The sequence below is a fragment of the Ambystoma mexicanum genome, chromosome 12 (genome assembly GCF_040938575.1).
Source record: "Ambystoma mexicanum isolate Mex_15411 chromosome 12, UKY_AmexF1_1, whole genome shotgun sequence".
Classification (NCBI taxonomy): Eukaryota; Metazoa; Chordata; class Amphibia; order Caudata; family Ambystomatidae; genus Ambystoma; species Ambystoma mexicanum.
In genome coordinates this window covers 985,052,977-985,598,277 of record NC_090936.1, presented here as the reverse complement: position 1 = coordinate 985,598,277, position 545,301 = coordinate 985,052,977, and the positions used below count along the sequence as shown (strand labels likewise).

The following is a 545,301-nucleotide window of genomic DNA, read 5'->3' as shown; positions in this document are numbered from 1 at the left end:
GACTCTGGCATGCAGTCATGTAGTTTCCCTGACACTACCCTTCCACTGGCATTTTGTTCATTTTGTTCAAAGCGCAAACTGCAGTTGCCCGTCCTTCCGAAATCCAAATAATGTCTTTCCTTTCTGTCCGGGCATGTCTCCTCCATGCTATCAGTACCCTGTTTATGTGGGTCAGAATGTGGGTGGGACTCCTAGTAGTGTCCGTCACCATAGCCATTGGGAATGTCCGTACCCTGCCCCTTTCTCCTTGCAGGAAACTATTTGCCAAACCTTTCATTGCACCACTTTTTTTCCAGAATGTCCTCCCTCCCCTCTCTTGCATACCGTTGCCTCCCCCAGTACCTAGCCAGTCAGTGTGTCCTCTATCTTCCTCTTCCTCTGCTTTCTTGAAAATACATAGAGGCACTCGCCACATCGTTCTACGTCATCCACCCCAATCCCCCAGGCACTGCTGCTACCACCTCACAATCCTGCCCCTCTGTGTGTTCTGCCTTAATCACACTCCTTGCACTCCTTCACTGGCACTGTCTTTCTCACTGCCAGCCATGCGTCATCAGCTGCATTCAGAATGTATGCCCATCCCTGGGTGGGCCTTAACTTTTCCTCCACATCCACCTTCTATTCCGTCACCCTCATTATCTCGTCTGACAACAGCCGCCATATTGTGGCCCCCATGAAAGTTTGTGTAAGCATTACTGCAAAATCTGAGGGTCTCTGATCCCTCCCTATCTTCATTCCCTTGGTGATATCTTTGTGCTTCGCATGTAGTTCAGCACTATCTCCCCTGTCCCTTCCCTGTGGTACCCTTCGTAACTGCTGTTTCTGGACGGCCCCCACCGCCTTATTCCTTTGTACCAACTTGGGGACCACATCCCAATTATCCACCATGTGCCTCAACCTCTCCAGCTCTGCCCTCGACCCCGATTTATCTGACAGATATGCCCCACCTCTTGCCTGGTCAGTGGACTGGCATCTGCCATTTTGTAACTGAAACTGTAATCTGTAACTGGAATGTGTCCTACTGCAGGTTAACTCAGGCTTCCAACCTCACACTCCGACCCTGTGCCCTTTACAGCATCGACCCTACACTGTCTATCCACGACAGGTGCTCTGACTGTATCACAGGTGCCTAAGAATGCTCTGACCTGATTGCAGGCCTGTAGTTGCCCTTGCAACCCTGTACTGTATCATTGCAGCACTCTAAGGAACTGGCTCTGTATTATTCCTAGAGTCCCTGAAGACTCCTGTTCCCTAGTCAAGCATGCAATAGATACAGCGAAAAACACTTTTTTCACGTACCCGTTGTATTGTTGTAAATCCCAGTCATGCCTATCAGGAAAGGGAGCTCCCGAGGATCATCACCCTCTGTTACAGGCGTGTCCTTCTCCCCATGATACCAGTGTTCATCCAGCTCCCCCACACCTCAGGCATTCCAGGCACTCGGCACTTGGACACAAATACTACACAGGAGATCAGAAGTAGAGAGAAATAGGCTGTAATGCAAACACAGACCAGTGCATAGGATGGCTGCATTCTGCTCTGCCCCTCCGCCCCCAGGCCTAGCCTACAATGGAGTAGCAAAATCTATTCTCCACCCATAAACCAGCAGTATGATAACAAACAGGTCATTTCGCAGAACAGGTGGAAGAAAGTCCATTTTGAAATTGTAGGCTGTTTTTTGCAAGGCAGGCTCTGGCAGCCTTGGGATTTGAGCCAGCAGCTTCATCACTGTCTTCTACTCAGGAGGGGCTCTTCATGCCCGGCAGTTAGAGGCATCACAGCATTCCCAGCTCAGCTGTGCCGCGTGCTCTGCGACATCGCTTGGCATGGGTATTCAGCTGTTAGGCCAGTCTCTTAGGAAAGTTTGTAGGCCAGTCCCTTTGCATCAGATGTACAACAAACAACCGAATGTGCCATATCAGAGAAGTTAACACCCTGCACATGGGAACCACAAGTCACAGGACAGTAGACAATGCAGAAAAATACTTGCTGTCACTTTAATTAGCTTAGCAATGGGGTAGCGATTCCATCCGTTGCTCTGACACAGCCTGCGTACACCTGTTTTTATCACCGTCGCCCCAACCCTGAGCTAAACCATGTCTGCATCACTCGCAGGCTCGGAAATGTGACATCAAAGGGAGCGATTGGACTTGTTGCGTCCCTATGAACCGTACTGCTTGTGGCCGGAAACATACCTTTGATAGGTTATAAACTAGGGACAGAGAAATACAATTGAACATTCTTTCCAAGCGGATCACATTTTTAAGTTCTCTACGTATTCAAAATAAGTGCACAACAATAACCAACATTAAAAGGCTTAAAAAAAAACACGCATAATGTTGGGGCTAGGTTTTGAATGCCCCATGAAATGTATTACGGCGGAAACAACCAAACAATACTTTTTAACGCAAATGCCACACATGTCCAATGAGAACGGTGAAACTGTTTGACAGGCTACAGTTACTGCACGTTTGTTCCATGTAAACACAACAAACTTGTAGTAATAGCAAATATAAACAAGGTTGGCTGGAGTTGGAAACTTAACATTTTGAGTATTTTTCAGACGTAAAGAAGGGTCAAATGGGTGCCGTGACACCTGAGAGTGGGTGTTATAGTAAAGGGCATCGGGCGGCTTAAGTGGAAAATGGGGTAACCCGTTAATGGGTGCCAAACGCTGGTAGAATAGACATGGGAAGGGCATGGCGGGAAGCAGAATGGAGTGTAACTAGAGTTAAAAACGAGTGCAAACTATTAATACACGGTTACAAGTAGGCAAGGCTGGAGTAATGGGGGAGGGTACAGGTGTGCAATGAAGTTAGTGGCAAAACAGTGCAGGTGGCTCTGCCGGGTGAAGTAGGTCCGAATCGGCAACGAGGAGAAGAAGCAGCCAAAAAAGAGCGGGGTGCCGCTGGCTCTGCGGAATGAGTGGGCGCAGGGAGTCCCACTGACTGGTAGTCAAGGAAGGTTGAGGGGCCAATTGTGAAGGGATTCGCCAGGAGTGCCGTACATTGTTGGCCGCAAAGTGCATGGTGGGAGCGGATGACGAGGTGGTAAATTGAGGAAGGTGGGGGGTTATCCAAGAAGCATTGATCCTGTGCAGAATATATGCTTAGTTGAGAGGGTTTCCTTGGCATGGAAATCCCTCATTGCAAGCTAGCTCAGAAGCAAGGGCGAGTGATAGGGTGGGGAGGGAAGGGAAGGAGAGCAAGACAGTGGGTGGGGAGAAGAGAGGGAGAACACCATAGGTGCCTTTGACTCAGCGGCTATTTAACATGCAGGTCATGTCACAGTTTCTGGCAATCACCTCCTATGCGTTTGCTGATAATTAAATCACAGCCTGCTCTGTAGTAGTATATCAAAAAGCGGACGAGGGCTTTACACAATAAACTTTCAATGAAGCCACCAAACGGTGCGAGCGATTAAGACAGAAGGAAAGCTTTGTACTGTATTTAAGTCGTCAGATCCATTTCCTCTGAAGGAGATTTTCCACTACTTTTTCCGATCTCGAGCACCCACTGCGTCTAGACACCACATATTCAATAGAAGAAAGGGAGTAGCAGGAACACACTATCTACAGCGCCTGGCATGCTGGGAAATGTTCATACTTTATAACTGCTAAGGCACTACGGAGCACATTAGTAGTGCACAACGTATAAATAAATACCTAAAGTTTGCAAAAGTTTCACCACAGAATTAAGAGTAACATCAACAGACTCAATAAATATAAATATGTTACATTACTTAAAAGAACTAGTAGATATTTAATTAAAAAACATTAAAAATAACTTTTTAGAAACATTAACATAGAGCGGCCACCATTCTCGAAGTAAAAATGGCCGCCAAATTCAGCACACAATACAAATGCAGGGAAAGAGTGCGAAAGGGATGTGGTTTTGAGTGGAGATGGGTGGGGGTGAGTGGAAAATCATATAGATTTGACTTAGATATATGTGTTAAATGGGTGGGACACATAGCCAAACAACACAAATCTATCCTCACATGTCATCTGCATTGTAAAGCATTAGAGACCCTCTTTCAAAGCCCCTATTTAAGCTCTTATGTTAAAGCTCTTATTTTAATGACAATAGTTTCCGCTTAAAGGTAGCACTTTCAGGGCCACGTAATCACCAAAACTAAAGATGTTGGGAGTCGTTGCTTATTGAATTGCTGCCTTGGAGATTCCCTAGAGAGGAGATTCAAAGGGAACATTGCAAAAAGGATAAGAAGGGAGTCACTGAGGCAGAATCAGGAACTTAAAAATCCAGGTTCAAAGGTCAGACTGCATCAAACTAGAGCTTCATTCCCTAGAGAGGAGATTCAAAGGGAACATTGCAAAAAGGATAAGAAGGGAATCACTGAGGCAGAATCAGGAACTTAAAAATCCAGGTTCAAAGGTCAGACTGCATCAAACTAGAGCTTCATTAGTAGCAACAGATCCACCTACAACTTAATCAAGAATCGGCCTCTCTTTCCGTTTCTAACTTGTATCCCCTGCCTGCAAACCTCTGTATCCCCTTCTCTCCATGGCCTTCCAAGTGTAGCCTGTCACATGGTTGACATTGAGCTTAGGAACAGTTTTATTAGGGACATTGTACAAATGGTGGGAAAAATAACAAACTGCTAGGGTCTGAACTAAACTGAAGTGCGCAGGATGGTTATTAATTTTATATATTTTTTAATTTATTTACCTTATGGTTACAATGTAACCTTTAGCAAAACACACAAATTACACCATACAATAAATATAAGACAATGCATACACTTACACCACTTTTAAAACGAAGACAATAAAAATTAAAACGGTGACATATTTCATTAGAATTCATCATCCGATTCCATACATGATCTTGGGACAAAAGGACGTCATGTTTAAAAAGCTTCATAAACATTTGTTTTCTTACAGGGGGACAGAGTTTCACAAACCATTACGAAATGCTTCAGTGTTTCAACCTCAGTGTGACAGAATCTACATAATCTCTAATTTCTCGCAGTTCCCAAACGAGCACCTGACACTTTATTTGTTAAAAAACAATTTAACCTGAATCTTAAAAACGTCGCTCTAAAATCACAGGAGGGATGTTTACACAAATACTGAGGTCCTACATTGACTGGTCTGATGATATAAGTTGAGTAATAAAAAATATTACATTCAGCGATTCTGCCTCTGTTATTTATCTGGTCCAGATTGAATAATTTTTGTTTCACTTTGTTTGGAGAGCACATCAACTATTTCAATGAACAACCTATATCATCCAAAATATGGATACATTTCTTTACCCAACAATTCAATACTTTACAAGTATCCTGATCCAGCTGCCTGTGCAAGGATATAAATAGAGAACGCTTTGGCAGTGATATCATTTTTACAAAGATATGATATGATATTTAATTTGTATTGCGCTTGTACACAAGTGTTTCAGAGCGCAACTCTGTAGCGCTGTAATACCTGCCAATGTATCATCTGAGCTTTAATGGAAATGAGGCCCAATTTGTGTCTAATCATTCATATCGGTACTCCCAATGGGAGAACCAGAGTTCTTCTCCATGTGGGTGGCTCGACCTTAGCCCAATCCAACTCATCTTCATGTGTTTGTGCCCCATACGTAAGCCTCAGAAGAACTTTCTGGTGATAGCATTTCAAGAGAGGAAGGATCGGAAATCTACCGAAACGCTTGTACAGGAATCTTGGTTGGACTGAGGCAACTCTAGCCTGGCCCTTCTTACTTAAAAGTGGATGCTGCTTATTTGCAACAATCATTGTTTGGTATATTTTAACTTTAGTGTAAATTGTACATAAGCTTCAACATCTGTATATAGTTAAGTACAGCATCTTTGAAACAGGCTGAATGATCCAACCCACAGTAAGATGTGTATCTAGTTGCACAGGCACACTGGAATGTTATTGTAGTTGCTTGGCTGATGGCATATTGGCCCAGAGTTATATCTAAGGGTATAAAGGACTGAACAAGTACCGTTCTGTCTGGCTTCTTGTGGACGTAACAATGATTCCCAAATATCTATACCGTTACCATCTCTACCTTTACTTTGCCCAAATGAAAGTTAAACAAACAAACTTTTATGTATTTATGGGGCTTTGGTTTCATTTTCAACACATTTGCTTTAAGCACATTTATGTTCAAATCCAAGTCCCCTACAAAAAGATGCACCGCACACAGACCCCGTTGTAGAACGACAGCTATACGATTACAGGGTAAAAGATCATCCACATACGCCATATACTGAACATGGAACAGACCAAGTTGTGGGGGATTTGTGCGGACGTTGATAAAAGCTCGACCAATGCCATGAATATAAAATGTAATAAAAACAGGGCTAAAACACATCCTTGTTACAACCTGTGACTGGACTTGCTCCATTGTCTAAACGTCCCTTGTTGATCCAGTCAGACGCGGGTGTCTGTATGCAGTGCAACTAAAATATGTAGGATGTGGACGGGGCATTTATTTTCCTGCATCTTTCCCCAAAGCCTACCCCTGTTCAAACAGTCAAAAGCCTGGACAAGATCTAGGAATGCGATGTAAACTTCAGTCCCCTGTTTCTAGGCTTGATCCGACAGCAACTTTAGTAAAAAACAATATTTTAGAGGTCCTCACCTCCTTCCTAAAAACAGCCTGGTAGACGTCCAGCAAATGTTCTCTCTTTGTCCAAGTTTCCAAATCCTTGGGTAGCAACATAGAGAGAATTTCACTGCTGCCAACCAACAGGGATATTGGTTGTTAATTCCTGGGCTCCAGTCTATACCCCTTTTTAAATATTAGAATGATGTTAGCCCCTACCCATGAGAGTTTAATTTCCGTAGTCCTGACTATATTACTAAATAAATCAAACAGAACTTTGGCTGACAGAACAGGATCAGATTTAAAAGGGCAATTTCATAAACCATTGGGCCTGGGGGCTCTCGACGGCTTCAACTTAATGAAACATAAAATATCCTCCCCTGATAGGTCCAGCCACCACCCACTGGGATATGTCACAAGTAAACGCAACAAGGTCAGCCCCACCGTGATACAGTTTTGCAAAGTGGTTTAGCCAGACCATTTCTTCAATGGGGTTTGATTGTAAGACTACCTGAGTGCCGGGCAACTTAATCAGGGTCCAAAACAAACTAGATGGCTTATTTGCGACTTCCCTCAACATTGTTTTGGAATCCCTTTGAGCAAACACGACTTTATGACATGTTATCCAGTTTTTGAATACTTGTTTAGTTAAGCATATCTTAACATCACGCATTGGCTATGCGGGCATTTCTTAACCTCAGATTGCAGCGAAGTTCTCCCTTTTTTTCTTGAACTGCTTTATGTGAGAAACCTGAAGGTGTCTCACCCGCTAGCCCCAGTGATCTGTCATCCAGGTGGCTAGGACACAGCCATTGCTATTGGATCGAGTTCCTGGGGGTGGACCAGTGGGGGAGGATCACCTGGACGGGGGGTGATCTGGGAGTGGAAGTGGGACACCAACGGGCGAGACGCATGTCCTCCCCTGTCTTATTAGTCACTAAACCTGACCACTCCTGGAGGTTTCGTAAAGATTTACGTCAAGTCAATGCAATCTCCGACTTAGAAACATCTCCCATGCCACGCATCAAAGACCTAATTGATAAACCCAGATCTGCCACCTTTCTATCCATCCATAGACTTGACAAAAGGATACTGGCAAGTCCCAGTATATGGGCCAGATAAAGAAAGGACAGCATTTTCAACTCCCCTAGGACTGTTTCAATTCAAAGTCCTCCCTTTCGACTTACACAGCGCTCCAGCCACTTATAACGCCTTATGGATACAATCTCGTAGCCTTATTCACATTTCTGTGGAGCTTATGTTGACAATATTGTCAATTATAGTAAAACCTGGGAGGACCATCTCTTCCATTTGTATACTATTATAAAAGTCCTCAGAGATGCCGGCCTGACTACTAATCCATCTAAATGCAGAATGGACCAATCAGCTGTAAAATACCTCGGCTTCTTTGCAGGAAATGAGAATATACCGCCCCAACATGAGAACGTGAAAGCCGTCTTAGATACACCAATGCCCAAAACTAAAAGGGACCTTAAAACCTTTCTAGGGTTAATAGGATATTACCGTTGGTTTATCCCAAATTTTTCAGACACAACAGCCCGGCTGACAGATAAACGTAAGAACGTGTAACCCCAGAAACTTCATTGGATGGATGAGGATGATATATGCTATAACACCTTGAAACAAACCCTGTGCCAGAACCCGATCCTAAAAGTTAGCAGATTTCTCTACGGATTTCATATTGCAAACAGACACCTCCCATACAGGGTTAGGTGTAGTCCTATCTCAAGTTAGCAACGGGTTAAACATCCCATCTTGTTTACAAGTCGCAAACTTTTCCCACGTGAAAAAAATTACTCTGTGCTGGAATTAAAGGCCGAGGCCATTACGTCGGCCATAATCCACCTTAGATACTAACATTTAGGAAGGAAATTCTCATAAGTCGCCGACCATTCTCGCCTAGTTTGGATTAGCCAATGCAAAGACTCCAACCCTCGTGTCATGCAATGGTTTCTAGACCTGCAACCTTACTGTTTCACTGTGGAACACCAAAAAGGAAAAGACCAGGGAAATGTAGATTTCCTTTCTCGGTTCCCCTGTGAAACAGATGCGACTACAGTGCATGGAGGACGGGTATGTGAGAAACCTGAAGGTGTCTCACTCGCTAGTCCCTGTGGATCTGTCATCCAGGTGGCCAGAACACGGCCATCGCTATTGGTTCCAGTTCCTAGGGGTGGACTAGTGCGGGAGGATCACCTGGATGGGGGGTCTTCAGGAAGTAGAAGTGGGACATCGACGGGTGAGATGCAGTACCCCCTTCCTTATAATACCTTTTCCCCATCCTACCTCGTATAATATGTAAAAGCTCTAGCCCCCTTTTCCTACACAAATACTTTCTCACACCGCGAAAGACAACTGACTATCACCAGACCAGTTTACCTTATGTGTCCCAACACAAGGGTCAGGCAGAGTCAGGCAATTGCCGATAACTACGCACACCTGACGGCCCTTTCCCTTCCCCACAGGAATAAAAGGCGGAGCACGAGAGCACAATTTGAGCAAGGCCCAAAGTATGAGGAATCAGCTAATCCATCTCGGCAGTTCAAAAGAAGAAGGGTGGCGAAAACCAGATCATTTCAACCCAGACCTGCAAAGAAGCAAGAGACTTTGCATGAAGAGACTTGGACACAGGAGGTCCTGATATTGGAATAGGAACTGTAAACCTGGGCCAGAGAAGGCCCAGAAGTGTGCTGTGCTCGAGAGTCCAGCCTTGTCCCATGCTACCAACTTGGGGAAGGGAGACCCTGGCTATAACATCCTGACTTATCCGTTTGAGAACACTTCTTTCTTTCTTTGAGAACATTATCCCACACTATTTTTTTTATTTAGAGGTAATGACTGGCAATAGGTTCTTTTTAGTATAGGCACTTTTTATTTGACAAGACTTCAATAGGACTGTATTATTATTATTTGATGATCGTAGCTTGCTCCCATCTTAGATTTAGGTTTAAATTAGGTGTATTTCTCACCCATTTTTGCTGTTTAATAAACACCCTTGAACTCTGATCACTTGTGTCTGTCTTGCTTTTATACCATGCCTTCCATACATTTATCTAACCATATGGAGGTGACCCCTCTAACGGCCTATGCAGGAAAGGTTCGAACATCTCCAAAAACTGGATAAAAGGCTCTGGACCACACATACATAGTTCAAGGGATCAGTTAAATCCAGATCATCGTGCAATAGTAAAGAGGCCACTCCCTTGTCAAATCTAGAACTTTGGGATGGTCTCCAAATTACTTGCGAATTCCATACACACATACTTCCAAAGGCGCTCCCCCAATCTGCTTTCCCCGAGTGAGAGTTGTTATCATAAAGGCAAAAGCTAATAAGTTATTGCTTGCATCACCTGCCACAACTCGCATCTCCGCAAAAAACTAACAACTCACAGGAGCCAAAAATATAATCCAGTGTCAAATTCTGCTGCATGAATTAATGCACACATTTTGGAGGAGAATCACCTGAGATACACCCTTTCTGGATGTGTAGGTCCCATATCCCAAATTCCTGTCTAATCAACATACCTCGCTTCTACAATACCCACTACCCATGCTTATGGGAAGCAGACGAGTACCATGATGCATCAAGGCGCTCGCTTTTTAAGTCACCCAATAAAATAAAAGGAAATTCGGAAACCATTAATCACTGTGCAAATAAATCAGTTAAAGTCTTTTAAAAAGCCTCTAAACTGCACCTCTCAGGGATAACATATACATTAAATAGAATGCAGGATTTACAAATATTTACAGACAACCAATTCAGATCGAGCTTCACCACCAATATGTCGGGAGACCCTGAATGCAATTGAGTCATTTAAAGGCCGATATTTTTCTTAATTACACACAGAGACCACCAAACGGCCTACCTATCAGACCTCTTTGAGCGTTCACGCCACATATAACGTAACCATCCACTAAAGGCGTAGATTTCAGCCAAGTTTCATGGAAACAGATGATTCCTTACTTGACTGTGTAGAGTTTGTCAAAAGAAGAGGACAAGAGGTGGGAGTGACCACTAGTGTTCCAACGGCCATCCTCAAGGGCTGACTTCACTCATTTGCAGCATGTCTTACATGGTGAAATGACCTAACTACTGTGGACCAGTTCACCCTATTTTCTTTAGGTAGAACATCATTAATCCCAAACAAATTATATACAGTGCACATTGCATTGGATTCACGGGAAAGGCTAACAGTAAACAGTAAACCCACCGTCCCCACAATTGGTGTCTGCCATTCAAACACATCGTAGCCCAAAAGATGTAACATGTGTGCTTCATGCAGTATCACTGTACGGACCAAATTGGAAGAAAGAAGCAACCTAATTAAATCAAGCTGATAATCGTCAACAAACCCACCTGCAAGATATCGGAGGACCTTATTAATCTAAGTTTTGGAAACTTGTTAAACTATGACAACACATGGTGGCGGTTTAGAGGCAACCCTTCCTCGTCCCTAAATATTTGTTTAATGTACACTATGTGATTGGGATGGCACCATCTGCCTGCTGGTCCAACCTACTCAATTAATTTTCAGTGAACCTCAACAGGCTGGCAGGTTGCTTTGACTCCCTCAAGACCTGTACATTCAGGTGGGTCCTACCACCCTGAGACTCATCATTTAGACCACCAGACCTCTCCTCAACCATCTTACCTTTACTAGAATGAATCATGGCGGATGACCCCATTAGCTTAGCAAGTCTGGCTTCCAGAGTCATAATGCTGGGAGAACTAGGGCGTACCATTCTTTGACCAGACTGGGTTGAGGGCAGAACCTCCTCAACATTACTACCCACTAGTACTTCTTAAGTCCTGGTCCTAAGTGTTACCCACAAAAACCCATGGCCGGACTGACTGTACAACACCATTCTCCATATCGGGGTCGCAAGCAATAGGTCTTTCACACTCCAGGGGCCTTGTTATTAGATCAAAGGAAGACGTATCCTCTACCTCCTCATGCTCGTCAATGAGGATACTCAGGTCTAGGTCTACCATGTTTTCAGTTGTTAGAGCGCGTATTGGTTTACAAAAATGCGCAATTGAATTTTTTCCCACTGCCAACCTGGGCTGTTTTTTACCCTTGTTCTTAACACACATGCCCCCCATGTTGTTTTGATGACAAACAGCCATAGTCACCGCCAAAATACTACCCGGCGTACTTTTGAACAGAGAATTCACAGTCGGTATTGAGACATTGGCGATAATGGAGACATCGTTAATTTTCTGATTGTGCACTTTCGCCGGTGTGGGGACATCATTAGCTGTCCAACTCTGCACAGGCATGTCGACTACACTCATTTTATACAAATAGGGCCTCTTATTATCACCCACCTTTTGCTGAACATTCCCTGTGTCGTCAGAATGACTGTGAGTCCCCAATCTAACATTTAAAGGACGACGAAATGTACGAAAAGCCTTATTTTGGGATTTGGGGATATTTTTGATGTTTCTGGCCTTTTTAGACAGAAACCCCTTATCCCTTATTGAGAAACACTTGCAAATATCCAATTATATTTTTCTGGGTTTATAGACGGGGATCCTTATTATTTACTGGTACAGGAGCATCAGATTGAGCAATAGTAGAGTCCAGAACCACGGCCCCTTCCTGCACACCTCCCAATTCCGCTTGCAATACAGATTTGTCACATAGCAATGGGATATGATGACTGATGTACTCAACACGTGTGGAATTATTAGTAGGTACATGTACAGCATTAGGAATAGGAATATTATTTCCACTAACACCCATGTCCTTTGAAGAAGCAAACACAAAACCTTGAATGAAGCTTAGCTCGGCCATTAAAGAGGCCAAAGTGGCGTTTAGGTCCCTATTGTCCTCATGCAAAGTTTCATAAAATCTTAACACATTTGTCAAAGTAAAATTTAAAGCATACAACACTGGAGTAGCTGAATTTACTGCATCGATAGATAATGGAGGAAAAAGAGTGGAGGCTTCATTTTGCATGGGCATTTAATGTGAATATGCCGAGGGTTCAAATGACTTTGAATCGTCTGAAGCATATAATGATGGTGATGAGGCAGTCTGGTGGGCGCGATCGCAGATGAGTGGCACAGGCTCCACCTCAATTCCCACATGGACCAGAAGCCCTGAAGCGCCTGCATCTGAGTCAGGGATCAGACTTGCATTCAAGTTCCATGCATGTTTCAGAACCGACAAAGCTGAATCTGGTAACGCTGCCAACATTGCAGTGTCTGATACCCCGTAGGTGGGAGCCTCTAAAAGGTGTTCCCGGTGGCGGGGAGACACCCACGGGAGTCTATAAGGCTTCAGACCTCGAAATTATTGGTATTGGCAAGGCATCCGCCAGAGCAGCCGCTAAGTGTGTGTCGGGAAAGTTGTCTAAATCAAACGCAATGTTGCTCCATAATGCATAGATTGCGCTGTACAGGTGTACCTGGATTAGAGCACACAGTCACTGAAGAGTACAAAATAAAATAAAAAAGCACCGCTACAGGTGGTCGACAAATCTCAACAATGGTAAATGCAGTGACTTTCCGAGGTCTTTGTTGACAAATGCAGTGTGCTTTTGGAATTTCAGCACAAAGAGCTGGTGGCAGTTTATACATACATTTCGTATACTTTCGGCTTCTTTGTCAGTGACCACAGAGGAAGCCTCAGGCCGCACCCCACAACACTAAACACAAAACAGGCTGCGCAAACACTGTATGCGCTCTGCGCCGTGCCGGTGTATTTCAGGGTGAGGCACACCTCCTTCAGAAGCCAGTGAAAACAGACTCCGGGAATTCAATAGTGCTCAATAGTGCTCCGCTAGTAACGCTGACACCAAACACACGGCGCACACACCACATTATATGGTTATTCTCTAGGATGTGAGTAGTGCTTTGGGACAACTTAACAACAGAAAGAGTCACTCTGGAAGTAGAGCGTTCAAGCCAAGAGTTCTACCAGTTCTCAGTAAGTCCCTCCCAGGAGATTACCACAATAACTGGTATATTTTTAGTCTGGGGTTAAAGTGGTGCCTGCACCCATTTATTATTATTATTATTATGGTATTTATTGAGCGCTGCCCTAGTTTCGGGAAGCAACAGAGCACTGTACAAGCCATAAAGGGAAGGACACAGTGAGGGAAGCAAATACAAGGGAGTGGGGAGCTAACAATTAGGGAGGTGAAGGGTGAGCAATTTGGCAGCAAGGGATCTACGAGCAACCAAGGGAAGAAACAGGGGGAGCAGATCACCTAGTCTCAGGGTAGGAGTGAAGATATAAGGCCTAGATGTTAGACAGGAGCCATTGTTTGAAGAGGAGGATCTGGAGCTTCTTCCTGAGGTGTAGGTGTAGAAGTGTGGGGGTGAGTCTGGGTTTGACAATTGGGTTTCCGATTCTGGGAGCACTGGCAGAGAAGGCCCGTCATCCAGTTCTTTCCTCCCTGCACCAACAGAGTTCAAGTCTGCACATGTTCTTTTTCTGGTGGTTCTTAGCCCTCTGGAGATGCAGAGCTTCTCAGCAAGGCAGCTTGGAGATGTCAGGATAACAGCCTTGTGAATGATGCAGCAGGATTTGTAGATGATACCTGCTTGCAGTGGGAGCAAATGCAGTTTGATGAGGGTGATGTGTTTGAATTTGCAAAGTCCTTTGATGATTGAAGCTGCAGCATGTAGGTGTGAGAAATCAGGTGTCTCACCCACTAGTCCCTGGGGATCCCTTATCCAGGTGGCCAGGACATGGCCATCGCTTTTGGATCCAGTTCCTGGGGGTGGACAAGTGCAGGAGGATCACCTGGGTGAACGGTTTTTGGGGAGTGGCAGTGGGACACCGGATGGCGAGACACTGTATCCCCTTCCCTGTAACACCTTTACCCCATTCTATCAGGTAGGATATTTAGGAACTCAACTTTTGCCCCCTTTTTCAACACAAATCCTTTCTCAGTAACAGCTCGCTATCAGAAAAAATGGACTAACACCCGAGCCATATACCTGACGTCTACCAATAGAATGGTCGGGCAAGCTCAAGCAATTACTGACTATCACAAACACCTGACTTCCATTACACTTCTCCACACAGATAAAAGGTGGAGCATGAGAGCACACTCTGAGCGAGGCAAAGCACACGAGGAAACAGTAGTTCCAAGAGTAGAAAGACAGCGAATCAGAAGGGGATTGCGAGGAGAGAAGTTCCCTTGACCTTTTCGACAAGGAACTGTTACTTTCATGAAACCTCTAGAATAGAAAAGTAAGACCAGGAAACCCAGCTGAAGAATCCTGCATTGTTTGTCGGAGATACCCGGTGCTCTCCCGCGTCAATAATCAAGGTGGGGAGAATTGCCAGCTGCCGTGGTACTTTCCTTGGCTCCAACAACAAAGCAGCATCAGTGAAATCAACACAGTCGGTGAGTTTGGAATACCGGTATAGGACCGGTCTGTGTTGCAGCCAAGGTTGCAAGCGGCAACATTGTATGGAGAGCACTGAAACAAACACTGTTTGAAATGCGTGTGATAACCAACGTGAGTGAAGTTGAATGGTAGATGAGTAATTGAACTTTAAAACCAAGATAAGATACCTTTGACAGAGTGGTCCGACACCGTGTGTGTGCTCAATTGAAGGTCTCTGTAAGGTATCCAGCTGAGAGTTAACAAAAGTGAAGGTCTGGCAAAGAATTGTGAATCAAAGTGGTGCTGCAAGCGGTCAAGCAAAATCCTGCGCACAATCGAAAGTCTACGATGTTGATAAAGAAAGTTTATGGCAAAGTAGATAAAAGTTGGTCCGAGCCCGGCAGGGGGAGATCAATTGAAAGCTTTCGGTTAAAGCAAGTGTGTGTATATTGGTTCAGGCCCGACAGAGGGAGACTGATTGAAGATTTGATATCAAAGTGGATCTGAGCCCGGCGGAGGGGCATCAGCGGTTGATAGTAAAACACCTACGAACATTGTGTATATATGAAATACAAAAGGAAAGGAACTTTATTGTTTGTTGTTGCATCAGGCCCTATGAAAAGAAGAGACTTTGAATAGCAAAAAGACTTTGGCACAGAAGGCCATGATGTTGAAGTTTTGAACTGCACACTCGTGCTATAGAAGCCAGAGACTGTGCTAAGCTCGAGTGTGCTGCCTTGTCCCTTGCTAAAAACTTGGGGAAGGGAAGCCTACGGCTTGAATATCCTGACATATTTCTTGAACACTTTTTCTTTTACATAACATTGTTTCCCACACTATTTGTATCTAGAGGTAAGGATTGGCAATAGGTTTATTAGTATAGGCCCTTTTATTTGACAAGACACCACTAGGACTGCGTTATTCTTTGATGGTTGTAGCTTGCTCCCATCTTTAGATTTAGGATTAGATAGGCGTTTTTCAAACCCAATGGAAGTTCAATAAACATCCTTGAACTGTGGTCACTTGTGCCTGTCTTACTGTTGATACCATGCCTTCCTTACATAGGACACATCTCAGGGTCATCGCTGGAAGGCCTTCCAGAAGGGCATTGCCACCATCCAGGTGGGAGAGGCCCAAGGATTGGACAGGAGATCTGAAGTCGTTTTCTGGGATGAATGGCTTGATTATCCACAGGAAGGAAAGTTGGTACCACGCTGTTTGTGTCTTCCTGGCTATGTGCTGCTTGAAGCGGAAGTGCATGTCAATGTCGAACTCAAGGAATTTTGTGCAGGTGGTCAGCTGGCAAGGTTCATAGCAGAGAACCAGGTCTGGGTAGCCAGGTGTTTTGAGTTGCTGGTCAGAAGTCAGAAATTCAGTCTCGGAGGGTTTGAACTTTAGGTAAGCACTGGACATCCAAGACTCGATAAGTGTGAGACAGGCATTGGACTTATGGATGTCTTTGACTGAGGAAATCTTGAGGTAGAAATGCATTTCATCTTTTTATTGGTGGATGTGGATGTTAGTTTGGAGCGAGGAGGCTTCTGAGCAGTTTGATGTAAAGGTTGAAGATCACATGGGAGAGGATGGATCCTTGTGGGATTCCACAGGGGATGGGTAGAGTTGGTGATCGGTGGAATCGATTTGGAGAAACAGCTGGTAGTTCGCAAGGTAGGATTTGAACCAGCTGAAAGTGATCTTGTTGATTCCCATTTGATGATGTCGAATGTCAGTGAATGCCTGGTGGTCTCCAAGTGTTGAATTCTGCTGAGAGGACAACACTCAGGAGGCAAGGCTGGCCTTCTGCTCACTTCCTCTCAGGGTCTCCCCCTGTGTTCTTAATCTCAGGTCTATGGGGTTCTCCTTTCCTCTCACAGTCTATTTTTGCTTGGCTGCATGCATAGGACTTTAGGGGCTCAATCATCCTTCTTTTGACTTCCACGAGGAGGAGCATCCTCCCCAGGCTCAGATCCAGGCCAGAGCCTGTTAGTAGCCCTTGTAAGTTGAATCATCAGGAAAGGGACTTACAGGAAGAATCAGAGTCAAAGGAAGACACAGGCTTCACTAGAGTCTTGACCGGGTTCTCACTGAACCTCTCACTCTCTCTCACCCCATTGCCGTCTTGCATCTAGTTTTTTTAAAAAAAGACTCTGCACTACCTTAATCTCTCTCTCCCCCTTCTGTCTAAGCTTCTTATCAGCGACTCTACAAGCTTAAGGGGAGGCATGGTACCACAGGTATGACACTGACACAAAAGATACAATTTGTAAAACCTTTATTAACCTTGTGGGGTTTGGAAAAACTCCTACTTTTTCCTATCCCTAAAATGGGAGTCATCTCAACCATCAGATAATAAAGAGAACAGTCTTAGTTGTGTCTGTCAACTCAAAAATGGCCTGTGCTAATAAACCCTAAGGCCTGCTCTATCTCTTGTACAAGAAAAGTATGTAAAGGAGATATGTGTATAAAAGGAAAATCAATGTTCAACAATGTGGCTGAATAATCTTTCCTCCCCACGTTTAGACAGCATGGAATAAGGCAGTCTCTGTAGGAAGGATGACACACCCTGAATCAGAAAGTAACACTGAAACAGTTTGGGAGGTGGACAAGGTGTGCCTGGCCTTCCATGTTAAAGGCTCTTGTTCCAGTCTTCCCCAAATAACAAAACAAAAAGTTCACACCGGCCCCCCCTGTCAGTCTCAGTCCTCTTCATGAAAAACAAAAGTTTAACAATGGGCCCCCTCTGCCGGGCTCAGACCTTTGGAAGTTCAACAGCACTCGCTGGGGCTCCCTTCCCCAAAACCTTTTACACTTCGGTCTCCCTCAGTCACGCTCAGACCGCTTTACGGATGTCGAAGACTTTGGAATGTGCAGGCTTCCTTTTCAGACCACCGCAGGACCACTTCGATGAGTCAATGTTCAGCTTTTCTGATTCCCTTCCCTTAACTTTGTTCACTTTTGCTTATACAGTTCATTCACTTTTATCGCTTTTATTGCTTTAAACAATACACTTTTCACTAAGACTTTCGAGTGGGCTACTCCTTTTCGTCGGACCACTGTGTTAATCAGTATTGCTGACTCCACAGCTTTCTTCATCTTAAAGTTCACTCACAGGTCTACCTTTCCTCGTGTCTCATCCACACTTGTGCAGCCTTCTCTTGGGATATATTGTTGCAAACCTCAATCTTTCTTAGCACACACCGGTATCTCAGGTCGCTTGCCAACTCACCGGCTGTGTGCAGCTCTTTCTTGCTTTTCCAATTTCAATTCACAAGTCAAGGTTAGTACCATAGGCTTAGCCTCACCTTTCCAATGCTGCCGTTCACCCGGGAGGGTCGCTGGTGTCCTTGACACACAGTGCAGTCTTCATTGTTGGGTTCTGTCCTTCTCCATGTGTCTTTCACAGCCTTGTGGAGGCAACAACCTCCTGTAGGGAACTCTTGGGGTTTTCGGCCCGCTGCTCTAGTCCCTTGGTCCGTCACTCTGCTGAAGTAGGTTTGCCTTTGCCCCAGAAGTTCTGGTCATACTCGTGTTCCACCTTGCTCAGAGTGTGTCTCTAGGTTCTGCCTTTTATCCGTGTGAGGGGAGCTAACTGGGGTCAGGTGTATGCACTTGAAGTCAAATGCCTGACTTTGCTGGACCCGATTAGTGGGACATGTCCAGTACGATATATAAGAGTTAGTCTTGTTACTTTCAGTCGTCCTCTTCCTCGGCCTAGTGTTTGTGCAGAAAGGGGGGGTTTAGGACATTGGCTCCTAAAAATAGGAGGGGTTGGATGTACATAAAAGAGGGAAATACTCTGTTTCACCATCGGCTGCCTCAGCCCCACTCCCTGAAGACCCCTCACGCAGGTGATCCTCCCGCACTGGTCCACACCCAGGAACTGTATCCAAAAGTGATGGCTGTGTCCTGGCCACCTGGATGATAAGTCCCAACGTACTAGCGGGAGAGACACCTTTTAGTTTCTCACATACCCTTCCCCTATACGGGGTGGATACATTTGTTCTTCTCTGAAGTCCTCTAATTTGAGGGCTCCGGAAAGAATAAGTGGAAATGTTATCCAGGGACTCTCGCATATCCACGTAATTTCCTTTTGGATGTGCTGGCAGCGGCTGGATATTGACATTAGACACCTGTGAGTAGCCCATGAACTAGGATCAAGGGTTTTGCCCACAAATAATATCTCTATGAGGGTCCATTTACATCCATTTCCATACCGGGGAGGTCTGGGAATAGAAATCAGACTGCCACAGATCTTGTGGGGTAAATTCTCTGAGTGGAAAATAAGGTTCTTGCAGAAAGGTGAAAAATCCTGGAAAATCTCTTCCTAGAATAACCTCTTCCGGAAGTCCAGGGATAATGACTGATGACACTAGCTGGGATTCCACTCTGATATTAATGTACACTGGTACTCAGGGATAGATTTTGTTATCTCAGTGTGCACAGGTGACTCTGACCATAGTTGCATTTTCTAGATCTGTTCGAATGACCAAATCAGCTCTTATCGATGTTTGTTTACTGCCAGAATCAATCAATGCTTTCACTATTCTCCCATTGAACAAAGCCCTTTCATATGTAAAATCAGTGGAGGATCGGCATAAACATATGCTAAAGGTTTCTAAATCTTCCTCTGGCCCTTCCCATTTTCCTCCTTTTAGACACCCTGATTTTTGGGACAATGCCATGCAAAATGACCTATTTCCCTGCACAAGAAGCAGATGGGTGGTGATGGTTTAATCCATTTAGGCTCTTCTCTCCTTAATTCCTCCTTATACTTAATGTCAAGTTTTTTTATTTCTACCCTCTCTTTCGGAGTCCACTCTCGGGTTTTAGAGAGTCCTCCTCTTTCTCATGTCTGGTTTGGAGAGCAGTAGGCTGGTCTTTGATCTTTTCTGTCTTTGTTCTTATGTAAGGAATGGAAATGTTTTACTTTGTCTGAATGATTTTGGGCAGTCTCAATAGCCATGCTAAGGGTGGGCCGATATAATTGTAATACAGCTTTTTATAGAAAAGGAGATGAGGAGTTGGTAAACTGTTCCAAGATGATCATTTCTACCAACTCCTCAAGAGTTTTAATACCGATCCAAAAGGGAGACAGTGTTCTTAATTCATTCTCCTACTTCCAGGGGGTTCTTACAGGGGTTTATTTTGATGGATATTAACTTTTGTCGATAAAAATTATTGGTCTGGCATACTTGTTTAAGGAGTCCTTCTTTGGTGGATACGAAGGTAGCTCCCAAAGCTAGATTAAGTAATTTATAGGCAGTTAGTATCTCAACTTTTAATAAGGGTTCCAAGTAACATTTCTTTAAATGTTCTCCCCATCCCAGTTGTTCAGCTAATTGCACGATATTAAAAAATACATTCCCTAGGTCTTCTCCTTCCCGTTAGGGTTGCAATATCACTTGAGGTAATTGAGGTCTTGCTTGTAACTTGACCAGCTTTGTAAAGTTTTCTTGAAGGTGAGCCTCGGCCTGAATCTGATGGGCGGCCAGTTGAGCTATGACTGCTTCACTATGAACCATATTTTCAGGATGGGTAAGGGCTCCGTCTGTGGGATTTACTGACTCAGAAAAAAAGGGTTTCAACCTCTTCAGAGAGCGTTTTGAAGTCATCTGACACTTCCAAGCTGGATTTGGACGAAGGGGGTTTGGTACCAAAAACAAAAGTCTTGGGAAAAGGTAAGGTGCTAGGTCTAATGAATATATGAGAGAGTCTTATTTTTAAGACTATTCGGTCCAATTGTTGTATTTGATTATGTGTTATCGGTCGGGAATCTAATAGCACCTGGATTTTGAAAAACAGTTCCGGTTGACTAACTGGGTTCAAAGTTGGGAGAATAAGATCTCTTTGATGGTAGCTATTCAGTCAAATCAAGGACTTCCTGTCCTGCAGTGCTTTTAATAAAAAACGTGCATACACCTTGTCATTTACATCTAACATCGATAATAACCTGTAATTTGTTCAGGTCTTCTCTATCGCTCTTTTAATGAACTGGCACCAAAAACAGTTAGCACTGCAGCCCAATATTGTGGCCCTTTTGAAAGTGCTACATTAGCTAGGTAATGCCACACAAAATACTCCAAAGATTTATTTAAAAAATGGAAGCAATTCACTTAAACAGTGTAGACATTACATTTGTGACATGCAATGTAAATTCACTATAAACCAATGTTTCTCAGACTGTGAACAGGGACTGTTAAAATGTATTGAAACAATGCATCTAAAACTTCAATCTCTGGAATCACTGAGACTAACCAACAGACTCATGTTATACAAAATTAAAATTGCATACAGGAGACCACCAACCGTAGCACATACCTGCTGTGGGGTCCCTTGCATGCAATTTTAAAACATCACAAGGCGGAGGGTCAAAAGGCCAAAGGAAAAAGTTAAAGAAAGGCAAATTTGCTTTTCCTCTTTACATTTTATCCTCCTGCTTGTGAAAAAGGAAACACTGTGTGTGCTGCATGCAAACTGGTTTTCATCACATACAAAACTGAGGCAGATCCCATAGGAATTCTTCCGTTGTACAGCTGCATGAAAATCCCATGCGGGCATACATCAAAACGCACTGATAACACAGAAGGAATTCACAGCAGAGATTGTATCTCTGCTGTGAATAAAGGGACATGACCTCTGTCTTGTCCCTTTAGGAAAGTTTGGGCAGAGAGATAAATCAAAGTGTACATGAGGCTGCAAGAGATTTACTGTTAAAAAGTACTTTCTTCAGCATGAACATGTTGTAAGGGTGCAGAGATAGGAGACAGGCACAGAAAGATAAGTTTGTTGACATAAACTTAAATTCAATTCCAGTGTAAAAAATAAATAAAACCTTGTCTTGCCCTAACTATAAGAGGGGTTTCCCTGGCTCAACCAAAAATACTAATGCCACCGTCAAGATGTCCAAACACAAAAGTCCACAGTTTGATGTCAGAATACTAGTTCTGTCCCTCACACTCTATGTTAAACTAAATCAAATTAGAGTTCTCCCTAGTCCAGAGGAATGACTCCCTTCCTCTTAAAAAAAAGACAGTTCTTGGTTTGCCAGTTTTGAAAAGTTCAATCTGATGTGTTGGGGGAAATGTCTCTGTTCCCCAGCCTTCCTTAGGCTTCTTGTACAGTTGCTCAACTGCTGGGGATTGTCTCCCTTCCCCAACTGGCCTTTCTCTGGTTTCTTGGCTTTGATGCTCCTCCAATCTGTGGTGGGTCCCTTATCCTGGTTGGCAGACCTGGTTTTCTTCTACTAGGTTCTGTGACGAAGAAGAGTGGCCTGGATGCTGCCCCAAGCTGTGGTCGGTCCCTGATCCTGGTTGGCAGTTCTGTTTCCTTCTACCAGGCACTACGATGAAGAAGAGTGGCTTGGATTCTCCTCCAAGCTGTGGTGAGTCCCTGACCCATGGATGGCTGTCCTGGTTTCCTTCTACCAGGCACTGCAATGAAGAAGAGTTGAAGTCCACTCACGTTTTCTCACGGGTGCTGTTTTCCACCCCTTTGTTGCCCTTTCACAGATCCAACCTGGTTCATCTCCCAGGTTTTGTGTGTTCTACTTGGCAATGTCCCCACCGTTCACGCAAAGGTAGTGATCTCTTCCCCTTGCCTCTTCCCTCAATTTGCTTTAGAGGTATTATTCTTTCCTGTTGCTTCTATTCTCAATTTATTTCTGTCTTCAATTCCATCACCAGTTTATGGGTGCAAGTAGGCAACCATCTTCATGGACCAGTTTCTGCCTGTTGAGTCTTTATTTTGGGATGACCTTGTGATCCATGACCTTCTTCTTCTTGTTGGCACATGTGGACTCTAGACTACACGTGTGCAAACAAGCAGAAGAAAAAGAAACCTTTGGACATGTGCAATGATGAAAACAGCTGACAGGTAACATACCTGACATAACAAGGTCATGGATGTGGATCCTAGAACTGGAACACAGATCTTCGGATAACAAACCAGCACAGCGTTACTTAAGCCAAGACACTGGTGTGACATTGCGTCACAAAATAAAGACATGATAGGCAGAATCTGATCTCTGAAGATGGTTGCCTTAACCAAAATGCATTGGACTTTTTAGACCTTGTGCCTTTGAAAATAAAAGATTATTTTATGGATACCTCGTTGAAGACTCGACAAAAATTTGTCAGAAAGAACACGGAACAATGTATCAAGAAACATGTATTTAAAGAATATGTAAATTGAATTCATGAACTTGACGTGATTATTCACAAGAGGTCCTTCCAAACGCCTGGGCTTATCTAACCTAGGAACCGTTTGTGCATATGTTGATGCCTCATAATGTAAGAAAAGTTGTTTTGGTAACAGGAGCACAGAACGTACAGAAATTGATAAAATACACTGATTCTCTAACAGTAGATACACATTAGTGGTACCACTCATCCAGAGTTCCCTAAATGGTCCCATTCCTAGTTTACTCTCCTACCTGGAAGAAAACTCCTACTAGTACAATTGATTCTTCTTTGCAGCAATATAGTTTATGGATTTCCCCAAACTGGTGTATCAGGAAAAAAGAATTACGCCCTTGTTGCCCTTTTATCCCTTGGTTATATTGTCGGGACTGTTGGCAATGTGGGCTACAGGTTTCCCCAGGTTGACATCTCATAAATGGAGAATTGTGCCTTTTTCGACCTCCTACTTTGTCTGAATAGCATCTTGGCTGTTGGCAATGCGGGTTACAGATGCCCACAAGTTGATTTCTCATAAATGGAGAATTGCACACTTTTTGCCCTCCTACTTTTTCTGGATAGTCTCTTGGCTGTTGGCAAGGCAGGTTTCATGTTTCCCCAAGTTGACTTTTCATAAATGGAGAATTGCGTCCTTCTTGCACTCTCCTATCTCACCAATTAATGGGTTTGATTAGGCATTCATCCAACTCTCTTTGCCTCCCCCTCCTTATGTCACTTTTCTCATGGACTCCCTATAGCTTAATTGTGGGAGCTGTAAATGCTAGGAAGCGCCCCAGTACCCTGTGTCTCTTCTGAGGCTCAATGGTTACTAATGACAGCTTTGGTGTCCCCCTTATGAGCAGCGCGGCCCAGCGGTTCTTCTTTTCGGTGTCTCTGAAACTTGGGGACCTTTTCGGGTTCTTTGCCTTCTGGGTCTCTCTCTCTCTGTGGGAGCCTCTGCTGCTCCACCTTCAGTGACCACACCTCTCCCAGCCTCTTGACCTCCTTGCATACCCGCCACATCCGCTTCTTCTCCTATCTGCGCACCTGCGGCTCTGCACACGATCTGACTCTAAGGCGGAGCCTGGGAGAGTGAAGTCTCTCCTGCTCCTTCCTCTTCTACCTCCACCTCACAGCTGTGGCCCACTTTCAGATTTAAATGTCCCGCTCAGGCGCCTTGCCTTCATACAACTAGACTGCACATTCTCTTCAGTGGCACTTTTGATCCTCATTGACTCCTGGTCCTCCTTCCTCGTCCCAGTACCACAGGCATTATGGATCTTGAAGTCCATAATGGATTTAAGTCTTTTAGGTCTACTCATTTCTATTTGATTGTTGAACGGAATGTTATTAAAGTTAGGAGATGCTATTTGTGGGATGTGTAACTTATCATTAGGGCTGAGATTTCAACTCAAGAGAGAATCATGGCCATTAGAGGATGTCACATCTAGTTCAGGAAATCCCAAAGTTTAAAACTGATTCTGCCTAGATAATTCTTCACAGAAGATTTTCTTCTTAATGAGCGGGACTTTTACAATGACAGCATGTCATTAGATATTTGGGGATTACAGAACCCTCATCCTCACAAGAAGATGAATACTGCATCTCTCCCAAAGGAGTCACCACTTCCCCCTGTCAACCATCTCCTCCCATGTGAACCTCTCTCATGTTACCACCCCCAGGGGTAGGATCAGGTAGCAACTGCCTTACCCTGGCCACATGGGAGGAGATTCTAGGCTGGGGTTTAGTGATGACTTCGAAAGGATTAATCACAGAGCATTGATAACCAAAACTAGTTATACTGATTATCGGTTGTTCGTTTGGAGCACAAACAAAGCTCCAATTAATCGTTCGTTGCTCTCATAATCAAAGTCCAAATAAGAGTTGTTTATTAAGCCATCTACTGAAAAGGAAATCACTTTTTGTGAGACGGTAGTGCAACACATTATTGGAAAGCTTGCTTGTAAAATGGTGGACTTGGCACGGCAAATGGCCATAAACATGTTTTCAAAGTAGGCCCCCCCGTTGCACCTTGCAAGTGAGAAACCAAACTCAACCCCTTGAAGCAGGTTCTCCCCCACAAAACATTGGAAATATGGCTTCACTTAATGGATTGTAAAAAGCAGTACAACATAACACAAAACCTAACCTATGCCAGCTATTTACACACTGAGAGCAATACAGCAAATTCTATACTCCAAAGGTCCATGGGGAAGAGGACAGAAGGGTGGCAGGGGATGTGATGGCTGGGAGAAAGAAGAAGAGAAAAAGGTAACAGCAATTTAAGCTGCTGATGTAGAACTCAAGACTGCCCTAGGGCTGCTTTAGAGGCGAAAAAGAGTAAGAGACAGCAGAGGGAATATTGGCTGGCCACCTAAGGGCATACATGATTATAATGTTATTGAGAAAGTTTTCACAGGCGTGCTTGTTAATGTAAAGCACCAGAGCACCTTCAGGGAGACCCTTTGCATTGTAGGGGGAGGCAGATGTCATCCTGCTGCATACCACAACTTGCGCAGGGCAGACTGACAAGTTTCATGCGATGCCTCAATCAAGTGGTCTTGGTATCTTGGGCTTTCCTATCCTATGAATGTGTGCTGGCACATTGGTCTCAACTATGGGCCGCATTACGAGTTAGTTGGAAAATCAGCAGTAAATCCGTTGATGCAGATTTACCATTGCTGCCATGCATCGGGGCGGAATCTCTGCTGAATTAAACCTGGCAGGCGCGCACACACAGCAATGGCGGCAACAGTAAATCTGCTGCTGAAAACCCTGTGGTACGAGTTAAATCCATCAATAATTTGCAGAATTACTGTTACTGCCATGGCGGTCTGAGGAAACTTCTTCTGCGGTAATTCCACGTGCGGAATTTCTTCATCGCTATAAAAGGAAGTTCCATGGTGGCCATTTTAAAAAATAAAATCAATCAGATATCTCGAGATAGGAGCAGCATCCAGACACCCAGCTAAGGGCAAACACTTCCACAGGAAACGGCAAATGCAGGGTGCCCGATATGAGGCAGAGGAAGTCAAAATTCAGCGAGCAGGAGCTCACAGTGTTGGCAGAGCAAGTGGTTGCCAACTCAGATGTGCTATATGGCCCATCTCACAGCAAGACCAGCCAACAGTGCAAACACCACATATGGGCTGAAATCTGGGACAAGGTGGTGGCTGCAGGGCACGTCCAACGTGACGTAGAGGACATGAAGAAGAGGTGGAATGACCTCAAGTCCAGGGTCAGGACCCTCATCGCCAATCACTGCCGGGAGACTGCTGCCACTAGAGGTGGCATAGTAGAACCCCTCCTACTGACACTGTGGGAGGAGATGGTCAGTGGGCTACTGCACATGGTCGGGATTGAGGGTGTGGGCACAGCAGAGCTAGGAGCCAGCAGCCAAGCTGAATGTGGTGAGTACCACAGTGACACATGCAATGATGACTGCACAAACCTGCAGGCAGAAAGCAATCGCCATCCATGTGAGGCTCCAGGCCCCATTGACAGCAACCATTGACCACCGGACCTTTCCTCACATGACACCCATGCACTGCCAACATAGCCACCATGCAACTTGTCCATGCCCATGGATGCACAACAGTTGAAAGTTGTGTTGCAGCCACATGCACCTCGGCTACCATCGCCCATGTACAAACACATTGAGTACACATTTGACAACATGCCCACCTGACCCACACACAACCAAATGCACTCCACCCACCTGACTGCGTCACCAGATACCTGCCACCAACAGTCCAGACACACCACTGCACAGGACAGCCCATGGCCCAACTAATCCCTATGAGGCCCCTCCAAATCTAGCACGCCAACCCACACCTGACTGTCCATACACAATGTATGCCATGTACACAATGGCCGACAGATGATGCCAACCCCCGCAGAGGCACAACGCACAGTGATGACAATGTACACATGACATCAAATGTTGTTTTCCAAAGCACATCAGCAACAATGTGGTAATGCACATATCAATCTGTCCCAACAGGAATCCAAGACACCCATGAAATGTCCCCAGAGGCTGGACCTTCCAGGACACCAGCAACAACCACTGGCAGCAAGCAGCCCGACCAAGGCAGTTGAGGGTGTGGGAGTGTGCCACCCAAGAAGAGGCACCAGAACACCCGGCCACCGACAGGCACTCCTGCCATCTTGACGGACTGCCCACGGCACCAACACAGACCCTAGGTTTGCAATCTGTGCCACCAAGAAGAGTCCAGGGCAGTGCCACATCAGGCCCAACTGCGGACGCACAGGTGGGTCAGGGTGAGGATAAAAGCCAGCAATCAGAGCAGGCCACAGCGGGCACTGATGTAGATCAGTATTAGGATGCCTCCCCTGCATCCAAACACCTACATTACCCCGCCTGCAATTTTTCCCTCCTCCTGCGCAGCCTCTCACCACTGCACACACCACCGCCCCAGCGTGATCTCCCCCGTGTCCTGTGCTGTTTGGAGGACTCACCAGACGATTAGGGCAGGAATGCTCAGCATCATGGCCAGCACGTGGAACTTGTGCAAATGCTAACACCACCACAAGTGCCTACCCCAACACTGCAGGTCATATGGGACTGTCTGGACCGGATGGAACAGAGGCAGGCAGATATGCGCAACATAGGTCAGAAACACTTGGGGCATGACAAGTCTATGCGTGACTGCATCCAGCGGTCCTCAAGGCGGTTGTCACGGTCAATCGACCATCTGTGCAGGAGCACAGTCACATGCAATGCAAGCCTGTGTCTCACCAGAGGGTCAGGGTACTGGATGAATACATGTCCTTGTCACATGAGACCATAGCCAGAGCCATACATCTGAGCCCAGAACATCTACGGGGGAGAATGCAGGAGAGCTCACAGTCCGCTACCCCTATTTAGGGGTCAACGCAGAGCACCCCACCCAGGCCCTCACAACAGCGTGCCGCAAATGCTGACAGGCCAACAGGCAAGTGGGATGAGCGCAAGCGCTAATGAAAGTGGTATTTGTAGTTAGGGTGGGGTGTGGTGGTTGATGTTGGGGTGGTGGTTGTTATTGGGGTGGTGGTTGTTGGGGGTGGGTGTGGGGGGTGGGTGTGGGAGGGTGGTTGTTGTTGGGGTGGTGTGGTTGTTTTTTGTAAGGGGTGGGGGTGAGATGGGTAGTTGTAGTAGGGAATGCTGTTGCCTTATTGCCAGTATTAAATACACTTGAATCTTCATGTTGGTAGAATCAATTTAATGCAATTCAGACAGATGCATTCATTGCATGTATGAATGTCATGCCTCCGGTGTCAAAAATAATTGTCTATGAGCACATGCAGACCATCTGTCCTTCCCTTGCTTCCCCATGTAGGGCCTGGTGTGTACGGACCACTCCTACAGAATCTTCCTCGTCAGAGCTACGGGGGGGGGTCATTGTCCTCAGCTGCAATCATTGCCAGATTCCTGCGTAAGCACATGTTGTGCAGCATGGCGCAGACCACTAAGATTTTCCCTACTTTATCAGTGCACCACCTGTGTGATGTAGGCACTTGACCCAGGATTTCAGAAGGCCAAATGTCCTCTCAATGCAAGATTGTGTTCTCCTCGGTGCATCATTTTAGGGCATCTCCTGTGGTTTAGCAGGGTTTCACACAGGGGTCATTAGCCATGGCAACTGCAGGTATCCAGTGTCACCTGCAAGATAAGAATGGACTGTGTGAGACATGGCATTGTGTTAACCGTGATATAAGTGCAAGGTCATGACGTGCATACTCCTATATGCATGTCTCGGTAGATGGACATAGGGCACCTTGTGTACATTTGGGTTGTTGATGCATGGTCAACATGGCTACCTTGCAGTCGTATGCATTGTGGGAGTCGTCAGTCATGTGTAGTCTGTCAGTGTGACATTGGCAATGGACTGGTCAGCTATGGTGTGGCACTACATCATGTGGGTACATGGAGATGCCTACATGGGTTGTACGATGACTTGACTGTGTGGTGCTGCCTAGCATAGCGGGATGCCCTGATTCATCACATGTATCAAGTCTGTGTCCTGGTGTGGGTTAGTCAGGGTGCCTGGCCTATTCTGCGTTTCATTGTTGTTGCATTATGGTACTTGTGGTTCATTCACTTCACTACTACTGATGTGCCCCCTGTGCATGTGAGTGCTTTTGCCAATCAGGTATGAGTGCTACTTACCCATGAGCCAGGTGCACTGTCCTCTGTGCCTCTCCATGTACGCAGCTTGGGTGCTGTTGCGCAGAATAAGTGCAGCATGTGTCGCACCAGTATATCGAGCAGAACAGTGATTGATGGTGAGGATTGGCATCACAGGTCATCTGCATGTTCATGGAGTGATATTGTTTCCGGTTGCGGTATGCCTGGGGTGGTACCAACGCCACATGGATGCAGTCCAATGCCGCTATTGTGTTGGGAAAATTTGCGGTGGTGTAGAACTTTACCTTTGCTGCATGTGCCTGGGTGATGGTCATGGAGAAGCGCTCTATGCGTGCATCAATAGGGCATCCAGGACAAATCCAGCACCTTAGAAAATGTTCACAGAGATATGCCATGCAGTGCCCCTAATGTGTGCTAGAAGGCACCTGTACTGCAGAAATGTAGGACTGACACAAGGGGGGTGGCTGTTCTGATGGAAATGGCACTCTGCAGTTGTGCCTGTGTCAGGGTGAGCAGGTCTGCGATGGTTGGACGGTCCAGTCTGTATGAGGTGACTAGTTGCCTGTCTGCCAGTGTCCATGGGGATGGTTGGACATGTGGGATTGGTACCCTCCGCTGCATGCGTCTCCTACACCTTGGTTGCGTCTGTCTCATTCCCTGCTGTGGTCCAGCATTCTGCTATAACTCAATGCAGAGTAGCAGGTTGTGGAGCCCATAATCTACGTTTGCTTGTGGCTGCATGTTGCTCGGATTTGTGTTGGGGTTAGGGGTGGGCCTTTTATACTCCACCTGAGTGGATCTGGTGCACCTGGGCGTTGATTTCTGACACCCGTTTGCATTTACCTGCACCTTTTTGGTGGTGGTAATTGTGATGGGTTTTTCACTGAATTACCTCCGATTTTCGAAGGTCATTCTGCTGTTTTTTAACTTGCAATTTGACTGTAATGCAATTTCGTTTTTTGGAGGTGGCTCGTATCCCGCAAATTATTGTGAAAGTTACCGCTGGAGGTAATTCCACCCGTGCTATCTCTACATGCAGTGTTACCACTAAATATTCTGAGAGCCATCATTTGGCGTGATGGTAAATTTGGCCATAACAGTGATACCGCCATCTTTACCACTTACCATCAAACTCGTAATGAGGCCCAATATTTTAAAATATTAGGGCAAGTGCAAAGAATCACAGTGTGAACAAAGGATGCCCAACAAGTGCTTATTCATATGGAATTAATTCCTTTACCCAGGAACCCACCAGTTTAGGACGCATGTCAGTTTTTACCTGTTGAAATCCAGACTAAAATACCCTACTGACCATTCCTCCCATCTTCGAAATGTCCCATTTCACAACAGGGAAACCGACAGCACCACACAGTAGCTTATAATATTCATTTCTGAGATCTAGGCGCATGCATGCAGTGGTTATTCCAAATGGAATGGCCTTGTGATCTCTTATTGGTCTTCAGTGTAGAACATTGTCTCGACGCTGTTGACAGCTACACGACAGTCCACCAATTCGGGGATATACCACTGTCACACAAACATACGTTGTCCCTAGGAGCAGATACTGAGCTAATGTTGCACTTCACTGTGTTGTACGGTATTGCCCTGTTGCCAAAAGTAGGAGTGAACAGTCGTCCCCATTCGAGACACAAAGCTTCCTGCCCAGTTACAAATTAGTTTTGGAATCTACTTGCTCTGCGACAATCCCCAAATTCGAATAATTTGTTACTGTATGTTTGATTAATGAACACACTGTACCTTATCTCTGGGGCAGCTTCTATGTTGCCTAGAGACTGCCTTATTCTCGTCCAAGATAGCATACATTATCAAGGATTAGCTACCTAAAAGTTATAGGACTACCTTTCCTTAGGGAATAGGTCTTTCATGTGTATTTACAATAAATAATTTAAATTGTCTAACTTTATTAGGCCATATGGTTACGTTCCATACTACTGCTGTATTTGTCATTTCCTCGGAAATCCTAATGGCTGAAATACTGCACTGGGCCTTACAGAAACTGACTTGCATTTTAAGTACCCCTCTCTCAGGGGACAGCTCAAACAGAGGCAGGGACGTCATCTCACCAAAATGCCAGGGGTAGCGGAAGTGACATCACACGACCCTTGACCCCCGATGACATCACATTGACCCCGCCCTGAAGTAATATCGCGGGAAGGGATGGAACACGGCCTTTCAGTGCTTTATATAGAAAATATGTACACCCAATATCACCCAACCTGTGTTGGTACTCATTTATCGACCTCAGAAGGATGAAAGGCTGAGTTGAGGCATTTAAGAACAGACTAAATCAGTGACTCGTCCCCCGAAGTGTGCCTGAAATACACCTTTGATGAGTCTAGCAATTATTGTATAGAATTCCAGAAGGACACATTATTTGCTATTCCTATTCTTTCTTATTTAAAAAAAAAAAAGAAAATACGTATTTTTTCTCTTTTTTTTAAGACAGAGGTCGCAAGGGAGACCACAGAGGTCGCAAGGGAGACCTCAGAGGTTGCAAGGGAGACCTCAGAGGTCGCAAGGGAGGTCGCAAGGGAGACCTCCCTAAATGACGTCCCTGAACAGAGGTGGATCTATGTTAGCAGATCAGGACCTATCACATGATAACTATCTCCCTTTCTTGCAGCACAGTAAATTAAAATAGTACCCACACTCTCAGCAACCAGCCATCTGCTTCCTACTGCACTTGCAGGATGATTATCATGTCAATTCTCTTGCTTGCTCATGGTCGGGGAGCACCAGCACCACCCATCTCCATTTTCAGCATACACACAGACCTATGCTGTAATGTGCGCAGAGTTCTGATGCTCTGATTACATTACCACAGAAAGGAGGGCCAAGTAATCTCTGGCCAAGAGCTAGTGCAATAGTGCGTTATGTGTCCAGATAGATCAAAGTTAATGTTGTAGATCATGGCTGCATTCTAGTAAGCATTGTGTTTAGTCTGGTGTAAGGAAGCAAATACGTGAGGGATTGCGGCCGTGACTGCAGCTGAAGTTCCATAAGCATGGAGTGTGACAGGTTTAAATGCGTTGGCTATATTCTAACAAATCCCTTGGTGCACTAGCTATTTATTTTATTTATTTGAATTTATTTTTATGTACCCCACCACATGCCCGCAGGCCTCAGGGCGCACACAAAACAAACTCCATTAGGTAAAAAAAAGGTACAGGTCAGGATTGCGGGAGAGAGTGGCGTCATAAAGTAAAAGTCAAGCAAAGGGCTCAGTCAGCTACATTCAGCATTCACGTAAAATCGCTGCACTGGCTACATTCTACCTTCATCTAGATTCAAAACATGGATTACTTTCTACGTACACCTAAATTCAATGCACTGGATACATTCTACATATACCTAGATTCAGTGCATTGGCTACTTTCTACAAACACCTTAATTCAATGCACTGGCTATAGTCTACTCTGTTCTCCTGAGCGCAACATGGGCTAACCCACACAATTCTTCTAAGTGCAATCTAGTTGATAACCTACAAAATTCTTCTAAGTGTGATACCTGTGCTGACCTACAATTTTCTAAGAGCAATACAAGGGCTAATTTACGCAATCTTTCTAAGTGCAATACATGCGCTAACCTACACAATTTGACTAAGCGCAATACATTCAATGACCTACACATTTCCACAGAGCGCAATATAAAGAAAAACCTGCACAGTTCTTCTAAGTGTGGTACATGCGGTAACCTACAGAATTCTCCTAAGTGCAATACATGGGCTAATCGCCACAATTCTTCGAAGTGTGATACATACGCTAACCTACAATTTTCTAAGGGCAATACAAGGGCTAATTTACGCAATCCTTCTAAGTGCAATACATGCACTAACCTACGCAATTTGACTAAGTGCAATACCTTGGATGACCTATACATTTCTTCAGAGCGCAATATAAAGGAAAAACCGACACAGTTCTTCTAGGTGTGGTACATGCGCTAACCTACACAATTTTCTAGGATCAATACAAGGGCTAATCTATACAATTCTTCTAAGTTCAATAAATGGGCTAACCTACACATTTCTACAGAGCACAATATGAAGGAAAAACCTATATAATTCTTCTAAATGTGGTGCATGTGTTAACCCATACAATTGACTTAGCGCAATGCAATGGCAAACTAAAGAGCACAGTGCATATCTACACAGTGTTACGCGGATCGTAGTAATGTAGGAATAGCAGGATTTTACCAGAGCACTCCGCCCATACCTTTTTACCTGCATTGTAGCTGTAGGTTGTTCCTTCAAACGTTTGTGGGCGAACAGAAGCAAACAGGGTAAGGGAGCTACTATAGGGGGCTGCCCTTTGCCTCTGGCCCTTAGCCAGCTGCCCGGGCGAGGCTTGCCTGGGAGATCCTCTGAAGATGTGAACTTCTGGTCATGTGCTAACATGCACAGACCAGTCACGAACCATTAGGGCGGACAGTGGGAGGAGAGCGGGCGAGTGCCCAGCACACTCTGAGAAACCATTATTAAAGAAATCATGCCGGAAAAACCAAGTGGAGATCAGCTTACCCATCCATGCTGCATTTCCACACATCAAGAATGATGAGGGAATGCCTTAAGGTGCACAAGCCAAATAGTCATCTGAAGTCTGGGAGATCTGCTCTAGCAGGACATTTCAACATGTCATTTGTGTTCAGATCTCCATTTTACAATTCTTTAAGTGTTCACACAATCTTGTAGAGATGGCAAGCGTGTATCACTATTAGATTTTTTTTTACTCGCAAATACCCTGTGAGCTTAATGAAATGGTTCGACTATTTAACTAGTAAATTAGTACTGTGAGCAGTTTGACTCATTATAGTAGTGCCCCTATTTTTGAAATTACTTAATGAAATCATACCTTGGGATCTGTTGTTTTGAAGCTGTGATGTTAATTAAGTTTTGAATACACACAATGAGGTCCAGCTTTCCCTGTGGTGAAGTCTTATCATAAGTAATGGAGGTAAGCAGGTAAGAGAGTCTCAATGGAACAGAGGCTGGACCAGGATTGGTGTAACTGACAGGAAAGAGGTCTCGTTGCATGCGAAACATTTCAGAATGTTAGAAGTACGTGTAGTAGAATTGGTGAGGAAAAGACAACAACTCAGATTTTCGATTTTGATATTGTGTGTTCAATAAATGTTCAATAACAGCAAAACGGAGAATGACACAGGAACGTATATCAGGCAAGGCAACTCCAGACAAAGGACCAAACCTGTATCCCCAGCCCCCTGTGCATCACTATAAATGTTTCCTAATATCTTGAAAACTGTATGTGCAGAAAATAATTTTTTACTTAATTTAAGAATGTTTCTCTTGTTTCCAACTTATCTCCACTGAGTCCTCACAAGTAAGTTATCCAGAAGTGGCGTGCCGCCAATAATCTCTGTCTTAATGCCAGTAAGACTGAGATTCTCCTCTTCGGCACACCCGCTCCCTCCTTTCCTGTCACTCTCTGGCCAGCTTCTCTTGGCCCTCCTCCTGCTCCTACCTGTGAGGCTAAAATCTTTGGGGGTCATCTTTGACTCCACACTCTCCTTCTCTCCTCAATCTCTGACGTCTCTAAGAAGTCACACTACCAGCTGCACCTCCTCAGAAGTATTCTTCCTTTCCTATTCTTCCCCCAGAAGCCACTGTCTCCAGAGCTCTGGTTCTCTCTAGGCTGGGATACTGCAACAGCCTCTTTCTAAATCTACATGTCTCTACTCTTCGCCCTCTTCAACGTATCCAAAACAGGACTGCGAGATTTGTCCTTGGCCTCAAGCCCTGGGATCCTATCTCTCCAGACTGAATTCCCTTCACTGGCTCCCAGTGGCTGCGAGGATTAAGTTTAAAACCATCTGCATTGTCCACAAGGCCTTCTAGGCCCTCGGGCCTCAATACCTTCACCTTTCTCTCCCTAAATATCTTCTTCTCAAGCTCTTCGCTCATCGGCCTCCAACTCCTTCAAGGTCAGTCGATTCTCCAAGCAACAATTTGGGGGTAGATCTCTTTCCTCTGCAGGGGCCTCCCTGTGGAACAGCCTCCCTGCCTCCCTGAAACTCGAGGAGAATCATCTCCGGTTCAGGAGATACCTCAAAACCTTTCTCTTTGCTTCTGCCTTTTCTCCTTCCCTCCCCTGCTAACTTCCTGACTAAATCTGACACTGCACTGGTTACCTGGCCACCTTCTGATCTATGGCCCAGGTCCCCCACACCCTGCCAGTTGCACACCTGCACTGCCTTCCTGGCAACCCCTGCTCTTTGGGACTGTTTCTGTATCCCTACTAATCCTACTACCAGCACTTGCCACCCGTTGTCTGCACTTAGCCTTGCACTTGCCACCTGCTGGCCGTACATATTTACTTATTGTTATTTATTTATCCCATGTACTTCACTGTTCCCCTTCCCCACACTTTCCCACTTCCCACATCCATGATCTTGCGTGATCTGAATGACACTTGGCCTAGTAGGATCGTTGTCCGTCTTCCCTCTGTTCCCCCTCCCTTGCCTCGTCGCGCCTCGAAACACTTGTGTATAGACGCTTTGCAAATGCCATATCATATCATATCATCAAGGTTCCCCAGGACACTCCCAAACCTCCTTAGTATTATCAGGGGGCTGTGAGCGTTCATTATAATTACAATCCATCTTCCAAGCATGAATATAATTTCAACATGGATTCCTTTAACCTAACCAGGCTGGTGAAGAGATAATATGGCTTAGTCTGCAAGTAGCACAGTAATTCAATATTTTCTTTTTCTTATCAGTTAACATTTCTTTAAACTCTGCATCTTCACATAACCATGACCCTGCATTTCATGTTACATTGTTTCACGACTATCCTCCCCTCTTTCAGATAAGATGTAATAGTCTCATTCCTTCAAACATTCTGGGTATGTTTCAACATAATATTGCTTCAGAGGTTTTCATCATAGTGTCTCTGCGACTTTCAATGCATTTTCAGTTCTCTTTTCCAAATATTTCCAAACTACTTTGACTGGCAGAAGCAAACAGTATAAATCCAAAATAACTGCAAAGATCAACAATATCCCATGTTTTATGAAGGCTCTTAATGAGTCAGTCAAATTAGTCAACCAGGATGAAATATGGACCATCCTGTATTTGGAGTTCTATTGATGTAAAATGGTCACATATTTTCTAATTTGAGAGATAATATCAGTGAGGTTATCTCTATAATTCAGGCTGAATGTCCAGCAGTCTGGTCCCAAAAGGGCACAAACACCCTCCTTTGAGCCTAATATGGTGTCTAGGGCCATTTGAACTGTGGTCACTTGTGTCTGTCTTATGGTTGATACAATGCATTCCTTACATTCCTCAGCGATCTACCAGTCATCCTGCATCTTTGAGCCGGCACCTGAGCAGGAAGTTGAATTAAAAGCAGTGTGACGCGCATCAGCACACACATTGGTGAATGCCTCTTAGAGTGTGCAGTCTTGCACTGCACATTGAGGATGTTCCTTATACCCACTGCTCCAATATTCTCATGAAACACTTGGTGAATTATTTCATGGCTAATCTGCATTTGAAGATCTGCTTACCTTGCCTGGCATCTGGTTCCTCCGTGATCTACCAGTCATCCTGCATCTAAGAGCCGGCAACTGAGCAGGAAATGGAATTAAAATCAAACTGACACGTGTCAGCACGCACGTCAGTGAGTGACTCATAGAGTGCAGAGGCTTGCAGTGCACAGTGAGGATGTTCATTATTCCTGCTGCTGCAAAATTCTGGTGAAACACTTGGTGAATTATTTCCTGGCTAATCTGCGTTTGAAGGTCTGCTTACCTTGCCTGGCATCTGGTTCCTCTGTGATCTACCAGTCATCTTGCATTTTTCAGCCGGCACTTAAGCAGGAAGTGGAATTAAAAGCAGACAGACGCGAAACAGCACGTTCATCAGTGAGTGCCTCGTAGACTGCACAGTCTTGCAGTCTAGCAGTCGTTCAGTCATCATCAGACGACAGGTTGAGCCAAGCTTAGCTTTTTTCTGAGTGAACTTATTATTGCTCTTTTCGGTTGTTTCCATTTTGACTGTACTCTAATCTGCCCAACTTTGAGAGAACCATATATCGACACATCATTTTCTCACATTATTGGGCTTTCATAAATGTGTGATAATGAAAGCAGGCAAGAAGCGTGTTAACTGGCTTCAAAGCAGTGTAACTCGGAAAGTAAAAGGAACAAGAAGCCCGTCTCCCGCTTCAGAGGGAGGCGGGATCTATGAAATCCATGACGCAAAGAAATATAAAATGGTCAGCACCCCAGTGAGCCAGAAAAAAACAAACTAGTTTCTTTGACACCATTGCAATAAATGCCAGGGACAATGCTGAGCCTATTTTCTCAGTTTCTATGCATTTGTCATGCCAAGTCTTCCAACACAGTGGTATCAAACCGCATCTCCCACCACTGACAATAACAATTCACTATTAAACTTGTGTTTAAATTTACAACATGACTCATTGGGTGGCAATGAAGATTACCGGAAATACCCAAACAATATGACATTATAGGAACAAATCTATCTGCCAGCCTGGACTTAGAGCAGCTGGTATCTATATTAGATCCAACTGATAGTGAGAGTGAAGTCACCTCCTCATCATATCTGGATTGTACATCTGAGGGGGGCATTGCTGGCACCCACCTTAAATGTAGTTGCCTCCACAGTCAACGCACTATTCGGGTTATGTTCTAAGATGGAGAAGGAACAAGCTGACCTCAAGCGGATTTTGTCTAGGGTGGTGGATGTCATTTTGGAAAACTATGATGAAGCTACCACGGGTAATGGTGCACCAAGTCTGCAGTCTTCACACAGCCCAATGATTATTATTTTAGCAACAACCCTGCAAGTTACAACTGCCCAACTTTATTCTGATGATGAACTAAATTATATTGCTTCCTCTCCGATGTCCCCAGCTCTAAGCGATTCTGAAGCTATGACCATTGCTCCACTTACTGAGACGGGAAAAAATGTTAGCACCTCCGCCACCACAAATTGAAATGAAATCCATCGAACAATGTTGGAAAAATGTTCAGAGCAATCTCTGGCATCAAAGGTCATAATAGCTGGAGATTTCAAAGACCATTGTCATCCCCTCCTTCTTATAGATCAATGATGCAGACCCCATTCTTAGTAAACCCATCAGACCACTGAAAGAGGGTAAAATGGTTGATCTGGAATGGGGAACATTTATGAACATGTTAGACATGGGTTGTTTGAATATGAAAGATCGGAAAGGGTTACATCCTGACCCAACATGGATAGATCAACTTCCTCAACATTACACTATGTCTATATACATCGTTCAATGTGTGGTCAGGCCACCAGCCCTTTAAAGTTAAATTTCACTGATTTCAGTGTTCACACGCCACTCATTTGGTCTATCACCTCTGTCCAAAGAAGTAGTGGTGTACGCAAGGCTCCTAATCTCGCGGTCACTCAGCAGGGGAACAGGATAAGATGGACTGGAACAAACATAAAAAGCTTGGCTTTATATTGAACACTTTACGTCTGAGCCCTCTGCAACTTTAGATGCAGAGTAATTGGAATATGGGTGATCTGATGTCTAGCCTTACATCAAAGTTTCCTAGCGGAAGAGTGTTGTGTAATAGTAATGCTGGCTGGACGGCCTTGCTTGATATCCTGATACACAGAAAAAAAGGGATTACTGTAGATCAGTATCAAGGACAAAGCGATCTCTAACACAGGTCGATCATGCAAAGCAACTGGCATCTACTTCCACACAGTATAAAAACTGGGTGAGGATCCACAAATGCTCTACCCAAAATGGACTCTGGAAATGTTTATTCCAATTGCTTAAATCTATCAACAGCAAAAAGTTCTGGCACCATTTCTGCAAATTTCTTGCGGGGGATAAAAAGCAGGAACTTAACCCAATTGCTGGGAACAGTTGGAACACTTATATTAGGAATCTGTATTTCAATGATAAAATACCCTCAGATGAATTTGGTATCTACTCTGCCTTTTCTATTATGCGTGTGGGTTTTGACGCAGATGAAATTCATCTTATCATAAAGAAGTTAAAACCATTGCGTGCTCCTGGCCCTGACTGGTCCTTAATGTACTTATTATATCTACCCCTAACATTTGGGACCCTCTTCTCCACTGCTTGTTTAAACGCAAGCTGGAAGTAGTCCATCCTGACCCCGGTATTTAAAAAGGGGGACAGGATGGACCCCTTGAACTACATACTTCTCGCAATGTTGAGCACTAGTGCAAACATTTTTTTGTCACTCCTCCTAAGGAAATTACACAGGTAGGCGGATAAGAAGGGACGCCTCAAGAAATACCAGACAGGCTTTTGTCAGGCCCACAGCACGTACCACAACAAATGCACACTACATTACATCATGGCTGATACGCTTACAAGCAACAGGAAAAATTGTTCTTGTGCTTTGTAGACTATTCCAAAGCGTTTGATGTTGTGCCTCATTCCAAACTTTGGAGTAAACTCAAGCACTGGGGCCTGGATCCTACTCTTCTTCATCTCATAAAACAGTTATATTCCGATACTAGCGTGATGTGGACTAATCAGAACGGCTCGCTAACAAGGGGTATACTGACTAACTGAGGACTTAAACAGGGGTGTGTACTTGCACCCCTGTTATTTAACCTCTGTGTAGCCGACATGGAGGAGAGCATTAATCTCTGCCGAAACATTCCCCCTAGTATCAGCCAAGAGCCTTTTCTATGGATGAGCAATGCAGATGATTCAGTATTATTAGATCATACACCCATCGGCCTTCTTCGCACCATCAATGCATTGTCGGAATACACATTGTAGCATCATCTTGAATTAAATCCCAATAAGCCTAAAATCTTGATATTAGGGGTCAGAGAAAATGTTCCTTCAAACAGTCACTTGCTGGCCACTCGGTGGAAGTGGTAGGTCATTTTCTATACCTGGGCTATCCATTCAAAATATATCCAATGATTTATTTCTATAGCGCCCACATCTCCCTTAAGGCAATGAGAATATGGCTGGAATAAAGGGATTATTGCTAGACGAGGTGGCTATAATGTATAAGGTTTATGTACTATTTATACAACCAGCGTCATACCTGCAGTGTTATATGGCCTGGAAGACCTATTTACCTCTCACTCCCTCTGATTTGAAAAGCTCGAAAGAAATATTTTCTGTTCCATTTTGACTGTTCCAAAAGCAGTGCTGGTAGAAGCATTAAGAAGAAAACTTGGTGTAACATTGATTAGGGCGCATTGGCTTATATAGTGTATTAAGTTTTATGTCAATCTATGTAACAAAGACATGGATATAGGTCTACTCTGCTGTGGGCCTTGGCTTCACATTTATATGACAGTAAAGTTAATCCTTTTTTGGACAATTTATCAGTTCTGGCACATTTGGAGAATATTGGTTTAACTCTGAAACAAGCTCTGGAACTGCCTAACTTTCATGCCATATAGATGAGGCGTGGGACCGCTCTGAGAGTATCTCTAACCTGACCCAAAAGAAGCAATAAATGCAATATTGTACTAGGAGTTTCATCCCTAATGCTCCTTGTACCTATCTAACAAATTGATGTTCCTCTACCTCTATGCTGTGAATATCTGGAAACTCCTATCTCTTTATAGGAAATATTTGTTGTCTGTTAATCCAAACTGCATTATGAACACTTTATCAAATTATGTATTGGCAACAAAGCATATAAAAATGCAGTTTTGGAGAACGAAAATTCAGGATGTAATGGAATTAGAGGGGATTTAAGAGGGTCTCTTAATTGCGGACCCGGTTAGGGCCAACAAAAAAAAACCTCTGGTTGAATGACTGGATAAGAACTTGAGAGAAATGCTGTAAATTACGCCTATTCAGGGACCATGTCTTTGGGATTAAAAAGTTAAATACCCCAGTGCCCTATTTGATAAGATTCCCTGACTCTTAGCAATGAAATCTGCTCATGAGACTAAGGATGAACTTATGGTATACTAATGATGTTTTGTATATGCGCAAAATTAGTCTAAGTAATGGCTCTAGGTTTTGTTCTAAAAATCTCAGAGCCGGAGACAAAGTATCTGGTCGCTCAATGTCCGACCCTGACCACTTTAAGAATGAGATCTTTCCAACATTTCTTTAAGGACTATCAAGTTGTAAATACAGAGGTATTGTGGAGGGCTTTGTTCAATAGCCATAGATCTGGAATTAATATAGCCTTGATAAATGATATGCAGTCCTTAAATTTGCCTGAAGTTATCAAATCTGTGACTGGAAAAGAGGTTACATTTTGCCTTTTTTGTTAATTACCTTAGTGATGCATAATCTGGGTTAATCAAGTTATTAATATTCCGGCAAAAAAATGTAAAATTGTCAAATGCTTCTCCTTTGTTTGTTGATGTATATGATGAAGATGATATGTATGCGTTAAACCTTTTTCGATATATTATATATTTGAAAGGCTGGTTGTTCAACTATAACAAAAAAACAACAACAAAAATGATGTTCCTAGAAACTCAAGATATTTGTCATCTATCTCAGATTCAACATACTGCCTACGTTGGAGTATGTTGGCAGTTGAACTAACACGCCTTATACAGATAGGAAATGTCACCTGTGCAAAAAAGCGATAGGAACTGCCCAGCACATTTTGACTTTATGTAGTGCCCTTGAGTCGAACCATATAAAGGGATACAGGGACTTGGTTCACCAGAAGAACACTGAGAAAGATCAATTCTGGAGTATGATTTATGGAGCGGAATCCCTGGGATTCACCGGAGCTGCTTATAGAATTTGGAAAGTTGCCGCAGAGACATGGCACTCTAGCACCTTATGATGAATGTATGCACCCACCTTATGATGAATGTATGAACTTGTCATTTTTTGCCCCCTAATATTGTGTTTTTGGAAGGACGAACCACAAAAATGGCTAATTCCTTTTTAATAATTGTATCTAATTGTAGATATATTAATGGTTTTTCGCTTAGATGAAGTAAGGAAATTGGAAAATGTGTTTTTATTACTGTTTTCTTATATAATGGAAAATGTATGATTGTTTCTGACATTAATATTTAATTGTTTTTTTTTTAAAATATGGAACGCTTCACGAATTTGCATGTCATCCTTGCACAGGGGCCATGCTAATCTTCTCTGTATCGTTCCAATTTTAGTATATGTGCTGCCGAAGTAATTGTTTTTAATATTAATATGTGTGTAAATAGTGCAAAAGGTTTAATCTTTTAGCCACATGCACTTCAATAAAAAATTAAATTAAAAATGTGATAAACATATACAATAAAAATATGATTACATGAATCAATGAATTATAACAACTTAAAACGGCCTTATTCAACTGACTTGCAGTAGTCTTGACAACAGCGGACACTTAACCTGTCCTGATAACTTTGTAATCATTTTTAAGCTGTCTTTTGTCATGTACCAACTTCGTGTACCATGTAACCTCCCTCTCCCTACCCCCCCACCCCTCTCCCTTAACATTCATCTGTCCTTCCAATAAGCGCCTTGATACCCATGGGTTTAGGTGCTATACAAATAAAAAAATAAATAAATAAAGGTAACACACTTTTCGTTATGTGTTTGTGACACATAGTAGAGCTCTCTTGCTATGTAGCAACTTTGCAATACAAGGCTAATACAGGCCTCTAGGAACGTAACACTTTTTGAGTATACTTCTGCTGGTTTGTAGCACTACTGTTGCTATTCTGAATGTTAAAATATTGCAGTCTAGACTGCCATGTAACCATGTATCACAATACTTATTTTTTCTTTGAAGCACTACATTTTACTCTGCCTTGTCAAGCTAATTTTTATTTTATTTTTTAATGTATTGTGCTTTAGCCAAAACGTTTGACTTTTTACACATTTTCTGTACATACATAACATTTAAAACAATTCATCTAGATACATTTCAGCATATAGAAAAAAAAAACATCGAGCTAAAATAATACCATTACAATTATCACCAGAATTTTCTTTCTTAATGACTATATAGCTTTAGATCTCTCAACAATCTTACCATTTCTGCCATTAAAAAAGTTTCAGCCCCAGATGAAGCTCTAAACCAAAATTCCTCTGTGTCTAGCCAGCTAATATCATGAACTAATCTTTTAGTCTCAAGACTCTCAACTCCCTTGTGCCCGAGCACTTAATTACCAGATGTTTTAATGTTTGGCATTCTTTAGCATCACATTTCATCTAAAATCATCTGATTGGGTTATGTCTCTGGCTGATTGAATTTCCAGAGTATGGAGTAAGTTGAGTCTAAACCTCAGGAAAAGGTCCCTAGAGCACAGATCTGGATATTTTGTCAAGTATGAGGGCAGAATCGTACTTTTTTTTCCCAGGTTGGAGAAGGATTGTGACAATTTTGTCATCCTCATCCGCTCTCCTGTGTTCACCTAATCCCACATTTTCAACCGCTCTTTCACTTTCATCAGGTTTTGTATCAGAAAATCTGATGTATTCAACAGCTCTAGGCATTTCATCTTTAGTTTTTCAAGGAATTTGTTTGTATTGCTCAGGAGAAGGATGGACAAGTCCTCATATAAAGTTCCCTTTACGGGAACCAGAAGGGACCTATACAAGGATATCCACTTCCACTCCAGGCACGATCTTAAGGAGGAAAGCACCAGTTCATACCTCACGGACACAATTGGAACACAATTCGGGAGGGATAGTGTTTTGTGTTTTTCCCAAAGTTTTGACTCTATCGAATCCCAATTAACATCCATTGCAAGCAGATCTGTATCCATGCTAAATAAAAAGATCTGGACCACTTTTCCTAAATAGAATTTTTACCAGAGGAAGTATAGAGAATTTACAAAATGTCATTCTTATCCTTTTCATCTGAGTACCCAACTTAATAATTATTAGATGAATAGTTTCTAATAGATAGATTTTAGTTGGGTATGATTTAATTGTAGATCCTAAATAGGTAAGCTCAGACACAATCTCTATTGTTCTGTGGTCCACTTCCCAAGAATACTTCTTGACTATTTTGTTTGCATGTTTGAAAATAAGGATCCTAGGTTTCTCTGGATTTATGATGAGGTTGTTATTTTGAGCATACAATTCAAGTGCCAAGAGCAATCTCTGTAGGCCAACCTGTGAGTGATCCAGTACCACCACGTCATCTGCGTAAGCCAAATAGTTGATTTTAGTTGTCCCGAGGCGCGGTGATACTAGACCACTGTCCTTCAGGTCCATACCCAGATTGGCCATAAAAAGGATAAACAGAAGAGGCGCTATCAGGAAACTGTGATGCACCCCTCTATTTACCCGTATTGGATCTGTTAGTTGACCCATCCTAGAGAGTCTAACTCTCATCCTGGTATTTTGATGAAGTTCAATCAGGATAGAGAGTAAATGAGATGGGACTCCCCATGCATGCAATTTCTTCCACAAAAAAAACCCTATTAACCGTATCAAAAGCTTGAGTGAGATCAATCCATGCCCCAAAAAGGGGTATGCCATTTCTATTTCCCGGATCTCCATTCAAGCAGCTGAGAACTAAAACATTCCGGGAGGTGGATAGTCCCTTTCTGAAACCAGTTTGCTGTTTCAGAATTATGCCCTTTAATTTAGCCCATTCTTCTAACTCCCTTAAAATTAAGCCGACAAAGATTTTACTGTCAGCATCCAGTAGTGAAATTGGTCTATAATTCACTGCTAGGTGTCTCCTTTTTTAAAAATTGGGATTGTGATCGAATTTTTCCACGACTCTGGGAGATGTTTTGATCTAATTATTTGGTCGAAGAGTAGTTTAAGTACATGGGCCCACAGAGATGGATTAATTTTCAATGTCCAATTGCTAAGCCCATTCGGGCCAACCGCTCTCGATGTAGAGGAGCTCCTTATTAGTAGCTCTATGTCAGCTTTGCTATACGCAATTGACCATTGAGCAGTTTTCCAATTCATATCGACATATGAACCTACTAACCCATATACCCTCGAGAAATGGTCCACCCACGTCTGTTCTTGTAATATGGCATCTTGGTTACCCACCTGCTGATCTTGCTTTGTCCCCAAAATAGCCCAGACATTTCTTGAGTTTCTCTAACTTAAAGACCTAAGCATAAGTTCCCCATCTTGCTGAAAGATGGTTGACTTAACTGATCTTTTCCAATTTCTATAGTGATTGCTAATGAGGGTGAGCGCTCTCACAAAGGACTTTCTATCGAGATTGGCTCTTTTTAACGCAGCTTTTTCCAATCTTATATTCCTCTTCTGTTCTATTATCTGACAGTTAAAGGAATGCTTATGGGACAGATTACGTGTTTGGATATTCTGTTTCTGGGGGTCCAGATCCAATAGTAACAAATGAAAACTAGATGGATTACAGGATTCATATATTTCATCCTCGGGAACATTGGCCACCATATTTTGTAGTTTGGTGGTCAAGCTTTTTCCACCCCTATCAAATTTTCTAATGCAGTTACCAGCCAATTTTACAGGCAGTTTACATGTATATGTAGAGACAGTTGTGGACAAGTTGACATCTATTAATAGTTTAAGCATTGCATGGTCATCCACATTACCTTCTTCTACAAATAATGAAATACACTTTTCAAAAATAAATTCAGCCCCTATGCCAAATTGGATTACTCGGGATATCACCCCTTATATTTCCATTGAGCATCCAATAGTCCCAACCCTTCATGAAATTTGCCCAAGTAATACCATTTTGTGTTTGTGTTTGTGTTTGATACCGTAGTTTCCCTGTGGCTTGATCTTTTGTCGTCAGGCATTGGGAATTTAGGTCTCCCGCTATTAACACTTTGTCCATAGGAAAAAGCGAAAATATATCAAACAACAAATCAGATAGTTTCGATAGAAAATCTAGGAGATCCCCGCCCTGCCGAGAGTTCCAATATAGATTTACCAGCATCCAACTCTGACCCACATTCGGGGCTTTAAACTCCATCCTCACTATCAGAATACCTTGTTCCTCATTTGATAGTAGCCTGGATTCATAATCAGCACTATTTTTACAAATTGTCATCAGACCCCCAGAAGGTCTCCCTGCTTCCGACCTCACTGCCAATTGTTGGAACGTGGTGAATTCATCTATTCCAATAAGGCATGTCAGCCAAGTTTCCTGAAGTAAGATCAAATCAGAAGATCCAAAGATATAAGATTTTCTCGGCTCCTGAAAAAAGGAATTATAGCCTCTGGAATTCCATAACAATACCTTAAAGTGTTTTTTTTACTGGAGGCTCTTCTGTTGAATACCCATTCTAAGGAGGACTTGGGTAACTATATCTGGAACCATTTCCCAGGCAGATGTTGGAACTGGACCCGTACTATTGGCATTGTTTTGGGTTTTATTGTAGAACAGATTTCCTTTCAGCTGGGGAAGTGTATTCATTATTGTCGGGCATAACTTAGATACATTAAAGCCCCTTTTTCCCCAGGCTTCTGTTTCCCCCAAAATGGATTCCAGACCCAAGTTTGATTTCAATAATAATTCAGCAGTATTTGTGTCTGGAGAAAGGGGAAATTTTACCACTTCAATATCATCTGAAGAAAAGTATTTCAAACCCGGGATTGATTTCATTTCTGATAGGATCCTGGAACGATTCAGCCGTTCTCCAATTTGGGACATTGGTGACACTCTTCATATATATACTCTTAAATCTTTGAGCTGTTTTGAGTTATTTAAACTTTTATTACAAACAATTGGCTTTGGCTCGATCTGTGGTTGAATTGGAATGTTTTTCTTTGGCTCAGAGCCCTCACCAAAACGTAGAGGGTTTTGGGCCACTTCTTTAATCCCGCCAGATACTGGATTCACCAAAGCCGCTAGATGGGGTCCTACGCCTGTCCCTGTTACAGGTAACCTGCCTCTAACGGCAGGAGTTGGGCCCAATCCCCCATGATCTTTCTCTTGTTGTTTAGTTTTCAGAAAGATAGAAGCTATCTTTATTGCGGGGTTCACCACCTTTGTTTTTTTCTTAGGTAAGAGAAAAATTGGGGCAATTCGCTTTGGTGGTTCAATTATGTCCATTTGGATGCCCACTGTCATTTTCTTTAAATCCGCCTCAGGCATCACTTTTGTTTGTTTCTTGTCTTTTTCTTTAGTATTTTTTTCAGTTTTTTACACTTTCCTCTCTTTGGCGGATTCACTTTTTCTTCTCTTACCACCTCTCCTGTCTTTACCTTAAAATTCTTCACAAAGCGATTGGTATCAGTTGTCAGATGTTTCCTCTTGGCTTTACACCTCACTTTCACCTCCACTTGTGATTTTAGGGCCTCTTCCGTTGCCATTTTTTTCTTTTTTGCTTTGCCTGACGATTTCTTCTTTTTTTTCTCTTCTACCCACTCTTTGCAATTTGTCGATGCCTTTCCTGGAGGATCCAGAGCAGAAGCTTTAGATGTTAGATCTAAATCTATGGCCTGTGCCATTCGGAGGAATTCCTCCATCACTGATGTTGATATGTTGATAAGGGTAAATCGTCTAGCGATAGCTCAGGGCCTATCATAGGTAGCTCACAGTTGCGGCTCTCCTCATTCACCTTCGAGGGAGAGTTTAAGTTCTCCACCAGAGCACCTAAATCAGTTTTCATCAGGACACACTGGTCCGAAAGTTGGTCCAGTTTTATAGCTTGATCTTTTGACATTTCCTGGAGTTCCCTTTGGAGACCTCCCTGACCTTCATTGATGGCTGTTCTCATTGCTGTCATCATAATGTCATTCAATTCCAGTTCCTTCGATATTTCCAGCAATATACCCGTATGTTGCTCGACCTCCAACTTGATAGATTCAAACACCTTCACTAGTGAGCTTAACACAAAGTTCAGAGCAGTGATTGTTGGAGGAATTAAGGTAAGATTTGAATCAATTTGCCCTTGTTGCTGAATATTTGCAGAACAATCAGCTGACCTCATTGGTTCATATAGTGTGGCCTCGTTTTCCAAGTCACCTTGTTGTTCTTCCGGTATTTTGTTTAATTCATAAGATACATTCACTGGTATTTGCATTTCTAATTCCAACAACTCTTCATCACACGGGTCTATCCCAGTTTTCAGCACTGGCACAGTTACCTTACTTAATTCATTGGTTGGAGGACCCGCTAGGGAGCATCTAGTTGTTGATTTTATACCTTGGGAGAAAAGAGTTAATATTGCATTTTTCATTGTAGTCGTCCTCAAGGTATAATCTAAGTTGGTGGGCAGTGAGTCACGAATGAGTTGAAATTCCCAATTCCTGGCATTGAAGGGACCATAGGTCCACAGACGAGTTAAAAAAACCAGAGGTTGAATGTATTTGATTGTCCAAGGAAAACACGCTAGGGGGAGGATGAAATATGTACCCCACTGTCTTGTAGCGATTCAAAAAGGATCTACTTTGCATGCATTGTGAGCTCTCATTCTTAACCTTACACGTGCCCTCATTTATGTTCTTTTTTGGATAAATATCATCAGGATTACCTGAACTCCGTAGATTATACATTATGCAGCTGCCTCACAATTCTTGGCGAATCAGCACCAGTGCACCACCCTTGGGTCAAAAGGTCACTGGCCCGAAGTCCTCAAGGTGCTATTTCAATCACAGAGACCACTCTTTGCTAATATTTGCCCTCGGGTCAAAGGCTCAAACGCCTGCAGTCCCCGGGGCTAAGCAAATACAAAAAAATATATATAAAAAGATTTAACACACAAAAAATAAATATATATATATCGGCGCCGATTTTAACAGCCCCAGGTAGCTATCATCCAGTGAAATGGGGAGTGTAAGGTTTAGGACATCCTTGCATATCATTCATTTATACGGCCTTATATGGAGACCGTATGGAGACCGTAGGCAATAGTCATTCTTCTTACGGATATCACAGTACCTTTTATCCCATCAGGGAGAAGAGCGCTACGGACATGCACGGTCTGCTTCACTTAAGTCTTTATCCCACCGTCCTATGTCCAGTGCACAGCAAACAGCCAAACAGCCTCAGAAATGCGCGCCCTCAATGTGCGCGGGCTTCACGCCACAAGGGCGTTGGTATTCCGTTTATATCCGCTTCCTGGTATGGTGGATGGGCGGAGCTACAATCTCGTAGCTCTTAAGGGAGCAGTGCCTAATTTACTTGAGAAAGTTCTTATGCTGCAAATGCTATTGTAGAAGTCAGGGTCACGGACAAAAGGCACACCGCTCCACTTGTATTAGCAAAGAAACCATCAGGAACGGCCGCGGTATCAATCTTGCACGGCACAGCCAAACAGCCTCAGAAATGCATGCCCTTAACGTGCGCGGGCTGGTTTACTATTATGAGGGAAATTCTGACATGAAATGGTATCTCACTTGTTGCTCCTGCCCCGCAGGGCAGAATGGGTGAATTGCCATGGCAGTCGATAATAACATCTGTATTAATTAATCAGGAATAGTTAATCAACAGGAATGTACAAATCCCAGTGTTGCTGTCCACCGAGATCCATAAGATGTATGTGACACTTTTGAACCAGTGGTCTACCCAAAGACTGAGCATTTTGGGAGAAACTGTGATGTTTCCATAAGTAATGCTTCATCGCCATTTAATGCAGATGAGCAGGAGAAATCAAGTCACAGTAGAAACGCATAATAAAGAACTAAACACAAAATGGTGAGGACACACAAAAGGGCTTTTCTTGGAATTTGGCCAACATGAATTAGCCGAGTGTCCATCTGGACGTGTTCTACTTTTGGAGAATTCAAATATTGAGAAAAAGTAAAGAAAGATTAAATCTATGAGTAAATCCGACTTTAATTTGGACAGTTGGATTCTTAAACGAGAAACGGACAATATATGACCCATATCCCCCACTACTTACCCATCTCAACCGTCAAATAATGGGAACTGCAGTATGATTGGCAACACAGACCCAGAGGAATCACATTTTCAAAAATCTATTCCAATGACTGAGTAATTTGTATTTTGTTTTTGTATAACTTTATTTAAACGGTTGCATACAGTGGTGGAACATGGCATCAAAATTGTTATCTGGCAGCTAGAAGCTTGGCCCTCCCCTTTCATCCTCCCTCGTCCACTTCTCCTCTTCCAGACTTCATCTCTTGTGGGCGGGAAAGTTCAGTTATAGTTTTGTGGGAGTTTGGGGGGATTGCCAGTGCTAGGCTGTCCTTAGGAAAAGTTTTGCCACCTTTGGTTGATACGTCTGGGCCGGGTAGTCTTGCTTATAGTCCAAGATTGGTGCCCAGATATTGGTGAAGCAGTGAAGGATTCCCTCCTTAGCTGCTACCAGGATATCCCAAATCTTAACCCACCAGAGTTGTAGCAGCAGTCCTTCTTACAATTTCCACCCACGGGCAAGTGTGATTTTTCAGCTAGGAAAAGTTGAGTGATTAGCTTAGCTGGTGCTCCGGGTTTAGGATAAATCTCCGGGTGTGGGGTGCCTAGCAGTATTACCTCTGGTTTCAAAGGTAAGGCTACATGGTTGATGGCCTCAATTGCCTTGATTACTGCCTCCCAGAAGGATTGTGCCACCGGGCAGTCCCACCACATGTGAAAGTAGGAACAGCGCACCCACCTTTCCCCAGTAGGTAGGATCCAGCAAATTCACAAAGTGGTGCAGACGTACTGGGGGGAAGTACCACCAGCATATTAGTTTTAGGGCACATTCTTTATTAGTGACGCATCTGGAGGCAGTTTTGTTTCTGTGGGTTGACCCAGATTGGCCTCCCAGAGTGGCATGTATTTAAGTCGGATGGACAACCTATCCTCTTGCAGCAGCTTACATAACCTTGAGATGTCTCCTCCTTGAGGGCCCACCTGCAGCGTAAATTCTAGGGAGTTAAGTTCATGTGTGGCCCTTTGCTTGATATGCGAATGGGTAATCCAGTGACGGATTTGTGTGTAATTAAATCTATCCGATTCCAACAGGGCGAAACGTTCTTCGTATTTTTCAAAGGTGAATGCCAAGCCATTCTCAAAGAGTTGTGAGACCATGTGCAACCCTCCCCGGATCCAATTCCTGAAACTAGCCAACCTTAGACCTGGGATAAAGTCTGGATTGTGAAAGACTAGGGAGAGGGCTTATTCCATTGGGGGTGCCTTTTCTTTTGAATGCCCAATGCTAAATTCTCTAAGTGGTTTTGGTGGAACAGAGAAGGTTCATCCAGCTTCTATCCGCTGACTGTGCAATATGTGGCAGAGACCTGAGAGGGGGATAAAACATAGATTGTTTCATCAGTCACCCATTTCGAGGGGTTTGCACGAGTGCACCAAGCAAGAATTTTTGCCAGTTGTGCTGCGTGTTAGTCAGAAGCACATGCAATACCCTTGGGAACACTACACACAATTAAGACTACAGGTGTAAGCACAATCTCACCCTTGGTACAAGCCTGTACTACACAGTTATGTGGTAGCAGTGGCTGAGCAGCCAGACCTATCTCAAGAGGGATGTGAGCAGTACAAGATGTTACACAGAGGACTTGCAATCACAGTAGTTGAAACAAAAATTATTCAAGGTTTCTTAGTAAAAGAATATACATTTATTTACATAGTCAGTTGGAAAACATTCCACTAGTAAGAAGAAGCTCAATATCACACTATAATACACTACAGTACACAACCAATACATTTCTGAACAAGTTAGGCTCCCCGGAAGTGGGAGCAAAATGGCACTTCAGTAACTTTCAAAAGGAGTAGAAAGACAAAGGTTAAAATAATTAAAGCACAAATACTTTCAGAGGCAGTCACTACAAGAGGCAATTCAATTCAATAGGCCTGGGCCAAAGTCAATGGTTCAGTGTTTTAAATAGGAGAGCACAGTTCTGGTAGTAAACGGTTAAGTCTTTGCCAATGTTCTTAGAAGTAGTTTGCCAGAAAAAGAGATATATGTTTGTTTAGAAACGAACAAGACTCCAAAGTTGGGAAAGTTTCACAAACGTTCACCGCAGCAGAAAGAATTGCCACACCACGTTTGCACAGTACCTTATGGATGAAGAAAAGCTGTAGCTGAGGCAGTTGTTCCTGGCAGTTCCTGCAGATCTCGCTGTTCATGAGCTTCAGTCATGGGGACAAGAAAGAGGACGTCGGGAGTTTCCTGCACTGCGCAGGGAAGAGGCCACAAGTTTGGCAAAATGTTGATTTTAAGGTGTGAGTGCCTTAAAGTCCTTCTCACTGGCTATCCGGTTTTCAACAGCACTCTGATGAAAATTCGACCAGTATGGAGACGGTGTCCAGGTAGCTTACGAGTACGTTGGTCCCACCAGCTCAAGGGAAGAAGTCGTCCTTGAAGGGACTTCTCTGTCAATGGAGTTTCAGGCAATTCGGACCTGCAACAGGGCTTCACCGGGCAAACCAACGGTACAGGAGCTGCAGCAGTCATCTTCCTTCAGCTCGTCTTCGGTTCTTTCGTTCCAGTGGTCGACTCTGCCTTCCAAGTCCCAGAGACCTGCTTTTAAACAGTTTTCTCCCATTCATTCCAGCCTAGCTGTCACTCACCCAGCAGGGTGGCTGTCCTTGCCAGACAGTCAGCCAACAAATCACACCAGAGTGCATTCAGGCCTCCTAGGAGACTAAGCACAGGGAGATTCGGGCACCTCCCTCACATCCTGTCCACCCCAGACACTCAGGCGCCAGAGGAGGGCTTCAGCACTGGAGCCCGTCAAAGGGCATCGAACAAAGGGACCAAACCTGGTTTGGCGCGCAGAGTTAAACACAAGAAGGACCTTTCCTAAAAGAAACAGTGAAAAAAGATGACCAGAGTCTGTTTTTACAGAGGGGTCATGGGCGCCATATTGAAAAACATGGCTGACCCGATTTTTAGCTACCAGATTTCACGGTCGGGAAAAATCATGGTAGTTAATTCTAAAACCACTGTGACCAGCAATTTCAAGAGGAAAGGGTAATATCTGACTGTTACATGAGTGTTTAGACACAGGGGATGCTAAGCAACCCCTCCAGCAGTAGGAGGATAGTGTGTGCTGGGTCTATGAATTTAAAAGGACTAGCTAAGTCAATTTAACTTCACATGCTCTGGGAGACTGTTTGTTTGCTTGTTTGTTTGTTTCTTTATTTGAAGAGCGTGCCGGACCCAGAGGTATCAGGGCGCAGTTGAAAGATGACTTACAGCTTAGTTGTACAGGTTATGGCAGGTTACCTTCATGTTACAGAGTGAAGGTAAGCAGCACAGGTGTCAAGGCATGTGAATGTACATTTGAACATAGTTTACTAAGTAATGCATTTTTAACAATACGATAGAGAAATAGTGCATATGGTCATAGTTAGGTTAGTACGGTAGATGGAAAGTGGGTTCCAGCTCTTTCTCTATGAGCCATTTAATAGTATTCTTACTGAATTCGGTAAATGTTTGGTCAGATCTGAGTGTGTGCAGCAGGGAGTTCCACAATTGAGCTGCCCTGACAGGGAAGCTAGATCCTCCAACGGTGGACAGTTTGAATCTTGGCACTTGAAGACAGTTGGAGTTGGCTGTTCTAAGCGGTCTGATTGAGTTTTTTCTGATGAATCGTTCTGATAAGTATCGACGGGCTTTGTTGTTGAGGCATTTGTAGATGAGGGAGGCTGATTTGAGGTTGATTTTTTCTAGGGTGGAGAGCCATTTGTGTTTCCTTCTTATTTCAAAGATGTGTGCTCTTCTAGGCATGCTAAGGGCAGCCCTCAGAGCATTATTTTGTAGCACTTGCATTCTATTAATAGTTTGTTTGTTTGCTTCTATGTAGAGAGCGTTACAATAATCAAGTTTTGACAGGATGAGAGCTTTAGAGAGGATTAAGCAGCTGTCCGCTGACAGGAATTGATTTTCTGCTCTAATTAATTTACATGTGTAGGCCGTTGTTCAGGCCAGCGAGTTTACCTGTTTAGTGAGAGATAGGGTTGAGTCTAGGTAAAGTACTAGAGTTTGTACTTCTCTGGCTACCTCAATGGTGTTCCCATTAATGATGAATGCCGAATAGATAGGGTTAAGTTTTGCAATGCGAGTTGCGGTGCCCAGGATGATAAGATCGGTTTTGTCATCGTTCAGACACAGGCCATGGTTGGCCATCCATGCCTGAACGATGCTGTAGACTCTGTTCACCAAAGCCAAATCTTCCCCATAATCACCCGTGAAAGGTAAGAGAATCTGGGTATCGTCTGCATAATTGGTATATGTGATACCCAGATTGTCAAGATCGTCAAAGAGTGGCGTGGTGAAGATATTATAAAGTGTTTGGAAGACACAGGATCCCTGTCAGTCAGTCCCAGAAAAAGTATTTAAACCTTGGGAAGTCTGAAGGATGCCCCTGTGCCACTGCACTGAAGGTGCTGTGTGACACACAAGAAAAAAGGATGATGCCTATGGAGTTGTTTAAAACTCCATATCCAAAGAAGACTAAAGTGAAACACACATCAAAATACATGAAAGAGTGAGAATAAAAGGCTCACACTCATTCCAGGTAAAAATTCAAATCCTAGAAATCCAGCAAAGTTGCTGGGGGTCTCAAAAGGTAAGGGAAATTAGCACATTCTTGGGAATTCTCCCTAACACTGCGACATAGTAGTTATGGAGATTGGGCACTTCCATCCCTCCCCATTTGGTGTTACCAATCATCACCTTCTTTGCTAAGCTGGGATTTGCCTCCCTTCCAGACAAATCGGGAGATCTGTCTTTGCAATTGGATGAGTGATGCCGAGCAACGGTTCAGAAATCTGGGAAGCAGATTTATTTTACATGCTGTGATCCTCCCCATGAGTGACATCTCTTCAGTTGTCCATCTCTTAAGATCAGTCTCCAGATCACCAAAGAAACGGGGGAAATTAGCTGCACATAGGTCTTTTGGATTCGCTACTATGTGGACCCCTAGGTATTTAATTGATTTGGTGCTCCCTTCCAATGGACAAGCACTTCGAAAATAATGTAGCTCTTCTGCAGTTAGTCCAACCCCAGGGCTCCTTACTTAGCATAGTTAACGGCGAAGCCTGCCACTTTCCCAAAGCATTCTCCTGTAAGGAAGAATGGCAGTTGGTAAGAGAGAGTATTATATCGCCCTCATAGTGAGATATTTTATAGGGGTCGCCCTTTACTGCCATCCCTGCAATGGAGGTGTTCTTACGGATTAGTTGGGCAAGGGGTTCCATGATTAGGGTGAAAATCAACGAGGAAAGCAGGCACCCCTGTCGAGTTCCGCATGAGAGAGATATGGGGCGAGAATTTCTTGTTCGCCATTAGGACATTTCTTAGGAACTCTAGTTTGCTAAAAGCATTTTACAGAATAGGCGGCCAAAATAAAAAGCTTCGAACGCCAGACGCATAAATACCCAATCTACCCTGTGAAAGGCTTTAGTTGCGTCCAATGTTAGTAAGGCTAGTGTGAGAAACCTGAAGGTGTCTCACCCGCTAGTCCCCGGGGATCTATCATCCAGGTGGCCAGGACATGGCCATCGCTTTTGTATCCAGTTCCTGGCGGTGGACCAGTGCGGAAGGATCATCTGGATGAGGTGTTTTCTGGGAGTGGAAGTGGGACACTGGACAGCGAGATGCCTTATCCACTTCCCTGTAATACCTTTTCCTCATCCTGCCAGGTAGGATAGTTAGGAACTCCAACCCCCACCCCTTTTTGGACATAAATACTTTCTCATGGACAGCTCACTGTGAGAGAAAACAGACTAACACCCGAGCCGTAAAACTGACATGTCCCAGTACAGTGGTCAGCCAGGGTCAGGCAATTACTGATCATTACACAGACCTGACTTCCATCACACTTCCCAAATGCATAAAAGGCAGAGCACGAAAGCACACTCTGGGCAAGGCAAAGCACACAAGGAAGCAGCAGTTCCAAGATGGCAGTTTAATACAAGAAGAAAGACAGCAAGACCGAAAAGGGTTGCAAGGACGGAAGTGCCCTTGAACTTTTGAGAGAACAACTTACTTTCATGAGCCTTTGAGAATAATGAATATAAGACCCGGAATCAAAGCTGAAGAAACCTGGATTGTGTGTTGGTGGTACCCGGGGCTCTCCCACGTCGATAGCCAAGCCGGCGAGGATCATTTTCTGCTGTGGTACTGTCCTAGGCTCCTACAACAAAGCAGCGCCTGTAAAGTCAGCACAGCCGGTGAGTTGGGGAGACTGACCAGAACGGTCTGTGTTAAAGCCAAGGTTGCAAGTAGCAACTTTGTATAGAGAAAACTGAAGATAACAGTGTGTGAAGCGTATGTGACAAGCGATGCAAATATAATTAAACAGCAGATGAGTGACCAAACATTTGAAGCCAAGACAGATACAGTAAACAGAGTTATCTGTGCCGCATGGGTGCTCATTCGAAGGTCTCTGTTAGGCATCTAACTGAGAGATGACAAATGTAAAAAGGAATTGTGAAATCAAAATGGTCCTGCAACGGGTCAAGCCATACCCTGTGCACATTTGAAAGTCTTTGATAGTTGATACTAACTGAAATTGGTCCGAACCGGGCTGAGGGAGACTAATTATATTAAGAAGGGAATCTGAGCCCGGCTGAGCGGGATTCGGGGTGAACTGGGAGTCACCCGAGAAAGAATATTCTATGAACATTGTGAGTATCTGAGCCCAGAAGAGGGGGATCTAAAGTGATGATCGTTGTATTAAAGGGATCTGAGCCCGGCTGAGAGGGATCCGGGTAAATAGTGAATCACCTGAATTGAATACTTGTAAGAGGAAATTAACTTTCCTTTTGTTCCATCGCATCAGGCCCTCTGCATGAAGAGACTTTGATAGGCAAAGGGACTTGGGCACAGAAGGCCCTGATGATAATGATTGAACTGTAGCCTCATGCTAAAGAAGCCAGGGATTGTGCTACGCTCGAGTGAACTGCCTTGTCCCGTGCTGAAAACATGGGCAAGGGAGGCCAATGGCCTAAACACCCTGACACATAATTTTTGTGAACACTTATTTCTTTTTCATAAACACTACCCCTATTTAGAGGTATGGATTGGCAATAGGTTTTTTATTATAGGCCCTTTTATTTTGACAAGACACCACTAGGACTGCATTATTTTTATTTGATGGTTATAACTTGCCCCCATCTGCAGATTTAGGATTAAGTAGGGCGTTTATCATACCCTTGTTGAAGTTCAATAAAGGCCCTTGAACTGTGGTCACTTGTGTCTGTCTTACTGTTGATACCATGTCTTCTTTACACTAGCTTACGGTGTTCTGACTTTGCTACGTCTACTAAATTGACGGCCCTCTGTATATTGTCCCTGATGCTCAGTCCCAATATAAAGCCTGCCTGGTCAACATCAACAATCTTAGGGAGAACATTTGCTGGCCTATTTGCCAGAGTAAATGTTTGCATCAATGAAATTGGCCTGTACGATGCATATTCCCTCGGGTCTTTACCGGGTTTTAATAATAATAGAATGGTTGTGGATTCCTGCATAGAGGGGGTTGTAGTGCCTGTCTCCCGGAAGGAATTAAAGAGCTCAGTGAGGAGACCTGTGAGGAGTGTCTTGAAGAGTTTATAGAACGTGGGGGAGAATCCATTGCGGCCAAGGGCTTTAGGTTTTGAGGATGTAATTACTGACTCAACCTCCTCTGTGGTGATCAGTGATTCCAGGGCTTCCCTGTCCACTCGGACATGCTAGGAAAGGAGGATCCTGCAATATAATGTTCCTGTTGGTCCAACGTGCGATGGGTGGACTACATGGTCTCTATCAAGTGTGATGTTGCCAACTGTAATTTAGCGTCTTCTGCATATTGAGATGTGCCCTTTGAGTCTTTTAAGCTAATAATCAGGTTTCTACCCTGGGCTTTTGCCAGTTTTCTCACCAGGAGTCTGTTTGCTTTATTGCCTTTGGAGTAGTATCCTTGTTTTGTTCGTCTCAGGGTTTGGCCGGTTTCCTCTTCATAGGGGGCCTCCAGTTTATTCCAAGCAATTTGTAAAGCTCGGGGGGCTTTAGGTGACCACCCTTTCTTGTGTTTCTGTTCAGCCGCAGCCACTTTGCTCTCTAACCGCTCTGTGGTCTTCAATTGGTGTTTTTTATAGGCCACACATGGGCTTTAAATTCACCCCTGATGACCGCTTTCATCGCCTCTCATGTAGTGGCTATCGATGTGAGTCCAATCGGGTTTTTCTTGAACTAATTCTGAATAGCTTTAGTTAGATCATCCGAGAGTGCCCTGTCATTCAGCATTGGGTTGTAGAGATTCCATCTGGGCCTCGGAGGGGGGTCAGGTTCATGGATTTGGGCTGTGAGGATCACTGGTGAGTGGTTCGAGAATACCTTAGTTCTAATAGACATCTCTTCACTGTAAAGCATAAATTGGGGACTAGTTAGTAGCAGGTCAATGCGAGAAAAGGTGCGGGGCATGTGTGAGTAAAAGGAACAATCTTTTGTCTCTGGGTGGAGTACCCTCTATGAGTCTACCACCCCCAGGGATTTAAAAAGATGAAGCAGGCTCATGGCAATTTTAAAGTCTCTCTGAGCTGGTTGGTGGGATTTATCGGCGTGGGGGTCGGGGACTCCGTTGAAGTCTTCCCCTATGACCACTTGACCCTCAAGGAAGGGTAGTAGGTTGGACTCCAAGTGTGCTAAGAAGGACTCCTGTCTTTCGTTGGGGGCATATACTGAGACAAGGGTATATAAAAAGCCAAACAGCTTACCTTTGACGCCCATTTGTATCGCCCCTCCCGAGTGTCTAGTACTTCCAGTTCTGTGAATGGGACTCCTCTCGCCAGTAGGATTGCCAAGCCGTACCCCCTTTTTTAGAATCACTAGTCATAAGGTATTGCTTCGGGAAAGCTCTGCAGCGAAGCCATAGGAAGTCTACCTCAATTAGGTGAGTTTCTTGAACAAATACTACAGTGCCCTCCAAGTCACTTAAGAGTCGCAGCGCAGATCTGCGCTTATGAGGAGAATTCGGGCCTTGTATGTTGAGGGATACAAACCACAGCTTCTGGTGTGGGGAGGAGGTGTCCTGTAGGTCCGTCAAGTCATTCGGGAGGGGAGAGTCAGAGTGATCTTTGTTAGAGTTCCATTATCCATCTCTTTAGCACCCGCAACCACATTTTTAACTTTTTTAAACAAACGTTATAACTGAACTGAGAAACCCTAACAAAAACAAAACTGGGCCTAGAGGACAGTTGGCCAACGAGTGTCTGCACTCTTCTAGGCTGGTTTACGCTGTGTGGAGCCCGGGATCCTTTGGTGTCTTGATTTAAGGAAGCCACATTTTGTGTTTCACTGCTGCAAGCGGATGAGGAGTCTGTGGGAAAGACTGCGAGTATATGTCATTCCTGCTTCCAACGCCTCGCTACCCTCGCCCAGGTGTTGCGTCTTTGCTTGGGGTCTCCATCATTTCCCCCTGTAGGCGAAGGGGCTGAAACGCCTTCATCTGTGGTCGATGGCCCCCCTTCAGGAGGCTCTCAGCTTCTTCCAATGTGCCAATTGTCCATGTCAGGCCTTCATAAGTGAATTGGAGTGTTGCGGGAAAGAGCCAGCGATATCTCATTTTACGGTCCTAAAGGAAGGTTGTTAGGCATCGCAGCACTCTGTGCCTCTATACTGTCGCTGCTGCCCGGTCTTGGAAGATCTGTATCGGTGCTCCTTGAAAGGTTGGTTCACACTGTAGGTGGTTTGCAGCCATGAGTTCATGTTTAGTGGAGAAGAAGTCGATGCAGTAATCACTTACGGGGGTATTCTGTGGAGGCCCCTCTGCAACTGCGTATATTGTGGGTTCGTTCTAATAGCAGCATTGATTTATCACATTCCCAGAGGAGGGACTAGAACAGTTTGCTCACATATTCCTGTAAAGCGTGATCCGTGATTGAGGTGGAAATCCCTGTGATTCTTACATTGTTTCTCCGAGCCCTGGTTTCAAAATCTTCCAGCTTGAGCATTATGGCTTTGTTTTTCTCTTCCAAAATGTGGACTTTTCTACGCAGCTCTGTTAGTTGCATTGTTTAATCCAGGGAATAATCTTCTGCCTCACTCACCCTTGTTCCAACTCCTCCATCCGGTTGTCTAGACTGTCCACTCTAGAGGCGATCTCTGACATACAGTTCCGAAAATTCTGCTTTGATGTCAGCTAGAAGTGACTGGATGCCATCTTTTGTGGCCCATTGCCCTGGGGGTCTTTCAGGTGACTGAGTCAGGGAGCAACCCCCTTCTGGTTTCTTCCCTTTGTCATTTCGCTGTAGCAGGGTGGCAATATCTGCCAATTTTTGCAGCTTTTGATGTTTAGCCATCTTGATTGCTGTCTGTGTGCTTCACCCCAGCTAAAGAGGTCTGTGGCACTGTGGACTTTGGATCACCAAGAAGGAGGGCAGTGGGCACGCCTACCCCACTGATGCACCTGCACTTCGGGGGTGAAGGGGATGCGTATTCAGCCTTGGATGGGGAGCGGAGATGTTACTTTTTTGTATTGGATGCTGGATCGGCTGGATCACATCCCCCTTCAATCCTACGGCAGTGGCGATGGCTACAGGCTGGGACTGGAGTCTTTTTCCCTCTCCCTTCACTGCATCTGTGTTTTCTCTTAGCAAGCTGTCTGGTTTTTATATATCCCAGTGGGGCCTGGCTCGGCTTCACTTGCTAATCGAGGCACTCACTTGGAAGCCTGCTACGATGGCAGGGGCAGCGCTGTTCTTGGGTCCTGCGGATTCCTTGGCCGAATGGCTCTTTAGCTTCCCCTGCACGCCGGAGGTGATGGGGACCTGTATTCTGCTCTGGCCTGGGGAGATGGTGCTATACCTTCATGCCAGTTGCTGGAAGCGATCCCATTCCAGCTGTGCCCTCCTCGCCTCCAGATGATGTGGCAGTGACTGTTAGATAAGTTCTAGGCACTTCCCTACTAATGTGCCCTGTTGGAAACTTCCCTCTGCAGGTGGTTCAGGCTTTAATCCGCTTCAGTGCCCGGGATACGTCATTTTTTCCTATGTCAGAAAATCCTATCTTGCTGACTGAGCATGTGTGCACATGTTCAGTCAGTACTTAAAGGATAGGCTTTTTTGACAGCTGGAATGTGGTGTGCCTGTGTTTGTGGGGTGCCACGGGTGCCGTTTCTGTAACTTGATGTGAGCCAGGCTCACTGAAATAACAGAAGACGGCGAAGCCCTGTTAAGAGCTACTCGTAAATGGACACAAACAGCACGAACCCCACGGACTCCAGAAGATAAACACAGCGGACACTGTGTTTCATAAAGTCCCAGGATTCTAATAAGCACTAAATGTGCAAAACATATGAAAGTATCCATAACAAATATAAATATGTACGTGTATGTCAAGTAAGTGCATCATTATCACGTTAGTAATGCACTTATTTCACATAGACGTACATATTCATGATAAATCCGGCTGACTGCGCATGCTCATCCTGATTTATATATATATATATATATATATATATATTTTTTTTTTTTTTATTCGGTTCATTTTAATTCCAGCATCTCATGTCTCAGTGTTACTTTTATCTTGTGACAATGTGGCTTTAATTCAAAAGTGATATCCTGGTAAAATAAAATTCATTAGAAGACTTGTATTTTTGAACAATCGATATTATCTTATGCTTGATATTGCCACACGTGTGCCATTGTTCACTCTTCCTTTAAAGCATATTCCCTGTCTGTTTTGCCATTGCGCTCTCGGGCCATACATAGGAATCCAGCACAAACGTGTCATAATCACTGTTATAAATCTTGGCGCGGATGAATGCTTCCTTATCTTGAGGCTCAGGATGGACAGATGCTGTATTGGTGCATCTCTGATGGTTTGCAAGGGTGGATACAAGCGGCCCTTCTGCAGATGCCTGCTGTGCTATGAGCTCAGCAGTAATAAGGAATACTTACTCGCTTATGTGCCTCATTCCACATGCAACAACACCAAGGGCCACTCCAGGAAACACATAAGCATTGTTACCCTGTCCAGGATCCAAAGTAATTCCACTTGGGAGTGTGACTGGGTCAAAGGGACTTCCACTCGCAAATATGCCACGACCCTCGGTCAGAGTGTAGCACTCTTCTGCGGTGCACTCAGTTTAGCTGGCTGGATTGCTGAGAACAAAAATGATAGGTCTTTCATTAAAGGAAGCCATGTCTTTGATGATTTTCGTAGTAAAGGCACCCCCGATCGCTGCAACACCTAAAAGTGCAGTTGGTTTTAGAGCTTGAACTGCATCTTCCAGATTCCGGATTTTTTCATGTTCCTGTGCAAACTGCTTTTTCTCATGAGTCAAAGCGGCACGTCCCTTAACTATTAGTCCCTTGGAATCCACCATCCATATCTTCTTGACAGCCTCTTCTGTCGGGGTGCCTTCTTTCTCCATCGCCATAACAATCAGGCCAGCTATCCCCATGGCAGCCTCTCCAGCGCCTTGAAAGAGTATAGTATTGTCAGAGAACTTGCGTTTAGTTATTCGAAGATATGAGATGGGAGAGCGGGAGTGTATAAGGGGAGACGACAAGAGGGACAAGCACAGAACCCTGCAGGACACCAAATTGGAGAGGACGAGAGTCAGGTGTAGAGCCAGACCAGGGTACCAAAAAGATTGATACGAAAGGTAAGAGGTGAACCAGCGAAGGACAGCACGAGAGAGCAAGTGAGGCAAGGGAAGACAGGAGAGTGGAGTGATCAACTGTGTCGACAACCGTTGACAAGTCAAGAAGGCTGAGAACGGAAGAACGTTAGTTGCGCTGGGCAGAATGAAGAACGAGGCATAAAGGAGGGCGGTGTCTAGTTTACCTTAGCACTGAAACCCGCTCACTCTAGATCATCCCAGTAGTGAATCCCAACCATCCGAGCACACCCCAGTCCTATGTTATGTTATGTTACTTGGTATTTATATAGCGCTCTATATATATTTGGTATGACCTCAAAGCGCTGGTAGGTTGAACGCCCTCGGGAACCGTAGTTCTGGTCAACAACTTACCTGCCTCAGCTTTGCCCTTCCTCCATCCATGTACCCTAGCACATGCCAGCCTAAAGCTCACCACACCCAACCCCACCCCACTTCACTTCATCCACCAAGCCTGTCCCAACAACCTCACCTCACCCTAAACCCTCACCCAGAAATCTCAGACCGGCCACGATCACCCCACTAATACACCTAATTCCACCCACCACCACCTCTCCTCAACCAAACCAACCCACTACCTCACATCACCCCATCTACGGCACCTGACCAACCATGTCACCTGCTCACCCAACCTCATCACATTAGCTCGCCTCATCCAACATAATATCACCCCACCACCTCACTGACCCCATGACCCCTCCCACCTAGGCTAACAATAGCACATACACTTGAGGACCCTAGCTTACCCTAGCACAGTACCCACCTACCCTAGCTCATCCAGGCACAACAACCAATTTTTCATAACTAGCCCCAGAACACCATAGCTCACCCCAACAACCCCACTCACACATGCTAGGTCACCTCAAAGTAACACACCACCCACCCAACCCAGCGTGCCCCAGCAAACCACCCAGAGCTCACCCCAGGAGTCCACCCACCCAAGCATCTCAATAGCTCACCCACACTTTCAACCCCAGGATCACACCTAACCCTCTGCCCACACTTCCTCACCTAGAATCCCCCCTCCTCGTTGCAGCATCACACCAACACACACACCCTAAGAACCCACCCAAGCTCACTCCCATACCCTAGCCCACCCCATACCCTATGACACCCTGATCACTCCCAGTCCGGCTACATCACTGCAACACATGCGGCTCACCCCAGCACCCCAACCACTCTTGCGCACCTTAACAAACCCTAGCTCGCCCCAGCAAACCTACCTCACCCCAGCACAACCTACCACACCCAGGAACCCTAGCTCAGCCAAGCATTCACCCCCAATACAAATGCAATAAAAACAAGCACAACTCATTCAACATAGCTCATCCCAGCAGCCCACCTATCCAACCACTGCCAAAGCACCCCAGAAAACATGAGTTCACCCCAGCGCCCCATTCTCCCCAGTCACACAACCTCCCTCACACCTCACCCGACCTCACACACCCCACCAAACTTCAACAAACCACTTTGCCGCATCCTACACAAGCTTACCCAACAACGCCACCCCGCCCTAGCTACCCAGCATAACACCGACCCACCCTAGCTCTCCACAGCACGCCACCCATCTACCCTAACTAATCCCCGCACAATACATATCCACCCTAGCTCCCTCCAGTACATAAACTTCCCGGCCTAGCTTGCCCTGGCACAATACTTATTGTAGCTCACCCAAGGCACCATAAGCTGCCTCAGCAAACCAATCCACACACCAATCCCAGCTTGCATCAGTACACTCCCGACCTTTCCTCTCTCCAGCTCACCACCAACCCACCCTAGCTCATAACATAGCTCACCACAAAAAAACATTCCACTCACCCTAACTCTTACTAGCATACAATCTACCCGCCCTAGCTCACCTGTGCAGTACAACCACCCTCCTCTACCTCTTAGCAACACCCCCTGCACCCTAGATCACTCCAGCACAAGATCACTATAGCACCCCATCTGTCAACTGAAGCTCACCAAAGCATCCCATCATCCAAGCATCCTATCCACCATAGGCTCCCCCAACACAGCGCACATTTTAACTCATCTCAGCCCCTAGCCACTCACTCTAGCTCACCACAACACAGCACCCACCCACCTAGCTCATCAGGTACAACATCGACCGACCGAAGTTCACACCAGCAAAACGCCCCAGCCTAGCGGGACACAGACTAGCACGCTGATCCTAATTCACCCCAGCAACCCATCCATCCTAGTTCACCCGAGCCCCACACCCACCAGAGCTATTCCCACCAACCCCACCCGCCTACCCTAATTCACCTCATCATCCCACTGGACCTAAGCTCATACCAGCACCCAGCCCACTTAACCTAGCCACCCAGCATCTGAACAAGCTTACATAGCTTATCACAGCACATCACCAACCCACCCTAGGACACTAGAGCAAATAACAACGTCACCTTGGCCCATCCAAGCACCCCACCGTAACTCACCCCAGCACAGCACCCACCCAACCTAGCTCACGCCAGCAGCCCACCCACCCACATAAGCTCACCCGAACTGTATAGCCAAGCACCCAATTACATCCCAGTACAGGCTCCTCTCAAGACATCAACGCCACCCTAGATTGCATCTTCTTGATGCCCGCCCACTGTATAAACTGAGCAAACCCTAGCTCACACAAGCATCCCATAGCTCACACAAGCATCATATAGCTCACACAAGCATCCCCTAGCTCACACACGCATCCCATAGCTCACACAAGCATCCCATAGCTCACACACGCATCCCATAGCTCACACAAGCAACCCACAGCTCACACAAGAAACCCATTGCTCGACCAAGCACAACACACACCCAACTGAGCTAAAAGCAGCACACTTTAAGGGCCTCATTGCAAGTTCAGTGGCATGGCAAAAAGTGGTAATTCCATTACTGCCACCTTTTTGGGCGGTAGCAGAATTACCGCCATTTTTCACAAACCACTGAACACAAACACAAAAGTATGCCAGTCAGGTAACACAATGGTGTCCCCTCCAAAAACATCTTTTTTTTGGCAGATACCCTGATTACTGGACAATGATCAACAGACTTGTTCTGTGACCAAATCGTACAGTTTCTCCTCATGGTGTATGAAATGGTAGGACGATCCTATAATTTTAGCCCACCGCGTGTTGCACCCTGGAACTTGGAGTTCCATATAAAATTTGACATATAATAAATACTACGAGCTCCAAAATGCAGAAGCCTGTAATGTATGTAAAGTGTGCAGTGGACCTCTGCTGCACCAGTCTGTATGCAGACCTGTCCACATTGGCCTCTTGGTGGCCCCCACACCTAACACCTAGTGGTGAGCCCCCCACCAGCCATGGAGATTCACCGGCTTGGGGGGAAGGGATGCAGGCAGCTCCAAGTGGAAGGGGCGCCTGGCAAATGGGAGAGTGTGATAAAAGGGAGGGCATGCTGGGGTGAAGAGGATGGCAGAAGGACATTGGCCGAATACTGGGGCAAGGTGTGAGGGGCTGTCCAGAGGCAAGGCTGGATAGTGGGAGGCAGGGAAATGTTTATATGCACAGGTTTGGGGAGTAGTAGCCCTCTTTGTTTGTTGAATTGGACAGTGAAAGGTGTAGAATCCCTGCCCTGAGTAGTACTGCTGCTGCCTTTCCAGGTAAGTTTGTTCTGAAATAACTTACATTTGCTTTTGTTTCCCATTTTGCTTACTTATGGCAACTTATTCAAAAGTCACTTCCATGGTTGGAATTGTGCTGTAGAAAGACCAGGGCATATTGCCTCTGTGATGTTTGTGTGTAGTGAAGCATTGGGGGCAGGGGCGCCGAAATAGCAGATTCTCCTCCGCTCGCCCCCTCAATAAGCGGCGCTCAGATGCGCTATATATATGCATTTTTGAAGGCCAAATAAAGCACAGCTCCTGCTCCCCCTGTGAAAGCAAGCCTGTGAAAGCAGTCGGGTGGTGCTGTTCTGCGTCGCGTGCGATAGAAGATATATTGGAAATATTAAAGTTAAAGGAAGTGTTCCAAAAAGTCTGGTCTGCTCACTAACTTTTGCATTAAATGCGCCCTCTGGATAGCCCCTGCCCCGCTCATAACAAAAACCTGCATGGGGGCTGTAAATCCGGCTACCTGCAGAACACCTGGCTCTTCGGCGAAGGCCTCACAGGACTGCCAGGTGCTGGCCCTGACGTTGGTGGCATGGGCCCGCCTCGTCGCTGACCCTGTGTGTGCTGGTGCTTGACAGTTTATTCTTTTATGTATCATTTTAAGTAGATATGCGATGTTTACCATGAACGTTACAAATTCAAAAAAGGGCCATGACTACCTTCATTAAACGCTACTTCTATTTTCCCTGTTTTTAAAGTACGATATCTGCACTGGCGACTGTCTCATTCTGAAGAGCAGAGCGAAGAAGGCCGGTGCATACCGGGGACAAGGGAGGGGGTAGGGAGTGAGGAGGCTAGAATAGTGGGCTTAAGAATACGAGAGAGGTGCAACAGAGCAGGGGGCAACAGGGGGGAGAAGAGGGAATGGGTGAGGCCTGTACGTACCTTGGCTGGCAGGAGTAAGTGGAAGGGTGAATGAAGGGAAGAAGGGAAGAGATGGAAAGTAGAGTATGTACCGAGGGTATAGGTGGATAGACGGACAGAGGTGGCTTATATGTTCCTTTCGTTAGTTAGAGTCTTGGCGGGGGAGGCGTTGTACAACGAGGGGCCAGGTGGATGCATTTCAAGAAGGATAGTACCAGCAGGAGGTGGTGAGAGGAAGAGGAGAGCTTGGGTTGTATGTATGGTTGTAAGTTGTGATTGCTAGCGAGAGGGTTGGGTGGAGTAATGGTTTGAAGAGGAGAAACTTCCTTGAAATGGGGGTTGTCTTAGAGGCGCTCGTGCTGCCAGCACCAAGTAGGTGGGTAATGGGTGAATCAGTTCACAAGTAATCAAGGGAATTGTTGGAGGGTTATGAAGGTGTGTAGATAGCTATGGTGTGACTTGGAAGGACTAGGCGGTCAAGGTATGTGTGACCAGGGGGATTGCAGCGTCTCGTATTGGAGGGGGTTCATGTAGTGAAGGACGAGAGAATGGGACTTTTGAGGGAAATTAAATGGCATTTGTGCAGCTGGTTTCACGAAGTGGCTAAGCTTGACGAGGAGAGATGTGGGGAGGGCGGGTGTATTGAATTGTGATGTGTTTGACAGGTGGCAATTATATTAGTGAGGGTAACTAGCGCTCAGTTGCTGGAAACATCGGGTGACTTGGGCGAGTACAGCTTTTTTGTGAGACCAGCGGTGGAGTTTGCATGCAGATGGATTGTGAGCTTATTACAATGAGGCAGTCTGGGGTGTAAGGTGTTTATGTTGGCGAACAGTTTACAGAAAATAGTGGGTATGCTGTGTGGGTGCGAAAGAAACTGCAGTGAATTGTTTTAGTGGTGGATAGACGGGTCCGTATCATTGGAGGTGTTGCTGTGTACGGTAGGAGATGGATAGTTTGTGTTTTTAGAGTGAGATGTTGGGACGCTTGCAGAGGAGATTGCTAGGTGGGTTATTTTTTTGATAGATTGAAGGTCTCTGTGTGAGAGGGGGTTATGTGCTTGATGTAACGCTGGTGAGTACAACGGTGTCAGGGTCTTTAGGAGGCAAATGCGTTGCCTCTGTATATTGTCGTTTGTGCCTCGAATAATAGTTGTTAGAGTCTGGGTTTATCGGTGTCGAGAAGGAAGGGTTTCAAAGTGAGTTTTTGGTGTCATTGAAAATATGCCAGCGAGTGGTTGTACAGTGTGTGAATTTGAGAGGCCATCGAGGATGGGATGGACGTGTGTGTGTAGATGGAGCGGTGGGGCTGGATGTTCTTAAGAGTGAATGCTGGTTAATGATGGCCTAGAGTGTGTTGTTGAAGAGTTCCAATGGCTGTTGTCTCACTCCCTGCCTCCTCTCTCCGCTGCTTGCACGCAGACAGCGACCCATACATAATTGATGCGTGATGCCCCTGGTGGCTAAAGTTGTGCCTGTGCAGACCTTGCACCGCAGAGACCTGCAGGCCTGAGCGGAAGTAAACTTGAGGTCCCTGCGCATGCGTGCAGAGAGCTGCACAGACCACAGGCTTTGCCTTGCGCTGACCTTGGCAGAAGAGGGCGGAGCATGCCATCAGCGAGGCAGTGCCCTCACAGGAACATGGCTTCAGCAGGAGCACAGCTGCAGAGCCACCAACAAATCAATGAAGCCGCGGTCAGCTTTCCTTCCCTGTAGCCCTCTCTCTATGTCCTTCCCTCAATTCTCTTCTCATCCATATTAGTGTAACCCATTACTGCAACCTCTTGTACGGCTACATGCGAGCTATAAAAAAAGTGAGTGCACATCTGCATGCAGATAAGTACCCTATGTGTGCGGAGGTCGTGGCATTTTTCCAAACGGAACCAGAAGTACCTGGACCAGGATACAGACCCCACTAACCTAACCCTCAATTTTCTGCACACTCAACCCACTCACAAAACCATTTATATCCCAGCAATCCCCACGCACTTTACCACACCGCATCAACAACACATAGAGCGAACCTACAACACACGAGGCCTCGCCCGATCCGATACTTGCACCAAAGTCCAGCACTCGGTGTATACCGAGCTGAAGCTGCCAACAGCACACAACTTCTCCCACTCTTCTACTCCCCTCCTCCTCGACTAACCCCACCCGCCCTCATCCTGTTTACAGATCCGCCAGAGCGCCTGGGGACCAATTCCATTGGCGACGGTGCGCTATATAAGTACCTTTAACATAACATAACATAACATTTCCAATGATATGGACATTTCAATATGTAAAGTACTGTTGTGACATGTTGCCAGAAAAGGTGCAGACAAAGCTCATCCTGTGGGCCAATCTCTAAGTTGAATATTGTTTGAGCTTAAAGCCGTCAACAACCATGTCCTTGTATTGTGTCTTCGCAATACTAATGATCAAAATAGTAAAGCAGTGGTGGGGCATATAGAGGTTGCGCAAGCTGCCATCCTTAAACATGCACTTTGAAGCAGTACGGTGACACAAAAAGTTTCAATCCACTTGGGTTTGTCATCAAACTGAAAAAAGAGGAATTGTTTCCATAACCTCTTACTCCACTTCCCCCACTTTCCCGGTACACTGGCAAATGCCTGCTCTCGGTAGGATTTTCTGACGGGTAGGAAAAAATGGTTCCATGTGTTAATATCCACGCAAAAATATTGCGATACAAACATATTGCCGTATTTTTGCAGCGATATTGAGCCATGGACCCTGCGGGGGACAACCCCCGCAACCCTAGCATTATTTTTAAATGTATGGGGGTCACCTCTGCAACCCCCGCTCCCACAAATTATCCCCCCAAAAATATTGCCTTTGGCAAGACAAACAACCTTATATACGGCAATATTTTTGGTGGGGATAATATGTAGGGATACCGAAAAAATGACAGGTTAGGCTGTCAGATTTTCCTAACTCGTCACTTTTTCCTACCCCTGGGTGGGTTGCCCAATGCCTGCTCTCGGTAGGATTTTTTGACGGGTAGGAAAAAATGACAGGTCAGGCTGTCAGATTTTCCTACCCCGTAACTTTTTCCTACCCCTGGGTGGGTTGCCCAATGCCTGCTCTCGGTAGGATTTTCTGACGGGTGGGAAAGAATGACAGGCCAGGCTGTCAGATTTTCCTACCCCGTCACTTTTTCCTACCCCTGGGTGGGTTGCCCAATGCCTGCTCTCGGTAGGATTTTCTGACGGGTAGGAAAAAATGACAGGTCAGGCTGTCAGATTTTCCTACCCCGTCACTTTTTCCTACCCCTGGGTGGGTTGCCCAATGCCTGCTGTCGGTAGGATTTTCTGATGGGTAGGAAAAAATGATTACAATTCCTGTCAGTTTTCCTACCGATAGGATTTTCTGACAGATAGCAAAAAGTGACATTACACCGGCTCGGCTCCCGTTTCACATCATTCACAGTAAACTGTCAGTGCTGCAGCAGTGCCATTTCCGAAATCCTCCCATGCGCTGCGCTTTCCATGAGCAAGTGTTCAGTCGTGGACAAACTTCACTCCCTGTCCCGCGGGCCAGCGCCATCTTGTGTAGCTTCTTCTACGGGATGCTTCCACTTCGCTCGGTTGAGTTTAGCTTTTACAGGCCAGTGATTTTGCTCTGTTTGTTCCAGTCACTCCATGCCCATTCCGCTTTCGATGCTGCTTCCTTTTATTGTGGCATCGGCTCCATTAATAATGTCAATTTTGGGACTTAAATCGTCATTAAGTGTCATTGCTTCACAAGATATTGATTTTGAAGAGTGTGTATTGACTGTGGAACCCCACATATAGTGATTTTTATTCTTTCATTTGTCACCTTTTTCTTAAGGCTGGCTTACGAATTCCTCCCTCACGAGATAATGTAAACGCATACTACTGGTAGCATTGATTATTAAAATTCAAAGATTATATGCATTTCATCTGGGAGTCACGTGTTTTGGAGAAAAGGAGTTGCTCTCTACGAGGGGTGTGATAATTGCAAAGTTAATTAGCCTTGGTTGCTTTCTGTATTACAGTCTGAAATTAAGAAAAGGACCTAATAACCGGCCTGATAATTTGCATATAATCTCTACGAACAGATGTGGGCATGAGCATCTGATTTACTCAAAAGGAGGGGGTAAATATTATCACTATATATGGCTATGTTGTTTATCCACGAAAGTTGGCTGATGTTTGAGGTCCATTTACTTGGATATACTATCTTGATCTGAGATGTGGGGAAATCCGGCTGTCCCTCTGGTGACCTGTTAATTGGTATCTCAAGTAATAAGGTGAAATACATTATAGCTAATTATTTCCATATCTTTCAATTTCATTAATCACTTTAAGCTCTAAGAAACCCCTTCTTTTGAGGAACATCTATGTTCCTCTGGGTGGCTGCTACAAAAATTCAATTATGACAATAATTAAAGAGGCAATTAACACAAATAATTATGGACATACTAACACAACAATAATCATAGGTGGAGATTTCAATGCTGACAGTGGTCATTTAGATGCTAGTCCTTGTTTACATTTGTGTGTTGACCCTGGCCTACCAGAAGTGAACTTTTCAGACCCTATTGGAAACAATGAGGGGGCAAAGTGGTTAAACGTTATACCCCATTACCAGATGGTTATGCTTAATGGCAGAAACTGTAGTGATATACCCAGTTGTCGTGGAAAGAATTACCACTGACTATTCAGGTGGATTGATGAGAAATGTATTAGTTAAAGGCAAACAGCCGGACAAAAACAAACAAACGACAGCATGAGACTTCGGCGCAAGTGAGAACCCCCCTCCATCTGTGCACCGTTCTCTTACGCCCAAAGCAACACATGAATTTCAATGGAAGGGTGTTCCAGAAAGGGCAAGGAATCTTACTGAAACAATGTTGCAAGCAGGGAAAAAAGCCCCACTATTGATACCTGCTTTATTCTTACATGTTAGACAGGGTTATCAGGTAGGTCAGCATATCGTGATACATTTAGTGAAAGTGAATACATTCCTCAAAGATTCACACACGCTGTGAGGCAGGCGAGAACGCTTACAGTATGATGACTTCCGTCTGCTAAAGGTGTTTTTCCTAAGAAATCGTAAAGCCTATAGCTTTGCCTCCCACAATCAAGAAACAGTTGTTTAAACATGGCATTTTGCAGTATCTCCTCAATATTGTAATGCACTAATGTGCATGGGGAGTACATCGAATTTTATATTCCAAATTTTCCCCCACATGGTAAAACCACCAGGAAAATGGGCAATAAAGTGGTGACAATATATTAAATCTTCTCAAGCACTATGGATTACAGTAAAGTAGGCAATTTGGATCCCCCTATAACTTTTAACAGAAGGATTGGTACATAGCTAGGGAAATAGAATTGGATGGACACAAATTAAATTGGTGCAATTAACAGAAATGTATCTGAAAGATTTGATAGCAAAGAAATTCCCCAAACGTTTCTAAAAATGTCATGGCCATTGGCCCGGAACCCCAGATCCCGCACTGTCAGGGAACGAGAGCATGGGGTAACACTACCTATTATTGTCCCTTGAGGACAATACAGCATGGAGGGCCCAGCTGGACTCAGTCCTGGTGCCTTTGGTGCCAGGCTCATGATTAAATGTGCACTAGCACATTTTTATTTGGTGCAAGTACTTTGTTTTCCCTGCAGGGGCCTCCACGTGCATTCGGTCGGGTGTGGCTACTAGGGAGAGTCAGACTGCACATGTAAGCATCCCTTAGGAGTCTCAGGGTGGTGCTGGTGAGTAAAGGCTAATGGGCGTGGCCAGAGCTAGGCTATATAAGTCCACTCAGCCCTCCTGCACGTGCTTCGCGTAACGCTCACCGCCGCCTAGGCGCATCTTACCTGATTTCTAGCTACAGCCTGAGCGCATTTTAACTTGCTACCAGCTACCAGCCTGAGCGCATCTTACCTTGTTTCCAGCTACCAGCTGCTGCACTTACCTTGGAATCTGCTCTCTTCGGCACGCATCATTGTTGACTCTGGCATTCATCATCCATCTCCAGACCTCCGGAAAGCAGCGCTCCAGGCCGACGTCGTGACACCAAGAGCAATCCATCTGAAAACGGTGCCTGCAAGAGAAAAGAGAAAGACAATTCACTAAGACATTACATTTAAGGTTGCGCTTTGACAAATCCTTGCTTTAACCTTAAACCAACACCCACATTCTGTTGGAGCATTGTGGCCTCCATTTTCTTCCCATTTGGCCTCGCTTCATGCATTGCAACTACCGCTCGGCTGTATTTCATGTGTTGGGAGAAAGCGAAGGAAAGACATTATTAAAAGATACAGACTATAATCAAGAATCAACATCACAATATCTTAAAAGCCATAAGACACTTACCTTCAGGAGTGGTTCAGGCACAGCTGGTCTGGGCTGCCACGCACATGGGCCAGTGAAGGAATTCGGTCCATCAAAAGCACCCCTGCATTGAGAAGCAGGACAGAGAGCTTGTCATCATCAATCAACAGGTGAGACTATATGGGTCGGCGCATGCTCACCACATTCTGGGAAGAAGGGTTCGAGAGGGACACCAGTCATATAGCTCATTCTCACCATCTCTCATATCCACGCAGGAGCAGTGTCAAAAATCAGCGCAGCCCACGCCATATGAGCAGGGGAAGAAGTCTGACACGGGGAATCCACTTCCAGGGAGGGCTGCAACAGTGCCCCAACTTCCCCGGAGAGACCAGGTGAGCGTAAAAAAAAATTGATTTATAGCATCATGGACAAATTTGGACCTCAACCAAGGTCAAACCAGGACCTAGGATGCGGAGATAGCTCGCCATAAACGAGCACTTTCGGTACTCAATACTGTCATGACTCCAATGGAGTCATCAGGGATTCCCCGGTGGGGATCTTCTCCAATGTGGCAATGGGTAATCAGCAGCTACCTGATCCTGATCCTGGGGGTGGCTTTATGAAGGGGGATCACATCGGAGGAGACGCCTGCAGGGGAGATATTATGACTTCATTGGATGAAGCAGAGTACCCCCCCCCCTTTTCCCTAAGGAAGACCCTCTGACACCCAACGCATTAATGGCATATTGTCATTTAACGGTTACCCCTTTCAGAGGAAATCATGAAACCTTACCTTTACAATATTCAAGTCAGGCCCCCACCTTTAACACAAACACCCACAACTCACACTTATCACCTTCTGTTTCCAATATGCCTCATTGTAAACATCCTCAGAAAAACCATCTGAAAAATAGAAGCGCAATGACATCCATGGACTTTGACTCCGATAATCACTCAGGTACTGAGATGAGGAGGAGCATGAGAGAGTTTATGCAAAGTAACAGGTACCCGAAGTACAACATACAGGCTACTTGTTTTTCAAAGCCTACAGTGCGCAGGACATTTAAAGATAGCGACCGCACTAAGAAGGTGAGTAGTGCTGGATAGGATGTGAACTCCAGACAAAGGCTTGTGAACGTGAGACACACAGAAGGTTACTGGGACAGAAAGAGGCAAGCTACAGATGAGCAGGGAAAGCTGTGGAGAGAGGAGGAGCTGCGCAGAAGCTCCTGGGTGTTGGGCCACTCATGAAAGCAGCATTCGTCAGGCCACACCGGGAGAGGAAGCTAGCATGTGATCGTGGAGCATCGCAGAACGCTGGAGAGACCTCTGCTGACTCCAGGGTGGAAAGAGAATGAGGCAGCTATTCCACAAAGGTGCAGGCATAGTCAGAGATGCTGGAAGAGACCGGTTTGTCTGCTCAAAGCAGCTGGGGACCCCGGGGCATGCCGACAAGTGCACCAGACCGCATTTGATAAAACAAAATTGTTAACGATGAAAAGAGCATAAGATTAATATTTGAATGCTGTCGAGACAAAGGGCCTCATTATAATTATACCGGTCCGGTAACAACGGTGCCGGTAAGCCTACCGGCATGTTGTTAACAGACCGGCACAGTTTGACTCTGCGGGCAGGTGCCGTCCCGCCTGTCAGGGTCAGACCGGGAGAGTGGAACCGCACCCGCCCGCAGAGTTTCACAGAAGCACCAGCACCGTTATTAATGGTGCCGATGCTTCCCATGGTCCCCATTCCCATTGAGTCCTAAGCGACTCAAATGAGAATGGGGATATACAATTACCGGCGCCTGACTTCCCGGAAATGCTGGGAAATCTAATCCCCTGGTGTTTCCGGCAAGCCATACGCCAGTAAAATGTGAATGTCCAGTGGCAACCTGCCGGTTTTACCAGCATGGTTACCGCCGGACTTGTGATGAGGCCCAAAGTATTAACGCAATACTCAATAAGAAGAATGTTTGTATGCAGACAAGACGCAGTGCCAAGAGAAACCCCAATCCAATACAGGTGCATGAGATGCCAGTTTGGAGGAGAAGTTTGAGCAAGTGCTACCATAGGCAAATATACCAAGTACCTCACAGTATGGGCCATTTTTGTGTAACCAAGGAACAGTGAATCAATTAAGAGAAGCCCTGGCAGGCAAGTACACCAGACAATTTAGGTTATGTAAAGATTCCTGGCAGGAGAGTATACCAGGGAAAATGAAAGGAACTATAAAAGAAATCCTAGCAGGCGAGCATACCAGGTAATTGAGATTTTTGAAGGAATTATAAAAGAAATGCTGTCAGACGAGTTTACCAGGTGGATGAGATTGGGTGAAGATTCCTGGAAGGAGATTACACCAGACAATCTGCAGAGTTAAAGGAAATCATACAGACTGTTGAAAAATGTGTGATTTTAAAAAGAAGTTACAAAGGAACTATTCATTTGAAGTGGAACTTTTTCCATCCTATTTAAAAAAACAGTGGAAGGGAACCACCCTCTGTATCCAAGGGTCTCTACCTTAGAGAACATTTTTGTTGGTGTCATTATTACATTTTGGTTTTGGAACACTTTTGATAACTTCAAGAAAAATGCATGTCCTTGCACCCTTTGTTGTTTTGTTTTATTGTGATGGTCAGGATAGGACATTTTGGAAACAAGGTCGGCTTTTCAGTTACTGACTTCCAGGCAAAGACTGATCCTTAGTTTTAATTTTAAGGTAGGGAAACTCCTCTTAGAATAGGGCCAGTTAGGCAGTTTCCCAACCCGTTTTTGTTTCAATAAATGTCTTTGCTTGAGAATATGAATACCTTGCATCCGACTCTCATTTCTGATGCCTCACAATACATAAATATAGGAAAGATGCTTCATTGGATGTAGCCCATTTGAATACAGCAATAAGGAGCGCCAAGGTTAAATATAGGAATTGGCTAAAGAAATATAATTTATTTATCCTAATTGTAAAATGGCAAACTATGTTTAAAACCTTGCCTGAAAATGATTTAATGAAGTTCTGGTGCACAATTAAGAAACATCTTACTCCGTCAGATAAAAAACAGATAAATGTGATGGCTGAAATGTACTGCTGGAAAATCTTCACCAAGTCATTCTACAATAACAGATATGAAATTGTAGTAAAATGTTCCCATATGATAATGTTGGCATTACACATTATACAACTGGTTATATGTACACCCTCATATTGAGGATAAATCCACTTTTGCAGTGACGCTTGATTTATAGGCCAATACAGTTATCAAGGGAAATCCTTATTTGTGGCCTGATTTCCTATATAATTATTTTGAAAAAATGTGAAACACAATAAGGTCCCGATATTATGGAAACAATCTCTATTGGTACCCGTAAACTTTTAAGCCTGTTGCAGCCTGTGTTTTGTAAGGGCTGCGCTACCACTCAAAACCTATATGTTCTAAAGATACTCACCGGTGGAGCTAGATGTGGCGTTGGCTCTTCCGTATTTGTTCAGTATATTGAGTATAGCCCAGCGTTTGATTCCATAGACAGGACTCTGCTTTGATCCAAAGTCTGTAGATGTGGTATCCCGCCAGGTCTACTTAATATGATTTGCCAACTTTGTATGGAAACTTTAGTTAGAATCAGCACGGGACAGCACAGCACGATTGCCTCAGTAAATAAACACCAATATTGGATTAAATAATGGGGCATTTTAACACCCTTCCTTTTCAACTTATATATTTCCAATGTATCTGTGACCCTGGATAAAGTTGGGAAATTTGGATTGGATATGCAGTTGAAATTATTATACTTGACCACCCACCTATAGGACTGAAAATATCTCTTAATGCCTTAATGGGATACTCCTCAGCAAACCACCTTACCTTAAATACTGTTAAAACTAAGGTTATATATTTCAGTGCTAAAAGAAAATTAGCCTGTACTGAATAGATAGTTGGTGGTAAATCCATAGACTTGATTGACTTCTATGTCTATCTTGGCATGCTCTTCTCTAGTTCTTAAGGCAACGTGAAGTGCCTCAAATTCTGTAAGGCCACTCCAGTTAATAAAATGGCCCTGATTAAATGTTTTATGGGAAAAATGGAGGATACAGCTATAAGAGACTAATGTAACTATATTCCCAAAGTATCATTCCTTCCATCTTTTATGGCTATGAATCGAGTTTATCAAAGGAAGTGGAATAATGGCTTGATAAGTTAGAAGCCAAAATTCGGCAAGCAGTAATCTGGATGCCCAATTTGGTAGCAGTTCTAAGTATACATTTCGAATTAGGATTAGTTTCATTAAGCACTTTTGCACTTTTAAAAAGAATTTTGTTTTTGATTGTTTTTGATCAAAATTGTTAAATCTGCAGAGACCCCAATGTACACCTTCCTTGCAGATGCCATAAAGGACGACAGGTTTCTAATTTTTCAGGATTATATTAAGGCGATTGAAACGCTGCTTAAATTGACTGATTTGAAAATGAACTGGAATCATAAATATTAGCTTATAAAACATCAAATAACAGTGAAAATTAAGAAATGGAACAGTCTGAACAATTTGCAATGTGTGGAGAGAATGAAAAGTACTCAAGAACTAGTAACTTCACTTACATTTATACACAATATCAATTGTATCTCATTCAATTTCCTTTGAATAACATATAAAGTATGTTACTATTGTTTTGCTTAAATCAGCTTCCTAGACTAGTCTGGCAGTGGTTGGGTGCCAGTATGGTATTCCGACTGATGATCGCTTTTGTCGATTCTGTAGAAAACCCACTGTGGGGATCGTGCTCAATGGGGGGTAACATTAATGGAAAGCATAACATCCTTGTTTAAGGCTTTTATGCCTTCCATTAACGTTACCCCCCATTTTCAATTATCTGTATGGTGGAGAGGAGGGGAGGAACCCAACTAGTATTTTCGCCACCTCCTTCCTATCCACCAAACAAATGCTCCAGTGTGGATTTTTTAGCACTAGTGTGGATTTTCATGCCGGCGCAAATGCTGGAGATCCCTATGGGGTCTGCCAGCTTTGTGCACCAGCATAAAGCAGGGGACCCCATAGGGATCCACTCTAAACGTCGCCTGCCATGCACGCATGGCAGGCAATGTTTACTATTAGAAAATACACGCTGTCCGATGTGCTTGCATGTCCAACAGCATTCATTTTTAATTCTGAACACTGCTTACCATGCACACATGGTAAATAGTGTTCACAGAGGAAAACTAAATGCTCTCCGAAATGCCAACATGTCAGAGATCGTTTAATTGTAATTGTGAGCAATGCCATCATGTGAGCATAACAAGCAGCGCTGCCAGGCAGCGTTTACATACTTTACACTGTGGACTGCAAATATGAAGGGCAAAAGGCGGCATACAAGTCTGTATACCGCCTTTTGCCCATGACATTTACAACCCACAGTGCAAATGGACAACATTTGGCTGCAGGGACCAGCTAAAGTTAAAGTATGAATGTAACTGGTCCATACATGCCAGCATTCTGTGACCAAAAATCTGTAGGAATCTTAAAGGTTCAAACATAGTAATTAGCATAATGATGACATCACAGAAAATGATGTAACATCAATTTGGGCCAAATGAAATGAAGACATGCCATCACAGGAAATGTGATGTGAACTTTGACCTTATGACATCATATCACATGTTTTTTTTTCTCCTGCTAAGTGAATGGGGGCTCAAGGCAAGCACACGTGATGAAGGGGAAGGGGACCCATTACACCCCGGCGTCTCCATAGATACAGCATTGGCAAGAACAAAGACGTCGGTCCCTCACTCAAAAAACAGCATTAGTTACTGCGGTGAGTACACAGCACTGACCAGGCCCTTGCTGACTGAACCACGAGCAATGAGATGTGCAAGTCCAGGCGAGGATGGATCGATGATTAGTGCGCTGCTGTGCTGGACAAGACATTTCTCGCTTGGTGGGGTGCCAGGAGGTGGGTGCACATTTTCAGTGTGTTATTATGGCACAACCTTACTGCTGTGTGTGATTGTGAGGGCTGACTTTTTTCCGGAGTCGACTGTGGCCATACTGAGGCCTTACAGGACGCACTTCTTCGCCAGACACACATGTCAAGTGACAACATAGTCTCAAACATGTATACAGAGCACAGCATAACACAGCGTATATTTCTATTGTATATATACAATAGAAATATACGCAAAGGCTTAAAACATAAATCCAGACCCATGGGAAAATAAACAACATAAACTCTAGCATATGCAAATGCATGGGATACAATCACACACATGCACAAACACATACACAAATGCGCACCATAAAACAAAATAAACTCGAATGCACACATAAAACATCGTGAACGTTGAAATACACGCAGGCAGAGAAAAACAAACATGCAAACACACACTAACCAATACAACCACGGCATATTCAAACGCACACTACAACAACCCTACCATGTGAATGCATGAATCAAAACACAAATGGAAATGGACGGAAGGCAAAACCCCCATTCAAAATGAAGTTGAAATCACAAATAAACAACAATGCACAAATTCAAAGCATACAAGGCACATACAGATTAAGATCCAAAACATGGACACAAACAAGTTTAAAAGTAGTTACCTTATGACAAAAAGCGTTTCGCAGAGCAGCTAGCAAACTCAGTATGTTCGGCAGCAGAGCTCAGCTGAATTCGGAAGAATTAGAAGCTGCTCTCCCCCCCACCCCCCGAGTGGAGTCGTACAAGAGTCCCTGCTGCCAAAGTGCTAACACACTGCGCCTCTTTGTCTATTATGTTTCCATGCCCTGTCTTGCACTTAGTCCAATGACTGTCCCTACTTGTGTAGGCACCCCATGATGTTCTGCTGCTTGTGTCCACTCTTGTCTTTTGACTCTTTGGGGATCCCCTGGGCACCTTCAGCCAATGCCCTTCCATGCGTTTTGTACCTTTGCTTTAACAGACCACCGTCCATTGGTAAATTCCTCGCTTTGCTTATCTAGGGCCATTGCATCGTTACCAGAGGGAACAGCCCATAATGGCAGCATCACCTAATTAGAACAAAGGAATGTTGGCAGTTCCACTGCAAACAAAGCAGTGGCAGAGGACAATCACATTGGAAGCAAGACTAGAAACCTCCGGGTATTCAGCGCGTTATAAATAACCAATTAAATTAAATTCAAATAATTGCGCAAGCGGATGGCTGTACTGTCTGCATATTGTGCACTGTGCCTAGATAATGGCCTGAGTGCAGCAATGGCCTTATTGTGGTGGCATACCATTAGCAGGCGGTACAGTCACCACCAACGCCATTATTGCCATTATTACCCATCCATAAGGATGAAAATTTTCAGAAAATGAAGAAAAAAAGTAAAGTAGCGTGCATGAGAAGACAGGAGGAGGCACGCATGAGCAGAAGGGGATGGTCGCGGAAGTAGAGCTCCATCCCAAGCTTATTGGGAGCGATACACAACATTGACCCAAGCAGTGAGCCCAAAACATGGCAAGGCCAGTGGAAGGTGTGGCAAGGAGGGAGAAAGTGAAAGTAGGTTATGAGCCCACTACAGTAAAGCAGGGTGAAGAAATTGGCTAAGCATAGGGAGCTGCAAGGAGATAAAATTAGAGATAGGGAGAAGCGGTGGTAGGCTTGTTGTTAGGGAGAATTCTCATAAATGTGCTAATTTCCCCACCTTTTGAGACCGCCAGCAACTTTGCTGGATTTCTAGGATTTTAATTGTTACGTGGAAAGAGTGTGAGCCTTTTTTCCCACTCTTTCATGTGTTTTGATGTGTGTTTTACTTTTGTATTCTTTGGATATCGAGTTTTAAACAACTCCGCAGGCATCATCTTTTTCTTGTGTGTCACACAGCATCGGTTATAAGTTAAAGGATAAAAAAAAAGGGTCGAATGGTCAAAGGATCGACTCAAAAGTGCCTAAAACAAAACGATCGACATTTTTGTTTTTTTTTTTACTTTTTTTTGGGGGGGGGCCCCCCCCCAACCCCTGTTTTTTTGGTAAAAACCATTTTTTTACCTATACGAAAACCAAAAAAATATATATAATTTAAAAAAAATGTGATCCTTTTGTTTTCGGCCCTATTGTGTCAATCCTTTTGCATTCAATCCTTTTTCATTCGATGCTTTAACTGGACAGCCACAACATCTTCAGTGCAGTGGCACAGGGATGTCTGTCAGACTTCCCAAGATTTAAATATCTTCTCTGGGACTGACTTACGTCTCCCAGAGCATGTAAAGCTAAGTTGACTTTGCTAGTCGTTTTAAATTCATAGACCCATCACACACTATCTTCCTATAGAGTGCTGCAGGGGTTGCCTAGCATCCCTATGTCTAAACACACATTTATCAGTCGAATGTTACCCTTTCCTCTTGAAATGGCTGGTGGCAGTGGTTTTAGAAGGAACTACCATGATCTTTCCCGACCACAAACACTGGTAGCTAAAATCGTGTCAGCCATGTTTTTCAATATGGCACCCAAGACCCTTCTGCCATTTCTTTTAGGAAAGGTCCTTCTAGTGTTTGTCTCTGCGCGCCAAACCAGGTTTGGTCCCTTTGTTCCATGACCTTTGGCGGGCTTCAGTGCTGAAGCCCTCGTCTGGCGCCTGAGTGTTTGGGGTGGACAGGATGTGAGGGAGGTGCCCGAAACTACCTGTGCTTAGTCTCCTAGGAGACCCGAAAGCACTCTGACGTGATTGGCTGGCTGACTGTCCGGCAAAGACAGCCACCCTGCTGGGTGAGTGACAGCTAGGCTGGAATGAATGGGAGAAAACTGTTTAATAGCAGGTCTCTGGGACTTGGAAGGCAGAGTCGGCCACTGGAATGAAAGAACCGAAGAAGAGCTGAAGGAAGACAACTACTGCAACTCCTAGATTGTTGGTTTGCCCAGTGAAGCCCTGCTGCAGGCCCGAATTGCCTGAAACTCCCTCAACAGAGAAGCCCCTTCAAGGACGACTTCTTCCCTTGAGCTGGTGGGAACAATCAACTCACAAGCCACCTGGACACTGTCTCCATACTGTTAGAATTTTTTTCACAGTGCTGTTGAAAACCGAATAGCCAGTGAGAAGGATACCAGTTTGTGGACTTTAAGGCACTCACACCTTAAAACCGGCGTTTAGCCAAGCTTGTGGCTTCTTCCCTGGGCAGTGCAGGAACCTCCTGATGTCCTCCTTCTTCTCCCCACGACTGAAGCTCAGGAACAGCGAGATCTGCAGGATCGGCCAGGAACAACTGCTGCAGCTACCGCTTTTCTTCATCCATAAGGTACTGTGCAAACACGTTGTGGAAATCCTTTCTCCCGCGGTGAATGTTTGTGAAACTTTCCCAACTTTGGAGTCTTGTTCGCTCCTAATCCGACATATAACTCTTTTTCTAGCAAACTATTTCTAAGAACATTGGCAAAGACTTAACCGTTTACTACCAGAACTGTGCTATCCTATCCAAGACACTGAACCATTGACTTTGGCCCAGGCCTATCGAATTGAATTGCCTCTTGTAGTGAACTGAAACTATTTGCCCTGCCTCTGAAAGTAATTGGGCCTCATTACTACCCTAGCGGTAAGTAACAGCCATTACCGGCATGGCGCAATTAATGTGTCCGTGCTGGCCAGAGACCGCTAAAGCGGCACATTACGACTTCTTGGGCACGAGCATTGCGCCATGCCGAAATATATTCACTGCCATGCCGCTAAAGGCCATAAAACCCCACTTACCGGCATCATATGCCGTGCAAATAGCCCCTCCGGCACCCTAGCCATCGACATTAGTGGTCGCCGCTAATAGCGTTAACCGAAATTAGCGGGAACCGCTATTAGCGGCGACCGTAAATAAGCGGATCCGGAAGTTGCATCACCGCACAGGAACGGGAAAGAGCACGGCGGCCATCTTTAAAAACACAATCCATTGCCATCCTCTTCAACCAGTGGTCACCTGACCCCCACAACCTCCACAAACCTTCTACAACACCCATTCCACATCACAATGCCAAAAGTTTTGAAAAAGACCGGAGATCGGCTGCGGCAGGAGCGCTTTTCAAGGGAGGAGTTAAATATGTTGGCTGAAACCCTCCAAGAGCATGCCGATGTTGTCTTTTCCACGGAGATGACCAGACCGGCGCTGATGAGAAAGAAGGCCATATGGGCCATGGTAGCCTAGAGGGTCAGTGCTGTCGACACAACACCCTGCAATGCCAGACAATGCAGAAAAAGGCGGGACGATTTACGTCTCTGCATCAGGAGTATACTGGCGGCCAATAGGAATCTGGGCTTGGCGACTGGCGGAGGAGCTGAGTCGCCCATCAAACTGCAGCCGTGGGAGGAGATATGTGCCGCAACCATAGGCACGGAGAGCATTGAGGGGGTCGGAGATATGGAGAGAGGAGTCCCGACATCAGGCGACGCAGGATGTGCCTTAAGTCCAGCTATGCCAAACTCAACACAATGATGTCCAGATGTTTGGAAGTGCAATGATGCCTAACAGGGTCCACACGACACATTAGCACAAGACTGCCTACGGGCAGAGATGACCTGCACCTTGTACACATGCATTATGCACCCCCTTTCTGTAGCCACCCACATGCCTCCATGCTTCTACCACCTAAGAGGGAGACAACCTATATGTCACTGCCTCCAATGTGCACCATCTAGTAATCAAAATGAATGCAGCCTTCACAATGCCTGCTCAATGTTGGTAGACCCATCACTAACGCTCTCCCTCCTTTGGGCCACCACAGGCTCTCATTCGGACAGTGCTGATGAAGACACAGGCACAACACCTGCCAAGAAGCCCAGGCCCGAAGAGCCACAACACTGTCCCTCCACCTCAGGTGGAAAAAGCAAACCCCCACAACAGCAAAAATCCCACAGCACATCACAGGCCACGGCAGGCACCGATGTACAGCAAGTCAAGCACTACGGCACCACCGACTTCAACTATCTGCCCAGTGGTGTCCACTGAAGACACTGGGTCCGCAGGAAGCAGCACCATTGGTGAGACTGCTGCCACTGCAGCAGGCTCAGACAACGAGGAAGGGGATGTAGATGTTGTCGTGGGTCCCCCCACTGGCCCCCTGCATTCCCCCTACCTGTCCCCGTGCAGCCAGCATGACAATGGCATACGGGGGTAATCTCCTGAAAACTCTTGGCCCGCCACTCCATGCCCAGTAGCAGATGTGCAGGAGGGGAGCAGCATAATGGACACGCCAGAACCATCAGCCACAGGCCACAAAACCCAGGAGTCGATGTAGGAAATAATCACGCGGCAACAGCAACTATCATCCCTGTTGACACAGCATGCCGCAGAATGCACCAGCGCAAGGGGGGAAATGCGCGAATGTGCTGATACTGTAAAGACTGCCATCAAGTCCACTTCTAAGGACATTTGTGCCGAACTGGCCGCGGTGCGGCACGTACTTTCCGAGCTAGTCCAAACAATGAGGGACATGCGTCCTTGTGAGCAGCCCAGTTCCTCCTCGGCTGCCAGTTCTACCCGAACCAGCCCCGTCCGCAGATCGGGCAGGAACCTGTGGCATACAGACAGGGGTGCACCGGGTGCCAGGAGAGGGGGGTGCCAATAGACGCGGCCTCGTGTACTGATGCCACATGATGCACTTGAGCACAGTCATCCACACCATGTTATGGGGAGTTGAGGGGGGGGGTGGGTGTGTTGGGGAGTTGAGGGGGGAGGGGGTGTGTTGGGGAGTTGAGGGGGGAGAGGGGAGTGGGTGTGTTGGGGAGTTGAGGGGGGAGAGGGGAGTGGGTGTGTTCACTTAGAATTACTATTTCAATACACTTTTTGGTTATGCACAAATCACTTGTGTGGACATTGCTCATTGTGTACGTGTGTTTTATTGGTGAACAGTCTACAGTGTGCATGTCCCAGACACACCCAGTGCCCCAAGTGCCATCTCCATGTGACACCCCCCATCCATGTGTGCTAGAAGATTTTGATTAGAGTCCGACGCATGTCACGTCCCTCCTGTGCATCGCGTCCTCCCTGGGGTGCTGCCCCATCCCCACCCTCCTCATCTTCTTCGTCAGGTGGTTGCTGTTCTGCGTCAGGGGGCAGGGGCACATTCCGTCTGATGCACATATTGTGTAGCATCACACATGCCATGACAATCTTTGCCACCTTCTCATGGCGGTACAGGAGTGACCCACCAGACCTGCTGAGGCAGCGAAACCGTGCCTTCAAGAGGCCAAATGTCTGCTCAATCACCACACGGGTTTGTGTATGGGCACGATTATAGTCCTCCTCTTGCCTGTTCTGTTGGTTCCGGACTGGGGTAAGGAGCCACTGCTTCAAAGGATAGCCTGCATCACCTGTAATGTAAGTTAACACATCATGTTTGACCTAATTGAGTGATACCATGGCATGCATTTGTTTCTTCATCTGAAGCCCATTTCCATGCATGGATGGAGTCACACGATGTGAGTGCTATGTGTGTATTCCTCTTATGGACTGTTTTGCATGCCTTCGACTAGTGTGCGCTGGGGGGTCCAGTTCCTTGTGAGTGCACATTCACTGTGTTAGTCCATGACGGTTGTTTCTGTGATCTTGCAGATGTCCAGTAATTTGTATGCTTTCATCCTGGCAACGTTGATGTCAGCCTCATGATGCTCTCACTACGCACAACAAATGGTGTCATGCAATGTAGTTGGGCATCTGTGTCAGTGTAGTGGTGTATTGATGTAGTTGACCCTCATGTGACTCCTTTATACGTAGTGATGGGGGACTGGCCTTTCAGTTCATGGTGTTTTGTGGTGTGTATTGGCTAGAGTCGTTGCTTGTAGCTGCATCTTGTTGAGGGGATGCGGTCTGATTTGGTACAGTGCACATGCAGATGTCTGTGCGATGGTTGGGACACTGCTTCATTGGCATGGTAGGGCTGCTTACATCTTGTATTATGTGGTCAGGTGTCAGGTCCAGTCTGGGCTGCTTTTGGGGTATGAGCTTGCTCCATTCCCTCTGGCACTCGCAGATAGGTGAGGTATGCATCTCTCCACCCCCCCCATCTCAGCCAGGTGAAGTATGCATGTATGCCTCAATCACCTACCCACATCGCATTTCCATGAGCCTAACATGCGACTCACCGCGTAGCCAGGATCTCTGCCCTGCATGTCGCTCCATGTAGCGTGGAATGGTGGAGTTCCGCAGGACCATTGAATCATGGGTTGATCTGGGGAATAGGGCACAACATTGTGTGATGATCTTGTTCGAGTCACATACCATTTGCACGTTGATTGAGTGGTATAGCTTACGGTTGCGGTACGCTACCTCCATGGCATGTGGGACCACCAATTCCACATGGGTGCAGTCGATGGCGCCAATGCCGTGGTAAGGAAATGTGTTTGTTTGTGTGCTTGAGGAGGGCATCAGGCACTTGGTTCAGCGTACGTGAGGATAATGGTTGTGAAATGCCATGCAGTTGCCCCACTGTGTGTTGGTAGGTGCCTGTGGCCAGGAAGTGGAGCACAGACACTACCTTCAGTAGGGGTGGGATGGCGGTGCGTGTTTCAATGAGGCTAACTATGTCATCATGTATCATTTCCACAATGTTGGTGATGGTGTCCCGGTCCAGGGGGTACAGGGTGTGGATCTGGTCAGCGGTTAGGTTGAATGGACAGGCTCAGATGCGTGGAATTGGGGGCTGCCTGTGTGGTGGCACTGGCTGTGCTGGTGGGGCATGCTGGCCCTGCCTTGCCCTCCTTCTCCTCCTGCATCTCCTCTGTGCTGCCTGTTGTTGTACTTCTTGTAGTTGTTGTTGTGGCACTTCCACTGCAATCAGGTCCTGCAGCCCCAGCATTGCTAGTTGTGTTGGATTCATAGTGTAACTGTGTGCGGGAAGGGGTGGGCTGTGCTCCTTTTGTGCTTGCCTAGTCTGTAGTCCACCTGTGCTGATTGTGTGCACCTGTTGCAGCTGGGAACACTGCACATGGCCATTTACGGTTGGTCCGTGATGGCAGTATTAGCACCATGGCGGTAAGGTACTTTATGGCCTTCACAAAGGCGTTATTTCCATGTCCGCTTGACTCGTAATGTTCACAGCTTAGCGCCATGGTGGTATTTCCGGCATAGGAGTTGCGTGCCCGCGCTCTTGGCGCTTTTAACGGCACTGTTGATTACGGTGCCGCTAATAGTGCTATCTCGGGTCATAATCGGCCCTAGTGGTAAGCGATGCCGGTAATCCTTTACCGGCGTCGTTTTTCACTTACCGCCAGGGTCGTAATGAGGGCCATTGTGTTTTGATTCTTATACGCTTTGGGCCTCATTACACGTTAGGCGGTAAGGGTTTACCGGTACCAGTAAGGGCACCGGTACCGGTAAACCCTTACCGCCTTACTACGAGTTCCCTTTGCGGGACCTCGGTGCTAATTACGGTACCGCAATTTGCAGTACCGTAATTAGCTCCTTCCCCATTCACATTATGCCCTATGGGGGCAGAAATGGGAATGGGGAAGTGCCTTGGTGAATGGGGAATTACCACCCCCGCTCACCTTGGAGTAGGGCGGTAATTCCGGCATCCACCAAGGCGGACACGGTAAAATACCGGCGGCAACCATGGCGCTAATAGCGCCATGGTTACCGCCTACCGTTTAATGAGGCCATTTGTCTTTCTACCCCTTTTGAAAGTTACTGAAGTGCCATTTTGCTCCCACTTCAGGGAAGCCTAACTTGTTCAGAAACTTATTGGTTGTGTACTGTAGTGTATTATAGTGTGGTATTGAGATGCTTCTTGTTAGTGGAATGTTTTCTAACTAAATGTGTAAATAAATGTATATTCTTTTACCAAGAAACCTTTAGTAAGTGTTTGTTTGAACTACTGTGATTGCAAGTCCTTTGTATAACATCTTGTACTGCTCACATCCCTCTTGAGATAAGTCTGGCTGCTCAGCCACTGCTACCACATAATTGTGTCGTACAGGCTTGTACCAAAGGTGAGATTGTGCTTACACCTGTAGTCTTAATTGTGTGTAGTGTTCCCAAAGGGTACTGCATAAAATTCTGCCTAACACTTGTCATGGTCGATAAGGAGTGTGTTCACCTAAATCTGATTGGTCTTTCAAAGTTCCAGGGGTGCTAATGGCTGGTATAGGTCTACTGGCCCAATCTTACAATGTTTTTCCTGAGTCTTTCCTTGTTTTAAACATAACATTCTATCATCACAGGATGACATTTTCTAATTGCAACAATGCCCACTCCTTTGGCTATTGTCACATGGTAACATCCATTGGCCCTTGTTAAAGGCCCTTGGGCCTAGGGCTGTTACCATATTGTAACACACCTGAAACTGAAATAACTTATTTCGTAAGCGAATTAGTCAAGAATATGTAATGTAGGATTTTATTAGTCATAATATTACATTTTCATGATGGTAGACATGCACAATCCCCATTTCCTACATTTAATATTACGCCTTCATCAGAACCAAAACAGTATAGGCAATACTGGAATGACGTCAGCGCTATACTTCAGTGATATGGTACGGAAACAGTTAAAGGCAAGAGATCACCTAATTGAATGTATGCAGTTTAGATTTCCATAGAGAGAAGGTAGCTGTTCCATACTGAAGGATTTGAAAAACTGCGTGGAACAAATCACTCTTAGCCAGCCTTGACCTGGTCAATGCTATGGCACACAAAGGTTGTTTTAAATATTCTCTATTTATAAACAGGAAAACAAGTCAATGGCTGTTGTTCAACACAATTCACTTAATGTAACAATTTAAGACAAAAAAGAGGAGGAGGGATAAGATTTGTCGTTCTTATCCCTAACATGGGCTTCATCACTAGTTGGGCAGTAGTTGCCGAGGAGCAATTAGCTTTACTGCCACTCAGTCAGTCAGTCTTACAAATTGACTGCAGGTTCATGAGTTGGGAAACAGCAGCGTGAATCCCCATTTTTGGAGACCCTAGGAGTTCCTGTGAATTTTGTCAGATTTACCATGAGCAGTAAATCCAATGATTTCTGGATGTAAAGTGGAGGATTGAACTCCTGTAATTAGCTAGAAGTAAATCATTCATCAGCAAGCATTTGGTTTAAGATATAAAATGCAATGAGTACCTCATGGCATTGGCTCATCTCGAGTCAAGGCGATTGAAACCAGTGGTGTCACAGCCTCGGCAACGCTGTTGCAGGCATTTTTAAACCATATATAAAATATCTTGCGTCATGGCATAATGTGGGCACATTTGTCCGTATGTATGCCTGCTCATGTACTGCAGCCATTTTTGATTTGTCCATCAATCTGCTTATAAAGAATAGAAGCTGTTGGTGCATGTGGTGGCTTCCCCTCTAAGGGCATACACATGCAGCGGAGTGATGCAACTCTGCCACGTGTGCTTTAAATAAAGGGGGCATTCCACGGCCGCGGCAGAGCGACTGTATACACGACTCTGTGTGTGTGCTTCATGACAGGGTGGGCTCACGGGGGCCTGAGAGAGGCCGTGCCACACGCAACAGTGGCGACGAGGTGATGAAACCAGGCACAGGCGGTGAGGGAGCAGATAGTTTTTTATACAACTCTCATGCCGCACAGCCAGCGGTGACCACGCGGTTTCAGTCGCCACCTTGCGCACGTGGTGGCGAGGGTCACGGCTTCTACCAGGAGTGCTTTTGCACCCCTCACACAAAATTCTGGAATTCCCTGCATAGGGGACAGCACTGTGCAGTATATCCTTCGTTTTGAAGTGTTTTTTACATTTCCGATGCCTCGAGTGTGAGGTGAGTGGCTGGGGGAGGCCAACCATCCTTTGTTCTTTGTCCCCTGGGCCCACCCCACTCAATTTTTGGAACCGTTATCTATGGACTAGGAGATCCTTTTTTTATTATTCCTAGCTGTTTGGATATTGGTGGAGGGGGGCTACTGTGTTTAGTGACCTGGGATATTAGAGTGCCAAGTGGCTCTACGCCCACATTTTTGGACATTTTCAGAAGGCGCCTGGCAGGCCATTTGCTGGCTGTGTGGTGGTGGCGGGAGATCATCAGAAGTAGCTGCAAGGAGTCTGTCTGGCCAACATCATTACACTCAACATCTGAACGCAGCTGCCCCTGTTTCAACACGTTAGTGAGTTGGGGCCCCAGTACTCTAGTGGGGTGCCTGTGCACTCACTACCCTGGATGGCCAGGCTGCTGCAGCATATGTACTGAGACAGCAGGGGGCACTCACACCAATGGCCGAGTTTTTTATCGCGGGGACCACATCCAGCCTGGGACCAAGATGGAGAGTATGGGCTGATAAGCTTGACATGTACTTCCGGGCCACTGGGGAGACGGATGAAGAGAGCAAGGTGCCTACGCTCTTCTACTCAGCAGGACCCGTGGTACATGAGGTTTATCAGTCCCTGACACCTGCTATGCAGCAGCTAAAGACGTGCTGCACGAGCATTTCATGCCGCTTGCCAACGTGGATTATGAATGTTTCGTGATGTGCAGCACCAGGCAAAAGGACAATGAGTCCCTGGAAAATGTCTATGATGGCTGTGCCGTATGTTCCTGTCGTGTGCCTGGGATAATCCTGATACAACGATTAGGAACCAGCTTCAACAGGGAAGTTCATCTGGCAAACTGTACAGGCAGGTGCTGCGAGAGCCGGGACTTACGCTGCCTCGCATATTGGAACTCGGACACTGCCAGGAGGTGTTGGAGGTGCGTGCATCAAGGATGGATGCGGCTGTGCATCCAGGGAAAGTAGACAATGTGTGTGCTGTGGGCTGCGGTCAAGGTTTTAGAGGAGCCAGATGTCCAAGCGGAGGCCAGCGGAACAGGGACGCAAGGGCCCTTGATTCATGTACAAAGTGTATGACCTCCCACACCCCGCTGAATGCCTGGCGCAGGGGGATGCTTGTGGACGGTGCGGGGCACTTGACCACTACGCCTGCATGTGCAGAACTACGGTGCCAGTGGTGATAACAAAAGGGCCAGTGCAGGAATGGTTCTTTAGGCCACACACCCACCCATTGTCTCCCAGATAGATCAGGGGGAGGACGGTGCTCCTCATGAGGAGGATGATGAAGAAGAGGAGAACATCTTTTTCACCTCGAGCATCAGTGCGCTGCGTACCAGCAACAGGAGACAGCCACAGTGTCTGGTGAGAGTGAAAGAATCAACGGTGCCAGTGCTGGTGGACACAGCAGAGTCTGTTAATGTTATGGCAGAGGGGCACTACAATGCCATGGTGGTGCCGCCCAAGTTACACAAGCCGAGGGCGCACATCTTTACCTTTGGTGGTGAACAACCAATCCCACTGGCTAGGGCATTGGTAGCCAACATAGAGCACAAAGGGTTGTCCATTAAGGCCCGGATCTACGTAACAACCGTTAGCAGCAACACCCTCCTAGATTGTGCGGCAGCTGAGGCACTCAGCATCTTGAGTTTTGCATACTCAGTGTATGTGGAGAACGTGCAGGGGCTGCTGGCAAAATACAGCCATCTGTTCAAAGGAATTGGCGCATGGTGGGCCACCCGGTGAGGCTACATATCGATGAGTTGATGCAACCCATTGCACAGAAACACCGCTGAGTCCCATTTCATCTCGTTGATAAAGAGCTGGACAGTCTGGTGGAGTTAGACATAATCGAGAAAGTTGATGGCCCGACCCCCTGGATGTCCCCGATTGTCATTGCCAGGAAGCCTAAACAACCTGATTCTGTATGGATCTGTGTGGACATGAGGCCCCCAAACAAGGCGATTAAGCATGAAAGACATATCACCCCCACGATTGATGACATCATTGCAGAACTCCAGGTGGCACGTTTATTCTCGAAACTGGATCTTCAGGCTGGGTACCATCAAGTGGTGTTACATCTGGATTCTCAGTACATAACTACCTTCACAACGCACCGATGCCTCTATAGGTACAAATGCTTGAGCTTTGAGGTGTTTCAGGATATTATCTGTGGGGCCCTGGCTGACTTGGCTGGTTTCCTAAACATTAGCAAGGACATCCTGGTGTTTGCGAGAACGGAGGCGGAGCACCTGGACAGACTGGTGAAGACCTTGGAATGGCTGCAGGCACTCAGTATCATGATCCCAACACAATCACACGCTGGCATGATCCCAAAACAGGTACATACTGTGGGCAGGGCCTAGACTGACGGGGTATCTGGCTGGCAAAGACAGCAGTTTATGGATACTGCAGGCTCCACCAAGATGGCCCCCAGATCAGGATGTCAGAAAGGAACCTACATGGCCCCCAGGTATACATGCTTTAAGAATCCTTGGTGGTCTAGTGGTGCTGGTGGTGCTGGGTGGAGCCCAGGGCTATATAACCCTGCATTATCTCCGGCTGCTATGCTGGCAGCTTAACACTTATCTGCTCAAGATCACTGCAATCCACGTGCCGTTTCATCCGCACCCTGCTGGGACTCTTCGCTTACCTGATCCTGCATCCCAAGGCTCTGCCGAGTCTCAACTGACAGCCACAAACTGCCGGAAGACTTTGCCACCTGATCCTGCACCTCGCTGCCATCTGTGTACCGGCAGTGCCTCGCTTACCTCCCAGAGCTGTCCCAGCTGTCATCTCTTGCTTACCACGGCTCCTGTGGAATGCTTCAGTACACGACGCAACGGCACCCGAAAGGAAACACAGAGCACAGTGAGCATTGCCGCGGCATTACAAGCAAACCCACTTATCTCCATAATTACAACTCACTTACCTGCATGGTCCGCTCCACGTGCTAGAGGGGCTTCCAGAGGACGGGCTGAGCCTCGGCAAGTTGGAACACAACAACATCCTTCGTGTTCCATTTCGCTGCATTTCCCGCCGCATCTACAAAGTAAAGGAACAACTGTTAACAACTTGCATAGACATTTCAAGGACTATAACTGTTAACAACTAGCATCGACATTGCAAGCAACTATTGAAAGGACTTCTACACAGCAGGACTTGCTGCTTAAACAAGGACACTTTCAGGACACTTACCTGCTACACAGCATCCAGTGCACTGCAGCAGGTCTGGGCCACAACCACCAGTGAAACAACTGGAATCGGAAGCCAATCATTAGACCACATGCCTACCTGCATTAACAAGCTGTGCCAGACTACCAGTTAGCCAGCCAACTACATCCTGGGAAAGCAAGGGGCGGTGGGGAAAGGCTAACTCAAGTATATATATAATCACATCATAGCCCCCTCTTGTTTACTCACAGATCCACAACACGAGGGTCCTACCAAATCACTCCCAACCATACTGTACGCTGGGCAATTGCCTTTCAGCGAAGCAGAGGGTAGGGAGTGTTTTGGTTTTAGCATCCACCTCACGGGTCAAGCAGCATCCAACATCTGGGGAGCCGGCTTCCGATGATCCTGACCTGGCACTCCTGCAGTACACCAGAGGTAAGCTTACACTCGGGCGAACTCTGCATAACAAGTGCGAGTTCCTCAAGAAGACCATTGAATTTTTCAGATTTGTATTCAAAGAAGTGGGTATGTCATCAGATCCTCGGAAGGTCAAGGACATCGTGGAGGCACGGCCGCCAGAGAAAGTGTCCGAGGTCCAAAAGCTTCTTGGGGATGGTCTTGTACTGTAGCCGGTTCATCGGAAATCTTGCATGCTGGTCCGAACCTCTGCGGACCTTAACCAAGAAAGACGCTACGTGGCAGTGGGGAGCTCTTCAGAAGGCTCCATTCGAGGACGTGAAGGGGGCGCTGACGGCAGAGGATATAATGGCCTTCTTCGACCCGGCCTTGTCCTCAGAAATTGTGGTGGATGCCAGCCCGTTTGGTCTGGGTGCAGTCCTTACCCAGCAGACGTGAACGGTGATGTCCGGCCGATCACATATGCGGAAACGGAACAGTGATATTCCCAAATTAAGAGAGAGGCCTGGCGGTTCCGGTGGGGATTTTCGTCTATATGTGCTGGGATGGCCAGTGACCGTGGTAACAGACCACAAGCCCCTGCTGCCGATCATGGCTCATTTGTCGTCCAAGCCTCCAGCCCGCATCGAGAAAGGGATGCTGGCACTACTTGAATATGGTGTCTCTTTGGTGCACCGGCCCGACAGCAATAACGCGGCTGACTACTTGTCCGGACACCCCAAGTGTGAACCAGATGGACACGGACACATCAGTGCAGATGAAGCCGATGAACGCGTGAGGCTGGTGGTGGAGGCAACAACCCCAAACTCGGTGCTCATCCACGAAATGGAACAGGCGGCAGCCGATGATGAGTGTTTCAACATCCTAAAGGTGGCCCTTCAACAGGGTTCCTGGATATCGATCATGGACAAGCTGGCTCAGAGGATCCAAGAGGCAAAATCGGCATTGGAACAGCTGTGGAGGGTCAAGGACGAACTGGCTTTTGTGGAGTCGGGACTGCTACCCCGGGGGGGCTCATAGTAATACCACGGTGCAAGGACCCCCAAGTCATTGAGTTGGCACACAAGGGCCATCAGGTCATTGCCAAAACCAAGGCCCACCTGTGACAGAAGGTATGGTTGCCAGACCTTGAGAGACAGGTGGAGGAGTTTGTTGCTGTCTGTGTGTGCTGCCAGGCAGCGTCCCCAGCACAGAATGAGCCTCTGATCGAGACTGTTAGGCAGAATCCTGTGCAGTGCCCTTAGGGACCACTACACACAATTAGGACCACAGGTGGCAATACAAGTTTTACTTTTGGTACAAGCCTGTATTACTATGTCAGTGTGGTATCAGTGGCGGAGCAGCCAGGCTTATCTCAAGAGTATATGAGCAGTAGCAGAGATTACACAAAGGGACCACAATTACTGTGACTCAAGCAAACACTGACTCAAGGTTTCAGGTAGAAAAATATAAGTACATTTATTTTTAAACCATTTGTTATAAACACAACACTTCCATTAAACTTAAACACAAACCACACGTCAAATATACTACAACTAACCAATTCACTTTGTACAGTATGTCTCAAGGTAAGTACCCTGGGCCTCACTACGACTCAGTCGGTAAGGGGTTTACGGCGGAGTAAACAGCGCCGACCCTTACCGCCTGAGTACGAGGTCCCTTGGTGTTAAAATCCATGGCGCTAAGGGACCATGGAGTTAATTACGCCACCGTAATTTACGGTGGCGTAATTAACGCCTTCCCCACTCCCATTATGCCCTATGGGGCAAAAATGGGAATGGGGAAGGGTAAATGGGGATTGGGGACTTACCGCCCCGCCAAGGTCGGAATGGGGCGGTAAGTCCGCCAACCACCATGGCGTAAACATAGTTTACGCCATGGTGGTAAAGTCACGGCCCAGGCGGTAACTTACCGCCTGGGTCGTAATGAGGCCCCCTGTGTTTGAATGAACCGGTGTTATGAACAAAACACGTTACCGTGAATACAATTGCGATCAGTTTTTGACAGTTCGGTCTACTAAATAAACGCGTATCCGTGACATGAAATGCTACCGGGGCAAAAACACACTTAGCACCTGAGATACCGAGAGGAAGTTGGAGGCAAAAATCACAGGCAATATTTTGGTTAGGAAGACAGAATCGAGAAACACTCAAGAGACAAGAGTTCAAAAGTCAAAGGGCCGGAGCCAGGGTCAAGTGACACCTGGGGCCTGTTGCCGAAGATCATACAGTCAGATAGTTCCTGATTCCAAGAGCCAAGAGTACTTCGATATTGTCAATGTTCGGAAGCAAAAGTTATAAAAAGGACGGAAGACAAGGGAAAGCCTTGGAAATGAAGGAAAGGGGTTCACCCAGTTTCCTCAAGCAGAACACAGTACCTTATTCCAATGGTGCAGCTGGTGCCCTGGCAGTTGTTCCTGTTTGTTTCCCACAGACCCACGATTCCTGGAGCTTCGTTGTGAAGGAGGACGTCTGCAGGGGGTCTGCACCACACAAGGATGAAGCCGGCAGCAGCGACAACGAATAAAATGTGCGCTCCTTAAAAACAGGAGAGGCTCTCCAAATGGCTATCCGGACCACTACAGGCGTGTGCAGCGATTTCGACCAAGAAAGAGGATCCTCTGGCTGTGGAAGATGAGCTGGTTATCCCCACCAGGCTCAAGGGAAGAAAACTCCGGACTGGATCTTCTCTTAGTCGTTGAAGGGTAGATAGCTCAGGACTGCAGCAGGGCTTCACCGGGACGGGATAGTTGCAGCAGCTGACGTTCTCTCTGCTTCTGTTCGGTTCCTTGTAGTTCCAGTGGTGACCCTCTGACTTCTAGTCCAAGAGACCTGCCTTTTATGCGCAAAACCCCCATTCACACAGCCTGACTGTCAATCACCCAGCAGGGGGGTTGTCCAGCCCGGACAACCACCTCAGCCAATCATAGCAAAGTGCGACTTGGGTTTTCTAGGATACCCTGTTAAGGGGGTGACTACACCCCTCCCTCACATTCAGCCCACCTAGATAACCAGGCGCCTGGTGGAGGGCTTCTGAGCAAAAGCCCGCCAAAAGACGGTGAACAAAGAAGGCAAACCTAGTTTGCCACGCAAAGTAAAACATAAGGAGGACTTTAACAAAAAGAAATGGTGAATAAACCCAAACGGAGCCAAAAGAAAGACGATTTGGTCAAGCGGGTTTCATGTTCGAGGCTAATATAATAGCCAAGAACAATACCACGTTTATCTAATATAATCGTGGTAGAAAAGTTAGGGTAGATACCACTGCCACCAGCCAAGTCTAAATGTTAAAAGAGCGAAACAATGCTCTAGGAGGTACAGATAAAAAGGAATATGAATTAACCCTTTCGAGTACTAGACTGTAGTAGATTGACTAAGTAAAGTTAATGGCAACTTTACCCTTTTCTGGGGGACTGTAGTCAGCCTCCGAAATGGAGTCGGGGGAAGTCTCAAAGACAACCCTGTGCCATGGCACTGAAGGTGCTGGGTGACACACAAAAAGAAGAGGGCTACTGAAGTGGTGTACTTCAGAGTCCACAATCATAAAAACAGAGAAATACACATGGCAAAACATAGGTAAGAGTGGGGGAAAAGCTCACACTCTTACCAAGTGGAAAAAAAATAAACTCCAGAAGTCCAGCAAAGCTGCTGGGGGACTCACTAGGTGAGGCAAATTAGCCATAAATGAGAATTCTCCCTAACAGAGACTATACCCAGAGTAACGAGGCCCTGGGAAAATGTCCATGCTGACTTCGGGTCCACAGGCCGTGACAATCATTTCCTGGTGGTCGTTGACGAATGGTCCCGTTATCCGGAGGTCGAGTGTATTGACTCTGTGTCTTTTGACAAGGTGGCAGTGGCCCTAGAGAAGATCTTTGCCACCCACAGCCTGCCTCAGACCTTGTGTTCTGACAACGGACCACCGTTCCAGGGGGACAGTTTCGCCCAGCTAATGGGGGAGTACGGGATTCAACATCGCAAGATCACCCCTGTCTGGCCCCGGCCGAATGGCAAAGTAGGAAGATTCATTAGCACATTAAATAAGGTGTTTCACATCACACACAGCTAAGGTCATTGCCTGCAGAGAGCTCTGTATCAGTTTTTAAGGGAGTACAGGGCCACCCTGCATGCATCCACGTGAGTGGGCCCAGCAGTAGCCATGTTTCAGCGATGTTTGGGGTTTGATTCCGGAAGTGAAAGAGAACCAGCAGTCATTGACAAAGCTCAGGTGGGACGGGAGAGGAGTCTCAGGATGGAGGGGGAGAACATAAGGAGAGGACTCCAGCCTCAGCAGCTAGCTCTGGGAGATGAAGTGCTTGTAAAGAACCAGCATCCTCAAGGCAAGCTGTCGCTAACATACGGGCCTGGTCCAATGGACGTGGTGGCGGTACACGGCTTGATGGTGACTGCTTCTGACGGAACTGCCAGTGTCACCCGCAATGCCAGCTTCTTAAAGAACATTTGAGAGATCAGGCCAGATGCGGTTCAAAGAAGGGACTATAGTGATGTACCGGACGAGGGTGGTGGCCTGGCCCATCTTCCAAGTTCCCCAGGTCGTGGGACACAGGTGAGGAGGGCCCGATCCGGGAGGCAGGCAGAGGTATCCCCAAAGGGTCGGAAGGGGAAGCCGAAACGAGGGAAGGGGATGCGAGATTGAGGACCAGTGCTTACTTGGGGACAGGTAACGCTGGTCCTCTGTTGGTGTTACTGTGGTTCTTGGTACCCTTGTTTGCAATCATTTAACCACGCTCGTGACTGCTTATCAACTCGTAATTGTTGTCGGTCTCTGTGCACTCTGAAATGTGCTCTCGCTGAAATTTGAAATTTCACGTTGATGCATTATTATCCTTCTTCCTGCGACTGGAATGGTTTAAATGCTGAACACAGCCTGTAAGGAGAATTGCTGTTACTCTCGTTTGGAAACTAATCTGAAGAACAAAGCGTACATTGCTAGGAGCCAGGGAGGTGACTGTGGGCTCTTTGCCTTTGAGCCGCTCGGCGAATCCATTAAAGATAAATATTTTGGCAGCTACATTGACTTGTTTCTAGGAGAGTTTCTTAGAACTTTGCTTACTCTGTACGTTGTGCAAACACCAAAGATGAGGAGATCAAGTGTTAACATCACGTTCAGAAACTAGCTGCAAGATCGAAGATAAAACCGTTGGGAGCCTGGCCGGTGTCTGTGGGCTATTAATCTCTGAGCTGCACGCCATCTGTTTTAAAGATACAAACCTTGCTAGTTGTATTAGTTTGACTGCATAATAGATTTTAGGATACTTGCCTTCTTTATACCCTGCGCAAAATGTTAGGGAAGTACTGGGTGGTGACTGTTGGCCTATCTAGCCTTTGAACCACTCTATTGTCGACAGCCTTGTATTCTCCATCATATTAATATTTGCAGTACATAGTACATTTCTTCGTCTACAGCTGTGAATTAGTGACTCTATTTTATTTTTTTACGGCAGCACTGAACTTGAGGCTCCATTTTATTCTACTATCTGCAGCAGATCATTTGTGATTTTAGCTTACGTCATTACTAACACTATTGGATGTGAGACTCTTACTATTTTAGTATTTTTTTATTTTTGTTTTGGTTTATTTTAAACCTTTACAAAATCACTAAAAGAAATTTTCCATAATAATTTACAATTACATTCAACAATCGTTTAAAAGAAATACTTAATTTTCCATTCACAAAAAGCTTTTACAAAAGATATATAACACATAAAACCAATATGAATTCATAACACTACTTTACATACACAGTAAATCTTCCTTCTCATTATCATCTAAATTAGTGATCATCATAAAAAACTAGATTTTCTATTTACCCCATCTTCAAATACGGATTGTTATTTTGAACACAAGTCGCAGATATTTTTCAGAAAAGCAATTACGTGAATGTTTAAGACCGTTGAGTTCCCATGCCGCATTTGGTGCCACAATTGTTCTCTATTAACAGAGCAGGTCGAATTGACAAATTGGTCAAAATACAAAATTCTTTGACTAAAAAGAGCAGGGCAAATAAGTATGATGTGTACAAGTGTTTCATCCATACCCTCTATTTTGCAGAATCTACACCATTTTGGTGTTTCGCAAGACCTATTCCAAACATTAATTATATGATTGATATACATCACATTCATCCTAAACGCATGAAGTCATTAAGAATTTTCCTGCTTGGATACTTCATCAAATATACTTCCATTATAGGAAAAAATTTCGAAAAGGACTGAGCCTGACAATTAATTTGGGATTGTAAAATAGTAGTCTTATTGTGTTGCCAATCATTACCTCCCAGTATGATATGATATATTTTATTTATATCGCGCTCATACACAGGTGTTTCAGAGCGCGACAAGGCAAGGGAGGGGAACGGGGAGAACGAAACAGCGATATTACTAGGCCCAGTGACATTGAGAACGTGCAAGTGCATGGGAGAGGGGGAGGGGAAAAGTGCATGGAGGGGAGGGAGAAAGTGGAAAGTGCAGAGCAAAGGAGAAACAGGATAAATAATCATAACAAAAATAAATAAATAAAAAATCAGCAAAAAGTGGTAGTGCAGCCAAGTGGCAAGTGCTAGGTTTGAGGCAGCAGATCAGGTGGGTCTGATAAGTGAAGGAGAGGAAAAAAAGGGGAGGGGCTGTATTGGTACAGATACAAACCCCAGTGCAAGGCGTGGCGCGGAGGCAGTGCGGTAGGGTGGCAGGATGAGCATGAACCTAGGACCAGAGACAGAGGGTGTCCCAGTGCAAGGTGCCAAGAGAGCAGATCAGCAGGGGAGAGGGGGGGCGAAGGCAGAAGCAAAGAGGAAGGTCTTGAGGTGCTTCCGGAACCTGAGATGGTTTTCCTCAAGTTTTAGAGTGGCAGGGAGGCTGTTCCAGAGGGAGGCCCCAGCCGAAGACAGAGATCTACCCCCAGCTCGTTTCTTTGAAAAACGACTGACCCTGAGGGAGTTGGAGGTAGAGGAGCGAAGAGCTCCAGAGGGGAGGTATTTGCGGAGGGATAGCTGAAGGTATTTTGGACCCAGGCCCCAGAAAGCCTTGTGGACAATGCAGAGGGTCTTGAATTTAATCCTTGCATCCACTGGGAGCCAGAGGAGGGATTTCAGAGCTGGAGAGATACGATCCCGGGGCTTGAGGCCAAGGACAAGTCTCGCAGTCCTGTTCTGGATTAGTTGCAGAGGGCGGAGAGTAGAGGCAGGTAGATTTAGAAAGAGGCTGTTACAATAGTCCAAGCTAGAGAGAACCAGAGCTTGGGATACCAGGAGCTTCTGGGGGAAGGAGAGGAAAGGCAGAGTAACTCTGAAGAGGTGCAGTCGAACATTTTACTTTTCACAGACCTCCGAGATATGGGCCGAGAAGGAAAGGGTTGAGTCAAAGATGACCCCGAGGATCTTAGCCTCGCAGGTGGGGGTAGGAGGAGGGCCAAGGGAGGCTGGCCAGAGAGTATGTTTTTTAATCTTAACAAGATTATTAAGCAATATGGTAACAGGCATCCCTAAAGTTTGTAGTAAATCCTCAACCTCAATTTTCAATTTATTCATAAAATCACCTTTTTTTTAGGTGCCAGCAATAACATATAAGTCCTCCTCTATTCATTGTACATTTCCTCCATAGTAATGCTCTTTTCCAAAGTACAAGAGATTTCAACGATTGAAGACCAAATTCATATCTAATAAATTCTATTGGAACAAACTTAGGAATGAAATACAAAATCCCTCTCCATATGATGCCCTCCACCAACTTTAGATAGTCCATGATTTCAAATGCAAAAAACTGCAAGCCATATAATAACCTTGGCAGAACTTTCATTATGTGACATTCTCTCAGCTGCATCATGGAAAATGTACCATTTTTTTCTATGATACTGTGTGGGAGGATAGGTCCATGAGACCCCCTCTCCGACATACCCCACCTACGTATGTTCCGTGGCTCGTCAGAGGCACCCCTGTCGCCTGTGCTCAGGTGACGGGGTGGCTGCTGATCGACACACAGGCCCAATCGATTTGCACTGTAACAGACCATGGACTCCATTTTGGGAGCGTCAAGACTCCATTTTAGATAATAGGGACCTAAACCCCAACAAGACAGCCTGCCTGCGAATGCTGCAGCTTGGCCCCCGCTCACTGTGCACAGGGAGCCATGCCCTCCCCCGGCGCCTCCACCCCATGGTAGATCCGCTGAAGGCCCGTTCTCACAAGCAACCAGACACGAACAAATATCAGAATAAACACTGTACCATTTACCTTCCGCAGTACATCTCTGTCCCCGAAGTGACCTGACTAGCGGTCCAAGCCTGGAAAATAACAAACACCACCTCAACTGAACAGGCCCCGAACCAGCATCTAACCCCTAACATTTAAGATATATGGTGTCAATACCCTCCTCGTATGAACCCCTCTATGTTCCCCAAATGAAGTGTTAACCATATACCAAAGCCTAACGATTCATAGGGTTGCTATATTAATTATAAACACCAGTGTTGGGGAAGGAATAAAAGTTCATAAGTATTGGTAAAGTAAGAATGACCTCAGCCCGTAAGATACCATGTGCCTTGAAGACTCAATGAAAGGGCTTGATACAGCCCACCTAGTGCTAACTAACGAATGCTGCTAAGTACAAAGGAAGGCGTAGTATGCAGCCCAGGCACAGAGAATTGCTCATACACACAAGGCCATCTCCCCCTCCTCCCGCCAAGGTCTGCCAGGGGTAGCTGGTGCGCGGGCAGCACAGCCTCACCTCCCCTCATTCCGATGGACCTGGTTCAAGTATTCACCTCTCCCATATCTGAGGCAGCCATGGTCGGCCAAATGAAGTATTTACAACCTGGTCCTAAACCCCACCGCCTCAAGGGGCGAAAGGTGCACCTTCACTGATCCAGTAGTACTCCAGCTCACCCCAAGTTAATGGGCCTTGGAGAAAAGATATTCAACTCTGTACTAACATTTCATAAAGTAATTCTTCACTACATCTAACAAGAACAGAATGACAGGGCAGCTCACCTCGTGCCCTCAGACCAAACACCCCCGTTTTATGACACCCGGTCAACAGGTCAAAAGTAACAGTGACTGATGTATTGGCGAAGCTCCACATTGCATGTTGTTCCTCCGGTATCCTATTATTTCTTAGAGTAACATATTGTAGGATTTACAGGACAACTGGAATCGTCTAACGGATGAGTGTGTGTGCGTGGCCACAAGGGCAGAATGTTAGGGCAGCCATCTATCAATGACACTGACCGCGCCTGGCCTGGCAGCCCCACCCCGATGAGCCCAGCTGACCCATCCACCTCACGTTGGCACCACGCTGATGTCCACCAATCCTGGAGCTCCTCATCACTGCTGCACCTATAGTTAGTCGACGCCACCCAATCCCTAAGACTATGTTCCCCCTATAGTGTGTAGGACTCGTGACGTGGTTTTGTAATAAATAAGACTGTCTTTGCTATTGTCAGACATGCGCTCTCAGAGCTTGCAGAGTCCTTTGCATGCCCTATTTGACTAGATACAAAACCCTTTACATTCACCCGCACTTTGTCGTGATCTCTTTCCCTCCGGGGGGCTGTCCTTCATTGACTCTCATTGTGGGGAGGGTAATGCCTTTTGGGGGACGCTTGTTTTCAGTGGTGACCGCGAAGGCGTGATTAATTCTTTCATCGTCCCCTCTGGCACGAGAAATTCCGGTCGGCAGTGGAGACGCACGGTGCACCCGCTCAAGAGAGCTGCCCGCCTACGGCAACTGGTAAGCTTAGATGTGCGCACGGAATAGGCCAAAGGGTACGGGGTCCCGCTCCAAAAAAAAAACTTTAGTACCGCTCGCTGGAGCTGGGGGGCCGCCATTGAGTGTGAGGCAGCGCCGCCTGGACGGACCCAGTCCGGAGAATATCGAATCAAGACGGGCACGTGAGTATTAAGTGCGAGTGATTATAAAAGGTGAAGGGGAAGGGAGCCAGATTATACGAGGTCATTTAAGGGGTACTTTCAACTATTAATGCTACTTATATTTACTTTACTTTCTCTGCATATGGCCATTAGGAATAAAAAGGTGAAATAAGGGAAGATAAAGACAGGAACCTAGCTCTGCAAGGGGGTAGAAAGCGGCGCTGCATAGTGCTATCTTAACTAGTACTGGGAATAAGTGAACAGTGGAGAATAAAATAAAGGTGTCTGAGAGTAGGGAGACACGGTGTATACGTTAGAAACTGCTATTTTCTTTCTTCTACTTCATCGGGGTACCTCAGTGGTGAACAAAAGATAAAAACTTTTAAAAGGATTAGGGGCAAATGATGATCTAGGGTAAGGCGGCCTTATCAGGGAGAGAAGTACAGGGCAAGGAAAAAGGGGAGGGGTAAATGTTATGTGTTGTATGTTAAAAGTATGTTAAATGTCTGTCCATGCTGCACATGCTAAGTTAACAATGTTTCAAAGAGTTGTAAAGAGATAATGTTGAATTGATGACATTGCGTAGCTCTATGGTATGGTCATTGTAAGATCTGAAGGTAGTAATATTGTGAGCAAGTCCTTTTTGTATATGTCCAAGAACTGTTTAAGATAAGGGTCACACACACACACACACACCTATAAGCCAAAGTGTTAGACACAAAATAGTACAGAAAGGTAAACACTGAGAGTATAATATGGGGGCGGAGACACCCCTGGCCCACATTTGTAAAAATGTACCTGGTTATGCAGAACACAAAAAAAAGTATCACGATCAGTGGGTAACAGAATTAAGGGGAGAAGGACTACCCCAAGTATGGCCAGAAGGGGGATCATTTGATAAAAGTGTCCTAGATATGATAGCCACATGTATATTCATGAAAAACAAAGGAAAATAGTTTCATAATAGAAGAGAAATATGAGACTTATGGAGACTATTCGAGGAAGTGCCTCCACTCAAAAAGAAAGAGTCATTACCTAACCTGCCCTCCACCATTGACACTCCCCTAACAACACATGAAAATGGAAAGGAGGACACAGGAAAAGAAGGATCGATAGAGGTAACACGATTGTACCCCCTCCTAAACAAACCAGTTCTGGCAGAAGGTTATAGTGATCCCACATATGTGTGCCCCAGACAGCGTGGGCAGGTAAGCACCCCAGCAGTAGATATTGAGAAGTTAACAGAGGGACCTAGATTCTAGGCTCTCAATGGCAAGAGATGAGTTATCTAGAATAAGAAATATATGTGAGGAGAGTGGAACAAGTGTTGCTAGAACTGAACAAACACCTAGAGCACAGGCATTCGACAGGTCATCTGAAGAAGGGTGGAAGAAAACGGAAATACTGTTTAGGATTCAGGAAGAGCCAACTCGAATAATAGAAATGGGGCCACAGGAAATGGAAGAAAACACAGGTGAAGAGGGAATGGCTACCGGGGAAATGGAAGAACTGTGGTGTGATATTGAGGATGAGGAACAGGAAAGTGGGAGGTTGGATGTGGCAATGGGAGGAAGATCAGGTAGAGGAGAGAAGACACATCTGGGAAGGACAATGGAAGAGGAATGGACAGGAAGATTAAGGAATAGAATGGGAAGAATGGCAACGTTAGGAAAGAAAGGATTGAAGGTGAGTACTGGCAGAACGACAAAGAGCAAACTACAACTCCCATTGATACATAAGGGAGGTGGGAGGCCAAATTACATACCCTGGGCCCAGATGGATAAAGCCAATTCGTTAAAAGCATTGCCCCCGCTATCAGGGGGGCAAGTAAATGGATATATGCATTTGAGAAACATACCGCGGGAGTGCCATTGGCGGTAGGTGATGTTAAAAGCTTGCTAGTGTCGGCAGTAGGTGATCAGGCAGATAGAGTGTGGGCAAAAGCTGGCTTCCCGGGAGTAACATTGGATTGTGATCGCCATGATGGAGCATCTTTTAACACAGTGCGCGCAAGGGTATGGGATGCACTAAGGGAAACATTTCCAGACAGGCCAGATTTACAGTCAGTAATGCAGTGCACAATGAATGATGGGGAGGATGCTATGGATTTCATTTTTCGGGTGCAGGAGATGTGGAGAGCCGAGACAGGCACGCCCTGGGACCAGTCAACATCCCTATTTTACTTTATAATAAAGAGAGGGCTCCCAAAGGAGGTACAGAAAGCACTCGACAAAATAGCTGGGATCGAGGCAAAGGGATGGCCGGAAATACAAAGCATAATAGTGCACCACTGCAAAAGAATAAAGGAGAGGAAAAAAGAAATTGCCCAAAAAAGGCTGGCGGATGAGGCAAAGTTAGTACAAACGAAGCTGGTGAAGGTCGCTGCAGCTGTAGCAGCACTCCCCCAAGACAGGGAGGGGGAAGAGGAGGAGGGGCTGGTAGCGATACAAGGGAGGATGGCAGCAAATTGGGCAGGCAACGGGCAGCCACAGTGGAATGGACAGGAGCAATACAGAGGACCGCAGTGGCAAGTGTGGGCCCCCCGCGGAGGACGAGGTGGGTACAGGGGCCGCAGAGCGGGTGGTCAAGGATACGGAAGAAATGGCGGGTATGGAGGACAAGGTCCTAGTGGGGGCAAGGGAACTGTTGGAATTGTGGTAGGTGGGGACATTTCTCACGAGAATGCCGAAGCAGACCAAATAATGTGTACCAAGATGATCAACAGTATGGTCACCCTCACCCAGGAAGCCCCTATGGGTTACCCTTGGGAGGGGTGCAGGGGCAGCCAGAGCAGGGGTATGTAGAGCAGCGAAGAGAACCTCCTAATAATGTACAACAGCATCCACAAAGCCGCGATCATATGCAATGCACACAAGGTAACCCTTTTGCCACGACTGCTAACGGTGCACCTGCCCCGTATGGCGGAGTGGCAGTGGTATCAGAGAATGTCTTCAGTCAAGGGGGGAACATGAGACATCCAGCATAGGACAGCCCACAGGGAGCATTTGCGTGTCCTGTTCTATCTACGACCTACAATGCAGCAGAGGAACCATTGATAGGGGCGCTGATAGGGAATACACAGTTTATATTTATGGTGGACTCAGGAGCTGAAAAATAATGTTTACGTAAAGGCCGGTTTCCGCTATTTAATCGTAAATTGGAGACGCAGGGGTTCTCTGGGACTGTTGTCGAAGTTCCTTACACAGAAGATTTAGATGTCACCGTGGGGGGTAACACAGTGAGGGCACCCCTACTGTATTACGAACAGTCCCCGATTAACTTACTCGGAAGGGACGTTCTCAGTAAGCTTAATATGACTATCTCCTTCACAGAGAGAGGGATAGTTTGTTCAACCCCAGGGATCTGTCCCATGCGCATAATGCTGGTGGTGCATGCGCGAGCAACAGCACCAGAAGTGCGCGGCATTCCAGTAGATCATGATGTGTTCATTCAAGGGCTGAAAACATTGGCACGGGTAGTGCCCGAGTTGAAAAAGCTAGAATGGCGGGTACCCGCGGAATTCATCTTCTGACCAATAGCACGCCCAGAGATTGTGCCAGGGACAGTGATGTCCTTAGATTTGCATGCAGTTCAAATCTCAGCTAAAAGAATAGCCGTAATTGCAATGGATATACACGGCTTTGAGTGGCGCACAGTATTGTGCATCAATGCCGACATTGCATTGCAGATGAAGATCTTTTCTCAGATTCTGAAAGTGACGGTGAGATAATAATGGAGAAAGCAATACCCTGGGACATCATGATACAAGAAAGGCAGGTGCCAGTACAGTTGATGGCAGTGGTGGGGGCACCGCTTTCCTTCTTTGATGATGATATGAAATTAGTGCCCAGTAATTTGTGGACCACAGGCCCCCATGAAGTGGGATTATTGCATGGCGTGACACCAGTTAAAATAAACTCAAACCAGGAGCTATTTTGCCAAGAGTAAAACAGTACCCCCTGTCTCGAGAAGCAGAAGAAGGCATAAAAGAGACAATCAGCGCATTACTGGCCCAAGGAATAATAGTACCCTCAAATTTGCCATGTAATACTTGCATTTACCCAATCAAAAAAGCAAAAGGTGGGGCATGGAGGATGATCCAAGACCAACACCCCCTTAATGACGTGATCCAAAAAGAGTTCCCTTTGGTCCCTAATCCAGTATCTATACTGTGCAGCATCCCCAAGAATGCATCACACTTTACAGTAGTGGATTCGACAAATGCCTTCTTCTCCATCCTATTGGCAGAGGAGTGCAGGTATCTAACAGCATTTACACTGGGAGGAAAGAGATATGAATATTGCAGGTTACCCGAGGGATACTGTGAGAGCCCCAGCATATTCAACCGCATACTCCATGAAGATCTAGGGAACATGACAGCAGAGAGCACAATTATTCAATACGTAGATGATTTACTCATTTGCGCAAAGAATGAGGAACAATGCAGAAAAGACTCCACTGCCCTCTTGACATTGCTGGGCCACAAAGGCTACAAGGACGACAGAGGAAAATTACAGTACTGCCAACGAGAAGTGTTATACTTAGGACAGCTAATCTCACAAGACGGCAAGAAGATAATAACATACAGAATAGCTGCCATTACAGCAGTAAGACGGCCCAACAAACTTAAGGAAATGCAAACATTTCTCTGAATGTGTAACTACTGCCGAGCATGGATATTAGATTACGCACCATTGAAAGGAAGCGCCCCCAATTTCAGCACGATCCTCCCCGCAATGAGAGACAATAAGGGACTCTCCCGTAGTGGGAATAAGACCAAGACAGAGTGCGGGTGAGCGTAAGTGGGAGTTTATCCAAAGAATAGGGCATGCAAAGAACTCTGCAACCTCCGAGAGCGCTCTGTCTGACAATAGCAAAGACAGGCGTATTTCTAATACAAAAAACGTCATCAGAACCTACACACTATAGGGGGCACAAGTTAATTGGGATTGGGTGGCGTCGACTAACTATAGGTGTTGCTGCAGCGTGGTTGGTCTTGGCGTGAGGGCGTCACTGGTCAGCCTCGTGGGTTGGGTTGGGCCTGGCAGGCCAGCTTGAGGTCATCCGAGCGGTGTTGGTATGCTGGGGCAGCCTGTGACAAAGATGAATACCTTTCCTGACTCGTTTGCCCTAGGCCATGCACACTGCAGTTATTCAAGAAACGACATCTAAGTTCATCAATAAATCGCTCAGCAGTTTGTCTTATAAAATAAACGCAACACATGAGGAATGCACCTCGTGAGAGGTCCGGTGGTTGTCGGTTGGGGTGAGATTTACCTGTGTCCTATTGACCGGTATTTTAGGTCGAGGGGCTGGGCTCTGGGGCCTGAGCCGAATGATACATGTCTGTCTGCCGCGTTAGAAGTTATTGTATAAATGGGTCTCTGTGTCTTGTCCCAGTGATGGGGGTCGTCTTTGCACGGGGTCATGATTCTTGGGGTGGTCTAGGGGGGGTTGTGGAATTTACGAGAGGGTGCTGGTAGATCAGTGGATTTAAACGTGGGTTTATTACCGTGCTGTAAATAACACAGGTGGCGGGCTGTGGCCTTGGGTGCGGTACCGGGGCCTCTGACTCTCTGAAGCGGCTCCAGCTTAGTTGGGGGAGGTGAGGGAGCGCGGCACAGGCCTTAGCTTCTTTATCTGGCAGGCTTGGTAGGGTGGGAGGGAGAATGGCCTTGCATATATTTACAAAGGTTTTTTCCTCGTGCGTTGCTAACTTTTGAATGCAGAACTTTTATAATGTTCCGCCTTATTTTGATGTTATTTAAACACACATATATATTTCAATTTCGTTACACATTTCTTTAATACAGTCGGTCCGAGTACCTTTTCGTTACCTAACATTATATTTACTACATGGTGTGATTATTTTATGTACATTAGACGTTACACGAGGTAGTTCTAGGTTATGGCCTACAGAAATTGATGCTCGCTGCTTTAGGTGATTAAGAAAACATATATGAGTTCAGGTTTCTACATAAAATTGTAAGAACACTTATACAGATAAAGGCTATACATTTGGTCGACATCTTTCTCTGTGGTTATAGCAGCACTAGTCCAGACCTGGGGTGGTATCATGTAACGTTACATCTTTATGGTTTATTCACAGTTTACAGGATCTGTTTAAACAGAGGTAGTTCGTTAATACCAATACTTGAATTATTTTCTACTTTCTTCAGATAGTGATGCTTCAGCTTTTTTCCCGTCACCCTGGCCTCGCGGACCAGGTCGTGCGGGGTGCAATATTACATTGTGAACGATAAAATGTTACAGTGTTAGCATCTCGGGTTAGCTCATACCCGATTTTCTCATGGGAACGCGCTCGCAGCGGATCTACCAGGGCTACTGCGGCGGCAGAGATGCATGAAAGGCCCTCCAAAGGTGGGGGCCTCGTTACAGTGTGCTGAACTCACGCCATGTTTGCTAAACAAGATGGCTTCTAGGCCTAACTGAATTTTGGTATATGCAGGGAACGGATATGTGTGGGCGATGTCGTCGGCGGGTGACCCCTCCTCCACCTGGGCCCGGGTGGCATGAGGGGACGGCCACCGAGTCATGGTCCTCACCTGGGGAGAAGGCTGCAGGTGAGGAGGGCCTCGCGGCCAGTCCTCCCCTACATTTCCCCCCTTTCGTTACTAAAGTAACGAATTCTTTAGCTCTTCTAATCTTCTACATTCTTGCTCCTCTATCACTGCGTCATCCCATGCAGGTGTTCCTTTTCTAGGCATCCAGGCTCTGCATACCCCCCTCAAACTCTCACCTCTCCTAGCATACTCATCTGGTGTACATGTTAAATATATACAGTCACCAGTTTCTTCCAAGTCTACCCAGACCTCCTCATACCATTCCAGTTCCACGTCTCGGGGTTCTTTGATAGTGGTGTGCCATAGTTTATCTACTATGTACTTATCACGGCACATAGGCACTAACTGGTATCTGGGAGTGTTATCTGTTCCTGTCTGCACATGTACTTCTTGTGTCGCCTTAATCGTACCACCAGAGTTGCCCATTGTCACCATCATCATTGCACCGTTAGGGACTGCGTTAGCACAACATCGGAGGCCCACCTGGCACAGGCAGAACACCACGAGGAGGACCACCACAACTGGTATCAAGAACTTCATCGCCATTCCAAGCCATGAGGGAACCCAGGAGAAGATATTGTCGAACCATGAGCTATCTTTAGCCCCACCTTCCAGCTTCATCTTCTCTCCCAGGTTATGTACTGCTTCAATGACGTGGGACAGGGACCCATTTTCTGCGTCTTCAGAAGGTACGAACGTGCAGCACGCACTTCCTATTTTTCGGCAAACACCTCCATCGATCGCTGTTAGCAGGTCCAGAACATACCTGTTCTGCATGGTCATTAGTCGCAGAGCTCGTAGTTCCACCTTTATTATGTTGAACCCTTCTTCAGTGTCATTGGCCAGCTGAATCAGTTCCCACCGTGTGATCTGGAGCCATTTTGCATTTGCTCTTGCCTGGACACTTGAAACTAGTGAAGCAAAAAATGTTTCAACGGAGCTGAACAGGCGATACCTGTCTGGGATCTGTGCCAATAAATCGGATGATGCTTGTGATATGTAGTTTGATGCTCGCTTGTTCCGTGATAGCTCCTCTTCTTTCCCTCCGGAGGACAGGACATAGAGGTGCGCTTCTGCAGTGGGAGACGTCGCATCCTTGTTCACGTTTCCTTGCGTCCTTTTATTTTCGTCGACGTGACTTTCTGGAATCACCATTAGGGCCGAATGCAAAGTGGCCATTGAGCAGCTGCCACTCCATGCCTGGGGAAGGTGCAAGTAAGCCTGATTCCCGCATACCCAGTATGTGTCCATTAGTGCTGCTGTTCCTTTTTTCATGTCTGGGATGGTGAGAGTTTTGTTACAGTTTTTATTCGTTCCCATTGCCACTTTTCCTTCTCCCTTGAAACATAGTTCGTTTTGTATTTCACTTTGTAGCTTGAAGGGTTTCTCCATCGCTGTTACCCATGTTAGTTTAGAGATGTGTTCTTTCCATATTGGTAAGCACGTTTTTTCCATCCACCGCAGCTTGTCTGGTTGGACACCTCTCAGTGCTTCCGCTTTGCACAGTACTTCTTCATCTTTCCATTTGTTTTCGGAAAACAGCGTCCCTTGTATTGCAAAGAAAGGTTCTTTAAGACAGACCACTCCAGACGCTTTTGAATAGCACGTTTTGTTGTCCTGTATCATTTTGAAAGAGACATCGTGTGCTTGGAAGGTGTTCTTTATTCTACACAGTGTGAGATGAAGGAGACATTGGGCATCCACAATGGGCAATTCTCTTGGCAACAACACTTTGGGTGTACCTGATGCATGGGGGATGAGCGAACAGACATAGCAGCTTTCATTGGTTGTCTGTTTAGCTGTTGTACTCATATCTGCATACCATTTATTTGCTTGGTGGCGGTGTCGTGGGTCTTCCATCTTGTCTAATCCTAACCCATAATACTCATCATACCCCCTCCTGCTTGTCTCTCTTCTTCGCCTACTTCTCTCCCCCCTCCTATACCTTTTAGTTTCGATAGGTGAAATAATAGGCCCCCCTCTCTCATTCCCACCCCCCTTTTCCAATTCCTCATATAGGAGCTTGTGTTCTGTCATCGTAATTACTTTTCCATTTTCCTCAATAAACAACAAATCGCTGTTTTGTATCGGGGCGGGAAGGGTAGTGGGGCTGTTATATATTTCAGGTAGGGGCATTGTGTCATTTTCCATATCTTTATATCTTGATTGTGACGGGGCAGCAGTGGGTGGTGCAGTGTAGTAACCCCATACAAGGCGTGATCCATCCCAGACCAAAAAATCACCTTCTTTAATATTCATACTTGTAATTGAATTCGTGCCAGGGGCAAGGGTGGTGTTACTCCCCCCTCCCCCCTCGTTCATCTCGGTAGAGATGAACGCTATGACCCAATATGTCACTAGGCAAAATATTGAGATGAAGAACACAATAACACACATTGATAAACCACATTCGTATGAATATGTCAATCTATCTACTAACATTTCTCTAAATCTAACAAATCTATTAGTTGCAGGCTGCCCATTCGATGCCATAGTAAATCCTGTTTGAAACATAAAAGTGCATTAAGTACAAGCATGTAAACATTTATAACGTTGTGACATTTTTTCGACAAAGTATGGGAGTGGGTGAGGGAGGGGGTGTGTCCACAGACAAGGTAACTTTACAATCATTACTATCCGTACATTATTTCATATATAAAGAAGAAAGTCGAGAGAAAAAAAAAAAAAACTTCTCCAAAACCAAAAAAAACCACAAAAACCTTCAAAAGTTGTAAAAAATTATATATATATATACACATATTTATTTCAGTACACTTGTCGTGCGCCAGTCGCGTTCAAGGTTCATCACTTAATGCACACAAAATTCCCATCATTCATTCTGCACAACTTCATTGTCCGCAGTTGCCTGTGCCTCGTCCTGTACCTCACCTTCCACGGCGCTATAGGCTCTGCGTACGTCTGTCAAATGTACCCAGTATCGTAGGCCCTTCACCTTTACTGCTGTGGGTGTGCAAAACACTACCTCATAAGGGCCATGGAAACGTGGCGCATTCCACCTTCGCACAAAACTTCTGACATATATGAGGTCACCAGGCATTAGTTGTAATGGTTTTTCAGGCAGTGTCTCTGTTTCTGTTGTGTTCCCCTCCTCTCTTGTAGAGGGGGGGGCTAGTTGCTTCGCAATTACGCGCGCTGCCCGTGTCAGTTTTTTCAAATACTCTGTGAACTCCTCTCCCAATATCGCTGCACTTCTGTGTGCATCAGAACGTTCACGGAGAGGCGAATGCACTGTGTGCATTCTCCTTCCCGTGACGATCTCATGCGGGGACAAATGGTGGTCTTTACTTGGCTGATTTCGTAACTCAAACAGGGCCAAAGGCAGGCAGTACATCCAGGTCTTTTTAAGGGAAAAACACAATTTTGACAATCTGCTTTTTAACAGACCGTTCATCTTTTCCACTACGCCATTACTTTGAGGATGATAAATCGAACATAATTTGTGCTTTATTCCCAGTAGCGTAGTCACTTCCTTGAATAGTTCATTAACAAAATGCGTGCCGTTATCTGAGCGAATAACTTCGCAAATCCCCCAGCGCGGGAACACTTCCCGCACTAGGAACTTCGCGGCGCCCTTCGCATCAGGGCGCGCACAGGGGCCTGCCTCCACCCACCTCGAAAATGGACATACAACCACAATCATGTAGCGAGCCCCGTTACATCTTTCTCCCATGTCTACATAATCAATGTGGAGCTCTCTGAATGGGCCATTTGGTTTTGGTATCGTTCCTCTCAGTGTGCGCAATGTCATACCTGAGTTGTAAATCTGACATGTCGTGCATTCTAAAGCCAGCCTTGTGATGTGTTCATGGAGGCAAGGTGCAAACCAATCTTCTTGTATGTCCGCCATTATGTGTTGCTTTGCGTTATGTGCGGGAAAGTGTAGTTGTTGAAATGCTATTTCTAACAATGTAACTGGCATTACCGCTTTTCCTGAACTTTTTTGTCGCCACAATAAATCAGTCGGCGATTTGCTGCATCCCCTCTTAGTCCACAGCAATTTTTCTTCTGCACTAGCTCCCTCTTGCAGCTCTATTATTTCCTGTGTGGGCATCATGTTGTATCCTGTGGGGACCTCTTGGCTTGCTGTGTGGTGCAACATGTACTCTCCTACTACACCTTTCTGTAAATACGAAGCTTCTTTGGCAGCGGCGTCTGCTGCCGCGTTCCCCAAAGATATAAAATCTGTATTTGTGGTGTGGGCTTGGCATTTTACGATGGCCACTGCCGTGGGGTCTTGCAGGGCCTCAATCAGTTCTTTCAATAATTCTGCATGCTGAACCGGTGTTCCATCTGCTCGTCGAAACCCTCTCCGCCCCCACCGTGCCAACCCGCCGTGTACTGTTGTTGTCATGTATGCTGAGTCGGTATATATTGTCACTGCGCACCCCTTGGCGGCATGCAATGCTTCTATTAGCGCTATTAGTTCTGCTGCTTGTGCTGAATAGTGTGATGGGAGGCGGTGTTGCACTAGTGTCTCGTATTCATCTTCCTCTAATCGTACAACTGCCATACCCACATGTTTCTCTCCTGTCTCCATGTCTATTGAAGCTGACCCGTCCACGAAATACACCTCTCCCTCGTTCAGGGCATTCTCAAAAATCACTTGATCCTGACCTTCGTCACCTGTGTATGTAGCGCAGTTGTGGTTCTGCATGTCCTCTACGGTGCACGCCTCTGTGATGAATGTGGCCGGGTTCACTGTTTTACATCTTACTATGTGGATGTTTGCGCTGGACAGTATTATTTCATATGCTGTGGCGCGCTGTGTCGTCAATGTGCTCTTTGATCGCTCTAATATTGCAAAGAGTGAGTGTTCCACAAACAGTGTCACAGGACAGCCCATCACTATCGTGGCACTTTTCTCAATCGCGAACGCGGCTGCAGCTAGGGATTGCTCGCACGCGAAATGACCTTGCATTACTGCGTCTAGGGTGCCACTATAGTAAGCCAGTGGTTTGTGCCCTAACGATGTCTTTTGTGTCAGTACTGCTGTCATCAGTGTTCCTTTGCAGTGTGAAAATAAGAAGAATTCGCGCCCATAATCTGGATTTGCCAGTACTGGAGCGCTTGATATCAGCTCTTTTAGTGAGTTAAATGCTGTGTTCATCTCTTCTGTCCATTCTATGTGTTTGTTTTCCTGCTGTGCCTCTTTTAGTGCCTGTAACAAGGGCCTTGTGTATGCTGCATAATCCAATATCCATGCTCGGCAATAGTTGCACATACCCAGAAATTTCTGCATCTCTTTTACTGTTTTGGGCTCCCCAACTGCTCTAATCGCCTGTGCCCTGTCTGGTATGATCCGCTTGCCATCCTTTGATATCAGCTGTCCCAAGTATAGGACCTCTGTCAGACAGTATTGTAACTTCCCCTTGTCCACCTTGTACCCTTTATTGGCCAATAATGTCAGGAGTGTTATTGAGTCCTTTCTACACTCTTCCTCAGTTTGTGCACAAATCAATAAATCATCAACGTATTGAATCACTGTGCTTTCTACAGACAAATTCCCCAGATCTTCATGTAGTACCCTGTTGAATATGCTTGGGCTCTCGCAATATCCTTGTGGTAGTCTGCAGTGTTCGAACCTCCTCCCCCCTAGTGTAAACGCTGTTAAGTACCTGCTCTCTTCTGCTAAGGGAATCGAGAAAAATGCATTTTTTAAGTCAATAACTGTGAAGTGGGATGCCGTTTTCGGAATGTTGCACAGTATTGTCGCCGGGTTCGGGACTAAAGGGAACTCCTTCTGAATCACATCATTGAGTGGGCGTAAATCCTGTATCATCCTCCATGAACCTCCCTTCGCCTTTTTAATCGGGTAAATGCATGTGTTGCATGGGGAGTTTGAGGGCACTATTATTCCTTGTGCTAGCAGTGCATCTAGTGTCTCTCTGATCCCTTCTTCTGCTTCGCGTGACAATGGATATTGTTTTACCCGGGGTAGAATTGCTCCCGGTTTCAGTTTTATTACCACAGGCTGAACCCCATGTAATAACCCCACATCATGGGGGCCATTTGTCCATATGTTAGTGGGTACTAACCTCATGTCGTCATCAAAAAATGCATGTGGTGCTCCTACTACTGCCATTAATTCAACTTGAGTTTTTCTGGCTGTAACTACAATGTCACACGGCATTGCTAGTTCCATCACTATTTCGCCATCTGTCTCAGTGTCAGAAAATAGCTCCTCGTCCGAGAGCTCCCTCAGTGGGATATTTGCATTTGTACACAGTACTGTCCGCCACTCACATCCTTCCATGTCAACGCCAATCACACATATTCTGTTTGCTGACACGTGTACTGCGTGTAAATCCAACGATAGCACTGACCCGGGAGCAGTGTCGGGGCTTGCTATGGGGCGGAAGAGGAATTTGGCTGGAATCCTCCAATCCATCCTTTTTAGTTCTGGTACTATGAGAGCCAATGTTCTCATGCCCTCAACAAACATCTCCTCGTTTCTTGGTAACCCTCTGATCTCTTGCATGATTGTGTGGCCGTGTATTACTGCTAATATGCGGAGGGGGCATATGCCTGGCGTCGAACATACGATACCGCTCCCTGTGAATGATATTGTCATATTTAGTTTGCTTAAGAGATCTCTCCCCAGCAAATTAATGGGAGAGTGTTCATAGTACAGTAAGGGTGCTTTCACTGTTTTACCCCCCACTGTCACATCCAATGCCTCTGTGTAAGGAACTTCAATTACAGCCCCAGAGAACCCCTGCGTCTCTAACGTTCTATTAGATAACGGGAACCGGCCCTCTCTAATGCATGATTTCTCCGCTCCCGAATCCACCATGAATATGAACTGCTTGTCTCCTATCTGCGCTCCTATCAATGGTTCCTCTGATGCATTGTGGGTCGTAGATAGTACTGGACACGCAAGTGCTCTCTGTGGGCTGTCCTATGCGGGGTGTCTCATTGCCCCCCCTTGATCAAAAATGTTCCCCGAAACTACTGACACCCCGCTGTAAGGTGCGGGAGCAGGCGCTCCGTTAGCTACTGTGGCGAAAGTGTTACCTGGCGTGTATTGCATATTATCATTATTCTGTGGGTGGTTTTGTGTTCTGTACTGATGTCCGTGTAGTTGTGCGTTACTTCTTTGTCCTACATTTTCTGGTTGTTGGTATTGTCCCATGGGGAGGCCGTAGGGGCTTCCTGGGTGGGGGTGACCGTACTGTTCTGTCTCCTGGAACCCGTTGTTTTGTCTGCTCCTGCACTCTCTTGAGTAGTGCCCCCATCTCCCACAATTCCAGCAGCTCCCCTGTGGACCTCTGGGACCCTGCCACCCATTTCCTCCCATTCCTCCATACCCTTGTCCTCCTCTTCGGCCCCTGTACCCACCTCTTCCCCCTCTTGGGGCCCACTCTTGCCACGTTGGACCTCCGTTCTGCTCCTGCTCAGTCCACTGTCGTTGTCCTTGTCCTGCCCAATTTGCTGCTATTCTTCCTTGTATTGCTATTTGCCCCTCCTCTCCTTCGTCTCCCTCCCTCATGAGTGGGAGCCCTGCTACCGCTGCTGCAACCTTCACCAGTTTTGATTGTACCAACTTCGCCTCGTCTGCCAACCTTTTCTGTGCTACTTCCCTCTCTCTCTCTTTGATCCTTTTGCAATGGTGCACTATTATACTTTGGATCTCTGGCCACCCCTTTGCCTCAACGCCCGCTATTTTATCGAGTGCCTTCTGCACCTCTTTTGGGAGCCCTCTCTTAATGATAAAATAAAATAGAGATGTGGATTGGTGCCAGGGCGTGCCCGTTTCCGCTCTCCACATCTCCTGCACCCGGAGAATGTAATCCATAGCATCCTCCCCGTCATTCATTGTACATTGCATTACTGACTGTAAATCAGGGGTATCTGGGAATGTCTCCCGCAGTGCGTCCCACACCCTTGCTCGTACTGTATTAAAGGAAGCCCCATCATGGCGATCACAGTCCATCGTCACGGCCGGGAAACCAGCCTTAGCCCATACTCTGTCCGCTTGATCTCCTACTGCGGTTACTAGTAGGCTTTTCACATCGCCTACTGCCAACGGTATGCCGGCGGTATGTTTCTCAAATGCATATATCCACTTGCTCGCCCCTCCTGACAGCTGGGGCAATAATTTCATTAAATTAGCCTTATCCATCTGAGCCCATGGTATATAGTTTGGTCTCCCCCCCCCTCTGTGTATCAATGGAAGTTGTAACTTCCCTTTTGCGGTTGCACCCTCCCTTTCCTTAGTCGCTGCTGACTCCAATGACGCCATCTTCCCCACCCTATTTCTTAGTCGTCCCATCCATTCGTCGTCTATAGTCCCTAGCGAACATGCACCGTCCACCTCCTCGCTTTCCCCTCCTACTGCCATACTCAACCTATCACTCTCATCCAACCCTCCTCTGACATCACATAACAAGTCCTCTCTGATCCCTCTCTCTCGTGATACATCACCAATGCTCCCTTCTACTGCTCCTACCTCTATTATTCGTGTCGGCTCTTCCTCAATTCTGAACAGTATTTCCCCCTTTTTCCATCCTTCCTCAATTTGTCTACTTTCGCTTGACGCTCTAGACGTGCGTCCTGATTGTGTAGGGGCGCACGCCGTGCGCTCACATATGTCTTTTATTCTTGAGAGTTCATCCCTTGCCACAGTAAGCCTCGACTCTAAGTCACTCGTTAGCTTCTCTATATCCACCCTCTGTGTGCTTCCCTGGGCGCGCTCTCTGGTGCTTTCGTATGGCGGGGGGGCTGTTGGTCTTTGTGGTGTACCAGTTGTGGGGGGAGGCACATAAGTAGGGTCGCTATATCCTGCTGCGGGGGCTGGTTTAGGCAATATCGGGTACAAACTAATCACCTCCGCAGGTTGTTCTGTACGTAGCTGTTCCTTTTCCTCTCTTGGAATCATCAGTGGATTATCTGTGGTGGAAGGTAGATCAATATTTGGTGCCGGAGCTTTGGGTGGGGGTACTTCCTCAAACAATCTCCAGAGGTCTAATATCTCCTTCCTATTTTGCCATTGTTTCCCCTTATACTTGAGGCTAATGCATGCTCGTACCATATCAAGAACGCTTTTGTCAAAAGACCCTCCCTCGGGCCAAATCTGGGGCAGACCCTCCCCTTTCAATTCTGTTACCCATTGATCGTGATATTTATTTATTCGTTCAGCGTATCCCGGTAAGCTCTTACAAATATGTGACAAGGGAGTTTCGGCCCCCATCCTCTAAATCACTAACACAGCCGTATCCACCTTCTTTACTTTTAATTAGGTGTAGATATGTGTATGTATACCTTTATGGCACAGACAAGAGCGGACGTCTCAAAGATTATCACCCAATTTTATTCACTGCGCAAATCCTTTCTCACTCACCATAGCTCATCTCCTTCCCATTCCCATACACTCTCATGTGATTTCACTTGCAACTGATCAAGTACTAGTCATGGTCAACACTCTCTGGCGCCACCTTGCGGTCAACCGGTCGTCTCCAACACTCACACGGTGCGCGCACCCTTCACAATGCTTTTCCACTCACACCTCGTCTTTTTTCCTCCCTTTCCTCCCTGGCCAGCTGTCCCTGTTTTTCTGCTAAGGTTACTATGTTCACGTCTGTACGTGCCACTACTTAATCCCCACTCCTACAAATGTGCTCCCTATTTTATAGTTCTTCTACAAGTATATTTACCTTATACCCTTTTCGCTTTCTCCCCCTGCCCCGTGGAATGGAAAAATCCCGTACCCTTTCTCATTGAGTGCGCACTTCTTATTGTGCCGGTCGCCGTTGGCGGGCAGCCTCCCGGAGCCGGCTCACCGTGCGTATCCCTTCTCGACCGGAGATTCTCGTGCCACAAGGGGGTTGTTAAAAAGGAGTTAGGAAAAATAATTTGGAGATATCACGCTATCGGGGTCACCACTGAAAGGAAGCGCCCCCAATTTCAGCACGATCCTCCCCGCAATGAGAGACAATAAGGGACTCTCCCGTAGTGGGAATAAGACCAAGACAGAGTGCGGGTGAGCGTAAGTGGGAGTTTATCCAAAGAATAGGGCATGCAAAGAACTCTGCAACCTCCGAGAGCGCTCTGTCTGACAATAGCAAAGACAGGCGTATTTCTAATACAAAAAACGTCATCAGAACCTACACACTATAGGGGGCACAAGTTAATTGGGATTGGGTGGCGTCGACTAACTATAGGTGTTGCTGCAGCGTGGTTGGTCTTGGCGTGAGGGCGTCACTGGTCAGCCTCGTGGGTTGGGTTGGGCCTGGCAGGCCAGCTTGAGGTCATCCGAGCGGTGTTGGTATGCTGGGGCAGCCTGTGACAAAGATGAATACCTTTCCTGACTCGTTTGCCCTAGGCCATGCACACTGCAGTTATTCAAGAAACGACATCTAAGTTCATCAATAAATCGCTCAGCAGTTTGTCTTATAAAATAAACGCAACACATGAGGAATGCACCTCGTGAGAGGTCCGGTGGTTGTCGGTTGGGGTGAGATTTACCTGTGTCCTATTGACCGGTATTTTAGGTCGAGGGGCTGGGCTCTGGGGCCTGAGCCGAATGATACATGTCTGTCTGCCGCGTTAGAAGTTATTGTATAAATGGGTCTCTGTGTCTTGTCCCAGTGATGGGGGTCGTCTTTGCACGGGGTCATGATTCTTGGGGTGGTCTAGGGGGGGTTGTGGAATTTACGAGAGGGTGCTGGTAGATCAGTGGATTTAAACGTGGGTTTATTACCGTGCTGTAAATAACACAGGTGGCGGGCTGTGGCCTTGGGTGCGGTACCGGGGCCTCTGACTCTCTGAAGCGGCTCCAGCTTAGTTGGGGGAGGTGAGGGAGCGCGGCACAGGCCTTAGCTTCTTTATCTGGCAGGCTTGGTAGGGTGGGAGGGAGAATGGCCTTGCATATATTCACAAAGGTTTTTTCCTCGTGCGTTGCTAACTTTTGAATGCAGAACTTTTATAATGTTCCGCCTTATTTTGATGTTATTTAAACACACATATATATTTCAATTTCGTTACACATTTCTTTAATACAGTCGGTCCGAGTACCTTTTCGTTACCTAACATTATATTTACTACATGGTGTGATTATTTTATGTACATTAGACGTTACACGAGGTAGTTCTAGGTTATGGCCTACAGAAATTGATGCTCGCTGCTTTAGGTGATTAAGAAAACATATATGAGTTCAGGTTTCTACATAAAATTGTAAGAACACTTATACAGATAAAGGCTATACATTTGGTCGACATCTTTCTCTGTGGTTATAGCAGCACTAGTCCAGACCTGGGGTGGTATCATGTAACGTTACATCTTTATGGTTTATTCACAGTTTACAGGATCTGTTTAAACAGAGGTAGTTCGTTAATACCAATACTTGAATTATTTTCTACTTTCTTCAGATAGTGATGCTTCAGCTTTTTTCCCGTCACCCTGGCCTCGCGGACCAGGTCGTGCGGGGTGCAATATTACATTGTGAACGATAAAATGTTACAGTGTTAGCATCTCGGGTTAGCTCATACCCGATTTTCTCATGGGAACGCGCTCGCAGCGGATCTACCAGGGCTACTGCGGCGGCAGAGATGCATGAAAGGCCCTCCAAAGGTGGGGGCCTCGTTACAGTGTGCTGAACTCACGCCATGTTTGCTAAACAAGATGGCTTCTAGGCCTAACTGAATTTTGGTATATGCAGGGAACGGATATGTGTGGGCGATGTCGTCGGCGGGTGACCCCTCCTCCACCTGGGCCCGGGTGGCATGAGGGGACGGCCACCGAGTCATGGTCCTCACCTGGGGAGAAGGCTGCAGGTGAGGAGGGCCTCGCGGCCAGTCCTCCCCTACACCATACACGAGACCGTTATTGCAGGCACTCAAGGAGGCCTAATGAGAGAATACAGAAATTCAATGATCAGCAGAAATGGGTGACTCATTCACCTCACTCAAGGAACTGATCTCGAGAGCGCCAGTGCTCGTAAACCCAGATCATGAACGGGAATTTGACCTGTTCTCCCACAGTAAGGGGATCCTCATGACAGCAGTACTGACACAAAGAACATCCCTGGGGCACAAGCCGCTTGCCTACTACAGTGGCACATTAGACTCAGTAATGCAACGACATTTCGCTTGTGAGTAATCTCTCGCAGCCGCAGCATTCGCCATTGAAAAAAGTGCAACAATAGTGATGGGCTGCTCTGTGACACTATTTGTGGAACACTCCCTATTCGCTATATTGGAAAGATCAAAAAGCAGGTTGACAACTCAAAGAGCAACTGCTTATGAAATAATCTTGTCCAGTGAAACATACACATCGTCCAATGTAAAACAGTAAATCCAGCAAGATTCATTACAGAACCATGCACCCTAGAAGACATGCAGGAACACGACTGTACTACTCGCCAGGGGGAGGAAGAGAAAGGCCCGGTGGTAAGTGAAAATGCACTAAACGAGGGAGACGTATTCTTCATAGATGTGTCACCATCAATACACCCAGACATGGGGGAAAAACATGTGGGGGTGGCAGTTGTGAGATTGGAAGAAGGTGAGTATGAAGTGATAGTACAGCATCACCTGCCATCCCATTACTCAGCCCAAGCAGCAGAGCTTATAGCACTCATTGAAGCATTACGTGCAGCGAAAGGGTGTGCAATCACTATTTACACAGAGTCAGTTTATATGACCACTACAGTACACAGCGGGTTAGCAAGGTGGGGACGGAGAGGGTTCCGCAGAGCTGATGGGTCACCCGTACAACATGCAGAGCTCCTGAAGGAACTGATGTGAAGCATTAAAAGAACCCACCATGGTAGCCATAGTTAAGTGCCAGGCCCATATGTCTAACACAGACGTTATCTCTTTGGGAAACGCAGCAGCAGACGCTGCCACCAAGGAAGCTTCCTATTTAGCAAAAGAGTGAACAGGTGAGTACCCAATGCACCAACGTGTAGAGGAAGATCTCTCAGACGGCTACAACACCATGCCCGTGTCACAAATACTAGAGCTACAAGAAGGGGCAAGTGAGGAAGAAAAAGGCTGTGAGAAAAGAGGGGATGTAGCCAATCGGCAACAGATCTTTTGTGGCGTCAGAATAATACTGGGAAGGTGGTTATGCCACTCAAACTCTTGAAGATAGCATTCCAACAACTACACTTCCCAGCCCACAATGCTAAACAGCACATTGCAGCAGAGATACAAGAGGACTGGTTTGCGCCAGGCCTTCAGGAACATATATCTAAGCTGGCAATGTAATGCACAACATGTCAAATATACAATTCAGGAATGACCCTAAGGACACTGTGAGGAACAATACCCAAACCCATAGGGCCCTTCAGAGAACTGCATATTGATTATGCAGATATGGGAGAAAGGTGTAATGGCGCACAATACATGATAGTGTTTGTTTGTCCATTCTCCAGGTGGGTTGAAGCATGGCCATGTGCACAACCTGATGCCAAATGCGCTGCAAAATTCTTAGTGAGGGAAATATTCCCGGGCTGGGGAATTTGCAGCGTGATTCGCTCGGATAATGGCACACATTTTGTTAATGAACTTTTGAAGTAACAGCTCTGTTAGGAATTAAGCATAAACTATGCTCGATTTATCATCCGCAAAGCAATGGCGTGGTTGAGAAGATCAACGGCCTTCTGAAGGGTAGGCTGTCAAACTTGTGTTTTTCCCTCAAAAAGAACTGGGTGCATTTTCTGCCTCTGGCCTTGTCCGAGCTGAGAAATCAGCCTAGCAAGGACCACCATTTGTCATCGCACGAGATTGTGACGGGAAGACGCATGCACACAGCACACTCCCTGCTCCGCAGACATTCAGATGCGCACAAAAGCGCCATGATTCTAGGAGAAGAATTTAATGACTATCTGACAAAACTCACCAGAGCAGCCCGCATGATATCAAGGCAGCTTGCACCACCATTTACTTGAGAAGAAGGGAATGAGGCAGTAACATTTGTCGAGGAGAACCCACAAGGGCAGTTAATGCCAGGAGACATGATTTATGTACGAAGTTTCGTACGAAGGTGGAAAGCCCCAAGATTTCATGGCCCTTATGAGGTGATATTTTGCACACCGACTGCGGTGAAGGTAAAGGGCTTGAGATATTGGATACATTTGACAGATGTACGTAAAGCATATGACAGTGTCAGAGTGGAACGGGAAGAAGAAGTACAGACAGCAGCAGAGATTTCAGAGTAAAGAGAAAAGCAAAACGATCAATATTAAACATGGGTACAGAGTAAAAGAATGATAAGAAGAAAATGTACATTGACGAAAATTGTTTCTGTGCCAAACGAAAAATAAAAATGAAAATGTAAATAAGGTTGAATTGCAATCATAAAATCTCTCTCTCTCTCTCTCTCTCTCTCTCTCTCTCTCTCTCTCTATCTCTATCTCTCTATAACACCCTCCTCTCCTTTACCTCTGACCTGGGTGACCGCCATAGAAAAGCCGTTCAAACTACAGAAAGAAATATCATATGATCTGTGCTTCTATGGCGAAGGGAAAAACACAATGGGTGTAAACAAGAACTGCAACCTGACACTCACTATCCCAGACATGAAGAAAGGAACAGCGGTGCTCATTAACACTTACTGGGTCTGTGGCAAACAGGCGTACTTGCACCTCCCGCAATCCTGGAGGGGCACATGCTCCTTGCCAACGTTGCATTCAGCATTGATGGTGATTCCGGAGAGCCATATCAATGGGGGGAAAAGAGTGCCAGATGCCCATCGTGAGCAAAACACCCAGCCAACAGAAGAACCACAACTGTATGCCCTGTCCCCAGGAAATGTGCAAGAGGTGTTATCAAGGCGGCGAAGATCATCCAACTACATATCCAAAGCCTCTTCAGAATTACTGGCAAGGATTCCAGACAAGTATCGATGGTTCAATTCTGCAGAAACGTTCTTTGCCTCACTCATTCCAAGCATCCAGGCGCAGGCAAACGCAAAATGGCTCCAAATCACACGTTGCGAGCTGATCCAGCTAGCTAACGACACTGAAGAAGGGTTTAACATGATCAAGGTGGAGCTAGGAGCCATGCGGTTAATGACCATGCAGAACAGGTATGTCCTAGACCTGTTAACGGCGATGGACAGCGGTGTTTGCCAAAAAACCAGGAGCGCATGTTGCACATTTGTACCCACCGAAGAAGCAGATAATGGTACACTGTCACGTTATCGCAGCAGTGCACAACCTGGGGGAACAAATGAAAAACGAAGGTGGAGCAGATGCCAGCACCTGGTTCGACAACCTTTTCTCCTGGGTTCCATCATGGCTTGGATTGACGGTCAAAATGCTGATGCCTGTCATGGTATTTTTACTTTTGATTTTCTGTGTGTGCCAGCTGGGTCTTAGATGTTGCACAAATGCAGTGGGTAATGGCGCAATGATGATGGTGACAATGGGCAACACTAGAGGAGTCGCACAGATCATGCAAGAAGCTCAAGTACAAACAGGTGAGGACCCTGAACCAAAGTATAGAATGGTGCCTTTATATTATGATGGGGACATAGTAGATAGGTTATATCACACCACAATAAAGGAGCCCCAAGAACGGGAGTGGTATACAGAAGTATGGGTGGACTTGGAAGGATATGGGGGATGTACATACATGACCTGCACACCAGATGAATATGCTAGGAGGGGGGAGCACCTGCGGGGGGTGTGTAGAGCCTGGATGCCAATAAAAGGCACACCGACATGGGATGAGGCTGTTGCAAATGAAAAAGAGCGTCAGAGGTTGGGCGAGTTACAGTATTTGTTACTTAAGTAACGAAAGGGGGAAAATGTGTGGGAGGTTAGGTCCATGAGACCCCCTCTCCGACATACCCCACCTGCATAAGGCCCGTGGCTCGTCAGAGACACCCCTGTCGCCTGTGCTCAGGTGACGGGGTGGATGCTGATCGACACACAGGCCCAATCGATTTGCACTGTAACAGACCATGGACTCCATTTTGGGAGCGTCAAGACTCCATTTTAGATAATAGTGACCTAAACCCCAACGAGACAGCCTGCCTGCAAATGCTGCAGCTTGGCCCCCGCTCACTGTGCACATGGAGCAATGCCTCCCAGGTGCCTCCACCCCATGGTAGATCCGCTGAAGGACCGTTCTCACAAGCAACCAGGCACAAACAAATATCAGAACAAACACTGTATCATTTACCTTCCGCAGAACATCACTGTCCCCGAAGTGACCTGACTAGCGGTCCAAGCCTGGAAAATAACAAACACCATCTCAATTGAACAGGCCCCGACTCAGCATCTAACCCCTAACATTTAAGATATATGGTGTCAATACCCTCCTTGTATGAACCCCTGTCTATGTTCCCCAAATGAAGTGTTAACCACATACCAAAGCCTAACAATTCATAGGGTTGCTATATTAATTATAAACACCAGTGTTGGGGAAGGGATAAAAGTTCATTGGTATTGGTAAAGTAAGAATGACCTCAGCCCGTAAGATAATATGTGCCTTGAAGACTCAATGAAAGGGCTTGATGCAGCCCACCTAGTGCTAACTAACGAATACTGCTAAGTACAAAGGAAGGCAGAAAAAGCATTACTGAGAATATTTGTGTGTCATACAGTGGGACACGTTTAAATGTATGAACAAGAATGTAAATGTACTATCTCCTCTGAACGTATTGCTTCTATGCTCCTGAGTACACCACCAAACCTAATGCTACCTCATGTGTTATCCAACTGCTACTGTGTGTGATTGCTAAAATGTAGTCAACCGATGTTCCGTGATGTATGAAACACTGCCAGACTTTCATAGTCGTATATGAAATAGTATGTGAATGTATAGACATTAGAAATGTGTAATCACTCTAATATTACTAACTTTATTAACCGTCTCCTCGTTCTGTATAGTGTGCAGCCCAGGCACAGAGAATTGGTCATACACACAACGCCATCTGCCCCGCCTCCTGCCAAGGTCCGCCAGGGCTAGCTGGTGCACGGGCAGCGCAGCCTCACCTCCCGTCATTCCATTGGACCCGCTTCAAGTATTCACCTCCCCCATATCCGAGGCCGCCATGGTCGACCAAAGGAAATATTTACAACCTGGTCCTAAACCCCACCGCCTCAAGTGGCCAAAGGTGCACCTTCAATGATCCAGTAGTACTCCAGCTCACCCCAAGTTAATGGGCCTTGGAGAATAGATATTCAACTCTGTCCTAACATATCATAAAGTAATTCTTCACTACATCTAACAAGAACATAATGACAGAGCAGCTCACCTCGTGCCCTCAGACCAAACACCCCAGTTTTATGACACCCGGTCAACAGGTCAAAAGTAACAGCGCACTGATGTATTGGCGAAGCTCCACATTGCATGTTGTTCTTCCGGTATCCTACTATTTCTTAGAGTAACATATTCGAGGATTTACAGGACAACTGGAATCGTCTAAACGATGAGTGTTTGTGTGTGCGTGGCCACAAGGGCAGAATGTTAGGGCAGCCATCTATCAACAACACTGACCGTGCCTGGCCTGGCAGCCCCACCCCGATGAGCCCAGCTGACCCATCCACCCCACGTTGGCACCACGCTGATGTCCACCAATCCTGGAGCTGCTCATCACTGCTGCGCCTATAGTTAGTCGACGCCACCCAATCCCTAAGACTATGTGCCCCCTATAGTGCGTAGGACTCATGACGTGGTTTTGTAATAAATAAGACTGTCTTTGCTATTGTCAGACAGAGCGCTCTCAGAGCTTGCAGAGTCCTTTGCATGCCATATTTGACTAGGTAAAAAACACTTTACATTCACCCGCACTTTGTCGTGGTCTCATTCCCTCCTGGGGTGTGTCCTTCATTGCCTCTCATTGTGGGGAGGGTACTACCTTTTGGGGGACGCTTGCTTTCAATACGCATTTGCCGCAATGCTGTTTCCACCTTTAACTTCAGTTGATTTTTTATCAAGGTTATTGACCCTATTCCAGAGAAATAATATCCCAGACATTTTAAAGCACTCTGACATTTAATATGTTTACCTTCACAATACCATGTATAAGAGATTTTAATCCTGTTTGCTTTGCCGAAACGTAGAATGATATTTTTCATAGGATTTATTTTTAAGTGTAACTCACTAACAAATTTCACAAATTCATTAATCAAGCGTTGTAAACCAACCTTAGTACTGTCAAATAACAGAAAATTGTCCGCATAGGTGATCCAACTGATGCAGACATCCCCCAATTTGGGTGAAACTAATCCCCTGTTTTTCAAGGCTCTATCTGCTCCGCTTATGTAAAGGTTAAATAGGGTTGGGGCTAGCATACATCCTTGTCATAATCTGTTGGTAATAATCTCAGTCGACAACAAACCCTCTGAATTTAAACAAACTTTTAATCTTGTGTCTGAATATAAAGCAATAACTATGTCCAACTGATGTTTTCGGCATACTCAGATCTCTCAGCTTCTTCCATAAGGTTGGTCAATCTACCAAATCGAATGCCATGCTAAGGTCCATTGAGGCAACAAAGATTGGAATTGCACCCTTCTGCAATGCTTTGGTCTGAAGACTGCGTAGTATCAATCCCCCACAGACTGTGTCCATATTTTTCTTAACACCAATTTGTTTGGGATCCAATATATGATTTGTAGTAATCAATTTCTGGATATCTGCTAAGACCATAGGCACAACAAATTTTGAGTCTGGATCAGCAATTGCAATAGGTCTGTAACTGCCAGGACTTAAACAGGGACCTTTTTTTGAAAACTGGAAGAACACTAGACAGTCTCCAAGATTGAGGTATAGTCTTAGTTTTCAAAACATCATTGTATAGAATGCAAAGTATTCTGGTCCAATATAGAATATTAAGTTTCAAGATTGTATTAGATAAATTATTAGGGCCTGGTGCGCCAGAGTTCTTAGATTTCTTAATCAATCTAGACACAGTGTCAATAGAGTTATCCAATATCCATTCTGTTTTATCCTCGTTTTCATTCTTTAAAACCTTAGCATTACATCCGTATATGTTAGAGAAATGATCCAACCATACCCCTTCAGAAATTGGATTTAAAGTCAAGTCTTTCTGGGTATGTTCCAGATTATTAATAAGGTCCAAAAGTTAGATGAGTTATAGCCCTTTAATGAGTTCAACATTTCTTCTCCATCTAGTTAAAACCTTCTACCTCTATGAACAATCAGCCAATTCTTGTAATGTCTAACCTTTTTGATCATGTTCAGTGTACAAGGGTGTTGGGGAGAATTCTCACCCATGTGCTAATTTCCCTTACTTTTTGAGACCCCCAGCAACTTTGCTGGATTACTAGGATTTTAATTTTCACCTGGAAACATGTGAGCCTTTTCTTCCCACTCTTTCATGTATTTTGATGTGTGTTTTACTGTTGTCTTCTTTGGATATGGAGTTTTAGACAACTCAATAGGCATCATCTTGTTCTTGTGTATCACACAGCATCCTCAGTGCAGGGGCATAGGGATGTCTTTCAGACTTCCCAAGGTTTAAATACCTTCTGTGGGACTGACAACTGTCTCCCAGTGAATGTAAAGGTAAATTGACTTTACTAGTCTCCTTAAATGCATAGACCCAGCACACCCTTCCTTCCTATAGAGTGCTGGAGGGGTTGCCTCGGATCCCTTAGGTCTAAACACTCATGTAAAAGTCAAATGCTACCCTTTCCTCTTGAAATGGCTGGTGGCAGTGGTTTTAGAACAAACTACCATGCGAACACCGGTAGCGAAAAATCAGGTCAGCCATGTTTTTCAATATGGCGCCCAAGACCCCACTGTAAAAACGGACTACGGTCCTCTTTTTTTGGCCATTTCTTTTTGGAAAGGTCCTTCTAGTGTTTGTCTCTGCGTATCCAAACCAGGTTTGGTCCCTTTGTTCGTTGGACTTTGGCGGGCTTCAGTGCTGAAGCCCTCCTCTGGCGCCTGAGTGTCTGGGGTGGACAGGATGTGATGGAGGGGCCTGAAACTCCCTGTGCTTAGTCTCCTAGGAGACCTGAATGCACTTTGGCGTGATTGGCTGGCTGACTGTCCGGCAAGGACAGTCACCCTGCTGAGTGAGTGACAGCTAGGCTGGAATGAATGGGAGAAAACTGTTTAAAAGCGGGTCTCTGGGACTAGGAAGGCAGAGTCGACCACTGGAACGAAAGAACTGAAGATGAGCTGAAGGAAGCCTGAAACTCCCTCGACAGAGAAGCCCTTCACGGATGACTTCTTCCCTTGAGCTGGTGGGAACAACCAACTCGCGAGCCACCTGGAAAACATCTCCATACTGGTTGAATTTTCATCAGAGTGCTGTTGAAAACCAGATAGCCAGTGAGAGGGATACCAGATTGTAGACTTTAAGGCACTCACACCTTAAACCAATGTTTTTCCAAGCTGGTGCCTTATTCCCTGTGTGGTGCAGGAACCTCCCAACATCCTCCCTCTTGTCCCCACGACTGAGGCTCAGGAACAGCGAGATCTGCAGGAACGTCCAGGAACAACTGCCTCAGCTGCAGCTCTAGTTCATCCATAAGGTACTGTGCAAGTGCGGTAGAGAAATCCTCTTTGCCGCGGTGAAAGTTTGTGAAACTTTCCGAACTTTGGAGTCTTGTTCGCTCCTAATCCGACATAGAACTCTTCTCCTTGCAAACTACTTCCAAGAACATTGGCAAAGACTTAACCGTTTACTACCAGAACTGTGCTATCCTATCCAAGATACTGAACCATTGACTTTGGCCCAGGCCTATTGAATTGAATTGCCTCTTGTAGTGAACTGAAACTATTTGCCCTGCCTATGAAAGTAACTGTGTGTTGATTCTTAAAATCTTTGTCTTTCTACCCCTTTTGAAAGTTAATGAAGTGCCATTTTGCTCCCACTTCAGGGGAGCCCAACTTTTTCAGAAATGTATTGGTTGAGTACTGTAGTCTATGATAGTGCGATATTGAGCTGCTTATTACTAGTGGAATGTTTTCTAACTATATGTGTAAATAAATGTATATTCTTTTTACCAAGAAACCTTGAGTAAGTGTTTGTTTGAACTACTGTGATTGCAAGTCCTTTGTGTAACATCTTGTACTACTCACATCCCTCTTGAGATAAGTCTGGCTGCTCAGCCACTGCTACCACATAACTGTGTAGTACAGGAATGTGCCAAAAGTGAGATTGTGCTTACACCTGTAGTCTTAATTGTGTGTAGTGTTCCCAAAGGGTACTGCATGTAATTCTGCCTAACAAAGGGTTGCGCTTCCCCCTTTCTGGAGTAGTCGTATGTTTCTCCGCGTTACCACTTTATGGTTGTGTACCTCAGTATCCATATCAGTATTATGTCTATGGTTTTTCTTCGAGGTCTTACTTAAAGCAGAATTGCCTACAAAGTCTTTGAATTATTTTGTTTATATATGGAGCAAAGTTATTATCTGAATATCTCTGCATTCTTTGTTCTAATGGCGATATGTCATATTCATGAATCGTTGTTGTAATGAGCCTGACTGTTTTATTGTATGTCCATTTCATTCTGTTACCTTTGAGGTTAATTGAAACCCCTTCAGTGTAATAAGTAGGAGTTCCTCTCGAGGAGTTTTTAACAAAATCAATTGATAACATACAGTGATCACTAGCAGAAGTATCCTTCACCACAAAATGAGGCATGAGTTTACTCAATTCGCCTGACAGAAATATAGTCAATTATCAAAGCGTTTCCTCTTGCCTTCCACGTGGGATGCCTGTTTTCAACCAATTCTAAACCCCAGAACTCAGCGAAGTGTAGCAATAAGGGTCCTCTAAGTTTGGTGTTCCCGCCCTTTGAGGTATTAGTAGCCATGTTGGTTCTAAGAGCATCACCCACAGTCAGATTAACATTGCAATCCGCATTCAAATCGCCCGCTATGATAATATGGCCCCCTTCATTGGCATAAAGCTACAAATCAATCTTTGTCCCCATATGGTTAAGTTCTTTCTCAAGCTGGTGGTCAGTATACTCCAGTGGATTCCAATATACATTGGTAATTAAGAGTGAAAAACACCCACCCAAAACACTTACACTAAAAGTCACTGTTAACAAAGAATTCAGAATGCACCACTCATCCTTTTTTACCACCTGGGTTGCTTGGTTATAGGTCAGTAATAAACCTCCCTTGGGACGTCCCTTTTGACCACCAATGGCACATATGTCTGCCATATGAAAGCCTTCCCATAACAACTTGCCTCAAGCCCACGTCTCCTGTAATAGAATAAACTCATAGGATGAAAGTTCATCCATCAATTTGTCATTGTTCACCAAATGGAAGTATCCGCGGGAGTTCCAACTAAGTAAACTCAATGTATCTGATGTGCTGGAGAAGTTTTCCCAATTGTTTTAGGGCATTCATTGATTCCCTTAGGCAAAGTGCTAACCATCTCCAATCTTGTTTGTCCGAGGCCCCTACGTTGTTAAAATTTGAGGATTCCTATTTTGTCGAATGAGCTGTCCACTCTACTTTCCTCTTATCACCATCTTTTTCCTCCTCCACATATGTTGATGTTTTGTAGGGAAAAAGGTCAAAGCCCCTGCATTGCAGTGCTTTTACCTCTTTCAGCAGTAACAACCTTACTAACGGAGATGGTATAACCGAGCGGACAAAATCGTATCTCTGTTTGTGAATAAAGTCAATCAGTAATATGTCAGCTGACGATATTAAACTCAGTTCAGGGATGGCTGCAAACAGGGATAGAATATAAGGCCTATTTAACGATACTTGACCACCTTCATTAAATAGAGATCTCATGATTAAGCATGGTTGTTCAGATAAGGCCGGCTTTCTTAAATCATAGTCCATGTTCACATTACCTATATACTTGTGAACTCACGCCATCATGTATGTGAACATGTGTGTCTTGGTTTTTATCAACAGACACTTCATGCATGGTCTCTTTTGTGGATTTCCTCTCAGCCAGTATCTTTTGTACAATACGTGTAACTTCATCCTGATTTAGTTGTCTATTGACATGACCATTATTAAATGTCTCCCTGCTATTACTAAATTCCAGATGGTCTTGCCTAGTGAGATCTATAGAGGGTTCTGGCTCTGTAGAAGAGTTGAGATTTGTGTGGAGGTTAGTATTCCTGTCATGATGCCTAACCCTGGGCATCCGGATCAAGCCAATCAGCCCCGGGAGCAGGCATCCAGATATTTATTAAAACCCCAGCAGCCCCGGCTGGGGGCTGTCTGGGTTCAGTCCTGGTGCCTTAGGTACCAGGCTCATAATAGAAATCAGCCCTGGCGCCATAGGCGCCAGGCTCATAGACATTACTTACCTCATGCAGACCATGTTGCAAATGAATCCAAGCCAACATGAGGCCTGGATGGGACGATTTTACTACAGGGACTATTATTTACTCGGGTGTGGTTCCGGGGAACTTCTTACCTGGGACTACTTTGGAGGCTATTTAAACCACGGCCGAACAGCAGCACACGCTTCGCGTTATTCTGCACTCAGTAGCGTAACGCTCACCATGCCTGCAAGTCAGCATCCAGTCTTCTGCCACGCCCGTCTTGAATCCAGAGCTCCTAGAAGAAGAGGAAAGAAGAGGCAAGGTTAGAAAACAAACATTATTTCAGTTTCTCACCTGATTCCGGATCCATCACGTCTCTGAACCTGGAAAGAACGTTATTTCTGCACGCGTCGCATCGCGAGCTGCAGCGCCGCGCCATACTCACCAGTCCTCACAGCATCTTTCAATTTGGCGCTGCCTCCATCATTTCTTCGCCAAACTCCAGCTCCTAAGGGACAAAAAGAAACAACAAGGTGAGCCGAGAGAGCCAACAAATACAATCTCTGTTACCACCATAGGCTTACCTGATTTACCACCAGAGGTATTATTCTTTAACTCTCCACATCCTCATACGCCGCACCTGTAAACGGGGAAAAAACAACACGTCAAATACATGCATCATTTTACCGGACAGCGTCGGGTAATACAGACTCTTACCTGCACGCCATCAGCTGCCACGAGACCAACTTCTCTCGGACTCAGCTGCAAGATAAGATAGGAATGGGACAAGAGTGAACATCAGACATATTGAACTCTATGAACTGTATACTTACTGGTCCTCGCCAGGAACCTCAGAGTCAATACTCACCCGGAACTCTCCCAACGCCTTTGAACCAGTGAAGTAACTGGTATCTACGCGCCCCTGCAATCCACGCAGGATGGGGAGCTCATCTTTCAAGAATATAAGGTGATATTACTGAAAGGGAATTTCGGAGGGGATTAGTGGGGAGAACAGCGTGGTGCCATCGCTAGAATCCACGGGTGGCTAAACTCCTCTCTCCACTTGCAGGAGAATACTTCTACGGGTAGAGCAGACGAGATTAGGAGGGCCAGTCCAGTCTGTCATCTGTGCACTACGCATCACGTTGGTGGAGACCGCAGCTGTCCGGGTCTGACCGACACCCCTGTGGGAGCCAGGTGAGTGTAACAATTCCCTTGACTCCAGTCCTTGTGGCCTAGACCGGAGTTAACCGAATGAGTCATCACTCTTCTTTTCAATATTATCAGATCTAAGGTGGTAGTTATTAATTGCATTTTCTTATCCGCCACTTCCAATGTTATGCTACTCACTTTATTATCAGGTTCCCAACTATTATCATTGACCGATATTGGGGTCACCGGCCTGGGAATGGCTGCCGGATTTTTAAAAGTTTCAAAGATGTCATTCAAACCATATTCTAAAGTTTTAAGTTGCATTTCTATATTACAAGTTTTTTTTTCTTTTTCATCACATCTGACATTGCTTTGATGCCCTCGTAATATTCACTTTGAGTGGCTTGGTCACTTTTATGTATTATATTTGGGGAGCCAGCTACCTTATCAATAGCTTTTTTGGATTCCCAAGTAAAATCACTTTGCATCTCCATCTCTTGTCTGGCCTACTCAATTGTGTTTTTTAAATCCTTATCCCTGAGGAATTTCCTAGACGATTTAGTCATGTTTTTGACGACAATCAATTTCTTCTGTTTTCACATTTCTTTTTCTTGTTTTTAGTTTAACTTTAAAATTAGCTGTCTCATCCGGCAAGGCCTTCGATTGATTGCCAATTGCAGTTTCCTCGACATCCATCCCCGCCTGGACCCCTTCCTTAGTTATATCTCCAAACGTGCGATCACTGGGTATCGAATCAGTGATCTCTATTACTTCGTCCAAATCTGAAACCGGGGTCGTTGACTTTATTTCTACATCCTCAAACTTCTTATCAGTATTAAAAGTTTGTTTAACTAGGTCAGTATTAAACATCAAAACCTGAAGTGCTTCGCCTATTTTAGTGGGTAGCTGACCAAATTCAATTACAACTTTGTTCAGCATATCAGTCTGTTTGCGTAATTCTTGCAGCATTAATCTATTAAATATGCCCAACATGGTTGTCAAATCTTACCCCTTCTCATTACAATTCCCCTCATCAACAAATATGTCAGTGTTCGTAAAGAGACCTAGTAAGTTATAATCACAGGTTCAAAAAGTTTTCGGCGTATCTGTAAATGAATCACAAGCACTGGTATCACCCACTGAAATAGCTCCATTTGTCATTGGACTATATTTGGATTTTCCTTTTGATATTTCATTTGGAAGGTCATCTATAAACAGTGATTGTGAAATATCCTCACAGTCCATAGCGCTGATTTTATTACATTCAGTGGATTTCGAATCATTGGAGCAAGCCTATGCGCATTGCAGGAATTCTTCCTCCTCATTACCAGGTAGGTGCAGAGGCAAAGTAGCTGCACGCACCAAACTTGCTCTCCGCATGTTAACAAGCAGTAAAAAAATCTGTGGTTGACTCTTTTCTAATAGGTGGCATTTTGTTTTTCTTCATTTTCGGTTTAGTAGTGCTGCTGTTGTAATAAAGCAGTGAGGGTCTATTGACAGGACACTCACCCAAAATGTTCGCAATATGGCGGTTACAAAATGAAATGGACACGTCCCCTTACTGAACAAGCAGCAAAGTTATCACTGAGAAATGACTCACCTACTTCCGGTGTCACAATTGCTAAGATTGCACAGCCAGTCCCCAACCCCATAGCACCCGAACAGCCTTCACACTTGCGGTGCACATTTCGGGTGCTCACCTGCTCGTGCGCGTACACCTCGTTGAAATGGCAGTTCCGGGTGCAGGTGGGCGGGGCCAGGCGGTGCTGAAACGCGGGAGATCTAAATGAAGTAGGAGATCAAAGGGATTCAGAGAAAGTCTACAAGAAAGTCCACATGAAAACCTAGTCTGCAGGCACAGAGAACGTAAAGATGAGAGTCAAGGAGTCAAGTATATTTACTTGAGATAAGTTTCCTGTAGTTTCGCCTCACATAAATGCAGCAAACTTCCTCGTACGCACGGAACAGAGCACTCAGCCAAACAGCCTTCACACTTACGGTGCACCCATATTTTATGGGGGCCTGCAATTAACCGTTCTTTTTTTTAGGTATTTATTGACTGTAGTGAGTTTGAGACTCTATTCTATCTTTTTTTAATATTGTCGTCTACGGTGGGCTGGTGTATTTTTTCTTTTTTATCTGCTTTTTGTTTTCCTTTTCTTCTCTTTTATATGTATGTTTTTATGAATAAGTAGGCGGCGCTGGACCTGTCGTTTTAGGCCTTGCTTGCCTCATTAAAACATGCTTATAAAGAACATATTGCTGAACTATCCCTGCCCTCCACTGCAGACAGGGTTGGTCTGTGGCACCCAGGTGTGGACTGGCCTATAGGGAACTCTGGAGATTTGCCGGTGGCCCTCTGCACCTTGCGCCTCTTTCGTGTGGTATTTCCAAATTTTCTCATAGGAAAAATGTTGGGCTTGCCGACATTTTGCAACATGTGGCCACTTTGAAAATTATTTCCAAGGCCTCTTTTGGTTCCCAGTCCACCCCTTGTAGCGTCCAATAGAGCTTGCTATCTAGGGCCTATTGCTAGCTGCAATCTTTCTCCTGTATGCGATTTTGGTGGTTAGGAATTGCTGAGTGTTTTCAAACCTTTAGTATTTTAACTGGTTTTGGGGAAAGTTCTGGATATAAGTTATCCTAAGTGAGGTTGAAGTTGTCTTTTTTACTTCTTAGATGCCTAATTTAATAAATAAGGGGCCGGCAATGCTTATGCATAAAGACATCATTTTGGCCCCACTTGTATTTTCTAGTAAAAAAAGACTGTCTTCCTGTGGCTATGGCCTTAGCATTACCCACATCTCCCTCAAATACTTTTATGTCGACTACTGACAATAAAAGTGGGAGACTGCAGCAGGGGCCCAGGAGAAAAAAAGTGCTAAAAAAGAAGATGGAAAATCATTTTCCAGTACTTATAAAAGGAGCTAATAAAAGTATGGTACTACAGGAAAGCGCTCTGGACACTCTACCACTAACTATTGAGAAGCAAATTCTGGGCCACAGTCTAATGGCCTCAGAAATTATGAATTCTGGAGTACACAGAATTGATTTACCCCTTAATAGTTACTCCTTATTGAATATCCCTCCCATATCTATCGAAGACGACTTGACAAATGATACTACCGCGGATAGCTTGAAGCCTGATGGGTATGACCCTGGTGTTGAGAATGGAAGTTCTGTTGTCTTCGCTTGGGATAATTTCCATCAAGTATTTGTGTCTCTGTTAAAATTATGTAAGAATATGGAGAATGAACTAAAGAGGCATGCATACCATTTGGGGGAAATCTCTGCATCCTTAGTCAGATTGGAGAAGGAGGGACTAAAGGAGCAGACTGGGAATGTGAAACAAAAATGGGTTGGACCTAAGCCATGTGGGGTATCACAAGGTAAAGAGTTTATTGTTGCGGAAGGTGAAGCAGTACCAGAGGTACATCTGAATTCAGAAAACCTGTTTTCGACGGACAAGAGGGGGCTGATAATGATTCAGAACAAGTAACTTATCATATTTTTAATAAAAGGAAGTCTCAAGTACAGATGAATGTAAATAGTAAAAATGCTCAGATTGGTAACATTAAAGTTGCAAATAATAATCAGGATGGAAATAAAGGTGCTAAGCTTTTGAAGGTTGGGCGGAAATCCTCTAGAAAATTCCTCTGTAATTTGCACCAAGATGTTAATATGGGGGAACTATCACCCAAGAGGAAAAAAGTGAAGTATAATAAGGCTGTTGATTCGGCTATTATAGTAAATAAACTTGCAAAGGTGAATAATGAAGGAGAGGGTTTAGAAGTGGGGAAAGGGAATGACTACTGCCCTTTTGAGTCTAGGCTTTCAATTGTTAATGTTGAGAATGTAACGCTTCAGAGAAGAGCAGATGAAATGTTTTGCAGACCTAAGTTCCCAAAACAACAGAATATATTTATGGTAATAAAATGGGGGCCGGTACAGGCCCAGCCAGTCTGTAGAATTAAAGCTATGTTTCCAGCCGTGGAACCCAATAGAGATAATATAAGAGAGGGTCCGCAGACAAAAAAGGCTAATGCAGACTGCCAGACATGTCCTGATGTAATGCAGAGGGGTGAAGCCCAGAGTACTCTATGAGATTGGATTTAGAGGTAGCAAAGAGGCATTGAACTGCAGTAAAACGAATGTGGATTATAATACTGCAATGCAAAAAGGAGGAGAGCATGAGAATAATTTCAAGGTTATCAGGTCGCTCCTTGAGGAGATGAACGCAAAAAGGGGATTGTCTGCGGGAGTGATGGTATGAATGGAGATAAACTTAATATAGTACAGAAACCTAATAGTGAAGACATGGGTGAATGGCGGTGATTGGCATTAACGTTAAGGACTCCACTGCCCAAATGAAGGCTTTTGAAAAGAGCTTGTAGCACTAATATCGGTTTAAAATGCATTTCCTGGAATACTTATTATTATTATTACTCAGGAGCACAATGACTTATTCCATAATTATGTCCTGTGCAATTTTTTGAGAGACCATGAAATAGTCTTCCTACAAGAAGTATGGTTGACGTTTTGCCCCTTAATTGATGGTTATGAAGTTGCCTTTCAATCAGCGCTAGTTGGTGAGAAGGGACGACCTTCGGGGAGACTGCTAACCGCGATTCGCACAGATGTAGAGCTGAAAGTCATTAGACAATCCTCAACACCTAGGGGGTTGCTTGCAATAGCTGTTAGGGGTAAGTTTGGTGAATCACACTTTTATGCACTGTTAACAAATATATATTGGACTACCAAACTAGGTAATTTATCTGAGTTATTGGAGGAATTTGATAATGTTTTAGCTGAGTGGAACGATGACTATCTTGGAGGCTATATAACAGGCGCTGCTGATCTGAATTCTTATTGTCATGAACCAAACGTAAATAGCAATGGAGAAATTGATATGGGGAGAGGAAGAGACTTCTCTGATAAACATCAAAGAGGGAAAATGTAGTGTGACGTTTGATAGGAATGCAATTTACATTTATTAAATGAACATCTCCCGAGAGGAATAACTTTGCGCCCTACTTGGACGAATGGCTATATTTCATCAGTCTTAGATTATGCTTTTGTCTCTGGTAACTTACTTCCTTACGTCCTAAAGGTTGAAGTTATTGAAACTAAACTTAGTGAGTATGGCATGCTTGGTGTCTGGTTTTAGGATCAATGGCAGCATATTCGAGAGGGATGTTGCCTGTACAATGAGCGTGAACTTAGATGGAATGATCATAACACTAATAACTTCAAAGGGGTTATTCACGGTTTTCATGTACAGGTGCAGGCACGGAAACAACAAATGCAATGAGAGATAAAAGGGCTGCAGAAGGTGAATCCCAGAGGTTGTGGTAACAAGGTTCGCATGGAAAAGCAAAGCAATAGGAACTGGGTGAAGGGTCAGACATTTTTAATGAACATCAATGATGCTGAAGAAATCCTGGCCTGTATGTTGGGCAACAACTCTGGTAGATTTTGGCAATTGATAAAGCCGCAAGGGAGGGATCAGTTTTTGCAAACCCAGCCAATATCAGAGGCAGACTGGGTAAAGCAATTTACCAACCTCTATGTGAAACCCGGGCTAGATCAGGACTCTGTGTTGCCGCAGACCAGTTGGAAGGAGGCTATTCATTGGGATTTAGGCAACATTTCTCATCTGATAAAAGCGAGCAAGAAATCAAATTCCCCTGGCCCTGATGGCCATTCAAATTTGACCCTTAAATCAAATGTGTTTGTATAGTGCAAATTATTGTCAAACTTGTTTGTGAATAGTTTGTTTAAAAAGGAGTTTCCAGAAGTCTTTTCTGCTGCACTAATAGTACTGATTTTTAAAGGGGGAGATAGGTCCTCTCCTTTGTTTTATAGACCTATCTCACAGTTTGTTACTATTATATTCTGAGCAAAAGACAGCTAAATTTGAATATTCCAACAAAGGGCACTAACCTGGTCGCTATGACGGTCCAGAAGCAGCAATGGCAGAAAGCAAGAGACTCCCTGAGGACCCTGCTCCCCCACCGCAACTGAAAAACCCACAGGCTAAGGAGCACGAACCCCATGGAAACACTCTGGGGAAGAAAACCCTGAACGATATGGAGGAACGCCCCTCAGGTGGATGGAGTTCTTCTGACGTGGGTTCTCTGCGGTACGGAAGCCTGGACTCTACGGGGTAAGGAGAACGATAGGTGAGTATGAGAAAGGAGAGATATAAAATAAATGAGGTGTAATTAAAGGAAGAAGATCTTACGGGAAATCCAATGCAGGAAAAGGGCGTTAAATGGGATGAAGAGACACCCTGGAAATGGAATCCGCCTGGAATCGATATCCCAGAAATCCCGGAGGTTCCTACAAGATGGAGGTGAGTGAGTAAGGGTATTGGGGAAAAGTAAATGCAGAGTAAGGAAAGGGATAACTCACTGTATTAGAAAGGATTGGGATCGAGCGTTCACCCGATCAGTGACTGGGGAGCAGAGGATCGGCTGGATCAGAAGGACTCGGAAGTACAGGCTGACTCAAGCGGGTTGAGAAGGGCTGGCGCTGCAAAGGTGCTCTGAGATAGTGAGAAATAACAGTAAAGATATTAGCATAGAAGAGGAAGGAAAGCAAGTTCAGAGGAATCCGAATATCCCTGGAAACAAACTTACGGATCGTCTCTGCTAACAGTAGCGACGCGACGAAGGGAGTCTCGCTGGTGTTTTAATGGGATCACATGTCTTGCAATCGACGTCTGTTGCGGATGTAGCACGACTAGACTGCTGATACTTGCATAGGCAGGATTGTCTGTCCTCAGTGTGATAGAACGTTGTATTGATCCACAAAGCCTTCTTTTGTAGAACAACGACCATCGCCTAAAAGGTGTAACAGTATGCCCCCTCCTCCTGGGTGGAGACCCGGGTTTCCCCGGGTGTAGACGAAAGAATTGTCGCAGCAGGAGAGGAGAGTGGACACCAGAAGCAGGTTCCCAAGTTCTTTCCGCTAGAGAGTAACCTTTCCAGTCTATGAGGAATTGAAGGCGACTCCTATGGTAGCGAGAGACGCAGATTTTGGCCACCTCATATTCAGTCCTTGTATTGGTGATTATCGGGGTAGGTCTGTGTCTTGTGGATCGTTGGAAACGGTCTTTCACAGCGAGCTTCAAATGTGACAGATGAAATACTGGGTGAATCCGAGACCAAGAAGGTGGTAATGCTAACCGAACTGCTGTAGTTCCCACTCGGGACAGTATCTTGAAAGGCCCAAAAAACCTTGCGGACAATTTGGAAGGAACCAAATGTTTAGGGAGAAAACGAGAGGCCAACCACACACTGTTCCCCACATTAAAGGCGGGCATCTCATGGCAATGTTTGTCAGCATAAAATTTGGCTCGGTCTTGTGCTGCTTGAATGGCCACCCGGGCCAGTCGCTGAGCTGACTGAATATCAGCTATGAGGCAGTCAACTCCGGGTAATTTGGATGAGGATTGGGTACAAAGGAAGGATGAAACCCATACGAGCATTAAAATGGACTAGCTTTGAGAGCGGAGTGTTTGGCATTATTGTAAGCAAATTCCGCCAGTGGTAATAGTTCTACCCAATCATCCTGAGCTGCCGACACAAAACAGTGTAGATATACTTCCAGCGTCTGATTAAGGCGTTCAGTTTGCCCATTGGTTTGGGGATGGTATCCAGAACTCAGAGCCCTCTTAACACCCAAAACGTTACACATACTTTTCCAAAATTGTGAAGTGTATTGGGGCCCTCTGTCTGACACTATAGCCTCGGGTAGACCATGACGAGAAAACACCTCTGCAATGAATATTTTGGCCATCTGAGCTGCTCCTGGAATTTTAGCTAGAGGGGTGAACTGTGCTAGTTTTGTGAAATAGTCTATGGTGACCATAATAGTGGTAAAATGTGACGAGGGTGGAAGATCCACAATGAAGTCTGTGGATATTATCTGACAAGGTCTTTCCGGTATAGGCATGCGAGCGAGAAGACCGAATGGGGGGTCTCTTGAGGATTTGGACTGAAGACATGTAGTGCATGCGCTGACATAGTCCTGCACATCAGATAGTATTGTAGGCCAAGAAAAATGCCGTTTAATCAGATCAAGGGTGGTCTGAATGCCCCGATGTCCAGCAGCCTTGGAATCATGACACATCCTGAATACTTCCATTTGGAGAGAATGAGAAGGAATTAAGGCCTGGTCAGCATGGAAGTACAGCTCCTGCTTTTTGACGAGGTGATGAGTTAGAGCTAGTTTCTCACACAATGACTGATGCTTGTTGGTTTCTTGCTTCAGGAGTTGCAGAAAATCGGAGATGATGGCAATAAATCTCGCTTTGGGAAACATTCTCTCAGAGCAGAAATGGGTTGTGACAGGTCTTTTCCGGGACAGAGCATCCGCTCTCAGGTTTTGATTCCCCGGCAAGAAAGTGAACTCAATCCGATTTGGTAAAAAGAAATAAGCCCATCGCACCTGTCTGCTGTTAGTGGTATGGGCTTGTTGTAAGACTTTGAGGTTTTGGTGATCAGTACGACCAATTACGGCAAAGGGTGACCCGAACAATAGATGCCTCCATTCTTCAAAGTCTCTCTTAATAGCCAAGAGTTCCTTTTCTAGCACTGAGTAATGTTCTTCTGAAGGGGTGAAAGTCTTTGACAAATAGGCAAGGGGTCTGTCGTCCCCCTGGTCTGTCTTTTGTAGGAGAATGGCTCCTAGAGCCTGATGGGGGGCGTCTGTCTCGACAATAAATTGTCGCGACTGATCCGCATGGAGCAAAATGGAGGCTGAGGTAAACAATTTCTTTAGGGTTTCAAAGGCTTGTTGGGCTAATGGATCCCAGGAGAACGCGGTTCCTTTCTTCAGTAATCGAGTGATGGGTAGAATAGTTTCTGAGTAACCAGGAATGAATTTACGATAAAAGTTTGCAAACCCCAGAAACCTTTGGACCTCTTTAATGGTTGACGGTGAAGTCCAATCTAAGACAGCAGAAACCTTTTTAGGATCCATGGAAATTCCCTTAATGGAAAATACGAATTCTAGGTAAGTAATTTCAGTCTTATGAAATTCACATTTCTCCGCTTTGCAGTATAGTTGGTTGGCTTGTAAGCGGTTTAGGACAATGTTGACATGCTGGATGTGATCCTCTGTGTTAGTAGAAAAGATCAGGATGTCATCTAAATAGATAATAACAAAATGAAGGAGAATGTCCGAAAATAGATGGTCCATAAACCACTGGAACACAGCAGGAGCGTTAACTAGACCAAAGGGCATTACTTGGTACTGGAAATGCCCAGAGGGAGTATGCAAGGCAGTCTTCCATTCATCGTTTGGAGCAATTCGAATAAGGTGATACGCCCCTCTAAGGTCCAATTTTGTGTAAAGCGTAGCACCACAAACCGCTTCAAGGATGTCCTTTATCAAAGGCATAGGGTACTTGTCTGGTATAGTGATTTTGTTAAGACCTCTGTAATCGATGCAAGGTCTAAGTTCTTCTGTGTCTTTCTTTGGAATGAAGAACAGTGATGCACCAGCAGGCGATTTGGACTCCGTTATTAAGCCGTTCCGAAGATTGGCCTGTATATATTCTTTAAAGGCATTCTTCTCTCTTTGAGAAAGAACATACATGCGTCCAAACGGTATATGTTGATCTGGAAGAAGGTTGATATGACAATCGTCTCGTCGATGTGGAGGAAGAGAAGGGAATTGTGGTGTAGCAAAGAATCCAAGATAGCATTGGTGACAGGAGGGAATCAATCCTAGCTGACCTATGTAAGGAACTGCGGGAATGTCTGAAACCTCAGAAGGAAGATGTAGGCCTACGGAGTGTTGAGACAGACAATGGGATACACAATATTCTGAGCCCAAAAATAAAGTTCCAGCCTTCCAGTTAATATAAGGATTATGAAGACGCAACCATGGCAGGCTCGGAAAATGGGTGACTCGGATTAAATCAAAGACCAATACTTGCTTGTGGACGCAATCAGACAGGTCAACGGATTGTGGTCTGTTCCCGAATGGGACCTGAACTCAAGGGGTTCCTATCCACCCCTTGAATGGGGGTAGTGAAAGTCTTGCAAATCCTAGCCAAACCATTTTTTGCTGCCCATTGATCATCCACGAAATTCCCTGCAGCTCCACAATCCAGTAAAGCAGGAATCCCCGGTAATGTCTGGTCTGGTAGGATGATAGTTAGAGAAAGGACTACCATGGAATGCTGGTTAGTTAACGGATCTAGTGATGATTCAATCCTAACGGGGTAACTCTGAAGTTGAACTCCTACCGTGGTTCCCCATACGGTAGAGATTTGGCGTTTCCCGATTGGAGAGGTTTGTTTCTGCGGGGAGGAACAATCGGACAATCCCGTAATATATGAGAATCTGATCCACAGTACATGCAGAGTCCTAGAGACTTTTGTCTTTCTCTTTCAGTAGCGGGGAGAGGTCCCTTTACGGCCCGATCTGCATAGGTTCTTCCGTGGGGTCCGGTTTGTTGGAAAGTGGAATTGGATCGGGGTTCAGACGAAGCCCTTTCCCTCTTTTCTTCTCATGAGAACGCTCTTGGAGGCGATAGTCTATTTGCATTGTGAGGGTTATCATTTCGGCCAAATTTCCTGGTCGTGGAACTTTTGACACCTCATCCTTCAGATGCTCAGCGAGTCCCCATCGGAAGAGAGTCAGTAAACCGTCATCAGGCCATCCAATTTCTGAAGACAATCGTTTGAATAGAGGAATGTATGTCATCAGGTCCTTATTGCCTTGTTTAAGGTCAGGGAGTCTTTCCTCTGTGGTGACTGAGATTTCTTTCTGTCTAAACATAGATCTAAGACTATTGGTAAATGCCTGGTAAGACTCCAAAATGGCATTGCCTGAAGTGACTAATGGGGTAGCCCAAGCAAGGGCTGGACCCGTCAGATGAGAGATCAAAAAGCCTACTTTATCCTTATCGGTAGGAAAAAATCGGGATATAAAGGTAAACTGGACTGTGCAGCTGTCCAAAAATTCTTTTAACTTGTGTGGGTCTCCGTCACATTTGCCCGTGGGTAGGACTAGAGGGGGGGATTCAGAGAACGCTCTGGCAACCTGTTGCCTTAGTTGAGCGTTATCTTGTTTGACATTCTGCATCTCTAAGGACATGGATTGCATGGCTCCCATAAGCTGCTGCATTTGCTGCTCCATATCAACGTCCAGGCGTCGCTAACTGTTACTTTTATATTCTGAGCAAAAGACAGGCTCAATTCGAATATTCCAACAAAGGGCACTAACCTGATCGGTATGACGGTCCAGAAGCAGCAATGGCAGGAAGCAAGAGACTCCCTGAGGACCCTGTTCCCCCACCGCAACGGAAAAACCCGTGGGGGAAGGAGCACGAACCCCAGGGAAACCCTCTGGGGAAGAAAACCCTGAAAGACATGGAGGAACGCCCCTTAGGTGGATGGAGTTCTTCTGACATGGATTATCTGCGGTACGGAAGCCTGGACTCTACGGGGTAAGGAGAACGATAGGTGAGTATGAGAAAGGAGAGAGATAAAATAAATGAGGTGGAATTAAAGGAAGAAGATCTTGCGAGAAATCCAATACAGGAAAAGGGTGTTAAATGGGATGAAGAGACACCCTGGAAATGGAATCCGCCTGGAATTGATATCCCAGAAATCCCGGAGGTTCCTACAAAATGGAGGTGAGTGAGTAAGGGTATTGTGGAAAAGTAAATGCACAGTAAGGAAAGGGATAACTCACTGTATTAGAAAGGATTGGGATTGAGCGTTCACCTGATCGGTGACTGGGGAGCAGAGGATCGGCTGGATCAGAAGGACTCGGAAGTACGGGCTGACTCAAGCGGGTTGAGAAGGGCTGGTGCTGCAAAGCTGCTCTGAGATAGTGAGAAATAACAGTAAAGATATTAGCATAGAAGAGGAAGGAAAGCAAGTTCAGAGGAATCAGAATATCCCTGGAAACTAATTTACCGAGTGTCTCTGCTAACAGTAGCAACGCGACAAATAGAGCCTCACTGGTGTTTTAATGGGATCACATGACTTGCAATCAACGTCCGTTGCGGACGTAGAATGACTAGACTGCGGATACTTGCATAGGCAGGATTGTCTGTCCTCAGTGTGATGGAACGTTGTATTGATCCACAAAGCCTTCTTTTGTAGAACAACGACCATAACCTAAAAGGTGTAACACTGTTGGGCGTATCAAATAAAGATTTTGCCAAAATGATTCTGAAGGAACTCCAAACTTCAGCAAGTGAAGCTGATTGCCTGGACCCATTCCAGACAGGTTTCAGGAAGGGAATGGGAACCTCCCTGAATAGTTTTCTTCTGGAACTACTTGCCCGGCAAATTGCAAGACAAGCTGGTATTTGTGGCATTCCTCGACATCAGTAAGGCCTTTGACCACGTAAACAGAGCAGTTATATGGAACAGTTTATTTGAAAATGGTTGTCCGCTTTCATTGATAGGGATTTTGGAGGCTCTCCACGTGGGCACAAAGATTAAAGTCAGTCTGGATGCCCACTGATCTTATACATCTTGGATAGAGACAAATAGGGGTTTCCACCAAGGTTGTGTCCTGGTGCCTTTTCTCTATTGTTTCTATATTAAGGGAATATCCTCCTAGGTTGGGTGAGACTAAAATTGTCATGATGCTTACCCCCGGGGAACCAGACCAGGTCCAGCAACCCCGGAAGCAGGCATCAAGTTATTGTGAGCAAGCCCAAAAACCCCTGCTAGGGGCTGTTTGGGTGCGGTCCTGGTGCCTATGGCGCCAGGCTCATATGGAGAGTCAGTCCTGGCGCCTATGGCGCCAGGATCATAAAGTAGAACTTGCCTGATGCAGACCATGCTGCAAGCTTACCTGATGCAGACCATGCTGCAGAGCTCCAAGCCAAATGAGGCTTGGAAGGGACTATTTTACCTAGGGACTATTTTTTACTCGGGTGGGGCTCGGGAGGAACACTTACCTGGGACTACTTTGGAGGCTATTTAAACCACGCCCGAAGAGCAGCACACGCTTTGCGTTATTCTGCATCCAGCAGCGTAACGCTCACCGTGTCTGCAAGCCTGCATCCAGTCTTCTGCCACGCCCACCTCGAGTCTGCAGCTCCTAGAAAAAGGGAGGAACAGAAGGAGAAAAGGTTAGAATAAGAGCAAAATCTTTGATCCTTACCTGAATTCCGGGTCCACCGCGCCTTCGAGTTGGAAGAAAGAAGCATTTTACGCGCGCCGCCTCGCCTGCTGCAGCACCGCGCTGAACTCACCTGCCTTCGCAGCATTCTCACGATCCACCGCATCCTTCTGCACGTTCCCGCCGCACTCTGGCACCTAAGGGGAACACAAGAACAGCAAAGGTGAGCCACGGGAATAAACAGAGCCAATGATAACTACCCCCATAGACTTACCTGATTACCGCCGGGGGTACTATTCCTCTTCACGGGTTGGCGCAGTCTCCATTGCATCCTCGCCGTACCCCGGCCCCTAAGGGGACCAAAAGGACAACAAGGTGAGACAAAGGGACAAACAAGATGAACTCTTCTCACCGCAATAGACTTACCTAATTTTGCCGCCGGACGCATTATTCCCCGAACTTCATATTTTCTCTCCACACCTGAATAAGGGGGCATGCAACAGGTTACATTCTGGCCTTATTTTATTGAACTGTGTAGGATAAGCCAAATCATTACCTGAACTTCGTCAGCTACCATGAGGAACTCTTCGCTGGGGTCAAGCTGCAAACTGCAAGGAATCGGACAAGAGTGAAAGTCAGACAAGTGAACTCTTACGAACTACATACTTTTCGGAGTCAATATTGTTCTGGAACTCACCAATTCCTTCGAGCCAGTGAAGCAACTGGTCATCAACGCGCCCCTGCGCTCAATGCAGGATGGAGAGCTCATCTTTTCAAACCATCAGAAGAATATTCCTACGGGCCAAGCAAACGAAGCTAGGTGGGCCAGTCCAGTCCGTCATCTCGGCCCTACGCGTCAGATTGGTGGAGACCGCAGCTGTCCGTTTCAGATCGACGCCTCTGTGGGAGCCAGGTGAGCGTAACAAAAATTCACCACCTAATGTACTATGACCCCACTTGGCCTACAGAGAGCACTACATGCGGTGGAGGATTTTTTTGGGTAACTTGGACCCGTCAGTAAAACAGTAAAATCAAAAGCATTGGTGTTGAATGGGAGGAAGATTAAACAGAGAACCTTTTTCTGAAACTTAAGGGGCTTCTGCCTTGAGGTGGTTAACAAGTATAAGTATCTAGGGTCCGTTGTATATGATAAAAAGGGAGGCACAGATCTAGTAACCGACCTTAAGGCAATGTTTATGCTAGCAAAAACGCAGCTCTGACAGTTTGATTTTAAATTTGGCAGGATTTCATTCCTCCCGGTTTTGAAGCTGTTTAAACAGCAAATTGTTCCAGAGCTAATTTTTGGCGCTCAAACAAGGGTGATCAACTAGCCTGGTCAAAACTGGGGGTGAAACTCTGGAGGGGGGTCCTTTGTCTCCCGGCATCAAAACCATTGGTCGGGATATTTTATGAATTAGGGCAGTTTCCGATCCAGACTTTGATTGACTGGGGAAAGTTGCACATTTGGTTAAAATATTGGCCCCCCGTAGTTGCCTCAATTTATGAGAGACGTAGTGTAGTATAGCACAAAGGCTTGTGTAAGGTCCTAACGGAATGGGGGGCAGATTGTTTGCAATTATTGTCAAAAATAGAAGCCACAACACAAGACTTTATAGCGACGCCACATATGGTAAAGCAGAAACTGTTTAGATATGTGTGGAACTGCTTAAGAGAGAACTTGATGAATTACCAATGCTTTGGAGATCACTTTGTGTGGCCAATTAAGAAATTACAACAATGTTGCTCCATATTTAAAGAAGCATCCATCAAGGTTATTGAGGACTCAAATTTTGAGACTCAAGTTAAATGTATTGCCAACCCAGGTAGTTCTGCCCAGACAAGCTAAGGTTCCCAGGGATCAGAGACTGCGTCAGCATTGTGCTCAGGAGGTAGAGACCCTAAAACACCTATGTATCCAATGTCCCGCTTTGTGTATATTAAGGGGACATATCACTCAGTTGAATATCAGAACAACGGAACAGGATCTGTGGATTAGAGCCTTAAATACAAATGAAATTTCTCTGTCAATTAGGCTTTTAGAGTTTTTAAAGGCATGTTTTGTGGTATTTTAAAGTTTTTCTTGGTATATGTGTTTTCTTTTAAATGTTATTAGATTGGAACATGGAGTGTAGACCACATCTTGTTTGAGGATTATAGGAATGTGGGTTATAGGGGTGGAAATGAATGTGTGTAATTGTTTTTAAGGAATTTGCTAAATCTGTCTGTTTGTGATTGTGTGAAAAGTGTATATTTGTACTTTAACGCACAATAAATAAATAATGAAATAACTTCAATTCAAAAATTAAGCACGTATTTCTCACTTCTACTTTAAGGGAGCAATTAAGACTCTATTCAATCCGCGATTTAAATGCCATGGTTTGGTACAATATCAATGCTATTATGGTGGGTAGGTCTCCAATAGCAATCACCCCTAACTAAAATCACGGGTTTGATGAGTTGCTTCAGGTAGGGAAATGGGCCAGTAGAAAAAGGATAAGATTTATTAAGAAGAATGTAAAAAATCTAAGGTAGAGGTTTGCCCTTATTAAAAATGAGAAGCAACACTGGCGTAATTAGCTTAAATGGTATAAGTATGACCTGAGACAATAAGATGGTGAGACTATGTTATGTATCATCTTGGGCAAGTCTTATCAACACTTTTGGAAAGTAATTAATGGAATGAAAGATAAACAAACTGTGATGCAGATTAATCCGATTGAGGAGACTGTTTGAGTGAACCATTTCAAAGATCTTTATGGGTAAAGGCGAAATGATAGCCCTTTTTCCATAGGTGACTCTGGTACTAGTTGCCAGTTAGACATTACATTGGAAGAAGTAGAATGCTTAATAAAGAATGCCAGCAGTTCCATACCCAGGTGCCCTAATCAAATTTCTAATAAAGTCTTTAAGTCACAGTCAGCTGTGTGGGCAGGGATTCTATATATTCCATTCAAAAATGTTTTCCTAGGACAATGAGCCCCCGTAACTTAGAAAAAGTCCTATATTATTCCTATTTATAAAAAGGGGGACAGGTTAAATGTGACCAACTATAGGCCAATGACGCTTTGGGTGCTGATAGCAAACTTTTTGCGGCTGCCATTTTAAGGAAATTGGACGAATGGGAAATGGATAATCATATTTTTAGAAAATATCAAATGAGTTTTTGTATGAATGTAGGAACTGATTGCAATATATTTCTTGTTTCCTGTATTCAAACAATAGCGTGGAACAGTAAGGAAACACCAATTTACGCAGCCGCTCTGGATCTCCCAATGGCCTTTGACCTAGTAGATCGTGACTGGGGACTCGCCCTGGGACTGCTTCAGATACTGATTTATGTATATACAGATACTTCCATCCAAGTCAGATTAAATATTGATGGAAAGATGTCAAGAGAATTCAGTACCTCCTCAGACCTGAGGCAGGGTTGTGTCTTGTCACGTTTATTTTATATTGATATGTGGCAGACATTAGTGAAACATTAGAGAAGGCTGCCTTTGTGAGTCCTAGATTTGGGAAGTCTTGTATAACATGGGCTACATATCCTGATGATTTCATTATTTTTGACAGAACCACAATAGGACTTCAGCATCTCTTCAGTGCCTTTAGTAAGCATATGGGAAATAACTACTGGATAATTAACCCAATAAAGTCAAAAATAATTAAATTCTTCAAACAAAAGTAGCTATGCCTGGTATGTTTATGGGGAAAGATTGCAAATAGTATTGTCAATTCTGTACCTTGGCATCCCCGTCTTGGCCTTCCCTTATAAAATGTTTTTAGGAGAATGTCTAAAAAAAAGCCTTACTCTTAACACGGCAAATGAGTGCAATAGATGGGAAATATGCAATTACCAGTGTTAACATTTTATCGTGGCAAGGTTATTACTAAATTGCTATATGGTTTGGATGTACTTCCCTTTTGGTTATCAGATGAGCTGCAGTATTACGAATCTCTTATCTGGATGAAAGTACTTTTTTTCTTAGCCCAGTGTATTTCAATGGAAGTTATATATTTGGAGCTGGGTATGGTATCTCTAGTGAGAATCATCCAGTGGCGACGTCTGTCATTATACCGGAAATTGTTATGTTCCCCTGATGGCACCTTATTTAACCACCTAGGAAAAGGAGTTGGAGAAATAGGTGGTGCGACTGTAAAACATCTTGCAGAGTATTGTGTGGGTATAATAAAAACATTAGGAATACATGAAGATCTGCTTATCCAGGATCCGACTTGAGTGAAAAAGAAAATTGCTCACAACGATTGGATATCTACATGGAATCAAATAGGAGAACATGTATGCTAGAATGTGCATAACACATAAATAGTGTGGGGTGGCAGAAAAGAATGTTTTAAAATGTCCGGATCTGGTTTGGCGCAATATGTTCATGATATTCCACCTGAATGTCATTTGTACAAATGAAATGATGTGCATTCAACAAGGTTTGCCAAAACAATTGGCTTTCTGTAGATTCTGTAAAAATCTCTCTACTATAGAGGATTTGAAACATGTACTGTATTGCACTGAACTGATAACATATTGTACTAGGATGGTAAATGTGTACATCATTTGGCTAGGGTGAACAGAGAGTTGCTCTGGGCATACATGCTGGGGGGCTCATCAGTTTCCATGTCTATTGCAATTTTTAAAATTGTGTGGATTATCATGAATTCTTTCTTTTATCTGTTTTATCTCTGCTTTCTATGTGATGTTTTATAGATGATTTGGAAATTACTTTATGAAGTTTTACTTAGATTCTCTTTTAAGGTGATATGAATTGTTGAGGATTTCTATTTTCTTCTTTTTCTCAATGTTTTGATACAAATCAATTTCATTGTAAAAGGTTTAATTTAAACGTATACAATTAATAAAAATTAAAAAAATGATAAAAAATTTTGTAATTGAGCACTCAAAACAATATCCTTACTTAATAGTTAGGGACGCGTGGAAAAGTAAATTACCTGCTCAATGCAGATCTTTTTGGTAAGATAAATTAAACTAGTACGCAGGCTGTTGTAAGTCACATCATGTTTTATGGGAGTATAGTCTTATTAGAGGTGATCTGCATCCAGTTAAAGGTTCAAAAGGCTCATGTTCATCATCATTACCTCTAGCATACTCCTGAGAATTAGATTCAGTTAATCACAGGGAGCCCGTCATATTGGTCATTAAGGCCATGTATGTGCATTTTCACTCAATAGATCCACAATTGCTCTTTGAACAGTATGTGAAGTTTGATATTGTTAGACCATGTTGGTCAGCACAATGAACTATCCACCAAACAAAACTATTCTCTGTATGTTGTTGTTCTAAATAATGTTGTACCAAAGGTGCAGTTACAACGTGATAACGTATTCATAATGTATGGTCTCACACCAATGACAAATATGGAATAGTCATTCAAGTTTTCACACCCACATTTTACAACAACAACCTATGCCCACCAATCCGCATCATAACAAAAGCATTCCATGCAGGATCATTCATGCAGACTAGATAAGTATAAAACACCTCTCTGTCAGAATATATTCAAACAAAGAACAGCAAAAGTAGAATTCGCCGGAACCATGTGCTATGGACCTATAATATTCTGTAAGGCTCTATTCATTTATTATAGGGCTGATTGATTTACTTTAGACATGGCAAGTGATGAAGATGGTTCATACTGTAATGTGAGAAGAGGTCATCTAATTTCTGGACTGTATGTTCAGGAAGGATCGCTATCCCAAATGTATTTTGAGTGATAATGATCCACTCTTTAAGGAAAGAAAGATGATATTCCAATAACATGCCAATTGACCCGAGTGTGAATGGAGCCACTCAATTAATTACAATTGTAGTTGTAGGAAGTGCAAAAAGACTTGACACAGCAAGAATAAAATATACAGAATTTCATTATTTTAGAATCTGTGGACTTAAAAGATTGGGGACTAATCAAATACAAGTGCAAATTAAAGGAAATGAATGTTGATATGTTCAAATCCAGTACAAGTGAAAGAATCCTGCAAAAGGATGTAAGATTTTTGAATGAGAAACTGTGGAGCCAAAAAGTTTTGATTGCATACAGCGAAGCTATGATGATGAATGGTTTGGAGGGAGAAGCATATCATGGACGGATGTAAGGAGGCTCATTGTGTGTGTGTATGAACTGAACAATGATTGTAAGAGAAAGCAAGATGTTCCCGACTGGGGAGAGAGTGGTATCAGAAAAGGAAATCCAGACAGACAGTATCAGTAATATTGGCGGCAAGGAAAGCAATCAGGAAACAGGGAGAATTGGAAATCACAAAATCCTTTTCTCCACTAAAGAAGTTCCATATCCCCTAGTGAGCATTTCCTGGATAAGGGACTTCTTGACTTGATTAGAGAAAATGATCTATTTCTATAATATATGTTTTGGACTTGATATAGTATTGCATGATGCCTGGTCTGCACCCAGCATCCAGGAGGTTTCCCTGGTTTCTTTTTGTAATCTATATTTACCCCATTTAGTGCCAAAGGGGTTTTCTGGTGTGCACCAAATACTTGCAAAGAACCTAGTTACATCTGAAATTTAAAGATTACCAAAATGTTGGTGCCCACCTGTTGCAACTTTGGTTTAAGGAAGCAAAGCTGTCTGGTATGGTGAGACAGCACACCCCATGACGAATCGCTTTTGGGTAGATGAGCACCATGGGCTGAGTCAGCATCTATCCCCAGTGTAAGCTCTTTTTCCACACGAAAAGTACCTTAAGATGGGACAATATCCCCATTTCCAGCAAGGCCTACAGTATGGTTACAATCTATGGTAAGATAGAATTACTCCCATTACCAGCTATGTCCAAGACAGGAACACATCCTAGAGTGAGGTTGTATTGGCCCCCCTGACAGCTGTCCCTATGTGGAGACCAGATCTATGATGGGAAAAGTATCAATCATTTTTGCCTGCTTGGAGCTTCATGTGAATGTGTGGCTAAGGCTCTGGATCTAGGCTTCCACCACTCATCTGCTTTTTCTGTTCCATGTCCAGGTTCTCAGCCATTGTGCTCTAACTGGTTCCATTTTACCAGCATTCCGTGAACACATCACAAAGACTGCTCATCTGATGAGGCCCCCTCTGAGACGGCTGTGCAACCTAAAGTCATTGGGAACTCTACACATGCCTTGGACCTGATATGGATGGTGCCCTCCTGCTCCTCTCCCTGTCCCTGTTATGGATCCTTGATGTCTCAACCCCCTCCAAGCAATGTGTGTATCTATTTCTATCTTCAATCCTCACCACTGGGTTCCTTGTGCTTAGCCTCCTTGTTTTTTTTTTTAAATCTGGGTCTGACAGAGAGCATTCCACACAGATTACACCGGGGAGTAGTTAGAACACATGGGTTGCAGATAGACATTGTATTGGTTGCAGTCAGTGATGAACCGAAAGGACAATGAAGAGATTTTTTTGAGAAGTTGTGGCCTATTAAAGGGTGGTAAGGCAGGGACAGGTTAGGTCCTCTGTGATGCATACCTGACACGTTAAGGATCTTGCTGCAGGATTTTCAGAGGCATTTCAGAATCCTTCACATTTTGCAGACAGACCAGTTTGCATCTGGCCCAATTGAATAACATATCTCAAAACAGAGCTTTTCTAATGGTCCACTAATATAGTAAAAGAGTTAATTTCTAGCCAAAAGTGTGAACAAACTGAACCTGTAGAAATCTATAGATTTGTACTTTTTACAAATAAAGTTAACAAATCTAAAGCTTTCTATTATTTTGTATAATACAATTTAACCTCATTACTCTTATTAAGAAGTCTACAATAGTAACTGAGAAACAACCGGAAATTGCAACTACATCTGACTTAGTATGGTACAAATGATCGCTCAACTGTCTACTATCAAAGTGATGCCATTTTGTCCCAAAGGAAATCAAACAAAAGCTATGAATTCCATGCCACGTGCACCTACCCTTAAAACTATCTAATTTTATTAGATGATATTAAAGCATGGGAAAAGATACACACACAAGTAAATGGCCCTAGGTTCACAGAAAATATACAGCATAAAACAAACACTTTCCTCCTTTTTTACCCTTTCTCTGATTGATAGCCCCATGATACGGAACATAGTCCACTATGTTCATCCAAACCGCAGCAATAGAAATGAGACTAAAGACCAGTGTTTACTCAGCACCGCAAAGTAAGAGTTTGGCAAACTGAGTGAAGACTGCAGGCAGGTGAATTGGAGGTTGCCACTGACTCTCACCCGGTTCCACCCGATATACCCCTCTTAATGCCTTTTTTTTCTGACAGCCTGCGGTGAACGACCCATGGTGGGAGACCGGGGATCCAGGATCGTGGGTGGCACGGATGCCAAGCCGGGCACCTGGCCCTGGTTAGTGAGCATTCAGCAACCATCAGGAAAGTCTTTCTCCCACCTGTGCGGAGGAACACTTTTCAGTACGGAGTGGATTGTGACTGCTGCTCACTGCTTTAAAGGAGAAGACAAGTAAGACTGTATTCATCACTTCTGCTTGTGCATGTGTGTTAGTGATAAAACTGGATTTTAATGAAGTACTGAAATGGTGTAATTGGGCAGTTAAAATGTATTAGGGTTCTGAACAGTACTGTGAGAGTAGATTATAGTGCAGAAGATACAGTAGAAACATTTGAACCAATAATCTTAATTTGCACCATCTAGTGCAATCTATGTATTTCTGTCAGCGGTCTTATCAGCTGCTACTCCCAGACTTTTTTTGTCTGACATTTTCCAATGTGTATTACACTGTTTCATCCCACTGTTGCTCCTTGTAAGGATCTGTACGCATCCCTATTGTACAGTCATTTACTGTATAGTTTCCAAGCATAAGACCTGCTTCCAACTTCTTCTCTTTGTCTCCAATGTTTCACGTTCTACATTTCACATTATTTTCCCAATCAGTGGACACATTTACAACATATCCCCCTCCTTTCTAAAAACATGCTACTATGACAACACAGTCTTAGAACTATAAACATTTCTATATGAAACTATGTACAATGCTTAGTTTAGATACTGTCTAGTATGATAACCTCTATCATTGATACAACTCAAAGTCTTGGAGACTCTTTGGAAGCAAATGTGCTCTTGTACTCCTCCTTAGTTGAACTTCCTTCAGCTCTGCTCTTCATCTTCTGACTGCTCCGTTACTTATTCTTCTGTCCCCACTCTATCTCAGTCTATCACCACACTGTCCAATTCCTCTTCCATACCTTCAAACAATATACTTCCCCAGTGATAAACACCTTCCTCCTTTCATCTTCTCTCCTTCTGAACTAGACTTTTCTTACATCTCACCACTCTGTTTCAGTTCCATACCATACCATTTTCCAAAATGACAGCATTTTGCAGTATCTTGATTACCTTCATGGGACGGGAGAACATGGCCTCCTTTGTTGCCTCCCCAACCCAATTGAATTAATATGAGGTCCTCAACTTCTATTTCTTTCATCCTTCTTCCCGATTACAATTTTGCATTGTAATATGTTAGCTTGAATATGCTCATTGTTATGTTAATTGAATACTGTTTGCTACAACGCCATCAACGAGTTTCATGATACCTAATGTATTGTTTAACTACAATGGTAATAATTTGGAGTTTGGTTCTCTACATTGATCAGAAAGGGACACCACTGTAGTCCCATGTGGCGTTATTCTCATACTTCATACCAGAGCATTTAATGCTTCCTCCTAATATTTAATACTCTAAAGCTTGTTGTAAACAGTGGCTGATAACTCTATTCATCCTAACCACCATCCCATTTGTTTCTGGATGATAAACCGAGGTGAACTTCCATTTAATTTCCATATCTTCACAACGCATCCTCATTTAGCTTGCAACAAATTGTGGTCCATTACAACTTTAGATAGTGTGGTAAAAATGCAAGTTCAGTGCAGTAAAAAGGTGCAAATATATCAGCTGCAGGATTAGCCAACTAAAAGGGGAAGAGGCTTTGTTTATAGCCATAAAGGTCTGAAACACTTGTGTATGGGCGTGATACAAATAAAATATCATATCATATCATTAGGCTGGAGAATACCCTATATAATTGTGTTTCAAGCAAATAACATATAAGCGATAAAGTTGGCTTACAGGTCAGTATACAAGGTTTAACAATAGACTGAGGCACTGTAAACGGGCCTAAGAGCTTGCTTTTCACTAGAAACAAATTCACATTTTATTAGCTTGCTTAGTAGCCGCAGAGGCTGGCAGCACATTGCAAACGACACATTACCAGGGTCACACGTAAGAAAGGATTAGTCGTTGATACCTATGAGGTCAGGAAGCAAAGCTCATGGGTGCCGGGGAAAGACAGTGAATGCACAATCATTTCATAATTCGGCATATTAGTTCATGAAATTGGTCTACTGACGGTTACAAAATGTTCCATGGTGGTTTCAAATTGCCCCCTTGCACATCTTAGTCTGGGAAGAAGTTCAAGAGTTCCTAAGATGCAACATTAAAACGTTAACTTGTCAATAGTTCAGTGCTCTTGCAGTGTCATGATCAGTTGTATTCCCATGAAAAAACGGATGGAGATGACCAGCGGCAGATGCATACAGACATCTCAAATGACTCAATGTTTTGACACTATGAAGTGGGAATTGTGGTTTGGAATGCTGTCATGTCATAGAGGTGGTCGAGGGTGGTGTGGCAAGGTTTGCAGGACCCAATCATTTCAGGGTAATGTATGTCCCACTATATGGGAATGACATAGCTCCACCTATCAGCTTCACATGGAGGATTATCCTAATGTTGCAATTCGTTTCGATGCTAATTAGTTTGTATGATTATAAAAGCTTTTGTTTTAGGGGTGTTTCTTTGACAGTGCCTTTTATGCAGTTCTGTTCCACATTCTGTATGAATCTTGCTTTCCCAGCTGCAACTGGACCCAGAATAAATAGCGTTACTTTTTGCTTTGTGTGCACTACTTTTGGGACTACTTTTGTAATTTTTCATTGGTGAGTTCTGAGGCAACCCACAGTTTTATGGTGTTGAGGGCACACCCTCAAGAGGTGGAGGGCATTTGGCCGTAGTAGTCGAAGAATTTAGGTCCATCTACGCAATAGGGATATAGTGGGCAGTGGCACATCTGCGTTAGAGCAGAGGGTTGCGTAGTAAGTGGCGAACCTTGTTAGATGAGAGTTGCGCTCAGTGCAGGCAATTGGTATAGTTGCATAGTTTTTTATTTCTAGTTGAAGGAGGATTGAAGTGGTGGAGAGAAGGAGAAGAGGCATATGCATCAGTGTTTTTTGAAACAGTAGTAGTTTGTTGTTATAAATTGAAGTTATTGTGTTTTATGTTTATTGTGGCTGTGGAAATCGCAGATGTGCCAGAGCTGAACTAATGTGTACATATCAGAGGAGCTGTGTAGTATGTGCAGGGTGCTCAGTTGAATGGAGGGAGGAGCAACCAAACCCATTGCACATAGGGCATAGTTGTTAGGTGGTGGGCATTTGGAGAGGGCCATTTGTGTATTAACTAAGATTAACAAGACATGCCTGTGGAGAGGGTCATTGTGTGTACAATGTATGAAATGGTGGGCCTGAGGAGAAGGCCAGTGTGAATTAAATAGGGTGAAGAAGTGAGACAGTAAGTAAAAGAGTGAGTTAGTGTTTGAGTGATGAAGGGGATATAAGTGTTTTTTGCGATATAAGTGGGAGGGCTTAAGAACAGAAAGGGGTAAATAGTACTCTAAACATTAGGAAAAGGGTGCAATAATGTCATCCTATTATATGGACTCACCCCTTGATGATATGTGTAAAGTATTGCCCCAATATTGTGATAGAAATAGTAAAATATCACTTTCAGTGGATGAATGACATAGTGGAAAATGTTATCAGGACTGGCCCGGAGAGGGGACATTTCAAAAGGATGTAATTGACAGTATGTATTCATATCTGTTAGCAACATATTAAGGTACAAAGCTTAAAAAAGAGACAGGACATTTTAGATATCTGGAAACTTTACAAAGAAACTAAAGTAGAGAAGAAGAAGGGAGAAGGGGAAGAGGAGAAAGCTAGTTCTCCACCCCCTCCCTATGGATCGTTTCCATTATTAAAGCCGGCTTCAGGAAATACAAATCCTAGGCAGGCATCTCCAGACAAGGAGAAAGCGAAGAAAAATAAGGCTGAGCTAGAACCTCATTTGAAGGATAAGACAGCAAAAGGGGAAATAAAATATTTAGCGGACATTAAAGAAAGCACACAACAGCAACTGGACTCAATGGGCCTCATTCCGAGTATGGCGGTAAGGGATAGCGGCCACCGGTAACGAGACCGGTGGCGGTAATCCCTTACCGCCATACTCCGAGTTCCCTCTGCGCCCTCGCCCTTAACGCCTGCTTTGAGCAGGTGTTAAAGTCGAGGGCGCAAAGGGGCCTGCAAGCCAATAACGGTGACCGTAATGAACGGTCACCGTTATTTGCATCTTCCCCATTCCCATTGAGCCCTATGGGGGCTCATTTGGGAATGGGGAAGAGCCTTGGTGAATGGGGAATCACCGCCCCGCCAACCTTGGAATGGGGCGGTGATTCCGCCATCCACCAAGGCGCTGCCGGTCCGGGTACGGCGTCAACCAAGGCGTTAATAGCGCCATTGGTTAGCGCCGTACTCGGAATGAGGCCCAATGTTTAGAGAAGCAGATAAGGTAATGGGGAGGGAAATCGAGAAAAAGGGGAAGGAACAGGGAAAGGAAAAGGACCAACAGAAATGGACAGCAGGACGTATAACATTTAAAATTGATAACTGTGTACAGGACATGGAGGAAGACGAGCCAGACACGACAAAATGTGATTATACTGCATCAGACCAGGAGGACAGCAGCATGACAGTCAGGATGATGAATTAGACCCTTGCGATTTAACAAGTGTAGGTAGAGGAAGGGGGTGAAAAGAAGGAGGAGGAAGAGGAAAGAGAGGAACAAACAGGGAACTGGGGAGCTAGCCTTCAAAACAGGCTTCAAAACAGGAAAGCAAAGATGACAGTAGCAAAAAGACCACGAGGATTGGTGGAAGCACAGAGTATGAACTCAGTAGCCCCTTCAACGGAAGGCAAAAGGGCAAAAGGGGAAGTACAATACGTACCCTGGAAGACGATGGATAGGGATAATTTAGTCTACAGTTTACCTTCATTAATAGCAGGGTCCAGCAAGTGGATATATGTATTTCAGAAGGAGACTGCAGGGATCCCACTGGCCACAGGGGACATCAAGAGTTTATTTGCAGTCCTGGTCGGGGGACAAAGTGACAAGATTTGGCAACAAGTAGGGCATACAGGGGTAAAATTAAGCAGCTACACACATGACTGGGAACCTTTTAACAATTAACGAGCACACGTTTGGAAAGCTCTGAGAGCGCTGTATCCAGATACATCAGATAAGGGATCAATACTATAACATAAAATGAAGCCAGATGAGGACTCTGCAGAATACATACGATCAATACAAGAGATGTGGACGCAAGAGAATAAACAATCATGGGATGATAAAATACCTTTGTTCTATCACATTCTACTGAGGGGACTCCCCAGAGATGTGCAGGCTTCCCCAGAAAAAGAAGTAGGGATAGAAGCAAAAGGATGGGCCGAGATAAAGGCGACTATCGTACGCTATTGTAAAAGAAAACAGGAAAAAGACAAGGAGGCAGTAGACAACGCAGTAAAAGCAGAAAATGCTGGCCAAAATAAGCATGGAAGAGGACCAGTTAGCGTTCCATCCACCCAACAGGGGGGACTTCCAGTAACAGCGGTAGCACAGCAAGGGGGATATACATAAGCACCAAATAACCCAGAATAGGGAGTACAACAGATGCAACAACAGCCCGGATTTATAAATGCACAACAAAATGGATTTGCATATGAAGAAGGAGTAAACCAGTACATAGGACAATATCAGACAGGAAGAGGATATTATCCAAGGGGAAGGGGATTTGGATATAAGAGTATGGGGCAATGGTATGGGGGACAGTGTTTTGTTTGCAGAAATATTGGTCACTATGCCCAAACATGCCCACTCATTCAACAAACAAGTACAGTAAGGAGCAGCGCAGCGACAGCAGCCATACATGCAGACATCAACACAACCTCAACAAACGCAAATGATACTGCAGCAACAGATGCAATACAGCTTATACAGACACAGGTCATACCAACACAGAAACAAGTATCAACCCAAGAGGGAATGATAGCTGGAACACAGGGTACCATAAGCGTACTGCAGGTACCAGCGCAGACACATGCACAAAAGAAGGTGACAATACTGGAACAGAATGAAGTGCCCCATTACATCAGGGCAGCAGTGGTGGGTGGAAATCCATTCACATTTTCAATCAATACATTTTCCCAATAGGGGAGCCCACAGGAAGTACGAGCGTGTCCTGTCCTAGCAGTAACTGAAGACCCCGTAGAGGAGCCCGAGGTAGCAGTTCAAATTGGACAGGGGGATTTTTTCTTTCTAATAGATACTGGAGCAACTAGATCCTGTATAAGTGAAGGGGGGTACCCATTATTCAACAAGAAATTGGACACGCAAGGCTTTCCTAGGATCATCCAAGCAGTTCCTCTAACAAAAGATTTACCACTGACAATAGGAATGCAACACATTGCAGCACCATTATTGTATTCAAAAGACACAATTATAAACATATTAGGAAGAGATTTATTAAGCTAATTGTATGCCACAATTTCATTTTCAAATAAAGGGACGGCGTGTACCATGCCTGGGAAGTACCCAGCCAGGGTGACAGTGTTGATACAAGCATACTATGCACACAGCACATTGAGAGGGATACCCACGCACACGGAGTGAGGTTACTGCTAGGAAGGATCCCAGGGATACACAGAAAGGTGTTTCGGCTGTCAGACGAATTTGTATTCAGATCACGGTGCCCTTCAACCATCACACCAGGCACACACACACTGCTATACCTAGAGGAAGTAGTAGTGAGAAAAAATATGATTATACTGGTTGCTACAGATGACGATAACATGGAGTGGTGATCAATACTGTATATCGATCCCACACTAGGACTGACAGGAGTAACAGACACAGAGTTGTTCGCTACAAAAGACGAAGAGGAGGGAGAGATAGTGTTTCCGTTGAGCATACCCTGTCCACTGCACATAAAGGAAAACGCAGTGCCCTAGATGACACAATTGGTGAATAAAGAGACAAAATACATGCAGGAGGATTTGGAAAAAGTTCCAAAGAAAATATGGACCAAGGAACCCTATGATGTGGGAATATTGAAAGGATTGGCAGCAGTGCACATTAAGATAAAGGAAGGAGCACTGCTGTCACGAGTGAAGCAAAACCCCCTTTCACAAGAAGCAGATGAGGATATACATGAAACACTGCATGTCTTATGGCAGCCAGGTATCATACAGGAATCATCACCAGGCAATGCAGTCATGGCTTGCTCCACTCCCTGCTCCACTCAGCCCACCTCAAGGCCCTGCGCATGGAGTTCTCCGTCCTGACCATAGTGAGCCGTGCCTCCTCTGCCCACCACCGCTCTAAATCTATCTGCTGGCCCAACTGCTGCCACACGAAAGACACTCCCAATCCAGGGTCCTCCTGCCCTCCGGCCAAAGCCTGCCCCTGTGATGTTGATGGCCCCGAGCCATCTTTGCTCCCACCTGGGCCTGCTGCTGCCCTGCCAGTTGATGCCTGCACGTCATCCTCCTGCTTGGGTCCAGTTGTTGGGGTGGCCATGGTTACCAGACATTTCATCGAAAAAAATTGGTCGACTGGACAAATGGTCCAACCAATTTCGTCGAAAACCAAATGGTCGAATTTATTTTTATTTTTATTTTTACCCTTTTTTTTTGGGGGGGGGGTCCGCCCACCCCCTTTTTTTCTAAAAAACCCTTTTTTTCCCTAAACTACAACCTTAAAAATAAATATATAAATTAAAAAAAAATCGACCATTTGGTTTTCGACAAAATTACGTCGACCAAATGTCCTGTCGACCAATTGTTGTCGATGAAATGTCCGGACAACGTGGCCATCCCTGCTGGACCTCCGACTCCCGACTGTGGCAGGGATGTGTCCTCCACCAGCCTGGTCGCTGGGTCAGGGGCAGCTCCACAGGGTGCCCAGGTGATACTTGGGCAGGAAGATGGCAAGATGGCAAGATGGAGGACGACTGGCGCATAGAGGGTTCAGTTGAGGAGGGAGTTGGCAGACGTTCCAGCACACAGAGGAACCCAGCCTTGTTGACATGCCCTAGTAGGTCGATGCGGTCAATGAGGTATTCGGAATTACGTGCATTGCCCTCACGAGAACCCTGCACATCATCCCGAATACCACGTTGACGCAATGCCACCCCAGCTAGGCCAGGCTCAACACGGTCCCGGATTGCCACGTCCGCAGGGAGAGGAAGGCCAGTTGTTGTGTGCGCATCCCCTCCCTGAAAACGGGTCTGGACGGAGGCATCCCTGCTGGTGCCGGATGATGCAGTCACAGGATCGGGGACAAGATTACACACAGGCACCTCTGCAGCGGCCTGTGCTGCCTCCTGTCCCTGCCCCTGGACTGCACCACTAGCACCAGTGGAATCCCCCCTCCAGGCCCCGTGCGTGGGCCTTCCACGGCCGCGTCCTCAACCAAACCCCCCACCAACCTGGATGACTCTGTATCATCTTCCTCCATATGCCCCTGTGCAGGCTCAGCTGCCCCTTCTGCTGCCAAGGAGTCCACCTCCAACCTCCGCCTCTTAGACCTTCCCTCGGCAGCTGCGGCCGCAGATGCGGCACCAGACTCCTCACTCCCCGAAGAGATGTAAACTTGGGAGGGGAGCTGGGCCTTGCGTCTCCTGCTGGTGGTGGGATCCCTGCCACTGTGCTCCACAGCACCATCTCCGCCCTCTTCATCAGTTGACGCTGCAGACAGGGAGAGACAGAACACGGGCATCAGGGCACTGTACAATGGTCTGATACACACATGACAGGTGCACATGAGTGGCAGTCTCAAACTTCACAGTTGGCATCACATTCCCCAACACACATATCATTTCAACCCACACACATGCACAATTTAACAGGAATCGTGCAGCAGGCAGCAGCATCCATACACATACAACAGCATGAACATCCGAAGGTTGGCATGACATCACAAGCAACATGGGGAGTGCCAAACACATGCACACGTGCCAACAGATAGACATGCATCTGTACATATCCACCAACTGCCACAGTGCAATCATTGGCAACTATGTCACATCTGCCAATGGGGTTCCTACATGTCTGTGTCACATGCATCCATGTCGTATCACAGTCGCACACATGTCAAACACACACACGCACATGTATGCCGTGCACGTACATGAAGGTGGAACCAGCATCCATGTGTCACACCCCAACCATGCCTTAGTACATACACAGAAATGCTAAATGTGTGCATACCCACATGCATTTGTGCATCATGCATTTGAACACATACACCATTGATGTGCCTCACACATGACTGGACTCACATGCGGCAGGCTCATGTCCCTGCACATACACATCCATACATGGCCCTTTCAAGACACATGTCCAAGCTGCACACACCTGGCACACCTCAAGATGCACTGCGTCCAATCAGTACACATGGACACTTACCGCTCGACTCTGGACGGGTCTGCCTCTCCAGGACCTGGAGGTGAAGCGCTCGGCGTATACATTCCAGGACCCTCATCTGGTCGTCGGTAAGGCGGACCCGGCACCCCTCTGCATCCGCTGCCTCCAAGAGGCGCCGGGCCTTCCTGAGGGTCCTGGACCTGAAGTTCTCCCAGCGCTTCCAGATGTGTCGTATGTCGCGAGCTGTCACCCCCTCCACGTTGATGGCAGCCACGATGTCCTTCCAGATCCTCTTCCGTCCATCATTGTCGGCGCGTGGTCTTCCAAAGAGAGCATCATAATGCACCACGACTTGCTCCACCAGGATACCAACTTCTGCGGCACTGAAGCTGGTAGCACTCTGCCTCTCTGGCTGGGGGTTGCCAGTGGTCTCTGATGGTGTTTGCCCTGACATGGCAATCCCTGAGGCAGGTGTGGGTGGGCAACTGGGTCCTGGTGCTGGGCTGTGGAGCGATGAACTTCAGTCGGGAGGCTTCTGTTCCAGCAGGGGTGGTCACAGCAACTGGACCCCTGCAGATGGCTGACGTGCAGGCACCAAATAGCAGGGCACGTGGCCAGCAGGCAGGCAGGCAGAAGCAGATGGCTGGTGGGAGTCAGCTCAGGGCTCTGGGGGGCAGTAATTCGGCCTTCTGGGCAGGAGCGAGGTCTTCCGTGTGTTGTCGCGTGGCCAGCTTGATACGGAGTGATATGGTGTGTGAAAAAACAGCATGTCAGCGTGTAAATCAAGGAACGGCCCTTAGCGCGTAATGTTCCCCTCATCATGGGTGCATAGTGATTCAGTACGTGAAAAAACGGCACGTCCGCGTGTTAATGCGTGTATTTCGAGGAAAGGGCCTAAGCGCGTAAGTGACGTGACGTGCGTGGGTGTTTCCCTCAGCACGGGTTAAAGGTGAGTGGGGCCAGCAGTTCGCTGTACGTGCCTTCCGTGGAGACCGACGTGTGTTGCTACTTCTGGTTGTTTCACACGCCATCCCAACTTCACAGCGGAGCAAGGATGTATCTCTTCTTTCGGCGGGGTTATTGGCTACGCGTGTTTTTCATTATCATGCTAATCAGACGGTGACTCGTGCACGCTATTTTTCCCACTGCGGGTGCCCCTATGTATCGTGTACCCGTTTCCGAGGTCATAGTATCCTGCGTATTCCTCACGTACATTTTTCCGTGTCCCTGGGTGCCACCGTGTACTGCGGGAGGTTAATACCACACATGTGGGCTACTGGGGGTTGCGTACACAGTTTTACTGCAGTTTTGGGGTGCCTGAGCATTGCGTGACCCGTCACTTTATCACCGGGGTCACATACAGCCTTGCGGGTGCAGGGGTACTGTTAACATCTAGTACCCCACCCCCTTCACCCCAATTCCCCAGGACAATTGTCATGTACACCACCCATTCGCACTACTACATCTGTGCCGGCACTACTACATCTGTGCCATGGTTGGGAGGCCACGAAAGGTGAGGGGTGCCTCAGCTGGGCGTACTCCATGTGGCTGGCGTGGTCAGGGACGTGGCTGGGTTGACCAGGGAGTAGTGGGACTCCAGGGTGTCCAGGGTGGCTGCAGAGGGGGAAGAGGCAGGGGTGCGCCACTTCGGCACGATGTTGTGCCATGTGTTGGTGCAGTCATGCCACCACCCCCTGCGGTTCCAGGAGATGCAGCTCTTGCATCTAGCACTGGCTACCATGTGAGCCGGCAGTCCGTTTCATCGGCTGCCACAGGCCCAAGGGTAGTGGTAGTGGTAGCTGCAGGTGCAGCTGTGGCCACCCCCACCCAGGCTCAGGGTCGGTCAGCGCATGCTGCGTTGGCACCTGAAGAGTCCCAGGATGATTTGATTTTCAGGAGGTCAGGAGGCACACCGTAGGCACACCGTAAGTGCACGCAGGGCTGCCCTGACCGAGGCACATGTCACTGGGGCAGTATTGTCAACTACTGCCCCAAACAGCCGGATGTTGGCAAGTGCATGGGCAGATGCAGCCGACACCACCCCGGCTGTGAGTCTACCATCCAGGACAGTCCCGGTCAATGACCCTGGGACAGTGGATGTTGGTGCGCAGGGTCCATTCCAGGGCACCCAGCAGCCACTGACGCAAGTCAGGGCTTCCGTCCTTTTTCCACCTGCCACTCCCTCGGTTCAATCCACCAGCGCCACTGCCCATATGATCAGGGCGGCATTTGCCAGCCAGGGTCCGGACCACTGCTCAAGAGGAGGAAGGTTGCATCTGCAGCAGAGGCTGGGACCCCAGAGACGGCTCCAGCATCCGGCACGTCGAGGAAGAAGCCTTTCTGCACGCAGGAACTGGACTTCCTTGTGGACTACGTGTCGGGACACGACCGTGATATGCTATTGGGCCCGAATTGTCACACTATGACTGCCCAGCGTTTGACCCACTGGAAGCATGTTGCGGAGAGTGTCAGTGCAATCGGACATGAGGTGCGCACAGCTCAGGAGTGCAAAAAGTGTTGGGATGACCTCCGACGCTCTGCTTAGCAAAAGCTTGCCTCTAATTATAACATGACTCTGGTGACTTGCAGTGGGCCACCACCTGTGGAGGAAGAGCTCACTTCGCACGAGTCAATCGCCGCAGAGTTCATACTGACAGAATTGTATGAAGGAGTGGGAGAGATGCTGGACTTTGATGCCCCGTCCAGTGAGTGTTGTCGCGTGTTTGTCCAGACCATGTGTGGTTTGCTTGTGTGATGTGTTGTGCTTGACTGCCACTACATGCTATGTGTACATGGTTCTCATGTGCGAGTCATGCAATGCTTCACTTATGCGTGCCTGCTGTACAGGATGCTGGACATGTAGAGTAGACAGGGACTGTCCTCATCACCACACCTGCACCCTGCTCACATGCTAGTCACCCGGCTGCCCCTCCGGTCCATGTTCCAGCTCACTGGCCCTTCTGCATGTAGCCTGGTATGTCTTTCCACTCAGCACTGGGACTATGTCATCACATGACTGACATGCATGTGTGTTCTGCCTGCATGCAGGTACTCCACGTAGGCATGCTCCCTTGCCCCTCCACCCCCCTGCATCCCAATTTCACCATGCACTGGTGGGTGTCATGTTGGAGTACTGCAATGTCCTGTTCAACGCTCCTGTGTACATGCACACTTCCCGCTGCCAACCTGCCAGATGCATACAGTGGGGTACATCCTTTGTCCTTGATGCAGGGTGTCTCACTGGGACTGTAGAGATGGCAGATGCTCCACAGGGACATGAGTGCCCATTCATGCTCCATGTGCATTCCATGCATGCCCCTATGTGTCCTTGCCCGGATGATCATTGTAGTACGTGTCCAGGATGACATACATTTAATTCCATGCCCACTCTGGCTCTGTCCTGCATCACGCACATGTTTAGGGAGTCACAGTCTGTGTGGGGCACAGGCCTCCTCCTGTTTCACTCTGTTCAACTGGTGTAGTGGCTTCTGCACACATGGGTGTGCTACTGAGGATTCATCATGTGTCCTGCTTACTGTCCCATTCTCATCTGCTGTGTTGTCAGATGATGCAAATGACGCTAGTCAACACTGTCTGCCAATACACAGTTCTCTGGTCACCCTTTTGCTGCCATGCATTTTCACTTACGGGGGGTGCCTGTAGGCATGCAACCTATTGCATGCACATAACACGTGATGCCTGAACTTGCCCTTACACTGCCTTCATTTTTATTGATTGGCATCATAATGTACTTGTTCATGTAGATAGTGGGTAAGGTACACATGTTCTGCACTGCATCAACCCACTTATGAGCCGTGTTACACCGTTCTACATGCCTACTCACAGCTGCAATGTCAAAGTGACCTGGCATGTATGGTCAGATTTTCATCCCTTCTCTGTCATGAATGCCACAGGCACAGGTGCATCCTGTTGATTGAGGAAAAGAACATCCAAAGGATACAATTTGAAAGTGGGTATCAAGGGGATTTATTAAACCTGATACATCTTTAATATGACTTAAATCATGATTTAATCAGCACTTACTGCGAAAAATTACATAGCAGGAAAAGAACTTTTAAGAACACATCTATCAAATACAATTCATTTTATTCAAACGTGCAGACATTCATCCACATAAGTGGATGGATGTCTGCACGTTTGAATAAAACGAATTTGTATCCTTTGGATGTTCTTTTCCGCAATCAATTGTTACTTTAAAACTCTAATCCAGAGTGTGGGGTTCCCTGTGTCTTTCAGAGAAACACAGGTGCATCCGGTGACACATGTACTCAGTATTGGAACTCCCTAGTGGGTGTTTAGCAAAGTTGATAGGTCAATGTGCGGCCTATACCAACTGGTATGGGGCGCAGATTGAATGTAGGCTGCAAATCGGGTTGTAATGACTGTGGAGCTTCCTTCACGTGTGTATGTGTACACTTTCACATACATCAAAGCAAGCAGCGTTGTAGCTGCTTGCTTTGCTGTATTGGATGCTGTTCATGTTCACAATACAGGTGAATAGGGAAAGGGGTGTTTTGGAACGCTTTCACATGTACATATGCAAGCAGCTTCAATGTTGTGTAGTGCAACATTGCGGCTACTCACTTATGTGTGTGTGAAAGTGTTCATTAACACATGTGTCTTCCGCAGCTTTTTTGTTGACTGACTAATATGTAGTTGATTGACGTTAATGCTAGTGGGATTTCAGCATTGCGCACGTTATGTTCAACTGGCATAATCCTTAAGGTGCACTGTTGTGCAGTATGTGTACGCCCAGGCCCACTTAGCTAATATGGTGGGGGCTGGCTGTGCAGAATTTACACACGGAATAATGGAATAGGGCACATTCATAGCACAATGTGCTCAATCAGGCCCTGAGGGGTGTTCAGGAGGTTTCATGGCTTGCAGCTCGGACCGTACTGGGCGTTATGGTCCCTCATGCCTGGTTGCAGGCCTTTGCTTTGCTCGGGACATTCACTATATCTACATGGCCCATGACACCCAGTACGGGCCGAGCTGCAGATGGATGAAGCTATATTGTTGATGATGGTTTAGTGCTGCATCTGTACATGCATATTACGTGTGTCATTGTGTGTTTGGATCCACTTGCAGCTGTGGTCAATTTGCTGTTCAGACATGCTTATGGTATGTGCCATCTCTTTGTTGCCATCTTTCTTTTCTGCCTGTGACATGTGCCTGACCGAGGTGGTATCTGATGGAGGTGATATTCTACATTTTGTACTTGCGTAGGCTTTGCTATTTAGACACATTCATTTCTGCTTTTGGGATGTGTTTGCATATCAATGCCACTGGATGCATGCCAGGTTCTCATTTGTGTGTGACATGTCTGCTTCATGTGTTGGCTGTCAATGTGATGTCTATGTGTGTGTGGGTTATGTGCTTCTGACATGTGTACTCATGTTTGTTTTTTCCACTTTTCAGATGATGACGCAATGGAGGCAGAGGATGGTGATGCCATACCAGACACAGGGTTGCTATCACACCAGCAACCCAGCACAAGTGGGGGTTGTGGGGTGGTAGACCACGAGAACCCACTTGTGCTCCAGACCATCGTGTCTAGGGCTGGCAATGAGTCTAGCCCGGATGATCACTCTGACGACAATGTCGAGTTGGATGCGCGTCATGTCCATTCGTCAACGGTGAGTGATTCTGATGTGGACAATCCTCTGCCTGCGACACCTGCACTGAGGGGTCAGACGGTGGTGGGAATTCCGCCTGTGGTGGATCGGGATGCATGGTCACACTCCACACCAGTTGCTGATGTGCCTGGGCATCACGTCAACGGAGGAATGTAGTCCTGCAGCTGTGGGCGGTGCCAACCCAACAAGGACCGTGGCTCCTTGGGCCCCGCGTGTGTCAAGCCCAGCAACGCGGTGGCCGTGCACCACCGAGGTATACTGAGTGGGAGCAAGCCATGGTTGCCGATTCCGAACACCAGGGGGCAGCAATTGATAATATCGCTCAGAGCATGGAACGTGTGGCCCAATCCGTGCTCCCCCTGCTAGGCAGGTGGATCTCCAGCAGCGGGCGGCACAGTCCTCGGCCCGCTGGCTCAGGCTGGGCACGCCGGGCTGAAATGGTGCCTCTGCGTCAAGCCATTAGTGCTCACTCAGAGGCCCACAGGGAGGCCCTGAGGGATGACCATAAATCCCTTCGATCTACTCTGGGCGTGCTCTTGATGTACCAGAGGCATTGGACAGAGGAGAGGTTGGAACAGCTCGAGAATACCATCTCGGCTGAGCTATGTGCTTGGCGGGAGGTGTTCCAGATGTCATGCCAGGCCATGCAGGAAGAACTCGGTGTTACACGTGCTACCTTGCAAGAGAAAGCACGCGTATCATGCGAGGTTCTGCATGCTGACCTATGTGTCATTGCCGCACAGAACCAGGCTCACCGGTCCCGCAGACTTGCTGCCGACGAGGGGCAAGCTGCGCATAGGCGTGATCAGAGTACTGTGTCACGTCCATCTTTTGAGTCAGAGGGTGAGGAGGACGACGACTTATCTCCCACACAGGTCGGCCTGTGCAGGCATTGAGCCCATGGAGGATTTTCTTTTGATCTCGACATTATCGCATGTGGGTTTTGAGGTGCACTCTGTACCTCCCACCTCCTGGGTGCCCCCCCCCTGGGGTGTTTGTGGCAATTTTTGATTTTTATAGTTAGTTTAATTAGTTAATATAGTTTAAAATTGCTTGTCTATTGTGCATTTATGTGACAGTGTGGTGCTTTGTGGCTTTTGAAAGCATCCACTGTCTGTTCCAGCTGGGCTCTTCAAGCTTGTCTCGTGTATGTGTTTGCAGCTTGGGGTCCTGATTCACATATGCCACTCCTGCTTCCCCTATCCATGGGCTCGCAAGGATGGTTCGGTGTTACAACCCTTTACACAAGGGCATTGGACTTTCGTCATATCTGTGGCCTGTCTGCTGCTGTACTACTTGTGTTAACACCCCTAGTGGGGATTATGTATGCTTTCTCCACAGCATGTCTGCAATCAATTTTGGTGAGTAGATTATTGATTTGTCCATTTATTGATGTTGATGTATGTTCTTTTCTTGCCTGTATATGTGCTTGATGCACTTCATGCAGTAGACAGTAGCCTGCACCCTTTGGCTGTCAAAGTCACACTGATGGTGGGAGGAGGTTGGATGTAGGTCTCGGACATGGCTCAGTGACAACCAGCATGAAGAGACACACACAGGAACATGTCAAGCCTTATTAAAAGCTTGTATGCCCTTTCTGCAGGAAATTGAGCCTCCAGGCTGCCTTTCCCAGCAGACACGGGGCCAAGAACTACAAAAACCTTGCCACGTTGGGTGATGCACACGTGCGCATGCATGCTGAAGCAGAAGCAAGGGGCTTGTGCACAGACGTCCGACAGAAGCAGATGTGTTTCCAGGAGCTCCAAGCAAGGTGTGCAGCACAAGGGGCACACCCCAGATGACCTTCCTCCAGGCCCCTCGCACAAGCATGCTAAGTAGCACTAGTGCTGGGGAGCTTGGCCATGCATTGGGGAAGATGCGCACAGTACAGCTAAGCCACCTTGAGGACCAAATGGCAAGTAGCTTTCCAAGTTGTCAGGGGCACACACAGGGGGCATCGCCCATATCCTCGAGTCCCCCCTGCTCCATAGAAGCTAAGTTATTAGCGCAGTAGCGTTCCTAGCCAGAAACTAATTCAGCACACGGGGGGCACCCAGTAACGCACAGACTCAAGTGCAGTGCATATCATTTGCATATGCAAATTGCCACGTGCGCTACCTATGGAAATTCGCGGCTGGCAGAACACGACTTGTACTGAAGTCGCACCTCGCCACATGCGTCTAGCAGCTCACCCAAGGACCATTGTATCATGTGTGATTCTTGACACATTGGTCTTCCATTTACCGAGGGTGCACATGCGGCTGGCTTACCGCATTGACAGTGTATGAACCATCATGGGGGCAAGCAAAAGTATACAAACAAAGCAGCAGACAAGAGTGTTTCTTTGGGGAGGAGTCACTAAGTTTGAGGCATGAATGGTGTTGTGTGTGTGGTGAAAACACACACAGAATAGTAACTCACGCTCTCTTTGTAGCATTGAACTGCTCCTGCTACCGGACCTGAGAGTGTGCAGTCAGGAGGCCAGCACTCACCCCAGAGATAAGTCTCTCTTTGGCTTGCATTTGACCAATTTTGTACATTGTGCATGAAGAACATGGTTTCTCTGATGGAGAATGTGTTATTGTCAATAGTTGTATTTTGTCTTTGGCCTACTTTCCCTTGCCCATCCACCTCCCCTCTCCTGACCCTCTTTCCGGTTATCCTGAATACTGATGCCTATCCAAAGAACGGATCCTTAACCCTCTTTCCCCGCCGGGGTCTCGGATGCCTGTGTAAGTTTTACCTTGCAGGCACCCAGACCGCGGAGGGGCTGTTTGGTTCGTGCCACTCCTGCGCCTGGAGACCGAAGCTGTGACACTACCCATCATTTGTTGCATCCTCATTGATTATTGTGTACTGAAAATGCTACCCATCCTGTTCAACCATTGTTGAACTGTGCTACATTGGTTCTACTTCTATCATTCTGCTTGGACTGGTGCTTGGCCATTTTCAGCGACTTCAATTCATTTACTGGAGACTCTTCCAGGGTTTTTTGGTGGCTACAGGCTTTCCCCCTGGTTTGGGGCTTTGGCTCCTTGGAGTTCTCTGCGGTTTGGTATTTTTGCCAGTCAAGGTGGCCTCTGAGGGGGCTGGACCCTATTTAGACACAAGGTAGAACATGGAAACCAAGGGTTAGGGGGATCCCGAAGCCAGGTAGACTAGAAGGAAGAAGGCAACGGACTCCAGACACAGTTCTTCAGAAGGTCATGGTGATGTGTCAATGAGGGAGGGCCTTTTGTTGTCGGACAGTAGGCTTGGGCTACAATGTTTGGGCACTCTCAACACATTCTAATTGTGGGGTACTATGTACATGATGTGTTCTGCTGGTCAATGGCTGTTCCTGTGTTGTGTTTACTTTTCAGGTGTCAGGGGATTGTTGTGGTTTGACATGCTGGAGTGTACATATGGGCAATGTTCACATGTGATGTGTACAGGACACCGAGGGTCACTTGATTTCACATCCATGTATTGAGTGCATGTCCCTACTGACACACACACTTACACAATGCTCCACTACACATACAACCACCCTTCAATGCCCACACGTGCACACAGATTGCCTTCTCTGGCATGATGTGTCCCTGCAGCACATGATCACTTACCATTTGGGGTTGTGTACATGCGTCAGTAGGTTATTTTTGTTGCTTGTCCTTTTTATATGATGCTCAAGGTGTATCTCCAACACAATGGCTGTTCACTGTGCTGTGTGCTGAGCAGTGTGTTGCAGGAGACACACACAGCACACGGGTTAGGGATTAGCGGATTTGGCTTGGCCAATGTGCATGACAACAGGCATTCAGTGTTTTTTGATGGTACCACTGGTGGCATGTATTTGTGTATGACTTTGTATGTGGGGGAGGTTGTTGGTCAGTCATTTAATCTGATTCCATGTCAGGTGTGATTGTCTCGGGCCTCTTTCCATTTATCACATGTCACGTCGTATCTAATTGGTCATGTGTTGGGCTTTTGCTGTTGCATGCCATGTCATGGTGTGGCCGACAAGGGCGATGTGGGTTGGGAGGGTTTGGATGACATACCAGTGATTGTTATGGCCTGTTTTGGAGAGGGGTGGTGTGATACACACCTTGCATGTGTTTCTTTAGGTCACACAGGATTGGTTATGTTTAAGTAGCTAGGGATGCACACAATGTAGCACTTCCGTGGCAACATTCTCACAGTGGTAAGGTTGTGACAGTTGACTGTCTCTTTGTCATCATCGACTGTCACCTGGTATGTGCCAGGCCTGTGTGCACTCCGCAGGGGTGGGAGTTTAGGTGAAAAATGTGGCCACCAGCTGGGTCCGGACTGCCTCGCCATTTGCCCTTTCCCTTCCCATGGGCAGTGGCTGTGCCTGTGGTTGGGGATGTGGGGGCACCACCATGTCCACCGGTACGTCCCGCCGTGTTGCAACATTGTGCAGGACTCATGCTGCCACACTGATCCTGCACACTACTGGGGGTGCATATAGTAGCTGCCCGCCAGAGCGGTCAAGGGAGCGGAAGCGTGACTTGAGCACTCTGAATGTGGACTCCACTATGGCCCTGGTTGCAATATGGGCAGCGTTGTATCTCACCTGGGGTGGTGTGGTGGGGTTCCGTATTGGCGTCATCATGTGGTTGCTCAGAGGGTAGGCACTGTCCCCTGGGGAGGTCATAATGGTTGTGATTAGTTGGGTTTGTGTATTTGTCTGTGTGTGACATGCATGCATGTGTAAAGGCATTTGTACTCACCTAGGAGCCATGTGTCGCCATGCTTCCCAGCTTCCAGGGCCCGGCTGAGGGTGGACATTCTGTATATGAAACTGTCATGGGTAGACTCAGAGTAGTTTGCATATACAGAGGTGATGATTCCCTTGGCATTGCATACAACCTGCACGTTGATGGAATGCCAGTGCTTGCGGTTTCGATAGATGTGCTCAGTGGCACTAGGTGGACGTAGGGCCACATGGGTGCAATCTATGGCACTGAGCACTTTGGGGAAGTGTGCCACCCTGTAAAAGTCCTGGACCACGGCCTGACTTTCTGCGGGTGTTCTGGGCATGTATATGTGCCTGCGGACTGAGGGGCGTGCAGTGATGATTGCCAACACCTGGTGTAGGCAGCGTGACTGCATGGCCTGTTAGACACCCCCGACTATGGCAGTTGTCCACTGAAATGACCCAGTGGCCAAAAAATGCAAGGGGCTCAATGCTTGGCAGCACATGGTGGGTGATGTAAGGTCATCTTCCCACTCCCTGGCAAGGTCTAGGATGATACGAGGTGTAAACCTATACCTGCCATAGACCTGGTCATCAGGCATCTCAAAAAGGCTGGTCCGGGGCAAAACAATGTGGGGCCTGGCTATTCTCTTCCTCCTGCGGTGTCCCATGATCAGTGCTGCGACAAATGGGGCATTCATCGTAGCTGTATATACGTGTTTGTTGTTTGCGCGCCCTTTTATACTGCGCGGGGAAGCTTCCGCCTGCCTTCATGTGGCGGACGTGTTGACGCCTCTGCGCATCTTTTGGCATGCGCGGGTTTCCCGTATTCGATTCCATGAATACGTTTAGTTCGCTTGCGTGTGGGCGTTCCGTGTATTTCCCAGCAGTACTTCCCCAGTTAAGCCCTCATTTTCACGCGTTGTTCCCCATTCCGCGTGTTCCGCCCCGTGTTCCGCCCCATTTTGGTGTGTGTGCTACATGTTGTGCACTTTAGCTGTGCACGTCTGCGCACGGCGTTCAGGATGTTGCAATGACGTGTGCGCCCGTGTGCGCCACCCGTGGATTTGGCACACGTCCCTTCCACGAAACGCACGCATGCTCGTGCACTTGCTTTTTCACAGTTACGCCAGCTTGCGCCACATTTTTTGGCTCACATTTGTTCCATGAATCGGCCCCAAAGTCTTTATAGAAAACCACGTCAGAAAGTGGCAAGAAGAACGTTTTACCGGTCAGCACACTGTGACATACTCAAATCCAACAGCAGTGAAGGTTGAAGGTTGCCGAGGATGGGTTCACATCACCGACGTGTGCAAGGACAAGTGCACCAGCTCCCCCAGAAAAGAGGGGACGAGCACAAGGTGAAGGGGAGTATACATCAGTTTCAGTAACGTTTTTTCAGCAATAAGGTTTTATAGAAGTCAAACCAGGGCAGAAGGAGAGGGTGTTTTGCAGGGCAATGTCATTATAAACAGACGGCAAAAGCATTTCTCTTCTATGGAGTGTAATAATATTAACATGCATTAGTATAGCATTAATATTATTATTATGTTTTCTTTTTGTTAAATGAAGAGGAGTTGCATTATGACACTGAAAAGGGGCAGATCATAACATCCGGAAAATTCTGCTAGGATGAAATGTTACGTGTGGGAAGAGAAAGTGCAAACGGCACATAATACGTCAGCACACTTATCCCACACGTTAATAGGGACACCCAATCTGTTCCTGCCTCAGGCTGTATCATATGAGGAAGCAGGATGCCTAATGCACCTATCTCTCTGCAAAACCAGGGGTCTATATCAAGGAACAAGTGTTATCGTCCAGTGGGTGGGTGAAGGGGAAGAGGTGTACTCAGATAATTACATGCAGTTTGGCAGGATGGCCAAAAAAAAAGATAAACCAAAAAGATGATAGTAGAATATATAACAGTAGGCCCTAAAAGGGAGGAGTAAATGACTAGCGAACGCAAACAACTGCAGTGTAGCGAACACAAACAATTGCAGTGTATAGATAAGGAGGGACGTATCATTCCCTGGTGTCACACAAGACCATTCATGAGAAGAAAAGGAGCAGTGTGATATGGCCAATGGGAGCGGGGATTAATGCAATGTCGTGCTGAGGGTTTGGTGGGATTTGAACAAAATGTGGTGTCCTAAGTAAACAATAGTTGCAAGGAAGCTTGGGGGAAGTATGTACATGCTGTCACACTTGTATGAATGAAGCTTATTGAGTCCTTGAAGTTAGCAAGGTAATCCCAAATCCATCAGACCCCTGAATGAAACAGGAGGTCATGCAGAGATGGGAAAAAACCCTATGGAGGAAAAAAAAACTGTGGTGCAAGATGTTTCTAGGAAGGAGAAGTTCTGGATTCCGATGTCGGCAGGATTCTGTTTAGAGGTCGTGGATTCCTTTGATGCTCAGCAGATCCGGAAAGGTGGTTGAAAAGAAGTAATGCAGGAGAAAGGTCCAGGAAGGAGAAGAGTAAACAATAAGGAGAGGGAGCACAATTGGAAGGAATGTAAACTGGAGCGAGGAGCGTGTATTTAATAATAAGATGATAGAAGAGTCTGAGTATGAAAGGAAGGAAGTGTGCGCACCAACACTGCAGGAGCTGAATGTCAATAGATGCAAAGGGCGAAGGTCGCCGGGGGCGGAGGAGCAGTTGTAGTGAAGGGCACAATTATATGGAAGCCAGGAGCGAGGAGCGCGAGTAGCGGAGGAGCTGCTGTAGTGATATAGTATTCACTGTCCTTGGCAGGAAGGAGCAGAATGGGTCTGTGCAGTAATACTCTCAGCAAATCTTGCTGGAAAAATAGCAGAGACACGGTTCTTCTTTGGTAGGAGGAAGCGGAAAACAGGAATAGCAAGGATAGGCTAAGAAAAAAGAAAGCGCAAGTTGCATGAGAGGAAGGGAAGCTGTTGGAAAAAACTGGATAAGATAGAGGGAAAAGTGGAGAAAGTAAATACCGGGTTCGGGTAAGGAAGGCAAAGCCGAGGCTTTGGGAAGGCAATATCCCAGAGCAGGAACACAGCCACTTGGAGGAGCGCCACAAGAGAGTAGCAACACAGCAATCTGAAGTCCTGTTGCGTTTAAATAGGAACTGCCCCCTATCTCGTGTCATGCTGGACTGTTTTCGAGATTAATGCTGTTGACCGAATTCGGCAGCCATCTTGGGAGTAGGTATTTTCAATGGAGAAGATAGCTGATCTTCCATTGGTCCAGTATTTTCCAAGATCTGGGAGAATCTTGACACTTGCATTAACTTGGATAGGTGAAACTCATCAACCTGTTTACACACAGAGCTTTACACGATTCCCCCTGTGTTTCAGGTCCAGTGGGTTCATGCATTTGGGAACTAACACCGTCTGTGCCAAGGTGATGAGGAATGCAGGGCTGATGCAGGAGACAGCCGTCATTATGGACCTCTGGCGGGCTTGTGGATCGAAGGCCTGCGCCCAGCTTCCTCCTGATTGGAGTGGGGTTTGTGCGATTGTTACACTGCACAGCCTTGCCCTGGTGGTGCCCCGAAGGAACAACAACATGGGGCTTTTAATTGTGCCGAAGGAAAAAGTGGTGCAGGAAAGCAAGGATCAAACATTGCAAGGAGTACTAAACAGAAAGAAGAGAGCAAACAACTATTGGTCTGAGAAGAGTGCAAAAAATCTTACAGCAATTCCTGCTGAGTTTCGACTGTTTTCCAAGGCAACCACTTTTTTCATATCTTTATTGCTTCCAAGATTGCAAACTGTAGCTAATGCCAAGTAGCTGCAGCTCACCAGAAACAAGTTACTGCGAATGGGCAACTCAAGAGTATAGGGCCTAAATGCAGTAAAGGAAGAGCTAAGGGCACGTTAGTTGGCACTCCGGAATAGGTACATGTTGGACCTTCTCAGGGAGGAGTTTGTGCCAAGATAGGGAGCAGTTGTTTTACCATAGTGCCCGATGGAGAAGCATCCAATGGAACATTGAGAGCAGCTATCAATAAAATACAGACACTCCAAGGGAAAATGACAAATGAAGCAAATGAAGTGCAATCGAAAAATTGATCGAACACCCTTTTTGCCTGGGTACCTGCTTGGCTCCCAGGAGTATTTAAAGTGACTGTCCCCATACTGATCCTCATGCTCTTCACCTTCTGCATTGGCAAAACTATTTTTGTTGAATGTTGAAAATAAGCCCACTAACAAACTAACCAAGGGTAAACAAGTTGATGATGAAGCTGACTGGGTTACAATGCCACCAGACGATAAAGAAAACTATGATGCTTAATGGATTTCATGTGATAAGGATGGGCAAGGGTGTGTGCTGATAGAGGGACCACTGGGAGACTGGGAAGAAGATGGAGGTGGCATGAGTAGATTACAAAGACTAGGGATCCCAAAAAAAGAGAGCAGCAGAGTGGGGACTGGTGGAGGGAAAATAATTAGTTATTGATAAATCAATAACAGAGGGAATAATGTGGTAAAAATTAAGTTTAGTGCTGTAAAAAGGCGCAAACATATCAGCTGCGGGATTAGCCCACTAAGAGGGGAGGGGGCTTTGTTGATAGCCACAAAGTTCAATGTATTAGGCTGGAGAATGCCCTAAATAATTGTTTTTCAAGCAAATAACATATAGGCGATAAAGTTGGGTTACAGGTGAGTATACAGAGTTTAACATTAGACCGAGGCGCTGTAAACAGGCCTCAGAGAATGTGTTTCACTAAGTAGCCGCAAAGGCTGGCAGCACATTGCAAACCACACATTCCCAGGATCATACGGAAAGAAAGGAACAGCCGTTGACATTTTCGAGGCCAAGAAGCGAAGCTCATGAGTGCCGGGTGAATGCACAATCATTTAATAATTCGGCATGTAAGTTTATGAAACTGGTCTACTGATGGTTTCAAAATGACGCATGGCGATTTCAAATGGCCCCTTTGCACATCTTGACCTGGGAAGAAGTTCATAGAGTTCCTAAAATGCAACAATAAAACGGTAACTTGCCCATGGTTCAAGGCTCTTGCAGTGTCATGATCGGTTGTATTCCCATGAGAAACAGTAGGAGATAACCGGCAGATGAATACAGATCTGCTGGTCATCTCAACTGTCTCAATGTTTTGGCACAATGTTTTGGCACTATGATATGGGAATTGTGGTTTGGCCTGTGATGTCACAAAGGTGGTCGAGGGTGGTGTGGCACGTTTTTCAGGACCCAATCATTTCAGGATACTTTATGTCCCACTATAGGGGAATGACGTAGCTCCACCTATCAGCTTCAAGTGGAGGACTATCCTAATGTTGCAATGTGTTTTGATGCTAATTAGTTTGTATGATTAGAAAAGCTTTTTCTTAGTATCTTTGACAGCGCCTTTCATGCAGTTTTGCTCCACATTCTGTATGAATCTTGCTTTCCCAGCTGGGACTGGACTCTGAATAAATTGTGTTACTTCTTGCTTGGTGTACCCTCCTTTTTGGATTTCTTTTGTAATTTTGTATTGGTGAGTTCCGAGGCAACCCGCAGTACAATAGTCTCAGGGCATCCTTCCTTAGTGAACACTCTACCTAAAAACGTAATTATTTTATTTCTTTTTGCATTTTTAATGCACTCCCACAGCCCGGGGACATCGAGGCGCTGTTACAGGATTATGTCTTAGTTGCGTATTTATAACCGCTTAATACCCAGAGGTTTCCAAGCATGGACCCGGGGATCGAACCTGTGTTGCTTTGTGTTGTCTTGTTTCCAAGGCGAGCACTTTGCCGCTGTGCTATCCTCCCGGGACGGGATTATGTTTCTGGTTATCACTCTGTCTATTACTGATAGCTCCACCGGTCTCAAATATTGATCTACCAGGACTACCAGAAATATTTGCTCTATAAACTATAATATGGCCCAGGAATGTCAGTGGCATGTTTAATTCAAGGTCCTTTGGCTACTAGAAGGGGATATCAAGGTACCTTCTTCACCTTATTCACATTTAAACTTTTATCACAATTAACACACGGCCAACATTCTCTCACTATCCTTTCAATTTCCAAATCCATTCATGGCTACCAAAATCTATCTTCTACTTTCCTCTTGATAATAGAATGTCTCGAAGTCCTCCATGGGCAAATTGTATGTTGTGGTTTCTTATTATTTGTGGTGGAATAATTTAGCAATCTCTCAGTAATCACTTTCCTTCAATAGTCAATTATTCCTTAACTTCATACAATTCCTTGTAGTCTTTATATAGTGTTATCTGTGGCCAACATTTGCTCACCCATCTCTCAACGGAAGTCAACTCTATGTCCTCCACTCTTTTCACCTTCCAATCTTGCAATTTCAGAGCGCTTAACAAACACATTCCTGCATTTAATAAAGCCCCAACTATACATTCTTCCCTCGTTTATCTTTTTCCTTGCTCATCTAAAGGCATAAACAAAATCTGTTACGCAATTTCTTATTTCAGGTAGATATTCTACTTTCCAATTGTATTTCACTAACCTTAATTCTAATATAGCACTCCTTGGAGTGGCTTCAGATATCTCCTGAACAGTAAGGACTTCCACTAGTGGTTTGTGGTCAGGTCTTATAACAGAGTCTTCACCCCAAATGTATTGACGCAAATGCTCAGCTTCCCAACAACAGACTGAGAGTTCTCTTTCTATCACTGAATAACGTGACTCTACTTCCATCACAGAACGAGAAGCAAAAAATATCACTTTCTCTTTTTCCCTTCTACTTGGGACATTACAGCTCCTAAACCCTTACAACTAGCATCCACAGTGATTACTGTTCCCCTCCCTGAAATATAATCATCTAAGCACAGGGCTTTGTATATTCTTCCTTCACTTTTTTGAATGCTTGTTCACAGGAGTCATTTCACTCATATTTTACATTTCCTTTCATTAATTCCTTCAATGGGAATGTATTATCTGCAAAGTTTTGCATTAATATATTAAAGAGCTCTAAAATTAATGCAGTTCCTCCTTGTTGGATGGGTTTGGAGCTTCCATAATGGCTTTTGTATCCTTGTCCCTTGGTCTATAACCCTCCCCCCCTTAGATAAGTTGTGACCTAAGTAGTTTACTTCTTCTTTCAGAAATAGTGAAACTTTCTAAATCGTGTTATGAATATCGTGTGAATTTGGTGATATGCTGCTGACAGATCAAACGCGGCCATGAGTTGGCTGTTCCTATTAAATTTAGCATCTCTGATATCACTGCAAGTGGATATCTTTCTATAACAATACTCTTATAAATCTTGTACATCAACACACACTATCTTTCCACTTGCTTTGTATGCTACCATTATAGGAAAATACCAATCAGCCACTTCCACTGGTTCAATAACGTTCTGCAACAACCTTAACTTCATCTGTCATCGAGATTGGAATTTTCCTCACAATGCTTGAAATCTTTTTTCCCCTTCGTTAAGGAGTATCTTGTGGAAACAGCCTTTCAATATGCCTTTTCCTTCTTTAAAAACCCCAGGGAATGGGGCCTGCTCAACCTTATGTTGTGCCTTTCCCTTTTCCTTGAATGCTTTTTTTCACTCGCTGCAGCAGTTTGATCTCTAATTTAGCTTGATCTTCCGAACCCAACACATTCACCCCCTTCTTTGCTGCCATCTCCTTCTTGTTCCTCTAATGAGGGTAGTTCTCTGTGCTTCCTATGACCTTTCGTCCTAGAGAATGCAGCAATAGTGTCTTCTGTTCAACCAGTGCAAGTTCTTTTACAATCTATTGTACTTACATAATTTCTCCAGTGATCTTTCCACTCAGTCCATGATATAGGAGGTTATCCTGGGTTGCTATTAAGGGATGGGGAGGGTGAATTGTTATGTTCTGCATTCTTGTTTTCTGGTTGCTCACCTTCTCGACCTTTCTCCTCATATGTCTCCCTTTGTCACTTTCTTCATTTAATTCAAGAACTTGGATATTCCTCAATGGTCCGTACTCCTTTTCACTCAACGGTCCATGCGTCAGTGTAGAATTAATTACGCTCTTTTCATGTTTTGCGGTCCTTCCCCCTAATTTAAAGGCCGCAGCTCACTGCACTCCAACAGTGTTTTCTTTCTACAGTCTCTGCACCTGGCAGCAGCAGTTTGGGGATCACCTCATGGCGGAATCTCTCCCTTTAAGGACCAGTTTGCACCGGCAACCTTTCCCCACTTTCATGGCTGACTTTCACCACGGTCTGCTTCCAAGCTCGCATGGGTCACCCTCCGCTGAAGGCTTCGACGCACCAGGTTCTTCCTTGTCGGTGTCAATACTTCACTCCTGTCCTCTCCGTGGTGAAGAAGGGCAGGGTTTCATCCCCATCCTAAGTCGCTATTTTGTAAGGATCTCTGCACAATTCGTATTATGGTTCAGTCGTTTACTGCATCCTTAGTTTCGAACCCTGCTTCCATCTTTTTCTCTTCGACTTTTACACATTCCATATTCTTTACTCACGCAGTGGAACTCACGTAAAACATGCACCCCCGTTTTTTTATTTACACTTACTTTCTTTATATATTGTGTTTTCATTCTTTCATCAGCCTTTCATTTTTTATGGTTTCTCATGTCACATTATAGCCACTTTTCTACAACGATCTGTTAACCTTTGGAGTGGGCAGTTTGTGCTACTTTAGCATGCCAGGGATTGGCACTAACCAATTAGGAGGTGAGGAACATGGCTTATATCTATCGATGTAAGTCTATGTTCCTTCGAGTATCCTGTGCAACCTTCTTCGCGGGCGCTGCTGTTGTCCCACCCCTCCCCCAGCTAGCAGTCTCACCACTCCCTGCAATCTGCCCGCTCCTCCCACTCTGCCCCCCACCTTTCTCCCTTCTTGCCTGCTACTGCTGCCTTCAGTCTCGCTCCAGCGCTTACTCTCACCTGCTCACTGGCCGCCATTTATTTATTTATTTCCATTTATAGAGGGCAGTTGCACGCTTTGTAAATGGAAATAAATAAATACATTATGGGGACACTGTGTTAGCACACAAATTAATGTGGTGGATAACCACTTCTTAAGATCACTACTTATGCAACTGAAGGGTGCTCCAAATGTCTCGGGAAGATAGCTCAGGGGCAACACGCTCACCTTGGAAGCAAGATGGTGCTGAACAACACATGTTCAATCCGCGGGTCTGTGCTTGGAAATCTCTGGGTATTAAGTGCGTTATAAATAACCCATTGCAATTTACAATGGCTAGCTTGCAATTGGAATGCGACATGAAGCCTCTGTGTGACATTGCAACAAGAAAGCCATTAAAATACTGGGTTAGACTGTGGAGCACCCCGAGCTTGCTGAATATAGGGAAACAATTCAGATTCTGCAGAGTATTCCTGAGTTAAGTTTGCTTTCATGGCTCAGGGGAATTAGTAAAGGCTTTGAGGGTCTTAATTTATCAACTTTTTAGTCTGAGGCTGCTGAATTGTCAACAAGCTCGAAAAAGGTGTAATGAGTGTAATGATGTAATGATAATAAGTGTAATGATGACTTGATTAGGTGGCATACCATATTGAATGGTGAAAGCTAATGTGGGCTTTGAGCCCTATGTAGATTGGATAAAGCCTGGGTATGCCCGGCCCCTGTTCTTTCAACTACATACCGACACACTAAAGGTTGACTTTTTTAAAGCTAGGTGGACTCGTTCCTCAGACATCCAATGCAAAATCTGCGGTGATCCTGAGGAAACAATAAAGCATTTTTTGCTTTTGTTTCCTGGGTACTTGGACCTTAGGAAATGTTATCTTGCTCCTTTATTTAGGTTAAAGACTGTAAGGCAAAATGAAGCTGCTTTAACATTCTGTGAAAGCACCACCGAAATGAACGATATTTTTATTGCAAAATGTATTCATTGAGCATGGTTAAGAAGAGCAAAAGTTGTGTTGTAGGAATGAAAATTGTAAACGTAAACTGGGAAACTGATTTTTAAATACCGCCAACTATGAATGGTTCTTATTTGTATTAAGATGTTTTGTTTTGTATGGCTGTATATGAATTCTAAGCTTTTTAACTGTTTTATTTGTAATATTACTTTTATGGTTAATAACACTTAATAAAGCTTGTTTGAACACATAAAATACAACTCGCTAGGTAAAAAGACTCAGTGCACCCGCTTTTCATAAAGATGTATGGGAGGACATGTCTGTATGACCCCCTCCCACACATTCCCCACCTCCATGAGGCTTGTGGCTCGTCAGCGGCCCCCCATGCACCTGGGCCGGGAGGCAGGATGGAAAAGTAACCAAGAGCAAACTGCAACTCCCATTGATACATTGGGCCCAAATGGACAAAGCAAATTTATTGACGTCCCTGCCCCCGCTATCAGGAGGGGCAAGTAAGTGGATATATGCATTTGAGAAGCATACCGCGGGAGTGCCATTGGCGGTAGGTGATGTTTAGAGCTTGCTAGTATCGGCAGTAGGTGACCAAGTAGACAGAGTATGGGCAAAAGCTTCAAGTGGAGGACTATCCTAATGTTGCAATGTGTTTTGATGCTAATTAGTTTGTATGATTAGAAAAGCTTTTTCTTAGTATCTTTGACAGCGCCTTTCATGCAGTTTTGCTCCACATTCTGTATGAATCTTGCTTTCCCAGCTGGGACTGGACTCTGAATAAATTGTGTTACTTCTTGCTTGGTGTACCCTCCTTTTTGGATTTCTTTTGTAATTTTGTATTGGTGAGTTCCGAGGCAACCCGCAGTACAATAGTCTCAGGGCATCCTTCCTTAGTGAACACTCTACCTAAAAACGTAATTATTTTATTTCTTTTTGCATTTTTAATGCACTCCCACAGCCCGGGGACATCGAGGCGCTGTTACAGGATTATGTCTTAGTTGCGTATTTATAACCGCTTAATACCCAGAGGTTTCCAAGCATGGACCCGGGGATCGAACCTGTGTTGCTTTGTGTTGTCTTGTTTCCAAGGCGAGCACGTTGCCGCTGTGCTATCCTCCCGGGACGGGATTATGTTTCTGGTTATCACTCTGTCTATTACTGATAGCTCCACCGGTCTCAAATATTGATCTACCAGGACTACCAGAAATATTTGCTCTATAAACTATAATATGGCCCAGGAATGTCAGTGGCATGTTTAATTCAAGGTCCTTTGGCTACTAGAAGGGGATATCAAGGTACCTTCTTCACCTTATTCACATTTAAACTTTTATCACAATTAACACACGGCCAACATTCTCTCACTATCCTTTCAATTTCCAAATCCATTCATGGCTACCAAAATCTATCTTCTACTTTCCTCTTGATAATAGAATGTCTCAAAGTCCTCCATGGGCAAATTGTATGTTGTGGTTTCTTATTATTTGTGGTGGAATAATTTAGCAATCTCTCAGTAATCACTTTCCTTCAATAGTCAATTATTCCTTAACTTCATACAATTCCTTGTAGTCTTTATATAGTGTTATCTGTGGCCAACATTTGCTCACCCATCTCTCAACGGAAGTCAACTCTATGTCCTCCACTCTTTTCACCTTCCAATCTTGCAATTTCAGAGCGCTTAACAAACACATTCCTGCATTTAATAAAGCCCCAACTATACATTCTTCCCTCGTTTATCTTTTTCCTTGCTCATCTAAAGGCATAAACAAAATCTGTTACGCAATTTCTTATTTCAGGTAGATATTCTACTTTCCAATTGTATTTCACTAACCTTAATTCTAATATAGCACTCCTTGGAGTGGCTTCAGATATCTCCTGAACAGTAAGGACTTCCACTAGTGGTTTGTGGTCAGGTCTTATAACAGAGTCTTCACCCCAAATGTATTGACGCAAATGCTCAGCTTCCCAACAACAGACTGAGAGTTCTCTTTCTATCACTGAATAACGTGACTCTACTTCCATCACAGAACGAGAAGCAAAAAATATCACTTTCTCTTTTTCCCTTCTACTTGGGACATTACAGCTCCTAAACCCTTACAACTAGCATCCACAGTGATTACTGTTCCCCTCCCTGAAATATAATCATCTAAGCACAGGGCTTTGTATATTCTTCCTTCACTTTTTTGAATGCTTGTTCACAGGAGTCATTTCACTCATATTTTACATTTCCTTTCATTAATTCCTTCAATGGGAATGTATTATCTGCAAAGTTTTGCATTAATATATTAAAGAGCTCTAAAATTAATGCAGTTCCTCCTTGTTGGATGGGTTTGGAGCTTCCATAATGGCTTTTGTATCCTTGTCCCTTGGTCTATAACCCTCCCCCCCTTAGATAAGTTGTGACCTAAGTAGTTTACTTCTTCTTTCAGAAATAGTGAAACTTTCTAAATCGTGTTATGAATATCGTGTGAATTTGGTGATATGCTGCTGACAGATCAAACGCGGCCATGAGTTGGCTGTTCCTATTAAATTTAGCATCTCTGATATCACTGCAAGTGGATATCTTTCTATAACAATACTCTTATAAATCTTGTACATCAACACACACTATCTTTCCACTTGCTTTGTATGCTACCATTATAGGAAAATACCAATCAGCCACTTCCACTGGTTCAATAACGTTCTGCAACAACCTTAACTTCATCTGTCATCGAGATTGGAATTTTCCTCACAATGCTTGAAATCTTTTTTCCCCTTCGTTAAGGAGTATCTTGTGGAAACAGCCTTTCAATATGCCTTTTCCTTCTTTAAAAACCCCAGGGAATGGGGCCTGCTCAACCTTATGTTGTGCCTTTCCCTTTTCCTTGAATGCTTTTTTTCACTCGCTGCAGCAGTTTGATCTCTAATTTAGCTTGATCTTCCGAACCCAACACATTCACCCCCTTCTTTGCTGCCATCTCCTTCTTGTTCCTCTAATGAGGGTAGTTCTCTGTGCTTCCTATGACCTTTCGTCCTAGAGAATGCAGCAATAGTGTCTTCTGTTCAACCAGTGCAAGTTCTTTTACAATCTATTGTACTTACATAATTTCTCCAGTGATCTTTCCACTCAGTCCATGATATAGGAGGTTATCCTGGGTTGCTATTAAGGGATGGGGAGGGTGAATTGTTATGTTCTGCATTCTTGTTTTCTGGTTGCTCACCTTCTCGACCTTTCTCCTCATATGTCTCCCTTTGTCACTTTCTTCATTTAATTCAAGAACTTGGATATTCCTCAATGGTCCGTACTCCTTTTCACTCAACGGTCCATGCGTCAGTGTAGAATTAATTACGCTCTTTTCATGTTTTGCGGTCCTTCCCCCTAATTTAAAGGCCGCAGCTCACTGCACTCCAACAGTGTTTTCTTTCTACAGTCTCTGCACCTGGCAGCAGCAGTTTGGGGATCACCTCATGGCGGAATCTCTCCCTTTAAGGACCAGTTTGCACCGGCAACCTTTCCCCACTTTCATGGCTGACTTTCACCACGGTCTGCTTCCAAGCTCGCATGGGTCACCCTCCGCTGAAGGCTTCGACGCACCAGGTTCTTCCTTGTCGGTGTCAATACTTCACTCCTGTCCTCTCCGAGGTGAAGAAGGGCAGGGTTTCATCCCCATCCTAAGTCGCTATTTTGTAAGGATCTCTGCACAATTCGTATTATGGTTCAGTCGTTTACTGCATCCTTAGTTTCGAACCCTGCTTCCATCTTTTTCTCTTCGACTTCCCTGTTTTTCTTTACACATTCCATATTCTTTACTCACGCAGTGGAACTCACGTAAAACATGCACCCCCGTTTTTTTATTTACACTTACTTTCTTTATATATTGTGTTTTCATTCTTTCATCAGCCTTTCATTTTTTATGGTTTCTCATGTCACATTATAGCCACTTTTCTACAACGATCTGTTAACCTTTGGAGTGGGCAGTTTGTGCTACTTTAGCATGCCAGGGATTGGCACTAACCAATTAGGAGGTGAGGAACATGGCTTATATCTATCGATGTAAGTCTATGTTCCTTCGAGTATCCTGTGCAACCTTCTTCGCGGGCGCTGCTGTTGTCCCACCCCTCCCCCAGCTAGCAGTCTCACCACTCCCTGCAATCTGCCCGCTCCTCCCACTCTGCCCCCCACCTTTCTCCCTTCTTGCCTGCTACTGCTGCCTTCAGTCTCGCTCCAGCGCTTACTCTCACCTGCTCACTGGCCGCCATTTATTTATTTATTTCCATTTATAGAGGGCAGTTGCACGCTTTGTAAATGGAAATAAATAAATACATTATGGGGACACTGTGTTAGCACACAAATTAATGTGGTGGATAACCACTTCTTAAGATCACTACTTATGCAACTGAAGGGTGCTCCAAATGTCTCGGGAAGATAGCTCAGGGGCAACACGCTCACCTTGGAAGCAAGATGGTGCTGAACAACACATGTTCAATCCGCGGGTCTGTGCTTGGAAATCTCTGGGTATTAAGTGCGTTATAAATAACCCATTGCAATTTACAATGGCTAGCTTGCAATTGGAATGCGACATGAAGCCTCTGTGTGACATTGCAACAAGAAAGCCATTAAAATACTGGGTTAGACTGTGGAGCACCCCGAGCTTGCTGAATATAGGGAAACAATTCAGATTCTGCAGAGTATTCCTGAGTTAAGTTTGCTTTCATGGCTCAGGGGAATTAGTAAAGGCTTTGAGGGTCTTAATTTATCAACTTTTTAGTCTGAGGCTGCTGAATTGTCAACAAGCTCGAAAAAGGTGTAATGAGTGTAATGATGTAATGATAATAAGTGTAATGATGACTTGATTAGGTGGCATACCATATTGAATGGTGAAAGCTAATGTGGGCTTTGAGCCCTATGTAGATTGGATAAAGCCTGGGTATGCCCGGCCCCTGTTCTTTCAACTACATACCGACACACTAAAGGTTGACTTTTTTAAAGCTAGGTGGACTCGTTCCTCAGACATCCAATGCAAAATCTGCGGTGATCCTGAGGAAACAATAAAGCATTTTTTGCTTTTGTTTCCTGGGTACTTGGACCTTAGGAAATGTTATCTTGCTCCTTTATTTAGGTTAAAGACTGTAAGGCAAAATGAAGCTGCTTTAACATTCTGTGAAAGCACCACCGAAATGAACGATATTTTTATTGCAAAATGTATTCATTGAGCATGGTTAAGAAGAGCAAAAGTTGTGTTGTAGGAATGAAAATTGTAAACGTAAACTGGGAAACTGATTTTTAAATACCGCCAACTATGAATGGTTCTTATTTGTATTAAGATGTTTTGTTTTGTATGGCTGTATATGAATTCTAAGCTTTTTAACTGTTTTATTTGTAATATTACTTTTATGGTTAATAACACTTAATAAAGCTTGTTTGAACACATAAAATACAACTCGCTAGGTAAAAAGACTCAGTGCACCCGCTTTTCATAAAGATGTATGGGAGGACATGTCTGTATGACCCCCTCCCACACATTCCCCACCTCCATGAGGCTTGTGGCTCGTCAGCGGCCCCCCATGCACCTGGGCCGGGAGGCAGGATGGCTGCTGATCGACACATAAAGCCACACGACCCGTACTGTAACATACTATAGACACCATTTTGAAAACGCCAAGACTCCATTTTAGATGTACAGGCCAAACCCCAAGTGAAATAGCATGCATGCGAAAGCTGTAGCTGTGCCTCCGCTCACCGCGCACAGAGAGTCATGCACTTCCCCCGCGCCTCCACCCCATGGCAGATCCGCTGAAGGCCCGTTCTCACGAGCAACCAGGCACGAACAAGTATCAGAACCAACACTGTATCATTTACCTTCCGCAGTACATCACTGTCCTAGAAGTGACCTGACTTGCAGCTCGAGTCTGGAAAATAACAAGAACCACCCCAATCAAACAAGTCTTGACCCTGCATCTAACCCCAAACATTTAAAATATATGTTGTCAATAACCTTCCTCCATGAACCCTTGCCCACTGCAAAATACCATGTGCCTTGAAGGTCTAATGAAAGGGCTTGATAGATTCCGCCTTATGCTAACTAATGATTGCTGCTAATGTACAAAGGATAAAGCGAAAAGCGTTACAGAGAATACTTGTGTGTAATGTAGTGAAACACGTTTTTAAAAAAGTGTAACAGCCGTGAAGGGCGTTGAGCTGGTTTTTTGCTATGCACTAGAATGTAAACGAACATATTGCTTCTCTGATCCTGCGTATACAATCCAAACTGACGCTACCTCACTTTGTTATTCGACTGTGTGTCCTATGAATTATCAATATGTGTTCAACTAACTTTATGTAATACATGTGTCGCTGCGAGACCCCCATTGTTACATATGAAGCAGTAAACAAATTTGAAAACAATAGAAACATGTAATCATCCTAATGCCACTAACTGTAGTAACCGTCTCCCCTTATGGTATATTGTGTAGTCCAGGAACAGAGAATCGCTTAGAGCTAAAAGGCCATCTCCCCCTCCTCCCGTCAAGGCCCGCCAGGGCTTGCTGGTGTTCGAACTGCACAGCCTCACCTCCCCACATTCCTGCTGGACCCGCTTCAAGTATTTGCCTCCCCATGTCAGAGGCCGCCATAGTTTGGCCAAGTAAATTATGTAGAACCTGGTCCTAAATTCCACCGCCTCAAGGGGCCAGAGATGTGCCCTTACTGATCCAATAGTACTCCAGTTCACCCCAAGTTAATGGGCCATAGAGACAGTTATTCACCCCTGTACCAACACATCGCAAAGCAATCTCTCACCACATCTAACAGAATAAAATGACAAGGCAGCTCACCCCGTGCCCTCTGACAAGACACCTGGAATTATGACACTTGGTCGATAGGTCAAAAGCAATTGTACACTGATGTATTGGTGAAGTTTCACATTGCATGTTGCTTCTCCTGTCTCTCATGTGATCGTAGATTGACCTATTGTAGGAGTTGCAGGACAACTGGCATCGTATAATGTGATGAATGTGTGTGTGCGTGTGTGGCCACAAGGGCAAAGTGTAAGTGCAGCCACCAATCATCGACACAGACCGTGTCCGGCCTGGCAGCTCCACCCCGATGAGCCCAGCTCCACGCAGCTCCACGCAGATGTCCACCAATCCTGGAGCAGCTCATCGATACACCACCTATAGCTTAGTCAACGCCATCCAATCCTCGAGACATTTGTGCCCCCTATAGCTTACAGGATTTATGATGTAGTTTTGTAATAAATATGACTGTCTTTGCTATTGTCAGACAGAGCGCTCTCGGAGCTTGCAGAGTCCTTTGCATGCCCTATATTGATTATATAAACCTTTTTTACATCACCCGCACTTGGTCCTGGTCTCATTCCCTCCTGGGGTGTGTCCTTTATTGCCTCTCATTGCAGGGAGGTTACTGCCTTATGGGGGATGCTTGCTTTCAGTGGTGACCCCGAAGGTGTGATTTGATTTCTATTGTCCCCTTTTGGCACGAGAAGTTCCGGGCGGCATTGGAGACGCACGGTGCGCCCGCTCAAGAGATCTGCCCACCTACGGCAACTGGTACACTTAGACGTGCGCACGCAGTAGGCCAAAGGTACGGGTTCTGTTCCAAAAAACCCTTTAGTACCGCTCGCCGGAGCCGGGGGGTGGACATTGAGTGCGAGGCAGCGCCGCCTGGACGGACCCAGTCCGGAGAATCTTGGATCAAGACGGGTACGTTAGTTTTAAGTGCGAGTGATCATAAAAGGAGAAGGGGGGAGCCAGATTATACGAGGTCAGTCAGTGGTTACTTTCGACTATTAATACTATTTTCTTTCTCTGCATATGGCCATTAGGATAATAAGGTGAAATAAGGGAAGATAAAGATGGGAACCCAGCTCTGCAAAGGGGTAGAAGGCAGCGCTGCATAGTGCTATCTTGACTAGTACTGGGAATAAATTGAATAGTGGAAAATAAAATAAGGGTGTCTGAAGAATAGGGAGACACGGTGTATACATTAGAAACTGCTTCTTTCTTCTTCTTTATTCTGGGTACATCGATACTAGAAAAAGTGTTATAATTTCTAAGGGTTAAGGGGGAGAAATTGGCTGTGGGTCAGGAGGCCTCGTAAAGACAGGAGTACAGGGCAAGAAAAGGGAGAGTCAATGTTATATGATGTATGTTAAAGGTTTGTTAAACGTCTGTTTCATGTTGCATGTGCTAAGCTATTCATGTTTCAGGGAATTGAATTGTAAAGAAATGATGTTGAATTAATGATACTAGATAGTTCTGTGGTATGGTCATTATAAGTGTGACCCGGTAAGATTTTAAGAGAGTAAGATTGTGGACAATCATTTTTTAACGTCCAAGAATTATTAGAGACAAGAGATATGCACACACATAAGTTACAGTGACAGACATAAACAACATAGGCAGGTGACCAACGAGAATACAATATGGGGGCGGAAACATCCCTGGCCCACATTTGCAAAAATCTACCTGGTTATGCAGACCGTATAAACAAGTACCATGACCAATGGGTCACGGAATTGAAAGGAGAGGGGCTACCCCAGGTATGGCCACAAGGAGGATCATTTGATTAAAGTGTCTTGGATATGGTAGCCACGTGCATATTCATAAAATACAAAGGAAATCAGTTCCATAATTGGAGAGTGATATTAGATCTGTGGAGGCTGTTCGAGGAAGTTCCTCCATCAAAAAGAAAGACATAGCGCCCGACCAGCCCACCACCACTACCAATCCCTTAGTAGCACGTGCGAATGAGGGTGAGAGTAAGGAGAGAGAAGGGTCAATAGAAGCAACACGGCTGTTTCCCCTCCTAAACAAACCAGTGCCAGCAGAAGGGTATAGCGATCCTACGTTTGTGCCCGCCACTGCCCCTACAGCTGCCCCACGACCAACTGCACGACCACCGTATGAGTGTCCTAGACAGAGTGGACAGGTAAGTACCCCTGCAGTAGACATTGAGAAACTGACAGAGGATTTAGACTCTAGGCTCTCAATGGCCAGAGATGAGCTATCTAGAATAAGAAATATATGTGAACAGAGTGGGACGAACGCTGCAAGAACAGAACGAACGCCTAGGGCGCATACGCTCGACGGGTCTTCTGAGGAAGGGTGGAAGAAGGGGGAAATACTATTTAGAATTCAGGAAGAACCAACTAGAATAATACTGGGACCACACAAATTTGAGGACAACACAGGAGAGGAAGGGAGGGCCGCTGGGAGAATGAAAGAGCTGTGGTGTGATATTGAGGATGAAGAGCAGGAAAATGGAAGGCTGGGGGTAGCAGCAGGAGGTGGGTCAGGAAGATTAGACGAGATGCCCCTGAGACGAGCCATGGAAGAAGAGTGGACAAGGAGGCTAAGGAATAGAATGGGGAGAATGGCCCCATTAGGGAGGAAAGGATTGAAGGTAAGTACAGGAAAAGTAACCAAGAGCAAACTGCAACTCCCATTGATACATTGGGCCCAAATGGACAAAGCAAATTTATTGACGTCCCTGCCCCCGCTATCAGGAGGGGCAAGTAAGTGGATATATGCATTTGAGAAGCATACCGCGGGAGTGCCATTGGCGGTAGGTGATGTTTAGAGCTTGCTAGTATCGGCAGTAGGTGACCAAGTAGACAGAGTATGGGCAAAAGCTGCTTTCCCGGGAGTAACATTGGATTGTGACCGTCATGATGGAGCTTCTTTTAATATAGTGCGTGCGAGAGTATGGGACGCCTTGAGGGAAACATTTCCAGACACACCAGATTTACAGTCAGTGATGCAATGTACCATGAATGATGGGGAGGATGCTATGGATTTCATTTTCCGGGTGCAGGAGATGTGGAGAGCCGAGACGGGTACGGCCTGGGACCAGTCAACGTCCCTATTCTACTTTATGATAAAGAGGGGGCTCCCAAAAGAAGTGCAGAAAGCACTCGACAAAATAGCAAGGATCGAAATGAAGGGGTGGCCAGAAATTCAAGGCATAATAGTTCACCAGTACAAAAGAATAAAGGAAAGAGAAAAGGAAATTGTACAAAAAAGGTTGGCCGACGAGGCGAAGTTAGTACAAACGAAACTGGTGAACATCGCTGCAGCTGTAGCAGCACTCCCCCAAGATAAGGAGGCAGAAGAGGAGGAGGGACTGGTAGCAATACAAGGGAGGATGGCAGCAAATTGGGCAGGCAACGGGCAGACACAGTGGAATGGACAGGAGTACGGAGGACCCCAGTGGCAAGTGCGGGCCCCCCGCGGAGGGCGAGGTGGGTACAGGGGACGCAGAGGGGATGGTCAAGGGTACGGGGAAAATGGCGGGTACGGAGGGCAAGGACCTAGAGGAGGACAAGGGAATTGTTGGAATTGTGGGAGATGGGGACACTTCTCACGAGAGCGCAGGAATAGAGCCAGTAACATGTACCAAGATGATCAAACTTATGGTCACCCACACCCGGGAAGCCCATATGGATTACCCATGGCAGGGGCACAAGGGCAAAAAGAGCAAGGGTATTTGGAACAACGAAGGGAACAACCCCATAACATACAACAGCACCCACAGGGCTGCAAGCATATGCCATACTCACCGGGCAACCCATTCGCAACAACGGCTAATGGGGCACCTGAACCATACGGTGGAGTGGCAGTGGTATCAGGTAATGTCTTCAGCCAAGGGGGGAACACAAGACACCCAGCATAGGACAGCCCACAGGGAGCACTTGCGTGTCCTGTACTATCTACAACCTACAATGCAGCAGAGGAACCATTGATAGGGGCGCAGATAGGGAATAAACAGTTCATATTTATGGTGGATTCGGGAGCTGAAAAATCATGCTTGCGTGAAGGCCGGTTTCCGCTATCTAATCGTAAATTGGAGACACAGGGGTTCTCTGGGGCTGTTGTCGAAGTTCCTTATACAGAAGATTTGGATGTCAATGTAGGGGGAAAGACAGTGAGGGCGCCCTTACTATACTACGAACAGTCGCCAATTAACTTATTGGGAAGGGACCTTCTCAGTAAGGTTAATATGACTATCTCATTCACAGAACGAGGTATAGTTTGTTCAACTCCAGGGATCTGCCCTATGCGGGTAATGCTAGTGGTGCAAGCACGAGCAACAGCAGCAGAAGTGCGCGGAATACCGGTGGACCCTGATGTGTTCATTAAAGGGCTAAAAACACTAGCAGAGGTGGTCCCAGAATTGAAAAATGTAGAATGGAGAGCACCCGCGGAGTTCATCTTCCGACCAATAGCAAGCCCAGAGATCGTGCCCGGGACAGTGATGTCACTAGACCTGCATGCAGTTCAGATCTCAGCCAAAAGAATAGCCATCATTACAATGGACCTACACGGCTGTGAATGCCGCACAGTATTGTGCATCAATGCCGACATTGCATTGCGCGATCTATCAGATGAGGACCTTTTCTCAGACTCAGAAAGTGATGGTGAAATGATAATGGAAATAGCAATACCTTGTGATATCATGATACAGGAGAGACAAGTGCCTGTACAGCTAATGGCAGTGGTAGGAGCCCCTCCTTCCTTCTTTGATGATGACATGAAAGCAGTGCCCAGTAAACTGTGGACCACAGGCCCTCATGATGTGGGACTACTGCATGGGTTACACCAGTTAAAATAAAACTCAAACCTGGAGCCATATTACCCCGGGTAAAACACTACCCCCTGTCCCGGGAAGCAGAAAAAGGGATAAAAGAGACGATTGGTGCATTACTGGCTCAAGGAATAATAGTGCCCTCAAACTCGCCATGTAACACTTGTATTTACCCGATCAAAAAAGCAAAAGGTGGGGCATGGAGGATGATCCAAGACCTGCGCCCCCTCAATGACGTCATCCAAAAATAATTCCCTTTAGTCCCTAACCCGGCATCCATCCTGTGCAGCATTCCAAAAAATGCGTCACATTTCACAGTAGTGGATTTGAAAAATGCCTTTTTCTCAATACCACTTGCAGAAGAGTGCAGATATTTAACAGCATTTAGATTGGGGGGGGGAAAAGATACGAGCACTGCAGGTTACCCCAGGGATACTGCGAAAGCCCCAGCATATTCAATCGCATACTGCATGAACATTTAGGGAATATGTCAGCAGAGAGTGCGATTATTCACTACGTAGATGATTTACTGATCTGCGCAAAAAATGGGGAAGAATGTAGAAAAGACTCCTTTGCTCTCTTGACATTGCTGGCCCACAAGGGTTACAAAGTTGACAGAGGGAAACTGCAGTACTGCCAACGAGAGGTGTTGTACCTGGGACAACTGATATCACAGGATGGCAAGAAAATAATACCAGAGTAGCTGCCATTACAGCAGTGGGAGTACCAAAACAGTAAAGGAAATGCAAAAATTCCTCGGTGTGTGTAATTACTGCCGAGCATGGATATTAGATTCCGCAGCATATACAAGACCATTTTTGCAGGCACTCAAGGAGGCCCAAAGGGAGAACACAGAAATACAATGGTCCGCAGAGCTAAGTGACGCGTTCACGTCACTCAAGGAACTGATCTCAAGCGCACCCGTGCTCGCGAACCCAGTTTACGAGCGCAAGTTCTACCTGTTCTCCCACTGTAAAGGGACCCTCATGACAGCAGTACTAACACAAAAGACATCCCTGGGACACAAGCCCCTTGCTTATTACAGTGGCTCATTGGATGCAGTAATGCAAGGACACTTCGCTTGCGAGCAATGTCTCACAGCCCCAGCGTTCGCCATTGAAAAAGGTGCAACCATAGTGATGGGGTGCTCCGTGACACTATTTGTGGACCATTCCCTGTTTACTATGTTGGAAAGATCAAAAAGCACACTCACAACGCAAAGAGCCACTCCCTACGAGATAATTCTGTCTAGTGCAAACATACACATAGTAAGATGTAAAACAGTGAACCCTGCAAGATTCATCACAGAACCATGCACATTGGAAGACATGCAGGCGCACGACTGTGCTACATACAAGGGGGAAGAGGGAGAAAGCACAGTGGTGAGCGAAAACGCAATAAATGAAGGAGAAGTATTCTTTATAGATGGATCAGCATCAATAAGCCCAGACACAGGTGAAAAGCACGTAGGAATAGCTGTTGTAAGGATGGAAGAAGGTGAGTACGAAGTGATAGTACAGCGGTGCCTACCTTCCCATTACTCAGCTCAAGCAGCAGAACTCATCGCACTAATTGAAGCATTACATGCAGCAAAACGGTGTGCAGTCACAATCTACACGGACTCAGCATACATGACCACTACCGTACATGGCGGGCTGGCAAGGTGGGGATTGAGGTGGTTGCACAGGGCTGATGGGTCGCCTGTACAACATGCAGAACTCCTCAAAGACCTTATTGAAGCACTGAAGGACCCCACCATGGTAGCCATAGTGAAGTGCCAAGCCCACACCACCAACACAGATGTTATCTCTTTGGGAAACGTGGCGGCGGACGGTGCAGCTAAGGAAGTCTCTTATCTAGTGAAAGAATTGCCAGGTGAGTACTTAGTACACAAACAGGTAGAGGAAGACCTCCCGGATGGCTATAATGCCATGCCCGTGTCACAAATACTGGAGTTACAGGAAGGAGCAAGTGAAGAAGAGAAACAGCTGTGGGAAAAGAGGGGATGTAGCCAGTCAGCAACTGATCTTTTATGGTGTCAAAATAACACAGGAAAAGTGGTAATGCCAGTCAAACTCTTAGGAATAGCATTCCAACAAATTACACTTTCCCGCACACAATGCAAAGCAACAAATTGCCGCAGAGATACAAGAAGATTGGTTTGTCCCAGGGTTACAGGAACAGATATCCAAATTGGCAATGGAATGTACAACATGCCAGATATACAATTCAGGAATGACATTGAGGACACTGCGGGGGACAATACCAAAACCAACAGGTCCCTTCAGAGAGCTGCATATTGATAATGCAGATATGGGAGAAAGATGCAATGGTGCATGATACATGATAGTGGTAGTTTGTCCATTTTCCAGGTGGGTCGAAGCAGGGCCCTGTACACGTCCAGATGCCATGTGCGCTACAAAGTTCTTATGAGGGAAGTATTCCCACGCTGGGGAATTTGCGATGTGATTCACTCAGACAATGGCACGCATTTTGTCAATGACCTCTTCAAAGAAGTTACAGCCCTGCTAGGAATTAAACATAAACTGTGCTCGATTTATCATCTGCAAAGAAATGGCGTAGTTGAGAAGATCAACGGCCTCCTGAAGGGGAGGCTATCAAAATTGTGCTTTTCCCTTAAAAGAAATTGGGTGCACTGTTTGCCTTTGGCCTTGTTCGAGCTGAGAAATCAACCCAGCAAGGACCACCATCTGTCACTGCACAAAATAGTGACTGGAAGGCGCATGCACACAGCACACTCTCCACTCCACAGACATTCAGATGCCCACAAAAGCACCACGATATTAGGAGAAGAATTTAATGACTATCTGACAAAACTCACCAGAGCAGCCCGCATGATATCAAGACAGCTCGCACCACCATTTACACGTGAGGAAGGAAATGAGGCAGTAAAAAGTATAGAAGAAAACCTGCAAGGCCAGCTAATGCCAGGTGAGATGGTGTACGTAAGGAGCTTCGTGCGTAGGTGGAATGCCCCAAGATTTCATGGCCCATATGAGGTAGTGTATTGCACACTGACAGTGGTAAAAGTAAAGGGCCTGAGATATTGGACACATTTAACAGACGTGCAAAAAGCCTATGATAGTGTTAGAGAAGAACAAGAGGAAGAAGTACAAAGCACAGCAGAAGTGTCACAATAGAAAGACAGAACCAAAAACATCTATGTCCTACATGGGTACAGGATGATGCATGATAAAAAGAAAATGTACTGAAATAAATTATTTTCTGAGAGACAAAAAGCGTAGATAATATTGAACTGAAAATTTTGAAAATTCTCTCTCTCTCTCTCTCTCTCTTTCTCTCTCTCTTTCTCTCTCTCTCTCTCTCTCCCTCCCACTCCCCCTCTCTCTCTCCTCTTTCATTCTATCATAAAAATGATAAATATAACTGTTTGAGTATGCTTGATGCACTTTAATGATTTAACATATAGGAATAACCTTGGCCACGAACGGGCAGCCCGCAACGAATAATCTTAGAGCAGTTAGAAATGTAAATGATGTCTTTGATTTATGCAGATATTCGTATGAATGTGGATTGTTTGTGTGCGCTGTTCTATTTTTTTCCATGATTTTTGGTCTCATCACCTACTGGTTCATTGCATTCATCTCTATCGAGATGAATGAGGGGGGAAGGAATGGAACCAATATGGGGAATGGAACAAAATGGTTAATGAGGGGGCCTACTTGATATGGGGGTATGATACAGACCCTACTCATGTGCAGCCCCCAAATGATGCCACCCTCAGGCCAACCACAAGTCCAGTTCCCCCCTCAAATGTCTCAGAATACAATGTCTATGGTTTAAATGATCGTAACCCTTCTGTCATATCACTGCCACAATGCCCACACCAGAAGTTAACCACCCTGCAGAAACTGACCCCCCCCGCTACTAGGAAAGAAGAGAATGCAGAGATGGCAGAGAGATTTTTGACTCTATATGATGAATGGGAAAAGGGGGGCGCGGGAAAGGAGGGCGCGATGTCACAAGGAGCAAGAGAAGCGAAAAACTACCTTAAAAGCAGTAGAAGAAAGAGGGAGGTGAGGAGGAAGAAATATGACCAATATTCTGGCCTGAAACTAGACACCATAGAAGACCCTAGACATCCACATCAGTCAAACAAATGGTATGCAGACATGAGCTCTACTGCAAAACAGACAACCAACAAGAGTTGTTATGTCTGTTCCCTGATCCCCCACGCCTCAGGCACACCTAAGGTCTTGCTACCTAAAGAACTGCCTCTTGCAGATGCCCGGTGTCTGCTTCATCTCGCTCTGTGCAGAATTAAGAACACCTTACAGGCACACAATGTATCTTTTGAAATGCTGCAAAATGAAAAAAACTTGCTATTCAAGAGCTAAAGGAGTGATATGTTTAAAAGAACCTTTTTTCGTGGTCAAAGGGACATTGTTTTTGGACAATAAGTGGAAAGATGAAGTAATATCATGTAAAGCTGAAGCGCTACGAGACTGCCGGGAGAAAAACTACAATGGATCGAGAAAACCTGTACACCAGTTTGGAACGAACACATCACAAAGCTGACTTGGGTGACCGCCATAGAAAAACCATTTAAATTGCAAAAGGAAATTTCATACGAACTGTGCTTCCATGGCGAGGGGAAAAACATCATGGCTGCCAACAAGAACTGCAATCGGACACTCATTATCCCAGACATGAAAAAAGGGACAGCAGCACTCATGGACACTTACTGGGTCTGCGGTAAACAGGCGTACTTGCACCTGCTCTCTGGCAACATTGCATTCGGCGTTGATGGTGATCCCGTAGAGCCACATTGATGGAGGAAAAGGAGCACCAGCTACCCATCGTGAACAAAATATACAACCAACAGGAGAACCGCCACTGTATGCTCTGTCCTCGGGCAATGCGCAAGATGTGATATCAAGGCGGCGGAGATCATCCAACTACATATCCAAAGCCTCCTCAGACCTGTTGGCACAGATTCCTGACAAGTACCTGTTGTTTAATTCCGCAGAGATGTTCTTCTCCTCCCTTATCCCGAGTATCCAGGCTCGAGCCAATGCAAAATGGCTCCAGATCACGCACTGGGAGCTGATACAGCTGGCCAACGACACTGAAGAAGGGTTCAATGTGATCAAGGTGGAGCTAAGGGCCCTACGGTTAATGACCATGCAGAACAGGTATGTCTTAGACCTGTTAACGGCGATAGATGGAGGTGTTTGCTGAAAAATCGGGAGCGCTTGCTGCACATTTGTGCCTTCTGAAGATGCGGACAATGGAACGTTATCACATGTTATTGCAGCGGTGCACAACCTGGGGGAATGAATGAGGAACAAAGGTGGAACAGATGCCAGCACCTGGTTCGACAACATTTTTTCTTGGGTACCTTCCTGGCTGGGGCTCACTGTAAAAATGTTGATGCCCATCGTGGTGTTTTTACTCCTGATTTTTTGCGTGTGCCAGTTGGGTCTTCGATGCTGCGCAAATGCAGTGCCGAATGGCGCAATGATAGTGGTGACAATGGGCAACACTAGAGGAGCAGCACAGATCATGCAAGAAGCGCAAGTATAGAATGGTGCCATCATACTATGATGGGGACATAGTGGACAGGTTATATCATACCACAATAAAAGAGCCCAGAGAATGGGAATGGTACACAGAGGTATAGGTGGACTTGGAAGGAGATGGGGGATGTATATATATGACCTGCACACCTGACGGATATGCTAGGAGGGGGGAGAGTCTCCGAGGGGTATGTAGACCCTGGATGCCAATAAAGGGTACACCGGCGTGGGATTAAGCAGTTGCTAATGAGAAAGATCGCCAGAGGTTGGGCGAGTGACAGTATTCGTTACTTAAGTAACGAAAGGGGGGAAATGTATGGGAGGACAGGTCTGTAGGACCCCCTCCCCCATATTCCCCACCTCCATGAGGCTCGTGGCTCGACAGCGGCCCCCATGCACCTGGCCCCGGATGCAGGATGGCTGCTGATCGACACATAAGGCCACACGACCCGTACTGTAACATACTATAGACACCATTTTGGAAACACCAAGATTCCATTTTAGATGTACAGGCCAAACCCCAAGTGAAATAGCCTGCATGTGAAAGCTGTAGCTGTGCCTCCGCTCACCACGCACAGGGAGTCATGCACTTCCCCCGCGCCTCCACCCCATGGCAGATCCGCTGAAGGCCCGTTCTCACGAGCAACCAGACACAAACAAGTATCAGAACAAACACTGATCATTTACCTTCCGCAGTACATCACTGTCCTAGAAGTGACCTGATTTACAGCTCGAGTCTGGAAAATAACAAGAACCATCCCAATCAAGTCTTGACCCTGCATCTAACCCCCAACATTTAAAATATATGGTGTCAATAACCTTCCTCAATGAACCCCTGCCCACTGCAAAATACCATTTGCCTTGAAGGTCTAATGAAAGGGCTTGATAGATTCCGCCTTATGCTAACTAATGATTGCTGCTAATGTACAAAGGATAACGCGAAAAGCGTTAGAGAGAATACTTGTGTGTAATGTAGTGAAACACGTTTAAAAAAAGTGTAACAGCCGTCAAGGGCGTTGAGCCGGTTTTTTGCTATGAACAAGAATGTAACAAACATATTACTTCTCTGATCCTGCGTATACAATCCAACCTGACGCTACCTGACTTTGTTATTCGTCTCTTTGTCCTATGAATTATCAATATGTGTTCAACTAACTTTATGTAATACATGTGTCGCTGCCAGACCCCCATTGTTACGTATGAAGCAGTAAACAAATTTGTAAATGATAGAAACATGTAATCATCCTAATGCCACCAACTGCAGTAACTGTCTCCCCTTATGGTATATTGTGTAGTCCAGGAACAGAGAATCGCTTAGAGCTGCAAGGCCATCTGCCCCTCCTCCCATCAAGGCCCGCCAGGGCTTGCTGGTGTTCAAACAGCACAGCCTCACCTCCCCACATTCCTGCTGGACCCGCTTCAAGTATTTGCCTCCCCCATGTCAGAGGCCGCCATAGTTTTGTCAAGTGACTTATGTACAACCTGGTCCTAAATTCCACCGCCTCAAGGGGCCAGAGATGTGCCCTTACTGATCCAATAGTACTCCCGTTCACCCCAAGTTAATGGGCCATCGAGATAGTTATTCACCCCTTAACTAACATATTGCAAAGCAATCTCTCACCACATCTAACAGAATAAAATGACAAGGCAGCTGTCATGATGACTACCCCCGGGCATCAGGACCAAGGCCCTCAGCTCCGGCAGTAGGCATCCAGACATTTCTTTAAACCTCAGCAGCCCCGGCTAGGGGCTGTCTGGGTTCAGTCTTGGCACCTTAGGCGCCAGGCTCATCATAGAAATCAGTCCTGGCGCCATAGGCGCCAGGCTCATAGACTTTACTTACCTGATGCAGACCATGCTGCAAAAGAGTCCAAGCCTACATGAGGCCTGGATGGGACTATTTTGTTACAGGGACTATTTTTTACTCGGGCGTGGCTCTAGGGAACTTCTTACCTGGAACTACTTTGGAGGCTATTTAAACCACACCCGAACAGCAGCACATGCTTCGCATTATTCTGCATCCAGCAGCGTGACGCTCACCGTGCCTGCAGCCAGCATCCAGTCTTCTGCCACGCCCGCGTGCCTGCAGCCAGCATCCAGTCTTCTGCCTCGCCCGCCTCGAATCCGGAGCTCCTAGAATAAAGAAGAAGAAAAGCACAAGGTTAGAAAACGAACTTATTTAAAATTCCTCACCTAATTCCGGAACCATTTCATCTCCGGACCTGGAAAGTACATCAGTCCTGCACGCGTCACTTCGCCAGCTCCAGCACGGCGCCATACTCACAAGTTCTCATAGCATCTTTCGATCTGGCACTGTCTCCATCATTTCTTCGCCGTAATCCGGCACCTAGGGGACACAAGTAAAAACAAGGTGAGCCAAGGGAATCAACAAATAGAACCTCTTACCACCATAGACTTACCACCGGCAGTATTATGCCATAACTCTCCACATTTTCATATGCCGCATCTGTAAAGAGGGAGAAAAACAACACGTTAACGCATCCAATAGTTACCGGACAGCATTGGGTAACACAGACTCTTACCTGAACGCCAACAGCAGCTACGAGACCTTCTTCTCACAAACTCAGTTGCAACTTAAGGAAGGAAGGGGACAAGAGTGAACATCGGGCACATTGAACTCTTTGAACTTGATACTTACCAATCCCGCCAGGGACTTCAGAGTCAATACTTACCGGAACTCTCCCAACGCCTTCAAACCAGTGAAGTAACTGGTATCTACGCGCCCCTGCAAGACACGGAGGATGGAGAGCTCATCTTTTACGAACATAAGCTGAGGTTACTAAGGGGATATCGGAGGTGATTAGTGGGGGAGAGCGAGAACAGTTGGGAGGCCATCACTAAAACCCACAGGTGGTTAATCCCTGTCTCCACTTGCAGGAAAATACTTCTTCGGGTCCAGCAGGCAAGACTAGGCGGGCCAGTCCAGACAGTCATCTCTGCACTACGCATCACGTTGAAGGAGACCGCAGCTGTCCGGGTCCGATTGACACCCCTGTGGGGTCCAGGTGAGCATAACAGCAGCTCACCCAGTGCCCTCTGACAAGACACCTGGACTTATGACACTTGGTCGATAGGTCAAAAGCAATTGCACACTGATGTATTGGTGAAGTTTCACATTGCATGTTGCTTCTCCTGTCTCTCATGTGATCGTAGATTAACCTATTGTAGGATTGGCAGGACAACTGGAATCGTATAATGTGATGAGTGTGTGTGTGTGGCCACAAGGGCAAAGTGTCCGACCTGGCAGCTCCACCTCGACGAGCCCAGCTGACCCATCCACCCCACGTTGGCACCACGCAGATGTCCACCAATCCTGGAGCAGCTCATCGATACACCACCTATTGCTTAGTCAACGCCACCCAATCCCCAAGACTTTTGTGCCCCCTATAGCTTACAGGATTTATGACGTAGTTTTGTAATAAATATGACTGTCTTTGCTATTGTCAGAGAGAGCACTCTCAGAGCTTGCAGAGTCCTTTGCATGCCCTATATTGATTATATAAACCTTTTTTACATCACCCTCACTTGGTCCTGGTCTCATTCCCTCCTGGGGTGTGTCCTTTATTGCCTCTCATTGCGGGGAGGTTACTGCCTTATGGGGGACGCTTGCTTTCAAAGAAGAGTTTCATTTTGTATACAAAAGGAAAAAGGCGACAGGGTATTATGAATCAACTGCCACTGAGCTCTCTGATGTCTTTCCTACAAGATTTGAGTTTTAAAGACACAAGTTGTCACTCATGACGTAATCGACATACATTATTAATCCCTCACCCACATTGGCTGCCGCCTATTTACATTCTAATGATAACATATAGCCCATTCTCCAATTGATTCCGCTGTTTGTTCATTCATCTTCACCACATGTGAATAACGTCTGTGTTCATCATGGAATGCTGCAAAGCAGTTGGTTAAAATCAACGGGCACCACTATCCCTTTTATCCTAGCCATGCGACATGCACTTGGTTATCAATATGAACTCAGTGGGACTCTTCGAGGCCAGCCTGGTCCTTGCGGAAAAAGCAGCCCTTTGCTCATCCCTAACATGCTGGTGCCCCCCTCATGTCCTCTCCACTGTATGGGCATCATTCCTTAGCTTTCCCTGGCACAAAACATAGATCATGTCTTTCTCTGTTTTCCTCCTTATCGGTTTCCCCTCCCCAAGAGTGAACTTAGTATCCCATTAATCAATCCAGTTCAAAAAGTATTTAGGACCCATTTCCCTGCACATCTTGTAGTTCAAATGGAGTGACCATCATCCTGGTGGGCGCCAACGTCTCAAATCATGGTTCATGTTTTGGCATCTTGAGACCTCTGCCTTTGTTTTCAGAAATACGACCTTGGTACTAGGCAACAGTCCTTCACTTCTTCAGCTACACAAGTTCCTACTTCCCATCATGGTATGTCTTTGTCAACTAGTGAGGTAAGCACACAGACATGTTTTCCTGATATGGGTGATTCTTCTAGTAGCAACTGTATTATTTCGGGTGTTAATCCTGAATTGCCTTTGGTCCCTGCTATCGAATCCTTTCTGCATACAGCTGCTAAGCAAATGCTCACCATGGTCACTGAATTCAAAATCTTAAAGGAACAGCTAGCTCCCTTTGTTAAAAGATTGGATGAACTAGCCACTCAGCCTCCCTCGAAGCCCTCTAGTAGTAATGCTCAATGTGCTCCTGAGTCTACTGCCGCTACCAAAGACCCTGCAATCAAGTTGCCTACTACTCACAATGAAGACATAAATTGTCGAGATATTATCGGAAATCCTCCAACAGGTTTTCGACAATACCTGGGTGGTGTAAATGGGAGGCAGTTTCCTGGTATTGATGATTGGTATCCACCCCTGACTGTCCCAAATCGAATCCCTTGAGCTGTCAGCCCAAGCCTCTGTTGAGAATGAACTCTCAGGTAGGTTAGAGGGTTAATAAGAGTTTGTGAACCCAGAAATCATGGAAGGCTCAACTCCTTCCCTTCCCCAAAAGGAACGCAGGCCCAGGCAGTCAGCAAGTTCAAACTGTAGTTTATTACAGCCAAAACCAACAGGGATCAGTACAAGGACAGAAGAAATCCGTGAACATCTCAGTGCACTCTGGCTCGCAGGCCAGTTTTGATAGGACATTGCCTCATGAAAACATCACAACCTGGGCCCCTCTCCAGAAAACCTATCACCTTTCGGGATTGGGTATTGAGTGATAGTCCACCTATAGCAGACCCTATATGTGCTAGTTTACTGGCTCTCCCATGTCAGATGTCAGGCCTGGCCCATCCCAGTATTGCTGTTACTAAACAATGTTTCAGCATGAGGGTCCGATCATTGGTCCTGGCCCATTGCTACCCACCCCTAGGGTCCTGAACTGTGATTGGCTAGAGCTGACATCCGCAGGCCTGGGATCCGAAAATGATTCTCAGCTCGAGGTATACCTCTTCAAGGTAATAAGAACAACTATTTGTCTGCATTGTAACTCGTGTGCACCACCAAAATCTATGTGACTGCCCCGTTCTCACCATGCAACTCTTGTCTCTTACTGTAATGACTTTGTTGCAAACTTCTTGTCTGGCAGCGTGAGATCGGACCTCTTTCCCAGTGCCAGTTTCGATTCGTCATCCAAGCTGCCGAGTCACATGTTTAGAGACCGTGTTTTGGGCTTCTGGAGCTCTGAATGACTCTGATTTATGCGGATTTATTCACCTTTATTGCAGCTGGTGTTACTGCCAGTCAGGGAATGGAATGTCGCTTGTATCTTGGTGGCCTTAGCAGTCATCCCAGTCCCACACAGTTGCTCTTCTGTTCAGCCTCAATTCTGCTCAGCTCAGCCCTTACAGAGACATTTGTGGCCTACTGTGATTTTCCTAAACCATGGCATGGGTTCTACATGCTTGTGTTATTCTATAGTTCTCCATATGTTAGCGACATATTGGTCCTTTCAGGTCCCATAAGTGCTCCTGCAATCCATAGGTCATTTGCATGTAAGCATCTGCAAGCTTGCTCAGGATCTTTTGCTTCTTGCGGTTTCTGCGTTGCTGCAATGAAGCTAATGGCAAAATAATAAAAGCAAAGGCAGAATGTATATTTATTTGTCCTCTAACTTATAGAACTGTTCTGCATATGTACTTCATGTACTCGGGTGCGTGTTTTGTGTCCCGATGTGTGGATGGCGCATGTGCTTCATGACTAATGCTGCAAAGTCGTGGTGCCTCTAACGACGTCAACAGCACTGTTTCTTAGCACTTTAGTCGAAACTGTCAATTGCGGTCTCCCTAGTTGTATCCTGAGGCTCCTCGTCCACTCTGGGTAATGTTTGCACTGCTCCTGGGCTGTATGATTGGCTGAGTGGGTACCTCTCAACATACTTGTCTATCATAGGAGCACTAGCAATCGGTCTGAAATTGTATGGGTGACCATGGTATCTTCGGTTCTTGTTCCGACTCATGTCTCTTGTGGGAGAGGAAGCAGGGGTAGGATTCAACCACCCCTCTTCACCTCTGAGACAATACTTCCCAAATGGTTATTGTAAGTATGGACCAAATCTGGTTGGCCCGCCAATATCGGTGTCTGATGTGTCTGGCATAAATCCAACTTTGCTGAACCGTCAACCAAGTATTTGAGATATCATTATTAAAATAGTTCTCGCAAGCATGGGAACAATCTGGATGGCCCCTCTATAGTAATGGTTAATGTGCCAAAGCTTCCCATGAATGTTTATGAAGATACTGACATTTTCAAAAATATGTGCATTTTTGGGATTTGTCAAACTAAGGGTTGCTTGTCAGTTATTAGAAATGACTTTGTCCACTTTATTAGAGGGCCCTTACCAAACTCGGATTATGACTATATACGTGTGTTTTTCCTGTCCCAATACTTAGTCGATGGTCTTTTATCCATTGACTTTAGGTCTTATCCTCCAGAGGTAACCTTTATGGGCAATAGATCATTTGCATCTTTCAAACGTGTCATAGCTTCTTCAATGGGGCCAGAGGTTAATGATCAAACTAATTGCCTGCCTGTTCAATCAAAAGCCCCTGGTTTCCATGGAAGTAAGCCAATTAGGCGCCCAAAAGATGCTCTGCTGGATCTAGAGTTGGTAGACAGACTCAGTGAGTCTCCCACACACTATAGAGAGCTCAAATGTGGCTTCAAAATGTTCTCTTGGAACACAGCAGGGGTGAATAGACTTTTGGTAGATCCAGGTTGGTGTTCCTATATTCGTGAATTCCAAATTGCAATACTACAATAAACTTGGTTCCCTAATTCTGCTTTTCTACAGAGCTATCACACTTTCTACTCTGCTGCCATAAAGGGTCCACATGATATGGGTGGGTGTTCCACTGGAGTGGAAGGGTGAAGTTGGGGACACTGGCTCCCCTGATCTACAAGTACTATTCATCTGGATGGCTAAAGATAATTTGATGCATCTTTATAATATCTATAATAGACCAATCTTGCGCCTCACAACATTACTTGCCACCAGAACCAAACTATATATATATATATATATATATATATATATATATATATATATATATATATATATATATATATATATATTTCGAAACAATTGAAAGATCTTATAGATCTTTGGGAGGACCAAGACCAGGCATGGAATATTCCCTCTTTAAATGCCCTGGCACCACCCCGAATCCATTGTCTCACTATGGATGTAGCCCGGATTATATCTAATGTGAATTTGAGGGTTTGCAATGGGCGATGAGTGATGGATCAACCGACAGGGAAAACCTTTCACGGTCATAAGGGTAATACTCTGATAGATTATCTATTTATCAATGGGGAAGAATGGGCAAGGCTTTGGGATTTTAAGACTGGGGGTCGGTTGGAAAGTAACCACTATGAACTTGTAGGAAAATCTAGGATGGTTGTTAATGGTTCAACTCCTTTTCCTTCCCAACCTTTGGAGTTTTCAGGGCACTCTTGAAAGTCGGTCAGATGCTCTAGTGTACTAAACCAGGCTGTCAAATCTGATAACTACGCATCAATCCTGGACAACCTCCATATTATCTGCGACGAGCACAAAGGCGATATTATTGTAATGGAAGAATATATGAAATTAAATGCCAATCTGGTTCCATATATTTCCGTTAGTCGGAAAAGAATGATAAATAATCAAAAACATAAGCCAACCTGGTATTATAACTATTGTCGCATGGCAAAAAGGGCATTCGAACTTCACCTAAGAGGGCCTACAGCGGTCGACAAGTGTATTCTTCATACCCTGACATTCAGAAATATGGGGCTGATTTCACTTTAAAGAGACATTTTGCTAATTAGAAATGGTCACTATTGGACAACGCCTTAACATGGGGGATACATGCCTTTTTTGGAAATTGGTTTCGGGAAGAGAGAGATCTCAATGGAGAAAGGGACAGTCACTGTACTAGTACTATAGGTGAAGGCCCGTGGTGGTGTCAATTCTCCAGTTTATAAGGAGTTGAGTGCCAGATAGGCCCAAGTTTGGCTGCTGTTAACCTTTCTTCCCATATAAGTCTTGCCATTTCTATTAGTGAAGTAGTGTGTGCCATCAAATTGTTAAAAAGCCATAAAGCTGCCGACCCAGATTTGATTCCTGCTGATTTCTTTTAAGATGCAGTGACTTTGTGGGCCCCAGTTCTTTGCAAAATATTTAATGCAATTTTGGCCAGTGGCAAAATACCTGCATCATGGAAAAAGGCCATAATAATCCCTATTTACAAAAAGGGAGGCAAGGATCAATCAGGCAATTATGGACCAATTTCGCTTTTGGACACTGCCAGCAAGTTATTTGGTAATCTTCTACTCAATCAATTGCAGTATTGGGCAGACCATGCCAATATGATTACCCATCACCAGGCCGGGTTTCGGTGAAATAGAGGTACGATGGATCACTGTTTTCCATTATCCATGCTCATTCAGAAATATACAGTACTTAATAAAATGTACCTCAATGCAGCCTTTTTACATTTGAGGACTTCTTTCGATTCGGTCTCGAGAGATATCTTGTGGCAGATAATAATATTGCGCAAAGCGCATAATGAATTGGTATCTATTATTTCCTCTCTTTATTCTGATAATAAAGCCTGAGTCGGCTTTGGATTGGGTGTGGAGATAACAAAGGAGTTTGATTTCAGCGTGGGGTTAGACAGGGCTGTGCCCTGCCACCACTCCTGTTTAACATCTATGTAGAAGAAATTATTGATGCACTGATGGAAGGGTGCCAGGACTCCCCAAGGCTGTCCTCAGACAAATATCCTACCCTTTTCTTTGCGAACAATGGCGTATTATTGGCCAATACTCCCGTAGGACTAAAAAAGGCTTTGGTTATCTTTCAAAATAAGTGTAAGTCCCATTGCCTTAACTTGAACATCGACAAATCCTTAATGATGATATTCCAGCCCCTTTCGTTCAAAATAAATCTATGGTCTTAAGAGCGAACAATATTGCTATAGAGCAAGTCACTCAGTCCGATTATCGTGGTGTGCGTTTCCAAGATAATGGTGGGTGGGGAGCGCAGTTTTTGAAATCAGCGATTACCTTGGAGAAATATAATGGTGATATTTTGTCCTTTTATTCTAAACATGGCAGTGGGACCATTTCCCGGCTCTGAATTTATTTCACAAACTTGCCCTCTCCGCCGCACTCTATGGCGCTGAACTTTGGGGCTTTACAACAAATAAGCTCTTGTGAAAACAGGTTTTTTTAAAAAACGATTGCTGCTTCCTGTTAGTGCCCCTTTGTCTTTGCTCTACCTAGAACTTAACTGTCTACTAGTAGTGTCTCAGTTATCTTTCTTTTTTTTAATTTATGTTTTTATTGGTTTTACAAAAACATGAAAAAAGAACATTTACCGCTTTCTTGGTATCGATGTCAAGTTACAACAATTAAACTTGCAAACAAAAACGAGTATGTCTGTGTAATCTAAGACAATACCGTTGCGATTAACTTAACAGCCCCCTTTCCCTCCCCCCCTCCCAGACAGGTATGGTACATTTGAAGTTCGTTGACACAGGGCCTCATTACGTGGAGGGCGGTAAGGGGTTAGCAGCGCCGGTAAAGGTGCCAGAGCTGTTAACCCCTTACTACCCCATTACGAGGTCTGCTCGCGGGACCCGCTCAGGACGCCTGGTTTTACCAGACGTCCTTAGCGGGTACCGCGAGCGGGCCAGCATACTAACAACGGGCCCGTCATTAACGGGCCCGTTGTTAGCATGCTCCCCATTCCCATTGAGCCCAATGGGGGCTCAAATGGGAATGGGGATGGACCGGGTTCCCTGAATGGGGAAATACCGAGCCCTCCAAGGTCGGAATGGCCCGGTATTTCCCCATTCAGAGAACCCGGACCCGGGTTTGGGGGTAGCCATGCCCTTATAAAGGGCATGGCTACCTCCAAACTCGTAATGAGGCCCATAGATGTATTTGCACTTCGCAGTGGGATGCAGTTTGAATATTTAAATGTTTGTTGGTGCGCTCACGACAGGATCTTATCGGGATGGTTTGTTTGGTGAGTTCGGGTCTGTTATCGAATATTATTAGCTTCATGTTCCTCAATTGTCGGAATGATTCCTTCCCGGATCATGGGCGTACAGGGCTCCAAAGTCGCACCAGAGTCCTTCATGTTGGGCAGTTCTTTCGTGGAGAGCAGCTTTGATTTTTTTCCATCGTATATATGTTTGTGGCTACTCCGATCCATTCTTTTTTTGTGGGGGGTATGGAGATTTCCATTTGGTCACTATGGACGCTCGCGCTGCTACTAGTAGTGGGGATGCTATTCCCTTTGTTCTACCTACTTCCTCTTCGTCCTCATCTAGGCCAAACAGAGCCAGGAGAGGTGTTGCTTTTTTTCGGTCAATACCATCGATCTATTTGATCCAACCTAGTACTTCTTCCCAGTAGATGCGTACTTTAGGGCAATCCCACCACATATGCCAGTAGTTGGCGTTCCTCCCACGCCCACGCCAGCATTTTGAACTATGACTTGGAACATTTTGGATAACATGTGGGGATCACATTGCCATCTATGTAGTAGTTTTATGGCGTGTAACTTATATTGTGCAGCAATTGATATTCGAGATGGTGTTTTGCATATTGTGTCCAAAGTGTATTGATCGAATTCTCTTTTGAAGTCTTGTTCCCATCTATTTTTGAGTTTTGCAATTGGGTTTGGGCCTTTGTCGAGCAGTGCAAGGTGCATGTGAGTGATCAATCCTTTTGTTGGGGTAACTGTGTCAAGGATTTTTTCAAAGGGTGTGAGTTCCCTGCATAACTTTGTGTGCCATTCTCGTTTTGTTAGTACGCCTTTGAGACGTAAGTAAAGGAAGACCGGGATTGGGTTCAACTGAAGGGCCTCTTCCAATTCGGAGATTGTAATAAATGTTCCGTCTTTTGAAGGCGAGCGTCCCCAGATAGCACGATCCTCCCCACAATGAGAGACAATAATGGACTCTCCCAAGATGGGAATAAGGCTAAGACAAAGTGCGGGTGAGCTTAATGGGAGTTTATATAAGTCAAAAATAGCGCATGCAAAGGACTCTGCAAACTCCGAGAGCGCTCTGTCTGACAGTAGCAAAGACAGGCGTATATATTTACAAAACACGTCATAAGGGCCTACACACTATAGGGGGCACATGTTCGTGGGGATCGGTTGGCGACGACTAACTATAGGTGCAGCTGTAATGTGTTACGCCGTGGTTGGTGGACGTCACTGGGTGCCAACGTGGGGCGGGCAGGTCAGCTGGGCTCATCCGGGCGGTGCTGCGGTGTCAGGCGTGGCCAGTGTTATTGATGAACGTCTTCCTTGGCTTTCTGCCCTAAGGGCCACGCACACCCCATTCATTCGATACTGCAATATTATCTTTCCCTGTAAATCTTACAATAGGTTATTCTACAGGTTAATGCAACACAGGAGGAATGCACCTAGAGTGGGGTCCTTTGGTGATACATCAATACATGGTTACCATTATCCTGTTGGCCGGGTATCTTAGGTCACGAGGTTGGGTCTCAGGGCAAGGGGTGAGCTGTCCAAGTTCTCGTGTCTCGTTAGAAGTCATTATGAATGGGTTCCTACAGTGTTGCTATAATATTGGGTGTCCTAATTTTACAGGGGCCATTAACCTGGGGTGAGCTAGTGGGTCGTGGAGCCTAAGAAAGGGCACCTTTTGGCCTGCGTTTATGGCCGGGGTTTACTGCTGGGTTGTAAATAATTCAGGTGGCTGGTCGTGGCCATGGGAGCTGCGGGGGAACGTAAATGCTTGAAGCGGCTCCAGCCGAATTGGGGGAGGTGAGGCAGAGCAGCCCGGGCCTCTGCCATTCATCTGGCAGGCTTTGCTGGGAAGGGAGGGGAAGTGGCTTTGGATATGCCCACAATGGTATTTTCTTCGTGTGTTTGCAGGTTATACAAAAAGACATAATACTTCATATACTGTACAATATTCATTGAGCTTTTTCTTCCAAGCTTACATGTCTACATTGTTAGTGCCTTTACATGGCCATTTCAAATGTGTTACCTATACCAATGTTGCTATTGTTAACTATATGTTTAAGTATTTAACAACCACGACATTTTGTTAAACTCTATGCATGCACGATAAGCGAGGTAGTATTAAGGTTGGTGGAGCACGCAGGAGCAACTGGCCAATGAGACTGATAGCAGTGACACATGGTGAGCTTGAACATTCAAATACATTCTATGCATTTTCTTACACAATTTACATGAGCTCCCAATGCGGTTGCACTTGTTTTCCGTTGCACTCTAGCAGCATTAGTTCAGTTATGGCATAGGGCCTTGGAGTACATTCTTCTCGGAGAAACATATAACATAAAACCCGGGACACTTCTACCATTTGCGCATAGCTACGGGGATATGGGTATTTCAACCAGAATGCCACATGAACACACATTCTGACATCTTCATGGAGTTTACATATTTTATCAAAAGGTCGTGGAGAAAAGGGTTTTATCACAGGCAGTTTGCATATTGGTATTTAGGGTCTCTACTTTTGTCGGGGGACCATTTTACAGTTCTTTTGCACCCCGGCCCTGCTGGCCGGGTCATACTGTGGACAGTGATACACTGCGGAAGGTGAATGTTACAGTGTTTGTTTCTAGCACTAGCTCATGTCCGCCTGTTCGTGGGAACGGGCTCTCAGCGGATCTGCCAGGGAGCTGCGGCCGCAGGGACAAGTGAGAACTCTCCAAGGGTGGGGGCCGCGCTGCAGCGCATAGGGGCTCATGTCATTCTGGTTTCACAAAATGGTTTCCAGGGTCTAGCTTAATACAGCACGTTTGGTCAGGCACCTTCTACCATTTGTTGTGGGAATGTGGGGTGCTGCAGGAATTTTGGACTGCGTGTTTACTCCGCCTCTCCAGAATACTTGGCTCCACAATCCCGAGAGACCCTAAGCTCATCCTGCTGGGTATAGGAGGCGAAACTGATCTTAACAAGTATGAAAGATTGTTTCTAGGAGTAGCACTTGGTGCAGGGAAAAGACTCACGGCAGCCACATGGGGCTCGGGGGACAGGATAACCATTCACAGATGGTCCAATGAAATGGACAGATGCGCCTCCCTGGAGAGGCGAATTTATAATGCGAGGGGTTCCCCCGTAAGTTCCAGAAAATATGGGGAAAATGGGAACTATAAATGCTAAGACCAAAACAAGGACAGCGGCGACGCCCTACGCAGCTGCCGGGTGGGGGGTGCGGATTTATGAACCCCAATCCCCCCCACCCCCCGCAGAACTATACAACTGTCAAGGAATATGTTAAGCACTGCTATCTATTGTGTTCTCGTTGATAGGTCTCCTAATGTCTTTTGTGTGCGCTGGCTGAACGTGCTACCCTTCTTTTTCTTCTTTTGTTCTCTGTTTAACAAATCAATAAAAAAAGATTTATAAAAAAAAAAAATGTTTCAGCCAGTGGTTCACCCGCCACCTGGGCCCTGGTGGCAGGGGGGACCCCTGATGAGCCATGGACTCCACAAGGGGGGAACTGCAGGGGAGGGGGTCTCTTGGACCCATCCTACCATACATTTCCCCCCTTTCGTTACTTAAGTAACGAATACTGTAACTGCCTCAACCTCTTGCGTTCCTCTTCTTCAGCTACTGCCTCATCCCATGTGGGGGTGCCTTTTATGGGCATTCATGCCCTACATACCCCTCGCAGGCTTTCCCCCCTTCTAGCATACTCGTCTGGTGTACAGGTCATATATATGCAATCCCCGTCCCCTTCCAGATCCACCCACACCTCCTTATACCACTCAGGTTCATGGGGCTCTTTAATTGTAGTATGCCATAGTCTGTCTACTACATCCCCACTGTGGTATATGGGCACCATCTGGAATTTTGGTGTGTTTTCTTCTCCTGTTTGCACCTCCACCTCCTGCATATTTTGTATTGCACCGCGAGTGTTGCCCATTGTCACCATCATCATCGCACCATTTGTTACTGCGTTTACACAACATCGAAGACCCACCTGGCACATAAAAAAAATAAAAAGGAGGAGCACCACCGTGGGCATCAGCTATTTGGCCCCACCTTCTGTTTTCATCCTCTCTCCTAGGTTATGTACGGCTTCGATCACGTGGGATAAGGTACCATTATCTGCATCTTCAGAAGGTACGAAAGTGCAGCAGGCACTTCCAATTTTTCGGCAAACACCTCCGTAGATCGCTGTTAATAGGTGTAAGACATACCTATTTTACATGGTCATTAGCCGCAGTGCTCTCAGCTCCACTTTTATTACGTTAAATCCTTCTTCAGTGTCATTTGCCAGCTGGATCAGCTCCCAGTGTGTGATTTGGAGCCATTTTGCATTTGCCCGTGCCTGGATGCTGGGGATGAGTGAGGCGAAGAAAGTCTCTGCAGAGCTGAATAATCGATATCTGTCTGGGATCTGTGCCAGTAGATCTGAGGATGATTTTGATATGTAGTTCGAAGATCGTCTGCTCCAAGACAGCATCTCCCCCTTATTGCCGGAAGACAGGACATATAATTGTGATTCTGCAGTTGGTTGGGCTTCATTCTTCTGAGGAGTCTCTCACATTTTCTTGCTCCCACCAATGTGGCTCTCTGGTATCACCATTAGTGCAGAATGTAGGGTGGCCAATGAGCAGATGCCGCTCCAGGATTGTGGGAGGTGCAGGTATGCCTGGTTGCCACATACCCAATAAGTGTCCATGAGGGCCGCTGTCCCTTTTCTCATATACGGGATTGTGAGGGTCTTGTTGCAGTTTTCGTTTACCCCCATGATAGTTTTCCTGTCTCCCTGGAAACACAGTTCATATTTTATTTTTTTCTGTAGTTTGAATGGCTTTTCAATGGCAGTCACCCAGGTCAATTTTGAGATTTGCTCTTTCCATACTGGTGTACATGTTTTTTCTATCCACTGCAGTTTCTCTGATGCCACACCTCGCAGCGCCTCAGCTTTGCACATTATTTCTTCATCTTTCCACTTATTTACTTAGAATAATGTCCCTTTTATTATAAAAAATGGTTCTTCCAAACATATCACTCCTTCCGCTTTCGGGTAACAGGTCTCGTTCTGCAGCATTTTAAAAGTTACCTCGTGTGCCTGGAAGGTGTTCTTAATTCTGCACAACGTGAGATGAAGGAGACATTGGACATCCACAATAGGCAACTCTTTTGGTAGCAATACTTTGGGTGTACCTGAAGCATGGGGAATGAGGGAGCAGACATAGCAACTCTCATTTGTTGTTTGTTTTGCAGTTGCACTCATGTCTGCATACCATTTATTTTTGTCTGGTGGGGGTGTCGTGGGTCTTCCATCTTGTCCAGTTCCAACCCGTAATACTCGTCGTATTTTCTCCTTCCCACCTCCCTTTTCCTCCTATTATTTCTAAGATATCTCCCGGCTTCACGGGCGAGGAACAGTCTAGACCCCCCTTTCTTCCCTCCGCCCCCCTTTTCCCATTCATCATATAATGCTGTGTATCTCACTGCCATCTCTTCATTCTCTTTCTTTATGCTATCAGGTAGTGTGTTCTCTGTTGTGGGGGTGGTTACATGTGTGGGCACGCTGGTGGGGCTGTTGTATAGCCATGATATAACAGAAGGGTTGCGATCATTTAAACTGTGGGCATTGTAATCGGAAGACATTTGACGGGGAAGTTGTGCTATCCTGCATTTTATCCTGCAGTCTCATGTGGCGAGGTAGCTGCTTTGGGCGGTTTCGTGTTATATCCCCATACAAGTTTAGATCCGTCCCACACCAAAAAATCACCTTCTTTAGTATTCGCAGTTGTAGTTTGATTTGTTACATTATTCCCTCCCCCCTCGTTCATCTCAATAGAGATGAACGCTATAAACCAATAGGTAGCCAAGCCAAACAGCATTGTAAAAAATAATGTAATGCATACAGGCAATCCACACTCATACGAATATCTACACCTTTCAGCTAAAGCATCTCTACATTTAATCAATCTATTCGTTGCAGGCTGCCCGTTTGTTGCCATGGTAGTTCCTGTTTGAAATATAAAAGTGCATTAAGTACGTGTATGTAAACATTTTTGTTGGCACTGTATGTACCAGGAAGTCATAGAAAGGGAGATGGTCGGGGTGGGGGGGAGAGGGGTGCACAGAGAAGGGAACAGAAAATACATATAATTTACACTGTTATTTGCAATTAAACATTTTTTTTTTCATCATTAATTTTTCTCATTTATCTCGATCAATAACCTGCAATAGAATTGTTTCATTAACAGCTTAATTTACCAGTTATAGTCTTCCATTCATCTGTTCATGTTTACTCATCATTTCCATTATTTTGGTTTGCTGTTGTCTGTTCCTCCCCATCCACTTCTTCCCGCACACTATTATGGGGGTAATTCATAGAATTCAGCACACAAGTGGCGCACGCGGCTGGTGCACAGTGTGCGCGTGCGAATCCCTGCGCCAAAACCCATTTCCGCGCACAGCGTATTCATGGATTCCAGCTACCAAAACCAGCCGTGGCGCACAGTGGCGCAGCGACCCTGCAGCAGCGCCAGTTACGCCCCCAAGAACGCCTCTCGCGCAGGGAAAAGCCATCAAAATCCCCAATCCAGCACAAAGGGCTGCGCTAACCCTGTACCAGCACGGCAAGCGGGCTACGTGTATCACTGGGGTGCGTGGGAAGTACCTCACGTCATTTCAGCTGGGTACGTGCATTTCAGGGGTGCGCGGGAAGTTTCACACGCGATTCCATCAGGGTACGTGTATTTCAGGGGTGCGCGGGAAGTTCCACACGCGATTTCAGCAGGGTACGTGTATTTCAGGGGTGCGTGGGAAGTTCCACACGCGATTTCAGCAGGGTACGTGTATTTCAGGGGTGCGCGGGAAGTTCCACACGCGATTTCAGCAGGGTACGTGTATTTCAGGGGTGCGCGGGAAGTTCCACACGCGATTTGAGCAGGGTACGTGTATTACAGGGGTGCGCTTGAAGTTCCACACGCGATTCCATCAGGGTACGTGTACATCAGGGGTGCGCGGGAATTTTCACACGCGATATCAGCAGGGTACGTGTATTCCAGGGGCGCGCGGGAAGTTCCACACGCGATTTGAGCAGGGTACGTGTATTACAGGGGTGCGCTTGAAGTTCCACACGCGATTCCATCAGGGTACGTGTACATCAGGGGTGCGCGGGAATTTTCACACGCTATATCAGCAGGGTACGTGTATTCCAGGGGCGCGCGGGAAGTTCCACACGCGAATGTCCAGGCTACGTGTATTCCGGGGTGCGCGGGAAGTTCCACATGCGATTTCAGCAGGGTATGTCTATTTCAGGGGTGCGCGGGAAGTTCCACACGCGATTTCAGCAGGGTACGTGTATTTCAGGGGTGCGCGGGAAGTTCCACACGCGATTTGAGCAGGGTACGTGTATTACAGGGGTGCGCTTGAAGCTCCACATGCGATTCCATCAGGGTACGTTTACATCAGGGGTGCGCGGGAATTTTCACACGCGATTTCAGCAGGGCACGTGTATTTCAGGGGTGCGCGGGAAGTTCCACACGCGATTTGAGCATGGTACGTGTATTACAGGGGTGCGCTTGAAGTTCCACACGCGATTCCATCAGGGTACGTGTACATCAGGGATGCGCGGGAATTTTCACACGCGATATCAGCAGGGTACGTGTATTCCAGGGGCGCGCGGGAAGTTCCACACGCGAATGTCCAGGCTACGTGTATTTTGGGGTGCGCGGGAAGTTTCACACGCTATATCAGCAGGGTACGTGTATTCCAGGGGTGTGCGGGAAGTTCCACACGCGAATGTCCTGGCTACGTGTATTTCGGGGTGCGTGGGAAGTTCCACACGCGAATCTCCTGGCTACGTGTATTTCGGGGTGCGCGGGAAGTTACACACGCGAATCTCCTGGCTACGTGTATCTTGGAGTGCGTGGGAAGTTTCACACGCAAAGTCAGCAGGGTACATGTATATCAGGGGTGCGTGGGAAGTTACACACGCAAATCTCCTGGCTACGTGTATCTTGGGGTGCGTGGGAAGTTTCACACGCAAAGTCAGCAGGGTACATGTATATCAGGGGTGCGCGGGAAGTTACACACGCGAATGTCCTGGCTACGTGTATTTCGGGGTGCGCGGGAAGTTTCACACGCGATTCCATCAGGGTACGTGTATTACAGGGGTGCGCGGGGAGCACCACACGTGAATTGCACGTGTGGGTCCTCCCAGGTGTTCCCTCTACACCCTCCACGGCCCCTGCAGGTGGCTCACACCACAGGGGCCTACCCTGCACATGTCCTGCAGGCACCCCATCCACCATGGCCATGCCCCCTAGCCAACCCACATGTCAACTTGCACTACTGCCCACCAACGCATGTCCCCCTGCACCCTCAGCCGCCAGGGGCACCCTCCACCAGGGCCCCACCCATGTCCAACTCATGTCCCCACCACCCCCACCCCCCAGCACTGTGGGGCACCTGCCAGCAGGCCCCCACCCATGTCCAACTCATGTCCCCACCACCCCCACCACCCAGCAGTGCAGGGGCACCCTCCACCAGGCCCCCACCCATGTCCAATTCATGTCCCCACCACCCCCACCCCCCAGCACTGTGGGGCACCTGCCAGCAGGCCCCCACCCATGTCCAACTCATGCTCCCCACCACCCCCACCCCCCAGCAGTGCAGGGGCACCCTCCACCAGGCCCCCACCCATGCCTCCCACCACCCCCACCCCCCAGCAGTGCAGGCGCACCCTCCACCAGGCCCCCACCCATGTCCAACTCATGTCCCCACCACCCCCACCCCCCAGCAGTGCAGGGGCAGCCTCCACCAGGCCCCCACCCATGTCTCCCACCACCCCCACCCCCCAGCAGTGCAGGGGCACCCTCCACCAGGCCCCCACCCATGTCCAACTCATGTCCCCACCATCCCCACCCCCCAGCAGTGCAGGGGCACCCTCCACCAGGCCCCCACCCATGTCTCCCACCACCCCCACCCCCCAGCAGTGCAGGGGCAGCCTCCACCAGGCCCCCACCCATGTCCAACTCATGTCCCCACCACCCCCACCCCCCAGCAGTGCAGGGGCACCCTCCACCAGGCCCCCACCCATGTCTCCCACCACCCCCACCCCCCAGCAGTGCAGGGGCACCCTCCACCAGGCCCCCACCCATGTTCAACTCATGTCCCCACCACCCCCACCCCCCAGCAGTGCAGGGGCAGCCTCCACCAGGCCCCCACCCATGTCTCCCACCACCCCCACCCCCCAGCAGTGCAGGGGCACCCTCCACCAGGCCCCCACCCATGTCCAACTCATGTCCCCACCACCCCCACCCCCCAGCACTGTGGGGCACCTGCCAGCAGGCCCCCACCCATGTCCAACTCATGTTCCCCACCACCCCCACCCCCCAGCACTGTGGGGCACCTGCCAGCAGGCCCCCACCCATGTCCAACTCATGTCCCCACCACCCCCACCCCCAGCAGTGCAGGGGCAGCCTCCACCAGGCCCCCACCCATGTCTCCCACCACCCCCACCCCCCAGCAGTGCAGGGGCACCCTCCACCAGGCCCCCACCCATGTCCAACTCATGTCCCCACCACCCCCACCCCCCAGCACTGTGGGGCACCTGCCAGCAGGCCCCCACCCATGTCCAACTCATGTTCCCCACCACCCCCCCCCAGCAGTGCAGGGGCACCCTCCACCAGGCCCCCACCCATGTCTCCCACCACCCCCAGCCCCCAGCAGTGCAGGGGCATCCTCCACCAGGCCCCCACCCATGTCCAACTCATGTTCCCCAACACCCCCACCCCCCAGCACTGTGGGGCACCTGCCAGCAGGCCCCAACTCATGTTCCCCAGCCAACATGTCATCACAATCTAGATCCCTGGTCCCTATGGTCAGCCTCCAAATGCAAAACACCCACCCGAGTATTGCATCCACCCACTCAGAAATGGCAATTACATGACAGAACACCAATTGCAAGTTTCGAAACAAACACATGTCCCTCACATACACCCAATGGGTGTCAGTGAATCTCAAAACCCATATCATGATATGCATGAAACCAATGAGATGATACTACACATTGAAGTTAGATAAAAAAATATGTATTAAAGGAAACATAAATAGATTCAAAAATAAAGAAACAGAAATGGGAATGTACAAAAAAGAAAAGAAGCATGTCCGTGAAAAAAAGCAAAACCAAAAATCATAATCCAAAGTAATGGTGTCCAAAGTCACTGTCCACAAAAGAAAATCCAATGGGAAATAATAATTGAAAGCCATTGCTCCATGGGTAAATTGTGAAAGAAAAACAAAATCCAACAGTGAACTATGTACAGACGAACAAGCCAGGGCCCATTATCCCAACAAAAGAAATTAAACCTATCTAACAACACTAACTAATAAAATAAACTATATCAAAAATGTACCAATGTCCAAAAGGTCCAAAATAAATAAAAAAACAAAGGAAACCTAACACTAACTACATAACTATGTACAAGGGCAGCAGCTAGTCTGACGCCTCACTTTTGGATGTCCTGGGCCAGGGCATCATCGAACTCCTGCTCAATGTCCCGGAGGCGGTCCTCCTCCATGGCCCGAGGGTCCGCAGGGCCGTCGACGTGTCCACCTCCAACCCCCCGCGGATTGCCTCAAAGCACTCGGCCCGCCTCAGGGCCCTCCGCATGGAGTTCTCCGCCCTGACCATTGTGAGCCGTGCCTCTTCCACCCGCTGCCGCTCCGCATCTATGAGGTGGCCCAACCGCTGCCACACGGAAGATACTCTCTGTCCTGGGTCCTCCTGCCCTCCGGCCGATGACTGCCCCTCCGATGTTGAAGGCCCCGAGCCTTCATGGCTCCCACCACGTTGCTGCTGCTGCTGTGCCTCTGCCCGTGCACTGCCTCCTGCTGCCTGCACATCCTCCGCCGGCTGGGGTGCAGTCGTTGATGTGGCAACCCCTGCGGGACATCCGACTCCCGACTGTGGCAGGGATACATCCTAGTCCAGCCTGGCCGCACCGTCAGAGGCAGCTCCACAGGGCACCCAGGTGACTGATGGGTGGGAAAATGGCGCGGAGGTCGACTGGCACGTAGGGGGTTCAGTTGAGAAGGGGGTCGTAGCAAGCCCCATCAAACAGAGGAATCCGGCCTGGGTGACCTGTCCCAGTAGGCTGACGTGGTCAACGAGCCATTCGAGATGACGTGCAGTCTCCTCATGAAAAGACTGCAGGTCACCTCGTATGGCCCGTTGACGCAACGCCACACCAGTCAGGACAGGCTCAACCCGGACCCGGATAGCCACGTCCGCAGGCAGAGGAAGGCCAGTTGTCGTTTGCTCATCCCCTGCCTGAAAACGGGTCTGGACGTAGGCATCCCTGCTGGTGCAAGATGATGCAGGGACAGGATCAGGTACAGGAATGCACACAGGCACCTCCGTGGCGGCCTGTGCTGCCTCCTGTCCCTGGTCCTGTACTGCACCACTAGCACCAGTGGGATCCCCACCTCCAGACCCCGTCTCTGTTGCTTGCACGGCCTCCTCCTCCACCAAACCCCCCACCAACCTGGATGACTCCGTGCCATCTTCCCCCGTTGGGCCCTGTGGGGTCCCAGCTGCCCCTTCTGCTGCCGAGGAGTCCAACTCCAACCTCCGCCTCTTGGACCTCCCCCCGGCAGCTGCGGCCTGGGACGCGGCACCGGACTCCTCACTCCCCGACGAGATGACAACCTGGGAGGGGAGCCAGGCCTTGCGTCTCCGGCTGGCGGTGGGATCCCCGCCGCTGTGCTCCACAGCACCTTCTCCGCCCTCTTCATCAGTCGACGCTGCAGACAGGGAGAAATAAAACACAGGCATCAGGGCACTGTACAATGGCCACATACACACATGACAGTTGTACATGAGTGGCATTGGCAAACCTCAGACATGCCATCACAATCCCCAACACACATGTCATTTCAACTCGCACACATGAGCCATACCACAGCCATATCGCAACTGCCAGCACCATCCATACACATACAACAGCATGAGCAGGCAAAGCTGAGCCAGACATGACATGCAACACAGGAAGTGCACCACACATGTACACACACCACCACACTTGCATGCATGTGTACACCTCTGCCAAGTGTCACAGTGTTCAGATGGGCATCCATGTCACATCTGCCAATCAGGCTTCCACATCCCGCTGTCACATGCATCCATGTTGCATCACTGTTGCACCCTTGTCAAATACACACAAATGCACATGTACACAGTGCTGATACATGCAGCTGAAAACAACATATATGCGTGACATCACGGACATGTCTACTTACATACACATTCATCCAAACGTGTGCCCACACAACTGCATTTGGCATGCAAGCCTACACACACAAGCACCATCCATGTCTCACACATTACACCCCTCGCATGTGTTAGCCCCACGGCCCTGTACACCCCCACCCATACTCGACCCCATACAAACAGATGTGCAACCTGCACACTACTGAAACATCACCACACGCACAGCTCACAATCAGGATGCATGTACACTTACCGCTCGACTCCAGACGGGTCTGCCTCTCAAGGACCTGGACGTGGAGCGCTGGGGATATGCGTTCCAGGACCCTTATTTGATCTTCCGACAAGTAGCCCGGCGCCCCTTGCCATCCGCTGCCTTCAAGAGGCGGCGGGCCTTGTTCAGGGTCCTGGACCTGAAGTCCTCCCAGCGCTTCTTGACATGTCGGAAGTCGCGGACTGCCACCCCCTCCGCGTTGATGGCAGTCACGATGTCAGTCCAGATCCGAGTCCGTCCTTCCTTGTCGGCGCGGGAACTTCCGAAGAGGGCATCATATTGCCCCAGGACTTGCTCCACCAGGACACCAACTTCCCTGGCACTGAAGCTGGTGCCCCTCTGCCTCTCCGGCCTGGGGTTGTCAGTGGTGCCAGATGTTGCAGTGCCCGACATGACAACCCCAGAGGCAGGAGTGGGTGGGCAACTGGGTCCTGGGGCTGGGCTGTGGAGCGATGGAATCCCAGTCGGGAGTCTTCGGTTCCAGCAGGGGTGGTCACAGCAACAGCACCCCTGGCTGATGTGCAGGCAGCAAATGGCAGGGCACGTGGGCAGCAGGCAGTCAGGCAGCAGCAGATTGCAGGTGGGAGCGTGCTTGGGGCTCTGGGGGGCAGTAGTTCGGCCTTCTGGGCAGGAGCCTGGTCTTCCGTGTGCTTACGCGTGGCCAGCTTGATACGGAGTGATTTGGGACGTGAAAATTCGGCACGTCAGCGTGTAATTCGAGGAAAGGCCCTTAGCGCGTAAGCGCGTCTGCACGCATACGCAATTTCATTGGACAGAAGGCCCCTCAAGCGCAAGCCCCCCTGTGACGTGACGCGCACAGGCGTGCATGGGCATTTCAGCGCGCGTGAAAAACTGCACATCCGCGTGTAATACGAGGAAAGGGCCCATGCGCGTAAGTGACGTGATGCGCGCGTGCGTTTCCCTCAGCACGGGTTAAAGGTGAGCGGGCCCAGCAGTTCGCTGTATGTGCCTTTCGTGGAGACCGACGTGTGTTGCTGCTTCCTGTTGTTTCGCGCGCCATCACAACTTCACAGCTATCAAGGACGTATCTCTTGTTTTGGCGGGGGTATTGGCTACGTGTGTTTTTCTGCATCGCGCTAGTCAGACGGTGAGTCGCACACGCTCTTTTTCCCACTGCGGGTGCCCCTGTGTATCGCACCCATTTTCGATGTCATAGTAGCCTGCGTGTCCCACGCGTACGCGTTATTCGTGTTACTGGGTGCCACCGCGTACTGCGGGAGGTTGAATCCACGCACGTAGGCTGCAGGGTTGTGTGCACGGTTTTACTGCAGTTTTGGGATGCCTGAGCATTGCGTGACCCGTCACTACATCACCGGGGTCACATACAGCCTTGTAGGTGCAGAGGGGCTGTTAACATCTTGCTTCCCACCCCCTTCACCCCAATTGCCCAGGTCAATTGTGGTGTACTCCTCCCATTGGCACCACGCCATCTGTGCCGGCACTACTACATCTGTGCCATGGTTGGGAGGCCACCAAAGGTGAGGGGCACCTCAGCTGGGCGTCATCCTTGTGGCGGGCGTGGTCGGGGACGTGGCCGTGGTGACCAGGGAGTAGGGGGACTCGAGGGTGTCCAGGGCGGCCACAGAGGGGGAAGAGGCAGGGGTGCGCCACTTGAGCACAATGTTGTGCCATGTGTCGGTGCAGTCGTGCCACCACCCCCTGCTGTTCCGGGGGATGAGCTTCTGCATCTGGCACTGGCACCCGTGTGACCCGGCAGTCCGTTCCATCGACTGCCACGGGCCCAAGGGTAGTGGTAGCTGCAGGTGCAGCTGTGGACACCGCCACCCAGGCTCGGGGTCTGCCAGCACAGGTTGCGTTGGCACTTGAAGGGCCCTTGGTAGATCTCCAACAGGCCAGGGGGGAAACCATAGGGGCAGGCCGGACTGCTCAGACCAAGACACATGTCCCTGGGGCAGTCATGTCATCTGCTGCCCCGAACAGCCGGGTGTTGGCAAGTGCAGGGGCAGATGCACCCAACAGCACCCCGGTTGTGAGTCTGCCAACCAGGACCGTTGCAGTCAATGACCCTGCCACAGCTGATGCTGCTGTGCAGGGTCCATTAGTGGGCACCCAGCTGCCACTGACACAAGTCAGGCCTTTGGTCATCCCTCCACCTGCCACTCCCTTGGCTCAATCCACCGAACCCACTGGCTATACTGGTCAGGGCGGCATTAGCCAGCCAGGGTCTGTGCCACAGTCCAAAAGGAGGAAGGTTGCACCTGCAGCACAGGCTGGGACCCCACACACAGCCACGACCTCCTGCACGTCGAGGAAGAAGCCTTTCTGTAAGCAGGAACTGGACTTCCTCGTGGACTACGTGCGGGGCCACAGCCGTGACATGCTAGTGGGTGCCAATAGTCAGACTACGGCTGCCCAACATGACACCCACTGGAAGCATGTTGCGGAACATGTCAGTTCATTCGGCCATGAGGTGCACACGGCACAAGAGTGCAAAAAGCGTTGGAATGACATCAAACGCAGCACTAAGGCTAAGCGTGCCTCTAATTACAACTTGATTCTGGTGACTGGCGGTGGGCCTGCACCAGAGGAGGAAGAGCTCACTCTGCATGAGGCACTCGTTGCGGAGTTCATACCACCTGAATTGGTCGAAGGAGTGGGAGAGATGCTGGACTTTGATGCCCAGTCCAGTGAGTGTTGATGCATGTTTGTTGAGGACGTGTGTGTTTCACTTGTGGGATGTGTTGTGCATGATTGCCGCTACATGTGACGTGTGCATGGTTCTGATGTGAAAGTAATGCAATGCTTCCGTCATGCATGTCTCCTCTGCCTGCATGCGGGGACTCCATGTAGGCATGCTCCCTTGCCCCTCCTCTGCCACTCTGCACCCCAGTTCCACCTTTGCACTGGTGTTCTTCAATCTTGCCAATGTGTACTTTCTTGTTCATGCGTCCTGTGTAGATGCTAACTTCCAGCGTAGAATCTGCCAAACATATGCCGTGTGGTACAGCCTTAGTACTTGATGCAGGGTATCTCACTTGTACTGTGCATAGGTCAGATGTCCCGCAGGGACATGAGTGCCCATTCATGCTCCATGTGCATTGCACGCATGCCCCTATGTGTCCTTGACTGGATGATCACTGTAATACAAGTCCTTGGTTACATACATTGCCTGCCATCTCATCAGCCTTCCCATGTCAACTGTGGCTCAGTCCTGTGTTGCACACATGTTTAGGGTCTGACAATCTGTGTGGCTCACAGGCCTCAGCCTGTTCAATGGCCAATGACTCTGTCCAACTGTTGTTGTGTCTTTTTCACACATGGGCGGAATCCAGAGTTTTCATCATGTGTCCTGCTTACTGTCCCTGCATCATTTGCAGTGTTGTCACTTGAATCACATTCAGCTGTTGATGCCAGTCAACACTGCCTGTCAATACACAGGTGTATGGTCAGCCTTTTGATAGCATGCTAGGCATCCCTGCTTTGGTACTGGGGTGGAGGGGTGCTTGGCTTCTAGATATGGTACACATTGAATGCACAATGCACATGATGTCTGAATTTGACATTGCACTGCCTTCACATTTCCTGGCACACACCATGGAGTCCTTGAACATGTAGGTAGTGAGTGGCGTACACATTTTCTGCACTGCATAGACCCACTTCCATGGAAACTGCCACCTTTCAACAGGTCTGATCACAGAAGCAATTCAAAGTTGACCCAGCATGCATGGCAGGTTATATGTTGTGTGTCACATGTCTGCCTGATGCGTTTGCTGTCGGTGTGTGTGTGTGTTGTGTGCTTCTGACATGTGTAGTGACCTTTTTTCTCTCTATTTATCAGGTGATGACGCAATGGAGGCGGAGGATGGTGTTGTCATGCCAGACACAGGGTTGTTACCACTACATCAACCCGGCACTAGTGGGGGTCGTGGGGTGGTAGGCCATGAAAACCCCCAAGTGCTACAGTCCATCTTGTCTCTGGCTGCCTATGAGTCCAGCCTTGATGACGACACTGACGTCCATGTTGAGTTGGATGAGCATCAAGTCCATGTGTCAGGGGTGAGTGATTCTGATGTGGACACTCCTCTGTCTGCGACCCCTGCACTGAGGGATCAGACAGTCTTGGTTCCTCTGCCCGTGGTGGATCGGGACGCAGGGTCACCCTCCACACCAGTCACTGATGTGCCTGGGACATCACGTCGACGGGGGCATGTAGTCGTGCAGCCGCGGGCTGTGCCAACACAGCGAGGACCCCCGGTCCTTGGGTCCCGCAGAGGTCAAGCCCGGCAACGCGGTCGCCGCGCGCAACTGCAGTATACTGAGTGGGAGCAAGACATGACTGCCAATTCAGAACGGCAGGGGGCAGCAATGGAGAACATCGCTGACAGCATGGAGCGTGTGGCCCGATCTGTGCTCCCCCCTGCTAGGCAGGTGCTTCTCCAGCAGCAGGTAGCACGGTCCACGGCCCGCTCGCTCAGGCTGGGCATGGCAGCCTCAGACAGGGCACGCCAGGCTGAAATGTCATCTCTGCGTCAAGCAATTGCTGCTCACCCAGAGGCGCACATGGATGCCCTGAGGGAGGAGTATGCTTCCCTCATATCCACTCTGGGTGTCCTTATGATGTCCCAGAGGCAGCAAGCAGAGGAGAGGTTTGCACAGCTTGAGCGTACCATCTCGGCTGAGCTACAGGCTTGCCGGGAGGTACAGCGGTTGTCCAGCCAGGCCTTGCAGGAGGAACTCTGTGTTACATGTGCTACCTTGCAAGAGGAAGCACGTGTATCACGTGAGGTTCTGCATGCAGACCTACACCACATCGCCACACAGAACCAGGCTCACTCGTCCGGCAGACTTGCTGCCGACGAGGGGCAAGCTGCGGCTAGGCATGGCCAGGCTACTGTGCCACGTCCTCCTTTACAGGATGAGCCAGACTCCGACGACCATCTATCTCCCACATGGGTCGGGCTGTGCAGGCGTTTAGCCCATGGAGGTTTTTTTTTTGGCTCAGCATCATCGCATGTGGATGTTGAGCAGCACCCTGTACCTCCCCCCTCCTGGGTGCCTCCCCTCTCCCCGGGTCGTATGTGGCCATTTTTGATTTTTCTTTTAGTTTAGTTAGTTAAGTTTCTGTTTGATAGTTAGTTTAATTAGGTAATGTAGTAATGTAGGTTTTCCATAGTTAGTGTAATTAGTTAATAGTTACTATAGTTTAAAATTGCTTGTCTATTGTGCTTTCATGTGACGGTGCGGTGTTTTGTGGCTTTTGAAGGCATCCACTGTCTGTTCCAGCTGGGCCCTTCAGGCTTGTCTTGTGTATGTGTTTGCTGCTTGGGGTCCTTGACTCACATATGCCACTCCTGCCTCCCTTATCCATGGGCTCGCAAGGATGGTTCGGTGTCACAAACTTTTACACAAGGGCTTTGGACTGTCATATCTGTGGCATGTCTGGTGCTGTGTGACTTGTGTTTACACCCCTAGTGGGGATGATTTTGGTGTTATTGTCCACTGTTCAGCTTTTGCTAGATGTGGTGTTTCATGATTAATGTGTACATTAATTGCTATGCATTGTGTTGTATGTTTCTTATCTTTACTGTACACGTGCTTGTTGCAATTCATGCTGTAGATAGTGTTCCACACTTTGGATGTGAAAGACGGACTGATGGTGTGATTTATGATGTGACTCTCTGACATGGTCAAGTAATGAGATGCCTGAAGAGACACACACAGATGACTTTGAAGCATTAATCATGTGTTTCATGCCCTTTCTGCAGGGGGATGAGCCTCCAGAGCACCTTTGCCAGCAGACATGGCCCATTGGACGACGGAATTCTGGACACGTTTGTTGGTGCACACATGCACATGTGTGCACAAGCAGAGGCACAGGGATTGCAGACCTACATCCTAGAACTGATGACGTGTTCCAAGGAACTCCAGGCAAGGTGAGCAGCACAGGGGGGCCACAACACAGCAAAGCTTGCACCAGGCGAGTTGCACATGCCGGCTTAGTCACAGCACTGAGGGTGAGCTTGGACGAATATTGGTGTTGAAGCACACAATGCAGCTCAGATGTGTTGGTGGACTGATGGCTGTTGATTGTAAGGTTGTCTGGGACACCTGCAGGGGCAGTGGCACATGCCCTCTGGTACACCAAGGTCCATTGAGGCACTTTTATCAACCATGTAGCCTTCCGAGACATGGAAAGGGGCAGCTCACAGGGACATACAGCAAGGGACATACTCGGGTGCAGTGCATTTCATTTCCATGTACTTTATGATAAATGCGCTGCTTACTGTGTTTCGGTCATGGTGGTACACAACTTGCTCTGAAGTCATGGCTTGCTATATGGGTCTGTCTGCTTACCCAGGGAACATTGCATGTTGTGTGAATTGTGACACATTGGTGTTCCATTTGCCACGCACCCACCGGCGGCTGACTTACTGCATTGACTGTGTATGACCCGTCACAGGGGTAATGTTATATATGGGTACGAAGCATCTACACCAGATTGTCTGTTTGTAGAGTAGTTTGTTGCTATGGGGCATGTTTGGTGGTGTGTTTTTGTGTCGTTGGCACGTACAGGTTGTTGACTGTGGCTCTCTTTGCAGCATTGCAGTGCTCCTGTAACCGGACCTGAGAGTGCGCAGGCAGGAGGCCAGCACTCAAAACCAGAGCTAAGTGTCTTGTTGTTTTTCTTTCAAACAGCTCTGCATAGGCTTGTTTGGGGTGCACTAATGCATGGATGTATGTGTGATTCAATTTGGTATGTTTTTTTCCCCCTAATCACCCGGAATCCTATGCAATTTTGAACCCTGTACCCTCTACCCGGTGTTCCTGCTTCCCGTACCTATCCAAGCAACGTTCCCTAACCCTCTTTCCCCGCTGGGGTTGCGGATGCCTGTGTAAGCCCCGAACTTGCAGGCGCCAAAACCCTAGAGGGGTGGTTGGTTCGTACCACTCCTAAGCCTGGACTACAGAAGGCCATGACAATGATGTCCAAGTTTGTTTGGATTGTGTATGTGTTCATGCAGGTAGTACATTTTCGTGCATTCCCTACTTTCATGTGTCATTCCTCCTCCCCTCTCCTGCCACTCATTCCAGTTATCCAGTGCGCCAACACCTGTCCCGACTGCATATCCCTGACCTCCTTCCCCACCAGGGTCTCAGGGGCCTGTGTGAGTTCACCTTGCAGGCACCCGGGACACGGTGGGGGTTGTTGTTTCGTGACACTCCCGCGCCTGTACACGGGACCTGTGACAGTACACATCCGTTCATGGTGCATCATCCTATGTTATGTACCACACATGGTTCACATCCTGTTGTGACATTGTTTTACTGTGCTACCTTGGTTGTTGCATCATTGTGGTAGGACTTGGCCTTTGTGAGGTACTGCTACGTCAAGTCATCTACTGGAGGGTGTTCGGGTTCGTTTTTATGGCTTGGATTTTGTGATTTTGGAAATGAGTGCAGATTCTGAGGGTGTAGGCACCTTTTTACACACAAGGTGGGAGATGGTGACGAAGGGTAAAGGTGATCCTGTGGCCAGGTGGAATTGAGGGTTGAAGGCTCCATGACCCAGGTGCAGTTGCTCAGTGGGTCATGGTCATTTGTGAGGGAGGGGGGGTTGTTGATAGTTGCCTTGCCCTGCAGTGTGATGGGAACTCTGACATTGTAATGGTGGTATCCTATGTACATGTTGTGTTGTGCTGATCAATGCCTGTTCATGTGTTGTGTTTACCTTTCAGGTGCGAGGGGATAGTTGTGGTTTGACATGCTGGGGTGTACACATGGTGAATGTTCACATGTGATGTGTAGAGAACACTGATGGTCACTTGAGTGCACATGCATATGTTGAGTGCATGTCCTTGCAGACCCACACACTTGCACTCTGATGCACTACATGTACTCCCAGCCTTGCATATCCACGTGTACACTGTTTGCCTTCTGGTGGCCACTGTGTCCCTGCAGCACATGTTCTGTGACCAATTATGGATCCTGTACATGCCTAATTTGCTTTTTGATGTGGTCTGTCACTTAGATGTGATGCTCAGAGTGTGCATCACACACAATGGCTGTTCACTGTGATGTGCGCTGAGCAGTGTGTTGCAGGAGTAGGACACAGCACACAGAAGCTGCAGTGTTGCTTTTGCAATGCACAATGTGCATGCAGACAGGCATTCATTGTTATGTGACGTCTACAACTCTTGTAATGCATTTGGAAATTAATTATTTTGGGTGGGAGGTTGTTGGTCAGTCATTTCATCTGATTCCAGGTCAGGCATCATTGTCTGATGCCACTGTACATTTTGAACATGGCAATGTGTACCTTATTGTTACTGTGTTGGTGTATGGGTATTGCTTGCCATGTCATGTTGTGATTTGGGAGGGTTTGAGTGACATAACAATGATGGCCATGGCCTGTTTTGCAGGTGTGTGTGATGCACACCTTGCATGTCAGGGTCATCCGCTTCTCAGAGCAACTAGCTGGGGGTAGATCTCTCTCCGTGGCAGGGCCCTCCCTCTGGAACAGCCTTCCTGCCTCACTTGAACTTGAGGGGAACCATCTCCGGTTCGGCAAGCACCTCAAGACCTTCCTCTTTGCTTCTGCTTTCTCTCTGCCTCTCCTTTGCGGAATTCTTCACTGGAACTGCACTGGATCTGCAACTGGGCCACTCTCACCGACCTCGATCCCTGGCCCAGCCATTCTCCACTTGCACTGCCTCCCTGGCAACCCCTGCACTGCAGTACTGTCTCTCTATCCCTACAGCCCCCCCCTTCCCAGCACTTGTCTGCACTTACCTTTGCAGTTGCCATCAGCTGACCTATGTATTTGTTTTTTGGTCTACTTCCCCTGTACTGCACCCCCCCTCCCCTTCCCCTTGCACTTTTCCCTTCCCCCTACCCCTGCACTTGCACAATCTAAATGACACCTGGCCTAGTAGTACCGTTGTCTGTCTCCCCTTGTTCCCCCCTCCCTGCCTCATCGCACATTGAAATACCTGTGTATAGGCCATATCATGTCATATGTCATATGTGTGCCTTTTGGTCACACAGGATAGCTTGTGTTTAAGTAGCTAGGGATGCAGACGATGTGGCACTTCCATGGCAACTATCTCAGGGTGGTAGGGTTGTGACAGTTGACTATCTCTTTGTCATCATCGATTGTCACCTGGTATGTGCCAGGCCTGTGTGCACTCCACAGGGGTGGGAGTTTAGGTGAAAAATGTGGCCACAAGCTGGGTCCGGGCTTCCTCGCCACGTGCCCTGTCCCCTCCCATGGGCAGCGCCTGTGCCTGTGGTTGGGGATGTGGGGGTACCACCATGTCCACCGGGACGCCCTGCCGTGTTGCAACATTGTGCAGGACACATGCTGCCACAATGATCCTGTACACTACTGGTGGTGCATAGAGTAGTTGCCCGCCAGAGCGGTCAAGGCAGCGGAAACACGACTTGAGCACTCCGAATGTGCGTTCCACTATGGCCCTGGTTGCAATATGGGCGGCCTTGTATCTTACCTGGGGTGGTGTGGTGGGGTTCCGGATTGGCGTCATCATGTGGTTGCTCAAAGGGTAGGCACTGTCCCCTGGGGAGGTGATAATAGTTGAGATTATTAGGGTTTGGGTATTTGTCTGTGTGTGACTTGCATGCATGTGCAAGGGCATTTGTACTCACCTAGAAGCCATGTGTCGCCATGCTGCCCAGCTTCCAGGGTCCGGCTCAGGGAGGACATTCTGTATATGAAACTGTCATGGGTGGAGCCAGGGTAGTTTGCATAGACAGAGGTGATGATTCCCTGTACATTGATGGAATGCCAGTGCTTGCGGTTTCGATAGATGTGCTCAGTGGCCCTAGGTGGACGTAGGGCCACATGGGTGCAATCTATGGCACCGAGCACTTTGGGGAAGTGTGCCCCCCTGAAAAAATCCAGGACAACGGCCTGCCTTTCTACGGGTGTTCTGGGCATGTATATGTGCCTGCAGACTGAGGGGCGCGCTGTCATGATTGCCAGTACCTGGTGTAGGTAGCGTGACTGCGCGGCCTGTGAGACCCTCCCCCACTATGGCAGTAGTCCGCTGAAATGACCCAGTGGCCAAAAAATGCAGGACATTGAGCAGCTTCTCCAAGGGGCTCAATGCTTGGGAGCAAAAGGTGGGGGATGTAAGGTCATCTTCCCACTCCCTGACCAGGTCTAGGATGATGTGGGGTGGAAACCTATACCTGCCATAGACCTAGTCGTCAGGCATCCCAAAAAGGCTTGTCCGTGGTACGAAAATGCGTGCCCTGGCTACTCTCCTCCTCCTGCGGTGTCCCACGATCAGTGCTGCGACAAATGGGGCATTCATCGTAGCTGTATATACGTGCTTGTTGTTTGCGCGCACTTTTGTACTGTGCGCTGGGACGCTTCCGCCTGCCTTCGTGTGGCGGACGCGTTGACGCCTGTGTGCGTCTTTTGCCGTGCGCGGGTTTCCCGTATTCGGATCCATGAATACGGGTTGTTCGAGTGCGTGTGGGCGTTCCGTGTAGTTCCCTGCAGTACTTCCCCAGTTACGCCTTCTTTTTCACGCGTTGTTCCCCATTCCGCGTGTTACGCCCACTGTTCCGCCCACTTTGGTTGTGTGCGCCGCGCTATGTGCGCTTTTGCTGTGCGCGTAGCGCACGCCGTGTATGCCTGCGTGCGCCGGGGCTGGATTGGGCGTACGGACAGCGGGAACCACGCGCAGCGTCTTCCTTGAATCGCACGCATGCGCTGCGTTTCTCACGCTTGCGCTCCCTTGCGCCTGCTTGCGCATGGATTTTCGGCGCACGTTTGTTCCATGAATTGGCCCCTAAATGCCTTCCGCACGTCTGTCAAATGTATCCAGTACCTGAGTCCCTTCACCTTTACAGCTGTGGGTGTACAAAACACTACTTCGTATGGCCCATGGAACCTTGGGGCATTCCACCGGCGCACAGAGCTCCGGACATAAATGAACTCTCCTGGCATTAATTGTCCTTGTGTGTCCGGTTCCACAAAGGACACCGTTGTGTTCCCTTCTTCCCTTGTAAATGGTGGTGAGAGCTGCCTTGAAATTGCATGAGCTGCCCTAGTTAGCTTCTTCAGGTAATCTGTGAATTCATCTCCTAATATTGTGGCGCTTCTGTGTGCATCTGAGTGTTGGCGCAGTGGGGAATGTGCTGTGTGCATCCGTCTTCCCGTCACAATTTCGTGCGGGGACAGATGATGACCCTTGCTCGCCTGATTCCTCAGTTCAAACAGTGCAAGGGGTAGGCAGTAGATCCAGCTTTTCTTTAACGAAAAACACAATTTAGACAATCTTCCTTTTAACAGGCCGTTCATCTTCTCAACAACGCAGTTACTTTGGGGATGATAAATCGAGCAGAGTTTATGCTTTATTCCCAATAACGCAGTCACTTCCTTGAAGAGTTTGTTCACAAAATGAGTGCCGTTGTCTGAGCGGATTAAGTCACAAATTCCCCAGCGTGGGAACACTTACCTCACTAGGAACTTTGCAGCGCTCTTAGCATCAGGACGCGCACATGGACCCGCTTCCACCCACCGGGAAAATGGACATACAACCACTATCATGTAGCGTGCCCCATTACACCTCTCCCCCATGTCTGCATAATCAATATGCAGTTCTCTGAAGGGCCCTGTTGGTTTTGGAATTGTCCCCCTGAGTGTTCATAGGGTCATCCCGGAGTTATATATTTGGCAAGTCGTGCACTCCATTATCAACCTGGATATGTGCTCCTGGAGACATGGCACAAACCAATCTTCCTGTATCTCGGCCGCAATGTGTTGTTTAGCATTGTGCGCTGGAAAGTGTAATTGCTGAAATGCTATTTCTAACAGTTTAATGGGCATCACTACTTTTCCTGAGTTATTTTGGCACCACAATAAATCTGTTGCCGATTGGCTGCAACCCCTCTTTTCCCACAACACTTTTTCTTCACTACTGGCACCTTCCTGCAGCTCTAGTATTTGCAATATGGGCATGGCATTGTATCCTTCTGGAAGCTCTTCGTTCGTCTGGTGCTGCAATAGGTACTCACCTGCTCCATGTCTTTCAAAATACGAAGCCTCCTTGGCAGCAGCGTCTGCTGCCGAGTTCCCCAAAGAGACAACGTCGGTGTTAGACGTATGTGCTTGGCATTTCACTATTGCTACCATTGTTGGGCCTTTCAGGGCCTCAATCAATTCCTTCAACAGTTCGGCATGTTGCACTGGGGTCCCATCCGCCCTTCGAAACCCTCTCCGCCCCCATCGGGCTAGACCTCCGTGTACGGTGGTCGTCATGTAAACTGAATCTGTGTATATTGTCACTGCACATCCCTTAGCTGCATGTAATGCTTCTATTAGGGCGATAAGTTCTGCTGCTTGGGCTGAGAAATGGGACGGAAGGCGATATTGTACTAACACTTCATACTCACCTTCTTCTAACCTCACTACTGCTAGTCCCACATGTTTCTCTCCTGTGTCCATGTCAATTGATGCTGACCCATCTACAAAGTACACCTCTCCCTCGCTCAGGGCATTTTCACACACCACCGTGCCCTCCCCCGTTTCTCCTGTGTATGTTGCACAATTGTGTTCTTGCATGTCCTCTAGTGTGCACGGTTCTGTGATGAATGTTGCTGGGTTTACTGTCCTGCACCTCACTACGTGAATGTTGGCGCTGGACAATATTATCTCATAGGCAGTTGCTCGCTGTGTGGTCAGTGTACTTTTTGATCTTTCCAGTATTGCAAACAATGAGTGTTCCACAAACAGTGTCATAGGGCATCCCATTACTATTGTGGCACTTTTCTCAATGTTGAACGCGGCGGCAGCGAGAGACTGCTCGCACGCGAAGTGGCCTTGCATTACTGCATCCAATGTGCCGCTATAGTAGGCCAATGGTTTGTGTCCTAGGGAAGGCTTTTGTGTCAGCACAGCTGTCATAAGAGTCCCCTTGCAATGTGAGAACAGGTAAAATTTGTGCTCATAATCAGGATTGGCGAGTAATGGAGCACTCGAAATCAGCTCTTTTAGTGACCCAAATGAGTCACTCATTTCTTTTGACCACTCTATTTTCCTGTTCTCTTGCTGTGCCTCTTTGAGTGCTTGTAGCAAAGGTCTGGTGTAGGCTGCATAATCTAGTATCCATGTTCTGCAATAGTTACACATTCCTATGAATTTTTGCATCTCCTTCACTGTGGTTGGTTCTCTCACTGACCTGATTGCTTCCACTCTGTCAGGTATTATCCTCTTCCCATCCTTTGATATCAGCTGCCCCAGGTACAGCACTTCTGACTGACAGTATTGTAGTTTCCCTTTGTCCACTTTGTACCCTTTATGGGCCAACAGTGTTAAGAGGGTAACCGAGTCTCTTCTGCATGTTTCCTCATTCTGTGCACAGACGAGCAAATCGTCTACGTACTGAATGATTGTGCTTTCAACTGTTAGATTACCCAGGTCTTCGTGTAGTATGCGGTTGAATATGCTGGGACTCTCACAGTACCCCTGTGGTAACCTGCAATGCTCGTATCTCTTCCCCCCTAGTGTGAATGCTGTCATGTATCTGCTCTCTTCTGCCAAGGGAATGAAGAAAAATGCATTTTTCAAATCAACTACTGTGAAATGTGATGCAGTCTTCGGGATACGGCACAGTATGGATGCAGGGTTCGGGACCAAAGGAAATTCTTTTTGTATGACGTCATTTAAGGGGGCGTAGATCTTGGATCATCCTCCAAGCCCCTCGCTTTGCTTTTTTGATCGGATAGATACAAGAGTTAAATGGGGAGTTTGAGGCCACTATTATCCCCTGTGCTAGTAATGCACTTACTGTCTCTTTTATCCCTTCCTCAGCTTTGCAGGACAATGGATATTGCTTCACTCGGGGCACAATTGCCCCTGGTTTAAGTTTTATTACTACTGGTGTCACTCCATGCAACAAGCCTACATCATGGGGGCCTGTTGTCTACAAATTGTTTGGCACCAGTCTCATGTCATCATCAAAAAATGGCGGCGGTGCTTCCACCACTGCCATCAACTGGACCGGCACTTTTGTTGTTTGAATTAAAATGCTACATGGTATTGCTATTTCCATTATTATTTCACCATCACTCTCTGAATCAGAAAAGAGATCCTCATCAGACAACTCACGTATCGTGATATCAGCATTGATGCACAGTACAGTGCGCCATTCACACCTGTCTATGTCCATCCCAATTACTGCAATCCTTTTAGCTGATACTTGCACAGCATGCAGGTCTAAGGATACCACTGAACCTGGTGCTATGTCTGGGCGTACTATTGGGCGGAAGATGAATTCTGCTGGTACCCGCCACTCTAACTTTTTTAGCTCGGGCACTACTTGGGCTAGTGTTTTTAATCCTTCAATAAACATTCTTTCATCCACTGGCATGCCGCCTATTTCTGGTGCTGTTGCTCGGGCATGTACCACCAGCATTACACGTAATGGGCATATTCCTGGGGTTGAGCACACTATCCCTCTTTCTGTAAATGATATTGTCATATTAAGCTTGCTGAGAAGGTCCCTTCCAAGCAGGTCTATTGGTGATTGTTCATAATAAAGTAAGGGTGTCTTTACCGTTTTACCCCCCCCCACTGTCACATCCAAATCTTCTGTGTAAGGAACTTCAATTACAGCCGCAGAGTACCCCTGCGTCTCTAACTTCCGGTTAGATAGCGGAAACCGCCCTTTACGGATACATGATTTCTCGGCTCCTGAATCCACCATAAATATGAACTGTTTGTCTCCTATCTGCGCCCCTACCAATGGTTCCTCCGCTGCATCCAAGGTGGTAGATAGAACAGGACATGCAAGTGTTCTCTGTGGGCTGTCCTATGCTGGTTGTCTCATTGTCCCCCCCTGGCTGAAGACATTTCCTGAAATTACTGACACACCACTATAGGGGGCTGGGGCTGGTGCTCCATTGGCACTTGTTGCGAAAGGGTTGCCCAGGGTGTATTGCATATTGTCGTTGTTTTGTGGGTGATTCTGTGTCCTATAATGTTGTGCTTGTCTTTGCTCTGTATACCCCTGTTCTTGTTCCCTCTGTTGTCGTCCCATTGGAAGACGATATGGGCTTCCTGGGTGGGGGTTACCATATTGTTCCAGGCGGAGTCAGGGCAGAGCCTGAGGAGCTGTTGGAGTGGAGACTCTGTCTACCCTGTCTATTTCCTGCTGTGGGTGTGCCTGTCTCACCTAACCTACAAAGACTCATTCCCCCCGCGGAGCGGGCGCGGAGTCAGGGCAGAGTCTGAGGAGCTGTTGGAGTGGAGAGTCTGTCTACCCTGTCTATTTCCTGCTGTGGGTGTGCCTGTCTCACCTAACCTACAAAGACTCATTCCCCCCGCGGAGCAGGCGCAGAGTCAGGGCAGAGTCTGAGGAGTCAGAGGATCGGAGGAGTGGAGGAGTGCGGTCCCTGGTTTGACGTTTGTGTCCTCGCAGACTTCCACCCTATAGTTACAGCTTCAACGCAGCAGTGCGCGAAACCCGCGCTCAACGCAAGTTGGTTTCTCCATCAAGAACTAGATCTGGAAACAAACATTGGGACCCTGTCGCATGTGTAACGGCGTTGCACACATCGCCGTCCAATGTTTAACGTCCAAATGACTGCACTAGTGTGGCATCAGCCTCACCACCATCCGTATCACCCTCATCTACAAAGGAAACACCTATTCCACAGGTGAGTGCCTCCTTGCACAAACAATGTGTCACACACAGCAACTGTAACGGCAACCGCACAGAGACGCCTACAAGTACTGTTACCTGTTACGCAAGTACTGATACCTGCGTGTCCTCGTCTGTGCTCATTGCCTTGCCGAGTGTTGAGGAGACTGGAGGGTCATGTGGACTTGCGGCGTATGCTGGTGGTGTTGGCGGCAGAGGTATGGGGGGTGGGCCCGACCCCGCTCCTCCAGGGGTCCCTGCCGTCGCTGACTGCCTGGAGCCGCGCAGTGTTGGAACGAGCTCCCTGCGGGATGACGGACCTGCTGGGCGGGTTGAGGGGCGGAGCCTGCCTGACTTGGCGGGTGCGGACGCACGGCAGTCCTGCGTGTGCGGTGCCCTCTGTGAATCAGGCGAGGACTGTGCTGTGGACGCCGAGTTCATCACAAGCGGCACGCAGCTACACCCTGCTAAACCCACAAAGCTATCTGCAAATACAACTACAACTGTAAATGCACATATAAATACAAACCTGGAGTCACCACGATCTAGGTTTTATAGTGCCCTTGATTCATCTGGCAATCTTGAAATCACATCAGTGCGCACTTGCAAAGAGGTTTTTTCCTATGAAGATGCAGCAGTATTCTCCAGCGGTCCCACGAGTGGTAACAAGGTGCATGTGTGTCCTGCTCCACAAGGCGAGGGGAGGGGGGCGGACCCACGTCTGGACGGCGCCCTGAGTGGTGCTCTGCCCCATCTGGCTTTGAACTCTTCCATTCATAAGCTCACATCAGGGTCTGAGAGAAGAAATTCACTTGAGGTGGCCAATAAACTGTTACTTGACCTCACTCGTTTTAGCAAAGAAAGAGCTGCTAAAAGTGCACCAAACGGAGAGCCGGTCGTGCAGGCTCCCGTAAAAGACCCTTCTGATTCGGGGCTCTGTCCTTCAACAACGCAGCCCCCAGTGCTCACTTTGAGGACAAGTTCCCTATACAAACGCAGGAGGATTGACGGGAGCATATCTCCCAGTCTGAGTTGCTCTCAGAACAAAAAACCCAAAATGAGCAACTTAGATCCCAGCAATCTAATGGGTTCGCCAGCTAGATCTTCATCACCAAGGCAAGCTACTGAAGCTACCTCATGCACAACTGACTCCTCATCTGATTAAGCTTCAACGGATTCGTCCATAATGGAACGCCCTTACCCAAAGATCCGACGACCGGCATACCGTGGTAGGAGATTGCCACCACTCGATCCCAAAAACTTGGAAGCACCAAGAACAGTTCAGTACACCAAAGATTTACAGGCAACTAATATTTCTTCCATGGCCATTTCCACCGCGCCTTTTATCAAAATGTACGAGAACTTCAATGATAATATAAAAGAACTTTCCTCGGTGGTCATTGCCATGAACAACAAACTGCAGAACATGGAAAATAAAAACTTCCACTGCAAGGAAGTCCTACAAGAGTTAAACAAAAAAACAGACTGGGCTCTTGAAACATTGTCAGAACATGCTAAAAACGCAAATCTAGACAAAAAACTTCTAGCTGAAGTAGCCAAAGAAGCGTTGGGTATCTTTCAACAGCAAAAAAAAGAACACGCTTACCTAGGGGAAGTTACCCCTAGTGTTGCACTCCAGTCAAAACGTCCACGCGATACGCTAGTTTCCTCAACTAATTCCGGGATGGGCGCGCCAACCAATCTACTTGAGAGTGATTCTAGCAGAAGCATCATCACAGCCGCTCTTAATACATCAAGTGGACCCGTCCATGCGCAAAAGGATCCTATATTGAGCAACATGGGAATCCCAGAGCCAATTGTGTTTCACCCAGTCATCTCAAACCCTATAGATCTCACCTTGACACTTGGGACTACGGAGAGAGACAGAAGACCCCCCACCCAATCGCATGATGTTGTTCTTATGGTGGATGGATGTCAGCCTAGTACTCTGTTTGCTGCTGTACTAAAGGAGAGTCAGGCTGTTACGAAATTGGCACTACAAAATCCCCAACCGGCTTCAACTTCAAAGTCAATCCCTAATCAAGATCCGTCCTGCTCCCAATCGCAACCGACTTCACCATCTGCGAGGGTAAATCCTCCGCCTGCTGTATATGACATCTTTAAGGAGCCTGTTGTTGCACAAAAGACCTCTTCAGCTAAACACCAAACCACAGGTGGCCTACCCAAAAAATCTAAAAATCAACCTGCAAGGAAAGCGAGACGAGGAATCGACTCCCGAAAATTCTTACGCAACATCAAAACAGTTAATGTAACTGTCAATGGCTCCATCACTAAAGATAACACCATTGAAAAAAAGCAGGCTGCAAGCACGGCTAAACCTGTATCACCAGAACCCAAGGAGACATCTAACTGTATCAGTGACGGACCCGACGACCTGATGAATGTATCTCTGTATGATGATGAAGAACTAACCGTTAGAGACACGTCAGTGGCATCTTTGCAGGGTGTACCCAAGTCTTGCCCGGCTGCGCCTGCTCAGACTGCTTCAGATGTGCCTGACAGTTTAACACTGGAAGCTGTTAAGAGCCCTCCTACCATACCTCTGAAGTCCAATCAACATGAGACTATTAATGTGAGCCTGCCTAAGGGAGCATCCAGAATTTGCCAACTGATGAAACCATCGCCTCTGCCGGACATAGATGAAGGTTCGCAGGCTCCCCGCTTTGTGACCTTGGACGCTAAAAGACGGATGCTTGCTGCCAAGATCCACACAAAGGGTCTTCCACTAGGCCCGCAGGTCGCGACTGAATCATCGCCAGTGAATACTGTGATGCAAGTTTCAAAGCGTGCGACACAGGCTGCAACCAATGGTGCCCACATGGAGAGTAAAACTGAGAATAAGCGGCTTTCGACTGCAGTCAACTCTTGTAAAAATCAAACAGAGTGGGTGAACTGCTCAAACAAACAACCCCAAAAAATAACGGCAAAAGAGAGAAAACAACAATCATTGACGCGGCAAGCACCGCATCCTCTGATATTAGAACGCATAGAATCCTCCGACGATCTAATACTAAACCGTCACAACGTGCTTTGGCTGTGCCAGCTGATTCCCAGCCTACGTGCGATAACTTCTGAAGACCTCAAAATCGTGGAATTCCCGAACGAAAAGTAAACTGATCCTGTGATTCTACATCTACAGTCTAAGATCATAGCAGACGCACTACTGGATGCTGGACCCGTGCTGATGTCTCTAGGGTTTGACATAACTAACGCCGAAGGAGGGGCTCGGCCTGTTTCCCCCAAAGAGAGGCCACGCAGTAGATCGATGCATGTAGTGAGTCAAAGACTCTCTCAAGACCACGAGAACAGCACAGCTTCAGAACAAAACGAAAGTCCTGTGTCTAACTCTCCTAGAAACTGGGATTTGGCGGACTCTGCCCATAGGGGTGATCTGATAAGAATAATAGTTAACGGAATGGCGAGTCCTTCTACCACACGAGACATCGTGAAGACCCCTGCCACTACAACCGACAAAGTCGACGACTGGTCCTGGCTGGCCAAAACCTTAAACACGGACCCGATGAAGTAATGCCAGGAACCGGGAGGAAACAACATCTGTACTATAGGTTCTTGGAACACTAGAGGCTTCATGCACTTGTTTGAAACAACATGTGCTTCGGAACTAGACATTCTGTGTTTACAAGAAACGTGGCTCACACAAAGTCCAATGTTGGAAGGATTCGAAGTAGCCATCAACCCAGCTATAAAGCAGACAAAGGGCAGGCCGATGGCTGGCCTTCTTTTGGCCGTAAGGAAAGGCTCTGGCCTTCGGATCTTGAACTCTTGCAATCCATCACCATTAATTCAGGTTACCACCGTTGGTGTCCATTTGAAAGACACCAACAAGGAAGCTCGCCTGTATATTAACCTATACTGGAACCACAGGTCCAACGAAGAGCTTACCTTTATCGGCCAAGTAACAGTTTTAATCGACGACTTACTTACAAAGGAGCAACCGTTGGACCTAATTGTATGCGGAGACCTGAACATTGTCTGTATTCCAGGTGCTGCTCCAAATGGTGAAAACAACCGAGGCGACAGCAAACGCGAACAAGCTGCGTCCCAATGGTGTCTGGAATTGGATCGCCGAGGCTTGCATATGCTTAACGGACAAACGGTAGGTGACATACCGGCCTGCCCTACGTGGAGAAGAGCTGACCAATAATCGGTCATTGACTACATATCGTGACAGAAAACATCCACAAGCGAACGAGGAAACTTGAAGTTACTAAAATGCAACACAGCGACCATGACATGGTAAAACTGTCAATTGACCACCCCACTTCGGGTGGTCAGACCTGCTGGAAGTTTGCGGTGTGCACTGGGACCGGCAGGATCCATCTAAATCTCTTGGATACAGAAGTAGCGGCCATCTCAAACGCCTTTCAACACACTTCAAAATCTTTAGAATATCAACATCTTTTGCCCTGCTTTGAGGAACGTAAACGCAATCTAAAACACGTCGAGTTTTGTCCAAAACATAAATTCGACATGACCATTCTTCAATGAAAAAGAGCGATGAGACAAGAATTAAGAAAACTCAAAGGCCCCTACACCGCAACTTTGAGAGAGAGCAAAAGAGCGATCAAGGCCAAATATTGAAACTGGCTTAAATCACATGCAGTGATTATGCTGCAAAATGACTCAGAAGATATGCTGCAAAAAATGGCTGGTAAAAATTCAGTGGCCTATTGGAGACTGATAAACAACACTATGGCTCCGCAACAAGCGCTTCAGGCCATTGCAGTTACTGAAGCTAATTGGGCCAAGTTCTACACCAACCTTTTCCGCAGAGACAAACCAGCACCTATCTGGGAACCTATGGCCTCAAAAAAGTGGGACTTGGCGTTTGAGAGAAGTGACATATTGGATGCAATTAAGAACGTGCATGACTCTAGAGCTCCCGGGCCCGATGGTTTAACAAACTATACGCTCAAAAAAAAAACAGATCAATGGACAGATTTCTGTGCAACCTTGTTTGACCAAGTCATTATGAGTCGATCAACCCCAAAGTCTTGGAAAAGCGCTGTGGTGGTCCCAATTTTTAAAAAGGAGACCGTTCAAACCCAAAAAACTACAGGCCCATAGCACTCCTCGACGTGTTGGGGAAGATTTACGCTACTCTTTTGCAACAGAAACTGTCAAAATGGGCTATAGAATCTAACCATGTAGACCCTAGACAAGCAGGGTTTGTTAAAGGGGTTGGATGCGGTATAAACCTGTTGGTGCTGAACCTCCTAAAGATGGGAAGCAATTAGAACCAACGCTAAGATCTATCTGGCTCTGATAGACCTGTTTTACGCGTTTGACAGCATAAACAGGGAGCTGTTGTGGGACAAACTCACCAAATGGAACTGTCCTCCCAGTCTAGTGGAAGAAATTCGTGAATTACACACAGACACTTCTATCAAGATCCGTTTGGACACTAAAGGCACGTTATCCGCTCCTATTAGCACACATAAGGGAGTGAAACAAGGCTGCCCTTTGGCAGCCATCATTTTCAATCTTTTTATATCTGATGTAAACGAAGCATTCATTGGTGCAACTATGTTTCCTCCGAAACTACACGGTTCGCCCGTTGACTATTTGGTCTACGCTGATGACCTTATTCTGGTAGATCTGACTCCTATAGGCCTTCAGCATAAACTGAACTGTCTTGACATCTATACCACAGTTAATGGACTCCAAACCAACAAACAAAAATGTGAAATCATAATTTTTGAGAAATTACAAGGTTGCAGCACACGAGGAAAGAAGTTCAGATGGTGTCTTGCTAATGAGCAACTGCAGACCGTAAAACATTCTACATACCTGGGCATGAAGATCAGTGCCAGCAGAAATGACGCACCATGGGTTGAAGTTGTGAAAAGCAAATGCTGACAGATGGCTTGCCAAGCGATGCTAATCGACAAAAAATTTGGAAAATTTTCTTTAAAACCAACAATTGAATTTTTCCAACAAAAAGTAGTACCCGCCCTAATTTATGGCGGTGAAAACGCGTTTGGCTGCACAAGTGACTTGTGGAACTCACTTGAAAATATATTCTGGACGCAAGTACTACAGCTCCCTAAAGGCACCTCGACGGTCTGCCTTCGATATGAACTGGGCTTTATCTCAATAAATGCAAGAGTTACCTGGAACCTACTGAGCCTGTTTAGAAAAACAATGATGAAAGATCCAGTGGTCCAATTCCAAATTTTACACAAGCCGGATACCGCCAAAGAATATACCATTCTCTTCAAATGGAATCTCCTTTGTCAAACACTCTTAAAGGAGTTTGATATTTCCATTATAATGTTAATAGAGAATCCCGAGCTGGCAAAGACCAAAATTTGGAGAGTACTCTGGATTAAAACCTGCGAATTAAGAGCAAAATCAAAACTAATGCAAGAGGTCCCAGGTTTGGTCAGAGGCACACTTATCTAACCCTCCTTCCGGACCAACATGCAAGATTTCTATACATGCGCTTTAGGCTAAAAATGCTAGAAACGAAAGAGCGATTGAACAGTTGGGTGAAGTGTGATGCCATTGATCTTACGTGCAGATTCTGCAGTAAGAACAAGGAGACCTTAAAACATCTTATGATGTTTTGTCAAGCATTTCAACAACAAAGAGAAATCCACTTTGGAGCCCTGATTAACGAGCACCAGTGTATGACTGCTGACGATTGGTGGATAGCCCTATTTGAGGGGTCTAACAGAGCAGTTCTATTTGCACTAATAAACTTCCTTTGCGTAGTAAAAGGATGTCTGGACGACCAAAAAGTAAATTTGGGTGTAAACAAAGATGAGAAACTTAAACTAGTTGTCATTGGACCTATCTTCTAATATGACACAATGGCTGTGACCATAGAGCTGTTAATGATCACGATGGTGGAGGGAGGGACGGAGGGAGGGATGGATCGAGGGAAACAAAATTATATGTGATGTATCTTTTTCTTTTGCTTTTTTAAAGGTTGAATAAACCAATAAAAAAAAAAAAGTATTGTTCCATCTCTTGAAATCCGTTGTTCGGTCTACTCCTGCACTCTCGAGAAAAGTGTCCCCACCTCCCGCAGTTTCAACAACTTCCCTGCGCACCTCTGGGACCTTGCCATCCATTCCCTCTGTTTCCCCCGTTCCCTTGTCCACCCCCTCTGCGACCCCTGTACCCACCTCGTCCCCCCCGAGGGGCCCAATCTCGCCACTGAGGACCTCCGTTCTGCTCCTGCTCGTTCCACTGTGGTTGTCCTGCTCCTGCCCAATTCGTTGCCATCCTCCCCTGTATTGCTACCAGCCCCTCCTCCTCCTCTTCTCCCTCCCTGCTGTGTGGGAGCGCGGCTACTGCTGCAGCGACCTTCACCAGTTTTGTTTGTACTAACTTTGCCTCGTCTTGCAATCTTTTTTGCACTATTTCCTTTTCCCTCTCCTTTATCCTTTTACAGTGGTGAACTATTATGCTCTTTATTTCAGGCCACCCTTTCACTTCAATACCTGCAATTTTGTCAAGTGCTTTTTGTACCTCTTTAGGGAGCCCTCTCTTTATTATGAAGTAAAATAATGATGTTGACTGATACCAGGGCGTGCCCGTTTCTGCTCTCCACATCTCCTGGACCCGGAAAATGTAATCCATAGCATCCTCTCCATCATTCATCGTACAATGCATGACAGACTGCAAATCTGGGGTGTCTGGAAATGTTTCTCTTAATGCGTCCCACACCCTTGCACGTACTGTGTTAAAAGAGGCACCATCATGGCAATCGCAGTCTAACGTTACCCCCGGGAAGCCAGCCTTTACCCATACTCTATCAGCTTGATCCCCAACTGCCGATACTAGCAGACTCTTCACATCACCTATTGCTAGTGGTACCCCGGCTGTGTGCCTCTCAAATGCATATATCCACTTGCTTGCCCCTCCTGATAGCGGTGGTAATAGCTTTAACAAATTGGCCTTGTCCATCTGAGCCCAGGGTATGTAATTCGGCTTCCCTCCTCCCCTGTGTATTAGTGGGAGTTGTAACTTTCCCTTTGTTGCCTTGCCTGTACTCACCTTCATTCCTTTCTTCCCTAGTGGCGCCATTTTCCCCAACCTATTCCTTAGTCGTCCTGTCTATTCTTCTTCCATTGTTCTTCCCGAACATGCACCATCCATCCCCTCATTTCCTCCTCCCATCGCCATACTTAATCTTTCACCTTCCTCTGAGTCCTCTGCTATATCGCACAATAGTTCCTCACTACCTCCTGTGGCCATTATCTCATCGTCAGTATGCTCCTCCCTTTCCTCTAGTTCAATTATTCGAGTTGGTTCTTCTTGTATTCTGAACAGTATCTCCCCCTTCTTCCACCCTTCCTCAATCGTTTTATCATGACCCTGTGTTCTTGTTGTCAGCTCTGATCAAGCAGCGTTAGCCCCACTCTGTTCACTTATGCTTTTTATCCTCGAGAGCTCATCTTTTGCTACGGAGAGCCTAGACTCTAAGTCTTCCGTTAGTTTCTCTATATTTACTGTGGGTGTACTTGCCTGGTCGCGGTGTCTATGGCTCTCATACGGTGGGGGTGCCGTTGGCCCTCGAGTCGTAATGACTGTTGTTGGGGGCACATATGCTGGGTCACTGTATCCTTCTGCGGGCACTGGCTTATTTAATATTGGATACAATCTAGTTACCTCTACTGGTGGTCCCCCTTCTTGCAACACCTTGTCGTCTTCAGGTATCAGCAATGGATTATCAGTGGTAGATGGCAAATCAGTACCTAGCTCTCTTTTTTGGGAGGGGGCACTTCTTCAAACAATCTCCATAGATCTAATATTTATCTCCTATTATGTAACTGCTTCCCCTTGTATTTTATACAAATGCATGTTGCTACCATATCCAGGACACTCTAGTCAAACAATCCTCCTTCTGGACATATTTGGGGTAACCCTTCCCCCTTTAGTTCTGTAATCCACTGATCGTGATATTTCTTAATACGTTCAGCATACCCAGGTAGAGTCTTACAAATATGGGCCAGGGGTGTTTCTGCCCACATGGTGTGTAGTTGCCCTATATATCACTAGATATATCTATATATGTATATATCTCTGCGTGTAGGGACCTGTGTGTTTCCGCCACCTGGGCAATATGGGAGTGGGTGTGCACAGCTTATACTCGGTATAATTTAGGGGGCACATGCAAAAGCAAACCACCTTTTGTACACTACTGATATCTTCAGCACACTTACTCAAAAAATAGTCAGTTTACTGCATCAGGCTCATCCCCGTAAACATTTCTTCTGGTCACACTTACCATGACCACACCATAATTATGCACGTTTTACCATTTTTACATATTCATCTTGACAAAATATGTTCTGACACACATGATGCATACACACCAATAAGCAACATTCTATTCACAGTTCAACTCGTAATCCTTTTAATTTGATATAAACTCGTCTTTTTAGTTTAATATAAACTCGTCTTTTTACTTAGGTTATCTTCTCTTTTTTTTAAAAAAATGTTTTAGTACTAACCCTGTTTTTTCCCCATAAACCCAGAGAGAAGAATAGAAAGAATAGCAGTTACTAATGTATTCACCGTGTCTCCCTTTTTTACCAGACACCTTTATCTTATTTTTCACTTCTTCATATATTCCCAGTACTAGTCAAGATAGCACTATGCAGCGCTGCCTTCTACCCCCTTGCGGAGCTAGGTTCCCGTCTCTTTATCTCTTTTCACCTCTTGATCCTAATGGCCATATGCAAAGAAAAAGTAAAGAAAGTCTAGAGTGGTTCTTAGTATTCCCAAAATGTCCCTTTTTAAATGACCTCGTTCCCTGTCTTGTTTTCCTCCCCTGCTCCCTTTATGGTCGCTCGCACTTAATACTCACGGGCCAGTCTTGAACCGAGAGTCTCCGAACTGGGTCCGTCCAGGCAGCGCTGCCACATGCTCAACGGTCAGCCCCAGCGAGCGGTACTCAAAGGGGATTTTTCAACCGGGATCCCATACCCTCTCTCTGTTGAGTGCGCACTTCTAAGCGTACCAGTCGCCGTTGGCGGGCATCTTACTGGAGCCAGCGCACCGTGCGTATCCCTTTTCGACCGAAGATTTTCGTGCCAAAGGGGAAGGTAGGGATATATTTAAGGAAAAATAATCACGCTGTCGGGGTCACCACTGAAGGCGAGCGTCCCAGGATAGCACGATCCTCCCCACAATGAGAGACAATAATGGACTCTCCCCAAGATGGGAATAAGGCTAAGACAAAGTGCGGGTGAGCTTAATGGGAGTTTATATAAGTCAAAAATAGGGCATGCAAAGGACTCTGCAATCTCCGAGAGCGCTCTGTCTGACAGTAGCAAAGACAGGCGTATATATTTACAAAATGCGTCATAAGGGCCTACTCACTATAGGGGGCACATGTTCGTGGGGATTGGGTGGCGATGACTAACTATAGGTGCAGCTGTGATGTGTTACGCTGTGGTTGGTGGACGTCACTGGGTGCCAACGTGGGGCGGGCAGGTCAGCTGGGCTGATCCGGGCGGTGCTGTGGTGTCAGGCGTGGCCAGTGTCATTGATGAACGCCTTCCTTGGCTTTCTGCCCTAAGGGCCACGCACACCGCATTCATTCGATACTGCAATATTATCTTTCCCTGTAAATCTTACAATAGGTTATTCTACAGGTTAATGCAACACAGGAGGAATGCACCTAGAGTGGGGTCCTTTGGTGATACATCAATACATGGTTACCATTATCCTGTTGGCCGGGTATCTTAGGTCACGAGGTTGGGTCTCAGGGCAAGGGGTGAGCTGTCCAAGTTCTCGTGTCTCGTTAGAAGTCATTATGAATGGGTTCCTACAGTGTTGCTATAATATTGGGTGTCCTAATTTTACAGGGGCCATTAACCTGGGGTGAGCTGGTGGGTCGTGGAGCCTAAGAAAGGGCACCTTTTGGCCTGCGTTTATGGCCGTGGTTTACTGCTGGGTTGTAAATAATTCAGGTGGCTGGTCGTGGCCATGGGAGCTGCGGGGGAACGTAAATGCTTGAAGCGGCTCCAGCCGAATTGGGGGAGGTGAGGCAGAGCAGCCCGGGCCTCTGCCATTCATCTGGCCGGCTTCACTGGGGGGCGAGGGGAAGTGGCCTTGGATATGCCCACAATGGTATTTTCTTCGTGTGTTTGCAGGTTATACAAAAAGACATAGTACTTCATATACTTTACAATACTCATTGAGCTTTTTCTTTCAAGCTTACATGTCTACATTGTTAGTGCCTTTACATGGCCATTTCAAATGTGTTACCTATACCAATGCTGCTATTGTTAACTATATGTTTAAGTACTTAACAACCACGACATTTTGTTAAACTCTATGCATGCACGATAAGCAAGGTAGTATTAAGGTTGGTGGAGCAGGCAGGAACAACTGGCCAATGAGACTGATGGCAGTGACACATGGTGAGCTTGAACATTCAAATACATTCTATGCGTTTTCTTACACAATTTACATGAGCTCCCAATGCGATTGCACTTGTTTTCCGTTGCACTCTAGCAGCATTAGTTCAGTTATGGCATAGGGCCTTGGAGTACATTCTTCTCGGAGAAACATAAAACATAAAACCCGGGACACTTCTACCATTTGCACATAGCTACGGGGATATGGGTATTTCAACCAGAATGCCACATGAACACACATTCTGCCATCTTCATGGAGTTTACATATTTTATCAAAAGGTCGTGGAGAAAAGGGTTTTATCACAGACAGTTTGCATATTGGTATTTAGGGTCTGTACTTTTGTCGGGGGACCATTTTACAGTTCTTTTCCACCCCGGCCCTGCTGGCGGGGTCATACTGTGGAAAGTGATACACTGTGGAAGGTGAATGTTACAGTGTTTGTTTCTAGCACTAGCTCATGTCCGCCTGTTCGTGGGAACGGGCTCTCAGTGGATCTGCCAGGCAGCTGCGGCCGCAGGGACAAGTGAGAACTCTCCAAGGGTGGGGGCCGCGCTGTGGCGCACAGGGGATCATGTCATTCTGGTTTCACAAAATGGTTTCCAGGGCCTAGCTTAATACAGCACGTTTGGTCAATGTTTCAGCCAGTGGTTCACCCGCCACCTGGGCCCTGGTGGCAGGGGGGACCCCTGACGAGCCATGGACTCCACAAGGGGGGGACTGCAGGTGAGGGGGGTCTCTTGGACCCATCCTCCCATACACTTTCCACAACTGTCCGACTCTCTCTAGACCCGCCTCGAACCAGGATTGGTATCTTGGGTGTTCTGGGATTTCCTCTCTAATTCTCGGGGCCCATAGGTGGCTTAGGGGGGAAGGCCATGTCGTTACCCCTACCATTTGGTTCCCCTCCTTCCATATTTCCCATATCGCTCCCAAAATGGGGTGTTCCTGGAGTTTTTGTGTGAGTTTTGGTCTTGGTACACATAGCCATTCTGAGAGCGTGACCGGGGTCAGGTTATCGTTATCTAATTGGACCCATTGCCAGTCTTTTCTATCTCTTAGGTGGGGGATAAGTACCTTCAATTCAACCACTTGATAATATAGCTTGAGGTCTGGGAGGCGCATGCCGCCTTTCTCTTTAGGGAGTATGAGAGTTTCATATGATATTTTTGGTTTTTTCCCCACCCCATAGGAATTGTAATATTGCCTTTTTCACTTCTCTAACAAAGTCTTCTGGGACCTTCACGGGGAGGTTCTGTAAGGGGTATAGGAAGCGTAGGAGGCTAACCATCTTGACAGTGTTGAATCGTCCCATCAATGAGATTGTGAGGGGGCACCATTTTGCCAGATCTGCGTGGAACACGGCAAGGAGCTGTGGGAAGTTGGCCTCATATATGTCTGCAATGTTCCTAATTAGATTAATATCTAGGTATCGGAGCGTTGGGCCTCCCATCGTCAGGCCTAGCTGGGAGAATTCTAAGAGGTGGTCCAGGGTGGGTTCATGTAGTGGGAAGAGGATGGATTTGGTTCAGTTGATTCTGAAGCCAGATAGTGAGCCATATTTCTCAATGAGTTGTCTAGCACGGTGCACGGAACTCATGGGTTTCTGCACATGGAGTAGGATGTCGTTGGCGTATAAGGCCAGTTTGTATTCCCTTCCTTGAACATGCAGGCCCTCTACTTGTTTGTCGGCTCTGAGTGTTTAGGCAAGGGGTTCTAGGGATAAGGCGAATAATATCACCTAGAGGGGGCATCCCTGTCTTGTGCCGATTCCCAGGGAGAACCATTGCGAGTATTGTGAATTCACCATGACTGATGCTCGGGGTGCGGTGTATACTGCCTTAATTCCTATCCGAAGTGTCGGGCCAAGGCCTATCTTATTTAGTATTGCCTCCAGGAAGCGCTATTCGACTCTGTCGAACGCTTTCTCCGCATCAATCGATAGTAGTGAGGGGGCATTAGGCATTTTTTTAGCTTCATGTGTTAGGTGGAGAGTTTTATGGGTCAGTCGGCACCTTGCCTTCTGAGGATGAACCCAACCTTGTCGGGATGAATTATGGAGGGCATATGTGTTTCGAGTCTGGCTGTAAGCACTCGTGTGTATATTTTGGCATCGATGTTGAGGAGAGAGATGGGGCGGTAGGATGCTCACTGCTTGGGGTCTTTGCCTTCCTTGGGAATTACCGAAATGAGTGCATCAGAGAATGATTTGGGGGCTGATCCAGTTTGGAGGATATGGTTAAATAGTTTGACCATAAAAGGGAGGAGGGGATCTAGGAAGATTTTGTAAAACCCTGCGGTGTAGCCGTCGTCTCCTGGGGCCTTTCCTGTTGGAAGCCTTTTGATGGTGTCTTCTATTTCTTTAGGAGTTATGGGGGAATCGAGTGTGTCTACTATATCTTTAGTAAGCTTTGGTATAGTAATCTCCTCCATGTATTTGTCTGATTCTCCTTCTTCCTGTGTGGTTTCAGAGGTGTATAGTTTTTCATAGAAGTCGGCGAAGGCCTCAGAGATATTGGTGGGGTCTGTTGGATGGGGATTGTGTGAGGAGGTCTAACTGAAATCTCGTTTCTGAGTTTATTTTATATCAGGGTTCTCTCTCTCTTCTTGGCCACCCCCTCCCTCATTAATATACCTCTCCACGTTGCTTTCTCTGCCTCCCACACAGTGTTTTTGGACACTTCCCCCATATTATTTAGTTAAAAATATTCACCGATTTCCTTTGTTAATTGTTTGCGGAATACAGGGTCTTTCCAAAGTGTTTTGTTACAGCGCCATTTTGAATTCTTGTGAGGGAGCGCTATAAGGCTAAGGGTGATAGTGACCATATCGTGATCTGACCATGTGATTGGGACAATCGCTGATGTGGACATCGCGTCTGTTAAGCCGGGGGTGAGGTATATGTTATTAATCCTTGTGTATGTGGAGTGTGGGGTCGAGTAGCATGAATATCCTGTTTGGTGGGGATGTGAGTGACGCCATGCGCCTTGTAGCCTGTATATGTTCATCATTTTGATCACTTCGGTGCGGCCAGCATCGGGCGGCTCAATCGCTCGAGGGATGCCGGCTTGTCTGTCAAGTGCGGGGTCTTCCCACATGTTAAAGTCACCTCCAAGGATCACTTCTCCTTCAGCCTCAAGCATCAATTTGGGGACCATGTGTTGTAGGAAGCGGGATTGTACAGTGTTGGGTGCGTAGATGGAGGCGAGTGTTATGATGGTATTGTGTAGCCTGCCACTACTACGATTGCTCTATCTCCCACATTGGACCAAGTTTTCCTAACTTCGAAATTGAGTCCCTTTCTGACCAAGATGCCCACGCCAGCTTTTGGTAAGGGGCCGGAGCCCCAATATTCTAGACCAAATCTAGTGTATAGTACCCTATGTTCTTCCCCTTGTATGTATCTAGTCTCTTGTAGAAAAAGTTGGTCCTTTTAAATTCTCTGGAGACTAATTACCTTTTAGTGGGGGAATTTAGTCCCTTGACGTGCAGGGTGTCGGTTTTGATGGATCCGGGTCTGTCAGTTACCGTGTTAGTTGTCTGCGCCATGGCTGGTTTCTATGTGTCTGCTCTCTGGGTCCCATGTGTTATATTTCAATGTCAACGACCTAAGGTTGTTTGGTTCGTTATATTTGTCTGTCATGGACATTATAGCTTTCCCCCTTCCTCCACCCTCCCGCCCTTTGTACATTTGCGGCGTCCGATCCATTCTGAGCTATCTTGACCCTATCAGTTTCGGACCACCAGTGAAGATCTAACCCCATTTGGTCCATAGGCCTAACATGTCTCTTTGTAGTGAGACCTCTTTGGTTCCCCCTGTTCCCTCATTGCTCTGGCAGTGGTATACACTTCTGCCGATAGTGCATTCCCTTTGAACTCCCTCCCCCTGTGTCTTAGGTGCGTATTGCTTGTAATAAAAATTCTTACTTTCTTCAAGGTGTGTCATCTTTGTGCTTTTGTTCGCTCGTGTCTAACCACGAAACTGGCGCACTTCGCTTGAAGCAGGTCGGCGCTTGCCCTTCTTGGGTCGGTACACCTTCTATGTCTTTGATGTGGTCTCAGGCGTTCATTGTTCCATTTCAGAGGGCGTGTTCATCCTCCTGAATTTCCGTGCACCAGGGATCTTTTTTCGTCTTGGTCCTTTAATCTTCCACCCAGCCTCTCTGTTTCATCCGTCGTCAGGGGCTGATCCTCCCTCCTGTTCTCCGACTATGTCCGCTATGCACCCTGCGATGTCCTTTTCGGTTTTCAGTTGTATCGGGGTGCCTTCCCATTCGAATGATAGTGCGAAGTGGTATCCCCATCGATATCTCACTGCCTTGTCTTTTAGGAATTTGGTGAGCAGGAGGCATTTCCTTCTCATCGCCAGTGTAAAAGAAGAGAGGTCCTGGTAGATGGTTATATTCGCTCCTTCCAGGGGGATGTGGGTACCTCTTCTGACCTTGTCGAGGACACAGACCTTGTCGGCATAGTTGTGGAATCTAGCGAGTATCGATCTTGGACCACCAGCTGTTCTGCCTGTACGGTGAATGCGGTCAAGTTTTGGCTGGTCTAGTGAGTCATCTCTGAAAAGTATTTTTATCACTGTGTGCAGTGTTTTTTTTAGATCTAGGTATGTTTCCCCTTCCTTTTCAGGAGCTCCAAAGACACGTATGTTATTGCGCCGCTCTCGGTTTTCGAGATCATCAACTTTCAGGCAAAATTCTTCTTCTCTCATCTCTATTTCTGCGTTTCTGACATCCATTTGAGTTTCAAGTGCAGATAGGGAGGTCTGATTATTTTCTACTTCTTCCAAACTCTCCTCCATTTTGTCTATTCTGTGAGTTATTTTTTCTATCTTTCCACTGATGTCTGCTCTCATGCTCTTCAGTTCAGTTATTACGTTAGCCACGTCAGCTTTAGTGGCTGCTGCCTCTGGTCCTGAAGTTGCCATACCTGTGGTGTGGGTGGGGGCAATCTGTATTTGCTGTGGTGAGAATTTAAAGGGTGTACGCTTTTCTCGTATGTTCATGTGCACAAGGTTCTATGCACGTTTTGTTGCTTTCCAGCGGGATTTCCCTGCTTTTCCTTATATGTGGTTTATGCTGGGTTGATTTAGCACTTTTGGTCTGTAAGGATGTCTGGCTTTGGGGTTTTGATTCTGCTGGATCGGATTCAGGATGTCTTCAGAGTGTTTCCAGTACTACGTTGTGAGGTTACTACCTTCTCTGAACTTGTCTTGAGTGTACCAGGGTCAATGGGTTGTGGTACTGCATGTGATTTTCGCTGTGTGGATAGAGGTAGGATTATCTTGTCTTGCGATGGTGTACATTCCGGGTTATCTAGGCCACACGTCTGTTTCAGGTGGAGACTGGTTCGTGTCTCCCACTGGTATTCAGGGGTTGTGCTTCATGCTTCGCCCAAATTTTGGATGAGGGGTGTGTGCGGGGTAATCAGGGCACAACGTTGGGCGGGCTTTGTCCTCTATGCACTCCTTCTTCCCCTATGGGTCTGGCTTGTGCTGGAGTCCAGTCAGTCTGCCGGGGAGCGGAGCGGCATGAGGTGTGTCACTTACTTGTGGGTCCTGGAGGCAGTCACTGGCCATTGTTCCTTTGCTCCGCCTCGGGTCTCTGCTTTGGCGGGGGTGGCGTGTCGGCGTTCTCCTGCTTCGGTGGGGCTCCGGGGTCTCATGGAGTACGTTTGGTAGTCCTGCGGGAGTTCAGATTACGTAGCGTGGTCCTGGTGTCCTTGCGCTTCAGGCCTTTCCGGGCGGGGGGGTCTCTCACAATGTTAGGCAGGCGGTCGGGTATAGTTAGAATTGACCCCTCCGCGGGCACTTCAAGGTGGCATGCTGTCGGGGTCTAGGCAAGTCTCGCAGTGACCGTTCCTCAATGTTGCGACGTTGTGAGGTACCAGGGGATCCATTAGCCAGGCGTCCCGGTGCGCTCCGTGTCTCTCTGCCTCCGTTTCTGCGGTGTTTCCTTTCCTCCCTTACTTCTCTGTGGGCGAGTGCAGGGGGACTCACGCATGTGCAACCCGTGGTGTGCTGAGCCCTTATTCTGCGGCCTGGCTGTCCTGGAGTTCCACATGTATTTCTCCTAGTTTGATTTCGTCCGGCCGATGTTCAGGAGGCCGTCATTTGCCAATGCTGATCTTTAGGCAATGCGCTGATTTTTGTTGGGTTTTCCCCTGCTGCGGGTGGGGGACCTTCATGCAGAGGTGACCCAGTTTGTGTCCACGGGGTGGTAGAGGAGTGGGGGCTCAGTCCACTTTGCAGACCATAGGGGGAGAGCTTACACAGAGATAGTCATCATCTGTGCGCCCCCTGGTGGCCAATTCTCAGTTAAACCCGTTTTGCATTGGCTCAGAGCTTGGAACACTCCAGGTTTAGAAAAATATCGTGATGGGCTTTCTCATATTTTGGATCTAAATGGGGGAAATAGTCTAAAATGGTTTATCCATGTGAAAGCAACTCTTATGAGTCAGGACAGATTGGATCTGTGAGAAAACCCACAGGAACTGCATACTCAGGACATTAAGCGGCTCAAAGTATGCATGAAGTCGAGAGACCAGGAGAACTTAATGATTAATGCTGCCAATCTAAAACTGGGCCTGGAATACTTGGAATCCAAACATGAGTGTGGTTTTAAAGCATATTTGGATATTATCTCTCCGCCGCTAGAGAGATCTCTGTATTTGCGCTTCAGAATTGGTATACTACCAATGTCTGCTTTTACCTTATCTTGGAGGGCCAATACTTCAGCAAGATGCTCTTTATGCGGATTTTGCACTGAAACATTGATACATTTTATGTTGTTATGTGAAGACACAATACACTTGAGACACATGTATTTGGCCCTTTATTTTCTGACTATGGCATTCGTCATGTAGACCAAGATTTGTTGCTCTTACATCAATGCAAGTAATTAAATGATTAAATGTCATCTTTGCAGCTGCACATTATATATCTTGAGCCTGGTGGTGGAGAAACAAAGCGTTGAAATAATTAGTGTCAATATTGGGGCTATCAGATGATTATGATTTTATCTTGAATGCACTTGATGTGCCTTTTAACAGTTCTGCATGTTTTCTTAATCCTTTTTTAAGCTCAGCATTTTTAATATTTTGTGAATTGTAGTTGCTTGAAGGTTTTATTCCGATTAAAAGCTTTATGATGATAACATTCCTATTTAATTAGTTCAAAGACCTTAACTCTGGGGGTGTGTGTGTGTTCTTTGCCCGCCTGGGAATTGGGATGCAATGGTGACACGGGAAAAGAGGCATCATTGTTCTGTGTTGACTATGAAAACACGGCCTGCGAGAATTCAAGCCTGTTCGTGAAGGAGAGGTTAGTTTGTGCTATAATTGTCATAACACTGACAGGGCAATTCATAGAATTTCGCACAAAAGTTGCGCACGCGGCTGGCGCACAGTGTCCCCGTGCGATACACTGCGCCAGCCGTGTGCGATAAAATCCATTTCATCGCACAGCGTATTCATGGATTTCATTCTCCAAAACCATCCGTAGCGCAGAGTGGCGCAGCGACCCGGCAGCAGCGCCAGTTACGCCCCCAAGAACGCCCTCACGCAAGGAAAAGCCATCAAAATCCCCAATTCATCGCAAATGTCTGCGCTAACCCTGGACCAGTTCACAGGGCTGCCAAACAGCAAATGCCAAGCGGGGAATGTGTATTTCAGGGGTTCGCGGGAAGTTTCACACGCGATTGTCCTTGGTACGTGTATATCCGGGGTGCGCGTGAAGTAACACACGCAATTCCATTAGGGCACGTGTATTTCAGGGGTGCGCGGGAAGTTCCACATGCAATTGTCCTGGGTACGTGTGTTCCAGGGATGCGCGGGAAGTTTCACACGCAAATCCAGCAGGGTATGTGTATTTCAGGGGTGCGCAGGAATTTCCACACGCGTTTGTCCTGGGTAAGTGTATTCCAGGGGTGCGCGGGAAGTATCACACGCAAATTCAGCAGGGTACGTTTATTTCAGGGGTGCGCAGGAAGTGTCACACGCGATTCCATCAGGGCACGTGTATTCCAGGGGTGCGCGTGAAGTTTCACACGCAAATTCAGCAGGGTACATGTCTTTCAGGGGTGCGCGGGAAGTTCCACACGCGATCGTCCTGGGTACGTGTATTCCAGGGGGCGCGGGAAGTATCACACGCAAATTCAGCAGGGTACGTGTATTTCAGGGGTGCGCGGGGAGTACTACACGTGAATTGGCCCTGTGGGTCCTCCCAGGTGTTCCCTCTACACACTCCACGGCCCCTGCAGGCAGCCCACACCACAGGGGACTACCCTGCACCCCTGCTCATGTCCCGCAGGCAGCCCATCCACCATGGGCATGCCCCCCATCCCAGCCACATGTCACCTTGCACTACTGATCAACGATGCATATCTCCCAGCACCCTCACCCCCCAGCACTGTGGGGCACCTGCCAGCAGGCCCCCACTCATGTCCAACTCATGCCCCTCTGCACCCCCACCCCCCAGCATGCAGGGGCACCCTCCACCAGGCCCCCACTCATGTCTCCCAGCACCCCCATCACCCCGCAGTGCACGGCACTCTCCACCAGGCCCCAACTCACGTCTCCCAGCACCCCCACTCCCCCAGCACTGTGGGGCACCTGCCAGCAGGCCCCCACTCATGTCCAACTAATGTCCCTCTGCACCCCCACCCCCCAGCATCCAGGGGCACCCTCCACCAGGCCCCCACTCATGTCTCCCAGCACCCCCACCCCCCAGTAGTGCAGGGCCACCCTCCACCAGGCCCCCACTCATGTCTCCCAGCACCCCCACCGCCCGCAGTGCACGGCACCCTCCACCATGCCCCCACTCACGTCTCTCAGCACCCCCACCCCCCAGCACTGTGGGGCACCTGCCAGCAGGACCCCACTCATGTCCCACTCATGTCCCTCTGCACCCCCACCCCCCAGCATCCAGGGGCACCCTCCACCAGGCCCCCACTCATGTCTCCCAGCACCCCCACTCCCCAGCACTGTGAGGCACCTGCCAGCAGGCCCCCACTCATGTCCAACTAATGTCCCTCTGCACCCCCACCCCCCAGAATCCAGGGGCACCCTCCACCATGCCCCCACTCATGTCCCTCTGCACCCCCACCCCCCAGCATCCAGGGGCACCCTCCACCAGGCCCCCACTCATGTCTCCCAGCACCCCCACCCCCCAGCACTGTGGGGCACCTGCCAGCAGGCCCCCACTCATGTCCAACTCATGTCCCTCTACACCCCCACCCCCCAGCATCCAGGGGCACCCTCCACCAGGCCCCCACTCATGTCTCCCAGCACCTCCACCCCCCAGTACTGCGGGGCACCTGCAAGCAGGCCCACACTCATGTCCAACTCATGTCCCTCTGCACCCCTACCCCCCAGCAACCAGGGGCACCCTCCACCAGGCCCCCACTCATGTCTCCCAGCACCCCCACCCCCCGCAGTGCAGGGCCACCCTCCACCAGGCCCCCACTCATGTCTCCCAGCACCCCCACCCCCAGCACTGTGGGGCACCTTCCAGCAGGCCCCCACTCATGTCCAACTCATGTCCCTCTGCACCCCCACCCCCCAGCATCCAGGGGCACCCTCCACCAAGCCCCCACTCATGTCCCTCTGCACCCCCAGCATCCAGGGGCACCCTCCACCAGGCCCCCACTCATGTCTCCCAGCACCCCCACCCCCCGGCACTGTGGGGCACCTGCCAACAGGCCCCCACTCATGTCCAACTCATGTCCCTCTGCACCCCCACCCCCCAGCATCCAGGGGCACCCTCCACCATGCCCCCACTCATGTCTCCCAGCACCCCCACCCACCAGCACTGTGGGGCACCTGCCAGCAGGCCCCCACTCATGTCCAACTCATGTCCCTCTGCACCCCCACCCCCCAGCATCCAGGGGCACCCTCCACCAGACCCCCACTCATGTCTCCCAGCACCCCCACCCACCCGCAGTGCAGGGCCACCCTCCACCAGGCCCCCACTCATGTCTCCCAGCACCCCTACCCCCCAGCACTGTGGGGCACCTGCCAGCAGGCCCCCACTCATGTCCAACTCATGTCCCTCTGCACCCCCACCCCCCAGCATCCAGGGGCACCCTCCACCAGGCACCCACTCATGTCTCCCACCACCCCCACCCCCGCAGTGCAGGGCCACCCTCCACCAGGCCCCTACTCATGTCTCCCAGCGCCCCCACCCCCCAGCACTGTGGGGCACCTGCCAGCAGGCCCCCACTCATGTCCAACTCATGTCCCTCTGCACCCCCACACCCCAGCATCCAGGGGCACCCTCCACCAGGCCCCCACTCATGTCTCCCAGCAACCCCACCCCCCCGCAGTGCACGGCACCCTCCACCATGCCCCTACTCATGTCTCCCAGCACCCCAACCCCCGCAGTGCACGGCACCCTCCACCAGGCCCCCACTCATGTCTCCCAGCACCCCCCCCAGCACTGTAGGGCACCTGCCAGCAGGCCCCCACTCATGTCCAACTAATGTCCCTCTGCACCCCCACCCCCCAGCATCCAGGGGCACCCTCCACAAGGCCCCCACTCATGTCTCCCAGCACCCCCACCCCCACCCCCAGCACTGTGGGGCACCTGCCAGCAGGCCCCCACTCATGTCCAACTAATGTCCCACCGCACCCCGACCCCCCAGCATCCAGGGGCACCCTCCACCAGGACCCCACTCATGTCCCCAGCCACCACGTCATCAGAATCTAGATCTCTGGCCCTTATGGTCTGCCTCCACATGCCAAACACCCACCCAAGTATTGCATCCACCCACTTAGAAATGCCAATTACATGATACAACCCCAATGGCAAGTATGTAAATGAACACATGTCCCTCACATACACACAATGGGTGTCAGTGAATGTCAAAACACATATCATGACATGCATGAAACCAATGAGATGCTACTACACATTGAAGTTTGATGAAGAAAATGTATTAAAAGCAACATAAATGGAATAAAAAATAAACAAACGACAATGGGAATTAAAAACAAAAAGCAGCATGTCCGTAAAATAATGTAAAACCACAAATCATACTCCAAAGGAAAGCTGTCCAAAGTCACAGTTCAAAAAAGAAAATCCAAAGGAAAATCAGAACCGAAAACCATTGCTCCATGGGTAAATTCCAAATAAAAAAATATAATCCAACAGTCAACTATATACAGCTTAACCAACCCAGGGTCCATGATCCCAACAGAAGAAATTAAACCTATCTACTAATACTACCTAAATTAAAAAATATATACAAAAATGTGGTCCATTGTCCAAAAGGTCCAGAAAAAAACTGAAAAACCAAAGGAAACCTAACACTAACTACATAACTATTTACAAGGGCAGCGGGCTAGTCCGACGGCTCACTTCGGGATGTTCTGGGCCAGGGCATAATTGAACTCCTGCTCAATGTCCCGGAGGCGGTCCTCCTCCATGGCCCAGAGGGTCCGCAGGGCCGACGACATGTTCTCCTCCAACTCCCTGCGGATTGCCTTGAGGCACTCGGCCCGCCTCAGGGCCCTCCGCATGGAGTTCTCCACCCTGACCATCGTGAACCGTGCCTCTTCCGTCCGCAGCCGCTCCGCATCTATGGCGTGGCCCAACCACTGCCACACGGAAGACACTTCCCGTCCTGGGTCCTCCTGCCCTCCGACCAATGCCTGCCCCTCCAATGTCGAAGGCCCTTGCCATCATGGCTCCCACCTCGTTGCTGCTGCTGCTGTGTCTGTGCCCGTGCCCTGGCTCCTGCTGCCTGCACATCCTCCACCGGCCGGGGTGGAGTCGTTGATGTGGCCACCCCTGCTGGACGTCCGACTCCCGACTGTGGCAGGGATGTGTCCTCCACCAGCCTGGCCGCACCGTCAGAGGCAGCTCCACAGGGCACCCAGGTGACAAATGGGTGGAAAGATGGCACGGAGGATGACTGGCGCATAGGGTGTTCAGATGAGGAGGGGGTCGGAACAAGCTCCAGCAAACGGAGGAATCCGGCCTGGGTGACCTGTCCCAGAAGGCCGACGCGGTCAACGAGCCATTCGAGATGACGTGCAGTCTCCTCATGAAAAGACTGCAGGTCACCTCGCATGGCCCGTTGACGCAACGCCACACCAGTCAGGACAGGCTCAACCTGTACCTGGATAGCCACATCCGCAGGCAGAGGAAGGCCAGTTGTTGTGAGCTCATCCCCTGCCTGAAAACGAGTCTGGATGTAGGCATCCCTGCTGGTGCAAGATGATGCAGTGACAGGATCAGGGACAGGATTGCACACAGGCACCTCCGCGGCGGCATGTGCTGCCTCCTGTCCCTGGTCCTGCACTGCACCACTAGCACCAGTGGAATCCCCACCTCCAGACCCCGTCTCTATCGCTTGCACGGCCTCCTCCTCCACCAAACCTCCCACCAACCTGGATGACTCTGTGCCATCTTCCCCCGTTGGGCTCTGTGGGGTCCCAGCTGCCCCTTCTGCTGCCGAGGAGTCCAACTCCGACCTCCACCTCTTGGACCTCCCCCCGGCAGCTGCGGCCTGGGAACCGGCACCGGACTCCTCACTCCCCGACGAGATGACAACCTGGGAGGGGAGCCGGGCCTTGCGTCTCCGGCTGGCGGTGCGATCCCCGCCGCTGTGCTCCACAGCACCTTCTCCTCCCTCTTCATCAGTTGACGCTGCAGACAGGGAGAAATAAAACACAGGCATCAGGGCACTGCACAATGGACACATACACACATGACAGTTGTACATGAGTGGCATTGGCAAACCTCAGACATGGCATCACAATCGCCAACACATGTGTCATTTCAACTCGCACACATGAGCCATACCACAGCCATATCACAACAGCCAGCCCCATCCATACACATACAACTGCATGAGCAGGCAAAGGTGACCCAGACATCACATGCAACACAGGGAGTGCACTACACATGCACACACACCACCACACGTGCATGCATGTATACACCTTTGCCAACTGTCGCAGTGTTGAGGATGGCATCCATGTCACATCTGCCAATCAGGCTTCCACATCCCGCTGTCACATATGCATCTATGCTGCATCACTGTTGCACCCTTGTCAAATACACACACATGCACATGTACACACTGCTGATACATGCAGCTGAAACCAACATCCATGTGTGACATCACGAACATGCCTACTTACATACACATTCATCCAAACATGTGTGCCCACACAACTGCAAGCCTACACACACACGCACCATCCATGTCTCACACATGAGAGCCCTCGCATGTGTTAGCCTCACGGCCCTGTACACCCCACCCCATACTTGGCCCCATAAAAACACATGTGCAACCTGCACACTACTGGCACATCACCACACGCACAGCTTACAATGATGATGCATGTACACTTACCGCTCGACTCCAGACGGGTCTGCCTCTCAAGGACCTGGACGTGGAACGCTGGGGATATGCGTTCCAGGACCCTCATCTGATCGTCCGACAAGTGGCCCCGGCGCCCCTTAGCATCCGCTGCCTTCAAGAGGCGCCGGGCCTTGTTGAGGGTCCTGGACCTGAAGTCCTCCCAGCGCTTCTTGACATGATGGAATAGTCGGTCTGCCAACCCCTCCGCGTTGATGGCAGTCACGATGTCCGTCCAGATCCGAGTCCGTCCTTCCTTTAAGCGCGCAAACTTCCGAAGAGGGCATCATACTGCCCCAGGACTTGCTCCACCAGGACACCAACTTCGGTGGCAGTGAAGCTGGTGCCCCTCTGCCTCTCTGGCCGGGGGTTGCCAGTGGTGCCAGATGTTGCAGTGCCCGACATGACAACCCCAGAGGCAGGAGTGGGTGGGCAACTGGGTCCTGGGGCTGGTCTGTGGAGCGATGGAATCCCAGTCGGGAGTCTTCGGTTCCAGCAGGGGTGGTCACAGCAACAGCACCCCTGGCTGATGTGCAGGCAGCAAATGGCAGGGCACGTGGGCAGTAGGCAATCAGGCAGCAGCAGATGGCAGGTGGGAGCGTGCTCTGGGATCTGGGGGGCAGTAATTCGGCCTTCTGGGCAGGAGTGTGGTCTTCTGTGTGCTTACGTGTGGCCAGCTTGATACAGAGTGATTTGGCACATGAAAATCAAGCACGTCTGCGTGTAATTCGAGGAAAGGGCCTTAGCGTGTAAGCGCGTCAGCACACGTATGCAAATTCATTGGCCCAAAGGCCACCAGCGCGTATGCGCGTCTGTGACGTGTGCGCGGGCGTTTCCCTGTACACGGGTGCATGTTACACATCCAATGACTGCACGTCAGAGTGTCAGCTCGTGTAATTGGAGGATGGGGCCTTAGCGCGTACACGCGGAAGTGACGCTGGACGTGTGGGCATGTTTAAAAGGTACGTGTAGAACGCCATTTCCTTGTACGTACTTTTCGTGGAGAGCGAGTGGGTGAAATCTGTACTTCTTGTCGGTTCACACGCGATTTACTTCACTGCGTTCCAAGTTCGTACTCCATGTTACCTCTGACAGCTTTTTCTCTTTTTCTCTTTTTCCTGGGCCTGTTTCCTCAAACAGCGTTCACTTCTCCTGTTGTCCTGTCGCCTCAGACAGTGTACAATTCTTCTTTTGGCGGGGGTGTTGCCAACGCGCACGCGCGCGTATTTTTCACGCGATTTTTCCTGGCAGATGGTGAGTCGCGCACGTATTTAACATCTGTGCTTGTCCCGTGTGTTGCCTACCCCTTCAGAGGTCAGTTTAGGCTGCGTGTGACACGCATACGTTCATTTTTGTATTTCTGGGTGCCACAGCGTAGTGCAGGTTTATTTTTCCACGCACGTGGTCTAGGAGGGGTTGCGTGCACATTATCTCCCTTTTTTGGGGTGCCTGTGCGTTGCGTGACCCGTCATCTTCCCCCAGGGGTCACATACAGCCTTGCTAGAGCACTAGGGTACGAATTCCATCTAGTACCCTACCCCTTTGACCCCCAATTGCCCAGGACAATAGTTTACTGCAGCTCCCGTATGCACAACAACATCAGTGCCATGGTTGGGAGGCAAGCACGCGGTAAGGGTGGCAAAGGTGGCCGAGCCACAAGAGGTGGCCGTGGTGGAAACGGTAGGGGACGTGGCCGGGACTTGCAGGGTGCCCCTAGCCCCCCATGTGTGGGTGACCAGTCAGGGACACCATGCCCCCTCCTGGTTGAGGGTAACATGGCTGACACCATCCCTGCTCAGCCCTTGTTGGACCAGCCCATTGTGGCACCAGACCTGGCACAGGGTGACTCCATGGCTGACTTCCAGGTCAGCAGGTCTAGGCCACGTGTGGCGGTGCACGTTGGTGTCACCAGGCCACGTGGATCAGGGGCAGCTATGTCATCTGCTGCCCCGAGTAGGCAGGGTGGGGAGGCTGCAGGGGCAGCTGCGGCTCCATCCACCCCAGCTCTGAGTCTCCCAGCCAGGACAGTGTCGGTCCCAGTCCATCCTGCTGACGTTCCCCCTGACTACATCACACTTCAGCTAATGCCTGCACCAAGTCCCATGGTGAGTGGTCATTCCCACACTCCTAGTCCACAGTCCACCGGGGCTCCTGCCCCTAGTGTCCAGAGCGGCGTAGGACACTCAGGATCTCCACCACCTTCCAAGCGGAAGAGGAAAAGTGCTCATCCAGTACAGGCTGATGCCACAGACACAGCCACACAGTCCGGCCCACCAAGGAAGCCCAGCTTCAATCAGGCCGAACTTGATGCACTTGTTGAGTATGTGTCCGCACATGACACCGAAATGGTGATTACTGCAGGATGCAAGACCACACCTGCACAACGTCAGGCACACTGGCAGACCATCGCGGACCTCATAAGTGCCCTTGGATTCGTGAGGCGCACAGCTAATGATTGCTACAAGCGCTGGAATGACCTGAAGCGCAGGGCAAAGAAAAAGCTGGCCTCAAGTCATGCCGCAATTCTAGTGACTGGAGGTGGGTCTCCAGCAGAGGACATAGAACTCACTCCACATGAGTATGTTGCTGGGACCTACGTCACGGAGGAACAGATCCAAGGCGTGGGAGACCTGCCAGATTACGAGGCATTGTCCGGTGAGTGCACATGCATGTGTGTGTCATCCATGTGCAGTGTGTGTGTGTGAGGGTTTCTGATTGAGTGCCAGGTGAGGGTGTGTGTGCCGGAGTGGTTTGGGTCACCCATGTGCTTCATCCAGTACATTCTGCGCACCAGGATTTGGGTATTGCAGTATCCCTTCTGGCAACAGTGGACATTCAGCCCAACCTCACGCCAGTTGCCCTTGAAGTGTCATCTTGCCACAACATAGTTGCGTATTGTTCTGTGTTCATTCAGGCTGATTGTCTGCATTCCACCACTTTCACTAGGCATTTCTCAGTCCTATTGTCACATGTGTGACATGGCTATGGTACATGCCATCTGTGTGATGGCATGTGTCATGTATGTGTATTGGACATGCCAATCACAGGTCAATGTGTGATGGCACTGCTAGCCAGCATGCAGCAAATGTGTTGGTCTTCGATCTTGGTGTCATCAATGTGTGCCATTTGCCTCCCCTTCATTCCAGTGACGGTGCATGCATGGGAGGGTTATAGTCATGTGGGACATGTGTCAATGAAGTACTGTTTCAGTTGCTTCTCAGCCCTAATTGTGTGCCATGGTGCTAATGCCTGTTCCCATTTCTTTTCTTTCATGTCTTTGCAGGGGATGACGCACTTGATACTGCTGGGGTTGTGGAGATGGTGCAGACCCAGGAGGGGTCTCAGGCCCGACCGGGCACCAGTGAGGCACTTGGTGTGGTGGTGGGTGAGAACCCACACTTGCTGCAGACCATCATCTCAAGGGGTGTCTCTGGGTGCACCTCCCCCGAGCTCTATTCAGGTGTCGATTCGGATGATGAGACCTATGTGCCGTCGCAGGTAAGTGTTTCTGGGAGGGATTCTGTACGGTCCAACCCACCTACACCAGGGGTAGAACCCTCAATGGGGATGTCAGTGTTGGTAGGTCCGCCTTTGGTGGTTATGGATGCAGGGTCACACTCCGCAACACCTGATCCTGTTCCTGGGCCAGCAGATCAGAGGGGCAATGCAGTCCTGCAGCCTCAGGCAGTGCCAGCACAGCAAGGCACAGTTCGCCTTGCCCCAGACTGGTGTGGTGCCTGCCGACGCGGTGGCCGTACGCCACCTGGCAATACCGCATGGGAGCAATCCATATACGGTATGGCAAACCAACAGGCAGCATCATCTGAGATGATGGCTCAGGCCATGGATAGGGTGGCCACTTCCATTGTCCCCCAAGAAAGGCTGATTGAACAACTACAGCAGGCAACAGACACCATTTGCCAGTCACACAGGGAGGACATGTTGGCGTCCAACGGGGACAGGCGGGCGGCATTGGAGACTCTGCGGGAAGTCATTTCTATTGAGTCCCAGGGCCACAGAGAAGCCCTGAGGGTGGAACTCCGTCAGCTCAGAGTAACTCTTGTTGAGCTTGAGGCTTCAACTAACACAAGGACAGAACAGCAGCTGGAGAGGCTCACACATACGCTCTCAGCTGAGATGCAGGCAACTAGGGAGGAGGTCCGGGCATCCCGTGAGTTGTTGCATGGGGACCTCCGCACGATTATCCTCCAGAACCAGACCTTCCACACCCGCATGCTTGCTGCCATGGAAGACCAGACTAGGGCTTTGCATGGGCTGCCTCCCATAGTGCCACCACCTCCTGAGGGTGAGGAGAGCGACAGGAGCGAATCTCTCACAATAGGGTAGCCGTGCAGGCCATGAGCCCATGGAGGTGTTTTTTTTCCGCAAGATCCACACAGGTGGGTTTTGGTGTGCACCCTGTCCTCAGACCTCATGGGTGGGCTCCCCCACCTCCCCTGGCCCATTCATGGCCATTTTTGATTTTTGATTTTTTGGACAGTGTGTTGCCTTGTGTGGCTCCCGTGGGCATACACTGTATTGTGGCTGGGCACATGCAGGCTTGTCCTGAATTTGGGTCAGATGCTTGGGTTTGTGAGACACACACCCCTCCTGCTTCCCGTTTCCATGGGCTTGCAAAGGGTGTGCCCTAGTGACATTGACTTACACGGTGACGTTGGACTCCCATTTGATGTGTGGGCAGTCTGTAGTCAATACTGTGTATACATTCCTAGTGCATATTGTTGTTGTATTGTACACTGCATGGTGTATTGATATGTGCCTCTGCATCCATCTCATTCTCCTAATTTGCAGGTCAATTTCTCATGTCTTCACAAGGCGGTCTACTTTGGAAATGGAGTCCATGTTGTAAGCAGTGCACCTACACTTTTGCGTGGCGCTAACACTCTACAGTTGGAAGTGTTCGAGGTGCTGGCATTATCAGGTGGTGAGGCTACCAATTTTTTAAGTCCGTACTGTCATGTTTATGGTAGGTTGGAGGTTGTGTAGGTGATTAGTATTATTGTTAAATATTTGGTAATGTGTGTTGTTGGTCCTGCATTACTGTGAGCATTTCATGTGTGGCCAGTTTCCATTAGGGACACTGTAGTTTGTGACACTTGTGTCATGTTGTGGGGATTAATTTGTTTGCTCTCACATAGCATGACATGCCATGGTGTGTTGTGTGGCGGTGCCGGGGAGGGGTTGGGTGACATGGCACTGTTCTCATGTTGTATTTTGCAAGTGGGTATTCATTTTTGCTGCATAGAAGTGTGTCTTTTGATGACACTGCATTGTTGGTGTTTGTGTAGGTAGGAATGCACACATTGTGACACTTCCAGATGAACAATCTCAGGCTGCTATGGTTCTGACAGTTGACTGTCCCTTAATTCATCATAATTGTCAGATTGAGTCATCATTGATTGTCAGATGGTATGTGCCAGGGCTGCGTGCACTCCACAAGGGTGTGATTTCTATGTGAAGTAATTAGCCACCAGGTGCGTACGGGCTGCCTCACCCCGTGCCCTTTCCCCTCCCATGCGCAGCGGGCGTGCATGTGGTTGGGGATGTGTGGGCACCACCATGTCCACAGCCAGGCCCCGGCGTATTGCAACATTGTGCAGGACACATGCTGCCACTATGATCCTGCACACTACTGGGGGAGCGTATAACAGCTGCCCGCCAGAACGGTCAAGGGAGCGAAAGCGTAACTTGAGCACTCCGAATGTGCGCTCCACTATGCCCCGGGTTGCAATATGGGCTGTGTTGTATCTTACCTCGGGAGGCGTGATGGGGTTCCGAATTGGCGTCATCATGTGGGTGCTCAGAGGGTAGGCACTGTCCCCTGGGAGGTGGTGATGGGGATCATTAGTGGGGTAGTGCCATTACTCTGTATCGGTCATGCATGCGTGTGCTGTGGCATTTATACTCACCAAGCAGCCATGCATCGCCATGCCGCCCAGCTTCCATATCCCGGTTTAGGGTTGACATCCTGTAAATGAAGCTGTCGTGGGTGGACCCTGGATAGTTGGCATATACTGAGGTGATGATTCCCTTGGCATCACATACTACCTGCACGTTGATGGAATGCCAGTGCTTGCGGTTTCTATAGATGTGCTCAGATGCCCTGGGGGGACGTAGAGCCACATGGGTGCAATCAATGGCACCTAGCTCTTTGGGGAATTGTGCCACCCTGTAGAAATCCTGGCTGACAGCCTGCCTTTCTGCAGGTGTTCTGGGCATGTATATGTGCCTGCGGAATGATGGGCGTGCAGTGATGATGGCCAACACCTGGTGTAGGCACCGTGACTGCGTGGCCTGTGACACCCCCCCCCCCCCACTATGGCACTTGTCCGCTGAAATGATCCGGTAGCCAAGAAGTGCAGTACATTGAGGACCTTCTCCAGGGGGCTGAGTGCTTGGGAGCACAGGGTGGGTGATGTGAGGTCATCCTCCCACTCACTGACCAGGTCGAGTATTATGTGTGGTGGAAACCTGTACCTCCCATACACCTGGTCATCAGGCCTACCAAATAGGCTGGTTCTGGGTGTGAAGATTCTGGCCCTGACTATCCTTCTCCTCCTCCTGCGGTATCCCACGGCCACTGCTGCTAGGAACGGTATATTCATCCTGGCGTCTGAGCTTGTTTGTTGTTCGCGCACTCTTTTATGCTGTGCGGGACGTGCGCCTGCTTCATGCTGGCGTACGTGTTTCTGGATCGGACCTTTTTTTTTGGCGCATTGTAGGCGACCGTGTAAATCTTCCCGCCCACCCCAGGAATACACGTAACACGCTCTCCCAGGCGCAGTCGCGAGTAAATATTCCCGCCCACCCCTGGAATACACGTACCCCACTCTCACAGGTCCAGTCGCGTGTGGAACTTCACGCGCACACCGAAATACACGTACCCTGAAAATTTGCGTGTGAAACTTCCCGCGCACACCCCGAAATACACGTACCCAGGGCAATCGCGTGTGGAACTTCCCGCGAACCCCGTAATACACGTACCCTGCCGATATCGCGTGTGGAAGTTCACACGGACCCATAATACACGTACCCTGATGAAATCGCGTGTAAGACTACCGCGCAACCCGGAAATACACGTACCCAGGCAAATCGCACTGCTGGGGGGTGGAGGGGGTGGGAGACATGAGTGGGGGCCTGGTGGAGGGTGCCCATGGATGCTGGGGGGTGGGGGTGCAGAGGGACATGAGTTGGACATGAGTGGGGGCCTGGTGGAGGGTGCCCCACAGTGCTGGGGGGTGGGGGTGCAGGGGGACATGAGTGGGGGCCTGGTGGAGGGTGCCCCACAGTGCTGGGGGTGGGGGTGCAGGGAGACAGGAGTGGGGGCCTGGTGGAGGGTGCCCTACAGTGCTGGTGGGTGGGGGTGCAGGGAGACAGGAGTGGGGGCCTGGTGGAGGGTGCCCCTGGATGCAGGGGGGTGGGGGTGCAGGGGGACATGTGTTGGACATGAGTGGGGGCCTGGTGGAGGGTGCCCCAAAGTGCTGGAGGGTGGGGGTGCAGGGAGACAGGAGTGGGGACCTGGTGGAGGGTGCACCTGGATGCAGGGGGGCGGGGGTGCAGGGGGACATGAGTTGGACATGAGTGGGGGCCTGGTGAAGGGTGCCCCACAGTGCTGGGGGGTGGGGGTGCATGGGGACATGAGTGGGTGCCTGGTGGAGGGTGCCCCATAGTGCTGGGGGGTGGGGGTCCAGGGGGACATGAGTGGGGGCCTGGTGGAGGGTGCCCCTGGATGCTGGGGGGTGGGGGTGCTGGGAGACATGCGTTGGTGGGCAGTAGTGCAAGGTGACATGTGGGGTGGCTGGGGGGCATGGCCATGGTGGATGGGCTGCCTGCGGGACATGTGCAGGGGTGCAGGGTTGTCCCCTGTGGTGTGGGCCGCCTGCAGGGGGCGTGGAGGGTGTAGAGGGAACAGCTGGGAGGACCCACAGGGCCAATTCACGTGTAGGACTCCCCGGCACCCCCGAAATACACGTAGGCTGCTGGATTCGCGTGTGGAATTTCCTGCGCACCCGGAGTACACGTACCCTGCTGAAATTGCGTGTTGAACTTCACGCGCACACCGAAATACACGTACCCTGAAAATTCGCGTGTGTAACTTCCCGCGCACCTTGTAATACACATACCCTGCTGAAATCGTGTGTGGAACTTCCCGCGCACCCCAGAATACACGTGCCCAGGCCAATCGCGTGTGGAACTTCCCGCGCACCCCGTAATACACGCACACGCTATTTTTCACACAGCGGGTGTCCGTGTTTGTCGGTACCCCTTTGCACCTCATTTGTCCTAGAGGGCCACAGTATGGATCATTCATCATAGCTGCATATGGGTGCTTTTTGTTAGCGCACATTTTGGCGCACATTTATTTCAGGCGCAGGGACGCTACCGCCTGCTTTCTCGTGGCGTACTTGTTTGGCCCTGTGCGCGTCTTTGAGCGTGCGCTGGTTTGCCCTATTCGATTCCATGAATACGAGTTGTAGGCGAACGTGTGGGCGTTCCGCGCACTTGCCTCCTGTACTTCCCCCGCGACGCCCATATTTTCACGCGTTGTTCCCCATTCCGAGTGTTACGCCCCGTGTTCCGCCTACTTTTGTTATGTGCGCCGCGCTATGTGCGATTTCGCAGCAGCTGTGGCGCAAGCCGTTGGATGGCCTGTGCGCCGGCGTGTGCCGCGCACTTTTTCAGCGCACATCCAATATTTTTCTCACGCACGGACTTCCATGAATCGATGTGCACTGGTTTCCCTGCGATTTTCGCAGTTGCACTGCGATTTTCGCACTTTTACTGCGAATCGCACGTTTTGGCACCTCTGCGCCGGAATTTTCAGCGCACATTAATTCCATGAATCGGCCTGTGAATTGTGACATTGCTTAAACAACTTTTTTCCCTTTTATGGTTTTCCTATTTCCACTAATTACCCTTCCCCGTAACACACCTCCCCTCACCCCTACACCTTCTTATGTTCAATTCCATAATCTTATATAAATCAATATATTTTTCGCAATCTAAATCATCTGGGAGGTGCAGTGGTCTGGACATGCATCCTAACACAATTTGTGCGACTTTGCACAAGCCATATATTTGTATTCACTACGTTCCTATGTTCAAAATGTATTTATCTTTTATTTTAACACAAATAGATCATACTTTGTACAAATGATATATTTACCCGGCGCCGACCTCCTAATTCACTTCTACTCTGTTCCAAGCAGTACCCCAGAGTTTCTCTGTTCCTTATGGAAACCATTCCAAAACTGACTCTAAAGATCTGCCACCTAGAAAACCAATAGTAAGGGAAAATATAGCAGGCTGCCTGGCACTGTCTTCTAGGCAATACTCAGTCAAGGAGGTCTATTGTAGACCAGGTAACAGCTATCGATTTGCGTGGGTAAGGAAAAATGTATTAGACAAAAATCCTGATAAAGGGCCGACTGGCTGTCAATGTCCACTCCTTCTGTGACACACAGGATTGGGGTGCCATAGTTCAGGATGAAAATAATGGAAGAATGTATACAGGAGTAAATAATAATAAATAATGAATTGCATACTTTTGCATTTTTTTATTCAACTAATTTATCATTTTAAGAAACTCGAAATATACACTCTTCATGAAACTATGAATATATAAAATGTCAAAATACAATTAACAGAAAATTATTTAAAATGCCAAAATACAACAAGAAATGCATATTCTCTCAATTTTTCAAATAGCAAGGTTGTCTGACAACCTTTATTACATTGTCTTTTCAATTAAAATTATATTACAATTACACATACCCTTGACTTGATTTTTGCTGACCCTGAGATTGTGGTAGTGCATTCTGCACTCCCTGTTATTTGGTCAGACCACTTCATTACTCGTTTTAGTTTTTGTATTCCATCTGTTAGGACTCCTGGTAGCCGATGCCACTTTTCTTTGCGTTCCTGGAAACATGTGGACTTAACTGTCCTGTCCTCCTGTAGTATGAAGCAATACACACAAATTACTGTGACTTCTACATTTGATCCTCTTACCTCACTGCAACTCGCCTTTGGGGCGATGAGTTAGCTCCCATTAAGCAGAGAATACATTTGCCTAAACCCTCAGCTCCCTGGTTTACTGATTATCTCTGCTCCCTCAAATTCCAACTTCAACAAGCAGAACACAGGTGGCGTTTACCTTATCAGTATATGGACGGAGCTTCCCTGAAAGCTTGCCTGCTCAGATATCATCTAGCCATTAAAGAGGCTAAAAGGACGTTTTTCTCTGCTCAAATTTTAACAGCAGTTGACAGGTCCAGGGAACTATGTTCTGTTGTCCGTAAGCTTTCTTCCTCTTCTAGAATCTCTTCTACCATTTCTACTTCTCAGGCTTTCTGTGATACTTTATCTAATTTATTTTAGTGCAGCTCAGGCTGTTTCTGACTTGAAGAGCCTAGGTACTGCACCCATGTCTCTTGAGCCTCTAAGAACACGGCAGAACTCTTTAAAATCTGCAAGGAACTAACCAATCCGTCTGCAATCTCTACCTCAGCTCTGCCTTCCCAGACCGTCAGCAATGCACTGGCCACCTATTTCCCTGATAAACACACAGGACATCCTGAGCTCTCTCGCATCCTCCCCTCTCTCCACCCCCCTGCCACCCTTGGCCCTTCCACCTCCCTAATCCACACTTTCCTCCTTTTCTCCAATCACACTGGACGAGGTCGCTAGAGTTGTCCACTCTATGAAGGTCTGTTCCAAACAGGTCTCCCCCTGTTCCGCCAGAACTATAAAGGACAATATTGGCTCCCTTGCCCTTTCACTCGCAGACCTCTGCAATCTCTCTCTTGCCCCTGGATCTTTCCCCTCTTCCCTTAAGCACTCTCTTGTACGCCCCCTCCTGAAAAAACTTCTGCCGACCTCTTATGTCTGGCTAACTACCGCCCCATTTCTCTCACTCCCTTCATTGGGAAGCCTTTGGAGAAGTTGGTCTTCCCCCAACTGACCCAGCATACTGAGCTTGTTGGTTGCCTGCATGGCCATCAATCTGGATTCTGAGCATCCAGAGGCACGAAAACTGCTCTCCTGAACACCCATGAAGAATTGCTTGCATCTCTTGACTCCGACTCACCTGCTGTTCTCATGCTACTCGATCTCTCCTCTGCTTTTGACACGGTTAACCATCCCATCCTCATAAAATTACTTCATGATATCCTTGGTATCTCAGAGCGAGCACTGGACTGGCAGACCTCCTTTCTCACTTACCTCCCCTCCCAGGTTATTCTTGGCTATTTCTCCTCACCAACCTCTATCTCCACTTGTGGCGGTCCCCAGGTCTCTATCCTTTTGCTTTGGTTCTTTAACATCTAATTCACTTCTCTTGCTCACCTTATCTCCACTTTTTCACCACACTTCCAGTGTTATGCAGCTGACACCCAACTCTTCTTCAGACTACCCTCTGCATCTCGTCTGACCTCCTCTGTCATTTCTGATAGCCTGTCCGCTATGCAGTCTTGGTGTACCTCCAATAGCCTCAGTCCTAATGCCAGCAAGACTGAGATTCTTCCTGTTGGGACTCCTGTCGCCTTTTCCTCCCCTCACTCTGGCCTCACTTGATGGGCCCTCCCCCTATCCTTCCTCTGAGACCAGAAACATGGGAGTTACCTTTGACTCCTCTCTCTGCTTCATTCCTCACATCTTGGACAAGAAGGATCATTTCCAACTCTACCTCTTCAGGGGCATCCTCCATTTCCTCACTCAATGTCCGTTGGGCTCTGGTACTCTATGTAGGCTGGACTACTGCAACAACCTCTTACTTAATCTACCTTCTTCTTCTGTCTGCCCCCTCCAGCTAATCCAGAATAGGTATGCAAGACTTCTCCTTGGCCTTAAGCCCAGGGACTCTATCTCTCCAGCCCTAAAATCTCTTCATTGGTTACCGGTTGCAGCAAGGATCAAAATCCCTCTGCATCATCCATAAGGTTGTCTCGGGCCGGAGACCACACTATCTGCAACTAGCTCTCACTAAATACTCCCCTTCCAAATCCCTCCGAGCCTCCTGCTCCAACTCTCTGCTTGTCAAGCGCTTCTCTAAGCAGGGAGCGGGCGGCTGTTCCGTTTCCTCAGCTGGCTCCCTCTTCTGCAACACACTCCCCCTTTCTCTCCGTCTTGAGCCGGATCTTCTCAAGTTCCAGAAACGGTATTACCCAAATTGTTCGAACACAATTGTTCGAATGACCTAATTGACCGAAAGTCAAGGGTCCGAATTGACCTTTGCACAATTGACCGTATATATATATATATATATATATATATATATATATATATATATACATATATATATATAATATATATATATATTGGTTTGGTTATATATATATAAACATACATATACATATATATATTTATATATAATGAGGGGTTGCAGGGGTTTTCCAACTGCATATATGTAACAATTTACCTTCACAATTCGGTCAATTGTGCAAAGGTCAACGTGATTCGAACAATTTGTATACAACCTCCGGAAACACCTCAAGACTTTCCTCTTTTCCTCCTCCTTCCATCTCTCCCTCCAGTGCTAAACCCCTTAGTAGTGATTGGTGGGCTGGGCCCTTGTGTCCTTCTGGGTCCTGGCCTTCTGCCCATCTGCCCGATTGCCCGCAGCACCCGTCTTCCCCCAACACTTGCTTTCGGGCACCACTTAGTCTGTGCTACCCCACAGACCTGCACTCATTGTATGAGCTGGTGACCACCCTCCATCCACTGATCACTGCCTGGTACTTTCCTGTTTGCCTTTGCAACCAACTCTTGCACTTACCTGTTGCCTTACAATGGTCTCCCTGGCACTTCACCCCTCTGCAGATCCTCTATCACTTACCCTTTTCCCTTCTCTCCCTCTGCACTTGCACAATCCCAACGTTCACAAGGCCTAGGGGGACCACTCTTCTTTTTTGTATATTATATACTCCATTGTCTTGCTGTCTTCCCCTGTTCCCTGCCCTTTGCCCTGTGGGCGCTTTGAAACACAATTTTCTTGAAGTATAAGTGCCTGACAAATGCCCAATGAATAAATAAAATAATATTAATTCCTAATCAAGAGGTCTCTTTATGAACTTTCCGTTTGACTTCTGAGGACCAGGTCTATATGGTGGCATTTCACCTTAGGTCAGCTTCTCCAATTGATACTATCCCTCTTAAGGTGTTGCAAAAGATTACTCTCAAACTAGCTCCTATTCTCACTACAGCTCTGAATTGTTCCTTGAGTACTGGTTTAAATCTCTCTGCTCATAAACACATAGTGGTTTCTCCCTTATTAAAAAAAAACCTCCCTGGGGGAGGCTCTCCCGGCCAATTTTCAACCCATCTCACTCCTGGTGTTCCTTATGAAGATTTTGGAAGCAATTATTAATACGCAGCTAAGAAGTGTTTTAGAAGATACACATGTTCTTGGGCATTTTCAGTCTGGCTTTCACCCTGTTATGGGGCACTGAGTCGGTGTTGATGTCGGTGATTGATGATTTTACCATGATCGTAGGTCAGGGTGGAGTTGGTATACTGATCCTCTTGGATCTGTTTGCATCCTTTGCCAACATTGACAACTCCACCCTGTGTCTGCGCCGTAAGGAAGTGTGGGTCACTGGCACTGCACTGCTCTGGTTCAAATCTTTCCTTCTTGAGCGTAAACAAAGGCTCTCTTTATCTCCTTATCGCTCTTCTCTTTCTTCCCTGTCCTGCGGGGTTACACAGGACTCAGCCATCTCGCCCCTGCTATTAAACCAGGCCCGGCTCCAGAATGTATCATCTAGGTGGGCCAGAGGTGTTATTGGGGGGGCCCAATTTCCAGTTGGGGTGAGAGTAGCCTAACCCACCCCAGAGCTACATTATATAGTCTTCCAAACCTCTGGCAGAAACAATACACAGGTTAGATTCTGTTTCTGTACAGACACGGTATTACCCACATTGACCTTTTACAATTGACCTTTTGCACAATTGACCTTTATATTATTTTAGTTATTTTATATATGTATTGGGTTGGTTTTGGATAAAAAATAATATAAGGGGATTGGGTGGGGGATTGCAGGGTGTTTTGGATTGGTTGGGAGGTTGTGGGGGTTTCCCCCCGCATATATGTCTTAATTGACCTTCTAAATTAGGTAAATTCTCCCAAGGTCAATTCTCCCGCGGTCAATTGTGAAAAGCTCAATTAGTATACAAACACAGACACTATGGACGGTTACCCAAAACTGCGTGAGCTAATGAAGATCAGTACTTTATAAACAGTCCCAGCCATGACATCCTCTGGCCGGGCAGTCTTCCACACTTGTTTGGTCAGAAACCCTCCAGTAAGTATGTATGACAGAAAACACTGAAACACGGTCCATACTCACCATCTTGCCCTAGTCCCTGGCTGGCAGGGCAAGCTGCTAAACCCGCCCAAGTACAAAGGATAAAATATGATTAGGTAGGAATCATTATGTGAGGTACCCTTAAAGTGAAGAGGAACAAAGTCATCATTCTTGCTGTGACACATTTTCAGGCAGGGCAGGCTGCCTGACACCCAAAAGTATAGGAGAGACATTCTGAAAGTCCCAATCTTTGCAACTTCAATTAGGGCAGGCATCAAGCATTGTTATTAGGTTGGCACTCTGCATGCAGTTTGTGTAAAAATTAAGAGCTCTACAAAGTCCATACCTGCACATCTTAGCCATTGTATTTTTAGTTTAGGCTATTAGGTGGTGCTTCAGTGACACCTTTAATCTGAATCTATTGTATACGAGTACAGCAAAGTGGGAGTTGGCAAGTGTGAAAGGACACATAACTTGCAGCTGTTTGGTTATTTACCCACCCATGGACTGCCCAGGGCCACACCCACTACCTGCCCCAAGACACCCAAAACACATCCCCCTGAGATCTCTTTGAGCTCACTCTATCAATCTGAAATATCACACTTTTGTCTGCCAGTTATTTCTAAGCAGTCTGCTGAGAGTTTATGCTAATGGTGTAATAAACATGTCTTAACCAAGTGTGCTATTAGCCACTTGATTATTATCTGTTCCTTGTACTGAAGTCCTGTTAAAAACCAGCATTGACAAAGCCAGTTGGCTTATGTATAGGTATTACATAGGAATTTGCCAAGCACTGCTATCAAATGTCTAGGTAATCACATCATTTTCCCAGCACTGTTGCAAACCTATTGCCAGGTAGTACCAGCATAATATGAGTGCCTAGCAAATGCCTACCACATACCTAACCAAAAGCTCAAACCGTTGGTTTTGCCCATGCCTTTTTAACGAAGCAGCCTATCTGCGTTCTTTCAATTTTTTTTATTTGTAGAATTCAAAATGCATAAATATTTATGATCAATTAGGTTAGACTTAAGGTGTACTCCTCAAAAACAAAAATACTTTGAAAAAAACAATAGAGGAAAAAATGAGCAAGATGTGAAATTTTTTCTCCAAAAAGCTGTATTGTCGACAAATGAGAATAGTCCTTTGACAACTGGTTTAAACTAAAGGGGTCATTTTCTCTTTAACGTTTGAAACTCCCTTACAAAGACATCTATGCAAAAAAGCTGCATTCTTGACAAATGAGAACAGTCCTTTGGCAACTGATTTAAAGGGGTAATTTTCTCTTTATCTTTGAAAACTCCCTTACAAAGTCATCCATGCAAAGATTTACCGTCAGTTCTTTCTCATGTGCTAATATGGTCAGATTTTCTTTGCGATCGTGACACATTGAGCGCCGAAAGGATGTGACTACACGGGACATAGTAGAAAATGAGTTCTCGCAGGACACAGTTGAAATGTCTTTGACAAATGCAGTCCTGGAAAAGCTTCTGCATAATTGTTTACCACTTCACAAATTGTGGGAATATTTGAACCTGCTGTGATTTTTTGTTGCAGCAATGGTTTTGCCACTACCAGTTCTGCCTCCAAAGTGGATTTGCTGGCCTGTTTTAGGTCTAAAAGAGGTAAACATACACTGACATCCAGAAAATGCTGTGATGAGGGAACCAGAGCAGCAATGACTTCTATTAGCATAGTGTTTTTATGGGAGAATCTGGTTTCCATTTCAGCAACTGCTCTGTCAAGAATGTGCAGCAGTTGTTTCCTTAGTATTTGTTGTTCTGTAATTGATGAATCATTGTCATTTTCAGATTGTCCAACTGTGTTACATACCACAGAATGTGCAAATCGGCAATTTAGTGTTCTTTGTCTTTTTGGTCCATTGTCCAAATGGTGACATCACCTGAAATATTTTCAGCGGTAGGAGAGCAATATTTAACCTAAAACATTGGATCAGCACATATACTTTTTATAGCCTCGAGTGTAGATTGCACAATCTCTACAACAAACAAAAGATTTGCTTGTGCTGTTTGGAATGCCTAGTTGGCTGGTTTCAGGATTTCTCTTCGTATGTGAGACAATATGCCACGTGACTAAGCGCGCAATACAGATGAAGCACTGTCATCATTATATATTTCGGATAAAAGATCATATATTTTATCTATGTTTTCAACTACACATTTGGTTACCTCATAATGGCTAGTCCATCTGATTTCAAGCAATCTTTTAAGAGTTGGCCCATTATATCTTTGGCTTACGTAATGGCGAGGAAAGAAAGTATGCAAAAGATTACATAAATCAAAGAAACGTTTTGCACTTGGTTCACTCTGAATTGCATGTATAACAACGAGATGGAGCTGATGATTATAGCAGTGAATATAGTATATACATCGATTTAACTGCCTTTGTATGACAGCCTGAACTCCCCCATTACAGCTACTCATCACTGACGCTCCATCATAGCATTGAGCTATAATGTGCGCTGGTCTAAAATTACATTTTGTCAGGTGGCTTAGTATCTGTTCAGCAATGTGTTCTGCATCCAGCTGTTCTAACTGTAAAAGGCTGATTAAATGCTCTTCTAGCTTGGCTTTACTTACAAAACGTACTATAAGTGACACATGTTCAATGTTACATTTGTCACGAGTACCACCACTTTTGATACAAAAACTCTTTGAATCACAATTGTCATAACTTCACTCAATTTTAGAGAGAACCATGCTTTTTAAAGTATCTATTACTTCATTTTGAATATCTTTTGAGGTATATCTGGTATTTTCGGGACCGGATTGAGCAATATCAGCCAGCTTTTTATCTTTTTTCAAAGTGTACTGAAACAGCTTTAAAAACAAGCCAGCCGAGAAATACAGCACATCTTCTGTGTCACCACGAAGAGGAAGTTCATTAACAACAAGAAACTGAATCACTTCTCCAATGCTCTAATACATATTGTTTTCAATTACTTTTGTATCTAATAAAAAGTAAATTATGTCTCCTTTTTAAATTCTTTTTGCACTTTCTGCCAAAGCAAGAGCAGCATAGGTGTGTGATTGGCTTAAAACATGTTTTGCAAAACCTTTGCCAGATTCCAAGGCATGTTTCCAATTGCGAAAACCAGTTCCAGTAAAGACAATGGGCCTCATTACGACCCTGGCGGTAAGGGGTTAACGCCAGCGTTAGCTGCGCCGACCCCTTACCGCCAACTACGAGGTCCCTTAGCGCCATGGCGCTTTTAACACCTGCTTTTAGCAGGTGTTAAAATCCATGGCGCTAAGGGACCATGGAGTTAATTACGCCACCGTAATTTACGGTGGCGTAATTAACGCCTTCCCCACTCCCATTATGCCCTATGGGGCAAAAATGGGAATGGGGAAGGGTAAATGGGGATTGGGGACTTACCGCCCCGCCGACCTCAATAATATGGTCTGTGTTAGCACATGATTGATGCTGGGCTTGGTCAATAGTGCTTAGCTGATTAGGCCATTTCATCTTTTTTGCATAAAAAGAGGGTGGTACGGACAGAGAACTTGATGGAAACTGTGATGGACTGTGGGTGGCTTCTACAGAACCTCTTCTAATGACGAATTTGTCCATGATGCTCGGCTCGAGCTAGAGTAAAAAACTGCAATACAAAACAAAACAAAAAAGGTGATTAGTTATGAAATAAGCACAGTAAAATGGCATTTCTGCAGGCCACAGCACCTGAGCTTTTATGGCAAGCACTTTGTTTTGTTCCTCAAAAGTAAAAAAGGCTTTGCTCTCTGGAGATCCTGGAAAGAACATTGAAAACGTTATGCGAAAGAAAAGGTGCAACTAAAATAGAGCCATGTGTTACATGAACACCTTCCTTCTGCTTACCCAACTAAAAGGCCTGTGTTTTGTTATTAAAAATGTATCCCCTCATTGCATGAATGAAACTTTGCACTGAATGATTAGACAATGAGGTCTGCAACCTGCAGCTCTCCAGATGTTTAGGAATACAACTCCCATTATTAGACTCTCTGAATAGAGGGCCTTACATGGACTGTGCCCCCAGCAGCAGCTTTTACATTGAACATTGATATTGGGCCATACCCTACCGCCCATTCACAAACACCAGATGATTTTCATCCTCCTCTCTGGCTCTTTGGAGATGCTGCTGTCTTTGCTGCAGCAAGGATGTACCTTTAACACTGGCTTACACCCTTGCTGAATTATCCTAGTCAAAGCTGCTTCTTCCGTCCTATGTTAGACTAGCCTAATTATCCTGCATCTGCCCATACTATGTTAGACTAGCCTAATTTGAATGGCTTTTGCCTTACCTATGTTGAACTGTTGCAATCCCTATTTGAAGTTGAAACTGCCCAGATATTCTGAATGAACTCCCTACATTGTTCACATTTAATACTGTCTTTTTGAATATCACGTCCACACCCAGCGCATCCCTTACCTTTTATGGCCGCATAGATATATGAGATATTGTTTATTGAATCTGCTTAGCTAGATCTGTACTAGCACTAGACACAATATTGTCACGGTACTGCACAAATGTATCCACTCATGACCTGCTTGACAGCGCCACCACCCCAGCGCACCACACTTCGCCTCAACCTCCTCACCATCTCACTCATCACGTTCGCCCTCTGGTCTATCTGCAGCATGTCCCTCACGCACACAGATCTCTGACCACCACTAGACCACAGTCACACCACATCGTGCCCATTGCAGAAAACCCAGCCCATCCCTCACACCATTAAACTCAAGGACCAACCCTTCCTCAAACCCAGGCTCTGCAGACTCAGAGCATGCACTAAGTTGCACATCACTCACCGCAGCACCTCACCCACTATCGACCTCAGAAACCACAGACTCAGCTCTCACACCCCAACACTGTCTACATGCACACATTTCCCACACTACCAGCTGCCCAACTGCCACCCCGAAACCCAATGCACCGCGCCCAGCCCCAACCCCTCTCATCCATACAATCACTCACTCAATACACCCCTTGGCCCTAACTTCAGCACTTGTCCAACGACCACTTACGCCATCCCACACAGAACTGAAATGCGCGCTTATCAACACCTGATCCCTCCCAGCACATGCACTGGAGATCAATGACCTCATCACCTCCCATAAACTTGACTTACTTGCCATCTCTGAAATCTGGCTCCATGAAGCACCAGACCCCTCCCTCTCCCTTGCCCTCCCTCAAGGACACATCCTGAGACAGGACTGCAAGACATTCAAAGGTGGAGGTGTAGCCCTCATCCTCAAAGACACCCTCTCCATTAGACTCTGCAACCAGCAGTGGGAAAACAACGCTGATCTCCTCACTGTCAAACGGTCTCTCTCCCCGAACTGCACCATAAATATCCTAATCACCTACAGGCCCCTGGCTCACCACCAGACTACCAAAAGCATCTCCTCCAAATCATAGTGAATAACCTAAAAAAGCTCGACCAAAACCATCCTGATTGGTGACCTCAACCTAGGCCTGCATGACCCCAAGGACAAAGCAGCCACCTCCCTAGCCAAAAGAACTCACATTGGGCTCGACCATAAAATAACTGCACCAACTCATTGCAAAGGCAGAGCCATTGACTGGATCGCAGACCACTACTGCTCCTCATGCTTCACTAACATCTCAGCCCTTCCATGGACAGACCACCACCATATCCACTTTGCTATTCCCACCATTCCTAATCGTGAGATACTCTCGTATGCCCCACCCGCCAAAGTCAGAAGCTTGAAAAAACTATAATCAACCTTGCACCGCTTCTCGATATCCCTGAACTGAAACCTCGATTTAACAACAACCCCATCTCTCTGGCCAACACCTATGCACAAGTGCTCACCCAAGCCATTGTGTCTATAGCTCCCCTAGAAGACAAAAAAGAGAAAAAAATCAATGCACTCTAATTCATGGTTTACGGAAAACTATCTACACTACGCACCAATAAGCATTAAGCTCTAGCCAAGTGGCAATCCTCGCCCAACCAATCTTCTCTAAATGAATTCTAAGAGATCTCAATCATGTATAAAAAAAGCCATATTCCTAGCCAAATCAGAATCATTCAACCAAAGAATATCCAAAGCTAACTCAAAATCTAGAGACATTTTCTCTATCTTCAAAGATCATATCACCCCCGCCACTACCCCGGATGAAATCATCATAGAAAAAGCCTGGTGTTCCAGCATTCAGGACGCTCTCATCAACAAAGTCAAAATGCTCCAAGAAAAAAATAAAATAGCTCAGCGCAAAGCTCTTCCCAATCAAAACAGTCCACATACCCCCCCCATCTAAAACTCTCTCTCAAATACCCCTCTTCGTCTTCAGAGACATCACAAAGACAGAAGTTACCGACACTTGCAAAGGGGACATCTGTCCCCCTACCATCATCGAAGAATGCGCAGACTCACTGATCCCCATCATCACATCATTCATTAATGCATCCTTCTCCTCTGGAATTGTACCACAAAGCCTTAAAGCAGCCTGGGTTTGTCCACTCATAAAAAAACACCCTAGACCCTGCTTGCCCCAACATCTACCGCCCATCACTACTGTTCCCTTCCTCCTCAAAATCCTTGATAAAGTCGCTCACATCCAAATCCAAAAATATCTGTAATCCAATGCCATCCTGTGCAGAAGACAATCAGGCTTCTGCAAAGGCTAGGGCACAGAAACCGCCCTCTTAGATCTTAAGAATCAAATCACCAAAATAATGTATAATGGCAAACCTGCCCTCCTGCTCCTCCTCGATCTCTCAACCGCGTTTGATCTTGTAGACCATGATATCCTCACCTCCCACCTGTCCAATGCAGCCCACTTCTCTTACAAAGCCACCTCCTGGATAACCTCTTTCCTAGAAGGAAGGGCTATGAAGGTCTACTCTGACCAGGCCAACGCAGCCCCCACCATCATCAACTGTGGAGTCCCACAGGGCTCATGTACTGCACCTACCCTCTATAACCTGTTCACCAAACCTCTCTTTGACATGTTGGATGTGATCGGCATAGCATACACGAACTATGCCGACGACACCATGTCCTCCTCCCCCTCACTGGAGAATACGACTGTGACTCAGAAGCTCTCCTCCTGATATATGCCACCATCCAAACTTGGATGGCAATCAATGGTCTCTGCTTAAATGGGGATAAAACTGAGATCATCATCCTGGACCCCAAGGAAATTCTTTCCAAACTCAACACTAAATACACTCACTTGACCAGCGAGTACACCAATATGTCAGTCTCTACATCAGTAAAGACCATTGGAGTCTACCTAGACTCTACACTCTCGATGACAAGACAGTTCAGCGCCATCTCTTCCACCTCTGCTCTCACCACGAAACTTATAAATGCCATAAATCCTTTTCTAACCACTCAAAACTGCCTATCCATCACCAGAGCCGCAATAGGAGCTAGACTTGAATACTGCAATGCCCTTCTGGCAGGAACCTCAACAAAAACATCAATAGGCTCCAAACAGTACAAAACAACTTGCCCCGCGCAGCCCTACACATTCCAAAAAGTGACCATATATCCCAGGCCAGACGCGAAGCCCACTGGTTCCCAGTCAAGGAAAGGATCAACTTCAAAATCCTCACCCTTACGCACAAATGCATCAAACTCTCCGCCTCATCCTACCTATCAGAAACTATGTCCAAAAACATCTAAGCCACCCCATAAGGAGCCACCATGCAAACCGACTCTGCGTACCCTCCATAAAAAAGAGCCAACGATGGCAGAATTGGCTTCCCCCACCTAGCACCTAAACTCTGGAATGCCCTCCCTAACACACTCAGAGCAGAACGTTCCTTGTTCGCCTTTCGCAAAACCCTCAAAACCACGCTATTCATATGACCCATACTACACCCTAGCGCCCAAACTCTCCTCGCCCGTCGAATTCTGCACTGTATATGCTATCTTCTATGTACTATGTAACTCCAAGATGAACCGTAAATGCAAATATCAATTTAACTACTAAGCCTTCCTTTGTAACGAGCAATGTATATCTGTAACAGCGCCACGATGCCCTTGGGCTGATGTGCGCTCTAAAAAATACGAATACATAAATAAATAATAAAACATCTGGAACTTATTTGAAAACTCATTGGAAAAGCAGCAAACAGTTTTAGCATTTGTGCAGACATGATAGGCATTTTGCAGACAATGCCATGATGGTACTGCCTGTTCATAATACAGCACCAGCTGGCAGGTAAATCGTCTTAGTACATGAGCATAGTATGACATTGCCTGGAAAATGCTTATCTAATACCTATGCCAGGTCCAAGGTTGTTTGCTTTGCAAATGCTTGTTTTAACAGGAATCCAATGAAAGGAACAGATGCAAGGAAACTGTGGCCACAGTGTATGCCAATATGTTAACCGTCAATCTGCACCCAGTAGTCGAAGTGTCCGAAAAGAAGTAGTGGAACTATGTTCCCTGATGACCTGCCACACCCACTCCCACAACTTCTCCCCACACTTTTATTTTAAAACTAAACCATTCCGGAACTGTTTCTTTAGAAAATAAAAGTATAGGAACAGTAAAACATAGAAAAAAAAGTAGAGGAGCACCGTTCTCAAAGGCTAGCCCCCACGTCGACCATTCATAAGAGGTACCAATATGGCATAACAACGTATGGCAAGTCTTAATGCGGCATTCAAGCAGGACTGTGCATAGCATGGCCCAGTTTGATAGAGTAATGCATAGACAATGCAGAGAAAGAACAACAAAGTATTTAAAGCCATAGTCCCTGTCTCTGTACCCCTGTCACACTAGCACTTTCACCGACTGCATATTCCTCTCTTCCCCCAAGCAACCAACACTGGGTTCTCCGTATATACCACCACACCCTCACTTCTACAGTGCACGGTTCTCTGCCAAACAGCCGAGCTCTCTCGTGCAAACCATGTCTTCAGTCCCTGCTAGCTATATTTCTCATAGACCACGCTCTCTGAACCTACGTCACTATTACTTAAACTTCTCATTCTCAGTGTACTTCTCCCTCTATGACTACAACCGTCCCATGCACCCTACTGTCAAATGCACCACTCCCTACCACGGCACCTACTCCCATTTTTCTTCCTAACTCCCAGCCCCACCACACATTGCTGTCTCCCTCATGCAATATATCTCTCCCTGCACCTCATTCTGACATGTGTTGTATCACTCCCCAAGAAGCATGGCACTTCTCCCTCTGCACCTTTCACTTTCTAACCCTGCAAAACCAAGAAAGCAACAACAACAAACAAACGACCAGCCACTAGCCCCCTACCGTGTCTCACTGCCTATCCTCCTGCTGAAAATACAAAAGCCCAGAAGGACAGCAGAGCTACAGTGCCCTGCATTGAGAGCATCAGGTATTCCAAACTTGTTACCTGCCAGGCCAGTCTGTCCTTCGTTCTTACTGAAGCTGGTAGCACGACACCCAAGAGTGATAGTCTGTGTGGGCCTGTTCCCTCACTGTGGTGAAAACTCTTCAATAGTCACAATTACAGTATATTGGAATTTCCAAGGACCGTTTACTTTGCATCAGATTTTGCACTCTCTTAAAAAGTTCCAATATGTGAAAAGTGTGTCCTGCTTGCTGCTTTTAATTCAAAATAATCTTTTTTTTTCAAAGTAAAAGTGCATGCCTTTAAAATATATTTGTGCAATATTTCCTATTCAATTCCCGACCAAGTGTCAACTAAAGCCGAAATGAAACTGTTTTTTCTTGGACTAAACTTGGAAATGTTCCACACAGCTGTTTTTATTGCGATCAGCATGTATCTCGGAAGGCGAGATCTGGTGGCATTAGGATTATATATACCCTCAGCAGTGTGGTGGCAAGTTCTGTGGAGCAGACCCTTGGCGGCACACCAATCTTGGATGGCAGTTAGGCAATCAGTGATGAGAGAAGTGGAGGAGGTGGCCGAGGGCAGCCTGAAAATGAGTTGAGTGTCATCTGCGTAGCACTGGAAGTTTGAGCAGAAAATGGCAATACCGTGGGCGAGAGTTGCCAGGTATTGGTTGAAAAGCCAGGGCGAAAGGGTAGAACCCTGGGGAACACCACAGGTAGAGAGGAAGAAAGATGATAGGAAGGACCCAAGTTGGACCTCGGATGGTCGATCAGAGTGGAAAGAGGTCAGCCAGGCCAGAGCCTGATCGGTGATGCCCAAGTTATCCCGGAGACGGTTGAGCAGGATGGTATGGTTGACCGTGTCGAAGGCAGAGGAGAGATCAAGTAGGATGAGAACAGAGGGAATGCTAGAGTCAAGGTTGGACTTAAGTGTTGTAATATTCTCTTTTTTAGCACCAATTTGGTACTATCAATATACCACATATTTGGTCATTTGTGTGATCATTTTCTTAACTTTGATCTTTTGTCACTCTGCACATTGGTTCCAAATTGACATGCCTTACATTTGGCACACTACCTGTAGATTTATCAGACAACCATCCTGTTTTTTCTATGGGGTTGGCCGATTGATATATATATATATATATATACACACACATACAAAAAAGTATATGGCCGGCTCTGAATTTCTTTGGCAAGTTGGGCGAGGTTTCATGTGGGGGGCCAAAGTTATAGGTGGAGGTTCCAAAAAATCTTTTTTTTCCATAGACTGAATGGGGAAAAACTTTGCGCACAGCTACAGGCCGAACGGCTGGACGGATTTTCAGAAAATCTGAGGCAGGAGCAGGGCTCGGGTCAGAAAGCGTGCTTTTGTGTGTTTGGTGGAAAACTGACCAGTACTTTTGTTGCAAAGAACTGAAATGCACATCCCAAAAAATGTATGATATCTGGGTCCGCTCCCATTTCCCTGTTCGCTCCGTGAACAGAAGTGTCATTGGTTCGCGGTACGGCATGCTGTCGGAGAAGTTTGGACCCGGCTGGAGGGAAGCATGCTGTGTGTCAACATTTTTGGGGAAAGCCGCTATGGTGTATCAGAGGACAGTGCGGCGGCGGAAGTGTCTGGAAAATGTATCATGCACAATGTGTTGGCGACAATAAGGAGGGAACGGGTGGAGGAGTGAGAAGTGGTTCATGTGACATATGCGCTGTGGATAGAATGCCGTAGTTGGGCACATGGTGGCATGCATAGGTGAATGAAAGTGCGGTGGGTCTGAGGAAGGATTAGATTACTGAGTGCATGGCCGAAGGTCGTAAGCCGTAGGCTATAGGGCATGCACTCAAGAGCGTAGGCTGCAACATACCCACCGCAGGAACGCGTGTTTGACTCAGCATCCAGCAGAGGGTGGTGCTTGCATATTGTGCTGTATGCAGATTGATTGCAGTAGGGCCAGTGTTGCGAACAGAATGTGGGTAGGTTGGCAGTGGCACAGTACTTTGTGAATGGAAGTGGGTACGCCAATAGTATGTGATTGAAAGTGCACGGGGTGCAGGGGAAAGTGTTTTGTTTGTAAATTATGGTAACTGTTGCGATTTGTTGCTGCATAGCTCTGTGGCGGTGTGCAGGTTGGGTAGGAGTGCTGGTGGCAGTGGTGTGTATGGTCGTAGTTGGTGACATGGTGACATGCATGGTGGCATTATGTTGCTGTGGGTGTGTTCAAGGCCTATGCTGTGTGCAAATTTGTTGAAGTAGGCCCAATGTTATGAAAATGTTGTGGTTAGTGACACGATACTTTGTGAATGGCTGTGGGTAAGGGTGATGGAGGCTGTGGTATGTTTGTGGATTCTGCTAATTGCGACCTGCTTTCGTGAATGGGTGATTTATAGTGTGGGGGACTTGGGGTGAAGTGCCGCTACCTACGAATGTTACGTTTGTGCATAATGTTAGCTTCCCACATGGGAGTTATGGTAACTGTTGCAATGTGTTGCTGCATAGCTCCATGGCGGTGCACAGGTTGGGTAGGAGTGCTGGTCGCAGTGGTGTGTGTGTGGATTGTCATAGTTGCTGACATGCTGACATGCATGGTGGCATGACGTTGCTTTGGGTGTGTTCAAGGCATAGACTATTGGGTGAATGGCGGAAGGCCGTAGGACATAGGCCATGCACTCTCTAGAGCCTAGGCCTTGAGGACACCCACGGCAGTAATACATTTTTGACTGTGGATCAGTTAGAGGGTGGTGACATGTAAGAAATGGTTGTGGAGCACATTTCAGCCGTTGCAGGCCAGTGTTGGAAACAGAATGTGGGTAGGTTGTCAGTGGCACAATACTTTGTGAATGGAAGTGGGTACGCCAATAGTATGTGATTGAAATTGCACGGGGTGCAGGGGAAAGTGTTTTGTTTGTACATTATGGTAACTGTTGCGATATGTTGTTGCATAGCTCCATGGCGGTGCACTGTGGTTGGAGATGCTGCAGTGAAAAGTCACGCAGTGTGGGCACTGGGTGCAGTGTTTGAATACTGTCATTATGATAGAGGATATGGTTGAAGGGAAGCTTATATGTGCTTGGAAAGTGTGCTGTGTGCACAATACTTGCAGTATTGGCAATGTTGTAAACATTTTGTGGTTAAGTTGGCAGTGACAGAATACTTCTGAGTGGAAGTGGGTAAGACAATAGTATGTGAATGAAAGGTCGTAGTGGTGCTGGAGACAGTGTAAAGTTTATACAGTATGGTAACTGTTGCATGTAACGCTGTGCATGTCCATTTTGGTGTGGAGGTTGCATAGGAGTGCTGGTGCCAGTGGTGCGTATGTGCATGGTGGTAGTTGGTGACATGCTGACATGCATGGTTGCATTACGGTGCGGGAATGTGTGCAAGGAGCACACCCAATGGAGCAATGCAGGTTTGACAGTGCATGAGGCATAGGGTGGTGATCTTTGGAGAATGGGTTAGAGCACATTGTCAGTGTGCTACAGCACCATACGTGAGTTGCAAAGCATGTATTGTGCGTTCCATGGTTGGGGTGATAGTTGCAACATGCTACAGAATTTGGTGTGCGGCAGGAAATAGTGCAGTGAGAAGTTGTGTAGTGTGGCCACAGGGTGCAGTGCATACATAATGTGAGTATGGAAGTGGATATGGTTGAAGTGCAGTTTATATGTGGTTGGTTACTCTGCTGTGTTCAGATTTATTGAAGTAGGCCCAATGTTGTGAATCTGTTGTGCATAGGTTGCCAGTGACACAATACTTTGTGAATGGCAGTGCGTAGGGGTGGTGCAGGCTGTGGTATGTTTGTGGATTCTGCTATGTGTGACACGGTTTTGTGAATGGATGTTTTATGGTGTGGGGGAGTTGGGGAGAAGTGCAGCTAGGTATGTTACGTTAGTGCATAATGTTAGGTGCCCACATGGTTGCTTGCTTGGATGTATAGTGTTTTGGTGGGTGTGGAAAGGGCTGCACTGTTGTGTGCATGGTCAAAGGTGTGCTGGGTGCGTCTTGGGATCTTTGTGGATGCTGCAATCATGCATTCTTTAGCAGAAGTTTCTGGTGGAGGGGCTTTGCAATCAAACAGAACATGTACTGAGACAGTTTAACGGTAAATATGGAGTGGTGTCTAGAAATGACAGTGTGCAATGCAGAGGTTTTGTATGTGATTGCTGCATGCGTGTTTGACATTTGACAGCACCCAATGGGGGAGTGCTGCAAAAATGACTGTGCAAAGGGAAGAAGTATTGTGTGTGCTTTACTGGGCGGTGGCCCTCACTGTAGATCGGAAATCGCACGTGCCACATCCTGCCATTATGAGCAGGGTGGAAAGGGAAATGGAATTGTGGAAAATAGGCAATTAGGAGTTTACGGTGTTGGTCACATGAAGGGGCGGTACCATTTCATCCCAATACTTATCGCCGGTGATACCTTTGTGCGCCATCTGCACAGGTGTTGTGTGCAAAGAGGCGTTGCTGGTAATTTTGGGTTGGAAGGAGTGGACACTTGCTAGGGCAGGGTGACTGCAGTTTCGGCGGGATGGTTTGCCTTTGCAGATATGTGGCGTCCGTCACGAACATTGACTTTGTCGTGGTGCATTATGGAAGTCTACATTTGGGTTACATATCGTGTGGATGATTAATCCGTCACCTGGAAAGGTTGCTGATCGCAGTGATGCATATTTCGAATGGATTGTGTCCTCCAACGTATTCCACATCTTTGACATGTAATGTCCACAGCTGTGTACTTTGGAAACTTTTTCGGCAGAGGGTGTCCTGCGTCGGGTCGATGTCCCTCGAAGGCCTCTGTCAAGGGCAACATCTCCGGATGTTATAAATAGGATGCACGGCACCCGTAGCCTCAGTTCTGTTTTATCCCGCAAACATGTTTGCTTCAGAGACTTGGCGTGCCTCGTGTATTCCTCGTGAATATCTCTTCTTCATCAACCCCTCTGACTCCTTGCTTCAAGACTTGCCGGGACTGCAAGTCGAAAATGTTGATTACCGACCCGCATCGCATTTGTTTGTGGTGCTTGGGTGAGAGTCACGACACTGATGACTGTTCCAAATGCCAGTCGCTGACTGCTAAATCCTTGCAGGAGCGTAAGGGAAAGCTTCTGGTAGGTAGGGGTTTGACACCCAGTAAATCCCGTATGTCCAAGTTCAAGGATATGTCCACCGATGATTCGAGGGGTGACTCTCCGCATAGGAAGGAGTCCCGGGGGTCTCGGTCCCGGAGTGGTTCCCGCCATTCGTCCTGCTCGTCTCAGCATTCCAGGAAGCTCCGTCACCGGTCGCCTTCCCCATCCTCCTGGGAGGATGCCGCCGCGAGGAAAGTGGCTTGCCCTACTAAGTCCTCGACTAAGTCCTCGACCCTAGAGGAATGGGCTGCCAATCACAGGGCACAGTTCAGTCCGCGTCTTCTGACGAAGTGGTTCGCACACCTTCAGGCTCGGGTCCTTGGTGCGTTCCTCATCGGGAACCATCGAGGTCCCGTTCGGACAAGGCTCAGGATGGTCGCAAGAGACATGCTTCCATGTCTCGGTCCTCGTCCCCAGCAAGACCGCAGAAACCTGCTGAGGGCTCGAGGTCGGGTTCGACTCCGTTGGTGCCGTGTCCCTCGGATACAGACGTCGAAGCTTTGCCTTCATTTCAGCCCACGGCGCCGTTGGCGCCCGTGTCGAGGTCGATGCCGAAAATGTCGACGCCGAAGCCATCGGCTCCCTCAACAACTTTGTGGACTTTTGGCTGAATTTTACCGTCGGAGGTCCCTACTGATGTGGATCCTCCTAGGAAGGCTACTTCCAAATCTGTCAGGCCTGTTATGGGCTCCAGGCCATTGGCTGTTCCGAGGCAGGACTTTTTCCTCCTTCTAGATGACATCTATGAGGAGGAGGAGAGGTCAGATTTTGATATTGACCCTGTTGAGCCTGATGGGGCTCCTGTCTTTTCAGGGGATAGCCAACTGGAAGAGTTGAGGCAAACTCTTCATGATGCTAGTGGTCTGGCCACTTCTCCGGAAGTGGAATTTGGTAGGCCAAGCCTGGTGCGCATGCTAAGTCGTCCTACCGGAGGCTCATGGCTAGGGTCACAAAGTATCTGGGCTGGTCCAGTCCTCCCGAAACTTTTGTGCAAGATGATCTAACTGACATTTTAGATCAAGGTCCGTCCTCTGACCCTGTGTTACCTTTTCATCTGACATTACAGAAAAGGGTGGCGGCTGCCTGGCAGTCACTGGAATCCCTTCCGGCAGTTAACAAATCGTTAACCAAAAAATACTGCCCTTCCGGTAGCGACCCCAGCTACCTATCTACTCACTGCACTCCCAAAAGTTTGGTGGTTCAGGCGGCTTTGGCCACCTCAAGGCAGGTGGCATACCCTACCATCCCTCCTGGTAGGGACAACAAACGCTTCGACGGTTGGGCACGCAAGGTGTTTTCTACAGGGAGTGTGGTGCTAAAATCAGCCAACTCCACTTGTGCCTTGGCAAGATTTTCACACACTTGGTGGAACTGCGTTTCTCTTGTGGCAGAGCATATTCCCGAAGGGGAAAAGAGGGATGGGTTCCTTGCTCTCATGCAGGATGGCAAGGATGCCATGTGTGAATCTCTTCAGTCGGGTTTGGACACGGCCGACAGTGTTAGCCGGTCCATGGCTGCGAGCACCGTTATACGCACATTTGCATGGTTGTGGAAGTCGGGTTTTGCCCCGAATGTACAAGCCTGTTTTTTGAATATGCCCTTTGATGGCGCGCATTTTTTTGGCAGCAAAGCTGACAAGAGCCTTGAGAGATTGCAGACCTCAAAAGCTGCGGCAAAATCTTTAAGCGCAGCTGTGCGTCAACCTCTGCCTTTTCGTTCTAGGGGACAGCATTGGAAGGGAGGTTCTTTTCGTTACTACTCCTCCTTTTTTGGAACAACGAAAGGAGCCGCCAGTCAAAGTGGTCAGCGTAATACTACCTGTGGTGGTCGGGGGAAATAAAGGTGCCATAGCCACTTAGGCAGCTGTCTCCTTGCCTTCAGGGGCTGCTGCAGCCAGTCCAAAACAGTCATGAGGCCATGTCCCATGGTTCTCCGGTTGGGGGCAGGCTGTCTCATTATCTCCAAGAATGGCGAGCTATTACTTTGGATGCGTGGGTTCTGGATACCATAGCCCACAGCTACTGCCTTCCCTAAATCGGCCTCACAACAATCCAGCTGGGAATCTCTCTTTGAAGCTTCCAGATCCGCTCCTTGTGCAGGAAATATTGACCCTGCTAGAGAAAGGCGCTATAGAACTGGTGCCTGTAGTGGAGAGGAACAAGGGATTGTATTCCCCTTATTTTTTTATTCCAAAGAAAGACGGGGGATTGAGACCCATTCTGGACTTGCGTTGGTTGAACAAACATCTCAGAAAGGACAAGTTCAAGATGGTTACTCTTTCTCAAGTCCTCCAGGCCCTTCAACTTAAGGATTGGTTGGTGTCTCTGGACCTACAGGATGCTTACTTTCATGTGCCGATTCATCCAAAGCACAGGAAGTACCTGAGGTTTGCGGCTGGTGATTCGCATATCTCAGGCGGGGGGATTCACGTCTACCCCTACCTGGACGACTGGCTGATCCGTGCGCGTACTCCTGAGCAAGCATTGGATCACCTCAGTCTCACCTGCTGCTCCCTCCACAGGCTGGGCTTCTCCCTCAATTTCAAGAAGTCACATCTGACATCTTCCCAACAGCTCCAGTACATCGGGGCTGTGTTGGACACATCCTTGGGGAAGTTCTCGCCTCCCAAGGGGAGGGCTCATCACATTGTGCAGGTGGTGGACAAGTTTCAACATGCCAAGAGTCTTCTGGCTTTCAAATTCTTAAGGTTGCTCGGCCTCATGGCATCCTGCATTTTTCTGGTGCTAGAGGCCAGGCTGAGGATGAGATCCCTGCAATGGGTTTTCAAGATGCAGTGGTTGCAGTTTGCAGGCAAGATGTCGGATCCCGTTCTGATTCCACTCTCGGTCTCCAAGGATCTTTTGTGGTGGGCCAACGAGGGGAACCTGATGAAGGGGGAGCAAGTTTGGCAACCATGGCCGGAGGTGACTGTAGTGATGGACGCTTCCCTCACAGGATGGGCACTCATGCCTCAGACTTGACCGTCAGCGGTCGTTGGTCTTCATCGAAGTCTAAACTCCACATTATCCTGCTAGAGCTGAGGGCCATCAGGCTAGCTCTGAAAGCTTTTCTGACGTCTATGCGGGGGGAAGAGTGTCCTGATCATGACGGACAACACAGTGGCCATGCATTACCTCAACAAAAAAGGGGGGGTAGGGTCACTCCCGTTGTGCAGACAGGCAATGCAGCTCTGGTTCTGGGCAATATAGCAGGAAATTTCGCTCTCGACATTTCATCTGGCCAGAGAGGAGAATGCAGCGGCAGATGCTCTGAGCAGGCAGAGCATGGTCTCTAACAAGTGGGAGATGGCTCAGGAAGTCCTTTTGGAGATCTTCGCCCTTTGGGGAACCCCACAAGTGGATCTCTTCACCACCAGTCCAAACGGAAGTGCGAGAGATTTTGCTCAAGGGAATTTCCTCTGAGAGGAGCCTTAGGGGATGTGTTCGTAGTGGATTGGTTGTTCCCATTGCTGTACGCATTTCCTCCAGTCCCAATCATTCCTCAAGTGTTAAGGAGGTTGCAGAGGTTCGGATCCCACATGATCCTCATTGCTCCAGATTAGGCCAGGAGAGCGGGGTACCCGGACCTACTAGAAATGTCCACCTGCCCTCCACGCCGTCTTCTCTACCGAGAGGATCTGCTCTTGCGAGATTGGGGTCAGGTTCTCCATCCAGAGGTCAGGACTCTGAACCTTCACGCTTGATATCTGAAAGGTTGAGGTATTAGGATTGGGACCTTCCGGATGACATGATGGAGGTGTTGCTTTCGGCCAGGAGAGCAGCGACAAAATCCCTGTACCATTGGCGTAGTTTTGCGACTGGTGCAGGGGACAAAATGTTGATCCTTTTCAGTGTTCCATTCCTGTGGTTTAAATTTCTTACTTTCTTTGGCCACAAGGGCCTTCAAGTGGGTACCACACAAGGTTACCTGGTGGCGCTGTCTAGAATATTCTTACTTTAAGATTCCTTTGATTTCCCAATTTCTTAAAGGGCTCACTAATGTGTTCCCACCGTCTCCTTTCCAGGTGCCGGTTTGGGATCTGAATTTGGTTTTGAAATTCCTGATGGGTGCTCCGTTTGAGCCTTTGCACTCTTGTCCTTTGAGACTATTGTCTTTCAAGACGGTGTTCTTGGTTGCGGTTATTTCCGCTCGCAGAGTGAGTGAATTGCAGGCACTTTCATCTAAGCCACCCTTTACTGTGTTTCACAATGATAGGGTTGTACAGAGGGTAAGTCCTTCCTTTCTACCTAAGGTAGTGTCTGATTTTCATTTAAGCCAGAAAGTGGTTCTTCCATCTTTCTATCTTCCTCCTCATCCTGGTAAGGAAGAAGTACGTCTCCATAGGTTGGATCCTAGGAGAACTCTGAACTTTTATATTTCTAGGATGTGCAGGGTCAGAGTGGACGATCAACTCTTTGTGGGATATACTGGACACCGATTGGGCCAGGCTGTTACCAAGCAGACCATGTCCAGGTGGATTATCCTCACCATTACTGAATGTTACCGATTGGTGGGTAAAGATCCTCCTGACGGGTTGCAAGCTCATTCCACTAGGGGCGTTGCTACTTCTACAGCCCTACAATGGGGAGTTCCTATTAGGAATATTTGTGATGCAGCCACATGGGCTTCTATCCACACCTTTGCTAAGCATATACGATCCATGGTCAAGATATTGCCTTTGGTAAGGCAGTTCTTTATTCCGCTATCTGATTGGGTACTCTAAATTCTTTATCCTCCTCCATTTTCTGGTATTGCTTTGGGAGTCTGTCAAAGATGTGGAATACGTTGGAGGACACAATCCATTCGAAGAACAAGTTACTTTCCAACTGCTAACGTTCTTTCGATTGGATGTTCCTCCAATGTATTCCACATCGCCCTCCAAGCCTTCCCCTCTGGAGAATTTCTTATGCGATTGCAGCTTACGTTTCCGCAAGGCTATGTGCAGTCAAGCAGGCATTGGATTGGAGCCACACATTATAGGGAGTAAAACACAAACTGAGGCTTCCACGCGCTGTGCGTCCTATTTATAACATCCAGTGACGTCGCCCTCGACGGAGCCCTTCGATGGACATCGACGCAGGACGGCCTCTGCCGAAAAAGTTTCCGAAATACACAGCTGTGGACATTACATGTCAAAGATATGGAATACGTTGGAGGAACATTGTTTCCAAACTCTTGCATACGTTTCTATCGCATTATGCAGCCACCGATGTGGCAGCGTCATTTTCTATTTGGTCTGTGAATGCAGACAGCGCGGTACATTGCAAAGAAGTGTATTTGTGCCAATGGCATACTTCACCCATGGGAATGTGAAGTTTCACAGCACGAATACTTTTCCCCAGCTATAACGTTCATCTTACTATGCCAGCCATCCCGATTTCTGCACACCCCATCTAAATTGGCTTGGTGCCCTTCTTGAAAGTAGTGATTTTTTATGTAGTAGTGTTGCGCACTGAATCCTTTGAAAACGCTCTGCAACATGTAAAGAAACCTCTTTCTATAGCAACCACCTTTCTAACCAATTGAACTGATTGAACAACAGTGTTTACCACACTGCCTCGCCTCCCACCCCGCATGTGTGCATTGACAATTCCGTTGTCGATCTGTGAAAGGTGCTTTCTTTATTTACCTTTTTATCTTTCCCAATTCATTGTCATTTATTATGGTGTTCTCACACACCCCACAGAAGGAACGGCAGGAGAGGTCTGGTACAGAAGGGGCAGCACCTGCCTGGATTCTATAGCAGACGTGACGGGAGACGGAATTATTGTGTGGCCCTCACATACATAGGCACCAGTCATTGTAATGCTCCGGTAAGGACAGTTCCCACGCACTTCCAAGTACCTTCCCTCTTTATAGTAGCGCGTTGAAGTACATGCACAATACAATGCCCTTTGTCGGATAAGGGTCTGTAGCACGGCATATGGTTTGCAAAGGTTGTTTTACAGCTCTACTGCCCTACAAGAGGGCCCCTCTTGTTCCCCGCAGAAGATGTGGCAAATGCTATATATGAAAGTACCCTATGTAATTGTTGGAAGGGGGTAGCCTGCCCACTGGTCCATTGTGCTTTAATTTCAGTTGTCCTCAGATGCAGTAAAAACACTTTATGCTACGCCATTAGTGTTAGGGGTAGCATTCCCGGATATAAATACATTGTCGAATACAAGAATGTTTACAACAACGCGAAACACAGCTTCATTACGTGCAGTAGGAAGCCATTTATTCTGTGCGACCCATGCAGCTACAGCGTTTTTCTAACCACCACTAACATTGTTTGCGCTCTGCAAATTCTGCTGTTTCCTTACTTGCCTTTACATGCACTAGTATGTGAGTGAGGAAGGTGCAGCAGCTTTGCCATTTTGCAGACTTACTACAAACTGTCCCACCTGCAGTTACATGTTTTCTTCAACTGTACGACCCCGCAGGCAACCTCTTGATACTTTCTGTCACACTGCTGAGTGCAGACAATGTATCTGTTTCACGGGTCATGGAAAGGCAAGCAGCAGATAAATCAAAGTAATGTGACATTTAACACGCCCATGTGACACTGCTGTTCCTTGTTTACCAGTGTCTGTTATACAGTTAGGAGTACTTTAGCCACACATTGGTAGGTTTGCAGAGCCACCCACAAAGTCAGCAGCAGTACTTTAAATGCGGTAGCCTACTGCATGAATCAGTAGGGCTGGTGACAGGGGCTGTGTTACCAGCATACAGTGGATGACCTATGCATGTGTCTAGGTGTGGTCCAAAAACACGTGCGCTTCCAACAACTTAAAAAGTGCATTCAAAGATGCGGACATGCGGTCAGTAATAGAGTCTTATGGCTACTTGCATTGTGATTACACATACGCCAACCAGGTGCAGTCTCCCTAGTAAACGTCCATATTGCTCATCTGTAGTCATCTCGGCCAGTAGTGTGCGGCACATATTTACTATGCATTGTTAACACAAAAAGAGAGCCTACTGACACACTAAACAACATTTACTATGTACATCTGTAATTGGTACGATACACCAACACTATTCGGAAAAGTAAGGGGTAGCGCAAATGGATACATTCACCAGACAATTTGCCCTTTCCACACGTTTATCATGACGGCAGTCAAGGAATCAGTAACAAGCTGTTGTTAACGAGACGTTATGGTTATGTTGCCGTACCAAATACCTATTCTCTTTACAGAAAACGCTAAGCTAAAGCAACGTTCTGTTTACAGAGCCCTAATAAAAACCTATGAAATTGACTAACAAAAACATTGTTAAAGTAATGGTTAAGTTGCACTAGCAAAAACCTATGAAATTCAATGGAAAAACGTTACAGGGACGTTATGGTTACAGGTAAAACTGAAAAAAAATTAAATTTGCCAGTTATGGTAAGCTAAGCAACCATAACGTCCCTTTGACAATGTTTTTGATAGTGAATATATCTATATATATTTTCAATGAAAAAACTTTGTTAAAGGGACTTTATGGTTAAGTTGCTCTTATAAAAACCTTTCAAATTCAGAGAAAAAATGTTGTCAAAGGGGCGTTATGTTTGTAGCGCAAAATCAAAAAAACAAAGAAATGTGCATGTTATGGTAAGCTATGCTATGGTAAGCTATGCAACCATAACTCACGCGCCCACCCCATGTACTGCTCAGTCATTGCAAATGACAACTTCTTTCTATGAATTTCTTAGGTTGTTATTAAAGCAGCTTAACCATAATGTCCCTTTAACAAAGGTTTTTCATTGCATGCCAGCAGTTCTTTTTTATAAATGAAGATTTTTCATGAGGTTACAGCACTGTATGCAAGTTATCAATAATTTCACTTTTTAACATATATGAAACAACTATACAGGTCCTTTAAAAAACATATTTTTTGCAGCTCAAACTGATGTGTGTCACTCTGAGCAGAACATGGTTGGAATGCAAGTCATGGTTGAATTGACTAGGGCATACGTCTTAACCGGGACCTCAACTCCAACAAACCACCCCTGCTAAGTTCCTGCTAAGTATCTCAGAGTCAACATTGGACAGTGACATAGGCCAGGCCCAGTTCACACCTCAAACCTACAGCCGATCCTTCGTGGCCATGGTCAGTGACCAGATTGTCCGAGGCATGGCCGAATGGCCACAGGCCATGTCTGATTTTATGTACCTACATTTTGGCACTCTTTAACGGAAAAAAAACACTAGGCAGATTAACATCAAGTTAGCAAAAGCTTCTTTCGGGACCTGCCCAAAGATCCTCACGCAAGATCCTCACGCAAGTTAGGTGCAAATACATCCTGCGTTTCGGGCTGTAGCTGCAAGCAACATTTTGTTCTCATTCAAGTCTAATGGGATTTCAAACGTTTTTTGATCCCCTCTACAACTTTGTACCCCTTGACCAAACCACACCAAACTTTGGAGACATAGTCAAAGTCAAGTATATTATGTTTTCAAAAATGTTTGTGACAATTCGTCAAACGGCTCCCAAAAACTGTTCTTCACTGACACTGACCCCCCATAAAACATTGCCCCTCTTGACAAAACATCACCAAACTTAGTTTATGTATTCAAACTCAGGTATAGAATGTTAACACAAGGTTTTGTGTGAATTCTTCAAACATTGCTTAAGTTATAAGCCACCTTAAAACTGCTCTTCACCAACTGTTATGCACACATATGCATGGATGTCTTCGAACATTTGTTGAGAACATCACAGCAATGCCCTCGAACATCTGGGATGTTCGTTACTCATATACCTCCACATGGAGTATTTACTCCTTTGTCCACTTGAACTTACAGGGAACAATACAATTCCCAATAATCCCAGAATGTTCTCGTCCACGCGCTTCTTGTTCAACCATCCACCGTGCACCCATGAGTTGATGGCTACCAAAGTCTCATCCTCTCGTATAGCTGCTAGCCACTCTTCCTTTGAGGGCACCCTAACTAAGTATTTAAAACCATACACTAGCCTTCACACTGTCTGCTTCTTCTAATTGTTCCCCTCTAAATGGAATCCATGATAACATATCTGCTATGCAGTTGTGTTTACCCAAAACATGACATACCTTATAATCATATTATTGCAATCTCAGGCTTCAGCAGTCCTTTCTATTTAAAAAAGGAATGTTTTATTGGTTTCTCATGAACACAAATTAAAAGAAAAACCTTTAACATTTCCATTTCCTTTCCTTACATTCCTAATAATTCCAAACCATTCATATCCATTCAACATCTTCACATTAAGAAAATGTACATTTACCCTTTAAAAAGTACCCTCCATTCTCATCGCCACTCTGAATTCATCTTTTCCTTTCAAAATCAGTTCCACAAATGTCATCACGGCCCATACAAAACAAGTTTTTCCCCCAATAAAACCCACTCCCACCAGTCTTCATCCATCAGTGTGCGTGTTTCAGTTATGCAAGCCCCTAGAAAACTCGTTCTATGATCTATTGATGACCTGCAAGTGGTTACTAGGTGGAAGAGTGTTTCAAGTTTTTCGAGCTCCTCACAGTATCTACAGTATGAGTTTCCCACCTCTAGTTGGTTCCTGGACAGTTGTCCTTTTCTGGTAGGCAAGATGTTCAAGCGGCATCTCAGCAAGAGTTTTCTCCAGTGGGCAGAAGAAACTGCTGGAGGTGCATATGGAGTTGAATTAGACTTTTATTCTCCCTCCTCAAGCCATAGCTCAATTTCTCCACCGTTTCTTTCCAATCCAGCCTTTCCAGTTTAACCTTCACTATGGTTGGATTGGAGTCAAGTGTCTCCCTTTCAATATTATGACTTGACAAGAGTGCCTCAACTTTCACTTTACATTGTGTCAGACCATTATCATCATTCTTTTCAGGTGTCTTTAAGATCGCAAAAGGTGCTAGGCAATCCGTTGACACACATTTCTTATACAATTATATCATTCTCCATCGTACTATGGATGCCATAGATTGGAGCCATAGCTCATATCGTATGGTGGACAATGGAAGTGAATCGGGCAGTTTCAAGATCTTACGCTGGAAGTATCCTCCCAGTATCCACCAAACTTTCCATGATAGGCTTGATAGAGTTTCAGCACCATAGGTCAGGATTTGCACCACCTTCTGTTTATAGAAGGTGATGAGCATAAGAAGTGAGTAACTACCGTATCTCCTATCTAGTGCCGCACCTTGGGTTGTAATCTTTTTCAATTTGTCCATTAAGACCCTGTACTGACCTTTTTCATCAATATTTTTATTAATCACTAGAATCTACCTCCTCCAGGGGCTGATTTCCAACCCTCCATGTAAAGCGTTCCTTTAGTTTCCTGCACTCCGATGACATGACCATCACTTTTGATTTCCCCACATTTATTTTCATACCGTTCAATTTTAAACAGCTGTTAAATGCCTCAATCCTTCTTTTTTCTTTTCTTTTTATATTGTTGCCTTTGTGGTTTGCTGAAAACCTTACACAACATAGTAGGAACAGAAGAAAATACAAAACTCATATTTCATAAAAGTGAGAAGAAGCATTAAAACAACTGCATAAAAAAAGGAAATAAAAATCCATCTCATTACATCAAAGATAAACAGAATCACACATTACTTGTTGCATTCTTTGCATCCAATGATTTGGTTAGAACATCTTTAAAATTGTTCAAGCACAAAATAAAGGATATATTTGTGCCCCACATCAAACGACACCAGAACATGTCCGAAAACAACACTGTGGTGCCAACACCCAGGTCTTTAAAACACAATTTACGCTCGTTTTCGAAATATGGGCATAATGTCACCAAAGCTTCAAGGTTTCGTATGTTTCCTTCCCACTGCAAAATCTACAATCAAGATTGTTGCCTAGACAAATAGTATGCTATTTCCAATGCTTTATTCTCTCAGCACTATGAAACTGATTTAATCTGAAACGCATATAGGTTGTGCATATTGTCTCACATGTAAAGCGTTAGATATAGAGGGGTAAACAATCTTTCGAGTGTGCAAACCTTGAATATTCCACATACGTAACATAAGATGAAACACCCTCCAAAGTTTCGAACCAGTCAGCTCGAAAAAGACAAGTCTTAACCCCACCAGACCCTTGTATGAAATCAAACACAGTAAGCCCCATAGAGTCTAATACCCCAATCATCCTGATACTAAACTGTTTAAGAGAGACAACAGTTTCGGCCTCCATCACTACATGCAATACCTCATATACAGAGTTGGCAGGAGGAGCAAGAATTTTCCTGTTGGTGGATAGTTGTCTCCACATAAACCGAGCCTTCAAGGAAGTGAGGCAAAGTTCCTCTCTAATGACAGAATTAGGTACTGCCATAGACAGACACAATACCTCCTTCCAAAGCTTTCCTTGAATCCGACTAAGCAGATTACCCAACTCTTGTAAAGAGATGTCAAGGCCGTACAGGATTATCGGTTCAGATTTGGCAAGGTAATAGCGCCACAGAGGAAGCAAAGAAAATGTACACAATCTATTGTGCAAAAATATAAACTGGGCAGTCAGCTTAGTTGCCTTTCCATATAGGCTAGTTTTCAAGAATTCCAGGGAGGACCTACTAGAGAGCTTATATGCCAGATAGGTCACCTCTAGAACCTGCTCAACTTTATCCTTGCCCATAACCCAGGCTCTGGTTTTGAGTATATGGCCCCTGGTAAACACCAAAACTTTGGATTTAGTATCATTGGCAAGTAGGTTATTAGCCACAGCATAGTCATGAAATTAATTCAGTTTACAACTCAATCCTATAGGAGTCCTATCAGAAAGAATAAAATCATCGGCAAAGGCCATCCAGTCCAGCTTGATGTGACCTAGCCTTGCTGGTGCAATGGAAGGACCTTGCCAGATGTTAGCTGTGTCACAAACATACACATTGAAAAGGATAGGTGCTAGGGTGCAACCCTGTTTTACCCCAACAAATGTTCTAATAGCTCTTGACCGGGCACCATCCTTGGTTAGGCGTATGCAAATGGACGTGTTGGTGTGAAGAAGGGCAAGGAGTTGAACCAACTTTTTGGGAACGTTCATTTCCAGAGGTTTTTGCCATAACCTGGATCTGATGACTCCAACAAAAGCGCTGGTCAGGTCAAGGGATGCCATAAATACATTCCCGCCCTGAGTATGATGCACTTGATGTCTGACGTGGGCCAGGATTGTGGCATTAAGCAGAGTACCCAAATCAGGCCTTCAATTGACTTAGTAATTTGTTCTTTTTTACTAATTTGCCAAGATCCCTCAAAAGAAGGATTGCAAAAGCATTGCAAATAGCGTCAATCAGGGTGATCGGCCTGTAGTTGCTAGGATTTGATACATCCCCTTTCTTCAAAATTGGTATGACAATGGTTTGGGTCCATGAGTCAGGAATGAGATGAATTAGAAATATCTGGTCGAATAGAGGTTTTAATACAGCTGCCCAGGTCTGCAGGCATTCTTTCAAAACAAAGGGATAAATCCTTCTCTGGAGGCCGATGGGGGTTTAGACTAGAGATTTGGTTAACTTCCTTCTGTTTAATCCTTAATCTATTACTTCCCCAGGTCACCTAAACTGGTAACATTTTTCAGACACTCGAAGTATAATGGCTAGAAGATCATGGTCATTCCGATCTTGCTTCACTACTTCAAGTTTTTCGACCCTCTCTTCAATATTCTTAGTAACAAAACAGTAATCTAAACATGCTTTATGTAATCCGCTTTCCCATGTGCAAGCGCCAAGCCTGTCACCATCCGCTTTAGCGTCTAGCATGGAAAGTTCTTGTGCCGTTGTCTCCCTGACACAGTTCATTGCTTTATCCTCCAATTTCCAGTCTTTTAATGGCAACCCTTCCTTATTGAATAATGAAATATTTAGATCACCAAAAATGATGATCTCTGGATCTTCTAATTCGATTAGGGCTTCATCCACGATATCCATTATTGTTTTGATGAATTGAACTTGCTGGCACATGTTGACACTCCAATACATATTTATTAGTAGGAGTTTAGTTTACCGCCCTGGGGCCCCCCTACTTAGTTTTAATATTTGAACATAAGGTTTGGATTTACTTGTCTGCTTATAGTAAAACCCTGATCCACCTTAATCAATGTTAGCAGGCCTGAAAAGGATCTACCCAAAGCACCTTTACTGGCAAGGTTTAGAAATGACTCATAGCCTTCTGTAGGAGGGCTTTGTCCCCATCCAGGTCTCTTGCAAACATAGCAGCCCAATGTGTTCCAGGAGACCATATAACATTTATTCGCTGGCTGATTCTCCTCGATCTATTGTTGTCTGTGTCTCCCCAGAGCTCCAATTCCAATGGTCTGGTCTTGTTTTTCTTTGTTGTTGAGGGTGTAGGACAGATCTGCTCCTTTTCCTTTGGGGTGCATTCTGAACCGTACATTTTAGAGCTGGAAGATGTTTTATTGCCAATGGTTGCTGCTTTCCCTTTGATGTTTTCTCGTCGTCCACTTCCTCTCTTGATTTGGATCATTTATTTTTATTGGTAGACTTGATCCATCCCTCAACTCCACTGTTCAAACTTGGGTTGTAGAATTCCTGATATTCCTGTAATTCATAGTCCAAGGGTAGTAGTTTGTTGCTTCCAATAGCGCATCCTTGATTAATTGGCAATCAAGATGATGTATGACACAATCTGTGCGCTTCTCCTTTACAAACTCCACCACCCTGATGTCATCTGTTGATATATATCTCTAAGCCGGAATAAGCTATAAGAGCTTCATTACATTTCTGCGGTTGTGAACAGGTGCATCCGGGCTTAGTATTATTCTCTCCAAGGATATTCTTTGCTTTGTAGTAGTGAAGAGAGACCCCATCTTACTTGGTCCCTGTTGCTTACATCCTTACTTTGGACCAAACCTCTTCTCCAATCTTTATTAATGAGTGGGGACTCTGTGTTGGCTTGTTCCCTCTTTCTAACATTCATATTTTGCGCCCTTTCCACAGTGCTTCTTTCATTCCCATTTCAGCAAAAAGGTTTTTCTTCCAGAGTTTGGAAACTCTGCTTGATTTTAGCTGGTTGATTCTGTGTACCCCTTACCATCTCTTTGTTACTCATTTTCGTTGGGGGGTTTGGGATCATTTGGACTTCTTGTCTTTCAATCTCTACTGAGATTGTTCCAGTCCTCATCTTCCACTTCCTTGTCTATGATTCCAATTAGGTCACTTAAGCAAGTCTCAGAGGAGGTATCTCTCTCCTCTATTTCCCCTGGTAATCTTGAACAATTAGCTACTGGTCGTGCATTATCCGTTGATCGCTCTTCCCTAGGCATCACTAATTCTCTTCGGGCCTCTTTGGGATATGGCTTGGCACATCACGAGTCAGAGTTTTTGAATTCATTAGGAAGGCTCTAGAGCCATTTGATTTTCTCTTTAAGCCGGATTTTGTATTATTTAGTTTTTTCCTTTATTTTCCAAAAATTTTTCTGTGCGGGATTAGCCTCCAATTGGCCTCCAGTAGTTCTCGTTTTTTGTTGATTGAAATATTGAGAAGGTGTTTACTTCATTATTTGGAATTTGGGGCTCTAAACTTCGCAGTTCTGTCTCCTCCTCTATGGTGAGGTCCACACTTGGGTCACCTTGATTTAATGGTGGTGCTTTAGTTGGATTTGGTAAAGGTCTATCTCAACCTCGCCCCTGCTCCACCTTGCACCGAGACCTCATCCACTTACAGTCTTCTAAAATTGCTTCCATCAATGTAGTTTTGTCAGTAGATTCTCGTCTCGCCAGATCACAGAGACAGGTCTGACATTGGATTGAGGCTTCAATATTAAGTCTGGCTTCAAGCTTGTTGACAAAGTCTTCCATGTTTAGCATTTTAGTGTGAACCATTGCAATCAGGGTGGCCTGATCTTGTAGTGAGGTATTGATGGATTCATAGAGATTGCAAAAGAGGGACAGTGAAATGGAGAGTGCTGCCATCACTGTGTTCTGTATATGATTTAGACCTTCTCTTAGCGGGATCGTGCCCCAATTCCTGCAGGACCTTTCTTAGCTATGCACATTTTGGAAGCTTCTCTCGGAGGATGAAAATCTGCCACTATTTCTTGATTTGTTTCCAAAGACGGTATCTTCCCTATCGGATCGAATCACTCTTTCATTTTTATCGTCAAGAGATCTTATATCTCGGCAGGATAGCTTTTGTCTTGGGAGGATAGCTCAGGGGCAACGTGCTTGCCTTGGAAGCAAGACAACACGGGGCAACACAGGTCCACACTTAGAAACCTCTGGGGTTTAAGCATGTTATAAATAAGCAATCATATTATATCATATCTCCATTCCAGCTTTGCCACTCTTACTCCCCCTTTGTTCTCATTTAGCTTACAGTCTTAGGGGCACCTGTTTACCAGTTTCATTAACATTTTCTTTACTGCAAACACCCAGCCTTTGGGAAACTCTGAGCATTTCACTTTCTGCATGCAACCCTCCTCCCCCCTTTGGGTCATTTCATTTGTAACTTGAATGACTGTCATATTTAAGTCTGGAGCAGAGGGACTGCCCATGTCCTCTCTGAAGCTACTCGTCGGGGGCCCGCTCCGCCCCAGAAATACATAATTAAACAGTTTTCTCAGCAGACAACCTTCCTCCCACCTTTGGTTCTCGCCATTCGTAGCAGGAATGACTGCCAGATTTAGGTCTTGAGCAGTGGGAGGGGGCGCGAGGAAAGGACTTTTACTCTTCCTTGCTATTTTGTCCATGCTTGAATCCAAGCGGAGAGTGATTACGCAATGAGAAACTTCTGACACCGGAGAACACCACCAAACACCACTTGCCTCCACTCCGCTCCACTTCACGGAGGAGGCTGGATTTAACTCTTTTCCGGGAAAACCGAGTAAAAGGGACAGGTCGCCACAATAACACACAAGGGGCCAGCACCACCAAACACCACTTGCCTCCACTCCACTCCACTTCGCAGAGGAGGCTGGATTTAACTCTTTTCTGGGAAAACCGAGTAAAAGGGACAGTTCGCCACAATAACACACAAGGGGCCAGCACCAGCAAACACGACTTGCCTCCACTCCGCGTAGGAGGCTGGATTGAACTATTTTCCAGTACACAGAGATAAAGGAACAGGTCGCCACAATACCACGCAGGGGGCCAGCACCAGCAAACACCACCTGCCTCCACTTCACTTGCCAGCCCTTTCTATATCAGAAGCCAAACCAACAAATTGGTAACTTTTTAAAGAACATTTGTTATGGTCATGATGCAAGATACTTTTTGTCCATTGATGATCCGCACATAAATGGCCGACAAAAAAATTATAATTATCTGGAGTGTTGGGTGCCTGATCTACATAAAGATAAACGAAGAATTGAAATCTATTTTAATTAACACAGTTATACAACAAGCGCTGATAATGCAGTTACAGAACAGCCTTCGCAGCCTTCCTGTTAATTGTTACAACACATCGTCTGTAAAAAATGCTTCAGTAAGCCCACCCACTTTAGAATATTTTGAGAACGCTACTGGTGATATAAAACATGCATTTCTACCTCCAGAGGTGCTTTGGGGGGATTGGAGGAGATATCAATTTTAAAATAGGCAATGGCCTTCTTATTAGCCTTTACAATGAAGCTGAAGATGCTATAAGCAACATTCAACCCCCAAATACGGCGGATGAAGGGATGGATGTCCAAAGGGTGAATTTATCAGCATTTCCCACAGAACACCACTGTGAACAATGAATGGCCAAACAATTTCAAATGATCCCGGGAAGATCACTTTTTAAAATGTTAAGTAACGTTTTACCAAAGGCTACTTTGTAGCACGTATCTATAACTGGATCATTATCCAAAATCCTGAAATTCTTCACAAAGTTGGTAGCAACCACTTCCCAATTCTGTTGAAATTACTTTGACCGTTGACCCTCACATAAGTAAATTCTCACAGTGTCATGGTCATGAATTCAGGGGCACAGGCATGCAGGGGTTGCATGCACAGGAGACCTAGGTGGACACTGTCCTGGCGCCTTTGGCACCAGGCTATTGAACAAAAGCAAACAAGAACATCCATTTAACAACAACAAGCTTTTATTATGGACACATCACTTCAGATCCATTAACCTTGAACATTCCATCCATTAAGCAGGACGCAGTAACCTTGAACATTCCATCCATTAAGCAGCCCCAAGTGTATTCTTGGGTGTGGCTGCTAATGGATAACCTTCGCACGTGGTCACTCTCTAGGAGTGGCAGGGCGTGGCTGGTAAGCCGGCCCTAATGGACGTGCCCACGATCTCAGCTATATAAGCTACCCCGATCCTTAAGACAGACGGTTCGCGTTATTCTGCACTTGCAAGCAGCGCAACACTCACCGTCGCCTGAGGTCAGACTTACCTTTGAAGATCCTGCTTCCTGGACATCCTGCTTCCTGCTAGCATACTTACCAACTGGGGGAAGCTGTTCTTACCTCTACATCTCTTCGGTGAACCAATTATTCGTCTTTACACTTTCCGGAACGCCGAAATCTTCATCTTGGCGCCGCAGCACAACACGCTCCATCGTCGACATCAGCACCTGCAAGGAAAAACAGAAGACAAGGTTAGACATAAAAAAGCAGTCCATTTAAGGTTGCGCTTCACCATACTTCGCGCTTTTCCTTAAACCATCACTTACCTGCTGTCAAACATTGCAGTAGCATCCATCTTCCATCCGGCCGTGTCTTGCGTCTCACAGCTGCATTGAGGCCGCAATTCCATCTAAGGGAAGAAAACAGAAGAGAGACATTATTGCGTGCATAAATAGGAGGTAAACAAGTGTTGTGAGCAAAAGGGTTCCTCGGTTTTTTTGTAAAGGGGGCTGTGGTATGTGAGGAAAAATACAAGGAAAAGGGGCATGCGTTAACCACTAGCTACCCACCTCTAACACACAGAAGGAGGCTACTTATCAGAAATCATCCTTACAGTGGAAGTTTCATGAGATTCTATTTACCACCACGGTCAAGGTAATGTGTTTAACATATTTTAATCATTATTTTCTCTAAACATAACAATAAAAAAGCATAAAGAACCATGTACAGCGTTCGTCATTTACAAAACCAACAGTGGACAAAAAGACAGAGAGAATACCACTTCACGTTTATGGCTGTTGTTAGCACCAATGTAATCACAGTTTATAAACACTGGTTGCTTTGCGTGATGTTAGTAATGGTCTGACTTGATCACATTACAATTATACATAAACATGGTATAATGGCGTCTACAATCTGATGTGTTTCTGGGGCAAAGGACAGCACTGTTGCAGTCAAGGGCTCATCAGTAGTGCCCCAGGACCCGTCTTCAGGACGCAGTAGGTTAAAAATCAGGTTACACTGACAACATGGCGCCTATGTGTCAGTATGATAACCTATAGAAAGAATAAAAATTAGGTAAATATAAGATTTACTCCATACAAATAAAAACCTTGTATCCGTGGTGTGAGTCTAGTACAAGAAAAGTAGCCAGATTGCTGACCTTATGATGATTTCTTATGGTGTGATGGGCGAGGCGATTGCACTAGTCAGTCTGGACTGGCGGCAGACAATTCCATCCAGGGAGTTTAGACTGTAGATCAAGACATAATTTTGATCAGTATAGGTGTGATGTTAAAAAAGGAATCTTTATAATAATCACGATTCAATTCACAGGTAATGAATATTTACCGTTTTGTGTGGACCTCAATCCAGTATTAGATTCCCATAATGGACGTTAACCGTGGGCATAGGTTATGTAGTTATTTGTGCACTACGATTCCCACAATGCATCATGGAATCTGTAGAAAATAGAATATATATCAATTCCGCTTTGTTGCTAATTGTTCTACGTGTAAAAGTTAAATAAGCCCAACACTTACTTGGCGGTGACTCTCACAAATGCTATCTTTGTTGTTTGTCTCCTCGTTCAGTTATTTAGGTGACAATTCGCATATCACCCATATAGGGGAGTCGAGTCCTGCAAGGGGGCAAAGAAAGGAGGGAGAATGGTCAACCCTCTGTTATTTTGTGAGGTAGCCGTGTGTACCATTGTGTAAAAGCAGGCTTACCTCTAGCGCCGGTGCTAGCGCTGAGAAGGTACCGTTGTGGAACGCGGCTCCAGTAACGCGTTGCCTATTAATTCGAAAAGCACACGTTGACATCGAGAATGGACTCTTATGTCAAAACGTGTTGCCTGACAATTCGGGAAGCGCATATTGACATTGAAAAAGGACTCTTATGTCAAGACCTGTATCCTAGACCTCCAGGACAGACTACCCAAGTTGTAACAACAAGAAGGGGGCCATTTTGGAGTGGAATCATGTTTGAGTTAAATGAAGCAATTCAAACCTCATGAGGAACAGAATGGTATATCCTCAGATGATTACTATTAGGGCCGCCATTAAACATTATTTTTATAACACTCTATATATCATCAACTGTCATTATTTTTAATTTAGAAAGAAGCTGATCTGTACTGAGGTCAGCTCACTCATGAAGTGGCACGCCTATTATCGATGGTTCGAAATGTTCATTAGTTGATACATGATTATCTAATTTAGAGTTCTGCAGACCATAAATGGGCGATAGTGAAAAACACCACAGCCATTATAGCTGCCTTCTGGAGGTGTTAGAAAGGAAGTGTCATTTATAGAAGTTTCTTGGTCCAATGTGACCTTATTAGTTGTATCGGCCATTAATGAATAAACAGATTCCATTCTACAGAAATATTTAAACCAGATTGAACTGTTTTGAGATTATAAATCCATTTTTGTTCCAATTTTTTGAGGGACAAGTCCCTGTTGCCACCTCGTGGGTGGGCTTTCGTAGTTTGAATAACAAACCGAAACAAATCTCCGCAGGTATGTTTAGCCTCTGCATAGTGGGCCACAAGCGGTTTATCAGGGGTGCCATTTCGAATGGCTGAGCGGTGTACCCCAATGCGTACTTTAACAGACCTGATAGTTTTACCTACATAGATTAGCCCACAAGGGCATTTTATCCCGTAGATCACCAATTGGTCAAGCAATTTGAAAAAAATTGATATTTCCACATCCCACCATTAGGGTCAATTTGTTTCAGGTTTTTGGTAAGGTGGCAAACTGAGCATTGTCCGCATACATAGTGTCCACTGACTGGTGGTAGGCCCCAAAGTGTGGACTGGGTTGGTGTCTGATTGTGATTCATCGGGTAAGTATGCACTAGTTTGTCTCGAAGATTAGGCATTCGTTTGAAGGCAAATCTTGGACAGATCGGTTGAAAATCTTCGGTTTGGACAATTTTCCAATTTATTAATATCACCTTCCTTAAATCAGTACTCAGATGGGAAAAGATGAAACACATTTGATTCTTTCATCCTGTGTTTTTTTATTTTTTTGCAGGATGACCTCACGGTTGGCATTGCACGCCCTTTTCATAGATTTCTTGATGATTTTCCGTGGATATTGTCTGTGTCGTAATTTTTCGCTCAGTTCCTGACTGTTAGTTTTGAAGTCAGCAATTTCACTACAATTCCGTCGAATTCTTAGGAATTGTCCATAGGGCAGATTAGCCCTTGTGGGCTAATCTATGTATGTAAAACTATCAGGTCTGTTAAAGTACGCATTGAAATGGCACCCCTGATAAACCGCTTGTGGCCCACTATGCAGAGGCTAAACATACCTGCGAAGATTTGTTTTGGTTTGTTACTCAAACTACGAAAGCCCACCCACGAGATGGCAACAGGGACTTGTCCCTCAAAAAATTGGAACAAAAATGGATTTATAATCTCAAAAAAGTTCAATCTGGTCTAAATATTTCTGCAGAATGGAATCTGTTTATTCATTAATGGCCGATACAACTAATAAGGTCACATTGGACCGAGAAACCTTCTATAAATGACACTTCCGTTTTAACACCTCCAGACGGCAGCTATAATGGCTGTGGTGTTTTTTACTATCGCCCATTTATGTTCTGCAGAACTCTAAATTAGATAATCATATATCAACTAATGAACATTTCGAACCATCGATAATAGGCGTGCCACTTCATGAGTGAGCTGACCTCAGTACAGATCAGCTTCTTTCTAAATTAAAAATAATGACAGTTGATGATATATAGAGTGTTATAAAAATAATGTTTAATGGCGGCCCTAATAGTAATCATCTGAGGATATACCATTCTGTTCCTCATGAGGTTTGAATTGCTTCCTTGAACTCAAACATGATTCCACACCAAAATGGCTCCCTTCTTGTTGTTACAACTTGGGTAGTCTGTCCTGGAGGTCTAAGATACAGGTCTTGACATAAGAGTCCTTTTTCAATGTCAATATGCGCTTCCCGAATTGTCAGGCAACACGTTTTGACATAAGAGTCCTTTCTCGATGTCAACGTGTGCTTTTCGAATTGATATGCAACACGTTACTGGAGCCGCGTTCCACAACGGTACCTTCTCAGCGCGAGCACCGGCGCTAGAGGTAAGCCTGCTTTTACACAATGGTACACACGGCTACCTCACAAAATAACAGCGGGTTGACCGTTATCCCTCCTTTATTTGCCCCCTTGCAGGACTCGACTCCCCTATATGGGTAATATATGCGAATTGTCACCTAAATAACTGAACGAGGAGACAAACAACAAAGATAGCATTTGTGAGAGTCCCCACCAAGTAAGTGTTGGGTTTATTTAACTTTTACACGTAGAACAATTAGCAACAACACGGAATTGATATATATTCTATTTTCTACAGATTCCATGATGCATTGTGGGAATCGTAGTGCACAAATAACTACATAACCTATGCCCACGGTTAACGTCCATTATGGGAATCTAATACTGGATTGAGGTCCACACAAAACGGTAAATATTCATTACCTGTGAATTGAATCGTGATTATTATAAAGATTCCTTTTTTAACATCACACCTATACTGATCAAAATTATGTCTTGATCTACAGTCTAAACTCCCTGGATGGAATTGTCTGACGCCAGTCCAAGACTGACTAGTGCAATCGCCTCGCCCATCACACCATAAGAAATCATCATAAGGTCAGCAATCTGGCTACTTTTCTTGTACTAGACTCACACCACGGATACAAGGTTTTTATTTGTATGGAGTAAATCTTATATTTACCTAATTTTTATTCTTTCTATAGGTTATCATACTGACACATAGGCGCCATATTGTCAGTGTAACCTGATTTTTAACCTACTGCGTCCTGAAGACGGGTCCTGGGGCACTACTGATGAGCCCTTGACTGCAACAGTGCTGTCCTTTGCCCCAGAAACACATCAGATTGTAGACGCCATTATACCATGTTTATGTATAATTGTAATGTGATCAAGTCAGACCATTACTAACATCACGCAAAGCAACCAGTGTTTATAAACTGTGATCACATTGGTGCTAACAACAGCCATAAATGTGAAGTGGTATTCTCTCTGTCTTTTTGTCCACTGTTGGTTTTGTAAATGACGAACGCTGTATATGGTTCTTTATGCTTTTTTATTGTTATGTTTAGAGAAAATAATGATTAAAATATGTTAAACACATTACCTTGACCGTGGTGGTAAATAGAATCTCATGAAACTTCCACTGTGAGGATGATTTCTGATAAGTAGCCTCCTTTTGTATGTTAGAGGCGGGCATAAATAGGAGCAACATATAAAGACATTAAACAGAACAAACAGCATCACAAGAGCTCAAGAAAGACTTACCAATCATATGGAGAAGCATAGTAACAGCTGGACTGGACTAATCCTTATCAGGGATCAGTGAAGGAACTAGAACCCATTCGACGCGCCCATGCCAGAAGTAGCAGGACAGAGAGCTTATCTTCCATAATTCACAGGTGAGCTTTATGGGCCGGAGTATGCTCACAGAAACTGTACTTTGGGGTGAAGGGTTCGAGAGGTACAACAATCACAGATTGGAGCACTCACACACTCTTATCTCCACGCAGGAGCAGTATCACCACGTACCACCGCTCACAGCTTTTCTACTGAGGGAGAGACCTAAAGGGGGTGATTCAAGTTCAGGGAGGGTTGCAACTGTGCCCCAACGCCTCCGCAGATACCAGGTGAGCATAACACCCAGGGATATTTGCCCAATGGCTGCCACTAAGGCTGGTCAGTGATTGAAATGGGGAAAACTACCACAAGGCAGCATTCTTCATGATGTGGTTAGTGCATCCCACCAATAAATGCTGCTGTATTTTAAAAGCAAATGCCTCGGCTCTCCCAATAAAATATATTTTGAATCTCAATTAAAAATAATCCACTTATTGTTTGTTCTTCACCAGAAAGAAAAAGGGAACCAATAATGAAGCCAACTATGGTCTGAAATGGTTCAATAAAATGTGCACATTCATGAAAAGAAAACTACTGGAGACCCTAAGGGAGACTGTTAGGCAGAATCACCTGCAGTACCCTTTGGGAACACTACAGGTAATTAGGACTACAAGTGTAAGCACAATTTCACCTTTGGTACAAGCCTGTACTACACAGTAAAGTGGTAGCGATGGCTGGGCAGCCAGACTTATCTGAAGAGTTTAAGTGAGCAGTAGAACAAGTTACAAAAAGGACCCACCAATACAGTGATTCAAATAAACACTTACTCAAGGTTTCTTAGTAAAAGAATATACATTTATTTCTCAATCATTTATAAAACATTACACTAGCACAAGCAGCTGAATATCACACACTAATATACCACAAAAATCCAACCGGTAAGTAATTGAACAAGTTTAGCTCAAAAATGAAGTGTGAGCAAAACGGCACTTCAGATACTTAAGAAGGGAGGGAAAAGACAAGGTTATAAGAATAGACAGCCCAAATACATTCATAGGCAGGGCAAATGATTTCAGTTAAATACAACCAGCAATTCTTCTCAAAAGGCCTGGGCCAAAGACAATGGTTCAGAGTCTTTTGTATAGGATAGCACAGTCCTGGTATGTAACGGTTAAGCCTTTGCCACAGATTTTTAAAGGATTTGGCTAGGCGAAAAGTTTGACGGATGTTTAGGGAAGTACAAGCCTTTGTAGATGAGGAAAGTTTCACGCACTTTCTAGATGGCCGAAAAGATTTCCAGACCGCGTTTGCACAGTACCTTTTAAACGAAGAAAGCTGTAGCTGAGGCATTTATTCCTGGCAGTGCAAGCAGATCTTACTGTTCCTGTGCTTCAGTCGTGGGGACAAGAAGGAAGACGTCGCAAGGTTCCTGCACTGCCCAGGGAAGAGGCCAAAAGCTGTAGCAAGCCGTCGGTTTATGGTGTGAGTGCATTAAAGTCCCCCTGGTTTCCTTCTCTCTGGCTATCCGGTTTTCAACAGCACTTTGATGAAAATTCGACCAGAATAGGAAGGTGTGCAGGTGGCTTGCGAGTTGGTTGTTCCCACCAAACTCATGGGGAGAAGTTAACCTTGAAGGGCTTCTCTGTCGTCGGAGTTTCAGGCAATTCGGACCTGCAGCAGGGCTTCACTGGTCATCCAGGAGTTGCAGCAGTCCTCTTCCTTCTTCTCCTCTTTGGTTCTTTCGTTCCAGTGGTCGACTCTGCTTTCCAAGTCCCAGAGACCTGCTTTTAAACAGTTTTGCCCCATTCATCCCAGCCTGGCTGTCACTCACACAGCAGGGTGGCTGTCCTTGCCGGACAGCCAGCCGGCCAATCACACCAGAGTGCATTCAGGTCTCCTAGGAGACTAAGCACAGGGAGTTTCGGCACCTCCCTCACATCCTGTCCACCCCAGACACTCTGGCACTAGAGGAGGGCTTCAGTACAGAAGCCCGCCAAAGGGCACGAACAAAGGGGCCAAACCTCGTTTGGCACGCAGAGACCAACACAAAAAGGACTTTTCCTAAAAGAAATGGCGAAAAAAGATGACCAGAATCTGTTTTTACAGATAGGTCTGGGGCGCCATATTGAAAAACATGGCTAACCCTGATTTTTAGTTACCGTTGTTAACGGTCGCGAAAAATCACGGTAGTTGATCTAAACCACTGCCACCAGCCATTTAAAATAGGAAAAGGTAACATTTTACTGTTACATGACTGTTTTGACTCAGGGGAAGCTAGGCAACCCCTCCAGCAGTCTATAGTAAGATAGGGTGGGCTGGGTCAGTAAATTTAAAGAGACCAGTAAAGCCAATTTAACTTTACATGCCCTGTGAGACAGTAGTGAGCCACAGGGAAGGTATTAAAACCTTGGGGAGTCTGAGAGACACCCCTGTGCCACTGCAATGAAGGTGCTGTGTAACATACAGAAAAAGATTATGCCACTGGAGTTGTTTTTAAAACTCCATAACCAAAGAACACAAACGTAAAACACACATCAAAATACATGAAAGAGTAGGAAAAAAAGGATCACACTCTTTCTAGGTAAAAAATTAAATCCCAGGAATTCATTAAATTTGCTGGGGGTCTCAAAAAGTAAGGGAAATTAGCACATTTGGAGAATTCTCCCTCACACTCGCCCCCCCCAGACTAAGGGACAGGAAGATTTAATCCACTCCTGGATGAATCTCCTTACTCCAGTCGGTCAAACATCCTGGAGAGACCATCAGCATTTTGGTGGCGACACCCTGACCTGTGTTCAATGGTAAAATCAAACCCCTGCAGGCTGATTGACCATCTCAGTAGTTTTGGGTTTTCCCCTTTCATTTGCATCAACCATCTCAAGAGTTGGTGGTCAGTTTGAATCACAAAAGTGGATCCATACAAGTATGGTCTAAACTTCTTCAATGACCACCCAATAGCAAAGCATTCATGCTCAATGGTTGCCCACCTTTTTCTGGTTCCTTCAGCTTCCTGCTGAGGAAGCAAATGGGGTGCTCCCTACCTTTCCCACCTAGTTGACTAAGGACTGCACCTATTCCTGTATTTGAAGCATCTGTCTGCACAATGAAGGTTTGGTTATAGACAGGAGCTCTTAGGACTGGCATTCTTTAGGCCTTCAAATGCTTGAGTGCACTCCTCATTCCACCTGACCTTTTTAGGGAATTTGGGAGAGGAGACCACATTCAAGGGAGAAGCTATGGCCCCATAGTTCTCTATGAAGTTCCTATAGTAACCAGTGAGGCCTACGAAGGCTCTCACTTGGGTTTGAGTAGTACGGGTGGCCCAGTTTTGTACAGCTTGTACTTTGCCAGGCAATGGCCTGATTTCACCTCCTCCTACCTCATGTCCAAGGTAGACCACTTTACTCTGACCAATTTGACATTTACTAGCCTTTATGGTCAGATGGGCCTGCTCAAGAGCCTGCAAAAAATATCCTAAGTGGTCAACATGTTCTTTCCTAGTAGGGCCGAACACTACAATGTCATCCAAGTATGCCATGCAGAAGTCATCCATCCCATTCAGAACTTGATTAACCATCCTTTGGAATGTAGCAGGTTCATTCATTAGTCCAAAAGGCATTACCTTAAACTGGTAGAGGCCTGCTGGGGTGGAAAATGCAGTTTTCTCCTTGGCATGGTCTGCCAGTGCTATTTGCCAATAGCCTGAAGTGAGATCAAATGTACTAAGGTACTTGGCTGAACCACGTTTATCCACCAGTTCATCTGTCCTTGGGAAAAGGGTGGACATCAGTCTTGGTGACTGCATTAAGACCTTTATAGTCCACACAGAATCTCAACTCCTTGGATCCTCCCTTTGGTACTAGAACAACTGGACTAGACCATGGACTGGTAGAGGGCTCTATTACCCCGAGATCAAGCATCTTGTTGACCTCCTCCTTTATGTGGGATCTTACATGATCTGACATCCTGTAACCTCTGTTTTTGACAGGTAAACAGTCACCAGTTTGAATATCATGCTGGCACTAAGGGGTCAAGCCTGGTGATAGTGAAAACAGGGAGGCAAACTGATTTAACAGAAACTTGCACTCCTCTTGCTGTTCAGGTGTCAAGTTAGAAGAGAGATTAACTCCTTCTACTTTCTCATCTAAAGTAGGTCAGGTAGAGGTTCACTCACCTCCCCCTCTTGGGCTGAAGCTAGAAGTAAAGTTCCCACTTCTGGTCTTGAGACATAAGCCTTTAAACGGTTGGTGTGAAAGACTCTGGGAGCCTCCTTAGGATTGTCTAAGTCCACCAGATAGTTGACCTCTCCAAGCTTACCCACAACCTTGAAGGGTCCTATCCACTTGTCCTGTAAGGCCCTCTGCTTTGTAGGTACCATAACTAAAACTTGCTGGTTTTGAGTAAACTCAACCATGTTGGCCTTCTGGTCATGCCAATGTTTGACCAGAGCCTGACCTTCTTTTAGGTTATCAGATGCTTCTGCCATCATGTGTGACATTCTCCTCTGGAGACCTATCGCATAGTCAGTGACTCTCACTGGCTTAGGGGAAGGAACACTCTCCAACCCCTCCTTAATTAGGACCAAATGTCCTCTAACTGAATGGCCATAAAGAAGTTCAAAGGGACTAAATCCAACTCCCTCCTGAGGGACTTCTCTATATGCAAATAGAAGGCATGGCAGTAGAAGGTCCCACTTTCTTGTAAGGGGTTCTTCTAAAGCACCTATCATGCTCTTCATTGTACGGTTGAACCTCTCATTTGTCTGAGGATGGTAGGCAGTTGAGAACTTGTAAGTTACTACACAGTTCTTCCACGTGGCCTGCATGTAGTGGGACATACAATTGGATACCATGTCAGAGATAAATTCTTTAGGAAAACCTACCCTGGTAAAAATACCAAATAGGGCTTTAGCAACAGCCTGAGCTCAAAAGGTGCTCATAGGTATTGTTTCAGGATACCTAGTAGCATGGTCTACTACAACCAGGATAAACCGGTTTACTGATGACGGGTGAGGGTCTAAGGGACCAGCTATGTTGAATTCTACCCTCTCAAAAGGAACTCCCACCACTGGGAGAATAAGCAAGAGTGCCACATTCTTGGCCCCACTCTTGCCAGAGGTTTGGCAAGTGTGACAGCTCCTACAGAACTTATCTACATCAGACCCCAATTTAGGCCAGTAGAAATATAAAGAGAGCCTTTCCTTGGTCTTCTTAAAACTTAAGTGACCAGCCAAAGGTATTTCATGGGATAACTGTAGGAATTGGCGTCTGCTTTCAAGAGGCACTACAAATCTTCTGTAGTCCCCTGGGATAGAGTCGGTTCACTGTAGAAGAGGCTATCTTCCCAGTACAACCTATGCTTCACTGGCTCTTGCCCATCCAGCTGGGAAGCTGCCTATTGGCGAAGACCATCAAGAGTAGGACACTCTCTTTGGCCTCTGCTGAAGTCTGCCCTGCAGGGTCCAACTTCTGCCAGTAAAGACTGCAGCTCAGGATAGTCTGCAGTATCCAGATCTCCAACAGGAGCAAGGTCCTCTTACAGCTCTGATTCCTCAGCAGCTGATTCTACCACACAAGGTTTTTCCACAGACTCAGCCTCAGCTGGTGGAGGAGTCACAGGTGTGACTTTGGAAACTACTGTCGGGGAGGCCCTTGTTGGTAGCACAGGAGTGCTGGCTGGTTTCTTCCTGTAGGTTTTAGGTTGCCCTTTTCCCCCCTTCTTCCTGGAAATTGCAGTCATTAAGTCCTGTGGACTTGGAGTTAAAGTTTCCCCTATAATCTCCTCTGGAGAGCCCCTTAAGGTATTCTCGCTGGCCTCCCTAGTCTGATCCTGTTTCCTTTTGCTGGGAGGCCTGGGGGTGCTTGATACAACTCCAAGAGTTTTTAAGTCATTCCCCAACAGGACTCTCCCAGGTACTTCACTCTGCACACTTACAGGTATTTTGACAGTCATATCATTACAATGGATGAGAGCTGGTAACTGTGGAAGCATTTGGACAGGGCCTCCAGCAAGCTTAGTTAAGATTTTGGGTGCTTCAGCAACATCCTCGACCTTGAAAAACTATTCATCAACTACAGTTATGCTGGCCCCAGTGTCTCGAATGGCAGGGGTCTCCTGACCATTGCAAGAACACTATCTTTGTAATAATCTTTAGTAGTGTCTGTAATAGAGTTGTAAACACCTAAATTCTGTTGTTCCCACAGACCCAGGGATACTAAAGAAACACTGGCTGAGACTTTCATGGGTTCCTCAGCCAGTAGGTGAAAGTTTCCACTTGTCATTGGTACTTCATCCACTGGGGAGAAGGCTAAGGAGACAGTGTGGATCCCTGAAGGTTTACCCTTACACTTGGGATCCCCTTCCACATGTTCAGTTGACCCACAAGCATAACATTTACCAAATGTCTTTATGAATGGGGGTTTGTTCTGACCTCCTTCTGGTTTGTCACCAGAAGGTACATTAGCCTGATTTGGTTTTCCCTGTGGCTTACCCTTGTTATGTTTGGGGGCCTCTTTTGGATTGGAGATATTAGAGTTCTCCTTGTTGTCCTTTTTGTGCTGCTTTCCCTCATCCTTCTTCTGAGTTACCCCAGAATCCTTGTGAGTGTGGCAACCCACAAGTCAGCAGCCCTTGCAAACTTCTTTGGATCAATTTCCTTAGAGTCAGCCAAGTGCTGTCTCAGCTCAGGAGAGCAGGCATAATAAATAGACTCCAACATAAACAAATTCCTCATACCTTCATAAGTGTTCACTCTGTAACCCTTAACCCATCCATATAAGTTTTTCAAACATTCAGTCACCCAGGTAGCTCAAGGGGTACCATCATGCTTTTTGAGGGTTCTAAATCTCTTAAGATACTGAGAAGGGGTCTTCCCAAATCTAGCAATTAAAGCTAACTTCACAGTATCATACTCCTTTCTGTCTATATCCCCCAACTCCATTACCACATCAGTTGCAACAGGGGGTAGCCTAGAAAAAAGCCAAGGAATCAGCTGATTCCCTGTAATGTCTTCAATCCCATGGTTATATTCAAAAGCAGTCAACCAATCCAAAATATCAAGCTTACCCTCATACATACTTATTGCATCTTTGGGCATGCAAGGCCTCTTAGGACTGGAAGACCTAGAAAACTCTGGGAGAGAACCAGTTTCAACAGACAACTTTTTCATCTCTAGTGCATGGTTCAATTCCATCTCTCTGAGTTTAAGTTATTGATGTTTGCATTCAGTTTGAGCTTGGTGTTACGCTCACCTGATATCCCCGGGGGCGTCTGGAAGGCTCTGAGATCTGGAACTGTGGATGTGTAGTTGCCCAGTGCTGAATAATGAATCTTAGTTATTTGTAGGGTGAGCTATCCGTCCTGCGTTTCTTGTGCAGGGGCGCTTGACGTTAGTTGGCGAGCTGCCCGAGTTGCTTCACTGGCGCAGTACGCCTTCCTTGGGCCCAGGCCTGCTGTGACCCCGAATCTGCTGGTAGGCAGGTAGGTTTGTTAATTGTAAGTCTTTGTTCTGTTTATGGTGGGAATTTGTTAATGTCTTTATCTCCTTCTTTTTAGGTGCGAAGGTCTTGATGCTGGCGTGCCGGATGGAGAGGCACGTTTCTAGGTAAGAGAAAGCACGAAGCGCAGCGCCTTTATTGTCTTTTGAAGCTAACCTGTGTTTTCTTCTTCTTCTCCGCAAAGGCCACTGTGGTGCTGCGAGTGGATGAGAGCGCGATGAAAAACAGGCCCCGGGAATCTGTTAGGGTAGTACAGTGCTGTGCGGTTATTTAATATTGAAAGCGAACCTGAATATGTCTCTTTTCCTTTGCAGATGTTGCTGTGGTGCTCCAGATGGAAGCGCGGCATAGCGCAATGGAATTCAGGTAAGACTGATGGAATTAAATGTTTTGGAAGCGCGCGTTCTAATATTGTTTTTCCCTTTGTCGCTTTTGCAGGTTGCAATGTTCGAACAGCAGCTGTGGTAGCGGTTCGCCGGAAGTCCTTAATCTAGTACTCACAGGTGAGCGATGTTTCTTCTTCTCTCGGTTTCAACAGATTGCAGCCCAGTTGAGATGCTGAGTGCTGAATGGTGTTTTCTCAGGTAAAACAGAATAATTTTGTTCTTGTTCTTGCAGGATTACAGGAAGATGCTAAAGACCAGGAGCTGGACACGGTGAGCGTCACGCTGCTGGTTGCAGAATAACACGAAGCATGTTCTGCAGTCAGGGTGTGGTTTATATAGCCCAGGTAAAGTATTATCAGGGAAAGTAGTTCCAGGCCTGCCACACCCAAAACACTAGACCGCATGGCTTGGTTCTTAGAACTAGACTGTGAGGGTGCTTCCATGTTGGATTTAAAGGTCCATGTACACAAATGGGACCTAATTTGAACAGCCCTTCCTTCCTACATATGAGCCTGGTGCCAAAGGTGCCAGGACTGGCTCCAGGAGCCCTTTTGCAGTGGTTTTATGGCCCTCAGGGTTCTGGTGGGAGCCTGCTTGTGGCACAACTTGTTCCCCCTCACAGTGGTCATGACACTTGGATTCTTTTAAACTCTAACTCAAGTCTCATTCTTTCTAAAGAGACAAATTCAGTACTTAATTTTGGACCTGGTGGGGTTCCTGTGGTCAGAGGTTGAGGCCTATGAGCAGATAGAGGTAAAAAAGGGCCTACAATTGAAGACTATTCTTCCTCCTCTAATTCATCCATAACATTTGAATTACTCTCAGAAACATTAGCATCCTCATCAACATGTTCCACATTTGCTGCAGGAGCGCAGGATTCAGACCCACTTTACACGTACCTCTCAATTGATCAACAGTTAAAGTCACTAGGGTCTCCTGTCTGTAGCTTTCCATATCAGTCATATTACAATTGCTTTACTCGTGTTGCTTTGCCTTTGGAGGATTACTTGAACAAAAGTAAAAGTAGCACTCTAAATATAACAAGTATATGTTATCCTCACCACTGTACACCAGTGTTAGGCAGAATCACCTGCAGTAACCTTTGGGAACACTACAGGTAATTAGGACTACAAGTGTAAGCACACTTTCACCTTTGGTACAAGCCTGTACTACACAGTAAAGTGGTAGCAATGGCTGAGCAGCCAGATTTATCTCAAGAGTTTAAGTGAGCAGTAGAACAAGTTACACAAAGGACCCACCAATACAGTGATTCAAGTAAACACTTACGCAAGGTTTCTTAGTAAAAGAATATACATCTATTTACTCAATCATTTATAAAACATTACACTAGCAGAAGCAGCTCAATATCACACACTAATATACCACAAAATTCCAACCGGTAAGTAAATGAACAAGTTTAGCTCAAAAATGAAGTGTGAGCAAAACGGCAGGGAAAAGACAAGGTTATAAGAATAGACAGCCCAAATACATTCATAGGCAGGGCAAATGATTTCAGTTAAATACAACTAGCAATTCTTCTCCATAGGCCTGGGCCAAAGACAATGGTTCAGAGTCTTTTGTATAGGATAGCACAGTCCTGGTATGTAACGGTTAAGCCTTTGCCACAGATTTTTAAAGGATTTGGCTAGGTGAAAAGTTTGACGGATGTTTAGGGAAGTACAAGCCTTTGTAGATGAGGAAAGTTTCACGCACTTTCTTGATGGCCGAAAAGATTTCCAGACCGCGTTTGCACAGTACCTTTTAAACAAAGAAAGTTGTAGCTGAGGCATTTGTTCCTGGCAGTTGAAGCAGATCTCACTGTTCCTGTGCTTCAGTCGTGGGGACAAGAAGGAAGACGTCGCGAGGTTCCTGCACTGCCCAGGGAAGAGGCCAAAAGCTGTAGCAAGACGTCGGTTTATGGTGTGAGTGCATTAAAGTCCCCCTGGTTTCCTTCCCTCTGGCTATCCGGTTTTCAACAGCACTCTGATGAAAATTCGACCAGAATAGGAAGGTGTGCAGGTGGCTTGCGAGTTGGTTGTTCCCACCAAACTCATGGGGAGAAGTTAACCTTGAAGGGCTTCTCTGTCGTCGGAGTTTCAGGCAATTCGGACCTGCAGCAGGGCTTCACTTGTCATCCAGGAGTTGCAGCAGTCCTCTTCCTTCTTCTCCTCTTCGTTTCTGTCGTTCCAGTGTTCGACTCTGCTTTCCAAGTCCCAGAGACCTGCTTTTAAACAGTTTTGCCCCATTCATCCCAGCCTGGCTGTCACTCACACAGCAGGGTGGCTGTCCTTGCCGGACAGCCATCCGGCCAAACACACCACAGTGCATTCAGGTTTCCTAGGGGACTAAGAACAGGTTGTTTCAGGCACCTCCCTCACATCCTGTCCACGCCAAACACTCTGGCACCAGAGGAGGGGTTCAGTACAGAAGCCCGCCAAAGGGCAACAACAAAGGGACCAAACCTGGTTTGGCACACAGAGAAAAACACAAGAAGGACTTTTCCTAAAAGAAATGGCGAAAAAAGATGACCAGAGTCTGTTTTTATAGATAGGTCTGGGACGCCCTATTGAAAAACATGGCTACTCCTGATTTTTAGTTACCGTCGTTAGCGGTCATGAAAAATCACGGTAGTTGATCTAAACCAATGCCACCAGCCATTTAAAATAGAAAAAGGTAACATTTTACTGTTACATGAGTGTTTTGACTCAGAGGAATTGCCATAGCATTTCGGTGCTGGACTGCTGATGCGGGTGGGACAAAGACTGATATGCAAATGGAAATTTCCCATCTGTGAAAGGTACGGTGAGCAAAAAGCGTGTGGTGCAAACTCTCATCTCAGAACAGGTTATCATGCCATGTTCTTTCTGAAGAGGAGCGCCTGCTACCTTTTTTGAAGTGCTTTGACTCAGGGGAAACTAGGCAAACCCTCCAGCATTCTATAGTAAGATAGGGTGTGCTGGGTCAGTACATTTAAAGAGACCAGTAAGGTCAATTTAACTTTACATGCCCTGGGAGACAGTAGTCAGCCCCACGGAAGGTATTTAAAACTTGGGGAGTCTGAGAGACATCCCTGTGCCACTGCACTGAAGGTGCTGTGTGACACACAGAAAACGATGATGCCACTGGAGTTGTTTTTAAAACTCCATAACCAAAGAACACAAAAGTAAAACACACATCAAAATACATGAAAGAGCAGCAAAGAAAGGATCACACTCTTTCTAGGTAAAAAATTAAATCCCAGAAATCCAGCAAAGTTGCTGGGGGTCTCAAAAGGTAAGGGAAATTAGCACATTTGGAGAATTCTCCCTAACAGAGACCCCAAGCAGTGCCGGCCATAGTAAATCAGCAAGGTGTCGAATATAACGCTGCACTTAACTCTGCTAAGAGCAATGAAGTAGAGATGTCCTGGGAAGAGCTAACATTATGGGTGGAAAAGAATCATAACAAGAGTTTTCGAGTTAAGCTGATAGGGGCCCAATGTTTAAACTTGGGGATGCTATATTGAAAGGACACATAACAGCGCAATTATGAGTTAAACCTTTTTAAAAAATCTTCTGTATCGCCTGCATTAACTCCTCTAACAAAGAACGTACTTATGCTTCCATTAAAAGCCTGATGTGTTTCCCTCCAATTTATGCAAGCAAAAAACTGACCTATGGGCACAATTGCTGACCAATTGTGTAATACCTTTACAGAATGTAATACTATAGCAAGAAATGGGAAGTCGGACACAATGTGCTGCTGAAATTATACAGAGCAATCTCACCTTTACACCATGTGGCCAGGATACATGCTGAAATCGTGCACCAAAGGTTATAGGATTGGGTAATTGAAATCCAAATTCAAACTGAATTCCAGTATGCCTTTGTAGCAGATGTAGGGACAGTGGAGCAGAAGCTGAACCTGTCACTGCTCATGCCCAAATATATGGGCGCTCTGGAGGGGTCAATTTACCTTGTGTTCATTGACTTCTCCAAGGCATATGACTGAGTAAAAGGGGTTAAACTGTGGACCCGGCTGAACAACATTGATGTTTGCAGAGATTTGCTCCACATGATCGTATTGTCATCAAGATAATGTCGCAAGAGCATGTTTGGGCAGATATGAAGGACTGACAGAGAAGATTTCAATCTTAACTTGTTCAGGAAAGGATGTTTGATGGCCCTATTGTTTGTTTAATTCAAGCACCAATTCATTCGAGAATGTGTTTAGTTCTGCCCCCTTGGATATTCCAAGAATGAATTGACCAGAGAATGGTACCCGTGCCAAACTATGTGGATGATTGTTTTAAAATAGTGAGGATTCTGAAGGCACTTCAAAAGCTAATCGATATTGATACACAATATATGAATAGCAAGCATCTCCTTGTAAATGAAGTTAAATGTAAAGATTTGGTAATGGGAATCAGAGGAAAAATATACCATCATCTACCCTAAACGCAAAAGACTTTACCATGTCCATGAGTTTGATTATCTGGCAGTTTGTTTCCAAAGCAACATGAGAGGTCAGGTTCATATGACTAAACAAAGCCTCAAAATGCACCAGGTGAATGGGACATTTTAAATTGTGGCCATATTTTTGGGAAACTACCATTAGACGCGTATACTTAACAAAATCTAAAGCCACCATAGACACCTACTGAGACAAAGTATGGGGATTTGAGAATTCAAGTGGTTTGCAAAGAATAGAAAATCTGCTCCTTAAACAATCTCTCGGCCTCCCAATATTTGCACCACATTTTGCTATAGATGGAGAATTGGGCCTGGGATACAGATTCACAAGTATCAGAGCCAAACCAGTAGCTCTCTGGCTGTCCTTATGCCTAAAGTCGGTCGCTGATCTTCCCTGCAATATCATAGAAGATCTACATAAAAGTGGCAGCATAAATAAGATCATCTGGTTATTTTATAGAAAGAGAGAACTATCTTACATCCAAAATGTGAATTCCTATGGGACTCCATATGAAATCACCATGGACATAACTATAAACATTAGGAACTGCTTAAAGTACTATTATATACAGGAACATGAGTACTTTGAGCCGGTCAAGGACACAAATAGGACTCACACCTTCATCACTAGGCCAAATCAAATGCAGGGCAATTGTATTGACAAATACAATGGTCAAGAGGGGATGGATGACAAGAATTGCACCCAACTGTCTCTCAATTGGTGGAACACTAGCCCTTTGGTCACACAGCATGTATCATAATGAACTTTGTCCTTTCTGCCCCCCCAGTTAGAAATGGGCATGCATTTTGACCTCCTTCTTAAACAGTATAGTGAATCATGAAACAATACTTGTTTACAATCCTGTATTCCACAGGCTTCTGAACATACCACCCAGCATAGATTTATTTACAATTGATACCCAACTATGGCCGCTCCCTTCTGGAACACCCTCCAATACCAGATTAGGTTGATTGACTCTCATGCAGCTTTCCAGACAGCCATCAAAACGAGGCTATTTGTTTGAAAGAGCTTTATTTCCACTGCTATATATTCTCTCTGTATGCATCTAAGTAAGGTCCATCAAATGTATTATGCGACGTAACCATCTGTACTAAGCAATATCCTGTTGGGCCGCATTTTTGTAACCCTGAATCAAACCTTCTTACGTTTCCTCATAGCGCCTCTATGCCTGTGGGCTGTAGTGCGCTCTACAAATCCCAAAAAATCAAATAAAATTAATACTGGTTACGGTTTTGGCATAGAGCCTACACATTTATTTTAGCTGAGCCCTGTTAGTAAAGAGGAACAGAACAAAAAGCATCAGCTAACAATTCCCTATATCTATGAAATCAAACTAGGGAAATTTGACTATTTAAGCACTGTATACTCTGCACATCAAATGATTGACTGGGCTGCCAGCCACGTTATTTTACATCTGAAATCTACTAAATAAATAATTAAGAGAAATCTACTGCCCTAGACTACTTTGTTGCTACTGAAGTTTATAGTTTGGGGGAAAGAATAATAAAGCCCAGTTGCTTGAAAAAATGAATGCCAAAATAGTGTTTCAGGGCAAATCCATGACTCCATCTGTATAGGTTAATATTAGGGTAAAACGCTGATATTGTGAAGACTTGTTAATAAAAAGTAGCTATTGCTTTATATTTACTGAATATGAGTTTAAACTGTATTGATTAATGTCCATTTTATATGTATTTTTGATGGAATTATTTCCAAACAAAGCACTGAAATAGAAAAACAATTTGTGATCTGTTCTTATAGTGATCTTTTGCTGCCATATGTATTTCCTGAAATATGTCACCTCCATCAGCAGGCCAACAATTCCCTTTCAATCACAAAGTATCTTGCATTTTCTGTTTTGTCTTTTGTGTGCAAGTATGACCCCAACGTTCTTGGGGCTTCCATCTACAATGAGAATTGGCGGTTGATACACATCAAATCATAAAGATTATAAAACAAGTGCTTTCTTTTAATTTGTAACTACTGACTTAAATTCCTCATCCAATTAAAGGCAGGGCTTCAAATGAATGTGTCACGTCTGCAACATTCTTATACATTTACTATAGAACTCTTTCAGCCATGGGAAGGATAATACTTCATCCTCATTCGTGGATATCGAGGCCTCTCTTCTTGCTTTTAAAAGGTCTTCACTGGATCTACACCTAGTTTCATTCCCCATTAGCCCCAACGTTCTTCTTCTGTATTCTAAACTTACATTTATATATAGTTAACCCTATAAAAAGTATCCTCTATAGTCATTTTTCTATCCATAGGTCCTGCTCTGTATCACTTTACCATCGATTAAAATGTAAATTTGGTAGCCCAATGTGCCTTTTGTCCTTATCGGGAGGTGTGTCATCACTCTTTCAAATACAGCTACAGATGATGCTAGGCCTGCACTAAATAGGAATACTAAATAGTGTACTAAATAATGCAAGGTGTTTGCAGTGGGATTTGATGATATGCTGTTAAGGGTGGCATGATGATACGCTGATAGGTCTAACATTGTGAATGTATTTGCGCAATTATAATTGCCATGGAGTATCTGTCAATCAGTATATTTTTGTTTAAATCCGCTCTCTCCCCTCCACGGCTTCCTCGCCTCCCCCTGCTGTCTCCTCCTTGGTTACCTTGCCCTCTCCTCCTTCCTCCTTTGCCCCTGCCTTGTGCTTCTTCTACACCTTTGCAGGGCGTACCTCTGATTTGTACCCCTCCCCGGAAGTCTTTCAAGAATGGCTACCTTCTCCATATTGCCACTCTTAACTCTCGCTCAGCTGTCAAACACTCTGCTGATATCTGCCGCCTCCTGGAGGAACTTAACCTCGATGTCCTCAGTCTCACTGAGACATGGTTCATGGCCAACTCTGTCACAAGCTTTGACACTCTCCTAGCTGACAGCTACAAGATCCTCTCCATGCCCAGATCCAACCGATCCAGAGGGGGTGTAGCCGTGATCCTCCCAGAGTCGATTCCTGCCTCTGTCATTCCTACGCAGGTCTACTCATCTTTCTAACGCATCGTCTGAAGGCTCCCTCTCTCCTGGCCATTCCCTCACTGTGGCTACCATCTATCGGCATCCTGGTCAAATCTCCTCCTTCCTCTCTGAGTGGGCGGACCTCTCCTCTTCCCTCCTGGTTTCCACCACTCGACTCCCCCTTCTTGGAGACTTCAACACCCACCTGGATGCTTCCTGTCCTCCTACTGGATTCTTTTGTGACCTCTGCAACTCTCTCTCACACTCCATTCTCCCCTCTTGCCCGACTCACTCTGCAGGGCGCACTCTGGATGTTATGATCTCTTCAGAGCTTCCCCTTTCTATCCCGCTCACCACTCCTCTCTCCTCGAGTGATCACTTTCTCCTTTCCTCCCAGCTCACCCCTCTATCCCTCAGGCCAAGCCAACTCCAGCACTGTCACCTACCTTCTCCGACCCACGAAGCGTGTGCCAGTTGAGGGGTTCGCCACCACTTTCTCACCCCTCCACCCCCCTTGGCAGACTCACACTCTGACACAGCCCTTTCCATGCTCTACTCTGCTATATCTGATACTCTCAATGGTCTTGCCCCTGTCACAAGGATCCGCTTGAAGCCCAAAGCCAAGTGCAACTCTTGGTACAACTCAGACCTCGTCACCCTTAAACGCAAGTGCATGGTGGCTGAGAGGAAATGGCGTGCTTCTGGTACATCCTCTAACAAACTGGCCTGCCGCCTGCTCCAACGACAATACTGTCTCTCTGTCCACACCAAGAAGAGAGCCCACATCCAAGCCCATGTCTCTGTGGTATCTAACAACTTGGCCGAACTCTTTAAAATCTGCAAGGAGCTGGCCAATCCTGCTGCAGTCTCTAAATCTCCTGTCCCCTGCCAGGCCCTCTGCACAGCCCTGGGTTCTCATTTCATCTCAAAAACTCAGACATCCTGTCCTCTCTCTCTTCTTCTCCCCCTCTTCCCTCTACTCCCTGCTCTTTCTCTGGCCCTTCTTCAGCCACTGCTCCTCCCTCCTTCTCCGCCTTTCCCTTGTTCTCCCCAGACAACGTTTCTAGACAAGTCCGATCTATGAAAGTCTTGTCAAAAAAGGATCACCCATGTTCCTCCAAAATCATGAAGGACCACATTGACACCCTGGCTGACTTCTGTAACCACTCCTTCGCCTCTAGAGTCTTCCCCTCCCCCCTGAAGCACTCCCTTGTGCACCCTCTTCACTCCTTTCCTGGGCACCTCCTGGAACAGCTGCCCATCTCCCAGCTTAATATTCACACTGAATCTGTTGGTTGTCTCCATAACCATCAGTCTGGCTTCAGAGCTGCCAGAAGCACGGAAACTGCTCTCCTGAATATCCGTGAAGACCTGCTCTCCAACCTTGATTCCATCACCCCCCCCCGTGTCCTCATCTTACTTGATCTCTCTTCTGCCTTTGACACAGTTAACCATGCCATCCTGCTCAACCATCTCCATGATAACCTGGGTATCACTGATCAGGCCCTGGCTTGGCTGACTTCTTTCCTCTCCGGTTGACCCTCCCAGGTCCAACTTGGGTCTTTCCTCTCCTCTATCTCTATCTCTACCTGTGGTGGTCCCCAGGGGTCTAACCTCTCTCCCTGGCTGTTCAACCAATACCTGGCACTACTTGCCCACTGCATTGCCACTCTCTGCCCCAACTTTCAGTGCTATGCAGATGACATTCAACTCATTTTCAGGCTCCCTTCCACCACCTCTTCTCCTTCTCTCATCTCTGACTGTCTATCTGCTATCCAGGAGCCAATGATCTCTGCCTTAATGGCAGTAAGACCGAGATTCTCCTCATGGGCACACCTGCTCCCTCCTTTCCTACCACTCTCTGGCCATCCTCTCTTGGCCCTCTTCCTGCTCCCATCTGTGAGGCTAAAAAGCTCGGGGTCATCTTCGACTCCACACACTCTCTCCTCACATCTCGGACATCTCTAAGAAGTCACACTACCAGCTGCACCTTCTCAGAGGTATTCTTCCTTTCCTCTCCTTCCCCCAGAAGCTCACTGTCTCCAGAGCTCTGGTTCTCTCTAGGCTGGACTACTGCAACAGCCTCTTTCTAAATCTCCCTCCCTCTACTCTCCGCCCTCTGCAACTCATCCAAAACAGGACTGCAAGGCTTGTCCTTGGCCTCAAGCCCTGGGATCGTATCTCTCCAGGACTGAAATCTCTGCATTGGCTCACAGTAGCGACGAGGATTAAGTTCAAAACCTTCTGCATTGTCCACAAGGCCTTCTGGGGCCTGAGGCCTCAGTACCTTCAACTCTCTCTTCCTAAATATCTTCCTTCTCAAGCTCTTCGCTCATCCGCCGGCAACTCCCTAAGGGTCAGTCGCTTCTCCAAGCAACGAGTTGGTGGTAGATCTCTTTCTTCTGCTGGGCCTCCCTTTGGAGCAGCCTCCCTGCCTCTCTGAAACTTGAGGAGATCCATCACTGGTTCCGGAAGCACCTCAAGACCTTCATCTTTGCTCCTCCTTTCTCTCCCCCTCTCCCTGGCTGGTCTCCTGGCTGAAACTTAAACTGCACTTGTTACCTCGGGCCCAGGTCCCCTCCTCGCCAGTTGCACACCTGCACTGCCCCCCTGGCAAGCCTTGCACTCAGGGACTGTTTTCTGTATCCCTACAGCCCCCTACCAGACACCTGATGTCTGCTCTTACCCTTGCACTTGCCACCAGCTGGCCGCACCTTTTATTTATTGTCTTTATTTATTTTACTGTTTATCCTATTCACTCCCCCCTCCTCCTTTCCCCTGCACTTTTCCCCTTCACCCCTTCCCTGCACTTGCGCGATCCCTTATGTCACCTGGCCTAGTAAGATTGTTGTCTCTGTCTTCCCTCTATTCCCCCCCCCCTTGTCACATCACGCGTTGAAACACTTGTGTTTAGGCGCGTTATAAATTCCATAGCATATCATATCAGCGGTCATCAAAAAATGCTCTTGCATTTCGCTTTAAAAGCAACTTCTGTAGGACTTAACACATTTGACATGTCCATGGTTTCCATTTTATCCTCTCCCACTAACCCTTCCAACTCCGATTCGACCTCATTGTGCACAGAAAAATCGATGCCCCTTGTTTTGTGAATTATAACAGTGTATCCCCTCTTTGACTAGTATTTTATGAGTGTGTCCCTTCAATGTATCAACTCTTTTACTGAACGCTTACGGGCATATTTTTTCTACCTCCCAGCAACACATGACACCTACTCCTCACTTTTGGTATCCAACTTAATCATTAGATTTGCCTGTTCTCTCCCTCCCAAATCTTTTACACGCATTTTTGCTATTTAAATTGTCACCATTGCCAAGCAGTTTTCAATTCATAAGTGACTGGAAATAACCTGACATTTCAATGTTTGAACCTGGATATCCCCTAGTTATTTTTTATTGTGGGCGCCTCAGATTTTTGACCAGCTCCTGTCAGCATAAGTCCTCCAATGTATGCTTTTTTTAATCATATAAGGCAAGCCGGAGCCGCCACAATTTTTCTGTCCATTTTCGCCATACACTTGACAGCATTCTCTCATTCAGTCCTGGCTCTGACGACCATCTCCTACGTGTTTTCCTGTACTTCCTACATGCTGCGCTGAAATGGCCTCGCATACCACAGTTGGAGAATGTTCGCACAATGGTGGGACATGTTTGTGAATTGACAAATAGCTCATCTTGCCGTACAATAAGCATATGCCTTTTTCCAATTACGCTGCTGTGAAGAATTACTTATTTAAATCCTTCTTCTTAAAAGGTTTACTACTTCTTTAGATCCTTCCTCTTAGAAGGTTTCTGGCTTTTTCTTAACTAGGCTTCTGGGTTTGTCTTTACACTTCTTGTCAACTTTTCCCTTTTCTTTCACTACCTTACCTTACTTTGCTGTATGTCCCACTTTCTTTGCAAATGTGATTGCTTCTCCAAGGTGGTGTCTCCACCCATCCATAACATTGCTTGCACAACATTGCTGCTCTTATGGAAGATTATCCGGTCCTTTATCAAATCAAAAAAGCAAATTTCACAGGGTAGAAACATAATCATCCACGCTCCCTTTCCTCATTGCAGAAACCCGTTAATGGAGCCCGGTTTGGAGGCAGCCATGGAGCAAATAGCTCCATGGCTGCCTCCAAACTCGTAATGAGGCCCTATGTTGCCATTGCCTGAGGCATGTTGTAATAGGGATTTCTTCTCAAGTGTTTGTGATCCACTGCGTTCCGATACATTTTCCAATATTCCTTCAAGTCCATCAGAAGACAAATGGAACCTGTAGGGCTGGCAAAAGAAATATTCCGGGGGAGCACTGGTATGTTCTTTATTCTGAACTGTGTAGGCCAACAACTCTCTTTGTAGACGGTGGTGTCCCTACAATTTGATTTCTCAGATTTTGCAAGGGCTAGACTTGTGGTCCTTCTATTTATGGCTTTATATGTGAAACTAATAGTATTCAATGCTGTTTTTTGGATCTGTGTGATTTTCCTGCAGCTGATTAACCTACGACGGAAATGTTTGCATTGGAAATGTACGCAATATAAAATGTTTGTACATTTCCCATGTGGACATCCATTACAAAACAACCCCAAAACCATACAAACACACACCCACACTCACAACACACCACCACCCACACCCCACCACCCTACTTACCTTTTCTTCCGATGTGCTGTGTCCCTGCAGCGCCGGTTCCCTTTCACTTCCGTGATCGAGAACCGGCACTGCAGGGTCCTTTCCTTTTTTTTTTCTTTTTTTTTCGGGCAGCTGCAAAGGTTTCCCCTGCAACCCCCGCTCACTATACTGTCCAGTATAGTGAGCGGGTGTTGCGGGGGACACCCCCGCAGCCCCCGGCTTTAAAAAAAAAATGTTTTATTTTATTTTTTCAGTCGGGTGTGCTGCAGGGGTGTCCCCCGCAACCTTGCTCACTATACTGTATAGTATAGTGAGTGGGGTGTTGTGGGGAACACACCAGCAGCCCCGGCAGCCTTTTTAAAAAAAGAAAATGTTTTTGACCGACCCCACCAAAAGACCTAAACACATACCACGAAAAGTTCGAACTTTTGGTATTTCGCACTTTTCGTGGTATGTGTTCTTTGGTCTTTTTGTAAGGTCGGTAAATTAGATTAGGTAATTTAGTCATTTTTACACCTGCCAGGTGTTACTCGGGTGGTATCTTTATGTTCATCCATGCTTCAGCTCAGGACTTGTGACACTGGCCCTATGATGATGGCCTCCCAGTGCCCGATGGCACTGTGATTGTCCTCTCCTGTGCTCAGCTGAAAACATACAAACATAATTCCTTCTTGGTTGTGGGTGCTAGAGCTACCATAACAGCTCACAACAGATGGTCCTCGTTCCTAGACCCATTACCATCCACATTGTGCCCTAAATATTCTACTTCCTTTACTCTTAATCTGCACTTTGATGTTTCTGTTGACAAACCTTCTGCCATGTGTCTTTCCCAATGCAGCCTCTTACCTAATATCAAGCACATGTTTACCCTTTCCATACAGTAAAATATCATCCTATTATACTAGAGTACCCTTAGTCAGAAGGAGGTCATACACATTGTTAAGTGACTACTTTCTTGCAGCAGTGGAATTTGGTAATTTACTGAGAACAGTCTAGTGGGGTAGATTTGTCAGCTCTGTCAGTAGTAGTAAGCATCTCTGAGATCACTTGCATCAGGAAATTGCCCACTACAATGCACTTGTTTATATCCCTAAGGTTTATACTTACCATGATCTTTCCTTTCTTCTTCTGGGCTACAGCAAATGGCCAGAGGCACTCAGCTGATTCCACAGGTTCAATAACGTGTTCTCCTACCAATCCCTCTCGCTCACTGCCTACTTCTTCTTGGAAAGCTAGATGTATGGGTCTAGCTCTATGGCAAACTCATTTGGCACAAACTGTGTGGCTAATTCTGTGGGCACACCCATTCAAATGACCAATTTTCTTATTCAACATCTCATTATATTTCCTATTTTAAACAGTACCTTCTGTAGACATGCTCAATACTTTTTCTTGCCTACTAGGGTCAAAACTTATGATCATACTTGCCTATTCCTTCTGCGTCAACACACTTACCCGCATTTTTGGTTCATGAATTTTTATCATCATGGCCATTCTTCCCTTACACTTTACTGTGGATATGAAGTAGAACAGGATCATTATTTGTTTACCCTAACTTCCGTTAGGGTGCATTACACACGAATTCCTTAGGCACTCTTTGGTCCCTTGGGTGCACATGTCTTTCCACTGTTCTTTTGTGATTATGATGTATGGTGAGCAGGAATCTGCCATGATTGTCCCGTTTATGTCATCCATTTTAACCTTTGACTATGGCATTTGAATGTGTTTTATGCATTTACGGCTCCATCTCTCCTACACTAATGACCACATCTTAATCTGAGTCATTAGTCTGGTCTGTATGCACAAGACTTTCTTCTTTTTCCTGCAGTCACCTTGAAGTGCCCTTTTTACCTACAGCCGACGCCTCTGATTGTGAGCTATGCACCATGAATTTGCCAAGTGTCAGAAATTCCTGCGTCAGAAACAGTTCACCTTTTCCAGTTCTGCTATGGACAAGAATGTATTTTTGGGGTCTTTCTACTCTTCAGCTTCTGGCTTCTTCTTAACTACATTCGTAAGTGACTTATATACCTCCATTGCTTTTATTTTCTGTTTTTTTGGCGTCATAGGCACACATTTTGTGTGTTTAACTTTTTTCACTATCATGATAGTCTCTTCTAGCATGGGGTTTTCACGGTCACAAAGTATGTCTTAGACCACATTATTGTTGGTCTGTATTATGATTTGGTCTATTATTACTTCAAGAATGCCTCATCCCGTCCAGAGGAAGTTGGCCAGCTGGCTGAGGGTGGGCACATAAGCGCAAAACGTTCCCACATCGACTGTATCCTTGAAGAAAAGTGGTGCCTGTTGATTGCTAAATTAGTTTAGGATAATAGTAATTATTCAATTGCTTCGGGCTAATTTAAAAGCATTCAGTTCCCCTTTCTCCATCCAATAAAGGTGATATTACTCAGTACGTTCTCTACCCTTCTGGGTCCAGTGCCCAGAGAAGAAGTGATTTCTTCTTCTCTGCTGTTAGACAGGGACCTCATTTCACCAAAATGCCAGGGGTAACGGAAGTGACATCACATGACCCCTGACCTCCGATGACATCACAGGAAGAGATGTAATTTGACCCCACCAAGAAGTGACATCACGGGAAGCAATGGAACACAACATTTCCCCCTTGACAAAACAGGAAGTGGCATCACATAGCATTGTCCCCAAGTACAGTACGATAAATATTGTACGATATCACTGTAATGTGATATACATTTCATACAAGAATGAATCACCATATGTATTGTTAATATCAGTGTGTATAGGCCCACATTACCAAATTAGTGTGAATGCAAGCAACGTCCAAGGCCAAATGATAATGATGTGTTATTACATAGCAACTACACTTAAGCCCTTTATATAGAACAAATATACATACAATGGCCCTCATTACGATACCGGTGCTAAACCATAGGCCTATTAGCACCATGGTTGGTGCCGGTATCGCAACATGTCCGCCATGGTGAAATGGGGAAATACCGCCCCATTCCAAGGTTGGCGGGACGGTATTTCCCCATTTCCCCATGGCCCTTCCCCATTCCCATTTTTGCCCCATAGGGCATAATGGGAATGGCGAAGGCGCCAAGTACGGTACCGCAAATTGCGGTACCATACTTACCGCAAAGGTCCCTTTGCGGGTCCCTACTTTAACGGCTGGTCAAAGGGACCTCGTAATTAGGCGCTAATGGGTTAACGGCGCCGCAACCTTTTAGGCGCCATTAACCCATTAGCGCCAGGGTCGTAATGAGGCCCAATATACCCAATCTATGTTGGTACATATTTATCGATCTCAGAAGGATGCAATGCTGAGTTAGCCTTGCCGGAATTCGAACCTGCCGATCACACACACATCAAAGCAGCGAGCGCTCAACCCACCGAGCTATCTTCCCAGCTATATCCGGCTATAGTAAAATGAGCAATTACATGTCTGAATGTTCTCAAAGTCAGAAAGCAAATTACACTTCTGTAATGGATACCAATAAACTGGTAACTGAGATTTAGCAGCAGGCCAGTTCATCTGCAGGTCTGGTACAAAGTTGGCCACATGTCAAGCCTGTGTGAATCTACTTTTCAGGCTTCAGAGGTTCATTGGGAGGGTCCATAACTGTGTATTAAAGAATTTAGAGTAACGCAGGGAAAGCAGCACACTCACACGGCACACCAGACTCTGGGCACTCGTTACCTCATACATTCAGACAAACACCCTGAGCAGCATGCCATGGAGATAGGAAAGATAGACCCATTAAAACAAAGCATTGGTTGTGGCACAATTACACCAAGGGCCACTTTATGTGCTATGGTCCAACATTTCTACACTATAAACAAGCTTTTAGGCACAAGGAGGATGTTGTCAAGTGACCCGAGGACACTGAGATGGAATGTCTTGTGAGGATCGTAACAGAGATAACAGCAGAAAACAACATACTATAACGGCAACTTGCGAACAGCAAAATACATATAGTTTTTGTCTGCATTATTAATTTGGGATGTTTAAGAATAGACTCAATCAGACTAAATCAGTGACTCTCCTCCTGAAGTGAGCCTAAAATAAGCCTTTAATGAGTCTAGCAATTATAGTATAGAATTCCAGAAAGGCTATTTGTTATTTCTAGTCTTTCTTATTTAGGGTCACTGCAAGTGTTACACTTGTGGAACCCCCTGAACAAGAAAGCCAGCCACTCCAGAAACAAAGAGCCACATGGCCCTGGCCACCGCACAGGAGCGTCCATTTAAAAAAAAGCACTTTGTGAAGGGTTTTTAATTCTTTTTTTAGGGATAGCAAGGGAGACCACAGGTGTAGCAAGGGAGACCTCCCTGGTGATCCCCCCAAATGTCATCCCTGCTGTTAGATCTTTTTGATGAATGACATTGAAATGATTCTTCCAGTATTCATCCACTCTGGCCACGGAATGCATGATTTTCTGGGACTGGCAGCGGGCAGGCATGCACAGTTATTTTCTGCATTTGCGAATAGAATTGTGCCCTCGTCCCTGATCTGCTTGTGTGATGTGTGTCTAGTTTCTGGTATATCTACGGACAATATGGGCACTATCCCTCTTTTGACCAATTCAGGCCTGTGTGGTGATATTGCTAGGGATTCTTGCATTGCCTTAGCACCCGCCCAGGGGGGCGCAGCCAATCATGTTCTGCTGATCATAGGCTGAAATCTCTGATCTCAGCCCGCATACCATGGAACCCGCAGACTGCCTCTCCCGCTGCCGGCTGCCATCTTCTCCCCACCCTTTCCTGCTTTTTTAAAACGTGGCCCACCCCAGAGCCTCCTGCCCCACTTACCTGACTTCGCTCGGGTCTATCACTCTGGTTGCCTTCCCTACAGCTGCTATGGCCGTCAGCCTTACCTACAGGAATCTTCCTGTAGCCCGAAGCCGAATTTGGGAAAGGCAAGTGTGGGCTAAATGCTAGTCTACAGAGAGAGAAAAACAAAATAGATCCAGACACCAGGGAGTGTTAATAATGTTTTATTTTTTTTATTTATTATAGTGCGTTATTAGATGTCTGACATCCTTTTTAAACTCATATCCTGAACACATACATATGCAAAAATAAAAATACAATCATTTTGTTAAAAACATCCCGTTCTTGCACATATAAAACAATCTTAAAACATCTTAGGGCTATCCCCATCCACTTTAGCTATCCTTTTTCTTACTACCTCCCACACATGCAATCGCCTGGGCAGGGGCACAAGGGGGCATACTTAGCATTGAACGCAGGATCTTTCCTTCCAATTTCTCAATTGCCTCAACCCATTTCCAGGGGAAGACCTCTAAAGCATACATGATTGTGGGAACAATTGATATTTTACATGCTAAGAGTTTCGCTTCCAAACATCTACCGCCTTGCATATCAATCATTTTCCTTAATGCTAGCCATTTCCCCCAGGATTATTTAGTCACTTCCTCTAGAATAGAAATCACCGTAACTTTGTTGTGATGGTATTTCCCAAATAGCAATAGCTATTGGTGGTTTGAACTCTTTCTCCCCTAACCACCAATCACTTTGCTTATTTACGGCAGTTGTGTTCCCAAATATCATGATCCTTGTTTTTTTGACATTTGGCTTGAGTGACAACTCCAATGAGAAGGAAAATATTGCCGTAAGTGAGTGTTGTAAATCAACTTTAGTTCTATCAAGAATCACCACGTCATCTGCGTATGAAATACATGTCAGGTCCTTATTGCCATATTGCGGAGGGGTATTATGAACTTTCCCCAATCTTCTTGCTAACAAGGAGAGAAATATATTGAAAAACAAGGGCGCTAACGCAAATCCTTGTTTCAAACCCCTCCGAGTAGGAATACTATCCCAAAGGGCCCCCTCCTGTGACAACCTGATTCTTACTGCCGTGTCTCCATATAAAGCTTTTATGAAGTATAACAGGGAGGAATCTATCTCCCAGTCTTCAAGCATCAACCACAATTTTTCTCTATCCACACTATCAAATGCGGATGAAGAGTCCACAAAACAGGCAAACAAGGACATTCCCGGTTTTGCATCAAGGTCAGATATCAGTGTTAACAGGGTCCAGATAGGGTGAGTTGTAGAACACCCATTTCTGAACCCTGTTTGATGGTAGGTGAGAATACCCCTATTGGCTGGCCAATCTGTGAGCAGATCCAGTAGGATATTAGCAAATACCTTCCCACTGCAATCTAACATTGCTAACAGTCGATAGTTTTCCGGCCTGTCTCTCTGGCCTTTCTTGAACACAGTGATCAAAATAGCCTCTTTCCAAGTCTCCGGGATCACCCCAGTATGGCAGATCTGAAGGAACATCCATCTTAACGTTCTGGCCCATAGCGCCGGGTCATTTTTCAGGGTCAAATTATTTAGGCTATCTGGACCCGTGGCACTAGATGATTTTAATTTCTTAATTCTTGCCACTAGGTCCGTTGTTTTCACTAGGTCACCAACTTTGCTGTTCTGTTGGCCCTGAAGGCCTGCACCATCTTTTCTGGGCCATGGAAGGATTTTTTAATAAACTCTATCCAGTTGTGTGTCTTTGGTTACCATAACTATCTCCTCTGTGCCCTGGGTGATCTCTGGGCCTTACCTAGCCAGTACCAACATTTTTTTGAATCATTTGTACTTATTAATCTGTTCAAGTGTTTCCACCCCTCATCTTCAGTTGATTCTCTGTGGTTGCAGAGCCAGGATTTATAGTTATTCCTTAAGGCCGTTATCCGCCCTTTTAGAATTATCAGGATTTTTCCTGAGTTTCCTGATGGCCATGTTCTTCTCTTTCTTCTTTGTAGCAATCACTTGGTCAAAATGCTGTGTTGATCACAATGCTTTCTTGTACACCCCTTTGTTACATGTGACTACTTCGGATTCAACTCGGGAGAAGACTCCAACAATGATGTTTTGCAGCCTATCTCCTTCTCTGACCACCAGTTGGGTCCTCAAGAGAGTATTATATCTCAGCATTGTCTTTGGCGTCCAACGCAAATGGTTACCCCCCCAGAGTTAACCTCTACACACACTCCCAGAAATGTTTTTGGTCTTAAAATGTTCTTATATTGTTTGACACTTAACATTACATTGGGGTCCGTTAACTCTAATTTCAAGGAATTTGACTCTTCCTGCTTATTCACAAATATAAAGTCGATCCTTAAAGAGGATTTACCATTTGTTCAGGTGGTGTTCTTTGCCCCAGTCTCCGGCTTAATGAGAGCAAGGTCGAATTCCGCCATTGTTCTCATCCATGCTTTAGCTCTCTGAGTGCCCTTCAACCTATAGGTTGATAGTCTATCCTGCTTTCCCACTAAGGTTCCCCCTTCAGCATAACCACAATCCACATTAAAGTCCCCGGCTATCACCACCACCCCACTCTTATTCATGGCTTGCCATGATAGAAGAGTTCCAATGATGGCGTCTTTGATTTATATGGTCTTAGCACCACCAGGGGGAACATAAAGTGTTGCCACCAAAATAGGTAAAGAGCTGTCTTTGGGGTTAGTAATGGTAGCTGCTAGGAAATTCAGGTTTCAGGGCCCCTCTGTGTATTCTACCAGGTTGAGCCAAGTTTTGACCCCAATGCATAGGCCCCCTTTTGGTCTTCCCGATGCCGGGTATTCGGCCAATCTATGTATCGTTGATTAACCATCTAACCCCCTCCGGGATCACCCCAGTATGGCAGATCTGAAGGAACATCCATCTTAACGTTCTGGCCCATAGCGCCGGGTCATTTTTCAGGGTCAAATTATTTAGGCTATCTGGACCCGTGGCACTAGATGATTTTAATTTCTTAATTCTTGCCACTAGGTCCGTTGTTTTCACTAGGTCACCAACTTTGCTGTTCTGTTGGCCCTGAAGGCCTGCACCATCTTTTCTGGGCCATGGAAGGATTTTTTAATAAACTCTATCCAGTTGTGTGTCTTTGGTTACCATAACTATCTCCTCTGTGCCCTGGGTGATCTCTGGGCCTTACCTAGCCAGTACCAACATTTTTTTGAATCATTTGTACTTATTAATCTGTTCAAGTGTTTCCACCCCTCATCTTCAGTTGATTCTCTGTGGTTGCAGAGCCAGGATTTATAGTTATTCCTTAAGGCCGTTATCCGCCCTTTTAGAATTATCAGGATTTTTCCTGAGTTTCCTGATGGCCATGTTCTTCTCTTTCTTCTTTGTAGCAATCACTTGGTCAAAATGCTGTGTTGATCACAATGCTTTCTTGTACACCCCTTTGTTACATGTGACTACTTCGGATTCAACTCGGGAGAAGACTCCAACAATGATGTTTTGCAGCCTATCTCCTTCTCTGACCACCAGTTGGGTCCTCAAGAGAGTATTATATCTCAGCATTGTCTTTGGCGTCCAACGCAAATGGTTACCCCCCCAGAGTTAACCTCTACACACACTCCCAGAAATGTTTTTGGTCTTAAAATGTTCTTATATTGTTTGACACTTAACATTACATTGGGGTCCGTTAACTCTAATTTCAAGGAATTTGACTCTTCCTGCTTATTCACAAATATAAAGTCGATCCTTAAAGAGGATTTACCATTTGTTCAGGTGGTGTTCTTTGCCCCAGTCTCCGGCTTAATGAGAGCAAGGTCGAATTCCGCCATTGTTCTCATCCATGCTTTAGCTCTCTGAGTGCCCTTCAACCTATAGGTTGATAGTCTATCCTGCTTTCCCACTAAGGTTCCCCCTTCAGCATAACCACAATCCACATTAAAGTCCCCGGCTATCACCACCACCCCACTCTTATTCATGGCTTGCCATGATAGAAGAGTTCCAATGATGGCGTCTTTGATTTATATGGTCTTAGCACCACCAGGGGGAACATAAAGTGTTGCCACCAAAATAGGTAAAGAGCTGTCTTTGGGGTTAGTAATGGTAGCTGCTAGGAAATTCAGGTTTCAGGGCCCCTCTGTGTATTCTACCAGGTTGAGCCAAGTTTTGACCCCAATGCATAGGCCCCCTTTTGGTCTTCCCGATGCCGGGTATTCGGCCAATCTATGTATCGTTGATTAACCATCTAACCCCCATGGCTCACACAGCCAAGTCTCTTGCAAACAAAAACATGACATTTCATTCAGGGTCAGCAACATCTCAGCATTACATAAAAAGACCCATGTCCCCTGGAGTTCCATGATGAAATTGTCAATCCACTATTAGGGCTTATCACATTCTTTTGTCACTCTACGGTGGCTTGAATCATGTCCCATTGACCTTCCACTCTTCTGCTGTCCAAGGGCAATACCCTCCTGTCTGTGGGCTTTCTATTTAGCACATTCATAATTTCTAGATAGTCAGCCTGGTAGAGATTAGCAGGAAAAAAAACGAACATATCAAATCCCAATTGATTTAAAGCTTCTTGATTTTTACATATTCTGTCCAACACCACCAAGGAAATGCATGTCATTATCACCCAATTATCCACACTATCTCCGGAAGCACTCATTTTAAAATATCTTTAGAGGATATCGGTGCCAAATCAGGGACCATCTGTAGCAGGTGCAACAGCCACTTTCTGTTCAGGAACGGACTATTCGCAGTGGGGTTTCTTTCCACCAGTTTCATGTGCTTTAAATTCTTGCACCAGAGAGGGTCTTTACCTTTTCTCTCTTTGATTAGGGTTCTTGGTCTTAACTGGTTTACTCTCCCCTCCCAGGTCGTCCGGATTTCCGGGGCCTCTGCTTCCAATGTTCTAGTTTGCCCAACCGGTTGTTCCTCCGCCCTTGCCGTCAACACTGGCCCATTTTCTTGGGCATTGCGACAAAGTTTTCTTTGGCAATCAGGGCAGGCAATCTCCTTTTGGCTCAGCTGATAAGAGGTCCCCACTGGCTGTTGCGGCCCTTCTTCCCCATTATTTAACATATTCTGCTCATTCTTAGTGTAGGGAGGTTGAGGACTACAGATCGAGCCATCCAATGGAACTCTAAATTGTACTTGTCTGATCTCCCCATCCCGAAGCTTATTCGTCACACTTTTTAAAGTTTTGGGCTTTGCTGGACTTTGTTGTTTCAGTTGTGGCTCGTTCCCCTCTTTCTTATGTGTTGTTTTCTGCTTTTTCCTTATGCCAGCAGATGATTTAACCCGCCGGTATTTTCTTGGTGGGGAATCAGGGGCATTCATTATAGAGATTTCTGCACATAATGCTTCAAGCATCCTGCTGTCTGACTCTGCCACTATGTTCGCCTTATCTAAGGGCGAGTCTTGTTTTTTTGGAGACGAAGTAAAATTCTCATGATGTTCGAAGGCCTGGTTGTTCCCCTTCCCAAGAGCAGGGACCCTTCCAGCTTTTTAATAAGAGGATGATTTCTGACAAGTCCTCTTTCGCAGCTTTTTGCTCTGTTGCCACCTTCGCGCACAGTTGGAAAAGAGTTTCTATCCTGGATTCAAGTGCCTCCATTCCCTTTAACAAGTCTGGTGGAGAGCATACTTCGCTTAAGGACTTGCTTCCCCTGTCTACCTTTTCTTTGCATGCCATGCTGGCCTCTTCGTCATGGCTGATTCAGAAGAGGTCATAATTTGGTCCAGGTCAGGGGTTGCTGACAAATTAGATGTCAGTAAGATCTTAGACTCTTGCTCGCCTGGCATAAAAGAGTTTCTTCTTGCCTATTTACATCATTTTAACAATGAGCCATTATTGTCAATAGATATCAATGCATCTAGATCAGTCGTGCCATGGCAAGATTATACAGATTGTTGCAGCTTTGGCAGCTCCTCTTTAGGACAGAAGAAGGATTGTATGTCTTTTTGAGCAATTGGTGGAGGCATGGTGATGGGGCAGACAGATTCTTTTCCCTTTGGTAGCTCATTTAGTCTGTACTTCGTTGGAATAGGACTTCTCCTTTTTCCTCGGGTCTTCATGGTCTAGGATGATGGCTAATGTGCTCAACTCGTTTAGCTTCACTTTCTTCCACTGATATCCCCAACAGCAGAGTGCCTTTTATACCATGAGGCTGAGTTTCAGTATATAGCAGGAATCCAAATATCCTAAATGTAGATATAGTGGGTAGATTTATGGCACTTTTCAGCTTCCCAGTCTGTTTGTCGACATGGAGTGCCCAGCCTAATCAGGTATGCATATGCATACTGTTGCTTGTGAAGTGGGGTAATTATGGATTTGGGCATAGGAATAGGGGGTTGGATGTTTGTGGGTTATAGGTTGTAAAAAAAACTGTAGCATTAAATCCCCTCATACTGGGATTACCCACTCACTTCCAGGAAGACTAGAGGACAATATCAGCGCTGTGTCTAACTGGCGCTAGAAACTGACTTCTCAACGCTCTGTGTCCCCCAATCTCCAAGTGAAATTCTTTCCCCCCACATGTTACTGCCTATCAGGACCCGCGGTAAGGACGTGCAGGCACCAGGTCGCTCAGCTCACGTAGCTGTCTCCAAAGCCACCGTCTCTGCGCTCACCTTGGCTCCTCCCATAAGCCTTCGCCCTCTCTCTCCTCGGCTTACCCACAGTTGCCAGCACTCACAGCGATTTACCCACACCGTCACAGGGCCAAACAGGTACCAGGGCTCTCGGCTCACACAGCTCACACGACTGTCTCCGGTTGGCCTCCTCACACAGTCGCGATCCACAAACAGCTAGAGGAAAGCACCTTAGAACCTGTGCACACGTGTCAATCTGCACCTCAGAAAGCACAGAGTCAGAGTAAAAAGAATGCAGAGGCAGCTTCCGACACTCTCCAAGTCCTTACAGTAATTAACATGTAAACGTGGACATGGATATCATGTTTTCATTTAGTGATGTTTGTTTGGGTGTTTAGATTACATTATTAGCACTACCCAGCCCACCATGGAGCACCTAGGAATTGGATGGGCACTGCACGGTAATGTGCGACAGAGCTTGGCAGTCACTGTGGCGGTGTCTCCATAGCAACACAAATGCCACTAGAAGAGAAAATGAGACGCGCGCGCAGCGCAATGTTGGTGGCCCATGTGGTGCACGAGGCCACCTTAAGATGGAACACACGTGCCGGAATGGCTGTATGTAATGGAGCAGCCCACAGGGCACTGGGCGCCGGAAAAAACAAAGAAAGGGCATGGGTCAAGCAGCAGTGAATGCAGTGGTCCCATGAGTTGTTCAGGGTCATAATTGGAATTTATTTAAGGTGCAGCGCTCGATGTAGTGGTGATGTGGTGCCCCCCTCCACCAAACCAAATGAATGAAGGGATCAAGAATAATGGTCGCATCCCCCACCCCCACCCGCTGTTGGCCCGCTGCGTGCATGGTTAGCCAGCGCGTCTACCAGCGCGTGGAATAATACGCAGGAGCCGGAGGTGCAGTGAACTATCTTTATTAACTTTGTGGCGGCAACTGCCACAAGCCCGCTCCCGCCCCTCCCCTTCCCTTGACGTCACGCCCGGGACGTCAATGTCCTGGCCGCAACGGCGGCCCGCCCACACAACGATGTGGGCTATCCGACACCCGCTGTGCTCACAACCTATAGATTGATATGCTGTCTCGCAGCATAATAGGCACGTTTACTACCTTTAAGTCCCCTTACCTTCTTCATTCTTGCTCTAATCAGAATGATAAACAAGTAGCATTTGAAGACCAACATTAGCAGTCTACGAATAGGTTACTGCTCTAGTGCATACAGGATAATTGTTATCAATAACATCCAGGAAGGTGAGCAGACTGTAGTATTAATTCAGGACCATATGTAAAAGGTACATGTCACCCATGATAGACAGAGAACTCACATTAGCTGCCTCACAGAATGCAAAAGTGCTCATGCATGGACAGAGGAGACCAATTGGAAGGAAGGAGAACGCTACACATACCGTAGCATGGATAGTGGATTCAGATTAGAAGCTACCAGAAAGGTGTCTTTATCCAGACAGATTGAGATTAGAAGTGGGATATGATTTTCAAATAGTGTTGCCATTAGATATCAAAGGAACAAATGCCTGTGGTGTGCGATATAAATATGCTCACTATTAAAGTGGAAGCAACCATATAGCCAGTGAAACCATGAATAAGTCTTTTATGAAGATCATACCATGAGAAGGAAATCACTCTGAAGGGCTGACAATTTCGAAATGTTTAGGGACTGGCAATATAAGATTAAATGAGATGCCCAGGATCACACATTGGTTAAGGGCTGAAGGGGTGAAGCTGGGATTTGTGCCAACACTGCAATTTCTGCATTTGAACACTTTCTTTTCCAGTTCTTACCATTAACTAAAACAATCTCATTTTATAAAAATGGACTTGGAATGTACACAAATCACATTACCAAACATGACAATTTTTTTATTTTTTATTTTAATTTTTATTGCTTTTTAAACATTCAGAATGAGCATACAGGTGGGCGCATGTTATATTCACATGGTTAGATCATGAAAAGGAAAAAAGAAAAAAACGTTTCATTGCTCATGAAGAACATTTTAGCAACAACTACGTGTCTCGCCCTAATAGAAAGAAAGTTTTGACCCTTACCCCCCTCTCTCCCTCCCCTAAACTTTGCTCCAAAATCTTGCAAGTCCGTGGCGTTTGTTGAGGTAAGTTATAGTGGGCAACATGACGTTTATCGATGATGATCGTTTGGGCTAAGAGTTTACGGATAGGTTTGTGATAGGTTTGTGACAGGCATGTTCGGCTGGTGGTGTATCTCGTGATGCTCGGTTCGTGGTAGGGTGGGGTGCTTTCTATTGTCGTTGGTGCTTCGGGTTGCTCGCCTCTGAGCCTGCAATGTAGTGACTGGAAAAGTACCCCCAGTTTCCTCGTGTCGTGCAGCCTTGTTGTGGAGGGCAGCCGTTATTTTTTCCATTGTGTATATGTTCGTGGCAATCTGTATCCAGTCCTTTTTGTCTGGAAGGCGTGGGGATTTCCATTTGGTGACCAGGCCCGCTCTCGCTGCCAATAGCAGGGGGGGATACTATCCCTCTTATCCTGATCAGTTCATCTTCTTCCTCTTCAAGACCAAAGAGGATCACGGGGGTGGGGTGGATGTTCCCTTTCTATGCCATCTAGCTGTTTGATCCATCCTAAAACTTCTTGCCAATAGATGCAAACTTTGGGGCAGTCCCACCACATGTGCCAGTAATCGGCGTCCATCCCACACTGTCGCCAGCATCTCGGGCTGGAGGTCTGAAACATTTTGGATAGCCTGTGTGGGTAATACTGCCATCTGTGGAGCAGCTTTATAGCATGCAGCTTGTACTGGGCTGCAATTGATATTCTGGATGGCGTTTCACAAATTCTATCCCAGGCCTGCTGGTCAAATTCTCTACCAAAATCTTTTTCCCATCTCTCTTTGAGGCGGGGGCTTGAAATTTGTTTCTTGGTGATCTGGGTGCTGTACATGCGTGCTATTAGGGCTTTGGTTGTGCTGGTCGTGTCCAAGATTGTCTCGAAGGGTGTGAGCTCTCTTTGCTTTTTGGCCTTCCACTCCTTCTTGAATAATACGCCTTTCAGTCGCAAATACAAGTAGATCGGGATCGGGTGAAGTTGGAGAGCTTTCTCTAGTTCTGTAATAGATATGAATTTTCCGTTCCTCCACAGTTGGCCAACTCTCTCAAGTCCAGCATCAAACCAGGCTTGGTATCTGGCGTGTTCGGGGATTTCTTCCCTGATCCCGGGGGACCAGAGATGGCTCAGAGGAGAAGGCCACGTGGTAAGTCCGGACATTCCTTTCCCTTTTTTCCATATGTTCCACACTGTCCCCAGTATAGGGTGAATGCGTTATAAGTTTCGATCTGGGAACCCAGAGCCATTCTGCGAGAGTTGCGGGGGTTAGATTGTTGTTATCTTACTGGACCCATTGGAGGTCCTTTCTGTCACGCAGGTGCAGGATCAGGATCCTAAGTTGTGTCGCCTGGTAGTATCGTTCTATATATGGGAGGCCCACTCCTCCCTGATCCTTCGGTAGTATCAAGGTATCGTAGGGTATCCTGGGTTTCTTTCCATTCCACAAAAAATTCCAAAATGATCTTCTTAACTTGTTTGAAAAAGTGGTCCAGGATTGTGATGGGCAGAACCTGGAAGGGGTATAGGAAGTCTGGGAGGGTCACCATCTTGATAGCATTTAGACGTCCCATCCAGGAGATTGTAAGTGATTTCCATTTTGTGAGATCTGCTTTAAGAGCGTTGAGGAGTTGTGGAAAGTTTGCTTCATACATGTGTTCAAAGTCTCTTGTCAGGTTGATCCCCAGATATCTCAGTGTTGGGCCTCCAATAATCAGTCCAAGGCGCTCGAGGTCTATTTGCTGGTCTGGGGAAGGTTCATGGAGCGGGAAGAGGGAGGATTTGGTTTTGTTCATTTTGAAACCTGAGAGAGCACCATATTCCTCTATCAAGTGAATCGCTCTGGGGATTGATGACATCGGATTGAGCAGGATGTCGTCTGTGTACAAGGCCAGTTTATATTCTCTGCCTTTTACTTGCATCCCCTCAACGCCAGCGTCTGCTCGAAGCATTTGGGCAAGTGGTTCCAGGGATAGTGCAAAGAGTATCGCTGAGAGGGGGCAACCCTGTCTTGTTCCTCTACTGAGGGGGAACCATCGGGAATATTGAGAGTTCACTACCACAGATGCTCGTGGAGCCGTGTAGACTGCTTTGATCCCTCGTCGGAGAGTGGGGCCGAGGCCTATTTTCTTTAGTGTAGCCTCCAGGAAGTGCCGTTCAACTCTGTCGAACGCCGTCTCAGCGTCGATTGAAAATAATGAGGGCATGTTTGGCAGTTTTTTGGCCTTGTGTATGAGGTGGAGGGTCTTTCGGGTAGAATCCGCGCCTTGTCTACCAAGGATGAAACCTACTTGGTCATTATGGATTATCGCTGGCATGTGTGACTCAAGCCGTGCAGTGAGGACTCTTGTATAGATTTTGGCATCCGTGTTTAGAAGGGAACTTGGGCGGTAGGAAGCGCACTGCTTGGGATCCTTACCGTCTTTGGGGATGACCGTTATTAGAGCTTCTGAGAAGGATTCAGATGCCAGACTGGATTGGAGGATGCTATTGAAAAGGTCTACCATGAACGGGAGGAGGGCGTCCTTAAAAGTCTTGTAGAACCCTGCTGTATAGCCATCATTTCCTGGGGCTTTCCCTGCTGGAAGTCTTTTGATCGCCTCCTCGATTTTGTCTCCTGTGATAGAGGCGTCTGTGGCTTGTGCTATGTCCATGGGGAGGGTCGGCAGGGATACTTTGTCCATATATTCTGTGATCGCCTCTGGGTGCGAGGCAGCATCTGAGGAGTATAGTTTCTTGTAAAAGTCAGCAAAGACTTTGGGGATATCGAGAGGGTGACGTTCAGAAGGTGCTTTTTGATTGTGTATCGTTGGGACCCATCTCTCTCTTCGTTGCCCGCGGAGTCTTGCGGCTAGCAGGGTACCTGCCTTGTCTCCATGTTCATATTGCTTTTGCTTAAGACATTGGAGTTTGCGCACGATGCTATCAGTTTCTAATTGCCGCAGTTCCTCCCTGTTGTCGTTGGCTTGCTTGATTTTTTGCGTTCTGTCAGGGTCCGAAGATTGGGCAACGAGATCGAGTCAGGTGATTTCTTTTTGGAGTCTATTCTCTATTAGTTGGCGTTCTCTCTTCTTCGCTGCTCCATCTTTAATGAGTATTCCCCTCCAAGTGACTTTGCCTGCCTCCCATACTGTATTTACAGAGGTTTCGCCTGTATTGTTTTGTTCAAAGTATTGGGTGATGCCCTGCTCAAGCTGTTCCCGAAAGATCGGATCTTTAAAGAGGGTCTCGTTGCATCGCCATTTAGAGCTCCTCATGGGGAGAGCCATGTGGTCAATGGTGACTGTGACTATGTCGTGGTCCGACCATGTTACGGGAGATATACTAGATTCGGACATCGCCCCAGTGAGTTCTGATGTTAGGTATACATAGTCAATTCTAGAGAACGTAGCATGCGGTGTCAAATAGAAAGTGAAGCCCATTTGGTCAGGGTTCATATATCTCCATGTGTCCTTGATGGTGTAGGCGTCCGCATGTCCGCGACCTGTGAGCATCTGGTGTTCGATGGGGGGGATGTAAGTGAGTTGCCCGCTTGCTTGTCCTGGTCTGGGTCCATCCACGAGTTAAGGTCACCTCCAATGCCCACTTCGCTTCTGCTTCATTCATAACTTTGGGGACTGTTTGTTGTAGGAACCTGGGCTGTCCGGTATTGGGTGCATATATGGACGCGAGGGAGATGATGGTGCCCTGTATCTTGTCGACTAGTACAAGCGCTCTACCACTTACATCAGTCCAGGACTTCAAGAGTTCAAAGCGGATAGATTTGTTGACTAGAATGCCAACTCCAGCTTTCTTGAGTGGGCCTGAAGCCCAGTATTCGGAACCTAGTTTGGTGTATATGACCTTCCTCTCTTCTCCTTTGCTATATTGAGTTTCCTGTAGAATAAGTATATCTAGCCTCGCCCTCTTAAACTCTCTAGACTAGTGACCTTTTGGTGGGATAATTAAGTCCCTTGATGTTCAGTGTGCCAATTTTAAGTGTGACATGCCTGTCACTTGGTTCGTCATAACCGTTGATCAGTGATGTGTCCTGTGGATTCGCTCATCACGTTGCGTCGCCGTCGCGGAAAGTCGCCGCAGTGGAAGTAAACTGGTAAATGCCTCCAACCAACTGGGGCATTAAGATTTTTGGCCTCCCTCCCCCCTCCCTCCCCTTCAAGGTATTAAACATAATACCTGTTGCCCTCAGTTCTGGCTCTTTGTCCCTTGCTTTTCCCATGAGGTTCTGTGTCCTGGTTCGATGGCGTCTGATTTGGACTGGGTGTATTCAGCCGGCCCGCTATCGGACTACCAGTGAGGGTCGTATCCACACGACCCCGACTACAGCTATTATCATCATAGCATTTTGAACCACCTCCCCCCTTTCCTTCAAACATCATGTTAAACAACATTATAATAAACAACAATAACTTCTACTGTTAAATAGTAAATGTAATGATACATGTGGTTTCCGGATATATCGTCCGCCAGCTGGTCATCCTTGCGCTCCAGGCACAAGGCCCGTTGTGAATCGGGCCTAGCAGCGGAGGCACGGCAAGTTCCGGAGCGCCGGTAAATTTCCAGACCATGATATCACAGAAAACATTGCTAAGGTATGAGACTTAAATTAGCAGTACCATTTGTTACTGTCTGGCGTGTCGTTGGGTCGTCTATACTTTCTGGACCCCTTGACTCTTTTCCTCCTCGGGCCCTGGAGTTCCTATCTCGCTCTGTCCTGCACAGGTTCCTCTTGTGCGCCTTCTCTTGGGCCGTCCCCTAGGAGGTCTGCGATACACTCACGAATTTCTTCTTCGGAGCGAAGCATTATCTTTCTGCTTCCATGCTCAAACGTGAGGGAGAAGGGGTATCCCCACCTGTACCTTCTACCTTGATCTTTGAGCCATTTTGTTAGGGGGCTACAGAGACGTCGCAGTGCCAGGGTGAGTGAAGACAGATCCTGAAAAATGGTGATCTGAGCTCCCCCGAGGGTGAGGGGGGCCGTCTGCCCTGGCCTTCACGAGTATCCTTGTCCTGTCTTGATATCTATGGAATCTGGCGAGAACCGACCTCGGGCCGCCTGGTGGGCCGCCGGCTCTATGTATTCTCTCAATTTTGGGTTTGTCGATGTTCTCATCTGCTGTGAGGATTCTAATGATATCGTGTATGGTTTGTTTAAGGCCTTCTTCTGTCTCCCCTTCTCGTTCCGGAATGCCAAAGAAACGTAGGTTATTTCTTCTTTCTCTATTTTCTAAATCGTCTATCTTCAGACAAATTACGTCCTCCCTCTTCTCTATGTTGCGTATCCTGAGGTCCAATTGGGCTTCCAGTGTATCTATCAAGCCTTGGTTGTTCTCGACGCCCTCCAGTCTTTCCTCGATGTTATCCACTATCTGGGTCATTTTATCGATTTTACCACTGAGGCTAGCTCCCATGTTTCGTATTTCACTCAGGAGGGCGGTGATGTCTCCCTTAGTGGCTGCTGCTCCCGTCTCTGAGGATGTCAATGACATTGTGGTTCTTGTGTCAGGGCCAAGATGCAGCGGGGTATATGCGTATCTGGCCAACTTCCTTTTGATGCTCATATGATGCTTGAGTGCGAGGAGGCACACGCCCCAGGAATGGGGGCCCTACCCTCTGCACTGTTATGATATCTGGTTCTTGAAGTGTGCTGGGAGACGTTGCACAGAGTGTTCCGTGGATCAGGAACGTAAGGATGGAAGGAGGCACACGCCCTGAGTCCAGGGCCCCTACCCTCCGTTTAGGTTGGCTTCTGTCGATGGGCCTGATGCGTTGTCCAGGATGCTCCAATGTCGAAGCAAGCTTATGTGTAGGCACTGGGGGGATTGCGTGGGACAGGTGCGGTAGCAGGGGGCTGAGGATCTAGTTAAAGTTCAGGGGGGGACCCGGGCGGATATTCTATTTCAGTTCCTCACTGGCCCGCCTCAGCAGTTCTTGGAAGGACCGAGGACTGACAGTTGCACAGAGGAGGGCACACGCCCCTAAGGTGGGGGCCCAACCCTCTGCGCTGCCCCCTCCGCAGGCACAGGCTCCCTGACGTGTATGGTGTGGTCTCTATTGTTGCATGCACCGGGGGTTCCGGGAATAGTGCCACTGTCGCTTGCGGTGGGTCCAGGACCACTTGGTATGGAGTTGTGGTTGAGTGGATAGGGACTGGGCCTGATGAGGGGTGCTCACGGAGCGAGGGCGCTTCACATGAAAGCTTGGGGGGGTTTCTTGGCTCTGCTTTTGTTGTTGCCCTTCGGGGGGAACCAGGAGACTGTGGGTTCTCTTATGGTGAGGCCTGTGGGGAGCAGTGCCTTTGCTCAGGGTGCCTCGCGTAATAGAATCACTTTGTTGCGCACTGTGCCCCCGTTAGTCATAAGGAGGCGTGGTGCATGGTGTGTTGCCGGGCGCCTGTGGTTGGGGGCAGTTCACAAGCGTGTGGACCTCTGCTGGGTGTTGACCTAGGCCAGCGCTAGGGTTATGGAGAAGTACAAGGGCCGCAGCAACGACTTCAACTGGACATTGGGATCTTCGCAATTGGTTGCCAAAACTGTGTTTATTTTGTTTATTTGGGCCCACCGGGCCTTCTAAGGCAGGGGTGCGGGCGGAGATCCGCTGGCGAGTGCCCTTCCTTGGGGACCCCTGTGACGAGTCTTGCGGGGGGGGCGGCGCTCTTGGCAGGGGGCCTAGGCCAGCCCGCGCACCGCTCACCTCCGTGTCTCCGGATTGGTCCTCAAGTGGGTGGTGGAGGGCGGGGGGCATCTCTCCTCCCCGGCCGCACCTATGCTCTTGCTGCTGCATATGTAGCGGGGAGGGGGAGGCACTGGCCGATGATCTTTTTTTTTTTAACTTAGCATTTTGTAAAACATAAAAAAACAGAAAACAGGGCCTAACTGAGGCCCCCCTAACCCCCTTTCGCCGCCCTTCCCCTCCCACCCCCTCTCCATGTCCAAACCAAACATAACAGCAAAAAAGAGATCAAACTTTCACATATTGTCCTAAATCTTTGGAGCGCCGCAACATGTGACCCATTCAGTTACTGGCCAGAAGCCGACCTCACCCCAGGCCGTGGGGACCCCCTGATTGGGTGCTGTCCTTCACTGCGGTGGTCGCGCCCCGGCCACCCGGGGACACGGTTTCGGGGCTAGTGGATATCCCACCCCCATGCCTGCTGGACCCCGTACCATTCAGCGAGGAATGAGCTTAAGTCATTGTTCACCAATGCAGTCAGTTTGTCCATCAAGAACATGTTCTTCAGTTTTTTGGTCCAGTTGTCTTTGGAAGGGGTTTCCGGGCTCTTCCACCTCTGGGCCAGGGCTACTCTGCCTGCTCTCAACATGGTTTCCCACATCCTAGGGTACCGGTGAATTTCTGTTTCCTCCGGGGGGAGGCCCAGCAGCATGGTCAGCGGGTTGAGGGGTAGAGGATCCTCAGTTACCTCCGCTATCCAATCTCTCACCGCTTCCCAGTAGGTTTGTACCTTCGGAAATAACCACCACATATGACCTCTGGTCCCCAACTGGCCGCAGCCCCTCGGGCATTCCGGGGATACCCCAGCAAACATTTTCGAGAGTTTTACTGGGTCCCTGTGCCACCCCTGCAGGATTTTAAAGTTGTGCTCCATATCTGCGGTAAAAAGATTGCCATGAAACGATATCTTGAAAATGCGAGCCCAAGCGTCCTCAGATATCTCCTCTCCCGGCAGGTCACTCCAAAAACCCCGGAATCCTCGCCTAGCTTGGAGATCATGAGTATTTAGGACAGTGTACATGCGGGAGACCGCTCCCTTTCTAGAGGTTGCTGAGTCAAGGAGTTTCTCGAAGGGCATAAACTGTCTCCGCAGGTTGGGGCCCCACACGGGGTCGTTGAGGATGCCCTTGAGGCGGAAGTATTTGAAGATGGAGAGGGTCTCGCCTCCCAGTCCCTCCCGGAGGTCCTTATAACTCACGAATTCTCCCTCCCTGAATAGCTGGCCAGCCCATTCCATTCCCGCATCTGACCAACTCTGGGATTGTCTGAACCCTCTGCTGCCCAATTTCAGGGAGGGCCCCCACAAAGAGGTCATGGGGGAAGGCCATGAAGAAAGATGTGCTGTCCGGGGGCACTGCCTCCAAATGTCCCAGAGAATACCCAGGGTCGGGTGGGATAGAGCTTGCTTCGGGATCGACCTGCGTGGAGCCCACAAGAGGTCACGGACTTTTAGAGGGTGGACATCCATGTCCTCTAGGTATGACCAATATGTCCGTAAACCTTCCTTCATGTGTTCAAGAAGCAGTTGCGCTGCATGATAGTACAGTTGGAAATCTGGGAGCCCAAAACCCCCCTCCTCTCTCGGAAGCGTCAAGGTGGCCCTGTCAATTCGCTGTGTTTTCCCCTGCCAAATGAAATCTCAGACCCCCTTGTGTAGGTCTATAAATGTTTGAGCGGGTACTCGGGTAGGGAGGGCTGTAAAAAGGTACAGAAGCTGAGGCAGTATGTTCATTTTGACTGCCGTCATCCGATCGTACCATGAGAGGATCATTCCTCCCCATCTTCTCAAATCAGCGGCGATCTCAGATAGCATGGGTTCGTAGTTGGAGGACCCTAGTTTTGTTAAATCCCTAGTGAGGAGAACCCCCAGGTATTTTATTTTGTTCTTGCTCACCGTTATCTCGTGAAACCTAGTCAGGGGGTCTAGTACCGGGTCCACCAATCGCATCGGAAGGAGGACAGACTTGGCAGTGTTTATTTTTAGGCCTGAGAACCTCCCGAACGAATCAACCAGGGACATGAGGGGAGGGACCGAAGAGCCCGGGTCCACCAGATATGCCAGGACATCATCCGCAAATAGGGATAGCTTGAATTCCACCTCTCCCCTACTGATTCCCCTGATGTCTGGGTGGGACCTAACCACTATGGCCAAGGCTTCAATCGTGAGGACATACAGGAGGGGGGAAAGAGGGCAGCCATGTCTAGTTCCTCAAGTTAGGGGGAAGGAATTTGACAGCACTCCGTTCACCTGGACTCTTGCCGTAGGGGCTCTGTAGAGAGCGGTGACCCAGCTCAGGATGTGCGGCCCAAAGCCCATTCGTTTGGAGGAGGAGGGTCATGTATCTCCACTCCACTCTGTCGAAAGCTTTTTCCGAGTCTAGGGACAGGATGCATGCCTCCAGATCAGAGTTTTGGGCGAAGTGAACCAAGTCTATCGTTTTGCGGATATTATCCGACCCTGTCTGCCCCTAATGAAACCCACCTGGTCCCCGTGGATTAGTTTCTGCATTATCCCCTCCATCCTCTTACCCACCACCTTTGCCAAGATCTTGAAGTCGATATTGAGCAGCGATATGGGTCTATAGGACGAACACTCCCTCTGGTCTTTTCCTTCCTTAGGAAGGACCACTATAATGGCTCCCATCATGTTTTCGGGGAGAGTGCCCCCCTCCAACACCGAGTTGAAAACTTTCGCCAGATATGGAGACAGGGTGGATCGGAACCTCTTATAGAAATACACCGAGAAGCCATCCTCCCCCGGGGAAGTCCCCACGCTCATACCACTAATCGCCTTCTCCACTTTCTCCTCGGTCACCCGGCCCTCCAGCCCCCCTGCCTGCTCTCCTGAAAGGGAAGGTATCTGTATGGAGTCGAGGAACTCTTCGATATGGGCATCGCCGCCATCGTATTCGGAGGTATATAGTGTCTCATAATATTGGCGGAAGGCTTCACTTATGTGGGGGGTGTCAAATCCCATTGAGCCCCTGCTGTCCCTCACTCCCTTCACCATTCTGCTTCTCTGGACCTCCCTCAGGTTCCAGGCCAGAATCCTGTCAGCTCTGTCACCCTTCTCGTAGTATTTCTGTTTGACCATTTGGAGGCTTTTTTCCGTTTTATGGAGGAGTAGGTTTTTCAATTGGAGCCTGTAATCCTCCAGGGTGGCGATGCGGTCACGCTATAGGGTTCGTGCCGGGGAGCCCCCCGGTTGAAGGCGCGCTATTTTTTCCCTCAGAGTTCTCTCCTGAGTCTCCCTTTCCCTTTTCTGTCAGGAACCAATTTTTATGAGCACTCCTCTTAGTGTTGCCTTAAAGGCGTCCCAGAGAGTGTGCATGCCCACCTCCCCATTATCATTAAGCTCGAAAAACTCTGTGATGGCCTCCAGGACAGTCTGGGCATGGACCTCGTCTCTCAAGATGGCGTCATTACATCTCCAGCGTCCCCTCCGTTCTTTGCACCAGTCCCCTGCCAAGGTCACCCTGACCAAGTCGTGGTCTGACCAGGGGACGGGATCTATCCTGTAACCCGCTATGTGTGGTCGGAGTACCTCATCTGCAAGGATATAATCTATTCTGGAGAAGGCTTTGTGGGTGGAGGAGTAGTATGAGAAAGAGCGAGTCCCCTCTCGGGGGGTGGGTAACGTGTCCACCAGGTTCAGGTTGTCATTCACCCTTTGGAAGCAGCGAGACGTGGCATCTCCAGCGGGTCTGAGTCTTGGGGCCCCCACCTATTGTCTATCCCTGGATGGGTCTAGGACCATATTAAAATCGCCCCCCACCACCAACTGGCCTTGGACAAAGGTTTTCAGTCTTTCCCCCGTTCCCTCCCAGAATTGGGCCTGGCCCTCGTTCGGAGCGTATACAACCGCCAGGGTTATGGGTGATCCTTGTAGGGAGCCCCGTACGAAGAGGTAGCGGCCTTCCGGGTCCCTTAGGATGGACTCTTTCTCGAAATTCAGCCCCCTTGCGATCAAAATTGCAACCCCTCTTTTCTTCCCTTTGTGAGATGCATAGAAAGTTTCTTCGATTCCCCCACCCCGCAACCTGGGCTCCCTCCCCCTCGCCCAGTTTGTTTCCTGCACAAAGAGCAGGTCCAGCTTGGCCCTCCTAAATTCCCTGCTGATTAGGGATCTTTTCGTGGGGGTGTTCAAGCCCCGCACATTCAAGGTTCCCACCCCTAGGGCCGGTCGGTCGTCAGCCATAGTCGCTGTCGCCTTTCCCCTTGGTCACTGGTGTCGCAAGGCCGCTCCCTCCCTGCTTACTGTATATTCTTGTTTGGATCTCTTTGCAACGTTTCCCCAACATTCCCCCCAACGCATTCCCCACCCTAAAACCCCCAACATGTGAACAAACCCCCACCCCCTTCCCCGGCGTCCAGCCATGTAGTTCTTCCATTTCTGGGTTGTTGGCTGGACCACCAGCCGATTCCCCCTCGGCCAGGCGTCATATCCCAAGCTCGCTACCGTGAGCCCCCCCCGTCTTCCCTCTCTTCGCTCCCCCGGACCTCCTATTTTAGTTACTCTCCCGGGCCCTGGTTGGTGCATCACTTGGTTCCCACAGTTTTGATCCCCTCTATGCCCCCTTATACTTGCAGTTCAAGGGGGTGCAGCAAACCAGGCATCTCCAGTGTCATTCTGCATTCTAGGCCCGATGATCTCTATGGGGACGCTGGTGTCACCCCTCTGAGTCGACCCGGTTGTCCTCCATTGGCGTTAGTGGTGTGTTTAGTTTCTTGAACTTTCTCGCGCCGGTTTTTCTCCTTCTGGGGTTGAGCTGCCCAGGGGTGCCCCCTCTGAGCGCCTCCGGACCCAGTGGTTCCCTCCGGGGGGGGGGTTCGCTCACATAGTCTTGAATGGCGCCTTTAATGTCCTCTTCGGTTACCAGCGTTGTGCGTTGGCCGGAGTATTCAAAGGACAGAGAGAAGGGATATCCCCATCTGTAGCGGACCCCCTTCTCTTTCAGTTGTTGTGTTAGAGGGCGGCACATCCTCCGTTTGGCTAGGGTGTAAGCAGAGAGGTCCTGAAAAATGGCGATCTGTGTGCCATTATAGGTTATCGCCCCCGCTTTCCTCGTGGTGTCTTGAACTTTGGCTTTCTCCGTGTAGTAGTGGAAGCGGGCCAGAACCGTTCTGGGGCCCCCCGCTCTTCCCCCGGCCCTGTGTACCCGGTCAAACGTGAGTTCCGTTGTCATTTCCTCAGCAAACAAGAGGGTGATGATGTCTCTCACCACTCGAGTCAGTTCTCTCTCCGTCTCACCCTCTGTCTCCGGAATTCCAAAGAACCTTAGATTGTTCCGCCTCTCCCTATTTTCATAGTCCTCCATGATCCTGGCTCTTTCTTCGTCCCTCTTCTCCAAGGCTGCGAGCCGTGTGTCATATTGGATTTCCTGAGATGTGGAGGAGGTTTGATAGTTTTCCATTTGTAGGACCCTGTCCTCAATTTTGTCTACCCTTTGGTCCAGCTTCTCGAACTTCTGGGCAATGTCGGATCTCATTTCTCTGATCTCCTGAAGGATGGAGGCGAAGCCCTTTTCCGTTGTCATTGCGGGTTGGCCCGCGGGTTCCGTGTGGGCCATGGCGCCGGAGACAGTGGGGACCTCAGTCGTGTTCGGTGTTTCTTGGAAGCAAAACGTTTGCAGGGCCTTCTTCCAGCTCATGGGGTGTCGTTGGTCCTTTGCGCAGGGTCCGCTTGATCAGTCCGTAGTGCGTCTCGCCTGTGAGTTTTTTGGTCGATGGGATGTCCCCCGCAGGGGGGCTGGGGTGGCCCTTCAGGATGGCACACGCCCCGCCAACTGGGGACGGGGGCTTCTCACCTGGGTCTCGGGCCGCCTGTGAGTTCAAGGTGGGCCGGAGGTGCAGTGGTGCGGTGGACGCCGGGGGTGTGCGTCAGTTCGCTCGGGCGGCGTAGTCGTGGGGTCTCCCTCCGGGGCTAGTGTGTTTATTGCCCCCCAGAGGGTATGCTGCGCTGAACCGGGATGTTGCGGGTCTCCGGGATTTGGGTTCCGGTCCTGGTTTATGGTGGGGCGGTCCCCCGATCGGGCCTGATGAGCGGGAGGGGGCCTCTGGGCGGGCACTCGCCTCAACGGGTCCTGGCGGGGGCCACACACCCAGGTTGGCCTCTTTAGGTGTTGCAGGCCTGACAGGCTGCCTCGCGGTGTCTTCTCAGGGCGGGTGCACGCCTGGTATCCCCTGGGCCTCCGCAGTGCTCCCAGGTCTTCCTTGCCGGGGGAGGTAGGCTGAGTCACCGTGCGGTGTCGGGCGGCGGGCGGTGGGCCCGACCGCCACCCACCGCCTGTAGTCCTCCCTGGCAGTGGGGTTGGGAGTCCAAGGCTGGCGGGCGGGAGAGAGAAAGGAGGCCGCCTCCTCCCTTGCGGGCGATCCGCAAGCCTCCCTATGGGGCCTGTGCCGGCACCCACGCCTCTCCGGATGGGCCAGCGCTCTATTTCTCTGTTCGGGCGTGTGTCACACGCGGCCTGCGCCTTCTTCGCCCGGGGGGCGCAAGCGGCCCACGCCCCTAGGCGGATTCTCCGGGTTCCTCTTCTGAGCGCCGCCTCAGTGGGGGACGGGCCGCTGCAGTGCAGGAGGATGAGCCCACCCGTCTCCAACTCCTGTGTCGGCCGCAAATATATCTTCCGTGTTCGCGGCCACCCGGTCCTCTGCAGCGCTCCCACCGCCAAGTCCACGGCGCCTGTTCTCCGCTCTCCCGGGGTCCTCGGACCCCGCTGTTTCGGTCGGTGGGGGCCCTGGGGGTTCCCCCGCACTCCAGCTTCCTCCCTTGCCACAGGGGGGGTCTCGGGGGGGCTCAATCCCTCTTACGACCCGGCTGTTGGAGGAGCACGCGAATCAGGCAGCCATTGGCTGCGCGCCCCCTGGTGGCCTCATGAGTTACCGGCCGATGATCTTTTCTCCACGTTGGATTCACTGTTTTCTACCGGATTTCGCCCAGTTGGAGGGGGACGGGGTCACACTGCTTGGGCCGCTGTTGTTGTGCACGGGGGGGTCAAAAGTGGGGGCTCAGATCACTTTTGGGGCCCGTGGGTCCGGAGCTCACACAGAGGTGCTCCTCATCCGTGCGCCCCCTGGTGGGCAGAAATAACATGACCATTTTTAACTAAATATTATAGAAGGGTTCTATGCAAAATGGGAATGATTCTAGCTTCATTCACTCCATCATCAAGGGAAGTATATAAGTACCAGCATACCAATCGATGTGATTTAACAAATGTAATCTGGGTTTGTCTTTTGTATTTTAAAGCTTTAAATACTTCCAAAGCAATGGGTTGTGACATTTTCATATAAACCTGCATAAAAACCTTTGACTTTTACCAAAAAGCTAACCGTTTTTTGTGTCAGAAAAGCAGACCTTGAAATATGCTTGCCTAAGGCCTGCAACACCTGGTCCGCTCTCTTCTGTCTACCACCCTTCCACTCAAATGGTCTACATAAGAAGAAAGATCAAGTAATGGGCTAAACGATGCCAGAAGCATGTAAGAAGGCAAACCTCACAGAAAACATCAAAGTAATGTAAGATATATTAGATGATTTGACCAGGATCACTGTATCGTCTGCTGGCAAAGCCAGGATACAAGCATGAACGCTTTTGTTCCATAGTTCTGAATTTGGATACTTATTCACCTCTTGGACTAACAGTTGATGCCATCGTTGGAGGTGATTGCCTAGGTTTTACAACACCTCATCTGAACAAACCAATTTCTAGACCTTCACCATACAGATGACATGTTAGTTTTTATAGCATTCCCTATCTGGTACAAGTACATTGCTGATACCAGCAGATGTTGTTCTGCAAAACCAAGTACATATGCATCCAGTTTTATACACTTCAGACATAGGAAAGGCTCAGCCAGCCTTGCTGGAATATGATATTCTAATTTTTCATATGAACACATATCTCTGCAATGGGTGCTTCACACACTGAGCTAACCTCTGAACCATTGTCACACTCAATGTCACACTCAATGCATCAATATGCATTTCACTGTTGCCTATTGCACATGATCAACATAATTCCCACAGGAAGGAAAGAATGCTACAGAGTTGTGCCGTAAGGAACACACAAACTATGTACACCACAGTGAACACAGAAAGCAATACATGATGAATTGATCAAGGCAGAATGTACTTGTCAAAACAGAAAGGCAATTGGTTTAAGGACTCAGCAGCACCCCATAAAATTTCCTGATGTGTGCTATTTAAGACTGGTTAACAATGTAATCTTCAGATCAGGCAGCCTTTTTGGGGCCCCCCTCCAAGGTGTGGGCCCTGGGCAAGTGCCCCTTTTGCCCTCCCATAAAGACATCTCCTATGTATGGACAGGGCACCACCAGGTAAGTAGCAGTGCCTCGGGTTGTGCCAGCCCCTAGTTGCCATCAAGTAGGGGCTGGTCCCGCTCCCATTATATCAAGCCTGAGTAGGACGAAGGTACTGTAAAAGGCCCTGGGTCTGGCTAACTGCAGCAGCCACCCCCATGTAAATAGTGGGATTACTTGTTTAGCAGTGCATAGTTACTAATGTATATCATTGAAATGCATATATGTAGGTGCTAATTTATGACTGCATGTTTATATATGTTTATGGACTTTTATGTGTTTATTTAGGACTAAGTGTAAATTTGGTCATTTAGGTTTATATGTTTAGATATTTAGCTAGTCATAGGTTTCAGGTAAAGTAGTGGTACCCTGGCGTCGGGTAAGAAAGGGAAGTGACAGCCTGCTAATGCCACCCATGTGATGGTACTGTTGTGATGTCATATGTATTTCTGTGTTAGAATATCAAAGCGTCATTGATGGAATGGGAGAATGTTGGGGAGATCTGTAATGTAGTTTATATGAAGGATTAAAGATACAAGTTTTGTATATAAGGATCTCCCGTGATTTAATGTTTACAATATAAAACAATGACGACGAGGATGAGTCAACATGCAGAAGAAAAGATGAAGTAATGTTTATATGAGCATGAAGATAATATAACAGAGAAAGGATGAGGCGCATGAAGGCACGCGTCCCCAACCAGCACGATCCTCCCCGCAATGAGAGACAATAAAGAACTCTCCCAAATTGGGAATCAAGCCAAGACAGAGTGCGGGTGAGCTTAAATGTGAGTTTATCGATTAGAATAGGGCATGCGAAGAACTCTGCAAAACTCCGAGAGCGCTCTGTCTGACAATAGCAAAGACAGGCGTATATATTTACAACAAACGTCATAAGAACCTACACACTATAGGGGCACAAGTTCAATGGGATTGGGTGGCGACGACTAACTATAGGTGCTGCTGCGATGTGGTTGGCTTTGGCTGGAATACGTCACTGGTCAGCCTCGCGGGTTGGGCTGGGCCTGGCAGGTTGGCTGGGTTCATCCGGGCGGTGTTGTTGTGCCATCGTGGCCAGTGTCAGATATGAATGTCCTTTCCTGACTTATTTGCCCTGGGCCATGCACACCGCAGTCATTCAGTCATTGCAATATTATCTTCTTTAGTAAATCTTCCAATAGGTTATTCTACAGGTTAATGCAACACAGGAGGAATGTACCTTGTGAGGGGTCTGGAGGTAATACGTCAGGACATGGTTACCAGTGTCCTGTTGACCGGGGCTATAGGTCGAGGGGCTAAGCTTCAGGGCCTGGGACGGGCGGTGCAGGTCTTTCTGCCTTGTTAGAAGTTGTTATGGATGTTCCGCTGTGTGTTGTCAAAGTGTTGGGTGTCCTGATTGCACAGGGCCATAAGTCTAAGATGATCCGGTGGGCTGTGGGGTGTACGAGGGGGCGCTGTTAGAAGTGTGTGTTCAGGCAGAGGTTTACTGCTGTGCTGTAAATAGTGCAGGTGGCGGGCCGTGGCCTTGGGTGCTGCAGAGGGAGCTACAAATCTTTGAAGCGGCTCCAGTCTGGTTGGGGGAGGCGGAGTAGCGCAGCGCGGGCCTCTGCTCTCATGTCTTGGCAGCCTTCGCAGGGTGGGAGGGGGAACGGCCTTGCATGCAGTTCACAAAGGTATCTCCCTCGTGTGTTGCCGATTTTAGGTAAAAACATCACAAGCATTTGAACACTCTATAATACTTATTCAAATCATTTTGAAACATGCATTTAAACTTTGCTGGATGTGTTTCGATTATACCCAGTCTGAGCACCTTATTCATACACTATGTCTTAACAACTACAGTATTTAGTTATATGCATATACATTTGCAGTGAGTGAGGTAGTTTTAGGGTTCGTGGAGTACATAGAAAGTAACCCGCCACTGTGCGTGGCGGAGATGGCACATGAGGGGCCTAGACATACACGTGTGACGAGTGCATTCTCGCACACTCTTCACATGTGTCATGGGTATGGTTACATTAGTTTTCTTGTGTACTCTAGCAGCATCAGTTCAGTTGTGGTACGGGACCGCGGGGCGTGGGGCTTTCAGTGGTACTTATGAAGAAAAATCCCCCGGAAATGCTTTTAACATTTGTACACCCCTGCAGGGGTGTGGGTCCTTCACGGCTGGTGTCATGTACGATAATTACACTATTTCACAGATTTCTTTAGTAAGAGTGGTTGTATGGAGAGGATACATGTGTTAAAAGTGGTTTCTTACATTCATATTTGGGTACCTGTCTGCTTTCAGCAGATGACCATTCTACAGATTTTCCCATCGCCCAGGCCTTGCTGACCGGGTCATTGTGGGAGCAGCGATACACTGCGGAAGGTGAACTGTTACAATGTTAATGTATTACGCTAGATCATGCCCGTCTTGTTCGTGGGAACATGCTTGCAGCGGATCTACCATGGTGCTGCGGAGACAGGGAGGACTGGAACTCTCTGAAGGTGGGGGCCGCGCTGCAGCGCGCTGGGCTCACACCATCTTTAGCAGACAGAAAATGGTTTCTGAGGCCTAGCTAAATTTAATACGTGCGGGCAATGTCTTCAGCAGGTGAGCCATCCACCACCTGGGCCCTGGTGGTAGGAGGGAACGCCCGATGAGCCATGGCCCTCACCCGGGGTGGAGATGTAGGCAAGGGGGGGGTCTTTTGGACCACTCCTCCCCTACATTTCCCCCCTTTCGTTACTTAAGTAACGAATACTTTAACTCCTCCAACCTCCTACACTCTGCTTCGTCCATCACTGCCTCGTCCCATGCAGGCATCCATGCTCTGCACACCCCCCGTAAGCTTTCCCCTCTTCTGGCATATTCATCTGGGGTACAAGTCAGGTAGATACATCCGCCATCTCCCGCCAAGTCTACCCACACCTCCTAGTACCATTCTAATACACAGGGCTCTATAATGGTGGTGTGCCATGCTTTATCTATGATATCTTTGTCGTGATAGATAGGCACTAGTTGATATCTTGGTGTGTCATCTGTTCCTGTTTGGACCTGTACTTCCTGCATGTTTTGTATTGTCCCACGGGTGTTGCCCATTGTCACCATCATCATTGCACCATTTGGTACTGCGTTAGCACAAACCCGAAGACCCACCTGGCACAGGCAAAAAATTAAAAGGAGGAACACCACAGCTGGCATCAAAAATTTCACAGTTGTTCCAAGCCATGAGGGGACCCAGGAGAAGATGTTATCGAACCATGTACTGTCTTCTGCCCCACCTTCCATTTTCATTTTTTCTCCTAGGTTGTGGACTGCTTCGATCACATGGGACAGGGAGCCATTTTCTGCGTCTTCAGAAGGTACGAAAGTGCAGCAGGCACTTCCGATTTTTTGGCAAACACCTCCATCCATCGCCGTCAACAGGTCCAGGACATACCTGTTTTGCATGGTCATCAGTCGTAAAGCTCTTAGTTCCACTTTGATTACGTTAAACCCTTCTTCAGTGTCGTTCGCCAGCTGAATCAGTTCCCAGCTTGTTATCTGGAGCCATTTTGCATTTGCTCTTGCTTGTACACTTGAGATCAGTGAGGCAAAGAATGTTTCTGCTGAGCTGAACAATCAATATTTATCTGGGATCTGGGCCAATAGTTCTGATGATTCCTTTGATATGTAGTTTGATGCACGTCTGTTACGGGTGAGCACTTCTCCCTTGCTTCCGGAAGATAGGACGTACATTTGCGACTCCGCAGTTGGCTGGGCTGCACTCTGTTGCCGGCGTTCCTGTGTCTTTTTGCTCCCGTCGATGTGGCTCTCCGGTATTACCATTAGGGCTGAGTGTAGAGTGGCCATTGAGCAGCTGCCACTCCACGACGGGGGGAGGTGTAGGTATGCCTGGTTGCCGCATACCCAATACGTGTCCATAAGGGCCGCTGTCCCTTTTCTCAGATCTGGGATGGTGAGGGTCTTGTTACAGTTCTTGTTTGTTCCCATGGAGGTCTTCCCCTCTCCTTTAAAACACAGTTCATACTCTATTTCGCTCTGTAGTTTGAAAGGTTTTTCAATGGCGGTTACCCAAGTTAGTTTTGAAATGTGTTCTTTCCATACTGGTGTGCACGTTTCTTCTATCCACTGCAATTTCTCTGGTGCCACACCTCTCAGTGCTTCCGCCTTGCACATTACTTCTTCATCCTTCCACTTGTTATCAGAAAAAAGTGTCCCTTGTATTACAAAAAATGGTTCTTTCAAACATACCACCCCTGCTGTTTTTGGGTAGCACGTTTTCTCGTTCTGCAGCATTTGAAAAGTAACTTTGTGTGCCTGGAAGGTGTTCTTAATTCTGCATAACGTGAGATGAAGGAGACATTGGGCATCTATAATTGGCAACTCTTTGGGTAACAATACTTTGGGTGTACTTGAAGCGTGAGGGATGAGGGAGCAAACATAACAGCTCTCGTTTGTTGTTTGTTTAGCTGTGGCACTCATATCTGCATACCACTTATTTGTTTGGTGGGGGTGTCGTGGGTCTTCCATCTTATCTAGGCCTAACCCATAGTACTCATCATACTTCCTCCTCCCTGCTTCCCTCTTTCGTCTGTTGTTCTTGTTCCTCATGTACTTGCCAGCTTCCTGGGCGAAGGATAAAATAGACCCCCCTTTCTCATTCCCGCCCCCCGTGGCCCATGCATCATATAATATCTCGTGTATTGCTAACAGCTTTTCCCTTTCGTCCCTGACGTTATCTTGCAGGTCATTTTTTAGGGTGGGGGCAGGCTGGCTGGTGGGGGTGTTATACAACCATGATATGGCAGACGGGTTTCGGTCATTTAAACTACGGGCATTGTAATAAGGTATCCCGGGTGGAGACACTGTGTTGTTTTGCACTCCACCCTGTGGCTCTTTCTTTTCCGATATGATAGTATTGGATGGTGTGGTGTGATAACCCCATACAAGTTTAGTTCCATCCCATACCAGAAAATCACCTTCCCTCGTATTGACACTTGCAGTTACATTGGTCCCAGTAGTGCTGTTAATCCCAGTGCTGTTAATCCCTCCCCCCTCGTTCATCTCGATAGAGATGAACGCGACAAACCAATATGTAACCAGGCCAAACATTAGCATAAAAAACATCGTAATGCACACAGATAATCCGCACTCATACGAATATCTACATCTCTCATTTAATAATTCTCTCATTCTGCTAATTCTATCTGTTGCAGGCTGCCTGTTAGATGCCATGGTAGTTCCTGTTTGAGATATAAAAGTGCATTAAGTGCATGCATGTAAACATTTTGTTGGCACCATTAGTGCCGTTATATGTTGACGGGTAATGGAAGCGGGTAGGGTTGTAGGGAGGGGAATTCACAGACAAGGGTGTTAACAAGGCATAATTTGATCATTTCATTAATCACATAATAGGGCAAAACAAAAAAAAAAACAAATAAACAAGAGAATGCAACAATACTTCATCAGCCACTTTCCCATTCGTGTTCATTGCTGCCACACACACACACAAGTAGATGTTCAGATATTTTATTCAGTTAAATTGGTTGCTGTTGTCTGTGCCTCCTCATCTGCCTCCTCTTGCACATTATTATAAGCTCTTCGCACATCTGTCAAGTGTATCCAGTACCGCAAGCCCTTCACTTTTACAGCTGTGGGCGTGCAGAACACTACCTCGTATGGGCCGTGGAACCGTGGTGCATTCCATCGACGCACAAAACTCCTGACATAGATTAGTTTGCCTGGCATTAGCTGTAGCTGCTGCTCAGGTTCTGTGACAGACCCTGTTATGTTTCCCTCCTCTCTAGTGAAGGGTGGGGAGAGCTGCCTTGATATTACGCGCACTGCCCTTGTTAGTTTTTTCAAATAGTCCGTGAATTCTTCTCCTAATATCGCGGCGCTTCTGTGTGCATCTGAGTGTTCGCGCAGCGGGGAGTGTGCTGTGTGCATTCGTCTCCCAGTCACTATTTCGTGCGGGGACAAATGGTGATCTTTACTTGGCTGATTTCTCAATTCAAATAGCGCAAGGGGCAGACAGTAGATCCAGTTCTTTTTCAATGAAAAGCAGAGTTTTGATAGCCTGCCCTTTAGCAGTCCGTTCATCTTTTCCACTACGCCATTACTTTGAGGATGATAAATCGAGCACAATTTGTGTTTTATTCCCAATAATGCAGTTTCTTCCTTGAAAAGTTCATTTACAAAATGAGTGCCATTGTCTGAGCGAATCACGTCACAAATTCCCCAGCGCGGGAATATATCCCTCACTAGGAACGTGGCGGCGCTTTTGGCATCAGGCCGTGCACATGGTCCAGCTTCCACCCACCTTGAGAATGGGCACACAACCACGATCATGTACCGTGCGCCATTACACCTTTCCCCCATGTCTGCGTAATTTATATGCAGTTCTCTGAATGGACCAATGGGCTTAGGAATTGTTCCACGGAGCGTGCGTAATGTCATTCCTGAATTGTATATTTGGCATGTTGTACATTCCATTGCTAATCGAGACACATGCTCCTGGAGACAGGGCACGAACCATTCTTCCTGTATTTCTGCTGCGATGTGCTGTTTGGTATTATGTGCAGGGAAGTGTAGCTGTTGAAATGCAATTTCTAGTAACTGTATTGGCATTACCACTTTCCCTGAGTTATTTTGCCGCCACAGCAGGTCGGTCCCCGACTTGCTGCACCCCCGTTTTGTCCACATCAATTTTTCCTCTGCACTAGCTCCTTCCTGCAATTCTAGTATTTGTGATATGGGCATCATGTTGTACCCTTCCGGGGGCTCTTCGTTTCTCCTATGCTGAAGCATGTACTCACCTGCGTCATATTTCTGAAAATAGGAAGCCTCCTTGGCGGCAGTGTCCGCTGCCGCGCTCCCCAAAGACACAACGTCTGTGTTGGATGTATGTGCTTGGCATTTTACTATTGCTACTGCAGTAGGGTTTTGTAGGGCCTCAATTAACTCTTTCAATAATTCTGCATGCTGTACTGGTGTTCCGTCTGCCCGTCGAAATCCCCTACGCCCCCATCTTGCTAGACCTCCATGTACTGTCGTCGTCATGTAAGCTGAGTCTGTGTATATTGTCACTGCACAACCCTTTGCTGCATGTAGTGCTTCTATGAGCGCAATCAGTTCTGCTGCTTGTGCGGAGTAATGTGATGGGAGGCGGTATTGTACTAGTGTTTCATACTCACCGTCTTCTAACCTCACTACTGCCATGCCAACGTGTTTTCTCCCGTGTCCACGTCAATTGATGCAAACCCGTCCACGAAGTACACTTCCCCCTCGCTCAGAGCGTTCTCACACACCACTGTGTCCTCCCCTCTTTCTCCTGTGTAGGTTGCGCAATCGTGGTCCTGCATGTCCTCTAGTGTGCACGCTTCTGTAATGAATGTGGCGGGGTTCACTGTCTTGCATCTCACCACATGGATATTGGCGCTAGACAATATAATCTCGTAGGCTGTCGCCCGCTGTGTTGTCAGTGTGCTCTTTGACCTCTCAAGTATTGCAAATAATGAATGTTCCACAAACAATGTCACAGGGCAACCCATTACTATTGTGGCACTTTTCTCAATCGCGAACGCGGCTGCAGCGAGTGATTGCTCGCACGCGAAATGGCCTTGCATCACGGCATCCAAAGTACCACTATAGTAAGCCAATGGCTTGTGTCCTAGGGACGTCTTTTGTGTTAGTACAGCTGTCATGAGTGTTCCCTTGCAGTGTGAAAATAGGTAAAATTCGCGTCCATAATCAGGGTTTGCTAGCACTGGAGCGCTTGAAATTAGCTCTTTTAAATATTGGAATGATGTGCTCATTTCTTCTGACCATTCTATTTTTTTGTTCTCCTGTTGTGCTTCCTTGAGTGCTTGTAGGAGGGGCCTCGTGTATGCTGCATAATCTAATATCCATGCTCGGCAATAGTTGCACATCCCCAAGAATTTCTGCATGTCTTTCACTGTTGTGGGTTCTCCTACTGATCTTATTGCTTCTACCCTGTCGGGAATTATTCTTTTTCCATCTTTTGATATGAGCTGTCCCAGGTATAGGACCTCTGTCAGGCAGTACTGTAACTTTTCCTTGTCTACCTTGTACCCCTTGTTTGCCAGTAGGGTCAGGAGCATTGTTGAATCTTTTCTGCATGTTACCTCGTCATGTGCACACACTAATAAATCGTCTACGTACTGAATAATTGTACTCTCAACTGATAGGTTTCCCAAGACTTCATGCAATATGCGGTTGAATATACTCAGGCTCTCACAGTATCCCTGTGGTAGTCTGCAGTGTTCATATCTTTCACCCCCCAGTGTGAATGCTGTGAGGTATCTACTCTCTTCAGCCAGGGGTATTGAGAAAAATGCATTTTTCAAGTCCACTACTGTGAAATGTGATGCCACCTTTGGTATGCTGCATAGTATTGATGCAGGGTTCGGGACTAGAAGGAACTCCTTCTGAATTACATCATTGAGGGGGCGTAAGTCCTGTATCATCCTCCAAGACCCTCCTTTCGCTTTTTTGATTGGATAAATACATGTGTTACATGGGGAGTTTGAAGGCACTATTATCCCTTGTGCTAGTAGTGCATTTATTGTTTCTTTTATCCCTTCTTCAGCTTCACGGGACAATGGATACTGTTTAACTCGGGGTAAAATTGCTCCTTGCTTTAGTTTTATTACCACAGGTTGTACTCCGTGTAACAGACCCACATCATGGGGGCCTGTTGTCCATAAATTGTTTGGTACGAGCCTCATGTCGTCATCAAAAAATGACGGCGGTGCTCCTACCACTGCCATCAATTGGACGGGGGTTTCCCTGGCTTGAATCAAAATGTCACAGGGCATTGCTATTTCCATTACTATCTCACCATCCCCTTCTGTGTCTGAAAAGAGATCCTCATCTGTTAACTCTCGTAGGGCGATGTTGGCGTTTGTACACAGTACTGTACGCCACTCACACCCTTCCCTGTCCACTCCAATCACAGCGATCCTTTTCGCTGATACCTGTACAGCGTGCAAGTCCAATGATACCACTGATCCTGGTGCTGCGTTGGGACACACTATGGGGCGGAAGAGGAACTCTGCTGGAATCCTCCAGTCCATTCTTCTTAGCTCTGGGATTATGAGGGCCAAAGTCTTTAGCCCTTCAATAAACATTTCCTCATTTTGTGGCAGCCCTTGTATTTCCTGTGTGGTTGTGTAGGCTTGCACTACCAACATCGCACACAAGGGGCATATCCCGGGAGTAGAACACACTATTCCCCTCTCGGTAAATGATATAGTCATGTTAAGCTTACTCAGGAGATCCCTCCCTAACAAGTTTATTGGGGAATGTTCGTAATACAGTAAGGGTGCCTTCACAGTTTTACCCCCCACTGTTACATCCAAAGCTTCGGTGTAAGGAACTTCAATTACAGCCCCAGAGAACCGTTGCGTCTCTAACTTCCGGTTAGATAACGGGAACCGGCCCTCTCTGATACATGATTTCTCCGCTCCAGAATCAACCATGAATATGAACTGCTTGTCTCCTATCTGCGCCCCTACCAATGGATCCTCTGCTGCATTGTAGGTGGTAGATAGAACTGGACACGCAAGTGTTCTCTGTGGGCTGTCCTATGCGGGGTGTCCCATCGCCCCCCCCTCATTAAAGACACTTCCTGAAACCACTGACATGCCGTTGTAAGGTGCTGGTGCGGGGGCCCCGTTTGCTGTTGTCGCGAAAGGGTTACCTGGTGTGTACTGCATACTGTCATTGTTTTGTGGGTGGTTCTGTGTTCTATACTGGGGTCCCTGTTGCTGGCCAGCATTACCTTGGCCTGGGTTTCTTAGTTGCTGTTGTCCCATTGGGAGACCATATGGGCTTCCCGGATGGGGATGGCCATATTGTTCTACCTCCTGGAACCCGTTGTTGGGTCTGCTTCTGCACTCTCTAGAGTAATGCCCCCATCTCCCGCAGTTCCAGCAACTTCCTTGCGCTCCTCTAGGGCCTTGCCATCCATTTCCTCCAATTCCCCCGTACCCTGATCCACCTCCTCTTCGGTCCCTGTACCCACCTCGTCCCCCTCGAGGGGTCCACTCTTGCCACTGCGGACCTCCGCCTTGCTCCTGCTCATTCCACTGCCGCTGTCCTGCTCCCGCCCAATTAGTTGCCACCCTTCCTTGTAGTGCTATCAGCCCCTCCTCCTCATCATCTCCCTCCCTGCTGTGTGGGAGCGCGGCTACTGCTGCTGCAACCTTCACCAACTTTGTCTGTACTAACTTCGCCTCGTCTGCCAATCTTTTCTGCGCCACCTCCTTCTCCCTCTCCTTGATTCGTTTACAATGGTGTACTATTATGCTCTGAATTTCTGGCCATCCCTTTGCTTCAATACCTGCTATCTTGTCGAGCGCCTTCTGCACTTCCTTTGGGAGCCCTCTTTTTATAATGAAGTAAAATAAAGATGTCGATTGATACCAGGGCGTGCCCGTTTCAGCTCTCCACATCTCTTGGACCCGAAAAATGTAATCCATAGCCTCCTCCCCGTCATTCATTGTACACTGCATCACTGACTGCAAGTCTGGTGTATCTGGGAATGTTTCTCGTAAGGCATCCCACACCCTGGCACGCACTGTGTTAAAGGAGGCCCCATCATAGCGGTCACAGTCTAATGTTACTCCCGGGAAACCGGCTTTAACCCATACTCTTTCAGCCTGATCGCCCACTGCTGATACGAGCAAACTCTTCACATCTCCTATAGCTAGGGGTACCCCGGCAGTGTGTTTCTCAAAGGCGTATATCCACTTACTTGCCCCTCCTGATAACGGGGACAATAACTTTAATAAATTGGCTTTATCCATCTGCGCCCATGGGATATAGTTAGGCCTCCCTCCTCCCCTGTGTATCAACGGGAGCTGTAGCCTTCCGTTCGTTGTTGCATCCGGACCCGTTTTGGCTGCTGAGGTTCCCAGTGATGCCATTTTCCCCACTCGCCCCGTCCACTCATCATCCAGTGTTCTCATCGAACACGTACCATCCCCCCCTTCGCTTCCCCCTCCCATTGCCATGCTCAACCTGTCGCTTTCTTCTAACTCGTCCCTTATGTCACACAGCAATTCCTCTCTGTCCCCCATAGGCCTTTCTTCATTGTCAGTATCTCCCTCTCGTGTCCCTATTTCAATTATTCGTGTCGGTTCTTCTTCAATTCTGAACAATATCTCGCCTTTTTTCCACCCCTCTTCAGGCTTTCTATTCTCACCTGGCGCTCTAGATGTGCGCCCTGATCTAGCCGTATTAAGTGCTGTTTGTCCACACATGTCTTTTATCCTCGAGAGCTCATCTTTTGCTATTGAGAGTCTTGACTGTAAATCATCTGTGAGTTTCTCTATGTCCACCCTTTGTGTACTCGTCTGGCCTCGCTGTCTCGTACTTTCATATGGTGGGGGTGCCGTGGGCCGGTGGGGTGTAGTAGTTGTCGGGGGAGGCACATATGTGGGGTCACTGTATCCTTCTGCGGACACAGGCTTGTTTAATATCGGGTACAAACTTATTACCTCTACTGGTGGCGCTACACTTGACAATTCTTTGACATCTTTCTGTATCATTAGTGGATTGTCTGTGGTGGACGGGAGATCAGGATTTAATGCTGGTGTTTTAGGCGGTGGTATCTCTTCAAATAACCTCCAAAGATCTAATACTTCCCTCCTATTTTGCAACTGCTTCCCCTTGTACTTTAAACAAATGCATGTGGCCACCATATCCAGAACACTTTTATCAAATGACCCTCCCTCGGGCCATATCTGGGGTAACCCCTCTCCCTTCAACTCGGTTATCCATTGGTCGTGATATTTCTTAATCCGCTCCGCGTACCCTGAGAGATTCTTACAAATATGTGATAGGGGTGTTTCGGCCCCCATCTCTGCGCCCTCCTAGTGCTTGTGTGTCTCTGTGTGTCTGCAACTACAATGTAAATGTATTATCAGTATTATTTTTCGTTTTCTACTTCACATTCAATATTGGGCTCCTTTGGGCTCTCCTCCCCTGCCTGCACAATACAAAGCTGGCTGTACACAGTTTCTACACTATTCTCTTTGGGGGGCACATACAAGAGCAACCTATCATTTATTTTGACAATATCAACTCGGAAATCAAAAAGGTACCCACTCACTTCACTGTATCGACGTTGTCTTCAAAAAAGTTTTATCTGGTCATACTTACCATGACCATTTAACTACTATACATGTATAACCGTTTTACACATTCACAACATCAAATTGTCTTTTGACACATACGAGGTGCACACACCTCTTGGTACCACTCAATTCACCACTCAAGCTGCCCTCCCTTTCCTCCCTAGCCGACTGTCCCTGTCCGTCTTATTTAATGTATAGATGCGCATATATATATATATATATATTAGCCTGCTCTCCCCCCTTCTAGTAGGACCCTTTTTCTCTTACTTTCCCCCTAAGTTTGTGCTAATCTCACTTTTTATTCTCCCCCTACCCCTAAAGAAAAGAAAAAAGAAGTAATAGCGGTCAATAATATATTCTCAGTGCCCCCTTTTGCTGAACACTTTTATCTTATATTCCACTTCTTCATATATTCCCAGTACTAGTCAAGATAGCACTATGCGGCGCTGCCTTCCACCCCCTTTCGGAGCTAGGTTCCCGTCACTTTTATCTCTTTTTCACCTCGTAATCCTAATGGCCATATGCAAAGAAAAAGCAAGGAAATTTTAAGATGATCCTTAGTAGGTCTACGTACCCCCTCTTTGTTACCTGTCCTACACTTCTTTCCCCGTTCCCTTTACAATCGCTCGCACTCAATACTCACGTGCCCGTCTTGAACCGATAGTCTCCGAAACTGGGTCCGTCCAGGCAGTGTCGCCGTCAGCTCAGCAGTCAGCCCCGGCTCCGGCGAGCGGTACTCAAAGGGGATTTTTCAACCGGGATCCCGTACCCTTTCTCTATTGAGTGCGCACTTCTTAGTGTACCGGTCGCCGTTGGCGGGCAGCCTCCCGGAGCCGGCTCACCGTGCGTATCACTTTTCGACCGGAGATTCTCGTGCCAAAAGGGGACGGTAATGTTGGGTCGGGGAAAAATAATAATAATAATGATCACGCTTTCGGGGTCACCACTGAAGGCACGCGTCCCCAACCAGCACGATCCTCCCCGCAATGAGAGACAATAAAGAACTCTCCCAAATTGGGAATCAAGCCAAGACAGAGTGCGGGTGAGCTTAAATGGGAGTTTATCGATTAGAATAGGGCATGCGAAGAACTCTGCAAAACTCCGAGAGCGCTCTGTCTGACAATAGCAAAGACAGGCGTATATATTTACAAAAAACGTCATAAGAACCTACACACTATAGGGGGCACAAGTTCAATGGGATTGGGTGGCGACGACTAACTATAGGTGCTGCTGCGATGTGGTTGGCTTTGGCTGGAAGACGTCGCTGGTCAGCCTCGCGGGTTGGGCTGGGCCTGGCAGGTTGGCTGGGTTCATCCGGGCGGTGTTGTTGTGCCATCGTGGCCAGTGTCAGAGATGAATGTCCTTTCCTGACTTATTTGCCCTGGGCCATGCACACCGCAGTCATTCAGTCATTGCAATATTATCTTCTTTAGTAAATCTTCCAATAGGTTATTCTACAGGTTAATGCAACACAGGAGGAATGTACCTTGTGAGGGGTCTGGAGGTAATACGTCAGGACATGGTTACCAGTGTCCTGTTGACCGGGGCTATAGGTCGAGGGGCTAAGCTTCAGGGCCTGGGACGGGCGGTGCAGGTCTTTCTGCCTTGTTAGAAGTTGTTATGGATGTTCTGCTGTGTGTTGTCAAAGTGTTGGGTGTTCTGATTGCACAGGGCCATAAGTCTAAGATGATCCTGTGGGCTGTGGGGTTTACGAGGGGGCGCCGTTAGAAGTGTGTGTTCAGGCAGAGGTTTACTGCTGTGCTGTAAATAGTGCAGGTGGCGGGCCGTGGCCTTGGGTGCTGCAGAGGGGGCTACAAATCTTTGAAGCGGCTCCAGTCTGGTTGGGGGAGGCGGAGTAGCGCAGCGCGGGCCTCTGCTCTCATGTCTTGGCAGCCTTCGCAGGGTGGGAGGGGGAACGGCCTTGCATGCAGTTCACAAAGGTATCTCCCTCGTGTGTTGCCGATTTTAGGTAAAAACATCACAAGCATTTGAACACTCTATAATACTTATTCAAATCATTTTGAAACATGCATTTAAACTTTGCTGGATGTGTTTCGATTATACCCAGTCTGAGCACCTTATTCATACACTATGTCTTAACAACTACAGTATTTAGTTATATGCATGTACATTTGCAGTGAGTGAGGTACTTTTAGGGTTTGTGGAGTACATAGAAAGTAACCCGCCACTGTGCGTGGCGGAGATGGCACATGAGGGGCCTAGACATACACGTGTGACGAGTGCATTCTCGCAACTCTTCACATGTGTCATGGGTATGGTTACATTCGTTTTCTTGTGTACTCTAGCAGCATCAGTTCAGTTGTGGTACGGGACCGCGGGGCGTGGGGCTTTCAGTGGTACTTATGAAGAATAATCCCCCGGAAATGCTTTTAACATTTGTACACCCCTGCAGGGGTGTGGGTCCTTCACGGCTGGTGTCGTGTACGATAATTACACTATTTCACAGATTTCTTTAGTAAGAGTGGTTGTATGGAGAGGATACATGTGTTAAAAGTGGTTTCTTACATTCATATTTGGGTACCTGTCTGCTTTCAGCAGATGACCATTCTACAGATTTTCCCATTGCCCAGGCCTTGCTGACCGGGTCATTGTGGGAGCAGCGATACACTGCGGAAGGTGAACTGTTACAATGTTAATGTATTACGCTAGATCATGCCCGTCTTGTTCGTGGGAACATGCTTGCAGCGGATCTACCATGGTGCTGCGGAGACAGGGAGGACTGGAACTCTCTGAAGGTGGGGGCCGCGCTGCAGCGTGCTGGGCTCACACCATCTTTAGCAGACAGAAAATGGTTTCTGAGGCCTAGCTAGATTTAATACGTGCGGGCAATGTCTTCAGCAGGTGAGCCATCCACCACCTGGGCCCTGGTGGTAGGAGGGAACGCCCGATGAGCCATGGCCCTCACCCGGGGTGGAGATGTAGGCAAGGGGGGGGTCTTTTGGACCACTCCTCCCCTACACGCATCTGAAAATAAAAAGAAACGGAAAAACAAGAGGAAATCAGAAATTGTAAGCTGCACATAGGAGGTAAGACGCGTAAAGCGATTAACGTGGAGGAGATATGACCACATCTTCACAAACTACAATGGGAACACCAGTCATATCAACGGACCCATCAACTTACTTGAGGAAGCCCACTCCTTTTAATTTGGAGCCACAGGAGGATCTAGGGCAAAGATGGCAGGAGTGGTTTGATGAATTCAAGGAATTTTTGCGAGCAGTTGGGAATCAAAATGCTACAAATACGCTAGACATTTTCATGAATTTAGTGGGAAGGGAAATGAAAAGTGTGATAAAAACAATATCAGCAGAAGAAAAAACAACATATCAAATGTTAGTGACGGCAATAAACACAAGGACACCAAGGAAGTGCCCAGAAGTGCCTGTTAGCCTGGAGGAAACGCTGCTGGACTATATTCTCGCTATATCAAGGATAAGCCCCGCCCCCAGCTCCCAGAATTCTTCAAGAAGGCTGGGCTGCGCGCACCTGCGCGCGCGCACCAAGGAAGTGCCCAGAAGTGCCTGTTAGCCTGGAGGAAACGCTGCTGGACTATATTCTCGCTATATCAAGGATAAGCCCCGCCCCCGGCTCCCAGAATTCTTCAAGAAGGCTGGGCTGCGCGCACCTGCGCGCGCGCACCAAGGAAGTGCCCAGAAGTGCCTGTTAGCCTGGAGGAAACGCTGCTGGACTATATTCTCGCTATATCAAGGGTGAGCTTTTTTTAGCTCATACATGGACACAGTGACCTCAAACTGTACTGAAAGTAATTGTATTTACCAGAGAAGGTAACATCAAAAGCTAAAAAGCTTTAAATACTTATACATTTCTTTCTTTAGATAAGCCCCGCCCCCGGCTCCCAGAATTCTTCAAGAAGGCTGGGCTGCGCGCACCTGCGCGCGCGCACCAAGGAAGTGCCCAGAAGTGCCTGTTAGCCTGGAGGAAACGCTGCTGGACTATATTCTCGCTATATCAAGGGTGAGCTTTTTTTAGCTCATACATGGACACAGTGACCTCAAACTGTACTGAAAGTAATTGTATTTACCAGAGAAGGTAACATCAAAAGCTAAAAAGCTTTAAATACTTATACATTTCTTTCTTTAGATAAGCCCCGCCCCCGGCTCCCAGAATTCTTCAAGAAGGCTGGGCTGCGCGCACCTGCGCGCGCGCACCAAGGAAGTGCCCAGAAGTGCCTGTTAGCCTGGAGGAAACGCTGCTGGACTATATTCTCGCTATATCAAGGGTGAGCTTTTTTTAGCTCATACATGGACACAGTGACCTCAAACTGTACTGAAAGTAATTGTATTTACCAGAGAAGGTAACATCAAAAGCTAAAAAGCTTTAAATACTTATACATTTCTTTCTTTAGATAAGCCCCGCCCCCGGCTCCCAGAATTCTTCAAGAAGGCTGGGCTGCGCGCACCTGCGCGCGCGCACCAAGGAAGTGCCCAGAAGTGCCTGTTAGCCTGGAGGAAACGCTGCTGGACTATATTCTCGCTATATCAAGGGTGAGCTTTTTTTAGCTCATACATGGACACAGTGACCTCAAACTGTACTGAAAGTAATTGTATTTACCAGAGAAGGTAACATCAAAAGCTAAAAAGCTTTAAATACTTATACATTTCTTTCTTTAGATAAGCCCCGCCCCCGGCTCCCAGAATTCTTCAAGAAGGCTGGGCTGCGCGCACCTGCGCGCGCGCACCAAGGAAGTGCCCAGAAGTGCCTGTTAGCCTGTTAGCCGGGGGCTGGAGGCTGGAGGCTGCGAGCATTGTTTGCTCGCCGTCTTATCTAAAACGCTGTGAGGATCTAGTGGGGATTGATCCTTCTCTTGATAACATTCTGTCGTCTGCTTGCTAGTTCTGCCTAAAGGAAGTCAATGTAACTGTATTTGAGAGGTATGTGCTTAAAGAAATTACGGTCTTTTTTGTCAATGTTTGAGTAAACTTCTGAAAACTGTGGCGTTTGAAGAGTTGAAAGCATTCCGCAGACGGGAGCCTGCAGAGAATGCAAGCGGCTAAGTGCTGTGAAAAGTCAACAGCCGTGTGTTATAAAATGGTAATGACTAATGTACAACGTAGATAATCTCGTAGATGCATGAGTCCGACACATGTGCTTTTGACATTTAATGAAGATTTGTAAAACTACAACGCCGTTGCATGACACAGGCTGCAATCTAAATAACACAAGTTAAGTACCATATAAGCACTGTTTGCTAGGTTTGCCTGACCTCCTGTTCTAATTTCGCTCGGAGGACGGCTGAACCCGTGACACTGTCTTATTGCCTGACCCTATAGGAAGAAGGTATTTTCTCATTGTTGGAAATCTCGCCCCCCGTCTTTGAAACGCTTCTTCCTGGGTCTTTAAAATCGTATCTACTAGTGCACCGTGCGCACTGTTAAGTACCACACAGGTACGGGTTGTTGTTTGCTGTACGAAGCGCAGGGTGTGGGTAAAGGCTATAAAGAAGTAAGACACTAACCTTCTTGTGGAAATTATATAACGAGAGTGCTGGCTGGTTGAGGGTGTAGAAACTAGGACATTTACAAAACCTATAATAAGTGTTGCATGCATTCATCCCTTGCATTAGTGGCTAATAACAGAAACTTCTGATTGTGGTAATAAAGAATGGTGAAAAAGCTAAGGAATGGGAAAAGGTGTCTGAATGGGTCTCCATCATTACTAGGAGAAGGAAACATGTCGGATGACGAAATAATGCACGACACCATAAATCAAACAAAAAAAAAGGGGAGAACTAATAGTAAGACGTCTAGTGATAAGGAGCTAGCATTACCATCAGCAAGTTCACTTATTCCTAACTCAGCAGTAGATGAGATGGTAAACTCAAATGAAGCACCAAAAATAAAAAAAGTTGTATCGGCCCAAATACATATGGAGAACACGGTAGGGCTTACATATCCTATAAACCCCATATGTAATATACCAATCACTGATAGTTCAATGTTAGGTGCAGTTAGTGAGGAACACAGTTTATTTACTGGTGATACCTCTCTGGTTGCACCAGTGGTTCTAGCAGAACTACATAGTAGAGCACGACTATCAAATGGCCCATCAACTCCTGCAGCGAGCTCGCGGGGAGTGAGAGACCAAGTTCATTTCCATGCAGCAATTGCTGCCAATTTGGAACAATTAAAGGAAAAAAGAACTAATGGGAGAGAGGAGGGAGAGAAAGAAAAGAAACAAAATGCAAGCTCTCCAGCCCACGACTTAGTGACCAATCCATTGGAGATAATCTATCCACACTCACCTGTGTTAGGGGCCGATTCTCTTCAAGCCAAACCACTGTTTGACTCAATACGTCAACCGAACTCATCTCTGCCACTGTTTCCACTTGAAGATACGCTCGTGGATTTGAATCAACAAGAATTACAAAACTTCCCTGTGCTGGCAAGGATCCTTAACTTGCTTGATAAGGGTCATGAATATACCCATGGTGCAATTGGTGCATTGAGCACGGCAATGTCTGATATTGGTAACAGAATAAGTAGAATGGAAGGATACATGATGGCTCAGGAAAAATGCCACATTTTCTGGGCTGATCAACTTCTCAGAGATAAAGTCACCAAGGAGAAAATGGTGGCAGAGACAATGGGTGCGGCAAATAGTGGTGCTATTCCTGCTCAAAAATCACAATTTACCCAAACACAGTTGGGGAGTATAGAAAATGGGTCTGAAGAAATCATAGAGTCCTATCCACTAGATAAGAACATAGAAAAACTCCCCCCTTATGCAGAAATTGCAAAACTCCAGCACGATAGAATTTTGGTATTAGAACAAATAGTACTAACTGCAAATTTAGCTCCTGATACCATACATGTTGGAGAACAGGGGGATATTCGTGACTCTTTGACACATAGAGGGCCTGATAGCCCCTCGGATCTTACAGACCTTATTGATTTGACTGAAGGAGCTAATGGTGAAGCACCTGAGTCAAATAAAAATGATAATGAAGAACCTGTGGCAAATCAAACATTATATTTTATGTCCCGAAAAGCAAAAAAACTTCACGCAAGAGCAAAAAAAAGACAAGCAATTAGAGGAACTCAAGCAACTTCACCTCAGGTGGTGGGCACTACAAACAAAAAAGAAGAGAACAAAAAACAAAAAAAAGGATTGGTGACAGGAGATTTCTTTAAAAAGAATAAAACTAGTGTAAATAAAGTGAAGGATGCACCACTAATTGACCAATTTCAACTAAATAAGGAAAGTCAGGTACACTTGGAAGACAATGACAGTTTAGTAGATGTTAAAGACACTACGAACATATCAACACCTCATCTTATACAAACACAACTTCAACGCTTCTTTGAGAGGATGGATAAGAAAATATCGTCCTTTACTCAATCATCTCAGGGTACTGGGCAGATGATCAATGACACATCTCAGACCACAGCTTTAGGGTCCAATAAGGACATATCGACGGTACAAAGAGAGGAAAAAGAACCTGTGACACCAAGGGCAGGTGGGCATGTTAACCCACATGTAAATACATTACAAATAGATGCACACTCTAAAGAGAAATCGGAAACAGAGATTAAGTCACAGGGTAGTTGCAAGGCTAAGGGTGGAATTGACTATAAACAACTGTCGCCCGAGATGAAACTGGTGATGGGCTGGACGGTAGACCCAGCAAAGGTTGAAAAACCAAATTTAAACCGCGCATCACTAATGAAGGTATTTCACCAAATTCCAAACCTACGCAACCTGGTATCAAATGACATTGATTGGGTCAGGCTCCCTTATGTTCCAAACTGTAGGATGTTATGCAAATATCAAAATATAATAATTGCATCGCTAATATGGCAACATGTTAAAGATTTCGAATTGTTGGGCTATGAATTGTCGTTGTACGCTTCAATGGAAGAAGCGAGTGGATTTGTTGAATATCAGCCATCATTGTGCCACAATGATTCTAATGTGGAAGGGCGAGAAAGTGAAATTGCAAGAATCCACGAAAAAATAAGGGAACAATCAGAAGCAGTCGCCCAGATAGCCACCACTCTCGCATTGCTTGAGCCACTAATAAAGACTCTAAATAGTGAGCAATCAGGAAAAACAAACCTATAACATGAGCCGTTGAGTATATGTTCATGGAACTGCTGTGGTTTGAAGAACTTGCAGGCATGGTTCCAGAAAATTCATCGGGAGAAATTGCCTGATTTAATTGTGGTACAGGAAACAATGGCACTAGCGGATGTTTACTTGGAAGGATACATGGCATATTGTGCACATGCAGTGAGGGGCAAAACGGGGCGGCCAGCTGGTGGATTGGCGATCTTTGTGAAACATCTATATGCGGTTAAAGTACGGCAACTCTTTACATCTGCTGAAATACTTGCAATAGAAATTAGATCAAGTAACATCGGGTATCCACACATATTATTAACATCTTTATACTGGAATCCGTCTACAACCACTTTAGATACCATACTAGAAAAATTATTGAATGTGATGACGGTAGTTATAGAAGAATCCCCCAACGTGATGATCATCATAGGTGGTGACTTTAATTGTATCCTTGATAAAAGCAGCGCAGACCGAATGATATTTAACCAGGGTTATATTACACCCTCCGTGGAAAGGGGACAAATCTGGTTAAAATTTTTTGAACAATGGGACATGAATATTATACCTTACTCTGTCAAAGAGCCACTATTTACTTGGTCGCGCGGGTCTAAGAAATCCACAATTGACTATATTGTGATGTCTGGACCAATAGCTAACACCACATCCCTGTGCACAGTTACACAATCACAATTTAGTGATCACTGCATATTGGAGTGTTACTGTGAATGTCCTCTCCAAAGATATGATGTACTAGTGCCACTTGCACTATTGGAAATAGATCGTCAAGCACTATCAATACGATGGAATACGAGACTATATAGGGAACTTAACTTCCTGGTGAATAGGGACATGGTTAAAATGAATCCACAGTTCTTGAGTATAGGAGAGGCTAATAATCTAGAATCAAAGAATGCTATTATGATACACAATCATATTGAACGGTTAGCAGCGCAAAAAGATAACAATACACAGAAAAAGAAAACCCAAAAGGGATTATATAATGCAGAAATTGCCATTAGGAAAAAAACCAAGAATCGAGAACTGCGCAACCTACTAAAATTTGGGAATGGTAATTTCGGTAGTACATATTATAATGAAAAAAAGGCTATTATGAGTAGCTATAAAAATGACTTAAAACAAATAAAAATGGTAAAATATCAAAAAGTTAATCAGAACATGATATATAACTTATGCCAAAAAAATACAAGAGAAATTTGGGCATTGTTAAGAGATCCTGCAATGATGGAAGGATCGTCTCTGCCCTCGGCTGTCAGCGGTGAAGCCTGGACAGAGGTATATAGTAATAAATATGCGATGCCATCAAAATTTAAAAATATGTATACCGAAGTTAACATGACAGATTTGCCAACTAAATGCCCATGGGGACTAGAAGATATTGAATTGGTTATAATGAACCTAAAGTCATCTAAGGCGGCAGGTCCTGATGGAATTCCACCCTGTGTTCTAAAAGATGACCCTAAGTTGTGGGCGGCTATTACACTGAGAAGCATAGAGTGTGTGCTGAAAACTAAGAGAGTACCGACATCATGGTTGTCGGCGATTGTGATCCCCATTCACAAAAAAGGGCCGCTAAATGATCCAGCAAATTTTAGACCAGTGGCACTTATAGATGTAACAGCGAAAGTGTTTGCTGCTCTTATTCTAAAAGATTTAAATGTATTCATCACAAAAAAAGAAATTCTATCCCGATTCCAAACTGGATTCAGGAAAGGGATGGGGACACAGTTAAATGCGACTGTTCTGGCTCACTTACTAAAGTTAACGAGGGTAAAAAATCATGGACCGATTTACATGGCTTTGCTCGATATATCAGGAGCATTTGACTCAGTGATTAGGCAGATACTATGGAAAAGAATGAAAGAACACAATATACCAGCACAAATTATAGAAATGATTGCACTACTCCATACGAACACAACTTATAGGATAAAGATAGATCAAAATGGATCGCTTACTTCTCCAATTAAAACATATATTGGCGTGAAACAAGGATGTAATTTGGCTGCCACATTATTTAATCTGTATCTAACAGAAATTGGTGCAATATGGTCAGGATGTAATGCCTTTTCAGTAAAATTGGGTTTACTCCGCCTGGATTGGATGGCATTTGCGGATGACTTGATACTATTTGATCCTACTCCTTTTGGCCTTCAAAACAAAATGACATGCTTGGCAGAATTTTGCGCTAATCACAACTTGAAAATAAACACAAAGAAATCAAACATTATGGTCTTTACAAATAAAAAAAAGACTATTCGGTATAATTGGAACATTGATGGGTTATGTATACCAAGGGCATTGGGCCTGATTTATTTGGGGTATAATTTAACAAATGCTGACTCAATCGCAAAATGGCAGTCGGAAATTAACACAAAAGCACTGCCACTTATCTCTCAAATGAAACTAATATATAAGAAATTTTGTCAATTCTCATTGATACCACTGATTGATTATTATAATCTTAAAGTGGAACCAATACTCATTTATGGGTTAGACTTATGTACTCTTGAAATTGGCAAAATTCTTAATAAAATACAAGGAAAAATATGGAAACAAGTATTGCGATTACCGATGTCATTGCCCAACGTGATAATTATTCATGAATTAGGGTTAAACTCATTAGCCTCAAAGTATTTGTGGCGCAAAATCGCCAGTTATGCAAAGATGTTAGACCCAGTACCAAATTCATTGTATGTAGATCTGGGTGAAATGTTAAAACTGGGAAATCCTAAATGGATAGAAGTTGCAGGACAACAATGTATAATAGCGATGGAAAGATTTGCAATGAACTCAGTGGACTTAATCACACGACCACAAACAGTGAAGTTAAAACTACGTGAATTTGATTGGGCAGATACAGCCGACAAAATTGGGTCCTATAAATTGTATAGAGAATATGCAAAATTCCGTCATCCCAGAAAACCAGTACTGGGATATATCATGCAGATACCTGGTCAAAAGCTTAGAGAGAACTACATGCGTTTCAGATTCAATCTTTTTAGAACGAGAGAGAGGATTAAAAACTGGAATCAGATGGTATCAGTTTATGTAGAAGGTTGTAGATTTTGTAATGTAACAACAATTGAGACCTTGAAACATCTGGTCATTTATTGCTCCTATTTTTCCATGCAGAGGCAACTTTTTCTGGGAAAATATCTGTATGAATCTAATAACCATGACCTTGAATTATTATGGATCCAATGTATGTGGGGAGTAAGGAAATCATTGATTGCTGATCTGCATTATTTCTTGATTGTCATCGAAAGTAAATTGGAAAGAGAAGCGGATAATGAGATGATGATAATGATGTGATTGGGCCTCAATGTTAACTGCTACCTGATTGTTCTCTGTGATAAAATTTCTTTTCTTCTGCTCTGTTTTTATTATTACGTAAATGAAATTGTTATACTAGAGTAACATGAATATGGTTTGATTTATGTAATTTTTATGTGATCTTATAAAATTTGGTTGTTGTAAAGATTTTATTGAAAAACAACACAATAAAGTTTTAAATATTCAAAAAAAAAAATAAACACAAGGATCATAGTACCCCCAAATCGAGATTATGAGCGCTACATCTTTAATCAACGCACTCAGAGCCCAAATGAAACGGTTGTACAATTTGCTCTGCGTCTCCAACGGAAAGCGATATATTGTGATTTCTCACATTTCAATGATGATGAAGCAATCAGGCTCAGAATTATTGAAGGTTGTTTGTCGTCTCAGTTCAGAAAGCATTTATTAAAAAAATCTCTGCTATTGGAGGAAGTACTGGAGCTTGCATGAATCTATGAGAGGGTAGATACTCAAGCAGCTAACATGGAGAATCCTAAAGGACTAGATACAATTGCTGTCATGAATCAAAAGCAAGGTGCACAATGGCAAAAGAGAAACCCAAACAAATCTTTTTGGAATGTCATTCGTAGAAACACAGGGGAAAGACAATGGGCCTCATTACGAGGTGGGCGGTAAGGGATTACCGGCACCGGTAAGGGCACCGGTGCCGGTAATCCCTTACCTCCCTATTACGAGTTCCCTTTGCGGGTCCCTTTGCGGGTCCTTCCCTAACGCCTGGTTTTACCAGGCGTTAGGGACGGGACCTGCAAAGGGATACCGGGCCAATAACGGTACCACAATTTGCGGTACCGTTATTGCTGCCTTCCTCCTTCCCATTGAGCCCTATCGGGGCTCAAATGGGAATGGGGAATGGCTCTGGTGAATGGGGAATTACCAGTCCCTCCGCCCTCGGAATGGAACGGTAATTGCTCCATCCACCAGACCGGAGTCGGTACGATTTTGGAGGTAGCCATGGCGCTAATGGCGCCATGGCTACCTCCAACCCCGTAATGAGGCCCAATGTTACAGGTGTGGGTTTGAATTTCCACACAGAGGTCAGTGTCCCACCTTAGGACACATGTGTTTAAGATGTGGTCAAGAAAACCATTTCCAGAATATGTGTAGAGAAAAGACAGTGGACATCCATACAAAAACCGAATACTCAAATGGTACCAGCTCGAAGATATGATAATCCAAGTTATTTCACTGCAAGGACGAGTATTGAAGGGTTGAATAGAAATGTGAGATCGAATTCAAATCAACCAGTTTTGCGCCAGGGTTTGTGAGGACCATGCATGCTTTGCAAATTGAGGAGTCCAGACAAAAAGAGCCTGAACAGACTTTAATGTTGCAGAGATGCGATATTCAAGATCACGCAAAAGGAGGATATGATTATGATCCATATGAAAATTCCCCGGTGGAAGGTAGTGACGAGAAACCAGCAATGAACAATGAATACCTAGACTATGACATATACAGCAAGGAATACGTGAGGTTAATATATGGCACGTCTGATGGAAGCACAGCTATAAGAGTGAATGTGAATCTAAGAAATCGAGACATGCTGTTTTTGGTGGATACTGGCTCCACAGTAAATGTAATGAACAACAAAATGTATGAAGAGGTCGCTCAATTATATCCTCTACAACCGTCATGGACCAATATATTCCAATGGGGAGAAATACATCCCTTGGTTATAAGAGGAACATTCAAGTTTGATTTAATGCACAAAGACAGTCACATACCATTGGACATTTTTGTCATAGAAAGTTCTGCAGAAGGTAGATGTCTTCTTAACTGTAAAACTGCAACCAGCTTAAAACTTATCAATGTGAACTAAGTCTGAGATGATAAAAGGTACTCCTCCATGGAACCAAGACTTACAAACTATAATGAAGAGAATGATGGATATAGAGGTTCTCAAAGAAAAATGTCCTGATCTATTCAAAGGTGTAGGAAAACTGAAGAGCGGAGTAATACATCTTCACAATCGATCCTCAGATTTAACCTGTTCCTCAACATCCAAGGAGGATAGGGTTTCACCTTCAAGAAAAGGTCTCAAATGAACTGAAACAGCTGATTGATAACGATATAATTGAGAAAGTAGAGAGTGGTCCCACGCCATGGGTGTTGTTGATAGTAGTAGTCCCAAAGGCTGATGGACGCATTTGTTTATGTGTAGATTTATGCGAATTCGCAATAAGGCCATACAAAGGGAAAGACACCCCAGACCTAACATTGAAGATATGATCATTAGATTAAACAGAGCAACTAGATTCACCAAGCTGGACTTAAATCAAGGGTATCATCAAGGGTATCATCAGTTGGAAATTGATCCCGAATCAAGATGCATAACGACATTTGCAACACGTGAGGGTTTATAGAGATACAAGAGATTGAGTTTTGGAATATCGTCTGCAGCGGAAATATTTCAGGAGACAATTAGGAAAGTTATTGCCCCTGTAAACAATGCGTTTAATTACAGCGACGACATACTAGTGTATGGCATTACTCAGGAGCAACATGATCAGGCATTGGAATAAGTATGTCTAGAGTTACAAAGCAATGGACTGACATTGAATGGGCCCAAATGTGAGGTGAACAAACGAAGCTTATGTTTTTTTGGGCATGTGTTTTCAGAGAAAGGATCAGAGCAGATTCTAATAAAGTGGAGACCATTCTCCATTTAGATCCACCAAAGGATGTGACTGAATTGAGGTCATTCTTAGGAATGACGGGATACTGTGCTTGCTATGTGCCTGATTTTGCAATGCTGACAGACCCGTTAAGACATCTGCTCAAGAAAGAGACGGCATTTGTTTGGGATGAGAGATGTAACAATAGCTTTGAAGAAATCAAAAAAGATCTTGCAAACAGTAAGCAACTGGCCTATTTTGACCCAGAATGGGTAACTGAGGTCACAGTAGATGCTAGCCCAGTTGGGTTGGGGGAAATTTTGGCATAAATGGAACCTGGAAAAGTGGATGTCAGACACATCATCATGTATGCTAGTCGTGCCTTAAAAAGAATCGAGCAGGCGTATTCCCAGGCAGAAAAAGAAAGCTTAGCTGCTGTATGGGTCTGTGAAAAATGTCATCATTTTATAATTGGGAGACCTTTTATACTTATTACGGATCATCAAGCACTGATATCATTGTTTGGAAACCCGAGAAGTAGAATGCCCCCACATATTGAAAGGTGGGGTATACGTCTTCAAGAGTATGATTACATCATCATACATAGACCGGGGAAGGAAGCTAACCCGGCGGATTATCTGTCCAGGCAAAGAATATGATGATGATAAAATGCAGGTGGAGGCAGAAAATTATATATCATACTTGTCTGCCAATGCTTTACCACCAACAATATCAAGGAAAATGTTTGCAGAGGAGAGCAGGAGTGACCCAACAATTCAAGCAGCCACATGTCTAACCTCAGCTGGCCGGTGGAATTGGAGGCTAAGTGAGCAAAGGTTTGAAAGGGGAGTTGACATGAAAGATCTGCAGAGGCTAGATAGGATAAGCAGAGAATTGACATCAACAGATGATGGTATGCTATTAAGAGGAAATAGGCTGGTCGCACTGAAAACTTTAAGGAAAGCCCTAGTAAATTTGGCGAATGAATGGCACAGGGGAGTAACAAATACGAAGAAAATGCTGAGAAATCAAATATGGTTCCCCTGGATGGACGCTTTAGTAGAAGACATTGTGAAGAAATGATTTGCATGCCAGGTAACTGCGTCCGACAGTAGTCCTGGTCCTCTTCAAATTGTTCCATTACCGGAGGCGCCGTGGAGCAGGATATCAATGGATTTTTATGGCCCTCTGGAGGAAGGAGGATATTTATTAGTTATTCTGGATGAATGTTCTAGATTCCCGTTGGTGAATCATGTGGTGTAAACTGCTCTCCATCATGTAGTTGAGACTTTAGATGAGGTATTCAGTGAGTGGGGCATTCCCAAAGTAATTAAAATGGATAATGGTCCGCCATTTCAAGGACGCCAATTTGAGAGATTTTCAGATTACTTGGGATTTAAACATCCAAAGATTACTCCTTTGCGGCCGCAAGCAAATGGCATGGTAGAAAAGTTCATGCTCAATCTGAAACGAACAAGACAGAAGGCAGTTGTAGACAACATGACGATGGTTCAGGCAGTGTCCCAAATGCTTAGGAGCTATCGGAATAATATACATGAAATGACTGGGTTTACACCGTCTGAATTGATGCTCCGATATAAACCCAGGACTCGTATTCCTCAAGTGGGTAGTGATGCATTGGAAGAAGATGTAGAGATAAGGAGAAGAGATGAGATGAAATGAAGGAAGGTCAAAAAGGTCAAAGAGTCTACTGATAAAAGAAGGAAAGCAAAGAAGGGTCAGATTGGTGTGGGGGAACAGGTGTTGGTTCGACAAAGACTGCGGTCTAAATTGGACTCAAGATACAAACCGATAATTTTGAAAGTGAAAAAAGTGAAAGGGCCCATGGTCACCGCCATAGATGAGGACAATCGTGAGTTCACACTGAATGCATCATTCTTAAGGAGGATTTTTCAAGAGGACCCTGGTGTTGTTGGGGAAGGGGAAGCAAAACTTGATTTTGGAGGGAAAGCGAAAGTGGTTGACAATTCAATGGGGGACAATATTCAGTGGACTCAGGAGATGCTTCTACAAATGAGGAGGTGGTTAGACCTTCGAATGGAAATTGGAATTGGAATAACGTGAGTCCTGTAAATGATGTGTCGCATCCTGGTGAAGTAGGATGTACTCGAGGAAGTGGTTCTGGAATCACTCCCATGGGAAGTCGTCCTGTGAGGGCGGTACGTAGACCAGAAAGGTTGATTGAACAAATGTAAATGTCCATCCAGCAAAATTGTAAGTACAGATTTAAATATTATTGTACCTGGAGTTGTTGAAACTAGTTGAATTATATAGTTATAGGAGTTATATGATAAATAAGGGGGGATTGTTGTGATTTCTTATGTATTTCTGTGTTAGAATATCAAAGCGTCATTGATGGAATGGGAGAATGTTGGGGAGATCTGGAATGTAGGGAGTTTAGTTGTATATGAAAGATTAAAGATACAAGTTTCGTATATAAGGGTCTCCCTTGATTTAATGTTTGCAATATAAAACAGGTACCATACTCTTGGACTCTCTCTACAGTGGGTGGTAACAGGTAAGGGGTAGGGGCGTGGTCCGTCAGTTTCATCCTGAGACTCTATATTTGACCCCTCTCAGGGATGGTGGGGTGAAGGGGCAGAACCCTCAGAGGGAGATCGCGCCAGGGGAACAGATGGTAGAAGTATTAGAAGGTTTAGCCTTTTCAGGTTTATGTGTTAAAATAATTATGTTTAGAATAAAAAGGGGTCATATTTGGGATCCCTTAGAAAATACACATAGGGACCTGTCAATGAGTGGGGATAGGGTAAGAACTCAGTACGTGGCCCATCTCCTGTTTGGTCTAACATCTTTTAGTGCAGGTTTCTGAGCACCGCTTCCTGTCCAGCTGGTCTGGGGGTTCGATGGTTCCAGTGGGTTCCATTCCTGACCCGGAGAAAACCAGGGCTACATTCCCATCACAATCAATATGGGGAACACCTCAGAGTTCAAATGCACTCACACTCTATCGGCAAGGGCATCGGCTCTCCTGGAATGTATAACCAGACACTCAAACTTGTTCTAACTGGATAGGAACAAATGTGACCCCCACAAGGTGTGATAAACTCCTCCTTGCATTGTGCTTTGTGAAACCTAAAATAGTTGCACTTTCCTAACCCCTTGCACTGTGTGTGTGTGGGGGGGGGTGGTCCTGGCCTGTGAGACAGATGTGCTATAGTGCTGCACCTTCACAGGGGAGGGGCTGGTCCTAGCAAATATCCTTTACCCAGATGCTATACCCCCTGAATTCTTTGGTATTTCAGAAACCCATGCGTGCATATATGGCGTGCCTTCACTTGGAGCATTCAGAGCTATCTAGGAAACCCTTGAGTAAGACAAAGTGCATAGATATAAACAGCAATATGCAGATGGCACTGGTCCTGAGTAACCTACTCTCTCCCCCTCTTCAGTAGAAAGCTGTTTCAATGTCTGCATCCCTTTCCTGGAACTACAGTTCAGAGTCTTACATAGAGAAAGGGGGTTGAGGGTTGGTGGCCTTACTCTAGGGGAACAGTCTTGCTCCTCCCAGCAATTGGACAACCAATGGTGAAACAACAAGGGAAAGAAGAAATGAAGTCTAGGTTATAAGATGAAGGGGGCTTGCATCTACAGCATGCAGAGGTACAGTCTGCCAAACATTACCAAAAACGATTGCACACACTTACAATTTGTGCAGGTCAAAAAAATAAAGGTCACATTTAAACTCACTTGACTTTGCAGAAATGTCAGGTGAACCCAGGCACTCCCACACCATTGGTTTTATCAACCTCAGGTGCCCTGACTTGAATCCATGTCTTGGAACACTTCGACTGGACCCTCCCGGTCAGGTGTTGCAAGCTTTTTCTGCTCTGTGTGGTCTGGGCAATATCCTCCCACCACTACATGGGCCTTATGAGGCAGACTGCTGGCGCCACATAGCTTGGCAGGTCAGGAATCCCAGTAATGGGATAGGGATAGGCAGCTTCTGAGTTTACCACGAGGGGCTGCTATGGCAGACGGCAGACGGCTTGGACCTCAGTTTGGGAGTTCACGAGAGAGATCTTGGCCTGAGAGAGTTTTCCAAGGCCAAACTCCCCCTGCCAGTCAGCTCCCCCTTATCCACCAACAGAGCTCTTCCTGTCAACCATCTCAGAATTGTCAATTTGTAGCAATGTTGGAGATCTTAATTGAATTTAACTGTTTGACAGTATATTCAAATTGGAAAAGCCTAATTTGTATCAAAATTATATTTGATGCAGGCCATCAAAAAAGGAATGGTGCCGTCATGCCCCAGCCCCATGTGCGGTGCCGATAGCATCTGGGCACCCCTTATGTCACCTGGAAAGTGCCCTGGCGTCTTGGCCAACGCCGCAGGTTCGGCGGTCCTGTTCAGACTACAATGCCCAGCATTCTGTGTCAGTAATGTTTTTGGGCACTATGGTCACGTGAGGAGCACGTAACGTGTTTCCGCGTCTGCACGCTAGTAGACTATTAGCAGTCAACTTAACCGCTGCTCGGGTGCTCCTTAACTGTGCATCTGGTGCCATTTTCGGAATGTTTAGAACTCTGTTACTTCCATCCTGATTCCTGTTTCTGATCCCTTGCCTGTTATTCTCTTGGATTACCCCTTTGGTTTTTAATGCCCGGCTCCTTCGAATTGATTCCCCGGTTCCCCGACACTGCATTGTTCATTTGGATTGTCTTGCTGCCTCGCGTTTTGTTACATTGACATTTGGATTCCAGTTACCCAGAGTTTAAAACTGCTAGGGCTTGTCCAGCAGTTTCCGACACTCCCGTCTCAGCAACGAACTTTACCCTTCTACTTACCTGTGTTCCATTTTCTTCAGCCTTTTCCACTTTCACACACTACCCAGCTTTTACCTCTTGCGAAATCCCATTTCTTATGTTCATTTATTTTATTCCTTGCCATACCTTTGGGACGCTTTGCTGAACTTTCAAGGACCTTCTTCCTGGACATCCGGTGACCACTCTGGACGCTCTCCTGATTTCACCTCTGGTCACCCATCCTTCACTTACCTTTGGGACGCTATGCAGAATATCAAAGGACTGCTTTGGAAACTTTTAGATTGTGCCCTTGTGCCGTCCGGGTCAGGTGCTTCAACACTGACTATTTGGGATTTTGAACTCACTCTGTGGATTTTGCTACACCTTTTCTCAGCTTGCTAAATTCTGTGGTGCCAAGTAGGTTTCGGGTCTTTTTCCTTGACGGAGCAGGTAAGAGTGGGAAGCAGAGGGTGGTGGTTGCAGAGGTTGGTATCCTTGACTACTGTACTGAACTGTTGTTATTGTTCTTTCCTGTAGCTCTGTTGCTGCTGCTCCTGCCTTTTCACTCAAGCCCCTGGTCTGTCAGGTGTACTATATTCCTGCAGACTGCGCTCTTGCGGGGAAAGTCTGGTTGCACTTAGCTCCAGACTAAGAGTGAATTGTGTAATATGCATAACTGTCTAGGTTTTGACAGATCAATGTTCTTTTTGTACTGTACTTTGCACTTGAGGTGTATATATTGACCCTCTATTGTTATTTTAATGGTCCATTGTATGAATTCATGCAGCAGGAATGTTTGATATGGTATGATTATTTGATGAGAGGTTGGCAGGGTTTGCACTTGCACTTTAGTACTGTTTTATTAGTCTAAAAATATTGGTGAATTGTGTATTGAAGAAAGGAATTAAATGTATAGTAACATTAAATAAACCATGTTCTAAATAGAATGAGAAGAATGTCTTTCTTGAGAAGGGTGTTCGCCTATTGAAATAGATGCATAAAGCTAAGAAGTTTTTTTCTTGTGTGGAGGTTGGAACCCTAGCTGGAGCCTCTTTCCTCCCAGCATTTCAACAACCCATTTTCGAACTCTCAAACCTTAACATGTACTCACTGGATGCTTGGTACTGAGAGCCACGATTGTACGTCATCTGGGGGACTTTGTGCATGATCATGCGACCATACCTGAAATGCCCTTTTGGCTGTACTGTACCAATACCAGTAATATGCACCTATTCGTCGCATTATATAACATCTGGCAACAAGTTGAATTGGAACTAAAATGTGAACTGGAATTATCACAGGATGGATGAAGCCTAAGGGAGTGCATAGAGAATCCCTGTGGCAACAGTAATTAAGTGGGCAAATAGAACTATATAAAGGTTGCATGTATTGCAAGTATGATTTTATTAGTACATATGTGTATACGGTTCGAATTGAATATAATGTAATGTTTGTATTATATGTAATTGTAATATGTAAATTATATGTGTAAAATTTGAATTTATTTCATACTGTATCACATTAAAGAATTTGATTTGATTTGATTTAACATTTTTTCACATTTAAATACAATAATCTATTCTCCTTGTAATTCTATCAGGTTAATATATACAGGAAGCTAATCAGCCTCCATTCTCCTAATGCTTATTACACATTTTTAAAAGAGGTCGCAATGTGCATTTTAACAGTAGCTGACAGGTTCTCTGGGGGGGGTTATAGGGGCTGTTGCAGGGTACTCCATTGATTCATCCCTAATCCTAACAAGTTTAAATTAATTATTTTTGTACCAACATGGCAATATGTATTTCTGCACAGAATTGGCAGCTTGGGTCGCAGATTTAAGATGACCACATATTTCCATGGGGTTACACTTGTATTTAGGGGAGCGAGCGCAGGAGACAGGTGGAGTTATGGAACAGAGAGGTGTGTGCATTTTGATAACATGTTTTTCAGAATGAGAAGATGCATACAGAAGTTCAGTAGGGTTTGGGGCATATGGATTTGTGAAGTGCAAGCCAATTATGTGGAGGAAGAGTGGTGGAGTGGGAAGAAATTGGGGAGCTTGTGAAATGCGCATGCATATATGAGCTATTTGCTGAAAAGGACTGCATAGTTCTGGGCCTGCAGACTTAAAAGTCGAATGATTCATGTACAATATGTTGGTTCTATGTCGTATCATTGACACCCGTTTTTTCAACGGCTGTTTTTACGAACAGTTTTTGCCGAAAAAACTGATCAACATGTTTTATGTCTTCCAACCCCCCAATGCTCTGGCTATTTTTTACTGTTCCTGATCCCCCCAACCCTTTATATGCCCTACCCGATCCCCCTAAAAAAAAAAAAAAAATCTACGTGTTTTGCAGCAAAACATTGTTCAGAAAAACACCTGTCGAAAAAAAGGCTGTGGAAGATAGGACGTCGTACCAATATGTTACTCCTTTATAATCAGTGGAGCATTCTCATATAATACAACTGTTGGTAATTTCGCTATAAACCTTTCTGTGATCAGTTTTAGACATGGAAAAATAAGAATACAAATGATTAAAAAACAAATGGGAAATGCCCTTATTTGCCTGCCAATGTCAGTGAAGGGAAGCGCAACAAGAGGTCTTAATGAATACAGAATGGCATCAAGGGTAAGGTTATGACATCACTTAACGTTCTGATGCTGTAGTTTATATGTTGAGAGCTTAGTTCCTAACACAGCGACCTGCTCCTGAACAGTTCAAGCTTAGGTCCAGGGTTCCGGGTACATTGCCTTGTCGAGATAAATGCAGCAAGAAAGAGGCCCTAATAGATACAGAACAAAATCAAGAATAATGTGTCGACGCCATTACAATGTTGAGGCTCTATGTTATGGTGAAAGCTTCGTTGCTAATGCAATGATCTGCTCTTCAGTTTACAACTCTTCTTAGGGTGAAGATTAGGGTCAGGGTTACTGAGATCATGCTGTGTCGCTTTCCCTAAGACATCTTTAAGACTCTTGTTCAAATGTAGGTCGTGGATACTTGAGAATGTGGCATTTAGGCTCTGGTTCTGCGCTTTTGAGGTTGTGACTTCTCTTTGGACCATGTACCCCTCTGAGACTCTGGCTTAGGTGTGGTGTTTGATTCCTACGGGCTATGATCTGCTCTTGAATGTTAAACTCCACTCAAGCTCTAGATGTATGGTATGGGCACTAACCGCTCTTGATTCTTAAGCTTATGGGAGGGCCATGACTTGATTTCTCTTTGTTTCTTTTAGGAACGTTTATAACTGGAGAGTGGTGTCAGGAGCCACTCAGCTCTCTCGCCTTGGCGACGAGACACAAGTTCGTAAGATCAAGACTCTGCGAAGACATGAAGAGTACAATCCAAAGACAGAGATGAATGACATGGCTCTGCTTCAGCTGGATAATACAATTGTATTCAACGACTACACACAGCCAGCTTGCTTCCCGGACAGCAGCATGGATGTCACTCAGATGTCCCCGTGCCATGTCAGTGGCTGGGGAGTCATGGAGGAAGGATGTGAGCACCCCTTTTGCTTAGTGGTTGCACGCCTAGGTTAGATGAATCAGCGCACTTGTGCAATGGGTGGCGATTTCCAGTCTTCTTTAATAAAGAAGGCATGGGCCCTCCATCATGTAGTGTGCAAAGTGAGCGAGCATGGGAAGATTGTAGATTGGAGTCAGGGGGTAAGAGAATACTGGGAAGGCCAACTCATGAGTATCCTGCTTCGGAATCTCTTGGAATCTGAATGTTGCATTCCAAATGTTTCCAACACTTCCCTGCTCCACTAGGGCAGGATGAAAGACATTTGAGAACTTTTTAAAGGGAAACTCTATTGCGATGGGCATATTTAAATAATCAACATTCTATGCACACATTGGGGTCATCAGGAAGGTTTCTTGATTGAGTCTGAATTATATACCCTTAAAACACTCCCTCTGCCCCAACAGAGTGCAACAAGCATTTCTTAAAGCTAAGAATGGGCACTCATTAAGCCCTATGTTCCCCCGGTCCTAATTGTCTTCCAGTTCATTGGTCAGCACATTACACTGGACGTGGGACCTGACCCTAATCTTCACCCTAAGAAGAGTCTCACGTGCCCTACGACCTTTAAGGTTGTATACCACAGAATGCTCTGTCTGTATTCTTTGCCCTAAACTAAACCCTCCAATAGCTATTAATGTCACCTTTCAAGTTGTGTTGCATTGAAAGAATTATCAATTTTTATTTATTTTTATTTCTTTATAGTGCGTTATTAGATGACTAGCATCTTTTTCTCACTTAATTAAAATTATACACCAATTTTAAAATCACATTTACAAATACAATCATGTTAATATGCATATTGTTGCATAAACAGCAATTTCCCCTGTACAGCAATCTTAAAATCATTGAGAACTTCCTTCCTCTATTTTGACTATCTTTTTAGAAATTACCTCCCATACATAGAACGCCGCGTGGTTTAAGACCGACGACTTGGCGGCAAACAGCTCACTCCAGAACAAGTCCAAATTAGGATTGCAATGTTTTTCATACGGTCGTTTGTATACTGCCTCTAGTTCTTCACATTGAGTAAGAAGATGTCTAGTCCTCTCAATGTGTCTCCCACAAAGTCTACATGTCCTGTGTTCTCGAGGGATGCCCCTCCATGCGCCCGTGTTTTCCAGCACCTTAATGGTTTGTAATCTGAGTGACAGAATAAACCTGGCCATTCTCGGATATCGCTTCCTTGTGAGGGGTAGGGGCAAGGGCTACTTCTATAAAAGGCCTGTTTGGTGTATTCTCTATATTTCCTCAAGGTGCAAAGATAGGTCAGTGCAGAGTCTATGTCGTTGGTCCTTGCCTTTTCAGGAATTTTAGCCAGGTTATAATCTAACCAGGTCTTTGGTGTTTGCGTTAGGCCAATTTTGTACATGTAGTTTGTAGCTCTAGCCTCTAACTCGCTGAACCATTTACTGGATTCGTATCTCCTCGCATGCTGAATGGTAAGCGAATGGTTAGTGCCAATAGACTGTCTGGGCCTGCTAAGTCAAATTTTATTTTAGCCCATAGGTTACATGAGGCTAATGACCAGCGCATACTTATAGATGCAAGGCCCAGCTCTAATCTAATGGCCTGCACGGGGGTGCAAGGAGGGAGGCTCAGCATTCAGCGCTAAATATTTCCTTCCAGTTTCTCAATTGGCGCGACCCATTTCCAGGGAAAGACTTCTAGGGCATGGATGATTGTTAGAACAATTGAGATTTTGTAGCCTAGGAGTTTTGCTTCTATACTTCTGCCCCCTTGTCCATCGATAATTTTCTTTAGGGCTAACCATTCCCCCCAGGCTTTTTTTGGTTACTTCCTCTAATATGGAGGAAACCATATACTTTGTTGTGACAGTGATTCCCAAGTAGCGGTAGCTGCTGGTGATATCAATTCTTTCTTCTCCCAGCCACCAATCTTTATTCTTGCTAACAGTGGTATTGAAATGTATATTGTGTAAATATCTTTTAAAACGTTTATGTATTTTACTCTGGAAGACCGGTCTTGGACTTAGAAACCCCTGACAGGGAATAATGTCTGCAAATTCTACCTGCTTTCAAGGGAAACTATATTCAGACCATAGACACTTACCATCTGCAGGCCAACACACACAGACGCCAGTTTCTCCTAGTTCTGGACCTATCCTATCACTCTCCCCACACTAACCAACCCTGTCCTCTTTCTTGCAGAGCCACGTGAGCGCCTGGAGACTGCCCCTAGGTGGTAGCGGTGCGTGGTATAAATCAACCAAACATAACATGGAATTGATTGCAGTACCGGACCACATTCTGTTTGTCAAGAACGTTTAGAAAATGTGGCCCATGCTGTCTGAATTCTGTCTCCATGCCCCAACCCAGAGGGTTCAACCAAATGTGCTAAGTGCATATTGAGTGGCAGTCAATTGCACGGATTTCCTGAAACATTGGTTTATAATTATTTAAAAAAGTGCCCATGTGCTAAAGCACCTTGCACTAAGAAAATGGGGAAGTGCAGGACTGTATATGTAAACAATTAGGGTACACTAGGTACCATGTTAATCCCAAAAGTCAAAGATGGGCAGATCACCTTGCCTAATTTTTTGGTTTTACATCAGGGAATAAGGTTAGCGGCTGATTTAAAACATGAGTTCTGATAAACAAATTGTGAGAGAGTTTGCACCACACTGTCCTGAACGAATCATCCTAAAAGTCTAAAGAGCTGAGACGTATTATAATAGTGTTTCCGTCCCTCTGTGAATGTGTTAAAACGATTCCTTTGGCTTAACTAGTTGGTGAAACGAGATCTATAATTTAAATTTCAGCAGAGAATTAAGGCAGGCATATATAATATTAATTTGTGTTCTAGCACTTCATCCAGATTCCTTTGTATAAGCACTTCATCCGGATTCCTGCTGCTTCTAAGCGCTGTAGTAACAGGTTTTATTATTACCCCAATGAATGGCACACAATTTATCGACTTCAGAAGGATGAAAGGCTAAGTTGACCCTGCCTCAGGATTCAAACATATGAAATGCAGGCTGGACCCACGTGACCAGTGAGCAATTAACTCTTGACGTATTAACCCATTCACAAGTGTGATAGGTAGGGGGAGTACACTACCTTAAGTAAGTAAATATTTCCTCTACTATCTCACGATACCCTACTGGTTCGGACCCGCTAATGGCTCAGACTACATATTAACATGAGGTGACAACCCATTTATAATCATCCTTTAAAGAAGCAGGTAGAAATGTGTTTACAAAAGCCATGTCTAGCCGCTATGACTCCGCTTTGGCAGCTTTCCATAAAAATGGTTGTAAATTGGTTGTCTTGGAGTCTCTTTGTTCCTGCAGTAGCTCTACCATGTGCTTTGAAACCGCTCTGTTTCCCTAAGACCCTAGGCCCTAGACCCTACGACTCTTGGCTATTCGTTTGCCAGGTCTACAAAAGCCCTACGAAACTATGATTTTTAGCCAAGCGACTTAATTATTGGGAAGCAGCCAAAAGGTCTATATTTTGCACTGCAATATTCGAATTATAATGTATCAGGAATTTTGAGATTTCTATGTTTATGTTTGTTTATATTGCGCCAGAGCCCGCAGGCATCAGGGCACAAATGTTAGGGCGTCTACGTTTTCTGTTTTAAATGCATTGTACAAGAAAAACGTTTTTGGATTATTTGCTATATTGTTGTACAACTCTAGGCCTGACCCATGCCTCATAAAAATGCTAAATGAAATACTGTCCTCATCTGAGTAAATCACACCGACGTACGAATAATGGTCACGCCCCTGCTTAAAATATATATTAATATATATATATTAATAACTCATGGGTGAGAGTGTCATTTTAAAGCAGGAAGACAGTGATCACTTTAGAAACTCATTCTAATGGCTCCTAAGTGCAGGGTCAGGTCTGCAATAAGAAAATTCCAGGCTGACATCCCTAGCAAAGGAGCAGCAGAGCATTGAAATCTGGCCCCATTGTAAAGCAGGAAGGGTAAACATGCACTATACCTGGGACCCTACTTATACCATATGAACATAATTTTCTCACTGTATGCATTTTGGCATCGAAAGTAGAGAGACCAAATTTGATCACCCAAGTCCCCATATGAATATCATTTTCTCACCCTATGCAGTTTGGCGTCGATGGTAGAGAGACCAAATTTGATCATCCAAGTCGGTGCCTGAATCTCACTTTCCTTCCAAATTAACTTGGTCATCAGCACCTGCTTCTTTCGCTTCTGCTCCCTCAGAAGAGTTCTCCCATGCATGAGGCCACAATCCTCAGAACCCTAAACTCATTCAGGCTGTAGTATGGGAGCATGGATTCGGTCTTCCCTCTGCCCCACTTTCCAGACTTCAAAACATCCAGAACGCCAACACTTACCTCCTCTGACACCACAAGCGAGACAATAACAGCTCTTTCTTCAACTGGCCGCCTGTTCCCAAACATCTCCTGTTCAGAGTCCTCTGCATCACTCATCGTGGCTGCTACAAGACTGGTCCCCTCTTCCTCACCCAGATCCGTTCTCCACACCTCGCATTCTGCAGATCCTGCAAGAACAGGCATTCTTTCACTGCACTTGTCTCAAGAAACGTCTGCACAATTTATGATCACTTATCCTTCCCTCTTCCAGCAAATCTCGAATACTTGTAACTTTTCCTCACCGACTGCATCAAAAGCGCCAAGAGACATCTTTGGTGGTGAATATTGAGCTCCATAAATGCTAAAAGCAAAATGAATAAAATATAGCATCATAAACAGACTAGGACAACCTCCAAACACCATTAACTCTAAGATGTCCCTTTACTACTGGCCTTTCAATGGTAATGAGACTGCACACCTTCTGTTTCAAATGCGGGATGAGGGGAGGTTGACCTAAGAGCTCATGCCACCAGCATGTCTAAACTGCAAGATAAAATTTTAATTACCTGAACTGAACCAACATGTTTCTTTTTTAATGCAGTAGCTGCACTTTCTTGTACTTCATACTTTTTCAAACAAGTCAGAAGGCTCCTTGCTCAGCATCACTTTGAGGGTCTCCTTGAAACACTGCAGGTAGTGTAGTTTGCGATGACAATTTAGCTCATATGACTTGAGCGCTATAGTGACATGGTGCTTGTAATTAGCCTCAGTTTCACTCAAGGCAGGGCAGACATTAATAACCATGGAGGTGCCGGTTACTATACTGTCCAGCATTCTTGGAGCTTGCAACTCTGGCTACCACATATATGAGTGCCAGCCCTAAAACAGTACAGCATTCACAAAGGTAGGGAGAAGTGGAACTTACTTTCACACCTATATTCAGTTTCTGAGATTGGGCAGAAAGCACATCACCCCTTGGGCAGCCATGAACGAACAGAACACAGGGGAAGACACCTTAAAAACCTGACAAAAGTGGTAACTCACTAAAGGTTGTATGCATCTTAATGTTCCCAACAGCAAATGTGCCGGCTGATTTCCTGCAGGAGGCGAAGGTGGACATGATCCCAGTAAGTCGCTGCAACAGCTCTGAATGGTACAACGGAGCCATTGGCATCTACAATCTTTGCGCAGGCTACGAGGCGGGCGGAGTGGACAGTTGCCAGGTATGTCTGCACTACCCCCTGAATTGTAGAGAGTGTGGCAACACATGCAGTGGCATGTTCTCTACCTAGATCAATTCTAGCAATCCGAGAACATTGGGCACAAATGCTGGGGCCTCCCCCCTAGGCTAGTAAACCACAGCTTGCATCAAGTGGGATCATGGAAGATGAGGGCCAAAGATTGCATAAAAAGAGCTTTTGAAGGGTGTAGTATTGTGCATGCATAGCATATGGAGGCATCACTTTGGGATCCAAGTTGTCAGGAGCACACTTTCTGCCATACTAAAATTGCAGAGAAGCAGATATTGTTTAAAGAGGTGGATCAATTTGATAAAGATGTGCTGTATATACCAGTTGCACTTCCCCTGAAATTCAACATGGTGACTCAAGTCCATGGGCCGGCAGTATTCAATCTTTAGATTGCATTTCCTGGGGCGCCTTTAAAAAAAAGGCCATACAGACAATGCTATCTAAATGGCTAAATGACAGAACAGGAAGTGGCCTGCTGCCTGGAAGAGGGAAAATGCAGACGGGGGTGGGGGAAAAGGTAAGTGTGTGGGGAGGGGTGTATGGGTATGTGTTTGTTTACTGAAGGGCATGGGGGAAGGGAGGGTACGTTGAGAGTGGTGGCAAGGAAGCGTTAGGGCATAGGAGTCTGGAAGGATGGGTGAGGGAGGCTTCGGCAAGGGGTGTGTTATCTTTGAGCAGGGCTGATGGGAAGTACGGGCGAGGTTTGGAGCAGCATCAAACAGGGCCTGGGTTGAACCCCTTCCCCCCTGCGAGGCCGAAAATCCTGGCTTTTGGAGCCCACTCCCATTACAACTGTTCCCTTTCTCCTCAAAATACTGGACAGGGCTGCCTATCTACAGATTCAGCAGCATCTGGAAAGTAAAAAGCTGCTAGGACTACGCCAATCAGGCTTTCGACCGAGGCACGGCACAGAGACAGCCCGGCTAGACCTAGTAACACAAATGGAGACTATAAAAGACAAAGGCAATCTAGCACTCCTTTTGATATTAGATCGATCAGCAGCCTTTGACTTGGTGCACCCCAGCATCTTATGTGAACACCTCTCCTCAGCTGCACACTTCTCTGAAGAAGCTACTACTTGGATTCAGTCTTTCTTAAGAAACAGAACCACTAGAGTCTTCTCACCCTCTGCCTCTGCTACCCCAGTCCCGGTCACCTGCGGAGTCCCCCAAGGATCATGCACCTCACCTACACTATACAACATCTTCACAAAGCCCCTCTTTGACGATCTAGACCATATGGGTGTCTCCTACACAAACTATGCGGACGGCACCCAAATCCTCATTCCTATCTCTGGTGACTACAACACAGACTCTGAGCGCCTAAATGACATTTACTAAATCATCCAAGCCTGGATGGCCAAACACGGGCTATGTCTCAATCACGAAAAGACAGAGTCGCGCCTCGTAGGTGCTCAAGCTAGACTTAACAGACTCGACAATCAATTTGACGCCTTCAATATCGATGGTAACATTATCACAGTCTCAAAAGATGTAAAAACTCTAGGTATCTACATTGACTCCTCCATCTCTCTGACAAGACAAATCAACGCGACTGCCTCTTCCACTGCATGCACCTGCAAACGTATCAACGCCTGCAGACCATTTCTTACCACAGGTAACTGCATCACCCTAGCCAGAGCCCTAGTTTTATCCAAGATAGACTACTGAAATGCTCTCTACCTCGGCACGAACAAACACACCCTAAAAAAAGCTTCACATTTTCCAAAACACACTCAGATCAGCAAACAACCTCCCTAGATCACACTGAACTAAGGCGTAGCGTAAACTGGCTGTCTGTCCCCCAAAGAACTGGACTCAAAACCCTCTCTTTTACATTCAAAGTCCTACATAACGTAGCATCCAAGTACCTGTGTGATAATTTCACATGGAAATCCTCAGACCGGCCTTTCAGACCCTCATACTCCAACTGCCTGGTCATTCCCCGGTTCAGGCTCCAAAAGGCAGGTGGCAGTAGTTTCCCGGTCCTTGCAGCCAAAATGTGGAACTCACTACCAGCAACTCTCAGAGCTGAACCTTCCTTCCCTACATTTAGAAGTAAGGCAAAAACTTGGCTCAAATTGACTGATCATCCTTTCCGATTAACCATTTACACGAATGTTATACTTTGTAAACCTCCTCGTATACCATGTCAATTGTTTCACATGCTCACCATGTACATACTCTTTGTGATCAACTGTTTTCCTTTGTAAATTACCCACTGTATGACTTTGTAAATTTCGTTTGCTATACTATAGTAAGAAATGCGCCCAAATGCCTAAGGGCTCAGTACACTATATAAATAAAAAATTCAATTCAATTCACTCTGGGAGGGCGAAATTATGTCTGTCTTTTGGAAGAGCAGCCTCCATGGGGAAATGTTATGACCTAGAACTAGACCGGCATGCAAACCTATGCTTCCTCACCAGCTTCCACACCACCCAAGGTCCCCCTTATTCACTCCCTTCTACACCCTCCTAAACCTCCCAGAGGCCTAGACCCCACCAGCCCACCCTTCCTCACCCTCCTCTATACCATTTGCCCTTACCCACCCTTCTCCACCCCAGCCACCTTTCCTCACCCCTCTATAACCAAATAAACCCTTCCAGACCACTCTGTAACCCCAATCACCCTTTCATACCCTTCTCTCACCAGCACCCCACCCTTCAACATCCATCTCTACCCTACACCCACACACCATTTCAAACCCCTCTTTAGCCCCACCCACTCTCCCTTTCCACGCCTCTCTTTGCCTTCTCTACCACACCGTTCTCTAACTCGCCCTTCATCACCCCTCTCTACCCATCCTCCCTTCCTCATCCCTCTCAAACCCCATGCATCCTCACCCCTCTACCCCATCCATTCTTCCAGACCGCTCTCTACTCCCACTCACCTGCACAACCCCAACACACCCGACCCCTCCTGTGTATCCCTAGCCACCATTCTTCCTACATCTCTAGCCCTACCCACATTTTCTTATCCTACGTTAGCCCCCCCTCACTCGCCCCTCACTACTCAGAGCCTTCAACACCCCTCTCTACTCGCGCACTATCTAACTCTGATATACCATACCCCACTCTACTCCCATGAAATCCCATCTCACTCCACTTTACTCCAACCCGCCCCCACTGTGTCCTGCGCTATGCCACACTACCTACCCTTGTCTACCCACACTTCACCAACCTAACCCCTACCCACCCACCAACTATCCCACTCACCTCTTTGCCCCCACCCACTACCCATCCACATCCTTCTCTACACCCTGTGTTCCACCTTACTCTCTACTTAAACTCACCCACGCTTCCACACCCTCTCTATCATCACACACCCTTGATCACCCATATCTAACCCCACCCGTCCTTGCCCTTCTCTAACCCTACGTTTCCGCACTCCTCTCTAACCCAATCTTCCTACCCCTTTGCTTACCCCACCCTCTCATCCTCACCTCTCTCTATCCCCCAAAAACTTCCTCACCGCTCTAATCCGCACTCACCATTCCTCAACCCTCACTACCCTCATCCACCCTTCCTCACCCCTCTCAACTCCCACCTACCATTTCTCACCCCTCTCTGGCCCCACCCATCCTATGTCACCACTACCCAACCACAACCACCTTTCCTCATCCCTCTCTAGCACCACCCACCCTTTGTCACTCTCTCTAGCCCACAACCCTTCCTCACCCTCTTTTACTCCCACCATAGCTCACTCCTCAGTACCAGACACTTCTCTACACCCACGCAATTCCACCTCACTGTACTCTAGCCAATGCACCCCACCATCCTCCACTCTCCGCACCCCACATTCCTCCACTCTCCCCACTCTACTCTACTCACACCTTCACTCCCCTCACCTCTGTCCACCCAACCTATACCCACCCACACTATCTCACCTCTGCCTATACCTAACAATTCATCCACCCTACCTCACCTCTTCCTTCCCCCACTAATCCGAGTTCATCCATGCCTACCATGCTCACCCCTGCCTACAGGTGCTCACCTTAGCTCACTGGTTATTCGTTCCACGTTGGCTGACCCCTGCCCCAGCCACCCTAGGTCACAATTAAAATCACTGTGCTTACCTTAAAATGTCCAAACAGCATTTGCTGACGTGGAACATTAGTAATACACATATTAGAAAGACGACTGTATACTGCAAAGAAGGGAACTCTTTCTTCTATGTCGATTACTTGTGCTTTTTGTCTCCAAACACTAATTTGCAGAAATGTTTGGAATTACTTGCTAAGTAGTGCCCTGGTATTTACTGCAGTCTAGCCTATAAACGTAAAATGCAATAAGCAAATGCAAAAGCCCAAATTATTCGTTTGCAAGGCTTTTTCTGCGTACCTCTTTTTCTGGTGGTGACTTTTCCCTCTTTTTCCAAGTTTATCAAACAGCTACTCTATTTTAGAAGAGTTTACTGGTGGTTAATAAAAGGCTATGCTCACCATTTATTTTTCAAAATACAATATAGCAACCTGTCTTATTAAGCCATTATAAATTGATTTATAAATAAGCACTAAAATTGCTCAGACTATGCCAGAATATCAAGAAAGAGAGAAAGAGAGAAGGGGGGGAGCATAGACATAGGGTGGAAGTATCGACGACGAAGATCACGACGTTTGCGGCCCAAAAGGGTGCTCGTGCGCCGTCCGTGGTTGAATTTATGCACATTTTTGGACACCCCATGGCTATTGAGAATCTGATGGCCGTGGCTACAATTTCCTGAAGGTGTTAGAGACACCCCATGCGTGCTGGCTGGCAAACAAGCTGGCAATCAGGGAAAACTGCCATATTGAGCTGCTGGTTTCCTGTCATCTTGCACGAGAAACAGAAAAGGTCAGTGGGGACACGCTTTGCTGGGAGGCTACCACTGTGGAGGAAGAACCTAACAAACAAAAGAGATAGCATACATCATCTCAACAAGGGAGTGTGGGCACCGGGCAGTTGTGAGGCTGTTAACAGTGAAGTTTTCATACAGTCCACTGTCATGGGTGAGCAGGATGATGGAGATGGTGCGCCTGTGCCAGTACCACGCAGGCAACATGGTACCTTGGCGCCCATGCCAGAGTTCGACACATCAGGGCCCCCTTCCAAACTTGGACCTAGATGGCTGCTGTGGGTGAAAAAACTTTAAATGTTCTTCAGAGCCACAGGGGGGACAGAGGACGATGCAAAAGTGGCCACACTGGTGTGCTCAGCAGGAACGGAAGTATACAGAATATTCGACACTTTAAACCTTCAGGTGACCACATATGTTCCTGTCAAACAGGCCCTCCAAAACCATTTCCTCCCCATGGCGAATGTGGATTTCGACAGATTCATTATATGCGTGGAGAAGCAGCTTGGGGAGGAGTCCCTAGACCAGTTCTGTGCAAGACTAAGGCACCTGGCGAGCACCTACAGGTGGGTGAATGAAGAGGAGATGGTGCAGAATCAGTTAATCCATGGTTGCAGCTCAGGGAAACTGCAGAGGCAGGTCCTCCGAGAGCCAGGCCAGACACTAACACAGATCTTGGACACTGGGTGGGTATATGAACTGGATGAGAACAGAGGAGCTAAGATGGACGCTGCGGTGCGCCGAAGTAGTAGTGAGGAGGCTTTTGTTGGTCAGCCCGCACCAGGGAGGTCACGCTGGGGCCAGAAAAGATCTGAAGGCCCTCCAACCTCTTCTAACCCACAATCCTGCCAGTACTGTGGGTATGATCTACCTCACGTGGGTGAATGCCTGGCGAAAACGAGAGTTTGAGGCAGGTGCAGCATGCCCGGACATTATGCGAGGGTGTGTAGAGCGGCTGTTCCAGTGACCACGTCGAGGGGGCCAGCGAGAGTAAGTGGGGGAAATCCCAGAAGACTTAGGAATGTGTCTGCCATCGAACAAGGGATGCAGGAACTAGACATTGCTGAGGAAGAGGAAGACGATGAGGAGGTCTTTTTCATCTCAAACATTGCCTCGGGGCAAAGAGGAGAAGACAACCGACTTGCACGGTGAACATTGGAAATGTACCGACACCTGTGTTGATCGACACGGGTGCGTCGGTCTGCATCCTGGCAGCAAAACACTATGAGGCCCTCCCAGGCTCTCCCGAGCTTGAACCTTCCAAGGCCAAAATATATACTTTTGGGGGGATACACCACTGCCAATCCATGGGGTCTTCGTAGTACCCGTCTCCCATGGGCAGAATACAATCAAGGCAAGATTCTTTGTAACCAATGTAAGCCCGCACTCTCTATTAAGCTGCGCCGCCTCTGAGGCTTTAGATATTGTCCATTTTACCAATGATATTGAACACCTTCTAAACTGGTTCGAGAGCATATTCCAGGGAGTAGGCAAGCTGAAAGGTGACCCGATTAGACTACACATTGATGTGTCCGTGAGGCCGACAGCCTTAAAACACAGAACAATACCATTCCATCTAAGGGCACATGTAGAGATGGAACTCCAATCACTGATTGACATGGATATCATAGAAATGGTAGAAGGCCCGGCACCATGGGTGTCCCCGATCGTAGTGGCGCCCAAGCCCAAGCAGCCTGGAGCAGTACGCATCTGCTTGGACATGCGGCTACCAAACACCGCTATCAAGAGGGAAAGGCACCTCACACCCACGCTAGACGACATCGTGGGTGAGCTGCAAGGGGCCAAAGTGTTTTCCAAGCTAGATTTAAGATCAGGAAATCACCAGCTGGAACCTCACCCAGAGTCACGCTACATCACCACGTTCACCACCCACGAAGGGTTATATCAATTAAAAAGACTGGGTTTTGGAGTCTCGTCAGTGGCAGAGGTGTTCCAAAATGTAATTCGAGGAGCCCTGGCGGGACTAAAAAGAGTCAGACAGCAGCGACAAATCAAGAATGAGAAGGAAAGTGTGCGGAGGAACCTCCAGGAAAAGCCAATCGGAGTAGGGGACACTGCGCTGGTGAGGAATAGACGTCCGGAAGGTAAACTGTCCCTCACATACGAACCGCAACCTCTAGGGGTGACCCATGTAAAAGGGTAACCACTGCCAACGAGCAAGGAACTATAACGAGAAATATGTCCTATTTCAAGAAAATAGACACCTACCAGCCGGATGGGAATCTGAGGACGAATGAAGAGGTGGACCCAAATGCCACCCAGCCGACAACGGCACCAGAGGAAGAAGGAGGCCCCATCCCACCAGAAGCGCCTGTGCCATCCCCAGATGGCAGTCGAAGGTATCTGAGCAGAGAAGGGCGCCAACGCCTCTCGAGGTTCCAAGACTACTTCATGGATCCTGTGTCCTAACAGGCCGAGAACAGTTTGTGTTAACTCATGTTGGGTTATTGTAATGGTTAGTGTTTAATTGTTTTCTTGTTTAAAGAAAAGGAGGGATGTTGCGTAGTACGCTAATGTTGTGAGCATGCACAAGCCTCGTTCCGGCTCGCGCATGTGTGTTAGAATATGCGTGTGGGGCGGCCCGGGGCATGTCTCAAGGTTAACAGGTGTGATGTTAGTAGACATTACGAGTCACGTAAGCGAGGGGGAGCCAACCTCACGTGACAAGGGGAACAGGATATGGAAATAAAGAGAGGGAAAAGGTGTTTGCATTATCTTGGAGCTTCGTTTTGCAGTTTGAACTCTACCCTGCTATTCACAGCATTGCGAGCTGCAGATAGCTCTTGCTGTGGCCCCTTCTGCTTCCTGGCGGAGGCGGAGCCACGCTGCATCACGTGACGGATCATGTGACTTATCCGGACCTTTTATTCAGCCGTGAGTCAGCTGAGCGGTGTGTTTGCATTATCTTGGAGCTTCGTTTTGCAGTTTGAACTCTACCCTTCTATTCACAGCATTGCGAGCTACAGATAGCTCTTGCTGTGGCCCCTTCTGCTTCCTGGAGGAGGCGGAGCCACGCTGCATCACGTGACGGATCACGTGACTTATCCGGACCTTTTATTCAGCCGTGAGTCAGCTGAGCGGTGTGTTTGCATTATCTTGGAGCTTCGTTTTGCAGTTTGAACTCTACCCTGCTATTCACAGCATTGCGAGCTGCAGATAGCTCTTGCTGTGGCCTCTTCTGCTTCCTGGAGGAGGCGGAGCCACGCTGCATCACGTGACGGATCACGTGACTTATCCGGACCTTTTATTCAGCGGTGAGTCACCCTCGCAGCGTTAAGCCCGGCGGGGAAAAGCCCATCAGCTGTTGTGCGGCTGTTAGGCGCTGGTGGTGCCAGATTCACTCGGGAAGTGCGCCTATGTGCAGACTGTGGCAGGGAGACAAGAAGGCAGCAAGGTAACTGCAAGATCTATTTATTCTGAAAAGACCTGTATATCAACCTGGTACTTCTGAAATCTTAGTAATTCGGTCTGGTCTTACTGACTAACTGTTCACAATGGCGGACTCACCGGTCTCAAAGCTCTCGCCATATAGGACAGGGGTGGGCTGCTACCCCGAGGTAGCCATTACATGCAGCACTGCCTCATTCGAAAATATTTTACAAACAAATGTGGAAACGGCTGAGGAGGTGGTGAACGGATCAAGTATAGGAGAAGGGGAAGGCTCCCACACACAGCTTCACCTACAGCCCCAACAGTCTTCCAAGACCCCGGATACATCAGTGCCCCCCATAGAAATTGAAAATCGGGGACTTTTTAATAGCACGGTGGTCATTGACGATAGGGGCCAGAACGCGAAACCACAAATAGGACTGTCCCCCAAGGCCACAGTGTGGGAGGTTTTGCCCAATTCGATTCCCTTAAATTCTACTCTCTCCTCCCCAAAGGACTTGGGCGCAACTTATGATGATGAGACGGGTTCTCTAAGGTCAACCGCACCTCCTGTTGTGAACCCCTTTGTCTTCGGTTCCTTAAATGGGAACAAAAGAGATCAGCCTCCAGCAAAAAAATCGGACAACGGTTGGAAACCCTTCGGGATTTCCTTACTGAACACCGATTTCCACACAAACTATTCAAGTACGAACCAGCAAAACAGGGTGACTATTCGAGAGTGTCTTCTGGACCCCTCTACGCCACGGTCTAGATCCCAACAAATGACCACCCCAGGGTCGTACACATTTATCCCTGAGCGTAAGGGGTCATCACCAAATAAATGGGGGGGGTCCCTTGCCTCAGTCAACAAAACTTTACCTCAGGGACCCCCACAAAGATTCCATAAAGGAGTATTCCCCCAGCAAGCGCCGTTTCCAAGTAAATGGTAAAGAAGACAACCCTCTCCCACAGACGAGGATCTCTTGTCCGTCTTGGAATCAACTCAAGGAGATGCTCCTTCTAAAAAGGATCCCCAAATCGATCCTGGAATGATCACAGCTTTTGCTCTTGTAATGGCCCCCTTTATGAAACTTATTGAGTCGCAAAATGATCAGCTTCGGGACCATACGACAACAATCGCAATGATGTTTTCTAAAATAATCTTTATAGAAGGCTTTGTTTCGGCAATTCAGTCGAAACTCGAAAAAAATGACGAACATACGACAAACATTTTGAAAAGTATCATCGAGCCAATCATAAAAGAAAAAGAAATAAGAAGATTGGAAAGGACAAGTCTCAGGTTAGGGAGTGCAGGTGGCCCGGAGAGTGGTCCGACTTCCCTGGAACAGACTCATAACCAGCAGGTGGTTCTGTCTACAAAGAGTACTTTTGAGGAACTTTTCACTACTAAATACAAGGACAGTTCTACCAACACGGACCCTGCTGTGCGGGCAATTAGCCCAGTAATGAAGGAGGGTAGGCTAGCACCGAAGGAAGGATGTTCAGCATCTTCCATTGCAACTAATACTCTGCCCCTGGTTACACGGGATCAGCTCGAGGCTCCAGTGCCAACTAGCAACATCAAATTATTTGACTTATTTAAGAAACCAAAATCAGCTTTATCCCCAATGAAGGAAGGTCTACTTAAAGTAAACAAGAAAGGCGACAAAAACTATGGGAAAATAGTCATACCAACGGACAAACCTATAGGACAGAGACCTTTTCCTACAAGAAAACCCACATTGAGATCTAAAATTGCAACTGGTCTATCCCTTCCAAGGAACTTGGCACTTCCCTGCAAACTGCCAACTCATGAGAGACCAGTAATAAAAAAAAACGAAATTGCTCCTGCTGCCCGCCTAAAAGTAACTCTGATGAGTCCCCTCGCCCACTGGACATCACGTCGACAAATGACAACATGGACATCTCTCTCATGGATTTATCTGTTCATTCAGACATAAACACCACATGGGAGGGGGAGTCAGGATCGAATACCTCCGGAACAGAAAGTGGTATTGAGGAAGAAGATCCAGAAATATACAGCAAGATAAAAGAAGTCGACCTTAAAGGGGAGACGAAGGCTCAGACGATTAAAGACAGGGCGGTGCGGCTAGTGTCCTTCAAAAAGCCCTCAATCCCCACGTTATCGATTCCGAACTCGGTCTTCGATAAAAAACTCAAGTGGAAAACTAGAGTGCACTCCGGTAGAGAAATATCGGCCAGCCCCACAGAAAAAGAGAGGGCAGACATACACCCATCTAACGCCTTGGTTTACACAACACTGGAAGACAGACGGATCTTTCTTGTCCAGAGATCCCTGGAAACCACCAGTAATAAAGGAGTCAGCCCTGAAGCGTCAAAGGAAACAAAAAGAACAGTGTCATGGGCAGAAACGATTGAGAGAAAATCGACATGTGGGCCCAGCAATCACAATGCCCACAATGGACCGGGGCCAAAAAATGCCAAGGAACACTACAGAATACTATTGGAAAGAACTCTAGGCTACGAAGACAACTTAATTATGAATCGGGCTAACGTTATGAGGCTCTTACAATCCCTGGATCTTCTGGAGAAATTAAAATCGAGGGATTTAGACTGGATCGAATTTCATAATGAACAGCGACACGACAGTGTGATTCTTCACACAACTGATCAAAACACTAAAAATGTACTCTTAGAGTTGGGCCCAAAACTTAACTTATGTGGATTCGTGCTTAGGGAGTTGGAGGAGGAAAACAGATCCGACCATCTACTACACAACCACCGAAGTACCACTACCAAACCCTATAAGGATCATCCGATGAAAGCAGGAAATAGTGGTAGAGGGACCCGAGAGGTTGATAGTGGAGGAGACCAAGTGCATATTCAATCAGAAAAAGCAGGACTAAACCTGGTGAATAGTCAAGACGACTGGAGTTGGCTGGCTGGGGTTCTATCTGCTAAGTCATAACGCCAACACCCATCTACGAGTGCCCACTCCAACTCCAAACCAAAAGGGATAAAGATCATGAGTTGGAACACAAGGGGTTATGTGCATTTACTTGGCAATTCAGCAACACACCTGTCCTCTTACAACCTATTTTGCTTGCAAGAAACCTGGTTGTGTGATCTACCTCTTCTGGACAGGTTTGAGCTACAGCTAAACCCCGCAACAAAGGGCTCAAAAGGCAGACCGAGCTCGGGTTTACTGTTGGGGGTAAAGCGCACCAGTGGCATAAAAGTGCTCTCTTCACTAAACAGAAACCCTTGGATCCAACTTACTAGGATTTCATCCACATCAGAACCAGCTTCACTTACTTCAGACTGGCAGTTGCTTATATGCAACGTATACTGGGGCCCGACAGCCCGAGATGAGGACAAACTTATGGAAGTCCTACTGGAAGCCATAGACGATGCCAGGATTCAATGCCCACTACTTGAAATTCTGCTATGTGGTGACTTGAACATGGAATGTTACGACAAGAAGCAGAGGAAAATAGAGTTCCTGCCTTTGAACGCCTCAAAAAAAATAACGAGAGGCGTGGTCATGGAGAAGGAACTACTAGCCAGAAATATATACTTGGTAAACGGTAACTTGGCGGGCGACAAACCAGCCGCCCGCACATGGAAACGGGGTGCCCAAACAAGTACACTGGACTATATGTTTGCATCAGAAAATCTCTTTGGCAAATTAATATCGTTGGAAGTGATCCCCACGATCCAGAGTGATCACAACATCCTGGAACTCAAATCTGAGGCCTGGAACAAGCTCTCGTCTGTACCAGGCAAACATCTACCAAACCAGTTTCTTGAGTTAACTCCTGGTGGCAATAGACTACGCATGGGAAGAAAAGAGATGGCCCTGGTGCTGGATTCCTTAATCAAGGACCAAGGTCCAAACCTGATAGAATATGCTGAAACACTGAAGATCTTTCGCCCAAAAGTAGTCGCCAAGGAAATTCACCAATGCAAGCGGCACCACTATGATCACCAAGTAGTGACAAAAAAAAACTGGTTAAAAAAGCCAGGAGATTATATGTTAAAACTACAGCACCAGCTGACTTAGTCCTGTATACTAAAGCTAGAAACACCTGCAGGAACTGGCTTAAGCAACACAAACATCAAATAATGCAACAAGACAGTGAGAAGATGCTTCACCTACTATCTACTAAAAGCATCATTGGTATTTGGAAGTTGATCAATGAAATAAACATCCCTTCCGACTCAAAAATGGTAAATCCAATAGCCTCAGAAGTTTGGGAAACTCACTTTCGGAACCTTTACTCTATGGGGAAAATCTGTGGTCCTGCCCCATTCTTACCATCGAATGAGCCCTGGGACTTTAAATTTGGAAAACAAGATATTCTAGACCTTATTAAACAGTCGAATTCTTCAAGGGCTGCAGGACCTGATGGTCTCACAAATGACATCCTCAAAAGGGACCCGGAAAAATGGGCTTCGTTCATGCTGGATTTGTATAACAACATAACAAGACTAAAAAAATTACCTAAATCTTGGACGACGTCCATAATTGTGCCGATCTTTAAGAAGGGAGATAGGTCCGTGCCCACTAACTACAGACCGATTGCCCTTTTGGATGTCGTCGGCAAAATATTTGCAGCACTAATCTTGAAACATCTAAATGATTGGAGTCGGCTGGCAGACCATCTGGACCCTTGGCAATCAGGCTTTCGAAAGGGCATTGGAACCTCCTTAAATGTGCTACTCATCAACATAATCAAATGCATGGTTAAGGCCAAGAAATATAAGAACATCTATATCGCGTCAATAGACTTGGAACAGGCATTTGATTCTGTTGATCGCGGAATGCTATGGCACAAATTAAGGAAATGGGGATGTCCGACCAACCTGAGAGAACCTCTCGAAGCACTACACACGGGGACAAACCGCAGAGTAAGGTTGGACCGACAGGGCAACCTCTCAAACAATGTGGTGGCCATGCACGGTCTGAAACAGGGCTGTCGGTTGGCTCCCGCTGTTTTTTGCCTTTTTATATCCGACATGCAGGAAGCTTTCGAAGCAGTGAGATGTTTCCCCCCAAAAATCGCGGAGACCGTCGTGGGAAGGCTGTTATTTGCGGACGATCTTCTGTTGCTAGACCAAACGGGCATCGGACTTCAGCGGCAACTAAAGGCACTCGAGTCATACACACAAGGAAACGGCCTCCGTATAAATCCAAAAAAATCAAAGATCTTGAGGCTAGGACCTATCATCGGCATGAAAAATCTAAGGTGGTACCTTTCCGGGGAAGAAGTACAAGTGGTTTCGTCCATGATATACCTTGGAGTAACTTTAAACAACAGCATCCAAGATGGTCCAGGTATCTGCAGGCTTAGAAGTAAAGTTACGAACTTAGCTTCGCAAGCCTTGTTAATCAAGCGACGATACTGTTCTTTTTCCCTTCATCCTCTGATAGATTTCTACAAACTGAAAGTTGTGCCAATTCTCACTTACGCAGCAGAGGCAAATTTCTTCATCAATTCAGATGTTTGGAAACTGTTGGAGGGCCTATTCTGGAAAAGAGTATTGGGCTTACCGACATCAACTCCAATGGAAAGTGTGCGTAAGGAACTAGGCCTATCGTCCCTTTACATATCTACGGTCTGGAAATCCCTGACACTCCTCTGCAAATGTCTGCACCCCCAGGAAAGAAGTGGATTTGTGGCAATTAACGAAGCAATCAAAAGACAATTGATTCCGGTCCTAACCAAGTGGCAATTAATTTGTTTGAAATCCTGAATACCATAGCACTAAAACCAGACAATCTCATGTTAAATCCGCTCATGGTAAAGAGAAAACTCTTGGACTGGGACTGGATAGCCACCCTGGACAGGCTCAGTGCTTTGCCATCAATCACCCAAGGCATGGACGAGCACTATTGCAGAGGCACCGTCCACCCTTACTTGGATAAATTTCCCTCAAATACGGAAAGACAGCGGTTCTTAAAATTCAGACTAAACCTCTTCCACACAAGAGAAGTCTTAGGGAGAAGAACCAAAAAAGAGGAAAAACCCAGTCTGCTGTGTCGAGGCTGTGGGCAAGAGGCTGAAACCTTACAGCATCTAGTGATGAATTGTGTTACCTTAACTAAGTTCAGAGAGAAATGGTTGGGGACGCACCTTTCAAATTTAAGCACTTTAACCTTGCAGGACAGGTGGCTAATTCTGAGAAGGGGGGAAAAAGTATCTACGACCCTGGCTCTGTTGAACTTTATGAGAGAAACCTTTACAATTTTGGACATTTAGTTATTTTTCTCGAGTTATACTGTTTCCCCCCCTATATAAATATATAATTGATGTAACTGTGTTTTTTTTGGGTTTTTTTCTTCTTCTTTTTCTTCCTTTTTTTCAATTCTTTTCTTTTCTTTTTATCTCCACAATGCATTTAAAGTTTCCTTTGGTAACTAATTGATGCAATGAAATAAAAAAAATAAAAAGAAAATGCCCAGAAGGGGATGATCCAGTGAGCCCTATTCCTGGCTGTTGGCGTAGTGTTTAGGTCTGATCGAACATATGAACGAGTGTGTGCTATCGCTATCCCGACCTCCATGTGTGCAACCGGAGGTCGGGAAGCCCATCATCACAGAGGGGTGGGAGGGTTAAGTGCCTGGAAGGTGGATAGTGGAAACGACAGAGCAAGGTAGGCAGGTAATGGGGGAGAAGAGGAAGAATTTTCATGCTGGAGTAAAAAAGGCTGCATAACATTTCGAACATAAATGTATGGGCATGCCAAGGGCACACTAGGATCTCACCCAAGCACTATCTTATTTTCTTTGAAAATTGATTCACTCATCAGCCAGTGTAAAGGAAACAGGTCAGGCTACAAACATACATCACTGGTCTCCAGTGCACAAGGGAAAGGTTTAAGCTGTGTTACAAAACAGAAAGAACAGAAAAACCTCTTGCAATTAGTCACATTATGGAATAAATGCATGGTTTGCGCCTGCCGTATCATCAAAACAACAGCTTTTCATGTCAAAGGCAAGTGGACCCATGTCATGTAACACCGTGAACCAGTCCTACCTTTTTCAGATGCATATTTATTATGGGGATAATCACAAGTCCCACAATCAAGGGTGGTCTTTTTTTTAGCTCTGTTTGCCACCTGCCCTTTATTTCCTCTCTTTAAAATTAAGTGATTTGGTGTTGTCGCAAAATAGGTCGTATCTACTGTACACATGTTGGATTGCTGCAAAAATGAGAAATTAAAACAGTGAATTCTACACACGTGTGATGGCCCAATAAAGCAGTAAATGTTAAACAGTGTTTCTACATTCATACATCAATCGCACAAATGTCCCAGGAGCTACAAGCATGAATGCCAGTTTTGGATGATGAACACTTCACGATCGGTTAACACTGAAGCTCTTAGCTTGAACTCTGAATATATGTTTTCATACATGTAGACACTGCATTCTCAGCGATAGAAGAAGGGAGACATATAGACTCGTTATTGCTATTGCTATGAAACTGAAAGTCATGCACTGGGAATTGCTGAGGAAATGGACCTGACAATAAAATCCTACTGCTTGGGAAAACAAGCATTGGTAAAGCCAATAGCTTGGGCATTTACTGCTGTTTGTTGCATTTTGCATTTATAAGTACCAGGGTGCAAGGAGGAGAGTGCAACGTTTCAAAGGAGGATGCAATAAGGGGCGTGGGTGTGCAAGAGAATGAGAAGGAACGAGAATAGATCAAGGGAGGAAAAGATTAAGAGAGGGTAAAACGAAAGTGTGAGGGGAAGGATGAGAGGGGTAGAGGGTGGGGCTGGGGTGGGTGAGTTGTGGATAGAGTTGGGTGGGTGGGGTAGAGAGAGTCTGTGTAGGGTGAGTGGGGTAGAGATAGGCGGGTGGAGTAGAGAGTAGGAATATGGTGGGTGGATGGGATAGAGGGAATGGAGGTAGAATGAGTGGGTGGGTTGGGTGAGTGGGTGGTTGTAGAGAGAGTGGGGTTAGGGAGAATTCTCCAGAATGGCTAATTTCCCTTACCCACTGAGTCCCTCAGCAGCTTTGCTGGATTTGTAGGATTTATTTTTTCTCCTGGTAAGAGTGTGAGCCTTTTATTTTCCCACTCTTACATGTGTTTTTGCTGTGTGTTTTACATTTTTGTGTTCATAGACTGTGGAGTCTCACCTACTCTGTAGGCATCATCTTTTTACTGTGTGTCATACAGCACCTTTAGTGCAGTGACACAGGGTTGGCTTTTTCAGACTTCCCACTTTAAACTCCATTTACTGGGACTGACTGCTGTTTCCCAGAACATGTACCGTTACCATTGACTTTATTAGTCTTTTTAAATTTGGAGACCCAGTACAAACTATCTTCCATAGAGTACTGGAAAGGGTTAATAGTTTTCCCATGTTGTCTGTTTTTAATGGAACATTATTTCGTTCCCCTTTCTTTAAGATTTTGCTGGTGGCAGTGGTATCTACCATTTTTTCCCTACCGTGGACTATGATAATAGCCTTGGTACTGTTTTAGGCTAAGTTAGTAGACTCGAACTTTAATCCACTGGACCCCATTTAATTTTATTTGGTTCCGGCTGGGTTTATTCGCCATTTCTTTTTGTAAAGGTCTTTCTCGTGTTTTACTCTGCGCGCCAAACCATGTTTGGTTCCTTTGTTCGCCATCCTTTGGCGGGCTTCTGCTCAGAAGCCCTCCTTAGGTGCCTGAGAGTCTGGGTGGGCTGAATGTGAGAGAGGGGTTTTAGGCCAGCTGCACATGGTCTCCTTGGAGACCCAAGTCACACTCCTGTTTGATTGGCTAGGTGACTGTCCCGCCAGGACAGCCACCCTTCTATGTGATTGACAGCCAGGCTGTGTGAATGGGGGGAAACTGCATGAAAAGCAGATCTCTGGGACTTGGAAGGTACAATCGCCACTGGATCGAGAGAACCGAAGAGAAGCTGAAGGAAGTGGACTACTGCAACTACTGAACCTCCCGGTGAAGCCCTGCTATGGGTCCGAATCTCCTACACTTCGCCGACAGAGAAGATCTGCAAGGAATCTTCTTCCCTTGAGCTGGTGGGACCAACCAGTTCGCCAAACACCAAGCAAGGCCTCCCTCCCCTGGTCAAATTTGCTGTGCATCGCTGCAGTGAACCGGATAGCCAGGAGGGCTCTGTTTGGGTTTTAAGGAGCGCACCTTTTATTCATCGCTTTTCTCTGCTGCTCGTTTCTTCCCTGGGCAGTGCAGGACCCTCCAGTCTTTCTCCTTCATGTCAGTCCAACATTCACTTCAGGAACCGTGAGCCTGCAGGATCTGCCAGGAACTTCTGCCTCAGCTACAGCATTCTTCTTATATTAAGGTACTGTTCAAACCCAGTCGTTCGTTCCATCCGACCGCGGTGAAAGTGTTTTAAATCTTTCGCCAATACGAGGGCTTGTCCTTCTCTACTCTTTTAAGTAACTTTTCTTCTGACCAACTTCATTTCGAACTCTTGGCAAAGACTTAACCACAAACTACTCTGAACTGTGTGATCCTCTGCAAAGACTCTGAACCACTAGCGTTGGCCCAGGCCTATTGATTTGAATCCTCATGGTAGCAAGCCTTTTCTAGATTGCCCTGCCTACTTACTTGTTGGTGCTGCTTGATTTTGAAAAACATTGTCTTTCCCTCCCTTTTTAAATTGCTGGAGTGCCATCTTGCTCACACTTCATTTTGAGTTTAACTTGTCCAGAATTCATTGGGTGGTGTGTAGTGTATTAAGATAGCGATTTTCTGCTGTTTTACTTTACTTTCAGTACAACAAAGTTTCCTGAGTGTTAAGGACCGTCCCCATGTATCCATCCCGTCACCTCTAAAGGTAAATTGTCCTCCTATTCCCCACTTTGACACATCAATGATGGGTCTGGTGGTGAGTGCTGAATTGGACAAGTGTATTCGCCTTTCCCTCGGCCCATCCACACCTATACAGCCAAGGGGAGGGGGCATAGACAACGTCCCTTTCCACAAGTTTGATCGTGAAAGTTCTTTTAACCCAAGGGCAGATTTTTCTTTGCCACATCGATCGGACAACTTTCTGGAAAAACTCCCTAATAACTGTCTGACTCGGAAGAACCAGAATTTAGAAAAAAAATGAGATCATGGTTGAGTCCCTGTCCCTCTCTTCATCTATAAACTTCAATATTCCTCCCAAGGCGGCTTCCCCGCTGGAATCATCATTTCTTCAAGAGCAACAGGAAGCTGAAGCCTCATTTCCAGTGTTGACACGGATCTTAAATCTCCTGGATAAGGGGCATGAGCGCACCCACCTGGATATTAAGGATCTTAACACTAAGTCAATAGATGTGTGCACGATTGTAAGTAAACTTGAGGCCCTTAATTTCTCCAAGGACTTATTAAAGAACATAAAGATGGACTTATTTCCTGATCCGTCCCCGACATCAAAATTGTCAAAGGGCTCACAGACAACTGAAAATGTCACCCAAGAAATGTCCACCCAAACAGAGCCTTTTTTGGACTTTGAGGATCGGAAACAAAATCCTGACATATCTCGATTATTCAGCCCAATGGGAAATTAGAAGAATTAGACTTGATGAGAAAACTGGCTAGCCAAAACACCGCCAAGTCTGCAATAATAGATGCCATCCACATTCAGTTAGAGGCTATGTCTAGACGACACCCTCCTTCCGGAACATCCTGTAATGTCCGGATTAGGAGGCTCAAAAAAACTAGATAGCCCCACTCTGTTGACAGGCATCCTGGAAGAAGAAGCAAGAGAATCTGTTAGAGAGGTTGATATACAAGTAGATAATCAGGAGGCAAACGATGACGGTAAGCCTAGATACTTTGTCTCACGTAAGGAGAAAAACTTTACATGAAGGCCCTAAAACGTAAATCAAAAACACAATATATATATAGTAATAGGCAAACAACAATCACCAATGGGATGACAGAACAAAGAATGATGTCTTTAATACACAAGGAGTGAGTAATGAGCAAAACAGTTGCAGCAAAGAAAATAATGCTTTTGTGTTGGTTCAAATCAGATAGCACTATGGTTAGCAGTTCCCCCTGCAACACCCCTCAACCCCTCAATAGGCAATGTAAAGAGATAGGAGGAGAGAGCAGGTATTCAGGAAGAGCATAAATCAAACAGAATATCAGTCCCACTTTCCCCCTTTCAATCTCAAGATAAAACGGAATTAACTTTTCAGCTGTCAGGCTGACTTTAAAATGGACTGGGCAAAAACACCAAATATGGTCAAAATTGCTGAAACTCTTATGGGAGTTGCTTTGGATAGTGCCACACAAACACAAGCAATGATTTGGTCAGCAGAAAACAAATGAAATCTTAAGGTCCAAGTCGGAAGCAGTTAAAGCTATTTTACACGTGTAAAAGTTTCTCAAAATGGAAATTTGCGGAAAACTTTTCCTTGCGCAATAGTCGATGTAACGGGAGAATCGCACTGTGTTCTATGGATAGGTCGAGATGTTAGCTACAAGTAGGAGTTGAAATTTCATTTATATCACAAAAACTGAGGGAGTTATGGAGTTTTTAGTGGAGGTCGTTTTTGGAAAATAGGCAAGAGAAGGAAAAACAGAAATGCACTTTTAAAAATGACAAATGACTTTGCTTACACTAGGGGATGACTATGAAGAAGCGAATACCACACAGGGATTACAATCACTGGATCAGGGTGACCACTTGATAAGGAAACCCGACTTCCTCAGATGAGAAAATGGCCAGCGCAAAGGTAGTTCTAACAATACTGGTTTTGAAGGGAAGATAGGATGGGTTGGAGCTAGGGGTAAGACAAGGCAAAGATACTCCTAACAATGCTGGTTCTAAATGAAAGATAGGATGGGTTGGAGATAGGGACAAGAGTATGCAAAGGACATATGCTATGTGACACAATTCTTCCTATTTATACTCACTGGATACGTTTTTTTTAAATGGGACCGCGAGCTCTGGTCAGGATTGGGTCTGGTCTAAGAAAAACAGCACATCAGGCACGGGACTGGAACCTCTAGGCACAGGATCTGCTCTCCTAGTCGGTGGGTATTTGGATCAGCTGGATGCCGAGTTCCTCTGGCAAGCCTAGTGGTGGCAAGCCAGAGAATTTCTGGATACTGGTTCAAAAGGCCTTCTCACCCACACAGCACTTTACTGAGTGGAGAGAATCAATTTGAGGATTGGGGCCTTGCTGGAAATCAATAGTCTCTATTGCTAACAAGAGATTTGGTATCTGGATTTGGAAGAATAGTTAAAGCTGGATGTAGGAAGCTGGATCAGAGTGCTTTTCCGGAATCAGGAACGTTGCTGGATCAGTGAGTCCCCATCTGCTCTCTGCTGCCTTTATTTATTCCCAAAAATGACATCACAATGGGGGTGTATGGGCCGGTTTAGCTGGGCTTGCCCCTGTGAAGGTGATTGGGTCAGAGTCTACTCTCTGCCTTGATAGGAGGAGAGAAACAAAGTGTCATCTTTATGGTACAATGTTATGATGCTGAGAATCCACCCCTAGCCACTGAAACACAAAGTCTAATTTTGGCAAAATACATATTTACACATGTACAACCTCTATAAAATCACATACAGAGATTGCATATTTTCTGGAGCATCTACTCATCAAGATCTCGCAGCTGTGGGATCTGGTATCAACTTTCTACAGAATTTTGTCCTTTTCACTATGTACACAATGTCCAAATGTGATGCAACTTTCTACACATGTGTGTGTTTAACATGGGAATGAGTGTATAAAGTTTCCCAATTCTAGCGGAAATACAGACCCATAAACCCACATTTATTGCCATTCCAGTTCCAAACATGTCACACAGTTCTGGCACCTCTTCACCCGTGCAGCCAGAAATTAAATTAACAATTCTGTCATTTTTTATATTTTTCACCATTTTGCATAGCAAGTTATATGTTTTTCAAAATGTGTTCTTTGTTCAGGATCAGCAGCATATGGTCGCTTGGCTCTGCCTCTTTTTGTCTCCCTGCAGTCCAGGAGCATGCTTCTTCTGGTTTCTTCCTTGCAGAGGCCATTTACGACCCTCTTCACACTTCGAGTTCCCTGAGCTGCAGCTTGTCATTGTTCCTTTTTCCTCTGTAGACCAGATTATGTCCTACCCTAGCAATTAACACCTCCCCGTGAGTTTCTGTTGAGGGGAAGGCCCTCCCTCTAGGAAATAAACCTGCTTTTCAAGTTCTTGCAGCTCAGCCAGGTTTAATTTAATTGTTAAATTCTTTTGGCTTTTCCTTAGCACAAAACAAACTTGTTGTACCAAATAACAGATAGAATTCTCATTCAAGTTTTTAACCCTGTGGGATCAAAACAACTCTAATATGGGTTACTATCAGTAACAGGCCTCTTATATTGCAAACATTTGACTTTCAGTTTATAACATGTTAAAGTTTAATCAGGAAGGCCCCTGACAGATGTCATCACAGGTAGCCCTGTGCTGCACAGAGATTGTTTTACAGATCCACCGGCAGGACACTTTTGCAATGGAGATCTCTTTATGCTTTTAGCCTTTCAGGACCTTGTAAATTCTCAGTGATTCCTTGAACTACGTGAATTGTAGCACCCAGCGAGAATTTGGACTATTTGGAAGATGTTCTGTGCGGACATTCTGAAGTTTCAGCAGCAAAGAAAAGGTGATTTAAAACAATATTGGAGTTTCATTTAGCAAAGCACTGCTTTTTCCTTCTGCCCTCCACTTTCAATTGTTGTGGAGCCCAGTGACACATTTCAGTAATGAGAGCTCTGTTCCACCACTGACAACATGCGCAGCAGATTGGGCAGCTATCTTTTTGTGCGTTGAAAAGCGCGATTTTCAGGGGTTTTGGCGCGCACAAGGGTTTTACGGCCATTTTGCTGCTTCTGGCACCACCATAACAGAGTGATGCAGCATAGAAGAGCAAAAGTGGGTCAATACATCCCACAAGTGGCTTGACTGTGTCCGATTGGTCCTATATACTAGGGCCATGTATGAAGCTTTCCTGGCAGCCTCTGACAAATTTAACAGGATGGGTTATGATTTGATATTCTTTCTCAAGGATAATAGACAGACACATAGTAGCAACAAGTCGATTAACACGAAAGATAGAGGGAGCGAGACTGTTGCCCAGCCTAACTTTAGTGGACCGGCCGCAGAGGAAACAAGCTGGAGATGGTTGGCCATGTCCTTGAGAGACTCTATCGCTCAGTTAAAAGACATGAAGGCCTCTTCCCTTTAACGTGAGTAGTGTCTTGGCACTTTGATGGAATTCGAGGGGCCACTCTCACCTGTTAAACTTTACTGAAATTTTCAAAAAATTAACTCAATTTTCGCTGATCTGCTTGCAGGAAACCTGGATGACAGGATCCTTTGTATTGGATGGCTACCAATGTTTTCAGGACCTGGCCTCACAGGGTCCCCTGGGTCATCCATCTGGGGGATTACTCACGGCAATTCAGACTAAGGGTCCTCTGAAAGTGTGTAAATGTAAATTGGTGGCCACGGGCTTCCTGTCAATTCTCTTGGACATAATTTTACTGAAGGGGAAAATCTCATTATTTGTCATCAATATTTACTGGCACACAAAATCCATCTTGGAAGACGCATTACAACTATTGAACGACCATGTTTCAGACGAAATGTCCAACCATTCCGGCTTGCAAATCATGGTCACTGGTGACTTAAATGCGGACCTCTTAACTGATTTATAGTCAGAGCAAGACCTAGATTTTTTTCATCACTCGCTGGTCTACGACATATGGAGTGATAGTCGAAAATTAAGGCAAGGGAAGCAATGGCTCAGATTTTTCACAGACTGGCGTTTATCCTCGCCCTGTATTGAAACAAGGAAGGATAGGACCTCTTCAACTTGGTCGAATGGGGTCTACTCATCCACGATAGATTATATATTTGTCTCGCAATTTTTGCTGGATGCGGTCTTAAACTTTGAGATACTTAAATCAAAATATAGTGACAATAGTATGCTTACGATCTTTAAGGGGACAGCTCCCGGTTGAATCGAGACTTATTGGAAATGTTGTAGTAAACTTGCCTAGAACAAGAGTGAAATGGCATGACGGGAACATCGAGAAAGCCAAAAGGCTTTTCCTAAAAATTCTTGACAAAACTACTATCGAGGATAAGCAGGTCTTTTTAGCTCATAACAACTTTGTGGACTTTGTAGGATCCACCGTTGGAACACACTCTGGCTAAGAACCCCAAAAAGGTTTACCGGCAAAGGCAGGTAAACATCAACATATATAGGATGATGCGGTGAGACTAAAAAAAAACATGCCTTCAAAAAGAAATCAGGTTGCTCAGGAGGTCCATTTTTGATTTGGAATATCTCAAAACTAAAATCAAAAAACTGAAACAGAATTATAAAAATTGGCTGAGGGGTCATAAATATTTACTCTATCAAACAAACAATGAGGGGATGATATCAGCACTAAGGGATGGCACCTCGAGACAATTTTGGCTTTTGGTAAACAATTTGGAACTACAACAATCACCTGCACAAACAAACGCAATCTCTGAACAGGATTGGAAAGGACATTTCGGTCTAATATATAACAAAACAGACTCAGGTAAAAACTGGAGCAAGACGTTACTTGTTCCATGGCTGTTAAATTTTGGTGTCACAGACATAGAATGTCAGATAAAGCTAGCAAGCTCCTCAAGAGCAGCAGGAACTAATGGTCTATCGCATGTGGTATTTAAAGCTAATTCAAGTAGTTGGGCGAAAGCTCTATATTTTCTGTTTAAAGATATTGTCACAACAAAAACCATTCCAATAACACGGCACCTATCCTACATCATTCTGATCTTTAAAAACGGGGACAGGAGATTGCCCAAAAACTACTGCCCAATCGCCATACTTGACGCGGATTCGAAGATCTTTGCGGGGCTCGTATTGAAAGAGATTAATCATTGGATGAAGAGAAAATCTATTTTAAGGCCTTTGCAATATGGATTTATAAAAGAGATTGGGGCGGAAGTGGGTGGCCTGATTCTGACAACTCTGCAAGATAGGACCCAGAAAAGAGACGCCATCCCAGTTTACCTGGTGGCTATGGACTTAAGCATGGCGTTTGAAAGGGTGGACAGAGATATACTTTGGGGGAAATTGAAATCGTTGGACATTCCTGACAACCTTTTATCGATCCGGATCCACCTTCATCATCACTCCCGAGTCCAGATCAGGTTAAATATGGATGGTCTTCTCTCGAGCCCGATAGAAATTCAGAATGGTCTAAAACAGAGGTGTCTTTTCACCTTAACGCTTTTTAACCTTTATGTATCAGATGTGGGGAACAGCTTAGACAACAGTGCTTTTATCCCCCCAAAAATTGGTGACACGCAAGTGACGTGGATAGCTTACGCCAATGATTTTCTCTTATTAGATCAGTCCCCAAAAGGTCTACAGTGTTTGATAACGTCATTTTATATGTACACAAGTGAAAATAAACGTACTATTAATGGAGCTAAAACCATTATCATGACTTCATCAAATAAAAAAGGGAAAAGAATACTCCTGGTTTTTAAATAGAGAAAACCTGCAAGTGCTATCAGCAATGATATACTTAGGTTTCCCGATATTTGACAAACATAACCAATGTTTGTATCGAAAACATCCTATGAAGAAAGCGGGGCCTTTAATTGCACAATCAAAAAAAATAGACAACAAATTTGGCAAATTTTCAATTAACCCCTTGCTGCGTTACTTTAAGTTAAAAGTGACCCCAAAAGTGGTCTATGGGACAGACATTTTCTTGGAGGATGCCACTAAAGAACTCTCTGAAATAGAGTCTAAAATGTTAAAATTAATTATGTATTAGCTACCAAAATCAGTTCCCATAGAAGTATTGCAGTACGAGTTAGAATTGCTTACATGGAATTTCTGGGCATTGTGGCGTAAAGTGTCCCTATACAGAAGAATAATTTGTAACTCAGGGGACAACTTATTCAGAATTGTTGGTAAAGGTCTTAAGATTGGTCAACCAGGACTTGAACATTTGTTAAACTTGGAGGCCTTGTGTAATGAACTCTTCCAGAACCTGGGGGTGGGAAGGGAGACCTTGATTAACAATCCGATGTACGTCAAAAAATTGTTACAACACGCAGATTGGGCCAAAACATCTGTAAAGGTGGCTGGCTTTATGCTGTATGGCCATCTAGTCACCCACCAGAAGGTGGCAGACTACTTGGAACCCTACTTGATGAAGTATCCTAGTCGGGCCATTCGTAATGAGACTATGAGATTCCGCTTTAATGTATGTGCCATTGGTGAAATCTTAGACATTTGTTCTGGTAAAAGACAGAAAGATGTAGGAAAGTTGAGTTTCTTTGTAGGTTTTGCCATCATCCTAAAGAAAAAGAAACACCATGTCATCTTTTAATAGAATGTAAGTCGTTAATGACAGAAAGAATAGAACATTTCTCTAAATTTGTAAATTCGATTAAAGGGGTTATACCCGACATGCTATGGTGGGAGATGTTGCATGGTTCCGGGACATCGCTTAAGATAGCGGCTGTCCGATTTTTGAAAAACGTTTGTAACATTTCGTAAACCATCATTGCGTTGCAATTATGTAGCTGCCCTGACTTATTGTGATCAAATACTAATCTGAGGAGACAGCTCTTTAGCTCTACTTTTTAATAAGGTAATGTTTTTTTACCTGTGAAATGCTTGTAATAGTGCTTACTCCTTTTAATTGGAAGAAAGGAACACCTAATTTCTGCTATTTTGACGGGTTTAAGTTTGTGATGTATTGGGAATTTTATGTTGAATTTTATCGTCTTAAACTTTTGTAAAGGTTTGTTTACAAGCCAAAACAATAAAAGAAAAGAACATTAAGATTGTGAGTTTCTGCTGCTTTACTTTAGTGATCTGTTTTACAAATGACTGTGTAAATAAATATATATTCTTTTACTCAAAAACCTTGAGTCAGTGTTTGTTTGAACCATCGCAATTGCTCTTCTTTGTGTAACTTCTGATACGGCTCACTTTACTCTTGAGATAAGTCTGGCTGCTCAGCTATCGCTACCACTTTACTGTGTTGTACAGGCTTGTACCAAAGGGGAATTTGTACTGTCACTTGTAGTCTTAATTGTGTGTGGTGTTCCCAAAGGGTACTGCATATGATTCTGCCTAACACTGGTGTACAGCAGTGAGGATCAAGTATAGTGATTACACTTAGAGTGCTGCTATTACCTTGGATCAACTAACCACAAGTCTAATCATCACTAAAAATCATAATTTTAATCATGTCTGATGTGGAAAGCTGGAGTCAGGAGACCCTCCTTAGTTACACTGTTGATTATCTGAAAAATCTGTGTAGAGAAAGGAATCTCTCTGTTAAAGGCAAACATTCAAAATTAATTGAAAGGTTGTTAGAGAAACAAAGTCTGGAGAGTGGGTCTGAAATACCTAACCCTCCAGCAAATGTGGAAAATGATGAGGATGATAATGTGTCAGTTATTATGGATGAGTTAGATGAGGCAGATGTGTCTTACAATGTAGGCCTTACTGCTCCTTTACATGCTCCACAACCTCAACCTTTGTCCACTGGGACCCCATCAGGTCCTACACTCAGTCCTGAATTTATTCTCTAGAAAAGATGAGGCTTGAATTGGAATTCAAACGTATTACTGCTCAAACTGAACAAAAGCATCAAGAACTTAAGCTCAGAGAAATGGAGATGAACCATGCCTTAGAAATGAAAAAGTTGTCTATTGAAAATGCTTCTCTCCCAGAGTCTTCTAGGTCTTCCAGTCCTAAGAGACACTGTATGCCTAAACACATTGTTGGTATGTATGAGGCTAAGCTTGATATTTTGGATTGGTTGGCAATGTTTGAGTATAACCATGGGATTCAAGACATTACAGGGACTCAGTTGCTTCCTTGGCTCTTCTCTAGGCTACCCACTGTTGCATCTGATGTTGTGATGGAGTTGGGGGAGGTGGATAGGATGGATTATGAGTGTGTGAAGCTAGCTTTAATTGCTAGATTTGTGTTACGCTCACCTGGACCCCACAGGGGTGTCGATCGGACCAGGACAGCTGCGGTCTCCGTCAACGTGATGCGTAGTGCAGAGATGACTGTCTGGTCTGGACCGTCTAGTCTTTTCTGCTGGACCCGAAGAAGTATTTTCCTGCAAGTGGAGACAGGGATTAGCCACCTGTGGCTTTTAGTGATGGCCTCCCAACTGTTTTCACTCTCCCCCACTAATCACCTCTGATATCCCCTTAGTAACCTCACCTTATGTTTGTAAAAGATGAGCTCTCCATCCTGCGTGTCTTGCAGGGGCGCGTAGATACCAGTTACTTCACTGGTTTGAAGGCGTTGGGAGAGTTCCGGTAAGCATTGACTCTGAAGTCCCAGGCGGGATTGGTAAGTATCAAGTTCAAAGAGTTCAATGTGCCCAATGTTCACTCTTGTCCCCTTCCTTCCTTAAGTTGCAACTGAGTTTGTGCTGGCGTTCAGGTAAGAGTCTGTGTTACCCAACGCTGTCTGGTAACTATTGCATGCGTTAACGTGTTGTTTTTCTCCCTCTTTACAGATGCGGCATATGAGGATATGGAGAATAATACTGCCGGTGGTAAATCGGGTAGTCTATGGTGGTAAGAGGTATTTGTTGATTCCCTTGGCTCACCTTGTTATTCTTGTGCCCCTAGGTGCCGAAGTTCGGCGAAGAAATGATGGAGACAGTGCCGGATCGAAAGATGCTGTGAGAACTGGTGAGTATGGCGCCATGCTGGAGCTGGCGAAGCGACGCGTGCAGGACGGATGTACTTTCCAGGTCGGGAGATGAAATGGATCCGGAATCAGGTGAGGTTTTTGAAATAAGTTTGTTTTCTAACCTTGTCCTTTTCTTCCTCTTTATTCTAGGAGCTGCGGATTCGAGGCGGCCGTGGCAGAAGACTGGATGCTGGCTGCAGGCACGGTGAGAGTCACGCTGCTGGATGCAGAATAACACGAAGCATGTGCTGCTGTTCGGGCGTGGTTTAAATAGCCTTCAAAGTAGTCCCAGGAAAGAAGTTCCCCAGGACCACACCCAGGTAAAAAATAGTCCCTGTAGTAAAATAGTCCCATCCAGGCCTCACGTTGGCTTGGATTTATTTGCAGCATGGTCTGCATGAGGTAAGTAATGTCTATGAGCCTGGCGCCACTGATTTTTATTATGAGCCTGGTGCCTACGGCGCCAGGACTGAACCCAGACAGCCCCTAGCTGGGGCTGCTGGGGTTTTTGTAAATGTCTGGATGCCTGCTCCCGGGGCTGATGGGCTTGATCCGGATGCCCGGGGGTAGGCATCATGACAATTTGGGAAGACCCCCTCTCAGTACCTTAAGAGGTTTAGGACCCTCAAAAAGCATGACAGTACCCCTTGGGCTACCTGGGTATGTGAATGTTTGAAAAACCTAGATGGTTGGGTTAAGGGTTACAGAGTAAACACTTATGAAGGTATGAGAAATGTTGTTATGTTGTAGTCAATTTATGATACCTGCTCTCCTGAGCTCAGACAGCACTTGGCTGATTCTAAGGAGATAGACCCAAAGAAGTTAGCTAAGGCTGCTGACTTGTGGATTGCCAACAGGGCTACTCACAAGGATTCTGGGACAACTCAGAAGAAGGATGAGGGAAAGCAGCCAAAGAACGATAACAAAGAGCATTCTAATACCTCCAAAAGAGGGCCTCAAACATAAGGGCAAACCACAGGGGAAACAGAATCAGGCTAGTGTACCATCTGGACCCAAACCAGATGGAGGTCAGAACAAACCCCCACTCATAAAAACATTTGGGAAATGTTATGTTTGTGGGTCAACTGACCATGTGAAAGGGGATCCCAGATGTAAGGGTGTCTCCTTAGCCTTCTCCCCAGAGGAAGAAGTACCTATGGCAAGTGGAAACTTTCACCTACTGGCTGATGAACCCATGAGAGTCTCAGCTAGTGTTTCTTTAGTGTCCCTGGGTTTGTGGGAACAACAGAATTTAGATGTCTATAATTCCATCCCAGATAATACTAAAGAGTATTATAAAGATAGTGTTCTTGTGAATGGTCAGGAAACCCCTGCCATCATAGACACTGGAGCCAGCATAACTGTGGATGATGAATCATTTTTCAAGGTAGAGGATGTTGCTAAGGCACCCAAACACCTAAGCAAGTTAGCTGGATGCCCTGTGCAAATGCTTCCCCAGTTACCAGCTCTCATTCAGTGTAATGACATGACTGTCAAGATACCTGTTAGTGTACAGAGTGAAGTGCCTGAGAGAGTCCTGTTGGGTAATGACCTGAAAACTCTTGGAGTTGTGTCCAGTACCCTCATACCCCCCAGTAAGAGGATACTGGAGCTCACTAAGCCTGCAAGGGAGAGGACCTTGAGAGGCTCTCCAGGGGAACTGATAGAGGAAACTATCACCCCCGGTCCACAGGAATTGCTCACTGCTATTTCAGGAAAGAAAGAGGCAAAGGGGAAACCTAAGACCTCCAAGATGAAAGCAGATAGCACCCCTGTGCTACCAACCAGGACATCCCCAAGATTGTCCAAAGTCACACCTGTGACTCCTCCACCTGCTGAGGCTGAGTGTGAGGTACAACCATGAGTGGTTGATCCAGTCTCTGAAGAGATAGATCTGGAAGAAGACATAAGTTTATTTGGAGATCAAGATCTTGTTGACCATCCTGAGCTGCAGTCTTTACTGGCAGAAGGTGGACCCAACAGGGCAGACTTCACCATAGGACAAAGAGAGTGTCCTAATCTTGAAGGTCTTCGCCTACAAGCAGCTGCTCAGCTCGATGGGCAAGTGCCTGGGAAGCATAGGTTGCACTGGGAAGATGGCCTCTTCTACAGTGAACCGACTGAGTCTATCCCTGGGAACTGCAAAAGACTTTTAGTGCCCCTTGAAAACAGACTCCAGCTCCTACAATTGGCCCATGATATACCTTTGGCTGGTCACTTGGGTTTCAAAAAGACCAAGGAAAGCTCTCTTTATACTTCGACTGGCCTAAGAAGGGTGCAGAAGTTAACAAATTCTGTAGGAGCTGTCACATTTGCCAAACCTCTGGCAAGAGTGGAGCCAAGAATGTGGCACCCTTGGTGCCTTTCCCAGTGGTGGGAGTTCCTTTTGAGAGGATGGGCATCAACATTGTTGGTCCCCTTGACCCTCCCAAATCTTCAGGGAACAGGTTTATCCTGGTTGTAGTAGACCATGCTACTAGATATCCTGATGCAATACCTATGAGGACTGTTACGGCTCAGGCTGTGGCTAAGGCTCTACTAGGTATTTTTACCAGAGTAGGGTTTCCTAAGGAAGTGATATACGTCAGTGGATCATATTTTATGTCCCACTACATGCAAGCCATGTGGAAAAACTGTGGTGTCACTTACAAGTTCTCTACAGCCCATCCTTCCACAGACAAATGTACTGGTGGAGAGGTTTAATTGCACTATGAAGCGCATGATAGGTGCTTTAGAAGAAACCCTTAAAAGAAAGTGGGACCTTCTACTGCCATACCTTCTCTTTGCTTATAGAGAAGTCCCTTTGAGCTTCTTTATGGCCATCCAGTCAGAGGTCCTTTGGCCCTGATTAAGGAGGAGGTGGAGAGTGCTCCTTCCCCCAAGTCAGTCAGAGTGACTGACTATGTGATAGGTCTCAGGAGGAGAATGTCACACATGATGGCAGAGCTAGTGATAACTTAAAAGCAGGTCAGGCTATGGTCAAACATTGGCATGACCAGAAGGCCAGCATGTTTGAGTTTACACAAGACCAGCCTGTACTAGTTATGGTGCCAACAAGTCAGAGGGCCTTGCAGGACACATGAAAAGGACCCTTTAAGGTTGTGTGCAAACTTGGAGAGGTGAACTATCTGGTGGACTTAGGCAGACCTAAGGAGGCTCCCAGAGTCTTTCACACCAACCGTTTGAAGGCATATGTCTCGAGACTAGAAGTGGGAGCTTTCCTTCTGGCTTCATCTCAAGAGGAGGAGGAGAGTGAACCTCTACCTGACCTACTCAGATGCCAACCTTTGGATGAGAACATAGGAGTTATTCTCTTCTGATCTGACATCTAAACAACAGGAGGAGTGCAAGTTTCTGTTAAATCAGTTTGCCTCCCTGTTTTCACTTTCACCAGGCTTGACCCCTTGGGGCCAGCATGATATTCTAACTGGTGACTGTTTACCTGTGAAAAGCAGAGGTTACAGAATGTCACAACATATGAGATCCCACATAAAGGAAGAGGTCAACAAGATGCTTGATCTCGGGCTTATAGAGCCATCTACAAGTCCATGGTCTAGTCCAGTTGTTCTAGTACCAAAGGCAGGATCCAAGGAGTTGAGATTCTATGTGGACTATAGAGATCTAAATGCGGTCACTAAGACTGATGCCCATCCTTTGCCAAGGACAGATGAGCTGGTGGATAAACCTGGTGCAGCCAAGTACCTCGATACATTTGATATGACGTCAGGCTATTGGCAAATAGCCCTGACAGACCATGCCAAGGAGAAAACTGCAATTTCAACCCCAGCAGGCCTCTACCAGTTTAAGGTTATGCCTTTTGGATTAAAGAATGGACCTTCTACATTCCGAAGGATGGTCAATCAAGTTCTGAATGGGATGGAGGACATCTGCATGGCATACTTGGATGACATTGCAGTGTTCAGCCCTACTTGGAAAGAACATGTTGATCACTTAGGATATATTTTGCAGGCTCCTGAGAAGGCCCATCTGACCATAAAGGCAAGCAATTGTCAAATTGGTCAGAGCAAAGTGGTCTACCTTGGTCATGAGGTAGGAGGAGGTGAAATAAGGCCATTGCTTAGCAAAGTTCAAGCTGTACAAAACTGGGCCACCCCTACTACTCAAATGCAAGTGTGAGCCTTCCTAGGCCTCACTGGATACTACAGGAATTTCATTGAGAACTATGGGACTATAGCTTCTCCTTTGAATGTATTGTCCTCTCCAGAATTCTCTAAAAAGGTTAGATGGAATGAGGAGTACACTCAAGCCTTTGAAAACCTGAAGAAAGCCCTTTGTCAAGCTCCAGTCCTAAGAGCTCCTGATTATCACCAACCCTTCATTGTTCATACAGATGCATCCAATACAGGTATAGGTGCAGTCCTTAGTAAACTGGATGAGAAAGGTTGGGAGCACCCCATTTGTTTCATCAGTAGGAAACTGAAGGAACCAGAACCAAGATGGGCAACCATAGAGCCTGAATGTTTTGCCATTGTGTGGTCTCTGAAGAAGTTTAGACCATACTTGTATGGATCTACTTTTGTGATTCAGGCAGACCACCAACCCTTGAGAGGGTTAATGCAAATGAAAGGGGAAAACCCAAAACTACTAAGGTGGTCAATCTACTTGCAAGGGTTTGATGTCACCATTGAGCACAGGCCAGGATGTCACCACCAAACTACTGATGGTTTCTCTAGGATGTTTTTAACCGACTAGAGTGAAGAGATTCATCCAGGAGTGGATTAAATCCTCCTGTCCCTTAGTCTGGGGGGGCGAGTGTTAGGGAGAATTCTCCGGAATGGCTAATTCCCCTTACCTACTGAGTCCCTCAGCAGCTTTGCTGGATTTCTAGGATTTATTATTTCCCCTGGTAAGAGTGTGAGCCTTTTTTCCCACTCTTACATGTGTTTTTGCTGTGTGTTTTACATTTTTGTGTTCATAGACTGTGGATTCTCACCTACTCCATAGGCATCATCTTTTTACTGTGTGTCACACAGCACCTTTAGTGCAGTGACACGGCTTGTCTTTTTCAGACTTCCCACTTTAAACTCCATTTTCTGGGACTAACTACTGTCTCTCAGAACATGTAAAATAACCATTGACTTTATTAGTCTTTTTAAATTCACAGACCCAGTACAAACTATCTTCCATAGAGTACTGGAAAGGGTGAGTAGTTTTCCCTTTTTGTCTGTTTCTCATGGAACATTATTTCGTTCGCCTTTCTTTAAGATTTGGCTGGTGGCAGTGGTATCTTCCATTTTTCCCTACCACAGACTATGAAATTAGCCTTGGTACTGTTTTAGGCTAAGTTAGTAGCCTCGAACTTTAATCCACTGGACACCATTTAATTTTATTTGGTTCCGGCTGGGTTTATTCACCATTTCTTTTTGTGAAGGTATTTCTCGTGTTTTACTCTGCGCGCCAAACCAGGTTTGGTTCCTTTGTTCACCGTCCTTTGGCGGGCTTCTGCTCAGAAGCCCTCCTTAGGCGCCTGAGAGTCTGGGTGGGTTGAATGTGAGGAAGGGGTCTTAGGCCCCATGCACGTGGTCTCTTTGGAGACCCAAGTCGCACTCCTGTTTGATTGGCTAGGTGACTGTCCCGCCAGGACAGTCACCCTGCTGTGTGATTGACAGCCAGGCTGTGTGAATGGGGGAAAACTGCATAAAAAGCAGGTCTCTGGGACTTGGAAGGCAGAGTCACCACTGGATCGAGAGAACCGAAGAGAAGCTGAAGGAAGAGGACCACTGCAACTACTGAACCTCCCGGTGAAGCCCTTCTGCGGATCCAAATCTCCTACACTTCGACGGCAGAGAAGATTTGCAAGGAATCTTCTTCACTTGAGCTGGTGGGACCAACCAGTTCGCCAAACACCAAGCAAGGCCTCCCTCCCCTGGTCGAATTTGCTGTGCATCGCTGCAGTGGACTGGATAGCCAGGAGGACCAGATCGTGTTAGGGTTTTAAGGAGCGCACCTTTTAATAGTTGCTTTGCTGCGGGTTTCTTCACTGGTCAGTGCAGGACCCTCCAGTCTTCCTCCTTCATGTCAGTCCGACAGTCGCTTCAGGAACCGTGAGCCTGAAGGATCTGCCAGGAACTTCTACCTCAGCTACAGCATTCTTCTTCTATTAAGGTACTGTTCAAACCCGGTCGTTCGTTCCGTCCGACCGCAGTAAAAGTGTTTTAAATTTTTCGCCAATCCGAGGGCTTGTCCTTCTCTACTCTTTTAAGTAACTTTTCTTGTGACCAACTTCATTTCGAACCCTTGGCAAAGACTTAACCGCGAATTACTCTGAACTGTGTGATCCTCTGCAAAGACTCTGAACCATTAACATTTGTCCAGGCCTATTGATGTGAATCCTCATTGTAGCAAGACTTAGATTTCCCTTCCTACTTACTTGTTGGTGCCGCTTGATTTTGAATAACCTTGTCCTTCCCTCCCTTTTTAAATTGCTGGAGTGCCATTTCGCTCACACTTCATTTTGAGCTTCACTTGTCCAGAATTCATTGGGTGGTGTGTAGTGTATTAAGATTGTCATTTTCTGCTGCTTTACTTTAGTTATCTGTTTTTCAAATGATTGTGTAAATAAATGTATATTCCTTTACTCAGGAACCTTGAGTAAGTGTTTGTTTGAACCATAGCAATTGCTGTCCTTTGTGTAACTTCTGATACTGCTCACTTTACTCTTGAGATAAGTCTGGCTGCACAGCCATCACTACCACTTTACTGTGTAGTACAGGCTTGTACCAAAGGTGAATTTGTACTGTCACTTGTAGTCTTAATTGTGTGTGGTGTTCCCAAAGGGTACTGCATATGATTCTGCCTAACAGGGTGGGGTAGAGAGGGTTTGGGGGAGTGGGTGGGTGCAGAGAAAGTGGGCTTAGGGTGGGTCAGTGGGGTTAGAGACAGTGGGGGAAGGGTGGCTGGAGGTAGAGAGAGTGGGCCAAGGGTGGGTGAAGAAGAGGGAGTGGGGGTAGGTTGTGTGGGTGGTAGTAAAGAGTGTGGAGTTAGGGAGGCTGAGGGTAGCAAGAGTGAAGTTACGGTTGGTGGATGGGGTTTGAGAGTGTGGGGTTAGGGTGGGTGGCAGTAAAGAAAGTGGAAGTTGGGTGGGTGGGGGTAGCTACAGTGGGAGTAGGGAGGGTGGTTAGAGAGATAGTGGAGGTTGGGTGGGTGGGGGTAGGATGGTTGGGGGTAGAGATGCTAGGGTGAGTGGGTGGGGATAATGAGAGTGGGTTAGGGTGGGCTGGTGGAGGTAGAGAGGTTGGAGGTTCTTGGTAGACACTGTGGGGTAGAGAGAGTAGGGATTGGTGGGTGAGAAGAGAGGGTGGTAAGGTGCGTGGGGGTATAGATACTGCAGTGGTGGTAGAGAGAGAGTGGGGATAGGATGGGTTGGGGTAGAGAGAGTGGAGGTAGATAGGTGGGCGTGTGTAAAGAGAGTGGGGATGGAGTGGGATGGGTGCTGATAGAGAGAGTGGGGTAGGGTGGGTGGGGGTAGTGAGGGTGGAGCAGGGTGGGTGGGTGTGGATAAAGAGAGTGAGGTTGGGTGGGTGGGTGTAGTAGAGGGAGACTGGGTGTAGGGTGGGTGTGTTGGGGTACAGGGGGTGGTGTTAGAGTGTGTGGGTGGCAGTAGAGAGAGTGGATATTGGGTGGGTGGATGAGGGTAGGGAAGGTGGGGATTGGGTGCAGGTAGAGAGGGACGTGGTAGGGTGAGAGGGTGGGTCTAGGGTAGATAGTGGTGGGTGAATTGGTGGGGTTAGGAAGAACAAAGCAGCCTCGTGGCACTTGTCAAACGTAGCCCAGAATGGCCCAAACAAAACTCAACTAGCACACCTAAAAGGGGTGGGGTCAGTGGGATAGAGAGAGTGTGGATGTGGGGTAGAGAAAGTGGGCATGCGGTGGCTCTAGAAAGGCAGCAACAGAAGGACAAATAAAAGATCTGTCATTAAAGGTAGGCCAAAAATAGCTCAGCTGTCTGTGGATAATAGCTCAGAAATAGCCCAAATTGTAATCACTGGGCAGCTGGGAAAAGGGAAAACCAGCACTCGACTTCCTTCTTACATAGCTGCTGATTGGAGCAGATATTCTTTGGGAACCTCTCATCGGGTAGTACGGAGGAGGAGTTTGGAAAAAGGGATTTTAGTGATTTGGCAGGTTCAGCCATGTCATTGTCTGTTGCTATGCCAACCAGATATTCTCCTTTCAGAACCCCCATTTCCGCCACTCTTCTATAACAATGGTTATGTCAATTTTGTGGCACAATGCATTCCCACAGTGGTGGGAGGTTGTGGCAGAGGACTTAGTGCCACATGCAGCCGAAGCAAGGCCTCACAATGCCAGTGGCTGCATGCCTAGCCCTATCACTAGCTGAACACCACCATCTGGGTGCTAATTGTGTTTAATAAAGATTACCCCTGCTATCTGCACAGGGAGTATTAATTCTATTACAGACTAGGAGGCAAGCATTATGCTTCAACTTCTTTTACTACCACTCTTCAGCAGGTTTAACAAACTATAACAAATTAACAACTCTTAAAATACCAAAGTGACTTTTCTCTCCTAGTACTACTACTCCCATAGTCTCTGTAGTCCTTCACTCTCCAGCTCAGCTATGACCACATCCTGTCCCTAAGCTCCTCCTCTCTTTTACGTGCTCTGACTGTCACTTAGAATCCATAACTTTGTCCTGCTAACAGTGCTAAGACTTCATCCACTCAAACTGGCTGCCGATACTTCTCCGGCTGTTTGCTCGTGTCTTGGCTACTAGCCCCTCAACTATTCTTCTGCTCCTCTCCTAAGGAAGATACAAAGCAGAACATAAGGGTGGTGCCTATGCATTGTTATATCATTAAATATCATAATCAACACTACATATGATTAACTATACATGTTGCGTGGGAAATTAATGCTCGCCTCCTAGTCTTTAATAGAATTAATACTCCTGGCGCAGATAGCAGGGGTAATCTTTATTCTATGGCAAGACTGGGGGCGAGCATTATGCTTGTTCAAAGCTTCCCCAATACTGTAACAGCTATATTTTCAGACAGCTTACAGTAAAATTATTTAAAGGTACGATCATAAAACCAGTTTGCTGCTAACATGATCTCTTGCAAAGACGCTCCCTCCGCATATGCTTTGGAGGCCATAGCTCCTCTTACAGAGTGAGCTCCATACTTCTGCAAGTCAATCCCCGCTGCTTGCAACAGTTCTTTGACCCATCTAGCAATGGTAGCTGTCTTTACTGCGTGGAAGGGCTTCCTACGCGCTATTAGCAATTGAGTGGTACTCGCTGCTCTGTTCTCCGCTGTCCTAGCCTCATACTCCCTGATGCAGGTTGCTACGCACCACTTGAGATTACTCGGGCAATACGGGTAGTGAACTGAAGAGGTTGCTGTCTTAGTCCTCTTTACTACAGAGAAAGTTACTCCCTCTGGCTCAAAAGTCCTCCTATTCATCTCTAATGCTCTGATATCCGATACCCGTTTACAGCATATGAGACAAAGCAGTATCACTGGTTTCCCTGACAGCTGTTTAAGGGATAAATACCTGTTCGATGGCCAGCTCTCTACCAACCGCAGAAATGTGGTAACATCCCATAGAGTGTTGTACTCAGGCTCTGGCGGTACTTTAAACCTAGCTCCTCTAATGAGTCTAACTACTGCAGGATGTTCCCCCGCAGGGCCTCCTTCAATCGGTAAGTGTCCCGCCGAGATCGCTGATCTGTACACTCCTATGGTGCGGAATGCCTTTCCGTCTTGTAGGAGCTGTGCAAGAAAGTTCAGTATGGCCACTACAGGAGCTGAAATGGGATGGAGACTTCTCCCTTTACACCAACTAGTCCACTTGGCTCAAGCTTCGTCGTAGCTCCTCCTAGTAGATGGAGCCCAGGATTCTGCAATGAGTTCTGCAGCTTGCATCGAAATGCCTGGCAGTTCCCAGCGTCTCCTGATATCCTGCACGCAATGAGCGGGAGTGCCCCTCTCACTCTCAGAGGATGACACAAACCAGCTGGGTCTGTGAGTAGACGTTCTCCTTCAGGGAGGTCTCTCGGCAGGTCTATTGTGAGCTCCATCAGCGCTGGGAACCATACTTGTGACTTCCACAACGGTGCCACTAAAATCAGCTCTGCTCTCTCCCTCCGACATTTCGCTAGAACTCTGCTCAACAACGTGAAGGGGGAAAAGCGCAATGGAGTTGGCTCAACCAGTCTTGTAGGAACGCGTCTGTCCTGGGTCTAATCTCTAGCTAAAGTAATTGGCTGTCTGTGTATTGAGGTGAGACGCAAACAGATCAGTGTGAACTGGACCCCACCTCCGATCCAGCATTTGAAATACTGTCGGATCTAGCTTCCAGTTGCTGGAGTCCGTTAGGTATCGGGAGTTCCAGTCGGCCACCATGTTCAGTGCTCCGGGAAGATATTCTGCTGTCACTGACGTCCCTGTCTGCAGGCAAAAATGCCAAAAATCCTTTGCTAACTCGGCTAGCATCCTGGATCTTGTTCCTCCAAGGTGATTTATGTATCGTACTGCTGAGATGTTGTCCATCTTCAACTGGACGCACAACATCACCCTGTCTCGCGTGAATGCTTTGATTGCGAAAGAGCCCGCTAGAAGCTCGAGTCAGTTTATATGCAGACGCAGCTCTTCTTCGCTCCACTTGTCCCCAGTCTGCAACTCTCCGCATCTTGCACCCCAGTCTAGGCGGCTGGCATCTGATTTTATGATCAGGTCTGGTCGGTCTCTGAAAATGGCACGCCCATTGCAGGCGTCCATATTCTGCAACCACCATTCCAGTTCTGTGATGGACTCCGGGTCCAATGGTATCAGTTGATGATACTTCAATCCCTGTTGCAAGTGCTATATCTTGAATTGCCAGAACTGTCTCTTCCAGCGAAAAGCTAGGAACATCCTGTATTGCTTCTGTACTGGGATCATCAGGTAAGCATCCTTCAGATCGAATCTCATCAACCAGTCTCCCTCTCTCAGGCAATCTCTAAGCTGGTGGATTCCTTCCATCTTAAAATGATGGTACACAATCCATCCGTTTAGCTCTTTCAGATTGATCACAGGCCAGACTTTCTCCTTTCTGTGTACGAGAAACCTGTTGCTTATAAAGCTGGGAGTCTCCGAGCACCTCTCTATGGCTTCCTTCTGTGCTAGTTGCGATAGCTTGTGGTCTAGACATTCCTGCCTTGCGGCTGCTAGGCGCTGCTGGTGGGGGGCGCGCACTTGCACTGGTGGCTGTATAAATTCTATCTGCATACCTCTTACGGTTTACAAAATCCAGGCATCGCTGGAAAGCGTGTGCCAATTATTCCAGAACATACTTGTCCTCCCCCCTACTAGGGGTAGGCAATCATTCTTACCTGCTGTAAATCCTTTCCCTCGGCCGGAACCTCTTCCTCTGCGTCCCCTGGGGGTACGGCCTCTGGCTGGGAAGAACGCATCCTGCTGCCTGTTTTCCCAGTATTGTGCTCAGTGGTTGGGGGGTATTCTCCCTCCTTGCTGGCAACCGGCCGTACGACCCCTGAAACGACCGATCCCGGCAAAAACTGTGTTCGGGAATATTTTCCAGATGGAAGCCTGGGCTTTCTCCAAGGATGTGTAGGTGCCGACAAACCGGCCCATCTCCTTCTTGAAAGTTTCTCAGAAAAGAAGGCCCTGTGCCGCTTCTGCGGCTTCATAGGATGCTAGATCGCTCAGCTTTGGGTCGATCTTGAGCAAGAGACCCCTCCTTCTCTCTGAGGCAATCGCGCAGTTAGCATTCCCCAGAAGGCAAACAACTCTTTGGGCCCATCCTGCTAACGCCTATGGGTCCACTTCCTCTCCTGTGTCTCTAGCGCTTTCCGCTAGATCCATGATCTTTGCGAGAGGGCCTGCCAAATCTAGTACCTTCTCTTGGCAGCTCTTCCATGACCTGTTGATACCCTTACAGGGGGTCCTTGCTGGTTTTGGATATAAAGATCAACATTTTCTGGTCTAGTTCAAGGGTCTCCGGCACTTTTCCGGGAAGATCTGGTTGTGGACATTCTGCTCAAAGGCGTTGTCTAACCTCCTTGTCTAGGGCTTTCCTTAGCCTCGCCGTCATGTATTGTGCTACCCTGGGCGACCGCTGCCAGTCTGAGGATCTTGGCTTTTCGATGCTACCCGGGTCGAACATGTCATCCTGTTCCTACTCGAGGTGTTTCTCCTTGCGGGCTCTCTTACTCCGACTGGGCTTTGCCCATTCCTCCTGGACTGGCTCCTCTGTCTCATGTGAGGAGAGGTCTCCCTCTGCTGGCTCCTCTTCCGAGCGTGGGTCTCCATCTCCATCATTGTCTTCCCCAGGAGTAGGGGTCGTGAGGTCTGACGTTGCAAATAGGCTTCTTTAAGCTTTCCGAAGGCGTCGGCAACCTCTGGGGCCTTTTCTATCGCCCCATCCGCTGGGTCCTGGGGGTCGTCAGATTATTTCCTCTTTCGGGCCTTGATACTCCCCTTACACCCTGGCTCTGAGGGATCGGTGGGCATGCGTCCAGTCCCTCTGGTGCTATCTTTGGGCTGATTCAGCATTGCCTCCAGTGTCTCCAGCCTCTCTTGCAGGGGCCTGACCCCTTGGGCCACTGCATCAACGAGCGAATTCCCCAGCACCTCCTTAAAGCTGGCAGCGAGGTCTAGAGGTTGTTCCTCTTCGCTCCACTCGAATTCTGACATTCTGGTTGTGTGCTGTGTGGCTGGTACCGAAAGGGTGTCTTGGCACGCCCACTCTGCTGGTCTGATGCTTTCTTATGATCACTTTACTCTTCATTTTCTTTTTTTTTCCTTTTTTTTAAAAAATGTGGCTGCACCGGACTGTTCTGTCTCCACTGCCAGATTAGGCTGTATAATTTAAATGTGCCTCACCAGCGAGGCGAGGCGTCTTGTGTTTGAGGCTGTCTCAGAGACTGGCTCTCGTGCGTAGGGAGGAAATCTTTATCCTCTCAACTGGTCCGTCTGTCTGCTGCTCTGAGAGCAATCAATTAAGCTCCTGCTGCTGTGCATCGTGTCGTGCTCTACGAAATATGCTCTTTATGAGCTTGATTCGTTTAGGGCCATCACCGCCGGGCCGGCTTGTTTGTGGAGTCGCAGCTGCTTGCACTCGTGGGTGTACTGAGACTCCGGCTCTGCCCCCCCAAAGGTGGGGGCCGGAGGCCTCTTCCCTGTGCTCGTTACAGCTTGCCTTTAATCCTACGGCTGCGGCGAGGCTCCGGCTCCGCCTCTGCGAGGGTGGGGGCCAGAGTCCTCTCCTGTCTCTGCCGCTTCTCTCCTGCGTACCGCAGTGGGCTGAACCCCTAGAGTGCCTAAAGCATGGCACAGGGCCATCCGCCGCGGACTGTGTAGCTTGCTACTGATAAAAATATATATAAAACTACTTACGTTTAATACTTGCTGTACTCCGAGATTTCTAACGCACGAAGCGCTGCGTTACGCTAGTTTCATTTAAGCCAGAGAGTTGTACTTCCTGCTTTCTATCCTCCTCCTCATCCTGGTAAGGAAGAGGAGCGACTCCATATGTTGGACCCTAGGGGAGCTCTGAGCTTTTATATTTCTAGGATGTCCAGGGTCAGAGTGGACAATCAACTCTTTGTGGGGTACGCTGGACACCGATTGGGCCAGGCTGTTACCAAACAGACCTTGTCCAGGTGGATTATACTCATCATTACTGAATGTTACAGATTGGTGGGCAAGGACCCTCCTGAGGGTTTGTGAGCGCATTCCACTAGGGGTGTGGCTGCTTCCACAGCGGGGAGTTCCTATTAGGAATATTTGTGACACAGCTACATGGGCTTCTATCCACACCTTTGTCAAACATTACTCCCTGGATACGCTCCATGGTCAAGATATGGCCTTTGGGAAAGCGGTTCTTTATTCTGCCATCTGATTGGGTTTTCTCACCCTCCTCCACTTTCTGGTACTGCTTTGGGAGTCTGTCAAAGATGTGGAATACGTTGGAGGACACAATCCATTCGAAGAACAAGTTACTTACCAACTGGTAACGTTCTTTCGACTGGATGTTCCTCCAACGTATTCCACATAGCCCTCCCGGCCTGCCTCTATGGAGAATTTCCTATGCTATTGCAGCTTGCGTTCCCTAGGCTATGTGCAGTCAAGCAGGCATTGTGTACGAGCAGGTCACATGTTATGGAGGAACATAAACTGAGGCTACTGGCGCTGTGCGTCCAATTTATAACATCTGGTGATGTCATCCCGATGCCATTGACGCAGGACGGCCTCTGCCGAAAAATCTCTGAAGTAGCACAGCTGTGGACGTTACATGTCAAGGATGTGGAATACGTTGGAGGAACATCCAGTCGAAAGAACGTTACCAGTTCGTAAGTAACTTGTTCTTCTCAGGTATACCCCCAAGAATAGTGTGGAAGTATTCCAATGATTCCTGTCACCAGCCAGAGGTCAAAAGGGGTCTCATCATCAGAAGTAGGGGTGACTTTTTAAGTGCTGCTGGGATGTTCTACTGTGAGAATGAGAACATTGCTTCGCAATACATACACCTTTTCATGACAAATGGCATGTCTTTGTCGTACAGTGGCAATGAAGTGGTGTTTCGTAATATACACACTGCACTGAAGAGCCTATTGTAAGAATGTGAGCTAACGTTGAAAACACACATTTACGTATGAAAACAGCAAAAACAGTGTTTCTAGGGAAGCTCCTTTAAAAAAAAAAATAAACCACCAACAAAGACCCCAAAGGTTCTTTTCAGAGCCACCAAAACTAACGACGCCCGCTCCTCGTCAAAGTTATTCCCCCACTCCCACGCGCGCTCAGCATGAAAAGTCCACGAATATCGCGATAGTTGCAGGGTGGCACGTGTTACATACGCCCCTTTTGCCGATGACGCTCATAGAAATGGGCCTGCAGACACTACGGGATTGTGTAGCAAAGTGTGTGGGTGTGGTGTGTACGGACAGACTGTGCTACAGCCTACACAGTGTATTTGTGGATAGAAATGCAGAGGGTGCGGCTATGGCTGTGTGTTTCACGAGGCACAGCGTGCAGGTTTTAGACAATTCTGACATACATTGACTAAAAGTGAATGGAAAACACTGTGCAGTGGCTACTCATTTTGCAATCTGTGTTGTGAATGTGCAGTGCTATGGAGTAGCTACAATGAAGTGCCTGATTTTGGTTTCCTTCTGTGACACTTTGGCGGCAAGCAATCATGCCGATATTATTGTTGTTGATTGTGCTGGAAAATTGTACAGCGTGTTACACGACTTATAGTGCCGTTTGCGATGAAGGAGGCACTTGCCCAGTTCATGCATTTGTTTTCGATCATTTGCATACGTTTTTACCACATTATGCAGTCGCCAATGCGGGAGCGTTATTTTCTATTTGGTCCGTGAATGCAGACAGCGCGGTACATTGCAAAGAAGTGTATTTCTGCCTTTCTTTGACATGTGCCAATGACATACTTTGCCCTTGGGAATATGACGTTTCACAGCAGGAACACTTTTTGTCAGTTATAACATTCATCTTAGCATGCCAGCATATTTTTTTGTAGTTTGTGTTGCGCTGTGACTCCCTTGAAAAAACTCAGCAAAAAGTAAAGAAACCTATTTGTACAGCGTCCCCCTTTCTAACCGATTCCACTACAGTGTTAACCACACTGCCACAAGTGTAGCCGTGCATGTGTGCATTGGAAATCCTGTTGTTGATCTGTGAAAGGTGCTTTCTTTAATTACCTTTTGTTTTTTTCTCAGTTCATTTTCATTTATCATGCTGTTCTCACACACGCCACAGAAGGAGCAACAGCAAAGGTCAGGTACAGAAGGGGCAGCACCTACTTTGATACTATAGTGGACGTGCCAGGAGACAGAATTATTGGTTGACCCTCACGTACATAGGCAACATTCATTGTAATGCTCCCGTAAGGAATGTTCCCACGCATTTAGTAGTACCTTCCCTCTGTGCAGTAGCGCGTTCCAGTACATGCACAATACAACGCCCTTTGCCAGGTAAGGGTCTGTAGTGTGGTTTGCTAAGGTTGTTTTAGAGCTCCGCTGCCCTACAGGAGTGCCCCTCTTGTTGCCTGTAGCAGATGTGGGCAATGGGAATATGAAAGTAGGATACGTAATTGTTGGAAGGGGCGGTAGCCTGCCCTCTGGTCCCCTGTGCTTTCATTTCAGTTGTCGTCACATGCAGTATAAACACTTTTTGCTACGCCATTAGTGTTAGGGGCCGCATTCACAGATATGCATACATTGTGGAATATAAGAATGTTTACAACAACAGGAAAAACTGCTTCAGCAGGAAGCCATTTATTGTGTGCGACCCATGCAGCTAACACTCTTTTCTAACCACCACTAAGGTAGTTTGCGCTCCGCATATTCTGCTGTTTTTTTATTTGCCTTTACATGCACTACTATGTGCGTGAGGAAGGTGCACCAGCTTTCCTATTTTGCAGACTTAGTACAAACTGTCCCACCTGCAGTTATGTTTTCTTCAACTGCATGACTGGCAGGCGACCTCTTGATACTTTCAGTCACACTGCTGAGTGCACACGCAATGTATCTGTTTAACAGGTCATGGAAAGGCAAGCAGCAGATAAATAAAAGTAATGGGACATTTACCATGTCCATGTGACACTGCAGGTTGCTGTTCATTGTTCATCAGTGGCCGTTATACAGTTAGGAGTACTTTAGCCACACATTGGTAGGTTTGCAGAGCCACCCAGGAAGTCAGCAGCAGTACTTTAAATGCAGTAGCCTACTGCATGAATCCGTAGGGCGAGTGACAGGGGCGGTGTTACCAGCATACAGTGGATGACATATGCATGGATCTAGGTGTGGAACGGAAACACGTGCCCTTCCCCAACTACTTACAAGTCCATTGGAAGATGCAGCCATGCTGCCACTAATGGAGTCCTATTGATAGCTGCAGTGTGCTTGCACATACGACACCTAGGTGCAGCGTCCCTAGGAAACGTCCATATTGCACATCTGTAGTTATCTCGGTCAGTAGTGTGCAGTACAGATTTATCATGCACTGTTAACGGAAAAAGAGTGCCTCCTGAAACACTAAACAACATTTACTATGTACATCTGTAATTGAAACGATACACCAACTCCATTTGGAAAAGTAAGGGGTAGCGCAAATGGATACATACACCAGACAATTTGCCCTTTACACACGTTTATCATGAGGGCAGGCAAGGAACCGGTAACAAACTGTTGTTAACGGGACGTTATAGTTATGTTGCCGTACCAAATAACTATCCTCTTTACAGAAAACAGTATGCTAAAGCAATGTTCTGCTTACAGTACCCTACTAAAAACCTATGAAATTAACTACCAAAAACATTGTTAAAGGGACGTTATGGTTAAGTTGCACTAGCAAAAACCTATGAAATTCAATGGAAAAGGTTGTTACAGGGACGTTATGGTTACAGGGAAAAAATCGAAAAACCCACAAAATTCGACAGTTATGGTAAGCTAAGCAACCATAACTGGTGCCATCAGTGTGCAATGCAAGGACTAACACTCATGACATCCAAGAACGAAAGAACTGGAACAAAAGAACCAAAGATGAGCTGAAGAAAGAGGACTGCTGCAACTCCTGGACGACCGGTGAAACCCTGCTGCAGGTCCGAATTGCCTGAAACTCCATCGACAGAGAAGCCCTTCAAGGTTAACTTCTTCCCTTGAGTTTGGTGGGAACAACCAACTCTTAAGCTGCCTGGACACCGTCCCCTCCTGGTCGAATTTTCTGCAGAGTGCTGTGGAAAACCGGATAGCCAGTGAGAAGGATACCAGTTTGTGGTCTGTAAGGCACTCACACCTTAAACCGACGTTTTGCCAAGCTTGTTTCCCTGGGCAGTGCAGGAACCTCCCAACGTCCTCCTTCTTGTCCCCACGACTGAAGCTCAGGTACAGCGAGATCTGCTCGAAATGCCAGGAACAACTGCCTCAGGTACAGCTCTTCTTCACTTTTAAGATACTGTGCAAATGCGGTCTGGAAATCTTTTCGGCCACGGGGAAAGTTTGTGAAACTTTCCAGACTTTGAAGGCTTGTCCTTCCCTAAACATTCATCTAACTTTTCGTCTGACCAAATTCTTCTGAGATACGTGGCAAAGACTTAACCATTTACTACCAGAACTATGCTATCCTATACAAAGACTCTGAACCATTGATTTTGACCCAGGCCTATGAACTTAATTGCTGGTTGTAGTTAACTAAAGCCCTTTTCCCTGCCTATGAAAGTATTTGTGCTATTGATTCTTATAACTTTGTCTTTTTACCCCTTTTTAAAGTAACTGAAGTGGCATTTTGCTCCCTCTTCTGGGGAGCTGAACTTGTTCAGTAACTTATTAGTTGTGTATTTGTGGTATATTAGTATATGATATTGAGCTGCTCTTGCTAGTGTAATGTTTTCAAACTGACTGTGTAAATAAATGTATATTCTATTACCAGGAAACCTTCAGTAAGTGTTTGTTTGAACCACTGTATTTGTTGGTCCTTTGTGTAACTTGTTCTACTGCTCACTGAACGCTTGAGATAAATCTGGCTACTCATCCACTCAGCCACTGCTACCACATAACTGTGTAGTACAGGCTTGTACCAAAGGTGAAATTGTACTGACACTTGTAGTCTTAAATGCATGTAGTGTTCCCAAAGGTTACTGCATGTGATTCTGCCTAACAGTTTTTTATAATATATATATATATATATATATATATATATATATATATATATATATATATATATATATATATATATATATATATTAGGAACCAGAGATTTCCACAGAACTGACTAATGGCTCTGAGCTAACTGTTACTTAACCTGATTTGTGCGCCGGTGATGACCACAACACAGGCTCTTAGGAAGCAGAGCATCTGATCATTACATTGAACAGTGTGTTTTATCTGCCAAAGGGTATATGTTGCTGCATAGCACAACTGTAGGTAATTTGTAAGTTGGTGTGGTGTGATTGAACCAAAGTACTCTCATGGGAGGTTGTGTCCAAGAACAAAACAAAGAAGGAAGAAGACAGTTGCATGTGGCCTTATGTAGTTAAAAATGTATTTTTGCGTGTGTATGCGCATAAGTTGAAGTAACTCCTTACGTGCTTATGAGTGACCTTGATGTGGCGTTCCAAAGACAGATCAGGTGACTCAGCAGAGCACATAGTAAGCACGGTGCACAGGTTGTGTGTCTAACAGAGAACGCCTCCACAGTCACATTGGAGATGCAAGTGCACTGACAACATACTCATTAGCATCTGTGCTATGCTACAACCTACCAGAGAAAATTGATAGAATTAATAAATAACAAAGAACAATGAAGACCCATTGCAGGGGCAAAGACAAAAGACTTTCAGTATAGAAAGGAGTCTTGTATATGCAAAACATGCAAAAGAACAGAACACAAACAAAATAGCGTTAATGGGAGCAATTCATATTTCTATAGACACATGAACATATTATGAATAATTCATAAAGGCCAATAGTGACTCAGAAGGGAATAGTTTCTTACCTGTAACTCCATTTCTCCAGCATTGGTATCTTTCATGGATTCACATGCTTAGAATATTCCCCGTCGTCAGACTGGGACCCCTCGGTACACATATATAGCCTTTTTCAAAGGAAAAACTTATGACACTTTTGTGTCCTATCTACGTCCTTCTAGGACCCGCCTACGCATGCTCCGCAGGCCGTGCTAGTATAAGAGGCCCGCCCCCGCGGCTCCCCTTCAGATTTCGGCCCCTCCAAAGTAGGAAGTGTTAAATTTATCACATACATTACATACGGGGAGGTTGGCGGGCGCATGTGAATCCATGAAAGATACCAATGCTGGAGAAATGGAGTTACAGGTAAGAAACTATTCCCTTCTCCAGCATTGGATCTTTCATGGATTCACATGCTTAGAATAGATTGTATAGCAGTAACGCTTGAGACGGCGGTGAGAATGTAATGTAACAATATATATCCTCACCTTACTACACAATGCATATCTACCGTAGGGATAAGTTAAGTCATATAACGTTGCCCACATAAAGTATATCGCCCTTAAGAGGGTAGACAACAGAATCTCCACAGGGAGGAGCTTACCTTACTGAAACAGATGGCGCAGGACAGCTCTTCCCATCTGCACCTCGTCTGCATGCTGCCTGGCAAGGCAGTAGTGGCAGGTAAATGTGTGGGGCACTGACCATGCCGCAGCCTGGCATATGTCCGTCAGCAGAATCCCAGCCCATAACGCTGTTGAGGAGGACATCGACCTTATAGAATGAGCTCTAGGATGTCCTTGCAGTGGCCTTCCGGCCTTAGAGTGACAAAAAGCAATCGTCGACGAGACCCATCTAGCCAATCCCTGTTTAGAGATTGCTTTTCCTCTCGTCGACGGACCATATGCGACGAACAGTTGCCGAGTAGCCCTGATGTCTTGTGTACGATGTAGGTAGAATTTCAGAGCCCTCTTAACGTCCAGGGTATGAAGAGTTTTTTCTGCTGCCGATGATGGAGTGGCGAAGAAAGTAGGCAGAACCACGGATGAGTGTTTGTGGTATACCGTCGGAACCTTCGGGACGAACATAGGGTTAGTTGCCAGGACTACCTTGTCCTTAAAGAATCTTAGGTAGGGCGGGTCCACGACCAGGGTTGTAGTTCCGAGATACGTCTGGCTGATGTGATAGCTATCAAGAATGCCAACTTCCACGAAATGAATTTTATGTCGGACGCAAGCCTGCCAACACTGTGTTGAGGCTCCACGTCGGGGGAAAACGTTTCATCGGGGGAAAAGCTCGAAATAAACCCCGCATGAAGTGTTTTACCAGTCTGTCACTGAATAGAGGAGACGACTGCCTCTTCCTTGTGAACCTCGAGATGGCTGCCAGGTGTACCTTTATCGACGAGGGGGACAATCCCTTTTCTGCCAAGAGGAGTAGGTAAGGTAGAACTTGTTCCGGCGTCACCAACAATGGTTGTAGACCCCGTTGTCCTCTACACCATTCACAGAATCTCCGCCACTTCTAGGAGTAAGATTTGTTAGTAGAAGGGGCTCTAGCCGCCTGTAGAATTTTTTGGCAATCCTATGAAATGTCTAAGGCGCCGAACTCCGAGAAGTCAGGAGCCAGGACGTAAGGTTGAGACTGTCCGGGTCGTGATGCCACACCGTGCCTCTGTCCCGGGATAGAAGGTACGGGACTTTCGGAAACGCTATGGGATGTTCCAGCGATAGATGGAGGAGGTCTGAGAACCACGGTTGCCTCGGCCAGTATGGTGTCACTAGAATCACCCGGCAATTGTATCTGCGTATCCACTGTATTGTTTTCCGTATGAGGGGAAACGGGGGGAAAGCATAGAGGAACATGTCTGTCCATGGGAAGGAGAACGCCTCCCCCACCGAACCCTCTTGGGGCCATCTGCTTGCAAATTGCTCGCATTTCTTGTTGTCTTTGGTCGCAAAGGCGTCCAGAGGGGGGTGACCCCATTTCTCGAACACTTTCCTCAAGTGACCCGTGTCCACTTCCCACTCGTGTATCTGGGCCATGCTTCTGCTGAGGGAGTCGGCTTGGCCGTTCCTCACTCCTGGAAGGTGATGAGCCACGAGGGAAATTCCGTGCTTCGATGCCCAATGCCATGTTTTCTGGGCTTCTATGGAAAGAGTCCTTGATCGTGTCCCTCCTTGTTTCCTCAGATAAAACATGGCTGTTGTATTGTCGGTCAGTATTCGCACTCGCGAACTGTTGATGTGTGGTAGGAACGCCTTCAAAGCCCATCGTACCGCTCTGAGTTCCAGTACGTTTATGTGTAGGAGTGACTCCATTGGAGACCAGCGACCTTGCGTTTGGAGAGCACCCATGTGCGCTCCCCATCCGGTTAGGGACGCATCCGTAACTATGGTGCTCTGAAACTCCGGCTCCTGTAGGGGCACACCGTTGTTCAGATTGTGGGAACTCTGCCACCACTGAAGGGTCCGACGTAGCTTGTCGTCGTCGACGGTTATCCTGTCCGACCACGATCCCTGAGCTTGTGTCCATCGGTCCGCAAGGAATTCTTGGACTGGCCTCATGAATAGTCGACAGTTTCTCACCAGATGGATGCAGGATGCCATTGCCCCTAGGACCGAAACATACTTTCTCACTGAGATCCTGGTGTTTCGCCGTAGCCAGGCCGCTTGTTGAATGAGTCTTGAGGTCCTGTCGAGGGAAGGTTTCACCAGCCCTAACTGAGTCTCGAACTGTGCCCTCAAGAATACCAGCGTTCTCGATGGCCGCAGAGAGGATTTCTCGAAGTTTATGGCGAATCCTAGCCGTTGTAGAAGCTGCATGGTGGCTTGCAGACTTGTGTTGGTCGACGCTGGGGAGGATCCCCTTACCAGCCAGTCGTTGAGGTATGGGTATACATGGTGGCTTTGCTTCCTTAGCCAGGCAGCCACTGGAGCCAGGCATTTTGTGAACGTTCTGGGGGAGGTCTTGAGCCCGAAAGGAAGAACCGTGAATTGGTAGTGAGTTCGCCCTATTACAAAACGTAGGAATTTCCTGTGTTTCCAACACATTGGAATATGGAAATACGCGTCCTGTAAATCCAGGGACGCAGGAAATCTCCCTTTTGAACTGCGCGGATCACTTCCTGCAGAGTGAGCATCTTGAATTTCAGGCTCTTTAAGGACTTGTTGAGATCGCGTAAGTCTAGAATGGGACGCCATTTGCCGTTCGGCTTTTTCACGACGAAGTATCTTGAGTAGACTCCTTGACCTCTCTGTGATGTTGGAACTAATTCTATCACGCCCTTCGCTAACATGAGTGTAACCTCTTGTTGCAGTACCTTCATATGGGACTGAGCGGTGAGCGCAGGTGGAATTTGCGGAGGGTTGTGTTTGAATTGCAGAGAGTGTCCGTTTCTTATGGTGTCTAGCACCCATTGGTCCGTCGTTATCCTTTCCCATTCGTCGACATATGCTGAAACTCTTCCCCCCAGAACGGTGTGTGGTATGTCACTGCTGATCTCTCGGACCAGAAGCATCGCCGCCTTCCTCTGTTCTTCTGGAAGATGGTCAAGCAGCGGAGCTAGTCTGTGCCACATATCCCTATCGTATCTGGCCACAATTGCCAGAGAGTTTGCGGCCTTTACTGTGGTCGCTCCCACAGAGAGCACTTTCTTGCCAAAGGCATCTTGGCGTCTCGCCTCGTTCTCAGGAGGAGTCGTGCACTTGTGCTGTGCCTTTGCCTTCCTCGCTGCTGCCGCCGACACCACCGAGTCCGGTGTTGGTTGGGAGGATAAACACTTGGGGGTCGACTCTGGAGCCTTAAACTTTTTTTCTAGGCGTCCTTTCACTGCTGGTTCTGAGAATGGGTGTCTCATTGTCTGCAACCCCTCTTTCCATACATGGTCTAGTATTGGTATCGAGAACACCGACCTCCTTCTCTTGCCCATGTGGTCGAACAAAAAACAATCCTTTTTCTGTTCTTCTTGGGACAGACCAAATTCTTTGCATGCCTTCTCCATCATAGAATGGAATGACGCAATGTCGTCCGGAGGGGACGGGTGAGCTGGGCTTCTGGGGTTTTCCAACTCCGCCTCTGACTCCCAGGTAGGATCCCTGGAGGGGGATAATGAGATATCCGACATGGCACCCCTGTCAGACTCCGAATCTGGCAGCTCACCTTCCTCCTGTGCCAGTGGTGAGATTGGCATACGTGGGTGCGTCGGTTGACGGGACGGGCCCGGCTCGTCGACGAGTGACTGTGGCAGGCTTGCCTGGGGTAGTCGCTGGTCCAACGACTGCAACAAGGACTGAAGCGTGGACAGAATATCCAACGACAGAACCGATTGAGGATTGAGGAGAGGGGCAGATACCGGTGTAACGGATGCCCTCGTCGACGACTTGTCAGCTGCTCGTAGCCCTAGGTCTCTCGTCCTCCGAGGACAGCAACATAGCCTGTTCTTATAGCAAAGGCTCCGGGGGGTCGGGTCAAAGACTCCAGGCCTCCAGGCCTCCTGTAGGATCCCTGTCGACGAGGCCCTCGTCGACGCCATTGTCGACGGGACGGTTGATGCCCCCTCTGCCAGTGGCAGGGAGGCAGCCGATGACTGGACCGCCGTCGACGATGAAGACTTCGCAGGTGGTTTTGGCGGTCCCACCTTCTCCACACTGTGCCCGCTTTTACTCGACTCTCGACTCGTGGTCGATCTGTGATGATCGCCAGAGGAGGATTTCCCTTCCTTCTCATGCTTTTTTGATGAGGATGATTTCTTTGTCGAGGAGTCTCTAGTGGAGTGACTTCCAGACGACTCTTTTTCCGACGGTCTAGATTTCTTCGCCGGTGGTTCCGACGAGGCAGCGCGGCGTGATGTTTTCGCCGACTGTGTGGAGCCCACCTCTGAGGGGGGGTATGCCCCCGCTCCATCATTCAGCCATGCCACCAGGCGTCGGTTCCGGTCTTTGAGGGTTTTTTGAGAAAACCCCTTGCATATGTTGCAGGTATCCGCCGAATGGTGCGGGTGGAGGCAATATATGCAGTCCATATGTCCGTCCCCCTCGTAAACCTTTTTTAAGCCGCATGTCGCGCATGGACGGAACAGCGCTTTACCTGACACAGAGGACATTATTACTCGAAATCCAATGACGCAACCTAGTACAAAACAGTAGGACAACACGAGGAGATCCCACTACTTTGGAGATGGTTGAAATCTGAAGGGGAGCCGCGGGGGCGGGCCTCTTATACTAGCACGGCCTGCGGAGCATGCGTAGGCGGGTCCTAGAAGGACGTAGATAGGACACAAAAGTGTCGAAAGTTTTTCCTTTGAAAAAGGCTATATATGTGTACCGAGGGGTCCCAGTCTGACGACGGGGAATATTCTAAGCATGTGAAAGATCCAATGCTGGAGAAGTAAACCAATATACAACATTAATTCAGACACTCACAAATCAGAAGATGTCCACACTATGGGCAGTAGCAGAGGAGGAGTCACAGTTAGGGCCTGGGAGGTTGGGGATTATTAGGAGTACAGAAATAAGTTGGCGCGTGCGATGATGCGGGAGTGGGTGGTGCTGCGTGTGTGAGAGTTTGATAGAAATGGAATATAAAGCTAGGCAGATTGGGTTACGTCACGTGGTGCTAAGAGTTTTATGAATATAAATCTCAGCGCGCTAAATGACGTCACAACTTGATAGGGGTTTTAGAGAGTTTGAATATAATTCTAGGGGGATCGCCGACATGATTTTATATGGATTTGATATAATTGTACAACACTTATAGCCAATGTTTTCTGATATTGGATATTTTTCTGATATCATTTTTGATATCACAGTATTATCAGTCATTTTTATATCGCAATACATTTATGGATATCAAAATTTCTCGATATCAAAATAATACCTTTCATATAAACTTCATAAAATTTTAATGTAAAATTTGATTGAAAGGGCCGGCTTAAGACTGCAATGGTGACACGGGACAACCCGGATATATACCGCTCTGCGATGGGTTGGAAAACACCGCGTTTTTTTAGCTTTTCAGGGACCATTCCAGAAGCAGCTATTATGAACAGCTATATCTATGGCGAGGAGCGATCGCCCCCAGGAAGTCCCATGGAGTTGCTGGTCTACAAAGGGATGGAGGATGCTCAAGATCTAATGACCGGCTATGAACCCAAAGAGTTTTGGGACAATGACAAGGCTGTTTTGGAGCAATCATTTGCAGTCGACGCAAACCCCAAAAATGAGGACTGCAAAGCAAAGGCAATGTCAGGAGACACGGCGATGCTGACGGAGACTGCTTACGGCTTCCGGAACCCTGATGAAAAACAGGGCCAAGTGTGCGGGGAAGGGGTGAACCAGACTATGGCAGAGACCATTAATATTTATTGCGTTTGCTGTTCATGCCTGTTTGAAACCCCACGGTCTATTGAAAGTAACCTGTGTAAGGCCTGTCTATCACTCCTGGAGACAGATAGCTTTAGGGACAATGCCACTATTCAATGCTTTTGTTGTTCAAAACAAATTGAAAGCCTGACGGATAGCAATCTGTGCAAGGATTGTATTGTGCTAATTAAGACCGACATGGACACACAGACCCCTCTTCATGCTGATATTCGTGCCACCCAGGGGATTATGGCCATCATAACAGGGGCGTGTTTAAAACAACCCTTTTACAGGTGGTGCTACGGACATAAAATTAATGACCCACATCAGGATGCTTCGCTACGTAAAATATGTTTTATGTTGAGCCCAAAACGCGTTATAGACTTGTTGCGACTGACACAACCACTGACACAGATAAGGATCAGAGCGGGGACTGAGCAATGCGTATCTAAAACATTATGGGCTATAGAATCGGCGAATAACCTGTTTTTTATAACTGAAGCATTTTAGTCGCATGTGTCCGATGAGCGCTAGAAACATCATTGAAATACCAGTTCCCAACTGGGCGGGGATACAATATATATATAAAAGTAGTGTAACATGAGTGCTTAACGAAGCAACGGCATACAATGTGGGTGTGAGTTGTTCGCAGGTATTATTTTAATGTGAATGTTTTAGTGTGAATATATTTTGAATAACATTGTCGTTTTTAAATGCGAATAAAAACTGTTGTTTATAAAAACTGACTGTGGGCCTCATTACGACCCTGCCAATCCGGAAACAATGGTGGCGGTAAATCCACCGCCACCGTTGTTTCCGGACCGGCTGATTCCGAGTTCTGCAGGCGGGAGGTATCACTCCCGCCAAGTCTGACCTGGCGGAAGTAACCCCCCCCCCCCGCCTGCAGGCAGAAATGGAAACACCGGCTCCGTCATAGACGGAACCAGTGTTTCCATTGTCCCCATCCCTATGGAGATGGAGTCCTATCGGACTCCATGGGAATGGGGATTTATGGAATTCCGCCTCCGGAATTACCGGGTCACCGGGGTTGTAATGCCCCAGTGATTCCGTCAATCACTGAGGCGGAATGGTATTTCCGGTCCAGCGGCAGCCTGCCGGTTTTTCCAGCACGGCTACCACTAGACTCGGATTGAGGCCCTGTGTCTTTATGTTGAGTTGTTACGGGGAGACATGTCCGGCCTGAAGCTGTCAAAAATATTTTATGGTGAAGGAGGTGTCTGCATTTATGGCGGGGTTGACAGCCTGTATCGTAAAATGCGAGCTGATGGTGACAAGGTGTCACGGGGGGGACTGTTAAGGCATGTCTTTCAGGAGAGGAGGCCTTCGCATTGCAGAAGCCGGCCAAGAAACATTTTAAACGGCGAATGACCGTGGTATGTGACGTCAATCAATAATGGCAAGCAGATATTATGGATTTGAGTGAGCTCCGTGGAGACGACTATGGTTTCCGCTATATTCTAGCCATCATCGACCTTCTATCAAAATACGCCCATGTTGAGGCTTTGAAGAACAAGATGGCACACAGCATAGCAGTGGCTTTTAAATGCATATTTAACAACAACAAAGTCCCCACTAAACTACAGACGGATGCTGGTAAAGAGTTTTTAAATAAACCGCTGCAAAACCTTCTGAAACAGGACAGTGTACACACTTTGTCACCTGGCCCAGTAGGATCGTTGTCTGTCTTCCCTCTGTTTACCCTCCCTTGCCTCGTTGTGCCTTGAAACTCTTGTGTATGGGCGCGTTATAAATGCCATATCATATCATATCACTTTGTAACACACTCTGAAGTTAAAGCCTCTATTGTAGAATGTTTTATATGCACCTTTAAAACACGACTCTGGATCATTTTACAGCTAAAAACACATGCAGATATGTGGAGGTGCTCCCTTCATTTAGAAATGTGTGTAACAAAACGCATCATAGATCTATTAAAACCATACCAGCGGCTGTAACACCGCAGAATTCCCTTGCTGTCTGGAAAAAACTGGACAGCAAAAGACTTTTTAAAAAGACAAAAGATATACCCCTTAAAAAGGGGGATCATGATCGGATCTCAAAACACAAGCCATCTTCACAAAGGTGTATGAGCAGAACTACAGCAATGAGATCTTTATTATAGACGGCGTTGTTCAAAGGGAGGGCGTTTATATATATAGATGAAACGATTATTCGGGGGAGGGTCTAGAGGGTGTTTTTTTATAAGAATGAGATCGAGAAAGACAGTAAAAACCAGCAGCGGAGTTATAGAATGGAAAAAACCAAAAAAGTAAAGGTTGTGGAGTCAAAAAACAGTATTTAGTTAAATGACTGGGATGGCCTGACAAATTCAACACTTGGGTACCCGCTGGATCCCTGGAGACCACAGGCGTGTAGTTGCGGTCAAAATGCAGTCTGCATCTTTTTATATCATGCTTCCCAGCAAAGCTTCAGCAGAAACATTTCCAGGGAACAAAATATCCAACTTTACTGTGAAGCTGGCCAAACCCGTGAATCTGGAGGGTCAATGGACTGTTGCGCTCACTGAGGTTCAGTATGTCCAATCGTGGGACACATTAGCCCCGGGGAAAGCTATGTTTATCATAAAACAAACAAATCCTCCGATGTTTTAGGTGGGATGATTTCCCGTGGGACATTATCCAAATATACAGTAACTTGTCAGAGTCACCAACAAAGCTGTAGCATGCTTACCCGAGCATGAGGACACAACGCTACATCTAGACCCGCACCAGCGGAACGTTTTTCTACAGGGCGCAGACCCATCTGTTAGGTTTTCAACAACCGGCAGACTGCACAGCATATTGGGAACTCTGCAACACATTGGAAGTAAAGAACCATCGGACAAAACCTGTGCTGATAGCTTATTGCTTTATAGCGACATCGTGGAGTATCAAAAGGTGGGGGACAGCTACGCCCCACTGCTTAGAACCGTGGAGATTAAAGGAAATATCAACGATATTATGAACATTCAATACAGCTTACCCGAGTATGTCCCCGTGTGTAAAAACTACTTTGAGACAATCAACAGACAGATAAGAAACAATCAGGGGCAGTTTGTATCATTTAAATATGGAAAAATCTGGCTGGGGTTGCACTTCAGCCCGCTCCAGCTAAAGACTAATAAAAGCAGCGCTATAATGGTGGCGGTAAAGAACTATGGAGATCCAAGGGCTTACATGGAACATTACATGAACCAAGCCAGTTACGGCAATCAACCATATTTTAGTGGAAGCCCCGTCATTTATGGGGCAGAGCTTGGCGGTATCTTTAAAAGTCTTTTTAGACATGCAATGCCCTTTCTACGGTGCGGCTTTGAATTAGTTCAACCGCACGTGAAAACGGTGGACGACAATATTGCAAAATACGTTGTGGGAAGCATGACAACGGCAGTTGCCGAGAGGCTAGCGAGACAGAAAAATGAGGGGACGGGTCAGAGCTTGTTTATAAATCATATAGAAGCGTTAAGAGGAACAGGTCGGCCTCCATGTTGCGCGGTCCACCAAGACCCAACAGGAAAAACAGATCAAATACCTGTTGCGCACCAACACATGGGAAGAAGAAACGTGTTATTCCTTAAAGACACAAGGGCAGTGATATTTTCTAAAGAACAATGGCCTTCCTACACAGAGCATCGGGGGAGTTAAAGTTTCCTTATCGAGGCCTCACCGCTGGCGGCTCTATCACTGCTAGCCCCCATAGAATTTTTTGTATCGGGTTTGACCGATATGTATCTGGATTTGAACGATATGCTGCTACAACTAACCTGTAAAATAACAGAGGCTGATGGAACCGAAACAGCTGCTAGACCATGAGTGGGCACAGTCGCTTACCCGATAGCCAGCATGTTCAATCAGCTGGACGTGACGCTCAGCAATCGACTGATAACACAGAGCGATAACATGTACGCCTACCGGGCCTTTATAGAGAGCCTGTTAAATTATAGCAGCAATGTCCTGGACAAACAGCTGCCGGCTGGGCTCTTTTACCGCAATAACACAGGGCATTTCGACAACACCGCTCTGCACGGTGATAACAAGGGATTTGAGTCCATCATGCCAGGACCAGCAGAGTATCTGATTTACTATATCGCCTACACGCGATCTATTCCTTCAAGATAAACTAATGATTAACGGCATTGATCGTAAAGGGAAACTATACAGAAACATAGATGATTTCTGCTTCATGAGCGGGGACTCTGAGCAGTACAAACTAGTCATCATATTGGACAGTTTATTCGTTAAGCGTGTAAGCATCTCACAGACTTTTAGAGTGGCGCATGCCGAGGCGCTCCAGATAGCTAACGTGAAATACCCTGGGGAGAGAGTAGCTCTAAAAGTCTTCAGCATTCCTACCGTTAGCCGCAGCACCAGTCAAGACAACCTGTTTGTAGGACAACTCCCTAAAATAATCATCATGGGGATTGTTGAAACAACAGCCCTCAATGGGGCATATGATAAAAACCCCTTTGAGTTCAAACACTGTAACCTGAACTATGCGGTACTGCACACGGCCAGTGTTTCGATCTCTGCCAAAGCGTATACCCCCAACTTTGGACTTCCGAACATAATCAGAGAATACATGGGGGTGGTGGCTGTCACTGGGAAACACATGCGCAATGTGCCGGTTTCATTTACATGCAACAAATATGCTCCTGGCTATATCCTAGTGGCCTTTGATCTAAGACCCGATAACGCATCATCAGGGCATTTCAACATCATGAGGACTGGAAAACTACGCGCTGAGATAAAGTTTGAAAGAAACCTAACCGCCACACATTTGCTGCTAGTTTGGAGCATTTTCGATAGCGTTCTTGAGAACAACGCACAGAGAAACATACTTTTTGGTATTTAATGCACACTCTACTAATAAGAGGATTTCTGTGCAAGCATAGACACGCACAAAAACATTTCACGGTGTGTATGCCAGAGATACCTGTCCCAGCCGTCTAGCCAGAAATCGCCCTGTAAGCCTGGTGGTGAACACTGACCCATAGGACCGGAAAGAAAAACACACTTGATAGCTCTGTGGCTAGAGGGGGATGTGTTAAGAGTGTTTGATAGTTTGACATGCTTCCTGCACCACCCCATACACGCTAGCGTTTTAACAGACTATGTACAAAGAATCGCAAAGTATTTACACTATATCATTGTACCGGTCAACACTGTATATTCCTGATCACTCAAATGTCAGAATGGAGAGCGCTGTCAGCTGTTTTGAAAATGGATTTGAGTAACCCCATGCAAAAAGGAACAAATGGTGACCAGATTTGTTAAGAAGACGCTATGCAACGTGCATATATCTTGCCAAATGTTTACAGTTTGTCAAAAATGTAAATGTTTATCATCTATACACAGACACGTGTCAATAAAATAGCTTTTTTTAAGCCATGCAGTGCGTGTTACATACATTCTAGATAATATAACATAATAAACAACCAGTCATGTTTCTGAATTGAAAACATTAATTAATAAAAAGACATATTTAATACTGAAGGAAAAATGTTATAGCAGAATATAGCGGGGAAAAATCATACACATTCAACAAGAGGTGCCCCTCTTTACTCTGATAACCATATAGGCCTGTCGCAGCCTTTTCAGGGTCTAGATGTTTCAGAGTCCCGCATGCCGGTGACAGCTAAAGAATCTGTAAGCCAACTGGTATTCCACCCCCTTTCAGGGCTGGGTGAGTGGGGGCTGCTTATGGGTGTGCTTAACAGGCTGTGTTGTTGGTGAGGAGTTGCGGGAGCCCCGGCTTTTAGCCACTCCAGAAGGCAGCGTTGAGTGACATTACCCACAACCAAAGTTGGTATATTTAAATCAGCCACCACCTGCATAAACTCGTTCAATCTGACGGGGGCATTTATTGTAGAAGTGGGGTGTCAGTTTGTAACACTTCGTACTAGATCGTGCAAGTTCAAACCCCTTAAAACCCAGCCTTTATAAACAAACTCTCCCCTGACGGTCCGCGCGGCCACATTCTTTGCAAGTTTCATCTTATGTAGCAATAGTTCTGCGTTAGGTTTAGAGAGTTGGCTAAGCGTATTTAACACATCAGCCACAACCAAATCAGTCCCCGACAGTTCCTTGCACTGCTAGATTCTTCGGGCGGCATGTATAAAGTTTGTTTGTTTTTCTCTGCATCGCTGTGTCGGGTATGGTTTAAGTATTTGTGCAGAATGTTCGAATACACTGCCGCTTTATCATGCGCCGATAATTCAGATCTGGTCAAAACATCCTTCATTTTCGAGTCGAGGCGCATGCTAGCAACTTTTCGTATATCCCCATCCGGGGGAGCTGTGGGAGTCGCCACTTTTCTAACTGATGCTTGTCCACGAGATACATTTTATGGGTGTGTTCCGTTATTGGCCCCCGAGTAAGCTGGTGATTAGCAGTAGGGCTATGCCTATGAGCGATCCTATGAACCCACCGGCCTGTGAGACCACTTTTCTTTTAGCCATTAGTGGTATTTGCATATTGCACAGTTTCTTGATGACTTTCTTTTTCAAAACACTTATTTGACGGTGTGTTAGGGGGACATGTCCCTTTAAAGTGTTCTGAGCAATCTCTGCAATAGCAGCCACCAGATTGTTGGAGGTAGCGGCTATAATGGCCTTATGCTGTTAAGGGGTGGCATATAGAAGCATTTTCAACAGCGTGATGTTTCTTCATATGCACGTCGACATAGTGAAAGCATGACAGGGTACTAACGCAGTATTGCACTTAATGTTGTTTTTTAGATGTCTTTCTCGGGATATAAACAGCGGGTAACCCCGGTGGAAATAGATTGGTGCGCAATCTATAATCCTCTAGAGTGGTTGTTTTTAAATCAACCAGGAGATATCTGTAGGGCTTACTGGTCATGTCTTCAAAAACTTCCATGAAAAAATGCATTTTGGTCAGATACATCTGGCGGGCTCTCACGGCTAGTTGCTGTTTATCCTGGGAGTTTTTAAATACTATTTAGTGTTATTGATCTGTTACTCTTCCCCTTGTTGAATACGTTTTGCACGATATAACACATGTTCAGATTGCGGTGATGGGGCTATTGAGTAAAGTTTTTTTCTAGTTCGGCATTCTGACCCCCCCCCGATCATCAAATCGTTCACAATAATCATATTATTGCCCGGCAGTAATAAACGATCGCCGTTAAGACTCTCGGGCATCCCTTATACAAACCGAAGGTGTTTAAACTGCTGTTGCAGGGTGTTGTAAAGAGGTTGTCAGCAGCTGTAAAACCAAATAATATTTTCCGGGGCATGTGGTATCACAGTGTGGGCGTTTTCTACAAGTGTTTTGACAAAATAACTCTTGCCGCAGCTACAAGGGCCTGCAAGCACACACGCAAACAGGTGTTTGTTTGTTTATTGTTTTTGTATGGTGCACCAAACCCAAAGGTAACTGGGTGCAAGCAGTACAAGGAGACTTTCGGCTTGATGATACATAGAATTACAGTCATAGTATTACCGGTACAGGGATGGCGATACTTAAAGTTCCCAAATTATAGTTCACAGGTTGCAGTTGAACAATTAAGGATATATACAGTTACATTACAATATATATAATTACATTACAGAGAGCAATATAAGGTGTAATTTCAATTGCAAACTTATATGATGGCAGATACTAGCTTAGTATGTTATTTAACACTAAGTTGTGGGGTGAGCGTCATTGGTTCTGATCCATTTCTGTATGTTGCGTCTGAAACTGGGGTAGGTTTGATCAGCCTGGAGTGAGTAGGGGAGGGAGTTACATGTTTGGGCTCCCATAACTGGGAAGCTTCTGCCACCAGAATTGGCTAGGTTGAAACGCGGTACGTTGAGGCAGCATGAGTTGGAAGACCTAGTCAGGCGATTGGTAGTTTTCTTGGATATCCGGTCAGAAAGGTACCCTGGTGCAGCATTATTGAGGCATTTGTGGGTCAAGGAGGTTGTTTTTAGCAGAATGCTGTCTTTAATTGACAGCCAGTGGTTGTGTCTTCTAATCACAGATATGTGATCTTTATCTGGGATATTTAGTGCCGTTCTTAGGGCGTTATTTTGTAATGTTTGGATTTTGTGTAAGATGTACTTGTTAGCCCCCAAACAGAGAGCATTGCAATAGTCCAATCTTGAAATAATGAGGGCATTTGCAAGGGTAATGCAGCTAGTTGGGGATAGATAAGGTCTGCAGGCCCTGATTAATTTGCATGTATATGCTGATGTGGATGCTAAGGAGTTGACTTGTTTGCTCATGTTAGGGTGGAGTCAAGGTAGAATCCAAGCGTTTTTACTTCCTTTACAACCTTGTTGGCGTTGCCATCAATGTTGAAGGCGGAGTATTCATTATTACGTTTTTTAAGGTTGGCCGGGGTATCTAGTATTAGAATTTCCGTCTTGTCCTCATTCACGCAGAGGCCATGTGTGGCCATCCATGCCTGAATGAGGAGGTAGATTTTGTTCACAGGAGCCATATCGGTGATATAATTGCCCGAAGAGGTATGAGGATCTGGGTGTTAGCTGCATAGTTAGTGTAGGTGACACCCGGATTATCCAATTTGTCAAACAATGGCTTCGTAAAGATATTGTACATGGTGGGTGAAACACATGAACCTTGTGGAATGCCGCAAATTATGGAGATAGGATCTGCTGAGTCTGAGGGGGAAAAGACTTGCATAGTTCTATTGTTGAGGAATGATTGAACCCATGCTACTGCGTCCTTAGAGAAGTGAGCCGCTGAGGCAAGGTGTTTGCAGAGGACTTTGTGATCCACCAAGTCAAAAGCAGCTGACAAGTCAAGGAGGAGCAGCATGGCAGTTTTCCCTTTGTCTGCAAGTGCCTCAATTTGTGTTTTTAAGTCAATCATTGCAGTTTTGGTGCCGTGTTGCGGCATGAAACCTGATTGACGGGTGCCGATGAGGTGATTTGTTTCCAGGTATTGTTGTATCTGAAGGTACGCTACTCTGTCAAGTATCTTCAGAAAGAAGGGCACTGTCGTGAGGAGCCTTTAGTTGGTTGGAATGGCTGGATCTAATGTTTGTTTCTTCAGCAAAGGTAAGACCCAGGATTCTTTCAAGTTGCTTGGGACAATGTTGGTTGAAAAAGATGCATTGATGAGTTTGGTGATATATGGTGACAAGTCTCTCACTGCATCTTTAATTAATTGTGCTGGGCAGTTGTCACCCTGGCATCTAGATCGCTTCAGGGAGGAGGTAATTTTCTCCACTTCAAGGATGGAGACTTTTGAGAATTTAAATTGGTCTGGTTTATTGGTTAGTGTTTTGGGGGTCTGAGAGTGAGCAACATGTAAGAGAGGATTTTTTATTCGCAATCTTTCCTTGAAGGAGTACAATTTTATTGGCTAAAGCATTCTGAATGTTGGTGCACCAGACTTTGTCTTTAGTTATATTGTCAGCTGGAGGGATGTGGGCCTCCATTTCTCATAGTATGGTGAAGAGCTCCTTTGTGTTAGAGGTGGCTTTAGCAATCGTCTCGTTGTAAAGGTCTTTCTTAGTGTTAATTATTTCTTTTTTGTAGTGGTTGGCAAATTTAGTCAGGTTCATTTTATTTTCTGCTGATGGGGTGTGATGCCATAAGGCTTCCAATTTTCTTTTTTTTGCCTAAGTTCTTTTAAATGTGGGGTAAACCAAGCGTTTAGATGTGCTTGTGGTTTGCTTTTACGCAGTTTAAGTGGTGCGATAGAGTCCAACGCTTTACACATAGTTGTATTCTAGGTGTCAACTAATATATTAGGGTCTGTAGATGATGACAGAAGGCTCAATGAAGGCAGGATAAGTGGTAGGAGTCTGTTAATTGTGATATCTTTTTTGTTCCTAGTAGGTTGAGGAGGGGCTATAGTCGTGTTTGTTTGTGTCTGTTTGTCTATTACCATAGTGAAGGTAATAAGATGGCGGTCAGTCCACGGCAATGGAGAAGTGGAATTAATGGAGAGGTTACAATTTAGGTCGGCCACCCAGTCGAGGGTTCTGCCTTTTGAATGTGTTGGTTGGTTTACTTTTTCGGTAAATCCTTGTTCTAGGAGCCTATTAGTGATAGTTTTGGCGTCATTGTCTGTTTGGTCATTAAAACCAAGATTGAAGTCCCCTAGGATAAGTACCTAAGAGGTTTCCTTTGTATTGTTGGAGAGGATGCTTGAAATGTCATCCTCGAAGGATCCAATCGGTCCGGGGGGCCTATACACTAGGTATATTGTTAGTGTCTTAGAGTTGGATATTGGTATTTTTGCTGTGAACATTTTGCAGGAAGTATTTGAAGGTGATGGTATAAGTCTAATTGCTAGCTGTGTTTTAGCTATGATGGCGATACCTCCTCCTCTAGCGTTAGTTCTATCTGCTCTGAGGATTTGGTAATTTTCAGGGACCGCTAGGGCAAGGGCTGGGCCTGCTGCGTCATGTAACCTAGAGTGCTAAGAGGTCGAAATTATTTAAGGTGATCAGGTCGGCTATGTCTGCAGCGTGTGCTACGAGAGATCTAGCGTTTGTCAGAGTGGATAATGGTACGAGTTTTAGTGGATTTGAAAAGGCTAGGTTTAGTTTTAGCTAATTTCTGAAAAGTAGCTGAGGCTGTTTTATCAGGATAGTAGGGTAGTTTAGATTTGGATCGGTTATTGATTGGATAGTAGTCCTGTTTGGATAGGACGTTTGCTCGTGGTTCGTGGCGACGAGGTAACCTAGCTCAAAGTTTGTTGTTCCTTTCTATGACTGGACATGGTAGGGATCTGGTGCTGGTCATGGTCGTTGGAGTGTGGCTCACTGCGAGGCAGTTAGTAAAGGTAGTCTGGTTGATAAATATCATAATGATAACAGCTAAAGAGGTTTGAGCAGAGTTTCTCATAATCATATTTGCAGTAAGGTGCAAGCGGCTATAGTCCGGTTTAGTCGGCAGGAGTGTACTATGCCGGGAGAAGGAGGAGGTAGAAGCAATGCAAAGTGGGCTAGTCCCGCATAGGCCAGTTCACAATAGGCAGCTCAGAGTAGGCTAGTCACAATAGGCAAATAGTGTTGTAGCCTAATATCCATAATGACAAATACTTGCGTATTAGCAAAGCATGCACAGATATCCAAGCATGCGCCTCTTGGTGAGTTTAAACCACATAGAATGGTGTGCCTTTCAAGCTTCTAAAAGTTGATAAAAACAGACATTACTACGGCTGCGTGCTTCTACCTGGCGTTTAAGCGCTATGTCGAAACTTACACCAAATTGAAAATAAAAAGTTGTAAATAAAAACATGATGCATTATAGATCTTGAAAACTGTATAAAACACATACAATATATATCGCACACAACATAGCTTTAGAAGTTGTAATGAATAATTCAGCATATAGCGCCCCCGCCCAGCGCACCTGTACAAAACACTGTGTGAATTCGGGGCTTTGGAGCCACATGCCCCTTTGGATGAAACAAAATAAGAACTCCATGTTACGGGCCCCTGGACACTCCTCAGGCCCTGATGGGAGAACCAGAAACAACTTTGATCCGGGATGAATCAAAAACAGTGCTTCACCCTCTGTCGCGTCAGTTGTCAATACTCTGTGATCAATGTCTTGGTAGCAGCAGCTCCCCCGGCGTACAACCCTTGGTGATGACGAAGCAATGGGAGCCATTCAGACCCAAGTGGGCCCAGTATTGAATTTACAAAAGAACTCTGTGGTGCCTGTCCCACAGACACTACATCAGGCATAGCAAACACGCCAGACACAAGCGGGCCTAGTGTTGAATTTACAATAGAACTCTGCAGCGTTGGGATCCCCAAATCCCACGACCCTTGCTGATGCTGTAACAAAAGAGGATACCCAATTCCGGTGTTGTTGAAACATTCCAAATGCGTTGCTCTATGCAGAACAGCTCCCATCCCATCACTCTCCAAAGCCCCAGTAGAAACATGTTGCATCATTCCATTCACCTTGGGACATCCAAGATTTGTTGAACCGTCTGCCAAAACTGCCACCCCCGCTCCATCCTGCCATCCGTAATTTTCTCAATCAATCACTCTACAATTCACATCCAGAGATTGCGACGCCTGTGGCATCCAGGCGTTGTAGGCTCTTTCTATAAAAACAGAGTAATATAGAATCAGCGGCTTATAATGTTAATATTTACATCCTGAGTCAGTTTATAAGATCCTGAATCTCGGCGGCTTAAAAAGATGTCAACCGTTTTTGTGATCTGTGACACATTTACAGTGCGGCCGTTTGGAGCGGTAGGGGAAGCCGTAGATCGCCGATGCAATACTGCAGATGTCCCTAATGGTCCAAACAGCTGCCCTCTTCCTAACGGTCCAAATGGCTGCATTGTCCCTAATGGTCCAAATGGTCGCACTGTCCCTGATGGGTAACTTTGCTTTCCAGCAAATTCGAAAGAGCGCCCGTGTTTAAAATAAATATTTAACGCACAATGTTACGTATCTAATGCACATTTGCGTTTTAAAAACGGACACACACACATACACAAACACAACACACAAGCACACACTTTGGTGGAATTTGTGATTGTAATTATACACATGAACACAACTTTCTGCAGTATGTGCTTAACAGGCTGAGCTATCCTCTGAACCATCACTGTGCCTATGTTTATCAAAATGCATTTCAACTTTGGCTATTGTAAATGTTCAAGGCAGTATGTGCTTAACACGCTGAGCTATCTTCTGAACCATCACTGTGCCTAAGGTTATCAAAATGTATTTCAACTTTGGCTGTTGTAAATGCTCAATACAGCCCTGCAGAAATGTGAGTCGGGATTGCTTGATCAGCGCTTAATTGACAACAACAGCCATGCGGTAGGGTTAGAGCTGCAACGGCTAGCAGTAAACTATCCAGCCGTGTTCTATTTAAGTTTGGTGAACAATGCAAACTGACTTCTTTAGAACAGACAGATCTGTAGTTTAAACACCCCATACCAGGAATTGCGAAAGCTCTCAAAAGCCAAGCTTTCAAACACTGCGTCTCTTAACTGAAGTAGAGAGCTGTGAACTAACTTGCAGATATTTAAAAAACATTCTCCCACCCGTTGCTTGCAACAAAATAAAAGGTATTTTTTTAGTGGTTGGTAATTAACTCTGTCCCTGCACTAAAGCCTCTAAGACCCTAGAGTATCGCTAGGCCTACAGAGAAACGCATGTCTTTACAATTGTCACGCTTGTTGTCTGTAGCTATCTTTCACACAGTGGGGAGCTGTCAATACCTTCTAACACAGATTCAATAAGCCTAACATGGGCGTTTCACATTTTAAAAGCACAATGCCCTGCTGTCAGAAACACCTTTTGAAAAATATATGCAACTCCCCCGCCGGCAATGTCGCTTACCTTATTCACACTGTGTTGTTCAATGCCTCGAAGTCAAGATAAGATAAGATGTGCTTGAGGCGGTGTCTTCCTGCTCAGGCCGAGATATCTGCCTTCAGAGTAGGATTCCAAAGGTCTCTGGCGTCAGCCCTCTCCTGCTCACCGCCAGCCCAGTAAGCCATCCCCCGCTGAGAGCTGCACCTGGAAGGGGCTGTCTGTGTTAGCTACTCATCTTCGCCGGGGTGGCTGCACCTCACAGATCCAGTTGTGCAAGCTTGGCACTGTAACAATGGTTCAGTGGATCTCTCTTTTATAGAACAATTTACTCATCTTTGCAGAAGGAGCTTTGTAGTTCTTTTTCCCCTCGCAACACTCAGCGGACACCATTAGCGCTATGTAATTTCTAATGTCCCACGTTGTCTCCTTAGATTGTGTGAGCATGCGATAATCAGCCCTGGATCTCTTGACATTGGCAATTTGTCACGCCTAGTCTAATAGCTATTTAAAGTTCTGTGTTTATCAGGAAATGTGCACGTGCGGGGACTTGGGACATTATCATGAATGCCCTGTCATTTTAAATGTTTGAAATGATCTCTTTAGATTGTGTTAGCCTGCAATACTGAACCCTGGATCTACTGTGAGTGTCATTTCATCACACCTAATTAAAAAAATTGGTTAAACCCCTAGGGCATAACAAGAGCCCAGATTCACAAGCTATCCTCTCAGCGCTGGATCTCTTGACAGTGGCAATTGTCCCGCCTATTCTAATAGCTATTTGAAGTTATGGGTTTATGAGGCAATGAGCATGTGCGGAGGGCCCGGGGCAGTAACATGAATGCCCCGTCATTTTAAATGTTTGATATTATCTCTTTAAAGTGTGTGAGCCCACGATACTCAGCCCAATGTTTCCTGATAGTGTCATTTCATCACATCTAATTAAAATACTTGGTCAAACCCCCGGGGATAACAAGAGCCCTGATCCACGGGCTGCCCCCTCTCTTCTAAGCTCACACTACGCGGGGGGCTTCAACTCGGGACAGATGCATTTAATTAAGCCTTTTACAAAACACTTGCAGCTTCTTTTTTTTAAATGAGGGAATTACATTGCCTGCAGCCACACACCGGCCTTTGATTTCAGCTGTGTTCAAGAAATGTGAAATATTATATATTTGTATTTTGTTAACAGTTTTAAATCTCCTATTCGGTGTGTGTGTCTGTGTAACCCCTGCCAGCTACATGACTGTATTGCTTGAGAGTGTAGCAAACGTGTTTTCAGAGCAGGCTATTATCATATATTGAATTCGTTTAGACTGTTACAAGCTTTAGAGAAGGACATACATCACACACACACACCACGCACACACACACACACACCCACACACACACATGTTTCAAATATAAACCGATTTCATTCTAAAAAACAAACAAGCCTGTATTTAAAACAGCACACAAGTTTACAGGTCAATTTAACCAAAGCAAGGCTCTACTAATCATTTTTTAAAATAACAAAAGCACACAATTGCACCCATGCTGTCCACACATTCACATTTCCCATCGGTGCTGGAACATTACACTTGTTTTTCCAGCTTCTATTTTCAATGGTTCCATGATCCTTACAAACATACATGCCTGGGCATCTCTGCCTCCGTTACACCCCCAACAATTGTGTGCCTAAAACCATCCTTTTTATATTGAATCTGTATATAAAATCATGTTGGCGATCCCCCTAGAATTATATTCAAACTCTCTAAAACCCCTATCAAGTTGTGACGTCATTTAGGGCGCCTAGATTTGTACACACGCAGCACCATCCACTCCCGCGTCATCACTGCCTCACCAAACCCTAACACTCGCCGTCTAACTCCTCACAACTCACTCTGCCCTCGACCAAGCAACAACGCACACGCGCTCTCCCATATTAAAAATATTTTGATATACACTTTATATCATTTTGACATAAACTTTATATCAAAATGTTTCAAAGTACACAAACACACTTTATATAGCCATTTATATAAAACAGATATTAAATTGATATCAAATTCAACATAAAAACATTTGGATATAAAAAATTAATTGATATCAAATTCCATATATAAAAAAAATCAAACCCATATCAAAAAGGGGCATGAATAAGAACAATCAGGGCGTTCCCACCTGTCAAAAATGTTACATTGGAAAAAAGCCCCCCCCCCTTTAACTACTAGGGGACAGCGGGGTTCAGCAGCTTCCACGAGTGAGTAAGGTATGGACCTAATTACCCAGTTGCACCCACTAGGAAACAAGGAAACCTAGCTCTGTAGGAAGAATTTATTTATTTAATTTTTTACATTTATAAAGCGCTCACACAGCCCGCAGGCATCGAAGCACTGTTACAAGAATTGTTTGTTTTTCTTAGTTGCTAATTATGTTTTATTTTTTTGTCTTAGTTACGTATTTATAACGCGCTTAAACACACAGAGGTTTCTAAGCGCGGACCCGGGGATCGAACCTGTGTTGCATCGTGTCGTCTTGCTTCCAAGATGGGCACGCTGCCGCTGAGCTATCCTCCCGGGACAATTTCATGTATTGGGAGCACCATTACGTCTCGGCAACATGATTGACGCTGTTTTGCATGAAAGGTCCCACAGTGCACTGCATCTTAAAGACCCTGACATACACAGATGGCTCCTTTCAACCTTCGAAAATAGCACTGGACAATTATAACATTAATTTAGTCCAATGTTTAATGCAGACTATGAACGTTTTCTGCTGATAGACACAAAAGAAAATGAAAATGAAACTCTAGATGCATTTCATGCACTACTGTGCCAGTTAGCCTTCACATGCCCCCTCACTAATGAGCTGTGTAGGGCCCAGGGACTATTTTAGGAAAGGGAGCCCAAATGAACTGGCTTTCAAGGAAGCGAAAATTGAAGAGATGTGCGTTGTGGCCAAAGCACGTATAAGAACGTCTGGAGCTGTTTCAAGCTGGAACACCCTACTATGACATCTGTTAACTGAACCTACTGTGGGAATGCATTGCCCTACACAGGAAGGTGTTCTGCAAAGGGCCAGACATGTAGGAGATGTGGAAGTCCAACCACTTTGACAGAGTCTGTCGCTCCCCAGTTCCCTCAGCAATGAGAAAAACACAACCTGCCTTCACACAAGAGAGAGCCAAAGTAGCTCTGGTAGAGGTGTCACAAGACAAGGCTCAAGAAGAAAAGGGGGATGTATACAACCCTGATGCTCAGAAAATATTCAAAGCTGATATAACCGAGTGCTGATAGACACTGGTGACTCAGTGAATGTTATGGCTGACACCCACTTTAGTCAATTGTGAAAAGCATGTCAGCTGCTACCTACCAAAGTATGTATATACACATACAGGGGAAGACTGCAACCAGGATATCAGTGTATCAAAGATGATGAATCTGTGAGGGGAACATCTAGTAGAAAGAACATTACCATGGGGTAATTTGTTCTTCTAATGGAGTGTGTCCTCCCATATATTCCTCACATTTGATAGACTGCGATAGCAGTTTTGTAAATGTTATGTTATGTTGATTTATACCGTGCACCGCTACCACCCAAGGGCAGTCTCCAGGTGCTCACATGGCTCTGCAAAAGAAGAGGGGTGGGTGTGTTAGTGGGGCTAGGATATGTGCAGAACCAGGAGGAACTGGCATCTATGAGCGTTGTCTTGTGTGTGGGAGTTGGTTCGGGAGGCCCTGTGTGATGTAACCGTATGGGTAGGACTCAGTGCCTTGGATGTGTGCTAGTGTTTATGTTGGGTGTGTGTGTCATGAAATGTTACAGTGGGGTTTGTGGTCGTGTGCACTAGTTAGTTGTGTCCATAAGGGGTCCAGAGTCACGGATGGCCATCAGGTGTATGAATATATTGTGTTACTGTACATTTGTATAGTGTTGATGGATTTATGGACTATGTGTAAGGGAGTTCTCTCTAGTGTTGTTTCCAGAGTCTCAGAGGGTTGGTAGGGTGTGAACATTCAATTCATTCTCAGTGTGTTTATGTGTAGTGTGGCAAGCCCCTAGTCTGTGTAGTGGCGTTGGTTATGTTGGAGGAGCAGGAAGAGGGAGATGGGTTAAAAAGTCGGTCGTTTTGACGATGGCTCTGGCGTGATTCTTTGGTTGCCGCTCAGTTGTATCTACTAACGTTCTTGGTTGTGGTTCGTTAGACAATCTTGCCTCCCCTCCAGGCCTGGAGGCTGGCTTCCTCTGCAGGTTTGGTGGTAGACGGTTGGTTGTACCTAGTGTGTTCCTGGTTACTGTTGGGTATTTTGTGTAGATTTGGGGCCTGGTGGTATTTTCTTACCGCCAAAAATAATTTAGCAACAATCACTCCTTGTATTCAGATTGGGTTATGTATAATAATAATACAGTGGATATGCATTATTTCAGTACACAGACATGCGTGGTTGGTATGCGTGGTTGGTGGTATTTTGGTGAGCATAATTCCCTTGTTTTATTTGTGGCCCCAATATCCAGAACCCCTTATTTTTGTTTAGATTTTTCGTGTAATCACCATAGAGACCTCAGGCTTGCATTTCAGGAACACCACATTTTCACTTTTAGTGTGCCACCATGGGCAATTTCTCGCTGTCTTATCTACGGCAGCGAGCTATCATGTGGTATTTTTCACTAACTTATATACGGTAGTGAACTATGTCCCGGGTCTCTATTTTTGCTGACTCATGTACCTTCAGCAAAAAGGCTATAACACACACAGTTATTTATAATTGCTCATACTGAATGACATTTGCTCATACTGAATGGCTGCAGCCAAATCTTATTTTTTGTGTATTATAAAAGTTGCATTTAAACACGATCTCACTCTTTACAGAAATAAATGAAATAGCACAGTAACAGCATTATTTGTGATACACTGAAAAGAGAGTGGCGGAGACAAGAATTCAATTTGTAACATTAAACAAGTGGGTAAAGCACAGGAATCCCCTTTCCTACACTGACTGAATATTTTCGTACACACTCAGCCCCCACACCTCAGCGAGATAATTACCAGGCTTATTCAGTATGTAACTTCTTTGGCTGGTCGCCTCCTGGAGGGATTCACCCAGCAAGGACAAGCATCTGCTGTCACTCAAACTGGGACTTGTTGACTGGAAAAGCCTGTCTCTGCAACCAAGTTGAATCTGCTTTAGGAATCAGGCATCCCCAGCTGTCAACCCCGTCCTTCTTCGAGCTGTGTCCAGAATCGTCTGCCCTCTCCCCCTTTTCAACATTCTACAGGAAAACCTGGTTACCGAATGCTTGTCCAATAAGATTCTATCATGTCATCTCTTTCCTCACTACACAATGGCTTATTTTTTTTTACAGTTGCAACTGTAACAAACTGATTTCCTGCTTATTCGAAGTCTTTGCTTCCTGCAGTTACCGTGGACAGAGCACAGAAAGGCAAAAGAAAAAAAAAACTTGAATGTGTGTTTAAAACTGATTTTCAGAGTAGGCCTCATTTTGCAGTGAAGACACATTATTTTATTAATGAGTTATAATTATTAGTCTTGTTAGTGAGATTAGTTTGTTAATTACCAAATGTGTCTCTTGCAACATAGGCATTTCAGGTGAGAAATGGTGTGCATTTTGAAGGTACAGATGTGTGCTTTTAACTGTGAAAAATGTATTTGCATTTTATATGTAAAAATCCTTTTTGACTGAATAACCTGCCCTTACTTATATGTCCATGTTACACTGGCAACACATAGCTTGAAACAGCTGCATCATAGCAATGTACCAAACCCATGCAGTGGCGCTGCATAAAAATGCTCAATAACACATGTCTTGCTGTACCACATTATATCAATGCACCAAACCCATGCAGTGGCGCTGCACTTAAAAAAAAAACATGCTATACATTGATCCTGTGCAGTGGTGCTGTACTCTGTGCTCCCAAAACACGCTAAACAATCCTACATTACACATCCGGGTTAGTCGTGGCAGTTGGTTGTGGACTTGTTGTGCAGTCGGCTGCTGAATGGATACACAGCTGGTGTTATAATAATTGAGGAAGTGGTGCTCAACCGGGCGGCCCTAGGTAGTGGGAGGGGAAGTTAGGGCGATGCTTAGGTTTTAATGCTTTACCTTTAATAAGCTTTCATTGGTGTATAAATCACGCGTGAGTGTTGTCCCTAAATCTGTCTGTTGATTGGGCGGCCTTCTCTTTACTGATCACCCTACTTGTCGGGCATGGCTGTGGGGGCGAAGGGGGGAAGTGATGCAGTGTTCAGGCCCTCTTCGGTTTTGCTGATGTTATCTGTGTCTGCATCCCTTAGTGTGTTTCTTTTGGGCCGCGTTGCTTTTGCTGTTGATGCCCTTTGCGCTTGTCATTGGGTCTCATTCTGAGTTTGGAGTTAATCATGGCGCTATTAGCGCCATGCCTACCTCCAATACCGGTACCGAGTCCGCCCTCGTTCAATGGGGACTCACCAGTCTATTCCGACATTTGCGGGACCGGTATGACCCCATTGAAAAAGCCATTCCCCATTCCCATTTGAGCCCTCATAGGGCTCAATGGGAAGGGGGAAGGTGCTAATAACGGTACCGCAAATTGCGGTACCGTTATTAGCTCTAAAGTCCTTTAACGGGCCCCGTCCTTAATGCCTGGTAAAACCAGGCATTAAGGAAGGGACCCTCTAAGGGAACTCGGAATAGGGCGCAAAGGGATTACCGGCACCGGTGTCCTTACCGGTGCCCGGTATCCCTTTGCGCCAAACTCGGAATGAGGCCCATTGTTTATTGTATAACCAGGTTTTGAGTCATTTCCTGAAGGTGATGTGGTGTTCTGTAGTTCTAATTTGCTTGGGCATTGTGTTCCAGAGGTTAGCAATTAGGCGTGAGAACGCTGTTCATCCGAATTCTTTTTTTCATACTGTCTTGTCCCTATTTGTAGGTCATCGCTTGATCTTAGTCCCCTTTTTGGCTGGTATTGTCTGATCTTAGTTTGGAGGAATTCTGCACCTCGTCTGTGTAAAGCTTTGTGGGTGATGCAGATGGCTTTGAATTTGATGTGTTTTTTCACTGGTAGCTAGTTAATGCTTTTCAGAGCTGGAGTGATGTGGTCTCTTCCATTTAATCTTAGTAGAAACCTGGCTGCTGTGTTTTTTTGACCCTTTGTAGTTTTAGGGTGAATCTTTCCATAATTCCTAGGTAGAGGCTGTTTGTGTAGCCAACTCTTATTAGTATCAGCGATATGATTGCAAAGGTTCTGAGAGGAAAGGAGAGGTATGGGAGCAATCCTCTGAGTAGTCTTAGGATGTAGAAGCACTTTTTAGTGATTGCTATGACTTGCAGTTCCAGTGATAGCCCGTTGTCCATGAATAACCCTAGGATATTTACTATGTTGGAAGTTTCCGGTTGTGTTCCTATGCTGACCGGCCAGACCAGTTGTGGGTCGGTTGCGTTGTTTTTTATGGGTGAGAACATTATTTCCGTTTTGCCAGGTTCAGTTTGAGGTTGTTCTTGTCAGTCGGTGGTAGATGTCTTTGAGGCAGTAGTTGAGGCAGTTATTTTATTCCTGGGTCGTGGTCGTCTTCACAATCAGTTGAGCGTCATCTGCGTAGTTGTAGGTTGTTAGTCCGTGGGTTCCAATGATTTACATCTGGGGGCACATGTAGATATTAAAAAGCAGGGTAGAGAGGCTGGATCTCTGTGGAACCCCGCAGGAGATGTTTTGGTGTTTGAGATCAACAATGGTAGGTAGGTTCTTTCGGTTTGATTTGTGAGGAATGAGGTAAGCCATCATGGTGCGGATTCCTGTATGCCACATTCCAGCAGTCTTTTTATTAGTGTTGTTTTGCTAATTGTGTCAAAAGTCGCACATATGTCCAATAGTATGAGAGCCGACTGGGTGCCGTTGTCTGCATTTATTTTCAGGTCATCCCAAATCAATAGGAGTGCTGATTCTGTACCTCTCATGGGTCTGAAGACAAATTGTGACCTGCCGAGTATTCCATTTGTTTCAATGTATTTAAGTAGGATCTTGTATGCATGGTCCTCAAAGATCTTCACTGGGTAGGGAAGGTTGGATATTGGTCAATAGGTGCTTGGGTCTTCTGCACTTTGTGATTCCTTTTTTACCAGCGGTTTGGGTTCTATGTAATTTTTCTTATTTTTGTAGGTCGCCTAACAAAAAGCCAGTTTTTTTCCAGCTGATTTTAGGCAGCCTACAAAAATCGAAAAATTAACTTTTCTTCACCCCCACCCTCCACACCACCCTCTCTTGCCCCGTTTGCTAAAAAAACAGGGGGTTTCACCCTTGAATCCCACTCCCTCAGCCCCTGCCGCCTCTCTCCCATCCCAAGACCCCCCCACCATTACACACACAAAACCACACACAAACATGAACACTCAACACACACACACACATGAACTTCCCTGTTTTCCCTCAACGGCGCTTCCGGGTCCTGGCATGGCTGTCAGCCCCTGCGCACACTTGTGTGCGTCACCAGGGCTGACAGTTCGATCTAGAAAGACCGCTCTGTGCAGTCACAGAGTGTTTTTTATAAATTAAGGTTTTTTTGTTTTTCGCTTTTTGAAAAAAGGTCTTTTGACCTTATACCGTGGTTTGATGTATATTGATTTGAAGGCGGTTGGTACGATTCCTGTTTTGAGTGACAGGTTCATTAGGTTCCGGAAGTGTGTTGCTGGGGTTCTGTAGTTGAGGATTTCTTAGAAGATGTCTGGGGGGCAGGGGTCCCTTGGAGAGCTTGCTAGGTTAGTGTTTTTGATCATTGTGGAAAAGATTTCTTCAGTGATTGGTTCTAGGCAGGTGAGTCTTGCTGTAGTCAGTGTTTTTCCCGTTGTCTGTAGTTCGGTTTTTATAGTTGTTTTAGCGTGAGTTGCGTTGATAGTCTGTTGGATGGTTTCTATTTTTGATCTTACGTGGTTGGTGATGGTGTCATGTGTGCTTGTGTCAGGATGATGGCTTTCTTGCAGGATGAGTTTAGCTCTTTGATGATTCTGAAGACTTCTTTTTGTGGATTGTTGCTGATTCAATTATTTTGGCATAGTATATTTATTTGTTTTGAGTACTGTTGATTTGTATAGTCTGTGCTGCTTTTGGTATTTTATTTCGCCCTGTTGGTTGTGATGTTCTCGCCAAGTTTTTTCCACTTTGCGGTTGGGTTTTTTAAATTATTTCAGCTCTTCTGTTAACCGTTTCGTGAGCTGTTTTTTGGGTGTGCCTTTGAAAGGTTAAACTGGTGCCAGGTGCCTAGGGCCTTGCTAATCCAAATGTTGAGTGTGTTTTCTGCTATGTCTGGAGTTGGTTTGATTGGCTCTTTGGGCCTGATCACAAGTTGGGCAGTAGCCCTTAACAGTGTTACTGCCGCATTTAAGAGTCTGTCCAATCTCAAGTCTGGTGTGTTTACCCCAAACTCAGAGCTGGGGGTAAACACACTGAAAAAAGGCCTGTTTTTGGTGCAGTTACTGCTGGCGGTATTACTGCATGGTAATTGCGCCAAAAGTTCACCTGTTGGATCCCATGGAACCAATGGGGAATGGGGACTAACAGTTAGCGGCCAACCTGTGATCCGGCGGTAATACTGCCAGACGGGTGGGCGCTGACACTAATAAAGTTGCCAGCCGGGATTCTGCCCAACTCATGATCAGGCCCTGTGTCCATTGGCAGGGTCGAGTCTAGTAAGTTTGTTAAGGATCCAGGTCTAGGTTCTTCCAGTTTCTTTTCTTGCTCGCATGGAGTCTCTCCAGCCAGTATGCGGGTTTGGAGTTTAATATAGAATGGTATCAGTCCATACCATTGGAGTAGGCGGTGCAGACGTGTATAGTCCTTCTCTGCAGAAGATTGCATTCATGGTGTTTCTGGCGTTGTGGGTAGATCCATTTACTATTTGCTTGAAGTGCAATGTTTCCAGGAGTGCGCAGAGTGAGTTTGCTGAGGTTTTGTTTTCTTTTTCAAACCAAATGTTGAAGTCTCCCAGTATGACTGGGTTGTCGTGGTAGGTTGATAAAATGGTGTTGCTAGCTTTGTCGCAATGTTCGGGTGGTAGGACGGTGGTCTGTAGATCAGGAGGAACACTATGTTGGTTTGTTCATTGAGTTCGATCTTGATTAGGAGGGATTCACAGTCTTCGACGTCAGTTGGCGTGAGTGGTGCGGCTCGGATGCGCTCTTTGTGTATCATTGTGATTTTGCCTCCTCGTGATTGCTTCGTTCCTGGTGGCTTTGTAGTTGTCCATCGCTTAGTAAGGCATGTATTTGTGTTGAGTGTTTTGCCATGGATCAAACGTTGAGCAGGATGCAGTGTAGTTTGTTTAATTTCCCTTGTGGGTTGTTGGCTGTTCTTTTGTCAATTGGGCTTGGTTTATTGTTGGTTGCTGGTAGTTCTCTCCTGGTTGTACCTGTTGGGCGGAGTTGTTCTTTGGTTGTCAATCTCTTCGTCGAGTAGTCTGATTAGATTGATTGCAGGGTTGTTTGGTGTTTGGTTTTGGTTTGTTGTTGTTGGTGAGTTGTGTTGGTGCCCGTCATTTGCTCCAGTCCTTGGTGATGTAGGGTGTGTTGAAACTAATGGATTCAGGTATGTCCCTGATTCTTGTTGGAGTATTGTCCATGGTGTTCACTGGTGTGGGGTGGCTCATTATTTGTCATGCTGCGTTTGGTGTCCTGATGGGGTCTCTATTTGTTTTGCTTCATGCCTGTGGGTTTATTGCTGGTAGCCTGTCTTCATTTCCAAAACAGTCATGTTTGGAGAGATAGCATGCAATGTAGTCTGTCTTTGCTCTGTTCTTTGTATGTGTCCTCGGTCCATTTGGTATTTTCTTCAATAAGTTTTTCTGAGTTGGAAAATCTTGCTGATCGGCACCTTCTGTGCAGCTGAGGTTTCCTTCTTATTTCTGTTTTTCATTTTAGCTTCTTTGCCTTTCTTGTGGCAAGGCATGATGTTTTTAAGTTGTGTGTTGAATTCCTTGGAGCAGGAGTGCCCTTTGGATTGCTGTGTTTCCTGGTCCCTGGGATTGATTCTTCAATGTTTGTGGTTTCGTTTGTGGTTAGTTGTTGATTATAGTTGTTGATGAGGTTGTGGCTGTGGAGATGGGACTATTGAAATGTGTTCTACAGATTCAAACTGTGTAAACAGCTTTCCCAAACCTAGCATCCTGCTCTGAAAAGGTGCCCAAACAGTAACGTTTTTAAAAGGTATGTATCGAAGACCAAGTTGCAGTATTACAAATCTCTTGCTCTGGTACACCTCTCTCCAGAGCCAATGTGGTTGCCCCTCCTCCAGTGCAATGTGCACTCACATTTTCAGGGACATCTTTCCCAGCCATGGAACAACATTGTGAAATACACAGAATGATCCAATGTGACAAGGTTTGTTTAGTCACAGTCAATCCTAGTCTGTTTCCAGTATAACAAACAAAGGGTTGATCATCTTCCCTGACATTTGCCAACCAGGAAATATAAAAACATAGACCCTTTTTGGATCAATTCTATGCAACCTCTCTTCCTCCTTGGAAGGATGGGGAAGTGGGTAAAATGTTGGCAGGGTAATTTTTTGTGTCAGATGCAATTCGGACGCCATCTTGGGAAGGAATGAAGGGTGAACCCTCAAGACTACCATCTCCTTGGAAAATATTGTGTGAGGAGGTTTACATGATAAAGCCTGCAGTTCACTCACTCACTCACTCACTCTGTAAGCAGTAGTGATGGCTACTAAAATAAGAATGTCTTAAAGGTTAATAACCTGAGTGGGCATGATTGTAGAGTTTCAAATGGTGCTTCCATCAAAAATGTTAGTACCAAGTTCAGATCCAAAGCCGGGACTATGAAAGGGAACGGTGGGAAAATATGTGTCAATCCTTTCAGGAACTGAATGACAATGGCTACTTTAAAATCCGTCCCTTGCGCTGGTGAATGTTTAAAGATTGATAACGAAGCCAGGTAACCCTTGGACGTAGCCACCTTCAAACCTTGATGGGCAAGGTGCAACAAAAAAGAAAACACTGTAGTTGTATAGCAAGTGAAAGGATCAACATCTTTAGCCCTACACCAACTGCAAAACCAGTTCCAATGGCAGCGGTATGTTGCTTTTGTTGCTGGCCTTTTGGCTGAAAGCAACACCTCCATAACGTCTTCTGGAGGTCCCAATCGTTGTATCTTAACCTCTCAGAAAGCAGGTGTTCTGATTTCTGGGTGAAGAAGTCAGCCCCACTCTCGTGAGAGTAGGTCCACTCTCTGGGGAAGACGGAATGGAGGGCAGATGGCCATGTCTAGCAGTTCCGGGCACCATATCCTCCTGGCCCAATCCGGAGCAATCAGGATTATGGACTTGCCAAACTTCCTCAACCTCCTGGTGACATGGGAAATGACAGGAACTGGTGGGAATGCATACAGGAGTGAAAATTCCCAGTCCACTATGGACGAATCCCCCAGAGATCCTCTATGAGGGAATTCCCTGGAGCAGAACAGGTCGCATTTCCTGTTGATGCTGGATGTAAACAGATCCACTTGAGGGGTTCTCCAAAGGGCGAAGATCTCTAGAAGGACTTCCTGAGCTAACCCCCACTTATGGGAGACTGTGCTCTGTCTGCTCAGAGCATCTGCTGTTATGTTCTCCTCTCCGGCTGGGTGAACTGCTAATAGAAAGATACTGTTATGCAGTGCCCAAAACCAGAGCTGCATTGCCTCTCTGCACAGTGGTAGTGACCCTACGCCTCCCCTCTTGTTGAGGTAATGCATGGCCACTATGTTGTCCATCATTATCAGAAAGTTATTTCCCTATATGGAAGGCAAAAAGGCTATCAGCACTAGCCTGATCGCCCTTATCTCTAAAAGGTTGATGTGCAGTCTTGATTCAGATGGGGACCTAAGTCCGCTGATCGTGATTGTGAGCTCCCCATCCCGTGAGGAAAGAAACCGTGACTACTGTTATCTCCGGCCAGGGCTGTCAAAAAGGTTCCCCTATCATCACATTCTCCTTGCAGACCCACCACAGGAGATCCTGTGCAGTACTGTGTAATAAGGAGTCACACACTGAAGGTAAGTGAAGATCCTTTAATAGTAACCAGCCTGAGCCGAGCAGTGCTCAGCCTACACTTCACCTCTCCACTTAAACTCATCAACTGGCTCCATATAGAATGTAGAACCCTAAACAGATGTAAACAAGTCAGCAAGAGCAAGGGTGGAATTCTACAGGGTAGAATTCCACACTGAACAACACACACACACACACACACACACACACACACACCCCTCCCCGACCCCCCCCCCTGCAAGATGTGGAAAAGAATAAAGGCAAAAAAACAATGCTATTGAATTGAATAACACATAGGGCCTCTTTACACGGAAGGCGGTAAGGGTTAACGGTCACCATTACCGGTGACCGTTAACCCTTACCGCCTTACTACGAGGTCCCTTTGCGGGTTGGTACTTTAACGCCTGCTTTTTAGCAGGTGTTAAAAACCAACCCGCAAAGGGACCAGGGTGCTAATTACGATACCACAATTTGCGGTACCGTAATTAGCACCTTCCCCATTCCCATTATGCCCTATGGGGCAAAAATGGGAATGGGGAAGGGCAATGGGGGAAGGGGGAATTACCGCCCCACCAACCTTGGAATAGGGCGGTAATTCCCCTTTCCTCCAAGACGGTGCCGGTATTTTACCGGCATGGACCAAGGTTCTAATAGCACCTTGGTCCACCGCCTACCGTGTAATGAGGCCCATAATCTTTGAACTTGGAGGGAAACTTTCTCTCCCTGACGGAATGGGCATTACCCTGGACAGCGTCAGCAGCCTCAGTGGCGGACAACCCCTTATCACATTCAACCACTGCTCTACCGGTGGCATCAAGAACGGGAACAGGAACTGGAATGGGACGCACCACATCCTCCTGGACATCCAAAGTCACTCCACTGCCCGTGGGCTGCAAGTCAACTTGGCAATCACTGGCTTCTCCAACAGAGGAATGTTCTAACGGACATTCAAACACCACCCCCGCATCATTTTCACTGCATCCGGGCTCCCCCGCCTCACCACCTGCAGAAACCACTTTGTCCTTATCTACCACTACCACACGCCTGAGACTCCACCTAGACCCATCATCGAGCTTGACGTAACCACGACCACACTTGATGACCACTCGTGGTTGCATATACTTGCTGTGTCCTTTGGTCACAAACCTGGGATTCTTGATCTGCACCCAATCACCAGTCTTCACTGATAAGGGCTTCCTACGGGCAAGTTGCTCTCGTAAAAAACATTCTTGCCTACCCCGCACTCGATCCAACACTCCTTGCATATCGACCTGTGATTGGACACCACCACCCAGCACGGGGACCCTCAATTTGGAGCCTGGTTTCCTCCCCCGCCTCAACTCAAAAGGGGAATGACCAGTGGAAACAGAAGGAGTCAGCCTGTAAGCTTTGAGCAACTCAGACACCACACTTCCCCACGGAAGACCATTGGCAAGGGCCAACTGAATGGCCCCCTTGACAAATCGATTCATGCGTTCTACAAGACCGTTGGCTTGTGGATTATGCAACGCCACTTTATGATAACGTATACCTAGATCATCCAGAAACTTCTGCATGTAATCCGACACAAACTGGGACCCATTATCAGTCACTATACCAGTCGGCACACCTTCCGTATCAAACACCGTAGAGAGGAACTCCACAATCTTCTCAGCTGTCACAGTAGACAAGGCAGTGGCCTCAACCCATCTAGACGTATAGTCCACCATAACCACAATGAATCTCAAACCTCCCCCCAACGGGTCTATGGGCCCCATAATGTCAAGCGCCACCTTGGACCACACCTCACGGGGTACTTCTACCGGATAGATAGGTTGAGGAGTCGGAACTTTGCTTTTATCACTGCCCGAACACGCCGCACAATCCTTCACCACCCCCTCCACGTCGGCGTCCATTCTGGGCCACCAATAGTCCTCTCTAAGCCTCCTCTTAGACATGGACCTGCCCAAATGCCCCTCATGGGCCAACCTGACAAGTTTCCCTTTAAGGGAATGAGGGAGAACTAACCTCAGACCCCTGGCCACACCCCAAGGACCTTCAGACAATTCTTGCCATACATGACCATAAAGCTTGGACAATTCTGTACTGACAACACCACTCCTGAGTGCCGTCCTTATTTCAACTAACTCAGGATCAGCCGCACATTCTACGCCCCATTCTCGTTCAGATACAGCGGGTACCACACTAGCAACCAAGGTACAATCATCCCCTACCACTCCTTGAACATCTTCAGCACAACTGGTACTCGGAAAGCGCGACAAAAAGTCTGCTACCGCATTCCTCACGCCTTGGACATACTCAACCTTGAAATTAAACTCTGTCATGTCAGCCATCCATCTCATGATCCTTGAAGATGCATGAGATAAACCTTTCGTTGTCAATACATGTACCAACGGCTTATGGTCAGTGCGAAGGGTGTACTCAATTCCCCACAGAAAGGTTCTAAAATACTTTGAAGACCACCCAGCAGCGAGAGCTTCCCTCTCTATGACCGCATACTTGCTTTCAGCATCTCTGAGCACCCTAGATGCAAAGGCAATGGGCCGAAGTTCGCCATCGACTGTTTGCTCCAACACAGCACCTATGCCATATTCGCTCGCATCAACAATAAGAAAAGTCTTCCTGAATGGAGAAAAGGAACTCAAAGATGGGGCTTGTTCAATCTCCCCTTTCAACCTGAGAAATTCTGTTTGGCACTGATCAGACCATGCGAAATGCACACCTTTCCTAAGCAACGACCTCATACAGACAGTTTTATCAGCAGAGGAAGGCACAAACCTACTGTAATACTCTGCAAGACCCATGAACGACATTAACTGGTCTTTGTTTGCCGGGGACGGTGCGCCACTCAAGGCCTTCACCAACTCATTCTTTGGATGAATACCCTTGACGTCCAGAGAATGACCCAGGTAAGTCACGCTGGGGACTCCCACCTTACATTTACTAAGTTTGACGGTGAGACTGCTAGCCTTCAAGATATTCATCACCTCTAGAACCCCCTCTAGAACCCTACAATCATGCTCCACTCGAGATTTACCCCACACCCGAATGTCATCTTGGAAAAACTCCACCCCTCGAATGCCCGCAAAAAGTTTCTGCATTATCCTCTGAAATACTGCTGAAGCGGACGCTAATCAGAAGGGCATCCTACAAAAATGAAATGCGCCAAAAGGGGTAACAAAGGATGTGAGGGGGCGGGACTCAACATGTAAATCTATCTGATGATAGGCAGACGACAGGTCAAATGTAGAGAAACAGGACGCACCACTCACAGGAGAGCATCTCATTGATATTAGGCAGGGGGTGTCTGTCAACCCATATGCTCGAATTCAGATCCCTGAGATCTACGCACATCCTCATGCCCCCATTACCTTTACGTGCCAAAACCACCGGGGCCAACCATTCTAAACTCTCCACTTCCTCTATGACCCCGGACTCCTTGAGTTTGGCAAGCTCGTCCTTAAAAGCATCACGAGCCATTATGGGAACCCTTCTGACTTTATGGACACTGGACTCCTCTTGAGAACTATCTTGTGTGCAAAATCCTTCAACTTGCCCAATTAAGAAGTAAAAACGGAGGGAAACCTGCTTTCCAGAGCCTCCGCCGTGAGTTCCATGGGCAACACGGCACCTTCGTTCACCTCACTCACACTCATCACGGGGACTGCCTTCCCTGGTCTTATTTCTAATTCCAGGGCAGCTTGTGCGTCCCAACCTACAACAGGGTCACCTTTGTGAGCCACATACAACTTTCCCTAAGCCATCCGGCCTTCAAACTCTATATTGGCCCACTCAAACCCTAGAACCTTGATGGGTACACGGCCATAGGCACACGGGTTTATATCAGAAGGAGACAAATCAGACACCTTCTTGGGAAACTTGGACACATAAAGTTCAGGGGATATCATTGTGTACGGAGTCCCCATGTCTAACATCATCTCTATGGGGATACCATTGACCATAAGCGTTGCCCAAGCTCTCTTCTTGCAGCTCCCCGCACTCAACAATGATCCTTCAGACGTACCACCATTTTCCCTGTCTGAACAACCCATGCACCCCACTATTGTCACCTCCTCTTCATCATTATTGGCGTCCACCATTCTCACAGTCTCTCTACTGGATGTAACACTTCTGCACATGCGGGCATAATGTCCTTTGGTTTTGCATCTCCTACATTCCACATTGTCAGTGGGACATTCTTTTGTCCCTGCCACCTGTCCACGCCAACCGCATCTTCTGCACAGTTCCCTTGACGTGGGCATTGCCCTGCTGTCCTTGTTCCTTGCTTTGGCATCAATAGTCCTGCGGGGAATCACAGCATGCACTGCTTCCCCCTTATCCGCCATTTCTCTCACACTCTTCCTGGATTCTTCAATGGCGTGAGATATCTCAATGACCTTTTCCAGAGGTGGATCCTTTTCTATCCATAGTCTCTCCCTGACACATACATCACATGTCCGCATCATAACTTGATCACGGATATACTCATCAATGGTACCAGTGAACTTGCATGTTGCTATCAAGGTGCGTAGGGCAGTCACATAAGCATCTATACCTTCACAAGAGCCTTGAGCCCTCGAGAAGAAATGGTACCTTTTAAGTACCACGTTGGCCCTCTGCCGAATCGCGCCTCCAACTTGCCCAAAGCTGTTTCATAAGCAAGCACCACTCCTTGTATGGCATCACCGCCCTCATTACCCTCTGCGGGGGCAGCGTGCACATTGGGGCCGGGAAGATGTCTGAAAACCCTGAGTCCTTCAGATCCCAAGCAATTGAGTAAGGCCGCTTCCTTCTCATCATCCGTAAATTTTGCACCACCTGCCGCCCTGAGGTACACCTTGAACGTGTCGACCCACAAGTCCCATACAATTGCCGGTTCACCAGGACTGGGCAAAAATGAAGGAGGTGGACATGCATTGTTGTGCTGCATGTCCAGGACAGAAATTTCCTAAGGTTTATGGTTGGCCAATATCCAATTTCTAATTTATCACTTCACCCCTGTGCTTGGCAGGATGCAATTACTCTTGACTGTCACAGTTCAAAAACGTAGATTGAGCAACACTGTAGAGTGCTCCTGTACTCTGGAGCCTAGTTCAGTCACAAAACCCCTCGAGTGTTCGCACGGGGTTAACTTCTCGACACCTTCTCTGGTAGGAACGCCCCCTTGACAGAGCCGCGTGTGGATAGGATCAGAGCTGTCCACGCGTATCAATGCCTCCCTCTTCCGGCTGCCGCGGATATTTGCATTTGAAAACGGGGACCAGCAGGCACAAGGGGCTGATTTTTGCGTCCCTCGGGCCCCCCCCGCCATACCCTGCCAAAACGGTACGCATCGGGGAGCAGAGAGCCCTTTCCCTTCTCACCTGGGTTCCTGGGCACCAGCGGCGGTACCACGCTCGACCCCGGTTGGGGAGCGCAGGCTATAGGCACGTCGGCTCCCGATGCTGACGTGCGCAGAAGAATGTTCTCCCTTCAGGAGAAAGCGAAGGCCTGGACTCTCCCTGGCGGCGCAGCTCACCGGCGATGCCTGGACTCTCCCTGGTGCCGCAGCTCACCGTTGATGCCTGGACTCTCCCTGGCGCCACAGCTCACTGGTGATGTATGCCCTGCACACGGGCAGCACAGGCAGGATGGGCTGGAAGACGCCCCTCCTCGTGGGCGATCCATAAATTACTCGCTCGACGCGGACGGCGTCGGCAGGGGAGCTCTCCTCCTCACAGGCACTCCGCACCTCTTCGGTTGTCGGCACTTTGTCAAAAAGGCAACAGACTCGCACCAGCACTAGGCGGGTTGCCCCTCGAAGAAGTGGGCCGTAGGAAGAGGAAGGCAGGCAACTGCTGGACCGCTCAGATGGCAACGTGAGTTGGCGGCTGGTTACTCTCGTCACCAGTGTAATAAGGAGTCACACACTGAAGGTAAGTGAGGATCCTTTAATAGTAACCAGCCTGAGCCCAGCAGTGCTCAGCCTACACTTCACCTCTCCACTTAAACTCATCAACTGGCTCCACATAGAATGTAGAACCCTAAACAGATGTAAACAAGTCAGCAAGAGCAAGGGTGGAATTCTACACAGTAGAATTCTACCCAAGAGCAAAACACATATTACAACATACTGTCGTGCCTCGTGCCAGCTTGCCTACATCACGCGTTGCCCCTAGGAAGACAGAGAAATTGCCCTGGCGCCTTGTGCAGCGTCAATACAGAAAAAACTACATTTCCCTACATTCCCGGAAAATGAGCGGTCACGTGACTCATAGGCAATGGCTGCGTCCCTCCGCATCAATATATGCGACTCTGGGACACCGCTCAAGTGCTCCTTAACAAGTGCTTTACCATTTTGTTAAGTCGCCCTTCTGTACCCTGATTTCCTGGTTCCCGACTTTTGTCTTCCATTTTTGGCTACGTCTTTCCTGATTGCCCCTCATTGTCTTCCGACGCCCGGTCTCCTTCCCCCTCCAGCTGACTCCATGGTTACCTGAACTCTGGCATTTCCACCCAACCTTTCTTCCGCCTTGCCCCTGAATCGGATTTTTGTCCTGTCATAACGCTCCTGTTATTCGAGCTCTGCCCTACACTCTGGCTCCAACCCTTTTGCCTGTGATTGTAGCCGCAGCGTTTGGATCTCTGGTCCTGCTTGCTGTGTGCCGATTGTTGTGGCTGCTGTGGGTCTTGACTACGGATTTTCTGCTTTTTTTTAGTATCTTTGGTGCTCTTCTACAGAAAACTAGTCGCAAACTTTGCACTTCACCAGCTCTGATCATCTTTACTCCAAGTGACCACTGGACGCTCTGCTGAATGATCACTTGGCCACTGCTTGCTATGGTTTTCTGGATTCCTATTCACCCTTGATTTTGCGACGCTTCATGGTTGCTCTTTTCATCTTTCTTTTTGGACTCTTTGCTGAGGATTCTGGGATTCTTCTGAGGATACTCTGAGGACTGTGGGTTATTTTGGGACGCTCTGCTGTGATACCTGGAATTGGAACTGGTTAGATAGTTGCGTCCTCGTTCCATCTGGGTTAGCTATTTTGGACTTTTTCTCTTCTGGGAACTGTTGGATGCTTACTCATCTGTTGCTTACTTCACTTCTGGAGTTCAGTAGGTTCCTCATTCTTTTCACAATCACTGCATAAGAGTGGGGTTGCTGAGGGTGGTGCAGTTGGGAAACCTTGGTTAGGACCGTTACTTATGGTATTTGTAATCTTTGTGTTTTCTCCTTAGCTCTGTTGCTGCTCCTGACTTTTCACCCAAACACGTGGCCTGTCTGGTGCTTTTAGTCCTGCAAGCTGCGCTCTTGGGGGGAAGGTTTATTCTGTCTTTGGTCTACTGTTCACTATTCCAGTTTCTGAAAACGAACAGTATTTCAGGGGGATTACCTCCACTAGATCACGACAGGTACCTGCAGAAGATCTGTCATCCTGCCTGAGAATTGTGACCATTGGGATCTGAAGGCACACTGGAGGGACCTTAGGTGGGCTTCTGGGACCAGATAAATGCAGTATGCCATTAGGCCCAGCAACCTCAGCAAATGGTAAGCTGGTAGAGGTTGGGAATTTTGAAATATTATCACCATCTGCAAGATATGTTGAGCCCTCAACTCCTCGGGAGGTGAAACCTTCCCCAAGGAAGAATCCAGAACTGCTCTGATGAATTATGGCTTTTGGGAAGGTTTCATGAAGTAGAGGGAGAAGTCCAGCTTGTGGAGAGAGTGGCAGGCACTGTTGAGATGTTCCAGAGCCTGTTCGTGAGAAATGCTCTGATCAGCCAACCATCTAGGTAGTGTGACGAGTCTGAGGATGTTGTCCCGTCTACCCTAGCGGGAGACCTCTCCCATGGGGCTAGGTTGGTTTGTCCACAGTACAATATTCCCCCTGGGGGTGGTCCACCGAGGGAGGATCACATGGGAGAGGAAACCCCTCATGGGGTTGAGGATGACCATTTTCAGAGAATGCGGTATACCCCTACGTTAGTACACCTAAACCCATGGCCAATGTTAAATTCTCCTTCCCCTTTTTTTGATAGGCACAAAGTTTGCTGTTGAAAAGTTAGCCAACCTAATATACTTGGCATGATTTAAACAGCAGAGAAGGCAAATTATACTGGATATGGCTCAATTTCAAATATTGGGAACCTTATATACTTCATGTAATTAAAACATTACAGAACGCAAAGTATGCTGCCTATCACTCTACTTCAAATATTAAACAACCTAAGATACTTGACAGGACTAAAGTATTAGAGAATACAGAGTATGTTACATCTGACTCCATGGCATGTACTGAGAAAGAAGAAGATGACCAGGAATCCGAGGATCACTATGGCGAAACATAATGAGCACTCTAGCTTCTCAACAACTGAGAAGAATATGATCAGGAATCCAAGGATCACATTGGAGAAGCAGAGTAAGCAGGAGTTTAAATGCTCCACATCTGAGGTACAGCGAGAGAACTATCCTCCAAAGAGGAATACGGCAAAGCATGCAGCCGTGAAAGGGGTGAGAGCGAGCTGGAGGGAAGCTGAGAGCAGAGGAAGAGAACTTAAGCAAGGTCCATGAAGCAAGGACTGCTCGAGCTGCTGCCATGTGGAACCGCTAGGCATCCACAGCACCAGCAAAGCGTCCAGGAGAGAGGATGTCCTGCCAGAGAGAAGCAGACATCAGGAGAGCCGCTGCCGACCGTGATGAAGCCCGAACATGACCGGAGCTTCCAGCAACGCAGCAGCTGCTCAGGAAATGCTCGTACCTACCAGAGGGAAGCAAACAGGTACGTGGGTTACTCGATTGGTGCAGGAGACCCTGGGGAGCAATGGTGTGATGGCAGAAGCCAGAGCAAGAGGGTCTGGAACCCTGGGAATGAAGTATGAGTCTGGGACATGCACCCATATGAAAACCAGAAACAAATCTGAATATTTTGCAAGCTCGGGACCAGCATCCATATGAGAAACTGAAACAAAGGCAACCTGTATATTCGAGTCCGGGACCCGCACCCAAAGAGAGCTAGTCCATGCTGGGACTATTGTTTGGCGGTAGAGTGTACCAAGCCGATTTGAATATTGTGAGTCTGGGATCCGCACTCAAATGAGAAGTTCATGAAGAGTGAACCAAGCAGTTATGGTGCGAGTATATGGCCCGCACCCAAAAGCAGGACAGTCAAAGAGAGGACATTTGCTTGGTAGGGAAGCAAACCAAGCCATTCTGAACACTGTAAGTCTGGGAACCTTACCCAAAATAAGTGAGGACTTCATACTGGATCAAATCCTATGCTTGACAAAAGGAGTGTTTCAAGTTGGTCAGATAAATATGAGAAGCATATAGAGTATATTCTTGTGAACTGCCTTTTGACATTTGTATACGTTGAACCAAGTCCTACTCTTGGCAAAAGGAGTTTGCCAAATTTTTGGGTAAATAGGAGAAGCATAAACAGTATATTCTTGTGATCTGCCTATTGACATGTGTATACAGGCCGGGAGGCCCCAAAGGACAAAGAACATTATAAAAAGTAATGTAGGTGAGAGGATTACGAGCCTAACTTTGGAGGCCTACATTTGTGAATATCTCTTTATTGTCAAGTCACCAGTTTTGATTACCCAAGAGACTGGGAACTTTTATGTTGGTTGGGTCTACAAAGAGCACTTTACTTTAGGAAGAGATCATCCCTGCACAGTTGGTTTAAATTGTTAGTGTTATGGACAGAAGTAGGCTTTTTGAGACACGACTGTGACAGACTTTATAATATGGACATTCTGATAATTTCCTCAGTTTTCTTAGAGGCAGGGAAGCCCCTCTTAGTATTAGGGACAGAGAGGCATTTTTCCAACCCTTTTTCATTTAATAAAGGTTTCTGCCCAAAAACATACCACTAAGTGTTGCAAGTCTTACTTCTGAACCCTCACAGTAGTGAAAGATGTAAATCCCTCCCCTTCTTAAATTTGATGCCACAACTGCCATCAACTTGGTGAAGACCATGGGGGCGGAGGTGAGGCCAAAAGGCAGTACTCAAAACTGATAGTGAGAACTGCCAAAGGGAAACCTCAGGTACTTCCTGTGCTTGGGATGTATAGGCACATGAAAGCAAGCATCCGGAAGATCGAGGACATCCTCCACCAAACTCTCAGGAGTGTGGTGCCTGTAGAGAAATTTAGAATCAAAAGCTGATGGTCTATATTTTTTCACCAACTCCTTATTGACAGCTAACTTGTGTTTTAACAGTGCGGTAAAAGTGCGGATTCGGCCAAAATGACCTAATCCAATTTACCTACCCCATCAAAAGACCTAATATACATACCACAAAAAGTTTGAATTACCAAAAGTTTGAACTTTTTGTGGTATGCATATTAGGTCTGTTGGTGGGGTAGGTAAAAGAAAAGAAAAATAAAAGCTGGGTGGGCTGCGGGGGTGTCCCCCACAACACCCCTCTCACTATACTACACAGTATAGTGAGCGGAGGTTGCAAGGGACACCCCCGCAGCTGACCCAACCAAAAAAAATGAAAAGAAAGGCTGCTGGGTTGTCCCCCTCAACACCCTGCTCACTATACTACAGAGTATAGTGACCGGGGGTTGCGGGGACACCCCTGCAGCCGATCCGCTCAAAAGAAAAAAAAAGGGCCCTGCAGGGCCGGTTCCCGACACAGAAGTGAAAGGGCACCAGCATTGCAGGGACACAGCGCGTTGCGATGAAAGGTAAGTTGGGGGGGGGGTGGGAGTGTTGGGTGTGTGGCAGGGGTGGGGGTGTGGGCAGGGGTTAGTGTAGGTATGGATTTGGGGTTGTTTTACCACGGATGTCCGCATGAGAAATGTACAAACATTTATGCATAACTTACATTTCTCATGCAGTCATTTCCGTCGCAGACATTTGAGCCACGGTAAAACAACCTCAAATCAAAAGTGCCGGTGCTGGAATTACCGTCAGTTTTAATGGCACTTTTACTTCACCGGAAAAACTGTAATGACCCCCTATGTCTTGGGGTATTTCCACCAGAGAAGTCTATCACCATAAGGTCAGGAGCTTGCTAGCCAGCCTCCTCATACCACTAAACATTAGTGATGATATCTTGGTATACGCTTTGTCTGAAGCTGAACATCGGCACAGACTTGAAAACTTGCTGGATTGTCTGATAAATGAAGGCATGATTCCCTACAAAGAGAAATGCGAACTTCTGCGCACCAAACTGGAATTTTTGGGATATGTCTTCCAACATCAAGGCATTTCCACTGATCCAAGAAATGTCTGAGATATACATGTGGCCTGTTCTTTGATTAGCTGATGTGCCTGTCTCCGATTCAAAGGTTTATTAGAATGGTCACACCTTGTGGGTGTTTCATCAATGGTGCTGTCTGGTGCTGTTAGAACCTTTGAGACATCTTAAGAAAAGAGACTCTGCATGCCAGTGGACCGCACTCAAGTAATCCAGATTTCAAAGCTTTAAAGATGCTTGGATCTACAGCGCCACACTGGCATTCTTTGATCCTACATGCCCAGAGGTTGGGGGTGGATGCCAGTCCTTTTGGTCTGGGAGCGGTTCTCACCTTGACTGATTGTCCAGTTGCATACACATGCTATGTGCTGTCAGAAACAGAGCAGTGATACTCTCAAAATGAGAGTGACCTTGTGAGCATGCCATTAGTGCCATATATACCTTGATAGCAAGCCAATTTAGGTAATCACTGATCACAACCTCCACATACCCACCAGGATGGGGGCAGTGCTGCGTCCTCCAGCAAGCAATGAGAGGTGTATGTTGCAGCTGCAAGAATATAGTGTTCCCCTCGCCTGTTGTCCTGGGTGCAAATATCCCACAGACTACCTATCCTGTGACCCATGCACCTTCGGTCTGACTCAAACAAGGAAGAGGGAGAATTTGAGACTCATGAGTACATGATTGCGGTGACAGCAGTTGTCGGTTTCCATGGCCATGAAGGAAATTGCAGATGTTTTGCCAGCTGATGAATGTGTTTGATTTAAATTTGCATCAGTCAGGATGGGAACCTGGTGCGGTATTTTCAGGTTAATGGACCATCGCACAGCAACAGCGAAGGCCATCATACAACAGAGGTTGAATGTACACCATAAACTGTCCATATAACCAGTGGTATCTCTCCTACGGGATACCAGAATCGTAATTCCAACTGTACTGATACCAACAGTACTTAACTTGGCACATCAAGGGCACCATGGTGCTACTAAAATCAAAACAAGATTCTAACATAATGGGCCTCATTACATGGTAGGCGGAGAACCATGGCGCTATTAGCGCCATGGTTCATGCCGGTAAAATACCGGCACCGCCTTGGTGGAAAGGGGAATTACCGCCCCATTCCAAGGTTGGCGGGGCAGTAATTCCCCCTTCCACCATTGCCCTTCCCCATTCCCATTTTTGCCCCATAGGGCATAATGGGAATGGGGAAGTCGCTAATTACGGTACCGCAAATGTGGTAGCGTAATTAGCACCATGGTCCCTTTGCGGGTTGGTTTTTAACGCCTGCAAAAAGCAGGCGTTAAATTCCCCAACCCGCAAAGGGACCTCGTAGTAAGGCGGTAAGGATTTACGGGTACCGGTAAAATACCGGTACTGGTAAACCCTTACCGCCTACCGTGTAATGAGGCCCAATGTGTGGTTTCCACGATTGGAAAAAGTGGTTAAAATATTATAAACAGGAATTTGGTGTAAGGCATTATTCTCTCTGCGTCACCCGCCCTTTCAATCTCCTTACGGGGTTGGCAGCAATGGACATGCCTCAGATGGATTTTGACTAAACGAGTGTGAATTAAAAAATGAATTGGAGTTGGTTCGAGCCACAGCAGCTGGTAATGTCAAGCACTAGAAACATCTTTGCCACACACAGGCTTCTGGAGGAGATAAAGACAGACACTGGGACCCCGTTCGAGAAGAGAGCGTTCCAGGACTACCTGTCCAGCCTGGGAGTTGCACATAAAAGCATCACACCTATCTGGCATAGCACCAATGGGGAGGCTTAACACTTTATGCGAGCTCTAAATAAAATCTTCAGAATTGCTCATGAACAGGGCCAGCACGCTCACAGGGTCATGTATCGATTTCATAGAGAGTATTGCAATACCCCACATTCATCTACAGTGGTAGCCTTTGCTCAGGGGAGTTGCTAGGTCTGGAAAAGACCCGGGGCTAAGCTGATGTCGGAACTGTTGGGACTGGGGGCTAGCTAGTCTTTTGGCTGTAGCTCCTGAGATTCTATCCGGGGCTACAACCAAAAGATCAGGGGCTATAGCCCCCTTAGCCCCCCCCCCCCCTGGCAACGCCCCTGCCTTTGCTAAAGCGTTTATGGGGTGCTGCCTACAAGGTACAATCTCCACTCATCCCACCAGACATTACATGATGATTGACGACAAGGCCGTGGTGGGAAGGCGAAGAAGGATCAATTAAAGAGAAAGTGATTACTGAGGATTGCTGGTCAACAGGGCCAAGTAGGCGACGCGGTGTTGATAAAGAATAGAAGGGAGACTGGTAGGACAAGATTAATATGTGAATCCCACCCCTGGTGTGTGTCTGATGTGTAGGGATCTATGGTCACAGCCAGACGGGTTCCAGACAGTCACTTAGAATGTCAGTTCTTCAAGCACCCTAAAGGCCATGAGGCACCAATGGGGTGTGGCAGACAGTCATGAACAATACCTGATGGACAGCAAAGTCGAGGAAGAACAATCAGGGAGAGCATCACTACCTGGGAGGGAAGTTCAAGAATTGGAAGCTTCATCAGAGGCTCCAGTGTTGGCACCTTGTTATACTCTGACATCATGATAACTCAACCCTTCCAGTGTTTGGGGGCTCTTCAAATTTGCTCACCAAAATGTCTAGTGCCAAACAAGCTTAAGAGGTTTTCTGCATGCCTACTGTAGGACTAAGGGAAGAATATGCCTTGAGGCGAGGTCTCTGATTAGAAATGGCACCATAACTTAATACACAAGTCAGACAAAACATGTGTTGTGTTTTGAAAATACCGTTTTTATTATTTGTTGTTCATGATAAAGGATGGATGTTGTGTTGTGACACATTTGCGTCTAGTGCTGTATGTGATATATTGGCCAACCTCTGTCTGGGTTCCATTGGTTCAGCAGGACGTTCTGCAGCTCAGAAATGTAGTGCGTTGGCAGCGGTCTGCGTGGCTCTCAGTCCTGGAACAGCTGTTTGGTGGTCCAGACCTTTGTGTAGGCGGGGCTTATGAAGATGTGTATTTGCCCAACTGTGTAAGGGACCCTGAGATTGAAGAGCAGAGCTGGAGGTGTTTCATGTCAAGATGAACAGCTTTTCAGTTTGTTTCATGCTCAATCGCTTTCACGAAACAATAAATCCTTGTTTGACTAACTTTTGTTAACAAATTACACTGCCATAAACAGATCATTTTGCAGGAAAGTTCAGTAGCACACACACGTTTAATAATTGCAACAAAAAACAGATAAATAAATGGATAGTTGACCAGGAATAAGGGGAAGTTATGGGGGGTTCGAAAGGAGGTCCTCAAAAGAAAATATTATTTTGACATATTGATACCATAACTTAAATCGGGGGCTAGTAAACACATTTATGATAGATTAAGTCTGTGCTTTTCTCTTTGGGTGGCAGCTATTGGTGAGCATTGGGTTGATATATTCCCCTCTTCCTTACTTAGCAGTGATATCACTTGTGTTTCTATTCCTACTAAACAGCTCCTAGATCTGCAGTGAGGCACTCTTCCCTATAAGGAGAATTTCTGTGCGGTATAGCATATGAAACCTGGGAGGAACCTATGAGGATTGACTGCTGTTGGATCCACAGACAGAAGAGTATTTTGACAGTTGAACCTGGCTGTATTTTCCTGACAGAGGAGAGTTGGAGTTAGTGATGGAAGGCTGAAGGTAGATGTTCCAGGAAGGGGATCACATAAAATGACCCAGGAGACTATGGGCCTCATTACGACCCAGGCGGTAAGGGGTTAACGGCGCCGTAAAAGGTGGCAGCGCCGTTAACCCCTTACCGCCTAATTACGAGGTCCCTTTGCGGCTCCCTACCTTAACGGCTGGTTTTACCAGCCGTTAAGGATTGGACCCGCAAAGGGACCTTGGAGGTAATTACGGTACCGCAATTTGCGGTACCGTAACTACCGCCTTCCCCATTTCCATTGAGCCCTATGGGGGCAAAAATGGGAATGGGGAAGGGCCAATGGTGAATGGGGAATTACCGCCCCGCCAACCTTGGAATGCGGGGGTAATTTCGCCATTCACCATGGCGGAATCGGTAAAATACCGGCGGCAACCATGGCGCTACTAGCGCCATGGTTACTGCACGGGTCTTAATGAGGCCCCATGTGTTCTCTTTCACAAACTCCTGTGGCTCCCTCCTCTTACCTAGTGTACGTAGCCCAATGAGATTCAAATGTAGATGTCTTTCAAATGTAACATTGAAAGGATTGCTGACAATTACAAGACATCTGTTACTAAGGGAAATACCCCAGGAATAGTCTGCGTATAGCCCCTGGTAAGCTTGGCTTCTAGTTGTCACTGGGTCAGACAGACTTTACTCACTGAGAGAGGACTGATTAGAAATCGCGATCTAGGGCTAGTGTTTTGGGTGGAATAGGGGACCCCTGCTCAAATGTCAGTTCATACTTGAGTGTAATGTGATTGCTGTTACTTGCAGTTAAGTCTAACTAAGCTCCACCTACAATATAGGGTGGCATGCTGTCCCGTTCAGTCAGGTTGGGAGTCTAGCGGCTTGCCTATGAAACCCTAGCATAATACCTAGTTTGGAGTAGTGTCTTAGGAGGCGCTCATTCAATGATAATTGGGGCTGGTTCGTTTCCAGCTCTTCATTTGGTGCATTCTCAAGAGTGTCCATTAGGAACTCCATTCTGCGAATGGTGCCAATATAAGCGCTACCTTTTACCAACTCAGAAGTGCCCCTCATGTGTTCCTGTGTTTGGCTGCCATTTACATTATCACTTGTTGCTCCGTCGCTCTGGAAGAGAGGAGGCCCGGTTTTGGTTAGTGGGGAAAAAGGGTATATAGTTTTGATGTTTTGTTGATGTGTGCAGTTCAGAAATATCCAGGTACTGTGTAGGGGTCTGTTTCTATGTGATTTGTGCCAAGAGCACTTGAGGTATCTGTATCCAGAATGAAACCTTGTGTGCCTGTAGTTAGTTAGACGATGCATTGATCGAGACTGTGCCATATAAGTTGGTTGGAGAGGCAAAGTATTCTGATGTTTGATGTTTGTTGGGAGGTGTGTTCAATTGCCATCTGTGGGTGGAGTTTTTGTGGGTTTGATAATAGAGTTTGAATGTGTAGGGGCAGACAGCAGTTAGTGGAGAGTGCCAACGACATTTGGAGAATTCATCCAATGTGGCAATGCCGATGTCCTGGCAATGCTGATGTCGTGGTACTGGTGCATATCGTATTAGGTGATTGTGATGTGAAGTCCTAAGATACCCTGGAATGGACTGGGCTAGTGTTCGTAGCATCCACATTATGCAGAGCCTGGTCCTAAATTCCATGTGAGAAGCAAAGGGGAAGACGTACAGGAGCAGGCTACAGGTATTTCAGTGGGAGACACAGGAATGAATGTACAGTGGGATACAAGGCAGGCAGAATCATAGCTTTACGCCGAGAAGTAGTCGGACACATGAAAGCAAAATTAGTGGGACACCTAGGAATAACATTGCAACGGGACACCTGGTACCATTAGTGAGAGGTGAACGCCACCAATAATCCACATGTAACAAGGATTGGAAAGGCATGCCAAGCCATTACTCACACATCGTCTCTACAAAACGCTTCCATTTCACTTTCTCAATGTGCCACTACCAAACACACATATTCTCTCTCTCTCTATCTCTCTCTGTCTCTCTTTGTCTGTCTCTCACACCCTCTCTCTCTCTCTTTCTCCATCTTTCTCTCAAATAGATGCATTATGCACTGTGTGTATAAAAGATTGGGGAAGGGAGGATTCGGACTTGGAACTTCACTCATTGCCCTAAGCAAAGTGCTAAGTGTTCCGGGAGACATTAACTTTCCATGTCTTACTATGTTGGTTGGCATTCTGAGTGCCACCACAAGTCTCACTTGCTCACGTTCTGTGCTCACTGGGGCCTTATAGACCGTTTCCCAGTCAGGGCAACGCCCATCGGTCCAAGAATGGCGCTCGTCAGGTGTTCACCAGGTGATCAGGGGAGGGCTAGAATCCGGAATCCTTTCTCCAAGAGGCCTACCCCAGTGGCTCAGACAGGCCTCAAATGCCTTTCACATAGCACACGCAGCCACGTGATAAGAATGCATGTCACCTGCCCATCCATCCTCCTTAACTCGTGTTGAGGCTACTCCCTAACTGAATTTGTGGAATGTTTCTGAAGCTATGCAGGGAACATTTGGAGCATCTATGCCCGACAGGATCCTATTCAACCCATCACTTTTAAAAACAAAGGAATACCTGCTGCCTTGATAAATGCATGGGGGATTTACAGTTAATTACCTTTAAGGCTCCGTGTACACATTTCGATTGGTGCATTTATACTTCTCCGTCTCTCAGCTTGCTACGTTGATTAAATCAAAGTTCTGGTTTTATACTTCTCACTGGTGTTGGATGTTTCTTTGCAGAGGAGTGTCATCCTTTATTTAGCTAAGGTCCCATGTTGACATGGGGCACCTGCCAGACACGAGCTACATTTTAGCTGATGGATGCACGGATTTAGATGTAGTAGACTGTGAACATCTGCTTAGTAATTTTACCCCACTGCACCTTGATTCCTTGCATTTTCATCTGAAGTTGATGTTTCAGTGTCCATCTAATGACAAATGACAGGTCGGTGCGTATTCCATGTACATCTGTACAGTGTACTGAAGAAAAGGGGGCTGCCCATAGAACTGTTTGTGTGTGCCCTAGTGATCAAATATAAAGAGTTGCAACTGGCCAAGTCTGATGTGCAGTGACGTTGTGTTGTTCCAGTACTGGAATCAGAAGGGTTTTGTTGGGCAGGATTATACTCTACGTGTTAAAGTAGTGTTCCACCTTCTAATGACTGTTTCCTGTCTCCTTTGCAGGGAGACAGCGGAGGTCCACTCATGTGTAAGGAGGAGCATACTTCAGTCATCTACGTAGTGGGCGTCACAAGCTGGGGAAAGGGCTGTGCCCAGGCCCAGAGTCCTGGAGTCTACAGTTCCACACAGTATTTCTTGGACTGGATTCTCAAGACAATTCCCGGAGCTGCCGTCTCCTCCACACAGTCTGTTTCAATAAGCACTGACACTGAACCCACACAAACCAAGGATTCCTCCGACGAGAACTGGCCCCTGGTCGATGCAGATAACTACGAGGAGCCCTCGCTCAGCACAGAGAGCGAGGAGACAGAATATGAATATTATGAGTATGACGATTATGGCAAAGGCAAGGGCAAGGGCAAGGGCAAAGGCAAGGGCAGAAAAGGTAAAAAGCATGCTGTCATGAAAGTTCCGAAGCCCCGACGTCGTGTGCGTGGCCCACATAGATGGCAATTTACTAGCCGATCTGGGTCTCATTGAGATGATCTGGTTGTCATCCTGTTTGCTATGTGGAGGGGAGTTTGGAACATGACTTCAAGGTACTGTCAGGCAGAGTCCGTTTAGCTTTTCCTATTAAATATTTATATTTTTTCCCCACCTTATGTTTCACTGAGTTTTCTGCTGGTCTGTTGTATTTCAGGGGTCATTACCATTTCCCAAGGAATTGTATGGAAAATTCAGTAATGATCAAAATGCAGTCTTCCCATTTGCCGGTCTCCTGAGCTTCTGTTGATTCCGAAGGACAAGTGTATCTGTCCAAGGACCCTGTCAAGTAAGCTGTGAGTCTGTGTAGCATTTGTAATTAGATGCCCGACTTCCCACTGTGAATAATTGCCACCTTCAATGCAATAACGATAAGTGGTTCTGACTGGAATCCTTTTGATCCTTCTGTTCCCCTGAGACTAAGCGGGGGCAAATAAATTCATCAGAAACCCAAATCACAGGAATTTCTACTGTATTCAAGTCATTTGGGTACGGCCGAACTTAAGAGATTTGGGTGACAGTTTCATATTAACCTCATGACATTTCATGATGACGAAATGTTGCTGTAAACATTGCATTGAACATTTTCCTGCTATCATATGTTCAAAGCAAAGAAAGTATAAAGTTGATGGAATAGATGAGAAGTTCAGTAATTTTAAGCTTACCGGCACTGTTGTTTCCGGACCGGCACGCATCCTACAGGTCTGCCTGCCAGAGACGTCGTGCCCGATAGGTCTGACCCTGCCGGGCACAGCGGCCACGGTAGGCAAACCGTCACCAAAGCACCGGTGCTTCCGTGGTCCCCTCTCCCATAGAGTCATATGGGACTCTATGGGAATGGGGAACAACATTTTACCGGCGTCTGACTTTCAGGGCCACCAGAGTTTCAATCCCCTAGTGGTACAAGGGGGTGCAAGGCCGCCCTCCCCATCATGGTCAGGGGCAATCTAGACCAGAATACCATGCTGTTCTTGATCCCCCCTATCGCCTTTTTTCCGTATTATTCTTGTGTTCTGCCTCAACCTTGTGGTAAATATTTATTCCCAAATACCTAAATGTCACGGGCTGCCATGGTATTGGCTGGACCGGCAGCCTCTGTACCGCAACATTCCTATATCTGCCCAAAGGGAACAGACTAGACTTTCCAGGGTTCCCCGATATGCCCGAGAGGATTCCCGAGAGGATGGCGTACCGTTCTATTACCTCCAGCACGTACTGCAGGTTTTCTTCTGGCTAACGCAAATAAAGGAGCATATCATCCGCATATAAACATATCAGGTGCTCTCCACTGACAGTGCTTATGCCCACCTCCCCATATTGTTGTTGCAGGCATATTGCCAGCGGCTCTAATGCCAGTATATATAGCATGGGTGACCAGGGGCATCCCTGTCTGGTCCCCCTGCAAAGCTGCCAAGAATCTGAGACTGTGGACCCTGTTTGACTCTCGCCATCGGGGTGCTATAAAACAACTGGACCCATCTGAGGTATCCAGGTCCCATTCCGTACCCTTTCAGGACCGCTTTCAGCCAGGGCCATCGTACCGAGTTGAAGGCCTTAACCGCGTCTAACGACACTATAGCCAACTCGCCCATGTCCCCCCTCAGTTTGGTCTATGACATGGTGTAGCCTCCTGTGGTTATCGGTCATGTTCCTGCCTGGAACATATCCCGTCTGATCTGGGTGTATCAGTTTCTTAATCACCTTCTTCAGTCTATTAGCCAGCAAAGCCGTGAGTATTTTGCTGTCCTGGTTAAGCATGGACAACGGTCTTTAAGACCCGCACTCCACAGCCGGCTTGCCTGGTTTCAAGAGTGGGATGATTACAGCCTCGCGGAGGGACAATGGGAGTTCCCCCTGCTCATAGGCCTCGTTGAAAGTGGCAAGCAGTGGCTGAAGCAACTCTTGCTTGTATGTTTTGTAGAACTCGCTGGGCAGCCCATCCGAACCAGGCGCCTTGCAAGTGGGCAAGTTCCGAATCACTACCTCCAGCTCATCCGAGGTGACGGGTGCGTCTAACTCGGCGCGTTCTAGATCGTCCAAGGTGGGCAGCTCTATGTCCTCCAATGTGTCCAGTATGTCTTGACACATATCCTCCCCTGTGTCCTCATACAAGTGTCTGTAAAACTTAAGGAATTCCTCATTTACCTCTTTCTGGGTGTTGCATATGCAACCTCTCTCATCCTTAATCTCACTGATCACCGAGCGGGGGGTCTCACTCTTATACAGCCAGGCCAGCAGTCTGCCTGGCTTGTCGCCCCCTGCGTGTATCCTCTCCGTATATTTCCTGTAATTGAGTCTGCATAGTCTGTCCCAGAGTGCGCTGCAGGACAACTGTAGCTCCTTTACTTTGGTTCTGTTATCATGAGCGGTGCTCTCGCAACGCGTGAGATCCTCTAGCTCCCTTTCCACCTCCTGGAGTTCCCTTTCTACGCCCCCCTGTAGCCCCTTAGCTTGGGAAATGGCTACCCCGCGCACCACCACCTTAAACGCTTCCCACAGTGTGCCCACAGAGCCTACGCTTCCCGTATTTATATCAAAGTATTCTTCGATGGCATCCCTCAGGCCCTCCCGAAACCCCTCGTTCTGCAGAGCCTCGGTCCAGAGTCTCCATGTAGGGATCCGCGGTCTTGGGGGCTGGTGTCTCCAGTCTACCACCAAGGGCGAGTGGTCAGATAGAAGGAGCGGAATACAAGGCCCGAGTACTATGTCTCTCACTATCTCGGCTGTTACAAACATGTAATCTAACCTTGTGTGCAAATCATGTGGTGCTGCGTAGTGTGAATACTGCCTATCCGTGGGATGCAGCCTTCTCCATTCCAGTCCCAATGTCGTTACTATGGCCTCACGGGTGCCTCTGCAATGTGCTACTTATCTCCAGCCGCTTCTGTCTGGGCATCCGATTCCTGAGGTCGACCTTGCACATCCAACCACTCCATCGCTTCGGTCGGCGTCTCAAAGAAAAGGGTTCTGTTCTTATAAAACACCTTTTCGCGGTCACGATAGTTCAAGATCTTCGCGATCAGCGGCCGCGGGGGGCTCCTGGGGCCGGTCTCCTGGTCAGGGCCCTATGCGCCCTTTCGACCGTGAACCCCTGGGTCAGCTCCCCGCCTGTGATCTCCTGCAAGAGCATGGTTTCAACGTAATCCGTGGGGTTCGATCCTTCCATTCCCTCCGGAACACCCACTATGCGAATGTTGTTGCGCCTGGCGCGCACCTCTGCCTGCTCTGCTCTGTCCTCCAAATTGCCCACTCGTTGCACGAGGGCATGAAGCTCCTTAGCGTGTGCATTGCATGCCTCCGTGGTCGGGCCAACTCCTTCTCCAGTTCCTCAGTGCGCTCCGCGATCGTTCGCACGTCCTGGCGCAACAGGTTCACCTCTTCTCGGACCGCTCCAATCTTAAGGTCTAGGCCCTCCTGCAGCTCTTTCATGGCCAGGCCCAACTTCGTCTCCCAAGCCACCTTCAAGTCGGCAATTGCTGCCAGCACCTCCTGGATAGTACCCGGTGGGTCCGTCGCCGCCGGGGGGGCTTCTTTGCTCTTGCCCCCTTCCACGCCCCAGGGCGACCTAGCGCCTCCATCATGGGCTGTTTGATCCGGGGTCAACAATGTATAAGCTTTAGTTTAAATGGAACAAGTTGTGCTGGATAGAGCACAGATACAGTTCTATTAAAGGGGTATTTCAATTGGCACTTATGCATTAACGATGTACCGTATTATCTGCTCTTCTATCAAGGGATAGCTGATTCCTTTGACTTGCATTCTCCGTAGAACCTTCAGTGGGCATTTTATTGTGTTCTTCTAAGGTTATAACAAAAACAATGCTGTTGCTTAGGTAAAGAGAGCCACGTCTCCAATGGTTTGTTTCATCAACCGCTAAAATGCTATTGAGGTGCTGGAATTTTCTGTAGCGTCCAGTTACACCCTAAGAAACTTGATGCACAAACACTGCAGTCATTCCCTTGCAATGTAGGTTGAAGGGGACCTTGTCATTCCCAATCACCAGTGCAGTGTGTTTCATCCCAAGCCAGAATATTAGGCTTCCTGGAAAATCCTTTTATAACATTCTAGATGTTTTTAGAATAAAAACTGCAGGACAGAGTATGGAAGGGAATGGTATTCTTTAGTTTGGTGCTGTGCTCCAAGAAATGGGCTTCCCAACAGGTAGAGACATATATTCTCCGTGAGCAGGGTGGGCTTGCACATTGTTTTTCCCAATCTGACAGTGGCAAATGGATGCAATCTATCTTGCTGGCACCAATCTATATAAGTGGGTAGACAACAGTGGAAATTCTGGGCCACATGTTCATAATGTGAAATAGAGCAGACCTGGGGCCTCCAGTCAAGGGGACCAGACTAATAACATTGGTCATGAGAACTTGAAGGGTGTTTGGTTTCTAGCATTATGGAAGTTTGTTACGCTATTAGGCCTCTTGGCAAGGAATCAGGCTCTGGCACTTCCAGAAATAGAAAATTGTGTCTGGGGTTTTCCATGCACTCTTTTTAGAGGTGATGCTTGGCTGAAAGACAGAGAACAATACCCAATGGCCTTCCTCAGAGATAAAAGGATTTTTGTCTGATTTCCCTTTTTTATTATGAATGTCCATCTGTAGTTTAACAAAACAATATGGGATATCAAAATACAAAAAACGCATACAATATAACACACAATAAAATATGATTCCCTTTTACAATTTCTCAAAAGAGAGGGTTATTCTATTCCTATTCACATACACATAAAAATACATAGAAACAATACCTTTAATTGCAAGTATCGAAGGGCGTAAGAAGTATGCAGATGGGTGGGTTAGTGGTTCTGCCTCAATTCAAGATGAATTGGGCAGGAATCACCAATGATATTTTGCTAACGTTCTATGCATGGCTATATCTTTTACCACAGCCAAGTGCTCATTCAGTCCCCGACGATTTAGTGCAGCCACATAGTGAGCCAACACTGTTTTCCATGAGAAGTCCTACCAGATGAGCTACCCTACTGTTATTCATCATGGGGAATAGGAACAGAAGGTGCCTGAGTATTTCAACACCTTTGTCACAGGGCCTTATTGATATGTAGTAAACGGTGATCTGCCTAGTACTTTTAGCCTACGCAAACTTCACTTCTTTATTGTTCATCTTAAGTTGATGAACTTTGATGGGGGTGCTGTTGCGCACACACGAAATGGCTGCCTAAATGTGGAGTTCCTCATCCAGCATAAATCCTGAGCTAAATTAGATCCTGAACGGGGCCACCTGATGCGATATCACGAAGAGACCATAAAGATGAATATCGGACCAACCTTCCAAAGAAATCCGGACGAAAATCAGACATGATTTGCCCGAGAAAAAGACCCTGACAGCTACGGCAGATTCCACCAAATTGGAAAGCCGCGCTGCAGTTCCACGCTGAGAGCACTGGAGGCTGGGGCTCGGGCGAAGACGCAAGGCCACCAAGGGGGAGGTGCCAGTATTCCCGCCCTGTGACCAACGGCATTAACTGTCCTGCTTGCTTATAAACAGCCAGCGGCCTGGACTCCCTGGTACGGCCGTGCTGTGCTCCACGCTTGAAGTGCGGTCCCCTGCTGGTCATCTTTCCCCCCCGGCCCCCCGATTGCTTGGAAGGACCCAGAGTCACCGGCGACTTGGAGGAGGCGATGTCGGCATATGGGCCCCCCAATTGCTGAGTGCTCCATGCTCTGTACACGTTTCTGCCTGCATGCCCCATCTGATGTGATCCATCTGGCACGGATCTGAAGCAATCCTTCGGTGGCGAACTGCACTGAGCCAGGTGGCGGGGCAGACACCCGCCGGCCGCACGTAGTAGACGCCCTATTTCAGCCACCTCGACACAGAAGCAACGGGCGGAAACCCACCTAGGGTGCGCTGATACCACGGACGGACAGCTGCTCGGCAGAAGGTGAGGTGCGCACTGTGGGGAGTCCGGGGAACGCCTTACCAAGCACCACAGTGCTCTATAGCCGCTCCTCTCCCGTGATACACGTTGCTATCCTGATATTTCATAGCAGTATCACAGGCCCCATGTATACTATATAGGGGCAGTTGGACTATACCACAATCACGCCGACGTATACGTCACTGCGAGACCCCCCCATATGGCTGCTACACTCCAGATACTGTATATCTGTATATTAAACAGACAATGCAATGAGATCAGCCCCACGCCTCTGAAACCCAACACAGCAACGGCTTGCAGCAAGCCAATATATATCCTGTGTGCTAGTGGCCAGGAGTAAACTAGCGGAAGGCCGCACCACCCAGAATAACAGCACTCACCACTCAGACGAACCATACAGCGCAGACAGCAACCGGGGGCAACAGGAAATACAAACCCAACAAAGGCTGAGATAGCTGTACAGTGTGGAACAAGCATATGGTTGCAGGCACGTGAGTGGACACAGCCAACTCCGGCGATATCCGGCGGCTGGGGCCACCCAACGCCAGAATAATGTCATACACATGATATGCACATGAAAGCCTACTAATTAGCAGCAACACACCCTAACCTCCTAATCCAAAAATTACCTAAATACTGCCAAATGAAAGCTTAAAAGCTTGACTTAATACCCAGAGGCGGGCGGACCGGACCACCTGATCTATATCAGGCGCCCCCCTTTTGAAGACCTCCTCAAGGAGCATCAAGGACAACCACAGGTTTATATCAGACTGCGATACCCCCTCAAATTTATTTAAAAAAAAGACACTCAACATTTTCACTGCAGTGCTAAGATATAAGGTGCTGTGCATCACTGAGTGGTGAGTCTGTGTAACACTCACGCTCAAACACCCATTGGCGATGTCAAAGGGTACTGGCTCCAAAGGGGGAAAAACAAGACGGGCCCATGGACTCCTTTACAAGCAGCCAATTATTTGACATCATGCCTACACCACCTGTTGAACCACCAACAGCTTCGCCTATAATATCGCCTGAAAACGTGAGATATGAACAGCTCCTTACCACAGTAGAGTGGATTTATGTAAATGTGAAGCTGGATGATATCGTAGCCACTATCGGCTCATTAAAAGCCCGGGTTGAAAAAGAAAGTGTGCGGATAACAGATGCGGAAGCCAGAATCAGCAACAACGAGGACTCCATCGGACAGAACACACAAGAGATTTCCCAGTTGAAAGGCGAGATGGGCAAACTGCGGGGGAAGTGTGAAGATTTGGAGTCAAGGTCCCATCGCAACAACATCCGAATCGTAGGGGTAGCAGAGACTTTCTGTAAGGGACCCATGGAGACACATGTGGAAATGCTGCTGAAGTCCTTGTTTGGAGAGGAAGCTTTCTCTGAACACGTTCTGGTTGAAAGGGCGCACCGCCTAAACCTGGGGCCCCACCCCACACTATACTGGCCTGACTACTGAATTACAGAGATAGGGACACAGCTCTCCGACTGGCCAGAGAAATGGGACCCCTTCGCTATGAGGGAGACACCATCCACATCTACCCGGACTTCGCGGCGGGAGTACAGTCCCAAAGAAGATCGTACAACTAAGTACAGAAAGAACTCTGTTTGCGACAGATCCCATATGCTTTGATCTTCCCGGCAAAACTACGTATCCAACACGGTGGCCGCACATACTTTTTTTATCATTCTACATGAGCCATGGGATATATAGAATCTACAATCCGTTACCGCCCCAGAGGCAGAGGCTTGACCAAAACAGACCTCCACACCCTGTGGGAGACGAGGAAGGTCCGGCCACCTAGCTACGCCACCTCAGATATCCCTACTATGTTTACGCCAAGGTGACAGTTGGTCACAAGGGTGGCACCGACAAACACTGTGTTTGTTGACCGGATGAGAGTCGCTCCACCGTGGCAGCCGTGGGCTGCGACAATTGCACCTCTAGAGAATTTCACAAGTTACAATGGGGGTATCATCATCAGGTTGGGGTTGATGGTGTGGGATCGAGGGGGTGTTGGAAAGGTTTATATACGGCTCTAAGCCATCTCATGTTCAGGATGTTGTGGGATTTGGAGAGAATGTTACAAGGTTCAAAACCAGAGAGTTGCAGCATTGCAGGCGTCAACCAAATGGTAGACAGGCACTGAGATATGGAACACATAGCCTTTATAAATGGCACATAGAACTCAAGTGTACAGGGGGCAGTCAGTGAAACTGGTCTCCAGGAACGTACGTGGACTCAATAGTCCGATCAAAGCAAGGAAAGTTACAGCCTATGCCGCACGACACAGCCCACAAATATTATTACTTCAAGAGACACATGCATTACACAAAGTGAACTCCAGTTTTCTAGCAAAGTGGGGCCCCCTTAGATATGATACAGAATACTCCACTCAATCCAGAGGGGTCCTCACCCTCATACACCCTTCTTTAGGCTTCAGATACTCAAATAGCATTATAGACGAAAAGGTTTGTGTTGGCTTGGGGGGAAGTGGCCGGCCGAAATATTGTAATTGTAAATACATACAGACCAAATATAGATGATCCAGAATTCTACCATGCCATACTAGGTAAACTGGACGTGGAAGAGGATGTATGGATATTATGGGGGGAGACTTCAATACGATCCTAGATGTATCACTCGATAGATCCGCAACAGTCCCCCGCGGACCAACGAAAGCTGCTACCGCTTTGAGGCAAATTATGGCACAATTATTCCTTATGGATCCTTGGTGCGCCCTTCACCCGTTAGAGAAACGGTATACATACTACACATCTGTCCACGACTCGGAATCCTGCATAGACTAATGGCTAGTCAGTTCCTCCCTATCGGGTTCCGTGACAAACTGTGATATTTACCCCCAGACTCTCTCGGATCATTCCCCGATATCCCTCACCCTCACCATGGGCGATGATGCCCTACGGGCTAAACACTGGAGAATGCCCTTTTCCATACTATGAGACCCTCAGGTCTGCAAAACCCTCCAAACAGAAATAGAGGAATTCCTCGCACTGAATGTAGGATCAGTGAGCACCCAGGCTACCCAATGGGAGACATTCAAGGTGTGGATACGGGGTGTCATCATGGGTAAATCCACCGGACTGCTGGCAGCGGTCAGGGAGGAATTAGGTACAATTGAAATCAAACTAGCGGGTCTTGAAACAGAATACAGTTCTACTCACGATAAGGACACTCTTCTTAAAATACACAAAGCTATAGGTGAATTCAATAAACTGGCTGACAGGGAAATCCTCTACATGGCTACACCAGCCAGAGCCCGAAGATATGGTGAGAGTAACAAAGCGGGGAGATATCTAGCCAACATGTTTAAAGCCGAGGGGTACCGCACCCCAATTGCCAGTGTTCAAACCCCTAGCGGGGAGGTGGTGAACCGTGAGGGAGACATAAATGCTGCATTTACAGACTTCTATAAAACCCTATACTCCAACCGGGATACCAAGTCCCTAGAAGAAATAACTATCTGCAAGACATAAAGTTTTCAATCGTCACCCCTGAGGCCCAAACCGCATCAAATATTCCAATAACATTGGAAGAAATTACAGACGCTATAAAAGCATTAACATCAGGTAAAGCTCCCGGATCGGATGGCCTTGGTATAGAACTATACAAAGAATTTCATTACAAGATAGCCCCCGTACTATTAAAAGTGTGGAAAGAGGCAATTGAACAAGGCACACTCCCCGAGTCTATGTGGGAAGAGGTGATCACTGTGCTCCTTAAACCCTGCCGCCCAGCACACGACATGTCATCATATAGACCCCTCTCCTTGATTAACACTCATGCTAAGATCTTCGCTAATATACTTGCGAATAGACTTCTGCCACTTATGTCCTCTCTGGTCCACCCAGACCAGGCAGGCTTCATCCCCACCCGTTCTACGGCCCTAAACCTACGACGACTGTTTGGAGTGATGGCCCAGATAAATCCTAAAGCAGATGCAATAGTTGCAGCCTTGGATGCAGAGAAGGCTTTTGACTCAGTCTCATGGGCTTACCTGTTCTCAGTACTCAGGCGGTTTGGCCTGGGAACATACTTCCTCCGAAGCGTCCAGTTGCTATATACTAATCCGGAGGCCCGGGTCCTCACTCACCACACAGTCTCTTCACTCTTTACTGTTAGTAGGAGAACCAGACAGGGATGTCCCTTTTCCATTATACTGTTTGCCCTCACGATTGAGCCCATGGCAGAGTTCATTCGTCAACATCACATACATAGGGTTATAAGAATGATCGGTCCCCCGCAACTAATCTCCCTCTATGCAGACGATACCTTGCTGTATGTCCATGACTCCTGAGTTAACCTAGAACCGATCATGACAGATATTCATAAATTTGCGGAATATTCCGGCTACAAAATCAATGTCTCTAAGTCTGAACTGTTCCCTTTGACTCCAGCTACACAAGACTTATCAGACATAGGTGGGTTTAAATGGGCTCCGGTCCGGGTCCGATATCTGGGGGTTGTGGTATCCAAAGACGAAAATACACTATATATGGACAATTACGATGAACTCTTACAAACACTGATCACCAAGTTGCAGCTATGGACCAAACTTCCTATTTCTCTATATGGCCGTATAGCCCTATTAAAGATGATAGCCCTTCCCAAATTACTTTACTGCTTCGGCAATATACCTATCCGTCCCGGGAATTCCTTTTTCAGAAAACTGAAGTCAGCAGTCACTGCATTTGTGTGGGGTGGGAAGACTGCCAAGATGAAGTGGGCGAAATTAGAAGAACCCTTTGAGACTGGCGGTATTGCAGCCCCAGACTTTGAGCTATATTATCTAGCGTCCCAGGCACAGTTTGCCAAGTATTGGTTCGACCCAGATGAAATGGCCCTGCATGTACCTATAGAGAAATTTGCAGCCTCCCCCTCAGACGTACGGTCAATCATGGTCAGTACAACCATAAAGATACCTGTGAATTTGATCCGGTTAGTACCACAGCACATGCATGGGCCAAGATATATAAGAAAATTGGTGTGGAAAACACATACGACCCAGAAATCCCACTGTGGAATTTCTCCAATATCATTCCCCCATTTGATAAATCCTTACAAAAGATATGGGAACCGACCAAGCAATTTAAAATGTGGGATATGTTCCCAGAAGGGGTATATATTGAGTTGACTGATTGCATTGACGCAATGAAAGGCGGACAGCTTAAACTGTTTTATGAGGGCAGCATTCGCAGCTAAATGGGCAACATTCCCGGCAGAGCCCCCACACATGAATGTACGGGAGCTATAACAGCAACAGACGGGCGAAGGAAAGGGGTCTCAGTCTTGTACAACCTGATCCAATCTCACTCTGTGTCACACAACACCATAAAAGAGAAATGAGAGCACGACCTTGGTATCACACTGAGCGAAGAAAAATGGATCAGATGCTGCCAGTTTACAAGATCAGTATCCTTAAACTCGGGATTACGATTAATTCAATTCAGAATGTTAAATCAGCTACACTACACCCACTCTAAACTGTCCAAATTTGTGGAGGGATGCACAGGTATATGTCTGAAATGTAATTCACCAACCGCGGATGTGTACCATATGTATTGGTCCTGCCCAGGGTGGAGGTATTTTGGGGCGAAGTTGCTGAGCTCCTTGAAGAAATGACAGATATCCCTGCAACCCACACCCCATTAAAATACCTCTTTGGGGACATTGGCAAAGTGGCAGAGACCACAAGACGATTCTTTAATTTGGCATGAGCGATTGCAAAGCAATGTATACTGAAATGTTGGAAATCTGTCAACCCACCTGGTAAGGAAGACTTCCTTAAAGACTTGTCAATGGTAAACGAGTGTGAAGAACAATATGTACTGACTGTGTCATCAACATGTCGCCCTAAAGATATCTGGGCCCGCTTCGAAATTACCTTTGCAGTATGTTATCAGATACTGATTCCACATCACCGATAACTCCTTGAACAAATGGATGATATTTGCTATGTTCTCAATCCCAACATGTATCAAATGTAAATACCAATGCCATTTGATGCTATGTACTGTTGTCGCTCTCTGTGAAAAAAAAAGTTTAAAAAAAAAAAAGTTGATGAACATTGATGACTTCCATTTTGCTGGAGCCAGGCCTTACCAGGCACCAAGCACCTCATATGTGAGTAATTGATTAAAAGGTATTTGAATGAGCACACCTATTTTTCCAGGACTCCCCAAAGATAGGGCTGTGCCTTCCCTTCTCCTTGGAATGCAAATAGGTGTTCTAACATCAATCATTTCTTTTTTAAAAGAGCCAGGTCCTTTTCAATCTCTTTTTTTTAAAAATACAGCTTGTTATCAACTGTTAAAACAGCTATATCTTATTTTACAGTCGAATCCTAGGACTGTTTGAAACCTTTATTCCTTCGGGGATGTCCTCTTTTCATTCCTTGAAATATTGTCTATCCCAGGAAAATGCTTGATTTGTATTTTGAAATAAAACTTTTTTCAGTGTTTTCATAATTGATCCATCCACTAGAGTTGAATATTCTTACAAAAAGTTAAATAAGTATGTTTAGGCTATACCGCCAGAGATTAAGGCCCACATTCTAAATGGATACATTCGGAGGTGTACATTTACTCATAGCCATTGAACATTTCCAAGATCACACTTGCAATTGCTTAAGGTTTCAATTCTCTGATGGAACCAAATGCTTACCACATATAAAATTGAAGAAACGACATCTTCTCATCTAGAAAAAGAATCAAGTATGCATATTCTGATGCATCTTCTAGGCTGCATCCACCCAGGGTTCATTTAAAGGCCCTACATCCTCTTCTCTCTGTCTTCACTGTGTCAAATAATATGTGGCACTATACTCCATTAGGGCCTTGATGTTCCGTGTTAGGCCTACTGGAGCTCTGACCAGGAGTGCCCTGTCATCAGCACAAAAAAAAAGGAATTGAGAGAGGTGTCTGGCCTAATATGAGGGGACAGTTATTTACCCTGTTTAGACATAGAGGCATATCAGTCAAACAGAGGTGAAATAGTAGCGGTGGCGCCAATATGCTCCCCTCCTTCAGCTGCCTATTGAATTATTTTAAGAATACACTGTCAGGGAACACTTTTATTTAATTTGAATTTGAGGCATAATGCAAAGTAATTGTAAATGGGAAACGTGTTGCAAAAGCAAGCACAAGGACTAAAATGAGTCGAAATGGAAACCACCTGGGCTGATGCACGTTTAACATGAAACATGAAACTGAAGAACAAAAATATATACACACACACTTGCATGTTTGTTTTGCTGTGCCAGCACAATTAGCCTTCAAAAAATGTTTCACTGCTGAATTCAACACTTATAGGTTTTCTACTCTGGTAAAATTGCAACACAACCTTGAAAGCGTAATTGTACTGTTTTCCTCAAGGTACATGTCTATTTAAATTTGCCTGAGCTTTCCACCTTACAGAACCTGGGGGGTGACAAGTGATAATGTCGACCAACAAAAACTCGATTTAAAAAATAAATATAAATAAAACGATTTTGGTGAATAAAGATTGTGAAAAATGTGCAGGTGAAAATGTCAAAAAATAACATACAGCACATCTGCGGCTGTCTAGCAACCACAAAGTGTAGTATGCTATTAAGTTTGGGCTAGTTCTTCCATATGAAATCACCCCAACATCACACTCACTTGTATTCAAAGCAATGTGAATTTAAGGGTATAAATGTTGGTTGATCCAAAGGGGCTGGGGGCATGGGGCCTCACTATCTTGCTGTACATGAGTCTCCTCATCAGTGTCTGAGTTTGCCTTTCACACTGCTGTGAAATTAAATATCTTTGAAGAACTTGCCCAAATCGGTCCCAGCATTTGATTTACCTGACAGCTCCTTCATTGGATCAATTTCTCCTCACCCAAGTGCCAGAAGCAATTCTTGCATCAGCTTCTGCTGCCCATCAGGAATCCCCATGTCATTAGTTTTGATTACAATATTGACCTGATGACACTGTCCAAAGCTGTGAAGTTGTATTTGAGGGGCACTAACAGTTGTTCTCTTTCTAAGGTATACTGAATAAGTATATACTCAAGCAGTAACTCATTTCAAGTACCTGCTAAAGAACACTTCTGGTGCAAGTGGGTATAGTCCCCGGGCCTGTGGAGACTCAAAGTGACATATGTAAAACTGCCTGTTGTTGCCAACAGGTAATCCATTCGCACTCTAATCAGACAATGGGCCTCATTACAGATCCAGTGGTAACCCTGCTGGTGCTACTGGCGGGTTGTCGCCAGACCAGTAAACAATTACTGGCGCCTGACTTCCCGGTGCAACCGGGCTATTACAAGTCCGGCAGCCCCGAAGTCAGGCGCCAGTAATTGAGTTAATCCCCATTTCCTAAAGGACTCTATGGGAGTAGGGACACGGAAGCACCAGCACCGTTGTTAGCGTTGCCGGTGCTTCCCTGATGGCTTTGCCAACCATAACCGCTGTGCCCGGTAGGGTCAGACCTGTCGGGCACAGTGGCTCCGGCCGGCAAACTATGGGTGACGGTGAGCTTACCGCCACCCTTATTTCCGGCCCAGCAAACTCGGCCTGAGGCCCAATGTCTCTTTATATTTTTCATACAGGTAAGTTCAATTGAGTCATGCTTCTTTCTTATGTTCGTTCTTGTATTAACAATAATAAATATTCGAGAGGCTCACAAGAGATCAATCAACATGATTTTATTGGTTGTTGTTAATTTCCCGGATGCTGTCTCACCCAGGTTTTTAGTTTTAAAGTATAATACTTTCACAAATCCATAGGCGAGTGTCAAACAATTCACCCTAACACAAACCACTGTATTTTCACAAACAACTCAAACACATTTTAAACTTTGCCAACACATTTAGGATATTCATCTGAGTTGTCTCTCGTCACCAAAAATATATCTACATTCAAATGTTCATCTGTATGCCTGAAGTAAATAGCACATTTTCACATTACTACTTTTAATTTCAATGACTATACACAAACATTACAGTTTACTAGTGAAAATTCACTAGATGCCGTAACAGGCACTAACCATAAATATTATCTAGTAACCCTGTAAGAAGAATCCAGCCTATATAACAGAATGTATAGGGAATATGTCAGTTGTTAAGCCCCTACATTGATCAGAAACTGTTTTGTCATAATAATGCTCCAACTTACCCAGCCTAGGCCAGGCTGACTCTCGCTGGGCGAACCCTTAGTACAAAGGCCTTCTGTAACTGGTCTCCTGCTTCTCTTCTCTTAAACTATGGTACAAAAAAAGGGGGCCATTAGAGGCTGTACCACATTCGTGACTAAACGCACTAAATAGTACGTATCAAGTTAAACTAATTCTGGGCAGGCTGTCACTAAGCCGGTAGTCAGCGGGTTAACCCGCATCGAGTTACATCCCAATCCGTCTCATGAGAACTAACGCTGAAACTTACTTAATTATCTTACACATGGAGAGTGGGACAGCCGACCGGAGAACCAGTCTGGTGCCCCACCTCCGTGTATATACTAGGAGTCACCAAGGTAACACTGGGCATGCGAGATGCATGCTGTGCGAAGGCCGTGGCCATCTTACTAGAGGCAAAAACCAAGAGTAACGTCAATTAGCGAACGCCTCGCAAATATTACACAAGCATTGGTTCCCCTAAGGGTCAGCACCATAAGGGTAATGTGGCCCTATGGTCAAAGAATAATCCACTCACTTAAATATATATCGTGGATGTTCGTCTGTTCGCATGCGAGGAGCGGGGCAACCAACCGGAATGCCGGTCTGGTGCCCCACATCCATGTCAATCCTAAGGGTCACCATGGCAATGTAGGGCTTGCAGAATGCAAGCCGAACACACACTGGTCACCAAGCTTGGAGCAGATAACACAATTATTGAACGTCTGGTGCTGACCACACCAGGATGCCAAAATTACAACGGATCTACGCCCAGGGGGCCAGAATCCACCTCTGTTCAAAAAAGGGGACATAAATCTTAAGGCAAATTTGCACGTATGTAAAATACAATTCAGTATTGGATCCTTCTCTGCAACCAGTTTCTCTGTTAGCATAGTACCATAGAAAGATGATGCATCATGTGGCAATGTTCCCATCACATTTGACCTTCACATGTGTACCCCAATCATCTCATGCCATTGGTCCTCTCTGTTCAGAAAAAGAGAGCAGACTTGAATCTTTAAGATATTATAGGGTGGGAGGTTCAATTCAAACTTGAAAGACTCGCTAAAGCTCATATCTCAGTACATGTGGCACAACAACAAGATGCACTAATCGTGTGGTGTTTAACAGGTGACATAGGAACATGTAAACCCCAATTCTCTCACGCCTTTAGCCCGCTCACAGGCAAACTCTCTGTCCTGCTACTTCTGGCAGGGGCGCATGTAGAATGAGGACCAAGTTCCTTCACTGGTCCTTTATACGTGGTGTCCAGTCCAGCTGCGATGATTCCACGCCTTTCTGGTAAGTGTCTTTCTGTTTTCTGTTTGTCGGGAAGTATTGGTATTGTCTTGTTCTCAGCCTGTTGTCTGCTCTGTAACAATGTCTATCTTTCTCCCCACATAGGTGTGATTGCGGTCCAGCAGAGCAACAGAGCCCGAAGTGACTCCTGATGAGGAGCGGAGTATTCTGCGACAGTCTATCTTGCTGGCACCAATCTATATAAGTGGGTAGACAACAGTGGAAATTCTGGGCCACATATTCATGATGTGAAATAGAGCAGACCTGGGGCCTCCAGTCAAGGGGACTGGACTAATAACATTGGTCGTGAGAACTTGAAGGGTGTTTGGTTTCAAGCATTATGGAAATTTGTTACACCATTTGGCCTCTTGGCAAGGAATCAGGCTCTGGCACTTCCGGAAATATAAAACTGTGTCTGGGGTTTTCCATACACTCTTTTTAGAGGTGATGCTTGGCTGAAAGACAGAGAACAATACCCAATGGGTCTTCCTCAGAGATAAAGAATGTTTTATAGATTTCCCTTTTTATTATGAATGTTCATCTGTAGTTTAATAAAACAATATGGGCTATCAAAATACAAAAACGCATACAATATGACACACAATATAATATGATTCCCTTTTACAATTTCTCAAAAGAGAGCGTTATTCCATTCCTATTGACATACACATAAAAATACATCGAAACAATACCTTTAATTGCAAGTATCGAAGGGCATGAGAAGTACGCAGATGGGTGGGTTAGTTGTTCCGCCTCAATTCAAGATGAATTGGGCAGGAATCACCAATGATATTTGGCTAACGTTCTATGCATGGCTATATCTTTTACCACAGCCAAGTGCTCATTCAGTCCCCGACGATTTAGTACAGCCACATAGTGAGCCAACATTGTTTTCCATGAGAAGTCCTACCATATGAGCTACCCTACTGCTATTCATCATGGGGAAAAGGAAGAGAAGGTGCCTGAGTATTTCAACACCTTTGTCACAGGGCCTTATTAATATGTAGTAAACAGTGAACATCTGCCTAGTACTTTTAGCCTACTGCAACTTCACTTCTTTAATGTCCATCTTAAGTTGATGAACATTGATGACTTCCGTTTTGCTGGAGCCAGGCCTTACCAGGCACCAAGCACCTCATATGTAAGTACTTGATTGAAAAGTATTTGAATGAACGTCTTACACAACTATTTTTCCAGGACTCCCCAAAGATAGGGCTGTGCCTTCCCTTCTCCTTTGGAATGCAAATAGGTGTTCTAACATCAATCGTTTCTTTTTTAAAAGAGCCAGGTCCTTTTCAATCTCTTTTTTTTTTTAAATACAGCTTATTATCAACTGTTAAAACAGCTATCTCTTATTTTACAGTCGAATCCTAAGATTGTTTGACCCTTTTATTCCTTCCAGGATGTCCTGTTTTCATTCCTTGTAATATTGTCTATCCCAGGAAAAAGCTTGATTTGTATTTTGAAATAAAACTTCTTTCAGAATTTTCATAATTGATCCATCCACTAGAGTTGAATATTCTTCCAAAAAGTTAAATAACCATGTTTAGGCTATACCTCCAGACATTAAGGACCACATTCTAAATGGATACATTTGGAGGTGTACATTTACTCATACCCATTGAACATTTCCAAAATCACACTTGCAATTGCTTAAGGTTTCAATTCTCTGATGGAAACCAAATATTTACCACATAAAAAATTGAAGAAGCAACATCTTTTCATCTAGCAAAAGAAACAAGTATGCATACTCGGATGCATTTTCTAGGCTGCATCCACCCAGGGTTCATTTAAAGGCACTACATCCTCTTCTCCCTGTCGTCACTGTGTCAAATAATGTGTGGCATTATACTCCACTAGGGCCTTCATGTTCCGTGTTAGGCCTACTGGAGCTCTGACCAGGAGTACTCTGTCATCAGCAAAGAAAAAGGATTTTTTTTAAAATTTAAAATGATTTAGTTTGTAACAAACTTTTAATTTATTACAATTTATAATTTGAGAGATTGAAAAAATATGCATTTCGATGTTTAGAAAAGACTAAGAAAAGAAGAAAAAATGGGAAAAGTAAAATAAAAGCAAAGGAAAATGTTCTTGCTGTCACTCTAGGCGCGGCTAAGGCAATAGTCATCAGCAGTTTCACTTTGAGCCCTTTTAATTTCCGGCGTCTAATCCTAGAACTGAAATAAGAAGAATTGAACTATCGTGAAGATTAGTTTATTTTCACGTCCATTCAATATTAATGACCATCATGTGTCCTTGTCCATCTGCTCGGCCGATATATTAAAGAATTTGCCGAAAATCAGTCTCTTATCCATTAATTCTGAACAGATCATTACTAAATGATCAATTGTTTCCGGAACTTCTCTGTCTTTGCAGAAACGGCAATATCTATCGGTTTTTGGAATTTGCCGTATCATTGCAAGTTTGTCTCTTGTGGGCAAATTATTCAGACGGGTCCCCATATAGACTGTATGGACTTTGTGGTCAGGAAATAGTTCCATATACTTCGGAATTTCATTTAGCGCTCAGATATCTGATTGGCTTTGAAGGTTTCTGGAATATAAAGTTTTGGCATGGCAGGTTCTAATCCAATCGTTGTTTTCCAATTTGAGTTTTGCATGTTGAGGTCTGTTCATGAGGGTTTCAAGCAACATTTCTTCATCTTTTAATTGTCGAAGTAGTTGTTCTTTCCATTTCCGTAGAAATGTGTTGTGCAAAGCAATTGGGTTGTTTTTCAGAATTGCTATAGCTGGGATTTCGTCTTTTATCAAAAGTTTTCTTAGGAGGTCGTGTTGCTTCCATATCACTATTGAGGATAGTGATTGAGTCGTGACTTCATAGCAAATTCTGGCCATGGATATGAATCTGGTAGTCTTAAAGTCTTCCTCCAGAACATCGCTTCAAATTTCGTCCAATTTTTAGGTTGTGAGTGGATCATTGCGTCACTACCATATGTAATTACCGGAATTACTTTCTGTCTGAATGTTATAATAGGTTTGAATTAAAATTGACTGTATTTCCGGTGTAGGACACATCCTTGTCTGGCTAATGATTGAGTTTTCATTTCCACAGTGTTAAGCCATTGCTTTTCTATTTTTGACTGGTTTAGAATGATGCCAAGGTATTTGAAGGTTGATACTTCTTCCAAGCAGGTGTTGTCGATAGAAAGTTTCAATGATGGTTGCTTCTTAAATGGCAGTTTTACCAAAGCCATGACTTTGGTCTTTGTAGTGTTGATACGTAATCCGTTGGTCTTCATGTAGATTCCCATGAGGTGTAATCTCCGTTGTAAGCCTGAAATAGTTTTATCTAATAGGATAATATCGTCGGCATAGAAAAATGCTGGAATTGGAACAGAGTTCAGTTTCGGAGGATTTTGAGCCAAATCGTTTAGATGTTCTTCACAATCTGCTGTGTATAAGTTGTATAAGGTGGTTGCAAGGGGGCAGCCCTGCTTTAGGCCTTTCGTTGTATTTATCAGGGGTGTAGTTGTGCCGTTCTTTGAGTGTCTCACAGCAATTGGGGTGTTGGAATATAGTAGCTTTATTGGTTCTAAGATCTCTGTTGGGCAATTCCACACCGATCATTTTTCCCATAGTCGTGTTCTCGATATGGAATCAAATGGCACATGTAGATCCAAAAAAGCAGCACATATCTGTGTTTTCTTTTCTATGGCTTCATTCTTGATCAGGTTCATTATAAGGAGATTTACATTTGTACCAACATTAGGAGTAAATCCAGTCTGTCTCGCTGCAAATCGCTTTGTATTCGTGGCCCATTCCTTAAGTTTTCTGAGGAGCAATGCGTCAACAATCTTACCAAGTGGATCCAGTAATGCGATTGGTCTAAAGTTCTGAGGATTATCTCGAGGACCTTGTTTGTATATAGGGTCAATAGTCGCTGTTCTCCATGATGGGGACATTTTGTTCTGTTTATTGATGGTTTCTAGAAGTTGTATCATAAAAAGAATCCATAGCTCTGCGTTTTGTCTTAGGATTGCATTTGAAAGACCATCAGGTCCCGGGGCTTGTGAGGTGTTCAATTTGCAGAGAATCTGGGTCAAATCTTCCTTTTCATAGGAAATTGTCCATAATTTGTTCGGGGTCTGTGTGGCAGGGAGCGTGGCAGTAACGGGGTCATTATATATGTTTGAGAAATTATCTATCCAATTTTGGTTAGTCACATTTGCTATCAAAAGTTTTTGGTTGCTGTCGTTGTTATTCAGTAGATTCCACAATTGTCTTGGATTGTGCTTCTTGTATGCCTTCATCATGGCTTCTGCATCGTTTTGTAACACTGTTGCCTGATATGATTTCCTCCAATTTGCATACAATTGTTTTATTTTTTTCTTCTGTAAGAGGGTTGAAATTCCATTTGTTGGTTTTAGATTGCAAGTGTCCTTGCGCATCTCTTTTTTTTCTGGGCAACTAGGGTGTTATAGTGATGGTTGTGTAGTTTCATTTGATTCTTCCGTGGTTTTAAGAAAGGAATCAAGAAGGCATCATAATTAAGTTTGTCAATATCTGACATTGATGATAGTTGGATACGATCTGTGAGGTCTCTTATTTGCTCATGGGTCAGTCGCAGTCAATGATTTTTGCCAGTGACTTCTGCCTGTGTGCGGAAATCAATCTTTCTTGATTGTGCGAGGCCGAAGCCTTTGACTATTAGTTGATGATGGTCGCTTCTTGTCGTTTTCTTGATTAGAGTCTCTGTAATGGAATCCACTAAATCTTTTGACAAGTATACGTAGTCTATTATGGCTGTTGCCTTACCACTATCCCATGTAGGTATGGTTATTGTTACGCTCACCTGGTTCCCACAGGGGCGTAGATCGAACCCGGACAGCTGCGGCCTCCACCAGCGTGAAGCGTAGGGCAAAGATGACTGTCTGGACGGACCCCCTCAGTCTTGTAAGCTTGACTCATAGAAATATTCCCCTGTAGATGGAGAAAGGTATTTAGGCCCGTGGGTGTGAATGCAGACCCTCCTCCCTGCTCCCGTTCTCCCCACTTGCCACCTCCGATATTCCCGGTCAGTGTCCTCACCTTATGTTTTTGATTGGTGAGCTCTCCATCCTGCGTGCCATGCAGGGGCACGTAGATACCAGTTACTTCACTGGTTTTAGGTGTTGGGGTTCTGGACGATTATTGAGTCCGGAGTTTGCCAAGTTTTTAAAGAGTTCAAAATATCCAATGTTCACTCTTGCACTCCCCTGTTGATTTGCGGCGGCAAATTCTGTCTGGAGGTTGCTGGCGGCGTTCAGGTAAGAGTCTGTATTACCCAAACTATCCTGTAAAGATGCGTGAGATTAGCTCACTGTCTTTTCCTTTTTTCCTGGATGCGGCGTATTGAAGAATAAAGCCTCCGGTGATAATCAGGTAAATCTTGTAATATAAGTGATTGTCTTTTTAGTCTCTTTAGGCTCACCTTGCTTTTTCTTGTCTTTTCCCCAGGTGTTGAAAATCACCAAAAAAGAGACGGAGGCAGTGCCAAGTCGGAGATGCTGTGGGCTGGTGAAAATGGAGCGGCGGTGCAGCTGGGATGCGACGCGTGCCGGAAGAATGTGCCTTCAGGCTCGGAGTGATGCAGGATCCGAAATCAGGTGAGTAATCAGATTAAAGTCTGTAATCTAACCTCTTCTTCTATTTTCCTATCTCTCCTAGGGGCTCCGTGTTCGAGGCGGGCATGGCAGAAGGCTGGATGCAGGTTTGCAGACACGGTGAGCGTTACGCTGCTAAATGCAGAATAACGCGAGGCATGTGTTGAAGATCGGGTGTGGTTTAAATAGCTTTGAAAGTAGTCCCAGGTAAGAAGTCCCTAGAACCACACCTGAATGAAAAGTAGTCCTTGTGGAAAAATAGTCCCTCCAGGTCATATGTTGGCCTGGATGCATGTGCAGCATGGTCTGCCTGAAGTAAGTGATGACTATGAGCCTGGCGCCAGGACTGAACCCAGATAGCCCCTAGCTGGGGCTTCTGAGGTTTAAAAAGATGTCCGGATGCCTGCTTCCGGGGCGGATGGGCTTGGTCCAGCTGTCCGGGGGTAGGAATCATGACAGTTATGTTCATACGGTCTTTGGGTTGCTCAACTTGTTTAAGGTTCCGGGTGGAGATTTCTTTCTGCCATTTTTTTGCATGCATTGACAGCTCGACGTACTCCATTCGTTGGCCAAGTTTATTATATAGGTGTATGTTTAGATCACCACACATAATAAATTCCACATACTGGTGTTCTACAAGTGTTTCATCGATGGTTAAGAAAACACTGTCTAGGAATATGCTGTCGTTCACAGTTGCTGGATTCCAATATAAATTCATAATGGATATGAGTTGATCACGGTTGTTAGAGCCAGGTACTTGTATTCGGATGATGGTGTTCTGTATCCATGGATTTATGTTGTTATTGCTTACGATTGTCCATTGTGGTAAGATTTTGATTAATGTCAAAAGACCTGCTGCTTGTCTACTGCGAGTGCCTTGTATTGCAGGATTCAGGAGAGTAATAAAGCCGTCGCAGCTTGGTGATTTCGTCAGTCAAGTTTCTTGTAGGCAGACTATGGTTGTTATTTCAAGTTCCAATGCTGGCTGATTAAATAAATGTCTATTACCCCTTGTATTCCAGCTAAATAATGACCATTGGAAGTTGTTTGTTGTTGGTGGTTATGATACAGATGATATATCTTGAGTAGTAGGAAAAGCACAGATAGAAATAGTTTGTTACAAAGGTTAAGCTTCCACTAACCGAGTCTGATTAAAAATGTACCCTATAGCGAAATGCTCAGAGTAAAAAGGATCATCAGCACCCAGAGTGAATATGAAGCAGCAGTAAAAAAATGGGCAAGAAAATTCTTGCACGAGGCTATTCAGAAGAAGAAATCACATTGGCAGAGACACGTACAGCTACACAAGACAGAGAAGAATTACTTAGACCAAGAGCAACTAAACAGGATACCTCACCTCCATTAGTCTTTGTATCAAAGTACTCACGCCAAAGCAATCGGATCAAAGCAATCATAAAGAAAAATTGGAACACTGTAACATGAGACAAAAGGGTAGAACACTTGTTCAAGGAAACTCCTACATTTGCTTACCAAAGAAGCTCCAATCTGAAAGGCAGATTAATTCATACTAGACCCCCACAGAAGAAGAAAAGAACTGAACGTATAGGCACATTTCTGTGCTTGAACTGCAGCAAATGCAGTTACGTTATGAAAGGACAAACAATAAATCATCCCCACACTGGAGAAAAGATTCAGCTTAAATGTTATGCTACATGTGACACAGCTGAAATCATATATGGGATCAAATGTCCATGTGGGTTGTATTATGTCGGCCAAACACAACGCACAGCAAAGATAAGGTGGAATGAGCATAGATCTTGCATCAGGAACAAGACTGCAAGCTCGGCGGTGGCAAGACACTGGCAGAATAAACAACATAGATTGGCGCAAATTAAATTTGTAATGCTTGAAAAAGTCCAAAGCAGGAACAAACACGAGAATCTACAAAAAAGAATGGATCAACGTGAAACATTTTGGATAGACAGACTTAGATCCCTGACTCCCAAGGGAATCAATGAAGAGATTAATTATATGTGTTTCCTCTAAGAACAGCGAAAATACTAAGGGGGTAATTCATAGAATTCAGCGCACAAGTGGCGCACGCGGCTGGCGCACAGTGTGAGCGTGCGAATTTCTGCGCCAGCCGCGTGCGCTAAAATCAATTTCTGCGCACAACGTATTCATGGATTTTAGCTTCCAAAACCAGCCGTGGCGCAGAGAGGCGCAGCGACCCTGCAGCAGCGCCAGTTATGCCCCCAACCCCTCCCCGTGCGCCATGCACAGTGCACAAATCCCATACATGGCGCACAGGCCCCCAACCACGAAAACGCCTGTAAAACTCCCTGAGCACCCCTCCGAATACACGTACCCCGCTGCACGGGGAGTCTCACATGCGATTGGAGCGGGGTACGTGTATAACAGGGGTTCGCGCGAAGTTTCACACGCGAAATGCCCTGTGCGAGTGGGGTACGTCTATTCCTGGGGTGCGCTGGAAGTTTCACACACGATAGGCCCTGTGCGAGTGGGGTACGTGTATCACTGGGGTGCGCGGGAAGTTTCACACGTGATAGGCCCTGTACAAGTGGGGTACGTGTATTCCTGAGGTGCGTGGGAAGTTTCACATGCGATTGGAGCGGGGAACGTGTATTTCGGGGGTGCGCCGGAAGTTTCACATGCGAAATGCCCTGTGCGAGTGCGGTACGTGTATTCCTGGGGTGCGTGGGAAGTTTCACACATGATAGGCCCTGTGCGAGTGGGGTACGTGTATTCCTGGGGTGCGCCAGAAGTTTCACATGCGAAATGCCCTGTGTGAGTGCGGTACGTGTATTCCTGGGGTGCGCAGGAAGTTTCACACACGATAAGCCCTGTGCGAGTGGGGTACGTGTATTCCTGGGGTGCGCGGGAAGTTTCACACGTGATTGGCCCTGTGCGAGTGGGGCACATGTATAACTGGGGTTTGCGGGAAGTTTCACACGTGAAATGCCCTGTGCGAGTGGGGTACGTGTATTCCTGGGGTGCGCGGGAAGTTTCACATGCGATAGGCCCTGTGCGTGTGGGGTACGTGAATAACTGGGCTTCGCGGCAAGTTTCACACGTGATTGGGCCTGTGCGAGTGGGGTACGTGTATTCCTGGGGTGCGCCGGAAGTTTCACATGCGATAGGCCCTGTGCGAGTGGGGTACGTGAATAACTGGGCTTCGCGGGAAGTTTCACACGCGATAAACCCTGTGCGAGTGGGGTACGTGTATTCCTGGGGTGCGCTGGAAGTTTCACACACGAAATGCCCTGTGCGAGTGGGGTACGTGTATTCCTGGGGTGCGTGGGAAGTTTCATTGGTTAAATGATGACTTATTGTCATATCTAATTTCTCTCATGGTTCAACTTCCTATAAGTGTGGTCCAAAATGTTGCTTTCTGTGGTCTAAAGGGCCCTTGGCTGGTGCTTTGGTAAAGTAAGACCATGATCTGCCCTAAGCTTGAGAGGGGTGTGACAGCCACGCCCACACACAACCCTGGTTCAGGGCGACTGTCACACACCGCTTAAAAGCATACTTTTTAACACACTTCTAAGAACATGAGACACGAGAGCAATCGGATACAAGACTAAGCAATCAGTAAAGCATAAGAAATGAAATTTCAACTGGAGCTGCTGCATTGTATCACAATGTTCCATTGTGCAAGAACCTATTTTACTCCTGTACATGACAAACAAATGGTACAGAAATTCCTTCCTGTTAAAGGTTTATTTGTGTTAGTGTCATTGACACTGGAATAAAGTGTGGAAAGGTCGAATGAGAGCTAGTGCTCAACACGTGATGGTCTCGTGTTTTTGTATACCTTTTAAACACCTGAATTAGAGCATGTAGTACGGCTTGATAGCGATGGAAATTTGACAAAACCAATCCCAACAGAGAGAGGTGTGAAATAGGGGTGCCCACTAGGGGCCACCCTGTTCAAATTCTATATTTCGGAAGTGGGAACCGCCCTTGCAAGCGTAACATCTTTTCCTCCGCTTATGAATGGAAGCCAGCTACACCATATTCTGTATGCAGATGATATATTCATTCTAGACCGCACACCAATCGGTCTACAGCGAAAGTTGACAGCATTAAAAAACTATACGGAAGGACTTGGACTAGAGATCAATGTAGCCAAATCGGAAATCCTAGTCCTGGAAAACAAAAGAGGAAGAAAATCATCACAGTATTGAGCAAGCTGGTTCGTGGGAAAGAAGAAACTGGAAAAAGTGCAATACACAAGATACTTAGGCACAATGATCAATTCCAGCGTAAATGACGAACAGACTCCTAAATAGCTGTAAACAACTAACTTAACAAGGAATCATAATGCAAAAGAAATATGGGAAATACTCGTGCGAGCCAGTAAGAAAATTCTATCAGAATAAAGTGACCTCAATTTTAATCTACGGGGCTGAGAATATGTTTGGCTGTGACCATAAGATATGGTCCAGGTGCGAAGGCCTTTTTTGGAAGAAAATTCTTCAGATCCCCCAAAGCACGCCAACTGCTTGTGTCCTATATGAAGCAGGGATTTCCACTCTGAATGCAAGAATTGCATGGAACAAACTAGCGCTATTCAGAAAGACTCATGAAGAGGCGAATTTGCTACCTCTTAAAATCTTGATGGAAAAGGAGTTGCATAAAAAATCCGAATTAAGTGAATGGAAACAACAATGTAGAGAGCTCCTCAATCAATTGGGGACAGATGAGACAACTTTATGGTACAATCCAGAGGCTGTGAAAAGGAAATTATTAGATCTTGACTGGATCGAAATTGGAGAGAAAAGATCAACCCAAAAATCAATGTTAAACCAACCTAAAGAAGCAAAAAAACGTAATATTCTCCCAAAATATCTGACTCTCTCACCGTGTAAACGTCTAAGAAGATATTATCTAAAGTTTTGTTTGAACATAATAGAAACAAAGGAAATTTTGAGGAATCGACGATTGATCCCGGCAGGAAACGTAATGTATAGATTCTGTGCAAAAGGGGAAGAAAACCTAAAATATCTTGTATTGAATTGCACCGAATTAAGACTTCAACGTGAGAACTGTCTAGGGAAGGAGATGGCAAACTATCAGATTTATAACTTGGAAGAATGGTGGAAACAACTACTTATGACTCCCTGAGCACCCCTCCGAATACACGTACCCCGCTGCACGGGGAGTCTCACACGCGATAGGCGCAGGGTATGTGTATAACAGGGGTTCGCGGGAAGTTTCACACGCAAAATGCCCTGTGCGAGTGGGGTACGTCTATTCCTGGGGTGCGCGGGAAGTTTCACACACGATAGGCCCTGTGCGAGTGGGGTACGTGTATCACTGGGGTGCGCGGGAAGTTTCACACGTGATTGGGCCTGTGCAAGTGGGGTACGTGTATTCCTCAGGTGCGCGGGAAGTTTCACATGCGATTGGAGCGGGGAACGTGTATTTCGGGGGTGCGCCGGAAGTTTCACATGCGAAATGCCCTGTGCGAGTGCGGTACGTGTATTCCTGGGGTGCGTGGGAAGTTTCACACACGATAGGCCCTGTGCGAGTGGGGTACGTGTATTCCTGGGGTGCGCCGGAAGTTTCACATGCGAAATGCCCTGTGTGAGTGCGGTACGTGTATTCCTGGGGTGCGCAGGAAGTTTCACACGCAATAGGCCCTGTGCGAGTGGGGTACGTGTATTCCTGGGGTGCGTGGGAAGTTTCACACGCGATTGGCCCTGTGCGAGTGGGGCACATGTATAACTGGGGTTTGCGGGAAGTTTCACACATGAAATGCCCTGTGCGAGTGGGGTACGTGTATTCCTGGGGTGCGCGGGAAGTTTCACATGCGATAGGCCCTGTGCGAGTGGGGTACGTGAATAACTGGGCTTCGCGGCAAGTTTCACACGTGATTGGGCCTGTGCGAGTGGGGTACGTGTATTCCTGGGGTGCGCGGGAAGTTTCACATGCGATAGGCCCTGTGCGAGTGGGGTACGTGAATAACTGGGCTTCGCGGGAAGTTTCACACGCGATAAACCCTGTGCGAGTGGGGTACGTGTATTCCGGGGGTGCGCGGGAAGTTTCACACGCGAAATGCCCTGTGCGAGTGGGGTACGTGTATTCCTGGGGTGCGTGGGAAGTTTCATTGGTTAAATGATGACTTATTGTCATATCTAATTTCTCTCATGGTTCAACTTCCTATAAGTGTGGTCCAAAATGTTGCTTTCTGTGGTCTAAAGGGCCCTTGGCTGGTGCTTTGGTAAAGTAAGACCATGATCTGGAAACAACTACTTATGACTGAAAGTAAATCATTGATGATTGCAACAATGAGATTCCTGGAGCCATTACAAAGTCAACTGGAACTCAGAACACCTCATTTTAATGGAGAGGACTCTCCGGAAGGAAGAGTGGAGAATAATGTGGAGAACATGGAACTTAAATGATAATAATTATGTGGAATAATCCAAGTAGAATTCAAGACAGTCGTAAAGCTTTAAGAAATTAATGAAATGATGTTATGACCAGTAAAAATTATGAGTTTTTTCTTTTTTTTTAGAAAAATTTCAAAAGTTTGTATAAACTAAATGAAATTAAAAAATAAAAATAAAATTAGAGCATGTTGTATGATTCTTCAAGAATTCAATATATCAATATATTCATGTTATTTGTTACCAGGTCTTGATATGCTTTCATACTTCATTTATAAATGATCATGTCACGAGTCACATTGAGTAACTTTTATGCAGATGCATTAAGGTATGAGGGAACACACTAGTTTACCTCACTGCAAGACCCAGATTCTCATTAAAAAAGATGCCTTTTTCTTATCAAGGCCCTCTGCGAGTGGGGTACGTGTATTCCTGGGGTGCGCGGGAAGTTTCACACACGATTGGCCCTGTGCGAGTGGGGTACGTGAATAACTGGGCTTCGCGGGAAGTTTCACATGCGATTTGGCAGTCAGAGCGGGGTATGTGAATTTCGGGTGTGCGCGGGGAGTCCTACACATGAATTGGAAGTGTGGGTCCTCCCAGGTGTTCCCTCTACACCCTCCACGGCCCCTGCAGGCAGCCCACACCACAGGGGACTACCCTGGACCCCTAGTCATGTCCCACAGGCAGCCCATCCACCATGGGCATGCCCCCCAGCCAAGCCATATGTCACCTTGCACTAGTGATCACCAACTCATGTCCCCCAGCACCCCCACCCCCCAGCAGCCAGGGGCACCTGCCAGCAGGCCCCCACTCATGTCTCACTCATGTCCCCCAGCACCCCTACCCCCCAGCAGTGAGAGGCACCTGCCGGCAGGCCCCCACTCATGTCCCCCAGCACCCCCAGCAGTCAGGGGCACCTGCCAGCAGGCCCCCACTCATGTCCCCCAGCAACCCCACCCCACCCCCCAGCAGTCAGGGGCACCTGCCAGCAGGCTCCCACTCATGTCCCCCAGCACCCCCACCTCCAGCAGTGAGGGGCACTTGCCAGCAGGCCCCCACTCATGTGCTCCAGCACCCCCACCCCCCAGCAGTGAGGGGCACCTGCCAGCAGGCCCCCACTCATGTCCCACTCATGTCCCCCAGCACCCCCATGCCCCAGCAGCCAGGGGCACCTGCCAGCAGGCCCCCACTCATGTCCCACTCATGTCCCCCAGCACCTCCACCCCCCAGGAGTGAGGGGCATCTGCCAGCAGGCCCCCACTCATGTCCCCCAGCACCCCCACCCCCCAGCAGTCAGGGGCACCTGCCAGCAGGCTGATACGCTCACCTGGCTCCCACAGGGGCGTCGATCGGAACTGGAAAGCTGCGGTTTCCACCCATGTGACGCGTAGAGCAGAGATGACAGACTGGACTGGCCCACCTAATCTCGTCTGCTTGACCCGAAGAAGTATTCTCCTGAAAGTGGAGAAAGGGAATTAGCCACCCGTGGATTTGAGTGATAAACCTCCCCCCCACTGTTCTCCAACTAATCACCTCCGATGTCTCTTTTTATATTCTCACCTTAGGCTTTTAAAGGATGAGCTCTGCATCCTGCGTAGAATGCAGGGGCACATGGATAACCAGTTACTTGACTGGTCCGAAGGAATTGGAGAGTTCCCAGAACAATATTCACTCTGAGGTTCCTGGCGAGGAGCCGTAAGTATATAGTTCGTAAGTGTTCAAAATGTCTGACTTTCACTCTTGTCCGATTCCTTGCAGCTTGACCCTAGAGAAGATTGCCTCGTGCGGCTGGTAAAGTTCCGGCAAGAGTCTGTATTATCCAACACTGTCCGGTAAATGACACCTGTATGTAATCTGTTGCTTTCTCCATGATTACAGGTGCAGAGTGAGAAATGATGGCATTTTGAGGAATAATACCTCTGGCGGTAAAATCAGGTAAGTCTATTATGGTGAAAGAGATTCCCTTGGTTTGTTCTTTCGGCTCACCTGGCTGTCCTTTTATTCCCCTTAGATGCCAGAGTTCGTCGAAGATTAATGGAGGCTGCGCCGGCCCGTGGAGATGAAGAATGCCTCCGGCGGTAAAATCAGGTAAGTCTATTGTGGTGAATAATATTGCCTTATTATTCTCTCGGCTCACCTTGCTGTTCTTTATTCCTCTCAGGTGCCGGAGTTTGCCGAAGAAATGATGAAGACAGAGGTGGATCTCGGAGGTGCTGCGAAGGCTGGTGAGTATAGCACGGTGCTGCAGCAGGCGATGCGACGCGCATCAAATAATGTCTTTCTTCTTATTCGAAGGCGTGATGGATCCAGAATCAGGTGAGGAAATAAGTATTGTTCTTGTTCTAACCTTTTTGCTTCTTTCTCCCTTTTTTCTAGGAGCTCCAGACTCGAGGCGGGCGTGGCAGAAGACTGGGTGCTGGCTTGCAGGCACGGTGAGCGTTACACTGCAGGAGGCAGAATAACGCAAAGCGTGAGCTGCTCTTCGGGTGTGGTTTAAATAGCCTTCAAAGTAGTCCCAGGTAAGAAGTTACCAAGACCATACCCGAGTAAGAAAATAGTCCCTAAAATAAAGTAGTCCCCCTTCAGACTTCACATTGGCTTGAATGCTGAGCAGCATGGTCTGCATGAGGTAAGTGAAAGCAAATGAGCCTGGCGCCTATGGCGCCAGGACTGTACCCAGATAGCCCCTAGCCGGGGCTGCTGGGTTTTTCCCAAGTATCTGGATGCCTGCTCCCGGGACAGATGGACCTGGTCCAGATGCCTGGGGGTAGGAATCATGACACAGGCCCCCACTCATGTCCCCCAGCACCCCCACCCCCCAGCAGTCAGGGGCACCTGCCAGCAGGCCCCCACTCATGTCCCACTCATGTCCCCCAGCACCCCCACCCCCCAGCAGTGAGGGGCACCTGCCAGCAGGCCCCCACTCATGTCCCACTCATGTCCTTCAGCACCCCCACACCCCAGCAGTCAGGGGCACCTGCCAGCAGGCCCCCACTCATGTCTCCCAGCACCCCCACCCCCCAGCAGTGAGGGGCACCTGCCAGCAGGCCCCCACTCATGCCCCCCAGCACCCCCACCCCCAGCAGTGAGGGGTACCTGCCAACAGGCCCTCACTCACGTCCCCCAGCACCCCCACCCCCCAACAGTCAGGGGCACCTGCCATCAGGCCCCCACTCATGTCGTCCAGCACCCACGTCATGACGATCCTCAATCATGGGCCTCATGGCCACCCACATCACACCCCACGCCACCCCAGCCCAAAGACCCAACCAAGTATTGCATCCACCCACAGAGAAATGGCCATTACATGATACAACCCGAATGGCAAGTATGTACATGAACACATGTCCGTCACACACACACAATGGGTGCAAGTGAATGTGAAAACCCATATCATGACATGCATGAAACCAATGAGAGAATACCACACATCGAAGTTTGAAACAAAAATGTATTGAACACAACATGAATGTAATGAAAAAATAACACTCAATAATGGGAATAAGAAATAAAATGCAGCATGTCCAGAAAAGAATAAAAAATATGAAATCAGAATCCAAAGAAATCCAAATGAAAATGTGTCCAAAGTCTCAGTCCAACAAAGCAAATCCAAGGGAAAAAAAATATATGAAATCCATTGCGCCATGGTAAATTAAAATAAAAACGAGAAACATCCACTGTTCAACTATATACAAATCACCAGTCCAGGGTCCATGAGCCCAACAAATGAAATTAAACATACAAAAAACACTACCTAATAAAGAACTATATACAAAAATGTGGTGCATTGTCCAAGTCGCCCAAAATAAACAAAAACAGAAAGGAAACCTAACACTGTCTAACAATTTACAATGGCAGCGGGCTAGTCCGACGGCTCACTTTTTGATGTCCTGGGCCAGGGCATCATCGAGCTCCCGCTCAATGTCCTGGAGGCGGTCCTCTTCCATGGCCCCGAGGGTTTGCAGGGACGACGACATGTTCACCTCCAACTCCCTGCGAATTGCCTCGAGGCACTCGGCCCGCCTCAGGGCCCTCCGCATGGAGTTCTCCGCCCTGGCCATTGTGAGCCGTGCCTCTTCCGCCCGATGCCGCTCCACATCTATGGCGTGGCCCAACCGCTGCCACACGGAAGACACTTGAAATCCGGGGTCCTCCTGCCCTATGGCCGATGCCTGCCCCTCCGATGTTGAAGGCCCCGAGCCATCATTGCTCCAACCATGTTGCTGCTGCTGTGCCTGTGGCTGCGCCCTGGCTCTTGCTGCCTGCACGTCCTCCTCCGGCTGGGGTGCAGTTGTCGTGGTGGCCACCACTGCTGGACGTCCGATTCCTGACTGTGGCAGGGATGTGTCCTCCACCAGCCTGGCCGCTGGGTCAGGGGCAACTCCACAGGGTACCTAGGTGATACATGGGTGGGAAGATGGCATGGAGGACGACTGGCGGGTAGGAGGTTCAGGTGAGGAGGGGGTCGCAAGAAGGTCCAGCACACGGTGGAATCCAGCACCGGTGACCCATCCCAGTAGGTCAACGTGGTCAAAGAGACATGCAAGACAACGTGCAGTCTCTCCACGAAAAGACTGAAAGACTGCAGGTCACCTTGGATGCCCCGTTGACGCAACGCTATCCCACTCAGGACAGGCTCAACACGGTCCCGGATAGCCACGTCCGCAGGCAGAGGAAGGCCAGTTGTTGTGCGCTCATCCCCTCCCTGAAAACTGATCTGGACGTAGGCATCCCTGCTGGTGCCAGATGATGTAGTGACAGGATCAGGGACAGGATTACACACAGGCACCTCCGCGGTGGCCTGTGCTGCCTCCTGTCCCTGTCCCTGCACTGCACCACTATCACCAGTGGAATCCCCACCTCCAGACCCTGTGTGTGTCCCTTTCCACGGCCTCCTCCTCCACCAAACCCCCCACCAACCTGATGACTCCGTGCCATCTTCCTCTGTTGGACCCTGTGGGGTCTCAGCTGCCCCTTCTGCTGCCGAGGAGTCCACCTCCGACCTCTGCCTCTTGGACCTACCCTTGGCAGCTGCGGCCTGGGACGCGGCACCAGACTCCTCACTCCCCGACGAGATGACAATCTGGGAGGGGAGCCGGGCCTTGCGTCTCCGGCTGGTGGTGCGATCCATGCCGCTGTGCTCCACAGCACACTCTCCGCCCTCTTCATCAGTTGACGCTGCAGACAGGGAGAGATAAAACACAGACATCAGGGCACTGTACAATGGACTGATACACACATGACAGTTGCACATGTGTGGCAGTGTCAAACTTCAGACATGGCATCACACTCCACGACACACATGTCATTTCAACTCACACACATGAGCATTTCTACAGCAATATTGCACCAGGCAGCAACATCCATACACATACAACAGCATGAACAGCCGAAGGTGAGCCTGACATCACATGAAACACAGGGAGTGCACTAGACATGCACACACGCCACCACACTTACATGCATGTCTACATCTCCTCCAACTGTCGCAGTGATGCGATCGCCATACATGTCACATCTGGCATTCAGCCTTCTACATATCAGTGTCACGTGCATCCATGTTGCATCACAGTTGCACACTTGTCAAATACACACACATACACATGTACACAGTGCAGATACATGCAGCAGGAACCACCATCCATGTGTGACACCACAACCATGCCAACGTACATACACAGAAATTCAAACATGTGTGCTCCCACACCTGCATTTGCACAGCATGCTTACCAACACATACACCATCAATATGTCTCACACCTAAGAGGACTCACATGTGGCACCTCACGCCCCTGTTCATACACATCCCTACATGGCTCCATGAAAACATATGTGCAACCTGCACACTACTGGCACACCACCACACGCACAGCGTCCAATCAGTATGCATGTACACTTACCACTCGACTCCAGACGGGTCTGCCTCTCAAGGACCTGGACGTGGAGCGCTGGGCATATGTGTTCCAGGACCCTCATTTGGTGGTCGGACAGGTGGCCCCGGCGCCTCTTGGCATCCGCTGCCTTCAAGAGGCGCCGGGCCTTGTTGAGGGTCGTGGAACTGAAGTCCTCCGAGCGCTTCTTGACATGTTGTAAGTCGCGGACTGTCACCCCCTCCGCGTTGATGGCAGTCACGATGTCCATCCAGATCCTGGTCCGTCCTTCATTGTCGGCGCGCGAACTTCCAAAGAGGGTATCATACTGCCCCAGGACTTGCTCCACCAGGACACCAACTTCCCTGGCACTGAAGCTGGTGGCCCTGTGCCTCTCTGGCTGGGGGTTGCCTGTGGTGCCAGATGGTGTTGTGCCTAACATGGCAACCCCAGAGGCAGGAGTGGGTGGGCAACTGAGTCCTGGGGCTGGGCTGTGGAACAATGGTATCTCAGTGGGGAGTCTTCGTATCCAGCAGGGCTGGTCACAGCAACTGCACCCCTGGCTGACGTGCAGCCAGCAAATAGCAGGGCACATGGGCAGCAGGCAGTCAGGCAGCAGCAGATAGCAGGTGGGAGCGTGATCGGGGCTCTGGGGGGCAGTAATTCGGTCTTCTGGCAGGAGCGTGGTCTTCCATGTGTTTTTGCGTGGCCAGCTTGATACGGAGTGATTTGGCACGTGAAAATCTTGCACGTCAGCGTGTAATTCGAGGAAAGGACCTTAGTGCGTAAGCGCTTCTGTGACGTGACTCGCGGGGGCATTTCCCTCGTGCCGTGGGCATAGTGGTTCAGCGCGCGTGAAAAAACTGCACGTCCGCGTGTGGATGCGTGTAATCCGAGGAAAGGGCCTACATGCTTAACTGACGTGACGCGCGTGGGCGTTTCCATCAACACGGGTGCATGTTCATCGTACACGTCCAAAAACGGCACGTCCGAGTGTCAGCTCATGTAATTGGAGGAAAGGGCCTTAGCACGTACACGCATAAGTGACGCTGTACGTGTGGGCTGCTTTAAAAGGTACGTGTAGGACCCCATTCCCTTGTACGTGCTTTTCGTGGAGAGCGAGTGGGTGAATTCTGTACTTCTTGTCGGTTCACACGCGATTACTTCAGAGTTTCAAGTTCATACTCCCTGTTACCTCTGACAGCGTTCTTTATTTATTTTGGGCCCGTTTCCTCAAACAGCGTTCACTTCTTCTTTTGTCCTGTCTCCTCAGACAGCATACAGTTCTTCTTTTGGCGGGGGTGTTGCCTACGCGCACACGTGTGTTTTTTTCACCTTCTTTCTCCAGGCAGACGGTGAGTCGCGCATGCATTTACCAACTGTGCTTGCCCCGTGTGTCGCGTACCCTTTCAGAGGTCATTGTAGGCTACGTGTAACACGCGTACACTTGTTTTTGTGTTTCTGGGTGCCACAGCGTAGTGCGGGTTCATTTTTCCACGTGGTCTACGAGGGGTTGCGTGCACGTTACTTTTTGTTTTTGGTGTGCCTGTGCGTTGCGTGACCCGTCATCTTCCCCCAGGGGTCACAGACAGCCTTGCTAGAGCATTAGGGTACGAATTCCATCAAGTACCCTACCCCTTCCACCCCCAATTGCCCAGGACAATTGTTTACTGCAACTCCCATACGCACAACAACATCAGTGCCATGGTTGGGAGGCGAGCAAGCGGTAAGGGAGGCAAAGGTGGCCGACCTCCAAAAGGTGGGCGTGGTGGGCGCGGTAGGGGACGTGGCCATTATTTGCAGGGTGCCCCTAGACCCCCATGTGTGGAGGACCAATCAGGGACACCCATGCCCCCCCCCATGGTTGAGGGAAACGTGGCTGATACCATCCCAGCTCAGCCCTTGTTGGACCAGCCCATTGTGGCACCTGACCCGGCACAGGATGACTCCCAGGCTGACTTCCAGGTCAGCAAGTCTAAGCCACGTGTGCCGGTGCAAGTTGGTGTCACCAGGCCACGTAGATCTGGGGCAGCGATGTCATCTGCTGCCCCAAGTAGGCAGGGTGGGGAGGCTGCAGGGGCAGCTGCAGCTCTATCCAACCCAGCTCTGAGTCTCCCAGCCGGGACAGTGTCGGTCCTGGTCCATCAAACTGACGTTTCCCCTGCCAACATCACACTTCAGCCAATGCCTGCACCAAGACCTATGGTCATTGTGCATTCGCACACTCCCAGTACCCAGTCCACCTGCGCTTCTGCCCCTACTGACCAGAGCGGCGCAAGCCACTCAGGCTCTGCTCCACCTTGGAAGAAGAGGAAGACGGGTGCTCTGGCACTACAGGCTGAGACCCCAGACACGGCTACAAAGTCCGGCACGTCACAGAAGCCTAGCTTTAATGACCCCGAACTTGATGCACTTGTGACCTATGTGTCAGCACATAGCCACGAAATGTTGGTGACTGCAGGGTGCAAGACCACCCCTGGTCAACGTAGGGCACACTGGCAGACCATCGCGGACCGCATAAGTGCCCTTGGATTTGTGAGGCGCAAAGCTGATGATTGCTACAAGCGGTGGAATGACCTGAAACGCAGAGCAAAGAACAAGCTGGACTCAAATCATGCTGCTATTCTGGTGACTGGCGGTGGGTCTCCACAAGAGGACAACAAACTCACTGAACATGAGTCTGTTGCTGGGACCTTCATCACAGAGGAACAGATCCAAGGTGTGAGAGATCTACCTGATTACGACGCATTGTCCGGTGAGTGCCCATGCGTGTGTGTGTAATCCATGTGTATGTTGTTTGGGTGACGGGTTCTGATTGAGTGCCAGGTGAGGGTGTGTACTCCTGAGTGTTATGGGCCACCCATTTGCTTCCTACCATACATTCACGTGCCTTGGATTTGGGCATGACTGTATCCCTTCTGCCCACAGTTGCCAATTAGGCCCACATTAGTGCACTTTACCTTGAACTGTCATCTTGCAACTACATTGTTTAGATTTTGTAAGTGTTCATTCAGGCTGATTGGTTCCACTCTCCCATTTTTACTACGCATTTTTCTGCCCTATTGCAACATATGTGATATGCTTCGGTCATTGTTTGCAGCCCACACTGGGCCACTATTTTTACCCGGTTATGTCAATGATTACACCATTCAGGCCGATGGAGTATTGGGCTGCAGACATTTTTTATTAGGGCCTGTTTGCACGTAGAACATGACAGATGTTTCCTGTAATGTTAAAGTGACCAACCATTGATCAGCCCACAATGACTGTATTATTGGACACTGGGTGTGTTTCAGTGTGTGGCACATGCATATTTAGCAACACTATTCAGCATTAATCTTCGCATCATGTCGATGTGACATGGATGTGTGACAGTACTCATTCACTGACATATTGCTGTAGTTTTGTAATTTAATGTGGCTATGCTACATGACATCTGTGTGGTGGCATGTGTCATGTATGTGTATTGGACATGCCACTCACAGTCTGATGTGTGATGCCAGTGCTACCCAACATTCTGCAAATGTGTTGCTTTTCCATCTTGCTCTCCCCAGTGTCTGCCTTTCAGACTCCACTTCCAACTCTTTGACAGTGCATGCATGGCAGGGTTATAGTCATGTGGGACATGTGTAAATCATGTACTGGATCTCTGGCTTGTCACGGCCTATGTGTGTGCTATGGTGCTCATGCCTGTTTCCATTTGTTGTCTTTCATGTTTTTGCAGGTGATGACGCACTTGATACTGTTGAGGTTGAGGAGATGGTGCAGACCAAGGAGGAATCTCAGGCACGACCGGGCACCAGTGGGGGATGTGGTGTGGTGGTGAGTAAAAACCCAATGTTACTGCAGACCATACTGTCCAGGGGTGTCCCTGAGTGCACCTCCCCAGACCTCTATTCAGGTGCTGAATCGGATGATGAGACTTATGTACAGTCGCAGGTAAGTGTTTCTGGCAGGGATTCTGGTCTGTCCAACCCACTTGCACCAGGGGTAGAACCCTCTATGGGGATGTCAGTGTTGGTAGGTCCACCTTTGGTGGTTACGGATGCAGGGTCACACTCCACAGCATCTGATCCTGTTCCTGGGCCAGCAGATCAGAGGGGGAATGCAGTCCTGCAGCCTCAGGCAGTGCCAGCACAGCAAGGTGCAGATCGCCTTGCCCCAAATAGGTGTGGTGCCCGTCGACGCGGTGGCCGTGTGCCCCCAGGCAATACTATATGGGAAAACTCCATGTACGGTATGGCAAACCAACAGGCAGCATCAGTAGAAATGATGGCTCAGGCAATGGAGAGGGTCGCCACTTCCATTATCCCCCCTGAAAGGCAGATGGAGCAACAACAGCAGGCAACAGAGTCCATTTGCTAATCACACAGGGAAGACATGTTGGCGTCCAACAGGGACCGACAGGCGGCACTGGAGACTCTGCACGAATCCATATCAATAGAGTCCCAGGGCCACAGGGAAGCCCTGAGGGTAGAACTACATAACCTCAGGCAGACTCTGGTTGAACTTGAGGCTTTCAGTAATTTAAGGGCAGAACAGCAGCTGGAGCAGCTCACACGTTCGCTCTCAGCTGAGCTGCATGCAACACATGAGGAGATCCGGGCATCACGCGAGGCCATGCGTGCAGAAATGCAGGCAACCCGTGATGTGCTGCATGGGGATCTCCGCACTTTCATCCTCCAGAATCAGACCTTCCAGACCTGCATGCTTGCTGCCATGGAGGACCATACCAGGGCTTTGCGTGGGCTGCCTCCCATAGTGCCACCACCTCCTGATACAGCAGCAGAGGATGAGCAGAGCATCAGCAGATCTCCCACAATGGCATAGCCGTACAGGCATGATCCCAAGGAGGTATTTTTTTTTCTCGCAACATCCACGCAGGTGGGTGTTGGTGTGCACCCTGTCCTCGAACCTCCTGGGTTGCCTCGTCCACCCCCCTGGCCCCCACATGGCCATTTTTGATTTTTGATTTTTTTTGTTTACAGTGTGTTGCCTTGTGTGGCTCCCGTGGGCATCCACTGTATTCCGGCTGGGCACATGCAGGCTTGTCCTGAGTTTGGGTTAGATGCTTGGGTCCATGAGACACAAACCCCTCCTGCTTCCCGTTTCCATGGGCTTGCAAAGGGTGTGACCAAGTGACAGTGAATTACACAGTGACGTTGGGCTCCCATGAGCTGGTTGGGCAGTCTGTAGTCAATACTGTGTAGACATCCCTAGTGGATATTGTTGTTGTATTGTACACTGCATGGTGTATTGATATGTGCTTGTGCATCCATGTCTTCCTCCTAATTTGCAGGTTCCTTCCTCATGTCTTCACAAAGCCGTCTACTTTGCAGATGCAGTTCATGTTGTATGCAGTACACTGAGACATTTGCGTGGCAGCAACACTCTACAGTTGGAAGGGGTCGATGTGCTGGCATATTCAGGTTGTAAGACTGCCACTACTTGAACTTAGTACTGTCATGTTTTTGCATTTTTCCATGGTGTGTTGCAGCATTGTGTTGGTGGTAAGTATTTGGTAATGTGTGCCTTTAGTTATACGTTACTGGGAGCATATTGTGTGTGGGCAGTTTCCATTAGGGACAGTGTACTTTGTGACACTTGTGTCAGGTCTTGTGCATTGCTTTGTTTGCTTTCACATTGCATGACCATGGTGTGTTTGGTGGTGGAGCTGGGGAGGGGTTGGGTGACATGGCGCTGTTCTCGTGTTGTATTTAGCAAGGGGGAAATGAATTTAGTAGCATAGATGTATGTCTTTTGAAGACACAGCATTGGTGGTGTTTGGGTAGGTAGGGATGCACACAATGTAACACTTCCAGGTGACCAATATCAGGCTTGTATGGTTGTGACAGTTGACTGTCCCTTGTGTCATCATCATCGATTGTCAGCTGGTATGTGCCAGGGCTGTGTGCACTCCATAGGGGTGTGATTTTATGTGAAGTAATTAGCCACCAGCTGCGTACGGGCTGCCTCACCACGTGCCCTTTCCCCTCCCATGCGCAGCGGGCGTGCATGTGGTTGGGGATGTGGGGGCACCACCATGTCCACCGGCAGACCCCGGCGTGTTGCAACGTTGTGCAGGACACATGCTGCCACTATGATCCTACACACTACTGGGGGAGCGCATAACAGCTGCCCACCAGAACGGTCAAGGGAGCGAAAGCGTGACTTGAGCACTCCGAATTTGCGCTACACTATGCCCTGGGTTGCAATATGAGCTGTGTTGTATCTTACCTCGGGTGGCGTGGTGGGGTTCCGAATTGGCATCATCATGTGGGTGCTCAGAGGGTAGGCACTGTCCACTGGGGAGGTGGTGATGGGTATCATTAGTGGGGTTGTGACA

At 46.4% G+C, this 545,301-nt stretch overlaps 1 protein-coding gene and 1 non-coding gene across 2 annotated transcripts; one reads left to right on the top strand and one right to left on the bottom strand.

The window, feature by feature from the left end:
- Positions 1–42,331: 42,331 nt before the first annotated feature.
- On the bottom strand, positions 42,332–42,434 carry LOC138514802 (U6 spliceosomal RNA). Its single transcript, XR_011281951.1, has one exon. It is a non-coding gene; the product is annotated as a U6 spliceosomal RNA (small nuclear RNA).
- A 112,379-nt stretch (positions 42,435–154,813) lies between these two features.
- LOC138514166 (acrosin-like) lies at positions 154,814–504,841 on the top strand. Its single transcript, XM_069629473.1, has 5 exons — positions 154,814–154,979; positions 156,031–156,226; positions 400,277–400,542; positions 405,975–406,120; positions 504,249–504,841. Exons 1-5 carry the CDS (start codon positions 154,907–154,909, stop codon positions 504,723–504,725), a joined length of 1,158 nt encoding a protein of 385 aa, XP_069485574.1. The 5' UTR covers positions 154,814–154,906; the 3' UTR covers positions 504,726–504,841.
- Positions 504,842–545,301: the final 40,460 nt, after the last annotated feature.

Excerpts from the sequence above, each read along its gene's own strand:
- LOC138514166 (XM_069629473.1), top strand. The coding sequence starts at position 154,907 with ATGGATGGTGCCCTCCTGCTCCTCTCCCTGTCCCTGTTATGGATCCTT. Across the intron at positions 154,980-156,030 it reads CTCAACCCCCTCCAAGCAAT|CCTGCGGTGAACGACCCATG; the intron begins GTGTGTATCTAT and ends TTTTTCTGACAG. Across the intron at positions 156,227-400,276 it reads TGCTTTAAAGGAGAAGACAA|GAACGTTTATAACTGGAGAG; the intron begins GTAAGACTGTAT and ends TGTTTCTTTTAG.